General features: G+C 43.5%; 3 protein-coding genes, 1 long non-coding RNA gene, 1 other non-coding gene and 3 pseudogenes across 44 annotated transcripts; 3 read left to right on the top strand and 5 right to left on the bottom strand.

Moving 5' to 3' along the window:
• Nucleotides 1–3,724: 3,724 nt before the first annotated feature.
• BCLAF1 (BCL2 associated transcription factor 1) lies at nt 3,725–35,952 on the bottom strand. Of its 25 annotated transcripts, XR_016233688.1 has the most exons (16): nt 35,255–35,952; nt 30,590–30,678; nt 29,776–29,943; nt 26,798–26,907; nt 24,655–25,566; nt 23,116–23,781; nt 22,805–22,974; nt 20,417–20,522; nt 19,186–19,270; nt 17,538–17,598; nt 16,659–16,834; nt 16,361–16,523; nt 15,411–15,591; nt 14,276–14,422; nt 6,434–6,646; nt 3,725–6,289 (listed from the first exon to the last, which is right to left on the bottom strand). XR_016233688.1 is itself a non-coding variant. In XM_008263557.5 (14 exons), exons 4-14 carry the CDS (start codon nt 26,899–26,901, stop codon nt 6,284–6,286), a joined length of 2,766 nt encoding a protein of 921 aa, XP_008261779.1. In that variant the 5' UTR covers nt 26,902–26,907; nt 29,776–29,943; nt 30,590–30,678; nt 35,255–35,952; the 3' UTR covers nt 3,725–6,283. The 25 variants fall into 25 exon arrangements, 11 of the variants coding, with proteins under 11 accessions (XP_008261779.1, XP_051710266.1, XP_089188766.1 ...); XR_016233687.1 differs by lacking the exon at nt 16,361–16,523; XR_011388499.2 differs by lacking the exon at nt 17,538–17,598.
• Nucleotides 35,953–53,995: 18,043 nt separating this feature from the next.
• LOC127493386 (U2 spliceosomal RNA) lies at nt 53,996–54,111 on the top strand (annotated as a pseudogene).
• Nucleotides 54,112–54,995: 884 nt separating this feature from the next.
• LOC100348999 (mortality factor 4-like protein 2) lies at nt 54,996–56,188 on the bottom strand (annotated as a pseudogene).
• Nucleotides 56,189–99,860: 43,672 nt separating this feature from the next.
• On the bottom strand, nt 99,861–292,942 carry MAP7 (microtubule associated protein 7). 12 transcript variants are annotated; one of them, XM_089332634.1, is made up of 19 exons: nt 292,786–292,882; nt 271,082–271,148; nt 175,862–175,960; nt 169,160–169,237; nt 147,189–147,352; nt 146,016–146,133; nt 141,626–141,736; nt 137,508–137,621; nt 131,808–132,004; nt 126,576–126,691; nt 126,026–126,309; nt 123,586–123,796; nt 122,207–122,378; nt 121,180–121,281; nt 120,779–120,829; nt 120,621–120,678; nt 117,365–117,467; nt 103,752–103,975; nt 99,861–101,292 (listed from the first exon to the last, which is right to left on the bottom strand). In XM_089332634.1, exons 2-19 carry the CDS (start codon nt 271,146–271,148, stop codon nt 101,282–101,284), a joined length of 2,280 nt encoding a protein of 759 aa, XP_089188760.1. In that variant the 5' UTR covers nt 292,786–292,882; the 3' UTR covers nt 99,861–101,281. The 12 variants fall into 12 exon arrangements, with proteins under 12 accessions (XP_089188760.1, XP_089188758.1, XP_089188757.1 ...); XM_089332632.1 differs by lacking the exons at nt 271,082–271,148; nt 292,786–292,882 and adding exons at nt 266,761–266,903; nt 267,472–267,488; XM_089332631.1 differs by lacking the exons at nt 271,082–271,148; nt 292,786–292,882 and adding exons at nt 266,761–266,903; nt 267,254–267,419.
• Nucleotides 263,510–263,704, bottom strand: LOC127493281 (U2 spliceosomal RNA). The gene has a single exon (XR_016234861.1). It is a non-coding gene; the product is annotated as a U2 spliceosomal RNA (small nuclear RNA).
• Nucleotides 292,943–294,500: 1,558 nt separating the features above from the next.
• On the top strand, nt 294,501–299,122 carry LOC127492960 (uncharacterized). 3 transcript variants are annotated; one of them, XR_007922811.3, is made up of 4 exons: nt 294,538–296,712; nt 297,119–297,193; nt 297,741–297,863; nt 299,037–299,122. It is a non-coding gene; the product is annotated as an uncharacterized LOC127492960 (long non-coding RNA). The 3 variants fall into 3 exon arrangements; XR_016233683.1 differs by having other exon boundaries at nt 294,540–297,193; XR_016233682.1 differs by having other exon boundaries at nt 294,501–297,863.
• On the bottom strand, nt 298,367–545,746 carry MAP3K5 (mitogen-activated protein kinase kinase kinase 5). Of its 3 annotated transcripts, none has more exons than XM_070073521.2 (30): nt 545,615–545,746; nt 465,754–465,893; nt 449,617–449,640; nt 442,066–442,259; nt 440,998–441,166; nt 439,536–439,642; nt 438,534–438,704; nt 412,860–412,972; nt 402,799–402,958; nt 399,838–399,991; nt 393,045–393,152; nt 382,626–382,675; nt 379,711–379,806; nt 376,620–376,701; nt 363,345–363,478; nt 356,609–356,736; nt 355,933–356,069; nt 354,533–354,638; nt 349,642–349,799; nt 347,942–348,119; nt 347,070–347,090; nt 334,708–334,885; nt 334,461–334,629; nt 327,328–327,513; nt 323,741–323,846; nt 309,928–310,171; nt 304,337–304,449; nt 302,018–302,130; nt 299,837–299,913; nt 298,367–299,128 (listed from the first exon to the last, which is right to left on the bottom strand). In XM_070073521.2, exons 2-30 carry the CDS (start codon nt 465,874–465,876, stop codon nt 299,068–299,070), a joined length of 3,660 nt encoding a protein of 1,219 aa, XP_069929622.2. In that variant the 5' UTR covers nt 465,877–465,893; nt 545,615–545,746; the 3' UTR covers nt 298,367–299,067. The 3 variants fall into 3 exon arrangements, with proteins under 3 accessions (XP_069929622.2, XP_051710264.3, XP_069929621.2); XM_051854304.3 differs by lacking the exon at nt 545,615–545,746 and adding an exon at nt 544,715–545,391; XM_070073520.2 differs by lacking the exons at nt 298,367–299,128; nt 299,837–299,913; nt 302,018–302,130; nt 304,337–304,449; nt 545,615–545,746 and adding an exon at nt 544,715–545,371 and having other exon boundaries at nt 310,078–313,495.
• Nucleotides 357,269–357,380, top strand: LOC127493396 (U2 spliceosomal RNA; annotated as a pseudogene).
• Nucleotides 545,747–569,097: the final 23,351 nt, after the last annotated feature.

Genomic DNA, 569,097 nt, shown 5'->3' with positions numbered 1-569,097 from the left:
CCACTGGTTCACTCTCCAGATACAACAGCCAAGACCAGCGCTGGCCGCGGCCGCCACTGGAGGGTGAACCAACAGCAAAGGAAGACCTTTCTCTGTCTCTCACTGTCCATTCTGCCTGTCAAAAAAAAGTTCAGCATCATGTAGCACAGCTTTTCTGAGACGCTATGAAGAATCTGCAAGGCTCTACAAAAACATGTTGCTATTCACATTGCCTATTCTACTTTTAAAATTTACTTGTCAAGTATCAGCTTACTGTGTTGAGCTAATTAAAGTCTATGTACCTATGATTTTTACCTACTTTGTTTCTGTTCTCCAACAATGGCATATGCTAAAATGAGGAGGGTGGACAAGGTCCTATATGACTTGTATTTGACTACTTTTTCTTCTCTGGAAATTTCCCTTTAATTATTTGAAGACTGCTATTAGAATCTATCTCAGTAACGATCTTTTACTGTTAACTTACCTTGTCCAACTATTTACATCACACTATTTCAGATTAGACCTCAAACTCTTAGTTAGATCTCTGTCCTTTAAATATATCCTGTGTTTTCCCTTAAAACATGGCTGGAGAGCACATTTGGCACAGAAGCTAATTAAAATGCATTTGGGAGGACCATATCCCCCGTTGGACTGCCACTGGAAGTTCCAGCACTGTTCCTAATTCCAGTTAATGCATAACACTGGGAGGCAATAGGATCAAGTATTTGGGTCTCTCCTCCATCCACATTGGGGACTGGACTGATTTCCTAACTTCTACCTGGCCCACCCAGCCCTGGTGATGCAGGCTCTTCGGAAGTGAACTAGTGGATGTCCGGAGATCTCTGCCTTTGAAATAAAAATTTTAAAAACCAGAGGCCAGAGTTGTGGCACAATGGGTTAAGCCCCACTACTTCCAACACTGTCATGCCATACCAGAGTGCCAGTTGGAGTCCCAGGAGCTTAACTTCCAACTTAGCCCCCTACTAATACACGTAGGAAAGCAGATGACTAAAGTGCTTGGGCCCCAGCCACCCATGTGGGAGACCTGCATGCAGTTCCAGGCTCATGGCTTCAGCTGGCCCAGCCCCAGCTGTTACAGCCATCTGAGGAGTAAATCAGCAGAGAGAAGATCTGTCACTTGCCCTTTCAAATATTCTTAAATATATGTATATACTGTTAAATCAAACATAGTATACCCAAACAACTCACAGCAGTAACTTGTGCAATTATCAGTCTTTCTATTCATGGCAATCTGTATTTTATTTTCTCCTCTTCGCATTTTTCTGGCAAAGCATGACACAAGTGGAATGCGTTCCTAGCCTAAAACAATGTGCTGCATTCAAAAGCACCAGTACAAATAGAAATCTGGAATGTTTCTGTTAGGGTGTAAGATTTCAAGATAGTGAATGAGGAACAGGAAAAAGAAAAAGGCTAAATACAGCTATAAGGAATTCCTATGGTTCATCACAACTAAAGTTCAGGCAATGGCAAGACATTCAGGGTTTGTTAAACTTTAAAATGAAGTTATATATCTTGAGTACTAAATAATCCTGTTTTGTGATTTATCCCCAATTATTTGTAGCCTAATTCATTCAAAAGAGATTAGGGTAAAAGGTCTAAATATATTATCAAAAATAAAAATGAGAAAAGAACATATAAGGCCTTTTCTTTTCACTGCTCCAGTGCTTAGTTCACAGACTTAAAATGTTACACTAATGAAAGATAGAACTTAAAAGTTACAAGAAATACTTATATAGTATTTAGAAATATGTATCCCAACCCAATTCCTTAGCTAGATATTCCTAATAGCAGGAGCAATACTGTTTTCAGGTCAGACTGTTTTTGAGGCCTCTGACAACTGTGATAGCCTGCATTATGCCCTCAGTCTGTAGAAAAAACTTTACAAGAAACAGTCATTTGAGACACTGGATTCTAGAAATACTGCTAACATAATTCACATCTTAATGAAAACCTAGAAGAAACATGTCTTTTGAGTTTTGGGATCAAGAATAGTTATGCAGGCAAGACATTTGGTCTAATAGTTATGTTGCTGATGAGAATACCAGTGTCCCACATCATGAGTACTTGTGTTCTATCTCCTGCTCCTGAAACCATCTTCCTGCTAATGCATACCCTGAGAGGCACTGGTATTCTGGTATTTCTGCCACACACAAGGGAGACTTGGAATGGATTCTTGGCTTTGACCCAGCCCAACCCTAGCCATTATGAGCATCTTGGGAATAAAGCAGCATATGGGAGTTCTGCTTCTCAAATATTTTTTAAAGAAAAGCAATCAATATTATCTGCATTTTAAATGTGCTACAAATAAGTTTACTGCTGTAAAAGACCTAAAATGTCCATAGAAAAATATTTTTCCTATTGTAATTGACACGTTATGTATTTTTTATGACACATTATGCAACTTTCTTAATAGTAGTGTAGTAAAGTACTGTCTCAATGACTTTTTTCAAAGGCATAATCTGTTAATAATATATTCAGAATTAGCACCCCTAATTAAATGTGCAGTCCTGGATTCATGGTAAGTGATACACACTAATCATTACTGTGTTTCTGAAACATGAGGAGATCAGCATAATCTCTAAGGCTTTCCAGTCAGATGATGGAATGTACCAACGAACTTCCATGTATTTCTGGGTTCAGAAAAAATTAGTGAAAACCTGTTCTTTCAGAATCTCCTTCAATAAAATGAACAATTAGACTTCTGAAATGCAAACTTAACAATAAAGGTTCTATTTGAGAACCTTAAACATATAAGACAGGTATTACTCTAATTTTGTTAAAATTATATATTAATATAATATGTAATACTAAAAGAGAATCCCATGATACTTAAGTTTTTCTCCATCTGTCTTCCCTTAGCAACCTCATAAACAGAACTAGGCCTTTGTACTTCTCTCTCTGAATATCAAAGGATACTGTTCCATATGAAAACCTAAGTTATCTTTATATCCCAGGGCATTTCAGTTGAAACTCAGAGAAAAATAAAAGTTGCATAAATGTCACTAATTAACAAAAGTAGTATACTTTTATATGGGAAACTTGTATATAACATTAACATTACCCAGCATAGCTAAGCTACCAATGATCTTACACATCCTTTTATATACACACACACACACACACACACACACACACACACACACACACACACAATCTTAGTTCTCCAGCAAAGTTTTAAGGGATAATTTGCCAATTCATATGAGTCAAAACGTGTCAATTTGACTTAGCACATAAATTTCCATGAAAATGTTTTCTTTAAAAGTTGAAAATGGTATAATGTGTGTTTCAAGTGATTTAAAAGAGTGTGGTATAGAAATATAGATCTCACTCCAAGTGAATAAAGACTAAGGTAAAAATTTACAACATTTAGTTATTAACTAGTCACTTTATTTTTAGAAAAAGAAGTAATTTCCAGCCTAGGATTATGACTGACAAAGTGCCATATTAAAACAAGAAGAGGAGACTACACTAAAAATCTAGAATACCTGCATTTTCTTAATAATGGCTTAGCAACTTATCAACCTGTAAAAGTTCCCATTTTCCCCAGGGAAGCAACAGAAATCACTAAAGAGAGGTTGAGGAATTTTATCAAGTATTTATGAAGCCACACCATACTGGTTTCCTTACAGATGAGCTGATATTCTAAATTCTATAAATGGGCCATGGAAATCAGTTGAGAAGAGACATAGGAATATGTCACAATCAGGTAAACAAACAACAGCTATACCACTTATGACATTTTATTGGCATATGACAATTTACAAGGGTCCCTGTTAAATTATACATTACACTGAGTAAGAATCGTTTAGCCATCTACATTCATTCTTAATGGGTGATACTTTCTTCCTCAAATTATAATTTAATTGCCAACACTGATTTTAACTGTGACAGAGGGAACAATAGCAATTCCTTGAAATAGACTGCAATTGGAAAAACATACTTTGCTTTTTGTATTAAAATTCCTAGGATGTTGAGAATACACACGTAAGAATTGAGTCATGGCCATCTTAAACAGCTTTCTTAATCCTTTACGGAAAATATCCTTTGGTTCATTTTTACTTCCCTTCTCTGGGCAAAAGGAAATCTATCAATGCAGGTATCAGAGTTATATCCTGGCACTTGTAAACAAATGTGTTTGTCAGGAGAACCATTCAGCTTTTGTAGCATGTCATAATGTGTGGAGTTAAACTGTGGTTTTAAAAAATACATACAGACTACTTTTTATTTGTTTGGTTCTGAGAAACTTAACATTCATAATGCATTCTATAACAGAGTTCTCAACAACCACCCTGCCTCACTACATTTTGGTATGATATTCTTTCTTCCATTTTAAGAGAATTAATAGTAACCAAAGGTTAAAGCAATGCACTTACACTTAAAATATAAGATCAAAGTAACTTCATTCCCAACTCCCTATTAAGTAATTTATAAGCAAATCTCTCTTTTCCTATTGTCTTAAATGGAAAACGTTCCTATTGTCTTAAATGGAAAACGAAGAACTGCACATTATGATCATGCATACAGATGCAGTGTCTAATCAAATAATATCTGTAAAAAGCTATGTTTATTTGTATAAATAAAATGGTAATGAAAATTCTTTTTTGGGGTATTAAATACATCTTGCTTTAACAAATAAGTATTAATTCTGAATAGGAGAATATTAGTTATGTCCTGATTAATGCAACACATACTTTCTTTGGCAGGTATTTTCTTGGCTTTAATCAACAATTTTAGAAACATAAAATTAATGGGGGAAATCATGCAATAGGACTCTTAATCCATAAATATCACATATACTGAATTTGGTTTTAGATTAGTTTCCAATAACTCTTAGCAAATGTTCCTGGCTGTAATCAAGATGCTAGAGACATATTCATAGATGAAAGAGTCATATGCTTAAAGATCTTTAAAAGTTCACATCAACAGAATAAGCATTATCTTTTTTAAATGCAAACATATACAACTAATTCAGCTGCTGAATTATCAAATGAAATGTAGGTTAGTTTATGTATTTTCATAAAAAAAGACAACAGTGAATTTTATAGCTCAAATTTTCATTCCTTTAACAGCCATCAAAATAAACATAAGATAATTCACATTTGAAAGATTATCTACCTGACAAATAGAACCTTTGGGAAGACACAGAAAAAAGCCAATTTACAAACTGCAACTGAAACAGGGAAAAAAAATAAAAACTAAGTTAAGCCTGCAACAAGCTTCCTACCAAAACTTTTTTTGGTAAAACTTTAAAAAAAATTACTTCAAATATTACTAAAGAACTATCGGTTGTCTATTTTTTCTCATGGATGCGCTACAAAAACCAACGTGTCAGCTGTCCAAAAGGTCAAATAAATATAGAAGATATGAAATCATATGCTAATTTGTCAAATTATTCTGAAGGATAATACTCCATACCAACACCAGGATTATAGGTTTTGCTCTGTTCATTAATACTATGATGTTCAGTTGTGCTGGAAATTTTATTTGCAGTATTATTACAAATCAGTTTCCTTTCTCAAATAGCTGACATCCAAGACCATGACTCAAACTATCAAGAACAAATAAAGAGAACACTGACTTTTGAACCCAAATAGAAAAGGCTCCTAAAAATGTTTTTATAGGCCACTGCTTGCTTTCAGTAAAAATAACATTTTTCAAACTTTTCAATCTAATTTTTACTAACCTGTACTTTTTAGCTATTGGCAAAGCTTTTTTCCCCACTTAAACATTTGCTGAAGTGTTAAAATAGTTTATCAAAGTAACAACTTTTTTCTGTGGTATACTTCAAAATCAGTCACCCTACAATGTAGTGTGTTCAAATAAAGGAAGATGTTAAACAGATGGATATAGTTAAAATAATTAGTGTGGTCTCTATAAACAATTTCTTCAGGGATTTGTATGTAGCGCTAACGTTTACTTCAGAATAAAACATTAACAAACAGGGAGGGAAGAGAATCAGAACTTTCACAGAGTTGTACTTGACCATATCTTATAGACAAAGCAGTTACAATGCATGTAACAAAAACAGTAAAAGTTTGTTTTAAAAGTTGATAGTTACAAATATGGTACGTAACAATTTTCTACTTTATTTCAGTACAATTTTCAACATACAGTCTACTATTTTTCAAGATATTTGAAGACTTAAAACAAAATTTCTACAGACTACTTGCAAACAGTAAAATTTAAGTAAAATGCTTACATTCTTATTTGAAAACAAAACTCAGGTAAAAAAAAAATGGCGGGTGCAAGGTCTGCTCTCTGTTGCAATCTTACTTCAGATTTACTATTCCTAAAAAAAAAAAAAGAAAAGAAAAATTAAAGATTAATAAACATGTGGAAGTAAATGAACCATAATCAGTTTCCAAAAATGAATTCACCCACCAAACCCATACAAAGAAAGCTGTTAGAATCATAACAAGTTGAAATTTTCTACCTTTTCTTCCTTGCGTCTGTCCTTCTTTTCTTCATTATTTTCTAGGGTCTCTTCTTCATCTTCAACAATCCCATCCCCTTGGTATTTGTCATGAGTCCATTTTGGACTGCTACCTGATTTTTTGAAGTTAAAGCGCCCTCTGCCACGTTGAAAAGTACCACGACCTCTTCCTCTTTTGGCCCAATAATCCACACCATCATCTCTGTCATCATGCTACAGAAAGGTTAAAAACAATCATCAATGAAGTGTCTTGTAAAGAAAATCATTGTTTCTCCAAATCTAAGTCATGGCATTAATCTTCAAGACTGGGTATAAGACTGGTAATGTTATAAAACATAACAAAAGAAAATCAATAAAACTGAACTTGACAACAAAAAATATTCCATTGTCAGAATACTTACAACTTACTACTTAGTAAACCATGCACTGACGGTCTCAACTGCTAAATTATCCATTTTCAGAATTTAACTTTTTACTTTCAACTAATTTCAATCTGAGTCCACTTGTTATTATGCTGTATTGAGTAAGCTCAAATAACCATTTTTTCCCAACAAAATTACCTTAGTCATAGATATGTTAAAAAGCCATAAAATATCATTATAATATTGTAACATTCCCTAAATAAAATAGGTGGCAAGAACTGTATTTTACATGCAGATTTTAGCATTCTATTGAGATTTAAATCTAGATCAACATATAATATACATCAATCTTCTAGGCTAGGGAACTTCAATGACAAATCACAGTGGCACAGTCCCTATGTAATACCTCAGCTCTTCACCAACCTGAATTACAATAGTTATCATAGTCTAACCTTACTTTTTAAAATCTAACTGTTCTATTAAATAAAGTACAATATTGAAAAGTACTTGATTTTGTAGATAAGGAGTAGCACACTCCAAAAAAACAAAAGGTCAAAAGCATCCTGCATATTAATTACCTGCTGTCCACCTAAAATTAACTCAAATATTTGTAACCCACAAAATGGGAAATAAGATAATGCTGCTTTTACAAGAAAACAAATATAACACAAACAGAACACAGTATAACCTATGCAGTATTAGTATTCACCAACTATCCAAAGAACACTGACACTTTTTTTTAAAAATGTGACAAGTACTGTTTTCCCAAACATAGGATACTTTTTTGCATATTTAATATAGATTACCAGCCGGCACCGTGGCTCAATAGGCTAATCCTCCACCTTGCGGCGCCGGCACACCGGGTTCTAGTCCCGGTTGGGGCGCCGGATTCTGTCCCGGTTGCCCCTCTTCCAGGCCAGCTCTCTGCTATGGCCAGGGAGTGCAGTGGAGGATGGCCCAGGTGCTTGGGCCCTGCACCCCATGGGAGACCAGGAAAAAGCACCTGGATCCTGGCTCCTGCCATCGGATCAGCGCGGTGCGCCGGCTGCAGCGGCGGCCATTGGAGGGTGAACCAACGGCAAAAGGAAGACCTTTCCCTCTCTGTCTCTCTCTCTCACTGTCCACTCTGCCTGTCAAAAAAAAAAAAAAATATATATATATATATATATATATATATATATATAATTACCTTCCTAGTGACTTAAAAAGGACAAATTATATAGTGGTTAACAGACTATATATGAAAGAGCACTTACCAATTGCTAACAATCTGTCTCTACCAAACCAAGAATTACTAGGGGTTGGGCTGGCACTGTGGTATAACAGGTTAAGCCAGTGCCTGCAAGGACGGCTTCCCACATGAACACTGGTTCGAGTCTCAGCTGCTCTACTTCTGATCCAACTCCCTGCTATTCCTGTCTGGGAAAACAGTGGAAGACTGCCCAGCTGCTTGGGCTCTTGTCACCCACATAGGAGACCCAAATGGAATTCCAGACTCTTGGTTTTGGCCTAGCTGAGCCTAGCTGTTGTGCTCATTTGGAGAGTAAACCAGTGGGTGGAAGATCGGATCTCTCTTTAACTGTCTTTCAAGTAAGTAAAAAAAAAAATTCCTAGGTTGGAAGTGTGCAGGACTCCATAGGAAGGAATTTTAAAACTATCAAAAGCATAAATTTAAATACATAAGAGTTCAATTGCAAACCCAAAATAAACTATTTTAAAGCAGTCTGGAATTCAAAATCATTCCTGCCTGCTCAACTGTATTTCATGTTCCTTAAAGGCATTCAAACACTCAACTCGGGGCCAAGTTGTGGCGTAGTGAAAGCCACTGCCTATAGTGCCGGCATCCCATATGGGCAACCAGTTCGAGTCCTGGTGCTCCACTTCCAATTCAGCTCTCTGCTATGCCTTGGGAAAGCAGAAGATGGCCCAAGTCCTTGGGCCCCTGCACCGACATGGGAGACTGGAGGAAGCTCCTAGCTTCAGATTGGCACAGCTCCAGCCAGTTGGGCCATCTAGGGAGTGAACCAGCGGATGGAAGATCTCTCTCCCTTTGCCTCTGTAACTCTGCCTTTCAAATAAATAAATAAATCCTAATAAAATAAATGGTGGCAATAACAGCAATGTTTCCAATAGTGCTTACTAAGTATAGGGCATTATTTTGTGCACTTTACTTGTATTTAGTCATCCAATCCTCACAATAACCCTGTAAAGTACTGCCACTATCGCCATCTTAGAAATTGAGACACAGAGAGATTAAGAGCCCTTATGAGCATCATCCACAGGATACATTTCTAGACATTCTGGTGACAGTAAATAATTACCACATCAGGCAGCTAAGAGACGAAACTTTAAAAGGCAGGGGCAAAGCTATGTGCTAGAGTTAAAACCAGCTGTTACTTTTACATATTCAAAAAAGTTTGTGGAAAATGGAATTAAAGATAAGCTTATTTTGAAGCGAAAAATTTTTCTGAGATCCACATTTGGTTTTTTTGTAATATACAGTTTCCATCAACTTTGTGGCTGGTTAACTATCCCAAATGGCTGCAATGGCTAGGGCTGTGCCAGGCCAAAGCCAGGAGCCTGGAACTTCTTTCTCGGTCTCCCATATGGGTACAGGACCCAAGCACTTGGGCCACCTTCCGATGCTTCTCAGGTAATTAGCAGGGAGCATTTCAGGCAGAGAAAGACAAGACATTGTGGGGGGAAAAAAAAGTCCTACACAAAGGATCTCCATGAGAGAGACTCCAGGGGGAAAAAGGGGCCATCAAAGAAGAATCTACCTTTCTCTGAAAGAAACAGAATTTCCACTTTGTTTATGGCCCTGTCAAAACACTGAGAGATTGTGGAATCAAAAGGCTTCCATAGCCTTGGCAGCTCATGTCAAGAGCCTCAGATGATCACTGCCGTCATACATAAGAGTGTTAATTATTAAATTAACAACAGTCACTGTGTACTTACTGCCCATGCAGGATCTCTGTCCTTAACGAGCTGTACTAAGAGAATTAATTGTAAAACTTGTTCTCAACCAGTCCTTTATACTTTTTGTGTGGCGGTGGGTGCAAACTGTTGAAATCTTTACTTAGTCGAGTTGGTCTTCTGTATATAAGGTTAATTAAAAACAAATCTTAATGAAGAATGGGATGGGGGCCGGTACTGTGGAACAGCGGGTTAACGCCCTGGCCTGGAGCGCTGGCATCCCATTTGAGTGCCAGTTTGAGACCTGGCTGCTCCACTTGCAATTCAGCTCTCTGCTATGGCCTGAGAAGGCAGTGGAAGATGGCCCAAGTGCTTGGGCCCCTACACCTAAGTGGAAAACATAGAAGAAGCTCCTGGCTCCTGCCTTCAGATCGGCACAGCTCTGGCCATTGCGGCCAATTGGGGAGTGAGCCAGCAGATGGAAAACCCCTCTCCCCTCTCCCTCTCTGTGTAACTCTTTCAAATAAATAAATCTTTAAAAAAAAAAAAAAAATGAAGAATGGGATGGGAGAGGGAGGAGGTGGATGGACATGGCGGTGGGAGGGTGGACATGGCAGGAAAGAATCACAACATTTCTAAAGTTGAATATATGAAATTAGTATTCAATCAATAAAAAAATGGAGCAGCTGGGGGGGTCAGTGCTGTGCCGCTGCCTGCAGTGCTGGCATCCCATATGGGCACCAGTTCGAGTGCTCCATTTCTGATCCAGCTGTTATGGACTGGAAAAGCAGAAGATGGCCCAAGTCCTTGGGCCCTCTGCACCCACACAGGAGACCTGGAAGAAGCTCCAGGCTCCTGGCTTTGGATCAGTGCAGCTCCGGACGTTGTGGCCATTTGTAGAGTGAATCAGTGGACGGTAGACCTCTCCCTCTACCTCTGTCTCTCTGTAACTCTGCCTTTCAAACAAATAAATAGAATCTTAAAAAATAGTAAGTGGAGCAGCCAGGACTCAAACTAGTGCCCTTACAGGATGGCAGTGCTGCAGGTGGCAGCTAAACCTGCTACACCCTAACACCAGCCCCTCCATAAACTTTTTGAGGCAAGATCCCTCATACAGTTATCTGAAACTTAGTACAGAAAATGGCCGGGGCCAGCATTGTGGCCATAAAGCTGATGCAGGCACCCCAAACAGGCACTAGTTTGAGTCCTGGGTGCTATACTTGTGATCCAGCTCCCTGCTCATGCCCCTGGAAAAGCAGAGGAAAATGGCCCAAATCTTAAGAACTCTGCCACCCATGTAGGAGACCTAGAATAAGCTCCTGGATTCAGCTTGGCCCAGTCCTAGCTGTTGCAGCCATTTGAGGAGTGAACCAGCTGACTGAAGATCTCCTACCTCCCCAACTCTGCCTTTCAAATAAATAAATTAAAAATTTTATAACAAGAAAACAGCATGCAAGAGATTAAACTATGTCTTTCAGAGGTATCCTGGCAGCCACTTAAGTGAAATTTTTGATGCTACACATACTGTTAATATCCACATTTTTACATCTAATTTTCTACCTCAATTTTAGAGCTATTTCACAGATGATAAAGGGCCATAAGTTATAGTATTCTATACAGCCAAAATCATGTTTACAAAGCAATCTATACTGGAATCAAGATTTTCTGAATCATTCCTCATCTCTTCTCCATAACTCCATCCTGAATCCCTTTCGTCTCCTAGGAGTCTCTCTTCCTCAGAAAACAGTATCAACTCAAAACTGAGAACGTGCCCATTCCAGTATTTTCTCAAGTGTTCCAACTCTTCACACTCACTGCTTCACAGAATGTCAGCTTCTACCTACGATTACTAATCCAAGTTTTGAGATGAAAAATTTCAGAAAAGAATGCAACAAATGTGACTCTAACTCAGTACTGGAAGATGAATGCACAGGACTTGCAGAACTGGCTCTGGAACCCAATTCCTGTGTTCAGATACTGACCCCATTCCTAACCAGCTACATAACAATCAAGCCACTCAACTTCTACACAATAGCTATTTTCATCTGCAGAAACAGAATATCCACAATTCACAAGGATTGTATAAGCATTAAGTATAAACTTAATAGGTGCTCTGAATAGCACCTACCATAGTATAAAATGTTCAATAAATGTTGTCTTAACTAATGTTAAGTAGTGTTTCATCAATATGGGCAAAATTTCTATGCTAGTCAATTATTCTGAAACAACCTAAGAGGATGTCTGTTTTAAATCTAATTTCTTCTGCCTATTATTTTTGCTTGTATTTCTGCTGTTAGCACCACATGTCTGAAAGATCACGGTATCTATTCCTAAGACATCCATGTAAAAAAAAAAGTTACCATTTCAATGGCTCTTAAGAACCAACATAGTTAGGGCTTCAAAAAGTCCATGAAAAATGGAATTGAAAGATAGTGTGCAATTTTCATGAACATATTCAGACCCTTTCTATCAATTCTACTTGATATTCTATTAGTCTATGACACATAAATGTGTGTATTCTACAGGGACCAAGACTTTTAAATACAGTCAGAAAAGCCACATATATTACTACTTATAAATAGTAAAATAGCAATCTTATTCATAAAACTAATTACCAATCAACCAAAAATGAGTATGTGCCAGTTTATGGTAATGACCATGATACCAGATTCTGAAAATGCGAATGCCTGATCTAAATTACATATTTGTGAATTGTCAGACTTCCACATTTGGTCTACCTGTCCAGAAATTTTACTAGTATTCCTAACCCCACTCTTGAAATCACGTTCATTTCATCTTCTATTTGACAAAGTTATCTTTTCATGGCTTCTATGGTAACTAGGAAGATGACCGTCCAAAGATTTTTTTGGGCTCTTTATTAGGAACTGTTATCTTTCAGACATCTCCACTTGATTTCTCTCAGGCACTTCAAATTCAATCTGTCCAGACCCAACTTAACCTTCTCAAAAGGACTTCTTCCCTTTAAATTTACTATCATTGTAGTACTTCCTCTTCTCATCACCTATACCCAACTATCTGATCTAGAAGTCAGTCCCCATAGATGCTACATTCTTAACTTCACACATCTAGCTCCAGAGTTCAGGCACTCATGATCCCCTAAATCTTCTAACAACCATGGTTTCTCCTAACTGTGCTTAAAACTCAACCCCTTCTGTTAGCTGCAGCACACCTGCCTGTTGTTAAGCTCAAGAATCAAGCCAACTTCCTCCACAAAGTCTCTCCTAATCACTCTCCTTTTATGAGGGTAATTAAAAAAAAAATACACCTCAAGGTGAAAGACTTTAAAGATGATTCTGGGGCAAAAGAATTTGAAACTCTTGTAGTATACTTTTTTGTAACACAAATCTCCCATAATTTTTTGAAGATCTCTTACACATTTAGAATGTTTCTCTATTCCAAGTCTCTAAGAATTGGAATATTTGTCTTTCCATCCCTAGTACCAAGCATGAACAGCTGTCTGGTAATAAAACTCTTCAACAGTAGATGGATCTTTTAAACTTTTTTGTTACTGAATCAAATGCTTTTTATTTTCCAAATTGTCAATTCAAGTGACACAGAAGCCTAAATCTCTTATCTGAGAAGCATATGAAGCAAACAGAATGTACTCTGTAAAAACTTATGTAAGTTTTCTGAAATCTTGATTATTAATATACCAAAGAGGAAAATGAAAATTATTTTTTTAAATGCATACAACTCATTTCCTCAAAAACAGATTCACTTCAAAATACAGTTCTGCCCTCTAAGCAGGTATGTCATAAATATTCATGTTTATTCAAATATATTTGTAAGTCAAATGAAGACATAATGTTTTAAGTCCCATACTACTTTCCTCCTTGCTTCCAAAAAGCAACTAATTATAAAAACTAGTCTGAGACATAACTTCCCTAAAAATGTGTGACCAAAACAGATAACTCTGGTCATAGTGTTGATATTTTCTTAAGTCTTCCATTATTATGCAAGACAGATCTCCTTTTCCCCACCGAAAACTGCAAAATAATGACTTTCTTTCTCTCAAGAATCCTTCAGGATCCACCACTTTTATTTAGCCTGATCTTTGGAAAACTACTTCAGATGGAAACAGTTCTGTCATAAGGAAGCATCCAATCAGTACCTAGCAAACTCTCAATAATGTAATTTTTCATCTTTCTTTTACTTCAAAGAAAGCTGATGGCCTCCCTGAGATTCTCAATTAACCAAAAATATAAAAGAATTGTTCTTGTCTTTCATTGAACAATTGCTGTCATGCTGGAAAAATACCTTATTGAGAATTTTCTGTAAGCTCAACTACAATACAATAGTCTCCTCTCTGAATGTGGCTATCAAATCAGGTATATTTTTAGTTTACCCTGATCAGACTGTATGTGGTTATCAAAAAAGTACAACCAGGATTAAAGGGACCGACATTTTCAAAACTTCAAAATGAATCTTTTAAAATGGTCTCCTGCATTATGGTGAAATCTCATAGTGAGTATTCAAATGTATTCACCTAAGTATGCTTTGAAAATTAATGCAAACCAAATAAACAGAGATTTCTAACACCCACCAAGAAGTACTTCTTGCTCTTTGGGGTATATTCTGGATCCCATTCCTCTTCCTTCGGTCTCTTTTGAAAAGTAGTATTTGAGTTGTTTGGACCAGTATTTGTCCCAGCAAAAACTCCTCTGGCTCTTCCTCTGCCTCTAATTCGAAACTGATTAACATTAACAAAGTTGTTTAGTAATGCAATCAAAAGGCATTTAGTTACATGCAAACTCTAATTTTACTGCAGTAACAAAAAACAAATGCCCTAATTTCCTGCCTAAACTCAATTTCATAGCCACTGAGGATGGAAGGATGACCATTTTATACCACAGGCAAAAATTTCTGCCAACTGAAACTTTAGTACATTAAGAACTGAACAATCAAACTTGAAGTGTTAGTTAGACCACTGCATTTCATGGCTTACACTACATATATTTTTACACAATCACAGTTCCCCTCCCTCACTTTTACTAGCAAAAGGAACTAATTTGCTAATTCCTTTGAGTTACCATAGGAGCCAAACATTCAACCAAACTATCATCATGTCTAAGAAAAAGCTGTTCTCTTTCCCAAATGATATCATTAAATGAACCCTACCAATATCCAACTAGATACTTGCTCCATGTAGCAATCTGAATCCAGAAGTAAAATGGCAAGAAAATGTACTACTATGAAGTCATTAAACAGTTATAATGACTTTATGGGAAAATGAGAATATTATCTATTCTGTGTAGAATAAAAAGAAAAGTTAGGATTTCTATAGTTGACACACATAAGGACTTAAATAAGCAAAGCATGAAAATAACTAAGAGATGAACACAGAGTTTTTAAATGTTTTAACTTTTTTTTTTTTCCAAAAATCTAAGTGATTATAAAGAAGTAGACCTCAGTTAGTAACTTTTTCTGATACTTGGACCTTTAAGGACTAGTTATTGATCTCAAAACTGGGTTATTACCTAGTGTACATAAATGCTTCTACAGATATCAAAATGGTAACTCGTCAATGAAGATCAAATACTATATTTTTTTCAAGATTAATTCATACTGTAGGAATAGTGACTCACACTGACCATCTCAAAGTTATGTACTTGGCTTTCCTTATGTACATTACTCTCAGGTAAAGTCCTTTCAAATGATCAAAGATAACTATTACGTACAAAGGTTCCTCGTGGTCTGCTAACCCCTGCAAAGCCTGAGTATTCTTTCAGTTCGTGGTGAGTTTTAAATTCTTCTTCTCTTTCCTTCTTACTCTCCTTTTCTTCTCGAGAACTGGGAGAAGAAGGTGATGCTGAAGAGGATGAAGATCGAGAATGATCTTGCTCTCTACTTTTATGTTTGCTGCAAAATAAAGAAAACAAAATATGTGCTATTGTTAACAAGATAAAGACCTCATTGAATCTTATAATAAAAGGGATATTTTTCAAGTAAAAAAACTATCCCCTATTAAAATTATTATATAAGCAAAATAAAGGGTATTAAACTTTGACAGAGTCTGTTTCCATTCTCCTTCAATATTTGTTTTACATCACTAAAACTTGCTATGGCCTGCCAGTTACAAACTAGTAGCCTGTAAATTTCAGGAGTAAGGTTCAGTTCTTCAATATTTTTATTATCTTGTTATTAAAATGAAAGGAAGATAAATGTTCTTAAGACTAAGTTTCACAATGACTACAGTTTTTATACCCCAAGTGAGAACAGCTGGTATGCTCTGGGCCATAACACCATTATAGAAAATAAAAAGCATGACATTACAAATACCATTCATAAATTAAAAAAACACACAAGTAAAATCCACCATTTACCTAATGAACAGCAGGAGATACAATTGTCTATAATAGTTTGCAATCCTATGATTTGACTCTATGATGATCAAATTTACATGACTAACGCAACACCCGAGAAGATCATACCTGCAGTAAATCTTACCACTGCTAACAGTATCCATGGAAACATTATTTTCAAAGACTAATATATTTCTATTGCTAGTCCTTCCTCCCCACCCATCTCTCCCATGTTAAACCACTAGATATCAGTTCAAAACTCTTGTACTCTGGGTGTTATGAGTTGAAAAAGTGCGGAATCAAGCATAACGAACCAAAGTTCTTACACAAACTGTTTCTAGAAATGCACTGCATTGAAGTCCAACCTCCTGATGTAGCCTGGATAATAGGACACATTAATTTGTCATTTTTTTTTTCAGTGTTAGCTTGCTATTCCAAAGTTTTTGTCCTCATCCACCATAAGCCGTGTAAAAGACAAATACATTTTTGCTGTAAAACAAATAATTTTAATTGTTTAAATTTAAACATTTGATTACACAAGTCAAAATTGAAAGCAATTAAGCTGACAATTATTAAAGGCTAATTAGAAGCTAAAACCTAACTCATTCATTTCTTAACAATTACCTGTCATCTTTGTAAGATTTGTATTCCTTGTAATCTTTTGGAGTTTTCTCCTGCTTTCTTGATCCACTGGATTCCCTGGAGCCCTTGGAATCCCCCCGTTCTTTACTTCTTTCTTTTCTACGCCGATCAATGTCATGCCGAAGATCAGCAGAATCACATCTTAATTTTTTGTCCCCCTATAAAAGACAGATATAAAATACAGACTTCAGGGGAGAAATACACGCACAAATATGATACACACACACACATATAAGAAATCAAATTTTATACCAGTTTCTAAATTGGCATTTCAGTATCAGAAAATATCTGATCCTGTGTAATATACTACCATTACTTTGTTTAAAAATGTACTTGACTATTTTTACTAAACATATATGTACAAGTGCAGTGAGACTCAAGTCACTAAAAAGTAATTAGCTTCAAGATTTTACAGGTTTCTAGTCAAAACAATCCATAAGCTACTGTATAGCAAAATAATACAAATATTTTTCTAATCAGCACATCATTATCCCTCAACCTTCCGGAAGTTTTAAAAGAGTCGAATAATAGAAGTTATAATCTGTAGTTGTGATACAGCCTTCTCCCTATAAAGTTAAGGGATCCTGAAAATAATAGTTCTCATTAATTAAGCCTCATAATCATCAATCTCTTCCCAAAGAAGTTGACCAACCCAAAAAAAATTTCAAAAACAAGAATTCTGTAACTTCTATAACATGCAAGTAGAATATGATTAATGAAACCAATTGAGGTTGAACAAGGGTTGAAACAAAGCCAGAAAGATATTATTCGCAATCCTGTACTCAGTATCTTGGGCCATATACTGCCCTTTCTCAATTCAGGTATTGCAACGGACATTAGTTTAACTGGGTCACAATTCACCTCCTTCTTGTTCCATTGTTTTTTCAAATACTATATAATTAAGGAAGATGGAAAGAGGCATCTAGGAATGAAGAGAAATTATACATCAGTAAGATGCTAAGCAACGTGGACATCCTTGCTAGTATTCAACAATAAGAAATATTAACTCAGGGAAATCTAAGCTATAATATTCATAAACATGCATAAAACTGAAAGAATATACCTCCAAATGATATTAACTACTCACCTAATTACTCCCAAGGTAAGAAAAAAAATCTCATCAAAACAAAACACTTCCTTTCACCTAAGCATTATCAACTCCACAAGTAACAAGACAATTTAAATGAAGCTATCTTGTAAACTGCTAATTCACTTCCTATACATACATTAATTACATACTAACATGTATTATTCATTCAGATAAGATGATGAAGGATAAAAACCTATATCATATTTCTTGTCCATCCATTAGTTAGCACTACTCTCTCCTCCAGATCAAATTCTGGGCTAAACAATGAAAAAGCAAGATACTCACTATCAGAGCATGAATATAGATTGTTGGGAAAACAAAATTCACCAACAACGAAACCAACGTTAAAAGCCAAAATGCATTCAATCATTCATCTCAGAATCTTTTTCCAAGGTCAATATGCCTATGCAAAGAAGCTACTTTTTTTTTGTAAGCTCTAGTTCCCACGTTCAGGGAAAGTTAATAACATACCATAGTAAACAATTTGTATAATATCACTGTCACTAACAGCTTCCAATAATAAGTGTACCAATATTTTCACCAAATAGCTCAATGATTCAACAACTCCGTAAAATATATGTATTTTCATTTTCCTAACTGGAAAACTAAGGTTCAAGAAGCTAATCATTTTCCACACATCATACAGTACTTAGTCACAGCAAGAATGGGAACAAAGCAGTATTTCCAAGTTCCCTAATCTTTTCCAAACAGTTGCTCCCTTCCCACCTTTTCCCACATTTCTACTAGAGACTTTATGACCTGTCAAATAAGCTAGTCTATCTAGCAAATGTCAGTTTTGAATTATCAGAGTGTATCAGACTCCCTTAGCCAAAGAATTCCATTCTCAAGAAACATCCCTCAACACCTTTCACAGGCTCCTTTCTCAAGTTTAAATCCCATTCCCCCCCAAAAACACAGGAATGTGAAGAGCCTAGTATTTATTCCAAATGTTTTACTTGTAAATCAGTTCTTAGAATGCTTATTTCTTAATCCACATCAAAGACGCCCAGTAGCATGAGAATTATTTCATATTATCTGTAAAGAACCTAGAGATACCAATTTAGGCACATACAAATCAAGGAATATTTCTTGTCACTCATCTATCTCACTTCAAAACATTTTCAAAATCCTAATTTCTATGCAGATTCTGTAATTTTCTTTTGTCTAACCACTGATTCTTTACTTAGGATTAGTATTTTTGCTCACTAGTATTTTCAAAAACTACTCATGATTTAACTTACAATATTTAATATAGTGTCAGCTTAATTCCTTCTAGGAAGGAACACTATGTATCCTACAATGTATATTTACAAGTTAAAAATAGACGGTATCTGTAAACACTTTGCCTTAAGAAATATTTCATATACTATCATTAAGCGCAACCTAACACACACAAAAAAAGCACATTCAAAAACACACCTTTTGATTTTCTTCTTTAAAAATTCTCTCTTCCCCTGCTAAACGGGTATGCTTCCTCAGGGCACTTGGAGAGATGTCAATTCTCCTTAAGGTAAAATAAAGCATATTTGTAGTCACAATAACTTTATGGCTCAAAAAATACACAATATTGTCCATTTTCATATGTAGTACTATACAGTTATTTTTCTCCTAATCAAGAATCTAACTCCTAATTAAAAAATAAAAGCTACATCTATGAATTAAAATGCTTACCAGATGATTTTTATATTAAAGAATTCTCATCTTTTAAAACATTTTAAACATCAAAAGTAGAATTTTGTTGGTCTACTACCATTTTAAATGTAAACCACACAATTATAATACATCAATATTCTCAATGAATACAGTATGAACAGTATTACTGACTCAGTAATCTTAAAATTTTTACAAATCCTATGCATACTCAGTTTTAGTTGGTGCCTTTCCTCGACACTTTAAGCTATGTTTAGTTGCAATATTTTATACTTCTTAGAGCAGTCACCACCAAAACCACATCAATTATGCATGGTAACACTGAATTTGGTCCTTTATAACTAATATCACTAACTGTCTTAATCCCTCAGCAAAGTAGGATCATCACAATATAATCAAGTGACAAAATCAGGATTTCAACCTAATTGTCTAATTTCAGCTTTCAAACTCTTACCAGTTCTATTTCTCATCAATATTTTTATTTCAAACAAACTTACTTAAGTAAATTCAAGGGTCATTTTAGGTATCCATTCCTCTCCCCCAAAAAGCAAATGAACTGATAAAACAATTTAACTTCATAATGGACTGCTAAGAGTCAGTATTTTTAAATTCTATCAAGCAGTTTAAACCAAGTAAAGTGAAAAATGAGACAGAATGTAAAATTTTCAAGACTCGGGAATATAAGGATGATTCAAAAAGCTCGTTTTGGTACAAAGATTCTCAAATTCATGTATGTGGAGGTCTTCAAAAAGTTTATGGAACTGCATATTATGAAAAAAACTGCATATATTTCAGATTTTTTTCAACAAATACTCATCTTTTAATTGCATTTTTCCATGAATTTTCTGAGGTATCCTTATATAGTTACTCAAAGTCTAAATGAGGAATTAAAACCCAAGTATTTTTATCACAATAACATACTTCCAATCCAACATAATCATGATTAAACAGCCCCTTTCTATGAAAGCAACATTACAGGCCAGTTCAGTACTACACATACCTGTGTATCTCAGGGCTCTTTTGGCGGGTACTATGTTCTTCAGTGGCTTTCTGATACGAAGTAAACCGCTCGTTTAGGGTCACTGCAGGTGATTTGAAGTATTGCTCTGTTGATTTAGGAGAAACACTGGCCAATTAGTTACCTTTACTTTTAAGAGAGATTTTTGTTTGTGACAAGAAGGCATGTGGCAGGTAAAAAAAAAAAAAAAATATTCAAGAAACCTACCAGAAGAGAATCAAGTGTTACAAAAACCTCCTACCCTTTCCTTTTCAACTTCTTGTACCTCAACAGGCAAGTGATTACAAAGTTCCTCCAGAGGACCCAGTCAATACTACACAAAATCCAATACTACACATAATCCAAAAACAGTAGATTAAATCAAGCACCTCTAATTCCATTCCCTAATGCACTACTTCCTCAAATGGAACAATTATGTGGAACAATGTGGATATCCTTATACCTTGCCAATATGAACCCATGAAGCTTCTATCATTCGCAGAAAACAAAAAATATGAAAATAACTATAAAGCTGATTAAATAAAATTACTTCATCAACATCTATGTTGATATACCAACAGAAATGGCTTTAAGAAAAAACTGAATACTGTCAATCACAAAAATATTTTAAAAATCAATGAACAGACACTAATTAATCCAAAAATCTGGCGTCTTGGCAAACCTGACAGCACATTTGGTATTGCTGTCTTTCCTTAAACAATTTTAAAATTAGTAAAATCAATACTGATGAGCTTTTAAACCAGTTCAGGATATGCTGTAAATGTCAAATAGGAAGATGTATAAAGTCATGAACTATGAAATGTTACAATATGAAGCAAGCTATCTGCTTAACAGGTCAACATACATCTGTGTCAACTTACCGCCCAAAATCCAGCACATGTCTCATAACCAATCATTAAAACTTGAAACGGCCACTACCAGGGTAGTGCCTCAATCATAATTCCATGAAACCCAGGAATTTGAGCTAGCAACTCAGTTTTTATGCCATTTTTGCCAGGAAGACAGAAGATTCAACTTTGCCTGTATCTTTCAACAGCTATTTTACTTTGAAACATGGATTTTGCCATTTCAAAACATATTCCAGGACCTAGTTACAATGAAAAAGAAAACATCACTGGGCATTTTCAGCTCTGTATAAAGTAAGAGCTGTTCAGACTGGTTGCACAATACCATTTATGAAGCATAAATATAGTTTTAAAAAATTTAAAAAGAAAAAATTTAAAAATTTATTAAGATCTGATCTCAAAATTCAGCAATAAACAGTAAAATGTGGAGACAGGTCAAAAATGGTGAAAAAAAGAAAAAAGATAATGTTTCATATTTTTCATACCACCGTAATATGGTCATAAACTGGTTCACAAACCTAGATAAAGCCAAGCAGCAAAACTCGTTACCATGCTTAAATACAGTCAAAAAGAAACTCATTCAATATTGTTTTAAAATGCATGAGGAATCGCTAGTGAAAAGTTTCAGCTATTATAATGAGGTATTCTCATGTCCACTAACACAAACTTAAAAAAAAAAAAGTTTAATAACTGACAGCCTGGGAGGTTCCTGGGCAAGAACCTGTTTTATCAGTAAGCTTCTTTTTAAACACAAACAGAAAACCTAACTGCCCATAGAGTCATACCCTAAAACCTCTGAAAGTTATCAGTAACTTTGAAACAAAAATTACATATTGGTTAAAATAGAAGATTATTACTTTAGTTGAAATTAACACATTATCTTTAGGCCCTAAAGAAATGTCACTTATTATCCTATTTAGTCACTATATCACTGTACTTATAATCAGCTTATCTAAAGCACTCAATTTTTTAAAATCTTTCCCGTTTAAAAAATCTGACAAGTTTTCTTCTAGTTTATCATTAAGTCTTATAAACGAGTAACTCAGGAAGAAAGACAGTTTACACTTTTTTCTACTGGTTTCTGACTTTTTTAAAAAAAACACTGAAAGGAAAATTTTAGCAAATAATGCTTGGTAATAATACTAACTCATTTGTTGTAAATCTATGCAAAAGGTACATTATCACAAGTCATAGGCATGCCATGAAAGATAATCTGTAAGCACTCTGTACTTCAAATCTTGTTTGACAATTTTTAAAGACTACTCAACAAATCGGTATCATGTTTTATCATGATGTAAATTTTTTAGAATGTTTTAATCCTAGCATTTGGATCACTTTTTATAAACACCCCATCAATCTTAATTCTAAGACAACTGATATCTCGTCTATAAAAACTATGTTTTTCCAAATTTTTAATGGTATTGAGGTACACCCGCCAGCCATGGGGTACCTTTTTAAAAGTAAGTACTTTTTATATGCATGGGAGAGGCACTGACCTCACAACACTTAAAACATACAAGCATACCTTTAACATGATGAACCAAGGACACAATGTGCTGTATAAATGACTCCGAAGTGCTTTTGCTGGCCTGTGGCAACTTAATGTGGTCAAAGATGGATCGGAATTCTTGTTCCTTCTTGACAGAATGGACAAGTGTACTAGCAAGTAGCCTGTCTTTAGTCAAGGAAGCAGGTCTGGAATGTATCGATAACACACACACACACAAACAAAATACAGCATTGGTTTGAATATGAAAATGGTATGTTAAAAAAATAATTAAATGGATATTAACTAGATATCCATAGACTACTTACTGGGCATCAATGTAGAATTACCTGTTAGAATCATCAAGAGGAACAGGCGCCATTTTGAGTTTGACTTCAGGACGGTGAGAATCACTGGCTATCATTTTGATCCTAAGTGGGCTCTCCTCTCTGAAGGTAGACTTTTCTCTTGTGTCAAGATTCTTATGCAGAGGGGGACTATAATCAAAGAGGTCTTTGAGCTTTTCAGACTTTACCTGCTCAGGTGACTGAGTTTCTTTCTTTACTGTTATTCTTTCAGAGCTTTTGTCTTCTTCCTTGTGTTTATCTTTTGTAGCGCTAGGCCTTTCCACTACATATCCAGTCTCTTTAAGCTTGTAATTTTTTTCTTCTCTAAATCCATCACTTTCTCTATTGCCTTTCAATGAAACTTTGGACTTGTACTTGGGTCCTTCCTCCTCAGTATTCCGGTGAGATCCAGTACCAAAATTTTTACCCTGATCTGCAAGGACTGACTTTCTAAACTGTCTATAATCCTCTGTCTCCTCTGTGTCATCCCCTTCCGAATCATTAAACTTCTGTTTTCCAGACTCTTTATCACTGAAATAATCTAGTGCTTCCTGATCTTCCCATTCTCCCTCTGCCCTTCCTTTCTCTGATCCTTTCTCTTTTGGAGCTTCTTTATCCCTGGTATTACCCCTATCAAGCAGGAATACTCTAGACTCTTCATCTGTGAACCTGTAAAGAAGCAAAGAGGAGGACAGTTAACTCTGGATTGCATTCACTGCATATTGTTTTGCATACTTCAACTTGCTGCCCAATACCACAGGACCAGCAATAAGAGAAAATAATCCTTTCAACAAAGTTCCCCTCGCCCAGGTTCCACTTTGAAAAATCATTAAAGCAACAATTTAGAACTTACACAATGACTTTTTAAGTAAATTTACATTATAAGGCTTTAGTATAAAAAGGTAAAGCCATTCTCAAATCTATCCTATTTAGTCACAGTCCACAATTCTATATCAATACAACATTGCCTAAAATTTAAGACTGCAAACCATTAACAGATAATTCCCTTATTAGAATTCTGCTTACACTTAAAATTACAGACTATTTCATTTAATTTTTCCCTGTTAATGTATCTATCAACACTATTACAGTCAGTGAGAAATACCATCTCTTCTACAGTCAGGCAGAATTTATTAAATACTGAAAGCACTGTTTATAATACCACACAAATTATATGACATTATTTATCTAGACTACACTCTCAGGATGAAAAGAACAAAATAAGCTTTTGGTGCTCTCATATCACATTGTTTTCTCAACAGTTTTACAATTTCTAACATTTATCATACTTTATACAACTTAATTTCCCCTCATTTATAATTTTAATTCTGGATTAAAAAAGGAGGACTATAAATTAGTTTTCAACATTTAACTTCCAAAGTCCACCAAAGAGTAAAAACAATATGGAATTCTTATAGAGGAGGAAGTAATGAGTAGAAACAGCTAGTTACATACATATTACAATGTAATTTTAAGTCTTCTAGTCCCAAATAGAATTCAAAGAACAAAGTATTAATATAACCTGAATTCTCTAGTTCTTACCTTTTTAAGAACTTTCCAGACTTTGCAGTTTCCTGATCTCCGCCATCAGGATAAAAGGAGGAACGTCCCCTAGAGTCATCTCTTGGAGCATTCTGTGGCGTGATTGTCTTTGCAGGGCTTCTTCGTGAAGGGATGTGGTGAATTGGGCTATTCTGAGAAGGGCTATATCTACTAGACCCATTTCCAACAGAACCAGATCCAGACCTTTCAGGACTATGCTGAATGGAATGTGAATGCTGAGAGGGGGTATTTTTTGCAGAGTGGACTGTACTGAGCATAGGGGCATCAGAGCAAGATGAACTCTGACTAGGTGGTGTAGCAATAGGTGAAGGACTATGGGGTGATCTAGGACTATTATCATAAGCTGAAAGGCCTGGCCAAATATCACCGGATGTGGCTGATGATTTATTGAACTCATCAATAGATTCAGATGGGTCATGTTCAAAAGTATCTTTCGGTTCCTCTTGTGATTTACTTTTCAAAGGACTCTCTTCTTGGGGCTCCCCTTCAGCTTTTTTGGTTTGTTTTTCCTGAGATCCTCGTCTTTTAGACACAGGAGATTTGCTATATGGGGATGAAGAACGAGAAGACGATGATCTTGGAGACCTAGAGGATCTATATGACCGGCGAGATCTGCTTCGGGATCTTTGAGAAGAAACAGATCTTCTTTTTGGACTCCTGGAACGTGATCGACCTCGTCTAGGACTCCTAGAGTGCCTTCTATTCCAGACAGGTCTATAACCACCTCGATGATATCTACCTCCTCCTCCTTGGTAATACCCTCTACCCCTTCCTCTGTACCCATAAGGTCGTCTCATTCCTCTATTATTTCTGTAATCCCGACGATAATCTCTAGAATAAATACGATCTCTACTACGAGATCTTGAATATGTTCTGGAACGAGACCTAGAACTAAAAATGAAATAAATATCAATGCAAGAAAAACAAAATATTCCTTTCTACTGTTCTAAGTATTTCTGGTTAAATATAGCATGTAAATAGTAAAAAACTTATTTGTACAAAAGTTCACTGTTTTTAATCAAAAAAAAAAAAGCCTTACTTCTAAGGTAACTAATGAGAGAGAAAATTAAAGATCTTAGAAATAAGGCATAGAAAATAAGAAGAAAATCAGCATGTACAATATTAGGACATAATAGAAAATTACAGTTTATAGGCAGGCACTTAAATAGATAACATGAAAACATTTAATGGTACTATTTATTATTGAATAGGGAAAAGATTAACCAATATTATATACAGTGAAATACCATTAGAAAATAACCAAACTAGGCCTAGAAAGACACAAAAATCATAATATGATTTATTTTTAATGGATTGTATCCACTTTCTACCTTTTTTTTTTTTTGACAGATAGTGAGACAGACAGACAGAGAGAGAGAGAGAGAGAGAATAGTCTTCCTTCCGCTGCTTCACCCCCCTAAATGGCTGCTACAACCAGAGCTATGCCGATCTGAAGCCAGAAGCCAGGTGCTTCCCCCTGGTCTCACATGCAGGTGCAGGGGCCCAAGCAGTTGGGCCATCCTCTAGTGCCTTCCCGGGCCACAGCAGAGAGCTGGACTGGAAGAGGAGCAACCGGGACTAGAACCCAACGCCCACATGAAATGCCGGTGCCGCAGGCAGAGGATTAACCAAGTGAGCCACAGCGCCGACCCAGATTGTATCCACTTTTATTTTCAATGTGTGGCTTCTATTTTCTATGCTATGCATGTACTACTAACTGAAGAAAAACCAGTCATTTTCAAATAAAAAACATCTTTTGTCAGATACAAAGACTCAAGGGCCAGAAATGAGATGCTATAAGAACAGAGATCATTTACTGCCAAATAATTTTTATATTACCCAATTCATCTCTTAATATTATGAATAGGAATATGTCATTTACTAGCACAATGATCTGGAATGAGACTCAATGGATTCAAATCTAAGTTCTGTCATTTATTATCCGCATTTATCTGCAAATTGGAACTATTTTCAATTTCTCCAACTTTACGGTGAGAATAACAGATTCATTTCACAGACTCTGAGAATATTAATGGGTTCAGCACTCTGTCAGTAGGTAACAGGCACTCAATAAATATTTGCTGGTATGATTATTAAAAGAATTAAGAGCACATTAATTCACCTGTATCGCTTCTTCCTAGAGTGTGATCTTGATCTTGATCGAGAACTAGACTGTGATCTAGACTTCGATCTTGAAGAATGTGATCTAGAATTGGAGCGACCCATTTCTCCCTAGTCAAAGAGCAAAAATGGTTAACACCATCTTATGTTTGAAGTTTCACATTATTTGCAGATACAAGTAGAATTTTATGTATTTCTCAGACATCACTATTCATCGTTACCATTCTTTTCAAATGAAATTTAGAAGACAGTTCAAGATCCTAACTAAAACTGTGTCATCACCTAAATGACAGGTACTGTATATTATGACACAACAGAAAATTTCTATGGACTGCCCCACATATATGCCACAATCCAAAAAAGCAACAGCTGCAGATGCCAGAAAGAGCAATGATATCAGACTGCAGCAGTATGCTAGATGTCACTCCAAGCCCAATACAAATGCCTATCTCTCCTGTAAAAAAGATATTATCAGAGTATTATAAATAAGGACTCTGAAACAAAGAAAATACAAGTGGCACAATACTGAAGCAAAATAAAATCTACAAGACAGTCATCACAGTAGTTTATGGTCTTGAAAAAGGACCAAACTGACCACTCAATTTACACAATACTGCCTGGAGTGGTACTGGAGTCTCCTAGTAGAATAAAGGGCACTATGCCTTCAAACAGCTGAAATAATGGCTCTGCTCTTCAGGAGTCATGACCACAGGATAAAAATGGACTTATGTGACAATACCAAGTTCACCCTGTAGCTTTCTGGGAAGATGAAAAAGGAACTGGAGAGATTGCTACAAGATATATTAGGATTACATGGAAAAGAAAAGTTGGGAGCCAATACTTTAACTTTAGTTCTAAACACTATAAGGTATCCAATGCTGCAATTATACCTCAAGAAGTACAAAAATCATTAAACAGTCAGGACTGATTTATATTTTATATTTCCAAGGAAGTCACTGCATGTGTATTCCTTCTGCTATATTCTAAACTTTCAAAAGATTTTTGAAAGTACAGTCTCCGCTTCCCAACCTTATTTGGGCTATAAATTTCATTATTTTTTTATTCAAAATAATTATTTCCATAGAAACCGACTTACTAAATTTCTAACAGTCTGCAATTTCCATATATTTAAATCATATCCCCACAACCAATTATACTTGAAGGCACTTATTTTCCCTAACTAAACTTTGATCACCTTTACAGATTAGTATTTGGAGATATTAAAATGAGTTATAGAAGTTATACATTGATATTGTTTGCATAGCTTCTTCTCAAAGGACATAAATGACAAACATAAAAGGTTTCTGATGTATCTATTTTAAAACTCTCTTCAAATACATTAGCGCCATCTTTTACTCTTCTTCTCAACCTCAAGTAAGCAAGAAATCATAAAGATAGAAGTAAAATATAGGACAAGTGATCAAAAATGTGGAATAAGAATCCCACAACCAATATAAAAGTAAATTTAATATAAACACAAGGAGATCTAGTTCTTGGTAGAAAAGACAATCTGGCTTACCAAACTGTCATTTTTATTTTGATAGTGAAATTTACAGTCTGAAACAAAAGAACTGTGGACCATAGCAAATTATGACACTTTATTGCTATCTGATCTCAAAATATGCTTCTCTCAAACTTTTTAAAGGACATATGTAATTTATTAGATTTGTAATTAGATTTCAAGAAACTGACGTTTTTTCCTACTCTGAGATCAGACACTGTGTAAGAAACAAAAAGGAGCAGCCATTTAGCCTAGACACCTACATCCCTGATCACAGTACCTAGGCTCAACTTCCAACTCTGGCTCCTGACTACAGCTTCCTGCTAATCCAAGACCATGGGAGGAAGTATTGATGGCTCAAGTAGTTGGGTTCTTGCGATCCAGGTGAGAGATCTGGATTGAGTTCCATACTTTGGGACCCTCCCAGCTTTGGGCAGGCTTCCCCCCACTCCACCAAAGGGGGATTGTTGCAGGCATTTGTGAAGCAAATGAACACGAGAACTTTATCTCCCAAATAATTCTTTATTAAAAACAATAAAACCAAAAATCCAGAGCTGCAAATTTTGGAGATCCCAAGAAGGCAAAATTTATTTTCCCTGTATTAACAAGTAAAAGAAAACACTCTCAATTCATTTAAAGATAAAGTTATTGGGTTATGTGTGTATCTGTAGAATCTCTGTTCTTAGCTTTTGGGACATTTTTATGGTAATTTCTGCTACGAGATTCAGGAATGTTGTAGGCTTTTCCAGTCTAGAAATCTTAGTTGGGGTGGAATTAAAACACACACACACACACACACACACACAAAATTAACAGATTCTAGATTAAGAAAAACAAATTCTCCTTCCAAGACTATAGACTATCCAACCAAGCATTTTTAACAGAATTATCTGAACAATATTATACATGGTACTATTAACTATTAACCATTCCTTACAATGAAAATTTGGTCAAGGTAAAGACAATGCCTTTTGTCTTTTATGTTCAATAAGGATATAACACTGCTTATGGTATGAGTACAATAGTTATTTCATAAATAACCTTTGAATGAATGCATTCTCCAGAACAAGGGTTTTGTTTTGTTTTAAACAGCAAGTTTTTTTTTTTAAAGGCTGGGGTTTTTCCTTATTTCTATATACATATCTGAACCTTCAAACAAAGTGATAAGAAAACATCTATTAATTATCAGTCCAAAATAAATTTGGATTTTTTTTTCCTGATTGCCTATAAAAATAAAAGCATATGTGGCTAGAAGAACCCTGGAATATAACCTCTGTATTTAGACCACCTGTATCAAATTCAGGCCAGAAATTTCCTTAGATGTATGCCCTTAGTATCTTTCAACCTCAGTCACTTCAATTGTAATATGAAGAAAATAACAGTACCTACTTCATAGAGTTGTAAAGGACTAAATGGGTTGACACATGTATTCTACTTAATACAATGTTTGGTACACATAAGCAATTAATTTTAATTACCTTAACATCAAAGGAGAGAAAAAAAGTTATTGTACTCCTCTTGACTGCATGAGGGAAGATGGGTTAAGTAGCAGGGTCTTTCTGTCTTGTTTTGTTTTTAAATAGCTTTGTATATTCTGAGTCTTTTAGTAGATGTGTTTACAGAAGTAGAAGAAGCAGATATACAACCTAGAAGCAGGAGAGATTAAAACAATCTTTTTCCTAAAACTAACTTACAATCTGGCTTAACTTCATACAAGCACAAAAAAAAAAAAAAAAAAAAAAAAAAAAAAAAACCCTGCAGACCACATCACATGTTTCTTTTACACATTTTTGTTTGTTTTTTTTTTTTATTTATTTCAAAGTCAAAATGACACAGAGGGAGAGGGAAAGAAAAACAGGGAGGGGGGAAAGAATAAAAGGAAAGAGGGAGGAAGACTGAAGGGGGTGTGAGAGATTGATTTTTCCATCCATTCACTGGTTCACTCCCCAAATGCCCACAACAGTGAGGGCTGAGGTAGGCCAAAGCCAGGAGCCTGGAACTCAATCTGGGTCTCCCAAGTGCATGGCAGTGACTCAAGTACCTGAGCCATCATCTGCTGCCTTCCAGGGAGCACTGGCAGGAAGCTCGATCAGAAGCAGAATCAGAAGCCAGTATTCAAACCAGGCACTGCAATGTGGGATGCAGGTGTCCCAAGTGGAAGTTTAACCCACTGTGCCACAACACTGGCCCAAGACCACATCATTTTTAATCATTCCAACTGAATCATCAGTTCAGGAGTCACATTTCCAAGTTAAGCCAAAACTAAAAACTAGAAAGATGAGTGTTACTTACCTTGGGCTTTATGCAGGATCAATAAGTGAAGACTGTAAAATTCTTCCTGGAGAGAATGTTCTGAGAAGTTAAACTCTAGCTTCAGATTCCTAGCAAAGATTTAAAAAAATTAGATTTATGGTAAATATACCGTGAACTCTATATAATACCATGAACTCTAATAAAGGCACATATTATGATTTCAAGGAAGGAGAAACTGATTTAGGAAACAAATTTTAACAACAAAAACTTGAAACTCAACTTTTTTAACAATCACAATGTGATAGCAACTTAATCTTTTGGTTTAGCTACATGAATTCTAATTTTATCATTTAGATTTTAGAAAACAGAACATATGCTGTCACTCTCAGAAAATCAAAAGTAGCTAACAATGCATAATCTGTACTTAAATAGAAATGGACCAGACCAAACAGTACCTAGCACACAGAAGTGAGAAACTTGGATTTTATTTTAACTTTAATGGGAAACCCCTGGAGAATTTGATCAGGATTGTCACACTATATAATTTACATTTTAAGACAACTGCTAAGGTTGGTGCCATGGCGCAGCAGGTTAATCCTCCGCTTAGGGCGTCGGCATCCCATATGGGCTCCGGTTCTAGTCCTGGCTGCCCCTCTTCCAGTCCAGCTCTCTGCTTTGGCCCGGGAGGGCAGTGGAGGATGGCCCAAGTCCTTGGGTCCCTGCACCCACATGGGAGACTAGGAAGAAGCACATGGCTCCTGGCTTTGGATCAGCACAGCTCTGGCCACTGCAGCCATTTGGCGAGTGAACCAACGGAAGGAAGACCTCTCTGTCTCTTCCTCTCACTGTCTGTAACTCTACCTCTCAAATAGATAAATAAAATCTTGAGCCGGCGCCGCGGCTCACTAGGCTAATCCTCCGCCTAGCGGCGCCGGCACACCGGGTTCTAGTCCCGGTCGGGGCGCCGGATTCTGTCCCGGTTGCCCCTCTTCCAGGCCAGCCCTCTGCTGTGGCCCGGGAGTGCAGTGGAGGATGGCCCAGGTGCTTGGGCCCTGCACCCCATGGGAGACCAGGAAAAGCACCTGGCTCCTGGCTCCTGCCATCGGATCAGCGCGGTGCGCCGGCCGCAGCAGCCATTGGAGGGTGAACCAACGGCAAAAGGAAGACCTTTCCCTCTCTGTCTCTCTCTCTCACTGTCCACTCTGCCTGTCAAAAAAAAAAAAAAAAAACCTTAAAAAAACAAAAAACAAAAAAAAAACACAGCTGCTGCTCACAGCATAGACAGCATGGGAAAGGGAAACAAGAGTAAATATAGGACGTTCAATTTATTAAATAGTTAATCCAAAATTTGACTGCAATCTCCTGACTCCAATTCCTGTGCTCTTTCCAAAACTCTTAACGGGTGGCTCAAGTAGCTAAAATTAAGGTACAAAATTCAAAATGTCAAATCAACATTCCCTTTATTGCAACTAACATCACTAACCGATTTCATGTGTAAATAAAGGTAAAGAATAACTTGCCTCAAAGGCCTTTATCCAACTATTCACCAATCAGTGAGGAACAAGGATTAAAATATAATCTAGCTTTATTTTTAAAAACAAAGATCATAAATATTTTAACAGAGCCTATCTTTATGGAATTAACACATAATGTCCAGGCAGAAGTGATGAGAGTAAAGAACCTGAACAACAAAATATCTTAAGATGCAGCTTCCTAGAATTCAATCTATTTTAGGGTACAATTTTAAGCACATTTGAGCCACACTTTCATTTTACCAGACTCAAGGAGCTTGCGCCCCACAACTTATAAACGAATTACTGATATTCTTATCTTTTAAAATCTTAAAAATAATATCCTGTCACTATTATTCTAGCAAACTAATTCAAATACTGGTTCATCATTAGCAACCCAACGTTGCATGTTACCTTAATCTCTTTCAGCTGCAATTTCTGCATGTGCAAAATCAGACTGGTCCTACTGAGTATATACAACTTGACTCAATGTCTGCCACATGATAATTCACTCACCCATTACCTATCATCACCAGTAAACCTTGTTTGTGGTAGTCTTTCTGCAGGCTACCCATTAGGTTTACCTGAGATAATTCTTGAATTTAATATTACTGTAATATTAATCTACATTACATAAATCTTCCCAGATATACTTCCCAAAATGTCTGGAATTTCACTTTAAGATGTTCCACAGAAAAGGGAAATAATAGTAAATAAAATTAATAAAATGCTAACAATTATTAAACTCAGATGATCACGTTGTACCTTTCTGCTTGAAAATTTCCTTAATTAAAAGCTTTCTAAAGTGAGGAAACAGAAATGTTGTCACAAAATCTCTACTCTTAGTCAAAAGGGGGAGCATAGGACTGGAGAATCAGAATACCTGCATTCTAAAACCAGGAAGTGCCACTTTCTGGATATGTAGTGTTGGCCTCTACCTAGAAAATGAAGAAATACTGGCTTGCCAAGTAAAATTAAAGTGTTTAAAAACTCCAAAATTATACAAAAATGTAGGATTGTATTATTACCTCTGTGTCGCTTAGACTAGTTGTTTTTTAGTCTGGGGAGGACAAAAAAAATTAAATGTTTACAACTCTTGAGGTAGTATTGGTGACCACTGTGCAAAAAGCCAAACATGAAAAATGAACAAATTCATATCCTACAGGTACAATATTTACATTAATTCTCCAAAGTGTTTGTCTTTTCCATTCCCTTACCTAAAATAAGTAACACAGAATTCAGAAGGCATTCGACTAAGTATTTCAAATGCAGTTTCTGAAAATTCCTAATCCAAAGCGCTATGCAAAACTGAAAAAAAATTCTTCCATTTCTCCAAGTTTTCTCTCATGTTATCTAGCAGATTGCTGCTCGCCTAAGTTATTCAATAAATTCAACTAGATCTTAGCCTACCAGTGAGAAACATTTTTAAGTGATTTAATTTTTTAAAGTGATTTAATTCTTAAAAATTTTTATTTATTTCAAAGGCAAGTAGAAAGCAAGCATGCCAGCTCCCATCTGCTGGTTCAGTTCCCAAAGGCCCATGACGCTAGGGAGCCAAGAACTCAACCCAGGTCTCCCACCAATTACTTGAACCATCACTGCTGCCTTCCAGGGTCTGCACCAACAGAAGCTGGAATGGAAAGCAGAACCAGGATGTGGGCCTTCCAAACAATATGCCGAACTCCGTCCCAGCAGTACTTTATACAAGTCTCTCACCAAGTTCTAAAATACTAACCTTCCAAGTCAAGAATCTGCTCTAAAGTCTTTTGTCATCATTTTAATTCTCTAAATTCAGGGGGATTGCGGTGTTGAACAAATGTAATGGTCAAAGTTGTGAAATACTGAGCCACTTTCCACAATCTCTCCCATCGAATTTACCCCGAACTGGTTAACATCACACAAAAACACAAATCCACCTGCAGCAGTTTTTCCTAAGTAAAAATTATCTTCTCAACAGTAGTCTAACCATTCCATCTAGAGTCTAAATGGAATAAGAAGTCACAGGACGAACTAGGAATTTTGTTTTCCTTTTTTATTATCAAGAAATTTAAAATAGGTGGCTGCAAAGGGATTTGAGTTTGAAGTAGCTAATCATCAGATCCAGCCACATTTGCTTTCAACTTTAGTCTTAGCTTTCAACACTTACACTTTTTAAGTGTGATGCAGAAAAGTAAGCAACCCACTACGTCTTAAGAAATTAAACTTAGAGGTTTAAAGCAAAGGCAAAGTCCACAACCTCAACTGGCCACTCCTACCCAATTATCCCCAGCACTGTCTGCCAATCATGGCTGCAACATTTCCAACGCGATGTAACAGGCCGCAATCACTCGCCCAAAGGCCAGGGCTTCCCTAGCGCATACTAATGGGAAACGGTCCTTCCGGCCGCCAGTGGCAAGGCCACTCTGCCAGGTCCAACAGCTAAGATCTGAACCCCACGGTAAGAAACAATCGCTAGGTACCAACTAGCTGAGCCAAAGTGCACGTCCGATTCAAAACAAGAGTGGGTTGCCAGGGCGACAAAGATTAACCCGAGAGAAAACTTTCCCACAGTACCAAGAGCCAACGGCGAGACAGCAGAACGGGATGCTAACACCGAGGAGAATTTACAAAAACAAGGTGTAAACCGACCAGGTAGCCAGGAAGCTGGAGAAAAGGGATGTAAACACAACGCCAAAAGCAGTCCACCTACCCACCGCACTTTGCGGCAGGTCACAGGATCAAAGCTCCAACGACCGGGAAGAAAGCGCTCCCAGCCAATGAGCCGGACACAAGTTGCACGTCGCGCCACCCGGCGGTAGGCAGGCAGAGGAGAAAGAACAGACGCGCGTGCGCGGGGCGTTCGGTCGGGCGCGCGGAGGGGTCCGGGCCCAAGACGTGGGGGAAGGGCTGAGGAGGGGAGTGTGCGCACGCGCAGGGGAAGCCGCGCGGTCTCTGCCTCTCGAGCCAGGTTCGCAGCCCCGCGCGCGCGCGCTCCGTCCGCGCGGCTCACCCCACCCCACACCCACCTTCTCAACCCGTTGTGCCTCGAAAAATCTGAGGAAAGCTGAGGGAAAGCCACACAAATAACCGCGCCACGGCTGCCGGCCTCTCTCGCCGCCGCCAGTCCGTCACTACCCACAAAAGAGTCGACGATATTCACCCGCCCTCGCTATTCACCGCCCTCTTAGCGACTCGAACGCGCCGCAAGGCCTACCTGACACGCCAAAGCACGGTTCCTGGGGTTTATCTCCGTTGGAACTACACAGCGGCCATTTCCCGACTCAAGAACGAGAGGAAAACCATAGAGGTAGCTTCGACGCGCTAGCTCGTCTCCGTCACTTCCGATTTGGGGCGTGGCCTCGCGTGCCGCTAAATAGCTGCGCAAGCCCCGCCCACCCTTCCGCCCTAAACCGGCTCACTGGCCGCTATTAAGATGTTGCCTGAGGCTTTCTGGGAAGTCTCGCGGCTAGTCTCGCGCGAAAATCGAGCGGCTCCGCCCTCCGGCCTGTAGCGGCTGCCTCAGCCTGGTTAGGGGTCCTCGGTGGAGCGGGCGTTTTCCCTCGCCGTGAGGCGCCGGGCTACAGTGCGTGGCGTTCTTTGGCGTGGCGCGTTCCTCACGCGGGGACTCTGTTGACCTCACTGTCGCCCCTAAGTTCCTTTGGGCTCGTCTGGCCCGGTCTTTTGGAGGACTGGCCCAAACGAAGCCAAAAACAAAAGCAATCGGAGGGAGGCTGAGGTCGCGGTGATCGCACGGCCGCGTCTCCCTCCGCCGGGAAGCGCCGCGCTGCTTCCTCTCTGTCCCCTCGCTGGAGGCTGAGCAAGTGTCGCTGTTGCTTTGGTAGTAGACTTGCCAAACGCACTTAAGTGGAAAAGTGGCCATGATGTGAGTGGCGGCTGGGTTCACGCCACAGTAGTGGGAAGCTGCTCGGGCTCTCCGGGCGGTGTGCGTCATAGGGTTTTTCCCTAAGTTGGAAGCGGGGCCGCTTAGGCTTTTCAGGTCGTTGGCATGGGCATGGAAAAGAAAAATAAGCGCACGAAGCAGTTGAGCCGTCATGCTGTAGCCATCGTGCGTGCCGTCCGCGGAACAGAGCCCGGCGTAGTCAGTCAGAATTATAAATCACGTTATAAATGGGCACGCCACATTGGCTTTGAATTTCGAATACAGCACATTTTCTATTAATACTTCTCCGAGCTGCGCTTTCTTCCTTAGGGCTTAAACTGTTATTACTTTGATGCTGAGGGACGTTAACTACCTTGAAGGATGGTTGGCTTGTAATTAGCAACCGGCGTTGTGTCATTCAGTACAATCCGTTACTGGGGCCCTGGTTGTGAATTTCACACTGCTTAGGGCGTTCTCTCCTCACACTCCAATTTACCAGCTCAACTGGAAAAAGACCCTCGTTTGGATGGAATGAGCCCTAGGTTTTCTCTTACTACGCAGACTGCTCCTCACCCCCCACCTCCCAGCCTCAGGACCGAAATCTTTGGCCCCTGTTGTACACTCATAAGATCCCAGCCATTTAGTAAGGTGCTTAGTAATTATGTAGCGAGTGAGTGAACTGTGTTAAAAGGAAAAAAACAATAAATAACCATGGATGGCTCAGTTCAACTCTGCTTTGTGTGTGTGTGAAGACACAGGGGAGCCCTTAGGGCTAATAGTTCTTATTCATTTACTCAAAATACATCAAAGCTTTTCAGGCTTAAGCCTTACTCTGCAATTCTGTTGTAAATATGTTGAAAATGAGGTCTTTTTTTTTTCCTATGGAAGTATAGCGATATGGATAGTATATATGAATTTGAGGTAGGAAAAGAAAGGAGACGCACAGGAACAAATCCTTGAATAAATGGAAGGTCCGTCCACACCTCTCTTGAACTAGGTCCATTTGGTATGTGATAACTTTCACCAATCTCTAACCATAGAGGTTTTTGTTTGCTTGTTTTTTTTTGTTTTGTTTTGTTTTGTTTTTGAACAGGCAGAGTGGATAGTGAGAGAGAGAGAGAGAGAGAGAGAGAGAGAGAGAGAGAGAAAGGTCTTCCTTTGCCGTTGGTTCACCCTCCAATGGCCGCTGCAGCCAGGCGCACCGCGCGCTGATCCGATGGCAGGAGCCAGGTGCCTCTCCTGGTCTCCCATGGGGTGCAGGGCCCTAGCACTTGGGCCACCCTCCACTGCACTCCCCGGCCACAGCAGAGGGCTGGCCTGGAAGAGGGGCAACCGGGAAAGAATCTGGCACCCCGACCGGGACTAGAACCCGGTGTGCCGGCGCCGCTAAGTGGAGGTGCCGACTCATGTAAATGATGTTTTATGTTCATTGTAGGAGAGTGCTTCAGAAAGTTTGTAGGAAATGGGATTAAAATATATGTTTATCAGGAAGGCATTTGGCCTAGCTGTTAAGATGCCATTGTCCCATGTTAGAGTACCCAGGTTCAAGACACAGCGCTGCTTGATTCCACCTTCCTGATAAAGCAGACCCTGGGAGGCAGCAGTTGATGGCTCTGGGAAACCTAGATTGAGTTTCTGGCATGCTTCCCCTGCATCCCCTCCCCACCATGTTGTCAGAACACTTGGATGCACACATGTCATGTTGGAGTACCTGGGTTTTAGTCTCAGCTCCACTTCCAAGTCCAGCTTCCTATTAATGCACACCCCGATAGGCAGCGTGTGATGATGACTCAAGTACTTGGATCTCTGCCACCCACGTAGACCTGGCTTGAGTTCCTGACTCCTGACTGGGGCTTGACCCAGCCCCAGCTAATGTGGGCATCTGGGAAGAGAGCCAATTGATGGAAGGTTTCTATCTGTCTGTCTCTCTGCCTTGCAATTAATTAATCAAAAATAAAGGAAGTTCATAAGGGTACAAGTTCTCCAGTGTTGAGGAGAAGGATACAGGGAGTAAGCAAGAAGGGGAAAGGCAGTCTATGCAGAGTAACAGCACTAAAGGTTCCACACACTTAAAGCACTCCCGGTGTACTGCCCAAGCCATGCCAGTTGTCCAAGTCTTTAGCAACCCGAGGCAAGCATAGATAGGAAAGAAAGAGAAGCAAGAACAAAAACAATAGCTAAAAGTAGTCTGGGCAACACAGTGAAAGAGATGTTAGACAGAGGCAGTCAGGGCTCTCATTAGATAATGGGTCCCTTGTGTTTTCTTCTCTTTCTGTATTTGTGTTTTCCACAATGAACATGTGTTACTTGTATAATCCATCTCTTTTTAACCAAAGGACCCTGGGAAAGTTTATTATTTCTGGAAATTATTGTACAGGGCTACTGTGACTAACCTTACTAATAAATACTCAAAAAAGAATGCTATGATAATATTTTATACCTAATAAATTAATAAACTAATTTTTAATATATTATTTTTCTGAAAGGTAGGAGGGAGGGGAGACGGACAGAGAGAGAGAGAGAGAGAGAGATCGATCCTATCCACTGGTTCACTCCCCAAATGACCACAATAGATGGGGCTGGGCCAGGAGACTAAAATTCCATCTTGGTCTCCTATGAGTGTGGCAGGGCCCCAAGTGATTGAGTCATCACTCGTAAGGTAACATCAGCAGGAAGCTGGATGGGCAGTGAAGCCAGGACTTGAGCCAGGCACTGCAACATGGGATATGGGTATCACAAGTGGCAGCTTAAATGCTGCACCACAGTACAATCCCTACCCCGGTAAACAAATTTTAATTTGTAGGTCACTGACAGTTTACTGTCAACATGTTTATGAAACTCTCCTGAGAGGTTTTTGGGGTTTGGTTTAAAATAATTAAAAGAGAGAAGTTGAGAAGGCTGAATATCTAAAAAGGACAAGGACAGAAAGATGGGAATGAAAATGGAAATGGAAGTCTGGTTCACTAAGGTATACTCCGTCACCTTACTGGTTTTGTTTATTTTGTTGTGTTTGTGTCTCTAACCTTTCACTAAATTTCGTTTCTGAGTGAGTTAGTCAGAGTTGCTTTCAGTTTTTGCAAACAGGAACCCTGAAGTCCATGACACAGTTTTGAACATAAACAAGTCCTATTTATGAGAACAATTTCCCAAAAGCTCTGGCATCTTTCCAGATCTATACCAATGAAATAAATGGTTCCTCTTGCCTAATCTGTTTCATTTCCTCCTCGTGAGCACAAGTTGGATAGGACTTTTTTTCCCCCTTTTCTAAATTTTTTAAAATTAACTGTAGACTTTTATTTTGTTTTTCGAGGTTTAAAATCACCAAAATAACTTTTTCAAGAATGCATTATAGGCGCCAGCACTGTGGTGTAGTAGGTTAAGCATCCACAGTGCTGGCATCCCATATGGGAGCCCGTTCAAGTCCTGGCTGCTCCACTTCCATTCCAGCTCCCTGCTGATGACCTGGGAAAGCAGCAGAAGGTGGCCCAAGTGCTTGGCCACCTGCATCCACCTGGGAGACCTTCAAGAAACTCCTGTATCCTGGCTTCGGATCAGCTCAGTTCTAGCCATTATGACCATTTGGGGAGTGAACCAGCGGATGAAGACCTCTCTCTCTGTTCTCTGTTTCTCCCTCTCTCTGTCTATAATTCTTCCTCTCAAATAAGTAAAAAATCTTAAAAAAAAAAAAAAGAATGCATTATAGGAGTTGTCATTGTGGCATAGTGAGGATAGCTGCTACCTCTTAACACCAGCATCCTATATAGGCACTGGTTCCTGTACTGGCTACTCCACTTCCAATCCAACTCCCAGCTAATGACCTGGGAAAAGCAGCAAAAGATGGCCTAAGTGTGTGGGCCTCTGCCACCCATGGGGGAGACCCAGCTGAAGCTCCTGGCTTTTGGCTTCAGCCTGGCCCAGCCCTGGCTGTTGTGGCCCTCTGGGGAATGAACCAATGGATGGAAGATCTCTCTCTCTCTCTCTCTCTCTCTCTCTGTAACTGTGACTTTCAATACACAAAATATTTAAAATAAAAAAGAATTATGTATTTAAATACACATCTCTCCATTTTTATAAAATATAAATGCCAAACTGTCACTATTAACCATTGTTCCTAAATCCTATGAAGACTAATGTGCATCTTGCTCAGATTATCACAATAAATAAATATGTAAACTCTTCCAAGTTTCCATAAGAAATATTTGCCCCAAAACTATACCAATTTGCTATTTAATGTAACTGCTAAAGAACAGAGAAGAAAAAAACCCTAAAATTAGATCATGTAATTATGATTAAATTCACCACATAAAGTCATTTCTTCCTTATGAGAATAACGTGGGTTGCTTATATTAAAACTATATCACTGAGTCTCATTACACATTTACTGTAGCAGAATCCATGGTATAGGCATACACCCTGAAGTTTGAGTACTACTAATTTCTTGAATATCTATGTAGTTTCCATGTGAAGTACAAAGCAGAATAACATATCATTGCTACTTCTCTGTTGGAACTCAAAATCTAAAAGAAATAGGATGTAATTGCCATAACAAAGGAAACAAAAAGCTACACGGGGATCAAGTGCCAATAGTGAAAGAGGAAAGAACAAACTTAAAAAATGAGTGGGACTCTGCCTCTCATTCATTCAACAAATATGCATGAAATATGTACATGCACAAGTACTGAACCAGATGATGAGCATGGAGCAGTGATGAAAATTAATACTGACACCATTCTCAAGGAGGCTATTATTCTGTGAGTCAGAACACAGACGACGCTTACCACGTCTGATACCGATAAGGAAGTGATAGAGAATTCAAGGGGGAAACTCACTCAGAGCAAAAGTGATAGAGAATTCAAGGGGGAAACTCACTTAGAGCGGCTGCTCCATCAGGGCAAGTCCTGGTAAGGATATGAGATCCTAAAAGATAAAGAGCAAGGACAAGAGAAGTAAGGGAATTCTAGGTAAAGGGACCGATGACGCAAAATTCTTGCAGTAGAGAAGATCATATTGTGTTTCTGGAATAGAAAGAGGAGCCATCCTTATGTTTCAGGAGGGAGAAGTTGCTAGGATTTGGCTATGGTTTGTCCCCAAATGATTCATGTGCTAGAAGCTTAGTCTCCAGAGTAGCAGTGTTGAGGTAGTGGAATATGTGTGTGTGTGTGTGTGTGTGTGTGTTTTGAAAGAGATATAGAGGGAGAGATAGAGAGAGAGAGATATCTTTCATTTGCTGTTTCATTCCCCCAGATGCCTACAGTGGCCAGCACTGGGCCAGGCCAAAACCTGGAGCCAGGAGTTTCAATGGGGTCTCCCACGTAGGTGACAGGGTCCCAAAAATGGGGGTCATTTTCTGCTGATTTTCCCAAGCCGATAGCAAGGAGCTAGATCAGAAGTGGAACAGCCAGGACACTAACTGGCACCTACATGGGATGCCAGCATCACAGGAGGTAGCTTTACCCACTATGCCACAATGCTGGCAACAAGGTTGTAGAATCTTCAAGAAGTGGGGCCTAGAAGAAGGTAATTAGGGCATGGGATCTGCACTCTCATAAGTGGATCCATGCTGTCTCTCCTGAGTGGGTCTGGTCTGCTAGGACAGGTTTACTTTCCAAGGGAGCCAGCTGGCCACTCCCCAATCTCTTGCTTCCTCTGTTGCCATGGTACTTTCTTTATGCACAGTACAGTAGGAGAATTCTCATAGCAACTTTATCATGAGTTTGCTTCAATCCATATGTTCCTTTGATTTAGATTAGAATAACTGTTGACTGTAAGTTAAAATGTGGAAGACCTTCCAATTAATTTATAATTCTTTAGTAAATGTTATTTCAAGAGGAAAGCAAGTGAAAGGAGTGAGGCAAGGAAAAGCTGCTTAAACTGAGGTAACAAACACACAAGTTCTTAATGAGAAAACTGGGAAGTTAGCAACTCATTCTGCACTTTGGAAGTGGTTAAGGAGTAAACAATTATACATTTAAACTTTACAAAATTAGTAAAAACCAATCTTATTTAAATGGCTTTTAAAAATGTTATTTATTTATTTGAAAGGCAAAGTGACAGAAACAGAGAAAGAGATCTTCCATCTGCTGGATCACTCCCCAAATAGCTGCAATAGTCAGGACTGGGCCAGGCTGAAGCAAGGAGCCAGGAACTCCATTTGGTCTCCCACACGGGTCTCAAGCTGGAGCAGAAGTGAAGCAGCCAGACTGGAACTGGCCCTCCTGCGTGGGATGCAGGAATCCCAAGTGGTCGCTTACTCTGTTGCACCACAATGCCCACCCAAAATGGCTTTTTAATCAGAGAAAGATGCTTTAAGTCAAAGAAACAATTAGAGAAGTTATTTTAAAATACTTGAAGAGGGATAGGCATTTGGCCTAGCAGTCAGACTACAGGTTAAGATTCCTACATCATATATCGAACTGTGGGTTCAAGACCTAGCTTTGTTCCTGATTTTAGCTTCTTGCTAATGCACACCCTAAAAGGCAGCAGGCAATGGTTCAAGTACTTCAGATCCCGTCACCTGCGTAGGAAACCTAGATTGAGTTTCTGGCTCTCTGCTTTGGCCTGGGCTAGCCCCAGCTGTTGCCAATGTTTAAGGGGTGAACAAGCAGATAAGAGTGTTCCTTTCTCTCTCTCCCTCTCTCTCTCTCTCTCTCTCTCTCTTTCTGTGTGTGTGTGTGTGTTTCTGCCTCTGAAATAAATACATACATACAAAATAATTGAAGAAATTAAATGGTTAGTTTTCTTTGCCTCTTTAGAAAGTGAAAAGAGGCCAATTCAATAGAAAATAGACTTATTCTTGGTTATGGGTTGTCAGATGGGTTGAGAGCAGTGGAGGTAAACACACGTGATATCTTTAAATACCTACTCATGAGCCAGACATGTGATAGTCCTTTTACAACACATTTTATTCAGTATTCACAAGCCGTACTGAAAGAAATGTAATCGTCATCTCTATTTCATTGATGAATAAACATTTTTTCAGTTTTAAAAAATTCATTCAAGGGCCAGCATTGTGGCAACAGCAAGTTAAGCCACTGCCTGTGACGTCGCTGGGATCTAATAGGGACACATATTCTAGAGTCCTGGCGGCTCTGCTTCCCACCCAGCTCCCTGCTGATGCACCTGGGAATGCAGTAGAAGATGGCCTGAGTGCTTGGGCCTCTGCCATCCATGTGGGAAACCTGGTTGGAGTTCCAGACTTCTGGTTGAGCCTGGCCCAGTGCTGGCTGTGGTGGCCATTTGGGGAGTGAACAAGTGGATAGAAGCGCTCTCTCTCTCTCTCTCTTTCTCACTCTGCTTTTCAAGTAAATAAAATACATCTTTTAAAAATCCATTCAAGCCGGCGCCGAGGCTCACTAGGCTAATCCTCCGCCTTGCGGCGCCGGCACACCGGGTTCTGTCTCTCTCTCTCACTGTCCACTCTGCCTGTCAAAAAAAAAAAAAAAAAAAAATCCATTCAACAGCTAATCAATTGTAAATCCAGGGTGTTAAAGTTTACCTTTAACTCAAAATTAAATTCAAAGCTTATCTTCTTTTTACTACTTTTGGTTGAGAATTCACAATGTTGGAGAAGGACTTTTAAGATTTTTTTTTTATTCATTTGAAAGAGAGAGAGAGAGAGAGAGAGAGAGAGAGAACGAGATTGACTATCTGATGGTTCATTCCCCAAATGTCTGCAACAGCTGGGGCTGGACCAGGCTGAAGCCTGAAGTCTGGAATTCCATCTCGTTCTCTCATATGGATGCAGGAGTCCAAGCACTTGGATCATCTTTTAGTCTTTTCCTAGGAACATTAGTAGGGAGCTAGATTGGAAGTGGAGCCAGCCAGGACTCGAACCAACATCACAAGCAGCGGCTTAACCTGCTGCACCACAACAGCAGTCCCAGAGAAGGGGATCTTAAACTCTATTCTTCTTCATGTGTTTTTTTAAAATAACTTTTTATTTATTTGGTTAGTTATTCTTTTTTTAAAATTTCATTCAAAGAATACAAACTTCATGCATTTCATATATACAAGTTTAGGAATATAGTGATCCTTCCTGCCCTACCTCCCTCCCACCCATACTCCCACTCTTCTTCCTCCTCCCTCTCCCATTCCCATTCTTATTACAAAAATCAATTTTCAGTTAATTTTATACTCAAGATTTTTTTGATGTGATGCTTTTTTAAAAAAATTTATTTAGGCCGGCGCCGCGGCTCAATAGGCTAATCCTCCACCTAGCTGCGCCGGCACACCGGGTTCTAGTCCCGGTCGGGGCGCCGGATTCTGTCCCAGTTGCTCCTATTCCAGGCCAGCTCTCTGCTGTGGCCCGGGAAGGCAGTAGGGGATGGCCCAAGTGCTTGGGCCCTGCACCCCATGGGAGACCAAGAGAAGCATCTGGCTCCTGCCTTCGGATCAGCGCGATGCGCCGGCTGCAGCACACCAGTGGTGGCGGCCATTGGAGGGTGAACCAATGGCAAAAGGAAAACTTTTCTCTCTGTCTCTCTCTCACACTATCCACTCTGCCTGTCAAAAAAAAATTATTTAAGTTATACAAGTTTCATGTATTTCATAGATACAAATTTAGGAACATAGTAATATTTGCCCCCTACCCTCCCTCCCACCCACACTCCACAACCCTTCTTCCTCCTCCCTCTCACATTCCCACCCTTAATTTTTACAAAGATGTATTTTCAGTTTACTTAATAATCATGTATCTAACTGTACAGTAAGTAAAAGATTTCAACAAATAGTATGAAAAGAAAAAAAAAAAAAAACACTGTTCCTCAACAGAAGAGAAAGGGCTGTAAACAATCATTGAATCTCGAAATGTCTATTTCACTCCAACAGATAATATTAGTTACCTCAGATCAGGGAAAACACATGATAGCTGTCTTTTTGGGACTGGGTTATTTCACGAAGTATAATGGTTTCCAATTGTGTCCATTTTATTATGGCTAAGTAGCACTCCATAGTGTATATATACCATAATCTTCTTATCCAGTCCACAGATGATGGACATCTGGGTTGATTCCATATCTTCGCTATTGTGAATTGTGCTGCAATGAGGTTAGAAAGTACTCTTTGGGACTGCTGTGTTAAGCAAAGCAATCAGAATCGGTGCCTTCAAATTATTAGGCAGCTCTAACCCTTTGTAGACCTACAGCATCAATTCTATCTTTGAATGGTTTAGGACATTGAAAGTTCAGATGAGAAGGCCTGAATTTTTCCCAGGTAGCAGAAGGTGACTTGCTCTTTTATTGGTTTCTTTGAAAATGGCCTTTTCTGAAGGCTGAGTCAGTAGTTGTGCATTGTTGATAGTAGCTTTCATCATGTTTGTTTTACTACCTGTATTCTTCAACATCCAACATCTTGATACAAGATACTGGTGCAATGGTGTCAGGCAGGTCCTTTACAATGGCAAAAGGCTTATGGCAGTTCAGCTAATAGTTTTCAGAAACCACTCACCAAACGTCACAGCAAAATAATATAGATCTGAGTCCAGTGAATATTACAAAGAAATAAGATATAATAATAACAAGGGCCCTTTGAAAAACGCTATGAAGACATGGTTGTCTTTTTGAGTTTATCTATTATTAGTTAATCCAAGAAAAGATTGCAAAGAAAATTCTAAGAAAAATCATTTGAAAAAATTGTATCTAAATCTACCCATCTGTATAGAAACAGACAGGATCAATCAATCTCTAAATGGTACTATGTTTATACTTGGATGGCCATATTATTGGTGGATTTTAAATTTTCTTTTCTATATTTTTAAAATTTCAACAATAAGCCTTACTTTTATACTACCACAAAAAAACTTTTAAAAATATAGACATTTAATTTTAATTGTGTAACATAATGAAAAGTTAAAAACTAAGGAGAATTTTTTATATGGTCCTTTAAATCAAGTATAAAAACTAACATTTAAGAAAGAAGAGTAAAATATTCATTACTGTCACAAGTAAAATATTCATTACTGTCACATTCTTTTTTTTTTTTTTCTTTTTTAAAGATTGCTGGCACTGTGGCATAACGGGGAAAGCTTTCGCCTGCAGTGCCACATTCCCATATGGGTTTCGAGTCCTGGCTGCTCCACTTCCAATCCAGCTCCCTGCTAATGCACCTGGGAAAGCAGTAGAAGATGGCCAAGTGTTTGGGGCTCTGTACCCTTGTGCAGGGGAGTGCAACAGGCTCCTGGCTTTGGATCGGCCCAGCTCCAGCTGTTGTGGCCATTTGGGGAGTGAACTAGCAGATGAAAGACTTTCTCTCTCTCTCTCTCTCTCTTTCTTTCTGCCTCTGCCTCTCTGTAACTCTGTCTTTCAAATAAGTAAATCTTTAAAAAATTATCCATCTATTCAAAAGCCAGAGTTACAGTTAGACACACACACACACACACACACACAAATTTTCCATCTGCTGGTTCACTCCCCAAATGGCCAAAATGGCCAGGCCAAAGCAAGGCACCAAGAGCTTTCTCCAGATCTGTCACATGGATCCAGGGGCCCGAGCACTTGAGACATCCTCCGCTGCCTTCTCAGTCACACCAGCAGGGAACTGAATCAGAAGTGGAGCAACCAGCACACAAACTGGCACCCATAGGAGATGCTGGCATCACAGGAGGCAACTTAACCTGCCACACCACATGCCAGCCCCTAAGCCACATTCTTGATATGCTTAATTCTAAATTGCTTCTAGGCAAATATTTGCTTTCAGAATCTTTTGAACTTGTTTTTATGGAGTTTTTGTTTCTCATTTCTTTGTTTTTATATTTTCTTAGTGTGCCTTATAATCCTTTTGAGCTGCGTAAGTTTTCTGTTGAACACAGAGAGAGAATACTTTCCCATCAGCTGATTTACTCTCCAAATGCCTGCAAAAGCCAGAGCTGAGTCAGCCTGAAACCAGCCAGGAATGCAATCTAGGTCTTCCATGTGGGTAGCAGAGACCCGAACACTTGAGCCATTACTTGCTGCCTCCCAGGGTGCACATCAGCAGGAAGCTGGAATCAGATGCAGGGCTAGGACTTAAGCCAAGGCATTCGCATATGGGAAGCCAGTGTTCCAAGCTGTATTTTAACCACTGCACAAAATGCCCACCCACCTTGTTTCAATTTAAAAGGAATCTATATAGTGAATTTCAATCAATCATGATAGATATGCCGAAACATGGCTTAATTCTTTTGCAAAAGAGTTAATTTTTAAAATTCAGTTTGTCGTATTATGCTATGACTGATTAAGTTAAAAATTAGCATCACTGGTACATTTTTTCATTCCACTGTAGAAAGAACTATAAAACTGTAGATCTGACTTTGTTTCCCTAGTGCTGTGCCATTATTTTTTTAACCTAAGAAAAAGGTTAACTTGTTCTGTAAAAACTAAGTTAATTTAACTTAGTTAATTCTATGAGTCTGCTGTGTGTCCTGTTTCCCCTACAGGATCATTCTCTCCCTTTTTTAACCTAAGAAAAAGGTTTTTTTACGGAACAAGTTAACCTTTTTCTTAGGTTAAAAAAGGGAGAGAATGATCCTGTAGGGGAAACAGGACACACAGCAGACTCATAGAATGACAGCACTCCTGCCTCAGAATCAACCCTTGGGACATTCGGATCTGGCTAAAAGGTCCATGAGAGTCTCACAGGCATGGAAAGCCATGACACAGTGGCAAAAAACAATCTAAATGAAAGATCCTGGTGAACAAGACCCCAGCAGAAGGAACAGGCCATCAAGGAGAGAGGCGCATTCTCTGAAGGGAGGAAGGAACCTCCACTGTGATACGGCCTTGACTAAACAAGTTCAGAGTCGGTGAACTCAAGGGGCTTCCATAGCCTAGACAGCTCATAGCAAGAGTCTCGGGTGATTGCTGACGTCATAAATAAGAGTGCCAATTGTTAATCAACAACGGGAGTCACTGGGTACATGCTCCCCTCGTAGGATTTCTGTCCTTAATGTGTTTTACTATGAAACTTAAAAACAACACTACTAGTCGAACAATACCCTATACCTTGTGCGGTTGTGTGAGTACAGCCTGTTGAAATCCTTGCTTAGTATATACTAAGTTGATCTTCAGTATATGAAGGTAATTGAAAATGAAACTCCATGAAGGGCGGGATGGGAGAGGGAGTGGGAGAGGGGAGGGCCATGGGAGGGAGGGAGGTTTGGGGTGGGAAGCCACAACAATACACAAGTTGCACTTTGTAAATTCACATTTATTAAATAAAAAAATAACTATATAACAAACAAAAAAAAAGAAAAAGAAAAAAAAGAACTTAATACTTTACCCTTTTAGTATTTTTTATGTTCTACTTAAAACTATTGGTTGAACTCTGTAATTAATACACAATTACTCCTAGGTGTTTAATTAATGCTATAACCAGTACTCAAATAGTATTTTACACTTTGTGTTTGTGTGGGTGTAAACTGTGGAAATCTTTACTTAATATATGCTAAATTGATCTTCTGTATATAAAGATAATTGAAAATTAATCTTGATGTGAATGGAAGGAGAGAGGGAGTGGGAGAGGGGAGTGTTGTGGGTGGGAGGGAATTTATGGGGGAGGGGAAGCTATTGTAATCCATAAGCTGTACTTTGGAAATTTATGTTCATTAAATAAAATAAAATATAAAAAATTTTTTTAAAAAAACTAAGTTAATTTCTGCAAAACAAGTCCATCTATTAGCTTTGCCTAAAGCCATTCATTCTCCATTACCTATTTCAGGGGGAGATTTCCTTCATGCACAGTGAAACTGTTGCCTCCACAATACTCACTGTTTAAAAGCAAATTCATTCATAGGCTTAAAAATTGCTCAGGAGCAGGAGCTATGCAAATATTTATCATTCTTGGTCAGTTACAATTTATTCACAGGGATCCAGCTGACAACCATCTGGTGCAGGAGACTGAAAATTGGAAGGAGAAAAAGAATCAAAGTCACTAGGAAAATACAATTTAGTCTCCATATGTCTTTGATAAACATTAAGTTCCGCTTATTAGTTGCTAATGGTATGAGATGCTCTACAACAGTAGGAAAATGTGCAGAATTTAAGACAAAGGTATGTTGAATTTTGCTCTGTAAGTGTACACTGAGAGGCAGACTGAACACAATACTAATAATAATTAATTGGCAAAGCTGGGGTAACAGATAGATACCAAAGTATATAATGGCTAGCATGCAATAGCAGTTTCTTATCTCTTGACAGTCTGAGACAGTTGTATTTGCTTGCTAAATATTTTCTCCTTTCACTGATTTCAGGAACATAAGCCATCTTGTGACTCTCCCATCTCCTAGGACCTGGGGATAGAATTACAAGGTCTAACAGCTCCCAGAAGATACCCGCAGAGAATTCAGGGCAGTCAGTATATTTGTATGAGGAAAAGTACTTCCCTGTTAACTTCAAACTGAAATTTATCGTTTCCCTTAATTGTGGCTGTAAGCAAAAACCAACAAAGCATTAGCAGTACTTATGCCTTTGTTGCAAGCAGAAATGATAGACTATCTAAAAATCATTACTGTTTTTGCAGATGTAAGACTCATTTTTAGTTAATACTCTATAAAAATCGGTGGTGATTATTAGACCTGCCTTTGGATCCTGCATTTTTTAAGGATTTATTTATTTATTTGAAAGGCAGAGTTACGGGAGCATGAGGGGAGAGATCTTCCATCCAATGGTTCATTCCCCATGTGGCCACAACAGCAAGAGATGGTTCATGCTGAAATCAGGAGCCTGGAATTCCATCTGGGTCTCCCCACATGGGTGGCAGGGGCCCAAACACTTGGGACCATCCTCTGCTGTTTCACAGGCACATTGGCAGGGAGCTGGATCAGAAGTGGAGCAGTCAGGACTCTAACTGGCACTCATATAGGACACTGGTGTTGTAAATTGCAACTTAACCTGCTGTAACACAATGCCAACCTCCCTGCATTTAAAAAAAATATTTTTCAATTTATTTGAAAGGCAGAGTGATACAGAATGTGGAAGAGAAAGAGAAAGTGAGATCTTCCATCCTCTGGTTCACTTTCCAAATGACCTCAATGCCCAGGGTTGGGCCAGGCTGCAGCCAGGATCTTGAACTCCATCCTGGTCTCCTAAATGGGTGGCAGGGGCTCCAAAACTTGGGCCATCCACTGCATTCCCAGGTGTATTAGTAGGGAGCTGGATCAGAAGTTAAGCAGCCAGGACTTGAACTGGAATTCTGATATGGGATGCTAGATTGCAGGCAGCAGCTTAACCCACTACACCAAAACATAGGCCCTAGATCCTGCATTTTGATATGCATGTATGTTTTTATTTTATTTTTTATTTATTTATTTATTTTGACAGGCAGAGTGGACAGTGAGAGAGAGAGACAGAGAGAAAGGTCTTCCTTTGCCGTTGGTTCACCCTCCAATGGCCGCCGCGGCCTGCGCACTGCGGCCGGCGCACCGCGCTGATCCAAAGCCAGGAGCCAGGTGCTTCTCCTGGTCTCCCATGGGGTGCAGGGCCCAAGCACTTGGGCCACCCTCCACTGCATTCCTGGGCCACAGCAGAGAGCTGGCCTGGAAGAGGGGCAACCGGAACAGACTCTGGTGCCCCGACCGGGACTAGAACCAGGGGTGCCTGTGCCACAGGTGGAGGATTAGCCTATTGAGCCATGGCGCTGGCCACATGTATGTTTTTTAAAATTTTTTTTTATTTAAGAGAGAGAGAGAAAAAAGAAAGAGAATGTTCTATCTGCTGGTTCACTACCCAGATGGCCACAACAACCAGGCTGGGCCAGACTGAAGCCAGGAGCCAAGAGCTTCTTCTGGGTCTCCTACATGGGTGCTGGGCCCAAGTACTTGTCCATCTTCCACTGCTTTCCCACACCGTTAGCAGGGAGCTGTGGAAGTGGAACAGCCAGAACATGGAACCAATGCCCGTATGGGATGCTGGCATTGCAGGCGGTGGCTTTACCCACTATGCCACAAAGTCAGCCCCTACATGTATCTTTTTAAAAGCATACTGTGCTAGGTAGTTTTTAGGATGACCCCTAGTGATCCCAGCGTCTTGGCACGCATACTTTTGTGTAATCTCCTCCTCCTCAATAGAATATGGCAGAAATGATGGAGCGTCATTCTGAGGTCGGATTATAAAATCTGGTGAATTCTGTGCCTTCTCTGGAAGCAGCTGCTGAGCTGCAAGTCCGCTGCCACATCACGGGGCAGCTCCGCAGAGGTGATTTGCAGAGAGGCTTGCCAATGGCCATTCCAGCAAACTTGGAAGGAGATGTTTCCCCACATCCAGTCTGCAGAGGCTTGCAACCCACGAACCTCCTTGACCGTAGCTTTGTGCAAGATGCTGAGCTGCAGTCACGAGCTAAGCTGCTCCCAGGACCCTGATGCACAGAGACTCTGAGACAATAAGTATTTTGAGCTACCAAGTTTGGGAGTAATATGTTCTATACCAATCAGAACCAATATACACCATCATATCACTAGCTTTCTAAATGCTCTCATAATTCTACTCAGTATAACTTGTTACCTTTATAATTCTATTACTTTATTTTGTACATTTTTAACATGCTGTTCTAAGAAGCCATCCACGGGCTTCTTCAGCGTGTCAGAGAATCCATGGTATAGGATGAACTCTACCTTTGACATCACTGTTGTTTGTACTAACTGAAAGCAGGAGAAAAGAACACAGAAGAGGCATGCCTGCTTCTTATGGCCTTGGCCCAGAAGTGACAGACATTTCTGATCACATTTCATTGGCATTAACTAGTTACACGTCCACAATGGAGAGTGGGAAATGTAATTCCTAGGGAAACTGCCATTTGCCAGCCATCGTTCTGTGTATGAGGAGGCTCTAGTTCAATGAATAGTGCCAGAGCAAATGTCCAAAATAAGAAAAGCAATAAAGACAATATCAGGGGGCTGGCACTGTGGTGCAGTAGGTTAATCCTCCACTTGCAGCGCCAGCATCCCATAGGGGTGCCAATTCGAGTCTCAGCTGCTCCACTTCCAGCTTTCTGCTATGACCTGGGAAAGCAGTAGAAGATGCAGTCCTTGGGCCTCTGCACCCGTGTGGGAGACCTGAAAGAAGCTCCTGGCTTCTGGCTTTAGATTGGCTCAGCTCTGGCCATTGGCCATTGGGGAGTGAACCAGAGGATGGAAGATCATTTAAAAAAAAAAAAAAAAGACAATACCAGCCAGAATAAAATAAAGTCCACTTGAAAAAATAAGCACAAAGAATCAAATGAAAGAAGCAGATGGTGACAACATTAAAATTTTTGTTAAGTGATTCCAAGCTATAAGACATCTGTTGAGTTGAAGATGTGAGGAACTGATTTGGATTCAGCATCTAGATCAGAAAATAAAAAATTGAATCTCTTAAAAATATGTATTAATATGAAGAGAACAGATTTGATGTATTTCATAGGTGCAATTCTAAGAAGATAATCATACTCTCCCTTTAACCCTTCTCCTTCTAGCCTCTCTTTTCTTTAATTTTTGCAAAAATGGAATTTCAATCTACTCTATAATCAAAGGTTTAATGTACTACCAACCATAATGTCCAAAAAGTAAAAAAGTAGAAAGACCACAATTCCACAGAAGCATAAACAGGGCTAAAAACAACAGACAAATCACAAGATGTCCATCTAATTCCTAGATTTGTTAAAGATTTTATTTATTTTATTTGAGAGGTAAAGTTATAGACAGTGAGAGGGAGAGACAGAGAGAAAGGTCTTCCTTCCGTTGGTTCACTCCCCAAATGGCCTCAACGGCTGGAGCTGTGCCAATCTGAAGCCAGGAGCCAGGCACTTCTTCCTGGTCTACCTCGTGGGTACAGGGGCCCAAGGACCTGGACCGTTTTCTACTGCTTTCCCAGGCCATAGCAGAGAGCTGAACTGGAAGTGGAGCAGCCAGGATTAGAACCAGCGACCATATAGGATGCCGGCACCGCAGGTGGAGGATTAACCTACTACACCACGGCACCAGCCCTAATTCCTATATTTTTTGTATTCTATATTAGCTACCATATATCAGAGAAAACATGATATTTGTCTTTTTGGGATTGGCTTATTTCACTAAGCATAATGGTTTCCAGTTTTATCTATTTTGTTGAAATAGATGGGATTTCATTCTTTTTTATGGCTGAGCAGTACTCCACAATGTATATATACCACATTTTCTTTATCCAGTTATCAGTTGATGGACATCTGGATTGATTCAGTATCTTACCTATTGTACATTGAACTTTAATAAAAAGGGGTACAAATAACTTTTTCATATACTGATTTCTTTTGGTTTGGTTAAATTCCCAGGAGTGGAATGGCTGAGTCATATGATAGATCTAGTTTCAGGTTTCTGAGAATCTCCATGCTGTCTTCCATAATGGCTATACAAATTTACATTCTCACCAACAGTAGATTAGGGTACCTTTTTTGCCACATCCTTGCCAGCATTTATTGTTTATTTGATTTCTGGATGTGAGCCATTCTAACTGGGGTGAGGTGAAACCTCATTGTGATCTTGATTTGCATTTCCCTGATGGCTATTGATCCTGAGCATTTTTTCATGTGTCTGTTGGCCATTTGAATTTCCACTTTTGAAAAATGCCATAGTTGGCAAATATTTTCTCCCATTCTGTCAGTTGCCTCTTCATATTGCTGAGTGTTTCTTTTGCAGTGCAGAAACTTTTCAACTTGATGTAATCCCATTTGTCTATTTTGGCTTTGATTGCCTGTGCTTCTGGGGCCTTTTCCAAGAAGTCTTTGTCTATGTCAATGTTTTACTGTTTCCCCCATGCTTTCCTCTGTAATTTGATGGTATCAAGTTATAGATTTATATCCTTGATCCATTTTGAATTGATGTGTATATGAGATATAATATAGGGATCTTATTTCATACTCCTGAATGCATAGATCCAAATCCAGTTTCCCCAACACCATTTGTTGAAGTCACTGTCCTTTCTTCTGGGATGGATTTTAGCTCATTTGTCAAAGATTAGTTGGTTGTACCTGTGTAGATTAATTTCTGGGTTTTCTTTTCTGTTCTATTGATCTACATGTCCATTTTTGTGCCTGTACCAGGCTGTTTTGATTATAACTGCCCTGGAATTGATATGTTTTGAAATCTGGTATAAAATTGCTTCTCAGCCTTTTGGCTAAGATCAAGTGTAGTATCTGTTCTTATCAGTTTGAAATCTGGTATTGTGATGTCTCCAGCTTTGTTTTTGTTATTTATGATTGCTTTAGCTATTTGGAGTCTCTTGCGTTTCCATATGAATTTTAGCATCCTATTTTTCTAGATCTGAGAAGAATGTCCTTGGTATTTTGATCAGGATCATCCTTAATCTGCACATTGCTTTGAATAATATGGAATTTTGATTATGTTAATTCGTGCAATCCATGAACATGAAAGATTTTTCCATTTTTTGTGTCTTATTCTACTTCTTTAATGTTTTGTAATTTTCTTTTTTTCTTTGAAACTTAGAGACAATTTTTATTTGAGATCTGAAATGCAATTCCTAAAATATCAACTTCTCCAGAAAACCATGGCTACACAATAATTCATTGCCTCTATCATGTTAGAACATGCAATAGACTCAAATACAAAAACCTTGAAACAAATCACCATCCTTCAACAATTTGAGCAAAGATAGAATGCCTAAGGAACAACATAGATGGATGTGCAGAGGATGGGTTGTTTTTACTTCAAGCACCATAAAAAAAGAGCACAAATGCATGGATTTTCGGGTATATACATTAAGTTGAACCTTTGGCACTAGAAATCAGGGCATTTTTATCACATACCATTAACACATTTTAGAAAATTGTGCAGTGTCAAAGGGATGGAACCATGAGCATTCAAGCAATGATGTCAACTATGCAATAAAATGTTCTACTGAATTGTTCTTCTTTTTCTAATTACTGCATACACTGGTAGCAACTTTGAAATGAGAAAAGGAGCTTGCACTCCTTTTATTTTCTGTTTAATATAGAACAGAAAACAAATTGAAACATAAGCCCTGTTATACAGTAACAATTTTAAAGAACATCAATTATACAATACAAAGACTAAGAACCAAAAAAAAAAAAGTATTTTACAGATACCAGACATTAATGGTGAGTGGTCAGTAGACCCTCACAGGGCTTTGCAGTGGTACTCAGCAGAAACCACTTTGTAATCACTGGCGGTAAACAGAGAAGCAGAATTCTTTGCTGGGTATTTTAGGAAATCATGCAAATAGCTCAACAATGGAGCAAGGCTCTTCTCATCAAGGGGCAAAAAAGCCAATATTGCTCCAGTTCTCACAAATAATCTCAGTAGGTGTGGTGCTCCATAAACCTGGGACATTGGTGCATCAGGGTGAGCCCACAGGATTTCAGCATATTGGGGTCTCTCAAACTTGTAGAGCAACTGAGTGCCCAACACCACATTGAAATACTCTTTTATATCTCCCATAATGTCATTGACGGCATATTCCTTGTTATCAGTGTTTCCCTGTGACTTCTTGCGATTGGCATACTCTTCCAGAATAGCATCTACATTCTTCTTGGCAGGGAGTTGAAAGAACTGTTTCTGCCTGGTTACTAAGTCCCAGTCCTCAACAGCCTTGGTTTTAATTCTTCAGGAATTTTCACTTTGACTTCCAGCCTTTTTTTTTTTTTTTTTTTTTTTTTTTTTTTGTGACAGAGTTATACAGTGAGAGAGAGAGATAGAGAGAAAGGTCTTCCTTCCATTTGTTAACCCCACAAATGGCTGCAGCTACGCCGATCCAAAGCCAGGAGCCAGGTGCTTCCTCCTGGTCTCCCATGCGGGTGCAGGGCCCAAGCACCTGGTTCATCTTCCACTGCCTTCCGGGGCCACAGCAGAGAGCTGGACTGGAAGAGGAGCAACAGGGACTAGAACCCAGTGCCCACATGGGATGCTGGCGCCACAGGCAGAGGATTAACCAAGTGAGCCATGGCGCTGGCCCCTCCATCCCGTTCTTGAACACATCCTCACTTTTGACAGGGGGATCGGCCTGGGCCCTCTTCTTCCGAGGCAGCTGGGGTGCTTTGCTGGTACTGCCACCATCTCCTTTTCAGGAGTCTTCTGCTTGTTCTTCCTTGCCTTCCTCACAGATCCTGAGGGGGGTTCTCAGCCGAGCGGCCCCCCCATCATCTTGGGAGAGCTTGTTCAACGTTCTTCGGCTGTTGGCCAGCTGTCTTCTTTCCTGAGGAGGCACCTCCCCTCTTACTTCTCTGCGTGTTGCCAATAGTTGGCTCTTTGAAGTTGTCTTCTTCTGCAGAGTGTTGTCCACGAGTTTGAGAACCTTGCTTTCTGGAATGCATGAAGCCCTGTTTTTAATCTTCCTTCCTTCCCTTCCAAGAACGCCTGCTGCGTCCCCAGATTTTACAGATCTCCTGAGTTGGTCTGTGAGAATGGAGTGGGAGACACAACCCAAGATTCTGCAATCAGGGATGGTCTGCAATCAGGATCAGACCTCTTGACCATTTACTGTATTGTAAACTTAAGCTTTCTGTGACCTGAAACGAGAACCCAGTTCTTCCAGCAGCTTATGTGTGATCACTGCCATTCCTCCAACTGCTGTAGTCATAATTTTCATCGTAGAGATATTTCAGATCCTTGGTTAAATGTATTCCAAGCGCTTTAAGCATTTTGTAGCTATTGTGAATGGTACTGATTTTTTTTAAAAGATGTGAGTATTTATCTGAAAGGCAGAGTTACACACAGAGAGAAAGAGAGGCAGAGAGAGAGACAGAGAGAGGTCTTTCATCCTCTGGTTCACTCCCCAGTTGGTCACAAAAGCCAGCGCTGCGCTGATCCGAAGCCAGGAGCCAGGAGCTTCTTGTGAATCTCCCACGCAGGTGCAGGGGCCCAAGGACTTGGGCCATCTTCCATTGCTTTTCCAGGCCATAGCAGAGAGCTGGATCGGAAGTGGAGCAGCCGGGACTTGAACTGGCATCCATATGGGATGCTGGCACTGCAGGCAGCAGCTTTACCCACTAAGCCACGGCACCAGCCCCAAATGGTACTGATTTTTTTTTTTTTTTTTTTTTTGCAGGCAGAGTGGACAGTGAGAGAGAGAGAGACAGAGAGAAAGGTCTTCCTTTGCCGTTGGTTCACCCTCCAATCGCCGCCGCCGCCGGCGCGCTGTGGCCGGCGCACCACGCTGATCCGAAGCCAGGAGCCAGGTGCTTATCCTGGTCTCCCATGGGGTGCAGAACCGAAGTACTTGGGCCATCCTCCACTGCACTCCCTGGCCACAGCAGAGAGCTGGCCTGGAAGAGGGGCAACCGGGACAGAATCCGGCACCCTGACCGGGACTAGAACCCGGTGTACCGGCGCCACTAAGTGGAGGATTAGCCTATTGAGCCGCGGTGCCGGCCTCAAATGGTACTGATCTTACAAGTTCTTCCTCAGCCATGCATTATTTGTGTACAGAGGACTATATTGATTTTTATGTGTTGAGTTTATATCCTGAAATTTTACCAAGCTTTCTTATGGGCTTCAATAGTCTCTTAGTGGAGTCTTTTGGTTTCCCTATATATAAGATCATATCATCTACAATCATGGATTATTTGAATTCCTCCTTTGCAATTTGTATCCCTTTGTTTTCTTGGTTTTGCCTAAAAACTCTGGCTAAAACTTCAAGAATTATACTCAATAGCAGTGGTGAAAGTTGTCTGGTTCTAGATCTTAGTGGAAATGCTTCCAACTTCTCCCCATTCAATATGATGCTAGCTGTTTTTTATATATTGCCTTGATTGTGTTGAAGAATGTTCCTTTGTACACAATTTACTGGAGCTTTTTATTGTGAAAGAATGTTGTATTTTATCAAGTGCTTTCTCTGCATCTATTGAGATAATCAAATGTTTTCCATTCTTCAATGTTAATGTGATATGTCACATTTATTGATTTGCATATGTTGAACCATCCCTGCATCCCTGTGATAAATCCCACTTGGTCAGGATGAATGATCTTTCTGATGTGTTGTTGCATTTCATTAACTAGTATTTTGTTGAGAATTTTTGCATCTGTGTTCATCACGGATATTGGTCTGTAGCTCTCCTTCTTTGTTGTATCTTTTTCTGATTTTGGAATTAAGCTGATGCTGGCCTCATAGAAGAGTTGGGAGCATTCCCTCCCTTTTAGTTGTTTTGAATAGTTTGAGAAGAGTTGGGATTAATTCTTTTTAAAAAAAAATTATTTATTTACTTGAAAGGCAGAGTTACAGAGAGACACAGGGAAAGACGAAGAGAGAGGACTTGCATCTGCTGGTTTACTCCCCAAATGCCGAAATGCCCAGAGCTGGGCCAGTCTGAAACCAGGAGCCAGGAGCTTCTTCTAGGGGCCCAAGTACTAAGGCCGTCTTCTGCTGCTTTCCCAGGCACATTAACAGGGAATTGAACTGGAAGTGGAGCATCTGGGACTCAAACCAGTGCTGATATGAGATGCCACTGTGGCAAGCAGTGGCTTTACCAGCTGTGCCACAGCACCAGCCACATGAATTGATCTTTTAATCATTATCCAATGCCTTTATTTGTCTCTTTTAGCAGTTTTGTGTTAAAGTCTATTTTGTCTGATATTAGGATGATTACTCTGGCTTGTTTTTGCTTTCCATTAGCATGGAATATCTTTTTCCATCCTTTCACTCTCATTCTGCTTATCTTTGTTGATGAGGTGTGTTTCTCTTAGGCATTTCTGGGTACTCTTTTTTAATGCATTCATCCAGTCTGTATCTTTTTTCAAAACATTTATTTGTTGTCTGAAAGGCAGAATTACAGAGAGAATCTTCCATCTACTGGTTCACTCCCCAAATGGCCACAACATCCAAGGCTGGACCAAGCCAATACTGGGAGCCAGGAGCTTCTGCCAGGTCTCCCATATGGGTGGCAGGGGCCCAAGCCCTGACATGAACCAGTACCCATATGGGATGCTGGAGTCTCAGACAGTGGCTTTACCTGCTATGCCACAACGCTGGCCCCTGGTCTGTATCTTTTACTTGAGGAATTTAAGTCATTTATATTAAAGGTTATTATTGATAAATGACTTGGTCCTGCCATTTTTCTATAAATTTTCCTACTGTTTGTTCTGTGTTTCCTTTATACTTTTCTAGGAGATTTTCTGCTTTTACATTCTTCAACAATTATGACTATCTTTCTCTGTTTCTGTGTGTAGCACATCCTTAAATATCATTTGTAAGGCTGGATGAGTGGTGATAAATTCTTTGAATTTCTGTTTGTTTTGGAAGGTATTTACTTCACCTTCATTTATAGATGAGTTTTGGTGGGTATAATATTCTGGGTTAAAAGCATTTTTCTTTTTTTTGAAGATTTATTTATTGGGGCAAGCACTGTGGATTAGCAGTGCCAGCATCCCATATGGGTGCTGGTTCCAATCCAGCTTCCTGGTAATGCATCTGAAAAAGCAGCAGAAGATGGTCCAAGTCCTTGGGCCTCTGCATCTATGTGGGGACCTGGAAGAAGCTCCGCCTCTGGATTCAGATGGGCTCAGCTCTAGCTTTTGTGGCCATCTAGGGAGTGAACCAGCAAATGGAAGATTTCTCTCTCTCTCTCTCTCTCTCTCTGTAATTCTAGCTTTCAAATAAAATAAATAAATTAATAATAATAAAAAGATTTCTTTATTTGGAAGTCAGAGTTATAGAGACAGAAGGAGAGATCTTTCATCCATTGATTTACTCCCCAAATGGCCACAGCAGTCGAAGCTGGGCCAGGCTGAAACCAAGGGGCCAAAAACTTCTTCCGGGTCTCCCTCATGGGTAGCAGGAGCCCAAATACTTGGGCCATCCTCTGCTGTTTTTCTCAGGCCAATAGAAGGGAGGACTGGAAATGGAGGAACTGGGACATGAACCAGTGCCCATATGGAATGCTGGCATTGCAGGCGGCAGTTTACCCACTATGCCACAATGCTGGCCCTGATAATTTTTTTTTCTTTGCGGACTTGGACTATATCTCTCCATTCTCTCCTGACTTGTAGGGTTTCTGGTGAGAAATCAGTTGTCAGTCTGATTGGAGATCCTTTGAAGGTAATGTGGCTTTTCTCTGGTGCACATTTTAGAACCTTTTCTTTATATTTCACTTTTGAAAGTTTGACCATAATGTGTTGTGGTGAAGATCCTTCTGACCTATTAGGAGTTCTATGAGCTTCCTTTATTTGTATGTCCCTATCTTTCTCCAAATTAGGGAATTTTTCCGCTGTTAGTTCACTGAATAGGTCTTTTAATCCATTCTCTGTTTCCATACCTTCAGGATCTCCTAAGACACATATGTTTGGTCATTTGATAGTATCCCATAAATTTCTAACACTATTTTCTGAGTTTTTTTCTAATTCTGTCTTCTGCTGCTGCTGCTGCTGCTGCTGCTGCTTCTTTTTCGTCTGAACGAGATGTTCCTAAAGATTTGCATTCTAGCTTCCTCACCAAGTCTGCTGTTAAGGATTTCCGCTGGGGCTGGCATTGTGGCATAGCAGGTTAAGCCACTACTTGGAATCCCATACGGGCACTGGCTTGAGACCTGGCTGCTCCACTTCTGATCCAAAAGCAGCAGAAGATGGCCCAAGTGCTTGAGCCTCAGCACCCATGTGGGAGACTGGAAGAAGCCCCACTCTCCTGGCTTTGTCCTGACACAGCTCTGGCCATTGCAGACACTTAGGGAGTGACCCAGTGGATGGACGATCTCTCTCTCTCTCTCTCTCTCTCTCTCTAACTGTGCCTTTCAAATGAAAAAATCTCTAAAGCTGCCACCTGTGATGCTGGAATCCCATATGAGTGCCAGTTTGTGTCCCAGCTGCTCCAGTTGCAATCCAACTCCCTGCTAATGCACCTGGGAAAGTAGTGGAAGATGGCCTGTGCTTGGGCCCCTGTGCCCACGTGGGAGACCCAGAAGAAGCTTCTCACTCTTGGCTTCAGTCTGGCCCAGCCCTGGTCATTGTGGCTATTTGGGGAACGAACCAGTGGATAAAAGACCTCTCTCTCTCTCTCTTTCTCTGCTTCTCAAATAAATAAAATACATCTTTAAAAATAAATCAATAAATCTTTTTGCAAAAAAGGCTTTCCACTGTATTTTCTATCTGACATATGGAATTTTTTTTTCTAATATTTCAGTTTGATTTCTCTTCAATATCATTGTCTTTCGGCAGAATTTCTCATCCATGTTGTGTATGGATTTCTTGAACTTATGCATTTACTTCTCTGTGTTTTTGAGTAATCTTATATATATATATATTTTTAAAGACTTATTTATTTATTTGAAAGACAGAGTTTCAGAGAGAGAGAAAGTGATCTTCTATCCACTGGTGTAGTCCCTAAATGGCTGCAAAGACCTGGGCTAGACCAGACCTAAGCCAGGAGCCAGGAGCTTCTTCTGAGTCTCCCATGTGGGTGCAGAGGCTCAAGGGACTTGGGCCATCTTCTACTGCTTTCCCAGGCCGTAGCAGAGAGCTAGATCAGAAGTGGAGCGCCAGGATTGGAACTGGTGCCCCTATGAGATGCACTGCAGGTGGTGGCTTTACCCACTACACCACAACACTGCCCCACCTTGAGTAATGTTTTGATAATTACTTTGAATTCCTTTTCAGGCATTTCATCAATCTGTTATCAGATTCTATAATGAAGTGTTGTGTTTCTTTTGAGGAGTCATATTGTCTTCCTTGTTTATGTTTCTTGTGTTTCTATGCTTATTTTTAGACATTTGTGGAAAAACTTGTTGGTTTTCTTCCCTAATGGCTTTTATCTTTGAAATATGACTCTGTGGTTTAGTGGAGTGTCAGCTCTTTCAGTGGATATCCAGAGGCGTATGCTGGATGGGGCCAGGAAACTCTGGCCAGTGCTCAAGGGTGGGGCAAGAGTCCATGGTGACACCCAAGATGGGCGAGGTAGATCTCCTTTATGGTCAGTAGGCGTGAGGGTATGATCACATCAGTTGGTGTGATCACAGCATCAGCCCCTCTCTGCCAAGGTCAACCCACCTCCCAGGGTAAGCCCACAGCACGCAGGCATCTCACATACCCAGGCGTGTGGACTGCACAAAGGATCCGTGTGCCTCTCAGTGTGAGTGCATAATCATGAGCCTCTGAGACCAGACACAGTGATTGCTCAAAGACCCAGCCACGTTCTGTCGTATGCCCCATCGCACAATCACAGAATTCCCACCATCATAGTGTACAGGTCTGGGGCTGGCACTGTGGCAGCCTCCAGTAAAGCCTCCACCTGCAGTGCAGGCATCCCATATGGTGCTGGTTCGAGTCCTGGATGCTCCACTTCCAATCCAGCTCTCTGCTATGGCCTAGGAAAGCCGTAGAAGATGGTCCAGTCACTTGGGCCCCCGCACCCATGTGGGAGACCCGGAAGAAGCTCTTGGCTCCTGGCTTCGGATCAGCTCAGCTCCGGCCATTGCAGCCAACTGGGGAGTGAACCAGTAGATGGAGGACCTCTCTCTCTCTCTGACTTTCAAATGAATAAATAAATCTTAAAAAAAAAAAATAGTGTGCAGGTCTCCCACATTCACAGGGAGCAGGGAACCCACCCTCAGTCCTACAAGCCTCCCCTGCCCACAGAAAGAACCATGGTGTTCCCAGAGCCAGCTGCCTGACTGATAGCGGTTGGTCAGTGCTCCGCCTTGTGAAGTCAAGTCCAGATGTCCTGTAGTCTTCCTGTGGTCAGACTCAGCATATCTTTTCCCTATTCAGCCATTTTGGATCTCCCAAAATTGAATTCTTTAACCTTCCTCAAAGAAAAAACTTTGAGGGCCAGAACTGTGGTGCAGAAGGTTAAGCCACAATTTGTGATGCCAGTGTCTGATATTGGAGTACCAGTTCTAGTCTTGGCTGCTCTGTTTTTAATCAAGCTCCCTGCTACTATGCCTGGGAAAGCACCAAAAGATAGCCCAAGTACTTGTGTCCCTGCCACCCACATTGGAGACACAGATGGAGCTCCAGGCTCCTGGCTTCAGCCTGGCCCAACCCCACCGTTGCAACCACTTGGGGAGTAAACCAACAGATGGAAGATGCACCTCTCTCTCTCTCTCTCTCTCTCCCTCCTCTGCCACTCTACCTTTCAAATAAAAACATCTTTAAAAAAATAATTAACTTTGTGGGGTAAGTTAGCCTTTAGCTTGGGATGTCTCCACCCCATATCAGAGTGCCTGGTTTGGGTCCTGCTTACCTGGTCCTTTCCATCCACCTTCCTGTTAATATGCCAGGGAGGCAGCAGCTGCTGACCGCAGTACTTGGTTTCCTGCCACCCATGTGGGAGACTCAGATGGAGCTCCTGGCTCCTGGCTTCAGCCTAGCCTAACTCTGGCTATTGCAGGCATTTAAGGAGTGAACCATTAGGAGATTCCCCCTCCCTGCACACGCCTCTCTCTTTCCTCTCTCTCTCTCTGTCTCTGTTATTTTTCCTTTCGAATGAAATGAAATGAAATGAAATGAAATGAAATGAAATGAAATCTTTTGTAAGACAGAATATACTTTGTGGGGCTGGCGCCGTGGCACAGTAGGTTAATCCTCTGACTGTGGCACCGGCACCCCATGTGGGCACCGGTTCTAGTTCTGGTTGCTCCTCTTCCAATCCAGCTTTCTGCCATGGGCCAGGAGAGCAGTGGAGGATGGCCCAACTCCTTGGGTCCCTGCCCCCACGTGGGAGACCAGGAAGAAGCTCCTGGCTCCTGGCTTCACATTAGCACAGTTCCAGCTGTTGCGGCCATTTGGGGAGTGAACCAACTGAAGGAAGACCTTTCTCTCTGTCTCTCCCTCTCACTGTCTGTAACTCTATCTCCCAAATAAAATAAATAAAATTTTTTAAAAATTAAAAAAGAATACACTTTGTGAGGCAATGAACATAGAATCTTAATTTTCCTGAAGTCACCGAAGAAAGGATCATTGATGTTTATTTATTCATTCAACAAACATTTGCTAGGGTGGGTATTTGGCACAGAAGTTAAGATGCTTCTTGGGACACCTGCATCCCATATTGGAATTTCTGTGTTCAAATCACTGCTCTGCTTCTAATTCCAGCTTCCTGCTAATACATACCCTGGGAGGCAACCTGCTAGTACAACCCTGGGAGGTGATGGTTTGAGTCCTTACAACACCGCAGTCCACATGGGAGACCTAGATTGAGATCCAGGCTCCTGGCTTTGGGCTGACCCACCACATCTCTTATGGGCATTTGGGGTGTGAACCAGTGGTGGGAAGATTCTCTCTCTCTCTCTCTCTCTCTCTCTCTCTCTCTCTCTCCTACCTTTCAAATAAACAAATTTTTAAAAAGTTGTAAAGACTAATTTATGAAACTCTAGTGTGTAACAAGTAATATATTAAGTCCTGCAGGAAAGAAACTGACAGCAGAAGACAGACCCCTGCAATACGTTGAATAATATTTGTGTCTTCCCCCAATTCATATGTTGAAACCCTAATCCCGTGTGGCAGTATTTGGAGCTGGAATTTCTGAGAGACAGACTGTGAAAGGGTGGTACTTGTCGATGGGATTAGTGTCCTTATTAGAAAAGCCCAGACAGCTGGAGAGCTCTCGTTCAGTCACGTAAAGAAGCAATGAGAAGGTGCAACCCAGAAGAGGGGCTGCACAGCACGCCAACCATGGTGGCACCCTGACCTCGGACTTCTGGCCTCCAGAACTGTGACAGACACATTTCTGCTGTTTGTAGGCCACCCATTCTAGGGCAGTTTGTTCTACCAGTCCAAACTAACAAAGTCAACCTCTGTCCCCAGCTTGTGTTGAGAGAAAAAGCTCAGCCAAGTCATCACATTCAGTGTTTTCTAAAAAGTACTGTGACGTAGCTAATGACAGGGTGCTAAAAGCAACATGCTAATAGCAAAATAATTCACAATTACTTTTGAAATTTCAATATGCCCTGGTTAAAAAGGTGAAATTAAATTGAAATGCCAGGCTCCAATTGTCAAATAAAGTAGGATTCCTATGGAGATCATATATTATCATATATTATATCATATATTATCCCTTGCCAGGGTCTCTGTAAGTAAGTTATCTCTCAGTATTCATAGAAAGCTTTTAGAACAGAAGACCCTAGGGCCTGGCACTGTGGCATAGCAGGTAAAGCCACCACCACCTGCGGTGCCGGCATCCCATATAGGCACTAGTTCGAGTCCCAGCTGCTCCACTTCCAATCCAGCTCTCTGCTATGGCCTGAAAAAGCAGTAGAAGATGGCCCAAGTCCTTGGGCCCCAGCACCTGCGTGGGAGACCCAGAAGAAGCTCCTGGCTCCTGGTTTCAGATCGATGCAGCTCTGGCCATTGCAGCCAATTGGAGAGTGAACCAGCGGATGGAAGACATCTCTCTCTCTCTCTCTCTCTCTCTCCCTCTTCCCTCTCCCTCTCCGTCTCCCTCTCCCTCTCCCCTCTCCCTCTCTCTCTCTCCCTTTCTCTCTGGCTAACTCTGACTTTCAAATAAATAAATAATCTTTAAAAAAAGAAAAGAAGACCCTAGTCCTATGCTGATGTTAAGAAAGAATTCTTGAGGTTCTACCATGTGGTCGCATAGATGCAGTATAATGTGGAAGAGTTATCCTATGCTCTCTCCAGGGTTTACAGGAAGACTGCTGACTCCTCAAGACACAGAGCAAGACCCGTGTAAGGCAGACTGCTCATCAGATGTGCCTGAGAAGGTTATGCAAGCCTGCCATTGCCTTAGACTCTGGCAGCACCATGCATGGGCATGCAGTTTGATGAGCAGGTGAACAACGTGCAAGCCGCATTTCATCCCTCAGTGAGCTTCAGGCTGTGCACTTTGGTGCCGTAGAGCCCCTGTTGGAAGAGCCTTGGAAAAGGCAGCACCTCTCCCCACTGCACCTTTCATTCTTAACATCTGTCACTTTCTTATTATTTATTTTATTTTGAAAGGAAAACAGAGAAAGACACAGAGTGATCTCCCATCTGCTGGTTAACTCACCAAATGCCCACAATAGCCAGGGCTGGACCAGGTCAAATCCAGGAGCCAGAAACTCAGTCTGAGTCTTTCAAGTCGACGCCTATCACTTTCTTTCTTTCTTTCTTTCTTTTTTAAGATTTATTTATTTATTTGAAAGTCAGAGTTACACACAGAGAAGAGAGGCAGAGAGAGAGAGGTCTTCCATCCAATGGTTCACACCCCAGTTGGCCGCAACGGCCAGAGCTGCGCCAATCCGAAGCCAGGAGCCAGGAGCTTCTTCCGGGTTTCCCAGATGGGTGCAGGGACCCAAGGACTTGGGCCATCTTCCACTGCTTTCCCAGGCTGCAGCAGAGAGCTGGATTGGAAGTAGAGCAGCCAAGTCTCAAACCAGCACCCATATGGGATGCCGGCGCTTCAGGCCAGGACGTTAACCCACTGTGCCACAGCGCTGGCCCCGACACCTGTCACTTTCTTACTCTTCCCCCAGCAAACTTGAGTTTCTAGCACCATGTCATTCTCTCTACTTAGCTGACAGAGTTACACCAGGATTATATTCAATTTCATGATGCTGAATATTCATTCTTAACAGATATTTATGAATAAATTGTTCCATTGGGACCTTCGAAGACGTGAAATATTATACTTATATGACAGACAAATGATATGGAATTGTCTTACTGAAACTCAGGGTCACATCAGATAACTTCTGCAATCTATGTTTCATTGAAATGTTACTCTTCCTCATTGCATATCTCAGAAGAGATAAGGGAATAAATAAATGCTTATCTCAGTTCTATTTAAAGAAACATCTGATTTTCAAGAGCTGGTTTTGAAAGGATCTAATTAACTTGGAGGATAGATACTAACGATGGCATTTTGCCCAGCTGACAATGCTTTGACTCTGTGATATGGACAGACAGTGTAAAGCAGTGGTTCTTAAGCCTGGTGTTTTTAAGAAACCGACGAGTTGATTCAGCTGCGCCACATGTTGATGGCGAGTTGTTACCAATGTAGCAGGCTGAACTGAGGTGCTGCTTCTTCCTTCTTCCATCAGAAGAAGCTGTCACCATTCACTCCAGGCAGGAAGTTCTCCGATAAGGAGAGGGAGAGTATGAGACGCCAGCCAGCAGAGCTCAAAGGGGCCGAGCTGTCATGGGCCAGAGATTTAGGGACGGGGAAGACTGAGAACAAAGAGAGACTTCTGAAGCAAGATAGGAAATCCTTGGGCACCTGAGGGGTTTTTGCCTACCCATGTGGTTAAAGTCACAAATCCAGTTCATTCTAATTTACTCAGCTTTAGGAACGATTTTACAGGTAGAATGCCATTATACTTCCTCCTAGGGAGGCAGGTGACGTGGCACTCGGTTCTGGGAAATCATCTCTATTTCTGGTCACAGGCAGGTCTTTCCTGCTCACTTTCACACTTCAAGTTGAAAAGTCATCAGCTAACTGACCCGTAGGGCCAGCAGACTCCCAGTTGACTACTGCTGCCAGCAATGGCCCTTTGTTCTGTGAAGTGGAATAAATGGAGCACTGCCCCTACAGCCCCTGCCCAGCTGGCTGCTCAAGAGTTCTGGCATGTCCAGCCTGAGCTCCTCTCCCTCTGCAGGCAGCAAAGGGCTCTGGAATCTAGTGGTCACGCAGCGTAGGACTGGGCCCTCTGGGTGGGAGGTGTGGCCTGGCTTTTGTAATTCTTGTCATATCAAATTTTCTTTCTTTTTTTTTTTCAAAGATTTATTTGCTTATTTGAAAGGCAGAGTTACAGAGAGATGGGGAGAGACAGAGAGATCTGCTGGTTTACTCCCCCAAATGACTGCAACGGTCTGAGCCAGGCCAATCCAAACCCAGAAGCCAAGAGCTTTCTCCGGGTCTCCCATGTGGGTGCAGGGGCCCAAGTACATGGGTCATCCTCTGCTGCTTCCCCAGGCACATTAGCAGGTAGCTATATTGGAAGTGGAGCAGCTGGGACTTGAACCAGCGTCCATATGGCATGCCGGCACTGCAGTTGGTGGCTTTACCCAATAAGCCACAGCACTGGCCCAAATCAGATTTTCTTAGAACTACAATGAGGTGAAGGATATTGAGAATTTGAAAAATATATAATACTCACACATAAGATTGATTCTAGGCTAGTGTTGCATTAAACTAGGATTGGACAAAAAATGGCCCATGGGCCAAGTCTGTTTTTGCAAGTAAATCTTTGTTGGAACATAGCCAGGCTCATCCATTTACTTATGGTGTATGTCTAGTTTCAGCCTACAACAGCAGGGTGGAGTAGCTGCAATAGAGAACTTCTGACTACAAAAGTCTGAAAAATGTAATATTTGGTCTTTACAGAAAGAATGTGCTGGTACTGCCTTAGACTCAACTCTAACCCAGGGCTATGTCAATGGGAGAATCCTAGTTATCTACACCATTGTTACCCACCAATAAATCTCTGAATTTTCATCAGAATAAAGTAGAATATCTAGCTTGAACTTGCCTATTTTGTTTTCTTGCCTTCAGAACTCCATTTGATGTTCACTTTCCAATAACTAAATTTTTGCCTGCTTCTGACAAATGGCTCTGCCTTCTTTTTCTTTAAGACCTATTTATTTATGTGAAAGGCAGAGTTACACAGAGAGAAAGAGAGATCTCCCATCTGCTGCTCATTCCCCAAATGGCCTCATGGCCTAACCAGTCAAGAGCCTAGAACTCCATCCACTTATTCCACATGGGTGGTAGGGGTCCAAGTACTTGGGCCATCTTCTGCTGCTTGCCCAGGCATATTAGCGGGGAGCTGAATCAGAAGTGTAGCAGCCGGGACGCAAACCAGTAGTCATATGGGATGCCTGTCTCACGATGCCTGTGTCATGAGCAGGGGCTTAGCCTGCTGTGTGACAACGCCGGTGTCAGCTCTGCCTTCTGCTGTCACCTTCAGTGGTGGTTTCTTGCCACTCATAGGTGCTGCTCATCTCCCAGTGGTTTCTTATTCTCCTTATCCCCAGCCACACATGGTCCCTAACTTAGGAAGCTTCAACTTAACATTTTTTTTTTTTTTTACTTTACCATGGTGCAAAAGTGATGCACATTTGGTATGAATCATGCTTCAAACTTGAATTCGGGTCTTTTTCTGGGCTAGTAATATGCAATCCAATCTTCTCTTCAGATGTTGGGCAGCAACAGCAGCCACAACTCTCAGGTGGCCCATGGTCATGAGGGTGAACAATGAATGTCCCACAGAGTGTTTTGCTGCCAGCAGTTTTTGGATACAGGTATTCAGTAAAACACGTGAGGTCTTCAACACTTCATTATAAATACAAGCGTTGTGTTAAATGATTTTGCCCAACTTTAAGATAATGAAAGAGTTCTGAAGGTAGGCTAGATTGAACTTCGATGTTTAGTGGGTTAAGTGCATTAAATTTATTTTTGGATTATATTTTCTATTTACAATGCATTTATTAGATACAACTGTATTGTAAATTGAGGAGCATCTGTATGCTTAAATAGTAGCCATCTGTGGTGCCAACTAACCATAGCAAAGATCTATTGCTCTTCTTAGCGCCTTACCCCAACCTGTGAAATGAAGTCTGGTGGATCAGTTTACTGCACACACACACACACACACACAAGCACATGCACACACAAGTCTGCATTCTTTTTACTTCTTTGAGGTTAGACTTTCCCCTCAGTTTGATGTCTGTCTCCATTTTTTAGGGCTGAATTCTTTCTGGGTGAAAAATGCTGGAAATTCTAAGAACCTGGCATCTTCTGTAAATACTGCTTTATAGCATTTGATATTTTCTATTATGGGTCTACAAGCAAGCAGTGTAAGTAGATAGGCTAGCTGGTTTTTGACATCTAAATTATATAATACATATTCAAAATATCTAGTAAATAATTTTTAAGAATGAACACTTTGGGCAGATAATTGGCACAGTGGGTAAGCCACAGCTTAGGACACTCTCAATCCGTATCCGTGTGCCTGGATTTTAATGTCAGCTGTGTTCCTGATTCCACCTTCCTGCTAATGCGCACCCTGAGGGGCAGCAGGTGATGGTTCAAGTCGTCGGGACTCTACCAGTCACGTGGGAGACTCACACTGAGTTCTTGGCTCATGACTTCAGCTTGGTCCAGCTCTGCCCATGTTGGTGCATTTAGGAGTGAACCAGCAGAAGAAAAATCTGTCTGTCTCTCTGTCTTTTTGAATCTGCCTCTCAAACCAACAACAATGAAGAGTGTTATTTTTAGAATGTTTTTAGAATGACCATTTCTATAGGCAACATGGACATATGTTGATGTGGAAGATTCTGGATCAGTGCCTTCCTGGAGAAATTCAAATCCAGGAGATCTATTTTCTTTCCTTCCTTCCTTCCTTCCTTCCTTCCTTCCTTCCTTCCTTCCTTCCTTCCTTTCTCTCTCTTTCTTTCTTTTTACAACACGCCTACAATTCTTTACTGAATATGTAGAAATACTTTATACTTTACTGAAATTGAATGTCATAGAGGTTCTGCAGAAGCCTCCAAGTCAAATTCTTGCAAAAAGGAAGTCATTATGAAATGGCAGGTTCATCCCTCTTTATTCCATCAAGAGCTATCGTGCGGAGGGAAATAGCTTCTCACCGCTCCATACAGGGCACAGGACTGATGGCAGAGGATGGAGAGTGCTGGGCAATCCTGACCATGAATGGAAAGGAGGAAGATAAAAGAAAGAGGAAGAAGAGAAGGAGGAAAAGAAAAGTCAGTCACATAAAGATCATCGTTCCACATATATATGAAATTTTAAGTGAATTATCTCTTCATTTTATTTCAGGCTCACTACATTAATTTCAAAAATCATGAAACATTTCTTATAAATGAGCATTACATTCTACACACTGCTCTAAACAGATGCCAGGGATTTTCATGTTGCTTGTTCATGTCGTGTTCCCTCACTTTTCAAAAATTCATTTTCATTGTATTTGAAAGGAGTCAGGGAGATAGCTTCATCTGCTAGTTCACTTCTCAAATATTTGAAACAGCCAGGGCTGGGCCAGGTAGAAGCCAGGAGCTGGGAACTCACTCCAGGTCTCCAAATAGGGTCAGGAACCCAAGTACTGGAGTCATCACCTGCAGGTGTCCATTAACAGGAAGTTGGAGTCAGAAGCAAAGCTGAGGTTGAACCCAGGCACTCTGATATGGGACGCTGCATCCAAAGTGGTGATTTAACCACTAGACCAAGTGCCTGCTCCTTTTCCCTCTCACTTTCAAAAAAAACTTAAAATATATTAGGCATATTGTACTTTTACCTATTATATATATATATATTTTTTTTTTACCTATAATATATATTACAAAGATTTTCTCCCAGTTTGCCAGCCTTTCGCTTTGTTTATGGTATTTTTACTGCACAATTTTTTTTATTCTTATGTAATCAAATGTGTTCATTTTTCTTCCACTGCATCTGGGCTTTCGGTTATAGGTAGAAAGTCTTTCCCTTCACCAGAGATAAAGACAAATTTACTTAAGTTTTCTTCCAGTACTTGCAGTACTTGTATAGTTTTGTTTTTAACCTTCAAATTCCTGATTCATTGGGGGTTTGTTCTTATATATAATGGAAAGTGTAAGTCTAATATTACCTGTTATCCAATAGCTAACTAGTTGCCTTGCATCATTTAATGCAATTCCACCTGGGTACCAGTCACTCCTGGCTTTATCATATGCTAAAGTTTCATTCGCTGTTATGGTGATGATTTTCTCCAAGACAAAGCTAGGAAGATAAATGAGGAAAAGAATTTGTCTTGAACAACTGGCACCAAACACCAAACAACTGAAGACACATTTGGAAAAGAAATAAACCTTGATGACTGCTATTTCCTGGTCTTTTCTGACCTTTTGTAGTCCTAGTTTTATCACTTGTGAAATAATTATGCTATAGGTCCATAATTCCTTTTCTGTGCTTCCAAACTCCAAAATTTTCCAAAATCTTTGAATGTTCCAAAACTGTGGCTCCTCTGCCTCCAGTCCAGCTTCCTGTGAATGCACATTCTGGAAGGCAGCAGGCAATTGCTCAAGTATTTGAGTTCCTGCCATCCAGATTGAGTTCCAGGCTCCTGGCTTCCAGCCTGGCCCAGCCCTGACTGTGGCAGGCATCTGGGGAGTGGACCAGAGGGTGGAAGATCTCTCACTAACTCTCTGTCTCTGTGCCTTTCAAACACAATGGCAAAATAATAATAATAATAAAGATTAAAACAGTACAATAAATCACAACTTATAAATTTGGCATTTGTTCATGAAAGTCACCTTTAAAAAGACAAAATTTTAAAGATCCAATCATACCAAATATTGGAGTAGGTGTAGATCTGCAAGATTCTTCTCTTGTTCTGTTTCTTTCTCTCTTTTCTTTTTTGTCTCTTTCTTCCTTCTCTGTCTTCTTTCCTTCCTTCTTCCTCTTCCCTCCCTCCCTCCCTCCCTCCCTCCCTCCCTCCCTCTCTTCCTTCCTTCCTTCCTTCCTTCCTTCCTTCCTTCCTTCCAGTAAGCATGCTAACCAAGTTTAATGAAGAGAATATACCTGACAGACCAGGCAGGCATCTCAGGAAAGGACAGAGAGCCAAACCACTTCTGCATTTCCTGGCAGGGCTGTAAAGCAGTACAACTCCTTGGAGAAGGCATTTGAGATTGTCTAGAAGAGATGGAAAACCATCTCCTTTATGATTAATTCCCCTCCAAAACATAGACTGGGAGGCCTGTCCAGGAATGTTTGTGGCAGCACTGTCCCACCATGACAAAAACCTGGAAAGAACCCAAATACCCATTGACTGGAGAGTGGATGAACAAGCTGTGGTGTGATCACCTAAGGGAGTATTTATTATAAAGCAACCAAAATGAATGAAATACAGAAGCATGCAACAATAAGGATGCAGCTTATCAGTACAGCAGAAAATAAAACAAAAAACACCTTAGTACATATAGCATACTATCCTTTCTGTAAGATAGAAAACAACTAAAATTAAAACTTTTAGAACACACATAGTAGATAGAAGCAATTATATAAAAAGAAAACAGATTGATAAATACTGGGCTTTGGATGTGGTACATTAATGAAGGTGAGAACACATAGTAAATATAAGAGATTAGCAAAGTCTTGGTGTTTGTAATGAGAGGTGAATTCAGAAGTGCTTGTTATAGGGAGGGAAGGCGTGGTGGGGGGAGAGACAGAGAGAGAGAGAGAACTGGACGTTTACGGAGCAAAGGTAAGAGTGAGTCATCACCAAGGATTGTAATTGTGTGAACTTTGAGGCTGGTGAAAAACAAGCTGTAACAAAATCTGTGGAAGTGTTTTGTCCCAGAAGAAAGAGAAAAGTAGATGACTTGGATTTTGTAGTTTGTGGCATAAGGAAACACACTGAGCCATGGTATGACTGAAATTCTATCACAAAATGATATCTGAGAGTAGGCAAAAAAGAGATAAAATCTTTCCATCATGAATATACGAGCCTTGATAAAGAACTGCTCCACGTTCAGGGTGGATTGGGGGCCAGTGCCATGGAGTAGCTGGTGAAGCCACCACCTGCAGTGCTGGCATGTCAAATGGGCACCAATTTGAGTTCTGGCTGCTCCACTTCCGAGTGCACCTGGGAGAGCAGTGGAGGATGGCCCAACTGCTTGGGCCCCTCTACCCATATGGGAGACCTTGAAGAAGCTCCTGACTCCTGACTTCAGATCAGCCCGGCTATGGCTTTTGCGGCCATTTAAGGAGTGAACTAGCGGATAGAAGATCTCTTTTTCTCTCTCTCTCTATGCCTCTCCTTATTTGACTTTCAAATAAATAAATAAATATTAAAAAAAAAAAAAGAAAAGGATGGATGGATGGCATAGGCTCAGACACACAGCAGAGGATCCAGGCAGAAAAGAATCTAGGCTGGACCAAATATGGATGTTTTCTTCCTAACAGCTGAGAACGTGGGGGCTGGCATTGCGGTAAAGTGGGTTAAGTTGCCCCACGCGTCGCCGGCAGCCCATGTGGGCTTTGGCTGATCCTGCTGCTCTGCTTGCAATCCAGCTCCCTGCTAATGCACCTGGGAAAGCAGCAGACGATGGCCCAGGTGCTTGGGCCCCTGCACCCATGTGGGAGAACCAGGAGAAGCTCCTGGCTGCTGGTTTCCGCCTGGCCCAGCCCTGGCTGTTGCGGCCATTTGGGGAGTGAACTAGCAGATGGAAGACCTCTCTCTGTAACTCTGCCTTTCAAATAATAAAATGTCTTAAAAAAAAAAAAAAAAGCTAAGAACTTTTGCCAGCTCCTTCCTGAGCAGCCCATCCTTTACGGTTGTTGGTGGTGTTGACTGAATGTTTAGGCCTCCCTCACAAATTCATATGTTGACGTCCTAACCCCCAACATGATGGTAATTGGAAGTGGGATATTTCCCTGGGAAGTAATCAGGATTATACTGGGTCATGAGCATGGGGCTGTCATGATGGGACTAGTACTCTTTTAAAAGACCCTGGAGAGCCTGCTTTCTCTCCACCTTGTGAGGACACAATTAGAAGGTGCCATCTGCAAGCTGGCAAGAGCCCCCTCACCAGGAACTGAATCAACTGGCACCTTGACTTTAACCTTTCCAGCCTCCAGAACTGTGAGAAAATTAATTTCTGTTATTTAAGCCAGCCAGTGTGTGGCATAGTGGCAGCTCAAGTCTAAAGAGAAAGAGTTCCTTCAGGTATGTTTAAATTTGTTTGACTTAAGAGACAGCGTTTCTACCTATTGATTCACTTCCCAAAGGCCTGCCGCAGCCCCTGGTTCCCCACCCACGTGGGTAGAAGGGACCCAACCACTTGATTGTGCAATAGCTGCAAGTTACAATTGGGGGTGGAGCCAGGACTCAAACCCAGGCACTCCAGGATGGGATGCAGGCCTCCGTCAGAATTTTAACCACTAGGCCAAATGACCACCTCCCAGCTAATGTGGGTTGAGTGTTCTCCTGAATATTGTAGCCCAGTGAGATCAAAGCCAGGAAGGAGCGCCCCTTACATAATGCTGCTGTAGCGAGGGTTGTTTCTGCCGGGGGGGAGTTACACATTAAATAACTGAGTGAGGATAAAACGGCTGGCTAGACCCCTTCTCCCTTCTCGGCACAGTTCAAGCTTGCACCAGGCCTTTGAAGGCAGAAGTTCCTGTTGGGCTGAAATCTTGGTGGCTCGCTTCCTCCACCTTCTGGAGACTTGGAGACACAGCAGTGCTGTGATCAGACATTACTTGCTTTATAAATCCTTATCATTACTGGAAATCCATGTGAGATTAGAAACAATCCATATTCCACTGTGTCAAGAAATTGCAGCTTTAAGGCTTTAGAAACACCACATTGGGGTGTCACCGCGACTCACTAGGCTAATCCTCTGCCTGTGGCGCCGGCACCCCAGGTTCTAGTCCCAGTTGGGGCGCCGGATTCTGTCCCGGTTGCTCCTCTTCCAGTCCAGCTCTCTGCTGTGGCCTGGGAAGGCAGTGAAGGATGGCCCAGGTCCTTGGGCCCTGCACCCGCAAGGGAGACCAGGAGGAAGCACTTGGCTCCTGGCTTCGGATCAGTGCAGTGCTGGCCATAGGCGCCATTTGGGGAGTGAACCAACAGAAGGAAGACCTTTCTCTCTGTGTCTCTCTCACTTGTCTAACTCTATCAAATTAAAAAAAAAATCACATTGTTTTAAATATGTTTTTCTATCTAAGAAAACAAAAATGGGCAACGAGCATGTCTTTCTCTCACCTAGCTTGTCTAGTTCAGATGTTTTGTGATCTGTGGTTGATTCCATTTTTCAATTAAGGACTCGGCTTTACTTTCAGACACTACTCACCTATGATCAAAACTCTTAGTGGACTGGAATAAAACTTCCTTTCTGATGAAGGCTCTTTATAAAAAAATAATAAAACCTTAAACATCATTAAAATTTTTTTAATATATTTGAGAGGCAGAGAGATGGTTTATTCCCCAAATACCCACAAAAGCCAGGCTGAGACTGAAGCCAGGAGTAGAGATCTCAACCCCGATCTTCTGCCTGGGTGGAAAAAAACAATTACTTGAGCCATCACCACTGCCTCCCAGGGTCTGACAAGAATAGAACCCAAGCACTCCAACATGAGATGCAGGCTTCTTAGCTCCTAGGCTACACGCCCGCTCCAGGGGCTGCTGCTGTAGGTTAATCCTCTACCTGCGGCGCCAGCATCCCTTATAGGTGCCGGTTCTAGTCCCAGCTACTCCTCTTCCAATTCAGCTCTCTGCTGTGGCCTGAGAGGGCAGTGGAGGATGGCCCAAGTCCTTGGGCCCTGCACCCCATGGGAGACCCAGAAGGAGCTCCTGGCTTCTGGCTTCAGATCGGCACAGCTCCGGCTGTTGCGGTCATCTGGGGAGTGAACCAGCAGATGGAAGACCTCTCTCTCTCTCTCTCTCTCTCTCTCTCTGCCTCTCCTCTCTCTGTGTAACTCTGACTTTCAGATAAGTGAATAAATCTTTAAAAAAAAAGCCAAAAATCAATTTAGGTCCAGTGTTGTGGAGTAGCAAGTAAAACCACCACTTGAGACACCGGCATCCCATATGGACACTGATTCATCTTCCAGCCGCTCCACGTCAGATCCAGCTCCCTGCTAGTGGAAAAGCAGTGGAGGGTGGCCCAAGTATTTGGGCCACTGCCACCCATGTGGGAGACCTGGAAGAAGCTCCAGGCTCCTGGCTTCTGGCTTTAGCCTGGCCTAGCCTAGGCCATTGAGGTCATCTGGGGAGTGAACCAGCAGATGGAAGATCTCTCTCAGTCTCTCTCTCCCTCCCTCCCTCCCCTTTTCTTTCTCTCTGTGTAGTGCTGACTTTCAAGTAAATAAAAGAAATATTTTTAAAAACTAATTTAATTTCTATTTATCTGTAAATGATGAATACAAAATTACAATGTTTTTAAAAAAGCAGTCATAATAATATCTATAGATACCAGGGGTGGTTATTTGGCCCAGCCATTAAGACACCAATGCATACACCTGCATGCCATACTGGGGAGCCTGGAGTCAATGCCCACCTTGTGGCTCCAGCTTCCTGCTCATGCAGACCCTGGGAGGCAACAGTGAGGATTCCTGCACTCATCTCATTGTGTTATTACCTGCTGCCTTCCACGTTGTGCACTAGAGGGAAACTGGAGTCAGAGTGGAGCCAGGACTCAAACCTAGGCCCTCTGATGTGGGCAGCAGGCATCCAAGCAGCATCTTAAGCACTGCACCAAACCCGTCCACCCCTGTTTGAATCTGTATTATTATTTTTTTTTTGACAGAGTGGACAGTGATATATATAGAGAGAGACAGAGAGAAAGGTCTTCCTTTACCATTGGCTCACACTCCAATGGCCACTGCGGCCTCGGGCTATGGCCAGCACACCGCGCTGATCCAAAGCCAGGAGCCAGGTGCTTCTCCTGGTCTCCCTTGTGGGTGCAGGACCCAAGGACTTGGGCCATCCTCCACTGCCTTCCCAGGCCACAGTAGAGAGCTGGACTGGAAGAGGAGCAATCTGGACAGAACCCGGCGCCCCAACCGGGACTAGAACCCAGTGTGCTGGCACCGCAGGTGGAGGATTAGCCTAGTGAGCCATGGCACCGACCTTAATCTGTATTATGCTTTAATCCATATAGTCTACAATAGTTTCTTAGGCAGCCTGAGCTAAGATAAAGATGTCCATAACAAAAGCAAAATATTAAAGAGCAAAGAAAATATAGGAGGATATTTACATACCTTCAGGATTGGGAAAGTTTTTAAAAACTGAACACACTTGGGGCTGGCATTGCAGCTCAGCAGGTTAAAGCTGTGGCCTGCAGCCCCAGCATCCTATATGGATACCAGTTCAAGTCCTGACTGCTCCACTTCTGATCCAGCTCCCTGCTAAAGCGCCTGGGAAAGCAGCAGAAGACGGCCAAAGTCCTTGGGCCCCTGCACTCAGAAGAAGCTCCTGGCTTCTGCCTTCAGATCGGCTCAGCTCTAGCTGTTGTGGCCATCTGGAGAGTGAACCAGCAGATGGAAGATCTCTCTTGCTCTCTCTCTCTCTCCTTCTCTCTCTGTGTAACTCTGCCTTTCAAATAAAAACAAAGCAACACACAAAGGAACAACCACAAAGAAATATATTACTATGGTGGAATGAGAAGGCCATGCCAAGATGGCCACTGGCAAGTGAGCGTCAGTTACTCAGGAATGGCTTTGAAACCCACGTGGCAACAGAGCCTGGCTGGCAACAGGCTGTGATTGGTTGGGGGCATAGACTGCCCCTTGACCTGATTGGCTGGTCTTGGCTATATAAGCTGTTGTACTAACTGAAATAAATGAGTCTGCGGGCAGCTTGCTTCAAGCTGGCTTTCACCTGACTCCAGGGGTCTGTGTGGTGACTCCACGCCTCTTGCCCCCACCACGCTGCTCCTCTCAGAAATGAATCCACTGCAACATTGTTGAGAAATCAACTGCAACATATTACTCCACTATATTAAAATTAAGAACTGCTGTTCATGAGAAGACACCATTAATAAGGTGGGAATTCAAGCCCTAGACTGCATTTGCAATACATGTAGCATTATAGGATCTCAGGCAGGCCATAGTAAGAACCCTAGCAATCAAGAAGGGACAAAACCCAGGCAATCCAAGTTGGTGACAGCAAACATGAATCACGAATGGAATCGTAAGTGAAAGGCTTGTGTTTTTTTTTTTTAAGAAAAAAAGATTTTATTTATTTGAAAAGGCTTTTAATGCTTGACTACGATCATCCCCAACCAGCGTAGAGCAAGCCATTTAAAGTTCACAAACCTTAGGATTAAGTCCTTACTGAGGAACAGCGTGGGTTTTCTTCTGAGGTGAGATGTACTGTATCTTAATCACTCTATCGTGAGGCTCCCTTTGTGGATTTTTAAAAATCGCTTTGCAGTGAATTCTGAAAATGTCGACAGCTGTGCCAGATGCCCTGAAGCGGGGCAGGCCTTTCGCTCTCTGAAATAAGATTCAACATTTCCCTTCACTTCAAAGACTGTTCTTACTTCACCTGCAGAAAGTTTGAGCGAGATACTCATCTGTGAGAAGGCACGAAAGTGGAGGGAGAAGTAGCCAGCAAGTGGCCCACATCCACAACTCTCGTCCAGTAAATATTAAGTAGGTGAGATAAAGAAGTGTAATGAAACGCGAGGTTTCTAGAAAAGAAAGAAGAGGAGGAGAAAGAAGACAAGATCGTGGTGGTAGTGGTGCTAATGATGTTACGGCAGTAGAAATGGACAAAGGGCAGAGTTTCTTCAATTGAAGTCGCCCTCAGAAAGGAAACAGCCCGGCTGATAACAATCAACCTTACACAACTGCTGAGAAACGTTGAAGTCCGTGTGGGACTGACTCGTGGCACTTTGGGGTCCTATAGGACTGGACTCAAACTGCACTCATTTAAAAATCTCGTGGGTCCTCAATAGTCAGGATCTGGCCTCTGCAAACACACCCATTCAGCTAGCGTGTGATTCGACACAGGCAGGGTTACCTGATGTAATGGTGGAGGCTTGAGTTGTTTTCCACTTAGGTTGGAAGTGGAATAACATGTTCAGTCCCTTTGTAACCGCTCTTCCTCACTCCGCCCTTGGTTGCAGATCTCCCGGGAGGCAGAGTCCCCGTGTAAGAGCCCTGATGAGGGCACCTGGTACTTAGCAAAGATTAGACGTTGTGTTCAGAAAATATCCAGTGTGAAAAGGAAGGTTACAAAGGATTCCTTGGCTGGCTGTGCTTGCTTTAATCCCATTTTCTGTGGCCTTGAATAGGATTAGGGCTCCCAGGGAGGGTGGGGAGAGGGATCAGGTGGAGGGCGAGAGCAGGCCCCGGCTTAGCGTGTGCCAGCGTTGGCCGCAGATTTGCTCTGTCAGACTGTGCTGAGGAGACTTTCAAGGCCGCAGGGCGGCAAAGCTCTTTCCTGAGGGAAGAGATGCTATTTTGTACTGGACACTTAATTACATACGAAGAAAACTGAAGTATAAACATATTCCCTTTATTTATTTATTTTGACAGGCAGAGTGGACAGTGAGAGAGAGAGACAGAGAGAAAGGTCTTCCTTTGCCGTTGGTTCACCCTCCAATGGCCGCCACGGCCGGCGCGCTGCGTCCGGCGCACCACGCTGATCCGAAGCCAGGAGCCAGGCACTTATCCTGGTCTCCCATGGGGTGCAGGGCCCAAGCACTTGGGCCATCCTCCACTGCACTCCCTGGCCACAGCAGAGAGCTGGCCTGGAAGAGGGGCAACCGGGACAGAATCCGGTGTGCTGGCGCCACAGGCAGAGGATTAGCCTAGTGAGCCACGGCGCTGGCCTATATTCCCTTTAAACACACCTGGTTTTAAAGTTCAGAAGGAAGGGGCGATCTGAGCTCCTGTGTCTTATATTTTGGATCCTGAAGTAGAACAGTTGAGTCACAGCATGAGTAGGAGAAAAAGAACAAGGTTTAGAGGGAGACACACCAAGGCTCCCATCCTGGCTCTGGGTTTTACCAACTATGAAACTTGGGGGGCCGGCGCTGTGGCGCAATGGGTTAACACCCTGGCCTGAAGCACCAGCGTCCCATATGGGTGCCGTTTGCCGGTTCGAGACCTGGCTGTTCCACTTCCGATCCCGCTCTCTGCTATAGCCTGGGAAAGCAGTGGAAGATGGCCCAAGCCCTTGGGTCCCTGCAACCCTGTGGGAGACTCGGAAGAGGATCCTGGCTCCTGGCTTTGGGTCGGCACAGCTCCAGCTGTTGCGGCCAATTGGGGAGTGAACCATAGGATGGAAGATCTCTGTCTGCCTCTCCTCTCTGTGTAACTCTGACTTTCAAATATATAAATAAATCTTAAAAAAAAGGAAAGAAAGAAACCTGGGCAGCTTCCTGAATCTTTTCTATTCCTCCATTTCCCCATTTTGAAATGGTACGTGGCTCTACTAAACCCCTGTCTTATGAAAATGAGAGGATTCCATGAGAAAGGCGAACCAAGAGCTTGAGAGCCTGGCTTGTGGCAGACGGGACTTTGCTACGTGGAAATCGTGGTTGTTTCTTTTCCTCTTCAGTGAACCATTTATCTTGGAGGTGAGGGCTATACTTTGACTTCCACTGCCTCTCTGATATTACGGTGATTATCCTATTGCCTCCTACCCCAGGCTCTTGGTCTCCCTTGCGATGAAACTGACAAGAGGCCAGTGTGCAGCCCAGCTGAGGTCTGCTGGGGGCTTCTGCTCCAGCACAAGGAAGAAAGCACAGCAGGAAGAGGTTTCAGTGAGGGGAGCTGGCAGGGGGGTTATGGGTGGGAGGCATGGCGACACCCCTCAGCTCGGGGAACCTCCGGCAGTACCCGCCCTGACCCCTCAGCACAGGGCGCCTCCATTTGCACCTGCCCTGGTGTGTGTTTCCTGCACATCACTCCCTCAGAATGGCTGTGTCGCTTTCTACCGCCACCCCAGGAAGATTACATTGTCGCGGGAATCGGGCAGAGAGGCCAGATAACAAGGCTTTTAAATAGAAAACAGATTTTATGCCCCATGCCGGCAGTCCCAGGGGATTTGTATCCAGCTTTTAGGTCCCAAGCAAAACAGGGCATTGTCTTATATGCCCTGGCACAAACAACTATGAGTTTTTTTTTTTTACATAATTGGTTACACATATTTGATAGTTAAAAGCTATAGCACTGCTTATACAACCGTTACATGAAGTTACACCTGCGTGCATTAGATTCGCTTTAGTGGACCTAATTGCAGTTGTAGTATTCTCAGAAAGCTCCCTCCACCTCCACTCCCGCCCCACCCCCAGAAAGCCCCTGCCGCCCTACCATATTGCCAGGTGGTTTTTTTCTCTACGTAACGGGAGGGGTTCTTCCACAACATCATTGCCTTGGGTGACTGTGGGCATGCACAGCTGCAGTAGAGGGGTGGATTGGGCATGGATTGGTCCAGAGCTGGGTGGAACCACCTACTGTCATGGATGCATGTTCAGAGGGGATAGATACACATGGGGCCAAGAGTCCTGCTTCTACCCTGTATCACTACTGGCAAGGCAAATAAGGGGTGGCGAAATCCTGAGTTTAGAATTTAGGCAAGAGGGGGCATAGGAACAGGAGCAGAAAACTGAAATAGTTTACTCATCAGAGCTTGTTTTTCAGAGGCTGTTCCAGAAAAGCTTATCTGGCAGTGCTGTACTGGGAGGGAGCCAGACTGCCGGTTAACCAAGGAAAGCTGCCAGAGACCAGTCTGAGCCAGACTTTAAATAGATGATGTGTGAGATGCGTGTGGCTGGAGCAGGAAGAGCCCTCCTGTTCCCCCGTTCTGCCTCCTGGACCCTCCTCCAACCCTTGTAATAAAAGCCCTGGCAACTGCTCAGGGTGGCGGCTTCTTAGAGAACCCTTCCCCCACTGCCACCTTCACTGGTCACAAACCCATAAAGCCTTCTGGGATCAACTCCCACCTGGGACTACCTGGTGACGCCCAGGCAGATGGAGCCTGGTGTCCAACAGTAGGAACCTCCAACACAGATTCATGAAGTTCCTGTAAGCATACCAGGACAAGAGAAACATGAAAAATCAGCCTGTCCTTAGTTGTTTTTAAGACTTATTTTATCTATTTGAAAAGAAGAGTAATGGGGTGGGAGGGCGTGGAGAGAGAGAGAGAGAGAGAGAGAGAGGGAGAGATCTTATATCTGCTGATTCGCTCCCCAAATGGCTAGGGTGGCCAGGTAGAAATCAGGAGTCAGGAGCTTCGTCTGGGTCTCCCATGTCGGGGCCTGGGGCCTAAGAACTTGGGCCACCTTCTGCTGCTTTCCCAGGCACATTAGGGAGCTGGATCAGAAATGGAGCAGCTGGAATGCAAACCAGCACCCATTTGGGATGCCAGCACTGCAGGCCATGGCTTCACCAGCTTTGCCACAGTGCTGGCCCCTTGCCCTTAGTTTTATAGTTGTTCCTTTAGTTTTTCTTTGCTCAAGATAATTCAGCTTGATTTTTTTTAAAAAATTATAATCAATAGGTTTCACCTTTGGATACCACTAATGTCCTTGGCTGTTCATTTTTCAACATTTTATTAATTTTCTCTTTATTTGAAAGGCGGAGAGATAGACACAAGCTGATTTTCCATCCACTGGTTCACTCCCCAAATGCCAACAACAGCTAAGGCTGGGCCAGGCCAAGGCCAGGAGCCCAGAACTGGGTCTGGTTCTCCCACGTGGGTGGCAGGGACCTGTAGTGCTCACTTGCTGGCTCCCAGGTTGTGTTAGCAGCAGGTTGAGTTGGAAGCAGAAGAGTCAGGACTCACAGCAGGCACGCTCACGTAGGATGTGGGAGTCCCAAACAGCATCTTAGCTGCGCCAAACGCCTGACCCATTACTTTTCCTGTCAAGTGTTTCATACACTAAGTACTGGCCCTTTGAGGGATAACAGAGATTACCCAACAATTATCTTGAGAAACAAGGAAGGAAAGAGAGGCAGCCAGGCCAAACTGGGGGCTCCTATTTAACACAAAACAGGACAAGCATTTGGGGAGAGACGTCAAGTTTAATCATCAATGAAGGTGATTTCTATTTTCAAGAATCCCAGGTGCTTAAAAGGAACTACACTGTACCTTGGTGTTAAGCTCTCAGCATCAATTTTTTTTATTTATTTTTTATTTTTTTATTTTTTTGACAGGCAGAGTGGACAGTGAGAGAGAGAGAGAGAAAGGTCTTCCTTTTGCCGTTGGTTCACCCTCCAATGGCCGCCGCGGCCGGCGCGCTGCGGCCAGCGCACCGCGCTGATCCGATGGCAGGAGCCAGGAGCCAGGTGCCTTTCCTGGTCTCCCATGGGGTGCAGGGCCCAAGCACCTGGGCCATCCTCCACTGCACTCCCTGGCCACAGCAGAGGGCTGGACTGGAAGAGGGGCAACCGGGACAGAATCCGGCGCCCCAACCGGGACTAGAACCCGGTGTGCCGGCGCCGCTAGGCGGAGGATTAGCCTAGTGAGCCGCGGCGCCGGTCTTCAGCATCAATTTTTTTAAAAAGATTTTATTTATTTATTTATTTGAAAGTCAGAGTTACACACAGAGAGGAGAGGCAGAGAGAGAGGTCTTCCGTCTGATGGTTCACTCCCCAGATGGCCACAATGGCTGGAGCTGCGCTGGTCTGAAGCCAGGAGCCAGGAGCTTCTTCCACGTCTCTCACATGGGTACAGGGGCCTAGGGACTTGGGCCATCTTCTACTGCTTTCCCAGGCCATAGCAGAGAACTGGATTGGAAGAGGAGCAGCCAGGACTAGAACCAGCGCCCATATGGGATGCCGGCGCTGCAGGCCAGGGCGTTAACTCACTGTACCACAGCGCCGGCCCCAGCATCAATGTTTTAATTAAGCAAGTGCCCCAAACAGGTGCAGAATGTCTAATGAGTCCCTGTGGGTATCAGTGACGTCTGCCTGCCCTAGGGATGGCTCCTGGCTCTGAGAAATTGGCTTTGCTGCAGGTCCCAGCTGCGGCACACCTACCTATGGCCTGACACCATTGGGGTCTCTTTCTCCTCTTAAAAATGTTTACCAGCGGAGAAGTATTTCATTGAGCCCATATCTCATTACAAAATCTGGCTGTTTCTGACAGAGAGGAGAAAGAGAGAAAAGCAAGCAAGAAGGGAGTGGCATGAGTTAGCTTGGGCAAGTGCCGAAGGCTTTGTACGGCGGCGTCTGTCTCTCTCCACTGGGCCTGTCTCCGTCGGATCCCCTGGGCGGTTTGAATTGCAGATAAATTGAGGAGCTGTGTCTCCATGGGAACAGCATGGGAGAACAAAATGGGGAATAAAGCTAATATTTATAGCTCAGGACTGTTGATTTCTTGTGCTGCCTTTATTTATTATCTCAGGGCGGAGTTGATTACAGGAGTCTAAGTTTCAGGGGGGCCTGAGATCCAAACCTACTTCTTTTCTTCTTTTTCTTTTCACATTCTACTTCCAATTCATTCCTGAAATAGCAAGCACAAATAATGAATGTCAGCTATGGGCTTTCTTCGTGTATCTATCCTTTAGCCATTGTGTAGTAGACTGAACACAGGCTCCAAGCCAAGGTGGAGAGGCGGAGATGGACAAATCCCAGCCCTGACATGGGCCTCATTTGTTTCCTTAAGTTTCCATTAAAAAAGACCCTCTAAAATAGGAATAATTATATTTACCTCAACCAGCTGTTGAGAGAATTGGAAATAATACACATGAAGCTGGGTACAGGTAGGTCTTTAATAAACAGTGACCAGTGTCAGTGTTATAGCATTGACTCTCTGCTCTCTTGAATGGCTGCTGTCACATTTTCATGAACAGAAAAAATACAGCAGGGATAAGGAAGAAAAGGAAATTCATATATTTTTTGCAGAGTTCAATGTTATCAGTAGAGCTAGAATCGGAAGAAAACTTGATGTTTAGACATGGGACTGCTTTGGGCTTATGAACTGTACATAAGGACCCTGTTCTCATGGCCTTGTTGCCTTAAAACATGCTGTCACGTTGCCTGCGACCTTTCACTTCCTTGTTGTTTCCAGGCTGTCAGACAGGCCAATGCCATCAGCCGCGAGGGCCAGACTCAGAGGACACACAGACAAAAGCCGATGCCAGCAAAGCCTGTTTGTTTTGTCATGGCAACACTGTCACTTCCATCTGGAGAGTGAGTGATGATGTCATTATCAAGAGAGGACCAGGGAGCCAGCCGAGAGCCCAGCCAGAGCTACAGGATTCCAGAGAATTCTATTTCAAAGTCAAGTGATCCTGACACGGATAGAAGCCCTCGGCACAGGGCACTTGGGCCTGCCATAAACCAACAGGCATTGTCTTTGACAAGGAAAGACATTGGGTCTGCAAATTGGACATCAGCAGCAGGATCTGTGGGGTTATGATTGTAGGAGAGGATGCGGGAAGCTACTTCAGTGGGCAGGCAGTTCCGTCTCGGTGTTTAGGGAGACTGTAAGTGGCTCTCACGGTCTGGTGAGTCTTTTCAGCCTTGGGGATCAAGCGCACCATAGCCTGGTCAGAGATTTGCTGACTAAGGATGGGGACAAATCGGAGCAGGCAGCAGGTGAGATGGGGGTGGGGGCTGAGGAGGGGATTCCAGCAGCCTGACAATCGATCCATGTCCAAATAAGGGACTCTTTGAAAAGAGGATGCTGGTTTTTTAAAAGATTTATTTATTTGAAAGTCAGAGTTACACAGAAAGAGAAGAGGCAGAGAGAGAGAGGTCTTCCATCTGATGATTCACTCCCCAATTGGCCGCAATGGCCAGAGCTGTGCCAATCCGAAGCCAGGATCCAGGAGCTTCCTCCGGGCCCCCCATGTGGGTGCAGGGGCCCAAGTTCTTGGGCCATCCTCTACAGCTTTCCCAGGCCACAGCAGAGAGCTGGATCGGAAGTGGAGCAGCTGGGACTAGATCCTGCGCCCAAATGGGATGCCGGTGCTTCAGGTCAGGGCGTTAATCCGCTGCGCCACAGCGCCAGCCCCAAGGATGCTGTTTAATACAGTATATATCCCAAGAGGGCAGGCCTAATTGGGCATTGTCTCAGCAGTCACTGGGATGACTGTCCCTGTTCCTAAGTCATGGGAACGATGATTTCCTGGTTCCCTCCTAAGAAGGCAGCTCTGATGTCACAGGACTTGGAGTGCTGCTATTGGACAAAACACAACCGAGAGGGAGACACCGGCCAAGAGAAGATTCCAGGAGAGGGGTCTGTGTGTCCCCACGACAAATCAGCCCTGGCCGAGGCCGCTGTGCAGCCAGCGAGAGGCCCGACTCGTAAGAACCACCTGGAAGAGCTGTGAAAGAAGAGACTGTCGCCACCACGACCTCCAGAAAAGAAACCTGGAAATGTGTCTCAGGGGATCTGAGTCTGAGAGGAGCTGCGGCAGCCAGCCGGTGCCATTGGCCTTCATGCAGACTGGTGTGGCCGAGTGGGAGTTAGAGGGGCGGTGCCTGAATTCACCGGCTGCCACTGGCCCCGGGGAGAGGCTTAGCTCCCAAACCTTTGGCTTTGTCAGGAGGATGGTAAAACGTGTATAAAGTAACGTGGCACTGCCTCCACATGGACCAGGACTTCCACAGGCGGAAACCATTGTTATTGCTTGATGTGCTCCAGGTCGTAGCGCTGGTTTAGGGTTTAGGTGCAGCTGTGTCTGGGCTCCTTAGACTATGTCATAATTGTTATATTTTTTGTGCTAATGACTGGCAGAGAAACAGAGTTCATTCTAAGTGTGCATGCATACGGTTTTTAGAAACCTTTTGTTTTGAAATAATTTCAAACTCATACACAAATGACGGGGACAACACCAAAATGAGGAAACCCAAGAGCTCGTGTTCACTGGGTCACTCCCCGGATTCCTGCAGCCAGCAGGACTAAGCCGGGCTGAAGCCAGGAGCTGGGAGCTCAGTCTCCATCTCTCACGTGGGGGGCAGGAACTCCATAGCTGAGCCTCCTCTCTGCTGCCCAGAGTCTATCCACGCTAGCAGGGAGCTGGAGCCGGGAGCTGGAGCCGGGAGCTGGAGCCGGGAACTGAAGTCTTCTTTGTACCTGCTAAGCTAACACCCGCCCTCTTACCGTTTCTGAAGCGCACAGGCCGGCTGCTTTGTGACACGTGCTTTGTTTTGGGATGCTGTGATGTTTTTGCATATATTCAGGTCATACACTTTTCACAGGAGTCTCAAGATGCCATGTTTTCTCTGTGCATCGCACGAGGAGGCACCCAGGTGGATTTCTCTCATGAGTTGGATTCTTTTAATGCTTACCACTTGAATAAGATGCTATTTCCCAGGTTTCTCTAGTTTCAAGTTGATTAGTAAGTATTTTATACCTTTTTTTAAAAAAGATTATTTATTTATTTATTTGAAAGGTAGAGTTACAGACAGTGAGAGGGAGAGACAGAAAGGTCTTCCTTCCATTGGTCCACCCCCCTGATGGCCGCTACGGCCGGAGCTCCGCTGATCTGAAGCCAAGAGCCAGGAGCTTCTTCCCGGTCTCCCATGTGGGTGCAGGGTCCCAAGGACTTGGGCCATCTTCTACTGATTTCCCAGGCCATAGCGGAGAGCTGGACTGGAAGAGGAGCAGCCGGGACTAGAACCTGTGCCCATATGGGATGTCGGCGCCGCAGGTGGAGGATTAACCTACTGCACCATGCTGCTGAACCCTATTTTATACCTTTTCAACTAATAAATTGATATTTTGTGGAAAGGGACTTTAAGCCTATATGTATATAGCATATATTTATGCTGTTCCTCATTAAATTGTCAAGTTTATTTGTGAGATTCATTGATGATTATTGCTTGAATCAATTAAAATTGCATAATTGCAAACAGTAGCTTTCAAATTCCACCATTCGTATTAATTATGTTGCCTGGGATGCTGTTCTTAGAGCTTTTCCTTCTCCCCTATTTTTTACTCACGTATTAACTTACATTATTATGGTCTCAAAGAGTCTCTTTTATTCAGGACCCCTGGGTTATTAGCAGCTATTTTGGTGCTCAGTTTGCCCTAGATTTTGCTAGCAGAGGCCCAAGCCAGGAGCCAGGAACTCCACCCAGGTCCCCCACATGGCTGGCAGAGACCCAAATCCTTGGGCCTCATCCACTGCCTTCTCAGGTGTATTAGTGGGAGACGGATCAGAAGCACAGCGGCTGGGACTCCAACTGGTACTCCGACATGGATGCCAGCATTGCAAGCCTTGGCTTACCCCACTGTGTCGTAGTGCTGGCCCTTGGAGGGTCTTTTAAACCATCTCATGTGTCCTTTTGATATGTCCCCTTAATGTGGGAAGCACCTTCTAGTTTCTGGGACATGAGGTGCATCAAATTCATCCTGTACTTCCCCTGTAATCAGCCATGTCTCCGAAGACCCTGGCTTCCTTTAGTGGCAGATGGTATTTAGTAACCAGTATGTAGGCCCTCAGTATGTTCATTGCTAGTGGACTGTCATTGCTTCCAGCCCTCTTTATCAGACAGAGCTGAGAAATGCATGCACACACATGTATGTACACACAGAAATCTACATCTAGAAACTGCATGTGCATTCACACCTCCAAATCCACTCAAAACCACGAGGCTCCATGCTCACCTTTTCCCTTTCTACTTTGGTAACTACCCGCCGAAGAATGAGAAACCTTGTTCCAGTAACTTCTGATCTATTTACTTGTTTCTTAACTCTCTTTGATTCATGAAGGATAAATAAGATGCAGCCTCCTCTTTTTCCTTTTTCTTTTTTTCTTTTTTTTTTTGGACAGGCAGAGTGGACAGTGAGAGAGAGAGACAGAGAGAAAGGTCTTCCTTTGCCGTTGGTTCACCCTCCAATGCACCGCGCTGATCCGATGGCAGGAGCCAGGAGCCAGGTGCTTTTCTTGGTCTCCCATGGGGTGCAGGGCCCAAGCACCTGGGCCATCCTCCACTGCACTCCCTGGCCACAGCAGAGGGCTGGCCTGGAAGAGGGGCAACCGGGACAGAATCCGGCGCCCCGACCGGGACTAGAACCCGGTGTGCCGGCGCCGCTAGGCGGAGGATTAGCCTAGTGAGCCACGGCGCCGGCTGACTTTCAAATTAATAAATACATCTTTAAAAAATAAAAAAGAGTAGATTGTTGAACAAAAGCAACAATTCTCCTCACCTGCAGTAAAGCACAAAATTTCAATGAACTAATTTTGGGGGTTGCATCCTGGTTGGAGCAGTGGCTGTGAGCTTGCTCGGGTCCAAGAAGCAGACCAACCTGGGCTCCAGTCCTGACCACGTACTTAATGAGCTGTGTGGCACAAATTCAGAATTCTTTACCTCCTTAAATCTCAGAGGCTAACAATAGCACCGACCTCAAAGGGTGTGTGTGAAGATTAAAATTAATGCCTGAGCAGCTATTAACGCAGCGACCAGCACGCAGTAAACACAATGAATGACAGTTATTATATTGTATTTTCTACTTAATATAGGCATTTTTCTCCAGCGCCCTAGGCCAGGATAGAAACTTCAAAAGGCAATTACCACTAAGTCAATAAGCTTTGAAATTCATTACAGCTTGGAGATAAAACCAATCTTAACCTTCTTATTACTCGCATCTCCATATAAGAGGAACTGACTCCACATGTAAAAATCTGACGATTCAAAGGTTGAACAAGCATTTTTGTGGTTCTGTAGGGTACAAAAGGAAGACTGTGTTAGAAGTGATGTCACCTTTTTCTGATCTGGAATACTCACCTGCCTTGAGTCAAAATCAGTGATGGGGCAGCTTTCAAAGGCCTTCATTAGCTGACAGTTGTAGGAAGCAAAACGGTTCCGAGCATGAGCTGACGGGTGTGACTGCTAAAGGGGATGATGAGAACAGGTGCAAAGGCTGGCGTAGGGGGCACAGACACTTCCAAACAAGTGGCAAGGCTTCAGCTGCGAAGAGTGCACACGAGCCAACATCCGAGCACATACTTGTCAGGCTCCCGCATGCCCACGTCCTCCTGTCTTTCTGCTATTCTGCCATCGATAAGATAGAGGAAGTGTGGGGCGGGGGCAAAGTGTAAGAATGGGAAAGTCATAATGAGGAAAATTTCCAGGCAAGAGTAAGAGCATGAAGATTGATCTTCCTCCCATCTTGAGGATCTGAGTGGGGATCAGTAGTGCAAGATCTTAACAACGCTCAAACGCAAGGCTGCAGGGGTGGGGAAGGGCCGGCCCGTGGGCCACACGCAGCCCATACGATCATCTGGCCTGGCCCTGCCGAGGCAACTGCAGCAGACCTGCAATTCAATAACTCCATAAAAGGCTATTTTTTTTTCTTTTTTCTTTCTTTTTTTTTTCTTTTTTTTTTTTTTTTGACAGGCAGAGTGGACAGTGAGAGAGAGAGACAGAGAGAAAGGAGAAAGGTCTTCCTTTGCCGTTGGTTCACCCTCCAATGGCCGCCGCGGCCGGCACGCTGCGGCCGGCGCACTGCGCTGATCCGATGGCAGGAGCCAGGAGCCAGGTGCTTTTCCTGGTCTCCCATGGGGTGCAGGGCCCAAGCACCTGGGCCATCCTCCACTGCACTCCCTGGCCACAGCAGAGGGCTGGCCTGGAAGAGGGGCAACCGGGACAGAATCCGGCGCCCCAACCGGGACTAGAACCCGGTGTGCCGGCGCCGCTAGGCGGAGGATTAGAAAAAAGGTTGCCGGCGCAATAGCTAATCCTCCACCTTGCGGCGCCGGCACACCGGGTTCTAGTCCCGGTTGGGGCGCCGGATTCTGTCCCGGTTGCCCCTCTTCCAGGCCAGCTCTCTGCTATGGCCAGGGAGTGCAGTGGAGGATGGCCCAGGTGCTTGGGCCCTGCACCCCATGGGAGACCAGGAAAAGCACCTGGCTCCTGGCTCCTGCCAGGATCAGCGCGGTGCGCCGGCTGCAGCGGCGGCCATTGGAGGGTGAACCAACGGCAAAGGAAGACCTTTCTCTCTCTGTCTCTCTCTCTCACTGTCCACTCTGCCTGTCAAAAAAAAAAAAAAAAAAAAAAAAGAAAGAAAAAAGGCTAATTTTTAAGTTGATAATTTTGGATGGCCCATGAATGATGTTATAAATATCCAAATGACCTTTGGCAGGAAAAAGTTTCCCTACCCCAGGCAGATGAGAGGTCAGAGAAATCCCCTGTTGCTTTCCTGTTGTGAAAGCCTGTGCGACGTGAAATTGAGTGAACCTTCACAGTGGCAAGGCAATTGTGGTTGAACTTCGCTCTCCCAAGGTGCTCCAGCCATGATACGCAGCTGCAAGGGGCAGCAAAAAGCACAGTGGAAAACATTTAGAAGATTCCTAACAGTGAAACGTGGAGCAGGAATGTGGCATAGAAAACAAAAAAAGAATGACAGCTTATGTTTTGTTTTATTTTATTTTAAAGATTTATTTATTTATTTGGAAGTCAGAGTTACACAGAGAGGGGGGGAGGGAGAGAGAGAGAGAGAGAGAAGGGGAGAGAGAGAGAGAGAGAGAGAGAGAGAGAGAGGTCTTCCATCCTCTGGTTCACTCCCCAGTTGGCTGCAATGGCTGGAGCTGCGCCGATTCAAAGCCAGGAGCCAGGAGCTTCTTCCGGGTCTCCCACGAGGGTGCAGGGGCCCAAGGACTTGGGTCTTCTGCTGCTTTCCCAGGCCATAGCAGAGAGCTGGATCGGAAGTGGAGCAGCCGGGACTTGAACCCGCGCCCATATGGGATGCTGGCACTGCAGGCGGCGGCTTTACTGGCTACGCCACAGCGCTGGCCCCGACAGCTGTTTTAAACATGAGTGACTGCCATGGTTGTGGGATAGACACAGGATGCTGAAAGGTGGAGCCGATGTTGGGGAGAAAATGGTTAGACCGATTTAAGACAGGTTGAGGGTGAAGTGGTAGACAACCTTAGGAAGGAGATCAGGGCTAGAAACGTAATACATATAAAAATATTCTTGCTTGTAAAATGAGAATTAAAAAAGCAATCTGCCGCAGTGGGTTAAGTAGCTGCTTGAGACACCTTCGTCTGGAATCGGAGTCCCTGGTTCAAGTCTGGGCTCCTCTGCTTCTTACTCGGCCTCCTGCCAATGCATCTTGGGAGGCAGCAGGTGTGGTCTCGGGCATTTTGGTACTTAACTGGGAGTGGGACTCTGGGAAGGAAGTAGGCTGAAGGAACTCAGATGCTGAACACACGCTGTCAGATAGCTAACACATGCTGAATACACGCCAGCGGCTAAGCAGGACACTAGGCTCTGTGATTTCAAGCTCTCATTTAGGCTTCCACTCACATGAAGTCGAGGGTAGAAATCCCGTTGTACAAATAAGAAAGCTGAGGTCAGGATTTGCCTCTGAGCTTTGCGAAGGGCATTCCCTCGGGTCATTCCCTCCAGGAGCAATATCAGAAAGGCAAGAGTGAGGCGCTCTCGGTCTGAGCTGCCAGCACTCAGGGCTGGTGCAAGGGAGGAGCTGAGGCTGAGTGGGTGCAGAGCTGCCGTCACTCAGGGAAGAGCAGGAGGCGCAGAGCGTGGCGGGCATGGAGTGCAGCAGCAGGCGGGTGTTCAGGAGCCCTTGGCTGGCTGCCTCCCTTCCGTAACTGGGGGCTGGAGAAGCGCAAGTCTGGATGTGCTCCCCAGGCCAGGTGAGATCCGCAGGAAACCGCGGTGAAGCGAAGGGCGACCATGGGATGACACCACTTGTGACTGGCGGGTAACCCAGCAATGGTGACGCCTGTAGAACACAACCCCTGGGACACGTGGATGGCACAGCGGATTATGCCATCGCCTGTGGTGCCAGCATCCCATCTTGGAGTGCTGGTTCAAGTCCAAGTTGCTCTGCTTCTGACCCAGCTCCTGCTGACATGCCTGGGAAGGCAGCAGACGATGGCCTATGTGTTTTGGCTTGCTGCCAACCATGTGGGAGACCCAGATGGACCTCTGGGTTCCTGGCCTGGCCCAGCCCTGGCTGTCATGGCCATTTGGGGAATGAAGCAGTGGATGAAAGATGGCTTTCTGTCTCTGTCTCTCCCTCTCTCGTTCTGCCTTTCAAATAATATATATTATATATATATATATATATTTAAAAACAGAATACCTTCTTAATCTCTAGTACATTCTTAATTTTTTTAAAAGAGACACAGAGAAAGGTCTTCCATCTGCTGGTTTACTTCCCAAATGGCCAAAATGGCCAGAGATGGGCTGATCCAAAGCCAGGAGCCAGGAGCTTCTTCTGGGCCTCCCACGTGGGTGCAGGGGCCCAAGGACTTGGGTCATCTTCTACTGCTTTCCCAGGCCATCAGCAGGAAGCTGGATCAGAAGTGGAAATACCGGGACTCGAACCAGTGCCCATATGGGATGCCAGCACTGCAGGCAGATGTTTAACATAGTACACCACAGTGCTGGCCCTCTAATTTTTTTATTTTAAATTGTTATAGTTCCTTTTTGTTCTTTCTTTTCTGTTGAAAATTATTTGATTATTTTTCCATCAAAGTAGGGTTTTGGCCTTGTACTTTCTTTATTTTTCATTGTAAAAAATTACCTTGACAAATATCATAAATTTTGATGCTAAAATTTAAATCTGTGCTTCAAATATGTATAAAAGAGACAAATGGTGTTATTTTTGTGTTTACAACAGTGTCCCAAAGTAACATTTTTAAAAAAAAATCAGCTACAACAGTTTATTTTGGGAGTGGCTGTTTGGGGTGGTAGTTAAGACATTTCCTGACTGCCCACATTCAACATCAGAGTTCCTGGGTCTGAGTCTCCGCTCTGCTTTGGATCCAGCTTCCTGCTAATATGCACCCTGGGAGCAGAAGGTGATGGCTCTAGTATTTGGGTCCCTGTCACCCAAGTGGGTGACCAGGATTGAGTTCCAGACTATGGACTTTGGTTTGGCCCACATCTGGTCTCTGTGGGCATTTGGGGCTTGAACCAGTGGATGGTCATTTCTGTCTCTCTGCTTTTCAAATAAAATGAAAACAAGAATTTTAAAAATATTTATTTGAGAGGTAGAATTAGAGAGAGAGACAGACAGACAGACAGAAAGGTCTTCCATCTGCTGGTTCACTCCCAAATGACTGCAATGGCCAGAATTGGGCCAATCTGGAGCTAGGAGCCAGGAGCTTCTTCCGGGTCTCCCAGGTGGGTGCAGGGGCCCAAGGACTTGGGCCATCTTCCATTGCTTTCCCAGGCCATAGCAGGGAGCTGGATTGGAAGTGGAGTAGTGGGGACTCGAACCAGTGCCCATATGGGACGCCAGCACACGTGTGGAGGCTTACCCTACTACACCTCAGCACCGGCTCCTTAAATTTTTTTTTTAATATTATTTTGAAGTGATTTGTCATCACATTGATGTTTGTAACTGAAAATTATACAACATCCATTAATTTTTGTAACTGAAAATTTTCTATAAATGTAAAGTAAGCATTTTGATATTTAAATCATAACATAGAGCAGCCACGCGCATTTCAGGGATCATATTGCTGATTTATGTAACACTTTAATAGCTTTTATATTTTTTACAAAACGCAGCTCTTACTTCATTAGTCCACATCTCCTTGCCACTTCCACGTAGTGCTTAGGAAAATATCTAGAAATGCACACCCTGCTGCTCTTCTAGCATTTTGCAGGAGTAATGGTAGCAATTTATTTATTTATTTATTTATTTGAGAGCTAGAGTTACAGACAGAAAGAGGTAGAGACAGAGACAGAGAAAAAGGTCTTCCATCCACTGGTTCACTCCCCAATTAGCTGCAATGGCCGGAGCTGCATCGATCTGAAGCCAGGAGCCGGGAGCTTCTTTTGGGTCTCCCATGCGGGTGCAGGGGCCCAAGGACTTGGGCCATCTTCTGTTTTCCCAGGCCATAGCAGAGAGCTGGATGGGAAGAGGAGCAGCTGGAACTCGAACCGGCGCCCACAGGGGATGCTAGCGCCACAGGCAGAGGATTAACATACTGTGCCACAGCTCCATCCCCTATTTATTTATTTTTTAAAGTTTTATTTTATTTATTTGAAATACAGAATTAAAAAGAGAGGTAGAGGGAGAGAGGGAGAGAAAGGGAGAGGTCTTCCATCTACTGGTTCACTCCCCAGCTGGCAGCAACAACTGGAGCTATGTCAATCCAAAGCCAAGAGCCAGGAGCTTCCTCCAGGTCTCCCACGTGGGTATAGGGGCCCAAGGACTTGGGTCATCTTCTGCTGCTTCCCCAGACCATAGCAGAGAGCTGGATCATAAGTGGAGCAGCCGGGATTCAAACCACTGCCCATACAGGATGCCAGCACTGCAGGCTGGGGCTTTAACCCGCTGTGCCATAGTGCCGGCCCCTGATAACAATTTATTTTAAAAGATATTTGGATAGTTCTGAGTTTAGCAAGTTAGAACATTGCCTACTAGATTTGTTAAGAAAATCCTTTCAGAAAATGCTACAAACTCAACTCTCCCCCCTCTTTTCAGAAATTGGCAGCAGCAAAACAGGGACAGCGCTGAGTCCAGCAGCAGTTACACCCGCAGACACCGAAGGACCGTGATGAGGAATAGGTTTTTTTTTTTTTTTTTTTTTTTTTTTTTTTTTTTAAAGAATGCAGATCTTACTGAGAAGGCTCTCAGACATAGGTATGAAAGTGAGAACACGGCTGGGCCCTCCTGGCTGGCACATACAGGGTGGGAAGGTGGCAGACCCACTGCCACGCAAGGTGAAAGCACATTGACTGTGGCTCATTTGCAGCCAGTAAGGGCTGAAACCCTCTGAGAACATTCCTGTCTGGTGCACATCCGTGGCAAAATGAGCTAAGAACACCAGAGGTTCTTCAAGTTAAATTTCATTGAGGTTTCTAAAAATCCTGAGCTACTTAACATTGTTCTTTATTGAGAGGCAGAGAAAGCTCCCACTGGCTGGTTCACGCCCCAAATGCCTGGTACTATCCAGGGTTGGGCGGGGCACAGCGGGGACCAGGGAACTCAATCCAGGTCTCCCACATGGGTGGCAGGAGTCCAGTTATTTGAGCTGTCACCTGCTGCCTCCCAGGGTCTGCATCGCAGGAAGCTGAAGTTGGGAGTGGGAGCTGGAGCTGGAAATCAAATCTAGACAATGATTTCTGAACCCCTGTCTTAACTGCTAGGCTGCACACTCACTCCAAGTTCTTTTAAGGAATCAAAGAGCTACTTATTATATAAGATTATGCTAACAGATCTTAGTTCCGGCTTCCCTGTGATGAGGATTTGAATACAAGTTGTTTACGTGGAAGGTGAAGGGAACTCCAGGAAGGGAGTGGGACAGGGAAGGAAAGGCAGCTACCAAGGGTAGGGACAGGAGCTTAACCCAGGGAGGAACCTCTGGAAAGGGTGCAGGTTACACTGTCAGAGTCAGCGCACCGAGGCAGGAAGGAGGACAGCCGCACTGACACTGTGTTCACTGCCTGAAGGCTGTGACCCAGGGGCCAACTCCCTGGCACTCTGGCTGGCCACCCACTTGCACAGCGCTGGCCTTCAACGTCAACCTAGGATGAATGGCCTGCTGTTCAGAGTGGCTTTGAGACTAACTGTAACAGTTTCTATCCTGGCAAAACATTTTTAAATCAATTTTAAAAAAATTTATTAACTTTGAAAGAGTTAAGAGGGACACACACACAAACACACACAGACACACATATGCAGAGAAAGGGTGGGGGAAGGAATCTTCCATCCACTGGTTCATTCCCCAAATGATTGCAACGGCAGGGGCTGGGCCAGGCTGAAGCCAGGAGCCAGGAGCCAGGAGCCAGGAGCCAGGAGCCAGGAGCCTATCCAGGTCTCCCATGTGCAAGCACTTGGGTCATCTGCTGCTGCTTCCTCAGGCACATTAGCAGGGAGCCAGGCCACAGTGCAGCAGGTGGGACATGAACATGTGCCCATAAAGGATACCGATATCACAGGTGGAGGCTTTACCTGCTGTGCCACACGCTGGCCCCCACCTGGCAAAATCTTTGATGCTGGTCCCAACTTAGCTTTTCTAACTCTTCCCCTAATGAAATCCCCAAAACCCCAGTCTAGGACACAGGCACTGCACCAGCCAGAGGTCATGCCACTGGCAACAGGAGTGACAGCATAGGGCAGGTGCAGCTCAGAGTGGGGGTCATCCCTGTCAAGCATCGAGAGGGAACGAGGGCTCCAGAACTCACAGTGGAACACACCAAGGGTGCCCTTCCTCAGCCCCCGTCCCCCAAGGGTCTCGAACTCCTGCCTTCCTCATCCGCATCTTCTGACATTTTCTCTTGAGGAGACAACTCCACTTGGAGAGAAGAGAGAATTGGTAGATGCGGTGAGAATGTGATTTGCTTAACTCCCCTCCCAGCAGCTGCTGCGGAAACCTTGCTCTACTCCGGCTTCCTATGGCACCTGCTGACGGAGGGTCAGGGGCGACAGCCACTTCTGGGGAAGTGTGAGCATCCCAGCTTTACAGTTAACAAGAGAACTCTCAGTGTTGAAGGATATCAAGAAATGCCTATATATATACATGCATACATATACAAACACACACACACATATGAATGCAAAGGAATTAGAATTCTTTTTGGGCGGGTGGTGGTGTGGCACAGCAGATTAAATCAACGGCTTTTGATGCTGGCATCCTATATCAGAGTGCCGGTTCACGTTCTGGCTACTCTGCTTCTGCTACAGCTTCCTGCTAATGTGCCTGGGGAAGCAGCAGATGATGGCCCAAGTACTTAGGTCTCTGCCACCCACATGGTAGGAGGATAGGAAGGGAGAGGAGAGAGGAGAGGAGCGGGGGAGAGACAGACAGTCAGCCAGACTTCTCATCTACTGATTCACTCCCCAAATGTCACAATGGCTGGGGCTGGAGCCAGGAGCTGAGAGCTCACTCTAGGTCTCCCATGTGGGTGGAAGAGATCCAACATCTTGAGTCTTTACTTGCTGCCTCCCAGGGTGCACACTGGCAGGCAGGCAGCTGGAATTGGGAGCCAGACTGAGTACTGAACCCAGGTACTCTGATACAGGATACAGTCACCTTATCTAGTATCTTAGTTGCTAGGCCAAAAAGCTACACCGGACATAACCTGTGTTGATTCAAAAATCAGTAATCAATGCCTATGGATTTTTTTAACAAATGGAAGAATGTAAAAGCTGGGAGAATTTATTGGAGAGTTGAATCCACTTTAATGTGCTATAATTTGCTTCAATATGCTTAAGCATAAACTGTGTAACGCATGTGAGCAGGTGGAATTTAACTTTTATTTGGCTTTGGGGGCAGACAGCAAGCATTTGAAGCACCTGAAATCAGGTACCCAGGCCGACGTTTTCACACTCATCTAAATCTATACTCGAGCATTAATCAGCATCAGCATCAGGGATGTGAGTGATTTTTCACTGCCGATTGCAACTCAAGAGGTAAGTGGTTAACTAGGAAGACTTCTGGAGGCAAAGTGCGAGAATTGAGGGGGCAGGGATCTGGCAGATCTTGCAGGCTCCTGACTTTTGATTAGTACCTCAGGTCCAGGGCTCTCCTTGCTCCTGTCACCCTCCAAAGCCCACATACATGACTCTGGGCCAACCTGGCCAGGTGACCTAATTCTGCTTTCAGAGTTAACACCGCTGCTTCTGCTCCGCTGTCTCACGGGGTTTGTGGACGACTTCCCACAGGGAAGGAACTCCCGCAAGCTCTCCAGAGGCCCTGCCTGCTAACGCTGAGAGAACTGTTTCAGATGTGCTTTGGTTGTAACAGAGCACCAGGCAGCGAGGTTCTGCAGGAGGAAGACCATGGTGTTCCCCTCCTGTAATAGCTGGAGGCTACCTACCAACTGAACCTCTGGTTGGTGAATGACTGTCCTAGACAGCCCACCACGGGGTACAGAGGGAAGAAGAGCCCGTTTACCCTTAGTCCATGGTGGAGGTCATTTCTGACCCCTGAGCATTTCCCCTTAATGTAGAGCCCTGCTGAGGACGTCCTCTAGGGCCAGCAGGTGAACACAGATATTCAAATGCTGGGCAGAAAGCAACCTAGCCATTTGCAAAGGTCCAGGTCAGTCTCCGGCAGTGCTGCCCTTCACAACGTGGTTAAGAATTTTACCGCTTCTTTTTTTTTTTGACAGGCAGAGTGGACAGTGAGAGAGAGAGAGAGAAAGGTCTTCCTTTCACCGTTGGTTCACCCCCCAATGGACGCTGCTGCTGGTGCACTGCGCTGATCTGAAGCCAGGAGCCTGGTGCTTCTCCTGGTCTTCCATGTGGGTGCAGGGGCCCAAGGACCTGGGCCATCCTCCACTGCCCTCCCGGGCCACAGCAGAGAGCTGGACTGGAAGAGGAGCAACCAGGACAGAATCCAGTGCCCTGACCAGGACTAGAACCTGGGGTGCCGGCGCCCTAGGGGGAGCCTAGGGAGCCGCGATGCCAGCCAAGAATTTTACCACTTCTAATCGAAACTTGATTACTTAGAAGTCTTGTAGTTTGTTAGTAACTGTAAGAGAAAAATGAGAACAACAAAAACCGAGTCAAAACAGAACTCTTGCTCTAAGTTTTAAGTAAACCTATTGTAGATGCCTACCCATCAGGAAGCTGGGAAAATGTCAATGAGTTTGATGAATGGCTACCTGAAAACTCAACAATCAACCTGAGTAAGGTTATAATATAGGAGAAATCTAAAAACAAACTATGTCCAACATTTTATTTGTTTTTTTATGTTAGGTTGATTTAAAGAAATAAAACAACTCTGTTGAACAGATTTTTGTTTTTTAATATAATGACTGTGTACATGGACAACTGAGAATAAGGAAAAAACTCAAATGAATGTTTTAGCAAATTACAAGCTAAGACCATATGCTTGGATTGAAAAGAAATAGTCCAATAGATGAAGTATCATTGAATGCAGTAACCAACCCCTTGTTTGATAAAAACACCTTATAGTGGTACAAATTTATCTTTAACACTCCACATAAAAACACGCGTTCCCTCTCCTCCTACATTCCATCATTAGCAATCTTTAAAATGGGAAAAATAAAATGGAATTGATGTCAGCGAGTGAAAGTGCAAGTTTGTACGGCTGGGCTCAGCGGCAGAGGTGAAGGACACGGGTGCTAAGAGGGAAGCTGACGGACGCCCGCCCAGCGAGGACACTCTGTGTCCGTCACTGTCTCATTGCTCTGAAACGAGCAAAACCAATTTTTTTTTATTTAAAGAAACAGTAAATCTTTATCCCCCTCCCCCACCCCGACATAATTTGCGATCAGGTAAGGCAAAGGTAAGTCCCATCGTCCCCAGGGACAGCAGCAACATACAGACTTCACAAAGAACCCTGAATCATCAGTAACATTCTCTGGTGGGAGCGCTGGAAGGGACGCATCTAATAAATCAGATCTGCAGTATGGTCACGGTGTTCTAATTTATTTGATCTGTTTATCTGGAAAACCTTTATAAATACATTATTTAAGAGGACATTAAATTATTTTCTTGCTCTGAAAAAATAATGTTGCATTTTTTCACATTTTAAAACTTGTTAGTATGCTTTCGTAAAAGGAGGTGCAAGAGGAACGTGACAGCTGCGTTCGCAGAGCTTCCATGGCCAAGCTGCGCTTACCAGGACCTGGTAATCTGCCTAAGCATTTGCCTCGACAAATAGAGCTCCTCGCAATCATATTTAAACAAACAGGTTGAATTTAAACATGGCCCCCAGTTACTCTACTTGTAGAGCAAAGAGGTACTTATTTTTCAAGTATTATATGGTTAAAGGTAAATTTTTTTTTTCGGTGCCAATTTTACATGTTAAGCCTTTAAGACCAAAATATCTAAGGGAAAAGTCATGCCTGGTCAGCCCATTTCTTTAGAGTGAAATGTTCTTGTCCTTTTCTTAAAGGATGCAGAAAAATATTGATTTGCTAAGAAGGAGCACACTGGAAAAAGCTGTTTTAAAGTACTGAAGAGTAAGGAGCGTTTCTTTCTATTGGCAAAAGTTATTAGAAAAGCTATCCAGTCTGTTGTCTTCAGCTGGTTTTAATAAAGTCTTTTCAAAAGGGTGATCAAGAAATCCTTAGAAAACTGGAGGGGGAGGGGCAGGATGCTCCTTTATAGCATGAAAGGAATTCCATTAATTGTAGAAATTCTTACGAAATTTCTGCTTTGGTTCTTCAGAAGAAATGCTCATATAACTTCTATATGAAGAGACAGAAAAAAAGAATAGATTAGTATGACATCTACCTAAAATCTTAAAGAATATTATAGTAGTACCTTATATGTCTAAAATTTTGCCACTGCTGTTGTATACATTGTCTTATAGAAAAAAAATAAAACAGGCAGTTGTGTTGGGATTCAGTTATACATTTAGGCGAATTCTACTACCGATTTGAAAGACATATTTTTACTTCAACTTGGGCTATGTTCCTTATATTTGAAACTGCATATTTCAATTGTACTTTTGGGCAGGTTAGGGATTTAAACATCCATTCATCTCATATTCTCAGTGCCTGATACTTAGTTGGAGGTGAAATACTGACAAATGGTTATGACCCACAAAGAACGCTTACTCCAGTCAAGACCACAGATATTGGGCTCTATTTCTCAGACAGGGCATGGCAGGTGGAACCGTAAGAATGGAGTGACAGATCACTCAGGAGGTGACTGAAGGTCTGGCAAGTAGAGCAAAGTAAAAGTCGCCTCAGAGTTGTTCCCCTCCCTGTGAATCTGTGACGAGACAAAGCAGGAAGCTGCGGCAAGTGTGTGTCTACCAACGGAACAGTGACCAGACTGTTCCCAAAGGCTTAGGCACCAGGAAGTCAGACCAGGGAGCAACTCTACAACCTCCTCTCACAGCCTAGAGAAGCACAGGTCACTGAAGTGAAGTTCCGCTACCAAGGTCAGGACATGGGAGCAGAAAAGAAGACCAGCCTCATCCGGACAGGCGGGCCAACCCGGGCCTGTTCCCCTCATTGAGGGCTTATTGGTACAGGGTCACAGGTGCAACCCCAAAGGCAAAATGATTTGACCAGAAATAACTCTATAGCGACCCCTTTTAGAATCTGGCCAGTTCTGTTTGTAATATACACATGCTGGTCAATACATGAACGTGATGTGCTGTGAAGAGAATTCAACAAACTTGAGAGGTTTGAGAAGACCGGAAGCTGGGATCATCCCATTCAGTCTCTATACGATGGCACTGCACTGTTAGTCCTGCTTCTGTAAAGTTATTGTCCTTTCTGCACAAAGACTTCAGGTCAAGTGTGAGTCCCCAGAGACAGTGTGCACAAGTCACGGACAGTTTCAACAGCAAGCACAAGAGACCTTCAAAAAGTTTATGGAAAATGTGTCCTATGAAAAAATATACATAGATTTCAAAGGCTGGCCGGCGCCGCGGCTCACTAGGCTAATCCTCCGCCTAGCGGCGCCGGCACACCGGGTTCTAGTCCCGGTCGGGGCGCCGGATTCTGTCCCGGATGCCCCTCTTCCAGGCCAGCCCTCTGCTGTGGCCAGGGAGTGCAGTGGAGGATGGCCCAGGTGCTTGGACCCTGCACCCCATGGGAGACCAGGAAAAGCACCTGGCTCCTGGCTCCTGCCATCGGATCAGCGCGGTGCGCCGGCCGCAGCGCGCCGGCTGCGGCGGCCATTGGAGGGTGAACCAACGGCAAAGGAAGACCTTTCTCTCTGTCTCTCTCTCTCTCACTGTCCACTCTGCCTGTCAAAAAAAAAAAAAAAAAAAAAAAAAAAAGATTTCAAAGGCTTTTTTTTTGGTTGTAAGATAAGCTTAACATTTTATTTTATTTTATTTTATTTTATTTTATTTTATTTTATTTTATTTATTTTTTTGACAGGCAGAGTGGAGAGAAAGAGAGAGAGAGAGAGACAGAGAGAAAGGTCTTCCTTTGCTGTTGGTTCACCCTCCAATGGCCACCGTGCTGCGGCCGGCGCACCGCGCTGATCCGAAGGCAGGAGCCAGGTACTTATCCTGGTCTCCTATGGGGTGCAGGGCCCAAGTACTTGGGCCATCCTCCACTGTACTCCCTGGCCACAGCAGAGGGCTGGCCTGGAAGAGGGGCAACCAGGACAGAATCTGGCGCCCCGACCGGGACTAGAACCCGGTGTGCCGGTGCCGCAAGGCGGAGGATTAGCCTAGTGAGCCGCGGCGCCGGCCAAGTTTAACTTTTCATTCCATTTTCCATGAACATGTTGAAGTACCCTCATAGGTCCAAGGCTGTTAAACCCAGAGGTGAGAGAACAAGAGGGCAGGCTTCAAACCTGAAGACCAGAGGGGGATGGGAAAATCCCAGCCCTGTTCTCCCGGGGGAGGCCTGTGGCTCTGTAGGCCGTGGGGAGCAGTCTTGTCTAAACGCGAGGCACATTCTCATGGGGAGTGCTCTTTGGGCAATGAGTGCTGCTCTGAGCAGGGACCAGTGGATGCCCACAGGCTACTGCAGAAATAGGAGAGGCTCTGGAAATTGGCCGATCCAAACCAAAATTCAACACTTATGACCCATGGACAATCTTCTCCCTGTTGTGGCTGACTTGGTCCCTTGAAATAGAAAAATGTGACGACAGTCACATTGCAGAGGGTGTGTCATTCCTTCTTGGGTGCCACACATGTCTGATGATGACAGAAGGGAGTAGGAGGCAAGCTCACCTGCGGGCTGTTGTGTTTGAACACCATCTACTTGAGGCAGGGGCCCAAGTGTCGCTTCATCATCAAAGGCCAGTATTGGATTCAAAGGGATTTCTGGGTTCTCACTGTTGGTGACATCTAATCTGGATGGTTTAGATCCAATGGGTAAATTTATAATTTCTTCAAAATTTTCATTTTGAACAGAGACTCCATTTTCATTTGGTTGTTTTTCCAAATTGGGTGTGCTAGGGGATTTAAAATATCAGAATTAAAATGAGTTAGCATGAAAACTGGAAACCACATTTTCAGGTCAACCAAAAATTGTCTTATGACTAATTTTACAACTTTACAATAAAAAAATTCCGATTGACCACATCATCAATAACAATGATTTGTGACACAGCTGTATTTGAACTTGCTTTTAGAAACCTGTAATCAGGGGCTGACGTTGTGGCATAGCAGGTAAAGCCACCGCCTGAGGTGCCAGCATCCCATATCGGTGCCAGTTCGAGTCCTGGTTGTTCCACCACTGATCCAGCTCTCTGCTATGTCCTGGGATAGCAGTAGAAGATGGGCCGAGTCCTCGAGCCCCTGCACCCGCATGGGAGACCTGGAAGAAGCTCCTGGCTCTGGATTGGCGCAGCTCTGGCCATTGCAACCATCTGGGGAGTGAACCAGCAGATAGAAGACCCCTCTCTCTCTCTCTGCCTCTCTGTAACTCTGCCTCTCAAATATATAAATAAATCTTAAAAAAAAAAAAAAAGAATCCCCAAATTTATCATCTGGAAAAAAATCAAAGACTAAAAAGAAGATAATCTTAAAAAAAAAAAAAACAAAACAACAAGGAAAATCTGTAATCGAATAATACAACTGATCATTTAGAATGCATCATTATCAACAAACAGAGCAGCAGTAACAGCAGTGGGGCTCAACACACTTAACTCTTTGCTGCAGGCACTGTAACATGCATTTGTGTGATAAACATTAGCGCCTAGGAAGATCTTTACTTCTATGATGAAAGGACTATAATTTGTGGGATGAAGAAGTAAACGATTTGCACAAAGTCACACAACTACTGAGAGATAGTCAAGTCTAAATACATGATCTCTCCCACTCCCTGCCTATTCAAATTCTTTTTTTTTTTTTTTCACATCTCCAACAGATTTATTTTTTAAAGGAATGAATTGAGAGAAAAAAAAAAAAAAACCAAAACATGAGGAAGACAAGTATGGAACTGCCTATTCAAATTCTAGTCCTCCCTGGATATCCCTGGTCTCCTATAACATCTGCACAATTTCATATGTGAACTGTTCAAGATCTTTGAAAAATGTATCTTTGCTTCTTAAATCTGACTCTGGCCCCAAATGGACTCTTATTTGATTAAATCATGCTTAAAATAAAGACCTCCAAAAGTTGGTGGAAAAATAGAATTAAAAGGTTAATTTTGGCACTAAATCTTTTTTGAAGTCCATGTATAATTTTGCATAAGATACATTTTATGCAATAATACACAATGAGCTTTATGAAGACTCCTAGCATTCATAGAGGTACCTTCCATCTACTGAGTCACTTCTCAAAGGCCCACAGTAGCTAGGACTGGGCCAAGCTGAAACCAGGAGCCAGGATCTCCATCTGGGTCTCCCATGTTGGGGGCAGGAACCTAAGTTATGTGAGTCATCAGCCGATGCCTCCTCGGCGCACTCGCGGGGAGCTGCAGTGGAAACAGGTGGGACTCCATCCTAGGTACACAGACAGGGGATGTAGGTCCCAGGTGGCATTTAACCCTCTGCACCACAACACTGGCTCCCGGATTCTTATTTTCTCATCTACAGTTTCTCTTAAATTGTCATTCTCTTCGGCCAAATTGGCAGCCCTTTCTGCTACGCTTTACAATGCAACAAACGAAACCTGTGCATCAAATGAGTGCAGCCTGATTTTGCTGCTCACTCTCTGATGGCAGCAGGATGCATGAGTACACGCATCAGTCACAGCTTGCTCAGTGCTCAGTGCACTATCTGTGGTCCCACTAATGTCAGCTGTCTTTTCTCACTGCATTCCCAGATGGCAAAAGAAAGCTGACGTGAATCCAGCCTTTCCAGTGTGTTTTTTTTCCAAGTCTTTGTTATTCCCCCTCTATCGAAGAACTAGTTCACTTTTCCTACTCAGAAGTACTCACTTTGTGAAACACATTTTAAAGTATCTATGATTCGAATCTATTTGTATGCTTTTGTTAATTATCAAATCTTGTTTTCTAGGTAAAAAAAAAATGCCTGTTTTAAGTGTTTCACAAGACATTCGCAAGAGAACATAAAATATCATCTACAGACAGGTGTTTGGCATAGTGGTAAAGATGCTGCTTGGGATGCCTGCATCCGTTATCAGAATCCCTGGTCTGAGTCCCATTTCCAGCTTCCTGCTCATGCACACCCTGGGAGGCAGCAGATGATGCTCAAGTACTTAGGCTCCTGGCACCAGGAGATGACAACTGAACTGAGTTCACAGCTTCCGGGTTCAGCTTTGCTCAGCCCCGGCTGCTGCAGGCATTTGAGGACTGAACCAGTGTCTGATTCTTAAATGAATAAATAATTCAAAAAGTTTTTATACAGATTCAGAGTATAATGGTGCTTTTCTGTTTTTTCACTAAGTAAGAAAAAGCAGGCCTGGCATCATAAAAGTCCACAGGAGCGGGGCTGGTGCTGTGGCACAGCAGGTTAAAACCCTGGCCTGAAGCACAAGCATCCCATATGGGCACAGGTTCTAGTCCCAGCTGCTCCACTTCCGGTCCAGCTCTCTGCTGTGGCCTGGGATAGCAGTAGAAGATGGCCCAAGTCCTTGGGCCCCTGCACCCACGTGGGAGGCCCAGAAGAAGCTCCTGGCTTCAGATCGGCACAGCTCTGGCCATTGCAGCCAATTGGGGAGTGAACCAGCTGATGGAAGGCCTCTCTCTCTCTGTCTCTACCTTTCTCTGTAACTTTGTCTTTCAAATAAATAAATCTTAAAAAAAAAAAAAAAAACGTCTACAGGAGCATGCAGCCGCACACACCTACATGCCCAACCCCCCTGGGCATTTGCATGGGCACCCCCCCCCCCCCACGCACGCACATATTTCACATCTGCCGTCTACGTGACTGAGCCACCACACCCATACTCCTCTTTCCCGAAGCTGATGCACTTTCTATAAGTAGGGAAACAGTTTTGGTTCTCAATCCAAGGAGAATTTTTTTGAAGGATTTATTGATTTATTTGAAAGAGAGAGAGGGAGGGAGGGAAACAGAGAGAGAGGTTTCCCATCCACTGGTTTGCTCCCCAGATGGCTATAACAGCCAGGGCTGAACCAGGCTGAACCCAGAAGCCAGGAACTTCATCTGGGTCTTCCACATGGGTTGCAGGGGCTCAAGTATTTGGGCCATCCTCTACTGCTTTTCCTAGGCCATTAACAGGAAGCTGGGTTGGAAGTAGAGCAGCTGGGACACGAACTGACACCCATATGGTAAGCTGGCATCGCAGGTGGCAGCTTTACCAGCTACGTCACAGCGCCAGCCCCATCAGGGAGACCTGCAGTAGAAGTTCAGGCGAAAAAAAGAACAAGAACCTGCCTTGTGAATCTTGTCACCTTGCAGGCCTGCATGCACTCACAAGTCGTGAAGGTGAGGACGAATCCCTGCCTAAGTCAACAGCTGACTTCAGCTTCCCCTCCTACCCTGCTCGTTCTAATGAGTGAGCACTCAGAGGAATCACTGCGCCACACTTTGGATGACCAGTCACTAGATGTGCAGGGGACAGTGTGACAGCAGAAACTAAAAACCGAAACTGTAGTCACAGGGGTAGAGGCTGTGGACCTGTGGGTCCTCGCAGGATGAAAGCCCATTTTTGAATTCCCCTTTTTTGGCTATGCTCTGAGGGGCGAAGGCTTCATGTGACACTCTCGAAGCCTGTGTTATTTTGCTTGGTCAGCCCCAAACGTGTTCAGGAGGAGCTGGGATCATGGTGGGAATCAGACGGTCCACACAGCTTATCAGAGGCAGTACCTTAGTTTTCTTGACATATATCAATTGTCCTATCACAAGTAACTTAAAAAAAGAGATCTATTTATTTATCTGAAAGTTAGTGTTACAGAGAGAGAGACAGAGAGAGAGAGAGCGAGAGTGAGAGAGGGATTTACCATCCACTGATACATTCCCCAAACAGCTGCAGCCCCAGCTGAAGCCAGCAGCCAGAACTCCATCCAGGTCTCTCATGTGGGTGGCAAAAGCCCAAGTATCTGGGCTTTCCCAGGCCATTAACAGGGAGCTGGACCAGAAGTGGAGCAGCCAGGACTCAAACTGGTGTTGATTTGGGATGCAGGTGTAGCAGATGGCAGGTTGACCAGCTGTGCCGCAATGCTGGCCCCCATGAGTAACTTAAGTTAGAAGTGATACACTTCTTCTTGTGTGAATGAGAGGGGCTTAGGAATGTGTTCCTTCCCTTAGGCAAAACTAAGAGCAAGGATGAACTCATAAGATGTGGAGGAAACACACTTGTCAAATACCACAATTACTAAAATAGGCCCATATAAGAGAAGAGGAGCAGTCTACTGAAGAGCCAGCTCCCTAGGGCTGAGTCAGAAGGTAATGCTGGGGCCAGCACTGTGGCATAGCGGGTAAAGCTGCCGCCTGCAGTGCCAGCATCCCATATAGGTGCTGTTTTGAGTCCCAGCTGCTCCACTTCCTATCTAACTCTCTGCTATGGCCTGGGAAAGCAGTGGAAGATGGCCCAAGTCCTTGGGCCCTGCACCTGTACGGGAGACCCGGTAGAAGCTTCTGGCTCCTGATTAGTGCAGCTCTGGCTGTTGTGGCCAATTGGGGAGTGAACCAGCGGATGGAAGACCCCCCCTCCCCACCTCTCCTTCTCTCTCTGTGTAACTCTGACTTTTAAATAAATAAATCTTAAAAAAAAAAAAAAAAGAAAGAAAGTAATGCCTCCTGGCCTATCAGGAAGGTTAACACTGCACAGCCATCAAAGTCTTTTAGCTTCTAGAATAGAGATTCTCAACCGAGGTGGATGAATGGATCAGAATGACCTCAGAAACTTTATTTATTGTCTGCGTTCTCATGCTGATACTGACCCCTGCCTCCCTGCAACATTTGTCATGTGTGTTCTTTGTGCGTATTCTTTGCTTGCTATAAACAGGCAGATACTCTCCTTAATTTTTTGGGAGTCTTCCTCCGTGCATGCTATCTTTCTTAAAAACCAAACATGGGGGCTGCTGCTGTGATGAAGTGGACTAAGCCTCTACCCGTGGCACCAGGTTCTTGTCCCAGCTGCTCCTCTTCCGATCCAGCTCTCTGCTATGGCCTGGGAAAGATGGCCCAAGTGCTTGAGGCCCTGTACGCACATGGGAGATCCCAAGGAAGCTCCTGGCTTCAGATCAGCTCAGCTCTGGCCATTGCAACCATTTGGGGAATGAACCACCTGATGGAAGACCTCTCTGTCTCTCCCTCTGTCTGTAATGCTACCTCTCAAATAAATAAAATCTTAATGGGGAAAAAAAAAAGAACACATCACTTGGTTGTGATTATGAAAGTCTTGAGATGTTTGAAAAAACAAAAACAACAAAAAAACCAAACATGGCTCTGGAGTAGTAAGTGACCAGCTCAAGGTCATATAGCCATACTTCATAAATATAGTTATGTCAAATATTTTACAACTTTCATATAGCTTTCATATAACAATTTACATATTCACTTTATAAGGTTTAGACTATTTCATAAAAATACATGTCATAGATTGATATCTATATATCACATATCATATGGATCTATCTCTACACCTTTAAAAGCTGGCCTGAATTTTGACAACTCATACTATCTTCAGTTCTATCATCAGTGGGGGACCTGTCCAGGAGAAAGGAGACGGGCAGGCAGAACGGCTCTGGGACTTGAAAAAGTTCTGCAAACTGCTATGATATGACTATGTTTTGCAACTGAGCTCATATAGGCACTTAAGCCCCAAAGTCACATGGTAACGTACCAGAAGGTGGGCCTTAGGTCACTGGGGGTGTGTCCCTGGAAGCCAGTTCTCGTGAGAGGGCTGCTGAGAAAGCCTGAATGAGACCCTGCCTCTCTCTCTCTGCTTCCTGGCTCATTCTGTGACATTTACTCTACAAGTGCTCCATCACTGCCAAGAACAAAGCCAAACCAATGTGGCTGCCCCTGCTTTTTTTTTTAAAGATTTATTTATTTGAAATCAGACATACAGACAAAGAAGGAGGGAGAGGGAGAGGGAGAGGGAGGGAGAGAGAGCGAGAGAGAGATCTTCCATCCACTGGTTCACTTCTCAGGTGGCCACAACAGCCAGGGCTGGGCCAGGCCAGAGCCAGGAGGCTCTTCCAGGTCGTCCACATGGGTAACAGGAGCCCAAGCACTTGGGCCACTTTCTGCTGCTTTCCCATGCACATTAGCAGGGAGCTGGATCAGAAGTGGAGCAGTTGGGACACAAACTATTGCTCATAGGGGATGCTGGCATTATAGATGGTGGCCTTACATACTACGCCACAGTGCTGGCCCTGGCTACTCCATCTTGAACTTGAACCTTTTTTCAAATTGTAAACTGGAAAAAAAAAAATCCTCTTTCTTTCCTAAGTAGCTTGTCTCAGGTATTTTGTTAGAGCAACAGAAAGCTGACTGATACACATACCAAAGGCTGAGAGACAGAGCCCTAACAGGGGCCAGACATCTCCCTCAGGAGCAAGGCTGGGTGCAGGGTTCAGGGGATATCTAACACAAGATTTCTCTGTAACAAAGAGTCTTTGTCCCAGTGCTGGGAACAGCAAGGTTAGGAGGGCTCTGTGCTTCCAGAGTGCCGAGGGAGAGTTTGCTGACCCATCTCTGGGGGTGGGGAGGGCAAATGCAACCTAGCTCACAGCATTTATATTTCCTGAAGAGACGGCTGGATCAATGTATGAAGTACTCAAGACATTAGGAAAAGTGACACTTCTCACAATCTGAATTAAAGATGTGAAAATTAAAAATGTGAAATTTTCTGGTGAAAACAAACCACTGTCACCATGGTTGCAGGATCTGTCACAGTGGATTTTTACAGGACCTGATGCATGTCAAGTTCTTTGGAATGTGGGCCTCTTTGGGGATTTAATTCATAGTGGGCAAGTTAGAGGGACCTATACCTCCACTCTGGGTGCATGGCAGGGCAGTTAGTAAAGAAGCTGACCACCACAAGGACGTAACGCATGGAGGTCAGAAACAGTGTCTCGGGGCTGGCATGTGCTGCAGGCAGTTAAACTACCACTTGCTATGCCAGCATCCCATATGGGAGCACTGGTTCAAGTCCTGGCTACTCGGCTTCCTGCCAATGAGCCTGAAGAGGTGGCAGAGGTTAGCCTAAGTACTTGGGACTCTGTCACTCATGTGGGAGACAACAACAGAGTTCCTGGCTCCTGGATTCAGCCTGGGGCATATCTTGCTGTTGTAGCCATTTGGGGAGTGACCAAGCCGGTGGAAGATCTCTTCTCTTTCTTCTTGCTCTGTCACTCTGCCTTTCAAATAAATCTTTTAAAAAAAATAGTGTATTGGCTAAGTGACTTCAGCCTGACTTGAGGGGCAGGCATTAGGATATAGCAGTTAAGCCACCACTTGGGATGCCTACATCCCATATTGGAGCGCCTGGGTTCAAGTTCCGGCCCTGCTTTGACTGCAGCTTCCTGTAAATGTGCACCCTCGGAGGCAGCAGAAGCTGGCTCAAGTAGTTGGGTCCCCATTACCCACATAGGAGACCCAGATTGAGTTCCTGGCTCCTGGCTCCGGCCTGGCCCAACCCTGGCTGTTACAAGCATTTGGAGAGTGAATTGGCAGATGGAAGATTCTCTCTCTCTCTCTCTCTGCCTTTCAAATAAATAAAGCTGATTGTAAACAGCCTGATTTGGAACGAGGAATAAAAGGGAAAGGATATGAATTATCTGTATCAAAGGTAAAGTTTCTTCATGAACAGGAAAGTGTCTCAGGGATGGGTATTGCAGACAGCACAGGCAACTCCTGCTCTGGATGGCAGAGAGCCTCAGAGATCAGGGCTGGGACTAACTTTTTACTAACTAGACAATTTGCAGGGTGGAAAAATTCAAGGATGCAGATAAGGTTTCTTCTTGGAAATGCAAGTCATAAGAATAGTCCCGGCCGGCGCCATGGCTCAATAGGCTAATCCTCTGCCTGCAGCACCAGCACACCAGGTTCTAGTCCTGGTCAGGGCACTGGATTCTGTCCTGGTTGCTCCTCTTCCAGTCCAGCTCTCTGCTGTGGCCCAGGAGTGCAGTGGAGGATGGCCCACATGCATGCTGAAGAACCTTTAGAGGAGTACCACTAAAACCAAAGAGCTGCAGAGGGCACCTTTTAAAGATAAAGCAGGAATGGGTGTTGGGCCTGACAGTAAGACGCTACTGTTGGAGATGTCCTTGTCCTACACTGGAGCACCTGGGTCTGATGCCCATCTCCAGCTCCGGATTCCAACTTCCTGCCAATGTAGACCTGGGAGACAGCAGTGATGGCCTGAGAAGTCAGTCCCTGCCACTAACATGGGAGATGTAGATTGAGTTCCCACTTCCTGGCTTCAGCGTGGCCCATCCCTGGCCACCCCAGGCATCTGGGGAGTGAACCAGTGGTTAGAAACTCCTTGTCTCACTCTCTCAAGAAAAAAAAATAAAGTAAATGTATTAGTTACTGGTTTTTTGTCTTTCCGCTCCAAATTCAGCCTTTATTCCTGTTCTGTGAAACCGGATCTGTGCCCTTTAAGAGCTTCCTCTGCCAGCTAACAGAATCCAAGTTTGTAAGCACAGGTGCTTGAGAGACACTGCAGGAGGACTGGTCTGTGTCCCAGTCTGTGTGTGCCAGCTTGGAAGACACCTGCAGGGTGCACACTTGCTGGCAGCTTCCCCCAGCATCCCTTGGGGGCAGATTTGGGGTAGAGTGCCTCTGGTGAGACCCTTCCCAGTGCACAGTTTTCCTAACGACTTTAAAGGGTGGATTTCTGGCAAATTCTGCAGGAAAGACAACTTAGTAATTACACTGGCATCCAGTGAGTCGTGGCTAAACCCACCTGGGATCACAGGCCTGAAGAGCAGGGGCCGTTCCTGAGGCACAGCCAAGGGGTTGTGACTGCTTCTCCTACCTGCTCTTCCTATATTCTCTAGCGCTCTCTTTACTTCTTATGAGTGCATCCCGTTACCCCAACCCTAGGTCATAGTTATTAAAGCTTTCTCTGGGCAAATCTATAGTTTCTCTTTCCTGAGTGGACCTTCTCTGATAGAGTAAACTTAAGAGGAATATTCCATCTGTAAGGTGAAAGCAGACAGGGAATAGGAACAAGATCCATGCAATTATGAGAGGTATGGAAAACGTGGAAAAGGACTTATTCCCCGGACTCAGTTTATGACAACAATGGGTCCTAACTTTGTAAGGTGAGCTGTAGAAGAAATCTAAGTACTTCTTTGTGCACTTCCTTTGTTGTACTTGCTGCTCTAAGAGGCGATGGAAAGTGCAGAGAGGGGCTGGTGCCGTGGGGTAGAAGGTTAAGCTTCTGTCTGTGGTGCCAGCATCCCATATGGGTGCTGGTTTGGGTCTCAGCTGCTTCTCTTCCCATCCAGCTCCCTGCTAGGGCCTGGGAAAGCAGTAGAAGATGGCCCATGTCCTTGGGCCCCAGGACCCGTGTGGGAGACCAGGAAGAAGCACCTGGCTCCTGGCTTTGGATCAGTGCAGCTCTGGCTGTTGTGGCCATTTGTGGAGTGAACCAGTAATGCAAGACCTTTCTCTCTGCCTTTCCTTCTCACTGTCTGTAACTCTACCCCTCAAATGAATAAAATCTTAAAAAAAAAAAAAAAAAAAAAAAAAAAGTGAAGAGAGATTGTCTTAAGGTTGATCTGGATAATTTCAAGGAAGATAAATTTAAAAATAATTAAGGGAAACAGAGTTTCTTTGGAAAATTGTATGTAATGCAATAGGAAAACAAACAGCAGTAACTTTAGGCCAGTGTTATTCATCTACATCAATTTTTAAATTTTTAAAGATTTATTTGAAAAGCAGAGTTATAGTAAGAGAGAAGGAGAGACAGAGAGCTTCCATCTGCTGGTTCGCTTCCCAAATGGCTGTGATGGCCGGGGCTGGGCCAGGCTGAAGTCAGGATCCTGAAACTCCATCTGGGTGTCCCACTAGGGTGGCAGGGCCCAAGCACTCCCATCTTCCACTGCTTTCCCAGATACATCAGCAGGGAGTTGGATGGGAAGCGGAGCAGCCAGGACTGGCGACCATATGGGATGCTTGTGCTACAGGAGGTGACTTAACTCATTGTGCCACAATGCCAGCCTCTACATGGAATTTTTAAAAAACTTATGGTCTGTCTTACATAAAAATAGTCTGATCAGCTATCAGAAAGCTGAGTTTCACCACACGGTTTCATTGCTTCACATCTGTATGTGAGAGCACATTGGTGTCAGATAGCACCAGCTTATCTGACAAGGCCAATGACAAATGAATGAAGTTGAACCAGCTGAATAAATATTATGCTAGTGCCTTACAGAAGTTAATTGACAACCAGAGCTTGAGGGGTTCCGGCTGTTCTACTTCCTTTCCAGCTTCCTGCTAATGTGTCTGGGCAAGCAGCAGAGGATGGCCCAAGTGCTTGGGCCCTGCAACCATGTGGGAGACCCAGTGGAAGTGCCTGGCTTCAGACCAGTCCAGCTCTAGCTGTTGAGGCCATTTGGGGAGTGAGCCAGCACAAGGAAGATCTCTCTGTAACTCATTCCAATAAATAACATACATCTTTTAAAAAAGAGAGAGAACTGAGATTTTAAAGCAGTTCAAATACAGAAAAGCAGGGAGTAGAATGAAATCATCAGCAACTCATGCAGCATAACCATCCTAAGGTGAAAGGGATCAGTCAGTACCATGTGTATACTGTCCACTTAACTTCAGAAAAATATCATTTTCCACAATAAAGTGAAGATTCTTGACAGTTTTATTTATTTAGAAGCAGACAAAGTTCCCATCCACTGGTTCATTCCCCTAATGCCCCCAAAGTGTAGCCAGGAAGTCAATTCAGGTGTCCCACATGGGTGTCAGGGACCCGTGTACTTGAGTCGACACCTGCTGCTTCCAAGGGGACACGTTAGCAAGAAGCTGGAATCACAAACAGAAAGAGGACTCGAACCCAGGTGCTTCTGATATGGGATATGGGTGTCCCAACCAGCATTTTTTTTTTTAAAGATTTATTTATTTACTTCAAAGAGTTATAGTGAGAGAGGGAGAACCAAGGTGGGGGGGTTAGTGAGAGAAAGAGAGAGAAATCTTTTATCCACTGATTCACTCCCCCAATGGCTGCAAGGGGCAGGGCTGGGCCAGGCTGGAGCCTGGAGCTTCATTCGGGTCTCCAACATGGATGGCGGTGGCCCCAAACACTTGAGCCATCTTTCCCGGGCTTTCCCAGGCTATTAGCAGGGAGCTGGATCAGAGGTGCAGCAGCTGGGTAAGAACCAGCTACCCCATAAAGTGGGGTCCCCCCAACCAGAGTCTTAGCTGGCAGGACAAACACCTGTCCCAATAATTTCATTTTTTACTTACATTTGTGACTTCTTGTTTTGACTTTATAGAGGAATAACAGCCATAGGCATTTTAAGGCGAAATTTATATTTGTAAAAGTAATACAGTAACTCTGGAAATTTACTAAAATTTTTTTTTCTTTTAAAGGGGAGACAGACTTGTTAGGATTATTTTTATATTGTAATGCTGATATCTGATACTAACCAAGATGTGACTACATTGATAGGTGACATGTCACTATTTCTCCTAATGGTTTAACTGGGATCATTTTGTACATGTGACAAAGGACAGATTATTCCTTAGGTAAAGTTAGGTGACACTAGTAAATTCTTTTTGGCTTCATTACAAACTGTTTATCACTTGCCTGTGTGTACAGGAGGCTAAAAAAATAATTTTATTATTTATATTATTAAAAACATATTTATTTAACTTGAAAGGCCATGAGACAGTGAGAGACTGATAGACACAGAGCCTTCCATCTGCTGGTTCACCCCCCAAATGCTTACAATAGCTAGGGCTGGGCCAGGCCAAAGCCAGGAGCCAGGAACTCAATTCATGTCTCCAATGTGAGTGGCAGGAACCCAGCTGTTTGCGTTATCACTGCTACCTTCCAGGGTGCACAGGAGCAGGAAGCTGGAATTGGTAGTACAGTGAGGACCTAAACCCATGCATCATAACCACTACATCTGCTCCAATTATCTGTATCATTTTACAAAGTAAAATTATGCTTCTTATAGAATGACTAATTACTTGATCTTGCTACTAAAGAGTCAGCTAATGCATAAATTAATTTTATTGGTCAGATGAATTATCAATGGCTTAATAACCTGCAGTATGCACTGCCTATTCCTTATCGTAATAATGGGATTCTTTCCACGGTACTTTTAAATTCCTTTCTCATAATCTCTGGACTTAATGAATTAAATAAAATCCAGAAAAATATCACTTAATGTATCAATTTAAATAATTATGGCAATAATCTAAATTTATTCAAAATAATTGAATATTAAGATCTCTCAGTAAAATTATTCTCTTTGTTTTACACTACACACACACAAACAAAATTCTGTTGTCCCAAAAAGTTATCAACAGTAGGGTGAGTTAGTCTTGATTGCTGCCAATTACGTTACAAAATGTGTCGTACATGTGTTTTTAATTTAAGACAAAATTAATCTGAGGACTTCTAATTCTCTGTTGGTAGCAAACATTCTGGCATCAGAGACTGGATAGCTCATATAATAACAAAGTAGATTCCCGAAACTAAAAAAAAATTCATAGCTAACAATTTTGACCAGTATTAAAAACACTTCCCCAAGTTCTCCATGAGTGGAGTTTTAGGAACAAGCCATGATCACTTTCATTTTTGAAAATGTTCTCATGATGCTGTCACTATAAACTCAAGGGAATAGAAAAGTGATTTTTCTTCTGCTCGTGCTCTTTTCTTAACTATTTTTAGCAACTGTTGTGTGCTTCAATGAGAAGCTCTGTTACTCATAAGATAAGCAATATTGCCCTCTACATGACATTTATTATGGAACAGACCCATGACTCACAATAATAATATTATGCAGAGCTAAAATACAATTGTTCCCGTCCAAAATTGTTACAATACATCAAGGGTATGGATACAGTCCTAACCAGGGTATATATGTGGAGGGCACCAAAAAGTTTGTGGAAAATGTAATGAAAAGATAAGCATATCTAGCTGCAAAAGATTCTTGAAATCCATACAGCTTTTGTCTTACTATGCATTTTTCACAGACTTTTTGAAGTAGCATGTGTATGCAAAAGGAACTAACAAATTACTTCCTGTAATTTTCTTTAACCGTCACAGGAATACCTCATTATCTTATTTAAAGACTCAAGGAAACAGGCACTTTACCCTTCTCAGAGTACAGAGTTACAAATTTGCCAAAAATTAATGCAGCCAAACAAAAAATACATCTTACTGTTAAAACACTGAAATTCTGTCAGGCCCAGGGAACTCAGGGGCGGGCAGAAACCGCGGTGCTTTGCTCTCACACGTGTTGCTGAAAAAGGCCCCAGTGTCTAACTTACCTATCCATGGTCACTTTCGATTGGTGTGAGGTGACCACCAGCGGGCTGGGCACTGGTGCTCCATTTCCTGGAGAGTTTGTCATGCCTGGAAGTGCAGACACCTCTGGACGCAGCAAAGGAGAGAGAACAAAGAGTTACTGAGATGCTCCTATCTAATCCAACCCAGAAGCCAGGATGCTGGGATTTCCGTTCTGGCTTTCGTACTGGAACTCTCTGTGCCCCCATGTCTTCATGGACACCAGTACCTACCACACAGGAACAAAGTACTTGGAATGGTGCCCAACACATTGTAAGGGCTGAAATAAGTGCTGTTATTAGTTTTGCTCATACTAACTTGACTACACTTGCTGGTTCACTCCCCACTTGCCCACAGCTGCCAGTATTGGGCCAGGCTGAAGCTAGGAGGAACCCAATTTGGGTCTCCCCCACAGGTGGCAGGGAACCAAGTCCTCGGGCCATCACCTGCTGCCTCCCAGGGTTAGCAGGAAGCTGGGATTGGGAGCACAGTCAGGAATCAAACCTAAGTGTGCTGATCTGGGATGTGGGAGACCCACGCAACATCTTAAAGACTGTGCCAAATGCCCTCTGCTCAAACAAAAGTTATGTGAGTGTTGATAAGAAGAGGCATGACAGTGGACAAGTTTTCCGCTTCCTTCTTGCCTTTGTTCACTCTCAAATTCAGGTACAAAAAATACAGAAAGAATCGATAAGAGAATAGCAGGAGGGGGAAAGAGGACATCGAGAATGAGGAGCATCAGCCCGTCAATCCTGATTACAACCTTAACTAATCATTCTGATGACTTACAGCCTTTATCTATTACAACGCTCCGGGAGAGCACATGCTCAAAATGCCCTCAGCGCGGGGCCCCAATTGCTGCCTGCGGTGCTGGACTCCATTTGGGCACTGGTTCAAGTCCAGGCTGTTCCACTTCTGATCCAGTTCCCTGCTAATGGGCCTAGGAAAGGCAGTGGAAGATGGCCCAAGAGCTCGAGCCCCTGCACCTGAGTGGAAAACCCAAGGAAGCTCCTGGCTCCTGGCTTCGGTTCGGCGCAGCTCTGGCCACTGCAGCCATTTGGGGAGCGAACCAGTGGATGGGAGAACTCTCTCTCTCTCACTGCCTCTCTCTCTGCTTCTCTATAACTCTGCCTTTCAAATAAACAAATGAATCTTTAAAAAAAAAAAAAAGCAAAAGGGTTAATGTGCAACCACTAGGACTATGTTCCAAACACACAAAATTAAGGTATCTTTAAAGAGCACAAAAAACTCAATATAAAGGAACCATGACATCTAAGAAGCAGAGCAGCTTTTACTGAAACAAAACCAAATCCCCCAATCCCACGATACTTTAGATGTGAGCAGCCTTAGAGGTTACAGGGACCGTTCTTTCACAAACATCATTTGATTTGATCTTTAATCCAGCCCTGAGAGGTACTTAGGGCCTTTTTTTTTTTTTTTTTTTTGACAGGCAGAGAGTTAGATAGTGAGAGAGAGAGAGAGACAGAGAGAAAGGTCTTCCTTCCATTGGCTCACCCCCCGAGTGGCCGCTACAGCTGGCATGCTGCGCCAATCCAAAGCCAGGAGCCAGATGCTTCTCCTGGTCTCCCATGCGGGTGCAGGGTCCAAGCCCTTGGGCCATCCTCCACTGCCTTCCTGGGCCACAGCAGAGAGCTGGACTGGAAGAGGAGCAACCAGGACAAAATCTGGCACCCCAACTGGGACTAGAACCCGGTGTGCCGGCGCCGCAGGGGGAGGATTAGCCTATTAAGCCATGGTGCCAGCCTAGGCCTTTGTTTTTAAACAGAAAAAAATTAGGTGCCTCTGGTCCCTTCTTTTTGTATTGATATTGCAGGTGATGAGAGGGGAAGAGTGAATAATGAGCCATCTCCAGGTCACCTATATGTGCAGTCACGAAGCCACTGTGGCATTGTGGGAGAACTGGGAGCTGGTGGCCTGGGCTGCAGCTATTTAGGCCAGGGCTGTAACTTGCCTCGAGCGCCCCCTGGGGGCAGACACTGTGCCTGCCTTGCTCATTCTGAATTCCAACACCTATCACAGGGCCTGGCACCGGAAGGGCTCTGGGACCTCCCAAAGCTGCAACAGTGCAATGTATGAAAGATACCTCGACACGCAAGGGGCATTTACTCCCTGTTAACTGCATTTGATTACTAAAAGTAAGGTTAATTTTCTTTTTTGACAGGCAGAGTGGACAGTGAGACAGAGACACAGAGAGAAAGGTCTTCCTTTGACGCTGGTTCACCCTCCAGTGGCCCGTGGCCAGCGCGCTGTGGCTGGCGCACCACGCTGATCCAAAGCCAGGAGCCAGGTGCTTCTCCTGGTCTCCCATGGGGTGCAGGGCACAAGCACTTGGGCCATCCTCCACTGCACTCCCGGGCCACAGCAGAGAGCTGGCCTGGAAGAGGGGCAACCAGGACAGAATCTGGTGCCCCAACTGGGACTAGAACCCGGTGTGCCAGCACCGCAGGCGGAGGATTAGCCTATTGAGCCGTGGTGCCAGCCAGGTTAATTTCATATTTGTTTAAACCATATTTGGCTTAAAATCACTGAGAAATCTCTGCCCAAAGCTTATGTAGATAGCATGTAAACATCTAATGAAATCTTAGCATCTCTTTAGTTGCCCCTCTATCTTGAAATCAGATTTAAAAGACATAATATCAAAACTCTTTACTGAGAAAGAGTATAAGAACAAGGTGTCAAAATGTTCAGTCCTTGAGAACGAATATAATAATAAAATTAATTTTCTTAAGGAAATTATTCTTTGTATGTTTAAATACACGAGGCATACAAATACAGAGGAGCATACATATATGATGGGAGATGAGTTAAGATCTTGGTCAATCCCTTACAGCACAAACAGGTGTGAAAAAACATCTGGCATGACGTGGCAAGCGTTGTGGTGCAGCAGGTAAAGCCGTTGCCTGAGTCACTGGCATCCCATGTGGGTGCTGGTTCAAGTCCCGGCTGCTGCACTTCCAATCCAGCACCCTGCTAATGGCCTGGGAAAAGCAGTATATGTTGGCCCAGGTGTTTGGGTCCCTGCATCCACGTGGGAGACCCGAATGAAACTCATGGGCTTCAGCCTGACCCAGTTCTGGCCTTTGCGGCCATCTGGGGAGTGAAATAGTGGATGGAAGATCTCTGTCTCCCCTCTTTCTGTGTAACTCTGCCTTTTCGAGAGATAAATACATTTTTTATTGCTGTACATCTGAATGGACGCGGGCTCCATGACAGAAGTACCTGTTCCTCCGGTGACAGCTCCCCTGAGGATATCACCATTTCTCTGATCAATGGTTTTCTATCAAAAAGACAAAGACAGACTTTTCAAAACCACAGTTCCAAGTGAAAGGCAGCCAGCAAACAGGCACGGGAAGCGGGTGGAAGGGCCGCCTCCATACCTTATCTGTGGCGTCTGTCCTCCGGGTCCTCTTCATAATCTCCTCAAGTCGCTGTGAGAAAGGAAGGGATCGGGAAGGGGATTAGACCCAGAAAAGCAGCTAGGCTGGCACGGTCCGCCCACGACATCGATAGGCTGCTAGCATGTCTGGTATTGGGGAAAATAAGTGCGCTGGTTTGCCTTCACAGGAGTTATTCAGGAAAGCTGGAGGGGCGTAAGCCCCAGAAGTGAAGGAACTGTTTTGGGCAAGGGCTGCGACCGAGCTGGTCTGCAGGGCAGAGCACGTGTGCTTTCTGCCAGCAGTGAGTGAGTGAGTGAGTGAGTGTGTGTCTTCAGGGGGCTCCAAGCCTGGGAAGACTCGGAGCGCTTTGCATCCCAGGCAAGCGCTGTCAAACCAGGTACCTTCTTCCTCTCCAGGCGTTCCTGCTCTTCCCGCTGGAAATGCCTCTCCCGCTCCTGCCGGACGCGCTCTGCTTCTTCGCGAACACGAGCTTCTTCTTCCTTCTGAAGACAGAAAGGCAGGGCAGGGCTCGGCACAGGGGCTGAATGCTGCCTGGGACGCCCACGTCCCACATCCGAGGGCCTGGGTTCAAGTCTCGGCTCCACCCCGATCCCAGCTTCCTGCACACGTGCTCCCTGGGGTGCAGCAGGTGAGGGTTCAAGTACTTGGATCTCTGCCACCCATGTGGGAGACTCAGATGGTGCTGCTGGCTCCTGGCTTTGGCCTGGCCCAGCCCTGGTTCTTGCGGGCATTAGGGGAGGGGGGCCAGTGGATGGGAGATCTCCCTCTCTCTCTCTCGGCCTTTCAAATCAAATGAAAACAATGAAAAATGCTTTAACAAGCTGAGAAATAGCATAAAAAAGATATAAAAGTAAAAAGAGGGCCTCTGCTTCTCACAAACGTGAGAAGCTGTGCCTGCTGCCTGGTCTCTCCGACACACGGAGGTGGTGGAGGCCTGAAGGCAGAGGGCGTGTGGGTGGGAAATGGGAGCATGCACGGGCAACCTGGACTATTTCTTTTTCTTTTCTTTTCTTTCTTTATTTGCAAGGCAGAGTTACAGAGAGAGGGAGAGACAGACAAAGGTCTTCTACCTGCTGGTTCACCCCCCAAATGACCACAACGGCCACAGCTGGGCCGATCTGAAGCCAGGAGCCAGGAGCCTCCCTTGGCTCTCCCACATGTGTGCAGGGGCCCAAGCACCTGGGCCATCTTCCACTGCTCTCCTAGGCCATAGCAGAGAGCTGGATCAGAAGTGGAGCAGCTGGGACACAAACTGGCACCCACATGGGATGCCGGCACTGCAGGTGGAGGCTTAGCCCACTAAGCCACAGCGCCGGCCCCAACCCAAGTGTCTAACAGCCCCTGAACAGTTCTCTGCTCAGCTCTGATGGGCAGGCCGCTCTGCAGCAGGCGGCCGAGGCCCCGCACCTGCTTCTGCACACGCTCCATCTCCTCCCGCTCGCGCTGCTCCCGCTCTTGAGCCTGGAGCCGCAGGTGCTCTTCCTTCTCCCGGGCTTGCTCGGCTTCTATCCGCCGGGATTCTTCCTCGCGGCGCGTCCTCTCTTCGGTCACCCTTTGAGCCAGTTCCTCTCTCTTTTGTCTGCAAAGAGACAAGAACACGACCAAGGCACATGAGGGGAAGCCCTAGTTTGTAGATGCGGCAAGGAAGTCGTGCATGTTGAGAGACGGGGCAGAAACACCTGCCACCGCTACCTCCTGTGGGGCCTCGGGAACCAACCTGAGGCACCCTGACCCTTCCTCCTCCCTTCTTGGCTTCCTGCTGCCTGCGGCACACACAAGCAAAACACAAAGGCCGATAGTCTCAGGACGGCTTCCTTTTGTCAAGCACCTGCCATTTAGCTCTCTTTAAAGACTGAGCTTGCTTAGCCAAATGTGACTTCTCAGTAATGAATCTGAAGCCCCCTCTCAAGGGCATTCTTTGCAGATAAGTGGAGGTCGGGAGGGTCTGTCCTGGGATGGAAGGGGGATGGGCCACATAAGCTCCCTGTTGGGACCATGGGTGAGCCAGGAGCAAGATGGTGGCCCCAGCGCTGGTGTCAGTCCTTCCCTGAGGTGCAGGTTGGTTTCTGTGAAGAACAATTCCATGTGTGGTAGCCTTCTCTTGCCCTAGAGCACCGCCTAGTAGGAAGACTCTCCCTGGCATTGCCTGGCATGCAAACATGGGCTACTTAAGCATTACACCACTTTAGGATGCTAAGTAGGAAGATAATGAGGAAACCTGGAGATGCAGAATATGCTAAGTACAGCAGTAGACTGTATGGCCATCCCTACTGAGGCTGTAGCTACGTCAACATACGTATATAGCCATGCACACACCCCCCACACCCTACAAACACAATGTCAACATTTGTGAGTGTGAGTATGCATGTAACCATACACACACCCTACACATGTGATATCAACATACGTGAGTGTGTGTATGTTATTGTGCACACACACCCTACACACGTGATGCCAACGTTCGTGAATGTGTACCAACATTCATGGGTATATACACCTTATACACATACACACTGTTTCCAAGGCTGCAAAGGACCACCCCAAATGTAGACAGTTTTAGAAAATTGCTAGGAAGATGGATAGCTCTTTTTCCCCTTTAAGCCTTTCTCCACCTCCAAATGAGAGAACAGGATTTAAAAAACAATCCCTTAGTGATACATGAACACCAATGCAGGACTAATTCTCAAACAATGAATCCATCCCCTTGGAGTCAGAGGGCTCCCTTAACCCGAGGCATTAGCATGGCTTCACCGGCTTCATGCCCTTGGCCAGAGCTGTCCCCTTACCGTTCCAGCTCTTCCCTCTCCCGCCTCTCCCTTTCCTCCTTCTCTCTCTGCTCTCGGGCCAGCCGTCTCTTCTCAGCTAGCAGACGGGTGGCCTCTTCCGGGTCGGTGGTGCCTGCGGACGTCTTGGGAGAAGCAGTGGCCGTCACAGGGGCGGCCGGGCCGGGGGCCTCGGCTGGGCCCGCGGCTGGAGCTGGTGCCTCAGCTGGAGCAGCTGCAGAAACAGGTACAAGGAGAAAATCAGCTGGAAACAGAATCCGAAGAATAAAACAAACACCAGCATTCCCCACATCCTAGGCCTCGACTTCATCACGATAAAGGAAGTGGGAATGTTGACTACCCTGTGTTCTCACGGGTTCGCTGGGTTCTATCTGTAACCAGGTGACAGATCACAAAAGACTGCGGGAGTGAGTGAGGCACCCAACAAGGCCGACGCTCTGCCACTAGTTCTCGGTTTTATACCTGTTAAATCGGCTAACAGCGCGTCCAGGATGGGGGCTGGGTGAGTCTCATGGAAAGGAAGACAACATCTCCCCTGTTAGACTTTAACGATTGCTGTTCTGTGGTAACTGCCCATCACCACAGCACCAAAGCCTCTCTGTGACTGTCCGCGGGGTCCATGCAACAAATCCAGACTCAGGCTGTGAAGGTAACATCCGGGGAAGGAGCTCATTGTTGGAGCTGCGTCTGGGTCCCAGGTGGGAGGAGCCACGGCCTCAGTGGGAGCTGGCACTCATGCTTCCGTGGCCTGGCCTCCACTGTGATCCCATCCCAGCTGGCAAAATGGGAGAAGTTCTCTAACAGTACTCAGATTTACGGAGCTGAGCCAGGACACTCCTTTCCTTTTCCTTTTTTTTTTTTTTTTAAAGATTTATTTATTTATTTGAAAGGCAGAATTACAGAGAGACAGAGAAGAGGCAGAGGCAGAGAGAGAGAGAGAGAGAGAGAGCGAGAGCGCTTCCATCTGCTGGTTCTGTCCCCAAAGGGCCAGAATGGCCAGAGGAGGGCCAATCCAAAGTCAGGAGCCAGGAGCTTCTTCCAAGTCTCCCACATAGCTTGCAGAGGCCCAAAGACTTGGGCCACGATCTGCTGCTTCTCCAGGTGCGTTAGCAGAGAGCTGGATGGGAAGTGGGGTGGCCAGGACTCAAACTGGTGCCCATATGGGATGCTGGCGGCTTTACCTGCTAAACCACAGCACTGGGCCCGGGCCCCTCCTTTTCTAGTTCTGCATTTGAACTTCCATTACCGTGATGCTGCTCTCGGGTCCTACTCCTCCGCCACTTTCCATGCAAGCAAACGCTGGGCTCCTCCATGCTCTGACATTCTCATCTGTCTTGAATCACCTATTCTTTCTTGGCCCCTACCCGTGATCCTCAAGTCTTCAGCAGAAAACTTTTGAAGGAAGACACTTTTTAACTAGAAATACAGAATTCCTAGCTCTAAGTGATTCTAAATTTCAAGGTAGCACATAGTTAACCTCCCAGAGGTAGGACCACAGGGTCTTCTGGGAGGACATTTTATCTTCTGTCAAGCACACGGGTTAAGCCAATGGTGGTACGTAAACTCTAGCATCCAACGGAACGGGGCTGCCAGATTTAACGGGAACCAGCTGACGAGCCTATTCTTTTAACGAGTCCTTGCATCAGGCGCCACATGTTCTCATTCTACTGAATGGGAGGTAAGGTCTCTATTTCGAAACATCAGAAAAGCTGGTGGCTTAGAAATAGCTCTGCCAGTGAAAACAGTAAAAAAAAAAAAAAAGGAAGGAAGGAGAAAGAGAGAGAGAAAGAAGAGAAGAAGGGCACGTGTTTGGCCTAACAGAGGTTAAGATGCCACTGGGGACGCCTGCATCCCGTATCTGTGGGGCCTCGCCCTGCTCCTGATTCCAGCCTCCTGCAATGCCCACCCTGGGAGGAAGCGGGTGACGGTTTAACTACTTGGGTGCCTGCCAGCCTTGTGGGAAACGCAGATTGAGTTTTTGCCCCCTGGCTTTAGCCTGGCCCAGGCCCAGCTGGTTGAGGGCATCTGGGAAGTGAACCAGCAGATGGAAGCTCTGCCTCACTCTGGCTCTCCCTCATCTCTCTGTAACTCTGCCTTTCAGGAAAACAAATGAATCTTTAAGAAAACAGCAACAACAACAAAAGCTAAACTAACCATAGGAGCAAACCTGGGGCACGGGAGGGGTGTGTGTGGGGGAATTCTATCTGCTGGTTCACTCCCCAAATGGCTGCAACGGCCTGAGCCAGGCCAGGCCTAAGCCAGGAGCCAGCAGTGTCTTTCAGATTTTGGACCAACATGGGTTCGGAGCCCAAGCACTTGGGCCATCTTCTGCTGCTTCCCCAGGCACATTAGCAGGGAGCGGGATCAGAAGTGGAGGAGCTGGGACACAAATGGAGGCTTAACTTTCTCAGCCTCGGCACGGCCTGAGGCAGTCTGTTCTTACCAGTGTCGGCTTCTGGCTCGCCAGGTGTCCCCTCTTCAACCGTGGCTTCTTCCACCCTCACTAGAGGTGTTCTGCCCTTCAGTGCAGGCTCATTGGCAACTTTCGGAGGCTCCTTCTGGGGGTCTTTTTTCTCAGGCTCCACTCGGACTTCTCTCTTGAGAGGGCGGATGTTGCCAGGGGAAGGGGGCCGGACCTGAGCGGGAGCAGCTTTGATGGCGCCAGGAGGTAGGGAGGATGCTGGGCGCGGTGTGCCGGGCAAGTGAGGAAAGGACTTGGACGGGAGCCTGGGGACCAAAGACAGCGAGCAGAGAGGAGCGCATCAGAGCAGGTTTGTACCACCCGCGAGGCCAAGCTACGGAGCAGAAAAGCTGATACTTCATCAAGGGCAGGTGTTACATACTGGTATCAGCAGAAATTGAGTCCCCTTAGAGCTCGCTTTCCGTGTTCCTGTTTCTGTCCTTTAAGGAAGACTGGGATCCCCGAAGCCCAGGAGACTGGGGAGAGCAGCTCAATTTCAGAGGACAGAGAGTGGCCCCCTGGTTTCACTTACCGAAGTTGGTAGGAAGTCGGCGACCTCGCTTTGGGATTCGATGGAGACAGAGCCCGTCGGACGCCGGGTGTGAGGTGGAAGGGGATGTTGTCTCGATCTCTGTCTCTCTTAGAGCCCTGAGTTCAGAGAGACTCAACAGTTAGATTTCTCCCACAAGTGAGACACTGGACAGCAGCGCTACAAATCATTTAATGGCTTTTCAGAAATTTTGTGAGCCATGTCACATATATCCATGCCACTCCAACAAAAGGGCCATGTTACCTTAAACCTCAACACCATGGCTCAAGCAGTGTGATGTGACACGACTAAGATGGCTCGGGATGTGTGATTTGAAGATATATTTGCTTAAGAAAATCACATTTTTTACAAAGCACCCACGTAGTTTGTATCTAAAATGACCTGGAGCAAAGTCTGACTATGGTTTATCACCAACAAATGTCAAAAGCCACTTTTTGTTCTTTTAAACCTTTAATTAAAACACGTCATTTTCTTTTTTAAATTCTTTAGCATTTTTCATTTCAGAACAAAATTTACATGGAGGCTACACCAGATGTTACTTTATTTTTTCTTATATTGATGTTAGAGAAATAAGTCCTCCCTCTCAGATGCTGTGGCGCAGCGGGTTAACGCCTTGGTGTGAAGCGCTGGCGCCCCATATGGGCGCCGATTCAAGTCTCGGCTGCTCTTCTTCCAATGCTCTTTGCTATGGCCTGGGAAAGCGTAGAGGATGGCTCAAGTCCTTGGGCCCCTGCAACCGTGTGGGAGACCTGGAAGAAGCTCCTGGTTTCTGGCTTTGGATTGGTGCAGCGCTGGCCGCCAGCCATTTGGGGAGTGAACCATCGGATGGAAGACCTCTCTCCATCTCCCTGCCTCTTGTTAACTCTGACTTTCAAATAAATAAATAAATATTAAAAAAAAAAAAGTCCTTCCTCTCTTGCTCTTGCATTAGAAAGTTAAGGTCAAGGTGAGGAATTTTAGCTAATTTTGCTCTTAACCAGTGATGAGAGTGAAATCTGCCAGGTAGGAACTAAGCCAGAGAGATATCTTTCCTCAGCTGAAATGGGCCAGGGGAAGCCCAGAGACGTGTTCTGATATTCTAAAATCCCTCAAGACCTTCCCTCCCGTGCTCGCCCACAACCCCCAGGGCAAAACCTACCCATTCCAAGAGTCTGAAACTTCCTGACAACGCTGTGGTCTGGGAATGGGTGTGTGCTGGAGGCCCCTCTGTGAACACTGGCCAGGAAAGCAGTCTGAGAGGGTGCCAAGAAAGGGGTGGAATTTTATCCAGCCCCTGCACAAATCAGCTAGTAGCGATCTCTTCTCTCCTTTTCTGCCCACACAAGCATCAGGTCTTTTCCTTCCTTTCCCTTTTATTCCTCTCACTGTCCCTTCCAGTAGCTTCTCTCCATTTCCTCAATAGCGTCCTAGCCAAGGGACTGGGATACGGGTCGGGGAAACCGGCTATGTGCCACGTAAACTCACTTCCTCCTCACAATTTCTAAACAGAAGAAATGAATTCAGGGCAGGACATAGCTTCATCAGGTAAAGGTTGGCTCTCCATTTCCAGGGGCCGTGATGACCCCTCTGCCTACCTGCCTGGTTCCAAGAGGCAAGAGGCAGTTTCTCAGAGCAGCTTCAGACTCTGGACAGCAAAAACTGCCATCGATAAAAACACTCCTGACTCTTCTCACCTGAGTTAACAGTGAATGATTTTATCCAATCATCCTTCATTTTAAAACCTTCCACAAAGCTAAGGGGGAACACACATAGCAAACTGCCTGTGTCTAGGTTCTGAACATCCTACTGGCAAGAGAAGGGTTTTACTTTTACAATTAAAGGTAGGTTCAGAGAATAAATATCACTCAAGAGAGACAAACACTGATAGATAGTCTGAGGCAGTGCCGTCCAATGGAACCTTCCATGATGACAGTGATGTTCCAAGTCCATGCTAATAGGGCAATCTGAGTTTAGCTCTAAATTGGTAATTTACATATGATATAAATGGAAATTAAGAAAACAATTCATTTATGAGAGCATCAAAAAGAATGAAATACTTAGGAATAAACTTAACCAAGGAGGCCCAAGACTTGTATACAGAAAACTAAAAGACCTTTCTGAAAGAAATTGAAGGTGACACACATTGAGGGAAAGAGAGCCTGTGTTCAGGTACTGAAAGACAAACTGTTAAGATATCAATACTATCCAAAACTATCTGTGGATTCCATATGCTCCCTATCAAAATACCAATGTCATTTTTTTTTGTTTTAGATTTATTTTATCTATTTGAAAGGCAGAGTGACAGAGGCAAAGACAGAAAGAGATCTTTCATTCGTTCACTGTCCAAATGGCCACGAGGGTCAGGGCTGGGCTAGGCTGAAGCCAGGAGCCAGGAACACCATCTGCCCTCTGTTACAGGATCCAGCATCACAGGAAGTGGTTTAACCTGCTGTGCCACAATGCAGTCCCCCAATGCCATTTTTTTTTTTTTTTTTTTGCTGAAACAAAAAAGTCCACCTAAAAATTCATCTAGAATCTCAAAGGAATCTGAAGAGGCAAAACCATTTTAAAAAAGAACAAGAACAAGGTTGGAATCTCAAACTTCCTGATTATAAAACATATTGCAAAGCTACACACTAAACAAAACAGCGTGTGATGGTACAAAGGCAGATATATTGATCAATGGCCTGGAATATAAAGCCCAGAAATAAACCTTCGTGTACATGGTCACAGGCCAACAACACTCAATGAGGAAAGGACACACTCTTCGGCATATGGTATTAAAGTTGGACCTTTACTTTATACGGTAATATACAAATATTAACTTAAAATGGATTAAAGACCCAAAGTAAGACTTCTGTGAAACTATTGGAAAAAAATAGGTGAAAAGGTCCATGACATTGGATTTGATATTCATTTCTTGCTTATTATGCCAAAAGCCTAGGCAGTAAGGCAAAATAGACAAATGGGACAAATAACAAACTAAAAATCCTCTGTGCATCAAAGGTCCCAATCAAAACAGTAAAAAAAGCTTATATGGGATGGGAGAAAATATCTGCAAATCATAAATCTGAAAGGTAAGGAGTTAATACCTGAAAAGTATTAGTAATTTCTACAAGTCAACAACCAAACAAGTCGACTCAAAAATGGACAAAGGACATTTCCCCAAATAATACAGAAACAGCCAACAAGCACGTGAAAAGATACTCAACACTGGAGAAATGCAAATCAAAACCACAATGAGCTATTACCTCATCTACTAGGAGGGCTATTCTTGTAAAACAGAAAATAGCAAGTACTGGTGAGGAGATGGAGAAACTGGAACTCCTGTGTACTGCTGGCAGGAACGTAAAATGGAACAACAGCTATGGGAAACAGTATGGCAGCTCCTCAAAAAAATTAATATGTGATCCAGCAGTTCTACTTCTGGGTAGATATTCACAAGCACTCAAAGAGGGAGTCACACAACCACGTTCATAGTAACATCATTTGTGATAATCGAGAGATGGGAAGCAGCCAGATGTCTACCAGTGGGTAAATGAACAAATGTGCGTGTATGCACCATAGAACGCTATGCAGCCTTTAAAAGGAAGGAAATTGTGACGCGTGCTACAAGGATGAATATTGAGGACATTACACTAAGCGAAATAAGCGAATCACAAGAATTTGAAAACTGCCTGATTCCACTTATGTGAGCTATGTAATAGCAGCCGCCAGTCACTTCATAGATAAAGAAGTTCAGTTTTGCAAGATTAAAAAAAAAAAAAAAGTTCTAGAGATCAGCTGTACCACAATGTGAATATACTGAACACCGAAGTTAAAAATGGTTAAGATGGGAAATTTTGCTATGTGTCTGTGTGTTTTCTACCATGATTAAACATTTTTTAAAAATTAAAATTTTGGCTTGTCCTGCCAGCCACTTTTCCATTACTCACTGTGGTTTGTCACTGCAGAATTGCACAGGGCAGTTCCAGGGAGGCATTTCTGGCAGGAGGTATTTGCCTGAATAGCCCACAGTAAAGAGGTGAAAAGAAGGCTAATTGACCAAATACAGAAAGAGAAAGTTGCAGTAAAAAAGGGAAAAAAAATAAAACCCACAAGACTCTGGATCTTGTGATGATAAATCCCTCCTCTTATTCAAGTAGCCAGGGGTCAGCCCTGGGCCTTCCCTCAAGGACTGTTCATTTTTGTTTTTATCTGTAACAAGATATTTTTCCTTTGGTAAATGCTCTTTTCCCCTTCCCAAGAAGTAGCCAGAGCTTTCCCTCTTGTCCACAGCTAGGCTCTCCCAAGCGCAAGCGCACTAATGAACTCAAACTTCACAGACATCAAAGGTAGTTTCACCTTTGGCTTGCTGGGCTGGGGGCCTGACTCTCTCAAGAATTCAACAGTGATATTCCCAAGGCCGACAGGATCTTGAAAGAAAACTGCCTCTAGGCAAAGCTGCCAGAGTTCTCCAAACCCTCAAATTATCCTGTAAGCAAAAGCCTTTAAAGTGTCCATCAGCTTTATAAATCCAAATTGCTCTGGGAAGTTAAGATTAAAACAAAACAAAAAAAAAGTCCTAACCTTCCATGCAAAGGATCATAGTATTATCAAGGGAGAGAGGCAAGGAGATCTTCTGTTTGATCGTCCAGACTTTGAGGATTCAAGTACAAAGCCTAAAGACTGTAGAACAATGTCTGCATCTTTCAATGGATTCCAAACACAGTAAGACGCAGTAGGATTCCCGGAGACATTCCAGTTACCTCACTGCATTTATAGCGTGGTGAAAATGAACATGAGCCTTACCACCTTACCACCTTACCAGTAATACAAATTACATTCTGCACCTGCAAAATGTTGAGTTTGCTGCACATTCCAAGAGCCTTTCAAGAATTGGTTATTTAGCACAAAACTAGTGTTTTCAAAATACCTTTTTTTTTTTACTATATTTTAAGATATGGGCCTGAGGGCAGTTGGCTGCACGGGATAAAAACTCCTGCCCTGGCTTTGCACTTACTTGTATGAAGGCTTTAGCCTCAGATGTTTAGGGAGGGCAAAGTCCCCACGTGGAGATGAAGTAGGAGGACAGTATTGTCCAGCCAGCAAGATTTGTGAAGGGTGGGATGGATGCCACGGTGGGTGGCTCTGCCACCTCCCCCTCATACCCACAATGCACCTCAGCGTGGCGTCTGTTCTGCCCCAATCAGCAGTGTCACCCAGACTTGCCGACTGCTCCCACCAGCTACTCACCGCCGTGCCATGAATGGTCCTCCTGCGTGCAGAGCCCTCGGATGGCGTTACAAAGAGTTTTGGTCGATCCACCGGATGTCTAGAGTGTGCGGCTTTGGAGGGCATGGAGATGGGGCTGCAAGATGCTGAACGAGGACAAATGGGGATGACTAGGGTGCAGGGCATTGGTTTTACACACAAGAGTGCCAGGGGTGCAGCTGAAGAAAGCCAAAAGCAGGTTCAGGAAAAGGAGCAAAGCAGAGGTAGAGAGAAAAGCAGGGAGAAGATGTTATTACCTAACGGTGCCCAGAACCATCGCACGCAACTCTCCTCACAGTCCTATGAGAACACGGTGTGTCCAAAAGTAAGGCACGTCCATGTGAAAAGTCTGTGGTATGTCGCTAGCTGTTAGCCTATTAAAATGTGGTTAGAAACACAGATTGTGGAGAGCAATGGCTTTAGATTCCACTAAACTGATGGTTCTGGAAAAATACCACATTTGTGATACAAGATAATCTTTATATGAGCACTGGTATATTATCAGATTTTTTTCTCAATTAGTTTTAAGATAGAAGAAGAGATGGAAAGAGAGGAAGCGTGCAAGCAGACAAGCAAGGCACATTAGAATATTTCCAGAGTTCAGTTCAACAGCAGGGGTGGGGGTAAGGAAGCCAACTGAATTGAAAAAAATCTTAAGTGGTCAAGTCTTACCAAGTGTTAAGACTTGTTTTAAGTACCAACATCCAGGAAAAAAAAATTCTGCAAATGTCTTTTCTAAAGGCAAACCAAATGCATGCTTGGGTCTCCCTCAAAACCAAGGCATTGATGGTTTATAAGAAGCAGCAGAACGTATGAGGAAATGGGGTGTAACTACTGATAATAGTGAACAGAACACAAATATGTTAGAACTGTGAAAAATAAGGTTGAATCATGAAGAGCGCTTATAGTTTTACTTAGCAAGGAATATTTTGTTCAAAAACTATATAGTTCCTGCAAAATCATCTTCAAAGACACTGTCATTAGTCACATTATTCTGAGCAATACTGGGTTTACGGGAATTCATATGACATGGCACAGGTATGCCAACCACACGTGTGGGTGCTAAGATTCCAAGGGTCATCCTCAATGTCATTCAGATGCTGCTTTCCCACAAACAAAGGCCATCAAGCATGATGACTCAGGAAAATACTACATATTTGAACTGGGTTATAAAGTGATTTCACCCATGTCTAGTTCTTGTAGCAATCCTTTAAACAGAAGAGTATGTCAGCTGAATTGAATAGTTTTAAAAAATTAAAAACTCAAAAATTTCTAAGACAAATTTGGGGTAATTTTAATTTCCAAAGTATAGAGTTCAGTGTCCATCATCAGACTGTATCTTCATTAATAAATATGCTCTCTTTGATTAACTGCCTTCAATTATCTTCTGGCCTTCACTGAATGGTTAAGGCAGTGAAGAGACTGGAAAGTATGTTTTCATTTCCTGTCATCTGAAAACAGAATTTTATATCTAAGGGAAAAATTGAAACATTCTTCATTCCCTCAGTTCTCCTTAAAACAATAGGTGTCTTGGGAGCAGACATAGAGTTTTACTGCTGACCTTGAGAGTGCAGGCAGGATTTACAACATGAAGAAGAACCTCTGTCATTTTGCGTGTCCTGATCACAGGGGAGCCTATTTGAAAACAACCTTTTGTGAAGCGACACAGGGAAATATTAGCATTTTTCAGACAAGGAAGAGGTTCATTAATGCAAAACTCTTCCAGGTCAATCAAATGCATTGAAGGAGTAACATCTGGGCACAAGGCACTACAGGGGATGAAGGACCCAGGAGAGGCACATATCTGCCTAGGGCACAGCCAGAGGCCATTGACCTTGCTCAAGGATTAGGAAACCCCAGAAAACAGCCTTGCTGTGAGGCCAAGGGTCTAGCACTGAAAAGGAACCAAGCATAAACATTTTATTTATTTTTTCTTGCGTGGAAAATCAAAATTTCACAAGGCATCTATGGAGAATTTTCTGATGTAAGCCAATCTCCCCATTTCTTCTGGTTTATTCTTTATCACAGTGTTGAGGAAATAGTAAATGTATGTTTGAAATGTTCTTAATCCTATTTAGTGTAGTCTGTAAAAAAACTTCAAGTTTAAGTGTCCAAGGAACACCTTCTGACTAAAATAAACATTATAAATTCCTTTAAAGGATATTAAATTCCATGGAAATTAACTGTTGCTCTGAACATCAATTATCAAAATATACAAACCCTTCAAATAAATTATTTGAATAATCCTGCCTTTCTGAAGAAATATTGTTTCATATGAGTTACTTTTTCCCAGAGTATCCTCCATATCCCAAGTATGTGGTTTCATTAAACATAAACATTCTCTTATGGAAATGTCCTTGGCAAAGTTTCCTCAGTCTATGTATTTCTTCTGTTCTTGGTAGTGACTGTATATTAATTTAACTCATTTAAGATCTACACAAAATGAGTGCAGAGAAAAGACACTGCATTTCACACGGGTAGAGTATAGCAAAGAGAACAGAAAAACTGTAGAATACTTAGCATTTATTGAAGGTCTATTACCTGCAGTTACCTAGGGCAAGGCTTGTCTGGTCTAGTTAAGTTTCCATCCCCTAATCTAGCACTGTTCCTCTTTGAGAACAGGATGCTATGGGTAGTTCTTCCACAGGAAAAGGTTTGAATCAGAGATCCAAGATAGAGGCCAAGGTGACCTCAAGACTCATTATAATCTCATTTCCAAATTAAAAAAAAAAAAAAAAAGTACTCCTACCACTGCCATCACAGTAGGCTATTGCCATGACAACTAGTGGATGAGATCCTGGAAGTATGAGGAGTTAGGATAATAGGCAGCTAGGCCAGATCCCTGTCAGAATGAGAAAAGGGGCAGAGTCCCTTTAAGAGTGGACAAAGTGCTTGCTTCTTCCCAGAGGCTGCCTTTAGCAACATTAGTTTCATATGAAAACAGCCTAGACAGAATAACTCATTCCAGCCCTATGACAGGTTTTTAGTTTTACCATTAGAGCAGGCTAGACAGGATTACAAATTCTAATCTTTTGATGGGGTTTTATCCCTGCCTCTGATTGGTTGTTACTCTAGCCCTCTGATTGGTTGTTAGCTGTTATTCTGCGCCTCCCCTGATTGGTTAAATCTAGGTGGTCACTTTTGTCATGAAAGAGCCAGTACAAACAGGTTCCCCTGGCACTTTCTCCCTGAAGTCCCCTCCTATCTGCCATGGCAGAAGTTTCTCACTTCTATAAATCTTGCTTTGCTCACTATCTCAGTCCACATGGAAATTCTTCGATGGGAGACAAGAACTGTGATTGTCTTTGTCATCCCATAACAAAATTCCTGACCTGCCACTATTCCTGTGACCCTGTATCTATGACTCCTCAGCTACCAGCAGATTAAATTGATTTGCCAGCTGGGATCCATTTTTCCAATCTTTGACCACCAAATAGAGCTTATACTGTTGATGCTTAGCTTTGGTTTTGCTTTTAGCTTTGCAGCACCGAATGGACAAAGGACCTGATTTTGGTGTTCTTCCCTGAAAGGAGGGATAACAGTACTATTCTAAGCATGTTATATGTATAATTTATTTAATCCTGAGCTCTATTAGTCACACATATTTTGAATGTTTTGGGAAAAATGGGCAGCTGTTGCAAATGAGAGGTCTCCAACTTGGATTTTCAACTCTCAACTGCTCTGTTGCCTGCTCAGAGAGGCTGCAATCTGCAGACACCCTACCAGTTAAGGGTCGCTGTTTAAATCTGCTGGTGCAACCCTGGCTCTGAACATTGGCCTAACTTTAGCCAAAGGCAACTGGGACTGTGATGAAGTCAAGGGACAACACTAAAAGGTAGACAGAAAGAATGACTGGGACACAGATGGAAAAATAAAAATGGCATAAAAGGTGTCTTTTAAAAAAGAACTGGAGAGATGTTTACGTACATAATATCAAATGGAAATTCAAAAAACATGCCTACCTTTGGTTCATTATACATAAGCTGTATCAATGTGATAGGTAACAATGATCTAGGGAATATACTGATAAAATAGGCAACTCAAGTAATGGCTATGCCATGCTCCACACTAAAATAAATTACACAGGCATATTGGTTTGTAAAAATGAGAATAGAAAATCGCAAAGTAAAGAGGAGCCAGTGTGCAGATAAGAAGCACCTGGATGGAGCATAACAGGAAGGAAGGGGGGAAGCTGGGCAAACAGAATGAGTGGAGAATGAGGAAATGGTGTTGGGAAAGACTAGAGGAAGAGAATTGAGACAAGTTAGTGATGACAGAAACAGCAAAGCGAGGCAGTCCTTCAGCACAGCATAAGACACAGTGCAGGGATTCCAAAGCACGATGACCATGAACTACTAAGATCTCATGAAACAGGACGGAGGAGTGCTTTTAAGAATTCTTCAATTAGTTAAACACAAAGAAAGACTTCCATGACTTGTAGACAGTTGCAGGCATAAGAAAAAGCTATCTTGAAATAAACTGTACTTTTTACTCCAGAAAAATCTCGGAAGCAACATGACAGTTCTCCCAGGAGGGCTTTTTTACAGAAAGCCCAGAACACTGAGGGCCAGGGGGCTGCCTGCACAACTGTACACAGAGCAGCTCTCTGGGTGCCAGGGAGGCAGAGGCGGACACCTGCTGTCACTGCACTTGGCGTCCAGGAAGAAGGTGGTGGCTATGCCTCAACTTGCTTCCTGGACTGATTCTCAGAGGTACTGTGAGAAGCAGGGTTGAGACTCATTAGCTCATCGGGCACTGCAGATGAAAGACATCGTAAAGCTCTCAAGAATTACTACTTGCGAAGTGGGCTAGTGAACATGAAGAGGCTTGTCGAGGCAAAGCACTTTTAAAAGGGCCTTTACGAAGCGGGTATGAAATTTCCTAAGGGCTGAAGATCAGGGCTGGCAGATGGGTAACACACACAATGGTGCCCAAGGAAATCTGGGAAAATTGGAATTAGCTCACTATGATGCTACCAAACATGTTCCTCTCACCAGCTAGAGACAGGTGCTACCAACATTGAGTTCTCATCAAATGGAGTGGCTCATTCAGGCATGCTTTGCATTTCAAAAAAGTACACGAGTCATAACTCATTGTGAGAACCAGTCTGAGGCATGTTTTGCATATTTTCCAAGACTGTAACAATTAAGTATACTATAATGAGCCTTCTCCACAGCTTGCAGATCTAGGAGGTCTTGGTTCCTAGATGACACACAAGACTGGCACAGGAAGGCTAAGTAGCTACCCCAGTCACATTAGAAAACTATGCTTTAATAACAGCTTGGGCATTGATTTTACTCCCAAGCCCACCTGGGAGTGTTCACTTTAAATTATTTCTACCTTTGATCAATGGCTCAGATACAGGCAGAAGCAAAGGCAGGTAGGGGATACTGGTTTCTGGTGATGCTGCGGACAGGCAGAAGCACCTGAAGCCATCCGATCGCAGGGAGGGGCCTCGTCTGTCTGCCTGGCGTCTGGTGTCCAGATAAGATGCTAAGCTGGATGCTCAGAGACAATGGCGGGGCAGGAAAGCAACACCAACAGACGTTTTCCACAGGGAGAAGAGGGAAGCGCATATTAGGAGAAACCGAGATGCGATCAGGAGAATGTTGGCGACTCAGGCACGCTTCGAAAGCGGGACTTCACCTCACCAGGGAAGGACGTGGCCCCTGCCAGTTTTACCTGCTTCTCCAGACAGGGCAGCCGTGCTTTTACTTCTGGCCAGGAACGAGTGTGTGGGCGTCAGGAGTCTGTTAACAACGCTGCTCTCCCACGGGCTGAGCTGCAGGCGGCGAGCTAGACGTCACCACATAAGCAAGATGTTAGAGGCATTCTTTGAGGGTCAGGAGGATGCAGAACATCATCCCTAGGGCTTCCCTATGCAGTGCCTTCCAGAGAGAAGACCACGCTCTCCAGGGAGGGCAGCTGGCTGGCAGTCAGGGCAAGAGGAACGCAGGCCAAAGGCAGCAGCCACTGTACCAGGTTGCCTTTTTTTTCTTGCAAGATGTAAATTTTGCGGTGGGTTGTAAATTAGTTTTACAGGTGCAAATTTTCCAGTCAACAGGAAATAAGACAGAAATATGGCTTCAACTGCAGATTTGGAGTGTGTGGGTAACTCTAGGGAGTATCTATCTTATGGGCCTTGGGATGCACAGCAGACCGGAAGGAGGGCACGCACCTCAGCTTCCCAGGTACCTCGAATAACAAACGCATAGGGTGCTGGTGGTGAACAAAGGCTGGTTTTATATAAAAGACAGAATGGCTCCCCATGAAATTATGCTACATCTCCATGAATAGCTACATAGGCAGTCAGTGCTGAAGAGCAGGAGTTAGACAGAACAACATGACAGAAGACTAATGTGGAGCTTTGTGTGGGAGTCCTTTCCCCTCTCCATTCAGCAAGCTGGGTTCTTTCAGGTCCCTCTTTGGCAAAGAAATAAAAATTTGGGCCAAGGAAAAGGCTAAGACTGAAGTAAAGATTAAGTCAAGAAGCCAACATCCAATAAAAACACACCCTGAACATTACTAGTAGGCACCTGAAGATTCAAGAACACAAATTGAAAATAATGCAATGACACATGGTTCCAAATTATACTGGGGCTTGGCAAGACCATGGTTAGGAAATGCATGCCAATTTTCAATTAATGACTTTGTTTATAGTGTTAGCTTCCAGGGATGTCCCATGTTCATGCCGAAGGTATTTTACAAAAATACCAGCAAAGAAGCTTGCAAAATCTGATAAATATTACTGAAGTGATTATGTATCTCTATTTTAGACCACATTTCTACATCACTTATATAAAAGTGTTTAAAACTGTCTGAACCTGTCAAAGCCACTTCTATTCTGATCTACTAACAGCAGGTGCAAGAAGATGCCTTTGCCTCAGGACAGGTGGTTTTTTCAACAATTTTGATTATGTCATATTTTCAAGGCAAGACATTTCAATTCTAGGAAATTAGTTTTTAGTTAGTAAAAGTCATATTTTAAACATTGGTTTAGGAAAGATTTACTCTGATCTGTTAGGCAGTACCAAATTCCATAAGTACCTCATTTATTTGATCTGTTTTATTCTAAAAAAATTATTTGAGAGGCAGAGAGTACAAAAAAGAGAGAGAGGATAGGAAAGGAGAGGGGAGCAGAGTGGAGAGAAGTCCCCCACCTGGATGGCAGGAATCATGCTACTTGAGCCATCACCTGCTGCTTCCAGGGTTTGCATTAGCAGGAAGCTAAGTCAGGAGCCAGGGTTCGGGTATGGAACCCAGGTATTCCAATATGGGATGCAGACCACTAGGCCAAACATCCACCTCCCTGATTTTATTTTAAGAGTGGTTACTTTGGTCAAGGTTCCGGTGAATTTGAGAATTAGTGAATCATTCACTAGATTTTCTGTTTATTAGGAGAATATTTGTAGTTAATTATTATCTGACATTAAGACATTAATAAAAATATTACAAAAACTACTGAAATAGTTTTGGCCAGTACAAAATACCATCATCATAAACTATGGTATGGCAGTTTGTAGCCACAGACTAAAATACAACTTAAAATCACAATACCTTCATAGCATAAATTCAATGAGGAAAGAGTGATTAAGGTTAGCTGAAATCCTTCAAAGGAAATACCTTTTCAATAGATGAATGAAGGCTACCTTTTCTTAAAATGTAGCTTAGAACTACATTTGGGATTTTTATCATTGAAAAGAGAATCCTTCATTCTTTTCTCCATTAAGAAGTTCAATGACTTTATTTCTGTGAATCTTTAAGGCATCAACCAAAGAATTTGCCTCATATGAAGATCATTAAAAATCCATTTTAACTTGCATATCAAGCAAATCTGAAGAGATTTGTTTTATAGCTCCCAACACTGTGAATAAAAGATTTTACAAGGAGAAACATGTTTCTACTTCCACCACATTCACAACTGTGCTGAGAGATTCTGTAAGAAAATGTTTTAGTAAGGTTAGTAAAGGGAGTTTGTGTGTTTGTTTATTGATCTGTGTTTTAACATAGAGGGGCCTGACTTTCAGATTACAAAGGAAGAGATATCAAGTGCCATGGAACAACTTAAACACTCAAAAACCAGATACTGACAAATTCCCTTAGTAGACCACCCAGCCCAGACAAGACAAACTCAAAGGCTCCTAGGAGCCATGAAACTTAACACAAAAATGCGGTTTGGGCTCAAAAATATGGATTTCTCATGGAGTCTATTATTCACCTGGGGTAGATGATTCATCTGACAGGTGCCAGTTCTAAGAGCCTATTCTCTTAGGAATATCGCGTCAGATACTGTCAGGCAGGGCCCATAAAACATTTTCTTCCTAATTGATGCACTGTCCTTCCACAAAGGGAGGGGCAGCATATTGTCCAGTTCACGGCCCATCTCCTCATTCCCTTCCCCTAATTTCAGCCGCGTGACTGCAGGAGGCAGTAAGCAAAGTTTAACTTTAAAAAGTACTGTAAAATCCAAATTGCAGCTAGTCTCAGATCCAAGTTGGCAAAAGTATAAAACTGAAGTGCTGAATAAGTGAACAATTCCAAAAAAAGATTAAACAGGCAATTTTAAGAATAGCATTTGCATGCTATCTTTTATGTTAAATTAACGTAAATGGATTTGAAAGAAAATTATATTTAAAAAGGAAATTTTAACCCATATCATTTTAACATATGAAAGGCACCCAATTTGACTACATGTATTTAGGCAATGACTCAGGCAAATTAGGTTTCGAAAAAAGGAATGGTTTGGGTTAAAAGACAAGAATAGGAGTTGCTCAAATATTTACTGCTTTAAGAGATTAGTTATAAATAACATCAACACTCATATAATATTATACATTACAATGACACCATAAACTTTGATACAATATAAAATATACAAATGCACATACTACACACACAAACATGCACGCATTACATTCTTTTTAAAGACTACTAAAATGTCCCAGGTTCTTTATAAAGTACTCATAGTAAACACATCTTAATACTTTTAGAGAGTATGTGCTTCTATATTGCACATTAACTCTTTGGTTTTATTTAAAACCATCATGCTTATGCAGAACAAGTAGCTTAGCTTAGCTTAAAAGCTTGATTTTTCTTTCTATGAGAGATGTAAAATAAAAATTTCACTTTATAAATGACTCAACATTCATGTACTGTAAATCCATTGGATGAATAAAACTCAAAAGCCAAATAAGATGTTAACTGGAGGACTATGGTTATTAAACTTTTCCAGAGACTGTAAATGATGAAGTCAGGCCAAGTCTCTCAGGAGTAAATGAATGGACACTGAAAAATCCATCACACACATAAGAAATGCAGTCAAAAATGTCTGGTCAAATGAGAAGTAAATTAACAAAAATGAAATCTACCAACATGAATCATCCAAAAAGATTCTGTAAGAAAGTCAGAGCCTGGAGTTCCCAAAGTACAGATGAAAAGCCACAGACAATGTGATTGGAGGAAAAGGAATGTTCATAACAAAGGACATTTGCATTTTGGTGGATAAGTGGGTGATTTCTGGAGCTGTAAACTCATCTACTAGACAGTCGAGAGAAGCATCGCTTTCATCACTGCTAAATGCAATCACTCAGCCAAGTTCTAAAATGAGAAACGTTCTTGTCGCAAGGAAAATGCTGCTCAGCCGTCTACTGCTTTTTTACTCTGAAGCTTTTTTCTTCCTATTTAAGAAATGTAGGGAAAGCAACTTCAGATGCTTATTTTCATCTGTAAACATTCATAAAAAAAGCATTAAGTAAATAACAGAACACTTTTTTTTTTTTGGTTTTCCTTTTGAACTGTACCTCTATCTGGAGAATTTAGCAAAGTTGCAGATGAGGAGGAGAGCCGCTTGCTAATGACGGGATCAACATGTTTCGAAAGATTCATGGTGGAAACTGACCGCCTGTCTGGATCTAAAACAAATGGAGATAATGCTAATTGACAGCCAACATGCAGGATTGCAATTTCCTAGTTCACTGATGGAAGGAAAAACTAGGATCGGATGCTTTCAGCTCTATTTCTAGATCTTTCCATAGTAGCACAGTTTTCTAAGTGGACATTTTAAAGGTAACTTAAAGGCTAGAAGTAAAATTCATTTTTCTTACAGGACAGAATAAGTCTTTAGCTTACCAGTTTGTCAGCCATGGAAACTCAAGGATATTTCTATAACATAAGTGGATGAAGACAAAAAGGAGGTCAGTGGAGGGTTACCCAAACAGCAGGGGGCAGACTATGGAACAAGGAGAGGATCATTTAAGTGAACACCTTCGTAACTTCTGAAAGCAGGCGCAGGGAGTGATAATAGTGCTGATAAAATACACCCAAACGCTAGGGTCAAAAGGACTCTAGGGTCTGTGTATTCGCCGATACCTTTGTTTGTAGAGTAATTTTACCCAGGGCAATACAGTCCACTATGGAAGTATAGATCAAAAATATAACAATGGCCAAGCCTACCTTTTAAAAAAATTTTAACTGCACAGATTTATGGGGTACAGTGTGATAACTCAACACATGCATTCAACATGTAAAGATCAAGTCAGGTTAGTTAACACTTCCATCTCCTTAAAAAAAATTAAACTTATTTGAGAGGCAGAGAGACAGAAAGCTCTCATCCCTGGTTCCATACCCGGATGCCTGCAAGGGTTGAGACTGGGGCTTGGTCAAAGCTAGGAGCTGGGAACTCAATCCAAAGCCCCTGCAACGTGGATGACAGGAACCCAAGTACTTCAATCATCACTGCTGCCTCCCACGGGAGGCACCTGCAGGGAGCAAGTTAGGAACACGGGAGTCAGGACTTGAAGCCAGGCACTTCAATACGGGATGCAGCATCTTAACTGCTAGGCTACAAGTCCCTCCTTAGCCATTAAACAAAAAACTAAACAAAAGACCTTTTTTTAAAAAAAGATTATTTGGAAGTTACCAAACAAGTTGATCTGAACTTAGAAATAGTGATTATCACAGGTTGGCAAGCATCAGGGGAGAAGAGATTCAGAAAGGCTGGAGAACAAGCACTGAAGCAGACAGGCAGAAGGACCAAGTTCCAGTGTTCCACAGCACGGTGTGGTGCCTACAGCTCACAATAACGGATTATACGCTGTGTAAGGAAATGGAAGGGAGGAGCTGGTAGGCTCGGCACACAAAGATAGGACAACCTGCTTTGATTGGCTTACGCTGTGTGTATGTGTTGAAATATTGTGCTGACCCCAAAAAATGTCAAGTACTACATGTTAGTACATTTTTTTAAAAAACATTTTCTTTTTAAAAGATTTACTTATTATTCAAAAGGCAGAGAGACAGAGAATCTTCTAGCTGTTGCTTTACTCTCCAAACGGCTCCAACAGCTGGATCTAGACCGAATGCCCAGCACTCTCACTGGGTTTCCCAAGTAGGAGGCAAACCAGGTCTCCCACATGGGCAGCAAGAATCCAATTACTTGAGCCATCACTGTTGCCTCCCAGGGTCTGCATTAGCTGAAAGCTGGAGTCAGGAGTCAGAGCTGGGAACTAAATCCAGATACTACAACAGGAGTGAGGGCGGCTTCACCACCAGGCTAAATGTTTACTCCCTGAAACATACTATCTTTCTTCTTCTTTTTTCTTTTTAAAAAAGATTTATTTATTTGATAAGCAGAACATTAGAGAAGGAGGAGGAGACAGAGAGAGAGATCTTTTATCTGCTGGTTCACTCTCCAAATGGCCACAAAAGCCAAGGCTGGGCCAGGCATTAAGCCAGGAGCCAGGAACTCCATCTGGGTTTCTCACATGGGTGTTAGGGATCCAAGCACTTGGGCCACCATTTGTTGCTTTCTCAGGCACATTGGCAGGAAGCTGGATCTGAAGTAGAGCAGCTGGCACTAGATATGGAATGCTGATGTCACAAGTGGTGGTTTTAATAGATTGCACCACAACACCAGTCTCTGTAACACACTTTCTCATGTTGTTCTATATATGTGAAGTTTTGACTGGAGGAAAGCTGTGTCTACATGCAGGTTTATCCTCAGGCGGATTCCCAATAGGTGGTGATTAAACACATTTAGTTTTGCATCAGAATCAGAGGAAAAAACAGCTAGACTAAATCTTCCCATCCTACATGATACTGTGAATGAATTGTCTCAGTCTCTCTGCCTTTCATATAAATAAAATTAAAAAACTCTGCCATAGCTGGTTTAAATTTTGGAGGTATATCATGCATTTGTTATTACTGAAAATTTTTGTTTATTTTTCTCACTGTATAAAATGCAAATTGACTCAGTTTCAAACGTGTCAAGTTTTCCAGGCCAGTGCTAACTGATATGCCAGCAGTTGGGATGTTCTACTGTAGACAGTAGGACCTGTTGCTGGTCAGGTAACAATGGTAGAGAACTCATCAGACCTCAGGTATTATTGCGAATTAAAAGGTATTCTTCAGAGTGAATGAGACCTGCTCACTGCTCTCAAGATCACAGCACATCATTTTCTGATCTTTGAGAACTTTTAGGCAAATTCCAATTTCTTTTCAGACAAACGTGTCTGTACTAGGAAAGGAGCAGTTTGCTCTAACTGACAGCCCTTGTAAAAACAGATTTTATGTAAGAGCACCCAGATGTAACACAAGTCTCTCCTGTTGTGAATGGTAAACAACAGAGGTCACATGGTAAACTCAGCCTGGAAGCAAGAATTAAGGGGAAGCAGCCCTCTGTCCCCTCAGAAACATCAGCCATCTCTAACAGGCTATTTCTGCCATCCATATATAGGGCATGAAGCCAAGTAAAAAATATGGCTAACAAAATATATACTACGGCAGCTTTTCTATATGTAAAACCACCCCACCACATGTAAATGACGGCACCATCACAGGTCTGACTGGGTTTTGAACAGTCAAGAACAAAAAAAAGTGCTTTCAATTTGGTTTGCTGTTATAAGAAAGCAAACTGTGGTGATATTCCTTAGAATTTTTTTTTTTTTAAGTAAGAGGGTTAGAGAGGATACATAGGAATCAAAGAACAAAGAGCAAATGAACAAAAATTCAATCATTTAGATGAAAACGAAAGGGTGATGGCAGTTATAGATTGGGAGGGGGGGAGGGAAGGGAGAAAAGCTAACCTGGATATCCTTAAATCCCAGGTAATTTTTTTGAAGGTAAAAATCAGGTTTTAGAGGTTTCAAAGGAAGTAAGGAAAGAGAAAGCAAACATGCCACATGTAATTATTGCAAAACCTTTAAGTCACCTGCGTCAGATTATCGCACTTAGGAAACACTGTGCCAACCCCAGATCTAGGTCTATGCAATAGGACGTGAAGCATGCATTACGACTAAGGTGGGATGGCTCGGCTACGGGGGAACCGGCCCTCAGGCCAGGGTGCTAGCTACGGGTCAGGCGTCAGCAATCGCAGGGTTTCTGTACCAGATTTTCTAGTACCACCAAAAGTTGTGAAGTGGTGGTCCAGGCCTGCTAAATCGAGAGAGGTGAATGATGACTCAACAAAACCACCTGGGGACAGAATGTAAGACAATGACTTTTCAAAGTAAATTAAAAAAATAAATAAATAAATAAACTCAGATAAAAGAACTGATACACTATGTAAAATTCAAGGTGTCTTGAATTTACAGTACAAAAATAAAGCCTTACACTAAGTTCAAATTTCAGCGTGAATTTATATTCATTCAAGAAGAAGGACACGGCTTAGACATCTACTACTGTTTCTGGCTGAAGAAACTTGCACATTCTCTCACACAGCATTAGTGCTGTGTGTACGCTTTAGGGGCCAGAGGTCAGCTCAGAGTGCTGATCTGCCCAGCTGTTATTACTGTGATTCTCCCAGAGAAAGATAAAGCTGGTTAGCTCATTCCGTAATCCTGAAACCTTTCTGCAAACAAGTTTCTAAAATCATGTGGAGTTGAAGTGAGCAGGTTGATTTACAAACACTGGCAATTTCTCTTTTGAAGGAATTTGCAACACGGGAGAAAAGCAGCCGTGCTGAGGAAGAGAGAGAACCTCTTATCTCCATCACCCTCTTATCCTCAAACAGTGGGAGCACCATTTAATCAGAGCTTAATTATTTTGGCAGGATTTTTGTTGTGCAAACATAGATTTAGAAAAAAAAGAAGCAGATGCACTTTTACTGACCAAAAACAAAAACAAAACAAAACAACAAAAAAAATCAACCCAAGCCAAAGACTGCTGACTCTGAAAGCGGCCACTTGTGGGTGTTACCTGTGCCGTGGATGCCAGGGCCCCCGTGCAGAGGGCCTCCCCATGACCATCGGTTAGGCTTCTGCTTTGGCTTCTGGCTTCTTTCCATCGTGCGCCGGACAACAGCTTCATGGCGTTCCTGACCCAGAGCAGAGAGGCAGGGATCAGAATCAACCTAGTTGTCTGAAGCGGCTTCAACTTACCGTGGAGTGGGGCGAGAAGGTATTACTTGTCTTCCCACCCTGCTGCTCGTCATCAATTCCCTCAGGTCTGTACCCCATCTTACAGTGGGGATAATAGCAGTCTGGCACAACCAGTGAAATAATCAGGAGCCAGCTTATGAAGCCCTGGTTGGACAACAGGCTTCCACATAAATGACCCTTAGTACTGGGCCTGATGATTTTTTTAGTATTTATTTTTATCTTATTTATTTGAAAGGTAGAGTTACAGAAGGTGAGAGGAGGAGAGAGAGACAGAGAGGGAAAGATCTGTCACCTGCTGGTTCACTCCTGAAGCGGCTGCAAAGGCTAGGGCTGGGCAGGGGGGAAGCCAGGAGCCTAGAATTCCATCTGTGTTTCCCATGAGGGTGCAGGGGCTCAAGCACATGGGCCATCTTCCACTGCTTTGCCAGGAGGACCAGCAAGGAGCTGGATGGGAAGCAGGGCAGCCACATGGGATGCTGGTGTTGCAGGGGGCACCTCAACCTGTGTCATCAACACATGAGCATGGCAGCTTGGTTCTTGGCTTCAATGAGTGTGTAACACAGATGGTACCATGTGTGGAAAATGGAGTTCAGAATCTGAGTGTATGGGTAATTGTGGCCCATGATTTACTGATCCGTAGCACCTTGTATGACTGACCCATTAAGAATCTAAATTTCCATTTTTGCAAAAATTGCTCAAAGGTTAAATGGGGACAATTTTTGTGAAAATGTTTGTAAGAAACCCGACTGCTTCGGAGAGGTGTTATCTGTTTCAGTGCATGAGAACCAGAAGGCTCCTAAGTTACTGATTTAGACCAGCCCTGTCTCTAACCTGACTTCCAGACTGCGCCTGGGCACCTGCGGCCATCTGCTCAGCCTACTCCTCGGAAGCCTCCCCTGCACGCCCGGCCGGCTTCGCAGGACGCACACGCCTATTGGTGACAGCGCTGACAGCCGAGGCTCTGCGCGCTGGCCCCGCCTCGCCCTCTCACCTTGTCCTCCTCCAGTCGCTGCCGGCGCTTCTCCTCCACCGCTGCCCTCCGCCGCTCCTCCTTCAGTCTCTGCTCCTCCAACTTCTTCTTCCGTTCTTCCAGGTGCTTCTCATAGTGCTGCCTGGCGCGCTCTTCTCTCTCCAACCAGATAATTTCTCGTGCAGCTTCAGGGGGAAACAAGAGGGAAATGGAACACAGGCAGATGTAGAACTTGAACAGCCAGGGCGGCAAGGCGGTGCTACATGGAACACACACAGGCTCTTGGGCTTTGCTTCCGTCACAATTCCAGGAAAAATAAAACAAAACAAAACACCAAACAATACTGTTTTTCATGGTTAGCATGAGTTCATATGCTAACAATGGGGGTGAAGAAGATGCACAGCCTTCTGTTCTTTGGGGTCTGGTGAAGGATAGAACAGAAATCGCATGCTCTGATCTCAAACCCGCAATGGACATGGTGCTCTCAGAGTCAATAGAACCATGCGCCTCTCTCCTTTGAGAAGGTGAAGTCCTCTGGCCTGTGACCACATTTCCGCTAACACTACATACTGGTTCTGTGCAAGTGTTAAAGGGATTTGGGAGAAAATCATCATTTGAGAAAAGACACATTACGTGCCTCCCAGGCACATCCAAGCAGCAGCCAGCCTTGTGTCCCAGTAGCTCACCCTGGTTTGGGGGCAACATAACAGGATAAAAACCTGAATGGAGGGGCTGGTGGTGTGGCATAGTGGGTAAAACCACCACCTGCAGTGCCGACATCCCATATGGGCGCTGGTTCGAGTCTCAGCTGCTCCACTTCCGATCCAGCTCTTTGCTATGGCCTGGGAAAGCAGTAGAAAATGGCACAAGTCCTTAAACCTCTGCACCTGTATAGGAGACCTGGAAGAAGCTCCAGACTCCTAGCTTCAGGTTGGCCCAGCTCTGGCCATTTGTGGAGTGAACCAGCAGATGACGATCTCTCTCTCTCTCTCTGCTTCTCTGTAACTCTGCCTTTCAAATGAATAAATAAATCTTATAATCAACAGTGGAAATTCCCCTTCTCTTCTTTATGTCACATGTTCCTATTCCATTTGAGGGGAAAATATGCTACACAAAGCCATTTTCTTAAATATGATGCTTTCCTTAGGGAGATTACTGATGCCATAGACAGGAGTGTCAATTGGTAAAGTCAACAATAGGAGTCACTGTGCACTTACTCCTCATGTAGGATCTCTGTCCTTAATGTGCTGTGCATTGAGATTTAATGCTATAACGAGTACTCAAACAATATATTTCACTTTGTGTTTCTATGGGGGTGCAAACTGTTGAAATCTTTACTTAATGTATACTAAACTGATCCTCTGTAAAAAAAAAAAAAAAAAAAAAAAAAAAAAAAAAAAAAAAGAAATTATCAACTCCCAACTTGACTCTCACTGGGATTAAACATGACAATAGGTCTGATCTGATTTCATCATCATTTAAAAAAAATCATCTATTATTTTTCACTTTATGTTTCTGTGTGGGAGCAAACTGTTGAAATCCTTACTTAATGTATACTAAGCTGATCTTCTGTATATTAAGATAATCGAAAATGAATCTTGATGTGAATGGAAGGGGAGAGGGAGTGGGAAAGGGGAGGGTTGTGGGTGGGAGGGACGGTATGGGGGGGAAGCCATTGTAATCCATAAATCGTACTTTGGAAATTTATATTCATTAAATAAAAGTTAAAAAAAATATGATGCTTTCTTGAGCTGCAATAACTAAGAACATCTATGAGAGCACTTCAAAAAGTTCAGGGAAAATGTGTATTATAAAAAACTGGGGATGGCATTGTGGCACAATGGGTTAAGCCCCCACTTCTGACATGGGCATCCCAATGCTGGAGTGCTGGTTCTAGTTCTGGCTTCTCCTTTTCTGATCCAACTCCCCTTGAATGCACATGGCTTGCAGTAAAAGAGCAGATGGATGATCTCTTTCTCATCTGTTTCAAATAAATAAATAAATTTAAAAATATAAAAAACCCTATTCATGGCTTTTAATTTTTGCATCAAAATTAATTTATCATTTAAAAAATATTGTTCATTATATATATTTGAAAAGCAGAGAGAGAGTGGGAAGGGGAGGGATGGAGAAAGGGGAGAGAGATACCAACATCTCCCATCAGTGGGTTCACTCCCCAAATGCCCACAACAGCAGAGGATGGGCCAGGTGGAACTCAAATCTGGGTCTCCCATGTGGGAGGCAGGGACCCAATTACTCGGGCTGTCACCTGCTGCCTCCCAGGGTATGTCTTAGTAGGAGGCTGGAATGGAGAGCAGAGCTTGGACTTGCACACAGGCCCTCCGATATGGGATGCAGGCAACCCACGCAGTGGTTTAACTATGGTGCCAAACACTTGTCCCTAGACTTACCTTTTAATTCCATTTTCCTCAAATTTGTTCATGCACCCTTGTGTGAGATAACACTGTAGGCGAGTGTCCAAGCGCAACACAAAGTATAGAGTTTGAGGACACCATGTGCACATTAACTGCTAGTTTTTAAGGAAAAACCACAGAAATTCAGAATCTTTCCATTCCCTTTAATGTTTAACACTGAAGGCTGTGTTTTTGATGCTATGAAATCTTTCCAAAATTAGTCTTGTGAGGAGATAAATCTACTGAAAGGGATCTGGGTTGACTTTGATGAATGAAAAGGATGAGGATGAGTTCAAGGGGAGTTTGTCCCTCTGGGATCCTTCTGGGTGCGGGCTGGTGGGAACTGGAGTGTGCCCTGGAGCAGTCTGGGTCCTGTCAGAAGCTCTGCTCCTCCTGGGTGCTGAGACCTCGGACACATCCATTTGGTCCCACTTTTCTCTTACTTAAAGTTCCCATTGGTCTAAAGAAATCCTCAGGCCCAAGTTAAAGATTTATTTCTCACACACAGAGACACACACACACATACACATACACTGTGCTCAATAAATATTTACTGAGTGACTGAAAACATACAAGACTCCATGAGAACACACCTTAGAAGTTAACAGATGGAGAAGTGACTCTGCCCCCTTCTTTTGATGCACTGGCATTGGTCACGCTTGCTCATGCACAAGATACTCTCAGGTTGTGCACACGTGAGGCCTTAGTGGCAGGCTGCTGATGACATTTCACATTTCAGTTTACCTTGAAAGGTAGGCTTAGGGTGATAGATTTTGCCAACATTTAAACGGGACAAAATATTCAAAGGTGAGCTGACCATCTTCCTTTAACCTCAGACTGTTTTGTTTTACGTCCAGCTTTCTGATAAGTGTATGCCACGAACATGGTATGTACTGCAGTTAATCCACTATTCTGCGTCTGGCTGAGTCTCTCTTAGAGACCTTCCACATCTACACGTGAAACATGTGTCTGATTTTTTTTTTAAGACTTGAGCTCTTTCATGTGACTTGCTATTGTTGCCCCTTCAGCGCTTCCCTTAAAAGTTTAATTTTTCTTAATTTGAGAGGCCGAGGACAGAGAGGAAGAGAGAATGCTTCCATTTGCTGATCCACTCCCCAAATGCCCACAACAGCTACTCGGAAACCAGGAACTGGGAACACAATCTTAAACGACTACACAATATTTCATTGTCTGCACACCTCGTTTTATAAAACCAGTTACCTATTGATTCAGAGATTATCTAAGTGGTTTCCAGTATTTTACTAATTTCAACTTTAAGTGATATCATTGTACTATTACAAATCTACATGTAGCTCTATAGGTAAATCAGTGTGGAGAGAGAACTGCTGACTCAAAGGGAATATACACTTAAAATTCTGACAGGTTTTCCCACACTCTTTGGAGGGCTGCCAGTCTTCACTCCCATCAACCATGCATGAAGGTCACAGGCAGAAAAAAGAAACAGATTTGTACTGAAATGTGTAGATACATGGTATGATCAATCCATTTTTTTAACTTTTAGTAGACTGTCTCTGAATTTTATACTCCAACTTGAGAAGTTTCATATTATTTGAGGACACTAACGAACATAATATATTTCTTTCCTATAAGAGATCCGGAAGCCAAGACAAAATAAGAAATAAAGACGTCTATAAAATAGTAATATTCAAAAACTAGAAAGATAAGATTTGCAAAATAAGAGTCAATTCATGGACTAATTTTCCTTAAATGATGTGTTCATCTGGCTTTCTTGCTCACAAGTATTTGTGACTATTTTATTTTTAAAAGATTTATTTATTTATTTAAAAGGCAGAGTTACAGAGCGAGATAGCGAGAGAGCAAGAGAGAGAAACACTTCCATTTGTTGGTTCACTCCCCAAATGGCTGCAAAGGCCAGAACTGGGCCAAGCCGAAGCCCAGGAGCTTCTCCTGGGTCTCCCACATGGCTGCAGGGACCCAAGTACTTGGGCTGCCTTGTGCTGCTTTCCTAGGCACATTACCAGGGAGCCAGATTGGAAGTGGAGTAACCAGGACTCAAACTGGTACCCATATAGGATGCTGGTGCTGCTTTTACCCAGTACACCACAGTGAACCTCATCTATTTTTTTCATTAAATTTAAACTCCCTTGGGGTCGGCATCTTGGAAGGAGCGCCTGGCTCCTGGCTTTGGCCTGGCCCAGGCCCAGCCATTGCAGGTGAACTAGTGGATGGAAGATCTCTCTCCTCTGTTTCTCTCTTTCTCTGTGTAACTCTGACTTTCAAATACATAAAAAAATCTTTAAAAGAAAAAAGCAAACTCCCTTGATTTTGAATCTCCTACTTGGCCTTTAACATCCCTATTTGGTCTTCCTTCTTCTTATGCTCCAAAGCAGCCTCTTCCTGTCCTAGTTAGACCAGCCTCCTTCCAAAACTCCCCTTCCCAGCAAACCGCATTCCCCCAGTCTTTGCTCCTGTTCTCGCTCTGGTGGGAAAGCTGTGTTCGGTTTTTATCCAGAGGGTATAGCCTTGCAACTGTAAGGAATGTCAGAATAGCCTTTGGAAGTGTGCGTGGGCAGAGGCCGGCGGGGTCTATCTAAAAAGCACCCTCACGTTTGGATGAACTGTTCTGGGAAGGGGTCCAGTGACGGCATCTGGAGAGATGCTGCACGGGAGGCTCACTTTCCAGAGCACACTGCGGCTCTTACAACACCTGCCACTTACAACACCGGAGCACTCCTATATTCTGACTCCTACACTGAAGCAAAGGCCACTGTGTTTTCCTTCTACACTCCAACAGTGCATTTCACAACTGGAACACAGCCAAAGGTCTTGACAGTTACTTTCTGATTCCCTGGGAACTTCTTCCTGATCCATTGGCCTGCAACTGCGAGCCCTCACGTAAGTAACTTCACTTCCCTGTGTCTCCGTTCCACCAGCATAAACTGCAGGTGAAACAGGACTTTCTGCGTAGATTTGCTGTGCGGATTAAAAGATTACGTTTCAAGTAGTTAGAACTGTTCTTTGTGCTTAGCAAACATTTGGTATTAGCCACTGTTGTCATTTTTGTCCTCATCATAGTGTCGATTCAGAAAATCACAGGTAGTTCTCATGGTCGTGCTAGAAATCCCAACAGCTCTGGACATTATTAGAATAACAATTAGTTTTACCCCAAATAATCTTTTGAAGGAAGAATATTTCTTCATTCAAACCTTCACTGAGTTTCCCTTCTATTTTCTACCAGGAAGGAGATCCTAGCAGTACCTCTGCAAACAACGATCTTCAAACAGTCACACGGAGAATAGGCAAACAATGTCGAAATGGCCCGTGACACTTTCTTCTTATCGCAAAGCATGCTGGTCTGTGCTGGGATGACTACTGAGTACAGATCATGTTGTCTTTAAAATGGAAGCATAATATACCAAATGCTTCAATATTTTAATAAGAATGAAAAGTTCCTTTCTTCCAAGAGTTTTAATAATTTAAGATATTCCCCATAGGTGATAGATAATGTCAAGGCTATGTATCTTCTCATTGAGAAATGAGATTTCTGAACACAAGAAAAAAAAATCAGCAACTGCTATGGAGTGAATTGTGTCTCCCCCACCACGTACATAAGTTAAAGATCTAACCTCCAAAGTCACTGTTAAGGGACAGGAACTGGAGGAGGTACAGGGACTAAAGTTAAATGAGGTCATAAGGGTGGGGGCCCTTAGTCCGTAGTCCCTAAGATTAGTGTCTTAGGAAAGAACATGTAAGCACAAGGTGGCCTTCTCCAGGCCAGGAGGACAGCCCTCACCAGCAGCTGAACAAAACCCGAGCTTGCACATCCCAGCCCACACACCAGGGAGAAAACACATTTCTGCATTTAAGCTGCTTAGTCAATGGAATCTGTCACAGCAGCCCCAGTCCACTGAGACAACTCCTTCAGGACAGGGCTGGTGAATGACCACCTGACTTCATAAAGCAGCAGCTCTGTGAAAGAAGAGCATGTCCAAGAAGAGAATGGGATGAATATTAACCTTTGCTCCTCTGAAGTTATAATTTACCCCTGGACTACAGAATCATAATATAACTCAAATGAAAGGCCACCGCAGCCCCTTAAATACCATCCATTAACAAGACACTGTCGGGGACATACTTTAATGACACTGTAGCGGTATGTTAGTATCACACAGTGAGGAATTGCAGGATCAATTTGGACTCCACTGGGAAAGACATGGAGAATGCACAGCAAGGAAAGACTTGAGAATACAAAGCAGGGTATCAGAGTGGACAGAAGCAGTCTCTGGATTCGCAGCAGGAAGCTGAGCCCAGCCCCGCCCCACCCGTGACCAGCCATGTGCCATTGAGCAAGTAAGGATTTCCGTGACCTTGCTCCCTCAAGCATCACAACAGCAGTCTCCCTGGTAGGGTGGTCGTGTAGTTCACAGTAACACACAAAGCACGTCGAGCAATGCCATGCATGTAGTAGGGGTCCAGTGCACATAGACCATGACAGGGAGTCTGTAGGACAATTTTAGGAATTCCTGCTCTACTGCCAGAGTGTAGGCAGCTAACAGGACAGTCACAGGCAGGACAGAGAACTCAAGTGTACTTGAGGGCTGGACGTCCACCCCGCCCTCCCCCCACCCCAGCCCCAGCACATTCACAGCCCAGTTGCCCAGCCTGAGAACATAAGTCACTGCCCCAGCAGAGGAAGAAAAAGGTGACATCCAGGGAATGGAGCAATGTTGCCACTTAATCATGGAAACACACAGAGCTATCATCGGGTTAGTGCTACGATACAGAGAGATATGAATAAGTTACTTGCAAAACTGGCTACCGGATGACCAAGTAGTATCTTGAAGAGTCAGAAGAATGAGAAGTGATAACAACATCTGAGGTCGGGTCTTGATTCTGTTACTAATTCTGTGTGATCTTGGGAGAATTAGTCAAAACTCTCTTATTTCTAAATTAAAAACACTTAACAAAGTGATCTCTCAAATCTTTCCCAATTAACTCAATTTTTGTTTTTACCTTTGAGGACACGTATGGGATTACCATGAGTTCTCTTTCTGTTAGAATTCTGGGTGTTAAAATTTTAACTTTTTGGCTTTGTATCAATAATACTTACTTCAAATAAATGTCACTTTCATGTTACTGTAGACACGTTGAATAAATGTGCTAACTAATAATTCTTTAAAAGAAGAATCTAATGGCTTAGTCCAGACTCCTCAATTCTAGAAAATGAGGAGCACCTGAAGATGGAGAAGTAAAAATACTCTACAGGTTTTACCTCTTACCTTTGTGTATGAAATACTAATTAGTTTCCTGTAGCAGCCAGTAACTGGGAATACAAAGTAACAAAGAGGGAGCATGACATACATGGATTGAGTGGTACTGGCTTACATCAAATCAACCCCTACCTCTACACCCTAGCCCTGTCTCTAAAGCAGACAGTGTTTTAAAAATAAGCTAGAAGGCGGCCAGCGCCGCGGCTCACTAGGCTAATCCTCTGCCTTGCAGTGCCAGCACACTGGGTTCTAGTCCCGGTCGGGGCGCCGGATTCTGTCCCGGTTGCCCCTCTTCCAGGCCAGCTCTCTGCTGTGGCCAGGGAGTGCAATGGAGAATGGCCCAAGTACTTGGACCCTGCACCCCATGGGAGACCAGGATAAGTACCTGGCTCCTGCCATCAGATCAGTGCGGTGCGCCGGCCGCAGCGCGCTGGCCGCGGTGGCCATTGGAGGGTGAACCAAAGGCAAAGGACGACCTTTCTCTCTGTCTCTCTCTCTCACTGTCCACTCTGCCTGTCAAAAAAAAAAAAAAAAAAAAAAAAGCGCTAGAAGAAGAAAACCAAGCCTATTGGTTAAGACTGGTTTTATTCTATTAATCTTATTTTTTTAAGATTTTTATTGATTTATTTGAGAGGCAGAGTTACAGGCACAGAAAGGGAGAGATAAAGATCTTCCATCCACTGGTTCACTCCCCAGATGGTTGTAATGGCCTGAGCTGGGCTGATATGAAGCCAGGAGCCAGCAGCTTCTTTTGGGTCTCCCATGTGGGTGCAGGGGCCCAAGGACTTGAGTCATCTTCTACTGCTTTTCCGGGCCATAGCTGAGAGCTGGATCAGAAGAGGAGCAGTTGGGATATGAACCAGCATCCATATGGGATACCGGTGCCACAGGCGGAGGTTTAGCCTACTATGCCACAGCCCTGAGACTGGTTTTATTTTTAAAATTTATTTATTTAGAGGAAAACAGAGACAGACAGGTGGCTTCTACACAGTAGTTCACAGTCAGGGTGAGGCTTAGCCAAAGTGGGGAGCGGGAATTCCATCCAGGTCTCCCATAGGGGTGCAGGGACCCAAGTAGTGAGCCATCACCTGCTGTGCTCCAGGGCCTGCACATTAGCAGGAATCTGGAATTGGGAGCACAGGGGGGCCATGAACCCAAGCACTGCAATAAGGAAAACAGATGTCCCAACCGGTGTTCTAACTGTCAAGTCCAACACCTGCCTCAGTTGGGGATTTTGATGAGGCTAAAACCAAAAACATCCAGCTATGTTATCTAGAAGAAGAAAATAAAACCACATGCCAAATAGCCCAGAAAAATAAACAATGAATAAGTAGCTACAAGGCAAACAAAAAGAGAAATGAAATAAATGTGGGACTATTACTACCAGACAAAATGGAATTGAACCTCAAACCAGGAACAGGATTCAAAGAAGCTAAATAATACCTCCCAGATCGCATGGTCAACAAAAAGCAAGTTAATATTTTAATTTGGCTCTAATTTCCAACGCTTATATGACCTAATATTGTCTCTTTGGACGGTCTCCAATTCTACTTGAATTTCTCAGATCCGTCAAATAATCTTGCTCAATATTTGCACATTCCTCCCTATTCCAAACAGGAACCTGCTCCGTCTTCCATATTCTGACACTGGATTCATGAGACCCAGTGGTCTATGCTTAGATATCTCAAGTTCTCCCTCAAGTTCCCCCGCTAGTGTACTACACCCAAGCAATCTCCCAAGCCCAGGGAGCTATTCTTCTTGCTACTACAGAGACAGACATAGAGATAGAGACAGAGGCAGAGACAGAGATCGAGAGAGATCTATTTGCTGGTTCACTGAGTCAAGCAGAAGCCAGGAGCCAGGAACTCCATCCAGGTCTCTCATGTGCAGGGCAAAAACTCAAATACTTGGACTATCATCTGCTACCTCCCAGCCACACTAGCAGGAAGCTGGATTGGCATTAGAGGCAGAATTTGATTCTAGGGACTACCAAGCGGTGACTTAACCTGCTGCACAAGGCCAACCCTTTTTACTTTTTTCTGATGTTTCATCTTTTACCTCTTCAAATATGTCCTACTCATTACTCTGAGACATCTTCCTCAAAAACCAAATCTTGAAAACCTGCTAGTTCCTCCACCACTTCCCTGTCTGAGCTCTTAGACTGGCTACCTAAACATGCATCTGTACACATGCTACCCTCTGTCCAAATACTTTGTCCTGCATGACAAACTTTTTTTTTTTTTGGGGGGGGGGGGTCAGGCAGAGTTAGACAATGAGAGAGAGAGAGACAGAGAGAAAGGTCTTCCTTCTGTTGGTTTACCCCTCAAATGGCAGCTATGGCCGGCATGCTGCGCCGATCCAAAGCCAGGAGCCAGGTGCTTCCTTTTGGTCTCCCATGCGGGTGCATGGCCCAAGGACTTGGGCCATCCTCCACTGCCTTCCTGGGCCACAGCAGAGAGCTGGACTGGAAGAGGAGCAACCAGGACAGAATCCGGCGCCCCAACCAGGACTAAAACACGGGGTGTCGGCGCTGCAGGCAGAGGATTAGCCAAGTGAGCTGCAGCGCTGGCCGACAAACTTGTATTATCTTTCAAGTCCTAGGACCTCTTCCTCTTAGGAGCTATTCCTGGTGATCACAACAATGATGCTGTAATCATGCCATTCAGACAGCCACCATAGGATTTACACTCCACTTGTAACAACTCTGCTTTCCACGTTTGTGAGTTCTGTTTAATCACAAGGTCTCATTTAACAGATGGTTAAAACAGGCTTAATGAGAAAACTAACTAAGGAGTTAAAGGAGTGAGTGACATCCAAGCGAAGTGGGCCTTCTGGGTAATTCAGTCTTCTCAAGTTGTCATTGTAAATACTCCTACCTTCACTAACTGGCTGGCAGGGACTGTGACCCTGGAGGGCACTCAGAGCCCTTCTGTCCCTGAGGACTTCTACTCCACCTGCCTACTTCGCCTTCCTTCCTGGGCACTAAGCCCTGGAGCTCTGCTGAGGTGAGAGTTTATACCTGGGGACAGTCAAGAGCTTCAAGAGCCTGGGCCAGTGCTGTGGCATGGCGGGTAAAGCCGCCACCTGCAGTGCCAGCATCCCATGGGGGCCTGGTTCGAGTCCTGGCTGCTCCACTTCTGATCCAGGTGGGAGACCCAGAGGAAGCTCCTGGCTCCTGATCGGCGCAGCTCTGGCTATTGTGGTCAATTGGAGAGTGAAGCAGAGAATGGAAGACTCTCTCTCTCTCTCTCTCTCTCTCTCTCTCTCTCTGCCTCTCCTTCTCTCTCTGTGTAACTCGACTTTCAAATAAATAAAATATTTCTTAAAAAAAAAAAAAAGCATCCCTATGTGTGGGATGAATGGCTTTTGAGATAAGAAAGCAAAACAAAAAGACTTCTTATCCTCAGGATAAGCAGAAAAGGAGCACTGAGTCCCCTCTAAAGTAACAGAGTTTTACAGACCAGTGATCAGCCTCAGAATCTCTATTTGACAGTCTCAGCTGTAACCCACTTCTCCCCGTCATGGGTTACTGCTGCCTTACTGAGCCCATCGTGGTGACCCTCTATCTCTGCTCAGAAACATCAGGGTTCCCAGTCGAAGCTCTAAGTCAGGATTTGTGGAATCATGGGGCTCCCACGCCTGGCTTTGTCACCCCCTTCAGGGTGAGATGGCATCGGCTCTCACTTTGTGCTGACACTAAGCAATTTGCAGGCATTATCCTCGCAGCCACTCTGTGGGGCAGACACCGCTGTTAAACTGACTTCCCTGTGAGCAGTCTGAGGCACACAGAAGTGAAGTCACCTACCTGGTGTCTCACACCAGGTATGCGGTGGTGGAGCTGGAACTCAAACCAGGACGCAAACAAGGAGCCACAGTGCTCAAAGGGGCAGGGCCACACCTTCCACTGCAGCTCCTCCTCTTGCCTGGGAGGCACTGGCCCCTGGTCTGCTGACATCACTCTTAATCTTTATCACCATCTGTTTATAACACTCCATCTTTTTAGGTTTTCATCTTTACCCTGAAACTCAAAGTCAGTCTGGGAGCAAAAATTACAGTGGCTACTTGGTCATGGTGAATCACGTCACGTTAAGGCTTCATGTTCTGCTTAGCTAATCCACGCGGCAACAAGCATGTCTTCTTTCCCGTCCCGGGCCTGATTTATGATACAGCTGCTCTGGTATGTGCTTCTGTCCCTGTTCCTCCCACAATGGGGCAGTTGGATTCCTCGGCTGGCCGTAAGCTGTCTGCCAGCCCCAGAGCTTTGGCACGCTATATTTATCAAGTCATGACATTAGGAGACCTGGATGCTGAGAGTGACCAGGGATCTGCCCAAGTGTACCCAACTGAAATGAGGATTAGAAAAGACTGCTCTCCCTAAAGCCTTGTTTTTGTGGATGGTCTCCAAAGAGGAAAACCCTTGGCCAAAACCAATTATTGCTCTAATCAAATCATGTGAAGTATGACTCTAATCTGGCACAGTATTATGGATTGCTTACTAATTAATAACTTGCCTATCAGCATTTCTGAGACATTCTAAATTGGGTTGCAATGATCATTCACCTCCTGACTATACATATGTATTAATACTGCTGACCCTGAGTTGATAACACAATGAGATTAGGAAAGGAGGCGGGGGAGTGGGCAGAACAAAAAAAGAAAGCTAAGAATGGAAGGGTAAAAGGAAGTCTGGTGAAGTTACATGGTGAAAAAACTCAAATAGAATTGAATTGGAGTTTGTTCAAAGGTTAAAATCCTTTTTATGGGGCCGGCGCTGTGGCGCAGTGGGTTAAAGCCCTAGCCTGAAGTGCCAGCATCCCATATGGGCGCCGGTTAGAGTCCCAGCTACTCCTCTTCCAATCAAGCTCTCTGCTATGGCCTGGGAAAGCAGCAGAAGATGACTCAAGTCCTTGGGCCCACATGGGAGACCTGGAAGAAGCTCCTGGCTCCTGGCTTCGGACTGACGCAGCTTCGGCCGTTGTGGACATCTAGGGAGTTAACCAGCAGATGGAAGACCTTTCTTTCTTTCTCTACCTCTCTCTGTAACTCTGCTTTTCAAATAAATAAATAAAATAAATCTTTTTTTAAAAAATCCTTTTTATGATATCTTGTTCTTCCAAAAATTCTATATTATGTGCATCTCTTTTACAGCTTTGAACACAGCCACAAAATCCAGTATGAGTGAATGAACGTTTCATAAATGCAAATTTCTGTCAGTCCCTTATACATTGTATGATAATCTTTCATGTAATCTAACATGATTACAGCTCAGATAGTCCCAGTTGGGAATGTGAGTTTATTCACATAAAGATCTTGATGTCAGAAAATGACAACAGAGTGTCGACTATGTGCCAAGGCACTCAAACAAAAATGAGACATAATGAATACTTCAAACTCACTGGTGTCTTCCCAAACACAGGTATGTTTGGCTGATAAACAGCCCTTAGATATTCTCCTGTTCTTTCTTATCAACATATTGCAGGACTAATAGTTTTATAACACATGAAAAGTAAAGGGACTTAAGGCACACAATTATCCAAAAATTATGTCTTCTTGTTCATCTGAGAAAATGATAAAGAATTAATACTTCAGGGACTTAACTATTATAAGGGCAGTTATTACATGATAATTTGGTAATGTTTTAACTAATCTGCAAGCCTGCTGCATTCATCTCTATTTTCATTAAAGTGTATGGAATTACTGTTGATTTCACATCCAACAAGTAATCGATGAATTTAGACTATATGTCAACATTTTCTGCATACTGGATTACAGAAATGAAAAGAAACCAAAGAAACCCACAAATCCCCTTCCTTGTGGAGCATATATTCTAGTGGGAGCAACGGGAAATAAACAAATACACAAAATAAGAGATCCAGGGAGAAAACAAAGGGCGTCTGGTGTGAGAGAGCTGCAGATTTGCACCAGGAGGTGGGGGAAGTCCTCACCTAGAAGAAGGCCTGTACACAACGCCTGCAGGAGAGGGAAGGAACCACCGGGGAGCCTCAGGAAACACCTCAGGCACAGTGAAAGGTGTAGGGCTCTGAATCAGGAGCGTGCCTGGGGTGGGGAAGCAGCCTCAAAGCAGCTGGTGTGGCTGGAGCAGAGACAGCAAAAGAAGTGTTAGGAAAGAGTTGCAGATTGGTGCTGTTAGGAAAATGGCACAATCTTATCTATGGCACGATCTATACCCTGACACCATCCTAGGCTCTAGCCCCCACAGCCATTGTTGGAAGCCAGGTGGCCACATGGCCCAACCACTGGTGTCAAGCTCCACCCTCATCCTAATGGGATTCGCTGCTTCTGCTTCCCTGTCCGCCCTTCAGCAAAGTTTTAAAAGGTCCTGTTCCTGAACACAGGTCTCCTGGCTCGCTTGCACACGCGCTCGTGCTCTCTCCCTCCCACTCTTCTCTCTCTCTCTTGCTCACTCTCTCTTCTCTCTGTTCTCTCTCGGCTCCTCTCTCTTCTCGCTCTCGTCTTCCCCTCTCTTGCTCCCCTGTCTCCTCCCTCTCTCTTTTTCCTTCCTCACCCTTTCCCTCCGGCCTGCTGCGTTTTCCCCAATAAACCCTTCCCCTTACTCCAGTGTTTGGTGTGTTTTGTGACGATCTTACAGGTGCCTCCTCACACAGGGCACCAAAATGTTAGGAAAAGAGGTGCAGAACAGAGAGGAGGCAGTGTACGAATTTACAGCCAGACCAAAATTATTCAGAGAAAATAAACAGAGGTGGGTGACCGCCTGCCTATGTGCACACTGATGGAGCACATGGCAGAAGGCTCTGACTCCCCAGGGGCCGGGCCCTGTATATTTTTGGAGGGCCAAGGGTGGGGTTGTGGGTAGGGGGCAGCAGGTGGAAGGGAATTCCTGGAACTGGTCTTTCAGGTGGCCATGGTGGGTGGGGTATGAAGGCAATAGGGTGTGAAACCCAATTGAGATTCAATGTTTATCTCTTTGGGCAATGAACTGAGGCTTACATCCTTGTTCTATCAGGGAGGGAACGATTTTGACTTCTACCCCAAGTGAGATGGAAGACATTAGACAGTTCGGGGGCAGAGGCACGGAGGGCCATGATTTAACTGGGGAAACAAGGGACACAGGCTGGGAGACTATGGTGGTATCTGGGTGAGAGATTTTGGTGGCTGGGATCAAGTTGACAACATTCCTGGTAGTGAGCGAGAAGTGGTTACATTCTGGATAGATTTTGACAGTTGAGCCAAGAGTATCTGTTGATGGATTAGTTATGAGATGTTATGGGAAACAGGTTTTGGCTAATATGTAATCTTTGTTTATTATCTTACTCCCTTGCTTGTTACAAATTCCAGGAAGTTATGAAATTTATCTTTTTCTTTTCTTTTTTTTTTTTTTTTGTTTTTACAGGCAGAGTGGACAGTGAGAGAGACAGAGAGAAAGGTCTTCCTTTGCCGTTGGTTCACCCTCCAATGGCCGCCGTGGCCAGTGCGCTGCGGCCGGCGCACCACGCTGATCCGAAGGCAGGAGCCAGGTGCTTTTCCTGGTCTCCCATGGGGTGCAGGCCCAAGCACTTGAGCCATCCTCCACTGCCTTCCCGGGCCACAGCAGAGAGCTGGCCTGGAAGAGGGGCAACTGGGACAGAATCTGGCGCCCCGACCAGGACCAGAACCCGGTGTGCCGGTGCCGCTAGGCGGAGGATTAGCCTATTGAGCAGCGGTGCCGGCTGAAATTTATCTTTTTCACTTCACTATTCCTGACATCTCTAGCTCAATACTAACCACATGTTAAATATTAGCTGAATAAACACATGAATTAATACAAAAATCGCTAACAAGGGCAAGGGAGGCTAGCTTTATTTTAAGATATGTAGGGTCAAAATTTGTGCTGTGAACAGAAATTCTATGTGCTCTGGTCCCTGTAATGGTTTTGGAAAGAAAATTAGTCACCAGTGTCTAGTCCAAGGTCATACTGACAGGATTTTTCTTAATGGGGTCAAAGGTTAACAACCAATAAATGCCATAAAGTTTCTCAAAAAAGATGTCCAAATCCCTACTCGTGCTTGCATTTTACCCTTTATATTCTGTGTCAAATGGGGGTCAACACAGGACCACTGCCCTGTCCTTCCATGAGGAGGTAGAACAGCTTTTTCCCCGTGTGAGAGGGGGATAATACATGCAGCTCCCAAACCTTGAAAAATCCATCATTTACCTAACGCGCCAGGTTCTCTCTCTACTATCAGCTGTTGAGGAATTTTCACGTGGCTCTCGGTTGTCCCACACATGCCTAAAACATGCTCTCAGATAGCTAATGTGGCAAATACTCAAAAAAAGGAGACTATTAACTATCAATTCTTTCTTTCAAAATTCTCTCATTTACCTCCTTAAAGAATCATTGCATTTTAAAAATAAAATGAATGGCATGGCATTGCATATGCTATATTACTAATAATGACAGGTCCACACAATAAAAACACAACTGACATGCTAATTGGCTACTCAATGTAATCAAACATAATGAAGTGTTTGGGACATTGCCTGATGCCTCCTAGTGTTCAATAAACATCTATCATCATCATTACTACGTCACTGAAGATTGCAGGGTGAGGAAGGTTGGCAAATGGTTACTACACATCTATTTTATATTTCGCACTGTATCAGGTACTGGGGCACAATGAACTAGAGACCATGATCATATCTGTTAGAAACTTAAAGTATAAATAATCAGGGAGTTATACAAAATCTAACTAGAAAAAAAATTTCAAATACAAAACAGCTGTGCAAAATGAAGTATATGGGGAGAAAAAGGTAGAACTGCCAAAGGGAGAAAGGTTCCGAAGACTTCCCAGGAAAGTGCTGTGAGCCACAGCTGGAGAGGGGAATTTCAGAGATTGAGATATAAATATTGAGGCCTAGACTCGGATGATGGCAGAGGTGGCAAATGTAAAGGCGCGAATAACATTTATTTAAAGGTGGAGTCACCTTTAGTCTTATGACTAATAGGACTTGGGATGGAATAGGCCATCTTCCACCTACACAGTGGGCCAGATGCTGTGGAAGCGCCAGTGACAGGAGCAGGCTGAGCCCAGACCGATCACTGCCAGCTACAAATGACCCTACAGGTAGGGTGGGAGTGGGGCATTATTGGGCCTGCTTTACTCTACAGAAGATTATGGGACGAATGCAGGTTGTCAGAAAGAATCCTGTGCCTCTAGCAGCCTTAGACATGCCAAAGGTGGCTGAAATACAACAATTCTGGGGCCCAGATGAGTCAGTTTTGGAGTGGAAGACAATGAACAAGTTAGTTCCATACTAGCTGAGCATCAGATCACAGGGAAACATCTATAGCCTTAGGAGTAGCTGGAACAGTGGAATCCGTATCCTTGAAAAATGAGCATTGAACCCATGGCAACAAATGAGATGCTCATTAAAGCTTAGAGGAGAGAGAGTGAAAGAGATGCAGAAATCAGGACGGAAAAGAATCAGATGGAATAGAGTGGTTGAGACCACTTAGAAAGCTTTTAAGGGAGAAAAACAAAGCTTTCAGAGTCTAACTAGACTGAAAGAACAGTCTCATACATGAAGAATTATACCTGATTTTATCTGAGCAATCAAAGGGTAATGTAGAAAGAGCAAACCACATGACACAATCCTGCCAGAAAGCTAATAAAGCATGCAGGACTCCGAGATTTCAACCACAGGAAGGTATTAATAGGTTCTTCTTGTTTGCAACACAGTACAAACAAGCCACTCCACCAAAACCAAATCAGACCTTTACTCTCCCGGTCCTGACCTTGCTTTTTAGAACATATGCATTCAAGAAAGATCATATTAGAATATATGGATTAAATAAAGATCTTTAATGATTTCAATATATTGTTGTTTTAATCTGAGAGGTAGGGAGTCGGAGAGAGAGAGAGGGAGAAAGAGAGAAAAAAGAACAAACACACGTGAGCACATTCCCATCTGCTGGTTCACTCCCCGGATGCCCACAAAGCTCCCAGCCTCACCTTTGGCTTCAGTTCAGGTCTCCCAGATGGGTGGCAGGGACCCAATTACTTGAGCCACCACTGCTGCCTCCTGGGTCTTTACTGATGGGGAGCTGCAATCAGGAGCCAGAGCCTGAACTCAAACCCAGACCTTCTGATGTGGCTCGCAGGAATCCTAACATGAGGCAAAATGTCCTCTTCCTTAATGTTAATTTTAACCTATATGCAACAATAAATGATCAATCTGACTTGACATTCATTTAAAACCTAGGTTTGGCAGAATTTATTAAATGGTTTCCAATTTTTTTTTAATTTATTTGACTGCTAGAGTTATAGACAGTGAGACAGAGAGAAAGGTCCTCTCTCTGTTGGTTCACTCCCCAAATGGCCACCATTGCCAGCGCTGTGTTGAGCCGAAGCCAGGATCCAGGTGCTTCTCCCTGGTCTCCCATGCGAGTGCAGGGGTCCAAACACCTGGGCCATCCTCCACTGCTTTCCAGGCCACAGCAGAGAGCTGGACTGGAAGAGGAGCGACCGGAACTAGAACCCAGCACGCATATGGGATGCTGGCGCTGCAGGCGGAGGATAAACCAAGTGAGCCACGGCACCAGCGCCCCAATTTTTTTTTTAATTTTTATTTTTTTTTTTAAATTTTTTGACAGGCAGAGTAGATAGTGAGACAGAGAGAGAGAGAAAGGTCTTCCTTTGCCATTGGTTCACCCTCCAATGGCCACCACGGCCGGCGCCCTGCGGCCGGCACACCGCGCTGATCCGATGGCAGGAGCCAGGTACTTCTCCTGGTCTCCCATGGGGTGTAGGGCCCAAGCACTTGGGCCATCCTCCACTGCACTCCCTGGCCACAGCAGAGAGCTGGCCTGAAAGAGAGGCAACCGGGACAGAATCTGGCACCCCGACTGGGATTAGAACCCGGTGTGCCAATGCCACAAGGCGGAGGATTAGCCTAGTGAGCCACGGCGCCGGTCCCAATTTTTTTAATTGAAAAAATTTAAACATTTTTTGTTTTCAAATTAAACATGCCTCAAAGATTTTATAATATGTGACAATGATTTAAAATATTTTTTCCTTTTTAAAAAAAGATAGTTCACTGCTGTCATAGCTTCTTTGTGCAAAGCACAGTGTATGGGTAGTAGGTCAGGTGCGAGATAAGATCATAATTTAAAAATAGGATATTTAATATGATAGAGTAAAATTAAAGAGAAAAACTGTATATCATGGCTCACCAAAGAAGCAAAGCTGTGATAATAGATTAACAGAATCATCTGCAAAGTACTTTGACCCATATAGCAGGTTGGGTCTCTTAGCAAATACCTTTTGTCCACTTGTCTTTGCATCACTGCTGTAAAGTCCCTGTCTCTTCTCTCCCTCTGGAGACTCTTGGTCATTCTCTATTTGGGAACTCAGGTGGCACCCGACACAGGCAGGCCCTTGATGTCCCCTATGCACGCTTGTTCACAGCATACATGTCACACTGCTGTCCTGCCATAACTGTTGTCTGCTTACCTGCCTCACAGTACACAGCAGCTGGCCCTCGGGTTGGGTGTCAGACAGTCATGGTTTTTAATAACTTTTTCAATACAGTAACTTGCAAATAAGGTTTCTGAATATAGAAATTAATAAGTCATATTCTGTGCCATCAAAATGACCTGAAGCAGTGCTGTATTTTAAGAAAAAAGTCTGGGGACTGGTGTTGTGGCGTGGCAGGTTAGGTCACTGCCTGCCAATGCTGGCATCCTATATGGGCACTGGTTCAAGTTCCAGCTGCTCCACTTCCAATCCAGCTCCCTGCTAATGTGCCTGAGAAAGCAGAAGAGCCCACGGTCAAGTCCTTGGGTCCCTGTACCCATGTGGGAGGTCAGAAGAAATTCCTGACTCCTGGCTTTGGCTTGGCCCAGCCCCAGCCATGGTGTCCAATTGGGTAGTGAACCAGTGGATGGAAGAACGATCTCTCTTCCCCCCTCTACCTGTCTCTCTCTCTCTTCCTCTCCCTCTGTCTCTCCCTCTCTAACTATGCCTTTCAAATAAATCTTAAAAACAGACCCATATATATGAAAGTGTGCACTGCAACCATTAAAAATAAAGTCTGACCACTCAACACAGAAAGTAATCAGGGAGAACTTGCAGGCTCAAAGTGCTTCTTTGACCAGCATGTTAGCTTTCCACAGAAATATAGTAATGCTTAGCTTTGAAAGATAAAGAAACTTAAACGCCTGAGTTAAATATATAAAAGCTATTCACAATTAAACCATGAAGGAGTAGCCTCCTCATCTTACTGAATGCCTTCTATTCCAGCCGACAAGAGTCCACCAACCTCTAACCATGGGGGCCTGTCCAACTACGATGGGATGGAGATTTCTGAGAGAACACAAAGCAGATCCTTGGCTGGATACAAAAACAGGGTGCAAATGACAGCTACCACAGAACACAACACTGGTCCTTCCCTACCTATCACGTGTTTTTTCCAAAGCTTTGGTTACCTGCAGTCAACCATGGTTCAAAAATATTAAATGGAAAACTCCAGAAATAATTCATATGTTTTGGGTAGCATGATGACAGCGCTCTCTCTGTTCCACCTGAGATGTGAATCAGCCCGTACATGCTACCTACTTGGTAGTCACTAAGTAGTCACTGGTTATTAGGTCAAACATCACAGTATCACAGTGCTTGTGTTCAAATACCATGCCTGACTTTTTTTTTTACTTAGTGACGACCCCAACTGCAACATGAGTGAGGCTGTGAATTTGGGTATGTTGAAGAGGAGCTGGAAAGTGCTGCCTTCAAGTGAAAAGGTCCAAATACTCCACTTAAGGAAAGAAAAAACTCAGCAGGCCAAGGCTGCTAGGATCTACAGCAAGAAAAATCTCCTATCTGAGTAACTATGAAGAAGGAAAAGAAATGCGTGCTGCTCTTGCTGTTGCACTTCAAACCACAAAAGCTATGGCCACAGAGCGTGATAAGGCACCAGAGGCATTAAATTAAGGGGCTCCCTACTGTCTCGGTTCCAGGCATTCACTGGGGATGTGGTGGCACTGCTGTATCCGTTCCTTACTTCTGCCCATCTGGAGTCTCCTCCTATTTCAGGAGCTATCTTCTCCCTCTTGCTTAGTTCTGCTCCATTTGTCAAATCAGCCTCACCAGAGAGTGCTGGCTGCGGGGAGCCCAGATGGCCACACTCAGCCGGCTCTTCAGGAACCCGCCTGCCTGCAGGAAGTCTGTTGGGGCCCTGGGGAAGGGGGTGGGGTGGGAGGGTGGGGAAGCGAGGTACAGAAGAGCAGCCGGGTGTGCTCCATTTGCATCTAAAAAAAGACCTTGTGGCAAAAGAAAAGACTTCCTCTGGTCATTATGTCAGGAGACAGAAACAGGCATGTGTTGAAAGAATTTAAACAAGGACATCAGACTTTTGAAAACGAGCTTTCTGTAAATTTCACAAATTTGAGCTCTTGAATAACAGAAAAAGGATGTGCCATAAAAGAGGCCGCATCCTCCAAATCACACAGTAACTGTTAGAAAGTGCAGAACTTCAAAACAGCTAGAGGCCATTCACTGAGAAGATTCTGATGCCCTAAGTTGGTCATAGTTTCAAAATGCTTAGACACTCTCTGGAGACGGAGGCATGCTGAGCAAGCATTTTATCTTTTCAAAGCACATAAAGAGAGGATCCCGTGTTAGCAACTTTGCATAAATGGACTTCACATGAAAGCAAGGGAGGAGCTGGCACCAGCCTCCTTGCCTGCTGTTCTAGAAGGCGGTGACTGTTCAACCTCTGAGTGTTCTGATCTCTGCTTCCTGGTAGTTAGTGCGATGACTCAGCTTTCCTGGAGAATACAGGCAAACACTGGAGCTGCTAAGCTTTTCCCTGGGCTTCAGGTAACGAGAAAAATCAGACAGTAGGGTAATGGGTCTCTCGCTTTTCCTGGCAGCACGAGGCAAGCATCTGTCCACAAACTCAACTCTAGCAGTGTTTTAATGTGGAAGGCAGTAAGCGCCCTAGCAAGTGCCCTTGCAGTACACAGATTTAGGAAGGCTCACACAAAGAAACTGGCGTTTGCTGTCTTTACACGTAAGCTGCAGCGCCCCTTCGCTCAGACACGCATGTTCTCTCCAGTGCCACAGGCAACTGTGACTACAAAACAAATTGTCAAAACGATCCTACTCCAGGGGCTGGACCTGGTGAATACTTCAAACTTGGCTCGACATTTCTATGACCTACTAAACTCTACTTCCCGAGTCACCTGCTTAATTCATAAAGATATGCAGGACAGCGCAGTCACTACAGTGCCACCCCTTTGGTCCTCAAGGCAGAAAAGCCACATTTCAGTAAGAGCGACCCTGAATGATCAAACGAGCGCTTCGGGTACCTAGCTGCTTGTCCCGCTCCTCGCGACGCTCCCGGGCCAGCCGCTGCCGGTCATCAACCCGAAGCACTGGTGGGGGGTCTGAAAAGGAGATGAAGAACACGAGTAAGATTAGAAGAAAAAAACAGCTATGCATGGCTAAATGTCCTTTTGTCCAATAAATGTGATGAATGAAATATTACTGCATGTCCTACAACAATAAGTACATGTGACTCCAGTCACAATAACTGTGTTACTACAACCTGCCTGAGAATTTGCAAGCATTTTCTATTTAAAAGGGTTACAGATACACATAACAAAATGGTGTCTATGGGGGTATTTGCATCGAATAACATAAAAGATCTTTTATGTTCCTAAGCTATTGAATTACTGTTGTCTTTATGCTTTACTAAGCCTGTTTCTCGCTAACACATGGAATCCTAAGGAAGTGAATTAGTGCTGAGTGGCTGTTTAGCAGTGGGAGATGAGGAGCCTGGTGTTGGAGGCAGACGGACGTGACTTTGGTTTCTGTTCTGTCACTCACTTGTTATGTGAATTTGGCCAAGTCATTCGCCTGCCTACATCTCAAGCTATGATGCAAGTCTGCATTTCTTACCTGTAAAGTGAATATAAAACAGAACCTATCTTACATCATAATTACGACAATGGGTGCTATTAGTATAGTGCTTGGCACGTAACGCCCAGTGAATCAGTTTGTCCCTTCAGGACATTCTAAACATCCACCAAAGGCTGGGCACTGTCCTGTACACTGAAAAGAGGCCATCAGCTAAATCCTGGGCCCTCATGGAGTCCACATTCTACTTGTGGAAAAATGGAATGGAGAAATAAAATCTATAGGTTGAAGTGGGGGAGAGAGGGCCTGGCGCTGTGGCGCACTAAGTTAATCCTCCGCCTGAGGTGCCAGCATCCCATATGGGCGCCGGTTCTGGTCCTAGTTGTTCCTCTTCCAGTCCGGCTCCCTGCTGTGACACGGGATAGTAGTGGAGGACGGCCTGGGTGCTTGGGCCCCTGCACCCATGTGAGAGACCAGGAAGAAGCTCCTGGCTACTGGCTTTGGATCGGCGCAGCTCCGGCCATTGCAGCCATTTGGGGGGTGAACCATTGGAAGGAAGACCTTTCTGTCTCTCTCTCTCACTATCTGTAACTCTACCTGTCAAATAAATAAAATAAAATCTTTAAAAAAAAAAAAAGGAAAAGAGGGGGACAGAAAATACAAAGAGTGCTAGACTGAGATATAGCAGTTCAGGGTTTTTAGAGGGTCTCAAGGGTCTCCTGTGACAGTAACTTTGATATGTAAATACCAGACAGAAGGGAGGGAGCTAGCTGTGCATATATTCCACAGAAGCCAAGTGCAAAGGCCCAGAAGTCACAGTACCTAATATGCTCAAATGATGGGGCTAGGGACACCTGGCTGGGGGTTGTTGGTCCTGGGAGGATTTGGGATGATGCCATGAGTGCATGTGTCCAGCACACAACTGCAGTCACAAGCCATATAGAAACAAAATGATAATGATCAGGTTTAGTTTTCCTTGTACTAAAATGACACCCTGCTCTTCACATAAACAAATTGCATTCTGTCTGGTAATGTAATATATAAGAAACAAGGTTGTACACAGTGCTGCACAAATAGAGCAATTAATCACTGCAAATGCTTAGAGCTGCAACAGTTCCCATGGTTCCCCTTTGGAGGAGGGAATGAATCCATGCAACATCAAGCTGAGCGTCTGTCTAGCAGGTAGGATGCCTCTTTCGATACCTACATCCCAAACTGCAGCACCTGAATTTATTTTTTGACAGGCAGAGCGGACAGTGAGAGAGAGAGAGAGACAGGGAGAAAGGTCTTCCTTTTGCCCTTGGTTCACTCTCCAATGGCCGCTGCAGCCAGCGCACCGCGCTGATCTGAAGCCAGGAGCCAGGTGCTTCTCCTGGTTTCCTATGTGGGTGCAGGGCCCAAGTGCTTGGGCCTCCACTGCACTCCCGGGCCACAGCAGAGAGCTGGCCTGGAAGAGGAGCAACTGGGACAGAATCCGGCTCCCCGACCGGAACTAGAACCCGGTGTGCTGGCGCCCCAGGTGGAGGATTAGCCTAGTGAGCCACGGTGCCGGCCATCGCCTGGGTTTAATTTATTTATTTGAAAGGCAGAGCTACAGAGGCAGAGAGAGAGAAAGGCAGAGACAAAGAGAGAATTTTCCATCCACTGGTTCATTCCCCTAATGGCTACAATGGCTGGAGTTGGGCTGATCCAGAGCCAGGGACCAGGAGCTTCTTCCCAATTTCCCACAAGGGCTCAAAGATTAGGGCTATTTTTCACTGCTCTCCCAGGTGTATTAGCAGGGAGCAGGATTGGAAGTGGAGTGGCTGGGACTCGAACTGATACCCATATGGGATGCTGGTGCTGCTACTGGCTTTACTTACTATGCCACAGCACTGAGCCCTTGGCTCTGCTTCTGATTCCATCTTCCTACTATTGCACAACCTGGGAGCTAACAGGTCAAGTACTTGGGTTACAGTCACCAGTATACACAGTGAATTCCTGGCTCCTAGTTTTGGCCTGGTCCATCCCTGGGTGTTGCAGGCATGCCTCTCTTTCTCTCTCTCTCAAATAATTAAAGTTTGTTTCTTAGTTTTAATAAGTAAAAATTTATAAAAATTGATCTTCAAAAAGGCAAAAAAATACAACTGAATAATTCTAAGTAAATAGATAATTTTCTATAATTTGCTGCCTTCCTTTTCATTTCCATCCCACATTTTTTCCCTCCTGGAACAAAATCAAGGTTTAGAAAATACCATTACATCCACATGGTTTCCCACTGGATCTAACATTATCAGAATAAAATAAAGCTGCTGATTCTCTCAGTGGCAAAAAAAAAAAAAAATTTCAAAAGCAACAGGTTTTTGGTGTAAATAAGCTTGCAGTTGCTCTCTGCATTCAACCTAAATCTATGATGATAACATGTAGGGTGATCATCCAAACTGGGCACTTTAAAGAGTGAGAGAGAATGCCAGTGATATTCCGTGTGCAATGCCGTTCACAACCCTGAACTGTCCTGCACAAACCCAAAAGTCTGGTCACTCTACTACTATAGAACACTCCTGATGATCAGGAAAATCAACTCCTGTGCACAAGGCTTTTTCAGACCCAGTCCAGCCGGATTCATATTTAACAACTACTGTGTATATGATAGATAACTTCTATGAGTGCTTTGCATTTTACAAAGCGCTTTCACAACCATTATCATTTTATTCTTCCTGATAATTCCATGAGTTAGCTAAGGAATTATTCACTCAATGAAGAGTTGTCATGCCCATTTTTCAGGTGAGAAAACTAAGAGAAATAAATAATGACCAATGAAGGTGGTAGAGTTAAGTGTTAGACTAGGACTTAAAACCAGATCTCTAATGCAATACTTGTGTCCTTTGTGTATACTTGTGGCACTGACAGTTGTTAGAACAGCAGGATGGTATAGTCAGGGAAGGGCTGGAAGCTTCCAGGCATGCATTTCTCTGTGAGGGGAACTACTGATAAGCAATAAGGCAGAATGAAGACTTAGGGGTTCTTTCAAAGACTTGTGGTGAGAAGTAGTAAAGGGACAGGAATTAAGAGTTGCTTTTTTTTCCCCCAAATTCAAAGGTCCCTGATTGACTTTCTAAATAAATTATTTTTATTAATTCAAATGAGAGAAAGAACAAAGAGAGAGAGAGAGACAGAGAGAATATCAATCTTATCAATATATCAATATTATATATATATCAATCAATATCAGTTCACTGGCTCATACCCTTAAAGTTTACAACAGCCAGGCAGGGCTGGGCCAGGCTGAAGTCAGGAGCCAGGAACTCGACCCAGGTCTCCCACACGGATGGCAGGGACCCAGGACCTGAGTCATCACCTGCTTCCTTCCAGAGGGGGCATTCACAAGAAGCAGTCATCAGAGGTGGAGCCTGGGACCAGTGTCATTGTGTGGCTGATTATTCCACTTCAAATCCAACTCCCTGCTAATGAGCCTCAGAAATCAGGGGAAGATGTCCCAAGTACTTGGTCCCCTGTCACCCTTATGACAGACCCGGATGGAGTTGCAAGCTCCTGGCTTCTGCCTGGCCCAGCCCTGGCCATGGTGGCCATTTGAGTGAATCAGTGGATGGAAAATAATCTCCCCCGCTGCCTCTCTCTAAGTGGAGTGTAGACTTGAAATGGGCATCCCGAGTGGTGCCTCCACTGCTGCACCAAATGCCTGCCCCAAGAAAGTTTTTTTGTATTTTTAATGAATTTGAGTCTCTATTTTACGCAGGTCAATGAGAAAAAAGAAATTTTTCTTCTCATTAGGCAAACATTTGGAAGCAGCTCTGAAGAACCATCTCTCACTTCTTCAGGACTAGCAGACATAGTTGACATTCAAGTATTCACAGCTGGGAGTGATTGTCTTCCTAGAAGTCAGGGGAGAGAGTGTGCCCCTTCCTATGATGCTCCAGAATGGGCTTCCCAAGCAGGTCCGAGTGTGGACAGCTGCTTTCTAAGGCAGAAATCTTCTGGAGTCATCTAGTGAGTTCCATGCAACTGGACACAAAGGAGGACTGGCAATGCAGCTAGAATGTACTGGGCAAAAAGGCTCTCTGAGGAAGCTCTTGGTCATGCTGCCTGTCTGGTGTTGGAAGAGGACGCAAGCATCCCAAATACAGCATGTGCTTTTGTCCTTTTTAAGTTCTAGACAATGGAAATCAATAAAGTGCTTTAGACATCATTCCAAGATTCATGTTCCATAAAATCAAAAGGTTTTACTCCAGCCCTCCAAAACTTTTTAGAAATTAAGTATCAGAGAGAGAGAGAGAGAGAGAGAGAGAGATGCTCTCATCCACTAGGCCTATTGGTTTACTCCCCAAATATCTCCAACAGCCAGGGAAAGCTATGTTAGGACCAGAACCAGGAGCTGAAAATTGAACCCAGGTTTTCTACACGGGTGACAGGAACCCAATTACTTGCATCATCAGTGTTGCTTCTAGTCTGCATGGGAAAGAAGATGGAGTAAGGAACTGGAGCCAGGAACTGAACCCAGGCACTTCACTGTGGGATGCGGGGGACTTAACTGCGAGGCTAAATGCCTGTTCCCCCACATAAGCTCTATATCAGCATAGTATACACAAGCAAGTAAAGGAATGCTCAAGAGGCATAACCAGAAATGAGATGTCTTCTCATCTGAGTTGATTTGAGCAATATAAATCAAATGGCTCTAAAAGGAGATAGTCAACTGGGGTGACCACACTCGCACTGCTATTCTGTGTCAGGATGACCAATTCATACACTGGTATATTCATACACTGTAGGTTAGGGACATGTCTCTTAACAATATATCCTTAGTATCTTCATGATGCTAACATTAGATGAACCAAGCAGTTATCAGGACAGAAAGGTAGGAACCGCACAGTACAGAATGGAAAAACATGAAAATCTAATGGTGAATAAGAAGAATGAGAGAAAAAAAAAGTACAAAGAATTTAGCTGTGTTATATTCTCAAAGAAAGGCAAATGGGGTTTTCACAGTAAAGAACTTCTACTCCCACAGAGAAGATCCACTAGAAGACGCTCCATGAGCAGAGGCAGCACCTCTCACACTCCCAGACCTAGAAGAACAACTCAGGGATAATTAGATGGTGGTGGGAGGTGGGTGGACAGATGGGCGGATTGATGGATGAGTGAATGAATGAATGAATGATTGAAAAGGCAAGCTGACTAATGGGGAAATCTCAGACTGCTAATTAAATTTCTGCCAAAATTGTACATTTTCCACCAAAAAGCTACTCAGGCAATACTCACAACAATATTTGTTACTGTCATTCTTCTAAATGACAAGGCAGATTTACCTGTTCTTTAAAGATCTTTTTGACATTAGAGGGGAAAAAAATCACAAAATGAAGTAAAATGGAGAATGGTTTCTTTGAAGCAAGATCCAATGATTCCCTTCTTTATTCTCACAGACACACTGTTCTTGAGTGACTCTGGCCTTAGGACTAAGCATGAACAGGGCTTCCAGGAACCTCATGGGGTATTCAGTTTGCTGCACCATCCTTTGCCCATCTCTCATCACCACCTGGAACATTCATCCCTCCCCAGGAACACACCGTGGTTGTGGGATATCAGGAAGTAACTGTGCTGTCTCTTCGATTGTTTCCACTGCACTTACAGACTGTTTGCTGCTTTCTATTGCTGAGTAGAACAGACCGTGAGTCACAGTCTATTAAATGAAGTCACTGCGTAGGTGTACAGCCAGCGCAGGGAACAGGGAACAAAAACACAATTCCCTATGAGCTCTGCCATGTGTAAAGACTTCTTCAAGTGATTTTTGAAAAAGTCACAAAAGGGATACACAATAATGGTGGGCATACAGATATCAAAAAATTCTATCTCATCTACCATTTTACACGGAGTAGAGAAATTATTACCTCTGCACAATGAAAATATATCTGCCCTATAGCATTTCACTGATTGTCAAAATGAGTCTGAGAAGTAAGCAGGCCAGGTGTTGGCATCTCCGTGTTAAAGAGAGGAAAACGCCAAGGCTTTGAGAGGTTTTCAGCCTCAAACTAGTACAAGAATGTAACGAGTGTGTGTGTTTTCATGGCAGAACCAGAACCAAGTGCTCCTAAATCCTAGGAGAGCTGAGGGCTTTTGGGAGAACTTGACTATCCCACAGTAAATGCAGCGCATCATACCTGGTTTGTTTCCTGAGTGGCTGCTGTTTTGTCCTGTAACTGCAGAGGAGGAACGGTTCGGGGCAATTTTCTTATCTTGCACTTTATTGCTGTCAGGCGCTGTGCAAATGAGACAAAAGAGAAAAGATGTATTTATTTCTTAAAATTAGTTCAGAAACATCCACCCAGTCAACTTTTACTATTAGCCCTTGAACATGCATGACGCTAGACTCACAAAATGGAACAAGATGGTGATAGCTCTGGCCCTCGGGGAGCCAGCTCTTGAGCTGTGGATACATTCCAAATATCAATGGCCCCAGCTTGAGTGACCAATCCTGTATAGCCAGGGCACGTTCAGGTGTTACTTCAGGGGTCAACCAAGAACATGAACCCCAGCTGTCCCAGTGTACACATAAAGTAACCACATGGAAGTACAACTGGCACCTGAGGACTTTGATCTTAACTTCCACAAATTTCAGGCATCAGGAACTAAAGCATCTCAAACACACAGCCACGTATGTCACCAAATGGGAATTGGGAGATGTAATTCACCAGGATCTTGAAAAACTGGTAGAATTTAATGACAAGCATTATTAAAAAGGTGACGGGAAATGTGTTCTAGGAAAGGGATGAGGTGGCAGAAATGAATAGGACTTCTTTGGTTATACAAAAGTAAGGGCCTTCCAAGACCAGGTATAACCAGTTTGCATGAGTATTGGTTTACTTAAAATAGCTGCAAAGGATGACTGTTACAGTCTCAAGATAGAAATCACATCAAAAACCAAGCCCTTGATTTTCTGTCTCCAAGCCCCTCTGCCCATCCCCAGTCTTCCCCATCAGTGAAGGCTATTCCATCCTGCCAGCTGATGCAGCCCAACACCTGCAGTCCTCCTTGCCTCTCTGCCTAAACTGCCTAACTCAATCCATTAGCGAATTCTTTCAGCTTCACCTTAAACATCCTACCACCCCACGCCTACCTTTCCAAACAGCAGCTCTCTGTGTAACCTCAATGTCCTCTTAACTAGTCTACAGGATGCTGCCCCCGACTCCTTCAATCTACTCTCACCTTAGCAGCCAGACTGATCCCGCTAAAACAAGTCAGACACATTATGACTCTGTCCAAAATTCTCCGACACCTTCCATCCCACCCTGAGTAAAACCCAACATCTCTGTCGTGGCCTAGAAGCTACCAGGTGGTTTTGCCTTTACCTTGGTACCACTTTCTCTGTTAATCTAGTTCTGCTCCAGTTGTACTGACCAACTTATCTGCAGTCCATCGTGCAGTGTTAGCATGAAATACTCGCCTCCCAGATACCAATGTGGCTGCCTCCTTTGCCCTCTCTGGGTTTCTGTTCAAATGTGACATTAGAACTCTCCCCGGATCTATTTAAAAACAGCTTCCCCATCCCCAGCCCTCATCACTCCTCCTTACCCACTGATGTATCACATATTTAGGACCTCCTCTGCCCTTTGACTGATGGAATTGGATATTATCTAGAAAACAGGGATCTGCTCAAGTTGTTCAAACTTAAGAGGATGTGGTAATAATTATGCCCAATTAAGAAGACGAATTTTAAAAATGGTTCCCAAGATGTATTTTAAACATTATTGAGAGATGGGTATTTGGAGCTGCAGTTAAATCACCACTTGGGTCAGCCAACATGCAATACTGGAGTGCCTGGTTCAAGTTCTGGCTCCTCTTCCGATCCAGCTTCCTGCTAATGTGCACTTTGGGAGGCAGATGACAGCTCTCTGTTTCTGCCTTTCGAAGAACATAATAAATTATAAAAAGGAGAAACATCACTAAATTTTTAGGCGGCAAATAAAGACCCAAATTTTGCCCTCTGAATGGGGCATATATTGCCCCATTACATTACATTGCAATTACATTTCAATTGCAAATACTTGTCAGCATCAAAAATCAGATTAAATAGTATCTTAAAACTATTGTTTTAATATTGCTCAGATTCAAACAACTGGTTTGCTTTAAACGACAGCTTCAAATAAAAACTCTGATTGGTTCAGGTTTTATCTCCTTGGCTCTCTCTGCCTTATTTGCAGAGAAAGGTCTGTAAAGATACAGTAGAGAATGGGCAGAGAGCGAATCAAAAATTAAACAGGGCCAGGCATTTGGTCTAGTGGCTAAGACACCTGCATCCCATCAGAGCATCTGGGTTCCTTGCCTGCCTCTGGCTCCTGATTCCAGTTTCTTGCTCATGCAGACCCTGCAAGGCAGTGGAGCTGGCTCAAGTATTGAGGTTCCTCAAGTAGTCAGGTTCCCTGTGAGAGATCTGGCTCCTGGCTTTGGCTCCAGTGAGGGGCTGTTGTGGATATTTGGGGAGTGAATTAGTGGACATATTTTTAAAAATTAAGCAATAAAAGACCTCAAACAGTGGTTCCTCCTAGGACTTTTCCCCCTTGAGGGCCACCTACCAGGCCATGTGTGGTGGGGAAAGGGTCATACTGTGTGTATGTACTGGTCCTGGAGGACAGCAGGGTGTGGTGTCTGTAATACAGTCCCATGCGCTCTCAGCCCACTTGCCAGACCGTGTGAAGGTGACTCCCACATCAGTTAGCCTTGGCCTACCAATGGCCTACAACTGGAGAGACAGCCCTGGAAGACCAAACACTGAGTGTGGTTGGAATGTCTATTGCTTGTTATGATAGAACAAGCTTTTCTTGTATTCTGCAGGTTAATTTAAAAAAAAAAACTTCGTCAAGAAGTTAATGCTTAGGAAAGATAAAGAAAGAAGCAGAGTGCCACCAAGATTTGCAGTGATCTGATTATAATTTTCTTCTTGTTTTATAGCCAACTCCAGCACATATCAAGTAAAGTCTTAATTAGCTAAATTATTTAGGAATCTCCTATTTCTATTTTTTTAAAGAAGATTTATTTATTTGAAATGCAGAGTTAGAGAGAGAGAGAGAGAGAGAGAGAGAGAGAGAGAGAGAAGCACAAGAGAAAGAGTCCTTCCATTTGCTGGTTCACTCCCCAAATGGCCACAATGGTTGCAGCTGGGCCAGGCTGAAGCCAGTAGCCAGGAATTCCTTCCAGTCTCCAACATGGGTGGCAGGGACTCATTTATTACTTGGGCTATCTTCTGCCTTCCCAGGTGAATTAGCAGGGGCTGGATCAGTAGTATAGCAGCTGGGACTGGAACTGGAGTTCACATGGGATGCCAGTGTCACGAGTAGCAGCTTTAACCTGCTGTGCCACAACACTGGCTATATTGGTTATTTTTAGTGAACTGGAAGTTAATTAGCAGCACTGGTTTAGAATATACTTCCAATACTTGTATATTCACTTCCTTTCCTTTTTAGGAGTATTCAACACCATTTAATCTTTCTGTAGTGAATAGGTCCCTTCTGAACCCCAGGTCCTGCCCAAAGACAGGCAGAGTGGACAGTGAGAGAGACAGAGAGAAAGGTCTTCCTTTGCCGTTGGTTCACCCTCCAATGGCCGCTGTGGCCAGCGCTGCGGCCGGCGCACGCGCTGATCTGAAGGCAGGAGCCAGGTGCTTCTCCTGGTCTCCCATGGGGTACAGGGCCCAAACACTTGGGCCATCCTCCACTGCACTCCCTGGCCACAGCAGAGAGCTGGCCTGGAAGAGGGGCAACTGGGACAGAATCCGGTGCCCCGACCGGGACTAGAACCCGGTGTGCCAGCGCCGCAAGTCGGAGGATTAGCCTAGTGAGCTGCGGCGCCAGCCAAGACATCAGTCTTAGTGGGATGTTACTGCAATCATGGGCCACAATGGAGATGAAAAGGAATACAATATATGTTCAGTACATGTGGCTTCCTAAGCCCTGATTAAAAGTTTTTTTTCTTATAAAACTGTAGTTTGCTTTTCTGTGCTGAAATCTAAATGTAAAACAAGAAATTTCAAGTAAAATTGGAGGTCTAGTTACTTGAATGCTGATTTATTTACATCTGACTTTTGTTGGATCCATTGTAGTCAGACACCAGAGGTTAGTCTGCCCATTTTACTATAATCTAGATGTTGGGAATTCATTTCTATCCCAGAATACCTTGAATCATTCTCATCACAAGACAAATTCAAAAGCCAATACAAAATTTTTCTGTGTTCATGCACAGCTGTTAGAATGTTTAATAAAATAAAAATTGTCAGTTTGCTTAGTTCAAGATTAAGTACTGTTAATTTTAATCACTAGGTTGGACACATTTCTAAAGTTTTCAGGCTATATTCCTGCTCTCATATTTGTCTTTCTCTTCTACCACTGTAACGGCCCGTTTCTTCAACAACTTCTTGGTTAACACTATATCATGGTAAGAGCAAAAGACACAGACAGACCTGGGTTCTAATCTGAACATGTTCAGTGAGTCTTCGCCAGACTTAAGGCATCTTTTTCTCCTCTTGCTGTTTGACAGCTTTGTTCCATTAGTGCCACATGTGAGAGTGCTAGCCTACAGACAAGCATCCTATGGTTGGGGGCTGTGTTTCTGCGACGCGCTGTGGATGCTGGGAGCCTGTGCCGAGCACAACCCTCGCAGCTCAGTAAGCACTATGGCCGCGCCTCGATAGCCTCACCCTCCACCGGACGCTGCATTCCCTGCCAGGACTTCCCACAAAGTCCATAGCTTTTTCCCTCAGCTGGTCAAAACCACTGGCCTAACGAATGACCCGGTAACTCAGTCAAAACGCTTGTTCTCATCCACTTCAACCGCGGCCTTAGGCCACCCTGCGTGTGAATCTCACTGAATGAATGTGGACTGGACATCTGCGGGACTAATGTATTTCAGCCTTTGATTTTTTAAAATTTTTTTTATTTTTTGACAGGCAGAGTGGACAGTGAGAGACAGAGACAGAGAGAAAGGTCTTCCTTTGCCGTTGGTTCATCCTCCCCAATGGCCGCCGTGGCCGGTACGCTGCGGCCGGCACACCGCACTGATCTGAAGCCAGGAGCCAGGAGCTTCTCCCGATCTCCCATGTGGGTGCAGAGCCCAAGCACTTGGGCCATCCTCCACTGCACTCCCTGGCCACAGCAGAAAGCTGGCCTGGAACAGGGGCAACCTGGACAGAATCCGGCGCCCTGACCGGGACTAGAACCCGGTGTGCCGGCACCGCAGGTGGAGAGGATTAGCCTATTGAGCCGCGGCGCCGGCCTCGGCCTTTGTTTTTAATAACATATGGGTCATGTGCTGTGAAACAGAAAAAGTTCAGAACTCAATTCCGAGTTGTGCATCTGTGCCTCTCCAGGACATTGTTCAACCGGACACCGTGGGCACAGCCTGGACAAGGTCACAGAGGACAGAGAACCAGAGGCTGAACCACATGAAAGTGCCTTTCTGGAATAAAAAGTTACTGGGTTTTATTTTCAATCTATAAACCCAAAACCAACACACGGATTTTTTTTTTTTTAAAGCACAATTCAACACTGTGTATAGTGATGTGACACTGGGACAGAACTACCATAGGCATCACACCTTGTTTTCAAAAATGATGCTAAGTCATGAGAAATGGGATACACGGGTGTCAGTAAGAATCTATAATAAACCAACTTCCAAAAAGAAGTTGAGGCAGTTGCGCTTAAATGTCAAAGACTACTCACGAGATGATGAAAATATTGTCATAATCCTAACTTCTTCTTAAATGACTCTGCTAATTTACACACGACGGGAGGGTGATACATGCCATGCAAGTAACAGCAAGAGATAATTCAATCAGAACAAGTTACCAAAATATTCCCAAGGGATAAGGAGCAGGCTCCTTGCTTGCTTCCAAGGAGCTGCTATCTAACCTGTCATCATATTTTCAGCTTAAAGAAACAGTCTCCAAGTAAACGGAAGAGGGGCTTTAGTTGACAGTGGGCCAGGTGTAGGTTGATAATGCAACCTGAAGCATGGGCCCACACCTTCCATCCTTATAGTCACCGTGTCCCTAGAGATTAATGCGTTACCTAGCACAAACGTGACAGTGAATGAATGCTTAAAGATGGAAGCAAGCAAGGGATGGAGCGGAAGTTGTATGCTTTGAGGCAAACGGTGGCAAGAGGCCAGAAAGAAAAAGCATCAATAAGATGGTCAACAGAAAGAATACATTTTGTGACACTTCTATAGCTGCTAAGATTCTAGAGAAAAGGGAACCAAAAAAGTGGTCATATCAAGTTTACCTTCACTCCATGTCAGATAAGAAAGAAAACAGTTCATGTTATTCTAGGATGGTTTTACCATTGGTCAGTAGGATTCAAAATTAAATGGCTTTACAGCCACTTAATAGGTCTGCTAAGGATCATTAGTTAGCATCTCAGGAATGATGGTGCCACTCTCACTCCAGGCCAGGCCACGCCAGGCCATGCCACACCACTGTGCAAGGTGCGGAGGATGGAGAGAGTATAAGCATCACAGTCTCTGCTGACAGCACCACACAAGCACTTTGGCTTTGAAAGCTTTGCCACACTCAACCATTCCCCATAGCAATTTAGTAAGGCTGTTCTGATAACCTCTTAACTAGCCAAAGACACAACCACCACGGCTGACCTTAGGGAATGCATATTCCAGAAAAGCCCAAGTGCCATCTATTGTGTAGGAACCATGTGGAATCACCCACTACTAACAGCGGCCCCTGGATTCATAACAAACGCTTTCTGAGGGAAATTAATGTTACACACTGTCAATTCACCAAAAAGGCTTCTTAACAAATCAATATATGGATGGATGGATGGATGGAAGAAAAACAAAATCCTTTCTTCAGCCAGAGGGCAGCACTACAAACAGAAAATGTTGCATTTTCCACCTGTGTTAGTGTAAACCAGATTAAAGGCAAGCCTCTTCCTCTACCTGGTGACTAACCTGTCACCAATGCCAACACCAGCTGCTATACAGATCGTCTCTGCTCCGCAATGTAAGTGCTGGTTGTGACCAAGCAAAGCACACGGCAAAGTACAAAGCTGAGGAAGTCTAACCATGTTAGTTTTCCAGTTATGCTGAGACAGTAATTCAGAGTTTGTAGGCACCCATCTAAATTTCAACAGCTGGGTATGGCATTTATAAAATTAGACACAATTCAATTAAACTCAACATGTAATTAGAAGAAACTATTTAAAAACTTGGAAAAGGCAAATAATTACAGCTCAACTTGATTATAGTTTGCTTAATTAAAGGAACCAAGTGAAAAAGGTTGTTTTGTCTTTAACCAGATAATGATTTATTTAAAGAGAACTAAAGTGGCTAAATGCCAGGACTTTATGTTTATCAATGGCACAATACAGAAAATCTTTTTACTTTTATCTGTAAAATAAAATTATCATAGCAGAAAATGTACAGTTTTTAGAAATAATGCCAAACTGTAGACTTAGTTTTAAAAAGAAACATGAATGTAACTTTAACCCTAAGAGTATCAGTTGATTGACTGAGTTTAATTAGTGAAATAAGTTTAATTAGTGAAATAAATACACATATATACTGCTGAAGAGTGTCAATGATTAATCATTCTTGTGTGGAGAATACCACTTTACATTTTCTTATGTACACTTTGTAAGATCCACTAAGAATGAGAGGAAAGCCGTAAAAGATAGTTTATCCCAATTCATTTCGAGTAGCGGTGAACATTTAAGTTTGTTAAAAGTATGGGCCAAATCATTTTCCCTGTGCCACTCTACGCTGCAGTCATTTTTCATCTGTGACCTCTGCTTTTTAACCTCACTGGAATTTCAGCCTCACTATCACTCCAAACACTTACACTCGATCTTTGATTTCTTTGTTGGAGCACTTTTAGGTTCACAGCAAAACTGAACAGAAGTACAGGGTTCCCATTCCCACAGCACTCTCTGCCCCTAGTCAGTCCCCCACTCCCCACCAGACTGGTACATTTGTCAAAACAGACGATTCTACCTGGGCACATTATTAAGGCCCAAAGTCCAGAGTTTATATTAGGGCTCACTCCTGGTGTTGTATGTTCTGTTTTCATAAATAAATAATGACATGAATCCTCCAATAATAACACAAAATCCAATCCCATTTATCATAATCCAGTTCAAGTCGCTCTCTCATAAAACCTTTTCTAGCTGTTCCTATCCCATCCCGTTTCTTCTGCTCTTCCTACATGTTGGACAGTATGCACCATACTTTGATTTCATTACTTAAAAGAACGTTTATTTATTTTCATATACTTGAAAGGCAGAGTGATAGAAAGAAAGAGAGAGAGAGGAAGAGGGAGAGGGAGGAGGAGGAAGGAAAGAGAGAGGGAGGGAGGCAGGGAGAGATCGATCCATTTTCCATCTATTGGTTCACTCTACTGGCTCATGCCCACAACAGTGAGGCCAGGCTGAAGCCAGGAGCCAGGAACCCCATCTGCATCACCTTCTTGGATGGCAGGAGCCCAATCACTTAAGCCATCACCTCTAGCCTTCCAGGATGTATTACCAGGAAGCTGATCAGAAGCAGAGTAGCTGGGGCTCAAACCAGCATTGCAATATGGGATGCAGGAATCCACAGAAGCAGCATAACCTGCTGTACTACATGCCTGCCCCCTCATTCTATCTTATCTCATTTTCCCAATGTATGTTTCCAAAAACCCGATGTACTGAAGTCTCATAAGAAGCAAATCAAAGACTCAGCTTTCTAGTAAAACACAATTTGGGAAATGCTTGATGTAACACATCTCTCTTGGAAATTTACACTGCAAGTTTGTACAGGTAAGGCTGTGTCATTTCACATTGGTTGCTCAACAAATACTCTTTGATTAAAAAAAAAATCTATTTATTTGAAAGAATTGCAGAGAGGAAGGGAAATAAAGAGATCTATCCACTGGTTCACTCTCCAAATGGCCACAATAGACAGGACTGGACAAGGATGAAGCCAGGTGCCAGGAGCTTCATCTAGGTCTCCCATGTGGGTGCCAGGGGCTAAAAACTTGGGTCATCTGCTGCTTTTCCCAGGCCACTAGCAGGGAGCTGGATCAGAAGCAGAGCAGCCAGGACATGAACTGGCACCCATATGGGCTGCTGGCATTGAAGGCAGCAGCTTTACTCAGTACGCCGCAATGCCGGCCCCCTCTGTGATGCTTTTCTAACAGAACCGTGATTGGTCATGGGGCACAGTTCTGGCCAATACATTGGAAGCTGAAGTTCGTAGGTGGGTATATGGGGAGGATCCTAAAGGCAAAGCAGACTCAGGGGACCTGAACCAGGGATGTGATGCTGAAGGCAGAACATCCATCTGGCAATCAGGAGGTTATCGCGCCTGCAAGGCCCCTGGAATTAAGAGATCCAGCTCTCACGTCTTTGTTGGACCACCATCAGCAACGGTTCACTTAGGTTACATTTGTGAAAATCACTGTTTGGGGGGCATTACATACTCACAATTAAAAGCAATTCCTAAATGCATACAGAATCCCCAATAACAACCAAACACATCCCAAGCACCTCAACTCTTCCAAATATCTTCCCAAACTTGGCCTCAGTCCACCTTTGTAGCTGCTATGCCCCCTGCTCCCTGGCAGCCAGCTCGCCACTCCCAGGCAGACACTGCTGATGGCTGGAGGTGAGGCTGAGTGGGCTGCACAGGTGGGTGAGGATCAGGAAAGGTGGAGGATTTGACATGCAGTGGGGGTGGAGGTGGGGACTGAAGTAATAAAAGGCAACAGAGGAGAATGCATGAACTAGAAGGCAAAAGCAACGCAGCAAAACTAGGTGGTGACTGGATGACAAACATATCTCACTCTAATGTTCTGATCTCTTGGATAGTGGCCCTTCTGTACTTATTCCCTGCCTTGGCACCTCCTTCGGTTGTTGCCTCATGAATCCTACATCTTCTAATTTTTGCCAGGAATCAGAGAGCAAAACAGGTGCTGGCTCACCACAGTAAAGCAGGCCAGCTTCAGTTTTGAAATTAGCAGCAGAGGGGCAAAGTCCTGAGAAAAAAATCAATGCAAGATGCCATAGAAAGTTTTAACAGCATTTGTGATAGGAAACACCATAGAGGCCAGGGGATTTCTGAAAAGAATGTGACAGGTTCCCAGAGAAAACCTGGTCTCCAGGATAGCTCCTCATAATTACTGAGCCACAATGACTTAGGATCCCAAGGCTCTATACACAATTGCTTCTTAGTTGTCACTTCTGCACCGGCTTTTGGAAGACTAAATTACTACTTTGTCTATCAACTGTCCTATAAATAAACCTCTGACACTGGATAGATATTAACTGAACATCTGCCAATAAAAGGGAATAAAAGCAAATTCGCCAACCAACTTAGCTTAATTTTATTTTTTAAAATAACATTTATTGGGGTTGGCATTATGGTGCAGTGAGTCAAGATGTCTGCAACACCAGATCCCATGTGAGCGCTGGTTCAAGTCCTGCCTGCTGCATTCCTGATCCAGCTCTGCTAGTGCACCTGGGAAAGCAGCCGGAGACAGTCCAAGTGCTTGGGCCCCTGCACCTATGTGGAAGGCCTGGAAGAAGCTCCTAGCTCCTGACTTCTTCCTGGCCCAGCTTTGGGGAGTGAGCCAGCAGAAAGAAAATATCTCTGTCTCTCATTCTGTGTAACACTGCATTTCAAATAAATAAATGAAATATTTTTTTTTAATTTATTTTTATTTTTTTGACAGGCAGAGTGGACAGTGAGAGAGAGAGACAGAGAGAAAGGTCTTCCTTTTGCTGTTGGTTCACCCTCCAATGGCACTGCACTGATCCGATGGCAGGAGCCAGGATCCAGGTGCTTTTCCTGGTCTCCCATGGGGTGCAGGGCCCAAGCACCTGGGCCATCCTCCACTGCACTCCCTGGCCACAGCAGAGAGCTGGCCTGGAAGAGGGGCAACCGGGACAGAATCCGGCGCCCCAACCGGGACTAGAACCCGGTGTGCCGGCGCCGCTAGGCGGAGGATTAGCCTAGTGAGCCGCGGCGCCGGCATAAATGAAATATTTAAAAGATACCATTTATTACCTTTTCTATTCCACGGAAAGAACATAAAAGACAAAAAGTTGACCGATCCATAATATCATTGTCCAGAAAACTCGTTTATTATTTTATCTTAAAAAAAGTAACGTCAGGGCTGGCATTGTAGCGCACTGAGTTAAGCCACTGCCTGTGACCTGGCATCCCATATTGAAATACAGGTTTGAGTTCTGGTTGCTTCATTCCTGATCCAGCTTCCTGCTAATGTGTCGGGAAAACAGCAGAACATGGCCCAAGTACTTGGGCTCCTGCCTCCCACACTGTAGACAAGGATTGCTTCTAGCTTTAGCTTGGCCCAGCCCTGCCCCTTGCAACCACTTGGGGAGTGCACGAGTGGATGGAAAGTCAATCTTTGTCCCTCCCTCTCCCTCTGTTTAATCACAGCACATTTTATCATTTCCAGTAAGTGCTGCAACCCTGATATTCCACATCTCATCTTCTAAGTTCTCTACTAAATCTTCATTTGATGTATGAGATCCCAGCATGCACTGAGTATTAACTACCTTGGTATATCAATTCCTCTTGCATTTCAGCTCTATTTCTGCCAGCCTGGACTCTACTTAAAAAAAGTAACCATTTCCAAGGAAAAAACTACAGGACTATAAAGCAAACTCCAAGGGGACTCTGTGTGTCTGGGACACGGGGACAACGAACGAAAGCAGGACAGGAACCTGCAGGAGCCAGACTATTAGGACTGAATGCTACACTGAAGGGCTAGCTCAGTTCCATGCGGATACATCTGCCATCTCTTCCCCTCTCAAACCTGCACCAGTTCAAGCTTTGGCTTCTGCCAATGCTGATGCAAGAGCACTGTCGGCTGGGCTGTTATCCAATTGCTTCTTTGGCATCTTCTCTAAACAGGAAATGGAGTTGCGAAGCCAAAGGGAGGAAGAACACTTCCTGGTCCCCTGGGTGTCTTCTTCAAAGCTGGAATCAGGAGGCTGTTATGCCAGGAGGTGCTGAAGGTGGCAGAACATGGCTGCTGCCCCTTTCCCTGATATAAGATGGGGGTAACTGATGGTGAAGGTGGCATTGATCCCTGCCAGGGCTTCTGTGCAGATGCACTATTAGAATGTCACTGCTAGTGATATTCATGGGTACACGATCTGTGACCTGCAACTATATCTGAATCTATGAAATTAAGAATACCATGCCAGAGTACAAACAAGATATGATGAAGCAAGAACTTTGGTACACTCAGCAAAACAATCAGAGCAAAACAATCAGAGATTCAGTATCAGGCTAGAAGATGGCCCAAGTCCTTGGGACCCTGCACCCACATGAGAGGCCCAGAGGAAGCTCCTGGCGTCTGGCTTTGGATCAGCACATCTCCAGCTATTGCAGCCATCTGAGGAGTGAACCAGTGGATGGAAGACCTCTTTTTCTCTCTGCCTCTGCCTCTCTGTAACTCTGCCTTTCAAATAAATAAAAATAAATCTTAAAAAAAAAAAGTTGTGGTCTCTGCTTAAAAATCATCTTTCTACTCTATGCAGCTTTTTATTTCAGCTGTTTGATGGCTTTAATTAGCCACACTCATTACGTCTCCAAGTAAGAGATCTCAAATTTTGGAACCTACTGAATATCTAATTGTAGTAACAAATGAAAACAAAACAAAACAAAAGAACTCCAATTTAGAAAAAACAAACTAAAACCACCAAAGCAAGAGAGTGGTTCTTACAAGTTCTGCCAACTCTGCACAGCACAAAGACCGCTGTGTGGCACGCGTCATGACCTGGCAAGCAGCACCATGCCAGAACGAAAGGCTCATTTCTTTACAGGGCAGACTGAGCAGCCTGTACATGAGTCCTAATGGCTACTAAGTCTTCAGACTACAGCTTTTATGCTCCTTGTCCAATAGATATTCATTTAAAGTATGATGCATGCACTTCAAACAAGACAGTGCAACTACAAATTCTCAACCTGCCTAAGCTAGAGGTCCTCGGGGGTCATGGAGATCCAAGCCAAATCCAAGCTGGTAAACAGACTCAACAGGATTCTTTCGGAATGCCTTTTATGGGACTGTTTCTTACTTGCTAACATTCACCTGGGGGTTGGTACCCACAGTAGAAGACACAAAGAGACGACTGAGGGAAACTGAGAGGGTAACCCGTGCCAATGGCTCATCCTAGAAAGGGGACAAGTGAAGCCAACGATGTCTAAGAAGAGGGGCAAGAGATGGAGCTGCTGGCCCTCCATCACAGGCAGCAAGGGACTGACCACTAACTGGCCTGGCTCCTCATCTGTTATCCAAGAACCTGCTCCTACCCTCATTTAATTCCTTATCCAAGAAGTTGCTTCTAGACAACCAGTCACGTTTTCAAACTTGCAGTAGAGTCACTGCCAGAAAGGAAGCCATTAGCTACATCAGATTTCTAACAAAACATGAATGGATCTCACTTCAGTCTTGGAGTGCACCCTCAAACTCCCCATTTGGTATAGATGCATAAGGAGTAGTCTAGGTAGGAGTGAAAAAGCAATGTTTTCTAATTTGCAAAGAAAAGCACAAGCCCAGCATTTCATGGCTTGTGTTTGTTATCATACCTCTTTTGTTTTACGGAAGCGGAAAACCTTAGAAAAATTTCAAAAGGGTGTGTGCTTACTGTAAATAGTCTGGTAGGGAGAGGTTCTGATGCCGCATTTAGTGTCCAGATAGATTAAGAAAGGAGAAAAATGACAGTTCAGTGAGGTTAGGAGTAGAGAGATGGGTTTAGGAGAGAGAGAGAAAAACAGTAGGTGATGGAAAAAGGCCATACACCTCAGCCATTTTAGGTTCTGCCTTCTTTCAAGAGACCAGTTCAGTCTCACACCCAGTTGTTCTCCAGTAAGCCCCCTGCAGTCTTCCCCAGGTTTGGAAGCTGGTGGGCCAAACTTGAAGAACCAGTATGGAGAAGCTCACCTCCACCTACTGCCCCCTACCTGAGATATAAAAAGACCCAGCCTGCAGAGGTCTGGGCCCTCTGCCACGCATTCAGTCCGTGTGCCCACTGGTAGTTGGTCAATGTCTGTGAGTTTATTTTCTTTGAATAAATTCAGTCTGGCTGTGAGTTCATATTCCATCTCCTCTCTGTACTGCACCCCCATTTTTTTATAGTAGAAATGAGCAGTTTGAGGGTAGATCATTTTATCACTAGAACAGATGTGTAATCAAAACAATGAATAACTACATATTTTTCATACGGATTTTATGACAATGTCAGTGTAAGTTAAGTAGGCTTTTGTTATATCAATTACACTTACAATACTTTTATAATGTGAATATGGTATTGGGGATCAGAAAACAGACATCAGAGGTGGCCCTGTGATCTGCAGAGCAGGAGAAAATCACAGGTAAGGTCTCTCTGACCTCCCTTCAACCCACTCACACTCATATTTGATCCTCTTTTCTCCCAGGCGTAGAGAGAGGATTTCTCTGAACTTCCCTTATCTCACTAAGGAAGCTTGCTTGCCAAAAGGAATGCAATTGTTATGTAACCTCATTAACCAGGAAAGATTAACCATCTAAGAGATGAAAATCAAACACCACACCTACAGCCTAGAGGACCTTTGTCCTAGGTCATCTTCTGCTCTTTGGGCCCATTCACTTCCTGTAAAAATTATTTACTATTTCTGTAAAATTCGCCTACAGCAGTCCATGGCTCTTTCCCCCTTGGCCCTTGAGTTTCCTGTCTTATTTGGCTGCTGTGGACATGTGTGGAGTACATGCATTTGCGTGGCTTTTCTGTTAACTAAGAGGGCATGAGGGAAAAATGATCTTTGTCTCTACAATGTGTTCCAGCTTTCAAACAACTAACTTATAAATTGACATCTGGATATTGGTAATGGCTATTTTAAAAGTTTATTTATGTATTTTATTTTATAAGCAGAGAAGGAGAGAAATAGAGTTCCTATCCACTGGTTCATTCCCCAAATGCCTACAATGGCCAAGACTAGTGGAGGGCAAGGCCATGAGTCTGAAACTCAATCTAGGTTACTCAAGTGGGAGGCAGGAAGCCAGCTATTTGAGCCATCAGGGTTAGCACTAACAAGAAGCTGGAATTGTGTGTGGAGGTGGCACTCAAACTCAGGTGCTACAATACGGAATGCAGGTGTAAGTAGCATCTTAACTGTTCTACCAAATGCATGCCCCAATTTTTTTCTTTGTAAAACACTATGATGTGTAGCAAATAGATATGAGGGAAGGGTAACAGGCAATTTTAGAGTGAAAAGACAAAGTTCATTTAATAAGTTAATATAATTAGTCATTTAGATTTTTACCTATATTCCTTTATTAGTACTTTTGGGTCAGCTTTTCAATTTTGCTTATGCAAGCTTCTTCTAGCAGGCTGAACTTGACTTTGTAACATATATTCAGTAGCAAAAATATGGTGAACATTGATATTTGAAAAAAGCTCCTCCCATTTTTCATGTTTAAAAGATTTTTTTTTGGAAAAATATATGAAAAACTGCACAAGCATTCACACTATGCCTTCTCTGGAAAACAGGAGTCAAGGAATGGTGAAAATGAGTCTCATTAGTAAGAGTCTGCTGTGGATTAAACAGGACTTAGGGGGCTGGCACTATGGCACAGCGGGTTAAAGCCCTGGCCAGACGTGCCAGCATCCCATATGGGCACCGGTTCTAATCCTGGCTACTCCTCTTCCGATACAGCTCTCTGCTATGGTCTGGGAAAGCAGTAGAAGATGGCCCAAGTCATTGGGAGACCGGAAGAAGCTCCTGGCTCCTGACTTTGGATGGGCTTAACTCCGGCCGTTGTGGGGGAGTGAACCAGCAGGTAAAAGACTTTTCTCTGTCTGTCTCTACCTCTCTCTGTAACTGTCTTTCAAATAAAAACAAGAAAACGAACAAAAAATCCAGGATTTAGTTCTCCAAACACATGCAGATGTTTAAACTCTGAAATTCTACATTAACAGCTGAAGAAGGCCAGTGCCATCCACGTGGGAGAACTGGAGGGAGATCCAGGTTCCTGGCTTCAGATGGGCCCAGCTCTGGCTGTTGTGGCCATTTAGGGAGTGAACCAGCAGATGGAAGATCTCTCTCTCTCTCTCTGATTCTGACCTTCAAATAAATGAATAAAACTTTTAAAAAACAAAAAAAAGCTGATGGATTAGAGGTAGACACTGATCTAATCATAGTGCCTGGCAAGTATACCTGCCGTGCCTGAGGACTTGCTGCCAGAAGGTAGTTCTCAGGGGAGGGTTGGTTATTTAAGTGAATGCAGCCTAGCTGTTCTCTGCTTCCTGGCTTGCCATGTGATTGTTCTTTTGCACAACCTCTGCTGTTGCCAGACTCCTCCGGCTGCCAGAAGTAATGGGGTAGCCAACCCTGACACTGAACCTCCCAGCTGTAAGATGAAATAAGCCTTATTCCTTCCCCAAGAAGTTCCTCTCAGGTATTTTCATTAAAGTCATGAAAAGCCACAGTGCCAGCAGATTAAAGCCCTGGCCTGCAGTGGCATCCCATATGAGCACCAGTTTGAGTCCTGGCTGCTCCACTTCTGATCTAGCTCCATGCTAATGTGCTTAGGGGAGCAGCAGAAGATGGCCAAAGTGCTTGGACCCCTGCACCCTTGTGGGAGATCCAGATGAAGCTCCTGCCTTCGGATTGGTTCAGTTCTGGCCGTTGCAGCCATTTGAGGAGTGAACCAATGGATGGAAGACCTCTCTCTCTCTGTAGCTCTTTCAAATAAATAAAATAAATCTTTTAAAAAAATAATGAATAGCTGAATACAGAGTTGTATTTCACATAAGGAAAATTTACCTTCTTTTTCTATATTTTCTCAACTTAATTTTTTAGAAAACCTTAATCATTTTTTTAAAATCGCATTACAGTAATGCATGGATGTTGGCTTTCAGAGTGGTCAAATTAATTTGATGACATTAAAAATGATGATCTAAGTCATCGTACTGCATAAGCTGTTGCTGCACTGGTATCTACTTTCTATAATAAGAGATAAGCCTCAGCTATCAAGCATGAGTGATATGAAAAATGCGAATGGTATTTTGGACATCATCATCATGATGTCTTCTGTATTAAAAATAATTCCTTTTTTTTTTTTTGAGAAAAGTTTTATTGATTTGAAAGGCAGAGGAAAAGAGAGAGACAGAGAGGAAGAGAAATCTCGTGTTCTCTGCTTCACTCCCCAAATGCCTGCAACAGCCAGGGCTGTGCCAGGTTTAAGCTTCTCCCTCCAAATGATGAAGCCTCAAGCTATGCTGTCCCTAACCAAAGTGTTCCTGTTCCCATTACAGTGAGACTTTCCAAGGATGAGGGTCCAATTAGCCCCGCATTTGTCTCCTTGGTAACTGAACTGGATAAGATCTGGAGTCTACCCAGAGTACTGGGCACTGGTCCAGGGCTGAGATGGTAAGAATCTCCCTGCCTCCACCCTGAGCCCACTCCACAGAGAAATGCCCAGAAGCCAAACAACTTTGTTCCTAAGAATTGACTTAGCTGTCACATGTCTGGGTTGCATAATTCTTCCCCTGGAATAGCGCCAACACCAACTGTTAGTGGTTCCCCCCAACTCACTGCTATTTAACAGGAATGAATACAAGCACCGTCGAGGCTGGGATTATAAAAAGCCGACACTGACCCGACTTAGATTCTACCTGAGCTGAATCTGCACGCAAGAATGACAATTTTGTCTAGATTTTTAAGATTACAGTCTGTCTATACCTCATAGGTGCTTACAATGAAACATCAGTGTGTTGTGGTCAAAGAGGGGTCTAAAATCCTATTGCAGATCTTACCTTTTACCTAGAGAAGCATTCTAAGTACAGGCCCAAATACCACGCACAAAATGATGGCCTTTATTTCAAAGGTGAGGAACACACACACACACACACACACACACGAATAGAGTGGGCCAGGAAGAGAAGGGAAAAGGGTGGGGGTGGGTGGCACAGAGATGGTGCCTTAGCACCTTGTCTCATCCTTATCTACAGGGAGAGGGGGGAGAATCCCTCCCAGTTGCCTCTTAGAAGGTTGGAAAGGGGAGTGGTTATGTGGTAGCAGCCCTGGGTTCCTGGTGAGGGGAGCTACATCCTGGGAAAAGGGGTTATTTGACTGACAGGTGGGTGGATAGGATTACATAGGGCAGGGGATGTGTGGTTTGCAGTTTATGGACCTAATCTAGCTAACTGCCTTATCCTGTATTAAGTGCACAACATATTTAAGTTTCTACTGTTTGGAAATTAGTGTAAACCAGCTTAAAGTCTTTCAATTCTCATTTCACTGGGAAAAATTTTTAGCACATTTTACGAAAATTTAGACTGATTATAAAAAGCTAGGAAGCTATCCTAAAAGTTAAAAATATTATTTATCTTCATATTCTGATTTTAGGTTATTGCAAAACTTTTTTGGATTACCTAAAACTGTATTTCAGCTTCTATCTAGAAATGCCCAGTTTAGTACACACTACTTCTAAACACTCATTCAACGACTGCCTGGTAAAGTCTAGTCCCTCTTATAGGCTATCGGAATGACGAAACATGGAAAAATATTGTTGTGGCCAGCACCATGGCTCACTTGGTTAATCCTCTGCCTGTAGTGCCAGCATCCCATATGGGCGTGGGGTTCTTGTCCCAGTTGCTCCTCTTCCAGTCCAGCTCTCTGCTGTGGCCTGGGAGGCAGTGGAAGATGGCTTGGGTAATTGGGCTCCTGCACCAGGAGGAGGCACCTGGCTCCTGGCTTCGGATTGGCACAACACTGTCCATAGCAGCCATTTGGGGAGTGAACCAACAGAAGAAAGACCTTTCTGTCTGTCTGTCTGTCTCTCTCTCTTACTGTCTGTAACTCTACCTGTCAAAAAAAACATACTGTCAAAGTTAAAAGAAATAACTCCATAACATCAAAATACCACTGAAGAACTAATACTTGATTATAAAACTGGAGAAACAAGACTGCTCGTTATATAACCCAAGCTTTAAAAGGGAAATAAGATAGCAGAACTATTGTTGACAGCCCTTTACCAAGCTCCATCTGTTATAACAACCACCATGCTAGCAGCTGTGCTTGCCATCACATCAAATTCCTAGAGGGACCCCAGCAAGGTAAGCAATTAACATACATGTGCAATACTGAAAACACAGAGACAGAGAGGAGGAAGGGTGTGACTCACGCTTGGTTTGACCCAGAATTCACCTGTTTCACTCACCATGCTCAGGAGAAGGGGGTTGGACACATTCACTTGCTGGACTACTTGAAGGGTAACCGAGACATGGTCCTAGGGCATGCGAATGGTTTGCTTCCCAAGAGAGAAAGCAACACCGGTCCTTGGCTTCTGTTGACCTATCCTAACGCTGCAGAGGGTTTCCCTGGCTGCTCTGCGAAAGTTCAACCATGCGTAGGCTAGTACACAGAAAATCACACTTAGTTTCACTATTTCACAATATTTCACAACACCAGAAAATTCATAATAAAGTCACAGTTTTAAAGAAATCAAGAGGTCTCAATTTCCAGACTGTGGGATACAAACAAGACCTTCAGTAAAATGACAGAAAATCCATATCGAATGGAAACTGGATTTCTCTTCTTTTTCTTTTCTTACTTATCTCTACCTCCACTTCCACTTTAATTAAAAGGCATAAAGAGGGAAAACTGGATTATACTAGCAGTTTTGTAGGAGGCATGAACTAATTCCACTCTATCTCTCTGGCAAAACTTAGGCTATAGGGACTAGCCTTTCAAAAACCCTATCAGCGTGCAACTCAGTTTTACATCATATTAATTTCTGTTTTGTCAGCATGGGGTGTATTAATTTTGTGTCCAACTGTGCTGCCGATGGACACTTGGAAACATGTTCTTGGGGGACAGCACTGTGGCATGGCAGGTTAGCTGCTACCTGCAGCACTGGCATCCCAGATGGGCACTCTCCCACCCAGCTCCCGGCTAATAGTGTGAGGTCCCGGGTTTCGGCACCAAAGTAAGGCCGCCACAAAACACACCAGACACCGGAGTAAGGAAAAGGGTTTATTGGAGAAAACCCAGCAGGCAGGAAGGAAGGGAGAGAGAGAAGGAGAGTGTACGAGAGAGACAGACAGAGATGGAGGTCAGGAGGCAGAGAGGGAGAGAGAGAGAGTAGAGAGAAAGGAGAGGAGCCAGAGAGTGAGCAGGAAAGAGCCGAGAGAGAGCGCCACCGTGTTCAGGAACAGGACCTTTTAAAACTTTGCTGGAGGGCGGGCAGGGAAGTAGGAGCAGCGAATCCCATTAGGATGAGGGTGGAGCTTGACACCAGTGGTTGGGCCATGTGGCCACCTGGCTTCCAGCAATGGCTTGGGGGCTAGAGCCTAGGATGGTGTCAGGGTGTAGATCGCGCCATAGATAAGACTGCGCCATTTTCCTAACAAATAGCCTAGGAAACCAGTGGAGAAATGGCCCAAGTTCTTGGGTCCCTGCCACCCACATGGGAGGCCAAAAGAAGCTCCTGGCTTAAGATCTGCCCACCTCTGGAGGTTGCTTGGTCATTTGGTAAGTGAACTAACGGATGGAAGAGCTCTCTCTGTCGCTCCCTCTCTCTCTGTGACTCTACCTTTCAGCCTTTCAAATAAATCGATAAACCCTAAAAAGAAAAAAATAAATGTGCTGAGGGCATGCAATCCCCAGCACATTCCTGGATCCACATTGTTCCTGCTGTATCGGAATAACAGCGAGGTGAGTTTACCCCACCTCTTCTTCCTCCCTTTTCAAAATGAAGGACAACCACTTTCAGACCCTCTATATTTTACTTTCCATTAAATTTACTGGGTTGTCATCAAGAAATGGAGAGTGTCTGGAGTTCAGAAGTAAGTGATGCTGTGTTGATAACTGAGGAGACACAGGTGATACTTCCTTTTCGTTTTTAGCAGTTCAGGCCTGAATCAAAGGACACCCTGGTCAGACAGAAACAAACTGCAAGCTGAACAGCAAATGCTGATGCACAGACATCAGTGGGCAGTGGTCGGCTTGGCAGCTGGCTTCGTGCCTCCCTACTGCTCCGAAGAGGAAACTGGCGCTGATTTGGGTTGTGCTAGGTTTGTTGCCACGAGCTGGGCTCAAAGGCGGGGCTGGAGAGAGCAGGAGCTGAAAGGCTAGGCAGGACCCTTGTGCCGCCTGGTCAGCTTCCCTCTCAACAAAATTCAGTTGTGTGATCACACTCAAGTACACTCACAGCGACGGCTGTGTACATGATTACTCAGGAAAATATTTCACGAGCAGGCACCATTCCAGGAATAATATAGAGATAAGGGTGCAGATGTTAAAAATCTTCAGAGGGACACAGCCGTAGACATAGATAATTACAGTAATGTGGTATGTCCCATAACAGAAACTGCCCACTGTTTGCGGTGCCCACATGGGATGTGGGAAGACATGGAAGGTGGAAGCACATTTCTTGCCTGCCACATGAAGCTTACAGGCTATAGGGACCAAAGATGGGGTTCAGGACATGCCACCCCAAAATATAACTGCAGGAAATGGCAATTTGCCACTCCAAAAATGCTTCTTTGGCATGCTGATTGTTTTGAGTCAAGTAATTTGGGAAAGAGCCTTCACTGGATAAGCTCTGAAAACAGGGCCGAGGGTTGCCCTTGGTAGGAGAAATTGACATCTGTAAAAGAACTCTCCATAGGAAAGGGAGTCTCTCATACTGGGAACGGAAGAATGGCTCTAAACCAGGAGATCTCTTCATCAAAGGAGAGGCATTTACATCTGCATAACAAATTTTACTCTTCTAAGCATACATTTCTTGGTCACCTCCCACAGCTAGCTTCTGCAGGCCTTCTTCGTTTCACTAGACAAGGGATTTAAGCCACCATAGGAACCTCTGAGCTAAAAAACATCTGATTGTTCTTTTCTTAATGTCTTGTGACAGGGGTCCAACCCAGCTAAGAACTGAGAACAGCAAAAGTTATTTTTTTCTTACCCTGCACTGCAAAACTAAAAAGCAATTGGAAATGCATGGAGCTAAAAACTTTTCAATTTTTCTCATGGGTGTAATTTCTGATGACAGCTATTGGCTGTAAAACCTGTGTAAGACATTCAGCATATTTCAACATGGCTTAATAATTAATGAACATCCTTTGTCATTAATTTATAATAAACCCAAGCTGCTTCAGTTTTCTCAAATGCACTGCTCAAGACTGTACCTCAGTGATAACTAGCTGAAGGCGACAGCCCTTAAATGACAGATTTGCATCTGTCATGTGATATCTTTTGGAAAATCCCATAAATGATCAATGAGTGAATTTAGGGATTCTGGAAGCGGTCAGGATTCTTGATTATTTTCTGTAACTGGTGAGGGGCTTTTCTTGTCATTAGAATACATGGTAGGGCCGGCGCCGCAGCTCACTAGGCTAATCCTCCACCTGCGGTGCTGGCACACTGGGTTCTAGTCCTGGTTGGGGTGCTGGATTCTGTCCTGGTTGCTCCTCTTCTAGTCCAGCTCTCTGCTGTGGCCCGGGAAGGCAGTGGAGGATGGCCTAAGTGCTTGGGCCCTGCACCCGCACAGGAGACCAGGAGGAAGCACCTGGCTCCTGGCTTCGGAACGGCGCAGCGCACCGGCCGAAGTGGCCATTTCGGGGGTGAACCAACTGAAAAAAAGGAAGACCTTTCTCTGTCTCTCTCACTGTCTAACTCTGCCTATTAAAAAAAAAAAAAAAGAATACATGGTGGAATAAACAGACTTCCTCCCATTAACCACAAACAAAAGAAAAATTTATCCTTACTTTAGGTACCAGGATTCACCATAACTTTTGGTGAATCTAATTTTCTGATTTATGTTGATATGGAGATACTGGATGAAATACTTCGATGCTATTTAGTAAAAGAGAATGAATTTTTTTAAAAAGCAACTGTTTACTTGCACATTGTAAAGAATTGGCTACAGAGTATTCAGCCAAATCTGTTTATTATTGATACTTACATCAACAAATACAACCACTTAATTTTCACTATAAGTGTTCAATGAGAGAAATCAAGCTTTGTTTCTGATGAGTGTGTGCCTGTGTGTGTGTTTTGGCTGCTGTTTATGTATGTATACATGTGAATGTTTTCATTTATATTTTCTGTTAGTTTTGAAATGATGGTGGGGCCAACGCTGTGGCATAGCAAGTAAAGCCACCACCTGCAGAGCCAGCATCCCATATGGGTGTCGGTTCAAGTCCCAGCTGCTCCATTTCCAATCTAGCTCTCTGCTATGGCCTGGGAAAGCAGTAGAAGATAACCCAAGTTCTTGGGCCCCTGCATCCGTTTGGGAGACCTGGAAGAAGCTCCCAGTTCCTGGCTTCAGATCGGCACAGCTCTGGCCACTGTGGCCAATTAGGGAGTTGGACCAGTGGATGGAAGACACACTCACTCACTCTCTCTCTCTCTCTCTCTCTCTCTCTCAGCCTTTCCTTCCCTCTCTGTGTAATTCTGACTTTCAAATAAATAAATAAATCTTTAAAAAAAATAAATGATGGAAAGTATTTAAAAATTGTTGCTTTTCATTATTTCTACATATTTCTAGGTCTTCTCTTTGTCTACCTGTTAGATAGGAAGTTAAAAATTAGCCCATGTGTGTGTGAGAAGGGCCTGAAGAAATCAGCAACTGTTTTGGAAGCCCCAGAAGCCCAGCATTTTGAACTTCCAAGTCCTGCTCAGACCCTGCTAACCTCCCAGGTGACCCCTGCCCTTCTCCCAAGGAAAGCTCCCAGGAGAATTCTCTCTCCTCAGGACCTGGAGCATCCATGTCCACATGCGGCTAGCTCTGCAAGTGCCCGAATGCATGATCTGTCAGCAGATGGTCCCCTGTGCTTGGTTTAGAAGGATGTGGCAAAAAATCTGGGGGCAAGGCAGAGGCTTGTCACTTGTTGCACCGCTATGAGATAAAATGCTGCCTTCCACTGAGAAGACATACAAATGGCCAACAGGCACAGCTGTCACTTGGTACTCTCAGATGCAACTTTTATAAAATATTCTTGACCTGGGGATGGTTGAATCTGAGGATGCAGAACTCATGGATACAGAGGGTCAAGTGTATCAACACCACTGATCCTCAGGGAAATGCAAGTTACAGTCACGATGAGTCACCCACTAGGGTGACTGCTATCAAGAAAAGAAAGATAACATAACAAGTGTTGACAAAGATGCAAACAAACTCTTGTACACTGTTGCTAGGAATGTAAAATGGTGCAGCCACTATGGAAATCAGTACAGGGATTCCTCAAGTAATTCAAGAGAAGAACAGGGGCTAGTGCTGTTGTGCAGCGGGTTAAGGCCCTGGCCTGAAGCGCTGGCATCCCATATAGGTGCTGGTTTGAGATCTGGCTGCTTCACTTCCAATCCAGCTCTCTGCTATGGCCTGGGAAAGCAGTGGAAGATGGCCCAAGTCCTTGGGCCCCTGTACCCACGTGGGAGACCCAGAAGAAGCTCCTGGCTTCTGGCTTTGGATCACCACAGCTCCAGCTGCTGCACACAACTGGGGAGTGAACCAGCAGATGGAAGACCTCTCTCTCTGCCTCTCCTCTCTCTGTGTAACTCTGACTTTCAAATAAGTAATCTTAAAAAAAAAAAAAAAAAAAGAGAGAGAGAGAGAGAGAAAAGAACCGCTGTATGATCCAGCAATTCCACCGAACTGAAACTGGGACCTCAAAGAGGTAGCTACAGTTCCATAGCCACTGCGTAATTATTCATTATTAATAGGTAAGATGTGGAAACAACTTAACTGGATAAAGAAAGGTGGTATGTCCATACAATGGAACAATGCTCAGCCTTTATGCAGAAGGAAGGAACCCTGCCACATGGATCAATCTGGAGGACAGCATGCTCCCTGAGATAAGCCAGTCACAGAAGCACAAGTACCATATGTTTCCACTTCAGTGAGGTGACTGAAATATCAACGTCACAGATGCAGACAGAGGAATGGTGGTTGCCAGGCAGGGGGAGGAAGGATGGGGTGCTATACAATGGCCACTGAGTTTCAGTTATGCAAGATGATTAAGTTCTAGAGACCTGCTTTACAACAAACACTGCCTACAGATAACAGTTCAATAATGTGCAACTGTAAACTTAAGAGGGTAGCGCTCCCATAATAAAAAAACAGCTGCAGATTATATTGGTATATCAGCATAACTCTAGGTAAAGAATTTAGCAATATTCATCCAGCACCTCTGAAAAGTTCAAAATTGTCAATTCCATAATTGCACTCCTGAGATGCCATCTTCAGGAAACAGTCTAAAATATAGAAAAGACCTTGTATCTAAAGATGTCCATTAGAGCAACACTTGTAACTCTAACAAGCAAAAGCAACAAGAGTCATTTGAGGAATATTCCCTCCATGCATTATTATCTAACCAGTAAAATTTAAGTGCTTAGAGATGGTACTTTGCATAACTGCTCATAACAGCCCTTAATAAGATTAGACTTCAAGCACGCACACTGATGCTGAAAGGGAACACACGAAAATTGCTGAAGTTTTTGTACTGCTATTTTAAACTTTGATAATTTGATGTGTGTATATATATATATGAGACATATGTGTAGTTTGATATATTTGACATACATAAGGCACTGTTCACAAAAAGATGATTGAGAAATGAAATATATTTCTATCAGCTGAAATTCATTTGTCTCTCTACTTTCACTTCAAGACAGCTTATATATAACAGAAAACAGAAGGAATCAGGCCTATGCCACAGTTCCTCACTAGGGGAGACTGATTTCTTCTAGGCAGGAAGGGTTCTGTCATGCCCCCAACTTTCACTACAGGCAAACTCGACAACTCCCTGGGATGTGGCTTGCAGAACTCACCTCTCCTGACACCAGCAGACATTTAGCTCATCCCTTGCTGTAAGGGAGCTGTGAATTGCTGTCCTGATAAACACACACACCAAACCAAAATCCAAGCCTGTTTCAGAATTAAAACAAAAAAACCAAAACTAACTGCTTTAAGCCTACAGAACAATTAATTTAGAAGCACCTGAAGCACACAGTCCTCCTTTAGACCTGATGAACATGTGTCATTTCATTTCACACATTTTTTTAAAAGATTTATTTATTTATTTGAAAGGCAGAATTACAGAGAGGCAGAGGCAGAGGCAGAGAGAGCGGGGCGGGGGGGGGGGGAGGTCTTTATCCACTGGTTCACTCCCCAAATGGCCGCAACAGCTGGAGCTGAGCGGATTGGAAACCAGGAGCCAGGAGCTTCTTCTGAGTCTTCCATGCGGGTGCAGGGGCCCAAGGACCTGGGCCATCTTCTACTGCTTTCCCAGGCCATAGCAGAGAGCTGGATTGGAAGTGGAGCAGCTGGGACTCAAACCAGTGCCCAAATGGGATGCTAGCACTGCAGGCAGCAGCTTAGCCTGCTATGCCACAGCGCTAGCCCCCAAGCTCCATATTAATAAGGGATCTGTTACACCTGTACAGATATGATTCATGTTATCTGAACAGCTTTTGCTTACTTCCTGATTAAACCTAACTTAAATCCACAAATTCCTGAATCATACATCTTTTTCTTAATCATGACTGAAACATCATATTTAAAAATGTACATGTTGGGGCCAGCGCTGTGGCGTAGTGGATAAAGCTGCTGCCTGCAGTGCCAGCATCCCAAATGGATGCCAGTTCGAGACCTGGCTGCTCCACTTCCAATCCAGCTCTCTGCTATGGCCTGGGAAAGCAGTAGAAGATGGCCCAAGTCCTTGGGCCCCTGCACCCACGTGGGATACCCGGAGGAAGCTCCTGGCTCCTGGCTTCAGATTGGCACAGCTCTGGCTGTTGCACACAATTGGGGAGTGAACCAAAGGATGGAAGACCCTCCCCCCTCTTCTCTGTGTAACTTTTTAAAAATAAATAAATCTTTTAAATACATGTTTAAATTTTGTATTCTCACGATCAGTAAAGTAAAACAGAAAATTCAAACACTCAAAGCAAGCCTTAATAAAATTTCACAAAATGTTAATCTTTGACTCCGTACTTTATAGCTATCATGTTACATAAAAACATTAAACCTTTAAAATTGTGAGTATTAGATCAAGTAAGAGGAAAGACTAAACATTAACTTCTACCTTCTGGGTCCTTCATCACATGTTACTTGCTAGTCAGGTCACATTATTTTATTCAAAGATAAGATAATAAAAAACATATTTATATAGCCTAACAGATAACGATGCAGAAATGGATTGTGGCATTATCTTTTAAAATAGAACAGGCCTTGTATGAAAGAATTTTCTAATAATTGAGAATACTGATGTCTTTAAATATAGTTTTGGATATTCTGATGTTAAATAGGGAAAAACATCTGAGTATAAATAGCATATAATTTTTATACACTTTTTTCTGCTCTAATCACCACTATGAGTTTCAGATTTTGGTGAAAATACTGTCTTGGGTTTAAAAAGCATACGGGGCAGGAGTTTGGCTTAGTGGTTAAGACTCCATTTAAGATACTCACACTCACGCCCCAGGCTGCAGTATCTCGGTTTGAAAGCTGGCTCTGGCTCCTAATTCTAGCTTCCTGTAGGTGTGGACCCTGGAAGGTGGCAGTGCTGGCCCAAGTAGCTGGGTTCTTGCCACACATGTGGGACACCAAGAATAAGTTCCTAGGTCCCAGGGAGTAAACCAGCAGATGGGATGTATCTGTCTCTCTCTTTCTCAAATAAAAAATATTAAAGTTTAAAATAAGGTATGAGTACCTATTTACATTAAAAAATCATATGCTAGTTGCTCCTACCTGTATTCTCATATATTTTAAAAAACAAGTTTGGAAAGATCCATTGACTTATAGTTCAACTAAACTATATTCATTCATGTTACCTCGAGGTTCTGATAAGAAAAATAAACTATATTGTAATGGTATACTGGGCCTGGTGTTGCGGCAGAGGGGCTAAAGCCACTGCCTGCAGTGCCAGCATCCCATATGGGCACCGGTTTGAGTTCCAGCTGCTCCACTTCCAGTCCTGGTCTCTGCTATGGCCTGGGAGAGCAGTAGAAGATGGCCCAGGTCCTTGGGCCCCTGCACCTGTATGGGAGACCAGGAAGAAGCTCCAAGCTGTTGGCTTCGGATTGGCCCAGCTCTGGCTGACGTGGCCATTTGGAGAGTGAACCAGTGGATGGAAGACCTCTCTCTCGCTCTCTCTCTCTTTCTCTCTCTCTCTCTCTCTCTCTGCCTATACCTCTGTAACTCTGCCTTTCAAATAAATAAATGAATCTTAAAAAAAATGGTATATCAAGGCTAGCAATTCAGTATTACAGTTTTTTTTTTTTAAAGATTTTTATTTACTTATTTGAGAGGTAGAGTTACAGAGAGAGGGAGAGACAGAGAGAAAGGTCTTCCATCACTGGTTCATTCCCTAAATGGCTGAAATGGCCAGAGATGGGCCAATCCACAGCCAGGAGCCAGGAGTCACAGCGCTGGTCCCCAGTATTACAGTTTCAATTCAGAGAATCTGCCCTAGGAATGACTTCATGAAATACTCTGAGAAAGGACTTGTGGGTCCACCCACATGATTTGCACCTCAGACTGCAAGTGTTAACTTAATCACAGAACTTAAGCATCTTTAGGTTATGGGATTACACTTTTTACTACTTGATATCTCCCTGTGGATTTAAGTTTCTTCCCCTCTCTCATTCCATCCCATTTCTAGAACATACACAGGTTTTTACCCTTAACCCTAAGCAACTCTTCGGACAACACAGAATATTCACATGCAAGACACATTTCCTAGATAAAGAATTCTACCTGCAGTCCTTTGCCTAAGAGTGTCTCCGTGTTTAGTCACAGAGGGCTAAGGTAAACTCCTCTACCTAAGGTGCTCTGTGATTGCAGGTGGGTCCGAGGAGTTCGTGATCCTATTTGAAAACTGTGACTTCACTGCTGCTTGTGTTAAGACCACCTCATCTAAATGTCATCAGGCTCAAAAAAGTTACAGAAAATCACAGAATCATTTTCTCCAAGGGAGTTTCTACCAGATTTTTTTTTTTATAGAGTAACACAGGCCAAGAAATTTCTAAATTTTATTTATTTTTTATTTATTTGAAAGACACAGAAAGAAAGAGACAGAGATCATCCATCTACTTGTTCACCCCCTAGATGCCTCCAACAGTCAGACTTTGGCCAGGAAGAAGCCAGGAGGCAGGCGGTCCATCCAGGTCTCCCACCTGGCACAGATTCAGGGCCATCATCTACTGTCTACAGGGAGGGTATTAGCAGGAAGCTAGATCTAAGGTGGAAGTGACATACAATCCCAAGTACTCCAACATGGGATGTGCACGCTCTAAGCAGAGGATTAATCTGCTATATCACAATGCCTGCCTCAAGTAATATATTTTAGAATTTGGTACTACATAATTTAAAAGGTATACCATATACTCAATAATAAATAATTAAAGTAACCACAAATACAATAGCCATTCATTGAACATCTACTATGTTCCAGACTACACTAGATGGTTTAAGCACTTTGCTTCATTCAGTTTATTTCTCACAGTAAGACTGTATGTTAGCTAATACTCTCCCCACAGAACAGAAATGGAATCTGAAGTTCCAATTCATTTGTCCACTATAAATGACTCAACTGTGAATAAAATTCACAACTATTATCTTGCAGGGATATCAGGTGTAGTGGTAAAGACACTGCTTGGGATGCTTGCATCCTGGATCAAAGTGACTGAGTTTGAGTCCCCGGTATGCTTCCAAGTCCAGCTTCCTGTTAATGTGCATCCAAGGAGGCAGCAGGTGATGATTTGGGTCCCTGCCACCCATGTGAGCGGCCCATATTTTGTTACTGACTTCTGGCTTTGACCTGGTCCAATCCTTGCTGTTACAAGCGTCTGGGGAGTGAAACAATGGATGGGAGTCTGCATGCTCTCTCTCTGCCTCTCAGAAACAACTTTTTAAAAACGTATTTTGGGGCCGGCGCCGTGGCTCACTAGGCTAATCCTCCGCCTAGCGGCGCCGGCACACCGGGTTCTAGTCCCGGTCGGGGCGCCGGATTCTGTCCCGGTTGCCCCTCTTCCAGGCCAGCCCTCTGCTGTGGCCAGGGAGTGCAGTGGAGGATGGCCCAGGTGCTTGGGCCCTGCACCCCATGGGAGACCAGGAAAAGCACCTGGCTCCTGGCTCCTGCCATCGGATCAGCGCGCTGCGCCGGCCGCAGCGCGCCGGCCGCGGCGGCCATTGGAGGGTGAACCAACGGCAAAGGAAGACCTTTCTCTCTGTCTCTCTCTCTCACTGTCCACTCTGCCTGTCAAAATAAAATTAAAAAACAAAAAAAAACAAAAAACAAAAAAAAACAAAAAAACACGTATTTTGGGGGCCAGTGCCGTGGCGTAGTAGCTTACGCCTCCTCCACCTGCAGCACCAGCATCCCTTTGGAGTGCGGATTCGAGTCCCAGTAGATTTGAGTCTCAGCTGCTCCTTATCTGATCCAACTCTCTGCTATAGTCTGGGAAGTCACTAGATGATGGCCCAAGTGTTTGGGTCCCTGCATTTATGTGGGAGACCCGGAGGAAGCTTCTGGCTCCTGGCTCCTGGCTCTGGATGGGGCCAGCTCTGGCTGTTGCAACCATCTGGGGAGTAAACCAGAAGATGGAAGAACTTTTTGTTTGTCTCTGTCTGTAACTCCACCTTTCAAATAAATACATAAATGAAATCTTTAAAAAATTTTTTAAAAAACATGTTATTGTTTTTTTTAAAAAAAAACTTTTATCTTTTTCCAAAAGATTTATTTGAGAGGTGGAGTTACAGACAGAGAGAGAGGTCCTCCAGCTGTTGGTTCACTCCACAAATGGCTATGCTGGCTGGAGCTGGCCTGATCTGAAGCCAGGTGCATCTTCCGGGTCTTTCACTTGAGTGCAGGGGCCCAAGCATTTGGGTCCCCTCTGTTGCTTTCCCAGGCCATTAGCAGAGAGCTGGATCAGAAGAGGAACAGCTGTGATACGAACTCGTGCCCATATGGATGCCAATGCCATAGGCAGAGGCCTACCCACTATGCCATAGCACCAGCTCCAAAAACCTATTAATAATAATAATAATAATAATAATAGTAATAATACTATAGTGTTTTCTAAAGACTTTTGTTTTCAAAAATGGCATTATAAAATGTTTTGGTGTTTTTGTTCCCTTAACTAATGATGGTTTGACAAATACGAATAGAAAGTTGTAAAGCTTTTAAATTCTTATTAAATAAATTACATTTTTTTTTAGTTTATATTCTTGTGACACAATTTGTTTGATGGGTTACAAGTCCCTTTCTTGGGTATAACCTTTCTTGGCTCTGGGCGCTGAGTGAGGCAGGTTTTCCGTCGTCATTTCATAGAGGAGGCAGTTGAGGCTCGGAGGTTAAATGGGATTTGCCTGTGATCACACAACAGTAAGTGTCAGGCTGGGTTTTTAAAATGAGTGTTTTGACTGTCAAGTGAAGAAGCATTCTGCTTCTTGATAAAAGTATAGAGTTGGTGTGAGTTTGAGAACGGCTAGCGCATTGTGAGCACCTTGGCTCACTCTTAGAAAAATATGACAACCCACACAATTCCTGGCAAAGGAGCATGAGCTCGTTGGGCCGTATGACCTTCATTGTGGGGAAGGGGCTGTTCCAACTGAGGGCTTCCGGGGGAGGTGATGTCACTCTGGCCATGACCTGGCACTCAGGTTGGAATTATCTGTCTAGAGTACTTAATTCAACTATTTTTTTCAGGAAGGAAGCAAAATTTTTTGTTTTCTTGGCCTCCGCTTGGAACATTGTTAATCATTTATGGTAACAGAAGACATGAACATTTCCTGCTGACTTTTTCTTTTCTTCTTGCAAATGCTGGAATAAACCAGTGGTGGTTTACCAACTTCAGAAATAATTAGCATGCTGTGCTATAGTGAGACTCCTGATCTTAGGTAAAACTGTGTCTTTGTTTTTGTCATATTGTTGTCCTTTGATATAGAGAGGAGGGGTGGTCTCCTCATCTTCATCTCCCTATGGAAGATTAGGGGTGCTCATGAATTGGACACATTGATTAGGCGCCCAGCAATAGCCAGGCACTACTCCAGGTACTTGGGATACATCAGGGAACAAAGACAAAACTACCAGCCCTCAGTGAGCCTACATTCTAGGGTGGGGAAACAGACAATGGACACTGAAATCGTCAGGTGGTGATGAGTGGGAAGACTGGGCCAAGCCTCAATAATGTTTGTCTAGAGAGGATCACGCATACCCTACTGCCGGGGATCCCACCCGCAGGTCTCCATGACGGAGCAGTGGGGCTGCTGCATCAATGCCGCATGCACAGGGATGCTGCAGGCTCGGAGCACGGCCCCCTCCAGCCACTCCAAATGCAGTTGGGACTTTGACACTGTAATGTGAATGGAAGGAGACACCAAGCTTCCATGTTTTCTGTGTTTGCAGGGGCCACACAATAGTAAATTACAAGACAGAAAGTCAGAAAAGCAGGATCAAAATCCAGCATCATAGAAAAATTTATCTAGGAATCTTTGACCTATTATCTGGATTACAAACAATGTATCTACTTAGACATGTATCCAACTCCCTTACTGAGTAACCAATATTTCCTCTGATATCAGCAATGCAATTTTATCACATTAAAATAATAATGAAGCCCAGTGTCTATGCATCACGTGTGTCTCACCCTAATATACTGGTATATACAACATGTAAACACACTTTTGCATAGAAAGATACATCTCCATGAATTAGACTCATTAAGGCAAAAAGGACTGGAAAGTCAGTTAACTCGGCAAATAATACTGCAGAGGTACTCTGTTCTTCTTTAATACACATATAACTTGGAAAACCTGAGATCATTCCATTGTATAATGATGATACTGACATATTTATAGAATAAACAACTTGTCTGAAACCACAAGAGTAGTAAATGTCAGAGCTATGAGAGGAACTTGAAGATATGTCTAATATGCAGTCTCGACTACTTCATCATCACAAAATGCCAAAAAGCAGGCCACTTATTCCAACATAACCCATCTCCTAATGGTTGCTGTATGCTGACAGCTGTAATTCTTCCCTACATCAGATGTGTGTTTTAGAAGGCAAATTTGCAAATATTATTACCTAAGAAAATGAAGATGGAGATATTTTAAGGCAAATAATTGAGTGAATAAAGCATCTTTCTTATACTTAAAAGTTAAACTGGATAAAACATTCACGTAAAGAAAACAAGAGGCTAGAAATAACCCTCCGAAATGCAATATGGAAGATCCCGGGCCTGCGGCTTTCTCTGGGAAGCCCTTGTGAATGTCACTGTTCACAGCACACGGAAATGAGAGCATTCTGGTCTGGGAAGACAGGAGGGGGAAATGCAGGCCTGGCTAGAAAAATGTGACCTTTCTGTTTGCTAAGCAAACAACAGCACTCCTCATACACACCCCTCTCCCTAGAAAAGCAAGCATGTAGGAAACACGCAGAGGGCTAAGGAGTACTTATGTACCAAAATGTTCTCTGGACAGCAGCATGGCTGTATACGTGTAGTGGCTACCGTCTACATCCAGCAGTCTGAGACGCTGGCATTTCTAGGATTTTCATCTTTGTCTACAGAGAAAACGGATGAACACAGAAAGGACAGAATAACAATGCTTTGCCTTTTTCATTGATGCAATCACATGTCTCCAGGGCATGAGGACAGAAGTAGGATGCCATAATTTCTATGACATAACAAAGATCATTTTATCTAACTGAAATCCCCACTCCTTTTTCTAAGAATATTACAACAGAGAAATTTTTTTTTCCTAACAAGAGGCTCTATTAAAAGATGTCCCACTCTGTCCTTGCACCTGTTATGAGTGTATATTTGTTAAAAGTGGTTGAAAGATTGCCTGATTCCTGCACTTTCTCAGGAAGGTTTTCAAAACACATTCTGAGCCCGGGCACTTACAGTCCATTTTAGTGTCTTCCATCCTAATATTCTTCTTTCTTGAATATGCTGCAACATATCTGCATGTCTCCCTCCTCTTGCTTTGAGTCCCTCGGCCAGGCAAAGACCAAATAATCAGTGAAGGGGCAGTTTAATCCTGCTGAGTATTATCTCTGCCACAGCTTGAGGTGCACGTAGGAGAAAAGCCAAGAGAGATGAGCCCCACAGCTCTGCAGCCGCGTGTTTGAACAGTAACCTTGCTCACTGAACCAAGTAAAAGCTGAGAAAGGCTTCTGTTCAAAAGAGCCAGTGAAGCTCAAATGGGAGTGGACTGGGAACTAGGGGAGGCCTCTCCTGGCTACGAACTATGGTTAAACATCCACCCAATCTCAGGAATTCAAACGCAGTCGGGGGCCCAAACAGCAGGTGCATGAAACACACTGAACTGAGTAGTTTACGAAAACCACCCAAAGGTTGTCTACTCCTCCTCCAGGCTCTTCTCCTGTTGGGTTTCCTGATGCATTAAAAACAACACTGACAACTCTGGCAGGGGTGGCACTGACAACACCCAGGACCTCTGAAAGAGGCCACCATCTAGAATTAGTGAGGCAGGGAGGCCTCTATTCTTTCTCCAGCTTTATCAAGTGGTGAAAACCTCTAACGGTCTCCCAAGAGAAGACAAAGAACCAATGGATATAAATGGTAAAGCTTTGGGAATGATTTTTCTGTGATGAAATATCGGTCCCCAGAATTTATATTTTTGGGCAGTGATAAATTGCACGATTAACTCGGAGCTCGACATTTCCACCACAATTTTGGCTTAAGCATGTCTTTAAAAGGGTTTTTTTGTGTAGGGTCATTGAAGGGGAACTGGTAGAAAATGACATTAAATCCTTGTCCTGCCCTTACAGAATCTAAGAACAAGTGAAATGGGGGCCAGAGTACTTTGATTGAAAGCCGTTGAGTTTGGGTGACCCTCGGACCCAATTTGGAAAAGAGGACACAATCTTTAAAGGGAAATAAAACCTTTCAGGCTCCTCTGATAAGTACCTTCGAGCACGTGGACCTAACCCAGTAAAGAGAAGGGATACCAGGGTTTCTAAGATGAAGGCAGGTCAAGCACCCACTGGCCTTGGCAACTGATCTTGGTAATGACCTTGGAAACGTTACTTAGTAGGAGGAGCCAGTGGGGTGCTAGTTTCAGTCCAGCACCACCCAGGGACAGGGCACTGCAGCTGCTTCTTCCCAGCATCATGCCTCCCACCCCCACAGGGACAGAGGCTCATTTATTCCAAACTAGCCTGCAGAGACACAAGTGCAATGTCTCCAGCACAGGGCTTCTCCACTCGGCCCTACCAATATTTTAGACTGGATAATTCTTTGTTTTGGGTGGTAGCTCCTATTTGTTACCTGTGATGTGTCAAACACCACCCTAAGAGCTTCTATGCATCTACACTGGGCTTATTCTCCCAACAGTCCCGTTATTATGTCAGTTCTACAGATGAGGTAACTCAGAGATCCAGAGAAGAGTAACATGTCGAAGCTACAAGTGGCAGACCCTCCACCCCATGCTACACATTTGGCTGCAGCACCTGATGTCTGAGCTAGGGGGGGTGACTTCTCACTTCCGAGCACCCAGGAAGCACTCGGGCCCGGGCTGCTTGCAGAAAGGAAATGGCTGGTACCACAGGGAGAGAAGAAAGGCAGGGAAAGACAGATGACATTGTGCACAGACAGTGCACCACTCTTCCCCTAGGAACAACAGTGCTCCACTAAGTGATGGTGCATTCATGCAGAAAAACAGCTGAACGCTAACAGAGGGGAGAGAGAATAAAGGGTTTTATAGATGACAAATGGCTCAAGGAGATGCCTATGTTCCAGTGCATGGAACAGTGGGCACTATTAATTATGTATCATCTCCTATCGTGCATGGTTACTGCCTTAGCAGGAGTCAGTCCTAACCACTCATACCATTTCTGTTGATTTCTCAAGAACTAAGGCCTCAGCTTAATCACCCATCATTTTGTTTCATTTTCAATAGCAAAACCATATATCAATGCTGGATGCTGGCAGATGGATGAAGACCAAACTGACTGTTTCTAATATAGATTTAAAGGAACAAAATTCACTTTAAAAATTTTATTTATTGTCTCACTTTATTTGAAAGGCAGAGAGAGAAAAGAGACAACAGAGACAGATGGAGAGAGATCTTCCATCCTCTGGATCACTCTCCCTAAATGCCCACAACAGTCAAGACTGGGCAATACTGAAGCCAGGAGCTTGGAACTCAATTCAGGTTTCCCATGTGAGTGGCTGGGACCCATGTATCTCACCCATCATTTGCTCTTTCCCTGGGTGCACGTTAGCAGGCAGCTAGATTGGAACAGGATCAGCAGGACTGAATTAGCCCCTCTGGTATGGGATGTGGGCATCCCAAGTGGCAACTTAACTGCTGTGCCACAAGCCTGCCCCTCCAGGTTTATTTATTTCTTAAAAAAAAAAAAAAAAAAAAAGATGTATTGATTTGAAAGTCAGGTCCTCTAGGTCTCCCATGTGGGTGCAGGGGCTCAAGCACTTGTGCAATCCTCCACTGCTTTCCCAGGCCATTAGCAGGGAGCTGGGTCAGAAGTGGAGTAGCCAGGATTCGAACCACTGTCTATAGGGATGCTGGTGTCTTTACCCACTATGCCACAATGCTGGTCCCACAGTAGGCTTTAAAAAGTAAAAACTATGAGGCCGGTGTTGTGCTCCAGGGTCAAGATGGCAATCCATCAGCTCTTCCCTCCAACCTCAGCACACAGCGTCACCCATGTCTTAACGTGCAAAATGTGGAAGTCTTACCATCTTCTCTCCCGTCATGTCTGCAACTTGTCCTTTCAGCTGTCCTTCTTTACTCTGTCTTCCCTGTTTTCCCCACTTGACATTTGGCTACTCACAGGTATACAAGCAGCTTGAATTCTATGAGATTATGAGCTACCAGGTAGTATTTCTATGTGTTTCTCCATCCCCCCCGCACCTTTGAGATATAATTGACGAATAAAAAAGCATATATTTAAGGTGTACAACCTATTGATTTACGACATGCGTATATTGTGAAATGATTACCACTGTCAAGTTAATTCATGGTTCCATCATCTCACAGAGTTGTCATTGGAGGTTGTGTGTAGTGGGAACACTGAAGATCTACTCTCAGCAAATTCCCAGTATGTACAGTATCACAGCCATTGTCTCCTTGCTGTACATTACATACCCAGAGCTTGCTCATCTTACAACTGAGTTTGCACCCTGTGACAAATCACCCATCCTTTCCTCCACTCACCTCTGCTTATTTTCTTCTGCTGGTTTTTTTTTTTTTAAGATCTATTTTTTTTTTTCACTTGAAAGGCAGTTAGAATCACTGATTGATCTTCCATGTGCTGGTTCACTTCCTAGTGGCTACAATGGCCAAGAGTAGGCCAAGCCAAAGCCAAGAGCCAGCCAGCTCAAACCGGGTCTCCCACACGGATGCCAGGGGCCCAAAGGCTTAGGCCATCTTCTGCTGCTTTCCCAGGAGCATTAGCAGGGAGCTGGATCAGAAGTGGAGCAGCCATGACTCAAACAGGCATCTTTATGGGACAGTGGTATCACATGTGGCAGCTTAACCTGCTGTGCCACGCTGGCCCCCGATTTCTTGTCTTTTTAAAAATTTTCTTTAAGATTTATATATTTTATTTGAAAGGCAGAGTTACACAGAGAAAGCAAGAGCAAGAATAGAGATAAGTACAATCTTTCAGCCCTTGGTTCATTTCCTATATTTGCCTGCAACAAACAAAACTAGACTGAAGCTATGAGCCAGGAACTCCTTTTAGGTCTCCACATGGGTGCCAGAGGCCCAAGCACTTGAGCCATCATCTGCTGCTACCCAGGCACCTTAGCAGGAAGACATAATGTTAGCATGGAGTGGCTGAGACTCAAATCAGACACTCCTAGATGGGATGCTGGTGTCCCAAGTAGATGTTTAACCTTTTGTGCCATAGCACCTGCCCCACTCATTTTTATCAAAGCTGTATTCCTCACAGAATTGTCTGATACTGCACTCTCCTCGACTGCTTAGAAAATACAGAAAATGGGAGGTGTGTGTGTGTGTGTGTGTAGGCTAAGCCTTACTCTGAAAAACATTTCACTTACAGTGTGTTCTCCTGATTTATAAGAATTTCTTGCACAATGTCAAATATTTTGCACATATACTAGACCTGATCATTACAATTATATCAAAATGATGCAGCTTAAACTCTTGGGATTTGGTAGAATTTATTGTTCAACATAAAACGCTGGGAGATTGGCTACTGGTATTTTAAGAGGTGAATGCTGAAAAATAGATTTCACTTACATTTTATTTATAGCTGTGGAGAATTAAAAGCAGAAGTTCATTGGGTACAGGAACTTATGCTGCTTTTCCAGCTGAGAACTGTAACAAGCTAAACGCACACAGATATTGTGCACATAGTGAGAAGACAGTGTACTCAGCTTTCACGGGCTACAAAGTGGCTCTGGTTGACTAGAGTCTAGAACAAAAACTGTTCCACGTCCCAGGAGCAACTCAGGAATGTTGCAGCTTATCATTTTCTCTGCACCCCTTCTTATTCTTAATTCTTGATTTGTTTTCCTTTGTGTACAAAATTAGTAAGCATAGGTAGCTATGGTTGGGTGCTGTTTTTCAACACTTGTAACACAACCCAGCACTCAGTTTTACTTCCTTTCCAAAGGCCTGTCTTACTCTCTTTTCTCTCCTTTGGATAATTCCCAGAGGATACAACTTTCCAGATGCTGGAGCAGGAAGCTGCTGCTTGTTATTTAGCCCTAATTTTATAGTACCTTGGACAGTGACAAAAGCTTCAAGTGTTGCTGATTTTAGAAGAAATTCATTCAATTCAGTAAAAAATGGACAGGACACATGATTTTTTTCTTTGGAGAAGTAGGTACAACTTATGTAGCCGATTCTCAAAATCCACGTTGTCATGACCCTGGAATCTTGCCTGCAGATCTCACATTGCAGAAACAATCTCCTTTACATGACTGGCCCAAACTATACTTTTGACCAAATGAGCAAGAGACACATATATTTTCACGTTAACACTTTCATAGGAAGCCCGTGGGCATGCAATCAGCCAGAACTGGCTGTGCTGCAGTACTTGAGACCCACACTGGCTTAGGAATGACTGCAATAAAGTGATTTAGTTCTTCCTCAACAGTTCAGCAAAAGCAACCTCCTCAGTCTGGATTACTGAGGGTGAAGCTGTTGGGAAGAGTCAATTGCTGGGGCCGGCGATGGGGCACAGAGGGGAAAGCTGCCGCCTGCAGTGCCGGCATCCCATATGGGTGCCAGTTTGAGTCCTGGCTGTTCCACTTCCGATACAGCTCTCTGCTATGGCCTGGAAAGCAGCAGCAGAAGGCCCAAGTCCTTGGGCCCCTGCACCCACATGGGAGACCCAGAGGAAGCTCCTGGCTTCAGATTGGCACAGCTCTGGCCGTTGCAGCCAAACTGGGGAGTGAACCATTGGATGGAAGAACTCTCTCTCTGCCTCTCTCTCTCTCTCTCTCTGTGCAACTCTGACTTTAAAATAAATAAATAAATCTTAAAAAAAAAGTCAATTGCTTTTTTCAATGGAAAGAATTTCTGTAAAAATTCTCTGTCTCCAGCCGGCGCCGTGGCTCAATAGGCTAATCCTCCACCTTGCGGCGCCGGCACACCGGGTTCTAGTCCCGGTCGGGGCGCCGGATTCTGTCCCGGTTGCCCCTCTTCCAGGCCAGCTCTCTGCTATGGCCAGGGAGTGCAGTGGAGGATGGCCCAGGTGCTTGGGCCCTGCACCCCATGGGAGACCAGGAAAAGCACCTGGATCCTGGCTCCTGCCATCGGATCAGCGCGGTGCGCCGGCTGCAGCGGCGGCCATTGGAGGGTGAACCATCGGCAAAGGAAGACCTTTCTCTCTGTCTCTCTCTCTCTCACTGTCCACTCTGCCTGTCAAAAATAAAAAAAAAATAAAAAAAAAAATTCTCTGTCTCCAGACATTTATTATGACTTCTTGAAGGTTTAAATGACCACTTCCTGTTGGGAAACTCATAACCAAGTATCACCCAAACTCAACTTTCTGCTGACAACTCTGCAAGTCAATTTTAGTGACTTCCGAGGGGAGTTCCCTGGAGTGGATTAGTGGGCAGAGCCGGATAGGTGGGGTCCTGTGTGAGATCAGAAGTTAAAACAAGGAACTTAACCTAGAAAAGGGGCATTTGTTAACTTCCTCAAACCAAACCAATGCAATCTTTCAGGTATTTGCTTTCAGAATTCAGGAACAAAACACCTAGGTTATTGTAGGGAATCAAAATATACAGGTAACAAACTCTTTTACAAAACATCCTACATTTTTGACTTACACAAACAAGCAAAAAACCCAACTTGATGTTTCCCTTTCGCTTTTTATATCCGAGGAAATGAACATTCACTCTTGTTTCCCAACCCCTGGCTCCAGATAGTATACTGTTCTCAACAAGCAGCACCCAGCGATGTCATGAGAAAGTCAGGTAATGGAAAGAAGTAGAAATGTCAAGTCTAATATATGCAAAAATATAAATTCATATCTTAGAACCTAAGATACGCACCCTACTTGACAAATCAGGCAGTTAGGACTTTGCCTCCAGCTTTAGCCCACAAAACTGATCTCATCACTGCCAGTCTTTTGCTTTCAATTCCTGTAACTGTCAGATTAGTCTCCCTAAAAACAAAAAACAAAAACACTAATGGTAAAGACACTGCCTGGGGCACCTGCATCCCCTATCAGAGTGCCTGGGATTGACTGCCAGCTCTACCTCTGAATTCAGCTTCCTACAAATACAGATCCTGAGAGGCAGCAGGTAGCTGCTCAAGCATAACAAATATAAATAAACACAAAACATTTAAAATAAGCTGAAATTTGGGGCAAGTTCTACAGCCCAGGGGGTTAAACCAGCATTTGGGACACCAGCATCCCATTACAGGACACTGGTTCTTTTATCTTCTGGTTCACTCCCCAGTTGGCCGCAACGGCTAGAGCTGCACCGATCCGGAGCCAGGAGTTTCTTCCAGGTCTCCCATGCGGGTGCAGGGGTCCAAAAATTTGGACCAACTTCTACTGATTTCTCAGGCTATAACAGAGAACTGGATCGAAAGTGGAGCAGCCAGGACTCAAACCAGCACCCAAATGGGATGCCGGCACTGGACGTGGCGGCTTTACCCACTACGACACAGCGCTGGCCCCAGGACACTGGTTCTTATTGTGGCTGCTTGGTTTCCAGTTTAGCTCCTTGCTGATACACCTGAGAAGGCAGCAGAAGATGACCCAAGCACTTGGGCCCTGCCACCCATGTGGGAGATTGGAATGGAGTTCTGGGTTCCTGGCTTCAGCTTGTTCCATTCCTGGCTGTTGTGGCCACTTGGGGATTGAACCAGCAGACAGAAGATCTCTTTCTTTCTCTCCTTTGATGCTCTGCCTTTCAAGTAAATAAGCTGAACTTCCAAATTCATATGTAATCATTGTAAATGGTATCTGCTCTTAGAATTTTATTTAGTTAACATCAAGTGCCTGCTAATAATAATAGAATTAAAAAGGAGGGGATGTCCAATATGGGAAGCAGTTCATACAGCAGACTCCTAGAATGACATCTGCAGTAAATAACACTCTGACCTCAGAATCAACCCTTAAGGCTTCCTGGTTTGGCTGAAAGGCCTGTGAGAGCATTTCAGGCATGGAAAGCCAAGACTCTGTGGCAAAAAATATCCTACACGAAGGATGTTTGAACGACTTTAGTGAAAAGAAAGGGCCATCAAAGGAGGAGGTACCTTTCTCTGAAGGGAGGAGAGATCATCCACTTTGCTTATGCCTGTGTCCAAATACTGATGGAGTCTATGGTCACAAAAGGCTTCCGTAGCCTTGGCAGTCCATGGCAGGAGCCTCGGGTGATCACTGATGTCATAAGAGTGTTAATTGTTGAAGTAACAACAGAAGTCACTGTGCACTTACTCCCCATGTAGGACCTCTGTCTTTTATGAGTTGTACCATGAGAATCGACTGCAAATCTTGTTGTCAAACTGTACTCTATATGTTGTGTGTATGTGTTTGTGGGTACAATCTGTTGAAATCTATGCTTAACATGGAATTGGTGCTCTGACTATAAAATCAATCTAAAAATGAACCATAATGAAGAAGGGGATGGGAGAGGGAGAGGGAGGTGGGATGGGAGTTGGGATGGGAGTCAGAGTGGGAGGGCAGGCATGGGGGAAAGAACCACTATAATCTTAAAAGTTGTACCTATGAAACATGCATTCATTAATTTTTTTTTATTAGACAGGTAGAGTTACAGACAGTGAGAGAGAGAGAAACAGAGAGAAAGGTCTTTCTTCCGTTGGTTCAGCCCCCAAATACTTGCCACAGCCGCCGCTGCACCGATCCGAAACCAAGAGCCAGTGCTTCCTCCTGGTCTCCCATGCGGGTGCAGGGGCCCAAGCACCTGGGCCATCCTCCACTGCCCTCTTGGGCCACAACAGAGAGCTGGACTGAAAGAGGAGCTACCTGGACTAGAACCCGGCGCCATAGGCAGAGGATTAGCCATGTGAGCCATGGCGCCGGCCCCATGTATTTCTCAAAGCTCTACAAAAGTCATGCATTCTATGAGAAACAGTGACTTGATCAGCCCTTGTCCTGACTGTTGATGTACAATGTAATACTTTATCCCTTTTAGTATTTTTTTTTTTTGTTCTAGTACTATTGGTTGAACTCTTTAATTAACACACAATTATTCTTAGGTGTTTAAATTTAACTGAAAAGTGATCCCTGTTAAATATAAGAGTGGGAATAAGAGAGGGAGGAGATGTACAATTTGGGACATGCTCAATCGGACTTGCCCCAAATGGTGGAGTTAGAAACGTGCCAGGGGATTCCAATACAATCCCATCAAGGTGGCATGTACCAATGCCATCTCACTAGTCTATGTGATCAATTTCAGTTCACAATTGATCACACTGATAGGTCTAAGAGTCAAAGGGATCACACAAACAAGACTAGTGTCTGCTAATACTAACTGATAGAATCAAAAAGGGAAAGAATGATCCATCATGGGAAGCAGGATACACAGCAGACTCATAGAATGGCAGATGTCCTAAATAGCACTCTGGCCTCGGAATCAACCCTTAAGGCAGTTGGATATGGTTGAAGAGCCCATGAGAGTATTTTAGGCATAGAAAGCCAAGACACTCTGGGAAAAAAAAACACCTAAATGAAAGATCTCTGTGAGTGAGATCCCAGTGGAAAGAACAGGGCCATCAAAGAAGGAGGTACCTTTCTCTGAAGGGAGGAGAGAACTTCCACTTTGACTATGACCCTGTCGGAATAAGAACAAAATCAGTGAACTCACAAGGCTTCCATAGCCTTGGCAACTCATGACTAGAGCCTACGGAGATTACTGATGCCATAAACAAGAGTGTCAAATTGTTAAGTGAACAACAGGAGTCACTGTGTACTTACTCCTCATGTGGGATCTGTCCTTAATGTGTTGTCCAATGTGAAGTAATGCTATAACTAGAACTGAAACAGTATTTTTACACTTTGTGTTTCTGTGTGGGTGCAAACTGATGAAATCTTTACTTAATATATACTGGATCTATCTTCTGTATATAAAGATAATTGAAAATGAATCTTGATGTGAATGGAATGGGAGAGGGAGTGGGAGATGGGAGGGGTGTGAGTGGGAGGGAAGTTATGGGGGGGGAAAGCCATTGTAATCCATAAACTGTACTTTGGAAATTTATATTCACTAAATAAAAGTAAAAAAAGAATTTTATTTAGTATATATGTATGTACATGTGTATAAAAACAGAATTTTCATGGAATACTCTTGCAATCTATTTGATATCTGAACATCTTCCATGTAATAAGTGTGTTCCTGATATACCTTTCTTAATGGCTTACAAAACTGAATTGCAGAGAAACATCATAATATATATAGAAGATTCCTAGACTTTAAGTTGTTCTCAATTTTTCAACATTATAAACGAGGCTGTCTGTTATGTTATACAAATCATAGCAAATTCTGAAGGATAAGGTCCTCGAGAAGAATCACTCAATCTTTGGTTAGGAACATTTAAAAAGACTCTTGATATACCTGCCCAAGAGAACTCTTCCTGGTACACCCTGACAGACAGTCGTCGTTGAGTGACTGGTTCCTCTCGTTTGCCAAGTGCCTGCTGTGTGCCACGCACTGTTGAGAATCTCACAACCAGGGGATGTACACAGTAAACAGATCAGGTCAATGTTACCAAGAAAATGATTTTGGGGGTGGGGTCAGGGAAGGCCTCGCTGTACACACAGCAGTGCAGGCCTTTAAGAAGGCAGTGCTCACTCCAAAGTCAAGGAAGAAGTTTAACTGAGCAAATGGAAAGAGTAAGGACCCTGAGGCCAAAGCCGACAATGAGTATGAAGACAATGAAAAGTCAACAGGGTCAAAATGTGATAAAAGGAAAAAACTCAGGGAATTACAGTTCACAGGAGTAGTAAGGATTTTCTCCTAGAATCACTGGAAATCACTGGTAAGTGAGCTGATAAGCAGAGGACTGCCAGGATCTGCCTTATAAATTTAAAAGGACATTCTGGCTGCTGTGTAGACACACAGGGCAAGGATTCTGCAGCAGCAACGCCAGTGCAGTCACTAATGGGATGATTTGGGGAGAGCAAATGCGGCGTGGATCAGGAATAGTGGGAGAGATGAATACAAATAGATGGGTGTGACACATTTGCAGGTGGTGCCAATGAGCCCAATGAGGCCAACTAATGTGTGTTAGGGCAGAAAGAAGTGAATCCAAGCTCGGCACTTAGGCATTTGGTTGCCCACTTACTGAGAGCAGCCAACATGTTAGTGCAGGGCTGGAGAAGCAAAAAGGAAAAGATCTATCAACAAAGGCAACGTCAGTGTCAATGCAGTGGGCAGAGATGCTATCACATCATTACTCCATATTTTACATAGTTTATTCTGTAAATATTTTGTTTTCCGTCTCTGTCTAAACTTTTTATGATTACTTTCCACATCCAAAAATGAACTTCATAGATAGACCAAGTATGCATAGCTCCTTTTTACCTTCTGCACATTCTAGCTATCTCAATTTCCACTTTATCTTTACACTTAATGCTCTAACAATAGATCCGATTTCAAAGGAATTAGTAGGCCAAAGGTAGAGCTTTAACACCTAGCACCAAAATTAATATTCTGAAAGGCTTTACCAATTTACTTTCTCATCAGCTCTGTTTGTGAGTTATGAGTACTATCTAAATGCACTGCATATTTTCATTAAAAATAACAAAAAAATCCTGGTGTAGCATTTATAAAAGTTATAAACATACATGTTAGATTCTCCAACAAAAACATTTCTATTGAAAACAAGTTACATGGACTGAGCTCTCAAATTATAGCTTCTACTGTTACTATTAACAACTGAGAACAGATAACTTGATTTCTTATTAATCTTTAATTTTTCTCTTAGATGTAATAAATCATGTTGAAGTTCCTGTGAGTTAAGCAATCTGTTACAAAAATAATATGCTAGTTTTAGTGTTGAAACTTATAATTAGATGCTATGAAAGGTATATGAGGAATAAAGCTGGTTTCATTAATTCAGCCAGAACACCCTGTCCTAAGGGTCCAGCTTTGCTTCTGCTGTTGGCCCATGTGTGGCCACAGCACTGAATTCCTAGAACTGTGCTGCCAGCATGGCAGCCACCAGCCCCATGTGCTGATTTCAGGTTATATTAACTGAAATGAAGTAAAATTAAAAGCTCAATTCCTCAGTCACACTGGCCATGCAGGGCTACTGGCTACTGCAGGAGCAGTCTTCAAAAAGTTAATGGAAAATGTGTATTATGAAAAATATGCATGATTTTCAAAAATTTTGTACCAAAATAAAGTTACCTTTTAATTTCATTTTCCATTAACAGTTTGAAGTCCCTTTTAAAAAAAATAATACAGATATGTAACAGTTCTGTCACTGTCAATGTTCCAGGTTATCTCACTGTAACTTGAGGACACTGGGGTAGATAATTTCTAGATCTGAATTCTAATTTTTTTGTTAGCTTTGAAATTTTTCAAATGTATCTTCTGATTTTCTCAAAACTCTACAAAAATACTTTAATAAATTTTTAAATTCATAGAATCACAGAATTCTAAAGATGAAAGTTTATTTAAAATTATCTACATTTATTTCCTAATTTTTAAAATGTAACTTAATATGGAAAGAGCTGAAGAAGACAACACAAGAGATTTGCCCAAGTTCTTAGTAAATGGATGAACAAAACCAGAACCCACAATTCCTGATATGACTGCTACACCAGGATTCCCACCAAAGAGAAAAGGAATCAGTCACATTACAAACACAGGTCACAGTATAGCAGGTGGAGCTGCTGCCTGCAGTGCCAGCATCCCCTGTGGGCGCCGGTTCGAGTCCCAGCTGCTCCATTTCCAGGCCAGCTTTCTGCTATGGCCTGGGAAATCAGTGGAAGATGGCCCAAGTCCTTGAGCCCCTGCACCCACATAGGAGACCCGGAGGAGGCTCCTGGCCTCTGGCTTCAGATTGGTGCAGCTCTGGCCGTTATGCCACCTGGGGAGTGAACCAGCAGATGGAAGATTCTCTCTCTGTAGCTCTGCCTTTCAAATAAATAAATAAATCTTTAAAAATAAAACACAGGTCGCTGAGGGGTACAGGCTTACATCCTCCCCCCATACACACCTATTAGCTCTGTCTACTGGCAGGGCCCAAATGCTGCAGCAAGGAGCATTGATAGTACCCAGATCTCAGATTTCAAACGATCTCCACTAAAATGAACCAAGACTCCCAGGGCAATGGCTGACACCATGGCTGGGGCAAAGAAAGTACAAGAGTCTGTAACCTTTTGTGCTAGAAACTGAAAATGTAGGCAAAGGATGATGGGGACATGTCAAAAGAACAAAGGCAACAACTTAGAAGGGATCCCACTGGTCCAACTGAGCATCAGAACACACTCTGCATATAATTTGCAAAGACAATCATAACCCATACAATGCAATAAATATTCATAAGTATACAATGATAACAAATAAATAAGAGAGAAGGGGAATCCTTTCTTTACAGTGGAAAGCCGAACAATAAACAGAGCAGGAATCATGAATTAGAAACTATTTGATAGCCAACATAATACTAATTAATTCAGGCAAGAGTCACTGATGCTAAAACTAATGGGTGAGGGCTGGCGCTGTGGCGTAGTGGGCTAAGCCCCTGCCTGTGGTGCTGGAATCCCATATGCACGCCGGTACAAGTCCCGGTTGCTCCACTTTGATGCAGCTCCTTGCCATGTGCCTGAGAAAGCAGCAAGAGATGGTCCAAGTGCTTGGGTTCCTGCTCCCATGTGGGAGACCCGGAAGAAGCTCCTGGCTTTGCATTGGCTCAGCTCTGGCCATTGCAGCCATCTGAGGAGTGAACCAGCAGATGAAAGACCTTTCTGTCTCTCTGTCTGTAACTCTACTTCTCAAATAAATAAAATCTTAAAAAAAAAAAAAAACTAATGTGTGAATATTATGGAGACATACCAGAGTATTTACAGACTCTCAATATATTTTCCCACAAGATACAAAACAAGACTAATGATGTGATAGAAAACTGGCAGACACCACCTTAACCAGCTGATGCATGTTAGCATAACCAAGATGAGGACAAACCAGTGATTGCCTCCTGATTTGATACATGGAGAACCAATTATTACACCTGTGGCATTTCCAAAGTATAAAAGCCCAGTCTAATGGTAAGGAAACATCAGCCAAACCCACACTGAGACACACCCTACAAAACAACTGGCCTGCCTAAAAATGTCAATATGGGCTGGCGTCACGGCTCACTAGGCTAATCCTCATCCTGCGGCGCCGGCACCCCGGGTTCTGTCCCGGTTGTTCCTCTTCCAGTCCAGTTCTCTGCTGTGGGCCGGGAGTGCAGTGGAGGATGGCCCAAGTGCTTGGGCCCTGCACCAGCATGGGAGACCAGAAGGAAGCACCTGGGTCCTGGCTTCAGATCAGCACAGCGTGTCGGCTGCAATGCGCTGGCTGTAGCAGCTGCTTGGGGGGGTGAACCAACGGAAAAAGGAAGACCTTTCTCTCTGTCTCTCTTTTTCTCTCACTGTCTAACTCTGCCTGTCAAAAAATAAATAAATAAAAAAATAAAAATAAAAAAAATAAAAATGTCAGTATGATGAACCATAAAGACTCACATTGAAGGCTACAGAGACGCAGTAAGACAGTGCAGAATCTTAGCTTTTCTTTTGTTTCAATGGACACCATTTGGACAAATGGTGAAATCTGAATAAGGACTGTAGGTTAGACAACAGTGTTGTATAAGGGTAATTCTTAATTTTGATACGTAATACATAAGCGGTTATTTTTGTTTTAAGGAAAATTAAAAATGAATCTTCTATGGTGAATGGGTTTAGTTGCCACTCATCCTATACCAGAGTGCCTGGTTCAAGTTCTGGCCCCTCTGCATCTGATTCAGTTTCTTATGAATGCATCCTGAGACAAAGCAGAAGATGGCACAAGACCCTGGGCCTCTGCCACCCATATGGGAGACCTGGATGGAGTTCTGGAGACAAACCAGAGTATTTACAGACTCTCAGATGTTGCAGGCATCTGAGGTGGGTGGGTAAACCAGCAGATGGAAGATTTCTCTCTCTCTATTTCAGGTAGATGAAAACAAATACTTTTAAAAAGAGAGAAAAAAATGAAACACTAAAGAAATATTTACCAAAGCATTCTACAAAACAAATCTTCTAAAATGCTAACACTTGAGAAATCTTAGTGAAGGGGCCACAGAAATTGTTTGCACTCTTCAGCTCTGTCGGCTTGGCATTATGTGGAAATTTAAAAAACCAAAAAAGATTTAAACCCAGGCCATGGATTCTCTACTCATTATTGATGCTTAAAAAAAAAAAATGCCAACTTTTGATACCTCTACACTCAAAGGAACATTGAAATGGAACAAACACGAATTCAAAACAAAAATTTTAAAGCTTTCCTAAAAACAGGCTATCATTTCTTTCAAAGGAAAAAAACAAGCTTCCTACCTACTCTCTTCTCCATCCTAATTACAACTGTAAACTTCAGGGGAAATACAAAAGTCTATTCCTTTACATAGCGGCCCACCTTCAGGTATTTTTAACCACCGTTTCTTTTTCAGAAGAAAAAAAATCAATTTGATTTCACCAGATGGAAAACCTGTAAGCTGCCTAATTTCTTTTTTTTTTTTTTTAAGATTTATTTACTTGAAAGGCAGAATTACAGAGATACAGGGAGAGATAGAGACAGATCTTCCATCTGCTGGTTCACTCCCCAAATGGCCACAACATCCAGGACTAGGCCAGGCGGAAACCAGGAGCCAGGAGCTTCTTCTGGATCTCCCACATGGGTACAGGGGCCCAAGCACTTGAGCTGTCTTCTGCTGCTTTTCCTAGGCCATTAGCAAGGAGCTGGATCAGAAGTGGAGCAGCAGGGACTCGAACTGGTGCTTATATGGTATGCTGGTGCCACAGGCAGCAGTTTTACCTCTATACAGCAATGCTGACTCCCAGCTGCTCAATTTTAAATTGGTCAAAAATAAATTCAAGAATTAAGCAAAGAGAATTTGAGGGTAAGACTTGCTGGCCTTGGTGGCAAAGGGACCTGGAACCTGTCCTATCCAGCACAGCATGAGACAAGCAGGGGGAATTTCGGGCAGCTATGTCCCCACACCATCTGCCGATTGACTTGGGAGTCTTAGTCTCAGCTGCAGCTAAGCCCTGAGAGATCCCTTGCCCTCACCAAGACGGCGAGGCCCTCACAGTGTGCAGCTGGAGCCCGATTAAACGCTGCCACTGCTCTTTTAACGCGAGACCACAAGGAAATACTTTCCATATGTTTCCCCCTGCAGTAAAATAAAAGCTAGCCAAATATTCTCTTATTAAAGGATAAGATACAGAGGCTGGGATTGTGGCCTAGTGGGTTAAGTTGTTGCATACGACGCAGGCATCCCATATGGGCAGTAGTTCGAGTCCTGGCCACTCCACTTCTGATCTACCTCCCTGCTAATGCATCTGGAAAAGCAGTGGAAGATGGCCTAAGTACTTGGGCTCCTGCACCCATGTGGGAGACCCAGAAGCAGCTTGGGGCTCCAGGCTTCCATCGGGCATAGCCTGAGTTGCCATGGCCATTTGGGGAGTGAACCAACAGATGGAAGATCTCTGTCTCTCCCTCTCTCTCTGTAACTCTGCCTTTCAAATAAATTTAAAAAATGAATCTTTCAAAAAATAAAACACAAACATTTTGAATTATGGAGTAAAAGCTACTGCAGTTGGACCCCAGCACAATCTATCATGAGAGGGTCTTCAGAAAGTTCTTGGAAAACGTGTACTGTAAAACAAATCGTGCACAAAAATAACGTTTTAATTCCATTTTCCACAAACGTGTGAAGTGCCCTTGTATTATGATTGCCAGTGCCAAGTATAAATGCGGAAAAGAATCTAATTAATCTCTTAGACAATAGGTTGAGTTCCTTAGTTTTCCTTACCAGGATCTTGTACCAAAAAAAAATGGGTTGAAAAGGTATTTTGTTAAATCTATTGGGTTATGTTTTGTGTAAATGTGTGTTTGAATGAAGATGCTTCTTAACCAATGCTTCTTAACCATGACGCATAATGAAGATGTTCTTAATCAATTACTCAAAGGCTTTTATAGCTGCTAGGAATTTACCATGACTGTGCTTGCCAAGTAGGCAGGTTCTGATATTAAATGCATTTGGAAACTAGGATGAATTGTGTCACATTTTTAGGGGAAATGACAGCATATATATTAAATGTTTTAAGAAATCCTATAGTAAAACAAGCAATTTAATAAGGGTCTCCCAACTTACCTCATTAAGGGTTTTTGTTGAGGGGGATATCAGTACTTATTAATCTTAGGGTAGTTCTGGAATATATCATTGCAAATGTTATTGGTAGGTTTACAAGTTATGTTACTGTAGGATTCTCTTTAAAAGGGCATACTTACATGAAATTTTTTTTCAACATGACATTTCCCATCAAAGGAACACAATGTAGCAGCAAATTCTCATTGTTAAGTACTAGGATAAGCACACTGACTGGAAGTTCAGGGGAAATCAAATTTAGGGAGTCACATGATTGCCTCAGTAGAAGGTAACTAAATCTGATCAATGATCAATTCCACTTAAGTTTTTTTTAATGCTTTAAATATAAATCCATAATGCATTTTTACAGCTGGCAAAAATAGATATCAAGCTCCATTAGCAGGCTCCACAAGTCTGATGCGGATACATTTTTTCTTCTCTTCCTAGAACTTCTTGAAACATCAAGTACATCTAATGGACCAATTAGGATGATAAACCATGAGAGCCTGCTCAGTGCAATATCTAAATGAACCATTTTAAGAACAAGTCTGACTGCCTGCAAATGAAAATTCTCTTTAAGTCCTGTGTGTAGGAACTACAACAACAACAAAAAACTGGAGTAGCTGTCTGCTCAGTGCACTGAACACTATGGGAAACCTTCACAATACGCAAAAATGTAGGGGAAAGCTATTTAAATCAAAGTGGTGTGGGCAGGAGGAAGAAAGTGGGGGAAAATTACATTTGAAGCTTTCATAAACCACTGTATTCTGAAATAGGCTAAAAAAAATCCTGAGCTCCGGCAGGAAGGCCCTCTCCGGGCAATGCCAACAACAGGGCAGAAGGCTGCCTGGCGACGGCTGGGCCGCCTTCGCAGCCTTCCAATTCTCAGTAATTCCAGTGCTTTCACTCTGCTTTTTTTCATCAACTCCTCTACATAACTTCACTACTAGCCACCATCTGCAGGGTTTCTCAATTCTAATTTTCACAGGGAGGAGAAACACAGACAAAAATAGCGGACCGTCTGTGAGAGCCACTGCAGTCTGACCTAGTTCGTTAGACTCAGCAGGCTGAGTGCATTTGAGCTGGCTTAATCCTGCCCCGGCTTTGAGGCAGCCCAGAGCTCAGGCCTCAGGGTTCACCAGGTCTTAGGAGTTTATAGGTCACTTGGGTCTTTACAAACATTTTAGTGTGGATCTAAACCAAACCACTTAAGGTACATCCAAATCAGCTCTTTGTAACAGAGAGATTTCTGAAGTCATTATTCTCAAAACAACAGCAGAAATGCAGAAAAACAAAAAATGCAATATTTAATGGCAAATGATAAAATGAAAAGGCATCTATAACACATGTGACTGTTAAGATGGACGTATTCATTATAAAAAGAAAAAACTTAAAAAATGGAAAATGTCAGAATAAATGTTATTCACCAATAACAAGCATATATAATCATTTAACATCAACAGCAGATATCCAAATTAGAAGAATTAACCTTGTACTATATTCACATGAAATTGGCAAAAAATTTCAAATAAGATACTTATAACTGTTTAAGAACACTTCTTTTTTTGGGGGGGGGGGGACAGGCAGAGATAGACAGTGAGAGAGAGACAGAGAGAAATAAATAACCCCAAATGGCTGCTACGGCCGGCGCACTGTGCCTATCCAAAGCCAGGAGCCAGTTGCTCCTTTCTGGTCTCCTATACAGGTGCAGGGCCCAAGCACTTGCGCCATCCTCCACTGCCTTCCTGGGCCACAGCAGAGAGCTGGACTGGAAGAGGAGCAGCCGGGACAGAATCCAGCGCCCCAACTAGGACTAGAACCTGGGGTGCCAGCACCGCAGGCAGAGGATTAGCCTAGTGAGCCATGGCACAAGCCAAGAACACTTCAAAAATGCTTTTGGGGGCTGGTGCTGTGGCATAGTGGGTAAAGCCGCCGCCTGCAGTGCCAGTATCCCATATGGGCACCAGTTCAAGTCTTGGCTGCTCCACTTCTGATACAGCTCTATTCTATGGCCTGAGAAAGCAGAAGATGGCACAAGTCCTTGGGCCCCTGCACCCACGTGGCAGATCCAGAAGAAGCTCCTGGCTTCTGGCTTTGGATCAGTGCAGCTCTGGCTGATGCAGATCCTGACAGACAGTGGTAATAGCTCAAGTAACGGGATTCCTATCACCCATTGGGACAGGAATGGGGTCCTGGATTGTATTTCTGGTTCCAGCCCTGGCCCAGCCTGGCTGTTGTGTACACTTTGAGATTTCGTGAGCCAGCAGATGGGAGTTTACTCTCTCAAATATAATTTTTAATTAAAAATTTTTTAATCATTCTCTAAATAAATTGATAGGTATTATTTTTCTCATCAGAAAAATGCATGTCACATTTAAGATTTTTAGGCAGTAACAAGTGAAGGATGCTTGCAGACTATTTGTTTGCAATCTTCCATGTTCCAGGTGTTAGCAATGGCAACGGGGATCCCGCAAATTGGACCACAGTTACAGGCGCTCACTTCAAATGCCGATGTGGAGAGCTAGCTCCAAGTCCTCTGCTCTGAGATGTGCTTATTCTAAGAAAAAGGTGTCCCCCCGGATTCTGTCCCAGTTGGGGTGCCGGCTCTGTCCCGGTTGCTCCTCCTCTTGTCCAGGTCTCTGCTGTGGCCCGGGAGTACAGTGGAGGATAGCCCAGGTCCTTAGGCCCTGAACCCGCATGGGGGACCGGGAGGAGGCACCTGGCTCCTGGTTTCGGATCGGCGCAGCGCGCCAGCCACAACACACCACCCATAGCGGCCACTTGGAGGGTGAACCAATGGACAAAGAAGGCCTTTCTTTCTCTCTCTCTCTCTCACTGTCTAATTCTGCCTGTCAAAAAAAAATTTTTTTTTAAGTTAGAAAAAAGAAAAAGGCATCCCCAAAACTCTCAAAAAATTAAGCCTCATGGCAAAAGGGTAGCTTAAATTTACTTACTTTCACATTATGTTCATTTTGGACATTTCACAGAAGCCAAAATTTCTACAGCTGTGATTTCATTTCCAAAATAACTTTTTAAAGTTTTAAGCAACTTCTAGATGTTCCTGCATAAGATTTTCACAGTTTTGGGAAAAAATATGCTAAGTATTACAACTTCTCTCACACTTGTATTCACTTTTCAGTCTTTTTAAAATTTTTATTTATTTTAAAGACAGAGTTAGAGAGAGAGAGGTCCTCCATCCACTGGTTCACCCCCCAGATGGCCGCAACGGCTGGAGCTGCGCTGATCTGAAGCCAGGAACCAGGTGCTTCCTCCGAGTCTCCCACGTTGGTGCAGGGGCCCAAGGACCCGGGCCATCCTCCACTGCTTTCCCAGGCCACAGCGGAGAGCTGGATTGGAAGAGGAGCAGGCGGGACTAGAACCAGCACCCATATGGGATGCCAGCACCTCAGGCCAGGGCTTTAACCTGCTGCGCCACAGCACTGGCCCCTACTTTTTAGTCTTAAGATGGTAGTGACATTCTTTTGGCAGTCTTTTCAGAAAGTTTTGTTTGTTTTTGTTTTTGTATCATCAAGCATAGCAGGAGAAAACAGGATGCTTCTAAATTTAAGTTGGGATGGGCATCATGACACAGTGGGCTAAGCCAACTGCTTGGGATGCCTGCATCTCTCATATTGATTGACTCATAAGTTTGACTCATATTGCCTGGGATTGAGTCCTGCCTCTGCTTCCAATTCAGTTTCCTGCTAATGCACTTGAGAGGCAGCAGATGATGGTTCCTGTCACCCACTTGGGAGACTGACCTGGAGTTCCTCGCTCAGCCCCAGCTGTTGTAGGCATTTGGGGGAATGAATCAGAGGATGGAAGGTATCTCTCTGTCACTCTACCTTTCAAATCACTCACTCACTCACTCACCCCTAAAAATTGACTGACTAGAGTTCACAATAACAGGATATATTTTACGAAGAGATATGAAATAAGAGAAAACAAGGAAATGATAATGCCGATTGCTTGATCAGTTTGTGCTGTGTGAGTATAAAATACTACACTGTACCCTATAAAAATGCACAAGTATACATGTTAATAAAAATAATTTTAAAAAGGATATCCACTGAGAAAAAGATCACTAATGCAAAATTTTACATGTGTTTTTAAAATATAACATCGTAGTGTATCTTCCAGTCAAGCAACAAATACTTACTGAATCTTACTTTTGCCCTGTTAGAAACTTCTTAATGAAGTCCATATGTGCAATGAGAAATAACTAATGATGCATTATGGGCTATCTAAGCAAGATGGAGTTAAGGAATTTTCAATTTTTAGGCATGATACTGCATCAATCCCTACATACACTACTCTTATTTTCACCACTCCTCTTTTTTTGCAATGTGCTTTCCAATTTCTGATTAAAAAAAAAAAAAGATTTTATTTATGTCAGACTTAGAGAGAGAGAGAGAGAGATTGAGAGACCAAAAGAGAGAAACAGACAGAGAGAGATCTTCCATCTGCTGGTTCACTCCCCAAATGGCAGCAATGTCCAGGACTGGGCCACGAAGAAACCAGGAGCCAGGAGCTTCTTCAGGATTTCCCTTATGGGAGCAGGGGCCCAAGGACTTAGGCTGTCTTCTGCTGCTTTTCCAGGCACGTTAGCAGGGAGCTGGATTGGAAGTGGAGCATCCAGACCTTGTACAGGGGCCCTTATGGGATGCCAGTGCTGCAATGACTTAATCTGATGCGCCACAGAGCAGGCTACCAATTTCTCATTTTAATGGGAACAGAAAGGTGATAATCTGCATGGTAAACCTCAGAAGTGATTCTTAATTAAGTCCAAATCTCTACCTTTCAAGAATAGACTGTATTTTATAAATGAAATTTCAGAATTTATCCTATTACCTGTGTGTGTGTTTGGGGGGGGGTTGGGGGAGAGGATCAATGCATGCTGTACCTACAGGTAAAGCAATTGCATAAATTCATTCATATCCTGAGAAGTAACTCATGAATCTTCAACTAGACAAAGATGCTTTAAGTAAATAAACACGAGTCCTTTCATCCTAACAGTAATGACCCCTTCCTTTCTTTTCCATTCCTAAGTCTATTGCCTCACTCTGTCTCTGCATACTGTGTATTTGGCAACAGTATGCTCTAGAGAATTCTTTAAAAAATTTATTTATTTGGGGGTGTGAGAGAGGAGAAGAGGAGGAGGAGAGAAAATGCCTCCCAAACGTCTGCAAAGGCTGGAGCTTGGCCAGGGCTAATGCTGGGAACACAGCCCAGGTCTCCCAGGTGGGTGAGAGGAACCCATCACAACTGTCTCCGAGGCTGCCACGGCAGGAAGCTGGAACTGGGAGACAGAGGCAGGACTTGAACCCAGGCACTGTGACACGGGATGTGGGGGTCCTAGCTGCGCTCTGAGAATCCTTCAGTGGTGACAGCGCTCTGCAGCTACAGGTTTCCTTTACTGAGACGCTGAGGCGCCTTCAGACCGTCTCCTCCTTGGCTGGACGTGCATGCGTTAGGGTGGCCAAGTGAAAAACTGCCAGCAGCTGGGACTACAAAGGAAGAATGGGAGGGGCGAAGGCCTCCCAGCAGGACTTTCTGAGCACCTTGTGGTTTAAGATATAAGAAACAAATAAGCAACAGGCAGTGGTGGGTACAGGTTAGGAAGAATTCATCTGAAGAGACAAGAAACTGAAAACTGACAGAAAACCATAAAGAATCTAAAGGACTCTTTTTTTTTTTTTGACAGGCAGAGTGGAGAGTGGACAGTGAGAGAGAGACAGAGAGAAAGGTCTTCCTTTGCCATTGGTTCACCCTCCAATGGCCGCCGCGGCCAGCGCGCTGCGGCCAGCACACCGCGCTGATCTGAAGGCAGAAGCCAGGTGATTCTCCTGGTCTCCTATGGGGTGCAGGGCCCAAGCACTTGGGCCATCCTCCACTGCACTCCCTGGCCACAGCAGAGAGCTGGCTTGGAAGAGGGGCAACCGGGACAGAATCCGGCGCCCCGACCGGAACTAGAACCCGGTGTGCTGGCGCCGCAAGGTGGAGGATTAGCCTAGTGAGCCGCGGCGCCGGCTAAAGGACTCTTAAGAGATCCATGGATAATAAAAGAAAGAGATCAAGCAGATCTGTGGGTAAAGAAAATGGTAACACGGCCACACTTGAAATCTCCGGAGTTCCACCTATATTTCGGAATGACGCACAATGTAAAACAAAATGAGTGATACTCTCAACCAAAACGGTATGTTTTTAATTGAAAGCAAATAAAGTGTAGTCACCCCTGCCAATTTTCTAATTTGGAGATTTTAAATCCATTTCCTGTGTTACAGTTGTGAAAACCCACTCACAATTGCCAAGCCAACAACAGAGCTCTTTGTAAGATGGACAGCAAGCACACGACACCAACCTGCAGAGGCATCAGTTACAACACAGATACTCACAGGACACTCCCTAGCTGGACACAGCTGACAAGAACACACAACTCGACAGCCAGACAGGTTTGTCCCTCCTAGGCTGGCACCAAGACAGCTTTGGGAGCTGTAATTATTAATCCTATGGCTATTAAGTTTTGCTTTCAAAACAGAAGTGGTACAAGCAACCTAAAGAGCCAAGAACAGAAAATCAGTCTGAGCTTCAAGAACATTCCACCTAAAAGCCAATCAGGAAAATTTTCTTAGGTCTCAGATAAAATTCTAATAATGTAATTCAGTATGCGAATTAAGAATTCCAAGGAAAAGCTACTTAATCCTTGGAGAGGGTGAGTCTCCCTTACCTGAAATGCTTGAGATCCCAAGTGTTATAGGGGCCGGTACTGTGGTGCAGTGAGTTAAAGCCCCAGCTTGCAGTTCCCACATCCCATATGGGCTGCTCCATTTCTGATCCAGCTCCCTGCTAAATGCATCTAGGAAATCAGTGGAGCATGGCCCAAGTCCCTGGGCCCCTGCACCCACCTGAGAGACCCAGAAGAAGCTCCTGGCTTTGGATCAACTCAGTTCCGGCCACTGTGGCCATCTGGGGACTAAACCAGTGGATGGAAGACCTCTCTATCTTCCAAATAAATTTAAAACAAAAAAAAGTATTGTAGATGTTCTCATTTTTGAATATTTGCATAAATACATTGAGATAGCTTGGCGATGTTTATTTTTTTAAAGATTTATTTATTTATTTGAGAGGCAGAACTAGAGAGAGAGAAATTGAGAGAGAGAGGTCCATTCACTGGTTCACTCCCCAAAATGGCTGCAATGGCAGGAGGTGGGCAGATCCGAAGCCAGGAGCTTCTTCTGGGTCTCCCTTGTGGCTGCAGGGGCCCAATCACGTAGGCCACCTTCCACTGCCTTCCCAGGCCACTAGCAGAGAGCTGCATCAGAAGAGGAGCAACCAGGATACAAACCGGTGCCCATATGGGATGCCGGTGCCACAGGCAGAGACACAACCTACCACACCATGGCGCTAGCCCGGGAACCCACGTTTAAACACAGAAGTCATTTATGTTTTATATACACCACATGGACACTGCCTGAATTGCAATTTTATATGACATCTCCAGTGTGTACGGTTTGATCACAGCCTGTCACATGAGGTCAGGGTGCAATTTTCCACTTGGGAGTGTCATGTCAAAAAGTTTGATGATTTTGGAGTTTTGGGTTTTGGATTTTCAGATTAGGGTCACTCAATCTGCATCTTGTTTTAAATGTCTAAGTATGCTAAATTAAGTCATTAAAAAGCAGTATGATCTCAGTTAACTAAACTTTACTTTTGTACACTGTAAAAGGAAAACATGGACAGTTAAAAGAAAAATGGAAAGTGAGTTGTGGGGCTCTCACATCATTCCCATGCTCCATCTCCTGTTTCTGGACACCTGATACCCTCTTCTCAGCAATGCTCCTACACCCAAACCACCAATGGATCTGCTGAGGGTTATTTTTTCTTCTACCCTTAATCATTGAGTTGATTACAACTCAGTAAAAGCAAAAACTGCAATCCCTCCATTTCAGACATCAGCAAACAGTAAGTCTTTCAGGGTGTGAATCAAAATTCATTGTTTTGGGATAAGTGAAAAGCAGAAACAAACACACAAACACACACACACACCTGTACTGCTTGGAAGGTGAGAAGGCCCGTTTCTACTACCACTATTTCTGCAGGCCTGGAAGTCTATCTGCCTATAGACCCCCATTCTAAAAACTCCTTGGGCAAGAGCAAGTGCCTCATCCCCTTTGTAGAATGATGCTTCTACAAAATGAAATTCTCATTGATATTGAAACTATTTTTAACAGGCGGGTGGTTTTTTTTTTTTTAATGAAGAGGCTGAAAAATTATGTCATTAAAGTATACAATTCAAATAGATTTTCTCTACTGTGCTTTCTGTTAAGCTGAACAACATAAAATTGTCATCTTAGGTTAAAAATGGACAAATAGGGCAAATTCATAAAGTTCAACCCAATGCTTGACCCAATTTATGCTAATGAATTCAAGTGCCCGGACGAGCTGTTTGTGCAAACACAGATGACAAACAGCAAGCCTCCTGCTCCTAGGACAAAGCTGCTTATGACTAGTGACCCAGATTTCTCACCCTGTGGTGCCTGAACCCAGTCTATTAAATGGCATCACCCAGTTTCTCATGACAGCTACTCAGGCAGTGGGGTAAACACTACTCCCACCACAAGTACGGATGAAAAAAAAAACCAACCCAGTGGGCAAACTGTGTATCCCTGCGCGACGTTGGCTTCACCAGTAAGCAAGAAACAAAGCAGAACAAAACAGGTAACAAAAGTAGATATACTTCAGTATAACTCTCCTTCCTTTCTGTGTCTAACATTCATTTAGTGGGCTGTATTGAGGTGGAAACCCTAGATTTAAGTATGGAAATGAACCAAAAAGCAAATACATTAAAATGCTGCACCTATAATCCTCTCCCTTGATTGGCTGGCTCTGTTTGGCTTCAGATTCTGATCTGAAATAATGGCATTAATGGGAAAACAGCAGAATAATTATGCTGTGAACACATTCATTTCACACAGTGCTCATCCAGAGCTCGTACACAGTGAATCATGCTTATTGTTAATAGTTAAGTTGCCAAGGGAATTGGGGGAGGGGAGGCATCCTCTCTGCCCTTTCCCCCAACCCCAACCCCTACTCACGAGCTTATATTCCAAAAGCAGATGGTTAGGATATGCAGACATTTCCCAGTATGTATGCTACAAGCAGTAAACACACCTGCAATCACTTCCTTTGTCATCTTTGGAACCAGTTAATGTGAAACATGTTAAATCAGCAACTGCACCTGATGTCTTGCCATAGACTGGGAAGCAATTTTGTCCTTGAAACTTCTGTCCCCTTACTTTCTTTTTTTTTTTTTAAGATTTATTTATTTATTTGAAAGTCAGAGTTAGAGAGAGAGAGAAGGAGAGAGAGAGAGAGAAAGAAAGAGGTATCTTCCATCCACTGGTTTACTCCCCAATTGGCCAAAATGGCCAGAGCTGTGCTGATCCAAAGCCAGGAGCCAGGAGCTTCTTCTGGGTCTCCCATGCGGGTGCAGGGGCCCAAGGACCTGGGCCATCTTCTACTGCTTTCCCAGGCCAGAGCAGAGAGCTGGTTCGGAAGTGGAGCAGCCAGGTCTCGAACTGGCACCCATATGGGATGCCGGTACTGCAGGCAGCAGCTTTACCTGCTTCACCACAGCACCAGCCCCCTTACCTTTCTTTCAACTCTTTAAATCATGTATTACATCATCTAATCTTTTGGTGAATGAAGAGGGAAACTTGCTCTGTATTAAGTGTCAACCTGTTGCAAAAGCACATATGGTTTTAAAATATAGATATAACCCTTGGGGAAAGGTATTTACCCTTTCCTATTGTCTAAGTTTTTTCATATGAAAAAATGAAATATTCATTCTGATGACCCAACTATATCAGGAGGGTTGAAAAATTCTAAGATGAATAATGAATTAACTTATTGTGAAATTATGGTTAAAATGAAATAAAATTTATTAAGGAATATTTAGCATAGAAAAGTAGTAAAAATAAAATTACATATACTAACATTACTAGATGAACTCAAGAAATTTTCCTGCAAACCAAAAGAGTTAAAGAAATGGCAAAGGTATTTTCTCAAAATACTCCCAGATAGAAGCAAAAGCAGTGGCTTGCACCAAAACTTGTTATAGCACTATCAAATAAATTATTTAATTTCTATCTACTTGGAAAGAAGAAACACCAGCAGACAGAAACTAGTGGACATATATTTACATGATGTTATATAAAATTCCTAGATCATACTATGTTCTAAAATAAAAAATTCCATTTCTGAAAGAAAAAGATTGGAAAAAAAGTCTTTTCTAAAATGTTTATTTATTTGGGAGGTAGAGAGAAAGAGGGAAAACACTCCCATCTTGCTGGTTCACGAACCCAGTGCCCGAAGTGGCTGAGCACCAGGCCAAAGGCAAGAGCAAGGAACTCAGTGCAGGTGTCCCTCGAGGTTGACAGGGACCCAGCCACTTGAGCCATCATCTGATACTTCCCAGGGTGCCTACTGGCAGGAAGCTAGAACAAGGAGTGGAGCCAGGATTAGAACATAGGCATTCTGACATGGGATGTCTTAACTGCAAGACCAAATGCTTGCTCCTGAAAAAAAAAATATTTTGAATAGAATCATACATCCAAAGCAAGAGAAAATATAATCTCTAACTTTTCTACACATTTAAATAAAGGAGGCTCAAGAGATCAACTGTCAGTAAGACTCTTGCTCTCAAAAAAAAAAAAAAATCACAATTCTGCAATAATTATCTCAAGAAAGTCTTGCAAAATAATTGCCGTGAGACAGTGAAAATCCATGCTGTGAGAGCTTCGTGTCAGTCTCAGGGGACTCAGTTCCTTGTCAAAACTCTCAGACGCAGGAGGTGAAGCTTCTGCTCTGAAGCATGCTGCTCCTGATTCTCCCCATCTGTGCTTTCACCTCTCCCGGCGTCCACGAGTGGCATTAGACTAACACCACTGCCCAGCACAGAGCACTGCAATGGGACCGTTTAACCTGGGAGCTTCAGATTCCATGGCTATAAAATGCGGATGGGACAGCTTACTTGCCTCTCAAGTGATAAATAATTAAGGTCTTTATAGTCCTTCATCTGTTACTCTGTTTGATCTGTAGGATATAAGACCTCTTCTCTTTTTTAGAGGTTGAAATTCATGACATTGATGAAAACCAGAAATAGCCCATCTGAGTACAATAGGTAATCAATATTCGTTGGGCTGAATTAGCAGAAACAAGCATGCTGAAGTAAGTGCTTTCAGTGTTGCAGCTTCTAGAAATAGGCTGTTCCTTAGGAGACAGAGAAGGGAAATATGAAGATTTGCCACAACAAGGGTTGCATTCACGGGTGTGAGATGCAGCAGCTAAATGAGAATTTTAACAGATTTGGTAACAGATTTGGTGGCAGCTGTAATAGTCAGTCTTTCAATTATTGAAAAAAACTGAACCGATGCACTCTGTTATTTCAGCAGACAAGTTCTACTTATACTGTCCTTGGGAACAGGCTGTATGGTTTTCTAGTGAAGAGTTCTCTAAACAAGGCCGAAATATTTATGCAAAAAAAAAAAAAACACCATTGTTAAAAAAATCCTATGGCTGCAAAACCATATGAGTATATTAATGCAACCAATGACACTCTTAAAAACTGGAAGATGCTAAATGCTATTTTGCGTATTTTACTACAGGTTTTAAAAAAAACCCTCTCCCTTGGGGCCCACATTGTGGTACAGTGGTTAAGCCACTGCCTGCAACACTGGCATCCTGTATAAGCACTGGCTCAAATCCCAGCTGCTCCACTTCTAATCCTGCTTCCTGCTAATGAACCTGGGAAAGCAATGGAAGATGGTCTAAGTACTTGAGACCCTGCCACCTGGAGTTCCAGGCTCTCGGCTTTGGCCTGGCCCAGCCCTGGTTGCTATGGCCATTTAGGTAGTGAACAAGAAGATGAAAGATCCACCCCACCCCCATTCTGTCTTTCAAATAAATAAATCTAGAAAAAAGTTAAAATTAACAAAAATTCTCTCCCTAGAAAGTTTCATTGACACTGAGACCTGGACTAGTCTGTGGATTCCCATTACTCAGTCATGTTCACATGAGATGGAAGTTATTATCAACAAGGGGTCACACAAACTAGATAAAAAGTGGTCAGTCAAGAGACAGGACATCCCCCTCGAGAGTGGGCCTAGGAAACCAGCTTGGAGATGAGTGACTTCACTCTTCCCCCACAGCCTTCGCAGGGTATTTCCTTGAGAGCTTTTGGATGCAATAGCATGGAACACAGCAGGACTGCCACACGTGTCCATCCAGATCACAGACAGAGGCCCTGTCATGCACAGATTTCAATATTTTTTGCATGAAAATAAATGTACTACTCTTAATTCCATTTTCCATGAGCAGATGAAGTACCCTCCTATGTGCGCAAGAACAGAGAGATGTGAGAGAAGGCATGGCATCTAACTTTATCAAGTTAAGGTCATCATTAACATTTCATAGCCGGCAGCACCAATCTGCTCAGAACACAAAGCCAACTCCCCCACAGAAGCTCTACCTGGCCTTTGGAACAGCCCTGACCCTCTCTCTCTGTGAGAACCACTGTTGCCCATCCTCTCCCCAAATCCAGCCTGGCATCTCGAGACCCTGAAAGCTTGAACATTTACAGGATGAAATGCAAGGTTCTTCAGAGGAGAGGAAAAAGATATTCCTTAGGCCCTCTACTGAACATACTCCTGAAAAGTAGTTTCTCATCTGTGGGCACAGCTTTCTCTCAGAGCAGGCCAGGAGCTCGGAGTTCTCTCAGGAAGGTGCACACCCCAACGATGGTGTGTGGCCTGCTCTGATACAGTCATAGCCCATGTCAGCCCCAGCTCTGGCCTAGCTCAGCGCTGGCCCCTGCAAGCATCTGGGGAGCGAATCAGAGGATAAGAGCTTTCTGTCTCCATCTCTGCCTCTCAAATAAAAAAAAATTTTTTTTTTTAATTTTAAGATTTACTATTTGGAACACAGAATTATAGAGATACAGAGAGATCTTCCCAATGGCCAAATACACAGAGATTCACTCCCCGAATAGCCAAAATGTCAGGGGCAGGGCCAGGCTGAAGTCAGGAGCCTGGAACGACATTCTGGCCTCCCACAGGAATGCAGGGTCCCAACCACTTGGGCCATCTTCTGCTGCTTTCCCAGGCACATCAGCAGGGAGCTGGATCAGAAGCAGATCTGCTGGGACTCAAACCACTGCTCCTATTGGATGCTGGTATCACAGGCCGTGGCCTAACAGGGGAGCCACGACCCTGACCCCAGTTAAGAAAATATTTTGAAAGGTCAATGAGGAATATGTCAAAGAAACCATTAAATATTCAATAAGTTGTTAACAGCTTAAATATTTTCCCTTCCTTTCTTTCTCTGAGGCAGACAAAGGAAAAGCACTCCTATCTGCTGGTTCACTCCCCAAGTGCCTTCAAAGGCCAAGGCTGGGCCAGGAGCCGGAACTCAAAGCAGGCCTCCGGAGAGCATGGCAGGACCCAAGCACTCGAGCCTGTCAGTGTCCAGATGCCTGCCCCTCCAATGTTTCCTGTGCTACAGGTTCTGAAGGACCTAACTTGCATCCACGGTTGGGAGAGAGGAGAAGCTTGAGTTTCAGCCCCACCTCTCATGTGCCTCCTGCCTGCCCGAGTGGAGAGAGACACTTCTTTCGTGGGATGAACATAGCTGGACCACCTCTCCTCGCCCACCTTTAGGCTTTCAGGGAGGTAGTCCGCCCACTGATCTGCTGGGTAGGATTTGAGGAAGTGCGAAGTCTCTCATCTCCAGCTTCGTTTCCTAGGCTCACTCTCCAGGAGGCAGCCGACCTCTCTCTCGATGGACTACTTTTTACCTGGATGTGTGTCCCCTTGCTGATAACAAATCTCACCTCATGTACCCATGGCTCAGTAGGGGAATGATATGGGTTAGTCACAGCCTCCATGTCCATCTCTCCCCACCCTGAAGGCCTGGGAAAGAAGAGAGGTGTGTGCTGAGTTCTGTCACTCAGGCCTTGGTAGGGCAAGACACGGCTTCTGCACACTCTGGAAGCAGCTGCTTCCTAATCGTCCATGGCTGGGAGAGAGGCGAAGCTTGAGTTACAGCCCCACCTCGTGTGTCTCTCCTGCCTGCCCACCATGTTTCCCTTTGCTTCCTTCTCTCAGGGACTAGACAGATTCACTCTGTCCTGGTACCACTGGTCTCTTTCAAACCAAAGTTTCTTCTCTTGGGGCCGGCACTGTGGTGCAGCAGGTTAACGCCCTGGCCTGGAACACCGGCATCCCATATGGGCGCCGGTTCAAGACCCGGCTGCTCCACTTATGATCCAGCTCTCTGCTATGGCCTGGGAAAGCAGTAGAAGGTGGCCCAAGTCCTTGGACCCCTGCACCTGCATGGGAGACCCAGAAGAAGCTCCTGGCTCCTGCCTTCAGATCAGTGCAGCTCTGGCTGTTGTGGCCATCTGGGGAGTGAACCAGTGGATAGAAGACCTCTGTCTCTGCCTCTCCTCTCTTTGTGTAACTCTGACTTTTTAGCAAAATAAATAAATCTTTGAAAAAAAATTTACTTTGGTGCCCCAAAAACCTGAAATTCACGCATACAAAGGATCTCAAAAGTTTATGGAAAATATGTATTATGAATAGATCTGCATGGATTTCAAATATTGTTTGCACAAAATAAACTTATCTCTTATCTTTTCCATGAACTTGCTGAATTACCTTTGTATGTATACTTGTCATATAATTTCCACAGATCCAGGAATCCCATGAGTCCCCAACAGTTTTAGAGGAACCTCTCAAGATACTCAACCACAAAAAAAAATCCTGTATTTAGCTTTTCACACGCTAAAGGTAATTCCATCTCCTTCCCGAGGAAGACCTAGGAACATGGTGTCCCTCATCAGCATGGGCCTGGAACAGAGAGAACAGGGCCTGAACACAGGTAACAGGTGTAACGGTGGTCACTGGACCAGCACACCAGGGATCGGGGGAGAGGGGAAGGACAGAAAGAACTGCAGGGCTAACACAGTTTTCTGATGTCGGTCAGGCGATCACAGATGCTGGGGCTGGAGTGGAACGCAACCCTGAAGGCTCTGTGTGTCTCGGGGTGCTCAGTTCTGGTGTGGGCGGTGGATAGCAATGGCAGCAGCGTATGTTGGAGGAAGTGGTCACATCTTGAACCGGCAGCTGAGAGAAAGATGCCTCCGACAAGCCCTTTGGAGGACACGCCCCCAAGGCCAGGAGATCGCCGCAAGTCACTGGAACAGCACCCCGTTTCGCTGAGGTGTGCCTAGCTCCAGCCGCCTCTGCGGCTTCTTCCCGAATCCTTCGCGCCCAAGGACAAAGGGGTTGGCAGACATGCACTGGGCACGCTGCCTGCACGCGCCAGGGATCCTGGTCCACTCTCCACCCAGCCTGACGCGGGGCCTCATGTGTATTTTCTCACCGAACCATGCGGTATCTCCACCGTAAGCACTAGTACGTATCATCACCATTTCATAAACCTTGAGAAAAGCATGGCTCCAGGGTCACTCAACCTGCCTACAGGCACCCAGCTGGTAACAGCAACAGAGCCGGAAGTCAACCCAGAGCACAGCGGTTCCACAGCTGAGGAACCTGCAAATTATTAATAATGTTCTGATAATAGCTCCAAACTTTACAGGCGTCACTGGCATACCACACCAGGAAAACTGTTGCTCATAATTTCCCCACTGTTTCTTCAAATGGAATTTTTGTTCTCAAATCCTTATGTATGGAACACTCTTAATGGTCAGGTTTTTTTTTTTTTAAATAATACCTAACATGCAAATACATTTGTATGCATAAGGAGGATCTGTCTTGCTGTGGCCTGGAACTGCCTCAAGTTTAGTAAAAATCTTTTCATTGATGCTGAATCACTTTGGAACTAACTCTAAATAAATTATATATAGTCATAAATAATGATGTTAGAGATAATATCTTCCTATAAGAGTAGTAATGCTAAAGCAGCAAAGTTTTATACTGCTGGTTGGTTACACTATAAATGCTTCCAGCTTGTATCCAGAAGGATTTGAAAGGGAAGAAGCAAATTTAACAGATTCTTGGAACACAGGTGTTTCAATATCTGCTTTGATTTATTGCTAATCACACACATTTTGGCCTTAAGTGTCTAAATTTAAATTTTTCTTTTTAGAAGAGAGTAAGCTCATCTATTGCAAAGCAGAATAAAACTGTTTTCTGGTACTTCCAGGTAGCATAACATTAAAAATATTTGGGGAAAAGTCTTAGGTAGCATAGTCACTAGTTATGAAGCAGAATGCCCACTTTTCAAATCATTATGAAAATGCACAGGAGAAAGCTGGAATACAAGGGTCTTTCAAGAAGCTCATAAAAAAACAGAATCAAAATATATTTATTTTAAAGATGCAAAAACAATTTGAAATCCATGAGTATATTTTTCACAGTACATGTTTTCCATGAATTTTTGGAAGTATCCTCATACATCCAAATGTCAACAACAGTATTCTCAGAATATGATTGTTGTAATTAATCTCTTCCCTATATTTTGTATTTTACAAACTTACTAAAAATAACCACATGTTGCTTTTACATTGAGAAAACAAACAGATTACTGAAAGACCTGAAAATTTTTTTATTGTTTAATTAGTCTGCTATACCTGATATTTCTAAAAATTAATTAATTTGAGAGGCAGAGAGTGAGAGATCTTCCATCTATCATTGGTTCACGCCCCAAATGCCCAGCACAGCTGGGAGTGGACTGGGCTGGAATGAAGCCAGGAATGGAATCCAGATCTCCCACAAGTGTGGCAGGGGCCTACTTGAGGCTCACAGGGTCTGCATTAGCAGGAAGCTGGAGTCAGGAGTGGGGCAGGCTGTTAAACCCAGGCACTCAGATGTGGGACACAAGTGTTTTAATTGGTATCTCAACCACTAGGTATTTTAATTAATTTTATTTATTTTAATTAACATTAATTCAGTGACCTCGGTGAGTCACAGCTTCCCTCCTGCCAACTGTGAGGGCTGTGACACAAAAGAACTTACCTCCCTCCCAGTCCTTAATTTTCAGAGCCATAGCATGGAATCTGACAGAGGGGTCTGAATGTGGGTCCACTATTTACTACCTGTTATTTTTGGCTGGCTGACTCAGTATTCTACAGTGTAAAATGGGGCTCTACATATCTTCCTTAAGGGAATGTTGTAAAAATTCAATGAGAATACATGGAAAACCGTCCCTCAGGGCTTCCACATGGGAAATGCTCCAACCGTGATGCTCACTTTTTTCTCACCTAGCACCCCCAGGAGCCCCTCTAGTTTGGTCTGAGGTGGAAGAGGGGGAGCTCCTTCCAGTTGTTGGTCTCTTTTAGGAGGCAGGAGGTGGTGCACCCAGGTGTGAAGCCAAGGGAATTATATGGCACCTCCACAAGCTCTACATGGAACTTACTATCTGTACATGGCATCTTCGGTCTCAGATGAAGCCGATGTTTCCTGGGAAAGGGGGCATTCTGGTTGACAAAGAGGAGGATAGAATTACACATGGGGCTGTGGGGAGAGCAAGCTTGCAGGTACTTCCAGATTCATAGACCGACCTAGCTGCCTGCCTATCCTATATTAGAATGATTCATCCCATATCTATTAAACTCATCCTTCTACAACACAGGAAACGAACATCGACCATGCTGTGCTCACATGCAGCCTTCTGATACTGGTTGGGTTCCCATCACACCTTTTCCCACCTCCTCTATTCCCTGGAACATCCTACAGCAGAGAGGACCACAGTCTGGAGATTTGGCTGTAAAGTAGGAAAGATTCCTCCATGAATTTGGAGGCCAGAGGCAATTGTGGCTTCACGGACCTGAGGTCCCAGATTCTACAGCAAGAACCAGAAAATCCTGAGGTGCCTTTTTGTGCATTTTCCACCAGCGGCCACACGGGATTTACAGATTTCTACTCTGTGGTGAGGTTCCAACTCTGACGTGCAGAGAAAATGAGACTATGATGCTAAGATATATGGGCATATGACTGTATTTGGGTTTTCATCCATGGTTCTTAGCTCATAACTCCTTTCCTGAGGCCGACCACAGAAACTAGAACTTCTCTTCCCCAAGATGGGGCAAAGAAACAACACACTCTGATCTTCCGCTGCCTTCCTGCCTTGGGGTTGGCCACAAAAAATTCTCTGACCTGCCTTATCTGACAGACAAGACTGGGAATTGAGAAGGGATCCTGCTGTCCTCCTCCAGGAGGAAGAAATGCTGCATGCAGAGGCCAAGAGGAATCTGGACGGACAAGCCTGGCTGCTTTCCTCACTCCTTCTGTTAGCATCACATATAAGGCCCTTCCCATCCAATCATGTTTCTACATGGCCACCATGCTTCAAACACGGCCATGCAATGAATTCTCCAGGAAAACCCTAGGGGAACACAAGGAGGCTCCTGGTGCGTGGTGTCCCTGAAAAGGAGTGGAATCTCCCATCCTCTTCTCCCACACCCCACCCTACACATCTCTTCATCTGTGTTATTTGTAACATCATTTACAAGAAACTAGGAAACTGTAAGTGCTTCTGTGAGACCTGTGAGATGCTCAAGCAAATAAACCAGATCTGAGGAGGGGGCTGTGCAAACCCTGGCTTATAGCTGGCTGATCAGAAGCACAGGCTTCTGGGGCTTGCAACTGGCATCTAGAAGGGGTAGTGGGTGGCCTTGGGGACTGAGCCCTCAACACGTGGGATCTGATGCTATTTCCAGTATACAGGGTCTGGTGGAAGTGGACCAGGGGACATCCAGCTGGCATTTCTGCAGTCGCTGGCTGGCTGGGAGAGAGAGGGGAGAGGGAGAGAGATCATCTATCTGCTAGTTCATTCCCCAAATGGCTGCAATGACCAGGGCTGGGCCAGGAGCCAGAATTCCATCCTGGTTTCCCACATGGGTGGCAGGGACCCAAGCACTTGGACCAACCTCTGCTTCTTTCCCAAGCACATGACTAGGGAGTCGGACTGGAAACAGAACAGCCAGGACTCAAACCGGCACTTGGATATGGGATATGGCTACCAAGTGGTAGCTTAACCTGTTGTGCTGCAATGCTGGTCCTCAGAACCCGTGTATTAACTCTAATTGATCCATCTGTGACAGACCAGCTCACAGCTTTAGCACCACATGGCGGCAAATTAAGAATTTTCTAAAGAGTTGCACACGCATCACCACACACAACAGAGTTGCCTGATGTGGCGTACACACAAATTATCCCCTGGTCAAAGGAGAACACCAAATTCCTTCCCTGGTGATTCAGATCAGCAGAGTAAACTCTCTTCAAGCATATTTCCCAAACTGAGCTGGAAAGGCTCTTTTGTTTGCACCCCCATGAATGAGCACAGGAGGTTCCTGTGGAAGCCCTGTCTGGGGAACCTGACTTCACAGTCAGTGGTGCAGCCGAGCAGCAGAGCATGGGCAGGAAGACGCTTCATGGGATGGATGGGGCTGAGTACAGAGGACCAGCCAGTGAGCTTGCAGGACATCCCTGGGAGATGCCTAGGGTCTGGGGGAGCAATCTTTTGCAGGGGCTCCCAGGTCTTGAATCACTGGGTTACAGCAAGAACCAAAGGCATTCTACACTGTAAAAACAATGATAATTACACCGAGTTCGATGACTATGCTGGGCAGTGCTCTCCTCCCCAGGAATTCAGATTCCACCTTTTACAACTGATACAGAACACAGAAGCATGATTTTTTTTTCCTTTTCTTCCCAGCAAAGCAACTTTCTTTTTCCAGGAAAACAAGGCTATCCCGTGATGGATCATGACATGTGGCTAGGCTGAAAGCATAATTGAGGTCTGAAGACTAGCAGCCTACCTGTCTAAGCTTCCTCTTGTTCACTGAAATAGCCTCCACAACATTACAAGAAACCACAGCCACACACACAGACTCTCTGCCTTTTAATTATTCATGGTAATGCCTCCCATTTGTAGAGTTTATGCTTCACAAATACTAAACAGGCCCAAGGACTACATGAATAATGGAAACCCACCAATAATTACCAAATCTGATTTTAAGCAATGTTTTCAACACATGCGCTCCCCAGAAATCTTCCTGAAACGTGGCCTCGCCCTTTCCTCTGCTTAGATCCTCCAGTCTGAAAGAAACCTTAGTATAATTAACAGGCTCAAGAAGCACCTTGACTTTTTAGATACTTTGCTGCTTCTCAGTCTGCCTCATCATGATGCTGAATGAGCAAAAGGAAGGGAAAGGCCAAAGGCTCAGCTGCATCCACCAGAGGCACTGTTCACAGGGGGCTCTGGGACCCAGCTCCCACCCGAGCCACGGGGGCAGTGATGCCAGCCACCCTTCCCTCCCTTCAGCTTGAGCAGCGCTGGTTCCAGCCACCCATGGGGGAGACCCGGATGGAGTTCCAGGCTCTGCTTCAGCCTGGCCCAGCCCTGGTTGTTGCCATCATTTACGAAGTGAATCAGTAGATGCCAATAGATGGAAGAGTTCACCTGCTCTTTCATGCTCACTCTCTCTCCCTCTCCCTCTTTCTCTATAGTTTGGTCTTTAAAAATAAATAAATTTTTAAAACATAAAAAGAGGCCAGCGCTGTGACATAGTGGGCTAAATCTCTGGGTGCAACGCTGGAATCCCATATGGATGCCGGTTCATGACCTGGCTGCTCCTCTTCCGATCCAGCTCTCTGCTAACAGCCTGGGAAAGCAGTGGAAGATGGCCCAAGTCCTTGGGCCCCTGCATCCACATGGGAGACTGGAAAGAAGCTCTTGGCTCCTGGCTTCAGATCAGCTCAGCTCTGGCCATTGCAACCATAAAGGGAGTGAACCAGTGGATGGAAGACCTTTCTCTCTGCCTCTCCCTTGCTCTGTCTGTACCTCTCAAATAAAAATAAAATCTTAAAAATAAAAAGTCTACATTCACCAATGCCCAATTTTGCTAATTAAAATAAAATGCTCTTTTCATATGCATCCAAAGGTCTTACTAAAACAGGTTCCAGTGAGGGTATGGAGGGGGCAGTTCCCTGGGAGAAGGTAGTTCAGAAAGCATGCAGCATGTGAAAATATGTGCGTGTTACTTCCAGGAATACGCTCAAGACAACCTGCACATATGCCCAAGGAGACGTCTATAAAAGGTTACTACTGCACAATGCATGGCAGCAACCAGGCAAAAAACAAAGCAAAACTGTAATCACCCTCTCCATTCATCAACTGGGGAACAGTAAATAAACCACAGTGATGTCACATTACAGAATCCTGGGCAGCAGTTAAACAGACTCTGTTTAAACTTACCACTTTGGGGACTATTTTAAAACTTGTCAGGGAAAGCACAAAGTTGCAAACTGATACATTAATATGACATAGTTTATATAAATTCAAACACAACTGCTATATATATTTATATAATATATGCAAAGATAGTAAAAATATAGCAGGGGCCTAGCCAGGGTCATGTTATCTCCCAGGGCAGGGGCAAATGGAATGGGAGGGATGGAAGGAGGTAAGACCAGGGGAGGACGCATACAAAACTCTAACATTGACCATATATTTTATTTACATTTCCCATAAATATTATTTTTCATTGTTTTAAATTTGAAAGGCAAGGAGAGAGAGAGATTTTTCATCCTCTGGCTCACTTCCCAAACGCCTGCCACAGGCCAAACTCAGGAGCTTGGAACTCAGTCTGGGACTCTCATATGGGTGGCAGAGACTCAAAGACTTGAACATCATCTGCTGTCTTCCCAGGGTGTGCATCAGCAGGAATCTGGATTGGAAACAGAGCTGGGACTCAAATCCAGGCACTTTGATATGGGATACAGGTGTTCTAAACAACAACTTAACTGTTGCACCTGCCCCATCTCTCTCTCTTTTTTTTTTTTTTTAAAGATTTATTTATTCATTTGAAAGTCAGAGTTACAACAGAGAGAGGAGAGGCAGAGAAAGAGAGAGACCCTTCATCTGATGGTTCACTCCCCAATTGGCCACTATGGCTGGAGCTGTGCCGACCCGAAGCCAGGAACCAGAAACTTCCTCCAGGTCTCCCACGTAGGTGCAGGGGCCCAAGGACTCAGGCCATCCTCCATTGCTTTCCCAGGCCACAGCAGAGAACTGGATCAGAAGTGGAGCAGCCAGGTCTCGAACTGGTGCCCATATGGGATGCCGGTGCTTCAGGCCAGGGCATTAATCCACTGTGCCACAGTGCTGGCCCTGCCCCTATCTCTTTTAATATGAAATATTTAAAATAAAATTAATTATCTGGGTCCTGGGTATATGAATATTTATTATGCTAGGTCTCTGCTTTTTTTTTTAATTAATAGTTTTCATGACATTGTAAATTACAACCCTCTTTTTGAAATCAAAATGACTGACAAAATAGAATGAGAAAATTATATAATCTTAGAACAATGTGTAAGGTAAAAATAAGTTTGGTTATCAAATCATAAAGTATCTTCCCAAATACTGTAATAAGAACTCAATTATATATTATAATTTCAAATACATCTTAATGTCCTCAGTTTTGTGTGTCTGATCCAAAAGCGCTGTTTGGCTCACAATATTATAAAAAAGCAATTTTCCAGGAAAATGAGTCTCAGTGAAAAAAATCTTCTATAGCTATAAGTCACTAGGCATCTGACACTATTTTAAAATTATAAAAAGTCAAAAGTAGGAGAAAAATATTCACATTTTAAATGTTAAATCTATTAACTTACATATAACTGACAAAAAGGAAACATAAGCATTTCATTTTTAACATTTTTATTTTATTTACTTATTTTATTTAAAAGGCAGAGAGAGAGAGAGAGAGAGAGAGAGATCTCCCAACTATGGATTTACTCCCCAAATGCCTGCAAGAGCTGGAGCTTGGCCAGGAACCAGGTCTCCCACATGGGTGGCAGGGATCCAAATACCTGAGCCATTATCTGCTGTCTCCCTGGGATGTGCCTTAGCAGGAAGCTGGAATTGGGAATGGGGCTAGAACTCGAATCCAACACTTTGATATGGGGTGCAGGTGTCCCAAATGGTGCCTTAACCACTATGCCACATGCACACCCCTGAAAGATAAGCATTTTTTTAAAAGATTTTATTTATTTGAGAGGTAGAGTTACAGTGAGAGGTAGAGACAGAGAGAAAGGTCTTCCATCCATTGGTTCACTCCCCAAATGGCCGCAACTGCTGGAGCTGCACCAATCCAAAGCCAGGAGCCAGCTGCCTCCTCCAGGTCTCCCATGTGGGTGCAGAGGTCCAAGGACTTAGGCCATTCTCTACTGCCTTCCCCCAGGCTACAGCGGAGAGCTGGATTGGAAGAGGAGCAGCCGGGACTAGAACTGGCATCTATATGGGATGCCAGCACCACAGGCAGAGGATTAACCTACTATGCCATGGTGCTGGCCCCCAAGGTAAACATTTGAAATGTAGTCCTTATGACCATAATTTCTCTCCCAGCATGGGAAAAACTACCATTATTAAATTGGCTACAAACTGTAGGACAGTACAACTTTTTTCCTTCAGAAAACTTTTAAGATTTATTTATTTATTTGAAAGGGAGAGAGGGAGAGACTGATGGACTGATCTTCCATTGCTGGTTCACTCTTGAAATGGTCACAATAGCTAGGGCTGGGCCAGGCTGATGCCAGGAGCTTTCCCCAGGTCTCTCATTTGGGTGGCAGAGGCCCAAGCACTGACGCCATCTTCCACCACTTTCTCAGGTGCATCAGCAGGGAGCTAGATCGGAAGTGGAGCAGCCAGAACTGAAACTAGTGCCATATGGGATGCTAGCCTCGCACATGGCAATTTAACCAGCTACGCCACAATGCTGGCCCCCAGAAAAATTTTTATAAGCCCACTGACATAACAAAACCAAAGTAATTGGTCAAGAATTCATAGCAGTGTATAAACCTTGATAACTGTTATTAATGAGATCAAAACAGAGGAACAAAAGAATACTCTGGTTCTATTATTGAAGATGATGTTAAAGAAAAGTAATTCTTAAACTGCCAGCTTCATATTTCCCAAGAAAATTTTTTAACCCAACAACTTCAGTGCAACAGAGCTTGATGATTACAGGAAAATTTAACTGAACATCACTCTGGGAGAATTGAGAATATACAAGGGTACTGTGGTGACCAAAGGAAACATAACTAGCTAATTTCCACCCAAGGATATGCAGAATCATTTCTGTGGGGGGAATGCGGTATTGGTGAGGAAGAAGAGCTCACTGAACGATGGGAATGAACAAGACTTCATACAAACCACACTAGAGGGTCACCCAGACAGGGAGGGGAGAGAAGTGTTGGGGGAGCAGGCCTAGGCCTGAGGTTTTATAGAGGACCAAATCCACAGCGGTGGGAGCTCAGAGTTCTTTAACGTTTATGAACTTTGGGAAGTTTGGGAGTCAGTGAAAGATCCATTAGCAGCAGGTGTCTGCTCTTCACAGTATGAGGACTGGGAGCAGGCCCAGGGAGACTCTGGGACTGGTCCTGCCTGTCCAGGAGGCCAGACTCCCATTTTGTTGGGGGGTTGTCCTTCCCTGAGTGTGAGAAGGATGGAACCAACCTCCATCACCCAGAACGGGAGCGGGTTTTGGAAGAGCTAAGAGAAAGAAGCAAAAGGCATTGGGGGTGGGAGCAGGGTTTTGAGCAGAAGATGACAAAACTACTTTGCCGGATGAAGTTCCTGGCTCCTGACATCAGTCTGGCCAGGCCTGGCTGCTGCAGGCTTTTGGAGAAATGAACCTATGGATGGAAGATTCTCTCTGTGTCTTTGGTGCTCTGCCTTTCAAAAACAAAATAAATGAAACAAACTCCTTTTAAAAACTACGAAGGTAAAGCCACTGAAGAACTTTCCGAACAGCAGTGGTCACCCTCCAGTAGACTCTGCCAAGCTGGTGCCAGGCTGGCTTGTCAGTTCACACCCCATTACAAGTACTTTTCATATATTATCTCACCTAATCCTTAACAAGCCTATGACATAGGTGCCAGTATTACTCCTGGTTTATGGGTGGAGCAGGGGAGGTGCAGAATAGTAAGTGCCTTGTGTGCAGTCAGTCTATGGTTCGCAGGCAGCAGCACTGGCTCCCAAGGTGCACGCAGCACACACTGCTCAGGTGAGGCAGCCTTCTGCACGCCCGCTTCCACACACCCCTAACTTTACATCTCAGAGCCACTCCCAGCCAGGACATAAAAAACTGACGTGCCCATTTTACTGGTCAGAAAAGGTTGCTTTCTTTCTTTCTTTTTTAAGATTTAGTTTATTTATTTGAAAGGCAGAGTTATGGAGGGGGGTGGGGAGAGGAGAAGGAGAAGGAGAGGGGGTGTCTTCCATCCACTGCTTCACTCCCCAAATGACCACAACAGCTGGGCAGGGACAGGTTGAAGCAGGAGCCAGGTGGTCTTTACGAGTCTCTCGTATGGGTGCAGGGGCCCGAAGGCCTGGGCTATCTTCTCCTGCTTTCCCAGGCACATTAGCAGGGAGCTGGATTGGAAGTGGAGCAGCTGGGACTTGAATTGGTGCCTACATGGGATGCTGGTATTACAGGCTGGATAACGCTGGCTCCGAAAATTTGTTTTCACCAGTAGTCATACTGTCAAAGATGGCTCACACTGTCATATTGCAAGAAGTCCTGAAGTGGCATTGTGGCTCTCAGGAGATCCTCATCAACAGCAGAATAAGGGAATTAGTTTCTCTCAATCTGCTGACTTACCTGAGATCGTGCATTCTGACACACTGTGCCACCCCAGCCACCCAGCTTCTGTGCTGATCTGGTTCCCCCAGCACGGCTTCACCCAAGGGTGCCTGCTCCTTTTTCAACCAGCACTTGCGTCCAATGACCTCTAACCTTTCCAGCCTCCACAGAGGAAAGATCACGCTACAGACTTGCCCAGGATGGTTTGTCTAGTTAAGTATTGTTGTGTTAACTTTCATATGAATTTATGAAAACTGAAACGGGAACACTGAAGTAGACACACATGCAGCCAATCATGGAATATCCTATATCTAGAAGGCCCAGTTTCCCTGAGGAAATCAGATCCCGAGCCCTGGGAACAACCAGGCAGGCCTCCAGGAGAGGAATATGACATGTGGTCCGGGAACGGAGTTCCGACAACCAAAGTCCTGCCGTTTAAGTACCCCACCTCGACGCTATGGCTTCCTTCTCTAACTGTGTTCTGCAAGGAAAAGACAGGAGCACAGGTCAGAGCTCTCTGACCTTGCTTATGAGGCATTTATTAATTTATGATCCACAAGAAATGACCACAACAGGCCAGCACTGTGGCATAGTGGGAAGAGCCACTGCCTGCAGTGCTGGTATCCCATATGGGAGCAAGTTCGAGTCCCAGCTGCTCCCACTTCCTATCCAGCTCTGCTATGGCCTGGGAAAGCAGTAGAAGATGGGCCAAGTCAGCCTTTGGCCCCTGCACCCATGTGAGAGGCCCGGACCAGTGCTTCAGACCAGTGCAGCTTCAGCCATTGCAGCCATCTAGGGAGTGAACCAGCAGATGGAAGACCTCTCTCTCCCTTCCCCACCCCCCGCCTCTGTCTCTCTGTAACCCTGCCTTTCAAATACATAAATAAAACTTTAAAATAAAAAAAAAAGAAATGACCAAGAAACCATCAGATGACACCAGAGCATTCAAATTGCCTCTCATTCATCTATCACACTTCACCAAAAAGATCATGTCCCCAGCTGTAGAACTGTAACTATTTTCAGAACTTGGGACTTAGTTAAATCCCAACAGTGCCTTCAAATATTATCCTCTTTCTCCTTCAAAATCACATTCAGTGAACACAGAAGCTCCTTGCTACTCTCTTCTCTGCCTTTGGGTTAAACTAGAAGAATACATGCCACACACTCCACTTACTTCCTCCCTCTAGCTGAGAGAGTAAAGCGTGACCCAGGAGTTAATCAAACACCCTGCCAGTATTCATAGAAAATAGTGGGGGAGAAGAGTGAGGCCGAATGGATGTGACGGGTAAGCCCTTGTGGTGTGGCTGGACAGAAACAACGGCCAGCAGCCGGGAGGGCTCAGCGGAGGGTGAGGGAAGAAAGCGGAGCAGACCCCAAGGACCTGCTTTCAGGACCCTCACAGTGAGATTGAGCAGCCTTCATGAAGAAAGGCGCCTACTCAGAGCCTGCAAGGAAGGCCCAGGTACCACTGCAAGTGTGCCACAGAGACGGTTATCCATGAATTCCAGGTCTGAAACATGACCCGGGAGCTGGAAGAACAGAGGGCTCCAGAGACGGGGTGGGGTGGGCGATGACTGCATGGAGTTGAAGCGAAAGCCACGTAAGCCTCGAGGCAGATGTGTATGTCACTGGAACCTGGGACAGTGATGCAGAGATGATTCTGAAATTACCTGAATCGTGAGAGGACGGAAGGGCAGGGCTAAGAGGCCAGTTTGGGGTCCTATTCATAATTCATACTAATGTGAATGTCACAGTACTCTAAACTGCTCGATGGGTAAGGGGAAATTGGAGGATAATCAACCACACCACTTAATTTTTAGGCAAAAGATTCACTATTGTAGCATCACAGAAGAAGCCACGGTCACAAATTCATAAAAAGACTACGCGATTCCCCGAGCAAGCCCAAGTAAAACCCAGAGCAAGCGGTTTGATCGGCCCCACCATCACAGCTGCCACTCTGCATCCTCACACTGGCAAAAAAATGGTCTGTGCCAGGAACTGCCTACCCACGAAGAACCTGTTTTTCTGGGTCTTAAAAAAAAAGGCTGATGCAAAGATGGTTTTATAAAAGGCAGCTTCTGAGGGTGGCTTTAACGAGACACGAGACATAAGACACGCTGGGATGGGAGGGGGACTGCGAGCCTGGGTGCACACCAGCTGGTGCCAGCCTTGTAGCAGCTCTAGTTCTCTTCCCAAGATGCTTCTCAGGACACAGAGGGGCAGCTGGGAGGGGGAGACTCAGGGGGAGTCGGAATCACCGGAGATCTGCTTCTTAGGCAACCTCTCCCTGACATACAATCTCACCATCAGGACAGTGAACTTCCATTGTTCCAAAGGAACGCAAGTGCTTGTGAACACTTCAAACATGGCTGTGATGAGTACGCACCATGAACTCAGACCGGACATTTCCCATCAGGCTCTGGCAGGTTAGAGAAAAATGGCGGTAGATGATGCTTCTGGAATGTTCTAGGTGTGGAATTTGATCCAACTGAGTCATTGGACACACTGTCTTTCATCTCTGCAGGAAGGGTAGGGAACAAAGGTCTTCAACACAGAAGTCGCTGTCCGATCACAGGACAGGTGATGATCAAGATGCTATCCCCAGGCCTCGGCCAGGTTCGGAACAAAGTCCTGGACCCGCGCAAGTTCAAAGGTCTCCTCCAGCAGCCTGTCCTCATTCTGTCTGGCCAGCAGCCATCCTGTGAGAGGCCAGACTTGGGATTTTGCATCTGGTTTAGTGGACGTGGATGGAGAGGTCCCAGAAAACATTTCCTTCTTCAAGTTCAACATGTCGCTCCCCGTCTTCGTGGAGGAACGACACAGGACCCTGCGCTGTTCTTTCGTCTGCTCGGCCCTCCCCGGGTTTGCTGCTGGTTCTTCCCGGGTTGGCTACTATCCCTTCCACCTCCGTGGAAGGGCAGTTCCCCCTGGCCACATTCCCCACTTCCGCAGGGGAGCGGCACACCGCCGGCCGGCTCTCTGGGGGGCTGCACAGGTGTTCCTTCAGCTAGATGTTCCCCTTAGATGTTCCTGGTGCATGCCGTCTCTCTCCTCCTTTATAGTCCTCCTCCGCCAATCCTAACTCGGCTGCCCACACGCCGAGTACGCTGCTCTCCTCCAATCAGTAGCAAGTCCTACAGTTTATTGGTTGAACTGGAGGCAGCTGTGTGGAAGCTGTTTACTTCTCTCCCAGCGCCATATTGTGGGAGAGCAGATGCATAGAATAAGTCTTAATTCCAGTAACTCAGTCTAGTCCGGTTTGCTCCCCACACAACAGAACAGTTCGATGGATAAAGAAGCAAGTTTCAACTGGCACGCTAAGGGCCAAGGCTTCTAGGACCACAAATTATAAATGTAAAAACTGCTGGCCTTATTCCTATCAACTTTTCACTGAGGCTGTGATACCTGTTCATATCATCCACATTTAGGGAGCCTCCACTAACTCGCAGCTGCTGGATTAGATGCTGGAGGCATAGTGTAAATTTAACAGACACACTCACTGCCTTCTCAGGGCTTCGTCTAGTTGAGGAGACAGACATTAAACAATCGCTCCACAAACAAACACTTAACCTACAATTTGGTTGCAGCAAGTGTGGGGAGCAACTTGGACTAGACTGTTACTGGAATTAAGACTTATTCTATGCATCTGCTCTCCCACAATATGGCGCTGGGAGAGGAGGAAACAGCTTCTACACAGCTGCCTCCAGTTCAACCAATAAACAGCAGGACCTGCTCCTGATTGGAGGAGAGCAGCGTACTCAGCGTGTGGGTAGCAGAGTTGGGATTGGTGGAAGAGGACTATAAAGGAGGAGAGAGACAACATGCACCAGGAACATCTATCTGAAGGAACACCTGTGCAGCCCCCAAGAGAGCCGGCCGGCGGTGTGCCACTCCCCCGCAGAAGTGGGGAAAGTGGCAGGGGGAACCGCCCTTCCACGGAGGTGGAAGGGATAGTAGCCAACCCGGGAAGAACCAGCAGCAAACCCCGGGAGGGCCGAGCAGACAAAAGAACAGCGCAGGGTCCTGTGTCGTTCCTCCACGAAGACGAGGAGCGACATAATGGTGCCGTGACTCGGATAGGAAACCTAGGCAGGGTTTAGTGTCGTTCCTCCACGAAGAGTGGGAGCGACAAGCAAGAAAGGAAGAGAATACTATCCTATGAGGGGCTAGTAAGTGGGATTTGGCCTGGCCTGGGGACATCCTTAAGGAAGTGACATTGAAACTGAAGGGCAAGTAGGAGCTGTCCAGGGACAGGAAAGCACAGGATGGAAGGAGAAGCCTCAAGGACAAGACAGGTGGAGCAAAGGGCTCTGAGTGGGACAAGAGCTATTGCATCAGGAAACCCAGATCCATCGGCACAGGTGTTGGCTAGTAGCAATGACACCTAACTTGATGCTGCACCACGGTGAGTGTTGACAGCATTTATCACTGAAAAACTAGTAGAAGAAGCAAGACTGTCATGGAGGAGCTGGTGCTGCGGCACAGAAGGTGAAGCCTGTGCCTGCAATGCTGGCATCCCACGTGGGTGCCAGTTCATGTCCCAGCTGCCTCCAATTCCCACCCAGCTGCCTGTTAAAAGTGCCTGGGAAAAGCAATGGAAGATGGGCCAAGTCCTTGGGCCCCTGCCCCCACATGGGAGACCCAGAAGAGGCTTCTGGCTTGTTGTGGTCACTTGGGAGTCAACCAGCAAATGGAAGCTCTCTCTCTTCCCCCACCCCCTTTGTATCTCTGCCTTTCAAATAAATAAATCTTTAAAAAAAAAAAAAAAAAAAACCTGTCACTGAGACATAAAAAGTACTGAAATAAAGGGTAGGAAACAACCATACTTAGAACAAGCAGTCCTGGTGCTGAAAATATGTATATGAGATCAAACGCACAAACCTTCATAAAACTGCCAACAAAATGGGAGCACCCACAAACTCAGTCACTGGTAGAAACCTCCTCACAAACCCAGGACACCCAGCTAGGAGGTAAGTGGGAGGAGACCCTGCGAATTCGAAAGTTAAAAAAAAATCCTTTTGAATTGGTGTCCACAATAGCAAAAGATCACTATTATGGTTCCTTGAAGACCAGGAGTTTTCCATCGATCCCAAGGAAGAAAACACTCCCTTAACAGCATTTGGAATAACAAGTGAGGTGATCTGACACAAAGGTAATTTATTTCCATCATTAAACCCAGCAAAATTACAAGGTGCTGCATGAGTCATCTCCCTGACATCCAGTACTTCTGATGCACATGAATAAACACAGGACAAGGATCCAGTCTTCCACGCCTGTTGCAGGGAAGTGACGAAAAGGGCCTCAGAGGCAGCCCTCGCAGAAATTTTCACCCAAAAGCGGTAAAGGTAAAAGGCAGGAAATCAGATGAGGGAAAATGTGTCCATAATAGACATTGATACCGATGTTGTACCAGACTAGCACAGTGGTCCTTCCACCACCTGCTCGCCCACCACGACGTGTCAGAAGCAATCAGAAAACGTGGGACAACTGCTCACAATTATTAGAACTTCACTTAATGAGCTCCATTCATTTTCTAGAGTGTGCTATGAGCTTAATACTCTCTAAGCCTTACTGCCACCTGGGACTGTGAATCTATTAATTTCATTTCACAGATGAGAAATATGCTTGGAAAGGTTAAATAACAGTAATTTGCCTATTTCTCCAGGCAGGATTTTTTCTATTGTGTCATAGTTTTAAAAATAAAACACCTTATTTTATTTATTTGAAGGGAGAGGAGGATGGAGAAAGGAAGGGGGGAGGAGAGAGAGGTTAAAGACCTTCCATCTGTTGGATCATTTAGTTGGATGGGGCTGGGCCAGGTCAAAGCCAGGAGCCTGGAACTCCATCTGGGTCTCCTACATGGGGGTTGAGGCCCAAGCATTTGGGCCATCTTCAGCCGCTTTCCCATGCCCATTAGCAGGGTGCTGGATTAGAAGTGGAGCAGCTGGGACTTGAACAGGTGCCCATATGGGATGCCAGTGTTTTTAGTGGCAGCTTATCCCACTGGGCCACAATACTGGCCAAGATCATAGTTTCTTACACCACATTTCTAATAACCCTGGCAAACCTAAAGTGTTATTAGGAAGGGCTATTGACTAGTGTCCAATAGTCAGACTAGTCAACCTGGTTAAATTTTTCCTAGTATCCTTTTCTCTCCCCCCAACATAAACTGATCTATCTCTGATAGTGGCAGGTGCTGAGTTTCTATAGTTCTAAATAGGGACTCAAAGTCTTTTTTTGATGCTGTATTTCTAATTAGATTTCATACTACATTGTTTGGAGAGCTGTTATAAAGTGCTAACGGAGACCCCCACCCACCATCCCTAGAATGCAAGCCACCTGCCAATGAACTCGTTCCCTGAGAGTGAACCTTACAGGCATGCAGACGTAGCACCAACTTCCATGAGGTTGTTCCTAGTAGTGGTTTTGTGTGTGTGTGTGTGGGGGGGGGGATGCCGCTGAATCCTGTCATTTTATCATCTTGTTACTACAGTACTAGGCCTGTATCTTTAATTCAGCATGAATCTAGTCGCTCAAACCTTTTATGCTCAATATCAAAAGTGTGAAATTATTTTTCTTGGGACTACACTCCTAAATTTCACTCCCTTTCTACACCCCACGCTGGACCTGAAACTGTAAATTCTTTGGAATCCGGACAGACTCTATCAGAATTTTCTAACAAACCATTTCTGGACAGACAACTGAAAAATGGGATCTGCATTTTATAGTATTCTGGTAAATACTGCAAATACAATGCTTTATGTCCACCGGTGACAAGCCTGTGACCTTTGTATCTTGAGCTAAGTTCTTTGTCTTTTGAAGTTGGCATATCTAGCACATACACTTGAACCAAGGATGGTCCAACATAAACTGGGTTCTTCCTAAATGCCTAGAAAATAGGAGAATTAAGATGAATTCTCTCACCAGGATTGCCTTTGTTGCTAAGTGCAAAACATGGTCAAGCCACATGCAGGTCATCTGGAAAACTTTCACTAACACCAATTTAAAGTTGTTCTTTGGGACCAGCACTGTGGCACAGGGGGTTAAAGCCCTGGCCTTAAGTGCCAGCATCCCATATGGGCACCAGTTCTAGTCTCAGCTGTTCCTCAGCTGCTCCTCTTCCGATTCTCTGCTGTGGCCTGGGAAAGCAGAAGACAGCCCAAGTCCTTGGGCCCCTGCACCCATGTGGGAGGCCTGAAGGAAGCTCCTGGCTCCTGGCTTCAGATAGGCACAGCTCCAGCCGCTGTAGCCTTTTGGGGAATGAACCAATGGATGGAAGACCTCTTTCTCTGTCTCTACCTCTCTCTGTAACTCCGTCTTTCAAATGAATAAAATAAATCTTTTTAAAAATAAATAAATAAATAAAGTTGTTCCTTGATGCTCCCTGATGTTAGCTTCCACTCAGAATGTAACCTCCCAATGAATAACGTCCCAGTTATCTGCTGGGAAATTCTAAGTAAACACTTGTGTTTGGTTACTATGATGAGAGCAGTCAGCTCTTTTAGTCCCATCAATTGTAGCTATGTACTGAAACAGATACACGGTTTTTAAGCCTTTTAGTTTTATTTAGTAAGAAAGAAAATTCCATTTCATATAATACCACCCTATATATATAATTGGGTTACACACAGGTTAAATCATGCTCTTCCTGTACACAGTGACATGCATGGTGATTTCTACTTTAACAACAGAGAATGCCTGGGAGACAGCTGCATTCACTTACTCAACAAACATTTGTAGAGCATCCGACTGCAACTCAGACTTCAGATGATGTAATGCTTGCTCCTGGCATCCCCTATTCTTTTTCATTTTATATAAATATTACATTCAGGGTCTCTTTAATCAAATAGTTATGTCAACCCATTTGACTTTAAGACTGTCTATTCATAATAGAAACCTTTGATACTACTGTTCTTCTAAGAAATACCTGAGCTTCACCAGCTGTTAAAATTTTTTTTGCTGCTCAAACCCTTTGCCTCATCCTGAAACAGCACACATGAGGACACAGGGACCAGATGATGGTGCAAGTCCTACAGAACCAAAGAGGGAAAGGAACAAGGGGAGAGAACCACTCTGGAGTGGCTTTGGCACTTCCTGACTCCTCTCTGGAAACAAAGCCTCGTGACTTACAAAGAGGACCTCACAGTTGCTGTCCAATAGGAACATAAGTAGTAAATGGCAGATTGCATTTCAATTGGAAACTGTAATGGGCAGAAATTCTATCTTTACAGTGGATAAGCCAAAGAAGAGAAGTTACTGCAGGCTCCATAAACACACATTTTCACAAACTGGAGAGGAGTGGGAGGTAAAGTTTCTCCAAACCATTGTGTCCTGATTTGCAGGAGAAATTGTATTTCTTTACAATTTAATCTGCAATTAGCGAACAAAAAGGACAGATAATAACAGCTTAGTCAATGCCAGCTTGGAAATACAGACCTTCATTTTTCCCCCAAAGAAAAACGGTGACTGCTGTCATAGAAAACAATAAAATGGGAAACTCCCTGATATAGCTGGATACTTAGATAAAAGCAGTTTAGTAGCGTGTAGCATGACCAATGTAGCCTTATATCAGACACACCTGTACGTAATACCTCTTCTTTCAAAGTGGTTACCTTGGAAGGGCAATTCTAATACTATCAATGTTTCTCAGAATATTTAGAAAGAACTGCAGAGCCTGTAAAGATTATTTTTAGGGGCTGCCACTGTGGCTTTAAGTGGGTAAAGCCACCACCGCAGTGCTGGCAGACCATGCGGGTGCCAGTTCGAGTCCCAGCTGCTCCACTTCCAATCCAGCTCTCTGCTATGGCCTGAGACAGCAGTGGAAGATGGCCTAAGTCCTCGGGCCCCTGCACCCATGTGGGGGACCCAGAAGAAGCTCCTGGCTCCTGGCTTCAGATCGGCACAGCTCCAGCTGTTGTGGCCATCTGAGGAGTGGACTGGTGGATGGAAGACTGACTCACTCTCTGCTTTCGCCTCTCTAACTCTGCCTTTCAAATAAATAAATAAATCTCTTTTTAAAAAAAAGATTATTTTTAAACGTTAAACAGTTTAACTTCCCTCTAGTGTTCAGGGGTAGAGAACAGTCCTAGCTTACAAACAGCTTACAGCCTGGAGAAGGGCGCAGATGCGTGCAGGGCTGATTTCGTTAGGCGGAGCTAAGCATCAGCACAGAAGTACGTAAGAGGCTCAGGACGCCAGAGGAGGAGCTCAGTGAGGGCTGCCTTTCTGGGTCAGGAAGAGCAGGTCGGGAGCAAGGGAGGAGGTTTTCCAGAGATGACACCCGACCCACTTTTATAGGATGACTCAAAGTAATTCAGATGAGGAGGAAGGTGGATGCAAGACCATGGGAAGGGCTGTGTGAGCAGGACGGGGGGAGGGCAACGCAAACACTGCAGTGCTTCTGGGGCCACAAAACTGGCAGACGGGAGGATGGTGCCGGGCAGTGCAGGTCCCATGCTAAGGGGCCTGGATCTATGCTCTAGGGCAGGGGTTTCAGAAGCAGGTGACCATGGTGAGGTATTCCACTCAGGCAGGCCAGATAACATGCTATCTAGAGGGGGATACTCGGGGACACACAGCCTCTTTACTGTGGTAGCTGCCCCTAGTGTCATGCACTGAGCCAGGAAGAAACAGGGAGAGGTGTGGCTGTGTCTTCAGTATTTCAAAGAAAGCTGAAATTCAGGTTTTTTTTTTAAAAAAAACCTCTCAGTTCCCAAATGCTGGTTTATTAAAAAAAAAAAAATACTGCAGGGGACAAGTAAATATACCAAATGTGACTAAATATGGCTTAAGGATTTCTCAGTCCTTAAGGAGCCTTAGTCTTTGGTAAAGCAACACCACTAAGAAGCTTTCACTTTTCTTTCTTAAAGATTTATTTATTTATTTGAAAGGCAGAGTTACAGGAAGTGGGAAAAATAAAGATAGAGATTGATCTTCCATCCACCGGTTCACTCCCCCAAATGGCCACAACAGCTGGTGCTGGGCCAGGCTGAAGCCAGGAGCCACAAACTCCATCTGGGTTTCCCACACGGGTGCAGGTGCCCAAGCACTTGGGCCATCCTCCACTGCCTTCGCAGGGTGCACACCAGCAGGGAGCTAGATTGGAGGTGGAACACCTAGAACTAGAATGGGCCCCAAGGCGATGCTGTAATGTGTGGTGGCAGCACCACAAGTGGATTAACTCACCGCGTGCACCTCAGTGCTGAGCCCCCAATGACAAGAGTTTAAAGGCCAGTGATGCAGCTAGATGTCACATTGGAAGGATGCCCCAGTAGCAAATGGCGAGGACAACTGGAAAGAGGTAAGACTGGAAGCTAGAAGAACACAGCCTCTCCAGTGTGTGATTAGGTTTTCATTTTCTTTTATAAACTCAATAAAAGTCATCTAGACTCAAGTCTCATAAGTAAACCTAGTCCTGGAGCTGGATACTGATCAGCTGTTAGATAAAACCAAAAGAGGAATATTCACCTAATGAGATGTTTGCTTACATGGCTCACAACATGTGTCGGGAGGCCATCACAGAAGTTGTGAATGATGTTCGGGTGGCTCAGGACGTGGACCCTCCAGGTGTGACCGACCACTCACAGGGACACACTGTGTGCATGTCTGACTTCTACAACTTGGCACTGCAGGGCAGCTCCTCCACCATCAGCCCCCTGCCTCGTGTCCTGCATGAGCATCCAGCCTCAGCCAGACCTCAGGGCTGGGATGGGAGCCCACGTCTATCGCCATATAGTCCCTGATCCTCCTGCTGCTGTTTGAGGTCCTATGGCTGATAGCTTCACAGATGCTGCCTAAACATTTCTGCCACTCTCGTCCTCTCCCCCCTTCCCATGATTTCAATGTACGCACCTGCGTTATCTGTACATGCTTGTCTTCTACTAGGCAGCCAACATTTCGGAGAGGTGAGCTCTCGTCAATGATCTTCTCATTGCTTCTACAACACCCTGGGTGAGTAAGCTGCCATTGAGTGAGCATCCAAAAAACGTTGGTTCAGGGAGACAATGTCTCATGACTTAATAATCACACTGTGCTCAGCAAAATTCATAAGGCAGGTTTGCCCTGAAACCCATCTAAGGGCATTTAGTTATAGCAACACCTGAACAATCTCTCCCAAGACAAAAGTGAGGTCAGCATTATGAAGAGGCTCAAGGTTCCGAGGTACAGGAGTGCTTTAAACAGTTTATGGACAAATGGCATTAAATGTATGGGTTTATTTTGGTGGGAAAGTTCTTTTTCGTAATTCGTAGAACATGCATATTGTGGAAAAACTATTCATGGATTTCTTTTCCTATTTCTTTACTTATTTATTTTGAAAGGCAGAGAGAGAAACAGAAATCTCTCATACCATGGTTCACTCCCCAAAGACCTGCGACAGTCAAGAATGGGCCTGGCTAGGCCAGAAGCTGGGAACTCCAGGTCTCCCACATGGGTGGTAGGGACCCAAGTTCTTGATAAGAACAGATACTACACTTGATCTTAACCAAAAGGCCGAGAAGCGATGGGACCCAAGTTCTTGAGCTGCCTCCCAGGGTGCCTATTAGTAATAAGCAGAAATTAGGAGTGGAGGCAGGACTTGAACCAGACACAGGTGTCCCAAGCAGCGTCTTAACTTCTGTGCCAAACAACTGCTACTATGCATGGATTTCAAAACCATTTTTCACAATAAACTCATACTTTTAATTCCATTTGTCCATGAACTTTTTGAAGTAGCTGCATATAAGAGCAACAGTATCAAGCCCAGCTCACTCCCAATTACTATCTAAATGTTACAGTAATAAGAGTGAGGCAGGTAAAATATTTTTATTGTTACTGATTACATAGGTCAGTTATTGCTCCTTCAAGAATTGATCTAGTCTAATCAAACTACAGTCTTACCCCACCAAGTAGCTTTGAAAACCAGATGATAATCACCATGTTTATTCCTACTGAGTACCATAAGATGGTTACAAAACAGTAAGAGTGCCTGCAAAGATGGAACTTATCATTAACCCAGGGTAATCCTGGACAAAAGCATTCAGCTTCCTGAATTTAGACAAGATGCTACTTTATTACTGGTAATAGCAGAAAAATGATACTAAGCATGACAACCAGGTTTGGACATGGATGGCTGATCAGTCCATGGAAAGTCGCTAGAAAAGAAAAAAAAAAGTCTGACTGCTTAGCTCAACAGTCACACAGAAAAGATAACCTGCATGTAATCTTGCTATGATGCTCTAGAAATCATAATTAAGAAAAGAGGAGCTCATCAGAAGTTGCACAAGATAGCACAGGTGACAAGGGACTGGTCAGAACAGTACTACATACAGTACAATCACCCTAGAGTGGAAGGGGGAAGAGAAAATTGTCTACAATGCAGGTTACTGCACTCCTCTGCAGTAAAGAGCTGTCAACTCCATGATGCCCTGAGTAACCACACTCGCTTTGAGACCTGAGCAGATCCAGCGCCAGGAAGCAGTGAGGATGGACAAAGCACTAGCTGCATTTTAAGCGCTCAGTAGCCACACGTGGCAGAATACTGGCTATCATATGGAGCAGCATAACATGGAACATTGCCGTCACTTTTTTATTGAACATAGCTGGGCTAGCAAGTGAACATTCCTACTGCTCAGCTAGGTCTGAAGAGAAACTCAGAGTCCAAGCCAAGAGTTTTGTTCACCAAGCATGGTAGAGATGCCCTGCCTGATCTGCTGATTTATCGTCATAAATCAGAAACATTTGGGGACACAAAGACTAGTTATCTTTATTAGTAAAGGAGTCTCTCCGACCACCATCTTTTTCTTTATCAGGGGGTGGGAATGTGGGCAGGAAAAGAAAGAGAAAAATGCAGGACATCAGAAACTCCTTACGTTCCTCTTATCCGACAAGCTGCAAAAATGGCCAAAACCGGAGAGATTTTTAGATGTACTTTCTGTACCACCCCTTTCCTTCCTGTTAAATAAAACAGGTAAAGGCAACAAACAACAGTAACAACAGGAGCCAGGAAAAGGGAGTCGAGAAAATCACCAAGAACGCAATGGATGGCTATCCCAAGACTCTCCCACTCATCAAGCCCCATGAATGTGTGGGAACAATCCAACAAAGCCACATTAATTTTAAAAGTTACCAACTCCTAGGAGGAGGCCACAAGATTTGCTGCCAACCATTTAAAGTATTGAGTTTTCATCAAGAGCAACACACTCTGGTTCCACTAGTTAATTCCTGAGCAAATAGAAGAATCACGTTAAGTGACCTTCCATTTTCAAAGCCCCTTAGATTTCTGAGGTCACCTGGCCCTCAGACAAATGCCATGGCTGATAGGAAATAAAAACGAATGGCAGCAGTAATATGCTACCTGTTAGCAGAACTTCCCTGTACATGGTCTTTATTACATGATGGAAAAAAATACATTTCGGAGTTTAAAGTAGACAGTTTCAATATTCAGTCAAAGAGCAAACTACAACTGATTGAAGGACAAGGAAAAAGAGTCAGTAGTCCTCAGACACTGAATGCTCTTAAAAGTCTTTCTATCACTGCCTAAAGGTTTGCAGTCAACTTTGCCATGATACCTCTCTGGCCACATGGAGGAAAACTGGACATCTCAGTGACAGGCTAATCTGAATGTAAGCTAAAATCTAACCAGCAGACAAAACAAAAACAACAAAGCTGCTAACATAACTGCTTCCGGGCAGGACAGCATATCCATTTGCGGGCAGAAGGCTGCAAGAAATAGCAGGCTGGGAAACTTCAAACTGCAAGCCTTGAAAGCCCTTCTAAGATGCACGGCACTGCTGCCTTCTCTGCCTCCTAACCACCGCCCTGGCAAGGTGGCTGCGAGACAAAGCTGAGGATGCTGCAGTACATGGCACCCCAGAAGCTGGGCAAGCTGCAGCCACATGTCATCACGGAGAGAAAACATCACGAGAATCAGACCTCTGTTCTCTGTACCAGCACGTTTCAACCGCTATACAAATGCTCAGCAGCAGAGTTACCAGCAGAAGTTACCAAACCCCGCAGCTGTCACGTCTGCTGCCCACTGCCCGTTCCGGGCTTTGCCCTCCACAGTCGCCCTCGAGGTCCGTCGTCCTCTTGCTTGCTCAGCGTTTCAGGGGAGATGGGAAAGGAACGGCTTGACCCCCTGCCCTTGGAAGGGATGCACCCTTCTGTCACCGGGTCTAACTCATCCCCTTTAAGGAGCCGCTCAGGTCATGAAAGTAAATAGAAATTATCTGATGCACCAGAAGGAGGGTGGGGAGGCATTCACTTACATCTTGATAACTCCGGTTTCCTCTTTCTGATGAGGATGGAGTTGCTGGTTGCTATTTACGTAAGTGAATGAGTGAAAATTAAGGAAGGCTAGGTCAGGAAAGCAACTTGGGATCAAAAGGACAGAGGATCTGACATCTCTTAAAGCTGCTCCCCGTTCCATGCATCCACAGCCCTCCAGTGTGCAGACGCCGCCAGCAAACTGTGCTGGGGGTTTGCAGGCACTCCCAGCGCAGTCTGTGGAAGGTGCTCCAGGCAGTGGGGGGAGACAGGGCTGGCTCGGGCCACGTCCAGGGGGTAGGGCTAAGGCGTACCTTTGGGTCTTCTGGAATTTCCGTTCTTTTGCTGCTCATCTTCCTCATTAATGGTGAATAAACCAAGGGGAATTGGCCTCGCATTGGTCTTCTTCAGTCTCTCTTGTCGGATAGCTGTAGCTGATCCAGGCATACCGCTGCTGCTACTCGTTTGTTTTAATTTTTATATTAAAAATATATGCTTATGTAATTGCAGCTCCTAGGAAGCTGCTAGTTTCTAAGCTGCCGCTTCATTTGAGCGCTTGTAATAGATCCTCTATGGGTGAACAGTGTGCAAACAGCTGACAGATACCACCAGCCACTTGGCAACTGAGGCCCCGCGGTTCCCCCTCACCTAGCAGCAGCCCAGCCCCCTCCCGCTGACTCCCCCCGCAGGCACATGCGCTGGCCAGTGCACGGGCGCATACGCATACACACACACACACACACACACCGCTTCCAGAAAAGCCCTATTAAAGGCTGGCCGGTTCAGTTGCTCCCTGCACTGCCTAACCTGTTCAATCAGATCCCAGCTTCTCCTCTGCGCCGCAGCACTTTTCCCAATCTTCTTCTCGCTACTGCACAGTACAATATTTAGCCGGCAGCCGAGAGCGGAAAAGATGATCCGCCGCTGCCGGGAACAGTTGCCCGGACAACCCGACATCCCTAATCAAGAAGGGCTGGGAGCGGCTGGGCGGCTCTGGCTGCAGAGGCTGGGTCCTGGGAACTCACCAGCATTGAGTTTCAGGGGGAGGTCCGGGGTCGGCTCTCGGTGCTCCTGCTCCAGCAGGGGCAGCAGCGGCAGAGCCGCAGGGTTGGAAACGGAGCTCTGTTTGCACAAGCGGCGGCGCACTCCCCGGAAAGAAGACTGGCCCAGGCAAGAGGTTTTCTCTCTCTTTTCCTTATATCTATCACAAGGAGGTTTGCCAAGTCCCTGGAGGAATGAAGGCACGGCCAGGGACACCTCCCCACCTCCTGCCCGCAGCTGGCTCAACTGCAGAGCCTGTATAAACAACGGGCCCAGGCTCAGCAGCACCTGTCACAAGGACCGTCCACTAGTGCCACATCCCAGAGGCCCGGGGGGAGGGGGGAGAGACCTGTGCCTCTCTCCCAGCAGACAGAGGGCAAGGCAGAGCGCCTCCTCTGCAGGTCAAGCTGGAAGGACAGAAATGAGACAGGAGACTCCACCCAAGGGAGAACCGCAGCCTGACTGTGCCCAGCACGGCCCCAGTCCCCTCCACCCTGGCCATCACCCCCTGCCCCTGGGGTGGGGTACTGATCAGTTCTCTACACTGGACTTGATGCTGGCTCTTCATCGGACTGTTTTCTTCAAAGCACGCAACTGCATGATTACTGCTTTCTCCTGGAACAAACTTTCTCACTTTAAGACTCTATCTTGGTTGCTTAAAATTTATGCCATGGACACACACACACCCAAAATACACTGACAATAAATGACATTAAGAATGTCAACTGGAAACAAGAAAAAAAAACTTTTTTTCACTTTTTATTTTTAATTTTTTTTTTGACAGGGACAGTGAGAGAGAGAGAGAGAGAGAGAAAAGTCTTCCTTTTTGCCCTTGGTTCACCCTCCAATGGCCACCGCTGCCGGCCGGCGCACCACGCTGATCCGAAGCCAGGAACCAGGTGCTTCTCCTAGTCTCCCATGCAGGTGCAGGGCCCAAGCACTTGGGCCATCCTCCACTGCACATCCGGGCCATAGCAGAGGGCTGCCCTGGAAGAGAGGCAACCGGGACAGAATCCAGCGCCCCAACTGGGACTAGAACCGGGTGTGCCAGCGCCGCAAGGCGGAGGATTAGCCTACTGAGCCGCAGCGCCGGCCTTTTTCACTTTTTAATCAAAATCAAATTTAATTGAAAGCCAAAGCGATCCTACTCCCTACTTTTTCTCAGTATGTCAACCTACTTATTCAAAAGAGGAACCTGAGGTTTGTTTGCTTTGTTTTTTTACAATTTTTATTTTTCATTTTATTTGAAAAACAAAGAGACAGACACAGAGATCTTCCATTCACTAGTTCACTCCTCAAATGCCCGAAACAGCCAGGGCCTGGTCAAGCCAAAGTCACGAGCCAGAACTCAGCCCAGGTCCCACATGTGGGTAGCAAGGACCCAAGTACTTAAACCATCACCCGCTACCTCCCATAGCATGCGTTAGCAGGAAACAGGATGGGAAATAGAGAAGCCAGGCACTCAAGATATGGGATGGATGTGGGCGCCTAACTGCTGTATCAAATGCCTGCCCCCAGGGATTCAAAGGCAAGGAAAACATGCTCTCTACAACCCCTAGTGTACCACAGTAATTCTGTATAATTCACTTTATTCCTCTCAATGCCTCAGTTTTCTCTGTAAAAATGGGATGATGACGTCATTTACCTTATGGGATTAAGGATGAGGATTAAATTTGTGTAGTAGTAGTAAAAGGTGCTTAGCAAACATCAACTGTTATCCTATTTTATAATGCATTGGTTGTAGCTAGTCCATCTTTTGCTTTGTGATAATTTTCAAGGTGTTTCCATTTCTGTCTCCTCATTCTGCCCAGTTCAGTGCTCAGGATGCACTAAGAGGTTAACAAATCTGTGCTGAGAATAAAAAAGCAATCTTCAGAATCTTCTCTCCAAAGGGGGGGGGGGGGGGGGATTTAGTTAACACATGTTGAGATATGCAGCTTGAAGAAATGCTGGGAATTTCAGATATTGATTTTATTTAATCATGTTTTTCTACTCATTGGTTCTCTGGAATGAAATAGGGTGAAGTTTTAGAAAAGGGTCTGAGAAAACAACCAAATCATCTTTTTACAGGCAAGGAAGCTGAAGCCCACAAAGTGGAAGTTCCCATTCAGGCCCAGTGCTTGCTGGCAGCCAAGTCTACAGCTCAAACTCCCCTTCTTCCCCTAAGACAAACGTTTGACTTTGTATTTTAGGACACTTGTGGGAATGCAAGGAAGGGGGAATGCATGACTCAAATATTCAAGATCTTACTTCTTAAGAAATAAACAGCAGGAGCTGGTGTAGCGGGTGAAACAGCTGTCTGTAGTGCCAGCATCCCATATAGGTGCTGGTTTGAGTCCCGGCTGCTCCACTTCCAATCCAGCTCTCTGCTATGGCCTGAGAAAGCAGCAGAAGATGGTCCAAGTCCTTGGGCCCCTGCGCCCACATGAGAGATCCAGAAAAAGGTCCTGGCTCCTGGCTTTGGATCGGCCCAGTTCCAGCTGTTGTAGCCATTTGGGGAGTGAACTAGCGGATGGAAGATTTCTCTCTCTCTCCCTGCCTCTGCCTCTCTAACTCCACCTTTCAAATAAATAAATAAATAAATATTTAAAAAAAATATTGGGGGGCCAGCGCCGCGGCTCACTAGGCTAATCCTCCACCTGCAGTGCCAGCACCCCGGGTTCTAGTCCCCGGTTGGGGCGCCGGATTCTGTCCCAATTGCTTCTCTTCCAGTCCAGCTCTCTGCTGTGGCCCAGGAGTGCAGTGGAGGATGGCCCAAGTGCTTGGGCCCTGCACCCGCATGGGAGACCAGGAGGAAGCACCTGGCTCCTAGCTTCGGATTGGCGCAGCGCGCCGGTAGAGGCCATTTTGGGGGTGAACCAACGGAAGGAAGACCTTTCTCTCTGTCTCTCTCTCACTGTCTAATTCTGCCTGCCAAAAAAAAAAAACAAAAAAAAAAGTGGGTATAAACAGTAAATGTAACATGCTCTGTAATTTCCTATATTTGATAAATGTTTCCTGAATTACAGATGTTATTTCCTATTTTCTGTAATCATATGACCAAACACAGGTGTAACATATGCCAGTATCATACATATATACATCATTTATTTTTGAAAATAACTTCAATTCCACTTTAGTTTCTTTCTTCTACTTTTAGAGAATCAGCTCAGTACTTACAAGAGAAAAAAATGAGAGGGAAACAAAAAACCCATGCATAAAATCAGCATGGTCTGAAACTACCTTTTGGTGGAGAAAATGAAAATCTATGTCTCAAGCAAACCAATTTCATGTAGAAACACCCCTCAGCCTAACAATGCTGTTGCTGTTCTAATAGCCAACAGAGTGTGACTTACTCCAAGGGGCACAACAAACACTCCTTCAGGAGGAAAAGCCAGAGGAAGGGATCTCTGCCTCCACTTTCCAAATAAAAACACAAGATGGCAACATTTGAGGAGGAAAGCCAATTACCTTCCTAAGAGTGGTTCTAATAGAGCCAAGTGTGAGCTGAAATCCAGAGGACTCCAGCACAAGATGTACTGTCTACTGCTGTCACAGCTGGCCTAGATGCACCAGACGTGGTGACAGCAGGACCTAAAGCCACCGAGAGCTTACCTTGTCCTGGTAAGACGATGCATGTCCCCAAGGAGCTCTCCTTGGCTCTGTCCTGTACCTGAGGCATCTGTTAGAATACAGGCACCAGGGGAAGTGAGGTTACAGGACCTAGATGACCCCAGAGGAGAGCAGAACTGCTCCTCCCTCCCCATCCCAAGCTCCATAATGGTTTTTATCAGTTTTCCTTTTCAGTTCACTGCTGGGGAATATCCTTCAATGATGGAGATGGGATTCTTCACTTCCCACCTTGAGCAAGCTCAAAAATTCTACCCTGTTTCCAAGTCTGAAAGTCACAGAAATGGTCATTTCTTTTTTTTTTTTTAATATTTTATTTATTTATTTGAGAGGTAGGGTTACAGAGAGAGGGAGAGACAGAGAGGAAGACCTTCCATCTGCTGCTTCACTCCCCAAATGGCTGCAATGGCCAGAGCTGAGTTGATGTGAAGCCAGAAGCCAGGAGGTTCTTCCTGGTCTCCCACATGGGTGCAGGGGCCCAAGCACCTGGACCATCTTCCGCTGCTTTTCCAGGCCATAAACAGAGAGCTGGATTGGAAGAGGAGCAGCCCCAACAGGAACTGGTGTCCATATGGATGCTGGCACTGCAGGTGAAGGCTTAGCCTACTATGCCACAGCCCCAGGCCTGAAGATGGCCATTTCTTAAGGAGTACAAACTATTGTTAAAACCATGTACTCGGAGAAATAAGCCTAACCAAAGGAGGCCAAAAAGCTGCCACTGTCATACAACCCATGAGGCAGTGTGAGGTCAAGCCAGAGAAGGGAGCAAAACAAACCCAGCAACTGGGTGCATGCTCATCTGCACGCCAGGGGCGGTACAAAGGTGCATTAGCCACGGTGGCACTGAGAGGAGCCACAGCCACTGACTCACCCGGGTGCCGGGAGGGTCAAGTCAGTCACTTGGGTCACTGAGACAGGGTTAAACCCCGGCCATTTGTTCTGAAGTCAAGATGCTTTCATCCTGCTGCCTTCACTCCAAGGTCAACCAGCTGGGTCACAGTCACAGCTGTGACCTGTCACAAGAAAGCAAACAGCCCAAGATCCAGTAACAGTAATAAAGGCGCCTTTCCCCTAATCACGCAGTACACATTTCCCCTATCACTTAAGACACACAAATACCTTGGAGATCAGTTTCCAAGATGGTCAAATCCCATCTTTAAGGGAGACAGAAATGGAATTTACACAATTCCAGGAATACTGTGGCTCCAACACTGTAGGGGCACAGGGTAACTGTCTTCTGCCAACTCCCTTTCTCTTTTACACTTCGATCAAAAACAAAAGCAAAGTATGCAAATGACGATGGTGGGATGGTAAATGTAATATTCCCCACTGTCAAATGAATACCATTCTGAGTTTCCAAATTCATCCTGGCACAACTATCCCCACACGCCACCTGCAGATACAGTATCTCCACTCAGTCTCTAAGGAAAAGGAGACATGCAGACGTCCAATGGGAAGATTTTATAAGTGTTTCTGTTTAAATTTCTAAAATAATACCTGATGTATTGATGGAGATTTTGTTCAATCTTGAGAGAAATGACACTTCCTAGTGCAAAAGGGTAGATTTTACAAATAGACCAGATTTATACTGAGAAATAAATGTTTGCAGTAGAATCATAAAATGCACTCACATCCATAGATAAAAATTTTACCCAGCTCCTATGACAAGCAGTCCAATGTCTGTCCCCACGCCCTTAGTCCACGATGGATTCAAATCTCTTTGTCCTCCTGCCTTGGCTGGCTGGCACTCCTGGCCTAGCTCCAGCAGTGAGGTGGGTGAGTATTGAGCAGGGTTGGACTTGTGCTCTTTAAGGAAAGGACACTCGTGGCTTGAGCCCAGCTGCCACAGTGCCATATAAAAGACCCCACAAATACAGGCACATTCTCTCTCTCTCTCTCTCTCTCTCACACTCTCACACACACACACACACACACACACACACCAGGCTTCTGTTCACATCTATGCTTCCTAGGCCTCTATTTTGTGCACATAAGACTGGAAAATAACATAGCCCATGAGTCCAAGAAATCTGCTTAACCAGTGAACACTATACCTACAATTTTCCTTTCTAAAAGCCTAGTGAGCCTCACTGGAAGAGCCCGAGTTGTACTATTCAAGGACTGCAGTGGGAACCAGCAATCAGTACTGCCGGCTTGAGCGGCAGTCATGGGTAAGCGACGAGTTCAATACACCTGTAAGTGATTTACCTTCCAGTGGCGTCCAGAAGTGCCAGACATGATTAACTTTTCCAAACTACAGGGCTTGGTAATTTTAAAAATACTTAATGCATCTATCCAAGGTAAGACTCAATTTACTTCTAAGCAGGAGTTTTAGAAGGGCACATTTTAGGGCAACTACAGGGTTTGTAAACAACAGAGCAGCTCAGGGTGAAGAGACTCAAACTGCCACTGAGGAACAGAGGGTCCCAGCTGCTTCCTTCCCATCCTGGAAGCCAAAGGATTCCCTTTGGTTTCCTAGAGTGACACCAGTCACTGATGGCCTCCTTGCTGATAAAGGGACAACATTCTGCCATCTTGCAGCATTACGCATGGCTTCCCAGAGGCTGCTGGACAAAGAAACACTGCACAAAGAAATGCTGACCCTTTGAAAGGAAAACAGAAAGGCAGGTTTACTTTGATCTTATTTACTTGGCCACTTTTTGTTAACAGGCAGAAAAAAAAAGAACACAGTAAATACTACTCTAGTAGCAGCAATGCCAGCAGCCAAGAAGGGCTAGGTCCCTGCCGGGTGCCTTTTGTAACACTTCTGTAAATCTGCTGCATATTGAACACTGCACGGTGCCAAGAGAGTGCATTTTCCCAGGCCTGCTATCCGGCACACAAAGTTCAACCCAAGGGCTTCATTTACATGCATTTAAGGTGTGTGTGGACACTTCGCTTCCCGTAAAACTCTTTCCCACTAAACACTGGGTATCACAGGTAAGCTGTGAATATTGTGAAATGCCACATTGAAGCGTAACCTGGTAGCAGATGTGAGCATGCCTCTTGGCCTCTTGTTCATTACTCTCGCAGACAATACTTTTTAAAATGTATATTACATAAACTTCTGAATTCCGTGACAATGTGCACAGAAGGTCCTCTCCACTAATCATGATACCCTCACTGGGCCAGAAATCCAACCTTACAGATCCCCAGTAAGGCAAAGAGATCCGTCACTGGGCTCAGCAGGAGAGTCACACAAATGTCCAGACTGTGACACTAAAGGTCTCCTAATTCCTCAGGGATCTATGAGCAATGAAGTATTTAATTGAGCTTTGCTGCTGAGCCACACGATTAGAAAGAGAAGAGAATTAAGGAATCACAGTTCCCCGTTTGCTTTAGGAGTGGCAAAGTCATGTCAAGGATGCCAGGTGGGCTGGAGGATGCCACCTGATACCAGGCAGCGGGGAGCCACTTAGGAATGCTGATCTGTAAGGGTCACGATGGAACTGGGAGGGAGGAGAGAGACTTGAGGCAGAGAAGCCAGTCAGACAACTACTCCTGCGCAGGTGGAGAAAAGGATCCTTCAGGGGTGGACATGGGTACAGATGGCGAAAACAGGATTAGGAGACTCAGCCATGCTTGCTGTTTTAACAGGCACCCCTCCCACAGTGTGGAAGACTATTTCAGAGGGCTGACCGTGGATACCAAGTTCGTGCAACTGTCCAGATGAGAGGTAGAAAAGTGAGCGATGGGAAGGAAAGGGGGTGATGCTTTTAATGAAGACTTATAGGAGAACAAGGGCTTCGTATCTGTAGAGAAATCAAAGCTGGGAGATGGACAGGACTGGATCCAAAGCAACCTCAACAAGTGGAGATAATGTGGCAATATCATTTATCCAAAGCAACCTCAAAAGGCAGCAATATCTAGATAGATTAATTCGGGATGGATACGTGTGAAAATCTCTTTATATAACAGGAAAGCTAAACTGCACAAGTACAAAACGAAGGTGTGCTCAGGCCACAGCAGAAATGGGAAGGAGGGCACTTGGGCAACAAGCTCCCCACAGCATCAGCATGAACAGGCAGGAGAAGGCCTCGCGGCGTGGGTACTGGGCAAGATCAGCACATGCCCGGCACGCAGAAAAGGAGAACAAGCCCTTTCTGTGTTCTGGTTCTCACAGCATGAGGTTCCAAGCAAGACATTTCAAACGGGATGATAAATGGGAACACAGCAAAAGGGGAGCAACCTAGGATCTATCCTAACTATTCCAGGCCATAACACAGGACGGTCATCTGTAAGAGGGTACAATTCCTCTGGGGAAAATAAGACAGGACTCCAGAGGAATCAAACAACTGGATGCTAACATGTGGAACTACTTTTAGTGCAGCTCTGGAAGACAGAACTCGGATGAGGGCTGGGGAGTTACTGGAATGGAACAAGCTGTGGACAAACACTACCATGGGACGGTAACAGCGCACCAGTGCACTGTGCATGGCTGTATTCTTAGATCTCGCGTTTCTTCTGATCCTGTGACTCCATGACTTGATGAAAGCAGGCACTCAAGTTATACACTCGGGAAAGCACGCAGGCCCGGAGACAAAGCAAGACGCAGATAAGCCCTTCCTTCTGGCTGCCGCTGAACCTCTGCACTTACTAACAGACACAAACGAGTCCCATGTGGCTTCATTCTGTTGGCAATTCCGCAGTTGTAGGTTTCAGTTTTTAATTATTTTTTAAATTCTTTATTTGAAAGGCGGAAATAGAGACAAACCTTCTACCCACTAGTTCACTCCTCAAATGTCTGCAACAGCTGAGGCTTGGCCTGGCCAAAGCCAAGAGCCTGAAATTCCATTCCGTTCTTCCACTGGGGTGATAGGGGTCCAAGTCCTTGAGCCATCACCTGCTGCCTCCCAGGTGCCCATTAGCAGGAAACCCAGGCCTAGAACCCAGATACTCTTGATATGGGGTGCAGGCAACGCAACTGGAGTCTTAGTCACTGTACCCAACACCCAACCCTGTGGTTGCATAGTTTCACTTATACCACCGATGCCTCCCAGAGGCTTCAGTCTTAAAACTAAACAACAGACGTGACAGAACATTTGCTCAGTGCTCTGCTTTGTTGAGGACCACACTGCTCTCATTTCCACACCTACAGCTTGCAGGCTTCCCACCTTTTCCCACCTACCCACAACTTGGTGAAAACCTACTGAGAAAAATGAGTAAGAATCACAGCTCTTCCCTCCCTGTGGTGGATCACTGGGGCTGTGTGACTTTGGAGGTGGCATCCCCAGGTTTGCGAGTACAGGGCAACACTTAACAGCAGCATTATTACTTCATGGGCATTTCATTTTTTCATTAAGATTTATTTATTTTAATTGAGGGGCAGAGGCGGGGGGGGGGGAGAGAGAGAAAGAGAGAGAGGGAGGGAGGGAGAGGGAGAGGGAGAGGGGGAAAGAGGGAGGGAGGGAGGGAGGGGGAGGGAGAGGGAGAGGGAGAGGGAGAGGGAGAGGGAGAGAGAGAGAGATGTCTTCCATCCACTGGTTCACTCCCCAAACGGCAGCTGGGCCAACTGAAAGCCAGGAGCTTCTTTCAGGTCTCCCACGTAGGTGCAGGGACCCAAGGACTTGGGCCATCTTCCACTGCTTTCCCAGGCCACAGCAGAGAGCTGGACTGGAAGTGGAGCAGCTGAGGCTCTAACAGGCGCCCATATGGGATGCTAGCACTGCAGACAGCGGCTTTACCCGTTACTCCACAGGGCCAGACCCCTTCATGGGCATTTTAAAGACAATGACAGCTCTAAATCTTTAGGACAGTAAAGAGAGTAAAGAGTCACATGAGTCAAGAACAATGTATTCAATATTCATATCAGAATGAACTGGGACTTTTCCTTAACCCTGACTGTTGCTACTTTGTCCCTCCTCTGAATTCTCTGTCCTAAAACTCCCTGAAATTAAAACAGACAACAGTTGAGATTTTAATTTGAAGAAGGCATTAATATCCTCTTTTTCTACCATAAAAATCAGACAACATTTATTTTTAAGTTTATCAATTAAATAACAGAAACGATATGCATGACTCTGGAGGAAACTCCAGAGAAAGAGAAGCGACGTGGTTTTGGTTCTGATTCTCCAGAGAGAAAGAGAGCAGGTATGGATGTGTGTCGTGAGGCCTGCTGCGATCGTGGGGGCCGGGGAGCAGGCTGGGGTCTCTGGCAGTTCCTCAGGAACCTGCTCTCCCCGGAAGCCATGGGCCTTCAACTGTTGGGACCAGGCCCACCTGCACTAGCAGTCAGATGATGGTAGAGGTGCATCGCAGTCCATGTCCAAGTCGTCGTGCTGAGAATGAAGGCATGCCACTTAAACATTAGAGGCTTCCCTGTAAATGATCCCTCTGTGAACACGCCTCCCTGACGTGGGAGGACATCGGCCAACACTGTGATGGTCTTTGAAAAGAACGTGCACAATTGGGGTCAGGGTCTCAGACTACATCTCCCTTTATTTTCACCAAGGATCTCCTGTGGAGACACCAATACTGGGCGGCTCTAAAGCATTACAGAATAAATCCCTTTTAATCATTAAAAAATCTAAGCAGGCCGGCCGTCTCAGTTTTAAATGGAACTCAAAGTACAAACAGGTGGATGTTTTTCCCCAAAATATCCTTTGCTGTAGTCGCAAAGCAAACCCACTGTCTCACTTAGAGGGAAGTAAGGTAAGTAGCTACGTGGTTAGGGGTGCAGGAGGACTGGATGAAACATACTGTTCATGAGAACAAAGAGCGTAGAAGGCTGGAGTATGGAACTTCACAGATGTGTAAGCTTTATATATTCACATATCCACTGGCTTATTTGTTAACTAGAACCAATTCTGTCAACAGCAATCAACTCGCAGGCATGGGGAACACCCAGCCGCCTGGCTGAGAAGGCCACAAAATCATTATCTGGCAGGACTCGAATTTCAATACATCTATAGCAGGCTAATTTTTAAGTTGATAATTCTGTATGGCCCTCAGATGATGTTATAATTGTCCACATGGCCCATGGAAGAAAAAACAAGGCTCATCACCCCTGAAAGAGGAAGGAAATGCCTAATAGCAATGCCAAGTTATATAATCATGGCAGTGAAGCCTGAGGTTTGCTCTGTTTCCATTCAGGGAGAGCCACTTTGAGAACTGTCAGCAGTTGTAGTTGTCAGCAACCAACCAGGACACTGAAAGCCCTCAGCGAAATTATCCAGCCACCACACAAGTCCATGTAGAACTGACAAGGAAGCCTTGCAGCTTTTAAAATTTTTAAGTGCAAAGCAAACAAGATTCCTAACTCATCAATAATTGCCTTCTAAAAAAGATATGAACCATTAATTTCCAAAAAGTAGTAACAGCAACACAGGAAGTTTTTTTTCTTTTCTAATAAATACATCTGTTACACTTGATGGGCCAAGGACTGTTGAGATTTTAGGGGGAAATCAACATAGAAAAAAATCACATCTAGAAAGGATGAACAGGTTGCCAAGCACTTAGGAGGCACTTACTTCACCTCTTCTCCCCTTTTATCTTTTCTATCTAATATCTAAGTCTATGACACATGAATTTTAGATGGGCAACAGAGGAAGGATTATAATGACAAAGGAGCCTCTTAGCAAACTACCTAAAGGCCTCAATCAGACCACTTGCCTTGAATCGAGGCAAAATGGCTATGTTCACATTTGTGAAACATAATAAAATCTTTGACGTATTTGAAAAAGTTCCATGGGTAGATGTTGTGGTGCAGCAAGGTAAGTCTTCATTCCATACTGACACCTGCAGCCCATGTGGAACTGCCTGGTTCCAGTCTCGGGATCTCCACTTCCAATCCAGCTTCCTACTAATGCATCCACTGCCACCCATATGAGTCCTGGATGGAGTTCTAGGCTTCTGCCTTCAACCCAGCCCAGTCCTGGCAGGCACTGGGGGAGTGAAGTATGGATGAACAGAAGATCTCTCTCTCTCTGCTCCTCTCTACCTTTCGAGTAGAATAAATATTTTAAAAAGTTGTTCCAGGGACCAGGATTGTAGTGCAGTGAGTTAAGCTGCCAATTGCAACGCCAGCAGCCCATAAGAGAGCAGCTGTGAGTCTATGCCTTTCCACTTCAAATCCATCCAGTTCCCTGCTACTGGGCCCAGCAAAAGCAATGGGAGATGGCCCAAGTGTTAGGGACCTGCCACCCACATGGGAGACCTGGATGGAGTTCCAGCTTCAGCCTGGCCCAGATGTGGCCACTGCAGCCATACGGGCAGTGAACCAGCAGCTGGAAGATCTCTCTCCCTTTCTCTCCCTCTCTAACTGACTTTCAAATAAATAAATAAGTCTCAAAAAACAAAACAAAACAAAACATGCTGTTCCATCTACATGCAATGTTGCAATGAATGAAAACCATAATAAAGATCTCCCCGTCCTCTCAATTTTTTTTGCTGTAGACAGCGCTACCTGGTTCCTGCTTCCACATACACATGAAGATGGCACTTGTCCCAAAATCCCTGGAACAAGAAGTTTCCACTTCTTTTTTAAAAAGCCCAAAGTCGGGTTTTATCCAGCTTACTGGAAATAAAACTTGTTCACAAACAAAAAAAGAGAGGTTTATATAATCAAAAGCTGTTTGTTTTAAAAATAATTACAGCATCGCAGAATGTGCACAAATATGATTCCAGACAGGTGCACCGATAATAGGAAATCATCATGCACTCTGTAAAGCAAAAGGTCATCTTTGCATACTTTAAAACTTGTTCATAACAGGTGTCTGAACTCCACATCCCAATCCCATTTCCAAACAATTCACTGGCTTTCGAACAGCCTTCTGCTGGCCCCCTCCTTCTGACATTTCATATGCACCGTATCTCTTGCAAAAGCTTCTTAAAGACTTTGTACCATAGAGCCATTAATGAATCCTGCAATGCCTTCATGATGATGTTGGCTCTAATGCAAGACTTTTTTTCCTTCCAATATTTAGCAATTTATTTATTTGAAAGAGTGACAGAGAAACAAGGAAAGACAGAGAGGAAAGATCTTGGGGTGGCGTTGTGGTAAAGCTACCAGCATCCCCATGTGACTGCTGATTCAAGTCTTGCTGTTCCACTTCAGATCCAGCTCCCTGTTAATGCACCTGGGAAAGCAAAGGAAGATCACCTATTACTTGGGCCTCTGCCATCCATATGGGAGACCCAGAAGGAATTCCAGGTTCCTGGCTTTGAGCTGGTTCAGCCCACTGATGCATCCATTAAAGAAATGTACCAATAGATGGAGATCTCCTTATCTTTGTTGCTTCCTGCGTAACTCTGCCTTTCAAATAAAATAAATCTTAAAAAAACAAAAAGAAAAAGAGAGGGAGGGTGGGAGGGGAGAGATGAAAGAGGGAGAAAGGGAGGGGGGAGAGGGGGAAAGGGGGAGGGGGGAGAGGGGGAGAGGGGGAAAGGGGGAGGGGGGAGAGGGGGAGAGGGAGAGAGGGGAGAGAGGGGAGAGAGGGAGAGGGAGAGGGAGAGGGAGAGAGAGAGAGAGAGAGGAAAGATCTTCCATCTTCATTAACCAAATGATGGCAACTTGGCAACAGCAAGGATTGGGCCAGGCTGAAGCCAGGAACCCAGAATTCCATCCGGGTCTCTTATATGAGTAGTAAGGGCCCATCTTCTGCTGCCTTCCAGGTGCACTATCAGGAAGCTGGACTAGAAGTGGAATAGCTGGGACTTGAACCTCATTCTGATACAGGATACTGGCAGCTTAACCTGCAGTGCCACAACGCCTGCCCCACATGGTTTAGGCTTGTGCTGCACAAGTTGGTTAATGGTTAGGACCATCTCTTTTCCTATGTCCTTCTTAGTGAACAACAGACAGAAGTTGGATTTGGCCAACTTTGTAAATAAATTGAAATGACATTCTTAAATCTGACAAATTTTAGTCCAGCTTGACACCCCCACCCCACCCCCCATCAGGATTGAATTTGAAATGCCAAACCAATGTTCTTCCTAGTGAGGCTTCACTTTGGAAGACTGTGGGGCTTTGAGGTGGATGTTTAGCCTAGTGGTTAAGACACGTGCATCCCACATCAGAGTGCCTGGGTCAGTAAACCCTGCTCTGGCTCCTGACTCCAGCTTCCTGCTAATGCGGACCCTGGGAGGCAGCAATGATGGCTCAAGTAATTGAGTTCCTGTCGCCCCCATGGCAGACCTGGAATGAGTTCCTGGCTCCTAGATTCAGCACGGCCCAGCCCCAGCAATTGCAGGCACGTGGGGAGTGACGCAGTGGATGGGAGATCTATCTCTGCTTTTCAAACAAATAAAAAAAATTTTTAAGATTCAAAGTCATCTGAATCTCAGGTTTTGACTAAAAACAGCTCCCTCTCCTAATTCTCAATTTAATACTTCCCCCAGTAGAGTCACCTCCTTCTATTTTAAAGTCTATTACTCCATCCGGGACTTATACAAAGCACATTGGTGTATCACTTTACACACAGAGGGAAAGTACCTTCACAACAATGGTGGCAAGCTGGAAGCCATGGCTACAAAGAAATTTCTGGGTTTATTCTTACTGTTTAGTATATTGGTATATAATAAGCTATCATTTTATTTTCAATAATTTAGTTACATTTTTACTGAAGTGTCGCTCCCCCATTCACGGAGGAACGACACAGGACCCTGCGCTGTTCTTTTGTCTGCTCGGCCCTTCCCGGGTTTGCTGCTGGTCCTTCCCGGGTTGGCTGGCAACCCCTCTACCTCTGTGGAGGGGCGGTTCCCCCTGCCACTTTCCCCACTTCCGCGGGGGAGTGGCACACCGCCGGCCAACTCTCTCAGGGGCTGCACAGGTGTTCCCCTTAGATGTTCCTGGTGCATGTTGTCTCTCTCCTCCTTTATAGTCCTCTTCCACCAATCCCAACTCGGCTGCCCACACGCCGAGCACGCTGCTCTCCTCCAATCAGGAGCAGGATCAGCTCCTGCAGCTCATCAAATTGGCTAGAGGCAGCTGTGTAGAAGTTGTTTGGTCCTCTCCCAGCGCCATATTGTGGGAGAGCAGATGCATAGAATAAGTCTTAATTCCAGTAACTTAGTCTAGTCCGAGTTGCTCCCCACACTGAAGCATGTTATTTAAATCTTAATATTTCAAGGGAGGCATACAACTTCTTTAATCAATTACCATAGTGGCTCCTATAAACATGAAAACAATCTGAGAGCATTACTCAGAGAATGTGAACCCAGGATTCATCTAAAGAGAAAATATTTTCAAATGTATTAAATGATTACTTTTTAAAAAAGATATAAATTTCAAATTACAAGTTAAACAAAATTTTTTTTAGGATAAATGTATCCCACACAACCAAATCTAGGATGGGCTTCATAAATGGTTTTTGGTAATATAATAAAATCTCTTCTAAAACTGGGGACTTTAGTAAAAGACAACCTGCTGACGTTTTCTATTTCACGGGTGTACTCTGAAGAAACCCACGCTGCTCCGTCTTCCTGCTGAAAGGCCAGTCCCACAGGTGTCTGCCGTCTCCTGTGTGGAGAGACTCTCACCGTGATGACAGCGGCTCAAGTCCAAAGGGCCCTGGGAAATCCATCCTCCGAGTTTAATGGGACTGGAAGCCCATCCTCACAGTTTAAAGCTGTACAACTTCTGTGGCAACACCATTTTAGAAAAGCATTTAGAATTCAGAACTAGGATACAGTAATGGAAACACTCTGGGTATCACAAAAGCAAAACAAAAAACAAGGCAGGAAGCACCTGCATGGGTGTTTAAGTGTGTCTCATTACACCTCAGCATCTCCCAGGCCAGCACGCAGCAGTCCTCTCCTGGGACATTCGGAGCAACGCTTCTGACAGGCGAAAGGGACATCCAGTGAGCTCTGATGATGCCTTTGACGCCTGGGCCGAGCCCATGGCAGTGATCACGCGGCTCCAATCAGGGCTGAAGCAGCCTGGGAGTCGTACACCCTCGTGATAGACAGATAAAGACATGCCTAGGGCAGCAACCTAGCAAGCCAGGGTCCGTTCACCCCTGCGATCACGCTGCACCGACCCTTTCCAATCACAGCCATGATGATTACACGGCTGACCCCCTACCATGCTGAGTCCTTCTGTGTACTAACTTGTCTGATCCCTGCGAGGGTATCAGCATCAGCCTGGTTTTCAAAAGGAGGACACTGAGGAAGAGAACGCTTCAGTGACATGTGTCAGAGCCTCCCAGGTCACACGTGGTGGAGCCGAGAAGGGAACTCAGGCTGCCAGGCCCCTCCATCCTTGCGCAAAACCCTAACAGCGTCACCGTCAGTCGAGCACTCATTAGTTTGCAGCACAAGACACTACCGTTTCACATGTGCTCGGTTTCAGCACGATCTGGAAGAGAAATCAATGGTGTTCTGTTGATCAGTCCCACTGAACATCCCCTACTGACTGCCCTTTGCGTTTTGGTCCTGGATCTCAGGGTTACTGCACACATCAGTCCGAAGAAGGATCGAAGAACAGGAAATTGGTGCCACTCAAAGTCGGCCTTCACTGTAAAAGCTTCCAGTCACAGTGGGCGGCGCCACAAGTCTCAGGGGCGGACACACAGTGCAGCTCCGAAGCGCCCTAAGACGTTTGGGCAGGCACAGAGATGTGCACGGGAGGGGATGCCAGAGGCCGGGCTAATAGTGCTGCAGGGAGAACAGATGTGCACGGGAAGGGATGCCAGAGGCCATGCTAATAGTGCTGCAGGGAGAACACGCCAAGCAAAATGAGCAGAGGGCACCAGTGAGCCTTAGGCCAGGATGAGGACAAGCCTAGCCCAGTGGGCATGGCGCCCAGCACTACGGCACAAGGGAAGGGAGTGTGGTGGGGAGAAGCCAGGCCTCTGTCACTCACTGAGGCAGAAGAAACAGGGCCTACTCTCCAGAGCAGGGATCCCGTGGTTAGAGGATATGGGTCACCTCGAAGGTCTCCGGGAAAAGATTATAATTTTCTACAAAGTACTTTATTATCCACCCCAAATTAGCATTCCCTTGTTTTGAAGAGCAAGAGGGAGAGGAAAGCAGTGTGGTAGCTGAGCAAAATAGGAAAAAAAAAAAAAAAAAGGAAGAAATATTTTGTCTAACTGAACATTCATTCACCCAAGGGCACTTCAAAAAGTTCCTGGAAAATGTAATTAAGAGACGTTTATTTTGGTGCAAAAAAATTTTTGAAATCCAAGAATAGTTTTCTCATAACATGCATTTTCCACTAACTTTTTGAGGACCACTCGTGAAAGTGCATTAATCAGTGTATTTGGCTATTCAAGAATACCCAGACTTATTTCACATCCAGATTTCCATAAAAAAAAAAAAGTACTAGAGTAAAGTAAGTAACAGACAAATTGAGTATAAGCTCACTAGATTCAGGGCAACAGCTATTAGAATCTGCCATGTGGTTTCCATAAGGAAGGTGTACTTGCCACCTCCAAATTAAACCTACCAAAACGGTCAGCTGGCAAAGCAGGAGACAGGACTAGATCAGAATCCGAAGTTCTCTGCAGTGACCGCACACTGGAACCACTGGGGAGTTTGAAAACCATTGTCACCTGGTCCCCAACCCCCAAAAGTCTCAGATAATTGCCTAGGGCGCCACCTGGGCACTGTAATGCTTAAAAGGTTCCCTAGTGGCTTGTAGCACCCTGCCAAGATCCAACCCTGCTCCAGCACAGTTCAACAATGGCTTTAACAGCATAACCTTTCGCCCAACGACAGGGCTGTATTTAAGCGAGCCCACCAGGGCTGTGGATAAGGGTGTCACCGAACTAATTCAGAGCACCTGCCATGAACAGAAACCAAGCCTGCTAGAATGCAGGAAGCAGCTGACCAGGTCTGCCATTTGGAAGACTCGAGTCAGGAGCTTCTGAGAGCCAGAAGCCGTGATTAAAATCTTGAGGAGCAGCCAAGGCTTTTGCTACATGAACACATCTCACAGCCACTTACTGGGCGCATTATTCCCTTCCAAGCAGGCCTTGTACTGGGGAGCAGACACACTAAAGGAAGGGATTCTTTTCAAGATTTCACCTTAAGTTTATTCTTAGAGTTTTTATTTATTTTTATTTGGAAGGCACAGGGAGATCCTCCACCCACTTTTTCACTCTTCAAAGGCCTGCAACAACAGAGGCTGGGCAAGGCCTAAAGAAGGAGCTAGGAACTTAATTCAGGTCTCCTATGTGAGTAGCAGGGACCTAAATACCTGAACAATCACCTGCTGCCTTCCCAGGTACACATTAGCAGGCAGCTAGAATCAGAAGCAGATGCAGGGGGCTGGCATTGTAGCATAGCGGGTAAATCCAAGACCTACAGTGCCTGCAACCCATATGGGTGCTGGTCCAAGTTCCGGCTGCTCCACTTCCTATCCAAGTCCCAGCTAATGTGCCTGGGAAAGGAGAAGATGGCCCAAGTGCTTGGGCTCCTGCACCTACGTGGGAGACCTGGATGACAATTCTGGCTCCTGGCTTTAGCCTGGCTCAGCTCTGGACATCACAACCACCTGGTGAGTGAACCAGGAGATGGAAGACCCTGCCCCATCACTGTGTCTCCCTCTCTCTCTGGGAGGGAGGGAGGAAGAAAGAAGGGAGGGAGGGTTGAGGAGGCAGTTCCAGCACTCTGATATGAGAAGTGGGCACCCAAGTGCCAAACGCCTGTTCCTCACTTTGAAACTTAAACTCAGCAGAGTACAGCTTCTCTTTTACACTCAGCAGTGTCTCCGTTGAGTCTCTTCACCAGAAAGCCAACTCCAAAAAGGAGGCTTTCATGGCATTAAGAGAAGTCCCAGAGGAAATTCTCACATGCCTGAAATCTCGTACGGCTTCCTGACAGTGCGGCACAGGCACACCTCAGCTCCCTCTGCTTTGCTTTGCATGGCAGTGCTCACTGGGCCGGCCTGGTCAGCTGTGTCCATCCACCCTGGCATTTTCCCAGCAGTCTTCTTTTGCCACGCTCCCGCAGGGGCGGCAAACTCAAGGACTACCAAATGCCGCTAATTCTTACTTTAAAAAATGCATTCGTCTTCAAATCAAAATTCCAGGTAGCACCTAATAAAAGAAACTCAGATTCTTTTTCAACTATTTCTCAAATTAAAAAGCTATTAGAGAATAATAATAAAAACAAAAACCAATGCCAGTCAAATGCATCAACAACTATAACTCAGACCACTGCAAGAGCTGAGATAATAAAGAGAAAGAATTGCCACAGGAGAACCAGACAACCTCTGAACGGGATTTTATAGAAAATAAGCCTAAATTCCATACACATTCCGTATACAGAACCTCAGAATGCGATCAGGGATTAGCTGCCCGAAAACATAGGAGCAAGACTTTTAAAATTTTGTTTTATTGATTTGAGAGGCAGAGGGCTCCGGTCTGCTGGTTCACTCCCCAAATGCCTGCAAAAGTGGCAGGTAGGAACCCAAACTACGTGAGCCATCACCTGCTCCCTCCCAACATCTGCATTACTAGGAAGCTGGAATCAGGGTTGGGGATGGAACTTGAACCCAAGCACTGAATCTGGGATGTGAGCATTCAAGCCAGCTGGGCCAAATGCCTACCCTAGATGGTCAAGACTTATGAAGCTCTGTATATATGCACCTGTGAGAACTGCTAGCATTCAACTTGATAATAAATTATGCCAACAAGGAATTATTAATTAGGAACACAAAATAAGTTATGTAACTAATATTTCTACTTTCCTAACACAAAAAAAGTTATTTACATGTTCTGGAAAGCTATGTCTCCAGGGATTTTTTTTATTATTATTATTTGACAGAGTTAGCCAGTGAGAGAGACAGACAGAAAGGTCTTCCTTCCGTTGGTTCACCCCCCAAATGGCCTCTACGGCCGGCGTGCTGCACCGATCCGAAGCCAGGAGCCAGGTGATTCCTCCTGGTCTTCCATGCGGGTGCAGGGGCCCAAGCACTTGGGCCATGCTCCACTGCCTTCCCAGGCCACAGCAGAGAGCTGGACTGGAAAAGAAGCAACCAGGACTAGAACCCGGCACCCATATGGGATGCCGGTGCCGCAGGTGGAAGATTAGCCAAGTGAGCCATGGCGCCGGCCCCTCCAGGGATTATTAAGCAGGAAAAGAAAACATGAACAGGTATGAGAGGTGGCTATAGTAATATATAATTTGACTTCAGAAGGAGGACTCCACAGGAACTAAGAAATACTAACAGAAAAGAAAAAAAAAAAAGAATGAAGAAGCCAATATAAGAATCAAACAAAACCTACACATTTTCCTGAGGCTCTGGGACCAACACTTCCTCCAGGTTTTCCTAATTCAAGGAGCATGTAGTTATCAAAAAGCCTATATTTTATCTTGAGATGATTACACTGCTCTACTCAAAGAACTTGGTGGAATGGTCACAATGAAACCAGCAGAAAACTAACAAAACCAAATGCTGGCCAGGATGCAGTTAACCAGAACTCACATATTCTGCTTATAGGGGCATAAAATTATACAGGCACTCTGGAAAAGTTTGGCAGTTTCCATAAAGTTAAGCATACAGTTCCAGATGAATCCACAATCCCACTCCTAGGAGGTCAGCCTAAATAAAGGAAAACAATGTCCTCACAAAAGCCTGTATGTAAACGTCTATAGCGGTGCTACTCACAATTGCCAGAATCTGGGGAGAACTCAGTGTTCTCAGTGGATGGATAGAGGAATGATCTGTGCTCTTTCCATACAATGGCAAACAAGAAGGCAGAAACTGCGGATGCACACGATCAGACAGCGCAGAGGAGCACAGGAGTGCAAAGCAAAGCAGAGAAGAAGCTCAGAGTAGTGCAGCTGGCACGTGTGAGCTGCAAGAGCTGTTGGTAAATCCTGCGATATTTAAGTGTCCATGACAACCTTAAACGAACAAACAAACACAGATTTGGAGTCTAGTCTCATTTTACCCTTTTACTTACAAGCTGTTGGCATGCACCTCTGCAGAATCTTAAATTAATCCTTCCCTCCCTACTTCCGCTGCAGGCCAATGCCTGCCTGGATTTCTGCAGCAACTTCAACCTTGTTCTGTCAGTCACTGGGCTCTTCTTCAATCTACCTCATAGTCTCCCCTGCTACTAGGAAATGAGGACCAGCCGGGCAGAAGGCCTACCGCTTCACTCCTCTCTAGGGAAGATGCGACTGATCTGCCTGGCTAGGCAGGAGTGCCTCATGCACACTCACAAACCCATGTGCACAAAAATCAATGAAAGAGGGGCAGGCATTGCGGCACAGTGGGTTAAGCCCCTGCAGCACATTCCCAACTACCTGAGATTGAGTGCTGACTCCACTTCGATCCATCTTCCTGCTGACGGGCCTGGGAGGCAAAAGGTGATGGGTCAAGTTCTTGAGCATCTGCCATCCAAAAGGGAGAACCCGATGGAGTTCCTAGTTTTGGCCTGGCCCATCCCTGGCTGTTGGGGCATTTGGGGAGTGAACCAGGGGATGGAAGAACGAGATTCATTCATTCTCATTTGCATTCTCTCCCCCACCCCTCATTGCTCCACTTTTCAAATAAATAAAAATGAATACACGTTTTTTCAAAAAAAATCAGTGGAAGCGAGTGACATTCCCAGAAGGAGGGAATTTGCTTTTGTTAAAGGTACAGTTGAGCTATTTTGCTAAAACCTGTAATCAAGATTTTGAGATTGATGAGCACAGAATTACCTGACTAATCCTGCTTCAATCAAGACATATTATTCTCAAGAAGCATCAACAGTCCTCCCTGCCTGTGGAATGGTTTGGCCTTCAGCCCTCTTACATTCTGGCCTCAAAGCATCTTTATTTCTAACTGATCTTTGAGAATTCTTCTGTCCTTACACATCTGTAAATATGACCACTTCTCCAATATACACTTTTATTTTTCTCCTTTTCCTCCATCCAACTGCCTGTGTATCATTCACTCATTTTAAAATAATGCATTGTAAGTGCTGCACCCAGTAGGTCCTCCCTACTGACCGCAGCCAGGGTAACTCTTCCTTCCCTGAACTTCTCATTGCCTGCAACTGTTTGTGGATTCCGTCTTTCTTGTGAAATTCAAGGAGCGTGTCTTCATCAACCTTCTTGCCACCATTATGCTCACTATTAATAAAGTCCACACCTTTTGGTCAAATTACTCAAAACCTCAGTAGTTTCAAATCTCATTTTCAACTATCATACAGTGATTTACAGTTTCAAACATAACTTTTTCATGATTATTTTTCAGGCATCAGGAGGCAAAGGTGTTAGACTTTTTTAAGAGAGCATGCCAATGTAAATTAGTATTTCACACACATGCCTAACTAATGGTACCACATAAAAGCATGCTGCTGGTAGGACTGCCTAACCTAATACCATTTCCTCCCACTTAGGAGGATGAAAGGTAACAGCCAAGCAAAGTAACACGCGAGAAATGCTATCTAGCCGCCTGAACGAAGCAGTTTCAGTCTTCAGCACCTGGATTTCAGGAGGGATGACTCTGTACCAAATTGAAGTCAGTGCCCTATCATATAATTTTTATTTGTAGATATTTAATGTAGAGCCTTAAGGCTAAGTGAGACCTCAAAGATCACTTTTTGATTTGGAAAAATCAAAGGGATGTTAGATGAGAAAGGAAGCCCAGGTTCTTCCGCCACACAGCCTGCTAAAGAGAGAGAGACGGAAAAAAAGCCCAATTCCAGGTTCTAAGTCATTCACAGATTACAAGTATCAATTTATTCCCTGGTGCATCAAAGTATGGCCTCATTAATTACCAAAAGCAACTCTAAATTTGCTTTCTATTCAGTAGGTGTGTAAGAATAAGGTGACCAGATTGGGACATTAATTCTGCACACTCATTTTCCACAGCTCTTGACCATGAGCTTAAAACTAAACATGCAAAGCGTCGGCAAAGGCAGTTCTGTGAACATCACCCATCTACGTGACCACTCACAACAGACTGAGACAGGACTCAGCATCCTCTAGTGGCGAACTGAAAAACTTGCTTCCAAGTGTCTTCAGATGTTGCTTACTTTGGCTATTGATTAAAAAGCAATAATGAAATATACTGAAAAACTGTTCATCCTTTAAAAAAGTAAATATTTTCTGCCACAAGGAATGTGATAGGATTGTTCTTGAGAACAGAGATATACCCATAGAAATAAGCTTTTTAAACAATGAATACATACATGCACACTATATTTCATTATGCCTAACAAATGTCTCATTCTATGGGCAGCACATCAACTTTCAATCCTTCTTTGACAAGCACATGCATATAATTCTCAACACTTTACAGATAATTTTTATAACCACCTGAGATTCTAAAGTGCCTCCAAATTAGATCACAACAGTTGCACAAGGACACAAAAGAGAGAGCCATTTAAGAGTGGATTCTAGGGGCTGGCGCTGTGGTACAGCGGGTAAAGCTGCCGCCTGCAGTGCCAGCACCGGTTCGTGTCCCGGCTGCTCCACTTCCAATCCAGCTCTCTGCTGTGGCCTGGGAAAGCAGAAGGTGGCCTAAAACCTTGGGCCCCTGCACTGCCTGGGAGACCTGGAAGAAGCTTCTGGCTCTGGCTTAGGATTGGTGCAGCTCTGGCTGTTTCAGCCATCTGTGGAGTGAACCAGCGGATGGAAGACCTCTCTCTCTCTGCCTCTCTGTAACTCTGCCTTTCAAATAAATAAATAAGTCTTTTTTTTTTTTTAAAAAAAGAGGATTCTACCTCATAATAACAAGCTCTAAAAAGGGAGTAAAATTAATCCCTCAAGAAATGCTGCCATTTGAGGCGGCAATTTTCATCTCTTGTTGGCAGTAAAGAAACACCGGTCTCAACCCCACTCAAAATGATCTCCATACAAACTTGTGATAATTTTAAAAATAACTTGCAGCACTGGAATGCATGTCCATAAGAATAAAATACTTACCCTGAGTCCCATATTCCCATACAGGTCACACGTTCTAGATATATACAGAAGTTCTTCTCAAGTTGCTAACATTCAACAAATCCTCACTTGTTCTCCCAAAATACTGCTAGGTAGATTTTAAAAAACACACTTTCACTTTCCTTCTTCCGAACCTGCTCACACATGTGCTTCTGAGCACTAAAAACATTAATAGAAATCCAGGCTAGGAACGAAAGAAAAACAGGAAAAAGATGTAGAGCCAAAATGAAGCTTTTAGTTAAACTATAACGATAATTATTTAAAAGACCATACATATACAAAATGCTTGCCTTGGAAATCAGAATGTCTAGGCAAAGTATGGAAGAGTTGGTTTCTATAAAGGAGGTGGCAGTCAATTTAATTTCTTTTGGATATTTCTCTGACAGGCACATGGCTGGCTTGTATATTAATTGTAAGCATAGCCAGTTCATTCATCAAAATGCTCAGGAACTGGATATACTACGGTCTGTAGTTCACTTACGCCCGAGCCAGTCGTTCCAGGGCAGATTCCAGAAAGTTTACCTTTGAGCACAAACTGACTGAAATACCTCCACCGAGGCAGTTTGTTTCGGAAGCAGTTACTGCCTGGGGGTAGGCAGCCAAAGCTGCCCATTCACAACTGAGGATGTCCTCCTGCAGAGCCCACTTGAGCCGGGGCCTGAGGACAATTAACAAAGGCAAGTCCTGCACCCAGACCAACCGCGATCCACCAAGCTCTGCAACACGGCGCGGCAAAATCACCCCCCGCGCCCGCAGCTGCGTGACTCAAGGAAAGAAGCTCGAGACATCTCGTCAAGTACGCCGGCTGAAGGTGCTAAGGCGCCAGGACAGCAGATACACAATATGCAAACACTGCTGTAGCTCTGGACGTTTCACGGAAAAAATAAGCCAGCCAGCTACATCGACGCCTCTTGGCGGACGGGGCTGGTGATGCGCACACGCAAGCAGAAAACAGCCTGCCCTCAGAGGCCTGCGACCGGAATTCCCTTTAAAAATACAAAACTGCCTCATCGCCCCCATCCCAAGAGTGGGGCGGCGCACAGACGGACGGACGGAAGAAAGCCGGTGTGCACGCAGGGGAGTAGTCGGGTTCCCACCAGCGAGGGGCGGGAAGGCTGGCAGCTCGTCTCCCGCACGGGAGCCCCAGGCCCCGAGGGTGGCTGTGGGGGAGGGGGAGCCGCAACCCGGACGCCCGCAGCCCAAAGCCGGGCTGCGGAGCCGACGCTGCTACTGCGGCCGCACGCACCGACGGGAACCCAGGAGTCATGAGGCCTTTCCACGGCCGCGAACCTGAGCGCGGCGCGCCCGCAGCCGCCGACCCCAGCGCCCGCGCCCGCGGTCCAGGGTCCTAACTGCGGACCCCGACCGCCAGCGCGCCGGGAAGCCCCCCGGTCCCCGGACCGCCTAGGAGAGGCGGAAGGGGCGCCTGGAGACAACTAATCCCGCCAGCCGCACTGGCCGCGGATTTGCCTGCGGCTCGCGTGGCTTTGGTGAGGGGATACGATTTTTACAGTCAACGGGACGAGACCCGAGCCCGCAGATGAGACGGCAGCTGCCACCGTGCGACCACCTGCCCCCGCAGCCCGCGCCCCCGGCGAATTTCCACCTGTTGTGCGGAAGTGGAGCCGGGGCCGGCGGGCGCCCTCAGCACCCGGGCGCAGCGGGCCCGGCGGCCGAGCGCGCGGCAGCGGGCGGGGGAGGCGCGCTCGGAGCCCGGGTGCGCGGCGCGCCGGGCGGCCGTTCCGGGCCGGGGAGGGGGCCTCCCGGCGCCCGGCGCCAGCCCGCGCCCCCGCTCACCGCCCCCTGCCCGCCCGCCCGCGCCCGCGCGACCCCCGCGGCCCGAGCCGCGCAGTCACCTGTTTCGCTCAGCACTGCGCCGTCGCCGCCCCTGTGGCCGTCGCCGCCTGCTCCTAGCTCCGCCATGGTGCTCCGATGACGCGCCGGGAGAGCCGCTCCGCCCTCTGCCTCGGCTTCGCTCCCGCCGGCCCCCCCACCCCCCGCCTCCGGGGCGTGCGGCCCAGACAGGTGAGCGCCGTCAGGGGAGGGCGGGGAGAGGAGCGAGCGAGCGAGCGCGGGCCGGCGGGCGGCGGCCTGAGCTGCGCGTGCAGGCGCGCCCCCGTGCGGGCAGGTGCGGCGTGGCAGCCGCTCCGCCGGCCACTGCTGAGGGAAACGGCACCTCAGCGCGCGGCTTCCGGCCGCCGCTGCCGCCTCCCGGGGGTCCGGGGGCGGTGGGCGTCGTCTGCCGGGCTTGGCTGCGCTACCCCCCCGACCTGGGAGGAAGGACAGTGCGAAGATCAGCCCAGATGAAGCGAGGACACGGGGACGCCCTCTTCCGCTCTGAACCGTGAAGCCGCCAGGTCAGCCACGGCTTCGCGAGGCCTGGAGTTCATGGTCACAGCCGCCGAGGAGCCGAAGGACACGGGCCGGATGCCAGTTGCTGGCGACCCTGCCTTTGTATCCGGTCCACGAGTTAGTGAAAGGTGTTCACACCGGCGTGCCTTTTCCTATTCTTGGTTTCTGATCAGTAAACTACCCTCTGGCTTGCTCAGAGGAGCGATAGACAACAACTTAAAAAAAAATTTTTTTTAAAGAAACATTATGAGCTGAAAAGAAACCAATTTTTGCCCTAACAGACAAATGATAAGCCCCACAATGCTGAGGGGGAAAAAATAAGTAACCTACATAAATGGAAACATGCAGAACAAAATGGAGCAGCAGCACTCCCACACCCCGGCTGGCAGAGCGGCCCCAGCGAGCTCTCAGCTGTTCAAAGCTCTCTCCAGACAGGCAGCCGGGTGTGTTGTGTTAACAGCGTTGGATTTCTTGCTGTGACCGATTCGCCATCCACCCTTGCGTGCAAACCTGCCACTCGGAGCCCAGGAGCGGACTGTTTTTTATTTGGTGTTACTGGTTTTCTGGCTGACTAGGGAGAGGCTGTGGCTTTGACTCGGGTCTGTGGTTATGGAGTTTCCCATGGTGCCATTTCTACAATGGAACAGGTCAGCTGATCATTACTGATCACAAATCCAGAGGGAAGCACCGGCACCAGGTGGGCACACTTGGTGCCTTCAAAAAGTTCACGGGAAAGTGAGATTCAGAGATAATGTGAACTTTCTGTGGATTTTCTAAAGTACATTCATTTTTCTTACTATAGTCAGTCATCAGTTTTAAACTTTTTTTTGGGGGGGGGAGCATCAGACTCTCTTAGCTGAATCCAAGAGGTTGAACTGTCTGGAAAAACCCTAGAAAAAAAGGTGATTTACTTTCAACCTCCTGATTTACTACCCACTTAAGTAAACCAGTGGCGGGGGGGGGGGGGGGGGGGGGGGACTGGCATTGTGGTGCAGGAGGGTAAGCAGCCACTTGGGACACCAGCGCCCCATGTGGGTGCCTGTTGTTCCACTTCTTGTCCAGCTCCCTGCTAATGGGACTGCACCAGAGGGTAGCCTCAGTGCTCCACACCTGCATGTGGGAGGCCCTGATGGAGTTCCAGGCTCCTGGCTTCCACCTGGCCCAGCCCCGGCTGTTATGGTCATTTGAGGAGTGAAAGTCCATATATACTGAGGTTTGTATTTGTTTGGTTTGGTATGTGCTTATCTGTATTCCCATTCTTTTGATAACTTACATTAAGGATGAGGAATACACCAGAATCCTCACATAGGGCCTGTTCCTAAAGTAAGGCAGGGTCTGCAGCAGGGCAGGCTAGGGAGTGAGTGTGGAGAGCGGGTGACCTACTGGGAACATGGCAGCCACCTCCACACCTCCCAGTCTTCTTGGTTCCCTTCTCCAGGAGCAGAGCCGGACCTCCCACCGCCTTCATCACTTTGTCCTCTTTTCCCCACTTGATAAATGTCTCTCCCAACAAACACATGCCAGACCTGATTCTGAAAATGTCTTCCCTGACTTCCTACCTTCTTAATCTATTGCGTGTTTTTTTTTTATAAATCTATGTGTTTTGTTCACCAAACATAATAAAAAATGTGGACTCTGGTTCCATCATTGCCCTTTAAAAATACTTCACAGGCCACAAACCTCCTATTACTTTGAGTCCATTTTTGCCCTGGACTTTGTGTAGCACTAGATCCTCTCTCTGCTTCCTCCTGATTTTTCTTTCTTCTTTGGTTGGCTCTGTCATCTTGTTTGTTGCCTTACCTTCCAAACTACCCTGAGATCTTCAGTGTCACCAGATACTCTCTCACAGGCCTCATCTGCCATTGATTCCACCCAGGCTATTCCTAAGTCCAAAAGGCGCTTCCAAAAGTTTGCAGAAAACAGAATTTTTTTTCGCAGAAAACTTTTATTTAAGGTATACAAACTTCATGCATTTCATAAATACAACTTTAGGAACATAGTGACTTCCCACCCACACTGGCACCCTTCTTCCTCCTCCCTCTCCTATTCCCATTCTTAGAAACTAGAATTAAAAGGCAAGTTTGTTTGGCTGCAGAAAGTTCTGAAATTCATGCATTCTTCAGAATGCACATTTTCCATGAATTGTTATACCTGCTATTTGCAGCTTTTTCATAATATGCAGACACTTTTAGAAGACCCCTGTATGCATGTATTTCAAGAATTTTTTCATCGGAAATATTTTAATTGAATTGCCCATAATCCTTTTGAAGCCCCTTCTTTGGTTCCCCCTTTCTACATAACAAAAGATTAAGCCCATTCCACACATCCCTCACTCCCCAGTTGGTCCCTGAGCTCTCTCTCTGTCCCACTTTCTCTGTAACTCAGGTTTCCAGCCAGAGGAGTTGTTTACTTTCTCCAAATCTTTCAAGTCTTGCTTTCTAGCCTTTGTTCTCGGAGCTCTGCCCAGAGTGAGTTCCCTGGTCCTCACTTATTTAGTAATGCCTTCTCTGCAAGGTCCAAGTTAAGGTCTACCTGCCCTGGCTCCGAGCAGGCTCGACCTATGATATACTCAGCGGTTTCTGGGTTGCCATTTGTCCAGCTTTTAACATAGGTTGGGTATGATGGCCTATAAAGCTTTCTGTTCAATCTGATGGACACTTTTTAGTGGCAGCAACTTTGTCTCCTGCTTCTCTATGAGGCACTCGTGAAGCCCGGAACCAGCCATTACCCTTTGCTGGTTTTGTTCACAGCTCACAGCTGTCCTCAGTGACATCATGCACACTGCCTGTATTCTAAACTTGGCAGGCATCACTCTTGCTTGCTGGCTGTACAGCACCTCATGCATATGGGCGTTCAAGTGTTGACAACTCCTCATTGCCAAACTCTTTTATGGGAGTAGGTAAAAAGTGACAGAGCTGGAGATCAAAATGCAGTTAAAAGGAACCTCTGGTTCTACTTCTCCTAGTAAATTTCTCTTAAAATGCTGCCACCAGCACCACCCTGCCATCTTCCCAGATTCCCCTGGACCTTCACTTCTCTGAAAGCTTTCCTAGATCTCTGGAAATTGGGTGACACGGTAGCAGTTACTACACCACTGCTGTGTCTGCTTTGTCTCGATTCTGACAGTGAACTCGAAGGGCAAGAATTGTGCCTCGTTCACACAGCATAATATGTACTACCCAGTTAGTATTTCATACGTACCTTTGAATGAGTGATACCAAACAGGTGTACAGGCATAGAGTGCTCACTCTATGTTAAATGTTCTACTAAGCACCTCATCTGCATTGTCTTCTTTAGCACAACCCTATGAGGAAGGACCATTTTCCCCATTTCATAGATGAGGAAGCAGACTCAGGGTTAACTGGTTTGCCCAAGGGGATAAGTGGCAGTTCTGCTCCAGGCCTACGTGTACAGCATCTAACCAACAACTGGTAAGAGCATCCTATTTCTCCTCTAGGAGGGGCTGTCCATTTCCTTTCCAGGTGTCCCCTGCAATGACTTCGGGAATTGATCATGATAAATCACCTGTGGAGCTGTTTTATAAAGACTGGGCTCTACCTCAGACCAGTAACAACCATTTTCCTGGGGTGGTGGCATCCAGGTCACTTAACATGAGGCTGGGTTGAGAATCCCAGAACTGGACTGATGATACAAGCATTTCAAGTGCAAATTTTGTGACCCTTGACCTATAGAATTGCCTTCTTTTGGGACTCAGATCCAATATTAATTTTAGTTTTTAACAGTCAGTGTGATTTGTAGATACAATTCTAATAACATAGTGATATTCCCTTCCTCCCTTTCTCCCTCCCACCCTCTTTCCTTCTCCCTGTCTGTCAGAAGTCTGATGATGCTGGCCTGGGAGTGTCCTGTGAACCATATAGGTAGAGAGGCGCATGTGCCCACAAAGACAAGGTAGGAGGGAGATCCCAAGGAAAGATTGTATCATTGAAGAGCTGGTTGGAAATGGGTAGCTTGAGCCTATATATATAGTCTAAAGGAAACACTTAGCTATTGGAATTGGCAAGACAAACCGTAGCTTAATAAAGTGGTTATGCTATGTTTCAGTATGCATCAAATGACATGTTACTGGATTTATATCTCACTTCCTTTGAAATTTCTACACAGCATGTGGAAATGTCAATGTCCTTCAAATTTGGATGTAAAATAAAAAAAGAGGTGTTGCGAGTTATCAAATAAGAAAACATTCCTAAGGATGTACTGCCCCAATATAAAATACATTGTAACTTGATTTTCACACAGAAAATAAATGGCTCCCGTCTTATCAAAGACTGTTATTATGGGTCAAATCATGATACATAGACAACTCTATGTTATTTCTGTCTATATAATAGTTTCTGGAATTTGGGGTGGGACTTTGTAGTAATGGTTAAGATGCCACTGGGAAGCATAATACATTGGAGTGCCTTCACATGTGTCCCTGCTCTGTGCCTGATTCTAGCTTCCTGCAACTGCACACTGGGAGGCAGCAGGGATGGCTCAAGTACTGAGTTCCTGCCATCCGTGCAGAAGACCTGAATGTGTTCCTGCCTCCTGGCTTCAACCTGGCCCAACCCAGGCTGTTGTAAGTTATAAGTTCTTCTGGGGAATGAACCAATGAATGGGAGCTCGCTCTCTCTTTTTCTGTTTCTCTGCCTTTCAAATAAATTTTTAAAATGTAAAAAAACATGATATTGTAATTCACCTATCTTTTGAGTTTCAGACCTCTTCCAATGGGCAGGCTCAGAGAAATAAAATATTCAGCTTAAAAATATTTCCCTGAAATGAGTAGAACTAAAATTGAGGAAACAGAAAAGGAAGTGTCCTTTGTTACAATGCTCTTTATAGACCCCTTAAAACACAGAGTAGCCATCCCAGAAAACGTGGGGCCTGAGGGAAATACATTGAATTGCCTTCATTCTGTTTTTTCTTCATCATCTTTCTTAACCCTCTGTGGCCCTGAGTGTCAGTTATTCTTTGATTGCTTGTAGAAATGAGAGATTCTATTTGTTATAGCTGAAGAAATGACTACAAATTTAACACAGTAATATATCTAATTTTCCAATACAAAATAATGATTCTTTAGAATTTATCCAAACAGTATGTTCAGAGTCTCTTTACTTTTTAGAGTAAATATGACACAATGGATAGCTTTAGAACAAGCTAACATTACTATGATTCAGGCATGTGCAACTGGTACAGTTCAGTAGTACATCAACAATTCAAACAAATGTACGATATACAGAACAGAAACTTAAGTTACAAAATACAGTCAACATTTTAAGTAACACAGATAAGTAGAAACCATTGCTGCACACACTTAAAAAACACATCAACTTTATACAATAATTGAAATTATGCAATTCTACTCAGATTATTAGGGCATCTTACAAACACATAATCCTAAAAAAAATCATAGTCACATCTTGGTTTTGTTCCAGTGGTGCACAATCACATGAAATGTTTGATCTGTTTTGTGTGAAATAAACCTCTGGCTGAAGTGCAATAGCTGCTAAGTTAGAAATATTACCATAAAAAATGTTTAGACTAAAATAATCCTAAATGTTAGAATTCTAATTAGGATTATTTTGAGAGTCTGTAAGAATCATAGAAACAGAAACATTTAGGAAATTTCAGTGTATTTTGTCTATTTTTTTAACATTAGTAAACAAATACTGGATTTAAAGTGCAGCTTCTTTCTTCTCTTGCTTCAACCCCCCCCCCCCAAAAAAAAATACAGTTCTTTATTAATTTTTAGGCTCTCCAGCAACGATGAAACTGGACGACGGTCAAGTGTGTTTTTCTCGGAAGTCGATGATGGCCTTCCATAGTGAGCACAGCATCCCTCCCCTGTTTAAAAACACAAGAACATGGCAAGGAGAACACTGCATTTGAAACATTGCCCTTGAACAGAAAAATGATTCCTTAGAGTTCAGCTGCCCTGGTCAGAACATGGAGATCCCAAAGCCTTATCTCCCTTATGTATTCTTGGGTATTTCCTTCCTACTCCCACCAACTGCTAGGTCCCAAAACATTTGAGATTTTCAGCTTTCTTGAAATGTGTCTTTATAGGGGTGCGGCCAATTGGGGAGTGAACCATTGGATGGAAGACCTCTCTCTCTGCCTCTCCTCTCTGTGTAACTCTAACTTTCAAATAAATAAATAAATCTTTTTAAAAAAATGTGTCTTTATAGAGGGGGTGTATTAGAGGAAACTATTGCAAAAAAATGTATCATATCTTGGGAGGCTGGCCTATCAGCACCTCATCCTAATATTTCTAGTAAGTAGGAGACAGTTGCAGACTGAATCAGAACATTTGCTTAAGGCAGCTTTAGAGTTCCGCGTGGTCTTAGTTTGAAAATGATTTAAGTAAGTTCTTTGGTAATATAGAAAGCATCCCAAAACATCAACTACCTCAGTTAACTCCTAGCAGGTAGAGAGCCAGATGGCTCTGGCCAGGACCACCGAGCTGGTGAGACACCACCAGGAACCCAAACTTCTTGGTCTTAGCCTTGTATTTTTTCCATGTGGACAACATAACAGAAAGAAAAGTGTTACCTTAGTCTCAGGCATTTTAAATCTTCGCGTGTAACAGAGTAGAGAACATCCACTAGTGTATACTCCTCAGCCAAAAACTGTATAGAGAAAGTAAAATATATATTTTATATAATGTGTATTTTGCATACCTTTAGTAAATAAACTCCATTCATAATGTAAACACTGACAACAATTAAAAGTAAATGTGAAAGGGAAACCACTGAAAACATGATCTTCTCGAATTATTAGGAGAGAGACCTCCCTATTACACAGGAATTACAAAGAAATTCATACATGATTTCAAGTGCATAAAGATGACATGTGACAGAAAATTTCTGAATGATTTTCTCATGCACAGAGCAGACTCCTTGGCAATCACAACTGCTACTCACAAATGTTTATATGTAAGAGGTATGGTGTCAGGTAGCTCTTTTTTTCCAAGTGGATTTAGAGTGTTTCCAGAAAGGCACTGCTTTCATTTAATATCTGAACTTATTTTTTTCACAGCCAATACATGGTACTTTGTTATAATTCACTGCAAAATCAGAGCTCTGAATTTAAACTGAAGCTTTTTAACTTAAAGCAAATAAAAACGGCAATAATTTAATGGATCATCAATTACTACTCCACAATTTGATTTGAGTCCAATTTAGAAGGATAAATATTTTGTAGAACTTGACTGGATGCATTGCTTTCTACAGGCAAGAAAACTGTTTAAATTTACTAAGCAGCAACTGGGTAAATGCAGATTTCTAAGGAGGCTCTAAATTTCATTTAGTGAACAATAAATTATCAAATCAAGGGATTATATCTTATTTTTAAAATTACATATAAAATTGACCGGCGCCGTGACTCACTAGGCTAATCCTCCACCTTGCAGTGCCAGCACGCCGGGTTCTAGTCCCGGTTGGGGCACCGGATTCTGTCCCGGTTGCCCCTCTTCCAGGCCAGCTCTCTGCTGTGGCCCGGGAGTGCAGTGGAGGATGGCACAAGTGCTTGGGTTCTGCACCCACATGGGAGACCAGGAGAAGCACCTGGCTCATGGCTTCGGATTAGCATGATGCATCGGCTACAGAGCGCTGGCCGCGGCAGCCATTGGAGGGTGAACCAACGGCAAAAAGGAGGACCTTTCTCTCTGTCTCTCTCACTGTCCACTCTGCCTATCAAAAAAAAAAAATACATATAAAATTGAAACCAATATGATATTGTGCTAAGAGACCCTTTCTATAAAACCAAAATCTATAAGAACAGAGAAGAATTTGGTTACTGTAGATATAATACGGTTTGTACAGCAAATATTCCTAACATACGTTCATCAACTCAATCTATTTTAAGTAGATAAATAGCTGCTGCCCAGTGCAGTGTAATAATGTTGCAAGAAAATTAAAAATATGACAGGGGTGGGTGTTTGGTGTAGCAGTTAAGACACTGCTTAGCATATCCACATCCATTAATCACAGTGCCTGCACTCCAGTCCCAGATCCTTGCCTTCCAACCCAGCTTCCTGCTAATATGCCACCCACATGGGAGACCTGGGTGGAGTTCAGGCTCCTGGCTCTGCCCTGGCCCAGCCCTGGCTGTAGGAGGCATTTGGAGAGTGAATCAGCAGACTGGAAGATATTTCGATCTTTCTGTGCTTACTCTACCTTTCAAATAAAGTGAAAATATAAAATTTTTTTGAAAATTTATTTAACAAACGAAAGAATTAGAAAGAATCCTCTTTCCCCCCTTTTAGGTCTGTCTTGATTTCTTCTCATTTGTCTTTATCTTCAATTCAAAAACAACAATCCGTAGTGGTTCTGAACTACAGAGCTTTTGCGTTCCCCATTGTCTTGGCACATGTTGTCCCCCAGCCCGGAAGGATCTTTCCTCCTTCTCTGTTCTTAGCCTGGCAAACACACAGCTGGACTTCAGCTCATTCATAATAACCCTCTTGGAGAACTTTCCCCAACCTCTCTCTCACCCTATCTCATCATACCTTTGCTTCATGAAACCTTCCAGCGTGTAACATTTTTATCTGTGGAATTACCTGGTTAGTTTTAACATCTGCCTGTTCTAGTCTGTAAGCCCCAGGAGGCCAGGGCTGGGTCTGATTTGCTCACCAGCACACCCCTGTGCCTAGAATGGTTTCTGGAACACAGCAGGTACTCAGTGCTATGAATGAAGGAAAAGAATACTTGTCCCACAGATCGTTTTCTTTACCCGACTTATAGTGTCTTCATCAGCTCCGTTTTCTCTCAGCCAGTCAGTAAGTTCAGAATCTTTAGTATCTGTGCCAGGAGAATTTAGATGACAGGCAGGCAACCCAGGAATATCTAGAACAGAATTTGGAGGGATATTTTTAGCTTCACCGAAAGGTCATTAACAGACATTTACTGAAGATACATTAAAAGATTTTTCTTAGAGAATAGTTAACAGAGACAACTGAGATTAGCAGTATAAATGACAACAAAATTCAGACTAGGTAATCTAGTAAATGGAAGGTCAGAAGCAATAATATAATATGGGGCTGGTGTCATGGCGCAGTGTGTTAGACCAGCACCTGCAATGCCAGCATTCATACAGGCAACCATTTGAGGGCTGGTGCTGCATTTCCAATCCAGCTCCCTGCTGATGTGCCTGAGAAAGCAGCAGAAGATGGCCCAACTGCTTGCGCCCCTGCCACCTATGTGGGAGACCCAGATGGAGTTCCAGGCTCCTGGCTTCAGCTGTTGTGGTCATTTGGGGAATGAACCAGAGGATGGAAGATCCTTCTCACTTGCTCACACTCTCTCCCTCTCTGTAACTCTGCCTTTCAAATACATAAAATAATTTTTTAATAATACTCCCAACTTTATGCTTTCATATCAGTTTTATAGTTTCTTTTTTTTTTTTAGATGTATTTTATGTATTTGAAAGACAGAGTTACAGAGAGAGGTAGAGACAGAGAGAGGTCTTCCATCTGCTGGTTCATTCCCCAAATGATTGCAACAGCCAGAGCTGAGCTGATCTGAAGCCAGGAGCCAGGAGCCTCTTCCTGGTCTCCCATGTGGGTGCAGGGACCCAAGGACGGGGGCCATCTTCCGCTGCTTTCCCAGGCCATAGCAGAGAGCTGAATCTGAAGTGGAGCAGCCAGGACCTGAACTGGGACCCATATGGATTGTCAACACTTCAAGCCAGGGCTTTAACCCACTGCACCACAGCACAGGCCTCTATAGTTTCTTAGCCTAAGCTGTGTGCACCAAAATTATACTTCGTTTTTTGTGTAACAAAGATGAACACACTGAGAAGATAATCATGCAATTATTATGTCTTTTATCTTTGTGATGATATGGAACAGCCATATTCTTAAAAAATGACTATAAATTTATTTTCATCTAAATTGGCCAAATAAGATTATCTATAGATTATCTTTTACCTTCAGTCTCTTATAGATTTTGCCAAAGTTCCAACGTGTTGAGTTTTTATTATTGTATCTTTATTTAAGCCTCTTCAAATTACAAGAAAAAAAGGACAGAATAAACAGAATAAAAATACAAAATTATAATAAAGGTATTTTATCCTGGCAATCTCACTGTGAACTCTTTAAGAAACAAATACTGGCCAGTGCCGCGGCTCAATAGGCTAATCCTCCGCCTAGTGGCGCCGGCACACCGGGTTCTAGTCCCAGTCGGGGCACCGGATTCTGTCCCAGTTGCCCCTCTTCCAGGCCAGCTCTCTGCTGTGGCCCGGGAGTGCAGTGGAGGATGGCCCAAGTCCTTGGGCCCTGCACCCCACGGGAGACCAGGAGAAGCATCTGGCTCCTGCCTTTGGATAGGCGCAGTGCACCAGCCGCAGCACGCCGGCTGCAGTGGCCATTGGAGGGTGAACCAACGGCAAAGGAAGACCTTTCTCTCTCTCTCTCTCTCTCACTGTCCACTCTGCCTGTAAAAAACAAACAAACAAACAAAACACTAAAAAAGTGGAGGGGGTGCTGACGCTGTGGTGTAGTGGGTAAAGCCGCCACCTGAGGTGCAGGCATCCCATATAGGCATTGGTTTGAGTCCCGGCTGCTCCACTTCTGATCCAGTTCTCTGCTATGACCTGGGAAAGCAGCAGCAGAAGGCCCAAGTCCTTTGGCCCCTGCACCCGTGTGGGCGACCTGGAGGAAGCTCCTGGCTCCTGGCTTTGGATTGACACAGCTCCAGCGTTGCAGCCATCTGGGGAGTGAACCAGCGAATAGAAGACCTCTCTCTTTCTGTCTCCCTCTCTCTGCCTCTCTTTCTGTGTAACTCTTTTGGGTAAATAAATAAATCTTTTTTTAAAAAAAGTGAAGAGCTCTATTTATCTCAATAATATAGAATCTCAGAAGGGGATGGCTATGAATCATCTATTTTACTGTACTTATAAATAATGATCATTTGCTACATTTAGAAATTACATGTTTTCTTTAAAGTAATTCCTGCTTATAGTCATGGTACAAATGACTGACGCTGACTAAACCACGAAAGAAAACTGCCTGACGGCCTGAACAGTATTTCTTTAAAGGTTTCTGCTACTTACCTATTGGTTGGGACTTAAGCTTCAGGTGCTTAATTTCCTGGTCTTTTTCTTCAATGGCTCGAAGAAGGAGTGCTTGCAATTCTTTCTCTTTCTGAACCAATTCTTCCAGTAATCTGCAGAAGAAAATTACGTTGACAGAGTAACAACACTCACACAGAGATTTTGGATTTGGCTTCTCAAGCTATAAGGAACGTAGACACGCCTGGGATTTCACCAGCACATTCTGAGCCAGTTCTGGGTGAGGCCTGACACCTCACATGTCTAATGAGCATCCAGGTAATACTGACACTGCAGGCCCCAAATTCCTCCGCCTCTCCCCCCAGGTCAAGTAATAAAGTTCTGGAAGATTCTGCTTCCAGAATGAATTCAAAACCTCCATCCCAGATCATCTGCCAAAATCCTCAGAGATGTTGGTCTACTCTTTCTATTTATGAAGGTAAGAATCAGAAATATAAGTATGAATATCAAGGGATCCCTATTTTACACGTGTGGCCCCTAATTAAAGAGTTGGTAAACACAGGTATATCATAATCCACGCAAAGCAGAGCGGCGATCACTTTTGCTGAACTACTAAAAATCTGAGCAATAGCTTTAGACCTGGCACCTCGCAAATGCTAAAAAAATGCTACTGGTTGTTGCTGCAGTTGTGGTTACCACTATTCTTCCTCTCACTCGTAAGGGAGAAGTCAAGCAGGTAAAGGATGTCTGTGTTCCTGGCATATTCGGTTCCTACTTGGCATGTGATGTAATCTCCAAAGAAACAAGGAGATACTATGGTATTGATCCCAAGTTTGCTACACTGTAAGTTTCACCATGCTGCTGGGAGCCAACTGATAACCTCACCTTTCCCAACAGTTTCTTAGAGGAAAACATCCCAACTTATGAAAACAGATAATCGAGCTTTTATGGAGAACTATCTCTGAGTAACTTGGAATCAGAATTACAATAATTTAAAATATATAATTATGAATGAGATCATCAAGACAGCTCTTCCAAAGCTGTATTCGCTTCCTTTTCTGAGTATTGACAGATTTAACTCAAGAGCACACTCCACGCAGACGTTCACTTCTGCTCCAGTGGACATGCTCGGAAGGCAGCATGGCGCAACTCAAAGATGCCCGGGCTTGCGTTCTGGTTCAGACTCGTACTTCCCATGTTCGGCTTAGACAAATTACCTAATGCCTCTGGACTTCAGTTTTCTTGTTTGTAAAAAAAGGAAAAGTCAGACTTCCTGAAAGGATTAGTGAGCATTAAATAACACAACATGGTTAAAGGGCCAAGCACAGTGCCTGGCATTCATAGGGACTCTGCTATTCCCTGCCAGGGCTCAGGAGGGGTTCCTCCCTGACCCTGGGCTCCCTGCCGTGCCCAAGGAAATGAAGATGAGGCCCCTAAGTAGGAGAAGGGCTCAGAGAAGAACACTTAGTCGTGGTGAGACAAAAGCCAAACCCAATGAGAGAAGGTGGTTTGAAGAATACAAGTGCACAAAGACAACTGCAGAGCAAACAAGGTGGATAAGCAGCAGGAGGGGAAGTGGAAGGCGAGGGCCTGGAGGCTCTTCTACCCCAACACACATGGTATTCAGAGAAATGGACAGCGAGCTCTGCGCGCATGTGCATGTGGGCAAGTCTTCGGTTTGCTCTGGAGTTTTGTCTAATTTACATGCATGGAACGGGAATGGTATTTTCTTATTGTCTCACAGTGACAGTCTGTAGAATTTAACCTCTGTGCATCTATACCATGTAGTTTCATTTTATCTTTAAAAGATAGAACTTAGGGTGGACACCGTGGCACAGAGGGTTAAGCTGCCACTTGGGACGCCTGTCTCCCAAGCTGGAGTTCCAGTTTGCGTACCAGTGATTCTGCACTTCCAGTCCAACTCCCTGCTAATGCACTTGGGGTGCAGTGCAGCAGGTGATGGCCTAAGTACTTGGGTTCCTGCCAGCAGCATGGGAGACGTGGATGGAGTTCGTGGTTCCTAGCTTCGACCCAGCTGAGCCCTGGCTTTTGTGGGCTTCGGAGGAATGAGCCAGTGTATGGAAGAATCTCTCTCTGTATCTCATCCTTTCTGTCATTCTGTCTTTCAAGTAAATGAATAAATCTTTTGAAAAATAAATAGAAGTTAAAACTCAACATTAGTAGCACAGTATTGACAGGCTACCTCATCTGTCCCACATGCAGCTCTTCAAATTGTTTATCTTAAGGACATATTCACTCTAGCAATTTCAGTTTTGCTTTGTGTTTTGTTAGTAGGGAAATATTTTGAAATCAAGGCAGCTGTCTGTTTTTGTGTCCCAAAAAAGTAATGGCAAGAATCTGTCATGAAATCAGTTTTTCATCTCAGATGGGAATAGTGAGGAAGTGGGTAGGAAATTCCAGAATTGTAGGATAGGGAAGGTGAATAACTTGTCAGCTCTTCTTGAGTTAGGTTTAAATAATATCCCTGAATCTCCTTGTGAGGAGTGAATTTTTTTTTTGACAGGCAGAGTTAGACAGTGAGAGAGAAAGAGAGACAGAAAGGTCTTCCTTCCATTGGTTCACCCTCCAAGTGGCCACTACGGCTGGCGCACTGCACCGATCCAAAGCCAGGAGCCAGGTGCTTCCTCCTGGTCTCCCATGTGGGTGCAGGGCCCAAGCACTTGGGCCATCCTCCACTGCACTCCCAGGTCACAGCAGAGAGCTGGCCTGGAAGAGGGGCAACCGGACAAAATCCGGTGCTCCAACCGGGACTAGAACCTGGGGTTCTGGGGCCGCAGGCGGAGGTTTAGCCAAGTGAGTTGTGGCGCCGGCCGTGAGGAGTGAATTTTAAGATCATTTAATGTAAGCACATACTGAAGTAGAAGGAAAATATCTATTTTGTTTGCACTCTACCATTGAATATTATTAGTCTCCTCAAGAGCTAGATTGAGGCTGGCATTGTGGCATAATGGCTAAAGCTACTGCCTGCAAGGCCAGTATCCCACATGGGCACCAGTTGGAATGCTGGCTGCTCCACTTCCAATCCAGCTCTCTGTTAATGCACCTGCGAAAGCAGCAGATTATTGCCAAGTGTTCAGGCTCCCTGAACCCATGTGGGAGACCTGGAAGAAGCTCCTGGCTCCTGGCTTTAGTCTGGCCCAGCCACAGCTGTTGTTGCCATTTTGGCAGTGAACCAGTGGATGAGATGGAAGATCTCTCTCTCTGTTTCTCCCTTTCTCTCTCTCTCTCTGTAACCCTGCCTTTCAAATAAATTTAAAAAAAATAAAGCTAGATAAACCTGATTTAACTTTATCATTGATTATTCTGAATGTTGTAAGCTTAAGATTTTTTACATAAAAGCTAGCACCTTTCCTAAAAACACACCAGCATTTCCTCTAAGTTCACTTTGCAAAATATATACTTAGGTTTGTTGTAATATTCAGCTGCAAATGACAAGGACTCAGTGCTTGGACCAAAGCAGCTGCCCTTTCTTCAACACATGCATGAAGCAAGCGTACTCATCTCACTCTGCTGAGGGTGATGGAGCTACTATGGAAGATACTGCTGAAAATAGAGGAGGAGGCCGGTGAGCGCACAGGTTTCACAGATTCCAATGTAAAATGCAGAGAACAAAATGTGAAGTGAGGGCTGTTGTAAAAAATGCAGCTATGAGTTCCTGTGATAAAGCAATGAGCAAGTCTGTCTTGTCCACAGAGCTGGCACATCTGAGAAGCAGGCACTCAGAAGAGGACTGTGGAGACGTGAAGAAGGTGCTGGAGGGCAGCAGCCTTGGAGAGTACAGCTGGCCTAAGCGTGCTGGACACATGGCGGCACCAGACTGGTTAGCACAGGGCCCATCGAATGGGCCTAGAAGAGAAAGGAAAGAGTATGTATCCAGGCTGCATTCAGTGAGGCAGGTCTTCCTGACACAGCCAGGATGTGTGGGCAGAAGGCTACACCCTAGCTTTGCTGTCTGTATCATCCTCACTGGGAGCCATGGCCGGGAAGCCAGGGACCACAACCATCAGGAGTCCATTTTCCTCCTCCAGAGGCCAGCACGGGTGTTCAGAAACCACCTCCACTTGGGACTGGCCCACAGAGAGGGGACTACAGAGAGTGACTAAAGAAAACACCTGCTGTAACTGAGGGAGTGTTGCCACAGCACTCCTGATGGAGGAGGGGAGAATGGAAAGACACCAAGATTTGGATGAAGACTCGAAAGAGAAGAGATGCAAGCTCTTTTCCACCAAGTAGTAGAGCTAGCAAGCAATCAGCTGAGTTTCAGAGGACATGCCTGGGATAAGGACACAGAGAGCCAATTTCCATTTATTAAAAAAATCTATGTATGCAAATCATAGAGGATAAGTATGTATTTACTTAATCGAGCAACTGAAGTTCAAGTTTCTAAATATAGGATGAACTTTGTACTACTTGTACTAGGTTTGGTATTTGAGCCTAGCTTTAAAAACCTACACCTATACCTAGAAATAACGTTTTTTTAAAATCTCTGGTGAACAACTAGAATTTTCAACTAAGGTTTCTAAATATTTGAATACCTTTTACTGATTCACTAAAAACAAAAGTTTTCACTGCAAACCCAGAGTCATAGTCGATTGCCCGTATGTCAACAGCAGTCAGCACAAGAAGCTATAAATCATCAAGATTCAGACCTTGCACTGTTCCGACATCTGTGAAGGTCAGGAGATATGTGCTGTGCACTTAAAAACCTGATCATGGGGCCGGTGCTGTGGCGTAGCAGGTAAAGCTGCTGCCTACAGTGCCAGTATCCCATATGGGCACCAGTTGGAGTCCTGGCTGCTCCACTTCAGATCCAGCTTCCTGCTAATGTGCCTGGGAAATCACTGACGATGGCCTTAGTCCTTGGGGCCCTGCAACCACACGGGAGACCCGGAAGATGCTTCAGGCTCCTGGCTTCAGATTGGCCTTGCTCTGGCTGCTGCAGCCATTTGGGGAGTGAACCAGTAGATGGAAGATCTCTCTGTCTCTCTATCTCTGCCTTTCAAATAAATAGATAAATCTTTAAAAAAAGAACCTGATCATGTGGGTACTATGCTACCAGATTCTCAAAAACAAATTAAACTCCAGATATGTCATAGCATAATAGCATACTGAGAACATAATAGAATCATAAATGTGGTCACATGATCATCTTTGCAAGGCTCTCAAATACAGTGCTTTGGCACCATTAGTTTTGTCTGCTGTTAGCACAGAGAGCTGCCTGTCCTAGAAGAACTTGCTATTCCCAGCCATGGGCTGTCTGTTGTGTCTTTCAGCTATCTGTTAGAGGCACAGGCTGCTCTGAATCTGTTTCCAGGACAATCTGCAAAGTTACAACTAAGTTAAACCTCAGTGCACTTGGAGATAAGGCAGCAGATAAGCAGTGCGGAAGGAGGCTTGGATCTGTAGAGGCAGAAAGTGGTATTTGACAATAGAAACTAAAATAAACCTCTCTTGTTTCCTAAGGAAAGGCATAAACCAAGTTTACAGAAATGAGATGAAGGAATCACCATTTTTTTAACCTATGGACAAAACTTTTTTATTAAAAGAGACCATAAAAACGTGCACTTTTATAAAAGTAAGAAAAAAAAAGAGAACGTTGGGGCAAGACTTACCTATTTGTTTCTATTTTCATCCTTCCAAGCTGCAAGGTGAGTGATCGGTGAGCGCTCTGGGAATCGTGGGACACAGTAGAGCTGAGCGTGCTCACCCCTGAGGTAGCCACAGCATCTTCAGTGGCAGCCTGTGGTCTTCGGACAGTTTGATTTGATGGCTGTTCCTCGTGGTCATCTTCTACATCCAAGTCCTCTGGGTCAGCAGTGTCACTTTCAGATGCAAGGCTAAAATGTGGCCTTAGTTCTGTTTGTAATAATAGCAAGAGTGTTGAGAAAATATGACCAACTGTGTTGATGTTTTATTTTGTTTGAAAGGCAGAGAGAGAGAGAGAACGAACGAACTATCTTCCATCCATTGGTTCCCTCCCCAAAATGCTCACAATAGCCAGGGATGGGCTAGGTTGAAGCCAGGGGCCAAGAAATGAATGACAGGCACACAAATACTTGAACCACCATCTGCTGCCTCACAGGGTGTGCATTAACAGGAAGCCAGACTGAAAGTGGAGCAGCAGAGACTCAAACCAGGCACACTGACATGGGATACAAGCATCCCAGGTTGCAACTTAACTGCTGTACCACACACCTGCCCCAGTTTCTTAAGGTATGAATACCAACCCCTCCTGCCATCAATAAGATATGTATTCCAGACTGCCTCTCCAAATGTGAGGGTGGATTTCTGCACATTGATACCAGCTTTTTCTTCAGGTGAATTTGGAAAATTTACAAGCTACATAAGCTCAGTGAAAATTATTTAACTTAAATATAAGAAAAATGTTCATACCCGCAGGAGATACGTGGGAAAAAGGCTGAAATCTGAACTAGCAGCAATGATGTAAAAGCCTATGGGTAATATGGGCATATTTTTATGTTTGTAAAGTTTGTTTTATTATATATTATCTGACAAACATTGCTTAGAAATAAGGAAACTGAGATATACAGAGATTAAGTAAACAAAGCCAGGTGCTTTCTTCTCTAACACTCAAAATGTAAGGGGATGTGGAACAGGTGCTGAAAATGACACACAGGTTGATACTCTCTTTAGTCAGATTATCTGTGATTGTTGGGTTGATTCTCAGTCTGTGTCTTCCTCTAACCAGTTAACTAATCTCTGAAATTTGAAGTGCAATCATTACGAATCTTCAGCCAAAACACATTGAGTAACAAGTTCATCTGCATGAATTTGGCTAATATCTTGTCATAGAAAAAAATACTATAAATTTTGATTAAGTCCTCAACCGGCCCACAGGAGGAATTACACTCCTAACTTAAGTGCCATCAAGGTAGCGAAACTACTGGATCTTCACACCATGTGCTCTGGCACATGGAACTTTTATCAGATCACGGAATCCACCAAAAACTTGATAAAAATCACACTTTCCCCAGAACATTCCTACAACATTGGCCAAGACTGTGCCTAGATTTCCACAGACTCCCCCGCAGGAGGCCACGACCCACAGGTGCAGAGGCCCTGCTTTGCTTGCCTCCCTTTCACCAACAGGTGTTTATTTGCCAGATAGTTTGTCATATTGTGCTAAGAAATAGCTAATAAACTGTGATGTTTTGTTCTCAATATTTACAGGGTTTTGTGTATCAAATCTGTCTAACTATTGACTTTCAAACTTCTTTGATTATTTACCTCATCAATATTTTTGAACATGCACCCCCTCAATATTATACTTTGTACACTTTCACTAATTATGTATATTATAAATAATAGTTTGTGGTGTAGCCAAAGTTCTCGCTCTTAGCTGGGTATGTATTTGTCTTTAAAGGCTTTCCTAACAAAGGTCTCAGAGAGAAGGTCATGTTAGATTGCATTAGAGTGGAGAAAGGGAGTGCAATGGGACCAATGGAAGAGTCACCCCACTACTCCAACACAGCCCCCCCACCCCCACCCCCGGGCAAGGCCACCAGAGGGAGCCTCACCTCACCCATGCTCACTGTCTACCTCTCTCTGGCCGCTGCTCCTCTTTTTCAGAGCCTTGGCCTAATACCCAACCTCAAACACTAGAACCCGGGGCTCTTTCCTTCCCTTTTTTGTTTTTCTGCTGTCTCCATGGAAGAGCTCATTCAACCCTGAAGTAAATTTCAGCCACACTTGCATTAGGCATAATAGTGTTTTGGTCACTGACAGGCTGCCTGTAGGACAGTGGTCCCACAGATTATATTGCCTAGTGACACTGTAGCCATCTTAGTTTTGTATGGAGACATTCTAGGATGTTCGCACATGAAAAAAAAAAAAAAAAGAAAAAAAATACCCAACAACGCATTTCTCAGCATGCATCCTTGCCCTTAAGCAACATGTGACTGTATTCTAATGTGCAGGTAACAAGATTCTGCACTCCTAGCCCAATCCTGTTACATCCAGAACCTCAGATTTGGCTCATAGTGAAAACCAGGGTGTCCTTCTTCAGGACAAGGGTTAAATAGCCCTGGCTTTCTTTTCTCTCATTTTAATTTTTTATTATTGTTTTAAAAATGCAATATGTATAAAATTCATATTTTTAAAAAGGTGCTTATTTGAAAGGCAGATTAACACACACACACACACAGAGAGAGAGAGAGAGAGAGAGAGAGAGAGAGAATCTTCCATTTACTGGTTTACTCTCCCAAATGGCCACACAGCCAGGAATGGGCCAGGCTGAAGCTGGAAGCCAGGAAATCCATCGGTGTCTCCCACTTGGGTTCAGAAACTCAATTACTTGAGCCATTATTTGCTGCTTCCCAGGTGCATTAGCAGGGAGGGGGATCAGAAGTGGAATAGACTGGGACACAAATAGGCACTCCAATATGGGATGTGGGCAGCTTAATCCATTGTGCTACAACACCTAGCCCAAAATTTACCAACTTAATTAACACTTTAGTAGTGTTAACTATATTCACATTGCTGTGCAACCAATCTCCAGAATTTTCTCATCTTGCAAAACTGAAACTCTATGCCCATCAAAGAACTCCTTAATTTCTCCCTTTGTCTAACTTCTGGAAACTATCATCCCACTGTCTATGCATTCTCTAATCTAGATACCTTATCCAGGTGGGATCATACAGTATTTGTCTTTTTGTGACTGGCTTATTTCACTCAGTACAATGTCCTCCACATTCATCTATGTTGTGGCATGTGTCAGCTTGTCCTGTCTTTTCCGGCTGAATGTGTGTACATCACATTGTAACTGTCCTTCATCTGTTGATGGACACTTGGGTTGCTTCCACCTCTTGGCTATTGTGAATAGTGCTGCTATGAGCATGGATGTGTAAAATTCTTAAAGATCCTTCTTTTAGTACTTCTGAATATATAACCAGAAGAGGGATTGCTGGATAGTACAGTAATTATATATAAAGATTTAATTATTTATTTGAAAAGCAGAGTTACAGAAAGCCAGAGGGCCAGAGGACTGGGGAGGGATGGGGGTGGCTTCCATCTGCTGATTCACTCCCCAAATAGCCGCAATGGCAGGAGCTAGGCTGACCCAAAGCCAGGAGCCAGGAGTTTCTTCCAGGTATCCCATATGTGTGCAGGGCCCAAGCACTTGGACCATCTTCCACTGCTTTCCTAGGCCACAGCAGAGACCTGTATCGGAAGTAGAGCAGCCAGGTCTCAAACCAGCACCCATACGGGATGCTGGCACTGCAGGCAGTGGCTTAATCCACCATGCTATAGTGCTCGCCCCAGTAATTACATTTTAATTTTTGGAGAAAGTGCAATACCATTTTCCACAGCAGCTATACCATTATACATTTCCACTAACAGCACACAAAGTTTCAAATTTCTCATATCCTCACCCTTTATATGTTAAGGCTAACCAAACGTCACCTCTACTATGCTTTCTGCTTTATCTCCTCGCCTCTCTCTCCCTAAAATCTCCTTTAGTGATTTATCTTTAGTGGCAGTGACTCAAAATCAGGTATTTTAGTTTTTTAAGCTTTGCACCTAGTCCAAGGTCCTCAAAAAATGTCAGCAAAACAAAAAAGATATACTATTATAGTGAATTATGTCTTTAGAAGGAATAAAATAATGAACAAAATATAACTTAAAAATAATTTAAGAAAGTACAAGTAAAAGAAGATACACTTAGGCCTTTGAACAATTCTAGGCTTATTTTAAAATTTCTCTTATGATTTGTAAACTGAAAATTTTGAAAAAATTTAAGTATTGTAGTACTCCTGATAATAATCTCACTTTTGGAGAAGCTGTTTTGATATTTATTTTGAATTTAAATATCCCCTTTACTCTGAACATTTTATGTATAAGTGACTCAAGAATTTTTTCCACATAATCTGAAGAAAGTAGAAAATTATAAGCTAATGCAATGCTTTGTTATTTTCTGCTTTGACAATGACTCCTTGAGTGTACATCATCAGATTAGAAATTGTAAAATATGGGCCGGCGCCGTGGCTCACTAGGCTAATCCTCTGCCTTGCGGCGCCGGCACACCAGGTTCTAGTCCCGGTTGGGGCGCCGGATTCTGTCCCAGTTGCCCCTCTTCCAGGCCAGCTCTCTGCTGTGGCCTAGGAAGGCAGTGGAGGATGGCCCAAGTGCTTGGGCCCTGCACCCCATGGGAGACCAGGAGAAGCGCCTGGCTCATGCTTTCGGATCAGCGCGGTGCGCTGGCTGCAGTGCGCCAGCCGTGGCGGCCATTGGAGGGTGAACCAACGGCAAAGGAAGACCTTTCTCTCTGTCTCTCTCTCTCACTGTCCACTCTGCCTGTCAAAAAAAAAAAAAAAAGAATAAAAAAGAAAAGAAATTGTAAAATATGTAAACGAAGAAGAGTATTTGGTCCTTGTCCTTGGAGAATTTACCTAAAGGAACAGAGAGCCCTAAGAGCAGGCACAAGGATAATGTGAAAATCAGGACCGATTAATACAGCTGAAAATGCCTTAGATGACAGACCTGGTTCCCTACATAACTGCCATGGACACTGAGGGACAGCTCTACGTGCCAACTTGACAGGGCACAGGGCTATTTCAGGGTGTCCATGAAGATATTTCCAGAAGAGATTAGTATTTGAGTCATCGGACAGAGTAAAGAAAATCCACTCTCATCAACGTGAGTGGCCTCATCCACGGAAGCTCTGAGTAGAACAAAAGGGTGGAGGAAGGGTGAGTTCTCTTTCTTCTTGATCCATGCATCCCTTTTTTTTTTTTTTTTGGACAGGCAGAGTTAGTGAGAGAGAGAGACAGAGAGAAATGTCTTCTTTCTGTTGGTTCACCCCCGAAATGGTCGCCACGGCTCGCGCACTGCACCAATCCGAAGCCAGGAGCCAGGTGCTTCCTCCTGGTCTGCCATGCGGGTGCAGGGCCCAAGCACTTGGGCCATCCTCCACTGCACTCCTGGGCCACAGCAGAGAGCTGGCCTGGAAGAGGAGCAACCGGGACTAGAACCCGGGGGGCCATCGCCGCAGGCGGAGGATTAGCCTAGTGAGCCACGGAGCCGGCCCATCCATCCTTTCTTGCTTGTGGATGTCCAGCTCCTGATTCTCAGGCACTGGGGCTCATACTAAGAGTCACACCATGAGCTGCCCTGATTCTCAACACTGCAGACTTGCATTAACTGTATCACCAGCTAGCTGTCTTGGTCTCCAGTTTGCAGTCAGTGTATTGTGGGGCTTCTCGTCCTCCATAATCCCCTGAGCCAATTCCAATGATAAACCTCCTCTTGTTTCTCTCTCTATATATATCCTTTTGTTTCTCTTTGGTTAAAGAACCCTGATATATCCATGCATTGAGAGTGCTGAGAGGTAAATAAAGCACACCTGCGATGACTAAGTCCCGTGGTGTTTAATCACTGACAGAGGCTGAAGGGCCGATATGGGGCTCTGCAGGTGGGGAAGGCCTTGGCTTGGCAGGGAACTGGGGAGAGGTGCTGGAGAAGGAAGGTGGCCCAAAGCCTCCTGGGAAGAATGCAAAGCAGAGTGGGTGTCAGGAGAGAGCCACACTTCAGGAGCAAGACTAGAACTCAGGCCCCTGTGCTGGTGCCTATTTCCAAAGCAGCACAACGGGAAGAAACAACAAAATGAATCTCCACCCTCACGCAGCTTCTTCCAAGAGGAAAAGAACTAGACCAGGCTTCTTTAACACGGGGTCTTTCTGATGCCAAGGAGGCCCGCACGCCTGTGAGTGCAGCATGTCAGACCCCCATTAAACTTCTCATATGGTATACAGTGCTCATCATTTTATACTGTGGACACAGGGCACGTGCTTGATTTAATTTAACAACTGGTGGTAGTATCGAGCGCTTTAAACAGCTTTTGAAAACTATCGTTAATATAGCAAATTAAGTACATTAGCGATTCCCTCTGTCTTAGCACTGCCATCATGGTCTCTATGACAGCACTGCTCCATCTGGTACCCTCAGCCAGACTGTACTGGAGAAGTGAAACAGAGCCTTAATGTTGCCAATAATCCGAAGACTGACTCTTGATGACAACTGAGGAAACAGGAAAAAAAAAAAAAAAAAAGCTGTTAAGCCTCTTACAATGTACTCTCTGTTCTGTGTGTCAGGGAGAAAGAAGATTGAACACTTTTACCCCCCACTTTTTATGTTGAAATAATTTTGTAATAGAAAAGTTACAATTATAGCAGAGTTTCTGTATACCTTTTAGCAGCTTGCCCTAACCTTAACATCTTATATACTTTTGGCACTAGTATCAAAACCAGGAAATGAGCACTGATTATGCAAACCACAATAACAGCATGGATACAATGTCACTATCAATAGCTCCTCCTTGACTTTCTTCACCTTCCTTCTGGTGTACTTCTCTGATCAAGGGTCCTGCAGTACAGTCACCTGTCATATCTCCTTAGTGTCTTCCAGTCCGTGACTGGTAATTTTTGGTCTTTCCTAACCTTCACACTTAAAAAAAAAAAAAAAAAAAACCATTCAGTTATTTATTTGAAAGGCAGAGTTACAGAGAGGTAGAGGCAGAAACAGAGGTCTTCCACCACTGGTTTACTCTCCAGATGGCCACAATGGCCGGAGCTGTGCCTATCTGAAGCCAGGAGCCAGGAGCTGCAACCTGGTTTCCCACACAGGTGCAGGGGCCCAAGGACTTGGGCCATCTTCTACTGCTTTCCCAGGCCATAGTGGAGAGCTGTATCAGAAATGGAGCAGCTGGGACACAAACTGGTGTCCATATGGGATGCTGGCACTGCAGGTGGTGGCTTTACCCACTATGCCACAGTGCCAGCCCCCGCCTCACACTTTTGAGAAGTGCTGGTGAGATAGTTTGTGAATGTCCTCCATGTTGGGTTCACCTGACGTCTTGTCAAGACTAGGCTGAGGCTGTTCGTGTTTGGCAAGATCACAGGAGTGACGTTGGGCCCTCCTCAGTGCATCACAGCAGGAGGTACACGGTGTTGATGTGTCTGCTCACTAGCGATGCTTATCTTGGTCATTTGGTGGAGGGGTGTCTGCCAGCTGCCCCGACCATAGTTACTGTTCACCCACTGCGGTTAGCAAGTATCCCATGGGGGAGACATTTTAAAACCATTCAAATAGCCCGTTTTGCATCCCTTTTTTTGCCTACTAATCTTAGCAGCCTTTGAGGATCCTTGCTTGCAGGGATTATGACTTGGTGTTTGCCCAGTGGTGATTTTTTTTCTATTTCCCTTATACTTTCTAGTTGAAATTTGACTATAACAAAGAGCTGCCCTTTCTCTTCCATATATTTATTTATTCAATTATTTGTATCAATGTGGATTCACTCGTGGATATTTATTTTATTCTATGAGATATAATCCAAAACTATCATTTTATTTTACTTTTATTAATTTCTCAAGTTGTTCTACCTTGGACTACTGGGAACTCCTTCCAGATGGTTCCAGAGGGCTTTCAGTAACCTTCATCTGTTTTAGAACGCTTCTTTACGTTTTGGCACCACAAGGTGTTCCCGGCTCATCTTGTATTTCTCTTGTCTGGGGGACTGGAATCAGTTGCTTCTCTAAGGGGCCCCCATTCCTTTTATCAGAGAATGGTGTTTAGAAACCAAGATCTAGGTCCACTCAGCTGTCAGATCTCAGAAACAAATGTGCTAAGGATGTTATTTCTTTAAATTTGTTATTTTTTCTACTGAGTATTTTTTACTTTGGTGGACTAATGGTAGTATACTAGCATCTAAAGGAACTTTTATCAGGGGTATTTAAAGACAACAATTTATAGGGTTTCTTTGTATCTCAATTATCTAACAGAATCTTTATATATTTGGAAATTTGATGGAACTGGACAATGACTGAAATCACTTCATCTTGAATATGTATTTCATCACTTGCATGTTAATGCATATATTCCCCTCAGGAAATAATATAAAAAGTACTTCCTCCATATAATTTTCCTCTAAAATTTCCACCTTAAAACAAAAAAATGCTTCCCAAAAGTAACTTTAATTGAAATCAGAGGTTCCTAGTGGCCTCAAGAAACCAGCTTCATGGTGGAAGGACAGATAACTCTTTCTTGGGACCACGTTGTGGTGTAGCTGGTAAAGCTACCACCTCCAGTGCCAGCATCCCATATGGGAGTCGGTTCGAGTCTAGGCTGCTCCACTTCTGGTCCAGCCCTCTGCTATGGCCTGGGAAAGCAGTAGAAGATGGCCCAACTCCTTGGGCTCTTGCACCTGCGTGGGAGACCCAGAGGAGATTCTTGGCTTTGGATTGGTGCAGCTCCGGCCATTGCGGCCACTTGGAGAGTGAACCAATGGACGAAGACCTCTCTCTCTGCCTTTCCTTCTCTCTGTGTAACTCTGCCTTTCAAACAAATAAATAAATATTTAAAAAACAAAACAAATAAACAAACAAAACCAAATAATTATCTAGCAAACACTGCTCAGCAAGACTGTGCCTTGCTCCATGCAGGGCTGGTGAAAGCAGTGCCGGTGCCTGGGGCCCACGTGCAGGAGAGCTCCTCCTCTGTGTTCTCCCTGCTGCTCTCTGGACCTGAGCGGAGTGTCCCACACAGTGTGATGGTCATCAGCTCCTTTTGGTTCTTAAGCTTTTCCACCTTGGAAGTGATATGGGGGAACTTGGCAGGAAGATTAGGTAGGAATAGGTGAGCTGGGATTTCTGCCCGCCCTGCAGTCCAACTCTATCCCCTTACATGTCAATTTAATATGCCCACTTTCCCAGGACACTCTTGTCTCATCCAGGAATAGAATGGAGGAGATGCCATGATGGCCACATGTAACTTAAACTCTGCATGAAGGCACCATGAAAATCCCAGAAAGCCTCACGCACATTAAACTCACCCAGGCTCCACCCCTTGTCTTATGAAGGAGACTGTCCTCTTGACTATGCTGGAGGGTCCTTGGGGGCCGCCTCCTCCCCATCTCTCTCCTCATAGGCAGCTCTGTGGCGCACTCACAGTGAGTATCTCTCCATGTGGGCTGACCCACAGTCATGTGTGAATGCATATTCTCTCTCTCTCTTAAATAAATCCTGCCTTCACTTGTGCGTATGACTCTCTGCTTTGAATTCTTATCGCTGTGTGGGCAAGAGCCTAGAATAAAGATGAATATTCCTGGGACTATAACAGAAGCATTTTACAGATACAGATACATTGTGAAGACAGTACAGAGAGAATTCCTGTATACCAACAAGCACAGTTCTCCCTAACACATGAAAATATTCACAAACTTCATGGAAAAACAGAATGAGAAGAGAAGTTTACTTTGCTGCAAATTTTTTTGAAATTTAACCAGTTTTTCATTACATACATTTTCTGTGAAATCTTTGAAGATCCCTCAAACCTGACATAACCATAGTATATTGTCAAAACTAAGACACAAACAGTGATGAGGCTGGTGTCAAGAACAGCAGGTTACATCCCGCTTACAACAGCCCACATTGGAGTGCAGATATGAGTCCCAGCAGCTCTGTTTCTGATCCAGCTCCCTGCTGATACACCTGAGAAAGCAAGGGAAGATGGCCAAATACTTGGGTCCCTGCCACCCACAGGAGAGATCCGAATGGAACAGCATGCTCTTGGCTTCAGCCTGGCCCAGCTCCAGCAACTGCAGCCACTGGCTATTTGGGGAGTGAACCAGTGGGTGGAAGATCTTTCTCTTTGTGTTTTTCCTAGCACTTTTTTTTTTTTTTTGACAGGCAAAGTTAGACAGAGACAGAGAGACAGAGAGAAAGGTCTTCCTTTCGTTGGTTCACCCCCCAAATGGCTGCCACAGCGGGCACTGCATCAATCCAAAGCCAGGAGCCAGGTGCTTCTTCCTGGTCTCCCATGCGGGTACAGGGCCCAAGCACTTGGACCATCCTCCACTGACTTCCCAGGCCATGGCAGAGAGCTGGACTGGAAGAGGAACAACTGGGACAGAATATGGCACCCCAACCGGGACTAGAATCTGGGGTGCTGGCGCCACAGGCAGAGGATTAGCCAAGTGAGCTGCGGCACTGGCCCTAGCACTCTTTCAAAGTAAATCTTAAAAAGGGAAAGATATAATGTTTATATATGAAGTGAATATGGCAAAATATTAAAAGCTGTTAAATCTTTGTGTGGTCATTAAATTCTTTGGTGTACTTTTCTGTAACTGAAATATTTTAATATAAAATGACAAAAGAAAACAACTAGGAATCCCTTCCTAAAATTAACTTTGGTATAATACTATTCATTATAGACTTCTCTGAGATTCTATCTGGTTGTCACTAATTTTCCCTCCTATTCTAGAATACTACACCACACATAGGTAATCGGTACTAGAAGGAAGTTTTTAAGAAAACGTTAAATTCACAGATCACTTATATGCTATTTAAATTATTTCAAAACATAATCATTTTTTCATGTCTGTGTTTATTTGCAAGCACGTACAGGTAAAAGGGATGTAACGAATTCTGGGGAACGCTGACCATACGGCAGAATGGACACTGGTGCCAATATGCCTATCCAATCAGCTTGAAGGTCACGTAGATAGGATGGCTCCCCAGGTGGGCCTAATGGGCCTGGGTTGCATCCAGGAGTTTACCTGATTGGCAGAAGGTGGGGTGGAGAGAAGTGTGCCTGGGCTCAGGTCACTGCTGAGACCGCTCATTTCTCCCCTCTTCTTTTCAAAACATAATCTTTTTTCCTTTCCTCATCTGGGCATCCTTAGTTTCAATGACTGTCTTTAACTAATGGCCTGCCCCCTCCCCCTTTCATTGACACACACCTATTCCTTTCACCCCATGTGTCTTTCAAGTCTATAAACCCTTGATTGTAAATCCCTACTTCTAGCTCGTCCTAATCATAAATAATCTGATGTTAAATACTGTCCGCTTCCTTAGAGTATGCATTTTTTAGGTTCACATCCAACTGCTAATCATTTATTTTGGGGTCTCCACAGAATTTTTTTCCCGTTACACAATTTTTTTACCCTAATTAGTTATTATCAGATGAAACTCATTTATTTTTTGTTCCAACGAAATATTTCCCACAAGTCTACTATGCTGCAGGTGCTGTGCTGGACAGTGTGCCAGACACAAGACACAGTGAAACATACCCTTACCCTCCAGAGAGGGCAACAGCCATCAAAACTCTGAACAAAAGTAGTTTCAATTTGTGGTATCACAAATGGGTAAAAACCAATTCCAGGGAGATAGAATAACCCAGGGAGCCCACTTCAGATCTGATGGCAACTCAGAACTTGGAGGAGGTGTCGAATACAAAGGTGCTAGCCACAAGAGAGGAGATATGGACATGGAGGCAAGGTCTGGGGAGGAACGTGTTCAGGGTTATCAGAATGTCTGCTCATATTTCTTTTATCTGTAAGTAGGGGAGAAATTAATCTTTACTAATGTTTAATATAAAGACTGACGCTGGTGCCCTTACTCCCAAGCCAGAGTACTTTCAGAGAAGAGAGGGTATCTTCCAGCTCAGAAGTGTTGCCATGGCCTTAAAAGCTTGGAGTAGAATTTATAATAACTTAGATTTAAAAACAGCTCATATTGATCTTATTCTTTAACATTCCTATTTTAGGATGCTTTATAATACAGGTATGAATTAGTACAACAGAACATGTTTCTAATTTACACATATATATCTAAACTTTATCAGTATCTATTTACATGTCCTCCCTCCCTCCCTATCTATCTGTTCATTCATCCACCCACCTCTCACCCCCACATATACACACAGATAGAGTGGAAGGGTTTTGCTTAAGGTTTTTTGTCAATGGTAGACTATGACACAATTTTTGAGGTTTTGCATTAGAATATTAATATATTCCTCACTGATGCCACAAAGCCTGTTTCACCACCACTACTGCCTGTGTATGTCACTGACAATACAGCTGGAGCTGTGTCTGAACCAGTGATTTCTAGACCTGGTTGTGCAATAAAATGATCTTGGAGCTGAATTCAAATCAGGATTCTAAAGGTGGAACACTGAGGATTTTTAAGGACTATGAAAACATTTGGGATGCTGCCACCACGTTGGGTATATGTCGTTATACATTTGTCCTAACCCACACAATGTACGGTACAAAGGGTGAACCGTAAGGTAAACTATGGACTTTGGGGGAGACTGATGTATTGGTGTAAGCTCATCAGTTGTGACAAATGTACACTTTGGAAAGTGGGGCAGGGGGATGTTGATAATGGGGATATGGGAGCAGGGAGTGCAAAGGAAATCCATAACCCTTCCGCTCAATTTTTCTAAAACTACTCTGAAACAATAAAAAGTCTTTATAAGAATCTGGATTCAGGGGCAGGTGTTTTAGTGCAGAGGGTTAAGCAGCCACTTGCAACACTGGCATCCCATATGAGTATCAGTTCCAAACCCTGGCTGCTCCACTTCCAAACCAACTCCCTCTAACACACCTGGGAAACAATGAGCAGATGATGGCCTGAGTGCTTGGACCCCTGCCACCCTTGTGAGAGACCTAGGTGGAGTTCCAGGCTCCCGGCTTTGGCCTGGCCCAACCCCAGCCATTGTGGCCATTTGGGGAGTAAACCAGTGAGTGGATGTTCTCTCTCACTGTGTATGTATGTATGTGTGTGTGTGTGTATACGTGTGTGTGTCTGTCTTTCCCTCCCTCTCTCTGTAACTCTGGCTATTAAATAAATAATTAAAACATTTTTTTTAAAAAATTCAGAGTTCTGGACTTTATCTCCAACAGATTCTTACTTGGTTCTTGGGGGGACTCTGAAAACTATAATATTAATGAACTCCTTATTTATCACCCAAGGTGCAGGCAGATTTGGGAACCAATGACACAGGAATGTGTTTCCTGAACTCAGGCATCTGGTATATTGAAAGGCATATTTATTTGGGTCACCTGTATAATTTTGTTTCTCTTCAAATGCAAACATATTCTTTAAAGCCAAGGAAGCAGGTCTCCCCCTCTCACAGTAAACATTATGCTCAGTGTACCATCACTCAGATTGTATGCACCAGATACATGTTAAATAGTGGCTTCGGAAGGATTTTTCTTAAGCTCTACTATGTTCTTACACTATAGAGATGTCAGAGATGATAAATGAAGAGTAATCCAACATTGAAAATGGTTATGGAGGGAGCTGGCACTGTGGTTTAGCAGATAAAGCTGCTGCCTACAGTGTTGGCATCTCATATGAGCACCAGTTGAGTCCTGGCTGCTCCACTTCTGATCCAGCTTTCTGCTATGGCCTGGGAAAGCAGTTAAAGTGGCCCACTGGGGACCAAGAAGAAGCTCCTGGCTCCTGGCTTCAGATTGGCCTAGCTCTGGCCATTGTGGCCATTTGGAGAGTGAACCAGTGGACGGAATCTATCTCTCTCTCTCTCTCTCTCTCTCTCTCTGTAACTCTACCTCTTAAATCAATCTTTTTAAAAAAAGCGTTTGCAGAGTAATTAAAAATTGCTGACCTGGAACAAGAATGGTAATAGCTGTCTGTACTGCCTTTCGGATGATACTGTCCAAGGCGAACATCCAGTGTGGCTTGATATTATGATTCCGAAGAACTTTATTGACCTGGAAAAGAGCATGACATGTAGCCAACTTTAATTTTTAATCTGAAGTAACCCAGCTGATCCAAGTACTTGGATGAAGTTCTATCTACAAAAAAATAACTAAACAATTTCTCTTTGAGTTACACATAATTTCTTTATGTCATGAGAAAACAAATTAAAAACCTCCACTTCAAATCAAACTTTAGTGAGCTCCATGTCAACAAAAAAGAGAAGTTATTTAAGTGGAAGGCAATCTGGTTCTTTGAGACTCAAAAGAAGCATCCTCTGGCTTTTATGGCTTGTGCAGAATGGTGTTTGAGGGTAAAGGAAGAAGGGAGTCCAAGGGGTTTTAAACAGAAATACACGTTGTTCTGAATGCATTGTGACTGAAGTTAAACTCGGTCAAGTGCATCAGCCTTTTCTGGGGCAAGGAAGAAGCAGACCAAGGGAGGAGGTAGCATTGCTGTGCTGCCCACGGGTTCATCATAGTGCTGGCCTCCCCACACTTGTGTCTACCTCTGGACACAGAGGAATAATCTGCTAAAACAGCACAGAAATCCTGGGCCCATTCCACAGCTCTGCTGTAAGGATATCCTTCTGCAGACTGGTAACATTTCACATATTTAAACAGACACATTACCTTCTGGCCTTTTTGAAAAATCATGGTAAAACCTACATGATGTACAAGTTACCAACTGAACACATTACTGTGCCTCCATCACCACCATCCATACACAGAACTCTTCTCATCTTGCGAAACAAGCTTTATACTCATTAAATAGTAACTCCCTATTCTCCTCCTCCTGGTGGGTACTGGAAACGGTCATTCTACTGTGTCTCCATGAATCTCACTCCCTTAGGTACCTCATGTCAGTGAAGTCACACAGTAGGTAGCTTTTGGTGATTGGCTTCTTTTACTTGGTGTAACATCCTAAGGTTTATCTGTGTTGTAGCCTGCGTCAGAATCCCCTTCCTTTTTTTTTAATGTATTTTTTTTTAATTTGACAGGCAGAGTTAGAGAGAGAGAGAGACAGAGAGAAAGGTCTTCCTTCCGTTGGTTCACCCCCCAAATGGCCTCTACGGCCGGCGCACTGCACCGATCCGAAGCCAGGAGCCAGGTGCTTCCTCCTGGTCTCCCATGCGGGTGCAGGGCCCAGGCACTTGGGCCATCCTCCACTGCCTTCCCGGGGCCACAGCAGAGAGCTGGACTGGAAGAAGAGCAACCAGGACTAGAACCCGGCACCCATATGGTCTGCCGGCGCTGCAGGTGGAGGATTAACCAAGTGAGCCACGGCCCCAGCCCCTCCCCTTCCTTTTTAAGACTGAATAATATTATACTGTATGTATGCCTTATGTATACTACCTTTTTTTTTTTTTTGACAGTAAGAGAGAGAGAGAGAGAGAGTTATAAACAATGAGAGAGCGACAGAGATAAAGGTCTTCCTTCCGTTGGTTCACTCCCCTAATGGCCGCCACAACCGGCGCTGTGCTGATCTGAAGCTAGGAGCCAGGTGCTTCTTCCTGGTCTCCCATGCAGGTGCAGGGACCCAAGCACTTGGGCCATCCTCCACTGCCCTCCCGGGCCACAGCAGAGAGCTGGACTGGAAGAGGAACAACCAGGACTAGTAGCTGGCGCCCCAACTGAAACTAGAACCCGGGGTGCTGGCGCCGCAGGCAGAGGATTAGCCAAGTGAGCTGCGGCACTGGCCATGTACACTACCTTTTAACAAAAACACCCCTTAATCATAAGGCTAAGGGAGGTTCATTTAGGGTTGGGATTAACTCCACTACTTGTTGGTTGATGCAGACTTCTAAAATGTCTACTTGCCCAACAGGGCTCAGGTTAGAGACTTCTGAGCCGGCAGGGGAGGTGGCAGCAAACCCATGCCAGGAGCTGGAGCTCTAGGTGCTCCGTTCTCCCCTTGATCCATCTTCATCACATCCCCTTGGGTTAGAAGACAGTCTGAGGACTTCCTCCTAGTAGTTGTTCTCAATGCTATGAAACACTGCTGAAAATGCTCAGTCTGAGTGTGTCATGGTCACTTCATTTCTTTAATAGACTTATGTGAGTAACAGGTAGTGAGCTAGAATGTTTCTGTAAAGAGTCACACACACCAGGTGGGAGAGGGATGCCTAATAACCATGACCTGCTCCTCATAGCTCTTCATTCCACATTATACTACGTAGGATCCATTCTTTGGGTTAATTTCACTCTGGGCAGAGTGAGCAAGTGTGGTGGTGGAGCGGTATGGTATCTGTCTATAACCCAGGATTACGATGTAAAAGCTCTCAATATGAATACTGCAGCCAATTCGCTCTCCCACTTCCAGACAGGAAACCGAATGTGTAGGCAGGGGCAAAATCAGCTGGGTTATTTCACGCTGCTTGCACTTGGCTGGGTTTCCCTAGTTGCAGAGAGCACGCTTCAGCCTTTAATACTGTTGACAGGCATTGCTGGTCACTCTTATTCCTAGGACCTCAATCAAGTCGGGGCTCTGGTACTCGCCCACCAAATAGCACAAGAGCCACTTGGATCACACAGTGTCTCAGAGAACACTACTGGAGAAGTTACCACTTGGTTTTAAATCAGAGATCATTTGATACCGTAATTGCAACCGCCAAGATACCTTCACAGGAATGACACATGCATTAAGCATGAGTTAATTTTTGTAATTTAAATAAAATTATACAAAGTACTGCCACATTTATATAATGGGCACTGTCAAGAACCCTCAGACTTCAATCTCCTGGGAGTGGCCTAGGACTTTATTATTATTATGTTTCTGCACAACGTTCCACAGATAAGTCTTATCCAAGAAAAACACAGAGGGTTTTGGATAAGGCATTCAGAATATTGGCCTCCAGCTTGTGTTGCATAGCAACTCAACTTTAGAGAAAAGAATTCTTAGCAAGCTCTCACTAGATCATGTGGATTAATTTTCAGTCAGTGATGCTCTGATGTACATTTATGGATAGGACACAGTGGATATTTATGAAATAAGTATGTTAAAAATGTTCTGCGTGGAACCTATAGAAAAACAGGGCAGTGGGTGTTTAGGAATGAGTGGTTTTATGCAATAGTGATAGTTTTAGGGTCTGTATTAGGAAATTTCTTTCAATGGCCACTAGGTGGCATTTCTCATATAGCTTTAGATGGTGCATGACAAAAGCATGCTTATATTGCTAAAGCTGTCAAAATAAACAGTGACCCACCACACGATTTCATAAGAACAAAGTTCAGGAAGGGTAGACACTTGTAATTTTTCTGTTTCCCATGATGATTCTGTTTTATGTGTATCTAACTTCAGGGATGCAAACATAGGAAACAATCTTCTGATAACTTAGAAGCACACAGACAGGCAAATACCTTGCATTTATCATCCAAAGGAAAGAGTTTGAAATCACTGAAGAAAGAAAACAGTAAAACTCATGTATTATCCTATTTTCTTCTGATCCATCTGAGCTTGAGTTTGTGGAAATCATGGGTAACACATCATACTTACAGCATCCTGGAAGCCAAAGAGCACCACCTGGACTTGGCTGATACCATGGCTGTCGAAGTCCAGCTCTAATTTCAGCTTAGACAGTGTAGTGGCTATAATTTTTCGGTCAGTGGATCTCACAAATTCTCTGAGGCTTGCAATGAGAGTTGTGATGTGCTCCCATTTTAGTTTAGGTTCTTCAGCCCCCTGGGGGAAAAAAAGAGCAACAATCCCTCAATGTGTGTTGAATCTATCAGCCATGGGTATTCCCACCGCACTTGCTGAGAAGGACTGGGCTTTATTCAACATGCCTGCTGCTAGAGAAAAAGACGAGCTAACACGCCTCCACCTAAGCTCCCTCCACCGCTAAGACTTTGGATGAAAGAGCATTTAATTTACTCCATCTCCTGGAGCAGCCATGACACAGGCTTTGCCCAAATGGGAAGGCTGAGGCACTAAGATTCTTACTTTCAGAAACTTTAGTGGAGAACTAAAGAGAGATTCATGTAACAAGACATATAAGCTCAATCTCAAAGTTTGCCCAGAGAGAGAATAAAGCAGGGTCATGAGTACACCCAATTAAGGAAAGAAGCAGGAACAATGGAATTGAGAATGACAATAGACAGGGACTGCAGAAATGCACCCCAAACTCCTAGAGCTTTAAGTCCTTGGAATCATACTCAAATGTCAGTCTCCATGAAGCTGGCCAGGCAATATGGTTAGAATCCACCTTTCTCACTGTTGCATGTGTCTACAACACACCCTTACCATGTGTCAGTTTCTGGCAATCAAAGGGACTGACCTCATACTCCATACTTGAAACCATTTCTTACCCAACAATGTGGGGATTACTTTAAGAATGGACCAATGGCTGATGCCGAGGCTCACTAGACTACTCTTCCGCCTGTGGCGCCAGCACCCCGGGTTCTAGTCCCAGTTGGGGCGCCGGATTCTGTCCCGGTTGCTCCTCCTCCAGTCCAGCTCTCTGCTGTGGCCCGGGAGGGCAGTGGAGGATGGTCCAAGTGCTTGGGCCTTGCACCCGCATGGGAGACCAGGAGGGAGCGCCTTGCTCCTGGATTTGGATCGGCACAGTTCCGGCCGTAGCAGCCATTTGGAGGGTGAACCAATGGAAGGAGGACCTTTCTCTCTGTCTCTAACTCTGCCTGTCAAAAAAAAAAAAAAAAAATTGTACCAATGGACTATTTTACACATTAAAATACATTCGGGGGCCGGCGCCGCGGCTCACTAGGCTAATCCTCCGCCTTGCAGCACCAACACACGGGGTTCTAGTCCTGGTCGGGGCGCCAGATTCTGTCCCGGTTGCCCCTCTTCCAGGCCAGCTCTCTGCTGTGGCCTGGGTGTGCAGTGGAGGATGGCCCAAGTGCTTGAGCCCTGCACCCCATGGGAGACCAGGAGAAGCACCTGGCTCCTGCCTTCGGATCAGCGCGGTGCGCCGGCTGCAGCGCGCTGGCCGCGGCGGCCATTGGAGGGTGAACCAATGGCAAAAGGAAGACCTTTCTCTCTGTCTCTCTCTCTCACTGTCCACTCTGTCAAAAATAAAATAAAATAAAATAAAATACACCATCAAGTCCTTTCTCTCAATATGTTTTCACTTGGGAGCTCTGTCTCATGTTTTGTGTTTTCATGAGAAGAGATTATATTAAAAAGCTTGAAATCTGTCATTAAGGGAATATTTTAAAATCAGACTGGGAACAATGATAAACTCTGGGCGTTTTTTTTTTTTTTCTTACCACAAACTAAATTACACCCAAAGTAAAGATTCACAGGCAAAATCATAACTCCATGAAAATCTGTTCAAGAAAAATGTGAATGTGAGTTATTCAGAAATTGGAAGCTTATCATGGTGAAAAATCAGTTACGTTTGCCAACAGTTTACACAGTAAACAGTTTTTGTGACATTAGATTTGTTTTCACAACCAAAAACATTTTGCTTCTGGCTTTGATGTGAGTGTCACTATCCCAGAAAGGAACAGTCTCTGCTGGGGCTCTCTGTCCAGGCTGCTTCAGTTTCTGTTCTAACTCCTTTCTCTCCAGATTAACACGGTAATGTGCCTTCATCATGTACATGCTAGGGACCAGGGCAGCTGATTCAGTATCCAAAGGTGGCACTTGACAGTGTGCCTGTCCATTCTTCGCCCTCTGAACTCCCTTAAAAACCATCAGTGGGAGCGCACATTTGGCTTGGCAGATAAACACTAACTGGAATGTCTGCATTCCACATCAGAGTACCTGAGTTCGATCCCCAACTCCATTTTCTCATTCCAGTTTCCTGTTAATGAGCACTATGGGAGGCAGCAGTGATGAGTCTAATACTTGGGTCTCTGCCACCACCCACATGGGAGACCTGGACTAAGTTCTGGGCTCCTGGTTTCAGTTCCCTATATCCATCAATGTGAACCAGTGGATTACAGCTTTTTTTTTTTTTGGTTGGTTCTCTCTCCCATAAATAATTTTTTAAAAAATGGATTTCATAGGTTAAAAACATTTATTATGTCTAATGGCTTGAGGAGCTGATTAGGATCTATACTGTTGTTTTATGATAAAGGATAGGCTTAAATGTAAATATGCATATAGAAATATTTCATTTTTTAAAAAAGATTTATTTATCTATTTGAAAGGTAGTTATATAGAGAGAGGGAGAGGCAGAGAGAGAAAGAGAGATCCTCTATCCACTGGTCCACTCTCCAAATGGCCACAATGGCCAGCATTAGGCCAGGCTGAAGCCAGGAACTTCATCCAGGTCTCCCAGGTGGGTTGCAGGGGTCCAGGCACTTGGGCCATACTCGGCTGCTTTCCCAGGTGCGTTAGCAGGGAACTAGATGGGAAGTGGAACAGCCAGCACTTGAACTGGGGCCCACATAGAATTCTGGTGCTACAGGCGGCAGCTTCACCCACTCTGCCAAAGCACTAGCTCCCAGAAATATTTCATATAATGAAAAGAATGATTTCAATCTGGCAGTAGAAAAAAACTGAATATTTTAGGTAACTCTTACTAACCTGCTTGATACTGAGAACAATACTAAGAGTTGACATTTGTGACACATTTTCTGTTATGATGTAAATAACTTATGATATCTGCTACTCCTGACAGCAACCTAACATGGTAGAATCCTCTATTTTACAGATTAGGAAGCTCGGGCTCTCAGAAGTTAAATAGCTTGCACAGGCTTTAAGTGATGGGACCAGCCTCATACAGAAGCCGAGTCCAAGCTGAGCCCAAGTTCCTAACCATGGCATTCTCCTGCCCCAATTAGCTGGAATGGCTAGCTGCAAACCTGGGTGAGGACAGGTTCAACCACTAAGGCATGGTGTGAAGTCACAGGAAAGGGAGTCTTTGTGGCGCAACGTGACTGATCAGCAGCTGGGGAGTTGCATGCTGAGGCAGCCAGGCTTAACCTCTGATGGCTGCTTTGAAGATTTCTTTCATTTCTCCTTTTACAGAAAACATCCACATGTGCTTTAAAAACTGGGTTCCAGTCCTGGTTCACTGCTTGGGATGCCCACTCCCTTACTGAAGTGCTTGGTTTGACTCCCAGTTCTTCCACTTCTGTTCCAGCTTTCCTGCTAATGGGCACCCGCGGAGGTAGTAGAGGATGGTCCTCCACCCGTGCACGGAACCCAGATGCAGTTCTGGGCTCCTGGCTTCAGCCTGGTCAAGCCCTTGCTGTTGCAAGGGACTGAACCAATGGAGGGAAGAGCTCTCTTGGTCTCCACGTCTTCTCTCTCTCTCTCTGTCCCTGCCTTTCAAATATCAAATAAAAACAAATACAGAGTTGTACATGTTTCTGATCTAAAAACAAGCATCCTACACTAGTAGCTATAGAAGATTTTACTCTGCAGTCACTCTCAGTAATTTCCCTTCCTTCTCTCCTTCCTACCTCCCCCGCTCTATGTTTCTGCCAGCACCTGTCACCGTCTGGCACACCAGAGACTCAGCACCGTGTCCTGCTCAAGAGCATAGACCCTGGAGCCAGATGCAGAGGTCTATATCCTGAGTCCATCAATTGGGCCCCATGACCTTGGCAAGCTACTCTGGAGGAGTGCTCTGTACCTTGGTTTCCTCACTTGTCAACATGAGGATGCTAAGAGATCTTCAACTACAGTGAGAAAATATTCATGAAAAACTAAGAACAATGCCTAGTCTACAGAAAACGCTGGCTACTATTACTATATGCTTAATATGCATTTACTAATTTTTTATTGTTTTTCTCCCTCCACTAGAATGTTAACTTGAGTAGCATGCATATTTTGTTTGTTTTGGTCACTGCAGTAGCCCCAGCACATAAAATGGAGCTTGGCATTCAGCAGATCTCAGTAAGAATTCATTGAGTGAATGCAGGAATGAACTCCAAGTACTGCCTGGCCGCCCCCTCCATCTACACTTGGATCCTCTTCTTTTCACCCATCCTATCCTCAGTCCTTGATGACCACAGTGAGCAGAAAGAAAGGCAAGAGACAAAGCTTACGGTTCCAGACGGGTCAGGTCTCTTCCAAATCTCCCATCCTTCCCGCACATCACTCTCAACATTCATCCTACCCCCCGCTCACAGGCCCAGCCATCCCCTCATCTCCTTGTGGGCCACCGAGCAACTGCTCCAGTTTTCCTCTAGGACTCAAGTCAGGGTTCTCCCAGAGTGCAGATGGTGCCCATGTCAGTTCTTCTTGTAACAAGAGACCCTACTGACATACATATGGCCTTTCAGCTCCTTCGATGGGTGCCAAAGAGGTGGACACCAGGGAGTTCTTAGGGTGATGAAGCATTCAGGTTAAGAAGACTGCAGAGAGAGGGTGGGGTTCTCAAGACAGAGACAAGCTGAGGCTGCACAGAGAGAGCCCAGAACACAGCCTTGCACCAGCTACATCTCAATGCAAGATAACAGGCAGACTCTTGGACAGAGACACTTTATAGGCTTGGCTCATTATCTGACCCCTAGATCCATCCTTTTCTGCAGATGTTTTCCCAGGACAGAAAGGAAGGAAGAGGCTGTGTGCAGTCCACAGCAATCATGTGGTGGCCACAGGTGCAGGCAGACTTGTCCTCGATGTCCAGAGAACTGAAAGATCATGTGTGGGACCAAGTACTTTTTTTTTTTTTTAAAGATTTATTTACTTATTTGAAAGGCAGAGTTACAGAGAGGCAGGGGCAGAGGCAGAGGCAGAGAGAGAGGGAGGAGAGAAAGAGATCCTCTATCTGCTGGTTCACTCCCCAAATGGCCGCAACAGCCAGAGGTGTGCCGATCTGAAGCCAGGAGCCAGGAGCTTCTTCTGGGTCTTCCACGGGGGTGCAGGGGCACAAGGACCTGGGTCATCCTCTATTGCTTTCCCAGGCCACAGCAGAGAGCTGCATCAGAAGTGGACCAGGCGGGACTTGAATCAGTGCCCATATAGGATGCCGGCACTGTAGGCGGCAGCTTTACTGCTACATTACAGCACCAGCCCCCAAGTACTTCTGAGGAAGGCTCCTCTCCACGTGGGCCTGAGCTGCCGCCAGCAGCTTGGAGATGAGGGAAAGTCTGTGTCTACTCATGCCTATTTGGGGAGGCAGGGATTTCTCATCTCTGTAATCAGAATACCAGTGAACACACTTTCCTAGGTATTAGGGACTGAATTCATATGCTGGTGCCTTAACTTCTAATGTGACCCTATTTCGAGAGATGGCCTCTTCATGAAGGTCTCATGAAGGTTACATGAGGTCATAAGGGTGGGTCCCTAGTCCCATCAGACTGGTGTCCTTACAAGAACAGGCACCAGGGACCAGGGTTACAAAACTGGCTTCCCATTATCAGAGAGCTGGTTCCAGTCCTGGCTGCTCCACTGCCAATCCTGCTCCCTGCTTACATACCTGGGAAGGCAGTTGGAGGACAGCCCAAGTTGCTTGGGCCCCTGCCACCCAGCTGAGATACTGGATATACTTCCTGGTTCCTGGCTTCAGCCTGGCCCAGACTTGGTTGTTGCAGCCATTTGGGGAGTAAACCAGTGGATGGAAGATCTCTCTCTGCATTTCAAATAAATAAATAAATAAGGAAATAAATCTTAATTAAAAATAAGAGGCAGCAGGGGTTCACCTGTACAGAGAAAAGTCCATGTGAAGGCACAGCGAGAAGGAAACCATCTGCATACCTAGGAGAGAGGTCTTCGGAGAAACCAAAGCCTCTGACACCTTGACCTTGGACTTGTCAATTCTAGAACTCAGAGAAAACAAACATCTGTGGCTGAAGCCTCCTAGCCTGTGGTATTTTGCTTCAGCATCTCTAGCACACAAATATACCACGGAGCAACAACTTCATCACCCAGAATTGCTTGGTTCACTGCACACAGAACCCTCTAACAGCGAACAGCAGAGACTTCTTAGAGCTGTCACCCTGCATCTGAACCCAGTGCCACAAGAACCACGTCTCTGCTGTGGTTGTGATGCTTCCCAAACATTCAAAACCACAGCTGGCAGGTGGCTTCCTGCTAACATGGGAGTCAGAGGTACACAAGGCTCAAGGCCTGTTGACTGAACAAATGGAATTAAAAGAATAAACAAATGAACAAACAGGGCTGAAAGGGACTGGCTGTAACCTCTCCAACATAAAAAAAAATTGCTTCTGACTTAAAAATAGCTTCCTGGGGGGACACTAAGCCTCCACCTGCAGAGCCGGCATCCCATATGGGCACTGGTTCGTGTCCCGGCTGCTCCTCTTCAGATCCAGCTCTCTGCTATGGCCTGGGAAAGCAGTAGAAGATGGCCCAAGTGCTTGAGCCTCTGTTCCCACATGGGAGATCCAGTAGAAGCTCCTGGCTCCTGGCTTCAGATTGGCACAGCTGCAGCCATTGTGGCCATTTGGGGAGCAAGCCAGCAGATGGAGGTCCTTTCTCTCTGTCTCTCCCTCTCTCTGTAACTCTCCGTTTCACATAAATAAATAAAATCTTTTTAAAAAAAGAATAGCTTCCCCATTCCAGTCTCTACATTAGAAACTGCTTCTTCCCATTCCCGGGATAGTCTATCACGGCGAGCACCTCAGGGGCCTCATGGCTCCCATGCTCTGTGACAGCCCCAGGTGCTGTGACACAGGGAGAACTTGTAAGCTCTGGACACAAAGTACCACTGCGGGGTGGGGGTGGGGGTGGGGGTGGAGGTGGGGCCGTACCTGAGCTAGAGATTCCATCAGGTTTCTCACAATTTTGTCTTGGTCTTCAGTCAGGATCCTGTGCAGCGTGGCGCGGCGCTCGCTGTCCTTCCGCAGCAGGAAGAACCCAGAGTCCTTCTCCTCGGGGGAAGGGGGCGCGCTGTGGTCCTCGAAGTTCTCATCTGGAATGCTGAAACGAGGGGAGCGGCATGAGGCGCAAGGTCCCGGGGAGCCACGCGCCCGCCCCCCGGGCCAGGCAGCCCTTTACCCCAGGAAGAGGGTCCGTATTCCTTTGACATCTTTCTCGCCGCAGGATTTGGCTCTGGTTTTGAAGGAGAAGGGGTCCGCCTTTAGCTCAGTGTCGGGGGAAACAGAGCCGTACTCGCTGCTGCTGCTCGTGTCCTCCACCAGGACGGGCACTGGCAAGGAGATGCTCCTGAGATACTCTGCGTGGACGAGAAGCAACAGGCATAACTCACACCTCTGACAACTGACACGTGGCGAGGGGCGGGCATTGTGGCACAGCGGGTTGGGACCCCGCATCCCCATCAGAGTACCTGGAATTGAGCCTTTGTTTCCCATCTGGCTTCCTGCCACTGCACCTGGGAGGTAACAGGTAACGGCTCGAGTATTTTGGTCCATTCTACCCTTGGGGGAGACTCAGATGGAGTTTCTAGCTCCTGCCTATGGCCTGGAGCAGCTCTGGCTGTTGCAGGCATTTAGGGAGTAAACCAGTAAATGGAAGATCTCTGTCTCTCATACTTGCGCGCGCTCTCTCTCTCTCTGCCTTTCAAATAAATTTTTGTTTAAAAAGTACACATGTTATCCCAGTGGAAAGAATAGGTCATCAAAGAAGGAGGTACCTGTCTCTGAAGGGAGGAGAGAACTTCCACTTTGACCATGGCCTTGTCTAAAAATGATCAGAGTCAGTGAACCCAGGGGCTTCCATAGCCTTGGCAGCTCATGACAAGAGCCTAGGGTGATTACTGAGGCCATAAACAAGAGTGTCAATTTGTTAAGTCAACAACAGGAGTCACTGTGCACTTACTCCTCATGTAGGATCTTTGTCCTTAGTGTGCTGTACATTGAGATTTAATGCTATAACTAGTACTCAAACAGTATTTTTCACTTTATGTTTCTGTGTGGGAGCAAACTGTTGAAATCTTTACTTAATGTATGCTAAACTGATCTTCTGTATATAAAGAGAATCGAAAATGAATCTTGACATGAATGGAAGGGGAGAGGGAGTGGATAAGGGGAGGGTTGCGGGTTGGAGGGACGTTATTGGGGGGAAGTCATTGTAATCAATATTCTGTACTTTGGAAATTTATATTCATTAAATTTTAGTTAAAAAAAAAGAAAATAAATAACAAATGACAATAAAAAAAAAAGTACACATGTTGAAATAGCTGCAGAAAGATGCCAACAGTCGTCTTCACGTATCTCAGTGCAATGAGAGGTGTAATTCTGCTACTCAAGGAGCTGGCTGTGTGACTGTGATTGCCCCGAGCTCAGTAAAGAAATGTAAGCCTCGAAAGGGATTTCCGGGCCCTGAAAGGAATCTCTCAAGGATATGAAAGAGATGTAGAAGCACCAGGCTTCGGATCCCTTCATTTTATTAACTATTTATTATTTTATCCACAGGTCTCCATTTTCACATCTATAAGATACAGAACCAGATTCAATTTTTAGAGATGTATTTTATTTATTTGAAAGGCAGAGTGACAGAAAGACATCTCACCTCTTCTGACTGGGCCTGATCAATACCAGGAGCCAAGAACTCCATCCAGGTCTCCCGCTTGGGTGGCAGAGGCCCAGGTGCTTGGGCCATCTTCCACTGCCTTCCCAGGCACATTAGCAGAGGGCTGGGAAACTTGTAATTTATAAGCCATGTTCTTCAGAGCTTTAAGAATCCTCCTTAGCACTGGGGTTGCCAAGGGTGGGGTGGGTGTGAGGCTGAGTCTGGACCACAGGTCCAACTCTATTTTTCTAAAACGAGTAACGCTCTGGCCAGCATGTATCTTGGCTTTGTATGAGGAGGCAAATGAAAAGGCATTCTCCGCTAAGAACAGATTCTGGAAAGCAATGGACTAATGATCTCTTTGGTCCGTAGTTCTCAGATACTATGGTTGTATAGCAAACACAGGCTTCTACTTTATTCAGATGGACTAAGCTGGCACAATGGGGGCTGCTGACCTTTCATCAAACACTGGTTTTAAGAACAAAATATTTGCCAGAAACGTTTTTATCAAACACGTATTCCAGCGCTCCAAAAGTCTTTTGCTAAAGAAGGCAGATGTGAAATTATTAGAAAAGAAATCCACTGTTGCCTGGAAACTCCTCTCTACTTGCTTCCTCTTGGGCTGGGCTGAAGCAGCAACTGGTCTCAAGGTCAGGAGACGGGGGTGGACGTCTGATAAGCAGTTGAGATGCTGCTCGGAACGCCTGTATCCCACATTAGAGTGCCAGGTTCCATACCAGCTGCTCACTTCTGATCCAGCCTCCTGCTAATGCACACCCCGGGGGCAGCAGGTGATGGCTCAAGCAGCTGGATTCCTGCCATCCACATGGAAGATGGAGTTCCTGGCTCTTGGCATCAGCCTGGCGCAGCCCTGGCTCTTATAGGCATTCTGGGATTGAAACAACAGATGGAAGATCTCTCTCTCTGTCTCTCAGATAAAATGAAAATAGATTAAAAAAATTTTTTTAAAGTCGGGGGATGGCCAGTCAGCAGTGGCTTCCTGACTCCATTTGCTACAGTGACAAATCGATGCTCATGAACAGGATGGGGTGGTGGCAGTGGGCCACGGAGACAAATGGACATACTGGAGGAACACTCGTATCTCGGATTTCTTCCTTCCCTTCCTCCAACTCTTGTCAGATTCTGTGTATTTGTGTGTGCATGTTGTATTATGTTGTGTGCATAACTGGATGAAAATACACCTACATATGCCATGATATTAATGGTAGTTATTTCTAGGAAATATAATTTGGGGTGACTGTGATTTTCTTTTATTTTCCCAGAACTTCTAATAATAGACAAATATTATTTCTAGAGTCAGAAAAGTATGTTAAAATATTTTTCATAAGCCAACATTGCACAGATAGCAAAACAGGATTACCAAGAACTTGTTTATCTAATAGCACACTTAATGATAATCTGCAGATTTAAATGTCCCATGACACAGCAGGAAATGAGATTTCCTGACAGCGTATCACCCCTCATTCAGGGAAGCTCTTCCACACCACTCAGTCTTGGAAAGCGTTCTCCAGCCACCTCCAGGAGCATCCTGAATCAGACACTCTTGCAGGTAGGACCCAACCCATCCCCTTGGTTATATCAGGGATGGAGGGAAGGACCATTCCAATAGTCCATCCCACTTACAGGGCAGGTGAGGAAAGCAGGTGCTACAGGGCTGTCAAGCACTGCTTTCACCTGGAGGGAGGAGGAGGAAGGGGATATACACAGCTTCCAGGAATGGTTGGCCTCAGGGTCTCTTACTGGGCAGATACCAGAGACTCTCCCGGTACAAGCTGGCTGACCTATCTGCTGTTACCTAAATGGTTCTGCAGCAGAATCATCAGAAGGTAGGAAGCAAGATGAAACAAAGAAGAGTTGCTGAGTCTACCACTTTCACGGCACAGTGTCTTGTTTGAAAGTGTACAGAGAAGCCCATGTGGCTAGGGTTGTCGCTCCCTATCTTCGTGGAGGAACGACACAGGACCCTGCACTGTTCTTTCGTCTGCTCGGCCCTCCCCGGGTTTGCTGCTGGTTCTTCCCGGGTTGGCTACCGTCCCTTCCACCTCCGTGGAAGGGCGGTTCCCCCTGCCACTTTCCCCACTTCCGTGGGGGAGCGGCACACCGCCGGCCGGCTCTCTAGGGGGCTGCTCAGGTGTTATTCGGATAGATGTTCCTGATGCATGTTGTCTCTCTCCTCCTTTATAGTCCTCTTCCACCAATCCCAACTCTGCTACCCACATGCCGAGTACGCTGCTCTCCTCCAATCAGGAGCAGGTCCTACAGTTTATTGGTTGAACTGGAGGCAGCTGTGTAGAAGCTGTTTCCTCCTCTCCCAGCGCCATATTGTGGGAGAGCAGATGCATAGAATAAGTCTTAATTCCAGTAACAGTCTAGTCCGAGTTGCTCCCCACAAGGGTGACAACACACAGCAGGACAGGGAGCCTGGCAGGCAGCACCCCCCACACCCACATGACTAGGGATTCCCTTTTATTGCCTGAAGCATCTCAGAGGCCTAGCACTCCAGGGCCCACTTTTTTTTTTTTTTTTTTTGGACAGGCAGAGTGGACAGAGAGAGACAGAGAGAAAGGTCTTCCTTTTGCCATTGGTTCACCCTCCAATGGCCGCCGCGGCCGGGGCGCTGCAGCCAGCGCACCGTGCTGATCCGAAAGCATGAGCCAGGTGCTTTTCCTGGTCTCCCATGGGGTGCAGGGCCCAAGCACTTGGGCCATCCTCCACTGCACTCCGAGCCACAGCAGAGAGCTGGCCTGGAAGAGGGGCAACCGGGACAGAATCCAGCGCCCCGACCGGGACTAGAACCCGGTGTGCCGGCGCCGCAGGCGAAGGATTAGCCTAGTGAGCTGTGGCACCGGCCCAGGGCCCACATTTTAAGCACTGTCTTAACATAAGAGAGCAAATGAGAGAGCTCTTCTCTGCTGATAGCAGAGAGCAAGGCTGCCTGGGAGGAGAGGTATTTGTGGGGGGCCCAGACACAGGGCTGTTTTTTTTTTTTTGTATTTCTGGAGAGGGCAAGGTCTGTGAAGTGCTTTGTTTCAGGTGTATTCGGGGGTACCGACTTCAGCATGGTCGTAACAGCTGTCTGACAGCGAGGTTTTCATCGCTGTGAGACGTCAAGCCGCTCCAGTTAAACACTGATCATGGGAGAAGGCAGCTGGGGGAAGCTCGCACCCATTCTCTTGATGGGAGGGAACAGCCCATCTCCTTCGTTAAAGGGCGTAAAAGGCCTGCAGGGAGCTCAATGTCACACCCTGGCACTGGGCAAGAGTTCTTCCCCAGCCTAGGGACTGGTCATTATTTTTGCAAAGTGTGCTACACTCAGACATAGAGGCAGGCAGCATTTCTATTTCAAAGACACAACTGGTTTCTCTTGGGAATTTAACAGATTGAGCTCTATGTGCAATGCTACCAGAGGTGTATGTGTACAATGCGTGTTTGTGAATCTAAAAAGCGGAACGAGGTCTTGAATTAACCTCCCTTTGGATTGCATTACACAGTTTGATTACCAGGGAGGAGAGAGCTTGAGTCACACCTGTGAAGTTCAAGGTTTCTATGGATACCAACTGCTTAAAAGGAGGCCTAAGGAAGTAGAAGCGTAGGTGCTCAAGGATGAAACCCAGTGCCTACCATCAGGGCCCATCTAGGAAACAATGGACTTACACAGGTCCTGCATGCCTGTTTGCACAGCGCTGATTCCCTCCTTACCTGATTTTAAATCAGGGACCCTCATTCTAGATTGCTTCCCCTTTTGTTAGGCCGTGCAGTTACTGTTTGTTGGGTAGCCAACAGGACTTGCTGGTGTGTGAAAAGGAGGAATCGAAAGTGACCTCAAGGTATCTGCCTAAGAAAATGAGGAGATGCACGTACTACTGATAGGAGTACAAGATGAGAAAGAACACAGGAAGCAGGGCACAAGGTGTTATTTGAAAGTTCAGTTTGAGAAAAGGAGGAGGCAGTTCAAGCACTGATGAGAAGAGTGGATTAGAGAGGTAACCTTAGCAACTCAGTATCTGGATGGCGATTTAAAGCAAACAATGACAAGATCTGGAGAACCTATCCCTAGAGAGAACCAAGATTTAGAATAAAAGAGGAAAAAGTGGAGGCATCAGAGGACACTGACTAGGAGCAGCCATAGGACAGTGGAAACGGGGCGGACGACTACGGAAGTCCACTCAGGAGAGGGCCACTGCCACAGAATGGCCACCCGGATCCAAACCACTGAGAACTGGAATCAGTTAGGCAAAGTACTTGCTGTATATGACTAAATGGATTTAACGAGTGACTTTTGCTGGAGCAGGTTCAGTGATCAAGTGGAAGGGCAGACACCAGATTGCTGGGAACGAAGAGGTGGAGATGATCTTGGAGGCATCGCACTTCACAGCACAAAGCTGTGATGGAGAGCAAAAAATACATGGTGACAGCCAACGAGGTGTCACGTGAACATCAGTTAATGACAGAAAACATGAGAGCAGGTGTATATGGGACTTATCTGCTCAGGAGGAAAACTAGGAGTCAAGGGGGGGTGTGGTATCCAGGACCCAACCGAGGGTTTGGCCTTGCAAGGAAGACGGATGCTTTCTCCATTGTGAGGTGGGAAGAGGGAGACCAGGGGGGCTCAGACAGGTAGCTTTACGCATTTCTGGTGGAAACAGGACCAAATTCATTCCTCAGGTTTCTAGCTCCTCACGTTAGGAAGGTTTCCAGGCGAGTGAGACAGTGCAGCACCTTTCTGTGAAGCTCACGCATATTTATGGCCAGAGGAGCATGCTGACAGTTTCTGGATAGCAGAGGTCACAAGTCCCTTGATAGCAGCTCATAGCCACAAGTGACAGTGAGGAGCCTGGCAGGATCTGCCATCTCTGGCAGCCGTTCTGCCAATGTCTGGCCAACTATGAAGAAGCCCTCAGCTACGGGGCTGTGAAAACATTGAAAAGGGGCTGGGTGGACCGTGAGGACAGAACACACCACAGGTGTTTCTCTAGGGTGGTGATTCTTACTGCTCCATTTTAAGGACTGATGGGATGTGGTGTGAATCCACGACTCCCTAAGAGATGGCTTTAGCTACAAACCAAAGCAGATGGGGTAGGGAGCAGGGAGGAGAGGCCAGTCTATGGGCCCAGAGTGCTGGGAAGTCCCGTGCAGGGGAGGGAAATGGCTCTAACATCAAGGAATTGGATATGCATGTGCACTGGAAAAATGAGAGTTTCCTTCCATCACCATGAGGGCAGTCTCAGGGACCTTCATGGTTCTCCTTGTCCAGCACAGTCTGAGGACAAAGCCATGCTCCAGCAGTTTCTCAACTGGACATCCTCCCTCCAGTCTCTAGTTGCCCAGAACTCAAATGATGGTTCTCATACTTCAGTGAGTTTAATAGTCATCTGGGCTTGCTGAAAAGCATAGAATTGCAGGTTGCACCCCCAGACTGTGGGAGGGACTAACAAGCATCCCCAAGCAACACAGGCAGGATCTGGGCTGCCTGAGTCCCCTCTATATTCTTAGTGCCAAGGTTTAAATGTGTTATTGAATGAATGTTATTACACAAGTCATCCTTCACACAGTCACTGGAATAATCCATATGGTAGCATCACTGTCTAATACAGAAGCTAGCAGCCTCATGGGGTTAACACTGAAACAAAATTAAAATAAAAACCCAGTGTCTCAGCCACGGTAGCCACATTCTGAGTATGTAATGGCCACACAGGACTAATGGTTGACATACTGGATATGTGCAATTTTTCTATTGCAGTGAGGACACTTCTATTATCACAGAATTACAGATCTAGCGCTGGTCAACAACACACTTCCAGATAACAACCTTTCACTGGTTCTCCACCCCACTTCTGTGAATTTCCTAGCACTTCATAGGAGTCCTTTGGGACCTGAGCTGCTTACCACTTCTGGCTTCATCTCTCCCCCTTGCACTTTAAGCACCAACAGAGCTTCCATGGCTTCCTTCATACACACTGGGGGCTCACCCATCCTGCATTAACTCAGGCTAGCAGGGGCTTCACTTGGCTCCTCACTCCCCACCCACCTGTGAAACTCACCTTCTTCCTTAGCCACAGGGTTCCATCCCACTGGCAATTTCTCCTTGAAGCCACGCTCTCAGTCTGACAGCAATCACTCTCTCCCCCGTGTGACTCTGTGCAGATTAATTTCCTACTGCATCTGCCTTACCAGAGCAACAGCTCCTAGGTGTCAGGAACTCTGCATTTCTTATTGCTATACATTCAAGGCCAAGCACATTTCCTGTGCATATAGTGCACCAAATGTTTCCGTGAAAGCTAATGAAATCTTTGGGTCTTGGGGCCAGTGCTGTGGTGTAGTGGGTAAAGCCGCCACCTGCAGTGCCAGCATCCCATATGGGTGCCAGTTCATGTCTCAGCTGCTCTACTTCCAATCCAGCTCTCTGCTGTGGCCTGGGAAAGCAGCAGAAGATGGCTCAAGTCCTTGGGCCTCTGTACCTGCATGGGAGACCTGGAAGAAACTCTTGGTTCCTGGCTTCAGATTGGTGCAGCTCTGGCCATTGCAACCACTGAGGAGTGAAAAAGTGGATAGAAGAACTCCCCCCCCCCACCACCTCTGCTTCTCTCTCTGTGTAACTCTGACTTTCAAATAAATAAATATATTTTTTAAATATTTGGTCTGTGCATGATGATGTCAGAATCTGACAGGTCACATGCTGTGGTTTTAATGTCACTACCAAACACATTGTGAAATGCAGCACTCAGCACACAGGGGAACAAGGTCGTGAGAGGAGCCTGGCTTGGGGTGGCACCGCCACTTCTTCCTCCTTCACTCTCCATGCCTCATGCAGAGCTTCTAATGGCGACCCCTGGGGACAGAGCATCCGGAGGGTCACAAGCGCATTGTCTATAGGAATTTGCCCTTTTCAGTGGAAAACAAGTGGAGGTTGCTGGTTATGATGACTTTGTATTTTAGATCTGGATTTGCTGCACCTTTTTTTTTTTTATTTTTTTGACAGGCAGAGTTAGACACAGAGAGAGAGAGAGACAGACAGTGAGAGAGAGACAGAGAGAAAGAAAGGCCTTCCTTCTGTTGGTTCACTCCCCTAATGGCCGCTATGGCTGGCACTGTGCCGATCTGAAGCCAGGAGCCGGTGCTTCCTCCCGGTCTCCCATGCGTGTGCAGGGACCCAAGCACTTGGGCCATCCTCCACTGCCCTCCCGGGCCACAACAGAGAGCTGGACTGGAAAAGGAGCAACCAGGACTAGTACCTGGTGCCCCAACCAGGACTAGAACCTGGGGTGCCGGCGCTGCAGGCAGAGGATTAACCAAGTGAGCCATGGCGCCAGCCATCTGCACCTTTCTTCATACTAACTTCGCACCAACTTAAAAAACAAGGATGTTTTAGGTCATCCACTTAACAGGTAACAGCATTTCAAGATGTGCAATCTCTTTGAAAAATAGATCAAACTTTTGAACTCATAGCATACTAAGTATGTCTGTAGATAAACTTACAGCTGGAATGCTTAATGTGTCTTCTCTGATATAGGGAATATGATAATTGAGCATGGGCCTACTTTATTATTTGGATGATATTCAGTATTTCTTAATCAAGAAGTGTGTGATTTATAAATGTTATATAATCTTAAACTCTGAGTTTTTATTTATTTAATTTTTGCATTAATTAAGACACTGTTGGAAATTTTTGATATAAAAGAAAAATGAAAAAAAAAATCCAATAAATGTAATACCCATTGGGAAGTATTAAGAGGTGGGAACCTCAGGGGCCAGAGCCGTGGCTCAGAGGGTTAAAGCTCTGGCCTGTAGCACTGGTATCCCACATAGGTGCAGGTTTGAGTCCCAGCTACTCCATTTCCAACCCAGTTCCCTGCTAATGTGTCTGGGGAAACAGCAGAGGATGGCCCAAATCCTTGGGGCACTGCATCCAATTGGGAGACCTGGCTCCAGCTTGGCCTAGCACTGGCTGTTGCAGCCATCTGGGGAGTAAACCAGCAGATGGAAGACCTCGCTCTCTCTGTAACTCTGCCTTTCAAATAAATAAAATAAATCATAAAAAACAAAAACAGGTGGGACTTTACCAGGTGATTAGGTTATGAGGGCCCCTGCCCCATTCATGGGTTAATGGATGAGTGGATTAATGGGTTATGCAGTGAGTGGCTTTGTTGTAAAAGTGAACTCTTCCTGGCTTGTTGGCTCTATCTTGCCATGTGATGTGCTACCTTGCCTTGGGACTCTGGAGTCACCACCAGCAACAAGGTTCTCACTAGATGCTAAGCAGATGCTGAGACCATGCTCTTGGCCACCCAGAACCGTGAGCTTGAAATCTCAATCTCTCTCTCTCTTCTTCCCTCACTGTCCTCTCTCTCTTGTTTGACAAATGATCCAATTTGGCATTCAATCATAGTAACAGAAAACAGAATGAGACTTCACACCTCTACACCTCTTTCTCTCTCTCTCTCTCTTTTTTTTTTGACAGGCAGAGTGGACAGTGAGAGAGACAGAGAGAAAGGTCTTCCTTTGCCATTGGTTCACCCTCCACTGGTCGCTGGGGCCGGCGCACCGCGCTGATCCGATGGCAGGAGCCAGGTGCTTCTCCTGGTCTCCCATGGGGTGCAGGGCCCAAGCACTTGGGCCATCCTCCACTGCACTCCCGGGCCACAGCAGAGAGCTGGCCTGGAAGAGGGGCAACCGGGTCAGAATCCGGCGCCGACCGGGACTAGAACCCGGTTGTGCCGGCACCGCAAGGCGGAGGATTAGCCTAGTGAGCCGCCGTGCCGGCCCACACCTCTTTCTCAAGGGGAAGGAGGGCCTTATCACCTTTCAACTCCCCTCTTGAGGAAAAAGCTGAGGGTGCAATTACTGAAGTTGGAGGCCTCTCAGACACAGGCATGCAGCCTGGGCAAGAAAGCTGGGGAGGAAGAGGCCTGCAGCTTGGATCTACTTGGAAAGAGAGTAAGGCGAGGTCACAGAGCTCACAGTTTGAATTAAAAGGAGGCATGAGGCTCTCTGTAACCCTGACCAATCCAATGCAAGGTTAGCTCCCAGTTGGGTTAACTTGCCTGGCTTGCCCTCCTGGAGAAGAGAGTGCTCATTCATGTCATGCTATCCCTTTAGAGTCAGAACAGCTAAATCACACAGAACTGGGGCTGCCACATTTCTAGGCCCCAGTCTCTGTCTCAGGTAACATGGGCAGACCAAGGAGAGATATGTCACTGGGAAGAGAACGGACTGGAGAATTGAGGAGGCCCTGGGGGGAGATCCAGGTGAGGAGGATGAGATGGGCCCTAAGGGAAAGGTGAGGGTATAGACTGTGGCCTGCATTTCTCAACAGGCCACTGGGCTTGGGCAGTGGAACAAGAAGGGTGATGACCACTTACACAGTGTTCACTGGAACAGCATTTTCCATATGTGATCTCATTTAATCCTCAAACAACCCCATGAGCAGGTGGTCTACCTGAACCCACCAGACAGATTAGGTGATAGACAGTGAGACATGTCCCAGGCCACCCAGTGAGTGAGCCCAGCTCTGACCCAATACCCATCCTCTTAAGTGGGGTTAGACTCCAAAACTGGAGCTGAGTCCAAATCACGGTTGAATTTCCCTGAGCACGAAGAGCGAGAGGGCATGTGGGAGCCATGACTGAGCCGAGTTCAGCAGATTTGTACCTACAAAAACCCCCTGCTCTCCCTAAGCACAAGTTCACAGGGACACTGTGGGTGAAAGGAACTGCCTGCTTAAATGACCCCTCTCTCGCCCTTCTCTCTCACCCCATATATGCCTGGTTGAGTTCACAGAAGCTAAATGTGCGTATCATGGGAATCTGTTTCCTGCCAACAAAAGCCAAGCCACGTGGACGGAATAAAACAATCACGGGTTGAGCTTCTGGGCACTGCTCCAAGATTCTTTGAGGATATTGTTTTATTTTATTCTCAGAACAAAATCTGTGAAGTAGGTATTGTTACCAGCACAGAATGACAGCTGAGACAAGAGAACTGCTTCCAGTCACGGATCCAGAGAGTGGCTCAGCGAACCAGAACCGAGTTCTATAGAATTCCAATCAGTGTCCACTTGAGCACGAGAAACGGGCTGCTCCAAAGGCAGAGGAGCACGCAGGGTCTACCTTCTGAAAGCACAATGCCTGCCTTCAAAGGTTTGGCTGCCCATGAGAGAGGGGCTTGGGGGTCTCTCCTTTTCTGAGTTCCCTCCCACCTCTCAGAACGGAGGAAGGAAAAGTGGAAAGGCTGTGCTCAGGAAAGCCCAAGGAACGGGCCTCTACCCTAGACTGACTGGCTTTGAGGAGTCTTCAGAACCCGCAAACCCCTGCGTGTGCCTCACAGAACCCTTGCACTATCTGATCCACCACTTACCCATCTTAGGAAGTCCAAAACCACGTTCCTTTCTATTATTATTTGCAATGCTCTAACTGATCTTCCTAGAGCAAACCTACCTTCCCATTGTGATCCTATAACAGTCAACTTCAGAAAACAAAAGCACAACACACGACCAACTAAAAATAGAACATACAGTTCCAAAGACAGCAGAGGAAAGTATGTGGCATTGATATTTTCCACAAGAAATCCTTTGGTTGGCCAACTGGCTCCTAAGTAAGAAAGCAAGGGCTTCTCCCAAATGTTGAATGTTTCAAAAACACAATCACCAACTTGTATCCCGGGAAAACCAATGTAAGCCTTGCTCACAAAAGAGAAAGCAGAGGGGTTTCTGAAAGAAATGACTCCAGCCAGGCTTGTGGCTGCCCATATCCTTAGCACCTAGAGCCACCTAGATAAGCAAGGAGCAGAGGATGAGGCTGTTTATGGTACTTCCATAGTGCATCATGTAATATGCCAGACTTTAGCTCAATGGGCAAAGATAAAAACAAACTCACCATTTGATCCAGCTGAAAGAGCTGTGGGGAAGAAGGCAAACAGCAAAGTAAGCACATGCTGGGTTTGTTGTTAAAAGCTGAGAAATCAATAAAAGGTAAATGCTTGACATGGGATCAACGTTCTTTCCAATCATTCTACCCATCCTCATCCAATATAACACCAAAAATGCCAAGAACAAACGGCGATTTCCTTGGCTTTTTCTTTCTGAACCGAATATTTGAAATGATAGCAAAAAGACAATTTACTTCTATGAGGGGGTTTTCAACAAGTTCATGGAAGATGAGCATTATGAAGAAACTATGCATGGATTTCAAACATTTTCTGCACTGGAATAAACACCTTTTAATTTCACTTTCTACAAACTTTTTGAAGTATCCTTGTACGCTATTTTATTTATAGTTACCAGTTTTCTCTTTTTAAACTAATTATTTCAAAATATATCCTTTAATAGGCAGGAAGTATTTTCTACTGATTAAAATTAAAAGAATGCATTACCTACATGGCTTGGAAGTTTAACTCTGTAACAGCCATGTAGCCCATAGTGGTAGATAGAGGTTTCCACTCTAAAAAGGCTGCATTTCACCCCTTTCTTACTTTAGCATCAGCAATGCAAGAATGCTAAAGATGCTGTACAGTAGCTACTACTAAGCATGTGACAGGAGACTACTATGTTTGAGCTTTCAGAATTTGTGAAATTGATGATAACACAGCTCACCAATACTGCATGAATGCTTAGGAACCTGTGCTAGTGTTTATACCAATTCCCAAATGTAACTGTGAACAGATTATTTTACCTCCAGAAAATACTTCCATCTTAAAAACCTAAGATTTTGTGACTCTAACCTGTATCCTCTTCTATGCAACCACATACCTGAAAGCTTAGGTTGTGTCTTTTTCTTTTTGCTTGAAACTTTTAAGAACTCATCAACAAGCAAGTCATTAGCACAAGCTCTCTTGTCAGGGTCTGGTTCAAAACATTTCAGGATGAACGCCTTCGCCTCTGCAGACATGGACTCCGGGATCTCGGGGTGGACTTTAAACATTCCCACCTGAGACAGCAACAGAGCAAGCACAGCGTCTGCTGAGTGACCATCTCATCACCTGAGCCCAAGTTCTAGCACTTGGCCCCCAACACAACAAGGTCCCCCACTACAAACTCATGACTTTCTCAAAGTGAGAAAGCATATACTTCCTGTAGGTTATGGTCAGTGGTTCAGTAGCTTTTCCAACAATACAGGCAGAGTAATTACCTTAAGACAGTGCAATAGCATTATGAAGTATTAATTCAGTCCTTCAAAGCTTTAGAACACATTAATGTACTGGCACACAAAAAGGTATTTTTAGTTGAGACCATTCAGTTGCTCACAATAGTCAGGAGCCAGGCATTGTGCTGGTGTTTTTTCCACTTATGAATCTCATCAAATCCTCTCCCAAACCTGGTGGACTAAATAGTATCCCTGTTACACCAAGAAGGGAAACAGGGCTCAGAAGGGATGAGGTTACATGGTTATTAACCGGCAAATCTGGGATTTAAACCTCAATTTATTTGGATTAAAGCCTACGTGCTTCTCCATTACATAATTTGTATTTCCCCTGTCTCAAAGCACCTACATTAAAAGAGATACTTAAAAGGCCTTAAAATTAAACAGTTTTATAACAATTAAGAATCTACTTTTCCTTAAGATTTGCCGAGAAAGACACTCTTTTACGTCAAGAAAGGCTCTCTCAGCATCTCTCACTGCTCTTTCCGTCAGCACTGTCCCACCCAACCATCCTCAAGGCAAAGTAAGCCACACTTTGTCCAGAGCTGTGGGTGTGGAGCACACGGCCCTCACGCGAGGCCACACACAAATGGCCAGCACAGGGAGAAGATGCAAAGAATCACCAAAGGCCTGTGCCTTACAGAACACACTCCTGAGTTCTGCCTGGGAATCAGTTCCCATTTGAAACTTCCCCTGGCTTGAGGTCGAGGAGCCAGGTCTGCCACAGCAGTTCCCACCCACTGCAACTGCTCTCCCAGGCCTATTTCTGTTATCAGGTGCTTTCTACCATGAGAGGTGGTGGCGGTGGGTAGGGTGTGTCTCACTTTCCAAGGAACTACTAATGGGGGAATTACCAAGCTATAAGATGGGATGTATGAGAAGACTGATTTAAAAATTTTAAATTTTAAAAATAAAGACTTCAAACTATTAAAGTAGAGAAGTAAAGGCAAACATTGACTGGACTGAATTCCTAAGTGGGTGCAACTATTTTTTCCCAGTGGGAAACTTGACTATTTCTTGTGTACAGTGGGGTATCAATTGGCCTGCATTGTTAAAAAGCAGTCAAAGGAAGTCAGGTTGTATCTCACACTGTGGCTAAGAAAACCAAGGCAGCAGAGCCCCTCTGAGGAAGGCACAGGCCCTGATTCTGACAGTGAATCTTCCAAACTTGAATGTGCTGTCAGCTCAGGCTTACTTAGGTTCCTTCCCTTTTACCTTGGGGGGAAGGGGGGCAGGCATATACATGTAGGATACTCAGTAGCTATGAAAAGCATTATCCACTTATTTCTAAGATAATACAAGAGGTGACCTTGAACATAGCTGCCTGTGGTTCTCCCAGCTCATAAAACGGGGGCTTTCCGGTGGCCATCTCGATGATCGTGCAGCCCACAGACCAGATGTCTGCAGCCTTCCCGTAGCCACGAGGTCCCTTGTCTATGATTTCTGGTGCCATGTACTGAAGGGTACCTGCAAACAATCCACACACATTTCCACTTCAACAAAAGAAAATGGATGGGTGACAGCTCCAGTTTCACTACCCAAGTAAGACAACTTTAAAAATATGATTCAGGTGTTAATCTCATTTTTCTTTGTGTTCCAGTTCCCTCTGCTGTGAGTACAAATGGCAACAGCAATTTATATGATGAATTTTCTCAGTGACATAAAAAATAGTTTATTAATATGATCTGGTTATGGAGAGAAAGGTGGAGAATAATTGAGGCTTCATTTCATTGGAACCTCTTAGACAGTCCTAACTATTAGTCTTTTGAACACAACAGAGAATTTGTCAACACATATTTCCTGGAATCACTTTTTAAAATACATGAAGACTGCTATTATAAACTGCTATTATAAACACTTCCAATCTTTCCCCAGGAAAAACCTAACATTCATCTACTTTCTGAAATCTGTATTTCTCAATTCCTGAACTGAATGCTTAATTCTTCTCTTTTCATTCTTATTTCTTAATCATAACAGCATCAACATTCTGAAAGCCACTGAGAAAAAATAATGCAAAAAATCCTGGCATACTCTACTCTGTAAATCAAATATATGGGACTCCTACTGCATGTCTGTAATATGTGGAGTAGTCAGTTAAACAGATCAAAGGTCATGAGCAAACGACAGAGCCAAATCATCAGATACAATGAGTAAGAATAAAATGGCAAAGAGAGATTTAGAAGGCTACATGCAATCAGAGTGGTGTGATGGAAAGAACATTAAATGAGTAGCAAAGACCTGCTGCTTCTAGTTCTAGCTGGGCTCATCCCAAGTAAACAATTGTAGTGACTCCGCTGGATCAAAGGAGAGGCAAGATTCCAACTTCTAATACCCCTTGAAAGGTTTCCCGCCCTCTAGCAATGGGTCAGGAGCATGAGTAGGAATGTATTATCATCATATCCCCTGCTTCACTCACACTAATGATACAATCAGCAAATAGGAATCCATCTAAGATGCCAAGCTGAATTATGTCAAATCTTGGGACATTCGCCTAAAGAACTACTTCAGTATTTTCTGATTCAAAACTGAACTGATGGACATTTTTTTTTTTTTTTTGACAGGCAGAGTGGACAGTGAGAGAGAGAGAGACAGAGAGAAAGGTCTTCCTTTGCCGTTGGTTCACCCTCCAATGGCCGCCGCGGCCGGCGCGCTGCGGCCGGCGCACCGCGCTGATCCGATGGCAGGAGCCAGGAGCCAGGTGCTTTTCCTGGTCTCCCATGGGGTGCAGGGCCCAAGCACCTGGGCCATCCTCCACTGCACTCCCTGGCCACAGCAGAGGGCTGGCCTGGAAGAGGGGCAACCGGGACAGAATCCGGCGCCCCGACCGGGACTAGAACCCGGTGTGCCGGCGCCGCTAGGCGGAGGATTAGCCTAGTGAGCCGCGGCGCCGGCCCTGATGGACATTTTAAAAAATATAGACAATGCCTTTCAGGAATGTTTCATGCATGATTTAGTGCAAAAAACTGTTACATAAAATTCTCCTAAACTATTCCTGTGAAACCTACAACTGAAGACTGGAAATGAACTGCTGTCCATACATAGCATATGAAAGCATACTATTTTTGTCCATCTGCCAGTTTCATCCTACAGACTTGATCATTATGCATGAGCGTATTTCATGTTCATGTAGACATATAACTTTACATGTCAGCTCTATGCTTAAATCACCAAAATTACTGGAGAAAAGCCTTTTACTTAGCCAAAGATAAAGCAAGTGTGACGAAAGTCACCCTGGGTAACTGCACACAAAGTGGCCAGACACACCTCCTCCTAGTGTAAAATTGTTATGGATGTTCTTCACCTATGGCCTTCTTCCAAGTGATAACTTTTTAAGACCTAAATAAACCCCACCGGCCTGTTAGAAAATATGTATTGAAACCTACCATTCCTGCTTGTTGTCTCTGGGTCTAGAACAGAATCAATGAGAGAATTTCAGGTGTACTAACATCCATGCAGGAATTACAATGGACAAAAAAATACAGTGAATTTTTAAAACTGAAAAGTCATGTAATGTCAACAGTGAATTATGCAATATTTTTATTTTAAAAAATGATACATAAGCCGGCGCCGCAGTTCACTAGGCTAATCCTCCGCCTTGCGGCGCCGGCACACCAGGTTCTAGTCCGGGTTGGGGCGCCGGATTCTGTCCTGGTTGCCCCTCTTCCAGGCCAGCTCTCTGCTGTGGCCAGGGAGTGCAGTGGAGGATGGCCCAAGTACTTGGGCCCTGCACCCCATGGGAGACCAGGAGAAGCACCTGGCTCCTGCCATCGGATCAGCGTGGTGCACCGGCCGCAGCGCACTGGCCACGGCAGCCATTGGAGGGTGAACAAATGGCAAAGGAAGACCTTTCTCTCTGTCTCTCTCTCACACTGTCCACTCTGCCTGTCAAAAAAAAAAAAAAAAAAAGATATATAACCTCTTACATAAAGTGATTTACAGAGTTGGATAAGGATAATGTAAGTGTATCCTAACATTGGCCTACAGAAACCAAGTGAGAGTATGAACTCTTAAAGTCTAAGCTATTTGTCTGCATTCCAAAGGTTTTCTTTTAATTTTTTGTCTACTTGTCTGGGTTGTGAGAAGTGGAGAAACAGACTGAGAGCTCCCATCCCACTGATTCACTCACCCAACGACCTGTGATGGCCAGGCCTGGGGGGAGGCAAAAGCGAGGCCCTGGGAACGCCTGGTGGTGACTTCCCTGCTGCATTAAACCCCTGCCCCTGACTAGCATCGTAGAAGGATCAGTCTGACTGCTGTGCTGAGGACGGACAGGAGGGCGCACATGTGGAAGTGGAAGAACACTTAGGAGTCTTGAAATCAAGCAAGCGAGAGATGAGGGTAGTAGCAGCAGAAGTAGAGAGAACTGGTCCGATTTTGGACAAAAGGCTTCCTTGATGGATTGGGTTTGGAGTGTGACAAAAGTCACCCTGGGTAACTCTGCACACAAAGTGGCCATCAAATGAGACAGGAAGATTGTGGGTAGACTAGGCTTGAGAAGATAATGAATTCCATTTGGCAGGTTAAGTCTAGTTTGAATCTCAGCCTGGTTACTAACTAGCTTTGTGACCCCAAGCCAATTGTTCAACCTCTTTGAACCTTAATTTTCTCCCCATAAACTGGGATAATGATCCCTAATGATTAGGGCTGATGTGCAAATTGCAATGAAATCACATATGTAAGGCACTGAGCACAGAGCCAGGTATATAGTCAGCACTCCCCAAACAGTGCTTACTCTGGCCTTTTTCCTAACCCAAATCGAGAGGGAAACAGATCAGTGTCTTTCAACTGCATTCACCAGAGGCTAACCAAGAACCTGTGAGTTGGAGAGCACCGAGAGTGGCACGAGGCCCTCGGTGTTGAGGGGCTGGAGGTCTGCCCACCCATTGGCTCTCAGAGTCAGTACAGGAGACAGATCTTGCTCCCCATGCCAGGGGGACAGGTAAGCACAAGCAAACGGCCTGTGTGGTCTACGTTCCGGTAACTCTTTTGGAAACTGTACTAAAATAAATAAATAAATAAATAAATAAATGTGTTCAACTTGCGCAGAAGACATTAAACTAATATCCTGTCCCTAAAAGCGTGAAAGCAGGCCTTTTCCTCCCAGGAGTTCCCAAGCCTTGGCAGCATCTACAATGTGTCTGGCCAAGCTGGAAGCATATTTACAGTGACTAAGAAGCTGCATTGTATTTTATTCACAAAAATACATTCTAACTGCATTTACTTCTGTGCCCTGCAATACCTATCACCTGGAAGGTGGGATGTGGGCCAGAGGTGTGAAATTTCTCTCTTCTTTTCCACTCCCAGGCTATCAGGATGGACAGGGCAGCCAGAGGAGGTAGAAAGTAAACGTAAAGAGCAACAGTAGGGGCAAAACCTAGACATGACCTCGCGCATGTCCAGACTGCTGAGGCCTGTGGCATGAATGAACTTCTCTCTCAGTTTGCCCATCTGCAAAATGGAGGCACTGCTGCTGCTTTAGCAGAGTTTAGAAATGGGCCAAGGATTATTCCACACCTTTCTTTCTTTTCTTCTTGCTAAATTTCTTTCTCTCAAACAACCAGATGTCTTCACTTTTGTGAAGTTCACTTTGTCTCTACCCTCCGGGCACTGGGCATCAGAGGCAGCCCCAGCGGCTGGGTTGCCAATTTCTCAGAAAAGTTCCACTCACCCCACCCCCCACACCTCCAGCTGCCTCCGCCAAGTTGGTGAGTCACTTCCTCTTTGTGAATCAAAATCCTCTAGGTTATTTATATTGGGGGGTGGGGTGGGAGAAGAAACCACAGAGAGTAAACAGCCTAGGAAGATGGACTTCTTAGTCCAACTGGGAAGTGATTAAGGAATGAGTAAGAATCATAGCAAGGTCCAGCTAAGCCAACATTATTATTATTATTACTTTTTAATCTTTCTGGGGTTACTATGGTTGTAGGCCAACCAGGAGTGACATAATGACAGAAAACAAATAACAAAATTGAGAATGAGAAAACAAACTTCAGTGGCATTAAGTAGGAGACCAAGCCAATCATATAAATATAAGAGGGGGGAAAATGACTAGATGAAATTCTGTATAACATTTTTCATCAAAAGATGCTGACATGAATGTTGTGTGGGAATATCATCAACATTTTTGTCTTATATTACACTCAAACCCTGCAATTACTTCTGTAATTACTAAGATCTGTGTCATCATTGCAAAGACATACCAGTGAAAGTTTCAGTGCACGGGTTAATGCCAGCAAGCCTCTTTGATGTTCCGAAGTCAGAGATCTTGAGCACCCCACTATAGGTGTTAATCAACACGTTGTCACCCTAGGGAACAGAGGCCCTCAGTCAAACGTGGTACCTCCCTTCAGGGACTGTGGTGTTGATTTGTGAAGTCCAATGACAAAACCTGTCCTTAGAACAAACAGGACGCTAATACTGAATTCTTCACGAGTAGTTTATCTTGGTAAACAATTCTTGAAACCATCTTTTAGCTGACATACCCTCAGTTGTATGCAACCAGAACATGGTTCTGAGGTAGAGCTTGCTACCGTGCACTGACAGGCTCTCTGTGTTTGACACCCATAGGAGAAGTTAAATGATGATTTTCCCAAGTTCCTAGCTTCTTTACTTGCTTTTTTATCTTACTTTATTTCTTTTCCTGGGATATTTTGGGAGACCACAAATGGGCACTTGGGTTGATTTCAGAGTCGTGATATTAATTTACTATTAATAGTGCAGCCTTGGTCAAAAATTTGTTACTTCTGAATTATTTCTTTTTAAAAGAGAATCCAGGCCGGCGCTGCAGCTCACTAGGCTAATCCTCCACCTGTGGCGCCGGCACACAGGGTTCTAGTCCGGGTTGGGGCGCCGGATTCTGTCCTGGTTGCCCCCTTTCCATGCCAGCTCTCTGCTGTGGCCAGGGAGTGCAGTGTTGGATGGCCCAAGTGCTTGGGCCCTGCACCCCATGGGAGACCAGGAGAAGCACCTGGCTCCTGCCTCCGGATCAGCGCGGTGCGCCAGCCGCAGCGCACCGGCCATTGGAGGGTGAACCAATGGTAAAGGAAGACCTTTCTCTCTGTCTCTCTCACTGTCCACTCTGCCTGTCAAAAATAAAATAAAATAAAAGAGAATCTAAAGTTATCATTTTAGTTCATACTTTTAGCTTTCATGTTCAACCCATGAACACATGATACTTGTGAGACAAAGGGATCTTACTTTCTTCTAAGCACCCATCTACTGATGCAGTAAATATTTATGGAGTCACTACTATGGGCTTGGATACAAAGATTAACCAGCCTGAAAGCTGCTTGGGCACAGAGACCCTTTCCTGTTTAGTTTCATACTACTGCACTCCCACCCCACAGGGCTCCGGGAATACATCACAGAGTGGGAGCACAATCTTGTTTGTTGAACATGGTTAAAGAGTTTATTCCCTGAGTAGGAGACATAAGGCATGAACATAAACAACTGATTCAGAGTGGTATGACAACTTCTGTTTCTGTTGTTTCTAAGACTTACTTAATCATCATTCTACATTAATATTAATAACATCATATGACTTGCAAAAAAGACAACCACACAGCAAGGAAATCCTGAAAATGAATCCTGGCAATCCTACCTTTATATCCCGATGTACTATTTGATTGTCATGGAGGTATTTTAATCCTTCTAGTATTTGCTTTGTATAAAAGCCAATTGTTTGCTCATTGTCTTTTAAGGGGCCCCATTTGGAACGAAGAAGAGCAGAAAGACTTCCTGTAAGAAAGATAGAAGCAGTAGATAAAATCTTATCCAAATGAGTGCTTTAAAACATATTAATAATTTAACACTAATTTAAGCCAACATTTATTGGTTCTTTACAGTGCCAGGAACTATACCAGATACTGGGATTCAAATGTAAATATGAAAATGTCCCTGCTCTGAAGATGGACAATATCAAATACAGTCTAAGTAAAAGGCCAATCATTTGCTAGCTTCAATCCAAGTCAAGATAACTAAAATTGAAATGGCAGCATTATTTGTTAATTGCTAATCAATTGTGAGGTAATAACATGTATCTCATTTTCCTTCAGCTTAGACACAGGAAGACCTTCCTGAAGGGTCATCACAAAGTTCATGGAAAACACATTGTGAGACAAATTCATGGGTTTCAACATTGTTTGCACCACAATTGATTTATATTTTAACCAATTTTTTTCCACAAATTTTCAAAGCCCCTTCATATAATCCCATTCAGTTATCTTTAATATATTAGAAATTTTTATTTTTTTTAATGAAAGAAAGTGTAGTCTTACCTCCTGGGACCTGCTCCATGAAGATTTTAATAAAACCGTTTTCACTGAAAGAGCCCAGATACTGGACAATATTTTTGTGCTTCAGGTGCTTATGCAATGCTATTTCTTCATGTAGGGGCTGAGAGTATCTGAAAAATACACAAATGTCAATGAGCTAATGATGTAGCCAATCTTGCATGTATAAATTTAAGTAATACAGATGGAAAATGTCAGCTAAATGCATGCCCACATATAAAAATCCAATGATCATCACAGCCTTTATTCCTCCCAAGATAAATTCTGTGAAGTTGAAGCTGTGGTAGGATCTGAGGGGAAATGCGCCAGGTACTGTCGTAAACTCTATTAATCTGACTCAGTAAGTGTATGTCAATTGATTTCTCACAACTCCTTGAGAGGGTACTAGTGGAATGCCCATTTTATAGATGAGGAAATTCATATGGAGGACGACTAACTTGCCCAAAATCACAAAGTAAGGGCCAGACTTAAGATTTGAACCGAGGAGAACTGGACTCATCCACACGGCTTACTGTCCATATGAACATGACTTTCAAGTCCATCGACACTCTTGACCAGCAAGACAAAAAATTGCAAATAACATTAATGTTCCTTTCAAAACTTCCTGGCAGACCCATCAACTCTTCAATAGAAAACAAAATCATCATCGCTTCTCAGCCTTTTGGCTAAGATCAAGTGTAGTATCTGTTCTTATGAGAAAACAAAATCATCTTCTCCAAGTTTCTTTATGTCTTTGGTTTCAAAATCCTCACCCTATTGGGTTCACCAATTCTACTGTGTCCTGATTTTTACCAAACCTTAACCAAACCTTCACACTGAAAAAAGAGTGTTCATCCATACATCACAATCATGTATTTGGTACACATCACTATCAAATTATACAAGTATTTTTTTTTATTTCTAGAAAAGAACATTTTTGATGATTATGTGAAGTAAAAGCTAACAGCCTCTTACTAATCCTGCATTCAACATAGCTCTAGTTATTATATAACTTTCCAAAGAACAAAATTTTAACAAATTGAGTTTAAAATATGGGCTTTTATTAGGGATTTATGAACTGGGCGGCATCTGGTCAAGACAAGAGCTCTGCTGAGCACACAGAACAGGTTTTTATAAGGTAGTTCAAGGGGTCAGTGCTGTGGCATAGTAGGTAAAGCTGCCACCTGGAGCACCAGCATCCCGTATGGGCACCAGGCTGCTCCACTTCTGCTTGGGCCCCTGGAGACTACATGGGAGACCTGAAGGAAGTTCCTGGCTTCTGATCGGCGCAGCTCTGGTATTGTGGCCTTTGGGGAGTGAACCAACAGATGGAAGATCTCTGTCTGTCTCTGTCTCTCCCTCCCTCTCTGTAACTTTGCCTTTCAAATAAATAAATAAATTCTTAAATAAATAAATAAATAATCTTTTTAAAAAAATGAGGTAGTTTGAGCAGGAACAAGCAAACAGCACGATGTTTCAGGTCACTTTCATTGTGTGGGTTAAAGCGGAGAGGGCTTCTTATCACGCTGGCTCTTACCATGAGGTCTCTTTTGATGGGTTTACTCTGGATCTCCTATTGATTGAAAAGCTGGCCTACTGAAGATATTGGCAATCAGCCCCTTCCTGATTTGCTGGAAGATCATATCTTACAAGTAAGCAGCAGCATAGCTTTTGATTTGGTGATGTGGAAACTGAGCATGAGAGCTGCATGTAGGGTTGGTCTACTGGGACCTAGCACAGGAACTCAACCCAAATCAATGGCCTCCCATAAATTTTAAGTAACAAGATAAATACAGGATGGCATCAACAACAATAAGCAGAAACTTATAGCTATTCCCTATTATTTTTTTAACTCTTATAAAACTAAGGCCATAGGTGTAGGAAATACTAACTACTTAAGACAAATGAAATACAAATCTGATGTCTCATACTTGCTTCAGTCCTTTATGTAGGAAACGCTCAGATCCTACAATGACAAACTCACATAAGCAGAATGGTATTGTTTTAATACTGGTAACAAATGCTAGAATTGGTGATAGTGAGTAACACTATTTTCATGAAGCTTTTCAGGGTAAGTGTTAAAGCTAAGAAATCAGTTTATAAAAATCCAATTAATTTAATTAATAGTTAAAATTACATAATATTACTTAGAAAGCAGCCAGCAACAACATTTATTTTAAAAATAGTTTTAAAAGATTTGTGTTTTAAAACTATTACTCACTGTTTCTTTAGAATTGCTCTAGGAATCAAAAAGGGCAGGTATTAAAATAAGGAGCCTTTAAAGGACTTCATGTTAGAGGCAGCAATTCTTCATAATTGAATGAGGTAATACAAGAAACGCTAATATGCAATATTATCAATAAGATACTCATCTAACGACTCTCAACTATGAAGATATTCATGAGTTACTTCTTTGACATTATTCATGACTGCTCTTGTTAGCCGTGAGTGATAAATTCTGTGCCCTTTCTACAGATGTAAGAGATTAAAGTAATTAAATAATCCAAGGCAAGCAACTCACTCAGTTTATTAGGAATCAAAGGGCTCACACCTCCTAATTCCCTTTTAAAATCAAACCATAAATGCTTAAATTAAAGACACTGGAGAAGCAAATAACCCTACCTCATTATTTAAATCAAGGATAGTTCAAAATCTGTATTACTAGTCACAGTCCATTCTACCTAAGGATAAATATTCTCTCCAATATTAAAAATATTATGAAATGTCTGTGTGTATCATCAGTAATTCTGCAAACATAGTTTCATCAAACTTTGTTTTACACCTTTGTTAAATTTTTTCCACAATACACTACTGTAGCTTTAATCTTTGATTATTTTAAAATTTACTGTATAAGAGTAAAATGGACATCTTTTCATTTGATCATTGCTTATATCCCTGGCCTATATTCCTCCTGAATTGTGGTCAGTTCATTTTCATCATTCAGGTCTCAACTGAAAAGTCCTGCCAAGATCTGGGTTGACCTTTGTACGCCTGATGGACAGACACCAGTGTGGCTGCACTGGAGGTGAGGCCTCAGAGCAAGTGGATTGCCTATGGCCTTGTGGCTCAAGCTAAGTGTTCTGGGTTTTATGCTGCTTGCAGTAAGAATTCATTGAAGGGTTTTAGGCAGTCGTGACATAATGTGACTTTTAAAAACAAGACTAACTTTTAGAGCAGTTTTAGGATCATAGCAACAGTGAGCAGATGGCAGAGAGACTTCCCTGGTCCTACATATATATAACTTGTGCCATTATCAGCACCCTTCACCAGAGTGGTACATGTGGTACAACTGATGAACCTACATCGACACATCATTACCACCCACGATGGGTTTTAACTTTAGAAAGATCTCCGTGGCTTCTCTGAGGAAAGATGAGCTGTGGAAGGAGGAAAAAGTGGAAGCAGAGACTAGTTAGGAGGTGGCTGCAGAAATCAGTAAGGAGTCCAAGTGAGAGGCCTGAAGGCTCAGACTAGAGTTGTAGCTGTAGTGATAGCAGAGAACAGAATGATTCAGAATATATTACAGAAGTTGGGATGATAAACAACGCAATTAATAGAATAAACGTAGTGTGTGTGAGAGAGTGGATCCCAAATGAGTCCAGGGTTTCAGCCTAAATAGTTGGGTGGAAGGGTGGGTACCATTAACTGACGTGGGGAATACTGTAAGGGGAATTCATTTGGGAGTAAAAATCTTGGCTCCGTTGTGTTAACCTTGAGATCGTCTTAGATGTACAAGTGGAGAAGGCTGATTATGAGACCTTTATCACTGTGACCACAGGCAAGCAGATTTGAGGGAATCCAAAAGAAGCTCATGATGTAGCTGGGCATTAAAATGTGGCCAAATAAGGATAGTAATAAACAATCTAGTCCTCTTTTAGATGCTGAGTACACAACACATGGAAAATGTACATAGCTGACTGTAGGAGCACTATCATAGAAGACATAAGGGAGAATGTGAGCCAGTAGAAGCCACGAGGCTGAGAGAAATATTAGTTGGATAAACAAAACATAAAGCAGAGTACTAGGGCACAGAACAACAGATAATCGTGTTAACAGAGTTGTTCAGTTTTCTAAATTTCTGTTGCTAGAAACAACTTTGTTTTCCACAAGGCCTCGTGATATGTGGTTCAAGCTATTCAGCACATCTTTCGTAGCTTTCTGCTTTTCTTTTTTTGAAACTTTTATTTAATAAATATAAATTTTGAAAGTACAACTTTTGGATTATAGCGGCTTTCCCCCCCATAACCTCCCTCCCACCTGCAATGATCCCATCTCCCACTCCCTCTCCCAGCCCATTCTTCATCAAGATTTATTTTCTTTTCTTTTTTTTTTTTTTTGACTGGCAGAGTGGACAGTGAGAGAGAGACAGAGTGAAATGTCTTCCTTTTGCCATTGGTTCACTCCAATGGCCACTGCAGCCGGCACATTGCGCTGGTCCAAAGCCAGGAGCCACGTGCTTCTCCTGGTCTCCCATGCGGGTGCAGGGCCCAAGCACTTGGGCCATACTCCACTGCACTCCCGGGCCATAGCAGAGAGCTGGCCTGGAAGAGGGGCAACCGGGACAGAATCTGGCGCCCCAACCGGGACTAGAACCTGGTGTGCCGGCGCCATAGGCAGAGAATTAGCCTATTGAGCTGTGGCACTGGCAAGATTCATTTTCAATTATCTTTATATACAGAAGATCTACTTGGTATATACTAAGTAAAGATTTCAACAGTTTGCACCCACACAGATACACAAAGTATAAAGTACTGTTTGAGTACTAGTTTTACCATTAATTTGCATAGTACAACACATTAAGGACAGAGATCCTACATGGGGAATTAAGTGCACAGTGACTCCCGTTGTTGATTTTACAATTGACACTCTTATTTATGACGTCAGTAATCACCTGAGGCTCTTGTCATGAGCTGCCAAGGCTATGGAAGCCTCTTGAGTTCACAAACTCTGACCTTATTTAGACAAGGCCATAGTCAAAGTGGAAGTTCTCTCCTCCCTTCAGAGACAGGTACCTCCTTCTTTGATGGCCCGTTCTTTCCCCTGGGATCTCACTCACAGAGATCTTTCATTTAGGTCATTTTTTTTTGGCCACAGTGTCTTGGTTTTCCATGCCTGAGAAACTCTCATGGACTTTTTAGCCAGAACCGAATGCCTTAAGGGTTGATTCTGAGGCCAGAGTGCTCTTTAGGGCATCTGCCATTCTATGAGTCTGTTGTGTATCCCGCTTCCCATGTTGGATCATTCTCTCCTTTTTAATTCTATCAGTTATCATTAGCAGACACTAGTCTTGTTTATGTGATCCCTTTGTTTTCTCTTTTCTTTCTTGCAATATATTTTTTGTAGTTTTCCCATAGTTCTTGGATCTTTTGTCCCACTTTTTTCAGGTTTTTTTTTTTTTTCTGTTGTCGCTTTTCAGTTTTAAAAGTTCCTACTGACACATCCTCAAGCTCGGAGATTCTTTCCTCAACTGTGTCTGGTCATCAATGAAGCCATCAAAGACACTGTCCATTTCTGTTACAGTGTTTTTGCTCTCTAGCAATTCTTTTGATTATTTCTTATTATTTCCATTTCTAAGCTGGCATTACCATTTTTACATGTTATCTACTTTTTCCATTAGCGTTCTTGGCATATTCTTCATAGTTGTTTTAAATTCCCACTCCAACAATTCCAACATCCCTACCATGTCTGACTCTGGTTCTGACCCTTGCTAGTTTCTCTGAACTGTGCTTTTTGCTTTATAGTATACCTTATAATATTTTTGCTGAAAGGTACACAAGATGTACTAGGGAAAAGGAACTGCTCTCGGCAGGCTGTTAGTTATCTGATGGTGAGGTTTGTGTGCTCAGAGGAAGAGTTCTGCACTTCTGTAATAAAGACTCAGTACTTTGGTCAGCATTTGTCGCTGGGCTATGAGCGTCACAAGTATTTCTCAGTTTTACCCACTTACGTGGAACAGGATGGCTAGAGTGGGCTGGATGGCAGCATTTCTCTACACCAACCTGGGACAGGCTCTGGTTAATGAGTTTCTCCTGAGAGCAGGCCTTGTGAAGGGCAGAATGCTGAACACATTTAAAAATGGTAACATCTTCCCTCCCCTTTCCAGAAGCACAAGGGAGATTTTCTCTGGCAGGGCTCCAGGACGTAAAACTCAGAAAGTGTAGAGGGGCCTCCAGCAATGCATCAGTGACAGTTCAGGTTTTCCCACCCCAGCACTGGTTCTCATGGGGGCTTCTGCTTGTGGACTTCTGCTCTGGCATGTTTTAACTCTGTGTATTTGCCTGTCTGTCTCTCCCATTTTGGGGGCAGCTGCCTGTCTTGTAATTTAACTTCACCAATGGACTGATGAAGAAACCCTGAGTCTCAGTCTGTTCAGTTTTCCAGTGTTAGCAAGGAATGATGATGTCCAAGCTCCTGACATGCCCAACTGAAAACTGTTACTTCTGGTTCCAACCATTTCTGATAGTGCTTATTCCCCATCCTTCCATCCAATAAACCCACCTTTATGTGGCATAAACTGAGTCCAGTACACATGGGACCCTTCTCTTTTCCTATAACTACTCCTACCCCCAATCCATCTTGTGCTTGTATCACTTAACAGTACAGCAGCCAAACCTCAGAAGGATCAAATGAACACCCTGGAGTTCTCAGGGCTTCATTAGCATACCACCAAGCATTTTCTAAATTGCTACTAACAACCCAAAGTGCTTTAGAAAATAGCATTTGTTAGCCACAGTTACTGTACCTGCTATCTCTCTCTGGGATTTCCTTAATAGCAATTCTGACTTGGTTGCTCAGGTCTCGACCTGCATAGACGATTCCATAGGTGCCTTTGCCCAAAACAACTCTGTCTCCATTTTCATCATATTCGTAGTCATACTACAGAAGAAAAAATGGAGAGAGAAGACTGACATATTACTTGCATTCTTTATTTCAAACATGATTTTTCCCCCCAACAGCATTCTTCCCTGTTTTCTCAGATGGCTTCAACAAGTTGAAGTTCTGAAAAGCAGCTTCAAGAACAAAGTAAACAGACACTCTTACTTTCAACATAAAGCAGACAGTGTGTTCATGTTTTCTAACTGTTGTAGATGTAGTAGGGACTACATAGTTAAATTGCTCAAGAGCTTGGGACACTCCTGAAGTACCTTGCAGAAACCAGGCTAAAACATTATAAAGAGGGGCCCCTCCCTCTTCATAGTATGTGAGATTCTCATTGATAATGCACCACTGAAAGTGAGCTCACAATACAGAAATTTTAAATATATAAGGAAACAATTCACCATTAGTAAAGACAGATATGAAAAATATCCATCTTCAAAACTTCATAAAACACAAGTCATAAAATATATACATTTAGCATAAAGCTATAAACTCTTTAAACACATGAGAAAAAGATAAGACATTCTAAAAACAGACTGGACAGGTTTGAGAAAGAAGCAAATGTAACTTCCAGAAATTGGGTTCTAAATAGGAAGAGTAAAAATAAATTCATACTCAGAAACGATATAGGGAAGCTACACAAAGGAAAACAAAAGAAGAACATAAACGGAAGCCAAGATAAAAAAGAACAAATTACTTACACAGGGAGCTGATCAGATAGATCTCTCTGCAAACTCTCTAGAGTAAATACAGGGCATGCTGCTAACACCTCCAGGTTATCTGCCAGCAAGTTCCCAAAATTCTAATAGAAGATCAAATGGTATCTCTTGGGCAAAATCATGCCCCATCCCATGCTAGGGCTGGAGCAAGCACTGGCTCCCCACCAGGCACCCTCCTCTGGCCCAGGACAGAAGCCGTGCTCTGGAAAGGAGTTGTCTGCTTCCCCACTTGTCTCACTGAGCAGCCACTGCCAAGATACCTAGCAGTACCTTAGAGAACACTCCCACTCTGGCTGCCTACTGTAAGGGTGAAGACTGGCCAGTTCAGAGCAGATGACCATGGAGATTTGTAGGGCGAGGGGACAGGCAGTAGTGATAATTTAGCAATATGCTCATATCTGCAGATAAAACTGAGCTTCATCTCAGAGACGGAAGAGGCAGCATGCATAGTTCAAACAAGGCCACCTGAAGGAGCTCGAGCCTCCCTACCCAGTTCCTCAGGACCAGACTTCTGCAACGCTGTACCAAACACGCAGGGGCCTAGGCCACCAGGAGACAAAGCAGGGACCATCAGCAAAGAAGCTCCACTGTGCCATCTCGAAGGAACAGGAACCTATACTCTGAACCCGGTGCTGTCACCTCACATTATTATTCCTAAGCTTTATAATTTAAAAAGGAAAGGGCTCCAATTTTCAGGAGCCTCCCCATGTGTTGTAGCAGGAAAAGTCTCTGACTACCCTCAATCTACAAATAATCAGAATTATCTTTGCCAGGGAAAATATGCAAGGCATGTGGTTTAAAGTTAGCTCACAAAGTTCCAGATTTTGTGTTCTTTCCACCACCAATCCTGTGGGGAGACCTCATTACTGCATAAGAGCCTGTTAAGGTGAATACTGGTATTTGAACACCAGTATTAGAAAGACATGCCAGTAAATGTCAACATTCACTCAACAGCCATTTGATTCTTGCCCTCTTAGATCCCATTTTTTCCTTTTCCTTACTCCCTGTATCAGATGGACTGCCAAATGCTATCAGGCTTTTTTCATTAAAATGCTCACAAATCCATTTTACCTCTATCCTCCTGTTGTCTCAGCCAGGCTTTTCAACTGCATTTATTCTAGTATTGTAAGTTGCCTCCCTCCCCCTCCTCTCTTGTCACTCCATTCCCCAGTGCATTCTCCACTAACTTGACCATAAACTTCCCAGAGTTCCAAGGTGAGCTTTCCAGGTCAGGGCCACTTCGTCTGCTTCATTGGCTCCTTGTTGCTTTCAGGATACAATCCAAATGCCTTAGCAGAGCACAAGCGCCCGTGGGGATCTCATCTCAGCCTCTGTATCCAGCATTCTTTCACATCTGTCTCCCCTCAGGGAACTGTCAGCGAGCTTGCCCAGACCTATACACCTTACCCATGTTACATTTTCTACCCAGGTCATTCCACCTTATGCTTCAAAACCAAGCTTCAGGAAGCTTTTCTGAACTGTCCACCTGCCAGCTGTGCTTCCAGGGCCTCTGTTCCCCTTTATTGTACATCTGTCACTGTGCCTTGTCCTGCCCACTTGCCTGCGTACCTGTATGGGCATGGAGTGATTTAAGAACGGAACCTCGTCTTTAATTGCTCTATCCTTCCTCTTAGCAATATTTGGTTTGCAGTAGATGCCCAATAATTATTTAATTAATTAATAGAAAATGTGACAAAAACTTTATCTTTTTAAAATATTTTATTTAAGGTAAAAAACTTTCATGATAAGAACGATTTAAAAACAGGATGCAAAATAAAATACTGAAAGTTAGCATTGGCTTATTTATGGTTGAAAACAGTTTTGCCACAGGGTATTCACATAGCTTAGTTAAGAATATGTAAGCCCTAATGAGGTTGCTCAAGTTTTAGTTTCTCTTCCCTTCCCTTCCCTTTGGGTAAGCACCCAAATACTATTCAGAGAAAACAAAAAGGATTATGTTAAGTATGGAAGTGAACTCCTGGAGCCAGCAATGTTGCACAGTGGTTATTAGGCCACTGGAGTCCCAGCTGTTCCACTCCAGATCCAGCTCCCTGCTAAATGTGCCGGGAAACGATCAAAGATGGCTTGAGGGGCTAGTGCTGTGGCATAACAGGTAAAGCCACCACCTGCAGAGCCGGCATCCCATATGGGCACCAGTTCGTGACCCGCCTGCTCCACTTCTGATCCAGCTCTCTGCTGTGGCCTGCGAAAGCAGTAGAATATGGCCCAAGTCCTTGGGCCCCTGCACCTAGATGGGAGACCCAGAGGAAGCTCCTGGCTCCTGACTGGACTGGCGCAGTTCCAGCCATTGCGGACATCTGGGGAGTGAACCAATGGATGGAAGGCCTCTCTCTTCTCTCTGTGTAATTCTTTACTTTAGAAGTAAATAAATAAGGGGCTGGCGCTGTGGCGCAGTGGGTTAATCCTCTGCCTGCATCCCATACACGCGCCGGCTAGTCCTGGCTGCTCCTCTTCCAATCCAGCTCTCTGCTATGGCCTAGGAAAGCAGTAGAAGATGGCCCAAGTCCTTGGGCCCCTGCACCCACATGGGAGACCCACAGGAAGCTCCTGGTTTCAGATCGGCACAGCTCTGGCCGTTGCAGCCAATTAGGGAGTGAAACAGTGGATGGAAGACCTCTCTCTCTCTCTGCCTCTCCTTCACTCTGTATGTAACTCTTTCAAATAAATCTTAAAAAAAAAAAAAAAAAAAAAAAAAAAAAGATGGCCTGAGTGCTTGGGCCCTTGCCATGTACATGGGAGACCTGGATGGAGTTCCTAGCTCCTGGCCTTGGCTTGGCCCAGCCCTGGAAGTTGTGGCCATTTGGGGAGTGAACCAGTGGATGAAAGATATTTTTCTCTGTCTCTCCTCTCTCTGTCACTCTTTCAAATAAAATTAATAAATTAATTATAAATAAAATAAATTTTCTAAAAAAGTTGACTCCTATTAAATAAAATGGTCATAGTAAAAATCAGAAGAACTTTTAATAAGACCAACATTTATACAAAACTAGCTCAATAGGTAAATTACTGCTTTCTCTATTAACACCCTTTTCTGTTCTTACAAAATAAAGATACAATTTGAAAAGGCAGTTGTGAAGATAAAAAGGAGATTTTCCTAGCCTTTAAGGATAGACACTTTGATCTATGTAATAAACAGAAGAAACACAGAGCCTAGACTAAGGGCACAGGAAGGCAGGTTCTGTTAAATGACATAAAAACACAAGGTATGATCACCCAGTTTATATTTGGCTTCTACTTCTATAGCAATAGTTTAGTCAATCACATTGTTGCTAAGGGAGATAACTGCATTGTGAGGTGAAGCCATGATGGGAATACTTCTGGAATCACCCTGTTAGGTTGCCTTCCCAGAGACACCTCAATGGTGCTGGGAAGAGAATGGGGCGCAGGAAGACAATGGGGACAAGGTCAAACAAGAGCATGATTCATTCAGTCCTTGTGCTGTCAAGGGACCCCCAGAAAAGCAACCACCTAATAAAAAGCCATGCACTTCCCTTTGAAGTCTTAATTACCTTGAGTGATTAAACACCTCAAAGACCAGATGGAAGTCATGTGCTTTTTCAGTCTGTATTGCTTTCTCAATATATAAATGCCAAAACCATTAATTATTATTAACAACAAAAATACTGCAGGTACAAATCAAATATCTATTGTGATCTTTATTCCCTCATAACTTTACTTAAATAGCAGCTCGTTAAAAAACTGCCCCTGGCTTCCCTGTCTAAATTTATCCATCCCTGCTATACAGTACCTCTGTACCCCAGCCCAGCTTTATTTTTCTCCCTAACATTGGTCATTGTGTAACATGCTCCGCATTTTACTTATGCTGTTCCTTCTTTGCCTCTTATTAGAATGTAAGCACAATGAGGGCAGGGACCACTCCCTGGTTTTGATCTCTACTGCATCCCCAGCACCAAAAAAATAATGCCTACTGCATGAGAGGTGCCTAACAAATACTGGAGTGAGTTAATGGGATCAACTTGGAGCTACTGACGTGAAAATTATTTTAAGCTGACAAAAATCTGAACATGAACAACAACAAAAAATCCCATAGAAATAAACCTTATCTAAACTGATTTTGCTGACTTACCACTACCAAAACCACAGCTGCCATAAATGACTTATCCAGGGGGTAAGCATTTGGCCTAGCCATCAAAATGCTGCTTGGGACACCACAACCCATATCAGTGTGCCTGGGTGTAAGTCTTATCAATGCCTGCAATTCCAGCCTCCCACAAACATGCACACTCTGGAGGCAACAGATGTCTACAGTATTTAGGTCTCTGACCCCCATGTGGGAGACCTGCACTGAGTTCCCAGCTACTGGCTTTGCCTTGGTCCACCCACAACTGTTGCAGGCATTCGGGGGATGAAAGAGTTCTCTCTAAAATTAAATTTCCTATAATAGAGGCTTGTAGTCTAAAAGGAGATGAATTATTTGAATTTAAATGAGAAATTATATCTTAAAAAAATCAAAATTTTCTGTACTTTCCATTGATTTCTGTCCATTTTTTCTTACTAGTTTCCTACTATCTGCTTTCCCTTGAACTACGAACCCCTCTTCTTATTAAACACTTAACTCTAGCTGTCTGGGAACCACTTCTTTGTGTGTTAGGTCTCTTTATTGATATACCATTGATGAAATGAATATACTTTGTCTGTTCTAACATGTCTTTCATCAGTTAAACTGCATGCCTCCAACACAGAACTTATGTCAGCATGCCTAAGAAAGTTTCTCCCCCCCCAACAGAATGAATCATAAAGTGATACTAATATCATACTACACTATAAATGATACATTTTCTGAGTGAGTTAACTGCGGATTTTTCAACTTGGGATCTGTACAAAATAGAAACAGCATGTGAAAGAAAAACCAGTTTGCTACTTGCTAACTCTAAATTGATTTAAATTAATTCTAAACCATTATTCACTGTTGATAACGCTTGTGATGCAAATTGTAAGAAAAGGAAATGGCAAGATTTTTTCATCATTCTGTAGAAGTTTGAGTCACAGGAAACTATGGCTTTTATCTCACTTGTCCCTACTCTACGCAACGGGAGCCCAATTTCTCTTTATGCACACTAGAAACTGCAGAAATAGGTCCACAGAGCTAGGTGCTCTGATGGTCTCAGGCTGCTTGTGTCAGTCTTATTGATGTTTTTCATTAAAAAAACAGCAATGGCCGGGGAAGTGGCTCACTAGGCTAACCCTCTGCCTGTGATGCCGGCACTCTGGGTTCTAGTCCCGGTTGGGGCGCCGGTTCCGTCCCGGTTGCTCCTCTTCCAGTCCAGCTCTCTGCTGTGGCCTAGGAGGGAAGTAGAGGATGGCCCAAGTGCTTGGGCCCTGCACCCGCATGGGAGACCAGGAGGAAGCACCTGGTTCCTGGCTTCAGATCGGCGCAGCGCACCGGCCGTAGCGGCCATTTGGGGGGTGAACCAACAGAAGGAAGACCTTTCTCTCTGTCTCTAACTCTGTCTGTCCAAAATAAATAAATAAATAAATAAGATAAGCAAAGTGCAAACATATCTAAGGAAAAGAGGGAAGAAGGAAAAAAAGAGGAAGGAGATCAGAGATGGGGGGTGAAAATGTTATGTCTTTGGGAGAAGTTTAAAGAGATACAACAAATTTCACTTAAGCACCAAAAGGGCTTCAATGATTTGTATCTTTTTTTTTCATGGAAATTAAAAAAAGAGGATGGGTCATTAATGGCTTTATTACAGTATTAAGCTTGATTACAGAAGCCATTTTTTTTTCATTGACAACATTGACTAAACAATCTTCAAGCCATTTTTACAGCTAGGACTGCCTGTTTCAGTTCATATCACTCTCCCCTCAGCCTAAAATAATTTTTATAAATATTTTATTTATTTATTTGAGAAGTAGAGTTACAGAGAGAGGAAGAGACAGAGAGGTCTTCCATCTGCTGGTTCATTTCCTAAATGGCTGCAACAGCCTGAGCTGAGCCAATCTGAAGCCAGGAGCCAGGAGCTTCTTTCAGGTCTTCCATGTGGGTGCAGGGGTCCAAGCACTTGGGCCATCTTCTACTGCTTTCCCAGGCCACAGCAGTGAGCTGGATCATAAGAGAAGCTGCCAAGACTAGAACTAGTGCTCATTTGGGATGCTGGCACTGCAGGCAGAGGCTTAGCCCACTATGCCACAGCACCAGTCCCCAAGATACTGTTTAAACAACTCTAGTTTTGTCACTGTCCGGGTTCACATCCTTTAAAGCCTTCTGTTTGAGCCTTCTCTGCATGGACACTTGGTACCATGCAAGACTATGAGCTTACAAGAGAGAAAAGCCATGCTCTTGTCTTGGTATTTAACAATGCAGTGCAGGCCACAGAATTACAATGCAGTGCAAAGAGCTGGGGCAGAGGCGTGGGCAACAGAGAAGAGTGGGAAAGGGGAGTTGAGAAACGATTCCAGCAGAAAATGACCCTGCAGCTGGATCTCAAGAAGTAAGGATGCAGGCACCAAGTGGGGTAGAAGAAAGGTTGTGGCACGGGACGTCTGCCCAGAGGGACAAGAGCATCAGAGGGTGTAGAACCCTCCTTCCATGGAGAGCAGCGTTGGGGAATTTCAGTCTGGAGTCACAGAATTCCAGAGGATCAGGCCACAGGAGAGACAATGAAGACCTGAGGTCTTGGTAATGATGGAGAAAATGAAAGGAAGGGGCGGAAGGAAAAACCAGGCATGAGGGATGAGAGGCAGCAGCAGAGGTGTCAGGCCTGGGTCCTGGGCAGACGTGCTTGCTCCTAATGAACACATGCTAGACAGAAATGACAGGGACCACAGCTGGTCAGTTAAAACCTTAATGGTGGGACAGGCATTTGGCCTAGCGGGTAGGATGCCCACAGCCCACATCAAAGTGCCCGGGTTTGAGTCTTAGCTCTGCTTCTAATTCCAGCTTCCAGCTAATGCACTCCCTGGGAGGCAGCAGTGATGGCTAAAATAGTTGGCTTCCTGTCTCCCTTTGGGAGACCTGGATTGGGTTCCCAGTTCCTGGCTTCAGCCTGTCCCAGCTCTGGCATTTGGAGAGTGAAGTAGCAGATGGGAGATCTGCCTGCCTCTCTCCTCCCTCTGAAATAAATACAACTAGTTAATTTTTTAAATACCTCAATGGTTGACAGTAATTACTATGTGATGATTTCAATATAAACTTGTTAATACATCAAATCACTTAAGGGGGTTCACAACTCTTCCATGGAAAAATACAGCTTTGGAAGTAAAAAACCATGGCCTTGAATCCAAAGAAGTTGTTTCTCTTTCTGTTTAAAAACAAGAAAGTCTTTCTCTGGGAAATGGTACTGAGCTATATTTGAAATAGCCTTGGACAGTGTGTGCTGATCTTGAAACTTATTTTAAAAATTAGTGCTGGGAAAGGACATTAAGGATCTTCTCATTTCACTCTAATTTATGAAATCATCTGAGCCCAGTGGGAATATGAACTCTGTCTGAAGCTGCAAACTGATGGCAAAGTTAGGACCAGACCCAGGGCTCCAGATTCCACTTGGAGATCTCAGCAGATTCAAACTCCATCAGCTCAGATAGGGTCTGCTCATGACCCAAGGAGGCTGAATCTGTCAACAGTACTGCTTAGAAGACAGCGCATGATTCAAATCAGAAAGGAAATCAGCTGCTAACTTGTGCTTCTGAGTTTTTCAGACACTAGGAATAGGGTTTAGCTTCAAACCTGTAGTTTACAGAACCACATTAATAGTTAATGTTTGCCACATACTAACCTAAGTGAAGTTAAAAATATCAAGGAGCATTTCCTGATCATCTGATCTTCTTAGCATTTTTATTTTGTTTTGGGCCAAGGTTCCCAAGGCTTCAAGAATAATTGACACATGTATTGAAACAATTATAATTCTATCTTCAATTGAGGTAAAGATCAGAAACACTGTGCAGATGCTCTCTAAAGCAATTTTTGTTTATGCTGTGGCAGTTTGAGAAGTAGAGGAATTACTTTTGATACGCCAATCATGGGCTGAAATTTGAGTTCAGTGCATGGTAATGACATCAAAGAATTCACTGCAATCAAGTACTTGGAGTGCTGCTAAAATAGCTTCACTTGACAATGTTGAAAGTATCTAGGAAATGTAATTAAACATATAATGGGGGAAATTATCCTTAACTGTGCAAAAAGATGTAAGCTAAAGCTTACTAACTCATATTGTAAAGAAGCTTTGGCTACAAAACGACACTCAGCGAGAGAGAGGGACAGCCACGATGCAGAGCACCACGCTCCAGCCAGAACTTCACTGAGACCACTCATTTATGTTGTGCTAACAGAACACCCACAGCTCATTGGCGAAGTGAGCCACAATTTGTAAAATGAGTATATTTGAGTTCTTCAGATACATTAAGAAGTCCACTGCAAATGCCGTAGAAGCCACTCTGGGTCAGAGTTTCAATTATTCTGATGAAATCAAAGAATAAAAGTCAAATAATGTTTTCACATTAATAGAATAGTATCCCTGCATGTACTTAAACGGTACAAGTACAGAGCACTCCGATGAATTAGCAGTATTTTAGGAGCTGTTTTTCTGAGGTCAGCAGATTTACTAAAACCCTCTGGACAATCTTAGGCAAAACTCCCAGCATTTTCTCCTTATTTAGTTGGTGAACATACTCATAGTACTTGTTATGGCACTGCCTAATCAAGAGGGGTCTTTCCCCAAGTCCAGCCTACATACTGTCACATGCAGATAGAGGATATTGATCCTGGATCCTCTTGATAGCTCTTTGAAAGTGATTAATCTCTCCCTTTACATTACGAGAGACTGAGATTGAGAACAATCAGCTGGACAAATGCACCACAAATTGTAAGGCTATGAATGCTGTCTTATGCTATCACACAGCTCAAACAGTTTTAGAGCAGGGCCCTTCACCTGTTGATACAACCTGTTACGAAGGCCAATCTTGTCTAATACCAGAGGTCTTCAAAACTCCATGGAAAATTTGTATTATGAAAAAAACTATGGATGAATTTTACATTTTTTGCACCAAAATAAACACCTCTCAATTTCACTTTCCACAAACATTTTTAGCCAGGCTATGCTATATATATATTTGGTAAAATGCATTTTGGTTTTCAAGAAAGGAAATGAAATGAAGGCTAGGTATTACTGGTTTAAAAAAATCAGCAATTCACAATATTTCAAGATTTTATGGATTTTCTGATCTAACTCTTCCTTCATAATTTTATATTACTGATAGAACGATTTCATGCTCACTACCTTTAAGTTTTACACTGCAAACTGCTGTGGATCAAGTGATACTAAATTTAACAGAAATAAAAACAGACAGCGAGGTACAGTCAGAAGATCATTGAAGTGGGAGTCAAGAGATCAAGTTTCTAACACAATCACTTAAATAAGAAAATACATTATAAAATACAAAACATATACAAATAAGTATTTGCTCTTCCTTCTATGGACAGTAAGCTAATGCAATTTCCTCCAGATCAGGTCTATCCTTTTTGCAAACTTTAATGAAAGAGCTTTAGCATTACAAAGGTACACAGTTCCTGGATAATTATATGACAGTTCCAGATAGAATTGACAACTGGTTATTATTGTTGAATTTTCTCCTGATTCAATCTACTTCCAAAAATTTTAGTGTGTGAGATGACATTCTTGAAGTAATCTAATAAATATCAGTCAGGTTTATGATCTATAGTATCTTCCCTTAACTTTAGCATTAAGCACACACTTTTCAGTATTGCTTGCTGCTGTAGACTGAATATCGATGTCCTCACAACACTCATATGTTGTACTCCCCACCCCCATGGTGATGGTGTTAGCAGGTACAGCCTTTGGAGAGGTGATCAGGGCTCTGCCCTCATGAGTGACAGCAGCGGCCTAGATAAAGCAGCTCATTCCTTCTGCAGTGTTGAGGATGCAGCAAGAAGGTGTCAGGAGGAACAGACCCTCTGAAAGTGCTGACACCTTGATCTTGGCCTTCCCAGCCTCTAGGACTGTTAGTAACAGGACTTCTGTTGTTTGTAACCCACACAGTTGGTATTTTTGTTATAGCAGCCTGAAAAGACTGAGACACTTGGATTTAGAGCTCTGTTCCAAGTCCTGGGAGGGCTTAGAGAAAATGGTGGCCTAGGGGCCAGTGCTATGGCGTAGTGGGTTAAGCCTCTGTTTGCAGTGCCAGCATCCCATATGGGTGCTGGTTCAAGTCTCAGCTATTCCACTTCCAATCCAGCTCTCTGCTATGGCCTGGGAAAGCAGTAGAAGATGGCTCCAAGGTACCTTTCTCTGAAGGGAGGAGAGAACTTCCACTTTGACTATGACCCTGTCGGAATAAGATCGAAGTCGGCGAACCCAAAAGGCTTCCATAGCCTTGGCAACTCATGACTAGAGCCTAGGGAGATTACTGACGCCATAAACAAGAGTGCCAAATTGTTAAGTTAACAACAGGAGTCATTGTGTACTTACTTCTCATGTGGGATCTGTCCTTAATGTGTTATCCAATGTGAAGTAATGCTATAACTAGTATTGAAACAGTATTTTTACACTTTGTTTCTGTCTGGGTGCAAACTGATAAAATCTTTATTTAATATATACTGAAGGCCGGCGCCGCAGCTCACTAGGCTAATCCTCCACCTTGCAGCGCCGGCACACCGGGTTCTAGTCCCGGTCGGGGCGCCGGATTCTGTCCCAGTTGCCCCTCTTCCAGGCCAGCTCTCTGCTGTGGCCAGGGCGTGCAGTGGAGGATGGCCCAAGTGCTTGGGCCCTGCACCCCATGGAAGACCAGGATAAGTACCTGGCTCCTGCCATCGGATCAGCGCAGTGCGCTGGCCGCAGCGCGCCGGCCGCGGCGGCCATTGGAGGGTGAACCAATGACAAAGGAAGACTGTCTCTTTGTCTCTCTCTCTCACTGTCCACTCTGCCTGTCAAAAACAAAAAAATATATAGGCCGGCGCCGCGGCTCACTAGGCTAATCCTCCGCCTTGCGCTGCTGGCACACCGGGTTCTAGTCCCGGTCGGGGCACCGGATTCTGTCCCGGTTGCTCCTCTTCCAGGCCAGCTCTCTGCTGTGGCCAGGGAGTGCAGTGGAGGATGGCCCAAGTCCCATGGGAGACCAGGAGAAGTACCTGGCTCCTGCCATCGGATCAGCGCGGTGCGCCGGCCGCAGCGCACCGGCCGTGGCGGCCATTGGAGGGTGAACCAACAGCAAAAGGAAGACCTTTCTCTCTGTCTCTCTCTCACTGTCCACTCTGCCTGTCAAAAAAAAAAAATATATATATATACACTGAATCGATCTTGTGTATATAAAGATAATTGAAAATGAATCTTGATGTGAATGGAATGGGAGAGGGAGCGGGAGATGGGAGGGGTGCGATTGGGAGGGAAGTTATGGGGGGGGGGAAGCCAATGTAATCCATAAACTGTACTTTGGAAATTTATATTTACTAAATAAAAAAAAAGAAAAGAAAAAAAAAAAAAGAAGATGGCTCCAAGTGTTTGGGCCCCTCCACCTGCATGGGAGACCTGGAAGATGCTCCTGCCTCCTGGCTTCAGATTGGCATGCTCCAGCCATGGCGGCCATTTGAGGAGTGAACCAGCAGACAGAAGACCTTTCTGTCTGTCTCCCTCGCTCTGTCTGTAACTCTACCTCTCAAATAAATACATCTGAAAAAAAAAAAGAGAGAGAGAGAAAAAGAAAAACAGTGGCCTACTGAGGCACCTGGATAAGTATCATCATTTCAATGCTGTAAAGCCAGAGTGACAAGGTGACAAGGTAGCCCTCTAAAATCACTCTACACACACTGCTTCTTGCAGCAGTGGAAGGCTCTTCTTCACACAGCAGACACAGCAGAGAAAATGGTGCAAACTAAACAGAAGGTCCCTAAGTGCACTGAGCCCATTAGGCATAAGTAAGAGGATTCCAACAGAGAGGAACAACATCTTGGGTGACTGTTAGAGCCTGCTCTCTTTGGTCTATTAATCTTCCATGTTTTCAAGTTCTCTGTGTAGCGTATTAGTGAGGACTGCAAAGGGTTCTATCATCCACAGTCTTCACTGAATTGTGTGTGCACGTGTGTGTATGTGTGTGAACTGCAGACATCTCACAGAGAACAGAAAATGTGTTAAGGGCATGTAGGCCCATGAAGGTAGGGGGAGCAACACCCTCACAGATAAAATGCAGTTACCTACTGACATGTGAAAACTCAGTACTCTTAAACAAGATTTTGCCAGTGTTCCTTTCTAGCCCTTTGTAACCAAAGGGATTCCAGAAAGTTGCTTGAAACATGAAGGAAAAACTTACAGACTCTGGCTAAGCCCTCCAACCCTATGAATCCAACCACCCCTTCCCTGGGCTAGGCTTTAACTAGTAAATGACAAAACCATTTGCACAGAAACAGTGTTAACAGAAGTCATTACCTCCAGAGAGTCACCTTCACAGTCCCCTTCCTCTGCACCTCTCCCCTTCTCCTCAGTGATGGTGTTCACCATTTCAAAAAACCTACAACGAAAGTTGGCAGGTGGGCATTCAGAACACATGAAGTACTAAATACACATGCTTCCTGACTCACAATGGAGTCATGTCCAGAAAAACCCATCTCAAGCTGAAAACATAAAGCTGAAAATGCATTAAATACACCTATCCCAACCGAATACCATAGCTTAGCCTCGCTTATCATGAATGGGCTCAGAACACTGACATTACCCTATTGTTGGGCAAAATCATCTAGCACTAAGTCTGATTTGTGACAAAGTGTTGGGTATTTCATATAGTTTATTGAATCCCTGTATCCCAAAAATGCTGGCAACATAGCACACTGTAGACTGCTGGTTATTTATGCTCATGACTGTAGCTGACGGGCAGCTGTGCTCTTGGCTACTGCCCAGTATTACAAGAGAGGGTCACAGCACACATTGCCAGCACAGGAAAAGACCATGACTCAAAATTCAAAGCAGGGCTGCCACTGACCGTGTATCACTTTTGCACCATTGTAAAGTCAAAAAATCATAAGTTGAACCAGTTAGGTGCAGACCATCTGTATAAGCAAATACTCCCCAAGGTCACTGCAGAGCAAAAATTGAGAGAAAGTCTCTCAAATAATGTAATAAGCAAACTATCAGGGATCAGTGCAAAAAAGTCATTTTTCAAGAAAGAAAACACAGGTCACAGGATATTCTAGAAAATTCCAACCTAATGCTTTACTCAAACAACAGTGATGTAATAGAATTAGAACAATAAGGCTAGACAGGGTAACTTAAATGTTAAGAATGTGATCTTGGGCAAACCTCTCCAGCATTCTGACTCTTAATTATAAATAGGGAATATACAAGTAACTAGCTCATATGTTGTTGTGAAGATAACAACACAATGTGCTTATTAGTATAGTACAGTCACTAAATATTACCTAGTATTATTTTAATGCTGTTAATATTATTAAACACATAACAAAAACATCTATATTCTGGAATAATATATCTAAGAATATCTGATACGGTGATCACTGTCAGATTTGATCTCAGTTCCTAAATCTTCTGCCTATGATACAATACATATCTGTGAAACACATGAATAACCCAATCTCTAAGATACTGATATGACTAGGCAAAGCTAGCTACCTCTCTTTTGGTGACAAAATAAACATTTTTCTTCAGGAACTCTTCTTGGAAAGTTTTTTTTTTTTTCTTTTCTGGAGACCACTTCAGAGCCAAGCAAAATCATTATAATGAGAAGCAGATTTACCCCCAGCCCCTGTATGTAGTTAATTCAGAGGGGATGCTGGTGGTTCACAGACAGAAAGTAACCTACAAACAAGGGCTGATAATCTCACATTGTGCAGTGTCATCCCAAGTGCAGCGCAGCTCATGGTATGACAAGAGGAGTTCATCTCACACAACTCAGAACGTTTTTTCTATTTCGTACTTAACTCATATATCCATCCAACAAATGCTCATTGTCTTTCAGGTTCAGAAACTCTTACGGTCCCTGGGGACATGACAGTGGAGTCTGGAGTCTATGTATGTGGTTTATATATCAGGTCTACTTCCCCATTCTTCTTTTCCCTTTACATATTTCTTGGAGGTCAATGACAAGAAAAACTATTTCCTAAGCTTGACTGGAGAAACAGGATGCTCTGATGAAGAAGACTGAATGTCATGATGTGTTACAGACAAAAGCAAGTCCAATCAAGAGGAAGAGGAAGGTGAAATGAGTAAAAAATATAAATAAATGGCTTCAAAGACATGCTCTAAGATCTGGGGTGAAGGCTAACTTCAACCACTAATGCAGAAATGGTCTACAGAAACATCTCCAGGCAGAACAAAACACTGGAGCCCAGTGCAATTTCTAGGACCTTGGATTCTGGAGTCATGTGTGTGTGGCCGAAATCTCAGACTTTATGCACTTACTACCCACATGATTTTAGGCTAAATTCTCTAAGATTCTTTTTTTTGAATTCTTCTCAATGAAGATATTAAACCTACCTATTCAGTAAGGTTTCTTTGCAGAACAAAATAGATATTAGATCTAGAATAAGCACTCCATAAATCTTAGCTATAATTATCATATATATTATGTTAGCTATAATTATCATAGAAACAAATCACAAAACTTGAGAATTTATGTAAAAAATTAGAGCAACCAGAAGCTGTTAATTCTTAATTTCTACCACACATTTTTTTTTTTTTAAAAAAGATAAAACCAAGATAAGCCAAGACTTGGGGATTAAACAGACACATTTTTTGGCAACATGGATAAGAATGAATGATGACAGCCTGTAGCTAGCCTATCAGTCATTTATACTGGAGTCAGATAATGACTAAATTCAGTAAGAACAAGCATCAGCAAAATGTGAAGTTCCACCTACACTTTGGCTTTTAAGTTCTTACTTGCTTCTTCAGCTCCTCCCAATCACTGAGTTCTAAGGGAATCCAAAGTATTTAATGATGGGCCCAAGAAAAACATACCTAGGGAGGTTATTAATACAAACACTCAATGCACTTCGTGCATTTCTGGATTATCTACTCTATTGGTGTGCCTCAGATCACTAGCTCTTAATTCCCTATCAAAGTTCAATACTACTAGTGAGGGATGAGGCCCAGGTATGCTGTTCAAGCTCACCAGGTGATTCGATTATGAGGTAGAGGTAAGAGTCACTGTTCTAAGACAACGCTTGAATTATTCAAGACACTTCTAGAAAAAATATTTTCATAATTTTCTTAATATTTAATGTGAACACTTTAAATATTTAAACATTTAATAATTAATTAGCTAGTAAGTCTTGGTCAATGTTTTATTTGTGAGAAAATAAATTATGATGAAGAAAAAAGTGATTTATTAGAGAACCCCCCAAAATTCTCTGATTTCATACCATATCACATAACTATGTTAGCCCAAATATTTGTGTAACCATCACATAGCCATAAATTTTTATAGAAGTTACATGTCCACACATTCCCTGAAAATAATGGTCAAGTAAGAACAGTGTTTTCACACATAATGACTTATACGTACTTTTTACAGTGAAGCTCTGTACAGAAATAGATTTGGAAATCATCAGAATTGTGAAGCACATACAGAAAGCAGCATCGTTCTTCAAATTTAGAAATACTAAAACAAACAAACAAAAGCATTATTCAGGGAAATAGCAATACTTCCTTGGATCAGTAATATCTTTAGAACAAATCTCAGTGATGATGTCAATATTGTTTACAACAAAAAGTTATAAATAAGTGACTTTCCCTGTACAACAATACTAAAACTACTTACTGTTCTGAGAATTGTCCTCCTACACTTAGCTGCAGAGGAGGGCTGCCTGGAAAGTCATAAGCACATGTAATCTACATGTCTCTTCACTGAGCATGGAAGAGCTATGTTGCCTACTGCAGCATTAATCTGTAAGATGGCAAGAAAAGCATCAGTACGGACTGGCTGACGGCCTTTAGTAAGGCTGTTCTTCTGGGATCTGTACAACAGCAGTGTTCCTGAAGCTAGGAAGGCAATTTGTGGAGGCAGTAAGAGCACCTCATTAGCTGAAGTGATTTTAGAGAAGTGAACAAATGTGGAAGAGTACTTAGTTTCAATTTAGCAAATGTCTTACTTTATAGCAACATGGGAGAATTTTGAGTAGACCAGTTCCACCATGTTCTTTTATGCTAGAGGTTGGCAAACATTTTCTTTATCAAGCCAAACAGTTAAAATAGTTTTCGTTTGCAGGCCCAACTACTCAATTCTGCCAGAGGAACATGAAAGCAGCTTTAGATAAATGCATAAATATATGAACAAGCTGTATTCCAATGAAACTTTACCTACAGGGCCAGCGTTGTGGCATGGCAAGCAAAGCCATGGCCTGCAATGCCAGCATCTCATATGGGTGTTGGTTTGGGTCCCGGCTGCTACACTTCCCAGCTCTCTGCTAATGTGCCTTGGAAAGTACTGGAAGATGGCCAAGTCCTTGGGCCCCAATACCCACATGGAAGACCTGGAAGAAGCTCCTGGCTTCCAATTGGCCTAGCTTTGGTTGCTGTGGTTATTTGGGGAGTGAACCAGTAGATGGAAGATCTCTCTCCCTCTCCCTGTAAAACTCTACCTTTCAAATAAGTAAATAAATCTTTTTTTAAAAAACTTTACAAGAACAGGAAGTAGGGCAGATTTGACCTGTGTCCAAAGTTTGCCAATTCTTATTTTATGCCTTTGTACCAGTTGTTCCTTCCATTTAAAATGCACATCACTTTCTACTTTCAAAATAAATTCTGATCCTTTAAGGCCCTGCCTAGACCTTGCCTGTTCTACTTCTGCCCTAAACAGAGTGATTTCCTCTTGTACTTGTGTGCTCTGTACTTTATCATGGTTCATCTCATCTCACAGGATGATCGTCATTTGTTGCCACTCCATGTTAAATGTCCAATCTCCTCCCTACTGGACTGTGAGTTCTTCAAGACTGAAGTTCATGATTTAGTCATTTTTTGTGCCTGAAGAAGAAAAGGACTCAACACTTGACAAACAGCTAGTGCTCAATAAATGCCCATTCACTGGAGCTGAGCTCATTCTGCAGTGATGCAAGACAAATGGATGACCCAGTTGGATGTTCTTCCATTAATCTGTCATCTCCTCTTTACAGTGGAGGAAGCCAGGAAAAGTTAACTCTCCTTGAAGCCACAGACTAAAGCACAAGTTTCCCCACATAAACACAGTGGCAAGGTGGAGGCATTCCATGAATATCACACAGATCGTAACTGTCATGTAGGGCCGCCATGCCTATTTAAAGAGAATTAGTTCACTGGAAAATAGACCTGATCTAATCCATTATTCGTACTTTGGAAACGTATATTCATTAAATAAAAGTTAAAAAAAAATAGACCTGATAAAGTGAAATTTACAATGCTGTAATTTCCTAAATATAATGCTTAAAACTGCAGCAATAGATAATGAGTTTTTGCTAATGACTGGTTTTAAAAATTAAATATTGAGCGAGTAAAGCATTATTTGAGATGGTATTGATTGGCAAGATATCAAATGAGTCAGTCTATAATCTTGCTTGTTTCTGTTCCAATCATTCAGGAGGTAACAGGTTGCTTTTACTAGGCAAGTTTTAATTACTGGTGACTCAGACTGTTCTACCAGTTTGTGCCCTAACAAAACTAACTATTACTATTCTAGAAGGGATATAGGATATTGCCTAACTGCTTTGCCTAAGTCTGCTGTTTCTCACTCCTATTAGGTGGGGACAAACATTAGTAAATACAATTAATTTGTCTTGAAATTTTAGAGTTGGTTTAGCACAAGCTTCTACAAAACAAATATTTCAACACTTAACCAGTGACTTCTGATTGTAAAAAATAATCATATTTTCACATTCCAAGAAATGATATTTTCTGATCCATTGGTAGAAAACAATATCAAAATTAAATTGAACTGAATTATGCCACTGTGACCTCAAGAATACTCCATCAACAGTGACCATAGGAAACATTTTAAAAAACAGATGCCATACAATCTCATAGAATTAGTATAGGACACAATACGGGAGATAACATGTGTGCCTTATATTTATTTAAGGAAAAGAGTAGCTCCCGATGTATCAAAAGGAGAGAAAGCCATCCTATAACAAAGACCAACAGCTCAGTCAGCTGGAAAGGACTCCCACATCGCTCCCTTCTATCTATATCTTGATTCTGGTCTGAAGTTCATGTTCATCTCCTACTCACTATATTTTGCATAGAGTCAGTTCAGCCGACAGTGGACAACTTGTTGCAAATCTTCTCACCATGGAGTCAGTTTTGAGACTGAAGAAATGCTGGGCATATCTACCAATGAAAGAATTCTTGAAATCTGTTCCCTTTTAAAACCACAACTGGAAGTCTCATCCAGGTCATGCATATACCAGAAAAACTGTCTTCTAAATAGACAAAATGTACCAAGGGACGTACCTCACTCCCCTGACAGAAGCAGCACTGAAGTTCCACTCGTGAATGCCTTTCTGCAACAACACAGAATACTGAGTCAGTCAAAAGAAAATAACGTAACAATAAAATCTGGTTTTATTGCTTCTTAATAATTTACAGAGTCTTTTTTTTCCTACAGTATAATTCTTCATGAACAAATTATCTGATGGAAACTCCAATTCATTCTGAAGTCAAAGGGTGTTTACATAATAATTTCTGTACTTCAATAAAACAGCTTCCAAAACAGCTTAGGTGAAGATCTCATTAAATTCTTCCATTTTAATTTATTTATCTAAGAGGCTCTGTCTCTCAGTCCCAGCCCCGTGTCTGCCATTCTAATTGAGACCAGGAACTCAGTCCAGGTCTCCCACATGACTGGCAGGGACCCAGCTACTTGAGCCATCAATGCCTGCCTCCCAGAGTGTGCATGAATAGGAAGACGGGATCAGGACTGGAGCTGGGACTTGAACTCAGGCACTCCAATACAGGTTGCAAGCACCTTAACAGGCATCTTAACCGTTAGGCCAAACACTCATTCCATCTCACTGAATTCTAAAAATTTTTAGTCAATATTGTTGTGCATTGATTTTTAAGATAAACAACACAGTGATCAAGGTAACTCAATTATAATAGTTGAACAATAGTTCTTGTCTGAGAAATCAAAATATTAGTAAATTGAATAAAACTTGTATGGGTTTAAAGACAATAATTTCTGGGTTCACTTTCCAAACTTTCCAGTTAAACTGGTGGTTATATTACTTCAGAAATTCACAGAGTATGTACGTGTGTTCACATGTGTATCGTATGTTCCCATTTGTATTGTGTTCACATGCATATAATGTGTTTACATGTGTATAGTGTTCATCATAGCTACAAGGCTTTGCTACTTAATTTATGCAAAATTCATCATGCTAATAAAGTTACACAAAAAAATCTGCTTACATATGATAAACATGGGTGACTTATAGGGGCAAGATGAAAAACAAAGTCAGAATTCATTTCTTGAGTTTATCCCTAAAGCTAAGTTAAAAATATTATCAAGTTTGCATGTTCCTAAATTAGGTAAATTACATGGTGGCTCTTATTTCCTATAAAAATGTCAGACAAGTCCATAAAATTAATAGCACAAATATTTTTACAGAAAGATCATAATTGTTACATGTGTCTAAAATAATTGTTACATGTGTCTAAATTTGGCAAGTACTGTACAGAAACAAACTCACAGTGAAATTCAATTTTAAAACTGTAAAACAACCAGGAAAACAAGCTCCATCCAGCCGCTGCCAGTAGCTGAGGCCTTGGCTCAGCTAGGGAAATGGTATCATAACCTTGTGACTCCAAGGCACCCCAGAATTGTCTTCTTGGCCAAAGCAATTCAAAAAGCCACAATTCTTACCACAGCCATTCACTGTTAGCCCTTGCAAACTTAAAATAAAAATAGATCCTCTTAAGCCCACCATAGTCAAAAAACTGTCTCAACGCCTATCTGCCAGGTCATGGGGATGTGATTTAATACAGAGCAAACTCTGGTGCACATTAAGTGCAGGGAGTGAAAGCAAGCAAACACCACAGAAAGGTACACATGGAAGGTGGCTCTCCTAAAGCGACTTCCCAGAGGAGACTGAAATAGCAGCTGGCTTTCCAGCTGGATCTGAATGCCCTAAGACACTCTGTCAAAAAAAAAAAAAAAAAAAAAAAAAAAAATGACCTAAATGAAAGATCTCTGCAAGTGAGATCCCAGTGGAAAGAACGGGTCATCAAAGGAGGTACCTTTTTCTGAAGGGAGGAGAGAACTTCCACTTTGACTATGACCTTGTCTAAATATGATCAGAGTCGGTGAACTCAAAAGGCTTCCATAGCCTTGGCGACTCATGACTGGAGCCTAGGGAGATTACTGATGCCATAAACAAGAATGTCAAATTGTTAAGTCAACAACAGGAGTCACTGTGCACTTACTCCTCATGTAGGATCTCTGTCCTTAATGTGCTGTACATTGTGATTTAATGCTATAACTAGTACTGAAACAGTATTTTTCACTTTGTGTTTCTATGCGGGTGCAAACTGTTGAAATCTTTACTTAATATATACTAAACTGATCTTCTGTATATAAGAGAAATGAAAATGAATCTTGATGTGAATGGAAGGGGAGAGGGAGTGGGAAAGGGGAGGGTTGCGGGTGGGAGGGAAGGTATGGGGGGGGGGGAAGCCATTGTAATCCATAAGCTGTACTTTGGAAATTTATATTCATTAAATAGAAGTTAAAAAAAAGAAATAGCAGCTGGAAGCCTCAGCTGGTAATCTGCCAAGTTGCTTTTAAATTCAGTGGGCTTCAAGTGAACTTCTAAATACAGATGTGACCAAGAACTGCTGCTTTAACCTGTCCACTACTTGCATACAGTGAGCTGCTTGTCAAGGCCATGCCCAGGGTCAGCAGAGAGGGGCTGAATGCAGAGCAGGCAGAGCAAGGTGCAAAACCGGCTGATCAGTCTTCCTCCCTCCTGGGCACAGCTGAGGGGAGACTGCTCAGACTGATGGGGCTCCTTTGTAGGGAAGAAGGAGAGTACTTCCAGAAGGCTAGATCCCTGAAAGCTTGCCAGTGCTGCCGGGGTCTGTTCTGTTTACTTGAGATGGAGGGATTGAAATGGGAAGGCCTTGGGCCTACCTGCCTTGCTAGTGGGGTTCACCACACAGAGGCGCTGGTGAGTTACAAAACCAAGGTAAGTTGCAAGGCTCCAGGGACCTGTCTGGGAATCAGGGGAAAAGGCCAGTTTAGAGGAAGGGCTGGAATGGGAGTTCGCCCAGCAGGCCTCACATCAAGGCTCAACCTACTTTTACTAGCACAAACAGCATTTCTAGGAACCGAGTGCTGCAGATCGGATACCCCCATTAGGGCCAGAATGGGATATGGGACTTAGTACTGAGTAAGGTGGTAGGAATCACACTGCAGCATGCACCTCCGGTTCCCTCGGCGACAGCCACTCCTTCCTTTTCCTTTGCAAACCAGAAAATGAATTTTGTTCAGATTCATGTGGCAATGTAAAGATGTGAAACTGATTAGTCTAACCTGGCCATGGTGAGGTCACTTCCCTGGCTGGTGATTTGTTTAGACATGGTCACATGACACACTAGTACAACAGAAGGTGCCTGACCCTCTCCCTGGGGTACTGAGATGATGCTTGGAACAGCCATTTAAGACCACGAGAGGAAATCCAAAACTAGCCAACTCAGAACTGTAATGCTGAAGTCACCCTCAGGATGTCCCTACCTTGAATTTTCTTGAACTACGAACTTGCAATTCCCATGATTTAAGCTGCTTTCAGTTGGGAGCTTTATGCTGAAAGCATCCTCAGTGGAGAGCATCAAACCATCCTAATCCAGACTTCTCATACACATCCCGGGCTTTCTGTGAGTGGCCACTGGCTGCAGCCGGAGTGAGGGAGGGGAGCCAGCCTAGTATCCCCTGGGCCAACGCCACCAGCTGCCTTGCCTGCAGGAGCCAGAGCTAAGCCACAGCACTGTAAGACAGGGGAAGTCTAAATAACCTCCATGAAACCTAGCTTCTCTCTTCCTCAATGTCTAGTTCTTTCATTCACTGCACAACAAGCAGACTTTCTCCAAGCTCAAACTTACCTTAAACAGGAACCATCCATCTAACAAAGGCAGAAATTATTAAGATGAGACTGGGTTTTTTTTTTAAAAGATGTATTTATTTACTTGAAAGTCAGTGTTACACAGAGAGACAAGAAGAGACAGGGGTAGGGTGGGGAGGGGAGGTCTTCTATCCACTGGTTCACTCCCCAGATGACCGCAACGGCTGGAGCTGTGCCAACCCAAAGCCAGGAGCCAGGAGCTTCTTCCAGGTCTCCCACGTGGGTGCAGGGGCCCAAGGACTTGAGCCATCTTCCACTGCTCTCCCAGGCCATAGCAGAGAGCTGGATCAGAAGTGGAGCAGCCGGGACTCGAACCAGCGCCCATATGGGATGCCAGCACTTCAGGCAGCAGCTTTACCTGCTATACCACAGAGTCGGCCCCTGGGATTTCAATTAATTCTGCCCCTGAATGTAAAGTAGCTCCCCAGGAGTCCTGGGGAAATGGGTACTGACACAAAATGTGAGTAAAGTTTTGAAAATTGCAGTATATTTTCTCTTTCACAGAATTGTTTATTCCACACATCTGGGTGAAAATACTGAGAGAGGGAGTGAGGAAAGAGATAACTATGATCGATGAAAAGCAATATTCTATGTTCTACGTTTAGAAGAAAAAATCTGGGGCGGGTGCTGTGGCATAGAATGCCAAGCCCCCACCTATAGTGCAAGCATCCTATACAGGCACTGGTTGAAGTACTGGCTGTTCCACTTCTGATCCAGCTCCCTGCTAATGCACCTGGGAAAGCATTAGAAGATGGCCCAAGTGCTTAGGTCCCTGCACCCACATGGGAAATTTGGAAGCAGCTCCAGGTTCTTGGCTTTGGCCTGGCCCAGCCCTTGCCACGGCAACCATTTGGGGAGTGAACTAGTGGATGGAAAATTGATAGATTTCTCTCTCTCTCTCTCTCTCTGTGTGTGTGTGTGTGTATTTTTGACTTTCAAATAAAAATTTTTAAAAAAATTTGAAACATTCTATTACAAATACAACTCATTTGCTGTTTAACAGAAAACTTGTTTAACTGATTGTTATCTGTTACCTAATTATAGTCTTATAGTCATTTTAAATTAACATGGCAATAATAAAGTTTTCTTATGTTTATTGCCATCCTTCCAAATTTTATCACTTTTATTTTAAACACAGAGAAAATGGCAGTGGTGATGAATACACTATGGATAGGAGGAGTGTTTGCTGAAAAAGTAACATAAATTCCATATGGAAAAGGTTGTTTAGCAAGCTTAAATGTTTGAGCAAGGAGAATTTTTATCATTAGAGGTTATAGACAGGGACAATGCAAATGTGACTCTCAGGGTCAAAGTGGAAACCTGACAATTCAAGCCTTCGGAATGCACTCATTTATATCCTAATACATGTATTTTTTTAGCCTAATAAAAAACTTGCTCCATAATTGTCTCAAAACATAAGAGAATTAATACAAGGCTCACTTTATTAAATGAAGAACCTCCAGGAAGGAGAAGTCAATAACAACTACTTGGAAATAGTACTCATTTTCCAAATGTCTCTGGCTTGCTTTCTGTTCTGTCTTCCAAGTTCTCCTGGCTCTCAGCTCAATCTCGGGGCCTTGCTAATCGCTAATTCCTTCAGCCCCATTTGGTTTCCAAGTGTCCTTGGATAACCTTGTTCTTTCCAATCAAGGCTCTGAAAATCTCCTCTCCCAATCTTGCGCTCTCCTTCATGTTCGTGTCTCCTAACTTCTCTTAGTTTCTGTAGTTTTAGTTGCATGATTACTTGTGAGAAAGTGTGTGTGTGTGCATGTGCTTGAGAACAATGAAAATAAGTGCTGCACTTTCAAGCAGCATTAATAGCATAAAGTAGTAACATTAGTTATTCTCAAATTTGTCACAGGACAATTTCAATTAAAGTCATGCCATCAGTTCCAACTAATCAAGCCCTTAGCAAAATTTATGATCTCTCTACAACTTCAGTTTTCCTTCCAACTGCCCTTCCAGTGTTACCCTGAGTCACCTTCTGGCTGTTGGGACCACTTTGGGAGTGACCCAGAGGAAGGAGATTGCTCACTCTCTCACTTTGCCTTTTCAAATAAAGAATTAAATCTTTAAAAAGTTTTAGCCACCTTATGCATATTCTTCCCTTTTGTTTCCTATTCTTACTTAGGGAATAGGTCATTCATTTTTCTTTCCAAATGATCTCTTGTGGTCACAATCACATTACCCCCAGTGTGAGGTCTCCTCAGTTCTCCTATGGCCCTTCAGAGTTCAGGACTTCTGAACTCTGATGCCAGGGCCAGATAAATCTTATAACAACCACCATCACTAAGCACTTGTTCCATGCCATTTAGCACTATGCTAAATGCTTTGCATTGATTGTCTCACTTACTATTCACAACAACCCTATGAGGTGCCATTATTCTTACTTTACATGTACGGAGACTAAAGCATGAGGGGTTGAAGTGGACTGCCCAGGTCACAAGGGAGGCAAGACAACACCAGCCTTCACACATGTGCAGTTTGACACAGAGCCCGTGTTCTTAACTCCTACCTCGTTCTGCCTTCATGCTGGCTCTCAGAGTACAGGAAGAAGCTTTAGGGATGCCCTATTTCCTACCAACACATGTCTAATTTCTGCTTCCTACCTCACATAGGGCTCTACAGTTCTACAGCACCTCCTTGTGAATCAAGTCAGGCACCTCATGGCGTCTGAACATCCCTCACTAACTTCTACTTTGGTGTGTTTGTTAGAGTCCCGCCTTCGGTTATCTGCTTTGTCCCGTTATCTCTTGGAGTCCTACCCAGAGTTAAAGCTGAGCTTCCACTTTCCTTCTGAAGCCTTCTCTATGGATTTGATGTCTTGCTGCTCTTCCTCCTTGCTCAACTGCACTGGCCAACATCCCACACAGTCCTTGCCACAAACCAGCAGAGTCTCAAGGTCCCCAGAACTCACAGTTTGCTCTATATTATCTCCACTATGCTTTCATCAGGTGTAGCATGATGCTCTGGGAGAGGTCTCTAACTTACATATTAGAAATGTGGCTGGGTAGATGACTTCTTTCATTCAGCCTTTCCTCTGTCCCATCACCATGACAGTGAGTAAGAGGGAAAGTTGTCTTGGCTGAAAGTCTGTCATAAAAGGCCATTATCACGGAAACTTTGTTATGAACAAATCAGTACTATAAGTGATTTTTCCAAGTATTTATACATATAATTCATACTACTAATAATGAAAAAGAATCAAATTTCTGACTGTTCATAGTAGCCAACAATTTGCATGTGTAGTTGGGGGCTTGCTGGTTACAGATCCTTAGTTTCCACAACTTATTTTCAGTAGGGTCTCTAAGATTCTGATGCACTTAGTGCACAACTGTCCTGTGAAAGCATTGGCAAGGACCGTGTTCTAGAAGTTGAGCTCTAGGGCTAGTGCTGTGGCATTCCACATGGGTGCTAGTTAGTCCTGGCTGGTCCACTTCTGATCCAGGTCCTCACTAATGTGCCTGGAAAAGCAGTGGAAGATGGCCCAAGTATTTGGGCCCCTGTACTCATGAGGGAGACCTGAAAGAAGCTCCTGGTTCCTGGCTTTGGACTGACCCAGCTCCAGTCATTGCAGCCATTTGGGGAGTGAACCAGCGATGGAAGATCTCTCTCTCTCTCTCTAACTCTCCCTCCTTCTAATTCTCCCTTTCAAATAAATAAATAAATAAATCTTAAAAACAGAAACAAACTGGGATCTCAAAAAGATCACACTTAGGAAATATGCTACCAAATATTCCTCAATGCTACTACGCAGATTTGCAATTGAGAATGGATTGTTTCTCCATGATTATCTGCAGTTTAATGTTACCAAATTTAGCATGCCTCTTTAAACATTGTTAGTAAATAATATGAGCAACTTTATCCTAACATATAACAACTTATAAATAAAAATGCATTCAGCGTGCTGCTCAGCATCCATCTTTTCATTCCAGCCTAAGACACCGCCTTTCTAGAAGTGATGGCAATGGGACAGATGACTTCCTGCCACTCTGATAAAGGTCTGGGGTCTGCTCCAGCTGACTCAGCCCCATCAAAGCTCAGGACATTCCTGTTGCTAGATTATACACAAAATGTGCTTATTTTCCTGCTGGACTTTCTACCGTGGTGGATCGGTCTGCTTTTCATTACTGTAACAAAATGCCTGACACAAACCTCTTAGGAAGCAAAGAAGCTGATTTTGGCTCACGGTACTACTGTGACTTCACAGACCCACATCAAGCACCTAAGTTATTTTGGCTTCTGAAGAGGCTGACAGTGGTAGAACATACAGAAGGGATGGCATGGCATGCCAGGAGGCTGAGAGAACAGTTGGAACCAACTTGGCTTTTAGAACCAACCCTCTTGTGGGAACTACCTTCCAAAGGCACCCCTGTAATGCCCTAAGGAGCCCTCACAAGGCCCACCTCCTAAACACCATAAGTGGATTAAGTTTCCACCTCCTCAGTACTATTACGCCTTTGGGGTCTAAATACAGGCATGAGCTCAGGAGCCAAATCTTTCTCAAACCATAGATGAGACTCTTTTCGCTCCCTGACTGACTCTACTGCTGGTGTTGCTGGAACCAACACTTTGAAAAGCATCATTCTTAGGAGCTGACTTAGTCATAATGTCAAAGACACAGTGGTTCTATTTTCAGCTACCACAATTCAATAATTTACCATGCCTATATCCCCTATAAATTTTGTTCCCAACAACTGTGGCCACACATCAGAATCATACAGCGATCTTCATTTAGATGGGCATGGCCAAGCATCACTGAGTATTAAGATTCCAACCCAGTGGGTGTTGGGGCCCAGCGTACCACAGGTGGTTCTGACATACAGCCCGATATGTGTCCCAACAGAACACTACTGATGCTCAAATGATCACTCTCACGTGATTTAAACAATGAAGCAAGGTTACATTCTGGAGTTTCAGAGTTAGGGTTAGGTAATATGAATTTTGCAGTGATTTTTACAAGTCACTTAATTGTTCGTGGGAAAATGGAATTCAAACATAGGTTTACTTTGTTGCTAAAAATCTTGAAAGTTTTTTCATAATAGGCATCTTCACGAACTTTTTGAAGACCCTGCATATGTAAGGATTTCAAAATTTTTGCAGCAAAATAAACTTATCTTTTAACTGAACTTTTGCATGAACTTTGTGATATAGGCCTGTATTACTGTTACTGCTACTGGTGTCATAATATATATAATACATTGAACATTTATTATAAGCCAGGCTCTGTGAAATATTTACCTACATTATTTCATTTCATCTTCACAAGCTTTCCTTTTTCATTTTTTCTTTCTGTTGAATCTCTTTAATGCTGCTAATGGTAAGTCTGTAAAATATTTTCACAAGCTTTGGGGTGGGCATTATTATTATGATTCCATTTTACAGATGAAGACACCACAGCTTGGAAACGTCAAGTTGCCCAAGGATAGCAACAGGATCTGAACTACTCAAAGTTCACATTTTTAAAAACTGCAACCCCAAAGTTGCTGATTCCATCTCTGGTTTTATTTTCCCCTTATCACTACTGAATCTAACTGCATGTTTTGCTTGCCGACGTACTGCCCCTCTCAGCACAAGGTAAGCATCAAGAGGGACAGGAATTTTGCTTATTTCACATACAACTCTTTTCCTGCTGTCTAACATAACACCTGGTCATGTCTAACACAGATTAAGTACTCAATGTATTTTGTTCAGGGAATGGAGAGTGAATGATGTTTAAGGAAAATTATACAGGCATTTTGGAAAACAATTACCAAAAAAAATGAACTACTTTTTCACAAGACTTCTCTAATTTCTGTTGTCTATTCTGTGGATTGGTCAGGCTTGAAAAGTTTTTATTATTTAAAAATGGTAAGATTATTTGCATAGGCATTAAAACTTATGAAATATACAAGTGGAAAGGTTTATCCACATGACTTGTCTAAGCAGAAGTGAGTGTTTAAGATCCTTCTGGGGGCCATTTAGCCTAATAGTTAAGACACAGGTTAAGTAAGATTCCCACAGCTTGCACTGGAATACCTGGGTTTGATACTTGGTTCCAGCTCCTGATTCCCTAGTCATGGCTCAATTGGTTGGGTTCCTGCCACCTGCACTGGAGATCTGGATTGAGTCTCCCAGCTTCAGCCACTGCTCAGTCCTGGCCATTGTGTGCATTTGGGTAGTGAATCTCTTGCTCGCTCACTCTTCTTCTCACTGTCTCTCTGTCTGTAGCCTATCTGTCCTTTTCCATTTTTGACTAAATTTAAAAAAAAAGATCCTTTTAAATAAAAATGGTAGTATAGCCTACCTTATTTTCTGCGTGTTACAATGAGTCAGTGGCTAATCTAAGCTTGAGCAGCTATTTAGATAACCAAACAACTAGATGTAATGATTATTATAATGTGTATGACTAGAAGTGGCATTATTTTGATAGGCTTTCTACAATTAAGATATACATCATATACATCATACATCTTAAGTATTAGTTCTTTGGTGCATAATTTACAGCATAAACTTACAAAACAAATCTTCTGAGTACATTTTGGGTAGTCACAACATCCAGCATAAAAATCCAAATAGTTCAATCGTATTTTGTTAATGAAATTGTTAACTCAAAAGTAACACAGTTTCTATTATAGAATGGATTTATGCCAAGATAAATACATAGTCAAGCACTTTCTTCTCAACTACATGGACATTTGCTGGAGTATTTACATACTAGAAGAGTGTCAAGTCCTTCATTACTAATGCTCTTGCTAATAACCGCACAATTTACCTTGTCATCAGGAAGTACATGCCAGATAGATATTGTTTTTTCTTCGACTTCATTGTTGATAGACAAATAAGAAGGCTGGTAGATTTTGGTTGGTTCTAATATTAATACCTTGAAAAGATAAGGCAAAGAAACTGATGTCAGTGACTTTAGATTTGAACCACTCAGAGCTGCTATAAAGACCCAGAGCAAGTTGATCAGAGGAGGTTCTGCTTAAACCACTTGAACTTGCAATTACTGTCATGCTTATTAGTTCTTTGAGCATCTCATGGTATTATACAATTATCATATGGTCCAATAATGCATCATTCTATATCACTAATGGAATTGGGAATAAATTTTTGAAGTCCATATACTGGTTCAGCTATCCCCCCAGGGGATCTTCTAATGAGACTTTTTGAAAGCCTATATTTTATCATGTAGGACATGAGTTATTTCTATAAATATAAATGTATCAAAAGAAGGCAGAATCGTGGTGAAACAAGTAATTCTGAGCACAGGAAAGATTCCATATATAGAAATATATTTTAGGTTTCTAGTGTCACACGTTATCATAAAAATGTAGTATACAGTATGGTTTTAGCACCCATGCAAGTTGATTTGGAAATGATTTGGGTTATTATTTTATATATAAAAGTCTTTTATATTTATATGTGTGTATATATATAAATATATATAACAGAGAAGCAGACATAGCTGTACGAAAAATAAAAATATTTTTGCATGACGTTTAAGATAAAACAGGCATCTTCAATAGTGATATATTTAGCCTTGTGTGAGAAAAAAAGAATAAAAATTTGCTCCTATTTTGGAGATATCTGAGGGGTACCTGATAAGTGAGTTGACAATTTCCATCAAAGACCAGCCTGCATGAGATATCCTATTATTACTAACATCTCACATCAGAAAAGAATAGCATTAAAATACCACACAGGTCCTGATTTCAAAGGAACTGTAATTATTATGTATTTGTACAGGTACTTAAAGGCACCTGCCTAATCCACATTTTCTATGCAGACTTCAGTAAGAATGATTTAAGAAAAAGAAAGAAAGCCAATACTTCAGTATCAGGGAAACTGGAACAATACTTGCTAAGTTCCACTGCTTAAAATTTAAGAAAATTGCCTTCAGAACTAATTTTGAATCAAATGCATTTCCAAATAAAAGTAGAGGGAAAATCCTTCAGAAGGTTCTATCAACAAGGAATTGCAGATACACAATGCATTAAAATGTAAGGAAGAAGGCACAAGAATTTGGTCAGAAAACTGACTCCTGGCCACACCGCAAACCCAATGTGTTTCTCTTAGTTTAAATTTATCACAATTATACATTTATGTGTGGTAAAGTACAGAGAATTAGAAGAAGGGGTCCAGACAAACAAGATTTCTTTTACTCTCTGAGTATAAAAACTTTAAGGCTCAAACAATTCAGGCTTTAGTGATGAAAAATAAGGCAGATGAGGTTACATCAAAATGTTCACGGAAAATGTAACTGAAATAAGTTGATTTTGGTGCAAAAATTTTGAAATCCATACATATAAGGAATCTTCAAAAAGTTCATGAAAAATGAACATTATGAAAAAACTATACATGAATTTCAAAAGTTTTTGGAACCAAAATCAACCTCTGTTTCCATTCTATTTTCCACAGAATTTCTGAAGTACCCTCATATCACAAACACACAGTGAGAGCCTACCACGGACCTATTCTGACTCTGGAATCTTGTCAACAGGTGAACCAAGGCCCAATTTCCAAGAGAAGGAGAGTGAAATGGTGCTAACTAGTACTAGCAACCAGTTTCAAATCTAAATGCTGTGGAGATGGTTCTAGCAAATCTGAGTATCCCAGAGCTTGTGAAATTAAAACAAATAATAGGTAGTAAAAGGTAGGTTTCCCAAAACATTAAGCAAATATCCTCACTGACAAATAAGAGCATGAAAGGCTTTTCCAAAAGTTCATAGAAAATGCATATTATGAAAAAGCCATTCATGGATTAGATTTTTTTTTGCACCAAAATAAACTTATCTTTTAATTTTGAAGTCCCATTGTCTACCTTATCCCCCCAACAATGTGGACATGCTATTTTACACTAGAAAGGCCCAGTACTAAATGAATTCTTCTCTTGTTAAATGATCTCTTTTTTGTTGTCTCAAGTATTTCTAATAGATAAACTCTGAACCATGTGTCACTAACTTGGCACAGGTTACAATTACTATTATCTAATGCTTGGTGTGCTTATTGAGCTCTGATCTGCTCCTGAAATGACAAAATGTGAGGTATTTGTAGCACATATTATAGAGGTCACAGAAGGGCTGAGAAAAGGTGAAGAAAAGGAGGCAATATGACAATGCCAAGAAGTTAGTCACAATTCACTTAGGAGCATACAGAATCTTGCATTTAGTCTTAGTCTTTTCCATTCATTAGCATTACAACCAACTGCTAATTTCATGTATCAAAGCAGGAAGTAGGACAGCCAGGTCTCTGAACCATAAAAAGCAGATATGTCTAGAGCTACATGTCTAAGATCCCATAGAATCTTTGAAAGCAATACACTCTTTCTCTTCCTCTTTCTAGAACTAGATGATAATGGGTAAGTGGTCTGCAAACTTTTCAATGTGAGGTAAAAAGAAAATACACCAAGAAGAGAAATACAGGAAAAGAATAAATCAAACTCAATAATAATAAACAATGAAATCATTCAAATAATTTCCCAAATACACTTTTTTTAAAGATTTATTTATTTATTTATTTGAAAGTCAGAGTTACACAGAGAGAGGGGAGAGGCAGAAAGAAAGAGATCTTCCATCTTATGGTTCACTCCCCAATTGACCGCAACAGCCAGAGCTGTGCTGATCCGAAGCCAGGAGCCAGGAGCTTCTTCCAGGTCTCCCACACAGGTGCAGGGGCCCAAAGACTTGGGCCATCTTGTACTGCTTCCCCAGGCCACAGCAGAGAGCTGGATCAGAGTGGAGCAGCTGGGTCTCAATCCGGCGCCCACATGGGATGCCAAGGCATTAACCTGCGCCAGCCCCCAAATATACTTTCAATACTCCTTTGCCCAAGGTCACAGTTATTTACTTGGAGGAATAAGAAGGAATATGGTGGTATGACCAGAAGCAATTAACTTAAATATTTTCTAATATAAGCCATCCTGGCTGTTAGTCAGATCCACTTGAAAGGAAGGCTAATGCTATCTTCCTAATCGAGACCTACTGCAGAGTGAGATGCAGGAGATGCCCTTCTAAGGACATGATGATTTACAGTGACTGACAGTACCACAGGTACCAGAAACCCACAATTCTCCATGTCATGGAGAACGGATGGAAAATTCCTGAAGTAGTCACAATGTATTACCCAAATAAACTTTGTTTTTTTCCTACAATATTGTCTATACTGACATTTTAAAAATTCCCCTTATTGGCTTCATTATTTGTAAAAGCAATTTCTTCACGGCTTCTGCATTGCTTGATCATACATGTAAACACAAAAGCATATTCAAGTAGCTGACCCTCAGGCAAATTTCCATTGAACTCAGAACTTTTTGGGATACTTCTGTTTTCTGAAATCAACAGAAAAAACTCAAGAAGAGCTAGAAAACTGCACAATTTGCACAGTTTAATACCAATCATGGGAAAGCAATCTGGAGTACAAGTTATGAATTCTAACATTGGAGTACTATTTAGAAAGTAGGAAAACACTGCATTTTACAGTCTTTTCATAAAAAAGATTGTCCTCAAGTAAGTCACTAGATCAAAGAAGGAAATGGACTGCTGAAAGAAAAAAGAAACAATAGGTATGTTTGCAAGATGTGTAGCAAACACTTCTGTGTGTCTACTACCAGCAGAAAACAAAGTGCAAATGTTCTTATTTGCTTTAAAACTTGTTAAAAAGAAATGAAGAGCTGCCAATAAAGCTGAAGTCTCCACAATCCCTTTTACAATCCTAGCATTCCACCTCCATAGATCTAGATCATACTCCACAATATCCAGCAATTCCTCTGCCCCCAGCATTCTCTGAAAAGGCTCATGTCCTCAAATATTTGCCTACTGTTCTAAAACATTTTAATTCTTTAAATTCAGCAGGCAAAAAAAAAAAAAAAAAGAAAAGAAAAAAAGAGTGTCTTAATTTGCATTTTCTTATGACCTGCCTATTTTTCTTTTTCCTGTTTCCTTGTTAGTTTTTTCTTATTTATTTGGAAGCATTTTTTAGGTATTAGGCAAATTGAGCATTTTTGCAGCTTTTGTATTAAATATTTTCTCCCTATCTAGTCACTTCCTATTTGGCATGTTTATGATGTTTTTACTGAACAAAATCAAATTGGTCAAGAGAGTCGCCCCTCAGTATCTGCATGGGATTGGGTCTAAACCCCAGCCTCAGGTAACTGAATCTATAGATGTTCACGTTCCTCATGTGAAATGGTGCAGCATTTACACACAGCCTAAGCACAGCCTCCAACATACATTAAATCATCTGTAGATTAGTTATACTATACACAGAAAGCACAATGTTGTTGCTACGTAAAAGACTTTTATATTATATTGTTTAGGGAATCATGACAAGAAAAACATCGGCCTGTGGCTGGCACCAATAGATTCTTTTTTCCCAAATCTATTTGACTGGCAGCTGGCTGAATCGAAGGCAATTTTATGTTCCTTTAGGAAACCTGCAGATTATATCTACAGTCTCCTGAACTTCTTACTTAATATTTGCTAATTACATTTTTACATTCACTTATCTATATTATGAAATACAAATGCATATCAAACTAACTTAAATTAGTTCAAAGTGGTGAATATAAATAGTTTCTTGTCTTGGCAGTTTTCTAGTTCATTAAGTCAACAGTCAATTAACTACTTGAGTTGTGTGCTCTCTTCCCTCACCATCACATTTATTGCTACTCAGCACACCAGCTAGCGGCAGGCTGCCAGCTCACTGCTAAGTAAGTATTTTCCTAGGCTACCATGTTATCTGGGCTAGAAAACAAACTGAAGTGTTTTAGTTTCAAAGGCTTTTCAATTAAGGATCCTGCTGTGCTCACGGCTTCATCTGGAAGCCAGAGCAAAGCATGTTCATGCCAGCAAGGGATTGAATTAAATGAGGCGCATGATCCTATCAACAAGAGCTAGAAATCAAGACTTTTCAAAAAGAATTGAGAATTGTCACCACCTCTGAATACAGAAGATCAAGATGAGACAGCTCAAGCAAGAGAGCTTTGTGGCATCGCTTTCACGTAGTAAGACATTTGTAACACACAGTGAATTGCCACTAATTCTTGAATTGGACACAAAAGCCATACTACTTTGGATGGTAGTCTGAGAACTATCTAGATGGGAGTGGCATCAGCTGAGAGGATGGGCACTATATTTTTAAAATGTGTGGGCTAGCACCGTGGCTCAATAGGCTAATCCTCCGCCTTGGGACGCCGGCACACGGGGTTCTAGTCCTGGTCAGGGTGCTGGATTCTGTCCCGGTTGCCCCTCTTCCAGGCCAGCTCTCTGCTATGGCCTGGGAGTGCAGTGGAGGATGGCCCAAGTGCTTGGGCCCTGCACCCGCATGGGAGACTAGGAGAAGCACCTGGCTCCTGGCTTCAGATCAGCACAGTGCGCCGGCCGCAGCACGCCGACCACAGAGGCCATTGGAGGGTGAACCAATGGTAAAGGAAGACCTTTCTCTCTGTCTGTCTCTCTCTCTCACTGTCCACACTGCCTGTCAAAAAAAAAAAAAAAAAATGTGTGTTTGTGCTCTACATGTAAACATACATCTAGAAGGAGGGGTCTTCAAAAAGCCCATGGAAAATGTGTGTCATGAAAAAACTAAGCATGGATTTCAAAATTAATTGCCTCAAAATGAATGTCTTTTTACTCCATTTTTCTGTAAACTTCTTGAAGTACACATGCAGATATTTCACTAGAGAAGAGTCCACAAGAGTTGCAGATCAGGAACAAGTCGTCATTTCCCATGGTCTACAGCACCCTGAGCAGTGATGGAGATGCTGTATGTACCTCTGAAGTACATGGGTAATGAATGGGACAGACAGTTCAGCAACACAGGTGAGCCCAACACTCTTTACTATGGGATGGTAATGACACTGAAGACACAGCCAGTGACAATGCAGTATTGGTAAAAGCATCCATCCAGGGGCCGGCACTGTGGCACAGCAGGTAAAGCCACTGTCTGCAGTGCTGGCATCTCAGTATGGGTACTGATTCAAGTCCCAGCTGCTGCACTTCCAACTCAGCTCTCTGCAATGGCCTGGGAAAGCAGTGAAAGATAGCTTAAGTGCTTGGGCCCCTGTACCCGTGTAGGAGACCCGGAAAAAGCTCCAGGCTCCTCGCTTTGGATTGGTGCAGCTCCAGCCGTTGCGGCCATTTGAGGAGTGAACCAGAGGATGGAAGACCTCTCTCTCTCTCTCTGACTCTGCCTCTCTGTAATTCTGCCTTTCAAAAATGAATAAGTCAAAAAAAATCCATCCGTCTGGTTTGAAGAAATGACTTACTAAAGCTAACCAAGAGACCACCTTTTCATTGCCTGGGAAAGCACACAGAATCCCTTATCAAAAGGAACCACTTGCATTCCATGGCCAAAACATAAGAATGCATCCCTTTCCTCTGATTTTGAAGAAGTTATTTTTAAAAGTAAGTTGCAGAACACCAATTCGCAGGAAAACGACGTATTAACCAGATGACGACAGCCTCAGGGCACGGAGACCAGGATGCTCATCCTGCTCCGAGCTCAGAGCGAGATGTTCTTCCAATCAAAACAACATGAAATGCACTAAAATTTCAAAGAGTACTCACTGGAAACCTAACAACAGTAACATCTGTTTTTGTGGCCTCCACCAAGAAATCCATCCAAAAGTCCACGAGCTCTTGCTTGGCCACAGGCTGCTCTGTGGTCAGTTTCACAAAATGCTTATATATCAAAATTGTCTCTACAATAGACTTGAGGTACCTAAGAATGGAAAGATATAAAACCATACAACAGATAAGTTTAGAACCTCCTGTTCCAACATATCCCAGTTTCATTCTGTACTGTAACTTATATACTGCATTAATAATTATACATTCATGTTTTGACATGATAGCCCATTTAAATCTCACAAAAATTCAATGAAATCGACCGTTTTATACCCCATTTTATTTATTTGTTTGAAAGGCACAGTTAGAGAGAAAGAGAAGGAGGGAGGGAAGGAGAGGGAGAGAGGGAGAGAGGGAGAGAGGGAGAGAGGGAGAGAGGGAGAGAGGGAGAGAGGGAGAGAGGGAGAGAGGGAGAGAGGGAGAGAGGGAGAGAGACTGACTTTCATTCAGTGGTCCACTCCCCAAATGGACACAACGGTTGGAGCTGGGCCAGGTTGAAGCCAGGATCCTGAAACTCCATCCAAGTCTTCGACGTGGGTGGCAGGAGTCCAAGTACTTGGACAACCACCCATTGCATTCCCAGGCACATTAGCAGAGAGCTGGATGGGAAATGAAGTAGCCAGGACTCACTCTTATACAGGATACCAGAGGAGAGAAGGAGACTTAACCTGCTGTACCACGCCAGCCCCTCTTCCCCATTTCAGACATGAGAAAATGGAACTTTAAAGTGTGTAAGTAACTTGGTCTGGGGCAACACATCTACTTGAAATAACGAGTTTTAAAATTCAAGCAGTGGTAAATTTGTTTTTAAATAGCAGGAGTCTTCAAAAAGTCTATGGAAAAATACATATCATGATAAAACTACACATAACATTCAAAACATTCCTGCACAAAAGCCAACTTATTTTGATTCCATTTTGCCACAAACTTTTTCAAGTTCCCTGGTATGATTCCTTGAGGAAGCGTTCCTAAATAGACTACCTGGGATGGGCACTGAGCCTAGTGGTTAAGGCACTGCTTGAGATGCCCACGGGCCATATTGGAGGGCCTGGGCTGGAGTCTGCTCTGCTCCTGATTCCAGCTTTCTGTTAATGCAAACCCTGGGAGCCAGCAGTGACACCTTGAGTGACTGGGTTCCTGCCACTCACATGGGAGACACAGATTGTGTTCCCATGTCCCAGCACTGTCTCAGCGTAGGGCCTGTTGCAGGCATTTGAGGAGAGAACCAGCAGGTGGCAGCTCTCGCTCTTTCTGTTTCTTTCTCTTGTCTTGGCCTCTCAAATACATGTTAAAAGAAGAAATTCACATTCATTTGAAAACAAATAAATACACCCATAATAAGATTTTATTTTGCTCTGAAGCAATTCAGCTCATGTATTATATAAAATGGATATAAAACTTTAAAAATTATGCAATCAACATCAATAGAGGCATAACACAACAGCTATGGGTACATGGGAGTATGGACTTAGGTATAAGGAAGGCTTTAGGTCAGGGTCTGCTTCAAGACCAGACACGACTCATGTGTGTTCCACAAGTGGGTTAGAGCACTGGAAGAGGCACGCTCAGTAGGTGCCAAGACACAAACACATGAATCCACAAATTGCAAGTCCAGTATGAAGAGAGAAGAGTGTAAACCCCAGGTATGACAAGAGCTGAGGTTGGAATGACTCTGAGCAAACCTTCTTTGACAAGCTATAGAGATAACTTTATCTCATGGATGTGAGATTTCAATGTAGCAGGAAGGTCAGGCATGCATTTAAAATTCTACAGTTTTTATTTTTGTTTTGTTTTTGAGAGACAGAGAGAAAGGGAAAGAGAGAAACAGAGACAGAGTGAGCGCACTCCCGTCTGCTGGTTCATTCCTCAAATGCCCACAATGGCCAGAATTGGGTCGGGTCAAAGGTGGGAGCCAGGAACTCAACCCAGGACTCCCACAGAGGTGGCAATTACTTAAGCCATCACTGCTGCCTCCTAGGGTGTGCATTAGCAGGGAGCTGGAGTCAGGAGCTGGAGCCAAGAATTGAACCTGAGTACACTGATATGGGACACAGGCATCTTAACCACTAGGCTAAACATCTGATCTCCAGGCACGCACTTTAGAAAGTTCACTGTGGGAGTGACATCAGGAAGAAAACCTGAATGGAGGAAATCATTTAGGAAGCCATGGGTGCCTTAACATGGCAGCCATTTCCTCAAGTGGTTCCTGTATGTGGCCAGTGGCAGGCCCTGAGCTGCTCTGGAAGGCAGACCCTTCAAAGCCATTCCAGCAAGTGGTCATCACTATAACTGATGCAAAAATAAAGTTAGCATTGTTTTTCAAAAGGGTCCTACATGCAGATGGAATTTTTCATCTCTCCAATGCCAATAGATAGCAATGAGACTTGAGTGCCTTCCAAGAACAATCTGAAATTAGCAAACACATATCTAGGAAACATGCAGATGTGTCAGTCAAACTCTAATATCAAGAAATGAAAATCAAGAATGAGAATTCCCAAACTGAGACTACACCAGAAAAGACACAAAGTGAATGCATTGAGAGCAGAGGCCCAAGAAGAAGAGATGGAAACATGGTCTCAATTCCCAAAGCTCAATCAGACCTGCCAAGTGTAGAATGGGTGGTCTCTCTATGATTTGTGGAACCTTGTCCAACTGAGACCAGTGGATTGGCTAATGTGGAAGAGGAGCAGGGCTAAATAAGTGACCAGGTAGTATCTCCTACATCCAAAGTCATCCATCCCTACATTCAACACCTCACCTTCATGAATCTCACACTCCCCTCTGAATTCTACATTTTATTCCATAAACACATAAAATCACCTAATTGGCACTTCAATTAATATGTGAACATGAGATTACTCAGTAAACATATTGCATAAACATGTAGGAGCGTATGATTACCATGCTGGTGTCTTCAGTTTAAAAAGCTTTTCTGATGCTTGAATGACTCGCATGTGGTCGTTGGCCAGGACACTGGCCCCTAGAAAAAATCCAACTTCCCAGTAGCTCTGGAGATTTTCCAAGTTTCCTTTTTTACCGAGAAGGCTACTTATCTTCACCCCTAGAAGGAGATCAGAAGTAGAATGTCAGAACACACCACAGACAGGCAAGCTAACTGTTCACCAAAAAGCAAGATTAGAATAGCTTTGTGAAGTTGCTGATTATTAAAATGGGTCAAGTTCATTGCAAAAAAGACTAATCAGAAAAGCTACACAGAAGAAAGTGAAAATTACCCTTTAATGTGAGAACCAAGGCAAATGTCTGATATACATCAGCATAGAACTTCTATGTATGAAAATGTTTAACAGTAAAATCTCAGAAATAGTTTTAAAATAAAATTTCAGCTTTATTCTTACATCCCATAGTTTAATTCTATGATGTTTGCCTTTAGCCTTTGTATAAATTTGTCACACAAGCATGACATCCTGTTGTTCAGCATTTGGACAAAATATGTGTTTTGGCTGGCAAATAGTGTTATAGTATATAGAGGTGCTGTGTTATATTTACACAAATGTAGATGGATGGTCACTTTTTATTACCATGAACATTCATGTACAACAGCTTCGGGCACTTGTTCAATTATTTCCTTGTACTGAGGTCCTAAATATATATTTATGGGGGATAGAAGATACACCAATTTGTTGACACATAAATGCTGAATCCATATCTGTTCTCACTAGAAGCATCTGACAATGACTTCGTTCCCACACCATTTCCAGTTACAAGTACTATCAACTCCACTCATCTTTACCAAGATGATGGAGAGAAAAAAGGCACACAGCCCTTTTTGCCACTGAGGTTGACTATTTTTTCATACACGTGTATCTGTTCTGGGAATGAGCTTTGATGCACTCTGCATATATGATATATGAAACCAAAGCATATTACTTTTTAAGAATAGTTAAAAACATAACTTATTTTTAATTTAGGATTCCTTTTTCCTCTCTTTTGCGCTTTCTCTCTCTCACCAAGAATACAGGAATAAATAGCTTGGTACATAAAATCTGTTCTATATTTAGCATTATTTCCACTGGACAGAGTTGCAAAATAACTACTGATATATTTGATTCCAGGCTACAATATTTTTAAAGCTTTGGATCCAAAGGACCAAATGAATAAAGCATTATCTCTGATGTATGAGCCTACCATAGTTACCAAGTCCTTACCAGCTCGGTATTTTTATTTAAAAACATTTTTGACTAAAATTTTAAGCAGAGGTCATTACATCATCATTGGCTTATCTAGCTACCATTTTCCCAATTCTTTGATTCACCTATTTCTGTAATTTAAATTTTGACAACGCTCCCAAAAAGAACTGGTTGACTTGAGGGGCAAGTATTTAAGATTTTTAATAGTTTAATTTTCATCATGGTTTTATCACCTTGAGGCTGTTATTAGAGTCAAGGTTGTTTTACTAAAGGAAAGGCAGGAAACAAGCCTGTACTGAACAGTCATCCTATGCCTAGTACTCGGCACACTTTTCAATCCACACAACGCTATAATGAGTTAGAGATGATCTCCCTTTTGTAGCATGGAAAACAGGGCCCAGAGATGGTTAGCAACTTCTCTAAGGTAGCAAACTCACAAATGGTAGAAATTAGATTCTTTCTACTTTAACTTTCCAGCATGAAGAATTTTAAACATACATGAGAGTAGAAAAAACTATAATGAAAGACCATATTTTCAACAAATGCTAACATTTTGCTATTGTTTCTCTGGATATTTCTCATGAACCATCTCAAGTTAAATCATAGACATTATGTCACTCTTAAATATTATAGCATATGCCTAAAAACACCTCATATATCCTATTCCATTATAGTACCTAACAAAAATAATAATTCTCTAACATTAGTGAATACCATTGGAGTGCCTGGTTTGATACCTGGCTTTGATTCCTGACTCCAGGTCCTGGAAGACAGTGGTGCAGGCTCACATAATTGGGCTCCTACTACACACATGGGAACTCTGGATTGAACTCCTAGTCCCCGGCTTTGGCCTGGCCCAGTTGTGGTCATTATGTCCATGTGGGGAGTAAACCAGTGGATAGGAGTTCTTTGTCTCTCCCCTTCCTTCCCTCCTCTCCCATCTCTGTCTCTTAAATAAATATATACCTATTTTTTTTTTTAATGACAAGTGCCTCACTTTTCCCTCTTTGTACTGAAAATAACTTGTACCCAGGAGATTTGTTTCAGAGAGTCTGGATTGCTAATGTCTTATAGGCTGCTGTGAACTATCCCAAGTAAGAAGTTGATTTTGATCCAAATGAACCTTCTTTTTTGTTGATGGAAATATGGAGTGTCCAACAGCCACTGCTTCATTCTGCCAGCTTTAAAAGACCAACTGTAATTGTGATTAAATTACTGTTTTAACAGAACAGATCAAGGCTTCTGTTCCACTACTTAGAAATGCTTTGTAAAATACTATTTGCCTGTCCTAGAAGACATTATATAAAGATGAGTTAAATGATTTTTTTTAAAAGACTTGTTTATTTGAAAGTCAGAGTTACAGAGAGAGGGAGAAACAAAGAGAGTGAGGTCTTCTGTTTGCTGGTTCACTCCCCAGATGGCCACAACAATCAGGGTAGAGGCAGGCTGAAGCCAGGAGGCAGGAGCTTCTTCTGGGTCTCCTGTGTGGGTGGTAGGAGTCCAGGTGCTTGCGCCATCTTCTGCTGCTTTAATCAGGGCATTAGGAGGGAGCTGGATCAGAAGTGGAGCAGCCAGGACATAAACTGGTACCCATATGGGATGCCACCATTGCAGGTAGTGCTTTACCCACTATGCCACATCACTGGCCCCTTAAGTGATGGCTTATATAATACACAGCACATGTTCTTCTAAACATTTAATCTATGCATTTTGCCAAGCCATATTGAGTTATGTTACTACTAGAGACATTAGGAACTAACTGTACAAAAGAACCAAGTTTCAAAGCATTTTGTGGGGTAAAAAAAATAATAAATATGTTTTTTATTTTTTAATTTTTATTTAACTTTTATTTAATAAATATAAATTTTGAAAGTACAACTTTTGGATTATCTAAATATGTTTTTGAAGCTTTATTTAATTTATTTGAAATGCAGAGTGACATAGAGAGAAGGGGAGACACAGCGAGATAGAGACCTTCCATTGGCTGGTTCACTGCTCAAATGATCACAAGAGCCAAATCTGGGCCAGGCAGAAATCCAGGAGCCAGGAACTCCATCCTGGTCTCCCATGTGGGTGGCAGAGGCCCAGGCTCGTTAGAGGAAGCCAGATGGGAAGCAGAGCAGCCTGGGCTTGAATCTGGGTTCTGATAGGGGATGCCGTGATCCCATGTGGCAGCTTAACCTGCTGCACAAGAACACAAGCACCTCCCAAATCTCATCTATTCTAACCAATCCATCCACACCTGTGTTCATGACATTAACTTTTTTAAAAAGACCAGAAGTGCTATCTTGTAGAATGTCTTCATATTCCAGAGTTGTCTGATGCTACTTCATGGATGTTGTTTAACTCTTTTCTCTGGATTCTATGATTCTTATTAAATGGATGTTCTAGAGATTAAGCTCTGGGTTAAAATTTTTTGGTGAGAAAATTCACAAGCGATCGGTGTACTTCATACTCCTCACTCCAGCAGGCACAAGTCTGGACAACACAATATTAGTGAAGTGAGGCTGGATCACTGGTAACCAGATCTCTTGGTTGTCGCTCCCCGACTTCATGGAGGAACAACACAGGACCCTGTGCTGTTCTTTTGTCTGCTCGGCCCTCCCCGGGTTTGCTGCTGGTTCTTCCCGGGTTGGCTACCGTCCCTTCCACCTCCGTGGAAGGGCGGTTCCCCCTGCCACATTCCCCACTTCCGCAGGGGAGCAGCACACCGCCGGCCGGCTCTCTCGGGGGCTGCTCAGATGTTCCTCAGGTGTTCCTGGTGCATGTTGTCTCTCTCCTCCTTTATAGTCCTCTTCCACCAATCCCAACTCTGCTACCCACACGCCGAGTACGCTGCTCTCCTCCAATCAGGAGCAAGATCAGCTCCTGCAGCTCAGTCAATCAAATTGGCGAGGGGCAGCTGCATAGAAGCTGCTACTCCCTTCTCAGCGCCATATTGTGGGAGAGCAGATGCATAGAATAAGTCCTAATTCCAGTAACTTAGTCTAGTCCGAGTTGCTCCCCACACTTGGTACCATATAAACACTGTAAAATGTAAGTTTTCAAGAATAAATATTTTCACTTAATGGTTTTAATTCTAGTTGATGATCCTCACCAGGATCAATTATTTCAACATCACTATCACTATCAGCTTTATCATTCCTTCTATTTTATTAACTAGTATTCTTTTGAAGACTCATTCTCTTGGAAAATAATACATATACCATGTAGCATACTTCAAGAAGAGCTGTATTTTGTCAACTAGATGAAGAATCATCTCTCCTAGAAAGGATGAAAAATACCTATTTCTTTCCCTAAAATTTACAGTTTTACAAAAAGTTGCCTACCTTCACAGGTGACAAGAGTTGTTTAGTGGCTGGTAATGACTTTGTCTTTGTTTTGCTTATTTTTCCTTGATTAACTTTACAGACTGTAAGTTTTATATTCAGTAATATAAATGTTATATTTAATAATTTCTTTAATGTTCAATGAAAAATGAGATTCCAATAGTGATCTGTCTCAGTTGCAAATACAGTACAATTATCATTACTGTTGGGGATCCAAATCTATAATTCTGACTCTCTCCCATAAAATGTCTCATAGTTGAAAAATCTCACAGAAGATGAGAAAATAATATTTTATTTAGAAAAGTCTGAATATTAATTTTAAGGCTAATTAAGCTGAAAACAGAAGATGTAAGACGTGGTTTGCTTTTAAAAAATACTACTTCTAAATCGCCTAAACATTTATGATTTTTCAAAAATTGAAAAGTAAAACATAAATTCCTGGAGCCATCCCAAACACATACCAACAATAAACAGTCTTTGGGCAACAGATCAAAGAGGTTAAGTATCATTTCCTATGTTGAAGATGTTAACTTAAGATAGCATGTTTAGAAAGCTTCAGATTTGTTACTCATCTTATGACATCCTAATTTTAACTGTTTAACCTTATAAATAAATAAAAACTTCAAAAAGCATTTAAAGAAGTAACTTCATGATGTAAAGTCTGACTGGTATAAGAACTCAGCAATTCAGATTAAATTGTATGTTTGCAGGAGCCACCAGGAGGAATGGGAAAAGAAATGATTGAAAAATTTTTTTAGCAAATCTTTTCTGTTTTTTTTTTTTGGGGGGGGGGTGTTGGTGAGGAGAGACAGAGAAAGAGATAATATGTTCCCAGTTGATGGTTCACTTCCAAAATGCCCACAATGGTTGGGGCTGGGCTAGGCTGAAGCAGAGAGCTAGAAACTCAATCCAGGTCTCCTACATGAGTGGCAGGGACCCAACCATTTGACTTAACATTTGCTGCCTCCTAGGGTGTGCATTATCAGGAAAATAGAACCAGGAGCCACAGCTGAGACTTGATCCCAGGTACTCTGATATTGGATTTGTGCTTCTTAACTGTTATCTTAGCCACTAGGCTAAATGCTTGCTTCTGATTGGAGCATTTAAAGAATGTAATTATATATCTTTAGAATATGCCAAATTTGTCATTAACTAGTCTTGTTTTTATTATATACTATTAATATCATATTAGACACATTTATTTAGCCAACCCATCTAAAATTCCTTGAATATCCATTTAATCTTATCTTACCATATAAAAATTTACCTGAAGTCAACCTATTTTACTTAGCATAATTAATGATTACATTGAATCTAAAATGGTGAGTTTTAGTTATTTTGTCAATGAAAGACATACAATTTTGAATGTATATCACAAGATTTTAGAAACCTGAAACTTAGCTCTTACAAAAATCAAATTTTGAGTCTGTGTATGTTACATAATTTTTAAATTTTAAATTCAATTTCTTATATTTTCTGGGTTTTTAAAGATTTATTGATTTATTTGAGAAGCAGAGTTATAGACAGAGAAAGGGAGAGACAGAGAATGAGGTTTTTCATCTGCTGGTTCACACCACAAATGGCCACAATGGCCAGAGCTGGAGCAATTCGAAGCCAGGAGCCAGGAGCTTCCTCCAAGTCTCCCACGTGGGTGCAGGGGCCCAAGCACTTGGGCCATCTTCCACGGCCTTCCCAGGTCATTAGCAGAGAGCTGGATCAAAAGAGGAGCAGTAAGGACACAAACTGGTGCCCATATGGAGTGCTGGCACCACAGGCAGAGGTTTAAGCCACTATGCCACAGTGCAGGCCCCAATTTCCAATATTTTCAAATGCTTAACATGTAATAAAAATGAGTTATTGGAAAAAAACAAAATATATTTTCTTTACAATGTTATATTAATCACAGTTCATCAAAGTGCTGACCAGCTCCACATTCAAATTTTTTTTTTGGACAGGCAGAGTTAAGACAGTGAGAGAGAGAGACAGAGAGAAAGGTCTTCCTTTTTCCATTGGTTCACCCCGCAAATGGCTGCTACTGCCAGTGTGCTGCGGCTGGCGCGCTGCGCCGATCTGAAGCCAGGAGCCAGGCGCTTCCTCCTGGTCTCCTATGTGGGTGCAGGGCCCAAGCACTTGGGTCATCCTCCACTGCCTTCCCAGGCCACAGCAGAGAGCTGGACTGGAAGAGGAGCAACCAGGACAGAACCAGTGCCCCAACCGGGACTAGAACCCGGGGTGCTGGCGCCACAGGCGGAGGATTAGCCTAGTGAGCCGCAACACTGGCCTTCACATTCAATTTAAAAATCAGAATTAGGAGTCAGTGCAGTGTAGCAGGTCAAGTCACCACCTGTGATGCCAGAATTCCATAAAAGCTCTAGATTGTCTCAGCTGCTCTGCTTCTGATCCAGCTCCCTGCTAAATCACCTTGGAAGGCAAAATAAGATGCCCCAAGTACTTGGGCCCCTGCCATCTACATGGGCAGGGGACACCCAGATAGAGTTCCAGGCCCAGCCACGGCTGTTGGTGGCCAACTGGGGAGTGAACCAGTGGATGGAAAATCTGTCTCTGTCTCTCCCTCTCTCTCTCTCTTTCTGTCTGCCTTTCGAATGAATGAATGAATGAATGTTTATTAAGAAAAAGTGAGCTTTAAATAAGTGCATTTTCAAACTGCTGTTAGCATTCTATCCACATATGAAAATCAAGGGGCCGGCGCTGTGGCACAGTGAGTTAATGTCCTGGCCTGAAGTGCTGGCATCCCATTTGGGCGTTGGTTTGAGACCCGGCTGCTCCACTTCCCATCCAGCTCTCTGCTACGGCCTGGGAAAGCAGTGGAAGATGGCCCAAGTCCTTGGGCCCCTGCACCCACTTGGGAGACCCAGAAGAAGCTCCTGGCTCCTGCCTTCGGATCAGCACAGCTCTGGCCGTTGAGGCCAATTGGGGAATGAACCAGCAGATGGAAGACCTCTCTCTCTCTCCCTCTCCCTCTGCCTCTCCTCTCTGTGTAACTCTGACTTTCAAATAAATAAATAAATCTTAAAAAAAAAAAAAAAAAGAAAGTCAATGTTAACTCCAGAGACGACTTATAGGCATCGACAAACCTTCCTTTTGAGTTCAGGAACACAGCAATAAAAATTAGTTTTAAATCACAGCTCAGAGTACCACTCCAATCTGGTAGCAATAAACACTCCATCACCTTTAGTCTGAGGTTTCTAAAAAGTGTTTTACTATATACACAGTTTCACAGGTAAATTTCCCAGAGCATTACATATGGGTCACTTGTAAGCCCTTAACAAATAAAGTAAAAAAGGACCAGGACTCATTTTTCTTTAAGGAAAATTTTATATTCCTCAGTTAAAAATCTTAAGGGGCCGGTGCCGCGGCTCACTTGGCTAATCCTCCACCTGCGGTGCTGGCACCCTGGGTTCTAGTCCCGCTTGGGGCACTTGGATTCTGTCCCGGTTGCTCCTCCTCCAGCCCAGCTCTCTGCTGTGACCCGGGAGGGCAGTGGAGGATGGCCCAAGTGCTTGGGCCCTTCACCCCATGGGAGAACAGGAAGAAGTACCTGGCTCCTGGCTTCGGATTGGCGCAGTGCCAGCCATAGCAGCCGTTAGGAGAGTGAACAAACGGAAGGAAGACCTTTCTCTCTGTCTTTCTCACTCACTAACTCTGCCTGTCAAAAAAAAAAATCTTAAAGGAAAAATTTCCACTACAATTCACATCTTCATTACAAATCTCCCCCTTGAAAAATAAGGCCAAATGTCTGAAGTAATAACTCCTACAGGAGTTGGGAATGGGGGTGGCATTTGGCCTAGTGGTAAGACACTTGAGATGTTCATATCCCATGTCAGAGTGCCTGGCTCTGCTCCTAACCCCAGCTTCCTGTTACTGCAGACCCTGGCTGGCAGAAGTAATGGCTCATGTGATTGGATTCCTGCCACCCACATGAGAGACCTGGATTGAGTTCACATCTCTCAGTTTTAGTCTGTCCCTGTCCCAGTCGTTATGGGCATTTGGGGAGTAGATGGGATCATGGGAGTTTTGTCTGTCTCTTTGCCTGTCAAATAAATTTAAAAACAAACAAACTTAGAAATGTTTTGAAACAGGGTAGTTAAAGACTCAGGAAAGTAAAATCTGATTGCCATAGACAACAGTATTCCAGGATCTAGAATCTCAAAAAAATGTGATCAAAGCCAAAATCATGAAAATTGCTCAAAACGTCATCCCTAATATGCTTTAATTTCTTTAAATTCAAGGAAGCGTCAGCAGATGAGACAATATTTACAGACGAAAGGAACAAAAGCACATTCTATCCATGAATGCAATTCAGAGATGGTCTCTGAGGAGGTTAGACACTGCCCAGACTGCCACCTATCTCCAACACCAACACACTCACATGGATGCGGGTGCACAGGAGAAATAGAAAAGCAAATAACGTATTATTTTTTTTAAAGCATCAGGAGGGGTCCAGTGTGTGGTACAGTGGGCTAAGCCACCAGCTGCCACACCAGCACACACCATGTGAGTGCCATTTCGAGACCCAGCTCCGTTACTTCTGATCCAGCTCCCTGTTAATGCACCTGGGAAGCAGAAGAAGATGGTCCAAGTGTTTAGGTTTCTGCCACCCACGTGGGAGACCCAAATGGAGTGCTAGGCCCCTGGTTTGGACCTGGTCCAGCCCCAGCCGTTAAAGCCTTTTGGGGACAGAAGACATCTCTCTCTCTCTCTGGAGCATTTTCAAATAAATAAATTTTTTAAAAACACAAAGCATCAGGAAAGCAGAACCTAAAATAGCAAGCATTTCTAATGTGCCACAAAAAACTAACCTTAGTTAGGAGCTGGAAGCTGAATACAGAGCCCATACTGACAATACTAACTTGAGCTGCAACAATAAATATTAACCAGGGGACTTTTAGGAACAGATAAAATAAACTTTATACTGTTTTCTGGACTTTGCACAATAGTATGAAACACCAACCAAGAAGCTACAATAAAAGAATTTTTTTCCAGGAAGTCAGATGTGATAGAAAGCAAAGGCATCTATCTATGAAGAGTTTTTTGTTTTGTTTTTTTGCTTTGCTTTTCCTCTGGGGCAGGATTTTTGGCACATCAGGTTACATTGCTGCTGAGGATGCCTGCATTCCACACTGAAGTATCTGGAATCAAAGTCCCATCTCCACTCCCATTCCAGTTTCCTACTTATGTGCATTCTGGGAGGCAACAGATGATGGTTCAAGTACTTGGGTTCCTACCAACCAACGTGGGAGACCAGAATGAAGTTCCTAGTTTCTGGGTTCAGCCTATCCCAGCCCCAGCTGTTGCAGGCATGGGGGGAGTAATACAGCAGTAAACCCCTCAATCTGTCTCTCTCTCTCCCTCTGTCACTCTGCCTTTCAAATAAATAAATCTTAAAAAAGAAAAAACTGGGTTTCTTTGCACCAAGCTGGGTCCAGTTTCGTGAGTTCCATGTAAAACAGCAGGCTGTAATTACCAACTTTCCGAAGCTCAAAGGAAGATTCAAACTGGTGACCGGCTGCCAGGAGGAGGACAGCATAATTAATTCCCGACTGCAGTGTTGGCTCAGACTCAAATGCCTTTTTGAACCTATAAAAAAAAAACCACAAATGTACAAGTTTACTTTCTCAATCATGAAACCCTGGGTGTGCAGTAACTTCTGTTTGCATAACTCCAATGCCTGAGCAAGAAATATTCCGTTGGCCTTCACCCCAGAATGTAGCGTGCTCTTAGATTTAATGGTTAAGTAACTGCACCTCCTTGTTCCCGGCTCCACTGCATTCCTCTCCTTACGCTGCCCTCAACCTAGTGACCTCAATCTTTTTAAAAATCCTCTCTTCAACTGCCTACGAGGAATGAGTGAATGCATTTAGGTAATTACAGAAATTTGACCATAAGGATCCTGCACATATTTCTGAGAACTCTTAAAAATAAACCAAACATTGAAGATGATTGTATGGGTAACATACTGAAAAGATCAGTTCCATATGACTGACATAGAATGTCCATTACAGGGAGGAATGAAGAGAAACAGACTGTGCTTCTGCATACTAATTTTGGCTCCAAGTACCCTTTTCTGAATATGCATGAAACTGTATATTAACCTTTGAAAGCACTTCAACACTTGAAAGGACTTCAGTGTTAATACCCACTGTATTTTCAAGGTAATACTTCCTAGCACCCACTTAAGTGTTTCTTCACAAACATCATTAAACAGGCCATAATATACAGCATTATTTCTTCTGTGAACAGGGAGAGGAAAATGAAAACAAACTCTCTACTGAATAATAGAATCTGCCTCAGACAAGCACATGTTAAATGAAATCAGGCTGAGGAAAACATAGGACTAATGAATGACCATTTAATGATGCAACAAAGTTATATAAGGGAAAATAATTACAATTCCAAGACAGAGTCATTCCTACTTAAATCATAATTGTGTGAAAGAAATATAAGAATAGTAAAAGTGGTGTTAATCCCAATACTGCAAATTACACTGTATTCTTAGCTTTTATATATACCTGAAATTTTCCATAATTTTAAACATGAAATATCAAATGAAAACATCTGTTTTTTTCTGAATATTGAAGATTCTTTGCCTTTTAAAAACTGTCTTTAAGTATAACAAGCCTCTCTGAGTGGGAACAAAAATCAAATAAATATTAATCTTAACTAGTTGGCAGTGACTGTTATATACCAGTAGGATAAGAAAAAAATTTTCCAACTGCATCACTGTAGGTGATTAAATAGTACTTTTATCTCTCCAGAAGTATAGATGTTTCCACTCTAAAATCGAAAAAGTATGTACCCAAATGCAGATATTCAAAGTCTTATCAATCAAAGACATCATTTACAAGGCTCCAACCCTTATATGTCACAAAGGCCTTTGTTTAAAGGCCCAACAAAAAAGGCAGAGTTAGAGAGAGAAAGAGAGAGAGGAGAGAGAGCGAGATCTTCCATCTGCTGGCTCACTCCCCATATGGCAGCAACAGCCAGGAGGAACTTCCTCCAGGTCTCCCACGTGGGTGGCAGGACCCAAGCACTCAGGCCATCTTCTGCTGCTTTTTTCCCCCAGGCCATTAGCAGGGACGCTGGATCAGAAACAGAGCAGCCAGGTCTTGAACTGGTACCCAGGCAGTGGTTTAACATGCTGTGCCACAGGGCCGACCAGGGGGATAACTCTATAAAGTTATAAATAGTTCTGGCAGGTTAAGCCTCCACCTGCAATGCCAGCATCTCATATGGGTGCTGGTTCAAGACCCAGCTGCTCTACTTCCTATCCAGCTTCCTCTTAATGGCCTGGGAAAGCAGTGGAAGACAGCCCAAGTACTTGGGTCCCTGCACTCACATGGGAGACACAAAAGAAACTCCTGGCTTCTGGCTTCAGCCTAGCCTAGCCCCAGACATTGTGGCCAATGAACCAGCAGATACAAGCTCTCTCTGTAACTCTGCCTTTCAAATAAAATTTAAAATAATAACAATAATAAAATTAAGCTTGGGCTTGACATAGACAGAAAGTTCTTTCCTCTATGAAACTACCAATTGAAACCCAGGCCCAACCCAACTTAAGGCATGTGTTGTGGTAACTGGCTTCTTAGCTTATCTGGTTAATAAAGGAAAGGGAGAACCATGGTGCGAGAAAATAGAATGATCTCCAGTCTCAATAATGTTTACAAAATTTCTAGGACATAAGATCCAGGGAAATGTGACCATAAAAGCTCCCCTAGAGTTGATTCAGACATTGCAGTTTGTAGATATGGTCTTGAAAAATAATCATTACAAAGATGGTAAAGAAAACAGAGAAAAGGATGGAAAAATAGATTAAAGAATAAGCAAACAACTTTAACAGAAAGTTAGAATTTAAAAAACAGGAATAAAACAATCTGAAACATATAATCTTGAAAATCATAACTAATTGCTTGGGATTAAAAGCAGACTAGAGGGGCAGTGCTGTGACGTAGCAGATAAAGCCACTGTCTGTAGTGCCGGCATCTCATATGGGCGCCGGTTTGAGTCCCGGCTGCTCCACTTCCAATCCAGCTCTCTGCTATGGCCTGGGAAAGCAGAAGAAGATGACCCAAATCCTTGGGCCCATATACCCACACGGGAGACCTGGAAGAAGCTCCTGGCTTTGGATTGGCACAGCTTTGGCAGTTGCGGCCATCTGGGGAGTGAACTATCAGATGGAAGACTTCTTTCTCTCTCTCTGCCTCTGCTCTCTGTAACTCCGGCTTTCAAATAAATATTTTTTTAAAAAAGTCAGATAAGACAGAAGACAGTTTGTCAATACAAAGTATCTTCACTGAAGTTGAAAAAGAAAGAAGAGGGGGAAGAAAAACCCAAAATGGGGCATAAGAGACACACTGGACATTTTTAATAGTGTAACAATATTTTATTATATCCACATAAAGGAAGACAGAGAATATGGACTACAACAAACGTATGAAGACATAATCAATAAAAATATTCTCAAACTAATGAAAACATAAATGCACAAGATTCAAGAAGCTCAGCAACCATTAAGCAGGATAAAATCATAACAGTCTAAATGTGGGGACCAAAACCACAGAGAAAAACCCAAGATCAGCCAAAGAAAATGATGTATTAACTTCAATGGAGCAATAAAACTGCCAGCTGAATTTGCAATATAAACTATGGGAGCTTAAATTCAGAGTAACAAAAGGAAAAAACAAAAGAGTGGAAAAGGTATCTTCAGATAAGTGAAAACTTAGTTACTAGAAGATCTGCATGACAAAAATTACTAAAGTACTTCTGACTAAAGGAAAAGTGATTCCAGTTGGAGGCACTGAGCTTTAAGAAAAAATAACATTAACAATGGTAAATATATGGCTAGATTTAAAATATATGAACTACATATAGTTCTTGACTTACGATGTGGTTATATTTTGATACACTCATCCTAAATTGAAAATATCAATAATGTATTTAATGCGCCCACCTTCCGAACACCATAGCTTTTCCTGGGCTACTTTAAACATGGCCAGAACACTTACATCAGCTTACCGCTGGGCAAAATACATGCAGCACGAAGCCTATTTTGTAATGAAGTGCCGAACATCTCAGGTAGCTTACTGAATACAGAAGTCTGTACAGTCTCGGATGTTCAGAGAATTACATGGTATACTGCTGGCCTGGGGAAAGATCTAAATGCAGTCTTGTTTCCACTGAATGTGCATCGCTTTTGCACTCTTGTAAAGTCAAAAAATCATATGTCTAACCACTGTAAGTCAGGGACCATGGGTATTTAAAAGCTACTGATGATCTAAACTGCTCTAAACTTCTTTCCCTGTTCAGAAAACAGTAAAATACAAGTTTAAGGTAGAAAATAAATCAGGAGTGGAGGGCTAAATGAAAAAAAGAATACGAGACAAATGGAAAATAATTAGTAACACGGAAGCTATAAGTGCTGAATTCACTCCCAGTTCCAGGTTCCTGCTAGTGTGTACCCTGGGTGGCAGCACATGGTGACTCAAGTACTTGGGTCCTCTGCATAGGAGACCTAGAGTGTAATCCATAAACTGTATTTTGGAAATTTATATTTACTAAATAAAAAAAATTTTAAAAAAAGAAAGATATGCTTGTAAACTGGGAGCCCACTTCTGAATAACCCAAGGGTCAAAGCAGACAACACTGAAAATGAGGAGGTATTTGAATCCAATCATATTGAAAATTCAGTATGTCAACATTCCTGGGCTACAGAACAATTGATACCTTTAAATGCATATATTGCAAAAGGAACAGATTGAAAAATCAATGCTACAAGCTTCCATCTAGAAAAAGAACAACGTATTATCCCTAAAGCAGAAGGAGGGGTACAATAAAGGCAGGAAACAGTGTAGTAGAGAGCAGACGTGTAATTTTAAAAAGTCAGTAGTGCCGAAGATTGCTTCTTTGCAAAGATTAATAAAACTGTTACATTTTTGAGATGATAGCTCACTAGCGAAAGATACCACAAGTTTTAAAAAGAAAGTAAAAGGATATGTAGAACAACTTTATGCCAATAAGCAAGCAGAAAAACTAGGGGCCAACTTTGTGGCTGCTCAGCTTTTGATCTAGCTCCCTGCCAATGTACCTGGGAAAGCAGATGAAAATGGCCCAAGTGAGTGGGCCTGTGCCACTGATGTGGGAGACCTCGAAGGAGTTCTGGGTTCTTGGCTTCAAGACTAGCCCAGTCATTCAGAGAGTGAACAAGCAAATGAACGATCTCTGTCCTCTCTCCCTCTCTGTCACCCTGCCTTTCCAATAAATCTTTTAAAAAAGCAAACAATTTCTTGAAAACCACATAGTAGCAAGACACACAAGACAATGGAAACTGAAGAGTTCTACATCTGTTGCAGAAATTGTTATTTTTATCACCTATCGCTCCCAAGAGAATGCAACCCCATGCAGGCAGGGACCTGTCAGTGTTCCTGACCAGTGGCTCTCCAGATCCTGAATCCTCAGGATGCTGACACACTGCAGGTGACGATGAAGACTGAGCACTTGCAGGATGAAGGCAGACTGCAGCCTCTTCCTACCAAGAACCACACTGAAACAGGTGATTAATACAGTTGTTCACAAATAATCTACTCCCTTCCATTTGTGGTCTGAATCCCTATGACCATAAAACTACATGACCACACATGCAACCTTGAATTACATTAAATGAGTGATTTGCTTACCACCTTCTTTGTGCTACATTTTGATGTTATTGGCACCTACTACTCTTGATAAAACCACTGAGGATATTGTTTATGTTTTTTATTGTTGCCCACATAGAGTCTTAAATGAGAAATGCCTTTACCTTATTGCTAGGGAGAGCTTGTTTTCTTCCAATGAAGTGGCAGATAATTCTATCAGTAAAAAGCTTATCAGCCTGAAGCTCAGTCATAACAAACAGGTTGATCTTTCCTGTTGTCATATTTGGGTGCTAATATTCCAAATGGGATTTTATCACTTGGCTGTGTTCTTGTAAGATTCCAACTTGATGTAAAAAATAATGAAAATATCCATTGTAACTGAAGATGATGTGTCAGTCATTTTAGGGTAAGTTAGCCACAGTTATGAAGCAACCTGCAAACTTCAGTGGCCTGTACTGCCTATTCAATCCTCAGCCCTGCTCCTCCTTACTTCCCTGTAGGATCCAATCTGAAGCTGCAGCCTCTCAGGGAAATGTACTCATGGCACATCCACCACAGACCAGGCAAAACTACTGCCTAGAATGCACACTTGTCAAGTCATACAGCCAAGTCTGGTGTCAGGGGGGTGGTAATACATAATTTTCCTGCAAACAAGGTTGGTGCACTTAGAACGATAATACACTATACCACAGGTGATATTCTCCACCGAAGGAAGCTGTGGTTAACATCAAATAGTAAGAGAAACAGCAACAGTAGTTGCCTCTGGTTACTGAGTACCTACCCAGTGCAAGACATTGTTCGAGACCCTTCAGGCATAACATCTCTGACAACCTTCTAATAGGGGGAATTCCTTAGCAATAAGGCAACTAAACACAGAAATATTAAGTAAGTGGTCAGGCAAGAAGCCAACTGACCTAATTCTGTGAGATTCCAAAGCTGTAGCCCTCTTCTCTGCTTACCTTGGTTTGTGCTAAAAAAGCTATTTTTTTAGTTCACTTTCATTACTTTCTGGTTTTTTGCTTTTGTTCTTGTTTTTTAGTGAAAAGGAGTTGGGTGAAACAGGAAAATAAAAATGAGAGATAAAAGCAGAGAGAACTGCTTTTATATTAAGGATAAAGTTTATATTCTCTACACAGAGACATACACTGGTATATTCTAGGAAAAATAGTGTTTTTTTCACAAAATACATTAGGTCAGTCCTTATTAGACTTAAGACTAATATTTTAAAAAGACTGAAATATGGCGATACCACTGAAATGAGTTCATAATAAGGCAGCAGTTTAGGTCACTGAAAACTTCAGCTTAACCAGGAAAGGATAAATTAACATGAGAAATGTATGTCTACACATAAGGAAATCTACAAACAATGATTAATAATGCAAAAGTATAATGATAGAGAAATAAAATGACTAAAGCTGAATTAGAGAAGACTTTATTAAAGGACACAAACCTTAGGGCAGTAACTAGACATCTTAGAGAATTCCAGTGGGTATATCTGAGTATCAGAAGTTATTTCTACTTCTGTTCATTTTATGTTTTAGTAGTAAATATTGGTTGAAAGGAAGTAAATAATTTGCAGCCTTCAATTCACTGTTATATGTAAGAAAATAACAGTTTTGCTCAAGAACAGCCTGATCATTAGCATTGTTTTTGTCACCTGAGTGCAAAGCAGGTCTGAAAGCAGTAAAGTCCTTCATTCATATGGTGAGTGCTGAAGTCTTACCTAGAGAGACTTTGTTCACTTTTTGCATAAAAGAAATGTTCTTGAGTTGATTACTTGCACTAAAGAGCATCTGCTTTCCAATAAAGAAGAAACTCAGTTCAGGTTCTTTCTATTTAGCTGACATTTTTTTTCCCCCTCATTTAAGATACAACAGCTGGGATTGTTTCTGTGAGGCACACAAGTAATTAAATTAGAATTTCATGGTGCTGCACATCTCCAGGGATAATTCTGAAATTATCACTCATAAAATAACTCAGAGGCAAAGCAGGACAGCATGTGAAGAAAACTGGTGCCAAATCACCCATTGATTTGATCTGGTGATCAGGGAATAGCCCTCTCTCCAATTCAAATGACTTATTTGTATACATTCCTTATTATAATAGAAAATTCAGGAAGAAAATAAATGAACCCCACATTCTAACTGTTTTCGTTCAGTCTTTTCATTACGCAATTATCTTTTCCTCCAAAAAAAGAGACTCACTATTTTTATCATCTGTTTTGTAATCTGACATATGATGGATGTTACTACTACACATTTTTCAAAACCATAATTTTCTTTTGAGTATGTGCTGAAAAGAACTCGAAGCAGGATCTCAAAGAGATATCTGTACACCAATGTTCCCAGCAGCATTACTTACAACAGCCAAAAGGTGGGAACAACAATAATGTCCATCAGCAGATGGATAAATGAAATGCAGTATGTTCAAGAAATAGTAAAGGAAGGAAATTCTGTCACATACTACAGAGTTGTAGGTGAAGCTTGAGGGCATTATGCTAAATGAAATAAGCCAGTCACTAAAAAAAGACAAATACCACTTACATGAGTAGCCACAGTAGTCGAAGGTAGAGACAGAAAATGGAATGGGGGTTGCCAGGGACTGAGGGAAAGGCAGGAGGGGAAGCTAAGTGTTTAAAAGGCAGAGTTTCAGTTTAGCAAGATGAAAAGAGTTCTGTGGATGGATGGTGGTGGTAGTTTCATGGTAACAGAAATACATGTAATGCTACAAAACTGCACACTTGAACATCAGTTAAGATGTTACATTTTATGTGATATATTTTTGCAAACAAGAAACTTCCCAGAATTTTGAAGTGTCATTGTATATAGATGTCAGCCTTTTTCTTTATGATTTATTTATTTATTTGAAAGGCAGAGTTACAGAGAGAGAGAGAGAAAGAGAGAGGGAGGGAGGGAGGAAGGGAGGGGAGGAGGGAGAGAATTCTCTGCTGGTTCACTCCCCAAATAGCTGCAATGGCCAGAGCTGGGCTGATCCGAAGCCAGGACTCTGGAGCTTCTTCCAGGTCTCCAATGTGGGTACAGGGGCCCTAGACTCAGGCCATTTTCTACTGCTTTCCCAGGCCATTGCAGAGAACTAGATTTGAAGTGGAGCAGCTGAGACCTGAACCAGCACCCACATAAGATGCTGGCACTGCAGGCGGTGGCTCCACTTACCACGCTACAGCGCCAGCCCTAGATGTTAGCCTTTGTTTAACAATTTCCCTGGGGCTCATATTGTGGTATAGTAGGCTAAGCCTCCATCTGCAGTGCCAGCATCCCATAGGGGCCCCAGTTCAAGTCCCAGCTGCTCCTCTGCTATGGCCTGGGAAAGTAGCAGATGGCAGCCCAACTGCTTGGGTCCCTGCACCCACATGGGAGACCCGGAAGAATCTCCTGGCTCCTGGCTTCAGATTGGCCCAGCTCCAGCAGTTGCAGCGATTTGCGGAATGAACCAGCGAATGGAAGGCCTCTCTTGGTCTCTTCCTCTCTTTGTATAGAACTCTGCCTCTCAAATAAATAAATCTCAAAAAAAAAAAAATTCCCTATTGTTGGACATTTAGCTTTCTTCCAATTTTTGTTACCATACAGTTCAGGGTGGTGAACATCATCATAAAAACTACTTTGCGTAGGGTTATTTGCCATTTGTTATTTCTTTAGGATAGTTTCCAAATGGCATAACTATATCCAAGAAGTGAATTATTTCAAAGCTCCTGATGCAGGATGCCAAATTACTTTCCAGAAAGGTCTTAATTTATTTACATTCCCAACAGCAGTGTAGGAGAGTGATTTTCACATTGTACTTTTATCAAAATATTCTCTTTATGACTTTTTTCTTTCTTATATTATTGAATAATCACTCTTATTATTTAATAATTTAGTGTTTAATAATTACTCCTCTTCCTTTCAAAGTATTCTCTAATTGTCACTTTTCATCTATGCCATGTGGTAACAGCACAAAGCTCAGGATTTTAACTTTTAAATTTTTTGCTTACCTCTGAGGGTGAAGTTTTCATACACTTATGAAAAGTCTACACTCAGCATCCCAATAACTGCCCCAACTCTTTCAAATTTAATTGCAAACCCATATTCTAAGAAGGCTGGAGGCATGAAAGGAGACACACTTGTGAGAGCTCTATGGGCAGAGCTGGACCAAGATAAAGGGCTTAAGGCTTAATCTTTTTTTTTTTTTTTAAATCTTTTATTTAATGAATATAAATTTCCAAAGTACGACTCATGTGTTACAATGGCTTCCCCCCCCATACCGTCCCTCCCACCCACAACCCTCCCCTTTCCCACTCCCTCTCCCCTTCCATTCACATCAAGATTCATTTTCGATTATCTTAATATACAGAAGATCAGCTTAGTATACCTTAAGTAAGTATTTCAACAGTTTGCTCCCACACAGAAACATAAAGTGAAAAATAATAGATGATTTTTTTTAAATGATGATGAAATCAGATCAGACTTAAGGCTTAATCTTTGAGGGTATGAAGGACAGTAAAGATTCAGGAGGAGGGGAGAGTGACAGCAAAATATGGGAGAAATCTACCACTTCACAGAAGGTGACTAGTCATATGAGTCAATCCTGACTACTATTCAATAAAGCAGGTTTACACAAGCACAGTCTCCGCATTGCTGGAAAGCTCTTCTAAGCCAGGCTTGGAAGCAATCCTCTGGCTAAGGAAATCCCTTCTATTCTTCTATACTCTCCTTCCTCTTCAGCACAATGCCTGGCAAACATCTAGCTTCTCCTCATCTCTCTGATAACTGAAAGATACAAACAAAGCAAGCCTTAGTTGCTCTCCTTATTAGGTTGCATTTATTCACAATTAGGAACCTCTACAGGGATATATGAAACATGATCCTTCCTACATTTTGACTTGGTCATACTGTAAGAGCTTCCTCCAATCTATCATCTCTGACATTGGTCAAAGTATGAGACCAGCGTCCCAGGGTACTTATTTGCAACTGTGTGCACACTGTGTTCCACCCCAAGTTCCTAGGTCATCCTGGAACCATGGAACCCTAAGGAACCACCTACATCTGGACACCAATGAGCTGGATGCCATGATGAGTTCCAAATAACTCTTCAGTCTTTGTGGTAAAAAAAAAAAAAAAAGAAAGAAAGAAATCATCCTAAATCTGGAAACTCAGCTTTTAGAGAACAAGAACAAAGCAAAATTGATATCAATAGGAACATGGTGAGATAACAACTCTGAGGGTGGTAGAAGCGCAGACAACAAGAATACCCTGAAGCCAAGGCAAAAGAAAAAGGGCTAGTCTGGCAAATGGAACATGGACACGGGGCTTTATTTGCCTGTGATTGGTTTGTTACACAACACTTCCAAAGTAAAGCCACCCCCATTAATAATGGAGAAACTCAATCTTTATTAGGCACACATTACTGTTTGAACAGCACTGTCACTGACGTAAGAGAAAATTAGTTGATAAAGCAAGGTTCTCTGTTCTCTGAAAAGTTACTACGGAAAAAATGAACATATTAATGCTAAAAACAGAGCTAATGCTTTTAATTTCCTGGCTATGGATCTTTTTTTTTAGCATCACGGGAGAGACACGATTATGCTAATATAGTAAAAGCACCCAATTTTCCTTTCCAAGTTGTTAAAATGACTTCACATCTCCCTTTAATGCTGAGAATACCATCTTTTCCAAAACCAAATGAGACTTTAAGCAAAACACTGCCTATAGCATGTGACCCCATGATAGTCATGATATATGAAATTCAAGCAAGGCCTATGTAAAAATTATACAGATCTTATATCTTTTTCTCTCACCACCTAAAATGTCAAACTAGATTTAGAAAGAGTAAGAGGACTCTGAGGAATACTTCAGGAAAAGGCAAAGTTAACGCAGTCAATGTCCATTTTGAGCATGAACAAATATAACAAATATGCAAAGAAATAGCATTACATATTATGCACTAACAATATGTACTAAATTCCTACTGAATTTCAGAACTTAAACATACATTGCTTCATTTAATCTTCACCATAGAACCTTAACCCTCCCAAAAAGATGATCCTAAACCAGCTATAATAATATCCTCTTTGCTATTAATTTGTATATTCTTGGGCTACTGACGAAACACTAGAAACATAGACATAAAAAGATGTAGGCTTTAAAATATATTATTTATTTTTAACTAATACATAGTAATTATACCTATTTATGGGGTACAGTGTGGCATTTCAATACATGAATACAATGTATAATGACCACATTAGGGTACTTGGCATATCTATCATCTCAAAAATTTATCATTTCTTTAAGTTGGGAAAATTCAAAATCCTCTCTACTAGCTATTTTGAAATATTCAATTAATTGTTGTCAACCATAGTCATTCTACAGTGCTGTAGAACATTACAAATTATTCCTCTGTCCAACTGCACTCCTATACCCATTAACCCTCCTCTCTGTATCCCTCTCTCCCCAACACTCCTCCTAGATCCTGGAAACCACTTTTCTTCTATGAGATCAACTTTTCAAAGCTTCTATGTATAAAAAGAATATATAGTATTTGTCTTTCCATGTCCCCCAGTTTCATTCATGCTGCTGCAAATGATAAAATTTCAATCAAATTTTTAATGGCTATGAATAATGTTTCACTGCACACACATCACATTTCCGTTATCTATTTATCCACTGATGGACATCTAGGCTGATTCCACATCTTGGCTACTGTAGCACTGCAACAAACATGCAAGTGCAGCTGTTTCTTCAATATAGTGACTTCATTTTCCTGGAGCTTGTTTCTTTAAAGGTTTATTTTTTATTTATTCTAAAGGCAGAGACAGAAATAGAGGAGGAGACACAGAGAGAGAGCAGGTTATATTCCATCCACTGGTCCATGCCCCCAAATGGACACAACAGTCCGGGCTAGACCAGGTGCCAGGCCAAAGCCAGGAGCCTGGAGTTTCCCCCTGGTCCCCCGTGTGGGTGCAGGAGCCCAAGCACCTGAGCCATCTTCCACTTCTTTCTCAGGCATATTAGCAGGAAGCTGGATCAGAAGTGGAGCAGCTGGGTCCCAAACTGGCACCCATATGGGATGAAAACATCTCAGGCAGAGGCTTACCCTGCTACTCCACAGTGCCGGCCCTTGAGCAGATTTTTATGTGTGCTTTCTTAGTCCCGAGATAAAGATGCCTCCTTTTCCCTTGACACTGATGTAGCTTATCTGGATGGATCTTGGAGAAGGCATAGCCACCTTATAACCCTATAAAAGCCACCATCCCAGCTGCACAGACATCCATGGCATAACGAAGGGAATGACCTGACATTTCTAAGCTGCTGGTTCAGCCTATGCTGAAATCAGGTGACCTCCAGACTTTGTTTCAGCAGATGTGTCTTACGAAGCCCATCACAGTGAGGTGCTCTGCTGTTTGTAGGATGACAAGAGCATTCAAACTCATGTAAGCAAGTATTATTATGTTTTTAAATAAGAAAATTGAATTTCCTAAAGTTTAGCTAATTTACCTAAGATTATACAATTTCCATGTACTGAGTCAGCATTTACCCTGGATTGGAAGAGGAGCAGCCGGGACTACAGCCAGCACCCATATGGGATGCTGGTGCCACAGGCAGAGTATTAACCTACTGCACCACGGCGCCAGCCCCTGTACTATAAAAACTTAACCAACTGCATTTGGAAGACATTGTAGGGGGAATAATGCATTTGTACTGAACATGAGTATTTTTCTCATCATTATTGCCTAAACAATACATAACAACCAATTACTTTGTACGAGTACTAAGTATTTTAAATAATCTAGAGATGATCTAAAATATAGAGGAGGATGTGCGTAGGTTATATGCAACTGCTATGCCATATTATATAAAGGACTTGAGCATCTGCAGACTGTTGTATCCAAAAAGGACTGTAGGAAAGTCCCGGAACCAATTCCACATTACCTTAAAGGATGACTGTAACAGCATAATTTCAGTCATCCTCAGAGTTTCAATGAACAAAAATAAGCAAGGAAATGCCAATTTTAAAAATGAAATGCAAAAAAAAATGAAATGTTAGAGAACTACTTTTCTATATATGTTTGTGTGTGTGTATGTATGATGTATGTGTAAATATGTATTTAAATCAGGATACATTCATTCAAACCACTCACCCTCTGTCTCAGATAACATTTGACAAAGTTTGTTCTAACATATCATAATTCACCAAGCTTCAAAAAACCTAAATCATAGAAAGTTTTTACTTATTTTCTTTTCTCATTCTGAGCCTCCAATGAACATCCTTAGAAAACGTATCTGCATTCAAGGGTCTCCCTAGTACAAAAGGGTGCCATGTCCAGTTGTTCTTGGCTCAGATACTATGTAAAGCTTTCCCTTTCTATCATGGGGCAGGAATATTTAATGTATTAGTGATATTACAAAGGAGAATTGCAAGAAAGTGCTTGATGAGCCATAGTCATCACAACTGCTTGAGGCTCTTTTTTTGTATTGAATTGAAGCTCTTACCCTTCAACTTGTCATGGTCACACATCTTACTGTTGTTCAAACCAACAAAAAATGATTCAATCCATGCAAAGAAGCCTGAGGGACTGAGGACCTGCCATGACACCCCACGCTTTGTCCCAGCACCTGTATCTGACAAGTGAAAACTCAGAATATCATGACTCAAAACGGAAGGTCAGTTGAAACATCCCTTTGGGACCCATGACTCAAAGCAGGTGTAACCTCGCTACGTCTGGCTGGATGCCCGATAACCTCAATGGTGCACCTTGACGGCAGTTTTCTCTTCTCAGCCCTAACAGAAAGAGAGGTCAGGGACAGCGTTAATACAAATAAGAGCATGTTTGCACTATGGAAGTTGCATTAAGACACTAAGAAAGACTGAAGTAGCTTTATAAATGTGAGGGTTTGAAAATGCACCCATTTTTAATTGGGGCATCTTTTCAGATAATCGGATCTGTGGTAATAATGGCAGGCCATGGATAGCACTTTGCAGAAGTGTCATTCTTATATTACTAAATAAATCTGTAAGCAACACACGAAAGAGCAATTCCTAGACTCTACCATGAAAAATCTTTGAGCTCTAATAGCCTCCCTGCTCTCTCTATAGACTCAATGATGGCTTAAATCGAAATCACAAAAATCCTCACAAGCCTCTGAACACAAAACTCCCTGAGAGGTGGATGAAGTCTCTAGGCTAAACGGAAACCATTAGAAAAGTGACAGGATAGGAAGGTACAGAAAGCCAAAAATAAAACCAGAAAAGAACTCTGCTCCCTAACTGAACTTTATGTACTCTTGAAAGCTCACAATAGTCTAAATAGTTTTTCAGTGAGAAAACCCTCCTCTTCTCTTCCTGTGTGTGATGTTGCACTAACTTCATATGAGCCGTTTTCCATTTGAATTCACTGACTAAGCAAACAGGCCTCTGAGGACTACTCATGCATTTCATATCACTACTCTAACCAAACATTTAGACCGGGCATATTGCTTCCCAAATACCAGATCTTAACACTCTTATAATCAATAATTTCCATAGTTTGTAAATCTCATGGTAACGGAAAGGCTACATAGCTACGTTCCTCTTTTTTAACAAGGGGGAAAAAAAACTTGGCTAAAGAAAATTGTAGAATTCTTTACATTATACTAAAAATTTAGAGTTATAAATGTAAAGGTCCAAATCAAAACTTCCTATGAAGGATCTAGAAAATCACTATCCCCAAACTTGCCTTTCTAGTTGTAACTATTCACAATCTCATCTTTAGTTCCTTTCTAAACTGTCAAAATAATCAAGGAGTTTTAAAAGTTAGAATTTGTTTTAGAAGAAAAAAAATGTATAAGTATCACTGAGGAACTCTTGAACTAAGTTAACTTTATTTTTATTTGTTAATCAGAAAATATTTTAGGAATGTCCTAAGAGTACTAAGGGGCCAGTGTTGTGGTGTAGCAGGTTAAGCTGCTGCCTGTGACACCAACACCCAACGTGAGTGCAGGTTTGAGTCCTCACCGCTCTACTTCTGATCCAGCTCCCTAATCATGCACCTGGCAAAGCAATGGAAGATGCCTGGGATGCTGCCACCCACATGGTGTAGGCCTGGGCAGAGTTCCAGGCTCCTGGCTTCCTCCTGGTTCAGCCCTGGCCTTTGTGGCCATTTGGGAAATGAACCAGCAGATGCAAGGTTGATTTCTCTCTCCCTCTCTTTCTCCTTCTCCCTGTAACTCTGCCTTTCAAAAAAAAATATTTTTAAAAATACAAAAGAATCGTATGAGCAACACTATGACACACTCACCCCATAGGTAAGAAATACAATAGGTTTAAATATACTTACAACTGCATGTGGATCACTCTAAGACCTTGTTTCAGTCCTCCCTCCCCACTGGAAATCCTAACACTGAATCTGGAGTTTATGATCCCATCCAGGAGGGACTTAAAAATTTTAGGGAAAATAGGATTAAGAAATTAGTTTATTTAGGTGCAAAAAAATTCTGAAACACATGAACATGAGAGATCTTCAAAAATTTTATGAAGAATGTATAGTATGAAAAAATGATACATGAATATCAAAATCACTTTCCATCAAAATAAATCTATCTCAATTCCACCTTTCCACAAATGCTGAATTATCCTCACATTATCTGTATGACTGTAAACATTTAGTCTATGTGTCCCTTTGGCACTTGATTATTTTGGTCAACTTCAAGCAAATTCTTTTAAAGTTGAAACTCTTAGATAAAGGTAGACAAGCAGTCAGCCTTCTTTTTTTTTTTTCTTTTTTTTTTGACAGGCAGAGTGGACAGTGAGAGAGAGACAGAGAGAAAGGTCTTCCTTTGCCGTTGGTTCACCCTCCAATGGCCGCTGCGGCCGGCGCGCTGCGGCCGGCGCACCGCGCTGATCCGATGGCAGGAGCCAGGAGCCAGGTGCTTTTCCTGGTCTCCCATGGGGTGCAGGGCCCAAGCACCTGGGCCATCCTCCACTGCACTCCCGGGCCACAGCAGAGAGCTGGCCTGGAAGAGGGGCAACCGGGACAGAATCCGGCGCCCCAACCGGGACTAGAACCCGGTGTGCCGGCGCCGCTAGGCGGAGGATTAGCCTAGTGAGCCGCGGCGCCGGTCAGCCTTCTTGATAATGCCAAAATCTTTCCCTGGCCATAAAGATTTATATTATGACCAGCAGGGGATAAGGATTCTCATATCTTTAATTTGCTGGCCAACAACAAGTGACATCAGATTTGTAAATTTTCATTAATCTGAATAATATGTTATATCATTGTTTTAGCTAAAAAGCAGCATTTTATAGGTTTTACAATTATTAAGACATCTGTAATTCCTCTTTGGGAAATGACCTATTCATATCTTATGGCCATTTTTTATCTTTTTTTTTCAGAAAGATTTTTAGAAGACTATTATATATTCTGAATACAAGTCCTACACTGTTTATATGCATTTCTCCTGGTCTGCAATTTACATTTTCACTCTGTTGATGTTTTATGTTTATTTATGTATTTATCAATTACAGTATTTTACTTTCCATCCTAGAGACACAAGTTCCCATTTGGCATCACTTTTCTTTAGCGTGAAGCTTCTCCTTTAAATATTTTTCATAGTGAAGTCTGCTGGGCATTGTTACCTCAGCATCTACTTATCTAGAATTATTTTTATTTTTTCCTGATTTTTGAAAGACTTTATTACTGGATATAGGAGTAGAATGCTTGGCTGATTTTTTTTTCTTTCTGCATATTAGTTATTCCATTAACTTCTGGTTTTCTTCTAATGAGAAGTGAGCAACTCACTCTCCTGATGGAAGGAATTTTTTCCCTTAGCTTGCATTTATGACACTTTCTATTTTCTATTTTTTAGCAATTTTACCATGAAGTGCCAAGAGATGATTTCATTCCTATTTATCCTGCTTGATTTTTGATGAGCTGTCTAGATTTGTAGGCTGGTTTCTTTGTGTGTGCTTTTTGTGTGTTTGATCCTATCTAGATAATATTTGGCCACTACTTCTTTAAATACTTTTTCTGTTACAGCCTATCTTTCCTCTCCTTCTAGGACTCCAATTAAATGTATGCTACACTGTGCAATACTGTTCCTCAGGTCACTGGGATTATTCATTTCTTTCTCAATCATTTTTCTTTACTCTGCTTCACCAGAAATGATTTCTAATAACTGATTTTCAAATCTACTGTTTTTTTGTGTCCTATCTGTGATTAAGTTGATCTGTGACATATTTCTTTAAGTTTGCATTTTTCAGTTCTAGATTTCCCTAAGAAATCTTTCAATTCCCATATATCTCCTACAGCTCCTTATGTAGATTTTATTTACTTATGAGGCAGAATTAGAGAGAGAGAGGGAGAGACAGAGAAAAAGATCTTCCATCCACTGGTTCACTCCCGCAGTGGCCACAACGGCTGGAGCTGGGTCAATCTGAAGCCAGGATCCAGGAGCCAAGTGCCAGGTGCCAGGAGCTTCTTCTGGGTCTCCCACACGAACGCAGGGGCCCAAGCACTTGGGATATCTTCCATTGCTTTCTCAGGCCGTATGCAGAGACGTGGATTGGAAGAGGAACAGCTGGGACATGAACTGGCACCCATATGGGATGCCAGTGCCGGAGGTAGAAGCTTAGCCTACTACGCAATCAGCCAGCCACAGCTCTTAATATTTTCACCCCTTATGTTCATTTTTTTTCAAGTATATTCTTTAAAACATTTAACAGTTAATTTCATGTCCTTATCTGACAATTACAAATTCTGTGTTTTATTTATTTATTTTTATTTAGTAAATATAAATTTTCAAAGTACAGTTTATGGATTACATTGGCTTCCCCCCCATAATTTCCCTCCCACTCACACCCCTCCCATCTTCTGCTCCCTCTCCCCTTCCATTCACATCAAGATTCATTTTCAATTATCTTTATATACACAAGATTGATTCAGTATAAAGTAAAGATTTCATCAGTTTGCACCCACACAGAAACACAAAGTGTAAAATACTGTTTCAATACTAGTTATAGCATTACTTCACATTGGACAACACACTAAGGACAGATCCCACATGAGAAGTAAGTACACAGTGACTCCTGTTGTTGACTTAACAATTTGACACTCTTGTTTATGGCGTCAGTAATCTCCCTAGGCTCTAGTCATGAGTTGCCAAGGCTATGGAAGCCTTTTGAGTTCGCCGACTTTGATCTTATTCTGACAGGGTCGTAGTCAAAGTGGAAGTTCTCTCCTCCCTTCAGAGAAAGGTACCTCCTTCTTTGATGGCCCCATTCTTTCCACTGGGATCTCACTCGCAGAGATCTTCCATTTAGGTCTTCCTTTTATTTTTGTCCAGGGTGTCTTGGCTTTCCATGCCTAAAATACTCTCATGGGCTCTTCAGCCAGATCCAAATGCCTTAAGGGCTGATTCTGAGGCCAGAGTGCTATTTAGGACATCTGCCATAAATTCTGTGTTTTCTACATGTCTATTTCTGTAACTGATTTTTTTCCATCAGTTACAGGTAATACTTTCTTATTTCTTCATACCTTTAGGTCTCTAGTAGTTTTTTGGATTGTATTAGACATTCTAGATGATATGCTGTAGAGAGATTAGATTCTGTTATCCTTTTCTTAAGAGTATTGGGTTTGCAAAAAAGAGATGGTGTAGCCATCCTTGTATCAGACAAAAGACTTTAACACAAAAACTGTTAAAAGAGATGACGCTATGTAATGATTAAGGGATCAATTCAACAGAAAGATTTGACTACTGTAAACGCATATGCACCTATTTACAGGGCACCTGGCTATTTAGAAGAAATGTTAAGGGATCTAAAGGGAGACATAGACTCCAATACAATAGTAATGGGGAACTTCAATATTCCACTTTCAGCAATGGACAGATCAACCAGAAAGAAAATCAGCAAGGAAGCAACAGAGTTAATCGGCAATGTAGGACAGATGGACCTATTGGATATCTACAAAAGTTTTCATCCTATAGATGCAGAATACACATTCTTCTCATTAGGGCATGGAACTTTCTCTAGCATAGACCACAGGCTAGGCCACAAAGCAAAGTCTTGGCAAATTAAAAAAAATCAAAATTATACCATGCATCTTCTCTGACCACAATGGAATGAAGCTGGAAATCAACAACTCAATTTCTAGAACATATACATACACATCAAGATTGAACACCATGCTCCTTTTTGTATTTTTATTTTTTTATTTTTTGACAGGCAGAGTGGACAGTGAGAGAGAGAGACAGAGAGAAAGGTCTTCCTTTGCCGTTGGTTCACCCTCCAATGGCCGCTGCGGCCAGTGCGCTGCGGCCGGCGCACCGCGCTGATCCGATGGAGCCAGGTACTTATCCTGGTCTCCCATGGGGTGCAGGGCCCAAGCACTTGGGCCATCCTCCACTGCACTCCCTGGCCACAGCAGAGAGCTGGCCTGGAAGAGGGGCAACTGGGACAGAATCTGGTGCCCCTACTGGGACTAGAACCCGGTGTCCCGGCGCTGTAAGGTGGAGGATTAGCCTAGTGAGCCGTGGCACCGGCCATGAACACCATGCTCCTTAATGAACAGTGAGTCACTGAAGAAATCAAAATATTTCTGGAAATGAATGACAATGACAAAACAACATATCCAGGCCGGCACCACGGCTCAATAGGCTAACCCTCTGCCTGCGGCATCAGCACACCAGGTTCTAGTCCTGGTCGGGGTGCCGGATTCTGTCCCAGTTGCTCCTCTTCCAGGCCAGCTCTCTGCTATGGCCCGGGAGTGCAGTGGAGGATGGCCCAAGTCCTTGGGCTCTGCACCCACATGGGAGACCAGGAGAAGCACCTGGCTCCTGGCTTCGGATCAGCGTGGTGCGTTGGCCGCAGCCGCCATTGGGGGGGTGGACCAACAGAAAAAGAAAGACCTTCCTCTCTGTCTGTCTCTCTCCCACTGTCCACTCTGCCTGTCAAAAACATTTTAAAAAATTTTTAAAAATCCAAATTTATGGAATACAGCAAAAGCAGTGTTAAGAAGAAAGTTTATAGCAATTGGTGCCTATATCAAGAAATTAGGAAGGCACCAAATAAATTAGCTATCAATGCATCTCAAGGATCTAGAAAAACAACAGCAAACCAAACCCAAAACTAGGAGGAGGAAAGAAGTAATTAAAATTAGAGAAGAAATAAACAAAATTGTAACAAAAAAAGATACAAAAGATCAACGAAATGAAAAGCTGGTTTTCTGAAATAAATAAATAAATAAATAAAGTTGACACACCATTGGCCCAACTAACCAAAAAAAGGAGGGGGAGGACCCATATTGATAAAATTAGAGATGAAAAAGGAAATATAACAACAGACACTACAGAAATAAAAAGACTCATCAGAAATTACTACAAAGAGCTATATGCCAACAAATCAGGAAACCCAGAAGAAATGAATAGATTCCTGGATCCATACAACCTACCTAAATTGAGCCATGAAGCCATAAGAAAACCTAAACAGACCAATAACCAAGATGGAAACTGAATCAGCAGTAAAGATCCCCCCAGGAAAGAAAAGCCCAGGACTGAATGATGGCTTCACTGCTATATTCTACCAGACATTTAAAGAACTAACTCCAATTCTCAAGCTATTCAAAAAACTTGAAAGGGAGAGAATCCTCCCAAATTCTTTCTATGAAGCCAGCATCACCTTAATTTCTACACCTGAAAATGATACAACAGAGAAAGAGAGCCACAGACCAATTTCCTGATGAATACAGACAAAAAAATTCTCAACAAAATACTAGACAATCGAATCCAACAACACATCAGAAAAGATCATTCACCAAGACCAAGTGGGATTTATTCCTGGCATACAGGGATAGTTCAACACTTGCAAATTAATCAATGTGATACAACACATTAACAAACTGCTCAACAAAAACTATATGATTATCTCAATGGATGCAGAGAAAGTATTTGATAAAGTACAACACCCTTTCATGATGAAAACTCTAAAGCAAATTGGATATAGAAGGGACATTCATCAACACAATCAAGGCAATCTATGACAAACCCATGGCCAGTGTCCTATTTTAGAGGGAAAAGTTGGAAGCATTCTCACTGAGATCCAGAATCAGATAAGGATGTCCAATCTCACCACTGTTATTCAAATAGTCCTGGAAGTTTTAGCCAGAACCATCAGGCAACAAAAAGAAATAAAAGGGATACAAATTGGGAAGGATGAAGTCAAACTACCCCTACCTGCAAATAGGGGATCCAAAAAACTCCACTGACTATTGGAACTCATAGAAGAGTTTGGTAAAGTGGCAGGATATAAAATGAACACAGAAAAATCAATAGCCCTTGTTTACAGAGACAATGTCTTACCTGAGAAAGAACTTCTAAGATCAATCCAATTCATAATAGCTACAAAAAAAATCAAATACCTTGGAATAAATTTAAGCTAGGATGTTAAAGATCTCTACAATGAAAATTACAAAACAGTAAAGAAAGAAATAGATGACAAAAAAGGAAATCTTTCATGTTTATGTATTAGAAGAACCAATATTATCAAAATGTCCATACTACCAAAAGCAATTTACAGATTCAATGTGATCCCAATCAAAATACCAAGGACATTTTTCTCAGATACAGAAAAAATGATGTTGAAATTAATATGGAAACACAAGAGACCCTGAATAGCTAAAGCAATATTATACAACAAAAATAAAGCTGGAGATATCACAATACCAGATTTCGAGACATATTACAGGGCAGTTATAATTAAAACAGACTGGTACTGGTTCAAAAACAGATGGACAGAACAATGGAACAGAATAGAAATGCCAGAAGTCAACCAATATATCTACATCCAACTTACCTTTGACAAAGGAGCTAAAATCAGTCTCAATCTCTTCAACAGATGGTGCTAGGAAAACTGGATCTCCACATGCAGAAGTATGAAGCAAGACCCCTACCATGCATCTTACACAAAAATCCACACAAAATGGATAAAAGACCTAAATCTAAGACTCGATACCATCAAGTTATTAGAGAACACTGGGGAAACCCTGCAAGACATCAAGCATAGGCAAAGAGTTCTTGGAAAAGACCCCAGAGGCACAGGCAATCAAAGACAAAATAGACAAATGGGATTACATCAAATTGAGAAGCTTCTGCACAAAAGAAACACTCAGCAAGGTTAAGAGACAATGGACAGAATAGGAGAAATTATTTACCGACTATTCAACTGATAAAGGTTTAATAACCAGAATATATAAAGTGATCAAAAAACTCAACAACAACAATACAAACAACCCAGTTAAGAAATGGACAAAGGACTTAAACAGACATTTTTCCAAGAGGAAATCCAAATGGCCAGCAGACACATGAAAAAAATGCTCAGAATCACTAGCCATCAGGGAAATGCAAATCAAAACCACAATCAGGTTTCTTCTCACCTCGTTAGAATAGTTTCATAAAGAAATCTAAATGAAAGATCTCCTCGAGTGAGATCCCAGTGGAAAGAACGGGTCATCAAAGAAGGAGGTACCTTTCTCTGAAGGGAGGAGAGAACTTCCACTTTGACCATGGCCTTGTCTAAATATGATCAGAGTCGGTGAAATCAGGGGGCTTCCATAGCCTTGGCAACTCATGACAAGAGCCTAGGGTGATTACTGATGCCATAAACAAGAGTGTCAATTTGTTAAGTCAACAACAGGAGTCACTGTGCACTTACTCCTCATGTAGGATCTCTGTCCTTAGTGTGCTGTACATTGTGATTTAATGCTATAACTAGTACTCAAACAGTATTTTTCACTTTATGTTTCTGTGTGGGAGCAAACTGTTGAAATCTTTACTTAATGTATGCTAAACTGATCTTCTGTATATAAGAGAATCGAAAATGAATCTTGATGTGAATGGAAGGGGAGAGGGAGTGGGAAAGGGGAGGGTTGTGGGTGGGAGGGATGTTATGGGGGGGAAGCCATTGTAATCCATATTCTGTACTTTGGAAATTTATATTCATTAAATAAAAGTTAAAAAAAAAAGAAACATCCTATGGTATCCAAAAGAAAAAGTTGATGGAATGTTTTTGTCTTGTTAGAAGGCCAAATTTGGAAAGAAAATAAAAGACTTTGACAGAAAAAAAAAAAAAGAAATCAACAAACAAATGCTGGTGAGGATGTAGGGGAAAAGATACCCCCATCCACCATTGGTGGGGATGTAATTGGTACAGGCACTGTGGAAAACACTGTAGAGATACCTCAGAAATCTGAGTATAGACCTAACGTACGACCCAGCCATCCAACTCCTGGGAATTTACCCAAAGAAAATGAAATCAGCATATGAAAGAGTTATTGCATGTTTATTGCAGCTCAGTGCACAATAGCTAAGATATAGAATCAACCCAAATGTTAATGAACTGAAGACTGGATGAAGAAATTATGGGATATGTACATCATTGAATACTACACAGTGGTTAAAAAAAATAAAATCTGGTCATTTGCAACAAAATGGATGAAACTGGGCAACACCATACTTAGTGAAATAAGCCAGTCCCAAAAGGACAAATACCAATGTTCTCCCTGATTTGTGTTAACTAATAGAGCATCTAAAATGTACTCTATAGAAATGAAATTAACACTTTGAGATGCAATGACTTTGAACAGCCCTTGTCTCGACTTAAGGAAGTTGGTTTTTTTTTTTCATACAATTTGTTGAACTCTTTATTTAGTATAGAGTTAATCAAAAATAGATCTTACAAGAATGAGAATAGGAGGGCAGGAATGGTAGAAAGAATCACTATATTCTTAAAGTTGTATTTATGAAATGTGTGACGTTTGTATTCCTTAAACAGTTTCTAGGGGAAAAAAAAGAGTATTGGGTTTGTTTTTAGGTTTTTATTAGGGTGATTCTGTTGTAGTTTTGCTCTCAGTTTTAGTGTATCTCCTTAGTATTGTATGTAGTTTTTATTCTTAAGTTTTGGACTTTTTAGAGTTTCAGTGGGAAGTTCAAACTGATTAAGTTCTACTAACTTGGTGAGCTTCACGCTCCAAACTGATGTCCCTGCAGTGGACAGCTGTCTTAGCCTTCTGGTTCTATTTTCCCATGGAGTTCCTGCAAGTTTTACTCTGCTTCTGCATTCCTCAGGGGTTGGCCAAGAATTGAAGAGGAGTCGATGCACATTTCTCAGCCCCTCCCACTGTGGTTTCTTCATTTAGGAGCCATCCCACTCAACCTCCAGACACTGTGACAACCTGAGACGAGCTCCTCAAGCCAGTCAGACTATAATCTGTTGCTGAAGTTCCACCTGGAACCAGGACTCAACCCTTTCTGGTGTCCCAAACTGTGGCTTAATTGCTACACCAAATGCCTGCCCTCATTTGTAGTCTTTTTAAGCCTTATTTTAAAAAATCCTTTAATGTCCCAGCATCATAAATATAGTCTGTGTATTTTATTTTAAAAATACATTTTTGTGAAGTATTTCTCATATTTAATTTCATTTTTTGTGCATGGCTTAAATTTTATTTTATTTTATACTTTATTTTATTTTATTTTATTTTTCCAGGCAGATAAAACAAGTTTCCTATTTCCCAACGGATTTACCACTGCTTAACAGTCCATTCTTTCTCCTCCACCTCAGGAAGCCTACTCTAGTCCATAAGTACATAAATCTAGTCCATATGTACAAGGAAATCTTCAAAAACTCCCTGGCAAATGTGTATTATGAAAAAAAATTAAGAACAGATTTTAAAATTGTTTATGTCAAAATAAACTTATCATTTAATTCCATTGTTCCAGGAACTTGCTGAAGTACCCTCATATCTCTCTTACCACAGGCTCCAATATTTCAATGTTCTGTCTATGCCTCAAGCCAAACTGCAATATCTTAATTATTATAGCCGTACAATAAAGTCTTTTGTCTAACAGCAAGTCCTTTCACCTTGAACTCCTAAACAATTGTTTGACTGGTATCTTGGCCCTCTAGTCTTTCAAATAAAATGTAGGGGATAAGTTTTTCAAATCACATGGGAAAAAAATCAGCTAAAAAAAATTATCATCTTTAAAATTTCAACCTCGGATTGGTGCAGTGCACCAGCCGCAGTGCGCCGGCCATAGCGGCCATTGAGGGGTAAACCAACGGAAAAAGGAAGACCTTTCTCTCTGTCTCTCACTGTCTAACTCTGCCTGTCAAAAAAAAAAAAAAAAAGCAACAAAATAAAAATTTCAAGCCTGCTCATATACAAACTTCATACAATTTTCCATTCACCCATTTCTTCTTTAATATCTTTCCATAAAGTTTTATGAATTTTCCACAAAATTATATGCTGTGATTCATACTACATATTTTAAACATCTTTTAAAAATAATTTCATAAATTACCTTTAATTTATCCCAAATTCCTGTCACATTAAATGAATCTCAACATATTATTCACTGAAATTATAAAATTTAAGATTTAGTTCATCATATACAATCTAACAGGTAATGGATAATAATATATTAACACTCTCATTAGCAAGCAAGCTTTTACACAATGGATTATAAGGTTATATCTTATGTACTTACCAAGAAGCTCCACGGTCTCTACTTTCAGTATCTGTGAAATTAGAGTCCAAGAACATATCCTTATAGATTCGACCAACTAGGCAATACATGTCTGAAGCAACCTGCCCTTCACTTTGCACCATGGGAATCATAATGTCAAGAGCTTTGGCTCTATCTCCAGGGAGATTTCTCCTAAGGCAGAAAACATTGTTGATTCAGTATAGATTACAGAAGCAACATAACAGAGATTGGATTATAATTAGTAGTCTTCAGAGCAGTCTTGGTAAAAATATCGTCTCCTAATTCTCTACATAATTACCCTTACTCTACTTTAGGTAACTTTTGTGTGAATGACCATTTGGTAATGAGTATACAGCTGGCCACTGTGTATTGTGCGTTCCACACCTTAGATTTAACAAACCACAGATGGCAAATATTTGGAAGAAAATAGATTTGACTATATTGAACACGTACAGACTTTTTTCTTATTTTCATTCCCTAAGCAGTACAGTACAACAGCTATCTGCACAGTACTTCCATTGTAGTAGGTATTCTAAGTAATTTAGAAGTGATTTCATGTAGATGGGAGAATATGTGCAGGTTACACGCATACATTACACCATTTCATACAAGGGACCTGAACATCTGTAGATTGTGGCATGCACAGCAGTCATGGGCCTGGATCCGATCTCTCACAGATACTGAGAGACTCGGTATTTGCTTCAGCATAGCATCATGTGCATATAACTTCAAAACTATAAACAGCAAATACAAACTTGGGCACAGAAGAGAAAGAACTTTACAAATTTAAATATACAACTAGTGAGGGACTTTTTAAAACTCAAAACATTCAGAAAAGAATCTGAAAGCATGCTTCCTCCATTTCATATGGCTGAGACACATATTATTATTACATTCTCACAGGAAGTGGTCACAATGCTAGAATTAGCACACACCCTGTAAAAATCTTCAGGTGAAGCAATGACACATTAACGCACTATGGCCAGATCTCTCTCTGCTTACCTGTTCAGTGCAAATGCATAATGAAACTTCACATGGTGATGAGAGGCCAAATCAAAGGTTGGCAATTTTTCTAAAGTTTCCACCAGCTGCACAATAGAATCATAATCCTTCCAAACAAGAGCACAGAATTAAACCATTAGGAGAAAAGTTCTCAAAATGGAACAACTTTGGACAACCAGATATCTGAATCCAAGAAGGGATTAAAAAGAGAAGTAAGAATTCACAGAATACTCTGAAGAACCTAGAAGAAACTGCTGTTGCTTTCAAGAGGTTTGGATCGTACATTCTAGTTAAAAACATTAGATAAACAGTCAGCATGTCTGACAACAAACCAAAACAAATGAACAAACAAAAAAATCACTTAGCATGATCACCTTCTTCCTAAATACAAGAGGTACTTCAGTTCACGGAAAATGACATTAAAAGATCAGCTTGAGTGCCAAGAATTTTTTGAAATCCATGCATGGTTTTTTCATAATGCACATTTCCACAAACTTTTTGAAGACTCATGTATGGATTTTAAAAATTTTCATGCCAAAACTAAACTTATCTTTTAAGTCCGTTTATGAATGATTTGAAGTACCTTCCTTATGGGTGATCTAGTTATATTTTATAGAGCCAAATTCCAGGTATTGTGTGTTGTTAACTACTTTTTGGAAAAATAAAAAATTTCAAGGATGTAGAACAACTGACTGAATTCTGTTGTAAGTTTTCTAAAAATCATCCACAGGAATAAGCTACTCCAGCCCTTGGCATCTTAAGTGCCATGGCTCTCGATGTCTGTGGGTTCTCAGGTCCACACGAAGCATTACCCAGACCTGGGAGGCTGGGAGTGGGACTAAGAAATCAGAAGTCACAAAAATTGTACTATAAACAGCAAATGCCAACTTCCTAACCCAGAAAGGATTTTATCCTACTTAACCCATAGTTTTAAAATGCTAGGACATATTAATACAAATGATGCAGTGACTGTGTTTTACTATAGTTTTAAAGCTATTTTAACAATTAACGAATTGCATACTTCCTGTATTTGGCTAGTGAGAGTCTTTCTATTTCAAGCAATACAATTCAATTTCAAGCAACAACTGTCAATTTCAAGCAACACAATTTCAGAATAAAGGCTATATCTAGAAGGCTCTAAAAATTTCTGCTGTTTCCCTAAACCAGCTTTCATTTATTGACTGACAAGTGTGTCTGAGTGGAACAGACTGTACATAGGATAGCCCCATTAGCATTTTTATTGTCTTCTTTTTTTTAAAGGGAAAAATCAGGCCTTTACCATGAAAGTTTTCCTCAATCACTGACAGTTAACTCACAGGAGTCTTCTTTCATCATAAAATCATGGGATGGAAAACTCATGAGAACCAATTAAAAAAAAACTACATATGGTAACAGAAATTTGACATTTGCACTCCCTTCCAACATCCTACAGGACAGATTTTACTGTTAAGTATCTTCTTACCTGGATATCTCTGTAGGAAAGTAACAGGTTGATCACAATATCTGCTGTCAAGACTTCAATATTATCTACTCGTTGCCGAATTCTTGCCAATTCAGCTGCCAATTCTTTACCAGTGTATAAATTTCGAGCTTTCCTGATATCGCTGAGTATAGATTCACGGAAATATTGGCTGTGGAGAAACCAAAACACATTCCAAAGATTTCAATAAAAATAGTAATTTTATAAGAAAATGAATGACATTTGTGTACTCATAGCTTTCAATTACTTAGTGTGAACAGAATGAATATCTCATAATCTGTCATTATTTAGAAATTTTGAAGTCCCTGTATTTCCTTTCATATTCTGTCTTGTTTCAAAAAGAGTTATAAGGAACACTATGTAAATGAATCTCCATGCATCGTACCACTTAAACCACAAAACCACATTTTTGATTGACTTTTCTGAGCAGGAATTGTTCTAAATCATATAACCTGTACTTTCTGACTCAGCATCATTTATGAACATAAACATTTGCTCTTAATCAACATCTGCCTCAGCAATTTTTGCAGAATTCTTGTCCTTATGCTGAAAAGTCCTTGGACCTTATTCTGATAAGGTTTCGGTATGTATTTTAGCTCTGACACTCCTATAAAGCAGTTAGTAGTCTTTATTCCTTCTGATACCAAGTTGTCCTGTGAGTAAAATAAACACAAGGCAACATGTGAACTATATGACATCTATGAGTATATTATCTGCTTGCAGGGGTGGGGAACCTTTTCTCTGCCAAGTGCCATTTGGATATTTATGACATCAAGCATGGGACAAACTAAATTATCAACTTAAAAATTAGCCTACCATAGATTTACTGAATTTCAAATCCCACCCATGATTGCCTTTGCAGGGCCAGACTAAATGATCTCACTGGCCTTATACAGACTGCCAGCGAGATATTCCCTACCCCGGAAGACAGTGTGCAACATTTATCCTGGTTCTTAGCTGTATATTGATTCCTGAGGATCATCGTCTATGGATAAGTAAAAGAAGTAGAACCATTCCTTATCATCACCAAATGGTGTTATTGCACATTACCTGGAACTTGCCTGTGCCACCTTCAAAAGTCGAATGAAACGATCCACAAGAGGTAAGCAGATGGGTCCGAGAAGCAGCTCCAAGTTGGGTTGCATGAGCTCAGTCAAGCCCTTCATGAGGCTGCTGTCACAGCAGTAGACCTTGTTGTGTGGTGTCACCATGTAAGGGACAAAGGTGTAGTTCCCAGTGCACATCTGTGGAGACAGCAGGCACCAGGAGGTAGGGAGCCAGCCTGAGGACACCACACGGACGAATCCCAGGCCCGACTCCAGTGACTCGTATTAAATAACACTTCTGAGTGCAAATATAGAAAAACCTCGCATTGTATGTATGATATATGAAAATAGAAATTTTCCCCAATTTCTTTAATTGCTTACTTCAAATAATTAGGACTTGGAAAGGAGGCAGAAACAAAGTGTGGAACAGTTTTTGTCACTCAATTAAATATTGATTCACCACCTTTCCTGGCTAAGGCACTATGATAGATGCTGTAGGAAAAATAGTTTAAAGCACAGCCTTTGGCCTTCAGGGAATTTAAAATGTACTCCGAGAAGCACAGCATAAACACAGGATACTAAGAGTTAACATTTAAAGGGCTTCCTACGTGACAGGCTGTGTTGTGAGGGAGACAGGAATGAAGCTGCTCCTCTCCAGGCTGCTGGTTCAGTCTGAGGTTCCATGAGTCCCCGGTTATTACCCAGAGACCCAGAAACTATCCTTGCTGCATCCATTTCCTTCCTGCCCCATATCCCACCAAAATCCTATCTATTGTGTCTTCAAAACAGATCTCCTGATTGCTCACTTGCCTCCATCTTCCGTGTCAGCTCTTTCGTCCCTGCACCAGCTCACTGGGTACGAAGTCACTGTAATTGGTGGCCCTGCTTCCTTCCTTGCCTTTCAATCCATTCTGTACCCCGCTGGCAGCGAGCTGTAACACTCCGCAGGTCCTGAGCACTCGTGCAGCTGCTGAGAGCCCCACCATGTGCTATTCAGGCTGACGATGAAACACTGCAGTGTGGTCCACAAGGGCCTGAATAGCCACATCCTGCTACCCTCTAACCTCAGCTCAGGCCTCTCTCCTCACACTCATTCCACCCCAGGCTCACTGACCTTCTTTGGCTCCCAGATGATGCCAAGTGAGGGTGTGGCAACACCAACAAAAGCAAAGCTGGCAAGAAGAAAAAGGGAGTTGGCCTAGACATGCCAGAGTAAGCAAATCTGAGCAAAGCCTGGGGCTCAAGGAAGGGAAGTGCACGCAAAGAGCAGGATTCAGAACTGCACAAGGGGTCTTCAACAATGCATGGAAAATGTATTTCAAGAAAAAAACAACACATGGATTTCAAAATCTTTCACACCAAACTGCTTTCCACTCTGCTCCCCAAACTTTCTGAAGTACCCTCGTGTATGCTGGGCAGTGGAGAATCATAGAAAGACCAAGATCTTCTGTATATAAAGATAATTGAAAATGAATCCTAAAAAAGAAAAAAAAAAAAAGAAAATGAATCCTGATGAAGAATGGGATTGGAGAGGGAGTGGTAGATGGGATGGTTGCAAGTGGGAAGGAGGTTATGGGAGAAAAAGCCGCAACAATTCCAAAGTTGTACTTTGTAAATTTATATTTATTAAATAAAAAAAAGAAATTAGAATTGAGTCTGAGTGGATCATGGGACGCACCCCAGGACAAAAAAAAGAAGAATTTGAGGAAATTCAACAGGAAGCTACAAAGCATGACCAGATTGGCAGCAGTGGCAAGAGCAAAACAGGCACATGTGCTCCCACCCCAAAGGAAGCCTCACTGGCCCACTTCCAGGTCTGGACAAAGTGAAAGGAGGGGTCAAAGGTGATTCCACAGTCTCAGCTGGGGCTATCTCAAAAGACTGGCATCTTTCACAGAAAGCCAGTACAGTCAGACTACATCATTTATGAACATAGTGCACTTTGAGGCACTTACTATACATCAGGTCATGAATCACAAACAGAATCTGGCTTCCCATTAAACTATGAGGAAAACTTGAGAAGACTGACATTTGATTTGGTGTAGGATGAGATGAAATGGCGCTGAGAGAGGTTGAGATTTAAAGGATCAAGAGTTTGAGATTTAATATCATAACATCCAAAAGAAGAGTTGACTCAGAGGAAATGGGAGAGACCCATAAGAGATAAACCATATGCAAAGGTAAAAACCAAGGGTTACAAACAAGAACAAGATATGTGGAAGACCCTACTCTCACTGTTATGGGATCACAAGGAATCCAGGGCATGGGTTCGCAGTCATTTCGGCATACGATCAACCTGAGAATAGTTCTCTTCCCCTTGGCACTAAATGAGTAAGAGCAAACATTCACTTACCACTCCCATGTACCATGGTACAGACGGTCACACATTCACCATGACCCTCTGAAGAAGGTGCGCTTGTCTCCACTTACAGGTGAGGCGTGGAGAGGATATGCAACTGGTCCATGATTGCTTGGGGACCCTAGCCCAGGCACTCTTTGCTTAGAGGGTATGTCACTTTTACCAGTGGGTTATGCATCCTCTCCTGTGCACTTTACAAGGTGGCACACCCATTCTCCAACCTTCTGTCGTCTGCATGAGCCAACTGACTGCTCACAGCAAACAGACTCAGGAAGTGCCCAATGCCTGCCATTATTTATGGACACATCACACTTTGAGGAACTTGTGTGTCAGGTCATGAAACAGATACCACATCTGACTTCCAGCTGAAGTCCAAGAGGAGAGCTCCTAGTCTAAGTCTAAGAGGATAGCTCCAAGAGCTTGAGGTTTCAGTTTTTAAGTCAAGTACACTACAATGTTCCTTTAAAAGTTCTGCTTCAGGGCAGGTGCTCTGGCGCAGTAGGTTCAGCCTCTGCCTGTGGTGCCAGCATCTCATATGGTCACCGGTTCGTGTCTTGGCTACTCCTCTTCTGATCCAGCTCCCTGCTATGACCTTGGGAAAGCAGCTGAGGATGGCCCAAGTGCTTGGGACCCTGCATCCATACAGGAGACCTAGCAGAAGTTCCTGGTTCCTGGCTTTGGACCAAGCCCAGTTCTGGCAGTCACGGCCATTTGGGGAGTGAAGCAGCAGACGGAAGACCTTTCTCTCTGCCCCTCTCCATCTCTGTCTGTAACTCTACCTCTAAGATAAATAAACAAAATCTTAAAAAAAAAAGTTGTACTTCATGGGACAATACTTGGAAGACTAACCAGGAAGAGGGAAAGTGAAAACATTTTGCTTCTAAAATGTTACCAAGAAACCAAAGCATGTCCTCCCAATTTAATCCTTTGACTCAAGCTACTGCCTCTGCAGAAAAGAAAGGCTAGGATACCACACAGGTTGTTTTCCAAACGTAGAGCTTAAACTGAACGTGAGCTACAAAAGGACAAAGGAATCAGATACTCCTGTTGTACATAAGCACCATAATTCAAAAGTACAAAAGTCATTATTCTGACTTCTCTGAGTCACAAAATAAGAATAGCTGAAAAGCCAGTACACCAGAAGAGCACAATCAGAACTTTAGTATATTATTCTTTTGCTACTGAAAAAAGGTCTGGATCCACAGAAGCTATCATTCCAAGTGCATTTATGTATAAGACACAAAATGTCAAAGATCATTGAACTAGTGGGCAATGGGGGAGAATGACTATCAGAGTCTAGGTGTGACCTAGGCAGTGGAGGGGGGAGTGAGAAAAATGACTACGCAGGCAGCAGGGAAAAGCAGTCCCCAGAACAAATCCCATGATGCAAAGCTTCAGTACCCTCGCTGCCCCACACACTTTTTTTTTTTTTTTTTTTTGCTGTTTCCCCTTGTCAATCTCAGACAAAAAAGGGAGTGCGATAAGCTGAAGGAGGCTCCTGGGTGCCAGGGGCCCTAAATGAAGAGAGCCCACGGACTCTGCAGCAGGGGAGAGTGCAGAGTTGGTATGGTGATGTTGTGCTTCTTAAAAAGGTACCAACTATTGAGAAAAGCACTTTTTCAAATTGTTGAAAACTAATAATATGGGAACACTTATTTCCCAAGTTGACTCACTAGAACTTAGAAATGTTATTACTGTAATTTTTATTTTCAACTTGCCAAGAGACCACAGGATGAAATAGGTGATGATTCAAGGTACATACAAACAGCCAGAGAGTGATCAAGAAAGGCACCTGAAGTCCAAGAACTGCCTTTTATTAATATGGTACTTATTCTAAGCTGATTAAAGTCTTAAACCTCTTGAGCCGGCGCCGTGGCTCAATAGGCTAATCCTCCACCTTGCGGCGCCGGCACACCGGGTTCTAGTCCCGGTCGGGGCGCCGGATTCTGTCCCGGTTGCCCCTCTTCCAGGCCAGCTCTCTGCTATGGCCAGGGAGTGCAGTGGAGGATGGCCCAGGTGCTTGGGCCCTGCACCCCATGGGAGACCAGGAAAAGCACCTGGATCCTGGCTCCTGCCATCGGATCAGCGCGGTGTGCTGGCTGCAGCGGCGGCCATTGGAGGGTGAACCAACGGCAAAGGAAGACCTTTCTCTCTCTCTCTCTCTCTCACTGTCCACTCTGCCTGTCAAAAAAAAAAAAAAAAAAAAAAAAAACCCTCTTGCTTCATGTAAGAGATGGACTCCATTTCCTTACATTTCAAAACATTAAGATGTGATCACAAAGTAATACTGATCCCTCTGGCCGATGCTTCTCCCCCACCCCCAATGACTGTAAAATCCGACAGCTCAACATCTACTCCTCCTCCATCTAATTGTCTTCACTGTTAAAGAAAAAAATGCCATTTCTGTTTTTCAATCTTTAAAAGCTACCTAAAGATGAACATTAAGTGTTTAAGGAAAGATGAACTAAGCTTCTAGAAATAAAAGCTCCCAGTATCTAGACATTAAGATATTCAAATAGGCTGAAAATACTCAACTTCTTAAAAGGACATCCAGCATCTGACACCCAGCAGCTTTCTCAAGTCAGTCGGCAACGTGTTTGTGATGTGTAATAGGTGCTTCTCCATGCATCCAAAGGAGCCAGGCCTGGCGGGCTCCTTCCCATCATGCACTTTGCAGAGAAGGCTACTTCCTCTGAAGGAACCTGATGCCAAGGCCACCTGCCGCCCACTCTTCAGCACATCACCTTATGGTAAGATTTTAATTGGTTTCTTTGCTTACTTCTTTACTTACTGCCCTCCCCCCCTGCCACTCCAGACCCTGGCACACTTCATCTGCTGCCTCCACTCTCAAGTTTCCAAGAAAGGCCCCTCTCATACCAAGCCCAAATCCTGGCACACAGTACATGCTCAATCAATGTTTGCTTGATAAAAATTTTTACAGTGAATCAAAGTTCATTTCCTGTTAGGATTAAAGGGATAAAGGTTTACAACGACAACATTATTTATGCGGCAATGAGTATCTCACCCAGAGAAATCTCAACTTGAGTTAAGAAATTTCTAGTCTAAGGGAAAACTACCAATTGTCAATTAATCTTAAGTGGAATCCTGCACAGCCTTTATGTGGTGCACTATACTATTTTTACTCCCAGCTGTGGCAGTGGCTTACTTTCCAAAGTGAAATACACAACCACTGGCTTAACATGACTGTTTCCACTGCCTATTGTAACTTTTCTCCATGCAGCATTTTGTCCAACTTAAAATGCATTTTTATCACATTTAATTCTGTGTGGAAGGTAGGAATTCTATAATATGGTAACAAAAATGGTCTAAATACTTATGAATTTAAATTTCTAAATGCAAGATAGATGGATCTATCTATACAGGTATGGTATATATAAATTTACAAATGCTAATAAATATATTCCTCTGTGTTTGTGTGTGTGTATACTTCAGAAATTGTGGAAATGGGCCAGCGCCGTGGCTCACTAGGCTAATCCTCTGCCTTACAGCGTCGGCACACCGGGTTCTAGTCCCGGTCGGGGCGCCGGATTCTGTCCCGGTTGCCCCTCTTCCAGGCCAGCTCTCTGCTGTGGACAGGGAGTGGAGTGGAGGATGGCCCAAGTGCTTGGGCCCTGCACCCCATGGGAGACCAGGATAAGTACCTGGCTCCTGCCATCAGATCAGCGTGGTGCTCCGGCCGCAGCGTGCCGGCCGCGGTGGCCATTGGGGGGTGAACCAACGGCAAAGGAAGACCTTTCTCTCTGTCTCTCTCTCACTGTCCACTCTGCCTGTCAAAAAAAAAAAAAATTGTGGAAATGAAGTTAAACGGCTGAAATCATATATAAAGGACCAGTACTGTGGCATTGGAGGAGAGGCGGCCTGCAGAGCCAGCATCCCATGTGGGTGCTGGTTCAAGTCCCGGCTGCTCCACTTCCAGTCCAGCTCTCTGGTATGGCCTAGGAAAGCAGTAGAAGGTGGCCCAAGTCCTGGGGCCTCTGCACCTACATGGGAGACCGAGAAGAAGCTCTTGGCTCCTAGCTTCAGATCAGCTCAGCTGTGGCTGTTGTGGACATTTAGGGAGTGAACCAGTGGATGGAACACCTCTCTCTCTCTCCCTCTCTGCCTCTGCCTCACTGTAACTCTACCTTTGAAATATATTTTTTTTAAAAAAGAGGAATGTTTATAAGTTCATGGAATGTACATTATGAAAAAACTATGCATGGATTTCATACTACTTTAGAACAGATTTACTTATTTGAAAGGCAAAATAAGAGGGAAGGAGAGCCAGGGAGTACAGTGGAGGATGGCCCAAGTGCTTGGGCCCTGCACCCCATGGGAGACCAGGAGAAGTACCTGGCTCCTGCCATCGGATCAGCGCGGTGCGCTGGCCGCAGCATGCCGACTGCGGCTGCCATTGGAGGGTGAACCAATGGCAAAGGAAGACCTTTCTCTCTGTCTCTCTCTCTCACTGTCCACTCTGTAAAAAAAAAAAAAAAAAAAAAAAAAAAAAAAAAAAAAGAGGGAAGGAGAGAAAGAGGGGGAGGGAAAGAGGAAAGGGGAGAGACAGAGAGAACAAGTGAGCCAGCAAGCCAGCAAGTTTCCATCCCCTGGTTCAGTAGCCAAATGGTGTGGACCAGTCCAAAGCCAGGAGCCTGGAACTCCATCTGTGTCTCCCATGTGGGTGGCAGGGATCTAAATACTTGAGCCATACTCTGCTGTCTTCCCAGGTGCACTGGCAGGAAGTGGATGGGAAGCAGAGTATCCAGGACTCAAACAGGACTCCAATGTGGGAGTCCCAGGAGGCAACTCAACCCAGGGCTCCACAACTCCAATCTAGGATTCTAAATTTTTTTGCACACCAAAAAAGGTTACTCCATTTTCCATGAATGTCTGAAGTATACTCATATATGCTACTTCAGTGTCACCTGTAATTCCACAATATTGGGCATAATATGGAAATTTTTTTCCAAAACATAATTACAGGAAAAAAAGCCAACAAGTAATATTGTTTACCATTAGTATAAATAAAGCTTCACTACAATGGAGTATTTATATAAGACAATCATATTTATATTGATATGTCAGAAATCCTAAAGAGGAATAACACACAAATCAGTAATTTGCAGAGATTAAAATACCCCAGACATGACTCAATAGAAAAGAAAAAATTTCAGAAAGACGAAGTAAAATACTCACAGTATTCTTCTGGCAAATAATTTCCTGAAAAACAAAGGGGAGAAAATTACAACGTAAGTTAATATAGAAGCCCACTATCCCAGTGGCTCTCATTGAACTCTTCTATGTGGGAAACTGGTGTTAACAATTATTTAAGCAGTGGCAAAGCTCAGAGTGTCAAGTTCCTGCACCTGAAAAGTTTACAATCTGATGGTCTACAGCTGTAGGAAAATAGCACAAATCTGCAAAACTCAAACTGAACAACCCAGAACAGAGGGGTGCTGAATTACCTGATCAGTCACCACCTTTTGGGAAAAGGTTAGAACAAGTTTGTTTTCCCTAAGTACAACCTCACTCACACCCTGGGAGGGAAGCAAGCAATGCTCTCCACGTTGGATAGTTGGAAATAAAAGGTGTTGGCCACTGGCCAGTCTATGCAAATAAGAACATCTGAAAACAAACAGTCCCGACTTTCACTGCAGGACGTTTCAATAAAAAGTGGAACGGGCTCAGTACATCGTGTGGGCAGTGTCCATATCTTCTAGGAGGTCAGGTGTGAGATTGTGCAGATAACATAGCTATGCAGTGCCCAGAGCACAGAAAGCCCTCTAGGATAGCTTTGCTATCATACTGACTTTTCCTTGATATTCAATTGATGAAAGACATAGGAGGAGACAACTGAGAAAAGCCTATGGGATAAATGCTTCACTGAGACTGGGAGCTGTGATTAAAAAAAAAAGAAAACGGGACAGCGTTTTCTGGAAAAGATGGCATTATGTTGTCATGGAAACAGGAAAGGTAAGGCATTTGTGAAGCCCCAGGACTGAGCCCACCTGGCTACGAAGAGGAGCCAGATCAGGTGAGGTCAGGGAGCAGAGATGTGGGGTCCCGCTGCCCCCTCACTGTCCTTCAGGCCAGGGTCAGCAAGCAAATCGCCAAGGGGGGACAGGGGCACCCCCCAGGACTTTGGCTTAAAGTTTATCAGGATTTTTATCATGTAAGGACAGAAGGATGAGAAAACAAAAGTTCATGGAGGAAGAAATTGTGCTAGGTAGTTTTGAGAGCCATAAAGATGTATATACAACACTAAATGCTATCGAGTACTTCACAATCTTGATGATTTAAAAAGGACATATACACATTTTAAAAGAAATATTTTAGGTCTAGATGGACATGCATGTCCAAATACACATGCATAAAAAGTCCAGGTGACGAGAGACAGTAAGGGTGATGCAGTCTCAGAGGAAGGTGTTGGAATGCCCGGAGGAGGTCAGAGAGGAATGTCGGGTAAGGTGGAACTCGGGCTGAGCTGCAGAGGGCAGACAACTTCCAGAGGCAAAGACAGGAGGGGGAATCCAGGCCAGAGATGTAGGAAAAGCACAGGCTGTTTATGGGACAATACAAGTTACCGGGAGCTAAGGAAGATGGTATGCTGGGGAAGTGTAGAGGAGAGGATTAAACAAGTATATAGAAAAGATCATGAATTTAATCATTGGGCTTAAGCAGGAAATGCATGTCAGAACACACAGATGATAGGACTAGAAAGCTGTCTGAGGCCTGACTGAAGAAGACTTTGCATGTCAAAATAAAGCACTCTGTCCTACGTACACTTAACAGATGACGTGCTCTTCAAGATGAGTGACTTGAATCAAGAAGCATCAGCACAAACTGGGCCACCATTACAGCAAAGGTTGGGGACAATGTAAATGTCCATCACCTAGAAACTGTTCAATGAACACTGAGCCTCTGTACAATGGAACACAGCACAGCTCAACAAAGACTGGGCAAGTTCTTCCTGTAGTGATAGGGAAAGATCTCCCAGACACACTGCTAAGTGCACAAAGCAAAGGAGAGAAGACTTTACCCTATGCTCCTAATTAAGTAAAAAGGGGAGAAATCCTAATTTGCACACTCACAGATCTCTCGCAGGAGATAAAAAAAAAAAAAAAAGGAATAATGGTGGTTGCCATTAAAGTCAGCCGGCTGGCTAGGGGATAAAGGGGACAACACTTCTTCCTATACATCTTTTTGAACTTCTACATTTTTTTTTAAATCAGGTGAATACATGACAAATAACTAAAACATGAATACTGTTAGAAATTTAGAAATATGAATTAGATAGTGGTATTCAGTATCTGTGTGGAGAACAGGCACTCAAGTGGACACCTCAATAAGCCTTGGGAAATGGCGGAGCTCACAGGAGTGGAAATCCCGGCACAGAAGACTGACACTGAGGGGAGGTGGGACAGGGCTTTTCTTACAGAGGCAGTTATAGCGTATCACACACACATACGCACACACATACACATGCATACACAGCATGGTTCTGGACCACTAACCAGCAAAGTGCTGGGTGATCACAAAGCCAGAGCATAAAATGCAGGATTTTCCAGACTTGATCTCTGGAGCATCTCTCCAGGGCTTGCAAACAGTCAACCATGGGCTTGCAGACAGCCAGTGGTCTCTTCTTGGGGGACTGCCTGCCTCTCTGCCTTCTAAGAAACAAGCAGTGCCCTTCTCGTCACCCTCCTTGCAGAGAGCCCAAGAAACCTTTCTTGTGAAACTGGCCTGAGCTGACTCACACGAAGCCAATCCTCCCAAGTGGAGATCATGGCATATTTTTGTCATTCTTGACCCTCAGATCTCTGACAGTGCTTCAGATACCACATCACATGTTTTTGTTCATGTGTTTCTTCCATCCTACCTCATGAGCTTCTTGGGTGCAAAGACCATGTGTTTTGTTCTATCCCCACTGGTTGCCAACAAATGCCATGGCATATACTCAATAAAAGCAATAAAATGAATAAATGAATGAATGCACAAAATGTATGGAAACTCATACTGAACAGCTGGCCATGTGTCATTTCATGTCTCTCAAATGTGACACATGAAAAGAGTTGGACTGGGTGGCTGCTGGGCTCTTCCAACTCTGTATTCTATCTATCATTTGCTTTTACTAAAGGCCTATCACATTCATTGTTGTCTTTGTCCCACTGGAGGGAGAGATGTCCTCATGTTCCACTGGTACAGGAGCTACCCTGACACTGTTTTTCTTTGGGTGCACCAAGCACCTAGATGAGAGTGAGTGAGAAGGGAGCAGTGGGGAGGCACAGGGAAGAAAAAGCTCCAGAGAAACCACCACAGCCGGCACTGTGGCACAGCAGGAAAAGCCACCTCCTGTGACATAGGCATCCCATGTGGGTGCTGGTGCAAGACCCAGCTGCTCCACTTCCAATCCAGCTCCCTGCTAATGGCCTGAGAAAGCAGCAGAAGATGGCCCAAGTGCTTGGGCCCCTACACCCAGATGGGAGATCTAGAAGAAGCTCTCGGCTCCTGGCTTTGGCCTAGCTCAGCTCAGCCCTGCCAGTTGCAGCTATTTGGGGAGTGAACCAGCGGATGGAAGCAAGCTCACTCGCTTGCTCTCTTTCTCTCTCTCTCTCTCTCTCTGTGTTTTCTTTCTGTGCAAGTCTGACTTTTAAATAAATCAATAAATCTCAAAAAAAGAAAATTACAGCCGGCGCCGTGGCTCAATAGGCTAATCCTCCACCTTGCGGCGCCGGCACACCGGGTTCTAGTCCCGGTTGGGGCGCCGGATTCTGTCCCGGTTGCCCCTCTTCCAGGCCAGCTCTCTGCTATGGCCAGGGAGTGCAGTGGAGGATGGCCCAGGTGCTTGGGCCCTGCACCCCATGGGAGACCAGGAAAAGCACCTGGCTCCTGGCTCCTGCCAGGATCAGCGCGGTGCGCCGGCTGCAGCGGCGGCCATTGGAGGGTGAACCAGCGGCAAAGGAAGACCTTTCTCTCTCTGTCTCTCTCTCACTGTCCACTCTGCCTGTCAAAAATAAAAAAAAAAAAAAAAAAAAAAAAAAGAAAATTACCATGGCCACTGTGGACTTATGGCCAACATGCTGTGTTCCCAAGGAACACACTGAAATAACAACCAGTTGTTTTTATCTTAGGTGGTGTTATAACTAGGTATGCAGCTATGGTCAAGTTATCCCTACAGGTATCTACTGGGTCCTTTTTAACTACTGCTCACCTTTCACTGTGGCTAAATAGATACAAATCATTCTCCTGAAGGAGACAGAGTTTACTCACGGCTGATGATGTAACCCAAATGAGTCATCAACTTTAAAGGGAAAAAGGTACTATTTGTCCATTGTAACTTTGTCCAAGTAAACAGCAAACAAAACCTCAAGAGGTACTTAACTCCTGAGGGAGAAAAGACAGTGTTTATTTGTACTGAACCCACTAAAGGAGGAGAAAAAGGAAATGGAGTAAATTTAAGACATACTGCTATATTTCATATCACATTATAGAGGCTTCACATTTAAAGTGACTATAAATTTTAAAAAGGGCCGGTGCTGTGGCACAATAGCTTAATCCTCTGCCTGTGGCACCAGCATCCCAAATGGGCACCGGTTCTAGTCCTGGCTGCTCCTCTTCCAATCCAGCTCTCTGCTGTGGCCTGGGAAAGCAGTAGAAGATGGCCCAGGTGCTTGGGCCCCTGCACCTGCGTGGGAGACCAGGAAGAAGCTCCTGGCTCCTGGCTTTGGATCAGTGCAACTCCAGCCATTGTGGCTATTTGGGGAGTGAACCAATGGAAGGAAGACCTTCCTCTCTGTCTCTCCCTCTCACTGCCTGTAACTCTATCTCTCAAATAAACAAATAAAATCTTTAAAACAAATTAAAAAAAATCTGCACAAACTCCAGTTCCTGAGGAATGAATATTTTGGGCAAATGCAAGACCCCACTATGATGTCAAACCTGCCTGAAGTCTTTAGGGAGCTTTTGGCTATACCAGAAATACCCACAACATTTCCTTTCTATTTTCCAGTATTTCTGATACCGAAATCTGAAAGAAAGACACTAGAGACCATCCGGATTGGGACTCACTCCAGGGGAAGACAAAGCCTGGACAATACAACTTTGAAGAGGCCAGCTTAGGGAAAAATAAATGGAATGGTTACAAAAACAGAAAGCTTTTTTGCCTAAAATCTAGGTCATCACAGCCAAGGGCAGGGAGGGGAACACTTGGTGTGGTGTGGCCACATCAAACTGGACTCAAAGTGGAAGATGCACTAGGCTCTCAGCTTTCTGGAAGACGAGAATGGATCTGGCTGGGAGTTCTTGCCCAGGGAAAGCGCATGGCCCGCAGACATGACCTCCCGATTTCTCCCTTCTAACCCATCTTTCTGTCCTAGTAGAACTTGGCAAGTACCCAATTCAAGTTAGGGGAAAGAGGGATTATTTTCTGTTCTTAGTGAGCTCTACCCTCTTACCTAATCTGAATGATTTCCAGCTAACAAGGAAGTAGCAGATGGGCTCGTGCAGGTATCCTGGGCCCCGCTGGCAGGGTGGGAAACTCCCTTACCCTTTCTGTGCACTGCTGAAGAAAACTGGGCAGCCTCACAAAGGACAGAATCCCACACAGGTGTCACAGAACCGTGACAGGGAATCTCTAAAGACAGGAAACTAGGACATTTGTGTTCAAGCGCTACAGTTACATAAATGCTTAAGTAAAAATAAAAAAGATATATAAAACCCTAACAAAAACTTAGAAAAATCATCTTTTGTAGGACATGAACTCTGTAGCCAGACCTCAAGGGCAAGTACCTGACAACAGGTCAAAGACGAGCCCGCTCTCGCCAGGATGCTCAGGAGCTGTGCGTGCCCTAACACGTGAGGGTATCTCCGGGCTTGTGCCTCGTCTGTGAATAAAATGTGTTCTATCTGTGTAATCTGAGTGGTGGGAACTTGTCTGTCTTGTTGGGTTGCATGTAAAGACCAATTGAAAGACATTTATGAAAGCATTTGGAGTACTTTAAAGGCTTATACATGGCTGGCGCTGTGGCTCACTAGGCTAATCCTCCGCTTTGCGGCGCTGGCATACCGGGTTCTAGTCCCGGTCGGGGCGCCGGATTCTGTCCCGGTTGCCCCTCTTCCAGGCCAGCTCTCTGCTATGGACAGGGAGTGGAGTGGAGGATGGCCCAAGTGCTTGGGCCCTGCACCCCATGGGAGACCAGGATAAGTACCTGGCTCCTGCCATCAGATCAGCGCGGTGCGCCGGCCTCAGCACAACGGCCGTGGCGGCCATTGGAGGGTGAACCAACGGCAAAGGAAGACCTTTCTCTCTGTCTCTCTCTCTCACTGTCCATTCTGCCTGTCAAAAAAAAAAAAAAAAAAAAAAAAAAAAAAAGGCATATACAGGACCGGCATAGTGGCACAGTAGGTTAAATCCCTGCTTGTAACACCAGCATCCCATATCACAGTGCTGGTTTCAGTCCTGACCACTCTGCTTCTGATCCAGCTTCCTGCTAATACACCTGGTAAGGCAGCAGATAATGGTTCAGGTGCTTTGGCCTCTGCCACTCATGTTGGGGACCAGGATGAAGTTCCTGGCTCTTGGCTTTGGCCTGGTCCAGCCTATATGTTGCATCTATTTGGGGAGTGAACCAGTGAGTAGAGGCTCAATCTCTCTCCCCCCTCCCCCTCACCCTGCCACTATGCTCTGCCTTTCAAATAAATAAATCTTTAAGGACATATATAATGTGAGGAATTAATAAGTCAAAGGAAACAAATCAAATGTAATTCCTACACTATGAAATCTAGAGACATTTTGTACCTGTTGTTCATGGTTGGGATTAAGAACACATCCTGCTCTTGAATAGGAGCAACTGTCTATTAAAGCAACCTATACCAAAAGTCAGGTTAAATTACACCAAAGTTGGAAAATAATGCTCAATTGTCTTCCCCTTCTCTGTTTCTTTCATGCTAAAATAAATCTATCAAGGTAGGCACTGTGGCACAGTGGGTTAAGATGCCACTCGGGACAGTCACATCCCATACCAGAGTACCTAGTTTGAGTCTCAGCTACTCCACTCCCAATCCACCTTCTAACTAATGGGCACCTTGGGAGGCAGCAGGTGATGACTTAAGTATGTGGGTCCCCAACATACATGAAGGAGACCTGGGTGGAGTTCCTGGCTCCTGGTTTTCACCTGGCTTAGTTCCAGCTGCTATGGATATCTGAGGAGTGAACCAGCAGATGGAAGATCTCTCTATCTTTGTTGCTCTGCCTTTCAAATAGATAAAAGTAAATAAATAAATACATCCTGGTGGGAAAACCATACCGTAAGTAGATCTATGTCTTTGAACTGGGCTGAGACACTGAAAGGGGACACGGTACACACACAGCCTTTGATACAGCTTCTTAACACAAACTTCCCTTATGCTCTCTTGCTATTGTTAACATTAACCTCCTCCTCTTTGTCACCAGCTCTTTCCTTCAGCAATACCTAATTGAAACGTATTATTCAAGTGCATGTATTTCTCTTTTTTAAGATACTGTATCATTTAAAAACTACAGGGATGATGAATTTCTGTATGGTAAACCACACTTGACACATAAATCTTAGTAACGATTTCAAAAATGCATTCTAAAGAAATCCAACAAGAACAATGGGTTGGCATGCCACAAAGATCAATGGCCATAGAAAGAATTGTTGATTTATAAGGATCAAAAAGCCACAGAATTCTGCTGTGCTCACCTCACTCCTCTGTGTGCTGAGGTACTATGGGTCTTCAAAAAGGATAAGTAATGTCAATATCAAAAACTATACATTGTTTCAAATATTTTTGCACTCAAATAAGCTTATCTTTCAATACCATTTTTTGAAAAGATTTATTTATTTGATAAGCAGAGTTACAGACAGAGGGAAGGACAGAGAGAGACCTTCCATCTGCTGGTTCACTCCCCAGATGGGCACAATAGCCAGAGCTGGAGCCAGCAGTTTCTCCCAGGTCTCCCACATGGGTACAGGGGTCCAAGCATTTGGGTCATCTTCCCCTGATTTCCCAGGCCATTAGCAGAGAGCTAGACCAGAAGTGGAGCAGCCAGGACTCATACTGGGTGCCCATTTGGGATGCTGAGCAGAAGCTTAACCTACTAAGGTCACAGCACAGGCCCCTTTTAATCCTGTTTCCCACAAACTTTCTCAAGAACCCTCCTAGTTCTTCTTAAGGTTTTCAACTCAGGAGCCTATGGTAGGAGATTTACAAATGGAGTGAAAAGCTGGTGCAACCCAGTGATATCATAGCCTCTTCCATTCCCTACATTATATAGATTCCCCTCTCTTTTAGACAACACAGAAAGAGGCTGGAAAGGGTGGGTGGAGAAGGGTGGTGGTTACAGGAAGAATTTAGGAAGGAAAGCAAAGGCATCTTTTATCACATCTACAGATAACGCCTTAGAAAATGTAATATTGTAATTGACATCCAAGAAAACTGGATTTTCCAGTTTCAAGCCCTTTCCGTAACCTCAGGGATTCTACAATGAGGAAGTTAACTCCTACTAAATAAATCATTCACCTGGTTTGTTAATCTGAGATCTTCACGGAAAGTCTTCATAAAGCAGGGCTACATGGGATACTACTTATCTGCTTGTTCCCCAAATTATAGGAATGATTATGGCTCAGATGAAAGATCATTTCTGAAATAAGTAGAATAAAGGATCAAGTGTATTTCTTCTCTTGGTAAGAAAAAAAAAGCTTTTTATGAAGTGATAAGAAGTGTACAGGATGGTGAAACAAAGGAGAATGCAGAGTGCTAATTTAGAAACTGCTGAATCTAAATCAGCAGCTAGTTATACAGTCAGCAAGAGACTTTAGGGACGGTACAGAGGTAGCACTGTGGAAAGGATAGGGCCACGGCTTCTGGTTCACAAATTGTGAGACTACCTTATAGGATCCCATTTTTTTGAAATTTATTTTTATTTATTCGAAATGCAGAGTTACAGAGAGAAAAGGAGAAAAAGACAGAAAGAGAGATCTTCCACCTGCTGGTTCACTCCTCAAATGGCTACAACAGCCAGGGCGGGGCCAGGTCAAAGCCAGCAGCAAGGAGCATCTTCCCGTCTCCCGGGTGGGTGCAGGGTCCTCCACTGCTTTCTCCCAGGTGCATTAGCAGGGAGCTGGATGTGATGTGGAGAAGCCAGACATGAGTCAGTACCCATATGGGATGCCGGTGTCACAGGCAGTGGCTTTACCCACTATGCCACAATGCTGGCCCCAAGATCTTATTTTTAAATAACTTTTTTTAAAAAAGCATTTACTAATGTGTACTTTGTATCACTATATTGGTACTATCTAAAGTATTGAAAGAATCCACAAAAATTCATTATAAAAGAATCATAAACCTTGGAATTTTTTTTTTTCCAAAATTTCACGCACAAATTAACCTGAAACTGAATTCATTTTCATTATTTACCCTGGAAAAAGAGGTACAACTTCAAGAAAAGGACATACTATTATAAGAAAAGACAGACAGAGAGAGAAAGAGAGAAAGATGTTTTATGGATTTAAGAACAATCTGGAAACTAAGTAGATTCAACAAATACAAGTAAGATTTCAATTTAGGATTGAGGTATTTGTAACAAATTACCAATTTACTACCATCCGGTGTGATCATCAAAATTTATAACAGACTTGTCACTCTTTTCAAAACTATAATCAAGTAGATCAGAATAAGTATTAGAAAAACAGTAGAGGCCGATGCTGGGGTGTGGTGGGTTAAGCATCTGCCTGTGGTGCAGGCGTTCCATATGATGGATGCCTGTTCTAGTCCCAGCTGCTCCTCTTCAGATCCAGCTCTCTGCTATGGCCTGGGAAAGCAGTAGAAGATGGCCCAAGTGCTTGGTCCCCTGCACCGGTGTGGGAGACTCGGAGGAAGCTCCTGGATCCTGGCTTTGGAAAGGCCCAGCTCTGGCCATCATGGCCATTTGGGCAGTGAACCAGTAGATGGAAGATCTCTCTGTCTCCCTCTGTCTGTAACTATACCTTTCAAATAAGTAAGTAAAATCTTAAAAAAAAAAAGGAAAACAGTATCCAATACCACATAAATATGCTCAAAGAGAAAGAGGTCCCCCTGTCTATGCAGACAGAAGATCAGTCATCTACAGACCTCGAAACTGCTTGAATGAGCAAGTATGCTAGTTCATAAGATTCTGTCATGTGTCAGAAATTTCTTCCTGGGCTGACACTGTGGAGTAGAAGAGTAAGACTCCAGCCTGTGGCACCAGCATCCATTTGGGCACTGGTTTGAGTCCTGGCTGCTCCACGTCCAATCCAGTTTTCTGCTTATGGCCTGAGAAAGCAGTGGAAGATGGCCCAAGTGCTTAGGCCCCTGTCCCCATGCAAGAGACTCAGAAAAAGCTCCTGGCTCCTGGATTCAGATTGGCCCAGCTCCAGCCATTGTGACCATTTGGGGAATGAACCAGCAGATGGAAGATCCCTTTCTCTGCCTCTCTGTAGCTCTACCTCTCAAATAAATAAATCTTTTTTCATTTTAAAGACATTTCTTCCTTTTCTGGGCTGAATAATACTTTATAATTATATACGTATGTGTATTTCTATAGCTAGATAGATAAACAGATAAAACCTTTGGTTGATCCATTCCCTCAATGATGGGCACTTGGGTTACTTCCACATTTTCACTGTTGTGAGCAATAATGTGATGAGCCTGGGTATGCAAATATCTCCTCCAGGTTCTGTTTTCAATTTTTTGAGTATAAAACTACAAGTGGAATTGCTGTATTACATGGTAATCCTGATTCTACTGTTTTAAGGAACCATCATATTATTAAAAATTGATTTTAAAGGGCCAAATAGTGATGGTATGAGAAATTTTAATTTATGCTCACAAGATTTCATGGTAGGCAGATCCCAACCTACAGAACAAAAGATTCATTGATGTGAAGTAGTATTTTAGGCACCACATGTGTGTATTATATTCAGCGAGCTAGTGAAGAAGTAAGTAGCTAGATTGTTGTAGAAACAGTCTATTAAGGAAAATGCCATCTGTAAAGTAACTTTTTAGGCAACAGTTAAAAGGAAAAAAATGCAACTACAAATTCTGAGCCCAAAATAATCTAACACAATCATTACATTTCAACACCAGCTGAGTCGCCACTGAGTGATGTGCATATCAATATCTAGAGAAACATTTCTTCTGCAGTGGATAAAATGGGAAGATGGCAGCAAGAGAGAAAGGTCCAACTACATCCAATGCTTTCTAAGCACAGCCAGGACATTAGCAGAAACTAAAATTATTTGGGATCCAAGTGCCCAAAAGGTATGGAGGTTATATTGTTAGATAAAGGAAACAATAAAGAATATAGCAACTTTTTACTAAAAAAGTATCAATTATAAAATATTTCAGGCATGCCTGCTCCCTAGTGATTTAAGTGATCTATAATATTCCATTATGTGGGTATCCCAAAAGGTATTTTTTTTAATTCTCCTGTTAATAGATATTTACCATCTCCTTTGGGCGGAAGGGCTATTACAAACAACATAAACATTCTTGATTACATCTCCTTACCCGTGTGAAAGATTTTATTTTACAGTACACAGCTAGGGTAGGAATTACTAAGTCTTGGTGAAGAGCTCATTAACACTGTTAGATACTCCCAAATTGCTCTTCAAAAGGCAGTACCAATGCACTGTCCCACCAGCCACATGTAAGTTTTCTGGCTCCTCACACCTACTGTCTATATCGTGTGGGAGCTTTTTTTTTTTTTTTTTTTTTTTTGGACAGGCAGAGTGGACAGTGAGAGAGAGAGACAGAGAGAAAGGTCTTCCTTTCTCTCTGTCTCTCTCACTGTCCACTCTGCCTGTCAAAAAAGCAATTGCTGGTGACAAAAGAAACAGTTGTCAGGGTTCAGAAAATGAGAGCTCAACATAACTGCTTTGACGTGTTGAGTACCCTAAACTAAACAACAGTCTCCGAACCAAGGTGTCCCGTTTCCCATCTCTTTCCTTTCTCTTCCGTCTGTCTCTGGATCCTCTTTTCCTCCCTAACTACGAGAAGGGGTCGGCCTAAAGCCTGGATCACCTGGAGATTAATTTATAGGAAGAAAGACTAGAATTGACATCACAATCAGAGTGCAGGCAAAGTTTATCCTATATTGCCTGTTCCTTGGGTCCATGCATCTCCCCTAAAAATCATTTACTTTTCCTCCAAAATTGTCCACAGGCCCACCTTATATCTCGTTTATGAACAGGATACTGACACTTCAACCATCTGGCCTTTCTTTGACTCTTCATACTTGGTATGCTTCCCCTGTGCGTGTAAGGTCAATACATTTGTAGGCCTTTTCTTCTGTTAATCTGTCTATTGTCAGCTGGTTTCAGCAGACTCATCAGCGGGTAGAGGGGAAATCCCCTTGGGCCCCACGTGTTTCATTGAAAACACTTCCTCATCTACACAGCAGGCAGCCATTCCTCCGGAGCCCTGTGTGGGATCTGCTGCACTCCAGGCAGATGCCAGCTCGCTGGCCAGCAGTGTCCTGGTTTACACTGCCCTTTACTGGGGAACCCCAAGTGAAGCCTAATCACTTTACAAAGCAGGAAATTAACCAGAAAAGAACTGTGACATTTCTTATTTTCAAAATAACACCAGTCTTAGTACAGTCTCTCCCAATAAACATCAATAAGCATAGGAGAAGTTCTTGGGACTTTTACACACTTGTGACATTTACTTAAAGTGGTGAAAAATTCATTGTTAGAATGCCGAGAATCAGCTTTCCTCTCAGAATGCAATGATCTTTTTTTGAAAAACAAGTAAGATATTTTGTTCTTACAATGAAATAGTACTTGTGATGTAAAACATCGGTTATAAATCTTAATGCAAGAACGTGAATGATTAATTCTAAATAATTCTTAAAGATGACAACTCAGACATAAATTTTAAGTACTTTTATAGCTCCCAGCAACTATTTTTCAAGGAACTTAAATTAAAATTTTTTCCTATAATTTCTTCCTGAGGATTATCTCTAAATTGAAACTGCTGTCTTCAACAAAGAGCAGTAAATGAAAATAAACCAGTGCAGCTGTACTTTCTTTGATGTCCACGGAATCAACCTAAGTGAAGCGAGATATATGACAAGAACGGCATTCTAATTCTGTCTTTGCCCCTGGGGAAACAGAGAAAGGCTCCATTTTTTTTTTTTAAATCCGGCTAATCCTTACATGATATAGTATTTTTTATGATTTATTTATTTATTTGAAAGTCAGAGTTACACAGAGAGAGAGAAGGAGAGAGGGAGGGGGAGGGGAGGCGGAGAGGGGGAGAGGGGGAGAGGGGGAGAGGGGGGAGGGAGGGGGGGAGAGAGAGAGAGAGAGAGGCCTTCCATCCATTGGTTCACTTCCCAGTTGGCTGCAATGGCCAGAACTGCGCAAACCGAAAGCCAGGAGCCTCTTCTGGGTCTCCCACACAGGGGCCTAAGGACATGGGGCATCTTCTACTGCTTTCCCAGGCCATAGCAGAGAGCTGGATGGGAAGTGGAGCAGCCGGGACTTGAACCAGCGCCCATATGGGACGCCGGCACTGCAGGCAGCGGCTTTACCCACCACACCACAGTGCTGGCCCCATGATACAATATTCTAAATATCTCCTGGTCTGCCTTTTTTCACTGTAGTTTTCCTCTCTGTTGATGGACAGTAGGGATAATAGAGTTAGCCCTATTACCAACTGCAATAGAAATGAATAAAACTACACACACACACACACACCTTTCTCAGTAGCAGAGGTCCTGAGGAACTTTTAGGACTCTGAGAAAATCACTGGGATTGCAAAAAACAGTTCTTATCCCAGATATCCTGTCCTCTGCAACCAGACACCATGAACAGCCAAGGTTAGGACAATCTCAATAAGCTTAAATTAATGGCAGGGAGAAGAGAAAAGGCAAATGTTGCATGGGACACGTAAGCAGGCATAGTCAATGGACTTTTCTAAATGATCACAGTTTTTGATATGCTTCTAAATAGGAGGATAGACACTCCTTGGTATCTGTGGACCAGTTCCAGGACATTCCTCGGATATCAAAACATGGAGATGCTTCAGTCCCTTTTAGAAAGGCACAGTGCTTGCAATTAACCCATGCACATCCTCAGATACACTGCAAATCAAATCTAAGTTACTTATAATATCTAATATAATGTAAACCTAACATCTAACACAATGTAAATTCTATGTAGTTGTTACACTGGTTACACTTGTTAAACTGTGTGGTTTAGGGAATAGTATTAAGTACATATGTAATTTTTTTCCCTAATATTTTCCATTTGTGGTTGGTTGAAACCATGGAACCCTGTGGATATGGAGAGCTGACTATAACTAAAAATGGATGTTAGTGGCTACAGCTATTTTCCTACGTATATCACTGTAGACAAATGACTGCATTTATTTGGATCTCATCTTGTTCTATAAAATGGTGACAGAATATCAGTATACCTCGGAGGGCAGTTTCTTTCAGGAGTAAATGCAAAAATGTGTGTGGGCAAATCACTTGGCCCCTTGACCCTGGAAAGTGCTCAGAAACAGGCAGTTATGCACAATATGAATGTGTAGGGTTTAGACATCACCAGCTTTTTTAAAGAACTACTTTATTCATGAGGCCAGTGCTGTGGTGCAGTGGATTAAGCCCCCGGCCTGTAGCACCAGCATCCCACTTCCAACCCAGCTCTCTGCTATGGTCTGGGAAAGCAGTAGAAGATGGCCCCAAGTCCTTGGGCCCCTGCACCCACTTTGGATCAGCTCAGCTCTGGCCATTGCAGTCATCTGGGAAGTAAACTAGCAGATGGGAAGATCTCTCTCTCTCTGGCTCCACCTCTCTCTTTAACTCTGTTTTTCAAATAAATCTTTAAAAAAAAGAACTACTTTATTCACATACCAATGACACTCCTACACAAAGGCTGGCCAAAAATAAGCCAATCTACATACCTCCTACACATTTCTGATAAGATGAGCTTTAGCTCTTTCTTCAAAATGTAATTTTACCTCATTAAGAAAAAAATAACTTTTCTAGGAAAGAATGGCCATAAAATTAAATCGCCAGATACCAGTAAGAAAGGAGCAAAAATTGGGTGTGAGTACAAAATCTCTAGTGTAACAATTCCTGCTTGAAAATAAGCTTAATCCAAAGAAAAATTGAGAGCAAGAATAAAATAATCTTATTCTTCTATCAATTGCTGATACATATTACAGACAGTAGACAATCAAAAATTTAATTAAAATGAAGTTAAAAATTTTATCATACAATGATTAAAGGGGTAAATCTGGAGGGGAATTAAGTAGAGGTTGCATAAAGGATTGCTCAAGGTGAAAAACAAATTGAGGCCCAGCAGGGGCAAATCTCTTACTCTCAAATCCTATTTCAGAAGATTCTAGAAGGCAGATGGCTGTCCATCCCAGCACTATGCCTGGCCTGCAGAATGTATGTTCACTAAATGACATCGCAGGTTTTTCAAAGAAAGCCACAGTGCTTTTCAGATAAAAGCAAAATACCACTACATTTTGCACAGATTTGGGGTTAGAGTTTATCATGTGACAATGCTGAACCATGAGAAATACAGTTTCGGGTTCTGGGGTGCCCCGTTCCAAGGCTGACTCAGATTTGGTCACTGGAAGACAGAGATGAGAAAGAGCCACACAAAGCAAGCTGGAAATTCCACAAAGGAGACAGGAGCTTAGTGTCAGCATGAGTTTCACTGAACTGTGAGATGCTTCTCAAGGAATCACACAGCGTAAAATCACCTGGCCCTGCAAAGCTTCCCAGGCCACCTTCTGAGATGGAAGAACTGCTCAGTAAGCTCCTAGCAGTGGAGAGAGCGTCACTGAGCCAGGGTGAATTCTTAGACACACACAGTTTTATTCCTCCTCTCCCATCCCTTAATTGAAACGATGCCTCAATGAAAGAGGATGCTAATTTTCCTGGGGCACTCAGAGGAAATCTCAACTCTGAGCAATCTCAAGTAAAACTCGCCCTGTTAGCGTTAGCTGAAGACAAGTGGGCATGAAACCCTGAGGGTGACACAGCAGGGGACCTGACCAGACCGTGTGCAATCTCTCCTCCTCTCTCTAATGTGTGCACTGATGACTTCCTTCCAACACAGCCTCTGTCTTTTCCTACCGGCATCTCACCAAATTTCCATATTGACTTCTAGATGAACCTCGCCATGTAACTGGTAATGGGTGCATTAATTATCACACTGACTAAAGCATCCTGTGGCAAACACAAGCTACTGAAAAAGCTTTGGATGTCAGGGAGGCAGCCCGGAAACACTGGTGTTTATGTTCAGCGCTGAGTCAGCAGGGAGGTACCTTGAGCGACTGCAGAGAGTCTGCGTTGCTGTCACAGTAGAGGATGATGTTGTTGGCCATGCTGAAGCTCTCTCTCACCCCAAGGTGGTAGAACAAGGAGGGCTGCCGGAAGGCATCGCTCATCTCCACCACAGCAATGTCTGCAAACAGAAAGCAGAGGCCCCCGAAGGGATGACACCGGAATCAGACCCAATAAGCATGCAGTGGTCCCAGCAACCCAGCACTCAAAAAAGAGGAAATGAGGAAGCCACAGGGAGTCACATTGAATGTTCAGTTCTACCCGGAAGTGGTTTTATAAAATGCTTCAAACCTGGCTTTTTTTTTTTTTTTTAAAGAAACCAGAAGGAGATCATACAATTACTGCCAACCACAGAGAGTCTGCAATGGAGGGAGGCAGGGTTAATGCTCTCTGTTAATTAAGGTCCCACAGAGAAACTTTTTTTAAAAAAGCAGACCCATAAACAATGGTAGGAAATTCATGAGAAATGGGATGTAAGGGCAACAAACAGGTAAGCTGATCAGTTAATCCAGAGCTGGGTTTTACAGTTAACTGGTTAATGAATATTTAGAAAGTCTCTGGCAAGTATAATGAGGAAAGAGAGTGAAGGTAAAGACAATTATAACTAAGAGGGCAAATAGAATCACAGATACACATTTTTCCAAAGCTCAAGATGACAAAACACTAAGGTGGTAGAAACCTGGTATCAACATTTGACAATCATGTCACAAAATGAAACCCAGATTAGCCTCAAACTCACTTATGGATATAGCCAAAAATATGAAAGGAATACCACTAACATGCACCAAGTATTGTAAGAAACCTAAATCTAGAGTTTAAAATTCATTTTGAGAATCCAAGGATGGCTCCATGGAAAATGATCATCAGCCACCCCTGTATCAGGGCTGGGGAATCTTTTGTTCTGCCAAAGCCATTTGGATACTTATGACATCTTTCATGGGCCATGCAAAATTATCAGCTTAAAATTAGCCTGCTATGGACTTAATGAATTCAGAGTCTCGCCTGTGGTTGCTGTGGTAGGGCCAGACCAAATGATCTCGCAGGCCTAATTCGCCCCATGGCCCAAGTGTTCCCCATGTCTGCTATAGGTGCTCTAAATATGTTAATTAAAATCCAAAATCCATTCTTCATAAAAAATAATTATAAATTAAAAATTTTAAAAATCATGTTTTTATTATAAAGAATAATACACATTTCCTAAGAAACTTCAGATTTGTGCTTGGAGGTATTTCCATGAAAACCAGGAAAAGGCTGTCATCTATTCCCATAATCATATACTGGCTTTCTGAAAACCCCAGGCAATGCATTAGGATTTTTCAGAAGTAAAGAGGTATTATAGAAAATAAAATTATCACCATTTGCAGATGCTATGGTTGTCAAATAAAACACCCAACAGAATTAGCTGAATAACTATTAGGAGTAATATCTGTACAACTTAGAAAAGTGTCAAGATGTAAAATTGTTATGAAAAGCAAGCACTTCCTTTATAATCATGGTATTTGGAATATATAGTAGTAAAACAGGACCCATTCACAATTACAAAGAAAATGCTAATATATATCAATATATTATATAACATATATAACATAATTTTTTAAAACTATTGCAGATGAAAGGGTATATTTATAAATCATCTCATCATCTCTTATTGGTTAACTTAAAACAATCATGCAAATGATTAAAAACTGTTACAGGCTCTTTTCTTTTTCTATTTATTTATTTGAAAGAGTTATACAGAGAGAGGAGAGGCATAGAGAGGTAGAGAGTCTTCCATCCTATTGGCCACAACAGCCAGAACCACACCCATCTGAAGCCAGGAGCTTCTTCTGGGTCTCCCATGTGGGTGCAGGGGCCCAAGGACTTGGGCCATCTTGTACTGCTTTCCCAGACCATAGCAGAGAGCTGGATCGGAAGAGGAGCAGCCGGGTCTCAAATCGGTGCCCATAGGGAGTTAACACACTGCACCACAGCGCCGGCCCCAGTAATAGGCTCCTTTTTTTTTTTTTTTTTTTGACAGGCAGAGTTAGAGAGAGAGAGAGAAAGGTCTTCTGTTTGTTGGTTCACCCCCCCAAATGGCTGCTACGGCCGGCGTGCTGCGCCGATCTGAAGCCAGGATGCCGATCCAAAGCCAGGAGCCAGGTGCTTCCTCCTGGTCTCCCATGCAGGTGCAGGGCCCAAGCACTTGGGCCATCCTCCACTGCCTTCCCGGGACACAGCAGAGAGCTGGACTGGAAGAGGAGCAACCAGGACACAACCCGGCACCCCGACCGGGACTAGGCAAAGGATTAGCCTAGTGAGCCACGGCGCCGGCCTCTATATGTGGTCAAAGATATTTTAAAATAGCAAAACAGAAATGAAATTTTTATATGCTGTGGGAAAGTATAAACTTTGTAAAAGACTTAAAACCTTAAAATGATACACAATCTTTGATGCAGTATTTTCATTCTTTGGAATTTATCTTGGGAACATTTTTTTAATTTTTATTTATTGAGGTGGTGGGAGAGGGGGAAGGAAAGAGGGAGAGAGAGAAAACATGCTCCCATCCATTGGGTCACTACCCAAATGCCCACAATGGCTGGGTACGGGCAAGGCCAAAACTGACACACAGGAACTCAATCCATCTTTCAGGAGCCCAGCTACCTGAGCCAACACAGCTTCCTCCCAGCGTCTGCATTAGCAGGAAGCTGGAGTCAGGAGCCAGAGCTGGGTATTAAACCCAGGTGCTCCAATGTGGAATGTGGGCATCTTAACTGCTAAGCCAAATGTCTTCCCTCCATGTAAATTCTTTTTTTTTTTAAGTTGTATTTACTTATTTCCTTCTATTTGAAAGGCAGAATGACAGAGACAGAATCTTTCATCTACTGGTTTACTTCCCAAATACCCTCAACTAGCAGAGCTGAGCTAGGCCAACACCAGGAGCCAGGAACTCAGTCTGGGTATCCCATGTGGGTAGCAGGGACTCGAGTATTTTTCCTCCCAGGGTGCACATTACCAGGAAGCTGAATTGGAAGCAAAGCTAGAACTCAAATTCAGGTTCCCTGATATGGGATGCAAGTATCCCAAGCACAGACTTAACCACTGTGTCACAACACCCACTACCAAAAAGTTCTTAAATATATGCAATTTCCTTAGCAATATAAGTACTGGAATATTGTTTTTTTTTTTTTTGGTTTTGTGTGTGTGTGTGTGTTTTGTTTTGTTTTGTTTTTGACAAGCAGAGTGGACAGTGAGAGAGAGAGACAGAGAGAAAGGTCTTCCTTTGCCGTTGGTTCACCCTCCAATGGCCACCACGGCCGGTGCACTGCGGCAGGCGCACCACACTGATCCGAAGGCAGGAGCCAGGTGCTTCTCCTGGTCTCCCATGGGGTGCAGGGCCCAAGCACTTGGGCCATCCTCCACTGCACTCTTGGGACACAGCAGAGAACTGGCCTGGAAGAGGGGCAACCGGGACAGAATCCGGTGCCCCGACTGGGACTAGAACCCAGTGTGCCGGCACCACAAGGCGGAGGATTAGCCTATTGAGCCGCGGCACCGGCCTGAAATATTGTTTTTATAGCCTTGGCAACTCATGACTAGAGCCTGGGGCAATTACTGACGCCATAAACAAGAGAGGCAAATTGTTAAGTCAACAACAGGAGTCACTGTGTACTTACTCCTCATGTAGGATCTCTGTCCTTAATGTGTTGTCCAATGTGAAGTAATGCTATAACTAGTACTGAAACAGCATTTTGCACTTTATGTTCTGTGTGGGTGCAAACTGATGAAATCTTTACTTAATATATACTGAATCGATCTTGTGTATATAAAGATAATTGAAAATGAATCTTGATGTGAATGGAATGGGAAAGGGAGCGGGAGATGGGAGCGGTGCAGGTGGGATGGAAGTCATGGGGGGGGGAGCCATTGTAATCCATAAACTATACTTTGGAAATTTATATTTACTAAATAAAAGTTTTTTTAAAAAAAGGAAAAAAATAAAATGAAAAATGTCTAAATGTCCAAATGTCCAATAGTAGGGAAATAGTTGTGCAGGTTGAATATTCCCACCTGAAATGGCTGGGACCAGAAATGTTTCAGATGTTGATTTTTTTAATGATTTTGGAATATTTATATTATACATAATGAGGTATCTTGGAGATGGGACCCAAGCCTAAACATGAAATTCATTTATAACTCATATACTCATACACCTTAGCCACAAAGCCCAATGTGATTTAATATAATCTTTTTTTTAAAAAAAGATTTATTCATTTGAGAGGCAGAGTTACAGTCAGAGAGAGGCAGAGATAGAGAGGTCTTCCATCCACTGGTTCACTCCCCAGATGGCTTCAATGGCTAGAGCTGTGCCCATATGAAGCCAGGAGCTTTTTCTATTTCTCCCGCAAGGGTGCAGGGGTGCAAACACTTGGCCATCCTCAGCTGGCTTCCCAGGTGCACCAGCAGGGAGCTGGATTAGAACTGGAGCAGCCAGGATGCCAACACCATATGAAATGCCAGTGCCACAGGCAGTGGTTTAACCCACTAAGCCACAGTGCTGGCCCCTACACAATCTTTTTTTTTTTGACAGGCAGAGTGGACAGTGAGAGAGAGAGACAGAGAGAAGTGTCTTCCTTTGCCGTTGGTTCACCCTCCAATGGCCGCCGCGCTGCGGCCGGCGCACCGCGCTGATCCGATGGCAGGAGCCAGGAGCCAGGTGCTTTTCCTGGTCTCCCATGGGGTGCAGGGCCCAAGCACCTGGGCCATCCTCCGCTGCATCCCTGGCCACAGCAGAGAGCTGGCCTGGAAGAGGGGCAACTGGGACAGAATCCGGCGCCCCAACCGGGACTAGAACCCGGTGTGCCGGCGCCGCTAGGCGGAGGATTAGCCTAGTGAGCCGCGGCGCCGGCCTACACAATCTTTTTAGTGCACTTATGTTTTGACTGCACTTGTCACATAAGGTTACATGAGGAATTACTCATTTGTAGCATCACATGAGCATTCCAAAAAGTTTCATATTCTAGATTTCATATTTTCAAGATGCTTAACCTGTATATATGTATAGGTTTATGTGTATATATATACACACACAATATACATATTGGTACATATGTACATTACACACATATAATGATAATTTCAAATAATGTCATCATGTAACCACTGAAAGTATAAAACAGAAGAATACTTAGTTTTGGGATAAATTCACATTATAGTAAGGTATTAAAATATATATACATTACAATATATAGTATATACATGGAAATATTAGTGTATTGTACTAGATACAACCAAACTATATAAGGGGACTTAAAACAGTGGGGTCTTCAAAAAGTTTATGGAAGATACATTTTGTGGAATAATTATAGATTTCAAAATCTTTTGCACCAAAATAAACCCATCATTTAAGTCCACTTTTCCACAAACTTTCTGAAGCATCCTTGAATGCTATGAGTAAAAATATCTGAAAAGTTCTACAATATAACTTAAGCCATGGTAATAGCTGTGTAATGGGATTGCGAATTTTTCTACATCATGCCTTCTGTACTTCCCACAATTCCTATTATGAACCTGATTTATAATTTAGGAACTCATTAAAACAGAAAAAGAACAACATTCAAAATCTGTGAGACTGAATGTAAAACAAAAATTCACACATAAAAAAAATGCAGGCTTGGGTGGGTGTTAGGATGACAGTTAAGACAGCACATTAGACACTGGAGTGCCTGGGATCATTCCCCAGCTCTGGCTCCTTAGCTTCCTGCTGAAAATGCAGCTCCTGGGAGGCAGTGCCTGGGAGGCCTGGACTGCATTCCTGGCTCCAGCACCAGCAGTTGGAGGCATTTGGGAAATGAACCAGTGGATGAAAGTACACTCTGCCTCTGCATGTCTTTCCGTCTCTCTCCATTTGCCTCTTAAATACATCAATTACATGTTTTTAGGGCCGGTGCTGTGGCATGGCAGGTAAAGCTGCTGCATGCAGTGACAGCATCCCATGTGGGCGTCAGTTCAGTCCCGGCTACTCCACTTCCAACTCAGCTCTCTGCTGAGTTGGCCTGGGAAAGCAGGAGAAAATGGTCCAAGTCCTTGGGCCCCTGCACCCATGTGGGAGACCTGGAGGAAGCTCCTGGCTCCTGGCTTTGGATCGGCACAGCTCTGGCCGCTACAGCCATCGGGGAGTGACCAGAGGATGAGAGGCTTCTCTCTCTCTGCCTTTGCCTCTGCATCTCTGTAACTCTTCCTTTCAAATAAATATTTTTTTTAAAAATTACATCTTTTAAAAATGTAAACTCATGAGAAGCTGTTTGGTTCACAGTCTGCTTTATCAAACAAACATGAAATTAGAATTCACATTTGGTCAAAAATCAGATGAAATGGAGAAAGGCATAGATGGTTTTCTGAAATTATAAATGGGAATACAGGTTGAAAGAACTTCAGAAAGTTACTTTTGCAAAGCTAAAAAAGACTTAAGAACTCTTTAATACAAAATAGTTTTCCTTTGGGGTCCTTAACATTTCTACATCAAAAATCAACACATGAAACTAGTGAATCATTGCATCCACCCACTCACCCATCTGCCTCCTTCCCCCACACTGCTTCTGCCTTGTGCAGGTGCCTGCACTCAACAGTCAATCACACTCCTTTAAAATCAAGAGAGCGTACAGTGGGGCTGAAAGACACCAAATAAAACAGTGGCTGATGAAGAATAAATGAGAGGCATGCAAAGAAAAACACTAGCTATGTAATAAGAGGGAGGATGTTTTTCCAGAGAATTGCCTCGTGGGATTTGATGCTAAAATAAAATAAAAATACTGTAGATAGTTTTCAGATTAAGAGAGAAACCAGACATTTAAAATAAATGGTGCAAATAAAAGAAGGTGTATTCATTATATCTATGCAGGAACAAACCTATTTTTCATTGTTTTTTAAAAGATTCAAAAGTGCTTGTCGGCATAATTTTTAAATACAGTACTATGGTATGGCAATTTGAAAAAGGTTGATTTTTTTTTCTACTTCAAATTCAGATGTGTGATTTGTTCTAAGACATTTTTCTTTTTTTTTTTTTAAGATTTGTTTATTTATTTGAAAGTCAGAGTTACAGAGAGAGAGAGAGGTCTTCCATCCAATGGTTCACTCCCCAATTGGCTGCAACAGCCAGAGCCTCTTCCAGGTCTCTCACGTGGGTGCAGGGGCCCAAGGACTTGGGCCATCTTCCACTGCCTTCCCAGGCCACAGCAGAGAGTTGGATCAGAAGCGGAGCAGCCGGGTCTTGAACTGGCACCATATGGGATGCCAGCACTGCAGGCCAGGGCATTAACCCACTGCACCACAGCACTGGCCCCAAGACATTTTTATTCATAGGCATCCCGAAATGTTCAACATACAGGTCTTTCACTTAGGTTGTTAAATTTAGTTCTAAGTGTTTAATTTTATTAGTGGTACTACAGATGGTATTCTTTTTAAAATTTCAAAATCCCGATTGTTCATTGCTGGTATATAAAAACATAATTGATTTTTGTATATTGATCTTGTATTCTGTGATTTTTACTAAACTCATTTACTAGTTTTAGAAGCTTTTTTTTTTTTTTGTATATTTTTGGGGATTTCTACATGAACAATTGTGTCTCCTGCACACGGAACTGATTTTGTTTCTTCCTTTCCAATCTGAATGTCTTTTATGTTTTTTCATTGTGTGTGCTTTGATATGCTGGGAAGTTTTTAATTTTATTTAAGTTATATAAGTTTAATACATTTCATTTATACAGACCTGAAGCAGTAACATTTCATTATCTAAATAAAGAGAATACTTTCTGTTGGCTACCTTCTAACTCTAATGTGAACCTTTTTGGAAAAAGCAAAATAAATAGGTGAAATTATCTTCCTTGTGAAATGATCCTTAAACATGGGACAGCTCTTTGGCTTTGTGGTCAAGAGACACTGGTTGAGACACCATGTCTCACATCAGAGTGTCTGGGTTTAATACCCGGCTCCAGCTTCTGACTCCAACTTCCTGATAATGCAGACTCTCAGAGGCAGCAGTAATGGCGAACTCAACGGGTTCCCCTCATCCATACAGGAGACCTGGATTGAGTCCCAGTTCCTGGCTTGGGATTCCACCCAGGGTCACTGTGGGCATTTGGGGAACACAGTGGTGATACGAACTTACTCAGTCTCTTTCTGCCTCTCAAATAAACAAAATACAATTTAAAAATGCAGAAGATGTCATTTTTATCAAACTCCAGATATGCCAACATTTTTGAATACTACTTCTAGAAGGTAGCTTATCCACTTTATTTCACAAACACACATTCAGTGTCACTATGCATCAGACACTACCTGCTTTCCAAATACGAACACACTTAATTTTCATTAATACCCCTTTGTGGTAGGTTACATTATTTCAGGATACTGAAGCACTCAAGGTATCCACCAAAGAAGCCAGAAAGTGTTGGTGTCAGGATTCAAACCCAGGCAATCTGGCTCCAGGATCCATGCTCTTAAATTCTTAACTCCACTTGTAGGAGATGAAAGTTCACAAGCTCAGGCCACAAAAGGAATTGTGAAAACAGAGCCAAGGACCCATGCATACTACTCTTGTCATGTATTTCATGAGTAGATGCACTCAATAATTGTCTGAGTTTTTTGTGATAATATTGTAAAACTGTAACACTTAGAAGTTGAAGACAAAGTCATTTAAAGTATAGACAAAAACACAAAACTTTCTTACATTTTTACCTAAGGTGAGGCTTGTTTCCTTGTCGCAACTGAGTTAATGTTAAATAGAGCATAAAATTAGGTTTACCAGGGTTTATTAATGCATAATAAATATTTAGGGCAGTAACATAAAACTCTGGAGCCTAACTGTGTTTTGGTTATCAAATGCCAGTGGTTCACAGTCTATCTTTTAAAGTGTTTTCCTTCATAATACAGTATCTGTTAGGTTACATGTCTCACATGACTTGATGCACTTATGAAAAGTGGAGCTGGAAGAAAACGTTAACCTTTAGTTAGTTTTTAATCTCTTTGGTCATCTTCCATAGGCACCAGATCACAGATGACAAAGCAAGAAGCCTACGTGTCAATGTGGCTTGTGCCACTGCTGATGAGGAGCTTCCTCCAAAATGTCACAATCAACGAAAACATCCCAAGTCATCAAACAGAATTACCCTATCTAGCCACAATGGATTAATCCCCAAGACAGCCTAAGAGGTCCAATTTAATCTGACAAACATCCTGAGTGCCTATTATACACAAGCCTCTTTGTTTTATCTGCTTTCTGTTGTGAACATTAAAAGGGAAATTAATGAGATAGCTGTTTGCTTTCTTTTGTGGAATACAAACACATGTTGGCAAGCACTGAGGGCAAAATGTGGCCAGCACTGAGGAACTGGGAACACTCAGGGACCAACGAGGTCAGGACTGGTTGGATGGAGTAAGGTCACTTATGTGGACTGGGCATCAGTGCACTGTGGAGTCAATGGAGTGCAACTAACACAACTATTCACAAGGCGTGAACCAAGAAAGGTCCCCATGAGGCAGACACCAACCTCCAAATGCTTATCCTACCTTTGATTCCAAGGGAAACAACCCACCTTGCACTGTTTTTTCTATTTGATGACAAGTTAAATGCTATTTACAACTACATTATACTATTAAAATTACTGAAATACTATCCATGACCTAAACATTGTACCCAGTGGTATCCAGAAGACTCTATTTTCTAAAGTTCAGCAGGCATAAAATATCAACAAAATGTCTACTGTATGAGGGGTCTTCAAAAGTTGATGGAAAATGAGCATGACGACAAAACTAAGCATGGATTTCACAACTTTTCTGTATCAAAATAAACTTATCTCTTCATTCCCTTTTCCCACATATGTTTCTGAAGTATAGGAGAATCAGTGTCACGGTCAGAGAGGATAGAAGAATCATCTATCAACATTGTCTTGAGTTGGATGCAGTCTGGTGATTCCTACTGTTAAGTTACTATTCACTCACCTTCATCGGCATCACTTGACTTTCTCATGTGTGGTTTGGCTAACCCTTCCAGTTGGAATAATGCACCTTTCTGTCAACAGTATACTCTGGCCCACAAATTTCCTCACCCCTGAATAATAAGTGTATGCCCAGTGACTAAGACATGAATCACTCTTCCATTGCTAAAGCAAATGTATACACAACTCCCAACCCAACCCTCACTTGTTTATTTGATGAATTTCATTATTACACAAGTGTTTTGTTAGTTTTTTTTTTTTTTTTTACCGGAAATGTGAGGCCTAATAAGGAGATGATCAGAGGGACATTTTGCACTTTGAGATAGGCCTTAAAAAGTTGAAAGCTGGGCCGGCGCCCCAGCTCAATAGGTTAATCCTCTGCCTGCAGCAGCGGCACCCCGGGTTCTAGTCCCGGTCGGGGCACTGGATTCTGTACCAGTTGCTCCTCTTCCAGTCCAGCTCTCTGCTGTGGCCCGGGAGAGCAGAGGAGGATGGCTCAGGTCCTTGGGCCCTGCACCTGCATGGGAGACCAGGAGAAGCACCTGGCTCCTGGCTTCGGATCAGCACGGTGCGCTGACCGCAGTGGCCATTAGGGGGTGAACCAATGGCAAAGGAAGACCTTTCTCTCTGTCTCTCTCTCACTGTCCACTTTGCCTGTCAAAAAAAAAAAAAAAGAAGTTGAGGCCGGCACCGTGGCTCAATAGGCTAATCCTCCGCCTTGCGGCGCCGGCACACCAGGTTATAGTCCCAGTCAGGGCGCCGGATTCTGTCCCGGTTGCCCCTCTTCCAGGCCAGCTCTCTGCTGTGGCCAGGGAGTGCAGAGGAGGATGGCCCAAGTGCTTGGGCCCTGTACCCCATGGGAGACCAGGAGAAGCTCCTGGCTTCAGATCAGCAGTGCGCAGGCCGCAGCGGCCATTGGAGGGTGAACCAACGGCAAAAAGGAAGACCTTTCTCTCTCTCTCTCTCTCTCACTGTCCACTCTGCCTGTCAAAAAAAAAAGTTGAAAGCTATGAATGGGCATCTGGCCTAGTGGTTAAGACGCCACTTGAGATCCCTTCATCCTGTACCAGAGTGTCGGGGTTCAAGTCTTGGCTCTACTTACAATTCCAGCTTCCTGCTGATGTACTCCCTTGGCGGCAGCAGGTGAAGGCTTAAGCGGCTGCATCCTTGCCACCCACAAGGGAGACCTGGATTGAGTTTCTGGCTCCTGGCTTGGGCCTGGTCCAACACCAGCTATTGCAAGCATTTGGGGAGTAAACCAGTGGATGGGAGATGTCTATCCATCTTCTCTGTTTCTCTGCTTTTCAAATAAAACCTTTCAATAAAGGTTGAGAGCCACAGCACTTACAAAACGAGAGGGAAAAGAGGAAAGCGGAGCCATCTGGAGGGGATGGAGAGACCAAAGAGAAAAGAGAGACAGGAGATAACAAAGACAGAAGGAAGGAGAAAAACAAGATGACTATTACAAGAACTAAAATCTGCTTGCATAGGTAACATCAGAGCTCAGCTTCTGATGCTCCAGGTTGAGAGATCTGAGCACACACCATGGCAGGTGGCAGGCCCTAGAAAACACAGCCTCTGAGCTTTGCTTTCTTCAACTATAAAGTGGGACAAAATAAAATAAATTGGTCAATAATACTGACTGCACAAAACTGTTGTAAAGATTATACGTGCACCAGGCACAGTGAACATTCAAGGAATGGCAATCACATGGAGGTATTACAAGAAATGCGCAGGAGTCCCTTTGAGCCACCATTATAAAACGTTATTGAAGACAATGTTAATATGTAACTCAGTGCCTTCCGACGAAGTCTCATACAACTTGTTTCTCAGGGAAATTACGTTGAAGTCAAATTTGTGACAGCATCAAAAGTCAACATAAAGAGCTCTGACTTGATTCTAAAAGCAGTGGACACTTCATCTATGTCCCCATGAGTTCAGGGAAGGGGTGAAGCAGGATCAAAGCTGTGCTTTGGAAAGAGAAGTCTGAAATATGTGGATGGAAGAGACTCAACAGACTGGGGGCTGGGAGATCATTTAGGACGCATCTGAGGGAGCGTGTGCTGCCCCTAAACAACACAGAGACATCTTGGGAAAAGTCAATAAGCATGAGAATTTAGGGGATGCACACAATATGTGTGGTTTTTTAAAGATTTGTTTATTTATTTGAAAGGGAAAGTTAGAGAGGCAGAGGCAAAGAGACAGAGGTCTTTCATCTGCTGGTTCACTCCCCCAATGGCCACAACAGTCAGAGCTGGGCCAATCCAAAGCCAGAAGCCAAGAGCTTCTTCCAGGTCTCCCACACAGGTGTAAGTGCTCAAGGACTTGGGGGCCATCTTATACTGCTTTCTCAGGCCATAGCAGAGAACTGGATCAGAAGTAGAGCAGCTGGGACTGGAACCAGCGCCCATAGGGGATGTTGGCATTGCAGGCACCAGCTTTTCCAGCTACGCCACAGTGCAGGCCACAGGCAATCTCTTTTGAACCTGGATGGTCAAGGATGACGATTTTCTATAGTGAAGGACACAAGAAGAGAAAGGATTGTTTTCCGGGGGGAGGAAAGTGGGAATTTGATTTTGAATTGGAACACACTAAATTGTGTATGTTGGCAGGGGGTATACATGTGAATACATAACTGACAGGTGTCATTCTCAATCCCAGAAGAAAGATCAGAATCAGAAAGATTTAAGAGTTGGGGCCACTGCTGTGATGCAGCGGGTTTATGCCCTGGTCTGAAGCACTGGCATCCCACATGGGCGCTAGTTCGAGACCCGACTGCTCCACTCCCAATCCAGCTCTCTGCTATGGCCTAGGAAAGCAGTAGAACATGGCCCAAATCCTTGGGCCCCTACACCCGCATGGGAGATCTAGAGGAAGCTCCTGGCTCCAGATTGGTGCAGTTCTGGTCGTTGTGGCCATTTGGGGACTGAACCAGCAGATGGAAGACCTCCCTCTCTCCCTCTCTCTCTGTAACTCCACCTTTCAAATGAGTAAATAAATATATCTTCAAAAATATATATCTTTGAATAAAAAAAAGAGTCATGGTGATGGCTTGAGTATTGAATTCACCCAGCAGATTGATTGTTGAATTAGAGAATAACAGGATAGAGTTCTAGGACTCCAGGACTCCTCTCATTATACATAAAGTGGAAACACAGATATATGTTCATAAAGACATGTAATGAAGACATGCAATTGCACCATTATTTGTAAACCATCAGCAGAAGAAACAAATCAGATACTCTGGGGAGGGGTGGCAGTGCCTTGTTAGGGGGCCTGAGGGAGCCTTCTGGGGTGCTGGTAGGGCTCTGCTTGAACTGGAGGCTGGTTACTCAGGTTTGTTCACCTTGTGAAAATTAACTCATCTCTCCTCAATAATGCTGCCCAGGAAGTTAAGAGGTCTGTCTGCATGACTTTCCTGTGGCCACTGAAACAAATTACTGCAAATGAGATGCCTTAAAACAGATTTATTCTCTCACCATTCTGGAGGCCAGAAGTCATAAACTGCAGTGCAGGCAGGGCCAGGGCCACTTTACTTTCTCAGGGAGAGTCAGTTCCTTGCCTCTTGGGGAGTTTTCAGCATCCCTTGCCTTGTGGTGCCTGTGCATGTGATACCAAATCGCAAATCGCCCTCTGCCTGTTTCTCCCTCCCTCTCAAAATTCAATTACACATTTGTGTGGATACAGTGTGATACTTCAATGTAAATATATCATGTGTAGTGAAAACCAGGGTAGCTAGCATTTCCATGTCCTTAAACACTTAAAAACATTTTATTAACATGTAATAGGCCGGCGCCACGGCTCAATAGGCTAATCCTCCACTTAGCGGCGCCGGCACACCAGGTTCTAGTCCTGGTCGGGGCGCCGGATTCTTTCCTGGTTGCCCCTCTTCCAGGCCAGCTCTCTGCTGTGGCCCGGGAGTGCAGTGGAGGATGACCCAAGTGCTTGGGCCCTGCACCCCATGGGAGACCAGGAGAAGCACCTGGCTCCTGCCTTCAGATCAGTGCGGTGTGCCTGCCTCAGTGCACCGGCCGTGGCGGCCATTGGAGAGTGAACCAACGGCAAAGGAAGACCTCTCTCTCTCTCTCACTGTCCACTCTGCCTGTCAAAAAAAAAAAAAAAAAAAAGGCAGCATGTAATAATCTGCCTCTACATGATACTAGTGATGGCACTTAGGATCTACCCAGATAACCCAGGATCAGGCTGTCTCAAGATCTCTAACTTGATCACAAGTAATAAGGTTCTACAGTTTTGACACAAATAATGGAATGGGAGTGGAGGGACAATATTCAGTCGGCTACAAGGATTACAAAGCCACGTGATAAGGACTATGAGTACAACAGAACTGAAGGTGTGAATATGAGATTAGGACAAGGAGATATTGAGCCTAGGTGATTCTCCAAAAACTAGCAAAGAAAAGAAGAGAATTAACACAGCAGGAAGAGTTGTACATTCAGTAATGAAACCAAAAGCTCAGAATATACTTTAAAGGGAGAGAAACTTAGAGGTTTTTAGTATTACAATGGTGTACTTGATGTCAGTAGAAAGATTATGATGGGGAGGTAGTTACTTAATGGAGACAATCTCTATATTCTCAAATAAAACAGATGGGTTGGGACAGATGGCAGAAGGGAAAAGTCAACCTAGGGGGTGGGAAAAAAGGGAAATACTTTAAGGGAAGAAGAAGGGAAGCAACATAAGGCAAAGACCAGGAAATAACGACATAGTAATGCCCCTTCTTGGATAGAGAGTCAGGGTGCTGGTAGCAAGCAGAGGGGAAATCCCCACCCATGGTGAGCTGGAACAAGCCTACATCTTGTGGACACCGCTGAGATTAAGTCTGAAGGCAAGGCAGCACCTCCTCTTCTTCCTACAATGTGAACCCAATTCAGCTTTTTTCACTGAAAGGAATTTAGGTTAGACTGTCATTTATAGTAAGGCCAACTACTGCAGCAGCAGGAGCACAATGTGAACCCAAGTCTTACAAGACACTTTTTTTCCCCTCAAACTCTTCTCTGATTATCATGAAGAAAAAGCAGCAGCTGATGAAAAGTGGGACAATAAGACTAAACTTAAATTCCATTCTGCTTAAAAATAAATTAACAGGGCTGCACCACCGTGTAGTACGTTAAAAGCCTCCACCTGCGGCACCAGCATTCAAAATGAGTGCCCGTTCAAGTTCCAGCTGCTCCACTGTCAATCCAGCTCTCTGCTAATGCCTGGGAAAGCAGTGGAAGATGGCCCAAGTGTTTGGGCCCCTGCACCCGCATAGGAAACACAGAGGAGGCTCCTGGCTCCTCATCTACCCAGTTCTGGCTGTTGCAGCCATTTGGGGAGTGAACCAGCAGATGGAAGACCTCTCTATCCTTCCTTTTCTCTGTAACTCTGTTCTATTTTAAAAAGCTTTATTTATTTGAGAGGCAAACTAACTTAAAATTATATTAAAAACCTCAATCTTACAAATGAATAGTCTTGGTCACAAGGTAAACTGGACTAACAAACAATCCCTCTCTCCTGTTAGAGCAGAATTTCATGCACACAGCATTTTGATGGTCGTCAGCAAGGGTATGAAAGGAGCCTGGTAAATACTGTAACTAGGTCAGTTTTCGATGGACTCTTTCCTATCAGTTCACAAGGAAAGTAGATAGATCACAATGTAGACCTTCCAGCTTACAGCAAATATTTAATAAAATGGTATTTTCCTGGCCACAGGTGTGGTATTCCTCTATATAATTTTGCTTATTAAAAATATAAATTGGCCCTATGTCAAAAAGTGTTATTCTGGGGCATGCATTGGATGCAGCACTTAAGATCTGCTTGGGACGCCTGCGACAGCTCTGTGTCTGACTTCAGCTTCCTGTGGATGCACACTTGGAAGGTAGCAGGTAATGAGTGGCTCAAAGACTTGGGTCCCTGCCACCCATGTGGGAGACCTAGACTGAGTTCTAGGCTCCTGGCTTAGGTCTAGCTGAGCTCTGGCTGAGGCAAGCATCTGGGGAGTGAACCAAAGGATGGGAGATCTCTACCTGTCTGTACATCTGTCTTTGTTTATCTGCCCGTCTCTCTGCCTTTCAACTAAACAAAGTGTTTCTTTTTTTTTAAAGATTTATTTTTTTTGAAAGGCAGAGTTACACAGAGAGAGGAGAGGCAGAGAGAGAGAGATCGAGATCCTCCATCAGATGGTTCACTCCCCAAATGGCCACAACGGCCAGAGCTGCGCCAATCCGAAGCCAGGAGCCAGGAGCTTCCTCTGGGTCTCCCACGCGGGTGCAGGGGTCCAAAGGCTTGGGCCATTTTCCACTGCTTTCCCAGGCCATATCAGAGAGCTGGATCGGAGGTGGTGCATCTGGGTCTTGAACCGGTGTCTATATGGGATGCCGGCGCTTTAGGCCAAAGCGTTAACCCGCTGCGCCACAGCACCGGCCCCAAATAAACAAATTTTTAATGTTATTCTCTGTCCAAGATAAAATGGCTCTAGCTTATAACTTAAGAATTTAGCTTTGAATGTTTTGATAATAACAACAGATCTGATCAATGATCTAGAGAGTTTGATATAAAAATATACGTTAAAATTAACTCCAAGGTTTATTATATGACAGAGACATGCTGTACATTATAAACAGAAGTGGGACATGAGGACTCCTTAATGGTAAAATCTCCATGTCATCTTTGCAAACTATTTTACTTCTTGAAATAATTTTATTTCCTAAAGGCATGCTGGGTTTGAGTCTACCCTCTCTATAAACTCATTTTATGTACAAACTTCTGTCCTTAAGTAATCCTATTTTCATTAGGTAGTGAAAGATCTATTCATGAACACTTGAAAAGTTTTAACTGTGATTCAGGTGCACGTCATTAAGTTTTGGGTCTCACAAATTTAATTACATCAAGAAAATTTCTGTCTTTGTTTATGTCTCAATAAGGTTCCCAGACACACAGAAAAGCTCTGTGTAACTAAGAATCTCCCACTAGCATCCTCCCTCCCAAACTAAGCCAATCATCTGCTTCATTAAATTGCCACTTTCTTAAGCTGCAGAAGTTCACAGGAGTTGATTTACAATCATTTCTGAAGAAAACCTGATTGCTCCTCGTAAGTGTGGTTCCTGAACAACTATTCCTTCCTTATTGTTCTATACCTTTACAACTTCTTCCTGCAGAGGTAGCGAAAGTGGCCAGGGAAACACCTATACTATCAGATGGGCTCTCTAGCAAACACAGCTGTGACAGTATCATTTGTGTTTGAGGCTGTTCTGATTAAGAGATTTTTTTCACTCTGGTTAATGTGTTAGGTCTACATAATCATGAATAGTTATTAGATTGGGGAACACAGCGATACAATCAGCAAAATTCAGAATCTGGAAAATTCTACAGGAAAAACGGCCTAGTTTTCCAAAAAAAAAATTACAGAGGGGAAAAAAAGATGCAGGGAGAAAATACTTGAATGCATTGGACAACTATTTTTGATAGTATAATTTGTATAATTTTGATTATACAATTTTTTTAAGATTTATTTATTTGAAAGAGAGGAAGAGACAGAGACAGTCAGAGAGAGATCTTCCATATGCTGATTCACTCCCCAAATGGCCATCTTCCAATGCTTTCCCCAGGCCATTAGCATGGAGCTGCATAGTAAGTGGAGCAGACAGAACATGAATGGGCACCCACATAGGATGCCTACATCACATGCGGAGGCTTTACTGGCTATGCCACAATGCCAGCCTCAGGTTCTACAAATTCTTAAAACATTTATGAGACCATTACAATTTTGAAAACTGACAGGTTATTTGATGATAATATGAAATGAAGTCTTTTAAATGATTTGGTACTGTGGTAGGAGCCCTTAAATTTTAATTGGATAAAAACATAGCATGGTAATTAAATTCTGTGTGGAAAAAAATGAATGCTTGTGTCTGGTGCACCATATACAATATGACATTCATATATTCATTATCAAATAGTCTAACTTCTCATGCAAGAAAATAAACACTATATATTATTATATATTAGTAGCCATAAACACTACACTGTTCTTGCTGTAGAAAGAACATAGGTGGTAAAACAAATGCAATCCAGCTCCACACTGCTTTCTGGGCAGCTCCCTGGTGAGTGGGCCACTTTGGCAGGTGTTTCCTCTTGTATTTACGGCCCTCATCTCTTGTACTTGTGAACCCAACTGGATCTCAGAAGTGTGGGTGAGTGCCCAGAGCCACACTGAGCTCCAAGATTCTTAATGTGTCGACAAGCAGCAGCATCCTAGCAGAGTCCAGATTCATTAGCAGCTCTCAGAGATGCTGTGGCTTTCCCAGCTTCCTACTCCTCCAAACTCATTTCCGCACCTAGTAAATAACTGGCGTCTGGGAAAATTGTGCACTGATCCCTGTTCACATTTACACATCTTCTTTTAACAGTCGCTGTCATTCTGTTGACACAACAGATGTACAAATATGATTCTGCCAGTAATGACTTCATGCCTTGCTCATGTGTTGACATTCCATTTGAGTTCAACAATTCATTCCGGGGGTTTTGAAATCTTCCTTAAGGATTATCTGGTGGAAGTAATGGGAGGATTACAACGACTCATGGTTAAATCATTTTTTTTACTGCTGACAGACATAGGTGGCTGACCTTAACTAGCTATAGGAGAATGGACTGATTCGCTCTCTCTATCGCCTTTCAAATACAATTAAATCTACCAGTCTCAAGGCAATCACTCTCTAGAAAAATGAATGCTGTTATTATTGTGACATAGTAACATGATCAAAAACATATCACTTAAAGAATTGTCAGTGGGGCCGGCACTGTGATGTAGCGGGTAAAGTTGCCGCCTGCAGTGCTGGCATCCCATATGGGTGCCAGTTTGAGTCCTGGCTGCTCCACTTCTGATACAGCTCTCTGCTATACCTGGGAAAGCAGTAGAAGATGGCCTAAGTCCTTGGGCCCCTGCATCCGTGTGGGAGGCCCAGAAAAACTCCTGGCTCCTGGCTTCAGATCAGCTCAACTCTGGTTATTGCAGCCATCTGGGGAGTGAACCAGCAGATGGAAGACCTACCTCTTTTTGTCTCTGTCTCTCTCTCTCTCTCTGCCTCTGCCTCTTTGTAACTGTGTCTTTCAAATAAATAAGTCCTTGAAAAAAAGAAGAGTTGTCAGTGCATCTAAAAGGTCAGCCACCAAGAGATGGAGAAAGGGGAAATAAGATCCTTCACCAGCACCCAAATGAGGAAAATGGGATAAGCCTGCAATACACACACAAAAGCAGAGGCACAGGGCAGCCACCTTCCATGCGGCCCATACCCAGTTAACCCTTCTGGGAGCCTTGCAATAGCTTCTCCTTACACTACAGAGGCAGCTCAGGTTTGAACTTCTGCTTCAGTCAGGATCATCACAGACTCTGGACGTACTCTTACTGCTCTCAAGCTGGTTAATTGCTATTTACTGTCTATTCTGTGCAAGGTGCTATAAGGGAGTCCAAGAAATCAGCATCAGCCCTTCGATGAGCTTAGAATCTTCAAGTGCAGCTGGCGCCGCGGCTCACTAGGCTAATCCTCCACTTAGCGGCGCCGGCACACCAGGTTCTAGTCCCGGTTGGGGCGCCGGATTCTGTCCCTGTTGCCCCTCTTCCAGGCCAGCTCTCTGCTGTGGCCAGGGAGTGCAGTGGAGGATGGCCCAAGTACTTGGGCCCTGTACCCCATGGGAGACCAGGGTAAGTACCTGGCTCCTGCCATCGGATCAGCGCGGTGCGCTGGCTGCCCGCGGCGGCCATTGGAGGGTGAACCAACGGCAAAGGAAGACCTTTCTCTCTGTCTCTCTCTCTCACTGTCCACTCTGCCTGTCAAAAAAAAAAAAAAAAAAAAAGAATCTTCAAGTGCAACAGCTGCACATGTGAGCTGCTGAAGTCCAAAGTCAAATGAAATACATGTAAATGCACCAGGGAACACAGAACAAGGAGTGATTAATTTTGACAGGAGTTATCAGGAGGAGTATCACAGGGCCTGCAGCTTCCAGGCGAGTCCTGAGTCATGGGCACGTTTAGTGAGTGCATGGAGACTGGGAGGAAGGGCATTTCCCTCACACTTTCTTCCCACTAGGAAAGCTGCTCTGCACGTAACAAGGAGCATCACCCGCTGGAGGAGGGGAGGCTCAGCACCCTATCCAGCTGGTCTTGCTGCAGGGAGTTTACAGGGACGCAAATGAACTGCACAGCTGTGTCCCGGGAACTCTTTTCAAGGCAGACTTTCTTGTCAGGAGACAGATGTCCTTTCTCTCGTCCTTTACACAGTCTCCCCTTGCCTTACATGCTACCTGGACGCTCATGTTATTCACCTTCCCTATTCCCTTGGTCTACAGGGAGCTTCCAGTCCCTTTCTCATGCAAAGCTTCCTCCGGTCCTGTTCCTATAGCTGCAACCTGTTCATCTCTCTACTGAGGTCCCTGCTAATTCAACAGAAAAACCCTGAGAGCAGACAGGGTGACAGGAAGGAGACAACTTGTAATTCACATTGATGAGACCACATGGATGAACAACCTACAGAACAGGTTTCTGAATAACAGAGTGCTTTCCAGGTGGTGCTCAGTCTTGAAGCTCAGTCCACAAAACATCACCATGGCAACAGTGTTTAGACCCCGTGAGGGGCACAGAATGTAGACTAGCCAAAGGCATTAACAAAATGAGTTCATTTCCAAGAGCGATATACTCGTAAATCTCCTGAATTTTCAGTGCTTGTCCCTTTGTGTATAAATCATTGCCAACAGAGCTAATGAGCTAACATGTCAGAAGTATAGTTAAAGGGTGATGTACACCTGAACTTGGAGACATCTGTTGTCAGACTGAGAGTAACTGGTAGTCACACTGGCCCTTACACACCAGGGAGCAGTGCAGTCATCAGTTCAACCAGTGTTCATTAAATCCCAACTACATGCAAGCTCAGGGCATACAAAAGTCAGTCAAACTCTCTCTCTCTCTCTCTCTCTCTCTCTCTCTCACACACACACACACACACACACACACACAAATACACAAAGTTCCTGTTCTCATAAAGCTGATGATCAGCTGGGAGAACTATCAAATAATCACAGGAAACCAAAAGCAAACTTTGGTCAGTGTGATGATGACAAGACAAAAGGCAGTGAACTGAACACTGGAGCAAACCTACGAGTTGGCAGGGCTCCCCTTGACAAAAGGACTGGATCAGATAAACATGCACAAGTAAAAGAGAGGGAAGTAAATGTGAGCTATGGGCAGTCTGTGGTGTCCCTCCAGCCTGGTGGAGTGCAGCTGCCCAAGCCCAAACCTGTGCTATGCAGCGAGCATTACCTGGTCCTGAACTCCTTCAAGCCCATGTACTCATCTGTCAAATGAGACTCAGCACAGTCCCCATCATAGAAAGGGCTTAACAATGAGCCCTCAATGAATGCTGGCCACTACCAGAACCTGAGCCAGGGATGGGAGGAACTGCACCCCTCACTCCCACCACAGGAACAGTGAGTGACTTACAGGTGTTTTCCTGTTCCTTTCCTGTTTGGTATTCAGACAGGAAATCAATTACAAGAGTTTCATTCTCCTCAGCAAGCCCTTTGAGTAAATTAAAAAAAAAAAAACCTCTATTCAAAGATTATCATCAAGAGTGATCCTAGCATTCAGACATAACCAACGCTTGTGGTCAGTGCTTTAGTTGACCGGGCAGAAGGTGCAGGGGTGACCAGGTGAGGACAAATGCTGGATTGCTTCTAGATGTCCCAGAGGTGTCTCATCCCAATGTATCCACCGTTCCTCTGTCAGTTCTCAAAGATTTCTCTTTTACTTCAAGTGTCCTCTGGGGTCCTGAGCAACAGGCCACCTCCTGGACCATTAGCTGCCCTTCTGCGGGAGGTGGAGGCAGGGCGTGCAGCTGCCACTCAGTAAGAATCCCTCCTGCTGCTGCAAGCCCAAAACGCTTGGTCCTGGGGCTTTCACAAGTAAAGACCTCAGCCTTCCATGTTCTTCAATCGAATTTCAAACATGAGCTGCTTTCCCCAAAATCTACCAGGCCACAATAAGGAAGGACATTTCATCAACAGCATGGATTAGAATCAGACTGCTCTTGAACTCAAGCCCTCCCTCCTCCAGGTAAAACTCACTCACTCTCTCTCTCTCTCTCTGTGTGTGTGTGAGAGAGAGAGAGAGAGAGAGACCGACCTTGCCTCTCTTCAGTCCTGGTCTTCCATTTTTGGAATCTACATCTTCCTCCAAGGGTGTACCTTTATCCTACTGAGATTCTGCTGTTTACTTATCATTTATTACAGAAAATACCATGGGGAATTTTCTTTTGGACATCAACAAGCCAGAGCTGGCTTTATACTGCAGGTAACACGTTCTCTGAGCCCTGGACTTACAGTCCCAAATGCTCCTTGGGAACTGGTTTTGACCAGGTAACCAAACTGACTCTATTCTCCCAGCCCTATCTATCTGCAGGTGATTCAAGAGCAACACTGAGGGGAGGGGAGGGGAGGGGAGGGGGAAGCGGGGGAGGGAGGGGGTAGGGGACAGAGGAGGTGGGGAGAGAGGGGAAGGGAGGGGAGGGAGAGAGGGAGGGGAGGGAAAGAACAGTGAACCAGTCTGAAATTCAACCATCCCCACTAGATGGTTATATTTTACTAGGATTCCTGAGTAAGTTTTGGTGTGTTAGCATGCTTTTAGAAGTGTTACACAAATTATTTTCACAGAGCCAGCTTTGTGGAGTAGCAAGTTAAGCAACCACCTGTGCTGCTGGCATCCCATATGGGTACCTGTTTGAGTTCCAGCTGCTCCACTTCCAATCCAGCTCCCTGCTACCCTGCCAGGGAAAGCAGCAGAGGTGGCCCAAGTACTTGAGCCCCTGCACCCATGTGAGAGACCTGGATAAAGCTCCTGGCTGGCATCTTCTACCTGGCACAGGCGCTGCCATTGAAGCTATTTGGGGAATAAACCAGTGGAAGGAAGATCTCTCTGTAACTCTGCCTTCCAAATAAATAAATAATCTTTTAACAGATGATTTTCTTACACTGCTCCCCATCTTCCCTGTGTGCCTGCCATCATAAACAAATTAGACTTCTCATAAGTGCTAAACAACAAATGAGTAATTTTCTGCCATTTCTTTAGATGTTATTACTCTGTACAAGAGATAAGTTTTTACTTTTCTTGCAAATGAGGGTTAAGTTAAAATAGTGGATTTATTACTTTAGAGGCAGAGAGAATGAGCACTCCCATTCAGCATTTCACTCCTCGAATGCCCGTGACAGCTAACACTGGTTAGAGGCAGAAGCAGGGAGCAGGGAACTCCATCTTGGTCTCCCACATGGGGAGCAAGAACTCAACTAATTATGCTGACATCAGCACCTCTCAGGGTCTGCATTAGCAGGAAGCTGAAGCCAGAGGCAGAGGAGAATATGGAGCCCAGACACTCTAATACAGGATGTGGGCACGCTAAGGACTAGACCTAACAGCCATTCTAAATGATGGGTGTTTCACTCCTGCAGCCATTTTTACTTCCTCTCATTGAATCCCCAGTCCTCAGTAACTCTGACGGCATCTCATTATAACATACGCACTGATTTTTCTACCCATAAAGCTATCTTGGTTAGCTATCAACCTAACCCCTAACAATGTGACCTTCTTAACGTATGAAATAATGAAACTACTTCCAGGTGAGTGATAATGGTCAACAGCCCTCAAAAATATAGTGTATTTAGTCCTTAGTATCAAACAAGTATGCATGAAAATAACCTATTATTAATGATTACTTGGAATTATACTATATTTCATTCCAAAATTTCCCCTGTACAATCATCACCCATCCCCATATGTGTATGTATACACTCATGGTATGGGAGCAAGATTTCAATTATTTTAAATATATCAATCATAACCACTTTTAACTGCTAACTTTACAGCTGGGGAAGCCTGAATGTGATTCCCATAATTTGCTGATGAATCAAGATATTAAGTGAGGGGCCAGCCTTGTGGCATAGCAGGTTAAGCTGCCACTATGACACCAGCATTCCATACTAGAGGGCCAGTTCAAGTCCCAGCTGCTCTGCTTCCAATCCTGCTAATGTATCTGGGAGGGCAGTGGATGATGGCCTGAATGTGTGGGCCTCTGCCACCTTGATGGGAAATCAGGATGGGTTCCTGGCTCCTAGGTTCAGTCTGGTTCTGACCTAGATGTTGATGCCATTTGGGGAGTAACCAGCAGATGCAAGATCTATCTCTTCACCACTTTATCTACCGCTACCTGTACCTGTACCTCTTCTCCTTTCAAATAAATAAATCTTAAGATACTAAAAGTCTCTATTCAAACTTCTACAAAAAGCCTACAGCTAACATCACATTTAATGGCAAGGATCTAGCTTTCCCACTAAGATTAGGAAAAAAGATAGGATTATACCCTCTCACCACTCCTTTTCAATAACGTACCAGATATACTAGTTAATGCAATAAAAGAGGAAATACAAATGATCCCCAGCGTACAACGGTATTGCATCACAATAAACCCCACTGTATGTTGAAAATATTGTGAATTGGCAACACATTTAATACACGTCATCTATAGAACATCACAGTTGTACCTAGCCTACCTCAAACATGCTCAGAAGACTTACGTCAGTCTACAGTTGGGCAAAATCATCTTAACTTGAAAACTATAACAAAGTGTTGAGTATATTAATATAACTTACTGAATACCATACAGAAACGTAAAAACAGAATGGTTGTATGGGTATATTTTCACACCACAGTAAAATAAAAAAATTCTAAGTTGCGGTCCATTTGTAAAAGATATACTGACTAGGAAGGGATAAAACTTGTCTTTATTCACAGATGACATAATCATCTATATAGAATATCCAAAAGAATCACTTTTACACTTTATGTTCTGTGTGGGTGCAAACTGATGAAATCTTTACTTAATATATACTAAATCGATCTTCTGTATATAAAGATAATTGAAAATGAATCTTGATATGAATGGAATGGGAGAGGGAGCAGGAGACGGGAGGAATGCGAGTGGGAGGGAAGTTATGGGGGGGGGGAAAGCCATTGTAATCCATAAACTGTACTTTGGAAATTTATATTTACTAAATAAAAGTTTTTTAAAAAAAGAAAATATGAAAACATTTTCAATTAACTTTAGCCACAGAAGACCAACTCTACACTAAGTAAAGATTTCAATAATTTGTGCACACACACACACAGTTTGAGAACATGTTTTGCAGTTAACTCTCATTGAGAACGGAAGTACTGCATGGGAAGTTAAGGTAAGCAGCAGCTGCTGCAGCTCATGTGTCACTGAGCACAGTGATAAATCCATGGTCCCCACTGACTTTGAGTCTGGCCTGAAGGACTGGCAGGGGACAGGGTGCCCACTTATGCCCATGAAGTGCTCCCCTCTCCTCACTCTGTAACAGCCATTTGCCAAGGCAGAGCACCAACCAACCTCTATCAGTTAGGCAGCTGGCTCTGGGAACACCATAGCTCCTCCCATGGACAGGGGAGCCTTGTGGGGCTGAGAGTGGATCCCCTGCTCTCTGTGACTGTGGGGGACCTGTGCCCTGCGACTGGGTGAATTCTGTGACTGTGTTTGATGGGGCAGGCAGTAGGGTGTGGCTGGGTCTGGCTTCAGAGGCTCAGGGTTCCATGCTCACACTGAGGAGCAGACAGATCCTTTTTGCAGTTCAGGCGCCTGCAAGGGTGAGGTGCGTGGGCACTATGGGCTCACCACGCGTGGTTGGTTGACCTTGGCAAACGGGCTGATGCTGTGATCCTGCCAGCTGACATGATCATACCCTCCTGCCTGCTGACAAAAGAAGAGCTCTACCACACCCAACCTGGGTGTCACCCTGGACTCCTGCCCGACTCGAGTACTGCTGCTGGATATCCACTGAAAGAGCAGATACTCCACTAACCCACAGAGAAAAAGATAAAAGCCTTCAGAGGAGAAAATCAACAGGTGTTTCCACAAATGCCTAGAAATACAAGATACATGAACAAGAAGACAATATGACCTCCCACTCCCAAAAGGAACACAACAAAACTTCAATGTCAGACCGTGAGGACAAACAAATCGATGAAATGCCTGAAAAGGAATGATCATAAGATTACTCAAAAACACAAAAGAGCAAATCTTTCATGTTCGTGGACTCAAAGAATTAATATCATCAAAATGTCCAGGGGCTGGTGCTGCAGCATAGTGGGTAAAGCCGCCACCTGCAGCGCTGACATCCCATATGGTTGCCAGTTCATGTCCCAGCTGCTCCACTTTTGATCCAGCTCTCTGCTATGGCCTGGGAAAGCTGTAGAAGATGAACCAAGTCCTAGGGCCCCTGCACCCGTGTGGGAGACCTGGAAGAGTCCCCAGGCTGCTGGCTTTGGATTCACGCAGTTCCAGCCCCTGCAGACAATTGGAGACTGAACCAGCGAATGTAAGACCTCTCTCTCTCTCTCTCTCTTTCTCTCTGCCTCTTCGGGGCTCTCCGTGTAACTGACTTTCAAATAAAAATAAATAAATCTTAAAAAAAAAAAATGTCCACACTACCAAAAGCAGTTTACAGATTCAATGCAATCCCAATCAAAATACCAATGACATTCTTCTCAGATCTGGAAAAAATGATGCTGAAATTCCCATGGAAATACGAGAGACCCTGCAATCTTATACAAGAAAAACACAGCTGGAAGCATTATAATACCAGATTTCGAAGACATACTATGAGCAGTTATTAACAAAACAGCCCAGTACTGGCACAGAAATAGTATGTAGACAATAGAATATGTAGACTAGAAACTCCAGAAATCAATCCACACGTCTACAGAAAATCCAAGAAAAAAAAATAGACAAATGGGATTATATAAGAAGCTTCTGCACTGCAAAAGAAACAACCAACAAAATGAAGAGACAACAGACATATGAGAGAAAATATTTGCAAACTATGCAACTGACAAGGATTAATATCAAAGATCTATAAAGAGCTCAAGAAACTCAAGAACAATAAAACAAACAACCCAGTAAAGAAACTGGCAAAGGAGTTGAGCAGGCATTTTTCAAAGGATGAAATACAAATGGCCAACAAACACAGGAAAAAGTGCTCAAGATCAACAGCCATCAGGGAAATGCAAATAAAAACCACAATGAGGTTTCACCTCACCCCACTTAGAATGGCTCTCATACAGAAATCAACAAACAATAAATGATGTAGAGGATGGGGGGGGTGGGGGGAGGTACCCTAATCCACTGTTAGTGGGAATGTAAACTGGTACAGCCACTGTGGACGACAATATGGAGATACCTCAGAAAGCTGAACATAGATCGATTATATGACCCAGTCATTCCACTCCAGGGAATTTACCCAAACAAAATGCAATCAGCATATGAAAAAGCTGTTTTTATCCCCATATTTATTGTTACTTCATTCACAATAATTAAGATAGGGAATCAACCCAGATATCCATCAACTGATGACTAAAGAAAATGTATATATATACAATATAGAATGCTACTTAGCCATAAAAAAATGAAATCCTGTCTTTTGCAACCAAATGGATACAACTGGAAACCACTGTGTTTAGTGAAATAAGCCAGTCCCAAAGAAAAAAATTATGTTTTCTCTGATACACAGTATTTAATATAGAATACAAAAAAATATATAGGAATAAAATGGACATCATGAGGCCAGCACTATGGCGTAGCGGGTAAAGCTGCCACCTGCAATGCTGGCAGCCCATAAGCGTGCTGGTTTGAGTCCCAGCTGCTCCACTTCCTATCCAGCTCTCTGCTGTGGCCTGGGAAAGCAGTATAAGACGGCCCAAGTCCTTGGGCCCCTGCACCTGCATGGGAGACCCAGAAGAAGCTCCTGGTTCCTGGCTTCAGATCAGCACAGCTCCAGCCATTCTGGCCAATTGGGGAGTGAACCAGCAGATGGAAGACAACTTCCTCCCTCAGTCTCTGTCTCTGTCTCTCTCTCTGCCTCTCCTTCACTCTCTGTGTAAATCTAACTTTCAAATAAAATAAATCTTTTAAAAAAAATGGACATCATGAGATTTGATTTTTTTTTTCTAAAGCAAAACCATCTCCCTTATTTTGATGTGTTTTTTTTTTTTAAACAGGTAGAATTAGTGAGAGAGAAAGGTCTTCCTTCTGTTGGTTCACCCACCAAATGGCCACTATGGCCGGCGCTGCGCTGATACAAAGCCAGGAGTCAGGTGCTTCCTCCTGGTTTCACATGTGGGTGCAGGGGCCCAAGGACTTGGCTCATCATCCACTGCCCTCCTGGGCCACAGAAGAGAGCTGGACTGGAAGAGGAGCTACCTGGACTAGAACCTGGCACCCATATGGGATGCTAGCGCCGCAGGCGGAGGATTATCCAAGTGAGCCACAGCGCCGGCCCTTGATTATTGTTTTTAAAGCCCTTGTTTATACTCCCATGGAACTGTGGTCTATTTTTTTTACTCATTGAATATTGTGGTTAGTGATGTATTAAGCCTGTGATTACAGAGTGGACTGAAATTATGTTTTGCAAAAATTAAAGAAAAAAAAGAAAGGATGGAAGGAGGGTAACTGAAGGAGCGAAAGAGCATGGAGGGAAGTATGGTTATCTTCTAAGGATTGTACCTATGAAATATATGCAACCTGTACTCTTTTTATTAATACAAATTTAAAAAAACAGTTACAAAGAAAACAGTGACCTTTGCCAACACTGATTCATAAGAGGCTTCTGGCTGAGTTACTACTTTACATTCCAACAGCATTTTATACTTTTCATTTTGCCCCACATAAGACACACTACCCTTGCTTCTTATGATACTAGAATCCATGACATTCTGTGATTATTCTGTTGCTTGTGGAATAGACAGGCCTTTCTACTTCAAAAAAAATTAAAATAAAAATAAGAAAAGGAGTAGGAAGGGGGACAGTAGGGAGTATCACTATGCTTTTTTTTTTTTTTTTTTTGGACAGGCAGAGTTAGACAATGAGAGAGAGAAACACAGAGAAAGGTCTTCCTTTCATTGATTCATCCCCCAAATGGCCGCTACAGCCAGCGCGCTGCACTGATCCAAAGCCAGGAGCCAGGTGCTTCTTCCTGGTCTCCCATGTGGGTGCAGGGCCCAAGCACTTGGGCCATCCTCCACTGCACTCCCAGGCCACAGCAGAGAGCTGGACTGGAAGAGGAACAACCACTCACTATGCTCTTAAAACTGTATATATAAAATAGGTGAAACCTGTTCTCTTTATATAAATAAATTTTAAATGGGCAAAAAACAAATGGAATTTGAAATCTTGAAAAATATATCATTTACATTAGCACTCCAAAAACCGGAGTACTTAGGTGTAAATCTAAAAAATATGTTTGAGTATGAGATGTAAATGAGGAAAAGCATAAAATTTGATGAAAAAAATCAAAGAAGTAATAAACGGATGAAAAGACAGTTGATGTTCATGGACAGTAGACTCAATATCGGTACAATATATCTTGCTTCCCATGTTGGATCGTTCTCTCCCTTTTTCATTCTATCAGCTAGTATTTGCAGACACTAGTCTAGTTTATGTGCTCTCTTTGGCTCTTAGTCCTATGTTTGTTCTTCCCAACTTGATCTAAAGACTCAGTGCAATTCTAATTAAAATCCCAGCAAATCATGTTGTGAATATTGGCAAACTGACACTAAAGCTTGTAAGGAGAGACAAATGACCCCGAATAGCCAACACAATAGTGAGGGACAAGAATAAAACTGGAAGATCTTTGAGACTTCCTATAAAGTTTAATGAAGGGGCTGGCGCTGTGGTGCAGCAGGTAAAGCCACCATCTAGAGTGCTAGCATCCCAAATGGGTGCCAGTTCAAGTCCCAGTTGCTCCATTTCTGATGCAGGTCTCTGCTATGGCCTGGGAAAGCAGAAGAAGATGGTCCAAGTCCTTCGGCCCCTGCAACTGCATCAGAAGACACGCAGGAAAGTCAGGGAAACTCCTGGCTCCTGGCTTCAGATCAGCACAGCTCTGGCCGTTGCTGCCAACTGGTGGGTGAACCAGCAAATCGAAGAGCAAGCTCTCTGTGTGTGTAACTCTTTCAAATGAATAATCTTTTTTTAAAAAAAGCTTAACCCAGTGTGGTATTGGTGAAGAATAGACACAGCCAGGAAATACATTAATATAAATATTAAAAAGTAGATTCAAGATGCTCAGGGAAATGTACATTGTCTGTTAATTCCCCTTTTTCACATTCTCTATGAAACTCCCTCATAGTCAACTGATCTTAAACAATGGAGCAAAAGCAATACAATGTGGTAAGGACAATCTTTAAAAAAAAAAAAAAAAAGAGTGCTAAAGAAAAAAAAAAAAGGAATCTAGACACAGGCCATAAGCCATTCACAAAAATTCATCCAAAATGGATCATAGAACTAAACATAAAACACAAAATTTGAAAAAAAATCTAGATGATCATAGGTATGGCAATAACTTTCTAGATACAACACTGAATATATAATTCATAAAAGGAGGAATTCATAAGCTGGATGTAATTAAAATTAAAGATGTCAAAAGACACCATCAAGAATAAGACATGCCATAGAATGGGGGGAATACATTTGAAAAAGACATATCTGATAAAAGCCTGTTATACAAAATATACAAAGAAACCTCAAAGTGCAAAAGTAAGAAAACAACTAGATTTTAAAAACAGGCCAAGACTAGGCATTTAGCAGAGCAGTTAAAACGATTAAGATTCTCACATCCTGGGGCTGGCGCTGTGGCACAGTAGGTTAATCCTTCGCCTGCGGCGCCAGCATCCCATATGGGCTCCGGTTTGAGACCCGGCTGCTCCACTTCCAATCCAGCTCTCTGCTATGGCCTGGGAAAGCAGTAGATGATGGCCCAGGTCCTTGGGCTCCTGCACCCACGTGGGAGACCTGGAAGAAGCTCCTAGCTCCTGGCTTCAGGTGGGCACAGCTCTGACCATTGTGGCCATTTGGGGAGTGAACCAGCAGACAGAAGACCTTTCTGTCTCTCCCTTGCTGGTAACTCTACCTCTCAAATAAGATAAATAAAAATCTTTAAAAAAAAAATTCTCACGTCTCATATCGGAGTGCCTGGTTCAAAACCTGGTTTTTTGGTCATCAAAGAAGGATTTACTTTTCTCTGAAGGGAAGTGAGAATTTCTACTTTGCTGATGGCCTTATATAAGAACAGATGGGCTGGCACCGTGGCTCACTAGGCTAATCCTCCGCCTGCAGTGCTGGCACACTGGGTTCTAGTCCCAGTCGGGGCACTGGGTTCTGTCCCGGTTGCTCCTCTTCCAGGCCAGCTCTCTGCTGTGGCCTGGGAGTGCAGTGGAGGATGGCCCAAGTCCTTGGGCCCTGCACCCGCATAGGAGACCAGGAGAAGCACCCGGCACCTGGCTTCAGACCAGCGTGGTGTGCCAGTCGCAGCGCACCGGCCATTGAGGGGTGAACCAACAGAAAAGGAAGAGCTTTTTCTCTCTCTCTCTCACTGTCCTCTCTGCCTAGAAGAAGAAGAAGAAGAGGAAGAGGAAGAGGAGGAAGAGGAAGAAGAGGAAGAGGAGGAAGAGGAGGAAGAGGAGGAAGAGGAGGAAGAGGAGGAAGAGGAAGAAGAACAAGAACAAGAACAACAACAACAACAACAACAACAACAACAACTGACGGAGTTTGTGGAGTCAAAAGGCTTCCACAGCCTATGCAGCTCATGTCAAGAACTCTGGGTGATCACTGAGGTCATACATAAGAGTGCTAATTGTTAAATTAACAACAGGAGTCACTGTGCACTAACCTCCCATGCAAGACCTCTGCCCTCAAAGAGTTGTATCAGGAGAGTTAGCAACAAAACTTGTTTTCAAAGATTTATTCCACTTTAGTGTACTAAGTGGAGGATATACTTATGCCTCATAAATTTTAGTTAGGCCAAAGTGTCCAACTCCATTGCTTGTTTTCTTAGATGCTTCTTTGATTAACAGCAAAACTTTTTCCAAAAGACTTACTTTCTCTTTATGTATTATCTCTTTATGTATTATGTCTCATGAGCCACAGTTTATGTCTAAGTGCTCGCAAAAGATCAATCACTCTTGGGTGCTTCCTTAAAGTTAATTAAGTCTCTCAAGAAACAAACAAACAAAAAGAAGTAGTGAAATAAACCTCGAGATGCAATGATTTTGAACAGCCCTTGACTGTTGAAAAAGTTTCATCTGGGGGCCGGAGCTGTGGCACAGCGGGTTAACGCCCTGGCCTGAAGCACTGGCAACCCATATGGGCACTGGCTCAAGTCCAGGCTGCCCCTCTTCCAATCCAGCCCTCTGCTATGGCCTGAGAAAGCAGTAGAAGATGGCCCAAGTCCTTGGACCCCTGCACCCACGTGGGAGACCCGGAAGAAGCTCCTGGCTGCTGGCATCAGATCGAGCCCCTCTTGCCATTGCGGCCATTTGGGGAGTGTACCAGTAGATGGAAGACTTCTCTCTCTGTAACTCAAGTAAAAATAATTTTATAAAAAGATGCTCAACATCATGTCTTTAGAGAATTTCAAATAAAGCAACAAAAAGTTACCACTATACAACTTTTAGAATTGCTAAAATCCAGCACAGTGCCAATACCAAACGCTGGTGAGTATGTGGAAGAACAGGAACTCCCATTCATTACTGTGGGAATGCAAAATGCTACAGTCATTTTGGGAGATAGTTTCACAGTCTCTTACAAAACAGCCTCTTTTTAAAAAAAAAAAATTAATGTATTTTCATTGTATTTGAAAGGCAGAGAGATGGGGAGAGATCTTTCATCTGCTGTTCAATCCCCAACTGCCCACAACACCTAGGACTGATCCAGGCCAAAGCTGGTAGCCCAGAACTCCATCCAGGTCTTCCATGCGGGTGGCAGGGACCCAGTTACTTGAGTCATCCCAGGGTGCACATTAACAGGAAGATGGATAGGAAGAAGAGAGCCAGGCCTCAAGCCAGGCACTCCCATGTGGGATGCGGTCATTCCAAGTGGCAGCTCAACCTCCTGCAACAACACTCACTCCCCAGATACCTACTCTTACCCTACATTCCAGCAAGTTTATTTCCTGTTATTTACCCAAATGAGTGAAAACCTTACATCTAACACACACACACACACACGCACGCACACGCACGCACGCACAAACACAGCAGTGTCACTCATGCTTGGTAAAGTCTGGAAGCAACCAAGATGTCCTTCAGTGAGTGAGTGGATAAATAACAGGAGTGATATAAACAAGGGAGTAGTATTTAGGAGTAAAAACAGATGTGCTTTCAACCCATGGAGGAAACTTAAACGCAAATAACTAAGGGAAAGAAGCCAATGGTTGCCTACTTTCTGATTCCAACTCAATGACATTCTGGAAAAGGTGAACTATGGGAGCAGTAAAAGGATCAGGATTGCCAGAGGTTGAGCAGGGGCAGGATGAATAGGCAGAGCAAGAGAATCCTTAGGGCCCTGCAGCCACTCAGTTTGAGTCTATAATGGTGGACACAGTGAACAAGCCTGTGTCTAAACCTGCAGAATGTACAGAACTAGGAGCAAATCCCAGTGTAAACTAGACTTTGGGTGTTCATGATGTATTTAGGGAAGATTCATCAGCTGTGCCCAATGTACCACTGTGAAAGGGGATGTTAACACTGAGGGAAGCTGTGTGTACCGAGGGCCAGGAGGTATAGGGGAACTCTCAGTATCTTCTGCTCCATTGTTCTGTGAACCCAGCAGTTAAGTCATTGGTTGGGTGCACTGGCATCTCACATCGCAGTGGCTAGTTTGAGGTCTCGCTACTCCGCTTCCAGTCCAGTTCTGCTAATACACAGCTGGGGTGATAGCAGGCGATAGCTGGCTCCCTGCTACCCACGTGGGAAACCTGGCTGAGTTCTGGGTTCCTGGCTTGGGCCTCACCCACGCCTAGCTGTTGTGAGCATCTGGGGAGTGAATCAATGGCTGGAAGATCTCTATCTCTCTGTTCTTCATCCTTCAAATAAAAAAAAAATGTAATTAAAAAAAAAAAAAAACAGGGACCGGTGCTGTGGTACAGTGGGTTAAAGCCCTGGTCTGTATTGCCAGCACCCCATATAGGTGCCAGTTTGAATCCCGGCTGTTCCACTTCCAATCCACCTCTCTGCTATGGCCTGGGAAAGCAGTGGAAGATGGCCCATGTCCTTGGGGCCCTGAACCCGTGTGAGAGACCTGGAGGAGGCTCCTGGCTCTGGATCGGCACAGCTCAGGCTGTGGCAGCAAAGCCCTTTCTCTCTACCTCTGCTTCTCTGTAACTCTGCCTTTCAAATAAATAAATAAATCTAAAAAAAAAAAAAAGAAAGAAAAAAGAAACACAGAATCCTTGAGCCTTTCCCCACCCCTTCCACCACAGCCCACAGCCATCTGAGTCTGTGGTGTCAGGGTCAGAGAGAAGGCTGCTCATACTTTGGCACCAGCCAAAAAGCTCCCACAGATATCCTGAGACTGTGTTGGAAGGACATCCATGCCACCCCATCTGGGGACCTAGCAACTCCCAATCCAGGAGCTAAAAGCAGCTGTCTTCAACCTCATAAATCCTAATGTTCACAAGTACCCATACTCTGCAGAACACGCCACCACCACACCTGGAAGTCCTGGGAAGCTAAAGTGTGGCTGCAAGGCCCCGCCATTTACAGAGTGAGTCACAGCCTCAGCTGCACACTGTCATCACCTAGGAGCTTTGGAAAACACTGAGCCTGAGTCCTTACCCCAGACCCTGATCTGCTTGATCTGGGGAGTAGTGTGGGCATCAGGAATTTGAGTCAGGTGATTCTAATTTTCAAAGAGAACCATGAAGCTGGTTGGAAGCTGACTGAAAGATTGCCCACTCATCCATCAACTGTGCAATTTGTCTAGAAGCAAAGAACAGGCTGGTTATTTCAGCATTTTGGTCACTGAGCTCCTTAGAAATTTTGGCAGCAAATATTAATTTCCCCATTAACGGCAATGAATTGCTCTTATAACGAAGACCAGTGTAAGCAGTGCTTGGATGCAACCCAATTTTTCCTGTTCAGAATGCTGACCAGGCGGCAGCTGGCATATACTTGGCAGTCATTAAGTATCTTTATTTTTTGAGCAACTTAATTGGAGTTTTTGCATCTATTATGTATCCTGTTGAGAAAAGTTCCTTTTAACTGGTTGCACAGACTACTCCCTTTCCCATAACAGATTATTTTTTAAAAGGAATAAGTATTAATTGTAATTGTGTATTTCACCAACACACAAATTTGGGAGAAGACAAATTAGCTGCCCTGCGTTTTTAGTTTCCCACCCTCAACACACGAAGACACTTTCTGAGAATAAAATAACACTGACTTGACTTGGAAAACTGGTTTTGTCAGGGCACACAAAGCGTAAAGGAGAGGCCAGCCAGCTCCAGGCTCTGACTGCTGGGGGTAAAAGGAGGATGCTGGGAACTCTCCCTTTGAATGGTTCTTTCTCCTCCTTCAGTACCCAATGCCCTAGCTCCCAGGACACCTACAACCTTGCCGGTGAAAATCTCCAAACCCTGTTCGCAAGGTGGACTTCAAAAATAAAATTCAGTTATTCATGAGCCTGGCTCTTGCCACTGCCTTTGCCTTGATTTTTCCACAGGCAATCTGCATGTTCCTATTGCTTGTTTTTAGAGTTTCCCAGCTGCAGACAGAGGAAAAGGGCAGACACACATGAGCAAGAGTTCAAGTCTGCATACCCCACTGGGCAAAGTTTTTGATAAAGGCAGATATCATCTGTCCTTTTTTGTAGCAGATAATCTAATCTAAATAATTTTAAGGAGAGTAGGAGTCATCCAAATTAATTAATTTTAAATCTGCTTAATCTCTAAAGTTACTTCTCTCCTGAGCCTGGGTAGATTCTGGAACATAGCCTTAAGAGACTTAAGTTCGTAGAGGACTATGCTATGCTGGCTGCTGTTTGAGGCACAGCCTGGAAGTAGAGTCGAGGATGGAAGTAGGAAAACAAATTAGGAAGCAATCCAGGGACCTAGATGTGAGGCTGATGTCTGAACTAGGATGGTAGCAGTAACCATGGAAAGATATGCCTTACAAGACACATTGTAGAAGATCACCAGATACTTCAAATGATTTAGTATCTTAATTCTTCACTTCCCCAATAGAACAAAATGGTAAAAATAGGAGGTTTATGGCTTAATATCCAACACGAGTTTTCTATAGTTCTACAGAGTAAGAAATCGACCTAAGGGAACCAAAGGCAAGAAATCTCATATAATTTTGAGTGGGCAGGAAAATACATAGTTATTTGCCAGTCTTCCAATGATGATACACATAGAAGACAGACTATCATAACAAGATCTTTGACTGTAAGCTGCCAGATACAAGGAGTTCCTAAGTATTTTTCCAATGATTTATTTGCCCAGTGGCCTATGAGACATTGCACATCACAAAAAGAATGCTGGATATCCAATGGAAATCAGTATGCATCCAGTTACTGTCCCAGAAGAAAACTACAGCCCAGCCAGAGAGAAAACCATACAGGGTTCTAATACTCAAGAGAAGTTCTAATACTCAAGAAAACTATACATATATCTAAAAAAGAAAAAAAGGAAAAGAAACAATGTATGTACAGCAATACTTGTTTTTGCAACAACAACAAAAAGCACAACACAGATTAGAAGGAATAGGGGAAATCTTTTGAGTCCCTATCATGAATAATTTTCAGTCTCTCCGGTAGCCTTGGCTTGAACACTCTTTACACTCTAAGAATGGTTAATACGCTACAAACACTTGGAGGAATCACACTCGATTGAAGGAATATTCAGATTCAAAAAATTCATTTTTTACATAAGTGCAACTTTTTCTCTTATTATTCACTTATTTTATTTGAAAGGCAAAGAGACAGACACAAAAGAGAAGAGAGTATTTCCATTGCTGGCTCAATTCCCCAAATGCCTATCACAGGTTGGGCAGAGACACGGTAAAGCCAGGAGCCCAGAACTCAGCCCAGGTCCCCAACATGGGTGGCAAGTACTCAACTTGGACTAGTACCTGCTACCTTCCAGGGTACAAGTCAGCAGGAAGCTATAATCAAGAGCAGAGCTAGGACTGAAACCCAGGAGGTCCTCCAATATGAGATACAGGCATTCCTTTTTTTTTTTTTTTAAAGATTTATTTTACTTGAAAGTCAGTTACACAGAAAGAGAAGGAGAGGGAGAGGGAGAGGGGTCTTCCCTTCCACTGGTTTACTCCCCAGATGGCCACAACGGCTAGAGCTGTGCTGATCCGAAGCCAGGAGCTAGAAGCTTCTTCCAGGTCTCCCAAGTGGATGCAGGGGCCCAAGGACTTGGGCCATCCTCCACTGCTTTCCCAGGCCATAGCAGAGAGCTGGATCAGAAGTGGAGCAGCCAGGACTCAAACTGGCACCCATATGGGATGCCGGCACTGCAGGTGCCAGCCCCAGATGCAGGCATTCTAACTGGAGTCTTAACCACTATGCCAAACACCTGTTCCTAAGTACAAAATTTCTAATTTCTACTCAGTCATTGCTTCTATGCAGGATCTTCAAGAAATTCACAGAAAATGTATATAATGGGGCTAGCATTGTGGCACAGCAGGTTAAGCCCTTGCTTGCAATACAGCAATCCCGTATTGGAGTACAGTTCCAGTCCCAGCTGCTCTGCTTTTGATCCAGCTTCCTGTTAACGTACCTGGGAAGGCATCGGATGATGGCATAAATGCCTAGGCCCCTGCTATCCACATAAGAGACCTGGATGGAATTCCTGGCTCCTGGATTTGGACTAGCCCAGGCCTGGCTGTTGGAACCACCTGGGAAATGAACCAGCAGATGGAAGATATGTATCTCTCTCCCTTTCAAATAATATTTTAAAATGCATATTAAAAAAACTAAGCCTGGATCTAAAAAATTTTTGCACTGAAGTAAACTTTATTTTGATTCTCTTTTTCCACAAACATTCTAAAGTATTCTTGTATTCCCACTTTCCTAAAGTTAGACTGAAAAAGATAATCAAGCTCCTCTTTCCAAAAATCATCAGGTCTTTCTTTTAGAACCACAGTTGTGGCATCCCTGACACTGACTTCTCCAGACTCTGACGTCTCTTGCTATGGCAAGAGGGATTCTTGTCCTGTAAGCACGGTTGCTGTCCAGAGATACCCTGGCCAAGGAAGGCACAGGAAGCCAAGGACCAAGGAAAGGGGTTTCTGAGGAAAAACAAGGAGTGCCTTTTCAAAGCATAACTCCTAATGGAACCTAGAGAACTGACTGCTCATCAAGATGGTATGTGCCAGAAATGTATGACAAAACCTAGAAGCACTGTACCTGCTTACCTACTAACCTGTTAAGAGGTCATCAGAGGCTTTCACAACATTGACAGATTAAAAACAATGAAGAACAAGTGGGAGGCTATAAAATAAAAATAGCAAGTTCAAACCAGTGTTCTCAAATTCAACATGTACATGAATCACTGGAGTAACTTGTTAAAAAATAGATTCTGATTCAGTTGTAGCAGGTGAAAACGCCTGAGACTCTGCCTTTGTCACAAGTACCAGGTGATGCCAGGCTGCAGGTATAGGGACCACACAATGAGTACCAAGGGCATAGATTACCATCAAGAGATATTCAAGCAACAGCCATATTGCAAATCCACAGACAGGGTAAAAGGAGTGTTTAAAGCATACAATGAAACAGACTTTAACCTACATAGCAAATATATTTTTATATATATTTTTTAAAGAGAGAGAAATAGGTCTATCAGATACATGGTGACTCTTTGGAGGCCGTATCTCCACTACAATTATCTGAGAGAGATTCAAAATGTTGCATCACAGGAAAAAGCATATTTCTACTTTCTGACTCAAAGTGGGAAATCCCATATAAAGCTGCGTTCTTTGAGTCATTTGTAGAGCTATGAAGGTGAATGTGTAGGCACAGGGTAAGCAATGTTACCCATTTCATGTCCATACCCAGCTCTCTCCGGCCACCTTTCTGCATTGGTGTAAACATTTTATCTGATAATCTTGAATATATTCAGATTAATTGGGAAAATGTTAATATTGACCACTATATACCCATACATGGACCCTTTCATCTCCCAAATGAAATCTCCCAAAATGTCTATTTATGTGTGTTCACAGAAATATGTATTAACTCAGAAAAAAAGCTTAAGGTTTTTTTCTATAAAAACAATGGGGGACATTCTTTACAAAACATATCCAAAGAAAAGGCATAGGGCAAACAAAATCTGAGACAATATATAAAAGAATACATATCAATAAGGTGAATTTGGTAAAAGAATGAAGATGAAACTAAATTACAGAATTTACTTCACACTTGCTATGGCACAATTTAAAAAATGCCTATACCCTGGAGATACAGAATTAAAAGTATAAGGCAGATTTAAAGTAGCTCAAAGTTGAAGTAAGGGAACAGTGTTAAGCCACAGCAAGTGAAACTACCACTTGCCACACCAGCATCCCATGTCAGAGAACTGGTTCAAGTCCTAGCTGCTTTGCTTCCAATCCAGCTTCTTGCAACCAGTGTGTAAGGAGATGCCAGATCCTGCTGCCAGTGAACACTTGCTGCAATTCTTCCAAATACCTCCCCCTCTAAACTCGAGACATGCAAACAACCTATAGAGGAATCTACTTGACATGACTGCAGCCATTCTGGTTGTAACTGCCATCCTGCACTCCAGGTAACCCTGAAATTCATCCCAAACCCAACAGGATAAACAAAGTCAGTTAGTCACCTGCCACTCTTACCTGACACCTGGAACTTAGTATTTGTTGAGAAAACGTAGGTTAGCCACAGGTCACCTTTTTTCAATACAAACCTTCTTTCTCCTGGCTTATATTGCAAGATCTACTTGTCTTAGAGCTGTCCACACCATCTTCTCAACCTAAGTCCCTATGATATGACACTCTATGTAACCATGGATGCCCCTTCCAGCTTGGGTAGGCAGTTCTTATACATGAGATTTTCCAGAAAACAACTCATTACTATACAATTGTCTCTGGTTCAAAGTGTTCACCAAAGCAGAAACTAGAAGGTATGGCTGTGTTCTCTCCATAACCCAACTGACTGCAGGAAAAGTTGTAGTCTGCCATACAGAAATGCAGAAATATTTCCTATAGCTCTCCAAGTGACAATACATACTTCTGATGCCAGCTGTGTGTTTTTGAAAGACTGCTAAGGACCCTCAATGCTCAAATTCCCCTCAATGATCAAAGGGATGAATTGTTACAGTTTAGGCTGCACTTGCCTATTTTGTCAAATTGCTTCTTTGACAAGATCAGGTGGTATAGACAGACTTAGAACATACTGCTTTTGAATAGTATGTTTAAATCTAGACTAAAAGGCTAGATTTTTTGTTTTTCCAACTTATCTTTGGTTTCAATTGATGAGAAAAGGCCTTATACTTGTCCAAGATCTGTCAGTCCCACAAACTTCATTTTCTTTCTTCTTCCAGAGAAAGTTGTTCTAAGCCCTGGTCCCACAGTGTATTTACATAACTGCCTCCCGCATCTCAGCATCAGCTGCAAAACACAAAGAGACTCTGCTGTGCCCTCACTTAGTGTCCAGGGATGAAACAAGCTCCGAATTTTCCTGATGTAACTTTTCACCTCCCTTCATCACACTAACTAACCGGACAGTTTGTTCCTCTCTTTGGGGACTCTTGCCAAGCTAGATTTTCTAATGACTTCTAACCCCAGTGATTGAGCGCCTTTCTTTCGTCGTTGTTTTCCCCCACTTTCTTACTGCTTAGTCCCACAACAGCATTCTTTGGCTCTCATGCCGATCTCTGCTCAGAACATTCGCTTCTCCCTAGTTACTGACGGCTCTTTGGGCAGATGGTTTTACCCTCTTCATGAGACAGAGACAGACCTAGAAAGAGAGAGAGCTCCCATCTAGTGGTTCACTCCTCAAGGGCCTGCAACAGCCACAGCTGGGCCAGGCCAAAGCTGGGAGCTGGAAACAATGCAGGACCCCTAAATGGGCAGCAGGTGTTCAGCTACTTGAGCCACAACCACCGCCTCTCAAGGTCTAAAATAGCAGGGAGCGGGAGTTGAGGGCTGGAGCTGGGCAGCAAATTCAGGCAATGGGATGTAGGCCATGGGTATCTTAACCATTAGGCCAAACACCTACTCCCTGGCCCCTGCATTTTGGACTAGGTCATCAACAGGCTACTCATCTTGATTCTTCCCACACACATTAAGTATTTTATTTTGGGATCACAGCAATATCCTTCTGAAGTTTAAATAACAGATTAGCCAAAAGAACTGCATTCCCGATTGCACTGATGTAGCACGGGGAATTTGTAAGGGTTGGATTTTACTAGCACTAAAGAAACATTTAAAAAGCACATCAAACACAGTCATGAGGACTTAGGAATCAAACGTAGTAATAGGGGCCAGCACTATGGTGCAGCAGGTTAGACCATGGCCTCCATATGGATGCCGAGGAGTTCTAGCTGCTCCACTTTGATCCAGCTCTCTGCTAATGCACCTGGGAAAGCAGCAGCAGATGACCCAAGTTCGTGGGCCCTTGCATCCACATGGGAGACCCAGAAGAAGCTCTTGGCTCCTGGCTTCGGACTGGCTCAGCTCAAGTCATTGCAGCCATGTGGGGGAGCCAGCAGATAGAAGATCTCTGTCTCCCTGCTTTCAAATAAATAAATAAATCTTTTTTAAAAATCCGGTAATGATTTTTAAAGAACAAATAGTTACCTTTCCCCTCCTATCCAGTAAATGCAAAAACACCAAAATGTCTCTGAATGTAGAAAGCACTGGCAGTTTTAGCCCCCAGTGCTCAATGTCTCTCTTCCCAGCCCCAAAACTATCAGGCAGTAAGGTTTTACAAAGTTTAAAGATGGAACCTCAGCCTAGAAAAGTCGTGAGCAGCCGCTTGGGAAGAAGACAGCCACCATACTGTTGAGCTTCTTATTTTCTGGCTGGGAGTCGTATCTCCAAGCCCAGGATGCGAGAGGGGATGTGGTTACACAGAAAGTAGAGTAGGGTTGCATTCTTGTAATCTAACTCACCAAATATGTAGAACATCAAAAACACACTGACTTGAAAGAACAAAGCCAAGCCACGCCTTCCCTCAGAAGGTTACCACCCTGGAAGTAGAGGTGAGCGTTCAGTTTGATTTTTTTTTAAAGATTTATTTATTTATTTGAAAGGCAGAGCTAGAGAGAGACAGAGAGACAGAGATCGTTGGTCTGTCAGTTCATTCCTCAAATGGCCACAATGACTGGGACTGGGCCAAGTCCAAGCCAGAAAAGCAGTAGCTTCATCCAGGTCTCCCACTTGGGTACAGGGGCCCAAGGGCTTGGGCCGACCTCTGCTTGTTTCCCACGCACATTATCAGGGAGCCAGATCAGAAGTGGAGCAGCCGAGACCGCAACAGGTGCCCATATAGGATGCCGGTGCTGCAGGCCATAGCTTAACCTGCTACGCCACAGTGCTGGCCCCTCAGTTTGATCTTGGCTTGAGAGAATCCTAATGACCATGCCAATCCTAATGACTTGGCTTCCAACTGAACAACTCTGGTGTTATTTTAAAGTCATTTTAATCTTTGGTTATAGCATGTTTTCTTGGTGTGCTTTATGCCTTCAGAGAAGGATTTTACATTCACTCTGGGCCTTCATCCCTTCTTCTCCCTCATTCATTCAAGTTTTCAACAATGATCTTAATGCCTCTCCTGTCCCAGGCAAGCTTCTAGACACTGGTGCTACTGAGATGACCACATCAGAGTTCCTGCATCTCAAAGTCTTAACAGTTGGAAGGGAAAGAGAATTTTAAAACAAGTTGTGGCTGGCACTGTGCACAGCTGGTAAAGCTGCCACCTGCAGTGACGGTATCCCATTTGGACGCCAGTTCGAGCCCCAGCTGCTCCACTTCTGAACTAACTCTCTGCTATACCTGGGAAAGCAGTAGAAGATGGCCCAAGACATTTGGGCCCCTGCACCCATGTGGGAGACCCAGAAGAACTCCTGGCTCCTGGCTTTAGATTGGCACAGCTCCAGCTGTTGCAGCCATTTGAGCAGTGAACCAGTAGATGGAAAACTCTCCCTCTCTCCCCCTCTCTGTTCCCTCTCTCCCTCCCTCCACTTCTCTGTAACTTTGCCTTTCAAATAAATACACTTTAAAAAAAAAGTCACCTGCCATTCAAAGCAATAAGGGCTCTATCAGAAATAGGAATGACACAAAGGAAACAATTTAGGGAGAGTGAGGAGCTCTTCCTGCAGAGGAGTGGGATGTAGGGAGTGGGAACATGGGAGGAAGTTCCACTGCAACAATTCCAAACCTTTGCATGTCAGGGAAAACACTCTTCTAGTCATTCAGTTGCTTATTCCAGAAATACGAGGTTTCCCAGAAACACCCCGCCCCTCAGCCACGCTGCTCAGTCCTGAAGCCCCATCAACTCAAATTCTGGTCGAGTCTACTCACTCCGCCTAGAAACACTGCCCATCTGGTCTCCAAATGCATCCCTCTCCTCTCCACTGGCCACATAATATTCATGCTGGCCTTTCTAAAAACGCTAAGCTCATCACAGCATCCTCTTACATTAAAAAAAAAAAAAAGCCTTTAATGGCTTAGGAAAGGTTGGAAACCTTTTACCTTAATCACTAATGCCCTGCTTAACATCTCCCCGCCTCCCTCACCAGCCTCATTCAGCTCTTCTCTGCCCTGGCTTCGTCTTGGGTCCTCACATACAGCCCTGCTCATCTATGCCTCTCCAGGCCCTCAGACCAAGGCAGCGGCCTCCTCTACATTTTCCACCAAGCACACAGCTTGCAAATAAATGACTAGAAAGATTTTTTAATGATTATCACTCTTTTTTAAAAAATATTTTATTTATTTGAGAGGTAGAGTTACAGACAATGAGAAGGAGAAACAGAGAGAAAGGTCTTCCTTCTGTTGGTTCACTCCCCAAATAGCCACAACGAACGGAGCTACGCCGATCCAAAGCCAGGAGCCAGGAGCTTCTTCCCGGTCCCCCACACGGGTATAGGGGTCCAAGCACCTGGGCAATCTTCTACTGCTTTCCCAGGCCACCATAGAGAGCTGGACTGGAAAAGGAGCAGCTGGGACTAGAACCAGTGCCCATATGGGATGCTGGCGCCCGCAGGCGGAAGATTAACCTACTGTGCCACAGCGCCAGCCCCAATGACTATCACTCTTAAATGACCTGTCTACCCCCACCAAGCTGGGCCTATACACTTACTGCATCCATAAAGACAAAAATAGTATCTTGTATACAGAAGGTACTTGTTAAATTAATGGATGAATAAGAAGCAAGGAGACAATGATGAGGTTCCCAGTCTGGGGTGACTATTGGAAAAATACTACCAGTGGTAAGCCAAGGGATACGGGTTTTAGAGGGAAAATGATGACATTAAATTCGAGGTTGAAAACTATGTTCAGAGGCCAACCCTGTGGCAAAGTGGGTTAAGCCTATGTTAGCAATGCCTGCATTCCATGAGTCCTAGCTGCTCTGCTTCTGATCCAGCTTCCTGCTAAAGTGCCTTGAAGGCAACAGAAGTTCCTGGCTCCTGAATTCAGCCTGGCCCAGCCTGGCTGTTGTAGCCATTTGGGGAGTGAAAAAGCAGATGGAGGATCTCTCCCTTTACCACCTCACCCTCACCCCCTACCCTAGCACTCTGCCTTTCAAATAATCTTTTTAAAAAAAGAGAAAACGATGTTCAACAGATTGGTGGACAGGTAGAAATGAAGCTAAGAAATGAAGCATGGACTAAAAATATGAACTTCAGCATCCTTTCATGGCCATGGGTGTAATGGCTTGGAGTCCACTGAAACAAGCTCCAGGAAGACATGTCTTTCCAGCCACGGGATAAGCCAAATGAACGTACTACCCATGTACACCCATCTTGGTATCCCAAGTACCCTACATAATGCAAGAAAAAGAGAGTCATTAGCCCTGTCAATCTGAGGCCCTGTCTGCTGTGTGTGTGCACTCTTTCTCTCCGGAACCTTCTAGTCCTTGAAGCAAAACTCATTTTAGCTTTTCCAGCCTCTCCATCGTCTTCTAATGGACCAATTTCAAGACCTGAGGAAACTGAGAGGTATGAGCTGAAGAAAAAATTGGTTAGCAGGGTCCTTGGCCAGCAGTGGTTCTGGAACAATTACGTCCCCCAGCCTGGAGGAAGCTTCTGTCTGGCATCAGTCTGGGGACCTGGGGCCAGAGCCTCATCCAACACTCAAGAGATGCTCCGCTTTGCTTTGTTTCCCAGACACACCCACCTCCAGGACTTCTCAAGAAAGTTCCCAGCAAGACTGTAATGCTGCTATTCCTTAGCCAAATACAACCCCAATAGAATTTCAGTGTCAACATAGTTAACAGGAAGAAAGAGTCAGGGCCGGGTCTGCAGAAAAATAAGGTCAAGGAAGCTACTTCAGTGTTGGAAAGTAAGGATTCCTACGGCACTACGGATGCATAAACTATGTGCATATGTTCACTATTCGCAGATTCCGGTCTTGCTCCTGTGTTCACCTGCAAGAGACAGCAGACATTCAGCAGCAGACTGTACTACACTAGAACCACAGAGCCCATTTTATAGATCTTGGAGACTTCATTATGTACGTATCTATTTGAGATATAAAATAGGAAACATGAAAGTGAACCCATTTTAAGTGGTAAAGTGGTAATGGGAGTGTTACATACAAGTATCAGGACTAAAGAAATAATCTTTCTGTAAATAATGGAGCCTATGCTAACACCAGCACCCAACATAAAACTTTTTGTTAGAATAGCTTGAGTACATTAGGTTCTTTAGTAATTTAGGAACAAATATTATTTCACTTTCCCTTCAATATTCTGAAAATTAGTGTCATTACACTGTACCTGAATTTAAAGTTAAATCATCTTTATGCATTTTAAAAGTAAGCTTCTTTGCCCTTGCAGAGTTTATTGTTATGTAATACTTGATAACACTGCAAAAAAAAAAAAAAAGCATTACATAACAAAGCCTGGAAACTTTCCAGTTATCTGCACTATCTTGACCGCTTTGCGATGTTCCCATATGTCTTAAAAGTCTCAGAACTTTACATATGATGAAAACTGAACTACAATGAAAACAGTCTCTGAATTTATACTATATTTATAGTTTTCAGAGGCATTCTTGAATGCACTCTAAACTAACAATAGTTCCTTTTTGTTTCCCAACTGTAAAAAGCCATGGGTTTTGTCCAGCCCTTCAACCATTTTCAACATTTGGGGACCATCAGTCCAGATCTTTCCGTGTTAAAAGCAAATCGTTTCTACCCCTACCTTTCATAACTTGAACATTTCCCCCACCCTCCCCCCAAAAAAATCAATAAAATAGAGATTACCTGGAAGCAACTGGTAAATTGTTAAGGGTTTTTTATACTTTAATAATTAATAAGTAATCATTTATTAGGTTAAAGTGTACTTTGCCTTGGTTAAAACTTTTAGACCCTCTGAAAAATAAAGCATGTTTTGAATTTTTGTACTTCTTACATTCATAGCAGGAATACTGGCCCTGCCCATGTTTCCATGTGCCAAACTTTAGGAAGCACAGATTTTGAAAGCAAACTGTTATTCTATCTAGTCTTATTTACCCACTCACTCAATAAATATTTATTGAATATGTACTATTTCTGAGGCACTAGGCTGAACAAAGGAACAAAAATGAATAACAAATTGATTTGTGGAGCAGGTGCTTGGCCTAACAGTTAAGACAATAGTGGAGATGTTCAAGCCTCATATCAGAAAGCCTGGGCTTCAGCTCCAGCCTTCAGCTTCCTGCTGACAGCAGACATTGGGAGGCGGCAGCTCTGATGGCTTAAGTGATTGGATCCTTGCCAACCACATGGGAGTGCTGGACAGAGTTCCCAGTGCCTGGCTTCAGTCTTGGCCCTGGCCCACACCCAGACAATGCAGGCATTTGAGAGAATCAGTAGATGGAATTTGTCTCTCTCCCTCTCTTCCTCTCTCCTTTTACATAAGTTGAAAAATCTATTTCTAAGAAATTAATTCATAAGCATGTAATATTATCCATTGTGTTTGATAGGCAGGGACCAGGGTCAAAAATCCACATTGTAACTGAATAACATCGTCCTGAGGAAATCTTTCAAGAAGACAATTTTCTAAAATAGCACCTACACCAAAACTATACAAAAACTAAGTTAAGTTTGTGGGAGTAAAAACCAAATTATCCCTATTTTCAAAGAACAGGTTCTATTATAGGAAAAATCCACAGAACTGTAAGAGGAAAATAAAAATAAACTAAAATAACATTTTTATATTTTTAAGTTATTGAGGCAGGAAATGGGTATCTGAAGACTATACCTAACTGTTTACAGTATTTTAAAAGTACCAAGCAAATGGAATAAGCCAAGCAGGGGGCTACAATTATGACTTAACTTTTGAATCTTGTTCTTACAGACACCAGGGACAGCAGGACAGAAAGCACGTGGGACTATTCAGTTAGTCCATTAGTTAGCTATTATAAAAAGGGAAGATTAAGCTTCCATTTTTTGTTTTTTAATTCAAGAAGCAGAAAGACAGAGACAGACAGACAGAACTCCCATCCACTAGTTCATTCCTCGAATTCCCGCAACCACCAGGACCAGCCCAGGCCCAAGTCAGGGGCTAGAAACTCCATCTGGGTCTTCCATGTGGGTGGCAGGGATCCAAGTACTAGAGCCATTACCCGCTGCCTCCCAAACTCTGCATCTGCTGGAGGCCAGAATCAGAAGTCAAACCAAGGTACACAGATATGGGACACAGGCATCTTAACTGGTTTCTCAGCTACTAGGCCAAATACCCACCTAGTCCAATTGCAATAAGCATAAACATGAAAGCTCATGGCTTAACCAGCAATGACTGGTCAGTAGTCAGTAATACATATATAACTATCATCAGTCTAGAAACAATAAGGACTTAAAGGCAGTTAAAACTAATAAATCCTATGCTAAATTTCAAGGCATGTATCATTTTTTAGCCACAAGCAGCAATTAGAACAAAAGGGAAAATGTTTTCTGAATAAAGCTCTTATCTAAGGCACTGTTTATGAAAATGAAATTAACTCATCTATATTCAAAAACTTTAATTAACAGCATTATTCATTAATGTACTACTCAACAAATACTACAATGGTCTAAATTTTTGTGTCCCTCCCCAAAATTCATACACTGAAATCCTAACTCCCAAGGTGAGGCACTCGCGGGGGGAGGGGGGGAGGGGGAGGTGATGAAGATCAGGAGGTCAAAGCCCTCATGAATGGGTTTAGTGCCCTTATAAAAGAGACCCCAGATGGATTCCCAGTCTCTTCTGTTCCCCTCAGCCATGTAAGGTTACTGTGAGTGCTGGACATCTTTCAGGGACTGAGCCCTCACCAGACACCAAGTCTGCCTTGATCTTGGGCTCCCCAGCCTGCGGAACTGGGAAGTGGCAAAGTAAGTTTCATATATTTAAACACCATCTAAGTGATAGAAGTTTGTAGCATCCCAAGGAGACTAACACAGTATTTGTAGAAAACCTATTAGTGTGGGCAGTAGGGACCCAACAGTGAGGAAATCAGACCGCAGTCTCACAGCTAACGGTCTCAGCAGGGAGGCCCGCCACTGCAGTGCATGGGTGGCTGTGCCAAGGAGAGAGGTCCCCAGATGCAAAGGAGCCCAGGAAATGAACTTCAGCCCGGAAGACTCCTTCCCACTTCCCAAGTCCTCGGTGCCAGCAACTGTCAGCAGAGTAAAACTACAGAACTTGAGAGAAGAAACTGGGAAAATAAATGTAGGACAATTGCACACAGCAATAGAGAGACTGAGCTTGTTTTAGCAGGGAAAAGGAAAGCTGTCTTGAGGCTGGGGAGAGGGGAAGCCCAGGAGGCAGTGACAGCAAACCTTGACCGACTGCACGTGGTACTAACCAGCACAGCTCGTCTTCCTGCGTCTTCCTGCAGTGGGGCGGGAGCCCAGAGAGCTCCACGCAGGAAACTGCAGTGATCACCGAGTCATTTTGCAGCAACTTCTCAGCACAAGAGAGAAGCTCCAGAGAAGAGTGAGCCACAGAACAGCCCACTTGAGGGCAGAAAAGGCCAGAACTTCAAGGCACTTACAATGTATTTGTAGAGGATTGGCCAGAATCTTATCCAGCCAGCAATTCCACCAAGAATGAAGCATTACTAATTATCTTTGTTCACCAAAGATAAGAAAAGAAACATTTTAAAATTAATTATTAATCTGGGGCCAGTGCCGTGACACAGCAGGTTATCGCCCTGGCCAGAAGCACCAGCATCCCATATGGGCGCCGGTTCAGGACCCGGCTGCTCCACTTCCAGCTCTCTGCTATGGCCTGGGAAAGCAGTAGAAGATGACCCAAGTCCTTGGGCCCCTGCACCCACTTGGGAGACCCAGAAGAGGCTCCTGGCTCCTGCTCCTGGCTTCGGATCAGTGCAGCTCTAGCCGTTGCGGCCAACTGGAGAGTGAACCAGCAGATGGAAGACCTCTCTCTCTCTTCTGCCTCTCCTCTCTGTGTAACTCTGACTTTCAAATAAATAAATAAAATCTTTTTAAAAATGAATTATTCATCCCTTTCAATCAAGGACCTTAAAGTCATGCCCGCCCTTCTTGTTTCTCTTTTTACCTGAGACAACACTGCCACTCTGGAGCAAGTAACAAAAATAAGAAAGGAAAATCTGCTCCAATGGCCAGCCAGAAAAAATCTGGAAGAGCACTCAATGGGAAAAGTGACACATATAGGAAGGAACAAACAAACAAGAGCTTTTGACTTTGGGTGGTTAAAGGTAGCATCACTGTGCTTACAAGAACCAAAGCTTTTTCCAAATATAACCAGTACATTTGAGAGAATACACAGCCAAGAACTGCCTGCCGACATCTGCACATGACTCTCATGTGGTCCATGGGCAAAGCTTACGCAGAAAGGTTGGCTCATGGGCCTCTTCGATGCAGCCATCCATTGACAGCACCAGAAATAAGACAGTACGTGTGTGAGGGTAAGCAGGGAGGAGGGCTTGGATCAGGAAAAGTACAAAAGCAAAACAAAAACAAAAACAAAACAATAATCTCTTGGTTGAGATTCTACAGCCAAGTAGAATTACACAGGGGAGAACACTGAGGGGTACCATGCAAGGCAAAGTTCCTCCTGTGCTGTCTTCACGTAGAAATGTTAATAGTGGTTACAAGCCCTCTAGGGATTGGCAGTCTACCTGTAAATCAAACCAGTTCCTGACCCACATGATCAGCTCTGCAACAACCCTCCCTGCCTCCCAAGACTTCACCACCACTGCTACCCTGGTCCTCTCTGTGGACCCTCTCCTTCATTCTTTTCCCCTTTCCAGGGGGTGGAGGATAAAAATGACAAATGTTGGGGCTGGCACTGTGGCACAGTGGGTAAAGATGACACCTGCAGTGCCAGCATCCCATGTAGGTGCCAGTTCCAGTCCCAGCTGTTCCACTCCAATCCAGCTCCCTGCTAATGATGTGGGAAAGCAGCAAAAGATGGCCCAAGTACTGGGGACAGTGAGAGCCCTGAAAGAAGCTCCTGGCTCCCAATTGGCCCAGCTGTGGCTATTGCAGCCATTTGGGGAGGGAACCAGTTGACAGAAGATCCATCTCTGCCTCTCCCTTTTTGTCTGTCTGTCTATATATAACTCTGCCTTTCAAATAAATAAATCTTAAGAAAAATAACAGAGGCCAGTGCTGTGGTGTAGTGGGCTAATGCCTCCGCCTGTGGTGCCAGCATTGTAAACTGGCGCCAGTTCTAGTCCTGGCTGCTCCTCTTCCAATCCAGCTCTCTGCCATGGCTTGGGAAAGCAGTAGAAGACAGGCCAAGTCCTTGGGCCCCTGCCCCTGCATGGGAGACCCAGAAGAAGCTCCTGGCTCCTGGCTTTGGATTGGCACAGCTCTGGCCACTGCAGCCAGCAGGGAGTGAACCAATGGACACTGCAGCTCAGCAAGGCCCAAGGTAGCTGCAAAGGCAACCATATTCATGCCAAACGAAAGAACCACCCTGCTGAACCCACTAAGTTGTGAGGTTGTTGGTTTCAACTGTTTGAAGCCATTACATTTTGTTTGTCACACAACCACAGGAAAATGCTCTTGTGTATGCCATCTGGGTATGCACATGGACAAGGAGATGGTCTGCAGGCCTGTAGCTCTCAGTCTCTTTGCTTCTACCTGGTAGTCAGGTCATGGAGAAACTGAGGCTTAGACTTTGAATACAATCATTCGATTTTAAGAAAGCAGAAATGAAGATTCAAAATAAAACATTCCTGAATCGATTCAGCAAGGACAGCTTTTCATGAAAAAATCATAAATTAATTCTGTAAATATACAGATGTTGGCTAAGTACCTGCTGTGTGCCTGCCATTCATGTACTCTCTCAGTTAAGCCTCAAAACATTTTTGGATGTAGATTTTCACATTGCCAAAGACAGGTAAGAACAAAAACCACAAGTCAGAGCAAGCTTCTTAGTTCTTCCCACAGCATCTCAGATGTGGGGACCAGTGACTCTGTGGGGGTTAACTCTCAGCTGTCAGCAAGTCCGTCTGCTTTGGGGATCACAGCTACCATATCTGCTTCCAGAATATCCCTCTACCATCCAGCCACCAATGCCCAGGCAGTGGAGAACTTTTTACAAAATATTCCAATAGACATTAGCAAGTCATCATCAGATTGCCACCAATCAAATTTATAAGGCAATATGGCAACATAATAAAAGCACATCTCAGAGCCTCTTGGCAGATTCATGGATCAGACAGATGCTAGATTAAACAATCTCTAAAATCCTATTTATTCCAACAGTTTAAGATTTCCCATGCCTTTTCCATAAATTCCTTACAGAGATGATCTCACGTAAGCTTCTCAATAATACTGAAAGGCAGTAACTGCTTTTGTTTCCATCTTATAGAAGTTACAACTAAGACTGAGAAAAGCAAGAACACAAAATTATTAAGTAGTGAGGCCAAGATTCATAAACACAGGTCTGCCAGATCCACAGTCTAAGTTTTGATCATTAAAATACAAGTCTAAGTTTTGATCATTCTGTTACAAGGAAGCATGATGCTTCTTCCACTCCTATCATTGCTAAAGATACAACCCTTTATTGTGAACACAATTAGGTTGCACACATTTCAAGACATTGTCCTTATCCCCACAGAGCCACCCCTGCCGCACTGCAAGTAAAGAGGTGACCAAGAATCTGTCTTGTAAAATACAAAACTGCAGAGGCTTTGGGTGAAATCATGACCCAAGCTACCCTCCGCCCCCCACTCCTAGAGCAGTCAGAAACTCCAGGCACAGACAACTCACCCACTGTCCTGCTGGATAAGTTCCTGAGTGGAAGCTCCACTTTCCTTCTCAGAACAAGGCCAACAATCACTCAGCACCGAAAGGCCCGTAACGATGACCTCTGGGAACCCTTCCTAACTTAAAGACAGAAATAGCTGGCAGCACTGCTCTCATAGCCAAGTAGGTCAAGGCAGAGGCCTCTGCCCTTCCATACTTCCCCACCCTGCTTTACCTCAATTCACCCACAGTCATGAGCACCGTGGTAGATGAGCTGAAGTTCTGATTTATCCCTTCATTGCCAGATACATCAGCCAACAACTAGGCTTTAGGGTACTGGGTGCTAGGATATTTGGCTCAAAGGAAACTAGACAAGAAGGTATTTGTGGTTGGGAACACAGGTCATTCAAAGATTGAGAGAGCAAAGAGCATGTCAATGCTGTCTCCCGAGGTAAGGTAACATTTCAGAGAAAGTTTCTTTACACCCAACTTAAAACCAACTTAAAATCAACAGATTCCATTTCTTTACCTTGCATCACTTAAAAAAAAAAAAAAGGTTTATTTATTTATTTGAAAGGCAGAGTTAAAGAGAGGCAGAGAGAGAAAAAGGTCTTCCATCCACTGGCTCACTCCCCAAGTGGCCAAAACAGCTGGAGCTGAACCAATCTGAAGCTGGGAGCCAGAAACTTCTTCCGGGTCTCCCACACAGGTGCAGGGGCCCAAGGACTTGGGCCATCTTCCACTGCTTTCCCAGGCCATAGCAGAGAGCTGGATTGGAAGTGGAACATCCGGGACTAGAACCGGCATCTGTATGGGATGCCAGCACTGCAGATGGTGGCTTTTTACCTACTACACCACAGTGCTGGCCCCTACCTTGCATCTTAACATTAAAATGTTGCTTGCAAAACAGACTGCTAGCCATCTCACCCTGGAAATATTTACAGCCAGGGATTACTTTTAGAAAGAACATGAACTAACCTGTATGTTATGGGGAAATTAACTCTTTAGTAAGATTTTTTTCTTATAAAAATCAGATTTTCTATATTTTGTATAAGAAGCCAAATCACAAGGGCTACATGTATCATGAGTAACTCTTTTGAGAAATATTTTTGAGTTTCCACATTTAAAAATTTAGGAAATAAGGAGATAACAAGTAGTGATTCTCATTCATTCTGAAGTCAGACTCATAATTCTGGAAAGTGGAAAAAAACCACATGAGAGAAGCAGGACATGAAAAAGGGAGGGGAACAGAGAGGTAAAAAGAGGGAGAGAAAGAAAGGAAAGAAGAAGGGGCCAGCACTGTGGTGCAGTGGGTTAAAGCCCTAGCCTGAAGAGCTGGCATCCCATATGGGCACCGGTTCTAGTCCCAGCTGCTCCTTTTCTGATCCAGCTCTCTGCTATGGCCTGGGAAAGCAGTAGAACACGGCCCAAGTCCTTGGGCCCCTGCACCCACATTGGAGACCTGGAAGAAGCTCCTGGCTCCTGGCTTCAGACTGGTGCAGTTCCAGCCATTGCAGCCATCTGGGGAGTGAACCAGCGGATGGAAGACTTCTCTCTCTGTCTCTACCTCCCTCTGTAACTGTCTTTCAAATTAATAAAATAAATCTTTTTTTAAAAAAAAAAAAAAAGAAAGAAGAAAGGAGGAAAAAGATGAAGGGAGGGAGGGCAATCTACTAACTCCTGGGTTGTGACAAATGACAATAAATAAATACCAAAAGTTTGCAATCCAAGATGTACTGACCAGTTCAAAAGTCAGTAAGAAGTAAAACTCGAGTTCAGCTGCTCATGAAAGCCAAGAAATGCCAAGTGAAACAGAAAAGAAAGCATTCTAAGCAGAAAAGAATACTGGGGACCGTTAAAAATAACAGGAAGACCCAAGTGCTTCTTCTGCAAAATGATCAGGACTAACATTCATATGGAAATACAAGGGAGTGAAAACAGTCAAAAAAAATAACAAAATTGATGCACTTCCTGATCTCAAAACTTAAGACAAACAACAAGTAATCAAGACTGTGTGGCAATGGTACAAGGACTTACAGATCAATGCATTTATGATGCTCAATTGATTTTTGACAAGGAGTGCAAAGAAAACTCAATGGCAAGAAACCTGTCTTCTCTATAATCGGTGCTGTGACAATTAGATATCCACAAGAAGTTAGATCCCACCCTCACATCATATGTAACAGTCAACTAAAAAAAGTAGATCACTAACCTAAATATAAGAGTAAACACTATGAAACTCTTAGAAGAAAACACAGCACAAATATCCATGACGAAGTCCTATAATGAACATAAAAGTACATTCAGCCAAATAAAAATATCAACAAATTGGACTACATGATAATTAAAAATTCTTGTGCTTCAAAAAGGACACAATCAAGAAAATGAAAACAATCCACAAAATGGTAGAAAATATCTGAAAGCATCTATCTGACAAAGAATCTGTATCTAGAATATGTAAAGAAGTATTACAACTTACCAATAAAAAGACAACCATAAAAATGTGCAAAAATCTGATTAGAGAGTTCTCCAAACATATAAAAATGGCCAATAAGCACATGAACACAGGCTCAACATCATTAGTCATCAGGGGAACGCAAATCAAAACCATGATGAGGTAACACTTCACACCCACCCACACCACTGATAACTATAATGAAAAAGACAAGACAGTTTTTATAATGCATTAGTGAGTAGCGGGATAAAGGGGACTCTTCATAAATTGTTGGTAATACTGGAAAATGGAACAGTTGCTTTAGAAAATGGTTTAGTGGTTCCTCAAAAAGTTAAGCATATAAAAAAGACAATCTCACAGAAGTGGAGAATAGTGGTTAGTTAACAGGTATGAAAATATATTTAGATAAGAGGATTACATTCTACAGCACAATAGGGTCATTATAGTTTGGGTTTATTATGCAATATAAAATAGTAGAAGAGAAAATCTGAATGTTCCCAACACATACACAAAAAAAGATAAATATTTGAGATGATGGGTATGCTAATTACCCTGACTTGATCATTGCACATTGTATACATGTGCTACAATTTCACACCATACTCTATGAATATGCATAGCTATTATTTGACAAGTTAGGCATAGTTACCTCCAATATGGCCCAGCAATTCCACTGCCGGGTATACACTCAAGGGAACTGAAATGACATGCCTAACCAATAACTCAACATGGGTGTTCAGAGTCACTGCATCCCTGACAGCTAAAATATATAAACAATCCAAAAGCCCATCAACTAAAATATATAAACAATCCAAAAGTCCATCAACTAATGCCTGTATAAGTAAAGTATGTTACAGATCCATAAAATGGGATAGAATTCACCCAGTAAAATGAATGAAAAACTGATCTTTGCTACAACAGACAAAACTCAAAAACATGCTAAGTGAAGGGAGCCAGCCTTAAAATGCCACAGATTTGAGTGATTCTACTTCCATGAAATAGCTAAAGCTAACAAATTCACAGCTAGAAAGCAGATTAGATTTTAGGGAGCTGCGTGGAGGAAGATAAGCAGAGTGACTGCTAATGGGCACAAGGTTCACATTTGAGAATCTAAAAATGTTCTGAGGTTAAATATTGGTGATGTTCAGGGGCTAGTGCCCCAATGCTCCTCTTCTGATCCAGCTCTCTGCTAATGGCCTGGGAAAGCAATAGAAGATGGCTCAAGCGCTAGGGCCCCTGCACCCATGTGGGAGACCTGGAAGAAGCTCCTGGCTCCTAGCTTCAGATCAGTCCAGCTCCAGCCCTTGTGACCATTTGGGGAGTGAACCAGCAGATGGAATACCTCTCTCTTTCCCTGTCTATAACTCTGTCTCAAATAAGTAATTCTTTAAAAAATATATATTAGTGATGTCCATACACTCTGTGAGTTTACTGAAAACGAGCAAATTGTATACTTTAAAAGTGAATTTTAGGGAGCCGGTGCTGTGGTGTAGTGGGGTAAGCAGCTGCCTGCAGCACTGGCATCCTATATGGGCGTCAGTTTCTTTCCCAGCTGCTCCTCTTCCAATCCAGCTCTCCACTATAGCCTGGGAAAGCAGAAGATGGCCCAAGTCCTTGGGCACTGCACCCACATGGCTCCTGGCTTCGGATCGGCCCAGCTCCAACCACTGAGGCCATTTGGGGAATGAACCAGCAGATGAAAGTTATCTCTGTCTCTCTCTCTGTGACTCTGAGTTTCAAAATAAATAAATCTTTTTAAAAAAGTGAATTTTACAGCATATGAATGGATCAATTTAAAAAAAAGAAGGAAGAGAGAAGTATACAGAAGTGGGATGGGGTAACTGTGAACAAAGAAACAGTGAGAAGAAAGCGTGGAGACCACCACCTGGGTGCTCAGTGGGGAGACCCATGTCACATTTAACCAATAGTTACTGAAGGAGGGAAGCAAAGAAGGACAGGAGGGAGGGAGAGAGGGAAATGGAGGAAGGAAGGGAAAGGAAAGAATAAAAGATAATAGTTTCACTAGTTAAAAAGTCTGTGTCAAGAATTCACACATTATAATGGTGTGGGCATTTGGTCTAGTAGTTAAGATATCTCTTGGATGCCCGAATCCTAGATAAGAATTTCAGGGTATCAGTACTGGCTCTGGTCTCAATTCCAGCTTCCACCTAATGTGTACCCTGGGAAGCAGGTGATGGCTCAAGGACATGGGATTCCTGTGAATCATGTGGGGTTCCACCTGGCTCCTGGCTTTGCCTGGCACAGTCTTGACTGTTGAGGCATTTGGGGAGTGAACAAGTGGATGTGAGTTCACTGCCTCCCCTCTCCTGCCTTTCAAATAAATAAAAACAATAAAATTTTTAAAAAGTAAACATCAAACTAAGGAAACAATGTAATAAATTTGGAAAAGGAAAGGATTTATATTCCTACTATTTTTAAATTCCTTATTATTTTCAAAGCTGGGTGTATTTCATGTGATGTTATTTTGAAAGCTGGGTGTATTTCATGTGATGTTAGGAAGCAGGGAAGGGGACCAATTTCTTTATGGAAGTGAGTTTGAGGTTCCCATGAGCCTGCCAGCAGGTCTGGAGGGCATCGCAGACAGTGAGACCCACAGCTCTGGGTCTGAGCCAGAAAGATCTCTCAGGGAGTCATCTGACGCTCCAAAGAACACTTTGTTCATTTCAGGTAATCAAAAGGAATGAAACCCGGCCGATTCCCAGAATTAAAACTTAACTACTCTAATCTTACTGTTATCATTGCTGTTGTTATTAGTATGCTCAGAGGATTCCTTGCCACCCAGAGAGCCCAGTATCAAAAATACAGTCAGCTTCTGTACCTGCATGGTCCCCATGCTCAGACCAAAATATTTGAAAAAAAAATTACATCTGTACTAAACATATACAGACTTTTTCTCCTTGTCATCACAGTATAAATCTATTTATAAAGCATTTACAGGTATTATCAGTAATGCAGAGATGATTTAAAGTGTATGGGAGTAGGTAGTAGGTATCTGGCCCAACAATTAAGATGCTCATATCCCACATCAGAGCCTAAGTTCAATTCCCAGCTATGGCTCCAGCTCCCCATCAATGCCCTGGGAGGCAGTGGCGATGGGTTAAGTAATTGGGCTTCCAACACCTTCATGAGAGACTTGTATATAGTTCCCAGATTCAGGCCAAGTATAGTCCTAGAAGTTGTGGGCATCTGGGAGATGGACCAGTGGACATGAGCTCTGTCTGTCTCTCTTTCTCAAATACATAAATACACACAGTATATGGGAAGATGTGCACAGGCTAAATGCAAACATCATACACTTCATATAAAAGACTTGAGCACTTGTGGACTTTGGTATCCACAGGGAGAGCCCTGTGTTCCAGAGCAGAATCAGTCCTGAATGGACACAGAAGAACAACTGATTTTGGGTTTATAACAGTCTCCCACTATGAAATGAGAGACACCTTAGTCTTAGTGAAGAAATCCTTAAGTATATAAGACCCCCCGAGAGTGTGTCCTTTCCCTGTCCTACTGTGGCAAGCACGACATGGAAGACTCTGCAATGGGTGTCGTCAGAAACATCAGGCAGCACTGTCCCTCTCTGTCTGACGTAGCTACTAAAGTTAAAGCTAAAGGGGGCTGATTCTAAGATATGCCTGTAAAATAACAGCAACCATGCAGATAAGGATTCCTGGGAGGCAGTGGGGCTTCTTTCTGGAATGAACAGACAATGAACACAAATGAATGAGCATGTATGGAACTGAGAGCATCTTCAAGTTAACCTGGGGTTTAGTTCCATAATCCCATGAGAACAGCCTTCTCCTCAGCAGTGGTTAGGAAGCTCTGGTGAACACAGCCTGAAACCTAAGCAGATTTCTGAAAAAGATGTCGTTTCCAGCACACGGTGGCAAGCTGAGCAAATTGATCTCTCTTTTTTTTTTTTTTTCAAATGAATCATGTTCTCTATTATGAGCCAATGTTGTGAGCAATAAAGTGCTTCAAGTGAGTAAGAAAACAGTAAGAGCATTCGGTGCAGTTCTCATTCTTTGGCTTCCACTGTTGAGGATACATGAATGAAAAATCTACCTCGCCTGTGACAGCCATTTCCTTAATGGGCACTTTCACTTCCTGAACAGCTCCTGCGCTTCTGAAAACTGAGCTCAACCAGGGAAGAAGCCTCCTCTTAAGCTGCATTGCAAATTCAAATTTGTCCAAGTTATGGAATCTTGTAAGGAAAAGTACCCTTTTCAGCCAATTAAAATCACAAGGAAAAAAGCACATTTGCAAAGGCCAGGCTCTTTCTTCTCCCCATCGTCCTATCTCACTGACCACCTCCTCTTTCTCATGAGTTCATGCCTTCTTTGATCTTTAACTGCCAATGCTCTATCACAGGTAATTATTTTCCCTACCCTTTCCTTGTGGGGAGATTCATTTATTCCCATGACTGGCACATAATTGCTCAATTAATGTTAGCTTTCCATGTAAGCCTTCAAAACTCAATTCAAATGCCACATCCCGTCCAAGGTCTTAGCCAACCTTTTGTACACTCCCTTCTTTCCATCACTGGTTTCTTCAAAGCATTCTATATAAACCTTCAACCATTAACACAACCCATTACATGATTCTAGGGTGGTCTCTTGGGCCAGACTGCAAGCCCCTCTAGGGAAAGGATGGATTCCATAAATATTGTTAAATGTCACTCACAGGCCACACACTGAGACAGGAGTCCTGGTGGATGTGCACAATCCATAAAATGTGACCTCTGCCATTAGCTCACAATGAAGCAGGAAAAGCAGACATCAAAAACCACTGAGACACTAGCAGGGCAAAGTGAGATAGTCATGCATTTAATCAATTAATATGTGTCAAGTGCTTGTTATGTGCCAAGAACTCAACTGGGTACTAGAGATTCAGGGCAAACAAGACAGACAAGGAATTATATGTCAAGGATTCCTTGAAGTATTGAAACTGCTCCTGCTTTGTCAGATCTTTCTAACAAAGCATTTATCTTTATCCTACTGCATTCGCCTTAACTTTCAGCTGTGCCTCCTTAGCCACATCACAGACTTATGATGCAAGACTCAGGGAATAGCAACTTTTTATATATCTTTGTCCTAAAGAATCAATCTCCTTTGAATACTGAATCCTTAAAAAGCAAGATTTATTTAATAGATTGATTTTTTAAGAGGGAATATATAGAAGCTACTAAGAAAGCTCCAACAAAAAATTACACATCTTAAAAGCAAGGAACAATAGGCCGGCGCCGCGGCTCAATAGGCTAATCCTCCACCTAGCGGCGCCGGCACACCGGGTTCTAGTCCCGGTCAGGGCGCCGGATTCTGTCCCGGTTGCCCCTCTTCCAGGCCAGCCCTCTGCTGTGGCCAGGGAGTGCAGTGGAGGATGGCCCAGGTGCTTGGGCCCTGCACCCCATGGGAGACCAGGAAAAGCACCTGGCTCCTGGCTCCTGCCATCGGATCAGCGCGGTGCGCCGGCTGCATCGCGCCGGCCGCGGCGGCCATTGGAGAGTGAACCAACGGCAAAGGAAGACCTTTCTCTCTGTCTCTCTCTCTCACTGTCCACTCTGCCTGTCAAAAAATAAAAAAAATAAAAAATAAAAAATAAAAAAAAAAGCAAGGAACAATAGAAAGATACACAGTTCCATGATTATTCTTGGCTTAAGTGAAAAATAATGCTCATATGAAGTTCATATAATGCTATGTAATATACTTTACTCCAGGAGGATATGTCCTTGCCGACCACGTATGAGGTATGTAATATCATGGCTTGAGGGCCGGTGTTGTGGCACAGCAGGTTATGCTGCCACCTGTGATGCCAGCATTCCATATGGATGCTGGTTCAAGTCCAGGATACTTGTGACCCAGTTCCCTGCCAATGTGCCTGGGAAAGCAGCAGAGGACGGCGTAAGTATGTGGGCGCTTGCAGGAGACCTGCATGAAGCTCCTATCTTTGGCCTGGTCCAGCCCTGGCCATTGTGGCCATTTGGGGACTGAACCAGTAGATGGAAGATCTCTCTCTGTAGTTCTGCCTTTCAAATAAATAAACAACTTTTAGAAAAAAATGAATATTATGGCTCAGACAATGCTTTCTTCTGTGGCTAAGAGAAAGAATTACAAGACTTGAAAAGATAATCCTCACAGACTAAGTATAAAATCACCAGAAGCTTCCACCTTGCTCCAAGTCTAAAATTAAGCTTTCAACACTGAGAGCAAGTAACTGAAAACTGAAAGTGGATTAGGGCCTTGGATTATCAAATCATGGCCTTTCTCCTTTTCGATGCTCTCAGAAAATCTTCTCAAATTAAATGCAGCTTCTTCCACGACACAGAAACCTTTTCTGACAACATATGTGCTCCTCACTCCCCTGAAGAACAAGCCAGGAAGAGCAAACAAAAGAATGTGAATTTGGAAAACAGAAAGTCACAATTGTTTCACAGCTCTGACCTCTGCCCTAACGAATGTGTTCCAGTCCATCCAATGCTATTCTTAAGGAAGGTGCAAACTTACCAAATAGCTGTGCCCTGAAAATAAAATCAATGTTTGGCAATATACAAGTACCACAGTAACATTTTGCTTCAAAATTCCCAAGCAGTGTCACAACACTGGCTTTTGTGTGAATGACTTTTTCTGTTCTGGGACTACTTGAAGATAAGATCTGGCCCTTGTCGTTCTATGCCAGATTAGAAATAAACTTGCAGGGGCAGCCCTTTGGCAAAACAATTAAAATGTTGGAGTGCCTGGGTTTGAGTACCAGCTCTGCTTCTAATTCCAACTTCCTGCTAATGTGCACCCTGGGAGGCAGCAGGTGTCCCTGCTGCCCATGCAGGAAACCCAGACTGGTTTCTAGGCTCCTGCCTTTGATCTGTTCCTGCTCTGTAGGTTGCAGGCATTTGGGGAGTGAACCAGCAGATGGAAGATCTCTCTACGCTTCAAATAAAATGAAAATAATTTTTAAAATTTTATATACATGAAAAAGAAATGAGGAGTCGGCACTGTGGCACAGCGGGTTAAGGCCTGGCCTGAAGAGCCAGCATCTCACATGGGCACTGGTTCGAGTTCCAGCTGCTCTTCCGATCCAGCTCTCTGCTATGGCCTGGGAACACGGTGGAAGATGGCCCAAGTCCTTGGGCCCCTGCACCCATGTGGGAGACCCAGAAGAAGCTTCTGGCTCCTGGCTCCTGGCTTTGGAGTGGTGCAGCTCCAGCCATTGTGGCCACCTGGGGAGTGAACCAGCAGATGGAAGACCTCTCTGTCTCTACCTCTCTCTGTAACTCTTTCAATTAAATAAAACAAATCTTAAAAAAAAAAAAAAGAAATGAACTTGCAGCTAAAGTTGTTATTGCTTGATTATGGTTTGTCGCCACCAAAACTCACATCAACACTCAAGTCTGCAATAGGCAGAGTCAAGAGGTGGGGTCTCATGGAAGGGCAGAGTCCCCATGACTGGATTAACATCGCCTTGCAGGAGTGAGTGAACATTTGCTCCTGGGGAACCACATTAGCTAGCACAAGAATGGGGGGGTTAATAAAGTGAGGTCGGCTTCCCCTTCCACTTTCTGCCATGCATTGAAACAGCACAATCCCCTTACCAGAAGCTGAAAAGTTACAGGTGTTCAATCTTGAACTCTGCAGCTTCCAGAACCTTGAGCCCAAATAAGCCTCTTGTCTTTATAAATCATTGTTCTGTTAAAGCAACAGGAAATGGACAAAGATCCAGGTAAAAATAGAAAGATCCAATCCTGGATAATCTAGAGATTATCCATGAAGAATGCTTCCCATTAAACAAAATGAAAAACAGCTCTTCAAGAAAATCTGTGCAGTGGGACATCCCAAGCTCCAAGGACCTTGGCAATTGTGAAGGTGCTCTTTCCTGTTACTTATTTATATTTCACCAAGACAGGCAAGACAGGAAGATACAGTATCTTAACTTTAGTTCCCAGTGCATACAACATGTGGCTGAAGCAGAAGAGTGTCACTCTGACAATATCAAGGTTTTGTCCTCTCAAAGATTTCATGCGCCACTAGTGATGACAGCTCTAAGTGAACTGAAATACTCCGGGCAGGTTACATAACTCAGGCACCTACAACTTCTTCAGCTTGGAGCTTTTGCCTGCCCTCTATTGCCTTAGACAGAGTTAGGAAGCAAAGGATTCTAGCTGAGCTTCCGGACTTCCCATAAATCCCATCAAGCCACTCCCTAACCCTGCAGGAATGACTCTGATGGTGCCCACCAGCAGCTCGTGTGTGTGCCTGCATCTTGCCTTCTCAATCAGTATGTTTCTGCAACCAATCCTTTCACTTTAACACACTTTCTTCATGATTAAGTGTGGATTTTTGTCATACCTTGCTATGATAAATTAATCAAAGTTGACACTGATGTCATATGTGTGCCATTCACTTAAACACATGTCAAATGGATTAGTAAACACAAAATATTCCAGCCAATGAAATGTGAAGCAAGTCAAGAGCATAAATGACTGTGCCAGGATTTCATAATGCTGAGAACCCTTAATTTCAGATTCTAGAAACAAACAACGCAGATCTGCAGAGCATCCTAATAAACACAGCAGGATCGGTCCTTGGGTAACCCACTGCAGTCATTTTGAAGAGTCAATTGAATTTTCTGCACCACTGATTTTATAAGGGGAAGAAAATTCTAGAATTCTGCTAAGAGTAGAGACTAGCATTTCCTTTCCAATTTTATTTCAGATTTACTAACTGCCAAGTATACTTTAAGCACACAAAATATTGGCAACACAAGAAGTTGCCTGGCAAGAAAAGTACAGCCAACTATTCTTGTCATAACTCACATGCAAGCTACAACACTGTCTCTAATTTCACCAGGTCAAGCCAAGCAGCTTCTACCTCAACCCTGTTTTGCGACCCCAATTATACACATACACTAACAACTGCACTGCCTTTTAAAGCCAGACTCCCTGATCCTCTAGAGTGTCTACAAGCCTTTCTTACTCTACTGAAAATAAACAGTAAACACTGGACCAGAGGTTCTGGGACACTGATCAGGAGTTACTTTTGAAAAAAAAAAAAAAAAAATTTTTTTTTTTTTTTGACAGGCAGAGTGGACAGGGAGAGAGAGAGAGACAGAGAGAAAGGTCTTCCTTTCACCGTTGGTTCACCCTCCAATGGCCGCTGCAGCCAGCACGCTGCGGCCGGCGCACCGCGCTGATCCAAAGCCAGGAGCCAGGTGCTTCTCCTGGTCTCCCATGCGGGTGCAGGGCCCAAAGACTTGGACTATCCTCCAATGCACTCCCAGGCCACAGCAGAAAGCTGGACTGGAAGAGGGGCAACCAGGACAGAATCGGGCGCCCCGACTGGGACTAGAACCCAGGCGCAGGTGGAGGATTAGCCTATTGAGCCACAACACCGGCCTAAAGATCTGAATTTTCACTGGATCAACCAAACCTAGTTTCCAAGACCAATTCCCCAAGATCTAGGAATTATCTTATGGCTAGCAACTCAAAAAGTAATTACAGGGGCCAGCGCCATGGCTCACTTGGTTAATCCTCCGCCTGCAGCGCCGGCATCCCATATGGGTGCCTGGTTCTAGTTCCTGTTGTTCCTCTTTCAGTCCAGCTCTCTGCTGTGGCCCAGGAGGGCAGTAGAGGATGGCCCAGGTGCTTGGACTCCTTCACCTGCATGGGAGACCAGGAAGAAGCACCTGGTTCCTGGCTTTGGATCGGCGCAGCGCCAGTCATAGCAGCCATTTGAGGGGTGAACCAATGGGAGGAAGACCTTTCTCTGTCTCTATCTATATCTCTACCTGTCAAATAAATTTTAAAAAGTAATTACCAATGTTATATAAAGTAGGCATCCATAGATAGCACTTGGAATGTTCAGAGGTAGCCTATATTGCTACCTCAGTCATTTCTTTTTTTAAAATTATTCTTTTTCCCCCAAAGAAAGCTTTTATGAATACAAATTTCATAAGTACAACTTTAGGAATATAGTTATTCTTCCCACCATACCCGCCCTCCCACCAACACTCTCACCCCACCTCTTCCTCCCTCTCCCCTTCCCAGTCCCATTCTCCATTAAGATTCATTTTCAATTAACTTTGTACACAGAAGACCAACTCTATACTAAGTAAAGATTTCAACAAAAATTTGCGCGCGCGCACACACACACACACACACACATACAAAAAAAACTATCTGAGAACAAGTTTTACAGTTAACTGTCATAATGCAACTAATTGAGGACAGAGGTTCTACATGGGAAGTTAATGCACAGTGACTTCTGTTGCTAATTTAACAATTAACACTCTTATGTACAATGTCAATGACCACTCAAGGCTCTTGACATGATCTGCCTAGGCTATGGAAGCCTACTGAATCCACAAACTCCGTCAGTATTTAGACAAGTCCATTAGCAAATTGGAAGTTATCTTCTCCCTTCAGAGAAAAGTATATCCTTCTTTGCTGGCCACTTCTTTCCACTGGAGTCTCACTCACAGAGATCCTTTTTTGCCAGTGTCTTGGATTTCCATGCCTGAAATGCTCTCATGGGCTTTTCAGCCAGACCAGGATGCTTTAAGGGCTGAGTCTGAGGTCAGAGTGCTACTTAAAGCAATGGTCATTCTATGAGTCTGCTGTGTGGATGTTACCTCAGTCATTTCTTTATGTATTTCACAATTCAGATATATGTTTACATCAACAATATATTCAATGCACATTGTCTTTATTATCTAAAGGGAATTTGTTTGTTTGTTTACTAATCTCATTCTGGCCCAGCACTCAATAATTTGGCATTCGACAGATGCCATCTGCCACATAAAACTGTTTCCGAGACTGAAGATCATGTATTGTAGAATTCTTGGCACAGCACCTAGCATGCAGCAATGTATGCTGTTTATTTGGGTGTGACTTGTGTTAAATTACAAGCCTTGTGTTAAATTTTAATCAGGTGTGTGAAACTTTACAAGTTGACCAGCCCTCAAAAATATACGGATTTTTCCTTTTACTCCCAAAAATAAACCTATTTGGAGAAGTCTAGACTACTGAAATTCCCACTTATGACAATGATGATTTCTTAGTTAAAAATAAAGCCAGGGAATGGGCATTTAGCCAAGCAGTTAAAATGCCCATGTCACATACTGGAGAACCTGTGTCCAATTCCTGGCTCCAGCTCCTGACTCTAGCCTGCTATTGCAGACCCTGGGAAGCAGTGATGATGGCTTAACTAACTGGGCTCCTGCCACTGATGTGGGAAACCTAACAAACTGCATTACCAACTCTTGGCCTCAGATCCAACCCAGCCACTGCAGGCATTTAGGAATGAAACAACACATAAGCACCCTCTCTCCCCTTACCCCTGGGCCATGTGCGTGTATGTGTGTGTATGTATACATGTGCTTCTCAAATTTTTTTTAATGATGTTGAGTTTCCAGACACTGTAGTGTAGGCATTATGTTGACATACCCCTGACTTGGTTCTGGCTGCATACCCTGAAACTCTTGTTCCCCCCAAAACTTAAAGACTGACATTCTAATATCCAACCTGCACATGTTTCCTGACATGAACAACCAAGACTGGGACCCCTGTTTCAAACAAGGTATTCCAGGACTGTCCCAGGGCACACATTGATTCATGGGACAGAGCAGCAGAGAAAGGAAAACAACAGGTCCCTTCCATCTGTTTGGGTTTGGAGCACTTGCAGAGACTTGCGTAGACAGGTGACCAGCCTTAGTCAGAAAAAAAGATGTCAAGATTTGGTAATACGCCAAAGAGGGTATTGGGTATCCAGTAAGTAGAGCACCGGGCTTTGAAGCACATCCTTTGGGAATTATCTGATTTTACCACGGTGTACCAAGGCTATTTGAGTAACCACTAAGTTGTAAAAACCAATAGTAATGCAAATAGTTCTTATCCACAGCAGTGCATATGAATATAGTCTGGCAGAGATATAACTCATATCCCCCCAAACAAAAAAATGATGTCAACATTTATACGTACAGAAATGCCTTATATACTAATCAGTTTTGCATCTACTGGCAAATTCACTGCAGCATTCAATCGGCATTCCTGGGTATGTATGTGTCTATATTATGCAACTGGAGACCAATATGCTTAGTGAAATAAGCCTGTCCCCAAAAAGACAAATAGCATATGTTTTCTCTGATATGTGGCAGTTAATATAGAATGCAAAAAAACCACAATAAGAATGAAACTGACATCTTATGATTCCATTACTGCTTATAGCCTTTTTCTATATTCCTGTGAAATAATGGCCTTTCTACTTTTTACTTATTGAACATTACAGTTGGTGGTGCAGTAAGCCTGTGATTATAAAGTAAACTGAAAGCATCGTACTGCAAAAATTAAAGGAAAAAAAAAGAAGGGAGGATTCAGAGAGGGAGAAGTATCGTTATCTTTTCAGAATTATATCAGTGAAATACAGGAAAATGGTTTGCTTTATATTAATTTTTAACATGAATAAAAACAGAAAAGGGGACTGGCATTGTGGCATAGCAGGTTAAGCTGCCATCTGCAGTGTTGGCATCACATATGCGTACTGGCTCAAGTTCCAATTGCTCCAGTTCTAATCCAGCTCCCTGCTAATGCACTTGGGAAAGCAGCAGGAGATGGCTCAAGTGCTTGATCCCCTGCACTCACATGGGACACACAGATGAAGCTCCTGGCTTCGGGCTGGCCACCCCTGGCTATTGTAGCCATTCGGGGAATGAACAATTGGATGGAAGATCTCTCTTTCTTCCCCTATCTCTTTGTAACTCTGCCTTTCAAACAAACAAATAAATCTTTAAAGAAAAAAACAAAAAAATCATCTTTGAACCAAGTTCAGTATCTTACTGATTTTTTCATTAAATAAGTTAGATATCTGACATATCTTTATATATTTATAAGGCACCTAGCATTATAAAATAAATAACTTACTTACAAATTTTTGCAGTCATGATTTTGTATTTTTGAGAATTACTAATTGCAAAATAATAATGAAGCACTATCATGAAGGAAGTACTTTTCCAGGAAGGGAAATTTATAGGTTAGAAAGGTGCTTTTAGTTTCATGCAGAATAATTTATTTCTCCAAAAGAGAAAGAGAAGTGAAACAAACGGCAAAGCATTCACCAGCTGATAGACACATCTGCTGCCTAAGGAGAGTAAATGTCTGTTACACTATTTTAAATACTTTTCTTTGTGACTGAAATGTTTCATAACTTAAAATTTGTAATTTTTTTAAAAAAATTAAGTCACTGGGGGGGGAGGAATGGAGAAAACAATTCCTCCTGACTTCTTCCTTCCTATCAGTTTTTCCCATGGAAACAGGTACACTGACAAGCCTTATACCCCCAGAGACGTTATGCGCCTTTTCTTCTGAAATTCCTTGGAGCATCTGGTGCAGTAAAAGGTACATCACTATCACATTAAAGTGAATCAGACCCAGAAGGCAGAACTTCCCAGGGAAGCAAGGGAAGGAACTGTCCCTTCCTTGGCCTGGCTGACTGACACACCCAGATAACTTCAGAACCTGCAGAACGCCCAACACAGAGCTGGAGGCCAGATGACTGGTAGTGCTATTCGGCCTTGTCAACAGGCTCTCTCATTGGTCTTGCTAGGAAAACATCAAAGTGAGCTTTCTGGCTTCTTATTTGATAAGTCTGTTAACAAGAAGTCACTGGAATTTGTTAGCAAGAAAGGACCGGGCATGAGGTGTCCCTACCTCTGGCTCTTCTTTATAATAATGCTACCATCATGGGTGATGCTTCAAAATGTCTTTATTTGCAGGAGAACTAGTGGCACAGTGGGAAAAGCACCTGGAATATCTGAAAATTGGAAGACTTGAGTTTGACTCCTATTTGACCTCTTGCTTTATTCTGGCCAAGTCACATATTCTTTCCAATGGTGAAATACAGATAGCTACACTGCCACGTTCCTACTTTATGGAGTTAACTAAGACGATCTAAAAAGGAAAACAACACAACACTGAACAACATGCATTTATATTATCATTCTGACCTGGTCACATGAAATCACCTGGGCACCACTGTGACCAAATTATAAACTGGGAAACACCAGGTCACATCCCTCATCCTGCCTGCCCAGCTGTTAAGTGGACATTCACCACAATGGATGTTAGTAAACTTTTACGTGACATTAAGAGGTATTTGATATTGGATAACATCTTACAATAGAAATTAGGAGTAATCAATATTTTGAAAAGCGGAAGAATTCTCTAGCTAAATAATTTCTTTTTCTATGGCTAGGGATCAGTGGACAAATGGCCACTCACTGATACTAGGTGAGCTCTGTGTTTCTATTGCTTAAGAGTTCACAGGTATAGAAGAGGCTAGGAGTGTTGGAAAGTGCTGAAATAACTGGTTGCGGCCATTTTTAGAGACTTCCTGTATGAAGGAATATAACTTCCTTCCTGTATGAAACAGACCACAGGCAATTGTTTTCCTCACTGTAAATTAACTCCTGTACACTGAAAAGGTGTGCCTGTAGTGGAAGGTCTACAGTCCCCTTGTGCAGCTTCTGCGGCATGAAGTTATACAAAGCTGGGATGGGTGTTTGGCCTCATAATTAATACACTGGTAAGATGCCTACATTCCACATCATGCCTAGGTTTGAAACCCAGTTCCAGATCCTGACTCCAGCTTCCTGCTAATGCAGACCCTGGGAGGCAGCACTGATGCCTCAAGTAGCTGGGTCCCTGTCACTCATATGGGAGACCTGAGTTGAGTTCATAGCTCTTGGCTCTAGTTCAGCCCAACAGTAGGCATTTGGGGTGTGAACAAGCAGATGAAAGATCTCTTTCCCTCAAATAAATAAAATTTTTAAAAGTTACATGGATCTTTTCCGCTATGACTGTATTAAACAGGAGATGCTCCCAGCATTTTCATTCTATCTCGTCCCTCCTGTGTCCTCTGAGTAAATTACTATAAAATAGAATACGTTTATGGGTCTTTTAGGTTTTGTTTCCTTAAAAAAAAAAAACTACAAAAGGAAACTTACTTAAAAGGTAAAAGAAGTGGGGTCAGCCCTGTGATGTAGTGGATAAAGCTGCCAGCTGCCAGCTGCAGTGCCGGCACCCCATATGGGCGCTGGTTCAAGTCCTGGTTGCTCCACTTCCAATCCAGCTCCCTGCTGATGTGCCTAGGAAACCAGAGGAGGATGGCCCAAGTCCTTGGGCCCATGCACCCATGTGGGAGGCCCAGAAGAAGCTCCTGGCTCCTGGCTTCAGATAGGCTCAGCTCCGGCTGTTGCAGCCATTTGGGGAATGAACCTGCAGATGGAAGATCTCTTCCTTTCTCTCTGTCTCCACCTCTCTCTGTAACTCTGTCTTTCAAATAAATTTAAAAAAAAAAAAAAAACCTTTAGGAAGAAAAAAGATATAAGTATTCACTTATGTGAATTTTTGGAACAATTAGATCAGACTTGAAAATCAGCTTCATCTCACATCTCTCTTCCTTTTCCACTCACTTTGCACAAGTTTTGACCAGTTTCTTTAGTCAATATCCTCAGTACGAGATAAAGGTTAAAACAGTAAATATAACTAAAGAAACCAATGTATGTGTATTAGAATCATCAGTGGATTTTAAAGCATTTATAATTTTGCCTTGATTTCTGATCTCCTTCTGTGCCACTAATGATTTTTTTTTATTTTAAAAGATTTTATTTATTTACTTGAGAAGCAGAGTTACAGACAGTGAGACGGAGAGACAGAGAAAAAGGTCTACCATCTGTTGGCTCACTCCTCAAGTGGCCACAATGGCCAGAGTTGCGCCAATCTGAAGCCAGGAGACAGGTTCCTCTTCCCAGTCTCCGGTGTGGGTGCAGGGACCCAAGGACTTGGGCCATCTTCTACTGCTTTCCCAGGCCATAGCAGAGAGCTGTATTGGAAGAGGAGCAGCCAAAACTAGAACTTGTGTCCATACGGGATGCCGGTGCCACAGGCAAAGGATTAACCTAATGTGCCATGGCGCCGGCCCCTCTAATAATAATTTTTTTGCAAATTTAATTTTATTCTTTGAAACTAAGAGAATATATCTCTCTTAAATACAGCCAGTTCCCAAGCTAATTATATCCAAGGAAGATGAGGCAGTCTGCAACCTATACTTTCCCCTAAGCCATGGGCTCCCCATGTCTCCCTGATACCCACACAGCTGTGGGATCCTGCAGCACTGCCCACCCCCACATTTCCCACTCTCCTCTGGACCCCGGCTGAGTGAAGGATCTGTTGGCATGTCCTGCCACAGTGACAGCTCTGTGGGTGATGGAAAAGGGAGTGTGTGATACAACTTCCGTCTAGGGGCCATCATTTCACAGCACGCTCTCAGCCTATAGTTACTGTCCTACACTGCACTTTCCCATGGGTCTCCAGTTTCCTGCTTTGAGTGGTACTGGAAGGGACCGCTCTGGGGAGCTCCTTGGACAGCAGACACAGTGGGTACCTTGTGGTGGAAAGGCTCACACACCCACTGGGCTTTGCGCTTCTCAATCTGGCTCTACAAAGAAACTGTGAACCAATTTTATCCTCCAAATCTGAAACAGGAACTGAATGGGCCTCTAATCTGGTCTCTGAAACAGGAAGCAGGAGATAGGTCCATAGCCACCAGAGGAGAACTCCCAGAAGGTCGGCACCAGTCAAGGCCACTGGTGAGACAAGACTACTTCGAAACAGGTATCAGTTGGAACCAGCTCACACTACCAACTCATGCATGTCTCAAGCCCACTAAAGATGTCCAAGTGAAGGGAAGAAACAGGGATCCCAGGAGCCTAGGAGGCAAGAGCAGTCACAACAATCTGCAGCTGACTACAATCTGGAGTAAGAAATGAGTGCTCTAAAAACAAATCTATGTTGGGGGCTTTGGAGTTTTCTTTTTAGTTCTGTTTTGTTCCAATTTTCTAGTAAAGCTCTTTTTGGAAAATTATAATTTGGCCTCAACTGACCAGTTATCTAAGAGCAGAACAGGGAACAGTGGTCTGCGCTGGCACAGGGTGGGCAGCAGCTGCCCCACTGGTGTGCTAAGCAGAAGGTGGAAAGCTCAGAGAAGAACCACCTGTGGAGTCTCAAAATCCTGTCCTGGCCAGAGTTTTTCCTAATAAGCATATCTATGTTTATTCTGTAGCTAATCTGACTCGGGCTTGTTTCGCACAGGAAGAAGTGGAGTCACTGAGAGAAGGGGGCTGTAAGGTGGTTTCCCTCAGAGGTTCTCAAACACCACTCATACTTGGCATGAAAAAGTCTTCACTCAACGGACACTTTGAGATTCGATAGCTGTTTACAGCCCTTGTCTCCACTGCTGAGCAACAGTGTTTGCTGAACTCTTTACTTAGTGTAGGGTTAACCTTACGAGCACATACTAAACTGAAAACAGATCTTTGTTAAAATTAATAGTGGGAATAGGAGAGGGAGGAGAAGGATTGCACTATGTTCCTAAATCTATAAATATGAAATACATGAAACTTGTATACCATAAATAAATTTTTTAAAAAAGAAACAAAAAAAAGTTTTTACTCATTCCTGGAGAAAATGGGAAAAATGAATAATAGTGAGTTGTCCCACGTATTTCCTATATACAAAGAGCTACCCTTTCTTCAAAGGTTATACACCTCCTATATTCCTAACATGAAAAAAGGTCTTGCCTTTCATGAAATCAAGGCAATAGGTTGCTAAGTTTTTCTTTTTCTCTATTTATAATACTTGGAAAAGCTGGAATGTTGGCATTGCATGTATCAGTCCTTTGGATTTCTTTTAATGGGTTCATGAGAATCACAACTTAGGAAATGAAGACTTCCCCCTCTCTCACAATGTCTACGAGACATTATTTACAACAGCTTCACTGGACTTGAAAGGAGAAATGCAGAAGTGGTCTGCAAGACTTTCAGGAACTTCTCAGGCTGGTGTGGACGCAATGCAGAGGCTGTGCGTTGTCTCTTGTGTTTGCCAGTGAGCTGAAGCGAGGAAAGGTCAGGTGCCTCTCCTCTAAAATGCTCTACGTGGTGACTTTCATCATGAGCATAAGTCGATGGCGACATTATCTGGATGAAAATAGAAAAGCTTACAGCTTCAACTTTCAACTAGCATGAGCTTCCTTCCCATTCCCCACTGTTGCTAGACCATGAGGGGTTCACAGAGAGACTGCCACCTGCAGTGAGCCAGGCCAAGAGGAAGACCCAGGCGGATGTGATGGCTGGTCAGGAAAAGGGGAAGTGGACAGCCAACCTAACCCAATCTAATCTGGTGCCCACGAGAAACAGCAAGCGAGTGAGAGAGCGAGCGAGAGAGCCTTGGACCAAGTAAGGTCCCAGGGTTGCACATCAGCAGGAAGTCTAGGACCACAAGTAGTTGGGAGGGGAAGAGGGCTGAAAGAGGTGAAAGTGTGCATGGGTCCCCTGCTGGCATGGCCTCCCCCACTCTGCATCCTTCTCCCTGCAGCCTCCCAACCCTTCTTTTGTCCTCAACATCATCACAGCCCCCAACCATCACTGCTACCAATCCCACTTGATGCTCCTCCTACATCTGGCCAAGATGCTACCAAAAACAACAAAGCCAAGGTCGCTCGTCTAACACAGAGACTGTTGGGTGCAAGGGCCAAGTTTTAGGTTTCAGAAACACAACTGTCCTGAATGTTGAACACAGCTGAGCGTGGTCCCTACACTGAAAAACAAGGCTGGTCCCACAGGTTAGTCCCAGAATCTAACCACCACACCAGTACTGTTTCTAAAGAAAGCACGCTCCTGGGTCTAAGCAACAACACTAAACCATGTACCCTGAAAGAATGAATGAATAAAGCCTCATCATGGTTCAGAGTTTTCATAAACAAAATGACATAATCAAGAGGTCTAGTCAGCTATATTCACAAAATTGATGCTCACTCACAAAGTTTTTTGTTTTATTTTATTTTTGGGAAATCCTTCCACCTGTGCAGAGCAACCCTGGATCACTGACGTCTCATGGCTTACACAGAACTGGACTGCCTATGATGCAGAGGGCCAGGAAGGGGTGCTGTTAGCCTGGCATTTGCCATCTCTGAAATACAGTCCCTTGCACATGTAAATAAGACAAATTTCCATAAAAGCATCAATAGCAATAGTTTCACCTCAGAAAAGGGAATGAAAGAATGACAAATGTAGTCAAAGAACTAGAATATAGCTACATAATAATCAAACATGGAAAAATGAGCGAGAATCTTTAACAGCAATTTACACTTTAAAAAGACACCAGTGGGGCAGGTGTTTGGCCTGCTGGTTAAAGACACCAATAAGATGCCCGCATCCCACTTTAAAGGGCCTGAGTTCAAGGCCTGGCTCTGGCTCTTGATGGTAGCATGCAGACCTTGGGGAAGCAGCAGTGGGAGTTCATCACCCATGTGGGAGACCTGGGTTGAGTTCCTGACTGCTAATTTCATTCCCTGAGTTCTGGGTATTCGGGGTATGAACTAACGAAGAAAGCACCCCTACCCTTCTTCTCTGCCAGCTTCTCAAAATATAACTTTTGTAAGATTTTATTTTTTTGAAAAGCAGAGTTACAGATAGGGAGAGACATCAAGGAGAGAGATGGGGCAGGGGCACATCTTCCATCAAATAATCACAATAGCTAGGGATTGGTCAGGCTAAAGCCAGAAGCCAGGAACCCGATCTGGGTCTCCCACAGTGGTGGCAGGGGTTCAAGCACTTCAGCCATCTTCTGCTTTCACAGGCACATTAGCAGGGAGTTGAATCAGAAGTAGAGCAAGGGCCGGCACTGCAGCTCAATAGGCTAATCCTCCACCTACGGCGCCGGCACACTGGATTCTAGTCCAGGTCGGGGCGCCAGATTCTGTCCCAGTTGCCCCTCTTCCAGGCCAGCTCTCTGCTATGGCCCGGGAGTGCAGTGGAGGATGGTCCAAGTGCTTGGGCCCTGCACCCACATGGGAGACCAGGAGAAGCATCTGGCTCCTGCCTTCAGATAAGCGCGATGCACTGGCCACAGTGCAGCGGCCATTGGAGGGTGAACCAACGGCAAAGGAAGACCTTTCTCTGTCTCTCTGTCCATTCTGCCTGTCAAAAAAAAAAAAAAAAAAAAAAAAAAGAAGTAGAGCAGGGACTGGCTCCACGGTGAAGTAGGTTAATCCTCTGCTTGCAGTGTCAGCATCCCATATGGGCACCAGTTCTAGTCCTGGCTGCTCTTCTTCCAATCCAGCTCTTTGCTGTGGCCTGGGAAAGGAGTAGAAGTGACTGCTTCCCTTTTTATGTTTTTGACAGGCAGGGTGAACAATGAGAGAGAGAGATAGAGAGGAAGGTCTTCCTTTACCGTTGGTTCACCCTCCAATGGCCACTGCAGCACTCCACTGATCCGAAGCCAGGAGCCAGGTGCTTCTCCTGGGCTCCCATGCGGGTGCAGGGCCCAAGCACTTGGGCCATCCTCCACTGCCTTCCCGGGCCACAGCAGAGAGCTGGCCTGGAAGAGGGCAACCAGGACAGAATCCGGCGCCCCGACCTGGACTAGAACCTAGTGTGCCTGCGCCGCAGGCAGAGGATTAACCTAGTGAGCCACGGCGCTGGCTGACTGCTTCTCTCTTAAATATTGAGGCCATGGAGAGGTCATCTTACTTACACTTTTATTTCACTTGAGGTGTCACCTCCTTTGAGAATCTACCCTTATGCCCACCCTACCCTCAATGATCCCAGAGGCTAAATTCTAGGAGCTCAGGTCATTCCAAGTGACCCTCACAGGGGCACCACTGCAGCTAATCATGGAGTTCACCCTCTTCCCCCACCCCGACTCTGAGCTCTCCAAGATACAAACTAGGTATACACAAGCAGTCCATTCATCTCTATGGACACAGATGGTTTATTTGTAGTAATGATGTTGAAATTTTAAAGCACAGAATTTAAGAGCCAAAAGGAATCTCAGATCCCAATGATTCCAACCCTCCTGTCTTTTGGGGAATTTTGAATAGGTTGCTCCCAATCAAGAGAAAAGCCAGGACCTGAAACCACACTTTCAGACTCTAATGATCTGTCCCCACATACCATGCTACCCAGTCCTTTGCAAATTCACAAGAATCAACAAGGGGATCTGAAATTTAGTTCAATCCCCGTCTACTTCCACTGCTCGGGAATCGAAGAATCACCACTGGAGGAGAGGAAGGGCCGTTCTAGCAATTACACGATTCACAGCAGAGCTGGGACAAAAACTCGGCTCTAACTTGAGGGTCAGTGTTCTTCCCACTCCATCACAATGACTCAACTATCATGGGCAGGTAGTGGGTGGACAGAAAAAGGTCAGCACGGCCCAGGGGCCTGCAGCTGCCTGTCTGCAAGCTGAGAATGCAAGCTAAGATTGGTTCTTACATTTTAAAATGGTTGAAAAAAATCAAAATAATATTCTGAGAAAGGCAAGAAACTCAAATTACAGCATCCATTAATAAAGTTTTATTGGAATGCAGCCATGATCATTTGTTTAGGCATTGCTCATGGCTGCTTTGGAGTAAGAATGGCAGTGCTGAGTAGTGGTGAGCAACAGCTCAAAAAACAAAGCCTCAAATATTTACTCTCTGCTCCTTTACAGAAAAAGTTGGCCAGTCTCTGTTGGAGGAGGAATAAGCCCTCTCAGACATCAGAAGAAAGTTAACTTCTACGACCAACCCTCTCCATGGCACTCTGTTTAGAAAAACAAAAGGTTTAGACAGCACATCTTCATTCCATCACATCTTTTTAAAGATTTATTTTTATTTATTTGAAAGGCAGAGTTACAGAGAAAGAGATCGAGAGAGAGAGAGAGAGAGATCGAGAGCGAGAGAGATCTTCCATTCGCTGGTTCACTCCCCAAACAACCACAGCTTGAGCTGATCCGAAGCCAGGAGATTCTTCTGGGTCTCCCACTTGGGTGCAGGGGCCCAAGCACTTAGTTCATCTTCCACTGCTTTCCCAGGCCACAGCAGAGAGCTGGATTGGAAGAGGAGCAGCCAAGACATGATCTGGTATCCATTTAGGATGCTGGTGCTGCAGGCCAGGGCTTTTAACCACTGTGCTACAGCACCGGCCCCCATTCCATCACATCTTAATGCTGAATGAGAAGGCAGAGTCCATGTCATCCAGAAGTGCAGGAATTAAAGAGGCTTCCCCAGGTTGCAAAATGCAGTGGGTGATACACAGCTGGCCCCAGTCCAGGGTCTTCCCAAGAACACCCTGAGCCACCCCTCTATTCCACCCTGCACCAGCACCTGCTTGCAAGATGGGCAGCTTCCCTTGATTCTCACAGTGAATCAGCCCTTCCAACTGGAGGCAGCAACAGGGCAGGTGCCTGGCATAGTAACTAGGGCACTGCTTGGGAAGCCCACATCCCGCATCAAAGTGCCTAGGTTTGAATGCCAGCTCTGCTCTCAATTCCAGCTTCCTGTTAACGGGGACCCTGCAGGGCAGCAGGTGATGGCTCTGGCAGTTGGGTTCCTGTCACCCTAGTGGAAGACTTGCATTGAGTTCCTGGTTCCTGCTCTAGCTGTTGCAGGCATCTGTGGAGTAAACCAGTGGATAGACGATCTGCCCCGCCACCTCCCCTCCACCCCCGCACCTTGCTTTTCAGATCAAATAAGTAAATAAATTAATCTTTAAAAATTAACTGGAGGCAGCAAGAGCCAAGCACGACTTTTCAGGGTCAGCCACCTGAAGTGGAATCCTGCACTGACCACTTCCTGCCCATGAACACCAGAACCAGTTATAGGCCCCTGGGTTTTCTACCCTAGCAAGGACGGTAAGTTCTCCCTTCACAGGCCAGCTTGGAGAAGTAAACCAGATAGAGCTCGCTCGAATCTTTCCCTCTCCCTTCCCGGCAGCAGTATTCGGAGCAGCACAGAAAGCAAGCCTTGTGAGTGAAGTTTCTTTCATATTAGAGATTAAGATAATTTTTTCTAGAGCCCTAGGGGGAAAATACCCAATTTATCAGCTCAAGAAAGAGACTCAAGTATTTAGACGGCCATTTTCCCCTCAAATCTTTCGATTCATTGACATTTCATTCACTTTATAATCCAAAGGTGAGTGGGTGAGTGTCGTCATAATGTTTAGAAAAGTTATGTTTGCATAATTTTTATAGCAAGCCACCCAAAGAACCAAGCTGTTCTGTATTCACATTCAGTTATAAAGACCAAGACTGTAAAAAAATTAAAAAAAAAAAAAACAGAATCAGAAAGTCCGAGTTATATTTAGTCCGACTTCCTTAACACGAAGTTCTTCTTAAAATATTCAGCTTTGGCTAAATCCCAAAACTGACCTAAGCCTACTTCAGGTGTTTTGGAAAGACTGAAGAGAATCTTAAAACAAAGATTTGAATATAAAACCTTGCATGTGATCTCAGATGCAAGCAGCTCACTGTTTTGCAATCATGAATGCAAAATTTTCACCCACAATTACAAAAATAAACGTGTACTCGTATATATTCAACGCTGGATTACACGGTACTAACAATTAACTCCAAGAACGCATTATCATTCCCAACATTTGTTAATAGCTAATTGCTTCAGTTACTGGAACTGCTTAGCACATTCTGAAATCTGTGATAGGTTGAAAAGATACATTTTTCTTTCATGGATCATGCTGGCAGTCCCTTCAGTGGGCAAGCTCATCTTAGTCATTAAGACAGCGTACCAGCGTTTGAAGCAATGTTAAGTTATAAACTTTCCAGCCCACCGAAGTATATAAAACGGGTTCTTTGACCGAGATCCTAACAAAGATATCAAAATTATTTAGTGCAAGTTGAAATGCTGTTGTTTTCAGAAGTAATTACTGGAAAGTTCAAGTTGGTACGGGACGGGAAACTGAAGCCACTGAAGGTACAGAGAACCACACACGTGTGCAGCTGGCTGGGTGGCCCAAGACCCAACACGACACGGAGCACCGAACAGCCACAGGTCCGTGCAGTAGAAAAACAAACCAAACCCCAGAGAAGTGAAACCGAGACGCTGAGAGGAACGCACAAGGACCGCGCGCGGCGAGTCCCTCCCGGGGCTGAAGAACCGAGGTCCTTCAAAGCCATCACAGCGGCGGGCGGACCCCGCGCAGGTCCCCGCACCAACGCGAACGCCACGGCGCAGTCACGCCGCCCAAGGTGCGTCTAGAAGTTAGGAGGGAGCATGCTTCCTGCCCAGAAAAAAAAAAAAAATTAAAAATCACCCCCCTCCAACACACACACACACCCGAGACGACCAGTGACGCCGTGGCCCCCGACCGCCGAGGGTGCGTGAAGGCCGACACACACGCACCTGCATTGTAAAACCGGTCCAGCACCGCCGTCTCCCCGAAGTCCAGTTTGCCAAAATGCAGCGTCTCCAGGGTGGCGCCCACCGCCTCGCACGCCTCCCGCAGGCTCTGCAGGGCCTCGCTCTCCGCCACCACCAGCTGCCCCTGGCTCGCTTCGTTGATCACGTACGCCACCGTGGTCCGCCGGCCGGCCACGCTCCCAGAGCTGCCGCGGCACCGCGAGGCGCCGCTCCCGGGGGCGGCTGCGGGACACGCGGCGCTGCCCGGGGCGCCGGCGCTCTCCACGTTCCAGAAGCTGCCCGCCGGCGGCGGCGGAATTGGCTTCTCCTCGCCCTCGGCCACCGCCGCGGCTCCCCTCCGGCAGCTGCCGCCCTCAGGGAAGGAGCCGAAGCCCGAGGCGGCGAAGGGCGGCACGGAGAAAGTGATGCCCTCGCCGGCGTCGGCGCTCATCTCTCCCGGCCGGGCTGCGGCGGCGTCGCCCGTCCAGCCGTACCGTCGGGCCAGCCACAGCTCGGGGCTGCTCCGCGCCCGCCGGGCTAGGCAGCTGCCATCGCGCGCCGCGCCCTCGCCGCCGCGCCGCCGCCTCCTCTCCGGCGCCCTCTCGCCTGAGGGCCCGCCGCTGCCCGGCGGCGGCTCGCCCCTCCTCGGCGCCTCCGTGGCCGCGCCGCTCGCCCGCCGCAGGGTTTAGAGTACAAGGGGTGGGGACCCGGGGTGAGCGGGAAGGGACAGCGCTTCCTTCTCCTGGCGGGCGGGCGAGTCGGTGGCAAACCTGCGCCGCGGTGTGGCTCAAGGGCGCCGCGCTCGGGGTGCCGCGCGCCCTCGCAGCCGGAGCGCGGCCCGCTCCTTCCGTGCGAGGCGCTCAGGGAGGGGTCGGAGAGGGAGTCCTTTGGGTGGGGAGCTACCTGGCGAGCACCTGACGGGCGGGCAGGCTCCCAGGGCCGCGCGCGTCCCGGAACCGCACGAGCTGCAACCGAAAGGACCCGCCTCCCCGCTCGGCGGCAGCGCCCCTTCGCCGGCCTCGGCGCTTCTCCGAACGCCGCGGCCGCGCTCCCAGCGCCCGGCTCCTCACTGGAGCCTCGCCGCTCCTCGCAGCCGCGCGCCTATCCTGGCCACCCACTTCAAGCCGCCCACTCGTCGCGGCACCGAGTCAGGGCCCGCCCCGCGGGGAGGGCGCTGCTGGGAAGCCCGAACCGGGACGGAACCGACCGCTCCGCGGCTCAGGGACCTCAGCCCTGCCACGAGCGTAACGCGTGCTCTAAGGGTTCCCAGCCGCCACGCCACGCCACGCCACGCCACGCCGCCGGCCCCCAACTAAGAGGACGCGGAGCGGGCAAAACCGCGCGCGACTACTGGATGGCGCAAAAAAGTCCGCGGAGCCAGCTGGGAGCCATTGGCTGCGTTCCCCGCGGCCACGGCGCCCCCCTCTGGCTCCTCGCCGGCGCGCCCGGCTGCGTGAGCGGGGGCCACGCGGGGCGCTGGAGGGACCCGGGCGTCGGCGGGAGGCGCACGTGGCGCTCGGCTGGGGGTCCGGCCTAGGCTGGAGCGCGGCCCGTTTGCGGCTAGGGCGCCCCCGGAAGTTCATTGGAAAATTCCGCGGAGCCTGTGCGGTTACCCTTGATGAGCGATTGATTACCTCCACTTCTGAGCGATGTAGCACACACGTTCAAGGGCCTTAAATTTTCGCCCACGTGCATCATATACTTAAGATAGAAGACGAGGTCTTTTAGGAGGGTACTTGTAGAGGTTCTTGAAAAAAGCGGAATTAAAAGAGGTTTATTTTGGGGCCTGGCGCTTTGGTACAGCGAGTTAAGCCGCAGCCTGTGTCGCCAGGAGTCTCGTGGGGGCGCCCACTGGAGTCCCTCCTGCTCCACTTCCGATTCAGCTCCCTGCTAGTGTGCCTGGAAAAGCAGCTAAGGATTCCCCAAGTTCTTAGGCCCCTGCACCCACGTAGGGGTCCCGGATGGAGCTCCTGCTCCTGGCTTTAGCCTGGCCCAGCCTAGGGCTATTGTGGCCATTTGGGGAGTGAACCAGCCCATGGAAGAGTTCCCTCTTTATCTGTGTAACTGCGGAAACAGATGATACATACATGGATGGATAATTTTTTTAAAAGTTTATTTTTGGTGCGAAACTTTGAAAGATCCCCAAGGAAGCTTCAAAAACTTCATGGAAAATGCACACTGGGAAAAAATGTGTGTATATAAAAGGATAGAAGCAAATTTAAGGAAACTTAATATTCTTCATGTGAAGTAATGATCATACTACAGCGAATCAGTGATCATACCGAGGCACAAGTTGATGGGCTACTAAGAGATAATTCTGATACTTTCAACAACTTCCGAACCAAAGTACAGAATCCTCCACCCAACCTGGCCAAGAACACTGAACACTGGAAATCCATAAGGATTATGTCTGTAAAACCAAGATGCCTAATTTCTCAAGTAGCATTTTGCTACACAAAGTACAATCTAATGTATAAAACTATTTTTTAAAAACCATACTCTTTATTTTAAGATTTATTTGAGAGGTAGAGTTACAGACAGAGAGAGACACAGATAAGTTTTCCATCCACTGGTTCACTCCTCAAATGACTGCAATGGCCAGAGCTGGGTCAATCCAAAGCCAAGAGCCAGGAGATCCTTCCGGGTCTCCCACTGGGTGCAGGGGCCCAGACACTTGGGTCATCTTCAACTGTTTTCCCAGGCCATAGTAGAGAGCCGGATCAGAAGGGGCACAATGCCACAGCACCGGCTCCCCAAAAAACTGTACTCTTAAAGACTGTCTCACCTTTTCTTTTCTTCCAGATCTTTTCAGAGACACTTTTAATGTTCAGTTTTTGTTTTTTGTTTCTTTGTTTTGCTTGGCTGGCTTTTCTTTTAGTTTAAATCAATTCAACTATTTTAAAGTTTGTTGATTTCAAGCACCCAGACTCCAGTGCAGTGCTGAAATGCTGCTCCTAGTTACTGGTCCTGAGAGTCTCCCTCAATCTAATCATGATGTTTAGCTCATTCTGACACGGCAGGGAAGAGCATTTGAACGGAACCCTATGACCTGTCCATTTTTATAGCTGATAAGCCGGAGAACATGCACACGTTCATCTGGTTCAATCCTGGGTATGTCAATAGGTAGGAGTACCAGGTGGAGCCAAGTGTAGTGATGATACCCAGCCTGCCCTCAGCTGGCCACACTGTCAGGAGGAATGAACGCTTTTTCCTGATTAGATGTACATTTTTGCAATTTTTCTAAATAGAAGGAACACCTTTTTCTAATTCCAAAGCACATCTAACATGATAGTGGTAGGCATGAGCAAGATTACTGCCTATCTTGGATTTCCAGGTTTATTCTTGAAGAGGCAAATTTCGGTTGCTCTGGAATGAGCAAAGGTCTTCTAGCTAGCTGTTGTTTTTGTGTGTGTGTGTGACAAATTTACCTCTTTCTTTGTATTTTCAGATAAGTGGCAATACACTATACTGTTTAATTCCAAAAAGGCTATTGAAGGCTGTAAACAAAACAAGGCAAATATACTTTTAAATTAAAAAAACAAGGAAGTCAATAAAAGTAATATCTAGCACATGAGATAAATTGATAAATTTATTGATTGCTAAATTTGTTCGTTTTGGCTGCCAATGTGAAGAGAATATATGTGAAATTATATATATTTATATAAGGACTCACATTTTTTCCTGGCATTGAATTCTATAAAGAACTGATTACATATAATCTGATGGAGGGGATATTGAACAAAGCAATGTAATTGAATATGGATTTATTAAAAATTTATACGTGTCTGCAGTTTTAGTTCAGATATTTCAAAAGCCAAAAATATAACATTAAATACCAATTTAACAAAGGAATTTTGGAATAAATCTAAAATAATATTTACCAGATATAATGCTCTCTGGTCATATTAACTTAATAAATGTGAAGGACCTTGGAGATACTTCTCATTGAAAAGTTACAATCTCATTCCACATTGGCCAGAAACAAGGAACACAAGGAAGCAGTGAGGATCTTACCACAAATAGCATATTTCTCTAATGGCTTTTGACAAGGTTAAATGATAGAATTGTCATTAGATTCTCTGACATCTTTATTCTTTAGAGAGTCATGACCTCAGATCTGAAATTTTCTGAGCAGGGTCCATCCCACTTCCTCTTGGAGATGGACCTTGAGATGCCTCTAAGAACACCTGCAGGTAGGGCAAAAGAGTTTTCCCACAAGGAGATGGAGAAAAATGAGGGAGAGATTCCTACCTCTGACTATGACAGACTAGAACATTCTGATCAATCCTCTCATTGACAAAGACTAAGAATGCTGGACAAAATTTTAAGTATATATATAAAGGCATCCAAGAGCTAATGACATAATGGGAAGCTATCTGACAAGATTCTTTAAGAAAAACCAGGAATCCAGAGGCTGAGCCAACAGCCAGGGTTGACTCTGGCCTGGGAATTTTTTGTAGATATAACTTAGGCACCTGAGAGGCTAAAGTGAATTACTGACATCTTGAAGAAGGAAAGAATGATATACTGTAGAAGTAGGAGGGAACGTTAGGTAAGATGATGTAGGCTGCAACTCTGCCTCTATATTTCTGAGTTATCTATTCAGTCTCAACCCTGAATAAGGATTAAGGAAATTTCAGAAGTAAAAACAAGCAAAACTTACACTAGAGGAAGACAACATCATCGCAGGCCATGTGTTATTTCTACATCTGTAAGGTCTGTAAAAGTAAGCAAGCATTTTAATGTGTGGTGGAACTGTGTAGCAGCAGCAAGAATACCATTCAAATCCTGACTTTGCCCTCTGTTCTTGAGTTTTTCCCTCTAGACCCATTCTCCATTCATATCCACCTGAATCTGTCTCAGCAGGCGAATGTGCATGAATTAAGTCAATGGCTTCCTTCCTTGCTGCTTACTAGCTGAGTTTGAGTTCAGGCAGGGGACTGACAAGAGGACCTCCCTCTGGCCGGTGCCGCGGCTCACTAGGCTAATCCTCCGCCTAGCGGCGCCGGCACACCGGGTTCTAGTCCCGGTCAGGGCGCCGGATTCTGTCCCGGTTGCCCCTCTTCCAGGCCAGCTCTCTGCTGTGGCCAGGGAGTGCAGTGGAGGATGGCCCAGGTGCTTGGGCCCTGCACCCCATGGGAGACCAGGAAAAGCACCTGGCTCCTGGCTCCTGCCATCGGATCAGCGCGGTGCACCGGCCGCAGCGCGCCGGCCACGGCGGCCATTGGAGGGTGAACCAACAGCAAAGGAAGACCTTTCTCTCTGTCTCTCTCTCTCACTGTCCACTCTGCCTGTCAAAAAAAAAATAAATAAATAAAAAAAATAAAAAAAAAAGAGGACCTCCCTCTGCCTGGCTCCCTCTGTCAGTCACCACAAGCTGACTGTGTTCTTCAACAGAAAGTCAATTTTCTCAAGGTGGCAGATCCTGCAGGACTGATTTTCCTGCAGTTTCAGAACCATCCTTTGCCTTCTCTGGCACCTAAGCAGGAGGACAGCTGTGAACCTGCTGGCCCCAAGTTCCGGCAGAGTCCCCTGAAGCTTCCTGCTACCCCATCCACACCATGCAATTAGTCTTTTTATAAATAAACTCACTTCAAATTATCCTACTGTTTCTTGTTGGATTCTGATAACTACCAAAGAGCTTTTAGAATTAGAAAATGAATTTCATCTCTCTGCATCTATTTGTGCAACCATAGAGTGTTTAATTAGATTAAACTGAAAATTCTTTGATACAGCAATGTGGTATGTTTGAGTACTCTCCAAACAGTAGAGGCCTGAAAAAAAAACACAAATGAAAGATCCTGAAGAGCCCATCAGCAGATCAAGTTCTGCATGACCCCTGAAGCTGATGCAAAGTTCATTTTCTCGTAATGACAAGACCAAATGTGTCTTGGGGCCATTTCCAGCTGAAAAATAGCAACATTAAGGACCTATCACTGTATGAGCTATTTCTATGCATATCTCAAATCTCCCATAAGAGTCCAGGAGAGCAGTTTGCCCAATGTCACACAAGGAGTTAGTTCCAATCCAGGGCCTTTGCTGTTGTCCCCTGCTTCTTATTGTAATGATGGGATATGAGCATCTCATCAGAAAACAGCAAGCAGACTGTTTTTGTTGTTGTTCTTGTTCTGGTATGAAATATACAATCATTTAATGTTAACAACAGCAGAAAGTTTGGGACCGGAACTGTGGCGTAGTAGGCTAAACCTCTGCCTACAGCACCAGCATCCCATATGGGTACCAATTGATGTCCCAGCTGCTACTCTTCCAATCCATCTTTCTGCTAATGGCCTCGGAAAGCAGCAAAGGATGGCCCAGTCCTTGGGCCCCTGTACCTGGATGGGAGACCCAGAAGAAGCTCATGGCTCCTGGCTTCCGATCAGCAAAGCTCTGGCTGTTGTGGCCATTTGGGGAGTGAACCAGCAGATGTAAGACCTTTTTCTCTGTCTCTCTCTCTCTATGTGTCTGTAATTCTGTCTCTCAAATAAATAAATAAAATCCCTTTTAAAAAAGCATAAAGTTTAGAAAAAGAGCCATAAGAATTTGAAACAGTCTGTTTTTTCCAAATTTGTAATTAAAATATCCCATCCATAGTCTATTCTTACCTTTTCTTCTGGAAACTGTGAACAAACTCTTCTCTCGGGGGTTAAGGAGCACACAGGCCTAGGGAATAACCTGACACTAAAGTTCACAAGGCTGAGGGTTTGAATCTGATCCTTTGGTGTTGTCTTTAAGTTTGCCATTTATTTCATGATTTGTAGTGATTTATTTTAATACAAAACCATGTTTTTGATTTCTTAGTCCTCCAAGAAAATCCCAGGTACATAAAAGATGAACCTGATTGCTTTTTATTTGCAATTTATTTCAGATTCGCTTTGCAACCCCCTGCCCAGCTCAGGAAACTTCCCCAGCCACAGCAGAGCAGGTTCATGAGAGGTGGTTTACACACATAGAGACCACTTCCTCCACCACTGCCCCAGGGGTGTGATTTAAATAAATTCAAGAATGGGACTCCCTTGATATACTTGTAAGATTTGATAAAGAAATGTTATTACTGGAGATCTATTCTTGGGATTCTTTTCATCTGCAAGTGATGCAATAATGTTTTAAAAATGAGTAGTTACTGCAGCTGAGGCACAGAATATTCAGTATTTACAGAGGTTGTCGTAAATGCCAAAGCTGAGAAAAACTATCCTCCTCAGGCAAGTGTGGAAATCTGCCTTCCACTCTTCCTCTTGCTGAAGCCATCTCAGATATCTCCCAAATTTTTGTTTTTCTGGTTTTTTTTAAAGATTTATTTATTTGAAAGGCAGAGTTACAGAGAGGCAGAGGCAGAGAGAGAGAGAGAGAGAGAGAGAGAGAGAGAGATGAGTCTTCCATCCACTGGTTCACTCCTCAAATGGCCACAACAAGCAGAGTTGGGCCCATTTGAAGCCAAGAGCCAGGAGCTTCTTCCAGGTCTCCCATGCGGGTGCAGGGGCCCAAGGACTTGAGCCATCTTCTACTGGTTTCCCAGGCCAAAGCAGAGAACTGGATGGGAAGTGGAGCAGCCAGGACTCGAACCAGCGCCCTTACAGGATGCGGGCACTGCAGGCAGCAGCTTTACCCACTATGCAACAGTGCTGGCCCCCCCAAATTATTTACCATAACAGCTCATCTCGAATTCTATTACAAACCTTTTAGAAATAATACGGTATTTCTAGAAGACTTAAATATCAGTATATAAGTGACTATATTGAGTTAAGTGTGCTCTATTGACTGACCCCTATAAACGCTCTGATGGAATCCAATCTATTAGAATATTTGTACAAAAATATTTTTACTTGAGGTTTTTAACTGCAAAGCTGCCAAAAGGCTGCTTCTTTTGAGCCATCTTCATCTTGCAAATATTTAATTCTAAGCATAAAAATTAAGGGGATCCAGGAAGTAATTGAAGCAAAAGTAAAGAGAAAATATATGAGGTTCTTTGTTATGTCTCAGTGGTTTAGGCAACTGCTTTGGATGCCAGCACCACATATTAAAGCACTGATTTGAGTCTTGGCTGCTCTGCTTCTGATCCAACTTCCTTCTAATGTGCCTGGGAAAGTAGCAAATGATGGCCCAAGCACATGGGCTCCTGCCACCCATCCATGTAGGGGCCTGAATGGAGTTCCAGGCTCCTGGCTTCATCCTGGCCCAGCTCTGGCTGATGCAGCATTTGGGGAGTAACCCAGTGGATGGAAGATCTCTTTCTCTGTCTCTCCCTCTCTCTGTGTCACTTTGCCTTGAAAATAAATAAAATAAATATTTTTAAAAGAAAATATGTGCCTATTTGAATTTAAATTAATTAAAATGAAATAAACAAAATTTACTTTCTCAATGGACACTGTTAGCCCGTGGCTGCTATATCATATGGTACAAATACAAAACATTTCCATCATTACAAGAGATTCTACTGGACGTGCTGTTACTGAGCTCTAGAGAGAAAGCTCTGGAAAGAGAATGAGCTGCAATATACTGTATACAAATATGGTCCAATTTAGAGCTCTATGTGTCCAGGTGAATGGGAAGAAATTCTAGATCCTTACAAAAAAATGTGTAAAATATATACCGTTAAATTCTAGAAAACTGCAAGTAGTACAAGTACTAGTAAAAGAGTAGTAGTAGCAGTAATAGTTTTGTAATAATACCATCACTGCCACCACTCTGCTGCTGCCTGTAGTGCCAGCATCCTATATGGATGCCAGTTCAGGTCCCAGCTGCTCCACTTCCCATCCAGCTGTCTGCTATGGCCTGGGGAAACAGTACAAGATGGCCCAAGTGTTTGGGCCCCTGTACCACGTGGAGGACCTGGTGGAGGCTCCTGGCTCCTGATTTCAGATCAGCACAACTCTGTTGCGACCAATTGGGGAGTGAACCTGCGGATAGAAGACCTTGCTCACTCGCTCTCTCTCTCTCTCTGCCTCTCCTTCTCTCTCTGTGTAACTCTGACTTTCAAATGAATAAATAGGCCAGCGCCGTGGCTCACTTGGTTAATCCTCCGCCTGCGGCGCCGGCACTCCGGGTTCTAGTCCCGGTTGGGATGCCCCGGATTCTGTCCCGGTTGCCCCTCTTCCAGTCCAGCTCTCTGCTGTGGCCTGGGAAGGCAGTGGAGGATGGCCCAAGTCCTTGGGCCCTGCACCCGCATGGGAGACCAGGAGGAAGCACCTGGCTCCTGGCTTCAGATCGGAACAGTGTGCCAGCCGTAGCAGCCATTTGGGGGGTGAACCAACAGAAGGAAGACCTTTCTCTCTGTCTCTGTCTCTCTCTCTCTAACTCTGTTTGTCAAAAAAAAAAAAAAAAGAATAAATAAATCTTTTTAAAAATGATTACTACCACTTGTAACACCCCTGCAGCTTCTAGCATACCCATGTTGTTAAAAAATCAAGTTTGGAAAACACGACAGAGGTCAGATTTTAAAGCACCTTCATGAGAGAGAAGTTTAACCTCATTCTGTAAGAAGAGGCAACATTTTTAAGCAAAGGTGCTAGATGGTCCAATCAATATCTGAGAAAGGAAACCCTGGCTCAGTGTAAAGGGATGGGTCTGGAGCTAAACCCAAAGGAAGTTGAGAGGCTTCTGAGCTACTCCAAGCCCAGCCTCACAGGGATTTCAGTACATCTCAGGTCTCTTCAAACTGAATGACTTTTGATGGAATCTTTGATTTTCTTCTGAAAACACTGTTGTGAATAATTTTATTTCTCTTTCTGTCCTGCAAAATTAAGGCAATTTCAACCAAGAGAAATTATTCTCTCCACATTTTGTGAAACAAAGATTGTGTTTTCATCTGATATTGCCTCATGCAGCCCATGTCCCACCCACATACCCACTGCCTCCCAGACTTCAAAGTGTCTTCTTTTGTGTCTTCTTCTTCCACCACTGTGGCTAAAATTCTTATTAAGGGCATTAAAAAATGTATATAGGAGCTGGCGCTATGGTGCAGAAGGTAAAGCCACCGCCTGCAGTGCTGGCATTCCATACGGGTACTGGTTCGAGTCCCGGCTGCTCCACTTCCTATCCAGTTCCCTGCTAATGTGCCTGGGAAAGCAGCAAGATGGCCCAAGTTCCTGGGTCCCTGTACCCATGTGGGAGACGCAGAAAAACTCCTGGCTCCTGGCTTCGGATCAGCACAGCTCCGACCACTGGGGCTATTTGGGGAGTAAACCAACAGATGGAGGACCTCTCTCTGCTTCTGCCTCTGCTTCTATGTAATTCTGCCTTTCAAATAAATAAGCAAATCTTTTTTTAAAAAATGTATATACACAAGTCATGGAAAAATATATGCATAAGGTCACAGTAGTAGTCTGTGTAACTGCTATAGTTTGGGAGTGTCCCCCAGGGTTCATATGTTGGAATCTTGGTCCCCAAGTTGTTGATGTTGGAGGAAGTGGAACATTTAAGAAATGAATTTTAGTGCAAAGTAATTAGGCCACTGGGGAAACTGCCCTCCAAAAGGAATTAAAGTCATTCTTGTGGGACACAAGGGCGTTCCCTAGAGGGGGTTTGTTAGAAAAGAGCAAGGCTGGGGGCCTGTGCTGTGGCACAGTGGGTAAAGCTGCCACCAGCAGTGCTGGCATCCCATATGAGTGCCAGTTCGAGTCCTGGCTGCTCCACTTCTGATCCAGCTCTCTGCCATGGCCTGGGAAAGCAGTAGAAGATGGCCCAGATCCTTGGGCTCCTCCACCCACATAGGAGACCAGAAGCTCCTGGCTCCTGGCTTCAGATTGGTGTAGCTCCAGCTGTCGCTGCCAACTGGAGAGTGAAACAGCGGATGGATGGAAGACCTCTCTCTCTTTCTCTCTGCCTCTCCTCTCTCTGTGTAACTCTGACTATCAAGTAAATAAATAAATCTTTAAAAAAAAATTAAAGCTGGGCCTTAGCTGCTATCTGGTTTCCTATCTTGTCATGCAATCTCTCCCTCTTGCATGTACTCCCGCCATGATGTGAGGCAACCAGGGAGATCCTCACTAGAGCTAGGGCAGTGCTGTCTGAACTTTCCACCTCCAGAATGATGAGCCAAATCAACCTCTTTCCTTCACACTCTGCCTGGGAAATTTTGGTATCACAATGGAATACAGGCTAATACAGCAACAAATCTACCAAAGCCCAAAATCCCAAATTTTTGAAAAATAAAATGGGGCATCAATATAAGGCTGGGATCCAGACTCAGAAAATGGGCAACATCCAAAAGTGCTTCAGAGGCCCAGAGCTGCAACTAAGGTCAGGCCTCTGAGACAGTGCCTGTAACTTCGTTTCAAACAGAAATTGTTTTTTTTTTTTTTTTCCCTCCACACTAGTGGTTCTGAAAAGATGTAAGTCCCCCACAGTGAATGAGCTGGTTCATGAATAAATAGATCAATGGAACAGAATGGGAAATCCAGAAATAGATGCAACTATATATGAACACTTAGTATGAGATAAAAACAGCCTTTAGGTAATTGGAAAAGATGGAATTTTTAAAAGTGATGCTGGAATAAATAACCGGAGAGCCATATGGATAAGATAAAATTGGATTCATTCCCCACACCATACATCAGAGAAAACCTCCAAATGGATAAGAAATGTAACTATAATAAATCAAAATCGGAAGAGGCATTTGTTCTTGCAATTAGGGTGCCCATGTCCCACATCAGTGTACCTAGCCCAAAACCTGCCTTTGGCCCCTGTCTGGCTCCTGACTCCAGCTTCCTGCTAATGCAAGCCCTAGGAGGCAGTGGTGATGGCTCAAGTAGTTGATTCCCTGCCAGTCATGTAGGAGACCTGGATATTGTTCCTGGCTCCAGTCTCTGCCCTTAGCCTGGGGCCATTGTGGGCATCTGGGGAACAAGCCAGTGGCTGGCACTGATCCCTCTCTCTCTCAGTCTACCTTTTTCTGTCTTCTGCTTCTCAAATTTTTAAAAATGAAAGTACATGAGTACAGGTGGTCACTAACTTACCATGGTTAGACTTGGACTTTTGTTTGACTTTACATTGATGTGAAAGCAATATGTAAGCAGTTGAAGTTGTACTTTGCATTTTGAAGTTTGCTCTTTTTCCAGGCTGAGGATATGTGGTATGATCTTTAATGCTAGGCCACAGCTCCCAGTCAGCCATGCAATCACCAGGGCAAACAAGTAATATTCTTTAGTGTACTGTGTTGTTAAGCTACAGTGTTTGGGAGGTGAGGGTATTAAACATGCTTTCAGCTTATGCTGAATTTGTCAGGATGTTACCCATCGTTGAGAAGCATCTGTACTTAATAAGTATATGAGTAAATTCTTTTCCATTTAGAAGGGAGGAAAATTTTCAGAACTTTGAGTCAAAATGCAAGAGGGAAAAAAACGGATGAACATGATATAATTAAATATTCGCCATAGCAAAAGATATCCTTAGTAAACTAGACAAATAAACACCTAAGATGTGTGCTACTAATAGTACAATGCACGAGTTTCTACAATAGAGAAATAAGAAAGCAAAATTCCTATAGCAAAGCAAGCTATGAAAAGCCGTACACAATTTATAAACATGGAAATACAGGTGACTCGTACTGATATAAAAAGATATTCAATCTTCTTCACAAGATAAATGTAAATTAAAGTTATACTAGTTCCCCATTTTTCTCTAAGTTGGAAAAAAATTCAAAATTTGACATTATACTTGTGAGTTTGGCTGTAAGAAAACAGGTAGTATTTCATCTCTTGTGTAATATAATATAGTAAAATGCCTTTAGAGTGAAATTTTGGTGACATTTAGCACACTTATAGCCGTATTTACTCCTTTATTCAGCAAATCATCTTCAAAAAGTTCATCTCAAAAGTGCACTGGTGCCGGCGCCACGGCTCACTAGGCTAATCCTCCGCATTGCGGCGCCGGCACACCAGATTCTAGTCCCGGTTGGGGCGCCGGATTCTGTCCCGGTTGCCCCTCTTCCAGGCCAGCTCTCTGCTGTGGCTCGGGAAGGCAGTGGAGGATGACCCAAGTGCTTGGGAGACCAGGAGAAGCACCTGGCTCCTCCCTTCGGATCAGCGCGGTGCACCAGCCGCAGCGCGCCAGCCGTGGCGGTCATTGGAGGGTGAACCAACGTCAAAGGAAGACCTTTCTCTCCGTCTCTCACTGTCCACTCTGCCTGTCAAAAAAAAAAAAAAAAAAAAAAAAAGTGCACTGGCAAATTTATGAAAGAAGTTTTTAAAAGGCTACTAATTTCGATACTATTTGCAATAGGAAATGATCAAAAGCACCCAAAAGCTGATGAGTGAGGGACTTGTTTAATTAACTATAATTTGTGCACTAATTGAGTACTATGCAGCTATAAAAAGGAATGTTAACAATCTTTGTCAATTACCATTTTTTTCTAGCTTTCCAATTATTTGCAATGGGAGTTTACTAGATCCAATTTCTCTTTCATGGTTGCAATAGGAAATCTAAGTAATTATGTATATTTTGACATAATCTGTAGTATACACATATGTAGTCAGCTGTCTGTATCTGCAAGCTTCACATCTGTGAATTCAACTCATAGTGGATTGAAAATATTTGATACAACAAACTGTGTCTGTACTGTACATGTAAAAGCATTTGTCATAGCATTTTTAAACTTTTATTTAATAAATATAAATTTCCAAAGTACAGCTTATGGATTACAATGGCTTCCCCCCCATAACTTCCCTCCCACCCGCAACCCTCCCATCTCCTGCTCCCTCTCCCCTTCCATTCACATCAAGATTCATTTTCAATTATCTTTATATACAGAAGATCGATTTAGTGTATATTAAGTAAAGATTTCAACAGTTTGCACCCACACAGAAACACAAAGTGTAAAATACTGTTTGAGTACTAGTTACAGCATTAATTCACATTGTACAACACATTAAGGACAAAGATTCTACATGAGGAGTAAGTGCACAGTGGCTCCTGTTGTTGACTTAACAAACTGACACTCTTGTTTAGGGGGTCAGTAATCACCCTAGGCTCTTGCCATGAGTTGCCAAGGCTATGGAAACCTTTTGAGTTCGTTGACTTCGATCTTATTCAGACAAGGTCATAGTCAAAGTGGAAGTTCTCTCCTACTTTCAGAGAAAGGTACCTCCTTCTTTGATGGTCCATTCTTTCCACTGGGATCTCACTCACAGAGATCTTCCATTTAGGTTTTTTTTTGTTTTGTTTTGTTTTGTTTCCAGAGTGTCTTGGCTTTCCGTGCCTAAAGTACTCTCATGGGCTCTTCAGCCAGATCTGAATGCCTTAAGGGCTGATTCTGAGGCCAGAATGCTGTTTAGGACAATTGCTATTCTATGAGTCTGCTGTGTATCCTGCTTCCCATGTTGGATTGTTCTCTCCTTTTTAATTCTATCAGTTAGTATTAGCAGACACTAGTCTTGTTTATGTGATCCCTTTGACTCTTAGACCTATCAGTGTGATCAATTGTGAACTGAAATTGATCACTTGGACTAGTGAGATGGCATTGGTACATGCCACCTTGATAGGATTGTATTGGAATCCCCTGGCACGTTTCTAACTCTACCATTTGGGGCAAGTCCGATTGAGCATGTCCCAAATTGTACATCTCCTCCCTCTCTTATTCCCACTCTTATATTTAACAGGGATCACTTTTCAGTTAAATTTAAACACTTAAGAATAATTGTGTGTTAATTACAGAGTTCAACCAATAGTATTAAGTAGAACAAAAAAATACTAAAAGAGATAAAGTATTAAGTTGTTCATCAAGTCTGGACAAGGGCTGATCAAGTCACTGTTTCTCATAGTGTCCATTTCACTTCAATAGGTTTCCTTTTTGGTGCTCGGTTAGTTGTCACCGATCAGGGAGAACATAAGAACACCACGACACGTTGTCATAGCATTATATTGTATAAGGTATCACAAGCAGTCTAGAGATATTTTAAAATGTACAGAGGGAAATGTGTAGGCTATATGCAAATACTATCTCTCTTAGGGGTGGGGGGAAGTTGTCTTAGAACCAGTCTGCTGAGGATACCAAGGGATGACTATAGAACACATGTGTGTATGTCACCTTTCAAAGAAAATGCTAACACATTAGATATGCTTTTCTAGCCTTTGTATCTCAAAATATTAGACAACAGGCAATGTAGTTTTGGAACCTACTGACTAAAGGGTTATGAATGAGATGACCTTTCTATTCAGAAGAAATTTCTGGATAATGATGTAAAGAAGAACCCACACAGAGCCCACAATCCATGATTGAGGTTAAAATGATTGGAAATCCTGGAGGCCGAGGCAGTTGAAATGTGAGGCACAAAGTATTCAAGAAAGTATCCAGAAAAAGTTCTGAAATCCTGCATGCCATTTCCAGTTCATAAGGCTTCAAATATATTTGTGTTATTCACAGCACTTTAAGCTCATTCTGAAAAGAATAGAAATTGTGATGTGTAAAACAGATTAGCCCACATTGTAAACCAGACTCTGACATTTGTGAATATTTGAAATCCAACATCTATTCACTGCCCTCTCCTTCACTAGGATTGCTTATTTTTAATTTTTATTCATGCATTTGAGGGATAGACAGAGAGCTCTCATCCACTGGTTCACTCTCCAAATGCCCACAGCTGCTGGGATTGGGACAGGGCTGAAACCAGGAATGAGGAACTCAGTCCTGATCTCCCATGAGAGTGTCAGAGACCTAACCACTTGATCCATCACCACCATCGCCACTGCCTCCTAGGGACTTCATTAACAGGAAACTGGAGTCAGGAGCTGGGGCCAGGTTTCGAATTCATGCACACTGATATGGAACACTGTCATCTTAATCACTAGGCCAAATGCCTGCCTTTAGGATTGTTTATTGTAGACAAGCAATCTCTTTACTCTTTGTAGCCTAGAATTATTCTGATCTCTGATTTCTGAAATACATAGTTTAGTCAATGAACAACAAAATGGAAGATTCTCTCTCTCTCTCTCTCTCTCTCTCTCTCTCTGTCTCACTGCCTTTCAAATAAGTAAAGTAAGCCTTTTTTTTTTTAAAGGAATCTCTTATGTTGGTTAAAAAAGGGGGGGTAGATATAAGTTGATATTCTACTTACAGGAACATTTATTCGGACTTGAAATATTTTCATCCTTTTTACCAGAAGTTTGTTCTACACCTTACATTCGTATTCATTTTATTTAGGCCACCACTCATCAACTATTTGTTCAGTCATTTGTTATTTCTCCCATGTACATATTAAGTTTGGTTCCCTTAATTTGGTTTCTCCTTCTATGTAGGAGTGCAGTAAATGCATTTCCTAGATCAACACTTTAGCTAAGAGTCTAACTGTAAAATATACATATCATGAAATTTATCATTGTAACCATTTTTAACTATATAGTCAATGTCATTGAGTACATTCACATCGTTGTACAACTGTCAGTACCACCCAGTCCATCATCTTTCATTACTTTCATCATCTCAAGCATTCCCCATCTTCCCCCAGCCCCTGGCAACCACCATTCTACCTTCAGTCTTTATGAACTTGACTACTCCAGGTACCTCATTTAAGTGGAACCCTACAGTATTTGTCCTTTTGTGCCTGGCTTATTTCACTTAGCATAAAATCTTCAAAGTTCATCCATGTCAGTATGCCTTTCCTTTTCAAAGCTGAATAATATTCCATTGTATGCATATCACGTTTTGTTTATCAAGTCATCAATTGTCTTAGGCTTTTCAGGCTGCTATAGCAAAATATAAAAGGGTAGATTCTAACACAAAAATATACTTCTATAGTTCTGGAGAATGGGAAATCTACAATCAAGCCACCAACCTACTTGGTGTCGGGTGAGAGTCTGCTCTCTGGATCACTGATGGAGACATTTTGTTGAGTCCTCATGTACTGAAAGAGGCAATGGACCTATTTCCAGACTCTTTTTTTCAAGACACTAATCCCGACCATAGCCTAGTCACCTCCTAAGAATCTTATGTGATACCATCACATGAGTGACTTGATTTTAACATGAATTTGGGGGGATGAAAACATTGAGACAGCAGCATCCTGTTGATAGACATTGGGTTGCTTCCACCTTTTGGCTATTGTGAATAATGCCATACAAAGATGCTTTTGAGCTTCTACTTTTAGTTCTTTTGGATGTCAACCCTAAGTGGAATTTCTGGATGATACAAGGGTACTTGAAAAATTTCATGGGAAGTGGAATTAAAAGATAAATTTATTTTGACCCAAAATATTGAAATCTATGCACAGTTTTACATAATACATATTGTCTCTGAACTTTATGAAGACTCTTCCTGTAGTAACTCTCTCTGTTTAATTTTTTGAGGAACTGTTATGCTGTTTTCCCCATTGGTTGCATCATTTTGCATTGCCACAGATTCTAAAGTTTTTAGCAAGAAAGTGTAACTGAAATAATAAGGGATAAATGACATAAAATGAGCAATGCAGATAATTAGCCCATAATTATGGACTCTCAGAACTTGAAGGGCCTCTAAAGTGAGTCAGTCCCAGTAGCCCTCATATGTTTAAAGATAATACTGAAAGTTTTTGGATGATGATTGCATTCCCCTCTAGCAAACATTGATTAAAGGCTTACTATGTACCTAGCACAGTGCCGTGCAGTTCCAAGAAGAAAAGGGAAATTACCCGTTCTTTTCTGGAATTCTTTCCCTCAGCTCCCATATGTACCCTTAAATATAGCAGCTGGTCGATTTACTTAGGGTATTGATTCACCAGAGTGGAAAGACTGCATATTTCATTTATTTTACCTCCTGTCTATCTCCATGGGAAAGATAAACTAATTTTAAAGATTATGTGGGTTGGTAAATATTTGCAATTAGTGTCTTTATGAGATCATCATAACAGTTATAAAAACAATTTAAATGTAATTGTAGATCTGTACAGAAACCTTGACATCCAGCCATGCACGCCTACCTTATTTCAGTTAAATGGTCTTCCAGAGTGTTGGCCAAGTTTAGAAGTTACACAATTCCAAGGTGTAGTGAAGGTTTATGTGAAAATAGTTTCTCTCTCTGTTGAGAAGTATCAAACTCCCCAACTGATGAAGAGGACAAGTAGTAGATAAGCACATTGTCATTGCAAAGGCAGAGCTTTCTATGTACTTCCCAGGCACTCTGGTTCCAGTGGAAGGAAGAAATGGCCTCTCTGTTAGATGTTAAACTTCCTGTCACCCTCCCTCCTCTTCAAGATTTCAGGGAAGCGTCTCCATGGGATGTGTGTGACAGACAGAGGCTCTTTGTCTTAGTCTTCTTGGCTACACAAAACTGTGGAAGTCAACATAACACCTAGAAACACTTTGCAGATCTTTTCCCTCCCTCCATTCCACATGGAATGTTGTGATTTCCTGAGTAGTCCATCATAAGTTACTACCAACACCAGAGAACCCAGATGGCTCTACTGCATTTATGTAATTTCAGCCTAGAAACAAAGAAAATCTAAATTCGAGATTGGCCTATCCTGCAGCATCAGAAAGATATGATTTCTGCTTGGCTTTTTGAAATATTTCAAATAGTTTAGACATGTTGTAAGGCTTCCTAGCTGGAACTGATTGATCTGGTCAAAACTATCCATTTTACATAGGAAGCAACCAAATCAAGGAATTGAGTAGTGAAGTATGGAGTTGAGAAGAAAGGGGCAAACTGAGATTCAAACTCAGTGTTTTGTTCCGTAGCCAATTTAAATTTCAAAGGGGGAATTTTCAAGGAATTGATTTATGATCCCAGAGGGAATATCTTTCTAGTGAAGTTATTTCAGGCAGTACTTTACTTCCACTGACATGCGTAGCAAACCATGACTCGACCTACACAGTACGGGTGGGGCAAAGGTTATGAATCAAGACAAGGGTGGGGGGGAGACAGATGAACATTTCATGTCCCTTATTCCTTAATTTTCCAGTTCAATTCAAATTGTCCAGGCTGGCGCTGTGGTGGAGCGGGTTAAGCTGCCACCTGAGGTGCCAGATCCCATATGGGCACCAGTTCGAGTCCCAGCTGCTTCACTTACAATCCAGCTCCTTGCTAATGCCAATGTGCCTGGGAAAGCTGCATAAGATGGCACAAGTATTTGGACCCCTGCACCCACGTGGGAGACCCAGAAGAGACTGTGGGATCCTGGGTTTGGACCCACCCAGCTCTGACCTTTGCAGACATTTGGGGAATGAGCCAGTGGATGGAAGACCTCTCTCTCTTTCCCTCTCTGTCTCTCTCTTTCTCTCTCTCTCCATAATTCTACCTTTCAAATAAATAAATATTTTTAAAAAATAGTTCTCTTCCTTTAAAAAAAAAACATAAAATTGTCCGACATTTATGGAGTATTTGCTATATTGGGCATTCTTCAAGGTGCTGCTAATATAAACAAGGTACCCAAAACCTAGTGTAGGGATGTGGTTTCTTTGTTTATGTGTTTAATTGTTGATATTTTGAAAAACCTTGCAGGTGGGATGACGTATTTTCCAATGCCATCAGTTCATTTTGCTGGGTAAGGAGCAGCTAGGATTGCGGAGTCCCTCAGAGTGGTTTCCCTGGCCAGGATCACTGTAAACAGTTCACCCCAGTCAGAACTAGCTTCTGCCCTTCCCAGGAGATCATACTATTTTTAGCTTAGACTGGATAAATTTTTGTGTGTTACTCTTTGCCAAGGCCCCAGCTGCTTCATATTTGCTTACTTAGATATTGTATTAACCCCTATTTAGCATTTCAAAGCCCCTAGAATTTTCCCAGTTTTTTCTTTGTAGTATTGCAAAGAAATTTACAGTAATGACTTGGGCAATGTATTAGGCTGCATTGACTCACAGCAGCATCATTTCCTGAATGCCTTAGTGCTCGTTCATTGGGATGCACCAGTGAATGGAAGAGCCAAGGATTTTTGCCCTCCTAGAGCAAATATCCCAGCGACTATATAATCCAAAATAATTGAGGTTCAAAACTGTAGACATTTTTCTCTCATTTAAAATAAGTCCAGGGACAGGAGTTGTGCACCAGGTTAAGCTGCTGCTTGAGATGTATTCTGTATCGGAGAGCTTGTCTGAGTCCTGGTTACTCTGCTTCCAATCCAGCAACCTGCTAATGCACCTGGGAAGGCAGTGGATGATGGTGTAAGAACTTGGTACCTTGCACTCATGTGGGAGACTTGGTTGGAGTTCCTAGCTCCGGAGTTTGGCCTGGCCCAGCTCTGTAGGCATTTGTGGTGTGAACCAGAGGATGGGAGCCCTCTCTGTCTGTCTGTCTGTCTCTCTCTCTCTCTCTTGCTCTCACTCTCATTCTCCACCCCCCCCTCCCGCAACTCTCCTTGTTTCTCTGACACTGCCTTTAAAATAAAATAAATCTTACCCAGGAAAGTTTAAATTTGGTCAGTCCATGGCTACATTAATGGCAACACTGGCATCAAGGATCTTGATTCTTTCATTATTTTTCTATTTCTCAGCTGTATTTCACAGCTTCCATTCTCTGGATTACCTCATGATCAGAAAAGGGCTGTCGTAGTGCCACCACCATGGTCATATTCCAGGTAGCAGGAAGGAGGGAAGGACAGGCGAAAACACAACTGTCTGCCTTTTTTTTTTTTTTTTTTTTTTGACAGGCAGATTTAGTAGTGAGAGAGAGAGAGACAGAGAGAAACGTCTTCCTTTCCGTTGGTTCACCCCCCAAATGGCCACTACGGCTAGCACGCTGCACCGATTGGAAGTCAGGAGCCAGGTGCCTCCCCCTGGTCTCCCATGCGGGTGCAGGGCCCAAGGACTTGGGCCATCCTCCACTGCCCGCCCCGGGCCATGGCAGGGAGCTGGACTGGAAAAGGAGCAACTGGGACAGAACCGTTGCCCCAACCGGGACTAGAACCCAGAGTGCCGGCGCCGCAGGCAGAGGATTAGCCAAGTAAGCTGCGGCACCGGCCACAACTGTCTGCTTTTAAAATAACTTTCTTAAAAGCTTCAGCCAGCTATGTCCACTTACAGAAGGGATATCTGCAGGAGAGGCTGGGAACTATAGCTTTAAACCTGGGCACGGAGATGAAATCAGTATCTTATGAGATTTGTTACCAGGGAAGAATGGGGGAATGGATATTGCACAGGTAATTGTGTTTGTCACAGGAATCTTAATCTTTAACATGATATGTGGGCATATCTACTTCTAGAGAGGGAAGAGATAGATAGACATATAGATGGATAGTCTATAAGGAGAAATTTAAGGCAACCCATGGGGGAATCATCATATATATGTCATATTTTTTTAGGATTGTTGTACATGCTTCTTTAAAACAATTCCATCTACAAACTCTAGCTTTAAATATTAGATTTCTACTTATTTTTAAATTTTTAAATGCTGATTATCCCATCTCAACAGTTATTGTTTAAAGATTGTTGGCTGTAAGGTGGACATCAGTTGGACACCCATTCCCATATTAGAATGCTTGGGTTCATATCCTGGCTCTGCTTCCAATTCCAACTTCCTGCTAATGTACACTACAGGGTCCCTGCTACCCACAGGGGAGATTCAGGTTGAATTCTGAGTTCCCAGCTTCAGTCTGGCCCAGCCCCAGCTATTGTGAGCATTAAGAGAGTGAACCAGCTGATGGCAGATCTCTTTGTGTCGGTCTCTCTTTCTGTCTCTATGCCTTTCAAATAAATGAAAGATAAAGATAAATAAATAAAAGATAAAATTTAAAAAGGGAGTGGGTTATAAGCCATAACTCATCTCATGAAGTGAACTCCACTATTTTTAAATAAGATAGAATAAGGATTTCTTTGGAAGGTTCTATTTTTGGTTTGGGAAATTAGTGTGCCTGAACCCTTGGCCTCTTCTGAGACTTGTGTCTGTGGCATGGAGGTGAGAATGCAGTTAACTTCTTTCCTGTCCTCTTAACCATGCACTGAAGCCCCAGGATCGAGGAAGACATGGGGATGAAGCAGTGATGAGTGGAATGGTCACAACTCTGGACACTGGGATTAAACCTATTTCTGCCTCAGCTGTGAAGGAGTTGATTTCTGTTCTTTTGGCCTCCGTTTCCTAATTTGTAAAATGAAGATGATTAAATTACGATGACAGGAGTTTCTTGATCTATTAATCATTAACTTCTTGAAAAGTTTCAGAATTTGTAGCCTCTCTCTGCAGACACATATGGGTACTACCAAAAAAAAGTTATGGAAAACAGAATTAAAAATAAGTTTTGAGGCTGGCATTGTGGTACAGCACATTGAACTACAGCCTGTGATGCCGGCATCCCATATGGGCACTGGTTTGAGTCTGAGCTGCTCCACTTGTGATCCAGCTCCCAGCTAATGAGTCAGGGAAAGCATTGGAAGATGGCCCTGGTGTTTAGGAGACCCAAATGGAGTTCTAGGCTCTTGTGCTCGCTTTAGCAGCACATATACTAAAATTGGAACAATTCCTAGGCTCTTGGCTTTGATTTGGCTCAGCCTAGACCTTTGCAACCATTTGGGGAGTGAAGCAGCAAATGAAAGATTTCTGTCTCTCCTCTCTGTAATGTCTTTCAAATAAATAAATAAGAAAGAAAAGGGATGTTTATTATGGAGCAAAAATTTTTGAAATTTATGCATAGTTTTTCATACTGCACACCTCTCATGAACTCCTGGAAGACTCCCTACACATATATTTTTTTCTTGGGAACAATATGTATCGAAGACAGGGCATAAATATCCAAAGCTACAGCACATTTTCCAACTTTCCTTTGGTAATGTGCTCATCTGCAAGGGCTGAAATAACAAAATGTCACAGATCTGGGGGTTTAAACAACAGGGGTTTCTCTCTCACAGTTCTGGAGGCTCCAAGTCCATGATCAAACTGCCTGCAACCTTGACTTTCGGTGAGAGCTCTTTCCCTGGCTTGCAGTTGGTCATGGTTTTGCTGTGTCTTCACACGGCCTTTCTTAGAGAGAGGGAGAAGAGCGATTGAGAGAAGTATGGGTTCTCTACCTCTTATGAGAACACTAATCTGAGGGTCCCAACCTTTAATTTTAATTCCTCCAAATGCAATCACCTTGGGAGGTTGGGGCTTTAACAGATGAATTTGGGGATATACTCCTAACAAAGAGTAACAGAGTGCAGTGTTCTACAATCATTTCTTGATAACTGAGGCAACATTATACATAAACTACCTATGCTAGGTGATAATTTAATGCCTCAAATAACCTCCTCATTTTTGGCTTAAGTGCACAGTAAGACCAGATAATATCTTGATCTGTCTCATTTCCTTCACTTATCTAATTTCTCTTCGTTTTCTTATTCTTGGTGCTCTGGTTGTTAGTTTTAACTGCCTGAAAAATGAAAGACAGGCCTCCTTCAAAGAGCCATCATCTCAGTTTCCATCCAGTGTGATACTTACTTTTCAGTATTCATTTTTTCATAGTAGAAATTTGCTACAGGCAATAATAATTAACAACAAATGCTACAACATACCTTTTTCTTTTTCTTTTCGGTGTCTAATCAACTTCTTAAGATTACCCAAAATCCAGGACAGAAAGAAATCTGAATCTCCCTGAGTCCTTACTATGTACCTGACATAATATGAGCCCTTTGGCCTACTTTGTGCATTAAATGCTCACAGCAGCCCTACAGACTATTATTATACTCATTTGCAGATAAGGAAGCTAAAGTAACTTTCCCAGCCTGCATGCATAGTTAAGGGTAGAACTTGGAATTAAATGTAGATCTGGCTGGTTCCAAAGCCTATTCTTAGGAATACTACTTGTGTTTGGGGGTAGATAAGAATATATGTAATTTTAAGCAGATTAGGAACCTTCTGTATTGTTAAAAAACATGAGATAAGTTGTGGGACTTTTTAATTAATAGTTGTATGTGGCATCAAATTAAAAAGGAAAGAAAGTGCCCAGTGAGTGTGAGTGCTGCTCCACCTTGTCTGCTGGGGGCCCCATTCTTCTTCCCAGAGAAACTATTACCAATTCCCTTACATTTCTTTACACAGATAATCTACACATTTACAACTGCAGCATATACACATGGCATATTTTGAGCACTATTCTATTTTTCAGTAAGGAATATATATTTGTCTTACAGTATTCTTGGGGGATTGGTTCCAGACCCTCCACAGATAGCAAACTCCACAGAAGCTCAAGCCCCTTCTGTAGCATGGTGCAGTATTGTCATATAACCTATGCCCACTCTCTTTTATACTTGAAGTAATCTCTAGATTACTTTAAATACCTTGTGCAATGTAAACACCACATAAATAGTCACTATACCACATTGTTCAGGAAATAATGACAAGTAGAAAAAGAGTCTGAACATGTTCAGTACAGATGCAATTTTTTTCCCCAAATATTTTTGAGCCATGGTGGTTGAGGCTGAAGCCCCAGAACTCCTGGATACAGAGGGTCAACTCGTCTGTGAGGAGAACACTGAAAAATGAAAAGTTCTAGAGTGAAAAGGAGAGTGACTTCTCA

This window comes from Oryctolagus cuniculus, chromosome 5 (genome assembly GCF_051225735.1).
Source record: "Oryctolagus cuniculus isolate XC-2025 breed Fujian yellow rabbit chromosome 5, ASM5122573v1, whole genome shotgun sequence".
In the NCBI taxonomy this organism is placed as follows: domain Eukaryota; kingdom Metazoa; phylum Chordata; class Mammalia; order Lagomorpha; family Leporidae; genus Oryctolagus; species Oryctolagus cuniculus.
Note: the sequence above shows the minus strand (reverse complement) of the source record. Positions and strands in the feature narration are given on the sequence as shown.

Bases quoted from the DNA above. Each gene is read 5' to 3' on its own strand.
- BCLAF1 (XM_008263557.5), bottom strand. From the start codon at position 26,901: ATGGGTCGCTCCAATTCTAGATCACATTCTTCAAGATCGAAGTCTAGA. The intron at 20,523-22,804 runs GTATGCTTGTAT...CTAAATCAACAG, and splicing joins CTTGGTTCATCATGTTAAAG to AGCAATACTTCAAATCACCT. The intron at 19,271-20,416 runs GTATGTGTAGTA...TTTTACCTTAAG, and splicing joins AAGAGCCCTGAGATACACAG to GAGAATTGACATCTCTCCAA.
- MAP7 (XM_089332632.1), bottom strand. From the start codon at position 266,893: ATGCCTGGATCAGCTACAGCTATCCGACAAGAGAGACTGAAGAAGACC. The intron at 175,961-266,760 runs GTACGCCTTAGC...TCATTTGCACAG, and splicing joins AAATTCCAGAAGACCCAAAG to CGCCTGACAGCAATAAAGTG. The intron at 117,468-120,620 runs GTACTTCTGTCA...TGCTGCGTCCAG, and splicing joins AGCTGTCACCGGAGGAACAG to AGGTGTCTGCACTTCCAGGC.
- MAP3K5 (XM_051854304.3), bottom strand. From the start codon at position 545,162: ATGAGCGCCGACGCCGGCGAGGGCATCACTTTCTCCGTGCCGCCCTTC. The intron at 382,676-393,044 runs GTAAATTGTGCG...GTGTTGTTGCAG, and splicing joins ATGTACTTCCTGATGACAAG to AAAGGCATTCACGAGTGGAA. The intron at 356,070-356,608 runs GTAAGACTACAC...TCTTTCTTACAG, and splicing joins CATGGAGCAGGTCCCAGGAG to GAAGTCTTTCTGCTCTTCTT.